Source organism: Peromyscus californicus, unplaced genomic scaffold (genome assembly GCF_007827085.1).
Source record: "Peromyscus californicus insignis strain IS unplaced genomic scaffold, ASM782708v3 Scaffold_6__1_contigs__length_162567912, whole genome shotgun sequence".
NCBI classification, from domain to species: Eukaryota; Metazoa; Chordata; class Mammalia; order Rodentia; family Cricetidae; genus Peromyscus; species Peromyscus californicus.
The window spans coordinates 42570108-43146094 of NW_026294584.1; the positions used below are offsets into that span (position 1 = coordinate 42570108).

The following is a 575987-nucleotide window of genomic DNA, read 5'->3' on the forward strand; positions in this document are numbered from 1 at the left end:
CTGTGAGACTCAAGAGCAAGTAGTCCAGCACACCCAAAGTGTTGATCTAGTGACAAGCTCTTCTCCTCAGCCTTCTCTTTCCTGCTCATTCTCCTGCTGAAAAGCATTTTTGGGGGGCTTTCTAGTCCCCATGGCAAAAATCATGGCTGTCTTCTCAAACTACCAAAGTTACCCATTAGAAGTTTGCCAAAATTTTTATTTGAGGAGGAGGATTAAGTGGCCCTCTTGGTGTGATGGGCAGTGTGTTATCTCATAATATGAAATGGAAAATTAACTAGACTAGTAGGGTTTAATTGGGGAGTGTATGATTTAATTGTTCAAAATAGCCACTACCTGTATGGATGGGGCTGGAGCAATTAGGGGTCCTTGGGGACATGATAGATGGTCTAAATGTCTCTTGGAGTTCCATTTGTATCTGATTTCCCAGCAAGAAAGTGAGATCTGCCGGGTGTTGGTGGTGCCTGGCTTTAATCCCAGCACTCGGGAGGCAGAGGCAGGCGGATCTCTGTGAGTTCGAGGCCAGCCTGGTCTACAAAGCGAGTTCCAGAAAAGGAGCAAAGCTACACAGAGAAACCCTGTCTTGAAAAATCATTAAAAAAAAAAAAAAAAAAAGAAAGAAAGAAAGTGAGATCTTCATGGGCAGTGGTGGCTCACTCATCTTTGTATTCTTTTGCCAAGAAACAATATTTGTTGATACATTCCTAACAGTTCTGTGGACCTTAACTTACACATTGGGTGCATATAAATATCTGAATTAATACATGCAGACTTACATGTTTAGACACCCCACCATACCATAAACACCGCAAAAGAGATGTTGCAGTACAACACTGCAAAATGGTTCTGGTTTTCTGCCCACGTCGATTTTCCTATCCTGAAGAGATGGCTCAGTGGTTAAGAGTGCTTATTGCTCTTCCACAGGACGTGAGTTTGTTTCTCAGTACCCATGTTGGGCAACTCACAGCCACCTGTAACTCCAACTCCAAGGAATCTGACACCTTTTCTGACTTCTGCACAAATGAAAATAAATCTTAAAAAAATCATAATAAGGTGGAAGTAAGCAAGATGGCTCAGCAGGTAAAGGCATTCACCACCAAACCTGACTACTTGTGTCCACTCCCTGGAGCCCACATGTCGGACAGACAGAACCACAGAGTGGAGAGAACTGACTCTTAGAAGTTGTCCACTCTCCACAAACCCCCAACTCCCCGGCCACACAATACAAATAAATAAGTAAGTAAATAAAATGGGGACCAATTGAAGAGAGCAACTGACATTAAACTCTGGTGTGAGTGCATGCGCATGCATACACACACACACACACACACACACACACACACACACACACACACGCGCAAGAAACCAACCCTCATTAATCATTCCATTTACTGGACATCAAGGTATAGTACAGGTAACTGGTTGTTTTTGTTCTCTGGGTCTTAGGCTTTGGCTTGGACGTTTCCAGTTCTGCAGCCATCCCCAGACATCCTGACCTTCTTGAGAAAGTCCTAAAGGAAGGCCTGGCCCCTGGAAGGGTAACTGCCAGGCTTCAGTAAGAGGACACGGCTCTGCTTTCCTCATAATGCTTATTTTTACTAAATTTTCTCAGCCTCAAATATCATACCATGCCTGCTTTCTTCTTTTTCTGAGCACTGCCAATCATATTTCCATTTTGAATGTGCAATTGTACCCAGTACCTATTCCAATTGTCTAATAAATTTGAAGCGTGCAAAATCCAATATAATTCTGATTTAATATTCCTTTAGTTTAAGCCTTTCCTGAGTTATTAATTGTTTTCAGGCTCAAAATAGTCCTATGCAATTTTGTCTTTCTTTTTCAATTAAGTTATTCTTATATAAAAAGGCAAGTGTTTTATTATTTATTTTATTTATTTATTTTGAGACAGGGTCTCACTGTGTTGCCCTGGAGGGCCTGGAATTCACCATGTAGACCAGGTTGGCCTCAAACTTGAAGAGATTTGCTTTCCTCTGCCTCTTGAGTGCTGGGATTAGGGTATGCGCGGCCATGCCTGGTCCTAAAAACAGATTTAAAAAACCCTAACATCTGAACACGGGGTCACGGCCACTGTGAGTTCACGTGTGTGACATCCCTGTCATGTCCAGCAAATACTGTCTCGCTACAAACGTTCACTACCGCTCATTCTTTCAACCCCCTACTTCTTCCTCAGTGATCTCTGAACCTTGTGGGGAGAGGGGATATAAAATAGACATTCCATTTACAGCTGAGCCTTCCACAGTACCTTATTCCCTGTTTGCTGACTGGTTGTGGGTTTCTGTGTTAATCACCATCTACTGCAAAAAGAGGTTTCTTTGATGAGGGTTAAGAGGTGCACTAATGTGTGGACATAAAGATAAGAACTTGGGGGGCTACTTAACACTATGTCCATTTAGCAGAATAATAGTATTAGGATTTTTGTTTTAGATAGGCTCTCACTGTGTACCCCTAGCTGTCCTGGAACTCACTATGTAGACCAGGTTGGCCTTGAACTCACAGAGATCCACCTGCCCCTGCCTCCTAAGTGCTGGGATTAACCTTTCTTCAGCCTCTTTACCACTCTATCTGAAAACAAAGATTTTACCCCATTTCCTTCTACAAAGCTCTTATTTCCAAATCAGTTCAACACAAAGTCGGCAATCTGATATCAAGTCCTCCTACAATTTTAATTCAATCCAATGCATCCTGGCATTAGCTGGTGCTGTCTTGCACTGCTATGCCAAGCCAAGAAAAGCGATATGCTTATTTTTCACATAACACATGGGATACTTTCACAGGTCCAAGCGTTGACACACCTTTTTGTGTCCACCTGGATCCCACTTCCCCATTGCCTGTATGATTCTAAATCTCACCCTCCCCAAGTCTCTCCCGCCGTGACACCTTCTGGTGCTCGGCCTCTACCGCCTATACGACAGCTTTTCCACAGTTATTTTATTTCCACGTTGGATTCTGAATTCTACTGAAATAAAGTACCAGGGCTGGAGAGGTGGCTCGCTTATTAACAGCATTTGCAGCTCTTCCAGAGGACCAGAGTTCAGATCCCAGCACTGACATGAGGTGGCTCACAACACTCCATAACTCTAGTTCCAGGAGATCTGACACCTTTTCTGGCCTCTGTCAGCACCTGCCTGCATAGTGGTGTATACATGCATGCACTTAGGCCCACACACACACACACACATTTTTAAAAAATCTTTTGAAGAAGTAAAATAAAACACCACATTTAGTGAGCCCTAGTATGAGCCCTCCATATGTAAGTGATTTATTTACATGCACCGTCTAACAGTTAAGATTCTAACTCGATCCTTCCATCAACAGCTTAGGCGAGGCCTCTCCCCATTTAACCTTACACGAGGTGCAGCTTGGGGAGAATATGCTAATGATGGCAAAAATCAGGCCCCTCTCCGAGCTTAGGTGTGTATTACTTGTTGTAACCAGTGCAAAGTCCACCATGTGCTCGGGATTCAATCTGTGCATGTCCCATCAGCATGCTAAAAAATGCATGTAGACCAAGGTTCTGAGAAGGTTTTGATGGAGGGACTGGACAGTAATGAGAGGATGGCCAGACAGATGAGGATGGTTTGAGAATTCCACTATTGAGTTGTGAGGCTTTTTAAAGGAGCGTTCAAAATACATGGTTGCTGAACAGGACTGCATCTACTCTTAACTCTCCAGTTAGTACCTGCCGTCGTCTCTCTGATTTTATTGATTCCCTGGGGATCACCTTCATTCTTTTCCGTTCCCACACCGTTTAAGGAATTGCTCAACACGGAGTACGTACTTGTTGATTTTTAACGTACGTGTGTTTGCTTGTGTGCACAGCAACTGGGCAGAGGACGTGGGTGTGGGAGGCAGGGCGCATTCCTTTTCCTCATTCTTCTTCCCTTAAGCAGCTGCAGCCCGCAGGCTTTCCGTCTAGGCGGGGAGAAGCAGAACCACTGACCCTTTAACAAGTTGTCCCTCACAGAACAGGTGTCTCCCCCGCCTCTCGGAGGAGAGGGATGGCTGGCTGCTTAGTGACATCAGCCGGCGACCAATGAGAAGTCAGGCTGGGGCAGCCTGACCAATGGCCGGCCAGGGGGCGGGCCCGATTGCCTGGGAGCCGGGCGGGCTAGGCTGGTCTGCGGCCGCGGTGGAGTCTCCGCCGCTCACGCTGCCCGCCGCGACTCCAGCGGCGGCGCCGTTCCCCCGGCTGCGCGGCTCCCCGACGCACGGCTCGGGCGGCTCCCGGTGCGGTGCGGCTGCCCCGGCGTTCGGGTCCCCGTGGGCCCACGGCTCACGCCCCGGGCTGCGGGGCACGCAGGTGGGCCGGCGGCCGCTGGGAGATAGGCCCCCGGGGGCAGCGGCGGACCATGGCGCGGAGACCTGGAGCGCCCGCTGCCTACGGGGAGGAGTTCTCCTTCGTCAGTCCGCTGGTGAAATACCTGCTCTTTTTCTTCAACATGCTCTTCTGGGTGAGGCTCGGGGGGGGGGGGGGGGGTCAAGGGGCACCCGGGCTGCAGGGCATCCTCGGAGCGCCAAGGGGGCTGCCTGTGGCTAGGGAGGGCCGGCCTGGGTTGTCCGGTGCCCAGGAGCCTGGTGAGCGGTGCCGCCTAGTTTTCTGGGCTGGTGACACTTCGGGGGCATTTCTCCTGGGGAGGAACACCACAGTGGCGCCGTGTCCGGAGGGAACGTTTAAGAGGGGGCATCACCCTTGTGGCCAGGGATGAAGGTTTAGCAGGGATGAGAATCTGTGTCAGGCCAAAAAAGATGTGTTTGGGGAAAGAGCTGGCTGGACAGCCCCATGGGCACATTTCATGGTTAGGGACTTTCAGGCCTGGGTGCTGGAAGGCCCGACTGCCAAACAGGGTGGGAGAGGAGGGGGGAGAGAAGGAAGGGAAACCCCAAGCCTTCCCTCCCCAGTTCCTCAGGCGAATGGGTCAAGGGGCTGTATCTCTCTTTCCCTGTTGCAGGCCTCAGGGTCTGCTCCTGTCAAGGCTGGAAAGGGTTAAGAATGGCCTCCAGATCCGATGTGTATCCTGCCTATCCCAGAGTGGCCCTAAACTTTGTCCTACCTCCTTCAAGACCAGTATTTTCTCTCCGAGCTGACAGTCTTCAGATAATTTAAATAGGATCCTCTGTTGGGCTGGAAGGCTTGGGGTCCTATCAGAATCTTCTGTTTGGGGATGGGAAAAGTGTAAATAATATTGACGCAGGGCTTCAGACACCTGGATTTCCATTCCCCACTCTACCATCCTTGTTGATTTGACTGATCTGGGTAAATCCATTCAAGTCCGCAGGCCTTCCCTTCCTCCCAAGAAAAATCCAATCCAGTGTGATGAGAGATGGCAGACAGGGCTGGAATTCAGGGGGAGCCCATCAGAAAATGCCAGCTGAGCCCGGTTTCATGGCTAGAGAGTGCTTGATCCCCTCTGGATTTGATAACAGAGGGAAGTCCTTTTTCCATCTTCTGCCGGCTTCTACCACCCCAGAGCTGCAGCCCCGGTAAGCCTGTCATCCTTGCCTACCTCAGCCTGAGAATGATAGTTCAGATATGCAGGAGGGAAGAATAGTGGGTCTAAACTGTTTCCTAGGAGAAAGAGCAGAGCAGACCTCTAAGGCAGCTGCTGGAAAGGTTTCACAGGGGCCGTGGTGTGAAATGCAGACACAGAGTACAGAAGTGCTAGCCTGTTGGGACAAACGAGAGAACTCCCAGAGGGTTGGTGGTGACGGCTCACTCTCAGCCAGCGTACTCTTGGGAAGATTCGAGTTTGGGTTTCTAGCAAATTATCAGTTTTAGAACTAGGGTAAAAAATTTAGCAGGCATCTTGTTAGACTTCCACATTTTCATGGGAGAAAGCTAAATCACAACGATGGCCAGTGTCTTCACCGGGGTCCAGCAGCTGGTTAGCAGGCCCGGACTGGCGATTTCCTATGGAATCAGCATGCTTGCCGGGGAAGTCTGCGACCCAGATGGCTGCTACTGTGGGCTGTGGGGTCACCAGTCAACCTAAGTTCTCATGGCCTAGGTTCTGCTTCCCCGAGAGGTTTGAAAACAACAAAAGCCCTCACTACCACACTGCAGGGCTGAGGGGATGTACTGAGGGGAACTCACCCCATAGGGGCAAGTACCAGTGAAAACCCCTTCGAGTGGGTCTTCATGTGGGCTTTCAGCCATGGCCTTGCTCCTTCGATGCCTCACTCTTCCTTGGTGTCAGGAGCTGGAGCATCTGTCACTCTTGTGTTCAGGAACATTTTCTTCAACTTTTCTGCACCACTCTACACCTCCTTTATCAAACAAATGACTTTGGGAGGTCGCAGTCCGGGAGAGAGCCGGGCTCATAGGCCCATTTACCTTGGTTAAAATGCTTCATGAAGGCGTTTGGCCATCGGCACTCGTGGGTGACAAAATGCTCCCTCACCTTGGATGAACATGATCCTCTCTAAAAACTAAACAAAAAATCAAAAATGCTTCGTTCAAAATCAGAGGCTAGCCATGTTGGTACTACCCCAGATTAGAGCAGAACCCCCTTTTGGACCTACTGCGGATGCAAAAAGTTGGTGGCACTAGAAATAGCACATGGAGGGACCAGAGGCCCAGTTTCTTTCTGGCACCTACTTACTGCGTGACGCTAAGCCAACATATCTGTCTCTCTGTCCTTAATCTTCCTCCTCTTTCTAAAGGAGGAATTTGTCTATTTCTGTGAACTATTTATAGATGAATAAATCACTTTGGGAACTGTTTTCTCTCTTTAAGACCTGGAGCAGGATCTAAGCATAACTCTCTGTGTCTTGGTCCCTGGGACACTAGCCTCCCTAAGGGAGGGGGAAAGGGTGGTACTTTTTGGGCCTTACTGATTATCACTTCTCTCCCAAGTCCAGAGCCCCAGCGATAGTCCACACCCATGAGCTGTCAATGAAGGACTGCTTCTCCAGCTCTGAGCTCATCTTCCTATCCGCTTAAGGGACAGGTGAACATGGGATGTCCCTTGTAGGCTTCCACTGTCCTAATCAAATTCCCCTTCTCTTCATGGAAAGCACCCATGACTGGCACAGTTGGACCATTTTGCAGGCAGAGTGCATATCTGGCCAGCTCCTGGGGAGCTGTGTAGGGGTGGTGTTTGTATCTGTGCTTGAGACATGTTAGGAAGGTGGCCACTGTCATCTGGGCTCACATTCAGGGCTGGTGGCAGGGGCCACCTCTACTGCTGCAGGGGCCCTGACTCTCAGTGCATTTGGAGGCCGATTCAGGAGGCTGATGCCTCCCTTGGAGTCAGAAGCAATCCCTCCTGTTTATATTTCAAATCGCATTTCCTCTTTGGCCTGGAAGCTCTGGTTTTCTCCGCAGAATCAGGTTGCTGGGCGACTGATTGTTGGGTTTCCATGGCCTGAAGTAACTGCTCCAAGATCCTAGAAGTTCTGTTTAAACTCTTTAGAAGTAACTGCCTCTCTCCACCTCCCTGTGTCGGTCACCTCTATACAGAGTTAAGACACTGCTGTAGGAACCAGTGTGTTAGCCCCGGGCATCTGTTGAGTTATCAGCACAGCCCTGCTCCTCCTTGAAGGTCCTTTATCTCTCCTCAGCACCGCAGCTGGAGGGCTTTTGAGTCAAGCAAAGGCCGGAAGCTCAGCCTTTCAGCCTTTCAGCCTTTCTGTCTCATCCAGGCTTCTTTGGTGACGGTACCTCTAGATTTACTTGGTACTTTCTCTTCCTTCCCTGTACTGCGGTCACTTGCTTATTTATCTGTCCCCCATCTTGAACCCAGGCTCCCAAGGATAGAGACTGCCTAATTCGATTCTGGATTTTGTTTTTGTTTTTCAAGACAGAATTTATCTGTGTAACAGCCTTGGCTGTCCTGGAACTCGCTTTGTAGACCAGGCTGGCCTCAAACTCACAAAGATCCTCCTGCCTCTGCCTCCCAAGTGCTGGAATTAAAGGCGTGTGCCACCAGCACCCCACCGATTCTGGATTCTTACTACCTGGGGCAGGAGTAAATGTTGATTGTTTGTTGCCTGAGAGAGCAAAGCTTCCCTTTCTCTTTCTCTCCCTCATAGGCTTGTTCTGTGAAAATGTAGCCTAGCTTTGCCTGCCTGCCACTCCTCCCTTGAGCCAGTCAAACAAAAATGACATCCATCCTCTTGAGTAGCTCCTTAGAGCCACATGTGGTTGCCACCCCAGCATCTGGATTTCTTCTCTTGTTAGTGGCACATTTGGACCACATCTGGGTCTTCCCTAGGGCAATCCCACCTGCTGGTGAGAGCCAGGAGGTGGTGGCGCACACCTTTAATTCTAGCACTCTGGAGGCAGAAGCAGGCAGATCTCTGTGAGTACAAGGCCAGCCTGGTCACAGAGTGAGTTCCAGGACAGCCAGGCCTACACAGAGAAACCCTGTCTCAAAAGACAAGCAAACAAACAAACCAAAATTAGTTAAAGGCATTGTTCTAACGTCGAAAGCTCTCACATTTGAAAAGAAGGCAGTATAATCTCCTGAGCTAGAACAGAGACAGGGAGAAGGTTAACATGTTTATTACTTTTCGCTCCAGACCATGGTCAATAGAATTGTAGTTGTATAAGTATTGACCTAATACTACTTTGTTATCAAAATGCAATTTTGTGCTGTGGGGGCAGCATGGCCAGTACAGAGCCTAGAGAAGGCTTAGGAGATCTGTTTACTTTGGATCCTAGTTATATGATGATGCATGTTGTTTCAAAAACCCCTTCGGAATAAATGTCATGATTTGGATGAGGAAGAAGCACCCATCATAGTCTATGCCCTGGCCATTTTTTTGGAGTCCTCCAGGCACTGAGAATCATCCCAGAGCATCTGTGACACTGTCTCAGTAACTTGGCTAAGAAGCCAGGAGGAGATAACCAGACATCAACCCTGACAAAGTCCGTGTAGTGCTGTGAATGTCCTTCTGTCTCTCCTGATAGACCCACCAAATACCTTAGTCACCACCTCCTCTTCTCCCCTGCATTCCTGAAGCCCACAGGCTAGGTGGGCTTCCATAAAAGAAGTAATCAGATTCTTGTTTTGTTTTGTTTTTGAGACAGGCTGGCCTTAAACTCATTATGTAGCCAAGTCTGACTTTGAACTTCTGATCCTCCTGGTTGCTGAGGTTACAGACACACTTGTACCACTGAGTCTAGCTTCTTTCTGATTTTTTTTTCTTTTTTCTTCTCTTTTATTTTTTGAGACATGGTTTCTCTATGCAGTCCTGGAGACTGTCCTGGATCTCTTCTCTCTTCTCTCTCTCTCTCTCTCTCTCTCTCTCTCTCTCTCTCTCTCTCTCTCTCTCTCTCTCTCTCTCTGTATGTGTGTGTGTGTGCTTGTTGTGTATGTGAGTACCTCGAGTGTCTGTCTTCACCTTTCACCTTAAGACAGGGTCTCTTAATGCTGCCTATGCTAGGGTAGCTGGTCTCAGGGCTTCTAGGATTCTCTTGCCCCTGCCTCGCATCTCACAGTAGGAGTACTGGGATTCTAGACAATGTGCTATAAATCCAGCTTTTCTCATGGGTCTGGGGATTTGAACTCAGGTCTTTATGCTGGGACTAGAAGTGCTTTGCTCACTGAACATCTCTCCAGCCGCTCTTTCTGATTTTTTGAGACAGGCCTCCAACTCACAGAGATCTTCCTGTCCCAGCCTCCTGGGTGCTGGTTTTATAGGCATGAACCACTGTGACTATCTCCAGATTCTTTTCAAAATACAATAGAAATGCCAGATTAGCGAATTCCTGTAATCCCATCACTCAGGAAGCTGAAGAAGCAGGAGGATCCTAAATTTAAGGCCAGAATAGACTACACAGTGAGTTCAAGATCAGCCTGCACCGCTACAGGCAAGTTCAGGCAAGCCCGACACTTAGTAAGGCTTGGCCACTACAGAACAAATGAACTTCAAATCACCATAAGTGGAGATAAGAGCCATCATAGCCTACATGCTTTCCTACCTCCCCTAGAAACTGCTGGTCTTGTACTAAGTAGAAAGTTCAATTTTTTTTTTTTTTGGGTTTTTCGAGACAGGGTTTCTCTGTGTAGCTTTGCGCCTTTCCTGGATCTCCCTCTGTAGACCAGGCTGGCCTCGAACTCACAGAGATCCGCCTGGCTCTGCCTCCCGAGTGCTGGGATTAAAGGCGTGCGCCACCACCGCCCGGCGAAAGTTCAATTTTAAGCAACTTGTAAAAGGAATTTTTAAGATGTAAAGTTCTTCTCATAGTCTTGGTAACAGACTATCAGACTATGACTTCGGCTGGTCCTTCTAGGACCTTGAGTTTGGATTGGGAGTGGGGGGCTTCACTGTGTAGCTCAGGCTGTCCTTGAACTCATAGCAGTCCTCCTGCCTCAGGTTTCTGAGTTTGAGGATTCCAGTCATGTATCACTGTGTCCAGCAACCATTGAGTATGAACAGTTGTACTGTGGAGAGCCCTTCCTCATGTATTACCTTGGAAGTGTAAAAGTAGCCATGCTCTGAGGAAGACCCCAGAGCATGTCGGCCACAGACAGAATGAGGAGCGAGCCCTGTGGACTCCTCCATTCCATCAAGGTAGCATCATTCCAGGAACAGCAGTTCTCTGATGACTCGGAGGACCAGCATGTGGGGGTCTTGGGCCTGCTTTGGTCTAGGAGGCCGTGACTTCCTGCACTCCACCCAGAAACAGAATAGAAAATCTGGGAAACAAAGTAGAGACTCCTTTCTGCTTCCCTGAGTAGAGCAGGAGTTACTGCTTTGGCTTTTGCTAAGGATTGAATCTGGGGCCTCAGCTCAGGGGATTTGGCTTTCCACACAGTGCAGAGCTGTCTTTACCACCATCCTCTGAAGAGGAAAGAAAAAGGGACTCTAACGGAGTGGCCATGAAAACCCCCCAACTGTCTGCAGACTGGATTATGAAATGTGGAGCCAGGCAAGCCCATGCTTTCTCTTGGAGGACTCTCCGGCTGGTGGGCCCTGGTTCCTCCTGCCATGCCTCCCCTTTTCAAGGTATCACTTAGAGACTCCTCTGAGCGTCCCCCTAGGCTGGTACCCTGTTAGGTTCTCATGCTTTCTCTCTCCTCTCCCTGAGCTCCACCTACTTTAGAGATTGCCAGCTGGTCCCCAAGAGAGCTGAGGGCAGCTGTTCTTCCTGTCTCACGATAGCCCCACGGGGACATGTGGGGTCCGGGCAACTGTGATGCAGAGATAAGAAGGCAGCCAGCCTCGTGGCTGAGGACCCAAGGCTTTGAGGACCAGAATTAGGTTCCCACAGCTCACTAACTGAGTGAACTAGGCAGTTACTTGAATGCCATGAACCTCAGCTCTGTAAAATGGAGACACTAATGCCCTCTTGGTTGGGATGAGATAACATGTATAAGTTTAGTCTGGAGCTGGCAGAATGGTTTGGTAGGTAAAAGCATCTGTCTCTACATTTGGGGACCTGAGTTCAATCCCTGGGACCCAGGGCCTGGAAGGAGTGAACCAACTCCTAAAAGTTGTCCTCCAGTCTCCGTGTGTACACGGTGGTGTGAACATGCGTGTGGACACACACACACACACACACACACACACACACATAAGTGAAGTGTAGTCTGCTGCTAGCTCTTGGCACTCACAGAAGGAATATGACTGCCACTGTCCTGGGAAGCAGCCCCTTGGAGCCCCCTGCTGGGGGCACCCTTAGGTGGGGGGCCCTAAGGTGAAGCCTCTTTCTTTCAGGGAGGAAGAGAATGCTGTGTAGATGGGGATGAAGAAGCCTCCAACTTGAAACTCTTTTGCTCACAGCCCCACCATTAGCCATAGAAAGATGGTAATTAATGGTACTAATGATTTGGGAGTAATTAATATTTTCTGTTTTATAAAAGCTTCCTGCACGTGTGTAGCCCCTAGGAACAGGGCTCTCTTCTTATCTCCCCAGGTCTCCTCAGAGTTTGGCAAGCCACCAGCCACCGATATGCCGGGAGTCGTTGACGTTGAGCTTGGGAACCTGTGTTCAGTGCCTCAACTTGGCACCTGAACTAGTACCGTAGGGGCTAGAACAAGACTTTTTTTTTCCCTTACAAATATCCAATCATGGGTGTCTGTTCCTAATTTGCAAGAGAAGCCAAAATAATAGGGAGAATTTTCTGTTTCCTACTTTCCTTTTGAACAATACCTTACCTGTCCATCCTCTAGTCTGTGCTAACAGAAGGCAGAGGAGAAGAGGCCCGGCAACAATACTGTAATGGAAACAGGGAAACTATTTATTTAGAGTACTGCCTGTGTTATTTCATGGCATGCAGAGACATATATTTAATAGCATATTATGTTGGTAAAATTGTTTCTTTCTATCATAGAAATTAGTGTCTTATGCTTCCTCAAAATACAACAGTATATAATATTCCCATCAAAACTGTAATTTACCAGGTATGGTAGCAAATGCCTGTACTCCCAGCACTTGGGAGGGGGGGGGGAGAGGGGATTGGCAGCATCAGTAGTTCAAGGTCATCCTCAGCTACATAGTGAGTTTGAGGCCAGCATTGACACGAGACCCTATTTAAAAACGTTAGTTACCCCAGCTTGCCTTCTAGCCCATCTCCAGTTTTTACTAGGGATCACACTGGCCTGGGGTGCAGATCCATACCTCCCTCAACCCACATCAGTGATGCTCTTCCTGCAGTAGACGGGAATTAACACAGAGACTCACGACTAGACAGTGTACAGAGAGTGAGGAACTAGAGCCTGAGTTCTAAATGGGATGCTCTCATCAAACCCCTCCCCTCAAGACTCAGGGATCTATGTAAGAAAGGAGGCGGAAAGACTGTAAGAACCAGAGGTAACAAATGACTTCAAGGGAACAGTGTCTTCCAGACACGTCAGGACTGATGCATAGCTGAACTCACAAAGACTGGCAATATGCATAGGGCGGATACAGGTTCCGTCAGATGGGTCCTAGCACGAAGAGGGTGAAGTAGATATGGGTCCCACCCCTAACCAGGAAGCTATCTTCTACCGAGACCCACTGGCAAAGGGAAAAATCGGTTTTGTCCAGTGGAATCCCAGGAGCAGTTGGCCAACACAAAACTAACCCAGTGGCATTTTTCTGGGCTTTTTGTTTTGTTTTGCCATTCTTTTGGCTTGTTGGCTTTTTGCTTGTTTTGATTTTTGTTTTTGTGAGGAGTTTTTTTTGTTGTTGTTGTTTCTTGAGTTTCTTGTTTTTCTGTTTTGTTGCTGTTTTGAAGGAGACGGAGGGAGGGAGGGAGAGAGAGAACATAAAGTTGGGTGGGTAAGGAGATGGATAGTATCTGGGAGAAAGGAAAAACATGATCAGAATATATTCTATGAAAAAAACCTTTTCAATAAAAGATGCCACCCCAAAACCTAAGTTTGAAAACTAAAAAATTTAAGAGTTGGTTTTTATTTAAATAGATTTTTTTGCATTTGTTTTTCCTTATTGTGTGTGTATGTATATGTATAAGTGTGGGCATTCGTGTGCCACAGCACATGTATGGAGATCAGAGGACAGTTTGCCAGAGTTGGCTCTCTCCTTCTACCACGTGGGTCCCAGGACTCGAACTCAGATCTTTAGGCCTGTTGTCAAGCCCCTTTCCTCACTGACCCATTTCACCAGCCCTTATTTACATGAACTTTTAAAGAACAGCTCCTTCATGCTAACATCATAGGTGAGTATGCTGTATCTGTTCCAGTCGATGGCATTGCCATCATGTTCCGGACTTCAATCAGATTTCCTTGGTCTCTCCCACCTCTCTGTTCCAGGATGCTACATTACATTTAGTTGCCATGTTTTCTTCCTCTTGGCTGTGACAGTTTCTCAAACTTGTTTTTGATGGCCTTGAAGGCTGTTGAGGGTACTGTTTTGTAGATAATGCCTTTATTAGAACTGCCTGATGTCTTGCTCATGGTGTTCCTGGGGTTGTGGGTTTTGAGGGTGAGACACAGTTGCAAAGTAACGTTTTCCTCACTTGGTGTTATCTCAGTGATGCATCACCATCATCTCCGTTGCTGCTGACCTTCGTCGAGAGGCTGAGATGCTGTGGGTTGGTCTCAGGCTGTGTAATAGCTTTTTCCTCTTCTGTGCTGTGCTCTTTGGAGGACAGACTATGCTCAGTGCACAGTGCATGGAGTTGTGTTCTACCTCTTTGATACCTACATTTATTAGCTATTCTCTATTTATTAAAGAAAGTTCTTCATTTGTATTAATAAAGATGCACAGATAATCTATTTTATACTATGGGTAATAATTTAATACAGTTAAATTTGTACTTTATTTTTAGCTTGTGTTTATGTGTATGTTCATGTGTGTGTGGCTGTGTGTAGGTATGTGCATGTGAATTGTTTGTATGCGGATGTTCATGTGTGTGTGTGGCTGTGTGTAGGTAGGTATGTGAATTGTGTGTATGCGGGTGTTCATGTGTGTGTGTGGCTGTGTGTAGGTAGGTATGTGAATTGTGTGTATGCGGATGTTCATGTGTGTGTGTGACTGTGTGTAGGTAGGTATGTGCATGTGAAGGCAAGTGCCAAAGAGAACAGAGGCTTCAAATCCCCTGGAGCTGGAGGTCCAGGCAGTTGTGAGTCACAAAGTGTGGTTACTAGGAACCAAACCTGGGTCCTCTCTTCAGCCCCCTTTCTTATTTATTTTGATGCTTAAGTTGTTCTAACTTTGGCCATTGGTGGTTCATTCACTTGGTGCTTGTGTCTCACCAATGTGAGAATTTTGATTGTGTGATGTGTGTGTATCTGTGTGTGAGCGCCCATGTGGAGGCCAACGGAAGACACCGAGTGTTTTCCTCTCCCATTCTCTGCCTATTTCCGTGATATGGGGTCTCTCATTGAATCTGAAACCCTCCACTTTGGCTGGGCTGGCAGGTCAGCAAGTTCTCCAGATATGTGCTCCCCAATGCTGGGGTTACAGGCATGCGTAGCCATACCCAGCTATCACATGGTGCTGGGTATCTGAAGCCATACACACTTCACGCTTGCATAGCAAATGCTCTTACCCACTGAGCCATCTTCCCTACCCCAGTTTTATTGCTGAATACTTTCTTGCTTTCTGCTGCAACCTGTTCCAGGCACACCATAATACATTTCTGCTCTGGTCCTAAACCAGCCCTTCCTCACTGGAGCCCAGGGGATGACCATTTTCATTCCAAGGTGATAACTCACCTTGTAGAAGAATAAAGGCACCGGTGCATACAAATTATTTTATATCACTTGACTGACAGCTTTTCGGAAACATAAATTTACCTAAAAGCTAGACTCAGCTATTTTAAAGTTCTAGCCAGGCTTCATTCTCCATTATCTGGAAACCCACTCTAAGAAGAGAAGTGACTTTATCTCTGTCCTCATGAGAGCAAGTCATTGGTAAGATTTTTATTATGGGGATTTTGTACCAAAGATTGATACCCTAGAAAGATTACTAGAATGAGATAGGGAAATTGCACTGGGTCCAGACATTGCCACAGCACCCATATACACTTGACCAAACGTCCCTTCCGCTTCTCCGGCTTCCTCTGTATTATGAGGAGAGTGTATGAGTCCGTTTCTGAAGTTCTGTTCGGCTTTAAAATGTGATGCTGTTGGTGTCTGCAGCACTCGCCTTGCCGTGGCGGCGGTGGCGGCTTTGAGGAATCCAGGGTGGGAAGTGCGGGCAAGAATGGAAGTGTGAAAGAAAGCTGTGAAAGACAAAGGCAGGTCTGGAGAGCTCCGAGGAAGGGCATCCTTAACGATCACGTTAACTATTAATACTAGTCAAGCCTCAATCTGGATTTGAATGTAACCTAGTTTCTATTTTACATTCCTGGCTGGCTGCACCGTAGGCTTTAAAGTCCTCCAACCGGCTGCACTGTGACCACTTGGAACTGTTTCAGGACTATAGTTGCCTGGGTCTCCTTGCCAGAGGTTGTAAACTCTTTGGTTTGCAGGGCATCAAGAGTTGAAGTGTCTCCTTCACTTCCAGGTGCCCAGATGACTCTACTGGCAGCCAGAGGTGAGAGCCACTGCTCTAAGTTACAGACGTTTTCTCTCCAGGATAACCCACAGATTGTGGGTCTTCACAGTATTGTATACTACCAGCTGATTGGTTGGATTTGAATACGTATTAGCTCCTGTCTCCCCAAACTGGACTATCATCAAGGTGTCAGCAAGTGCCATGCTCCTTCCAGTGTTCTCTAGGGGAGATGTCCTTTCCTGCCCCAGCTTCTGAGGCTGCCTACATCCCTCGGTCCATGGTACCACATCACTCCAACTTGGCCTCCACTGTTCTGCCTCCCTCTCTGAATCTGACCCTCTTCCTTCCTTCTCATAAGATCTGCCGTCACCATATTGGGCCCTGGGGGGTAATCTCGCAATCTCTAAATCCTGAATCCTAAATCACATTTGCAGAATGTCTCTTTGGCCATATCAGATGATCATAGAATTAGAACATTATTCTACTTACTCCAGCAGACAGAGCTGCTGTTGTAATTACAGGCCCATGGAGAGAATTGAGTTGCCCTGTGATGTGTTGCCTCTCTCCCTCCCTCCCTTTCTGCTTCCCCTCCTCCTCTCCCCTCTCTGTTGTTGGCATAATGTCTCATGTAGCCCATTCTGGCTTCCAACTTACAACATAGCCAAGGCTGGCCTTGAACTTCTGATTCTCCCATTTCTCCCTCCAGAGCACTGGGATGACAGCTATGCATTACCACACCTGCTAATTTGATCCCCGTACAAAGTTATCCAATCTAGAAAATTTCAGCATGCAAGGAGACCGGGAGCAACAGAACTACAGAGTAGATGCTCGTTGTTAATTAAGTCCGTAGTAGAAGGATGTTCAGAATTGCAGTTGTGTGTAGCGACAAGGGAAGTACACGCCGTACTGGGGTTGTGTGTCAATTTGACACAAGCTAGAGTCATCAGGAAGGAGCCTCAGGTGAGGAAATGCCCTCATGCCCCCTGTAAGGCATTTTCGTATTTAGTAGTGATCAATGCGGGAGGGCCATGGTGGGTGGTGCCATCCCTGGGCAGGTGGTCCTGGGTTCTATAAGAAGGTGGGCTGAGCGGGCCAGGGAAAGCAAGCCAGTAAGCAGCTCCCCTCCATGGCCTCGGCATCAGCTTCTGCTTCTGGGATCCTGCCCTGTTTGAGTTCCTGTCCTGACTTCCAGCAGTGATGAGCAGCAATGCTGGAGTGTAAGCCAAGTAAACCCTTTCCTCTCCAGCTTGCTCATTGGTCATGGTGTTTCGTCCCAGCAATAGAAACCCTAAGCCATGCGTCTGTGGAGGGCAGAGGGTGGTTTGTGGAGTTGGTTCTAGGAATTGTACCGCAAGTGTCTCTACCTGTTGAGCCATCTTGCTGGCCCAGGTGTGGTAAATTTTAAGGGACAGAGACATTTGCGCACACTGTCGAAGTGCCCTTCCATACCTGGAGGTGACTGACCTAGGCTTTCCCTGCCTCCCCCATATCTCCTAACCCTGGCCATGCTAGAGGAAGAGTCAGGTGGCACCTCCAGCCCCACATCCCGCTCTTTAGGCTGTCTTGTTTATTCTGGGCAGAAGATGAAGCCTGGTAATATATGGAGTCAAGTCGAAGCGAGGGCTAGATTTTGGGGTGTGTGTGTGTGTGTGTGTGTGTGTGTGTGTGTGTGTGTGTGTACAGAGTTACGGATGCACAAAGATAAATATGGAGACTAGCTGGTAATGCTAGGCATGAGTCAGAGGAAGGGCCAGATGAAGGAGTAAGGAAAAAGGGCTATGGATTCACGAAGAAGCATTCCAGAGACTTTTTTTTTTTTTCGAGACAGGGTTTCTCTGTTTAGCTTTGCGCCTTTCCTGGATCTCGCTCTGTAGACCAGGCTGGCCTCGAACTCACAGAGATCCGCCTGCCTCTGCCTCCCGTGTGCTGGGATTAAAGGCGTGTGCCGCCGCCACCACCACCCGGCTCAGAGACTTATTTTTAACTCAGGTTTCGCCATTAACTACATACCTGCTAAATAGTAAAGCATTTTCAGAAATAAGTCCCAAGTGCAAAAATATCTTTCTCCCAGAAGACTAGTTTGACCCTATTACCTGTCCCAGGGCCCAGCTCCCTTCTTTCACTGAAGACCCCTCCAGGTGGCCCCTTCCAGCTGATTCTTGTCTTGCAGGATGTGTGGTCTAGCGGCCCTACCCTTCCCTGCTGGGTTGGTCAAGCCCCTGCTACTGAGAACTCTCTCTGCCAGAGCTTGGCCTCATCTATTACCATGGTGACAGTGGGCTGCTGCTTAGCACCCGCCTGGAAGCTGAGCGGAAAGCTGGAGCTACCGAGCACTTGTGGAGGCCCAGGGGACAAAGACCCCTCTGGGGGCCTTTAATGGGTTTGCTCTCACAGGGAGGAGCCATGGCATTTGTCTGGCCTAGGTTGTATTCTTCCACACTGGCATCAGGGTTTATAACGATTCCTTTCCATGGCAGTGCCAGGAATCACACGCACTCCTGCCTTTCGAGGCCGTGTACATCTTACTCTTGGCTTCCAAGGGAGTTGGAGAGCTAGAGCCTCATCTACATGAAAGCCCTGCCTTTTGAGCAGGCGGCTTAGAATTCAGAATTGTACAGTTCCTGTGTGGTCATGTGGGTGATGGTGTATATTTAATGTCAAAGATTGTGTCAAGTGCTTTCCAAACATTATTTAACTCTTTTTTTATTATTAAGAATTTTTTTCCATTCATTTTTACACACCAAAGATCCCCCTCTTCCCTCCTCCCTATTTAACTCTTTAAAAAATTTTTTTTTCTGGACTGACAATATGGCTCAGTGGGTATGGCTCTGTACCAAGCCGGACAAACCTGAGTTTGAGCCCTGGTAGGAGAGAATCAGCTCCTCCAAGTTGTCCTCTGACTTTCATGTGCATGGTGTGGCATGAGCTCATACATACGCACATAAAGAAAAGAACGTAAACAATTAAAAATTAACTTATTTTTATGAATGTATATGAGCATTTGCCCACATGTATGTAAGTGCTGCCAGAGACCAGAGGAAGGAGCCAGATCAACTGAAACTGGAGTTAAAGGTGTTTGTGAGAGGCCGTGTGGGTGCTGGTCCTCTGCAAGAGCAAGTGCTCTTAACCACTGAGACATTTCTCCAGCTGCTAAAACATTTTTTAAGACATCAGAAATATAAGTTTAACGGGGCATGGTGGCTCACACCTTTAATCCCAGCACTTGGGAGACAGAAGCAGGCAGATCTCTTAAGTTCGAGGGCAGTCTGGTCTACAGAGCAAGTACCAGGACAGCCAGGGCTACACAGAGAAACCTTATCTGGGGCAGGGGAGAATAAAGAAAGAAATATAAGTATACGTTTTAAAAGTTTTGGCTCGAGAAATGGCTCATTGATTAGGAATGCTTATTGCTGTAACTCAGAGGACTGGCAGAGTTTAGATTGCAACAAGCATTTCACAAACACCTGTAATTCTAGCGCCAAGGGATCCAAGGATCTCCTCTGCCCCCTTCTGGCTTCAGTGTGCACCCACACAGACACATGCACAGACAGAAATAAAAATAAAATGATTTTTTTTTCCTTTGAGGCAGGTGCTTGCACTGTAGCACAGGCTGGCCTCGAACTCTTGATCCCCCATTTCAGCCTAAAGGCTGAGATTAACTGCCCTAAGCTATCAATCACACCTGGCTCTTTCCATAGCTTCACATGTAGAAATCAACTGAGAATCAGGAATTTGTCCTAAATAGGGTTAAATATCTGAATCTCTCAGAGGCCATGCTTTGTTTGTGTGTGTGTGTGTGTGTGTGTGTGTGTGTGTAGTTTTGATGCTTGTGATTGAACCCAGGCCTTGTGCTGTAGCACTGAGTTATAGCCCCAAACCTGTCTGGAAGCTTGTGTTTTTAACCACTGTTCTGTTCTATATTAAACTTGTACAGTCTTAATTTCTCCATCTGTGAAATGGGGAGACTATCTGTCTCACAAGATAATTGTGTTATAGAGAATGAAGGAGACAATACTGGGGAGTTTCTCACGGAGGCAAAGCACTTATTGTTACTGGCAGTGGGTAGGGGACATTGCCCCTGGACCCTGGGAAAGCCGTCCCCCCTGCCCTCCTAAAAGATTTTTCATTGTGGTCAGAGCTCTCCCATTTTCAGAATCTCAATCAGACTCCTTGCCTGTCCCCACAGGTAATTTCCATGGTCATGGTGGCTGTGGGTGTCTACGCCAGGCTGATGAAGCATGCAGGTGGGTTATAGGTCCCCCTCTGCCTCCCATGCTCTCACTGTGCCCCAGCTTGCTTCAGCTCTGGCCCTGGGCTGAGGTTGGAGGAGCAGCTCCCTGAATCCAGTCTTACTGGGTCACTTCAGACTGGCAGTTCACTTGGGCTTTCCTGAGCACCTGTCCCTCTCCCAAGATCTGCCTACATCTGAGACTAAGTCCTGGAGAAGCCAGGTCTGTGGAAGCAGAGAGCAGTCCAGGACTGGCTAGCTTACCCTGAAGTAACCCTGGATTCCTCTGCAGAGTCTCTAGGAATCCACCCAGCTAGTCAGCCCAATGTCATTCTAAGTCATCTCTGGACTGACAGTGGCCCCTCCCCTCACGAGCCCGGAGTAAAGGCTTTTCCCTGGTTCCTCCAGTTACATGCATGACTCTCCCAGCACACTTTCTGCTCTTCCCTGTGAGGAAGGTCTTGCTTTCTCATAGTCTTCACCAGACAAGGAGATTCCCCTAGGACAGGAAGAACAGTTTGGGACACCCCCATCCATCCCTGGGAGCCCCCTCAGAGGGCACTGGGCTCCAGCTGAGGGTCAGCCTCTCTCCCAGAAGCAGCCTTGGCTTGTCTGGCAGTGGACCCTGCCATCCTGCTCATCGTGGTGGGTGTTCTCATGTTCCTTCTCACCTTCTGCGGCTGTATCGGATCCCTTCGGGAGAACATCTGCCTTCTGCAGACGGTGAGTGGTCGAAGGCTCCACCAAGGGCCTGCTCTTCTCCTCCTTGTGCCTCGGGGAAACCCTGTGCCACACTGTAGACGGTCCATTCCGTCCCATCCCACCCTCTAAGTGCTGGCCACTCCTCACTGCAGAGTTCTGCTTTGGATGGCTCAGCACAGTGGCCGCCTGCACATCCTTGCCCTAGAGGTAGCAGCCTTTGTCATGTTAGGGGTGTGTGGGGAAGAGCCTAGCTGCCTCAGTGCTGTACTCCTTGGCCCTGGGGAGGGCTGTTACCCCAGCAGTGACGGCCGAGCAGTGACGGCCGTCCCCTTGTCTTGCCTGTGTCCACAGTTCTCTCTCTGCCTCACCATCGTGTTCCTGCTGCAGCTGGCTGCTGGCATCCTGGGCTTCGTCTTCTCAGACAAGGTAGCATGGGAGCCCAGAGGCGGCTTCAGTGCCAGAGGGAGGAAGGGAAAGTTTCTGCTCCTGACTAATTAACCACAGCACTTTTTCTCCTGGGCAGCACCAGCCTTTGAAAGGTTCCCTTAGGGATGAATAAATGGCCTTTAACGTCAACCTGGTTAAAGAGAGCTTCATGGCTGTAAGGTGTTTTCCTTTGACAACCTGAGATGCCATTGAGTTACAAAATTCTATAAATGCTGAGCGGTGGCGCATACCTTTGATTCCAGCACTCAGGAGGCAGAGCCAGGCAGATCTCTGTGAGTTCTAGGCCAGCCTGGTCTACAGAGTGAGATCCAGGACAGTCTCCAAAACTACAGAGAGAAACCCTGTCTCGAAAAAACAAACAAATAAACAAAAAAAGAAAGAAAAAAATTCTATAAACATGAGAAACATTAAAATAACTGCAAACTTGAAGGATATATGACTAAGTAGAGCTCAGTGATGAAGACCACACACAGCTTGAAGAGACTTTTTTTTTAAAGATTTATTTATTATGTATACAGTATTCTGCCTGCAGGCCAGAAGATTGGGAGCCACCATGGTTGCTGGGAATTGAACTCAAGATCTCTGCAAGAACAGCCAGTGCTCTTAACCTCTGAGCCGTCTCTCCAGCCCCTTGAGGAGACTCTTGTTCAAAAACTGTCTATTGAACTAGATGTGGAAGCAGGGGAAGGCAAACCCTGTTCTGAAGCCTGTTCCCACATCTGGAGGTGGCCTGCCACGAGGCAACAGTCCTAATTAAGAACCAGCCTTCTTTTAATCCCAGCACTGGGAAGCCAGAGGCAGGGGATCTCCATGAGTTTGAGGCCAGCATTGCCTACATAGTGAGAAATTTGTCTTTTAAAATAAAGGAAGAAAGCTATACCTGGGCGTGGTGGTGCACGCCTTTAGTCCCAGCACTCAGGAGGCAGAGGCAGGGGGATCTCTGTGAGTTCCAGGACAGCCTGAGCTACCTAATGAGACCCTGCCTCAGAAACAAAACAAAAATGGGGTGGGCATGGTGAAGAACCAGAATTCCATTCTCAAATTCAGATAGTTACCAGGAATAAAGTGCAAAACTATGGAATAAACTCGTAGGGAAAGAGGGCAGGTGTTGTGATGCACGTCTTTAATCCCAGTGCTCCGGAGGCAGGCGGATCTCTGAGTTCCAGGCCAGCCTGGTCTACAGAGTGAGTTCTAAGACATCCAGGGACACACAGAGAAAGCCTGTCTCAACAAACAAACACACACACAAAAAGCCATAGGAAGAGCAGTTGAGCAGAAAGAGAACATGGTGCAAAATTATGAACTGATGGGAAGCAGAGCCAGGCAGACCTCTGTGAGTTCGAGGCCAGCCTTGTCAACAAAGCGAGATCCAGGGCAGGCACCAAAACTACACAGAGAAACCCTGTCTCAAACAAAACAAAACTATATATATATATATATATATATATATATATATATATATATATATATATATATATATATATATACTGAGAGCTGCTGAGCTGATTTGAGGTGACAAGCTCTCCTCCTGGCTGTATCACGTCTAAGGAGGTGCAATTTTCTTGTGTCCATTAGGGGTCAGTGTCTCCACTCGGTAAGCCCCTCTCTTCTAAAACAAAACAAAATTCGTTTCTTCACTGCGCTAGTCAATAAATATTTTGGGTACTGATATGCAGAGGCTGATGAACACTGCATTATTTTGAAAGATAGTTCTGAGGAGCAATGACATCAGGATCACTGTTTCTATTGCCCACTGTTACCTGAGCCCCACAGTGGACGGGCCTTGAACCAACCAGCTGTCTTCCCTTGGTAGGTCTGATTTCAAGGCTGATTCAGACTGAAGATGATCTGAGGGAATATGACCGTGACCTTTGGTAGATGCCTTAATTTTGAACTTTAGTCTGTGATTTCCCCCAGCTCTTGGGGGAAATTAGTGACTGCCTAGTCACTAATACCTTTTAGTGACCCAGACCCCTTAATTATGCTTTGCCATTTTGTTGTTAAGGAGAAAAGAACATGAATTTTATCTCTCTAGCAGTCAGGCTCTCCCTCTTCATCCTGTATGAACAAGGATTGGAGGCTTAGCGTGTTCTTATTCACCAAAGCTCACAGGACTTCTCATTAAATTTAAGGCCTTTGGATGGTAAAGTACAAAATGTATTTGTAGGGGTTGTGGAGTTAGCTCAGTGGTAGAGCGCTTGCCTAGCAAGCGCAAGGCCCTGGGTTCAATCCTCAGCTCCAAAAAAAAAAAAAATGTATTTGTGACAAAACGAGGCTCATTGGTGAGTTAATGGCCCCCAGGATGTGATAGAAACATCAGTGTGTAAAAACGGAAGCCAGAATGGGAGGTGGTGGCAGTGAATAGGTCTGCTGGGAGGATGGGAGCTGGCACTTAGGTAGGGACTTAGGGCCGTTCAGCTGCACGGACGGGAGTGGCCGTCGACAAGCACATACCCAGAATGCCTGGGAAGGACCACGCCTGTGCTCATCTGCTGGGCTTGGCAGAAGAGTGGGAAGGCCTCCCTGGGCCTCTGACCACACTGTAGTATAGATGGCGGGTGCCCTTCTGCCTCCTACAGATTGTGCTGTGACTGTAAAACATAGAGAAATCTGAAAAAGAGAGCAAAAGACAAACCAACAGTGTGCTAATTACCTTCCTGTTGCTGTGATAAGACACCACAATCAAGGCATCTTAGAGAAGAGTCTATTTGGGCTTGCGGATCTAGAGGGATGAGAGTCTGTCATGGCTGGGGAGACGTGGCATCCAGCAGCAGGCCTGGTGACAGAGCAGGTGCTGAGGACTGACCACAAGGAGGAAACAGAGAGCGTGCACTGGGAATGGTACCGGCTTTTCAACTTCAGTGATACACTTCCTTCAACAAAGCCACGCCTCCTACAGCTCCCAAAACAGTGCCACCTACTAGGGACTAAGTCTTCAAACATCTGAGATTATGGGGGACATATTCAAACCTCCACAAAGGGTGATCTGTGTTTGCCGTTATTTCTGAGGGGATTAATCAGTTATGGATTAAACCTGTGTCCTGATTGTCTCACTGTGTATCTGGCAGGCTCGGGGGAAAGTGAGTGAATTAATCAACAATGCTATTGTGCATTATCGAGACGACCTGGACCTGCAGAACCTCATTGACTTTGGCCAGAAGAAGGTACCAGCCAAGCGTGATGTGGTCATCCAATATCCTGGGGGGTGAGATGGGGGGATGGGAGGGGAGGTGGAGGAGGTGGATAGGGGTTAAAAGTTAAGGTTGTCCTAGAAATGCCTCACTCTCTAGACCTGTGAAGTCCTTTTATTTGCTAAATAATATATTCTAGGAAGGGCTTTGTGTGAGAAACAGGTACTGTTCAGGGCATAGACTGGTACATACAGTGTTGATAATCAACTGCTTATGTAGAGAAAAGGAGAGGAATGACTCTGTAGTCTTATTTACAAATGGATTCTGGAAGACTTTTTAAGAAACCTTTGTAAGAGGTTACCTGTAGGGGAATGAGGAGCCACCATATTTTATTATATATCACATTAAAAATGGTGGCCAAATATACATAACCAAGAAATACTATTTTGTTTTGTCTCTCTTGTTTTGTGGAACCAGAAGTAGAACCCAGAGCCTTGAACATCATGGGCAAACACTGTAACACTGGGCTGTACCCACAACCCAGAATTTGCCATTTTAGGTATTAGAAATATTCGCATTAGCTGGACGTGTCAACACAACTTATAATCCTCCCTGCTTGGGAGGCTAAAACAGAAGGATCAAGAGTTCAAGGCCTTCGTGGGCTACTGAGTGAGTTCAAGGACAGCCTGAGTAACTTGTGAGACCCTGGGGTTATAGCTCAGTGGTAGAGCACCTGCCTGGTATGTGTGAGGTCCTAGGTTCAACCCCCAGTATAGGAGGGAAAATCACATTGTATGTAGCCATCACCACCGTTTAAGAGCAGAACTTTTCCGTCTTTGCCTGTACAGCAGTGCATACCATCCCGTGTGCTAGCAAAACAGAAGCAGAAAGATTGGGAGTTCAAAGCCAGACTTAGCTACATACTAAGTTCCAGGTCAGCCTGGCTACAGGAAGCCCCAACTCAACAACAACAAAAAAACAAAATCTCTTTCCAGGCTGGTGGGATGGCTCTGTGGGTAAAGGTGCTTTTTGTAAAGTCTGACAGACAACCTGAGTTTGGTTCTCGAGCTCCGTCCGAAGTAAAAGAGAGGACTAGCTCCCCAAAGTTGTCATCCGGCCTTCACATATGCACTATCTGTGCACACACACACACACACACACACACACACACACACACACACACACACACACACACACTAATACACAATTTAAAAACTAAAACCATTTCATCTTTCCCTACTGAACTGTGCCCATTAAATATTTTCCATTTCGCTCTCATGGCGGCAACCACCGTTCAACTTTCTGGGGATGTAACTGCTTTGGGAGCTTCATATGAATGGAATTATGCAGTGTGTGTCCTTCTGTGACTGGTTTCCTGCACTTGGCATGTCTTCAGGTTTCATCTATGTTGTCGCATGTGCCAGAATTCCCTTTCTTTAAGGCTGAATATTACTTTTCGAGTGACTGCCGTATTGTGTTCTGCCATGGGTGGACACTTCGGTTGCTTCCACCTTTTGGCTATTCTGGATTATGCTGCCATGGATCAGAGTTAAATTTGAATGGAGGGTTTCAGCACCGGTGCTGAGTGTCTTTTCCTGAAGTAATTGTGCACCCGTGATATTGAAGATTCTCTTCTTGGATTTGTTTGTTTGTTTGTTTGTTTTGTTTGTTTTTCGAGACAGAGTTTCTCTGTGTAACTTTGCGCCTTTCCTGGTTCTCGCTCTGTAGATCAGGCTGACCTCGAACTCACAAAGATCCACCTGGCTCTGCCTCCTGAGTGCTGGGATTAAAGGCATGTGCCACCACCGCCTGGCGGATTTTTTTTTCTTATGTCAAGGTTTTTTGTTTGGATTTTTTTTAATATTATTTTTCTTGGTAGTGCTTGAGTGAATCCAGGGGTCACACATTCTAAGCATGTGCTCTATCACTGAACACCCCCAGTCCTAGCCAGTAATTTTGAATACCTCCTTTTGTCAGACTATGCTTTATATGGTTATAAATCCAGAACCTTCTCCAAGAGGTTACACCTGAATAATATGTACAGTTGTGTGTATGTGTGTGTATGTGTATGTGTGTGGGTATGTTTGTGTGTATGTGTCTGTGATGTGTGCAGTTAGAGTATCAAGCACTAGGTAAAGTATAATAAGGTACATAAAGAATTAAAAAGGGAATTTCTTCAGATGAAAGCAGCGGAGAAGCTTTGAGTTGAGTTCATAGATGTGTTTAGAATACCTTGACATTACAAATGGAAGCTTGCCTTAGGCTGGGTGAGCCCCCCTGGCCACCTTAGTGTAGGGAATTGGTGATTCTTAATCTCTCTGGTGGGCTCTGTTGCAGTTCAGCTGCTGTGGAGGGATTTCCTACAGAGACTGGTCTCAGAATATGTACTTCAACTGCTCGGAGGACAACCCTAGCCGTGAGCGTTGCTCTGTGCCTTATTCCTGTTGCTTGCCCACCCCCAATCAGGTGAGCAAACACCCTCCTTCACTTCCTCCTGGGTAACACTCCAAGTTACCTCCTGATCAGAAAAGCTGTTACAGTTGGTGTGCAGGATGGCGGCAGCAGGTGTCTGTGTTCACCCCACTGTGGTGGCCACACTCACCTTTCACTCCGACAGGCCACGTGGGGCTCAGAAGAGGCAGGTCTAAAGCGGGGCATTGGACCCAGAGAGTCTGGAAAGGAATTCTACAATTAGCCATTTCTGTTCCGGTATTCTCCACAGACATTCTCAAACAGCTTAGGGGCTTGGGAAAGTTGGCAAGCTCATCAGCTAGTGTGTCTTGGTGTGGGAGTACCGTTCGGCTTCTCAACTCTTTCCTCAGGCAGTGATCAACACTATGTGTGGCCAAGGTATGCAGGCTCTTGACTACTTGGAAGCTAGTAAAGTCATCTACACTAACGGCTGTATCGACAAGTTGGTCAACTGGATACACAGCAACCTGTTTCTACTTGGTGGTGTGGCACTGGGCCTGGCCATCCCCCAGGTAACTTACCCTGTCCAACTGGCAGGTCTCACAGACTCTACAAAGACTGTCGTTTGTGGAGGCATCCAGGGATCAGTGGGGTCCTGACATTGGGTGGGGGTGGGGTGGGGTGGGGGTAGGGATGGGGTTCTTGCTGCCTTGGGAAGACTAAGCCAGGGAAAGCCAGATAATCACTCCCTGCTGAGGGCTAATTCCTTTCTGCCCCTTGCAGCTGGTGGGAATCCTGCTGTCCCAGGTCCTCGTGAATCAGATCAAAGATCAGATCAAACTACAGCTCTACAACCAGCAGCACCGTGCTGACCCGTGGTACTGAGAAGCCTCCCCGTGACACCCGACCATGGTGCCGGGCAAGCCTCATGGACCCACAGCAGAGGGTGCTGAGAACAGTACCCTGTGGCCATTTGGATTCCAGCCCCCCAGCAATGAGGGTCCAGTGGAGAGAAGCAGACTGCAGAAGACAGGACACAGGATGGCTCAGGTCTCAGAAGGACGTGCCTCATCTCCCCATCCTAGCCTCAGCATTGTTAGCGAATTATTTCGTCCTGTTTCTAACCTTGAACATGAGTTTATGTTTTTAAGTTTTGTTTGGGCAAAGGTGTGTGGGGAAACAGCAGCAGTCCGAAAGCTTAGGGACACTAGCTGCGGACTCTCACTGAGGCACAACAGACAGCTCTGTTAGGCTGCTCCTGAGCGAGGTGGACGTACTTAGAGTTTGCTGCCACGGAGACCTGGCTGTGGAATAGACGCTCGCAGCCCTGCCTGGAGTCCAGTTGGCATAATCCCAGCTCCAGAGGGGGAGGGGAGTGGAGCAGGCAGAAGGGAGAAAGCCTGGGGGTTGGATCGGGACAGCTGGGTATATGGGTAGGAGTGAAGGGGATGTGTTTACCCACTGCTTGCCTTGCCATCCTCCCAGGTATTCAGAGTGAGCTACATCCTGCCCCTCCTTTATTTCCATGGAAACATGGCAGCAAGGGCAAGGGTAGGCAGCAGCCAAATCCATCCCCACCCCCTTCGCAAAAAGTTTGGAACCGTGGTCCCTACGTTCTGCAGTCAGTCAGCAGGAGCCGGCCGAAGCCATACATGCCCTTGAATTCCTGTCGGTCCAGCCCTCCCTCGACAGCAAGTGGGGTTTTCTTTAACTTGGCAGAGGGGTGGCAACACCCTCCACCCTCATCCCCCTGCACCAGAACTCAGTGTTTCTACAGTGTGAGAATCAGGAATCTGGCAGAAATGGCAATAAAAGTTTGTTGACCTGGCCTTAGCTGTCCTACATCAATTTTCCATTCAGACAACTAGAAGAGAAGAAGGGACCAGACTGTGGGCCCTTCCTCCTGGAGGAGACTGGAGACCCCTAAGTCGCACAATGCCTCCCTGTTCCCCCACATGTCCCACTACATGAGGGTCGCACTCTGGGTTTCTAAGTTAGGTAGAATGATTTCAGGTGCTGATCTAGAGAAATGGTGTTACTTTATCCCAAATCCCTACCTTGGGTTTTTTGTTTGCTTTTTCTCGAATGACTGGGTTGAAATTTATTTAGGATGGGGCAGGGAGTTAGGAGAGAGCACTCTACATCAGAGTGGAAGGAGACTAAGAGAAAGGCTTGATCCACTCTCCGTCTTTATCTGGAGTAGCTGGGCACTGACGCCCAGCCCAGCCAGCGGTAGGGAGGACTCGGCAAGCCCTGTGCAGTGTGTGGGCCTTCTTCCGCCCCAGCAGCTTGCGAGGGCGGGGCGGGGCGGGGCGGGGCGGCTCTGCTACATGGGTGGTCCCCACACCCGTGACCTGGGACCTCGGAGAACGTCCTCTGCAGCCAGGGCCTTGGATTGAGGGGGGCGTGGGGGGTGGTCTTTGGCCTGGCCCGGGAGACTTGAAGAGAATCCCTCAGGTTCTAGGAAACAAAAGCCTGTGTGTGTGTGTGGGGGGGGGGGGGGGTGCTTCCCGCCCCTAGGTTTCTGGGCCAGCCTTCTGCGCCTGCCTGCGAGGGCGCCTTTCCAGCAGGCGCCTGGGGCCTAGGCCAATGTTTAGCGCCCAGCTCGAAACAACGGAAAGCAAAAATAAAATCATCATGAATGTAAAATTTTATTCCGAGGGAGAAGAGTGAAGAAGCACACTTTCGTGGTAAGGTGCCATTCTCTAGTAGTACCCAAAACATTCTCTTTATTCTTTTCCTTCTTTCAGAGAATGAATCTTGAGTTAGGGATTGGGGTGGGGTGTATTCCCAAGTACTTACTGTAGCTTTGAGTAGCTCGCGGGCTCCGGGTTCCGCTTGGACTAAGGATCTCCAATTTCTGCCAGTGCCCTAGACTTTAAACTCAGTGAATAAATGTTCAGAAACATAGCTCAACGATTCTGGCTAAATTCAAGTTTGTGCCCCCGCGCTCCCTTTTTATAGGAGAGAAAATGTCTCCTTGATTAAACAATTTCTTTTGTTTGTTTGATTTTTGTTTGTTTGTTTTGTTTTGTTTTCAAGACAGGGCTTCTCTGTGTAACAGCTCTGGACCAAGCTGGCCTTGAACTCACAGGGATCCACCTGCCTCTGCCTCCCTAGTGCTGGGACTAAAGGCGTGCGCCACCACTGCCCCGCTAAACAACTTCTTGTTTCTTCCCTTTTTTGTTCATTGGTGCTTTACCATGGGTGTCGGGTCCCCTGGAACTGGAGTTACAGACAGTTGTGAGCTGCCATGTGGGTGCTGGGAATTGAACCCCGGGTCCTCTGAAGAGTAGTCAGTGCTCTTAACCACTGAGCCGTCTCTCCAGCCCGACTTCATGTTTCTTTTCTTCTTCTTCTTTTTTTTTTTCCAGTTGTATTTCTACATATTGCTAGTAACTTCAGTCAGGAGGGCTTAACATTAGTATATTGGAACAGTTGATCAAATGAAAAGTAAGAATTAAACAAACCAAAGGTGGATGAGGATCCCATGAGAATCTTCACCGACTGCTGAAATCTACAAGTAGCCGGCAGGACCAGAAGTTGGTGGGAACCTGGCCGGTGGCATAGCAAGGAATGTGCCACGGGCTTCTCAGGGGTCTTCTTTTTATCTCCCGCCCCCTTCCATGTTTGAGACAAGGTTTCACTGGCTCAACATCATGTAGACCAGGCTGGCCTCAAACCCACAATGACCCACCTGCCTCTGCCTCCTATCTTTTTTTTCTTTTTTAAAGATTACCACAAATTTAGTGTTTCAAAAGAACACAAATTTGCCATCATACTGTTCTAAAAAACAGCAGTCCCAAATGAGTCTGGCTGAGCTAGACTCAAATGTAATTAGGACTCTACGTTTTGGGGCTCCAGGGAAGGATCTTTTTTCCCCCCTGAATTCCGGAGACTACATGGGGTCCTGGGAATGTCCCCTTCCTCCTTCAGAATTCGTCATTCCGACTTTTTCTCGTTCTCCCACCACCTTCTCATAGGACAGGCCTTGTGGTTCTCCAGGACGACTGTCCCATTTCTAAATCCTTAACTTGGGGCCAGCTAGACGGCTCGGGCTGAAAGCGCTTGCTGCCAAGCCTGAGTTGGACACCAAGAACCAAACAGTTGAAAGAGCCCCTGACTGCCATGTATAAGCCAGAGAACGCCTCTGTGTATGTGTGTCCCACAAAATAAAGTAGGAAATGTAAAGAAGTTAAAATCCTTAATGTAACCACATCTCCAAAGTTCCTTTCACCAGGTATGGTAAGATCTATAGACTGCAGGGTTTCCGACATAGACATGTTGAGGGGGGCCATGGTTTAGTCTATCACAAATCCCTTTTCTAGTCTTATGCGTGACTTACAGTGAGGAAGCAGAGGATGGACAGAGCTGACTACTGGCAAGAGTGAGGTAGGAATTCTCTGGTCATCTCTATCACCTGACATGGACTGAGGGCTTACTGTGTGTACATACTTACCTATGAAGGTTACTACACAGGCTTCATTATGTTTTAACTCATCCTAAGGCCAGATGTGTTAACAGGACCAGGATCTGTTTCAAAAAGAGAAACAGACTGGGCACAGTGGTGAACCTGGAGTCTCAGCTAGTCGAGATAGAAGAGCACTTAAAGTGGGACTTCAAGACTGAGCCATGATGAAACCATCACAAAAAAAAAAAAAAAAAAAAAAAAAAAGAAGAGTTGGGGAGGGGACACAGCGCAGCTACTTCCACCTGAAGAGTTCTAGTGTGTTTTTTAAAAACCTCAGAAACATTTTATAGACACCTTCATTCTCTCCAGAGTATGTTTATAGGAAGCGAATATTTCAGATTGCTCTAGGTAAAGCATTTAGAGGAAGTCCTAAAATAGAGGGGAACTCAGAGCTCAGTTTGCAGAGTTGCTGGAGGATGTAGCTCAGGGGTAGAGCCCTTGGCCAGCAGTCATGAAATCCTAGGATCAAACCCTCACCCCCCACACCCCCAAAATCCTGCAAACCTATGGAGTCTTCTCACGCCATGACAGCAATCTGATGAGCCAATCAGAGAAACAGAGCCTAGAGATCCCAAAAATAATGTTCAAACATCAATGCTCAATTTAATAAATGAAACGCAACACAGCAATAAGAGGAACATTATAGAAGTCATTAGACAAATAGATTGCAGTGTGGAAGACAACCAATTTGTATCTTTAAAAAAAAATTTATTTATTTTATGTGGATTGGTGTTTTGCCATGGGTGTTGGGTCCACTGGAACTGGAATCATAGACAGTTGTGAGCTGCCATGTCGATGTTGGGAATTGAACCTGGGTCCTCTGGAAGAGCAACCAGTGCTCTTAACCATTGAGCCATCTCTCCAGCCCCCTACCACACACCACAGTACATTCCAGAAGATAAAAGAGCTAAATATTTTAAAGGGAAACTAGAAAAGAAAGAGGAGTGGGGGAGAGACTATACCTGTCCCAGGTCTAGGGAAGAAGACGGACAGCATTTCAGGGTCTCTGCCCCACACACTGTGGTTCACCCTTCCACAGTGGTGAGTCTTGAAGTGTCACATTTGTACTCTAAGACCTGGTCCCCTAGGCACAAAGGACTGGACCACACTGCACACTGCATTGGTTTTCTAAATCTGCCACCACGAAATCGGCTGCCACCAAAACTCACGTTGCTCTAAGCACAGAAACTTGCTTCATGACGGAGGCAGAAGTCTGAAATTGAGGTTTGCTGGGGTCGTGTTCATCTGAAGCTTCTCAGGGAAGAACCTTCTTTGCCTCTTCCAGTTTCTGGTAGCCGTGGGCGTTCCTTGGCTCAAGGCAGCAGCATCGCAACCGCTCCCAATCTTTACACGACCATCCTCTGCATCTGTCTGTGACCCAGTTTCCCTTACTGAGTACTAGTCCTTGAACTAAGGCTCCACTCTACTGTGTTATGTCCTCAGTATATCTGCAATGACCCTCTCCAAGAAAGGTCGCGTTCTGAGTTGGGGGAGGTCATGTGTCTTTTTAGGGAGGACACAGTGTAACCCGTATCGGGTACCTGGTACAAATAGTCCCAGAGTCAATTTCTTCTTCTCCTGGGACTTGGGCTTTGAGAGTGAGATTCTAGTCCAGCAGGGAAGTTGAGGCTATTCATGGACTAAACAGCCAAGAATGTGTGTTTACCAAGAGGCGAGAAGGAGATGAAGTCAAGTGAAGGTGGGTGGAGAGGCAGAGATGGAGGGCCAGAGTAAGGAGTCTCCTGGAGTAGCTGACCTCCAGGCTGACTCTCTGCAGCTCTCCTGCTTCTCTGCCTGGGGTTCCCCGAGGTGCCCTGTGTGCTCACAGAAGACCTGTTTCCTTTGCTCAAGGAAGCTCAACTTGGTTCCTCTTGCTTATAAATAATAATAATTATTATTATAATAAACTAGAAACAAATGAAAGGGCCATGTTTATTTTTTTTTTAAGTTTTTCGAGACAGGGTTTCTCTGTGTAGCCCTGGTTGTCCTGGAACTCGCCCTGTCGACCAGGCTGGCTGAGATCCTCCTGCCTCTGCCTCCGAGTGCTGGGGTTAAAGTCGTGCGCCACCACCGCCCTGTGCTGTGTTCTTTTGCAATAGGTGCTCCGGTACTTTTCCATGAACTCCATGCAGGAGACAACCAAGACTATTGCCTTGAGAGGTCTGATATGAGTCTCACTAGGCAGAAATCAAGGTGTCAACAGGGCTCCAGTGCTTTCTGGAATCTTGACTCCTTGGCTGGTAGCCCCTTTGTAGCATGAATCTTAAAAGTTCTTATTAATAAAATCAAACCAGAGCCAGGTATTGGGGTGAACGCTGGAAGATCAGAGAGACAGAAGAGGCCACAGCCACCTCATCTTGCCAGTTCCTCAGATGATCCTGTTTCCTCAGACTGGAAGCCTCTGAGTCCTCATCCAAAATGGATCTCAGCTGAACTGCTGCTCCAAAGCCTGAAACCTTAACCAGCTAAAAGCTTCTAGTTTCTGGTCTTCACGCCTTATATATCTTTCTGTTTTTGCCATCACTCCCTGGGATTAAAGGCTCACTTCTTGGGATTAAAGGCGTGTGTCACCATGCCTGACTGTTTCCAATGTGGCCTTGAACTCACAGAGATCCAGAGGGATTTCTACCTGTGGAATGCTAGGATTAAAGGTGTGAGTGCCACCATTTTCTAGCCTTTGTATCTAGTGGCTGTTCTGTCTCTGACCCCAGATAAGTTTATTAGGGTGCACAATATTTTGGGGAACACAATACTACCACACCCCTTTCTCACCAGCATTCCTTGGCTGGTAGCCCCTTCCTCCATCCTCAGTCAGGTTGGGTCCTTACACATTCCTCTCTCTGGTTCTGCAGCTAGGAGACGTTTTCTATTTTTAATGACTATTTTAAAAAATATAAAAAATTTTAATATTTAATTTTTAAGATTAAAATGTGATTAGCTTGGGCCCGTGTGCATAACCCAGTCTATTCTCTGCCCTCAGGAATCTCAGCCATTAATCACACCCATTGACAAAGTCCCTTTTGCCGTGGGGTAATGTGGCTGGTTGTGTGTGGTGGATATTTAGGATGTGAAGTTTTTAGGGTTAGTTATTTTGTCAAGCACACAAGTACAATAAAGCATATCATGAACATTTGTCCTAAGTTAGAAGGCCAATGGTTTAACTGTCGTGTACTGCTTCTTCGCCTTACAAAACTGCCTCCCTCCATTGAACTGCTCAGTTTGAAGTTCTGAAGAACACAGGGTCAACGTTGTCAAGTTCCAGGACCTTTATTTAACTGCCTTTTCATACCTGAAGTTTCAGAAAGACACTAAATGAAGCCATATTCCCAGAAGGCCTGATTAGAGCCAGGGAAAAATGGAAAAAATGGGGTGAAATCTATACCCTGTCGTGACGGTTCGTTTTGGTTGTCAACTTGACACAATATGGAATCACCCAGGAAAGAAGTCTCAAGGACTTGATTTGTCCTTTAACTTAAATTGTCTAGGTTAGGTTGGCCTGCAGGCATACTTGTGGGGGCGTTTAATTGGGTGAATTTATGTAGGAAACCCCCCCAGTGTGGACAGCACCATTTCATACACTGTGCCCTGGGCTGAATGAAAAGGAGCGTGAGCTGAGTACAGCATGCACGCCTTCATTCTTTGCTCTCTGCTCTGGACTGGGGATGAACTGTGACCAGTCGCTTCAGGCTCCCAACATTTGCTCCCGTGCCGTGATTGATGTGATTGCCCCAGAACTGTGAACCAAATAAATCTTTTCTCCCTCAAGTTGCTTTTGTCTGGGTATTTTATCATAGCAAGGGGAAAGGATACTTAAGACGTTTACTAACAAATTGCATGTATTAAAATGAAATTACTGAAGGGAAGCAGTTTGCAAAGAAATTAAAATCCGACCAAGCATGGCGGCACATACCCATAATCCCTACAGCCTGGGTAGTCCAGCAAAGCCTGTCTCACCCTGGAGAGGCTGAGAACTCAGCAGTTGCTCGGGCCACGAGGCTGCAAGCTCCAGCGGCCTCAGTCTGGGGCTGAAGCTCTGGTGGATTCCTGTGGAGCCATTGGTCTTCAGGCCATGTTGGAAGCCCAAAGAAGCTAGGTCCTGACATCAGGAAAGAAATGTCACAATGGTGGCAATAGCAGCTAGATACCCGGACTCACCAGGGAGATGTGGAGGCAATGCATCAGCCAGCAAAGCTTTTCTCTCAGACTTTTTTTAAAGCACGATCTCACTGTGGTAGCCCTGGCTGGCCTGGTATTTGCTAACAGAAGCTAGGCCAGCTTCAAACTCACAGTTTTCCTCCTGCCTCAGCATTCCAACTGCTAGGATCACAAGCATTTCCTCCCAAAGCCTTGTGGAGACTAGTACCCCTCTGGTGTATTCTTAGCCTTCACTACTTCTGTTCAAAGCCTCCATCTCTAGCTTTAGAGTGTGTGAGCTATGATACATACTTGAATAAATCTGTCTCCTCTAGTTGAGTATAAACTTAAAAGGGCAGAAGCTTGTCTGGTTCTCTCCCTAGTGCTCGAAAGGCACCTGGCATGCCGTGTTTGCTGAGTCAATACTCATGTTTACCTGCCTTCCTGTAGCGGTCCATTGACTCAGCTAAAACCTTTATCAAGATATCCAGACTTAACTCAGAGGAGATTTTCTGTTTCTTTTTGCTTTATTTGCTTGTTTATTTATTTATTTTTTTTTTGAGTTAAGTTCTCATGTAGCCCAGGCTAGCCTCAAACTCACTATGTAGCTGAAGATGACTTTGTGTCTACCGTGTGTTTATGGATACCAACAGAAGCCTGAAGAGCTCATTGGATCCCCTGGAGTTGGAGTTACAGGTAGTCGTGAGCCACCTGATATGGGTGCTGGGGGCCAAACTCAGGTCTTCTAGAGGAGCATGAAGTGCTCTTAACCATGGAGCCATCTCCCTAGCCCCAAAACTTTGGTGGTTTTTGTTTGTTTGTTTGTTTTTCCGAGACAGGGTTTCTCTGTGTAATTTTGGTGCCTGTCTTGGCTCTTACTCTGTAGACCAGGCTGGCCTCGAACTCACAGAGATCCACCTGGCTCGGCCTCCTGAGTGCTGGGATTAAAGGCATGCACCACCACCACCCTGTCAAAACTTTGTTTTTAACTAAAAGACAAAAATAATGAGGTTGGTAGTATAGTTCAGTGGTACACCACTTGCCTAGTACGCAGGTACCCTGGGTATGATCTTCAGCACTAGAAGGAAAAAAAAAATAACAAAAAAAACCCTCAACTATGTCATCATAGAAGACACACTGGTGTTACCCTTTTATGGCCACACCCATCCCTCCCTACCATCACTAACCCCTGGCAACCACTAATCTGTTCTCCATCTCTATAATTATGCTACTCCACGAATGATATAGAAATGGAACAAGCCAGTAGGTATCCCTGTGAGACTTGCTTTTCCCCCACTCTATACAATTCCTTTACCATCTATCCATGCTTTTACTTGTATCAATAACATTGTCCTTTTAAATGAGGCTACTATATCATTATAAGGACAAACAAATCCCAGTTCATTTAGCTACTCATCCATTACAGGATATTTGGCTGGTTTCCAGTTTGGAGCTATTACAAATAAAATTGCTATGAACATTTGTATACAAGTTCCTGCATGAAAATGAATTTTCATATCTCTTGGATAAATGCCCAGGAAAAAAATATATATATACACATACAGTTTTTGTTTGTTTGGGTTATTTGTTGTTTGATTTCAGGAACAGACAAACGGTTTTCCAAAGGGTGTCATTTTATATTCACCAGTGTGAATGACCAAGTTTCTCTGCAGCTTTGCAAGCATTTAGTGTTAAACCATATGGGTGTGGGGGGGGGGGGCCGCGGAAATCCAGGGCCTCATATATGCAAAGCAGACATTCTACACATTTTTATAAGTGTGGGTTATGTCTCATTATGGCTTAATTGCATTTCTCTAATGGCTACTGATGCTGAGTTATTGTTTATCTGCCATCTAAACATTCTTTATCTCTCTCCTCTCTTCTCTTCTTCTCTTTTCTTCTGATTCTTTCTCCTCTCCTTCCCCTACCCCATGAGGATCTTGCTATGTTGGTCAAGCTGCTTTTAAACTTTTGGGAAGTGTTTTTCCTCAGCCCCCCAAGTACTATGGATCACAGAGCTCACCTACATAGCCAACTGTTACTTATTCTCTTGATGAGTAGCCTGTGCATCTCATTGGTTCATTGAATCTGTAATTGAATCGTTTGATTTTGTTGTGGTTTTGGGTTTTTTTTTGTGATAAAATCCCATGTATCACAAACTAACCTCAAACTTGATATATGCCCAAGGATAACCTTGAATGATCTTCCTGCCTGTACCTCTTGAGTCTTGGGATTACAAGTGTGTGCTGCCTCTCTGTTTTAGAATTGTTGGACTTTTTAATGTCATTTTGCAAGTCCTTTTGTTGTTGTTGTTGTTTTTGGTTTTTTGAGACAGGGTTTCTCTGTGTGGCCACAGCTATCCTGGAACTCACTCTGAAGACCAGGCTGGATTTGAACTCAGAGATCCACCTGCCTCTGCCTCCCAAGTGCTGGGATTCAAGGTGTACTCAACCACACCTAGCTTGTTTTTATTTATTTATTTTTTATTTATTTATTTATTTATTTATTTATTTTGGTTTTTCGAGACAGGGTTTCCCTGTGTAGCTTTGCGCCTTTCCTGGAACTCGCTCTGTAGTCCAGGCTGGCCTCGAACTCACAGAAATCTGCCTGCCTCTGCCTCCCGAGTGCTGGGATTAAAGGCGTGCGCCGCCACCACCGCCGGCATTTATTTTTTTTAAGACAAGGTTTCTCTGTGTAGCTGGCTGCCCTGGAACTCTCTCTCTCTCTGTAGATCAGGCTGGCTTCAAACTCAGAGATCCACCTGCCTCTGCTCCAAAGTGCTATTATTAAAAGCATGTGTCACCATGCCTGGTTTAATTTTGTTTTTATTGTGTGTGTGTCTCTGTCTGTGCTGATACCCAGAGGCCGGCGGAGTTACATTCCTCTGGAGCTATGTTTACAGGCAGTTATGAGTCACTCAACACAGGTGCTGAGAATCAAACTTGGGTCCTCTACATGAGCAGTATAAGCTCTTAACCAATGAATCATCTCTCTAGCCCCTCTTCATTCTTTTCTTTTTTTTTTTTTTTTTTTTTTTTTTTTTGGTTTTTCGAGACAGGGTTTCTCTGTGTAGCTTTGCGCCTTTCCTGGAACTCGCTTTGGAGACCAGGCTGGCCTCAAACTCACAGAGATCCGCCTGGCTCTGCCTCCCAAGTGCTGGGATTAAAGGCGTGCGCCACCACCGCCCGGCCCCTCTTCATTCTTTTAACTGTGTCTTTGGCAGAGTAATAGAAGTTTAATTTATCAGTAAGTTACCAATATTAACATTCAGTCTTCTGACACATCCTTCTGGTGTCAAGTTTAAGAACCCTGCCTAGGGCTGGAGAGATGGCTCAGCGGTTAAGAGCACTGGCTGCTCTTCCAGAGGACCCAGGTTCAATTCCCAGCACCCCCTGGTCAGCTTATAACTGCCTGTAACTCCCATTTCAGGGGATTCAACACCTTCACACAGATATACACAAAACATGAATGCATATGATTTAAAAATAATTTAAATGCTGGGTGGTGGCGGCGGCGGCAGCAGCAGCGGCAGCGGATCTCTGTGAGTTCGAGCCCAGCCTGGTCTACAGAGTGAGATCCAGAACAGGCACCAAAACTACACAGAGAAACCCTGTCTCGAAAAACCAATAAATAAATAAATAAATAAAAATTAATTAATTAAAAAAAAAAGAACTCTGCCTAAAGGAAAGATTGTAAGAGCCAGCGAGGATGGAAGACACCAAGGAAACAAGGCCTTCTAGACACAACATGACCAACACACACGTGAACTCACAGAGACTGTGTGTGGCAGAACACACGCACGGCCTGCACAGGTCTAAGCCAGATGAAGTCTCAGAGCTGAGAGGGAAAGTGGACACCAGCCCCGATTCCTAACCCAGGAGCTATGTCCAATTAATAACCACTCAAAAAGGAAAAATTGGTTTTCTCCAATGGAGTCTCACAGGGTATACAAACCATTCTTAAGGAAGGCCCAGGATCCACAGTAGATAGCCAACACAAATGAACTCAATGGTATCTTTTGAAATTTCTCATAATGTTTATCTGGGGATTTCCCCCTCACCTCCAGGTCTGTATATTACTGTTTGTGATTTTGTATCTTTACGGGATTTCTGTGTGTGCTAATGTGTGTTTCTTGTGCTCTTTCTTTGGTCCCCCCCCCAATTCATTTGTTTGTTTTGGCCTATTCAAATTGTTTGTTTTTATTTTTCTTTCTTTTACATGCCTGTTTGTTTTCTAATGAGAGAAAGAGCAAGAAAGGGTGTGGTTTTGGGAGGGTGGGGAAGTGGAGAGAATCTCAGAGAAGTTTGGGGAGGGAAACTCAGAATATATTGTATTAAAAAATCCATTTTCAGTTAAAAACAAAAAAGAACTCTACCAGTAAAAGTTCTAAATATCTTCTCTTATAGCCTTTTAAAAAGTATTGCAAGTCGGGGGCTGGAGAGATGACTCAGTGTTTGAAACAGTGCTTACTTCTCTTGTGGAAGACCAGGTTCGGTTCCCAGCACCCACAAAAAATGTCTCAAACTCACCTCTAACTCCAGTTCCCAGAGATCCAACACCCTCTGGCTTCTGTGGACACCTGCATGCATGTAGTGCACATAAACTCAGGCAGGCACACACACGCACACATACACACACACACATACATGCACACACATCATACACACATCACACATACATGCACACACATACACATACCACACATACATGCACACACACACACAAATAAATAAATCTTCAAAAGTTTTGTGGTTTAAAATTTGCATTTAAGCCCATGGTTCTTTTGGAATTAGTTTTTGTTTGAGCTGTGATAGTTAGGCTCAGTTTCTTCTCCTTTGATCTATAGCTACCTGACTGTCATAGCACCATTTATTGGTGAGATTCTCCTTGCAACATTGCTGCTTTTGATACTTCATCAAAGAACTAACTAAAGAGCTGGAGAGATGATGGGGCAGCAGCTAAGAGCACTGGCTGCTCTTCCAGAGGACCCAGGTTTGATATCATGTGGTATCCCACAACTGTCTGTAACTCCAGTCCCAAGGGATTCAATGCCCTCTTCTGACCTCTCCCATGCAAAACACCTATATACATAAAATAAAAATAAATAAATAAAGGTATATATATATATATATATATATATATATATATATATATATATATATATATACTAGCCAGATGCGGTGATTTATGCCTTTAATCCCAGCACTCTGGAGGCAGAAGCAGGAGGATCTCTGTGAGTTCAAGACCAACCTGGCCTACATAGTGAATTCCAGACCAGCCAGGGTTGCACAGTGAGACCTTGTCTCAAAACAAATAGACAAACAAAAACCACTAACTGAAGGGGCCAGTGAGCTAGCCCCTCAGGTAAAATGGTGCTTGCTGTCAGGACTGAGGACCTGAGAGCTTGATGGGAGAACCCAGGTGGTGGAAGGAGAGAACGGACTCCTGAAAATTGTCCTCTGCCCTTCCAATGCAGGCTGCGACGTAAGTGCAAGTGTACACACACACACACACACACACACACACACACACACACACACACACACTCTAAGATTTTGATAAATAAATAAATGTAAAAAAAGAAAAACTAACTGGACATATTTTGGGCATATTTCTGTTTCATTGAAGTATATCTTCTACCCTCCTGCTAATACTTCACTGCCTGATTCTTTTGCTTTTAGACAGGATCTCATGTAGCCTAGACTGGCTTAGAACTGATTATGTAGCTGAAGATGTCCTTGAACTCCTAATCTTCTTGCCTCTACCTCCCAAGTGCTGGGATTGTAGGCATGCAGCACCCAGGCTGTGTGCACATTAAGCATTCTACCAGTTGAGCTACATTTCCGTTCCTGCACCCTCTTGATAACCGGAGTAGTACTCTGCCTAAATACTGGGCAGGGATTCCTTCTGTTTTCAAGAACTGTCTTGGGTGATGACTTGAGTTAGCTGACTCAATGGTAGAGCACTTGTCTAGCATGTGGGAGGCCCTGGACTCAATCCCCAGTATCACGCGCAGACAAAAATCTCAGCTATTCTAAGGCCTTCCAATTTGCACTCAAATTTTAGAATAAACTTATGTCTGCAGAGAAACTTCATGAGATCTTTTAAAAATCGAGAACAATATTTAGAGAAAAAATTCTGCTTAAAAGAATATTTTTAGCTAACTGCTCGCAATATCTTGGCATTTTGTAGCAATCCAAACAGTCCTTGGTTTCTCCCTTTGGATAAATTCTGCTATTGTAAATTCTCCTCTATCATAAACACCAGAGCCACAGTTCATTCTCCATATCGTCTTGTTTTCTAGTTGAATATAACTGCTGAGGAATTATTGCTAATGACCAGAAGGAGCTATTACTAACTGTAAAGTCTGTATTTCCATTCATTTTAGAATTTGAATGAATCTCATTTACTCTCCAGCCAGAGGAGCTTGCTGCAGAAGCCTGATTAAGAGACTGAGCTGTGGGACTCATGTAACACGAATTGCTAAATGGTCTTTTAATAAAAAAAACCTGAAGCCAGAAATTGGTGTAAATGCTGAAAGATCAGAGAGACAAAGGAACAAGTCACCTCTTACCTCTAGGACTCCTCAGCCTGAAAAGCCCCAATCAATAGGCCTCTAGCCAAATGAGCTTCCTATACCTTTCTCCACCCAGCCGTTAAAGGCATGTGTGCTTTCCAACAACTAGAATTAAAGGTGTGTGTCACCACTGCCTGGCTCTGTTTCTCTCCTAGACTAAGTCAATCTCATGTAGTCAAGGGTGGCTTTGAACTCACAGAGATCTAGATGGATCTCTGCCTCCTGAGTGCTAGGATTAAAGGTGTGTGCCACCACCGCCTGGCCTCTATGTTTAATCTAGTGGCTTGTTCTGTTCTCTGATCTTCAGGCAGATTTTATTAGGGTACACAGTATATATTATAAGGTGCGAGGAGACAGGAACTAGAAGACTTTTTGGCTGAGGAAGCTCATTTGGCTTGAGAGGCCTGTCGGCTGAGGCTTTTCAAGCTGAGGAGTCCTAGAGGTAAGAGGTGGCTTGTTCCTTTGTCTCTCTGATCTTTCAGCATTTACCTCAATATCTGGGTCCAGGTTTTTATTAAAAGACCATTTAGAAATTCAGGCTACATGTAGCTTGGGGCATGAATTCTCGAAAAAGCCACTTGCCTGTGGCTCAGGCTGGAGCTATAAGCAGCCGGAGTTCCTACCCTGCTGGCTAAATTTTTGTTGCAGCCTCGCTGCAGCGAACTCCATAGGCTTTTGGACTCCAAAACCCGCAGGAGTTGGCCACTTTCTCATGTTCCCCTGTGCAGATGGCTGGACCTTTTGCTTCTTTCCTCTCCTGGTGGGTTTTGGCTTTCCCTGGGCCCCCTTCTCGGGCTGCTGCCACACTGTCATCTGAATCATCACTGTCAGCAGATTTGGTGAGTCAATTGTGATTTCTTAAACGGAGGCATTAGTTAAAAGAAATTTTTTTTTTCCCCCACATTAAAAAGTGGAAAACCTTTTTTTCAATGGAGGGAATTTGGTCTCTGATAATATGATTGATGTTATGAAAATGGAACAATTAAACAAGAGGATAATTAATGTTAATGGAATTTATGTAATGTTAATTATAAATATTATTTGTTTGATCATTTTTACTTTATCATTAAAAAAGTTGGTTAATATGAGTGCCAAGATAAAAGTTTTAGAAAAACTTGTTAAAACAGATCACAGAGATATTCAGACCCAGACAGAAGAATTTAAAGGAGAAACAATCTCAACATTGTATTATAAGGTTACAGAGAAATAGCCAAAGGCGTTCAAACACCCAACATTAATCTATCCAGTAACCTTACAGGAACTAACTACCCAGTGATAGATATCCTCAAGGCTGTGTAAGAGTTGACTGGACTCTTGTGTAAATGTTAGATTTGAGGAGATTCAAAGAAGCAATAGTCTCATATGGCATCCACTCATCTTTCATGAAGCAGATGTTAAACTCATGGTCAACTTGTAATAGAATTATCCCTCAAGACTGGAGAGATTTAGCTATAGCAGTTTTGGAGGCTTGTCCTCAATCACAATGGAGGACCTTGTGGAAGGATGAGGCTAAGACCATTGAACAATAAAGTAGAACTAGAGGTATGGAATTTCCCAAGATCAACTTCCAGGAGAGAGTGATTATGCTGATATACAAAGATAATCTTCATATAATGACCACACCCTGACTTTATGCCTCATGGCAGCCTTGAATGCTTGAGACAGAATTGAAGAAGTAGGAAAGAAAATTGAGTCATTTACAAAAGTTATACAGGGCCCAAAAGAAACCCTCACTGATTTCTTACAAAGATTGACTTCAGCAGTAAATAGAATGATACCAAATTCAGAAGCTAGACAGATAATAATTGAAACTCTGGCTTTTGAAAATGCTAATGCACAATGCAAAAGGATAATTAGGCCCTTAAAGGCAAAATCAGCACCCTTGGAGGAATGGATCCGAGATACATTGAATATTGAATCTCATGATCATGACTATACTTGAACAGGACAGATGATTTCCAGAGGTTTGAAGAAAAATCAAAACGTCAAGTGTTTCAATTGTGGCAAACAAGGTCACCTAAAAAGGGACTGTAAACAGAGTGTTTCTAGAAACAATGCTTTTTCAAGAAATAATCCCAACAGAACGTCCCTCCCTTCTGGATTATACAGAAGGTGTGGCAAAGGCAGACACTGGACTAACAAATGTAGATCAACAAAGGACAGTCAAGGTAATCCTTTGCCATTGGGAAACTTCCTGAGGGGCCTCTCGCAGGCCCCCCCCTCCCCGGCCAAATTCTATTCAGTCCTTTCCTGTCATCTTAGAAGAAACTCCTTCTCAGAGCAATTAAAGAACCCAATGCCTATTGTAAAAAACCAGACTGCTCTGGATGATAAAATAGCTTTAGGAAATAAAACAAAAATTTAAGGAGAAACCATAAATCAAAATTGATGAAGATCAGATTTGGAAACTCCCCAAAGTTAGGGTTGGGGAAGGGTTTTGTTTTTGTCTTTTCAGGAAAATAAAAACAACCATCTTCAGGAGTTTAAAGACCTTTGGACAAATAAGCATCCAAAGAACAAGGGAGAACTACCTGGAAAAAAAATTACCAAAAAAAGGAATAATCTGACCTAATGCAATCTTTGAAGTCTCCAAAAAGATGATGGGATCCCACAACAATGATTCCACATGGACTATCATAAAGCCATTAAACTGACAAACACCACCCAAAGATCGGCGTTGGACTACAAACTGCTCAGGACAATATGGAGATGGCTAGCTGAAATGATACAGCCTCACAGACTACTCTAGCCAGGACTTGAGACAAGCCCTGCACTTTCCCATTATGCAGACACTGGACAACAAATGATACAGCTACCTCTCCCAGGACTTGACAATTAACCCCAAAATTTTCTTTTCAGGATCCCCTAAAGATGCCTTCACTCCCACAAGCAGGAAGTAATTTTAAGAACACGATGACAACATTCCCAAGAGGTGGGGTAGGTGGTTTTTTTGTTGTTCAATGAGTTATGGATATTTGTCATTGTTTAGGATGGTTGGCTACAAGTTGTTACTGGTAATGGTCAGGGAAAAGGCTTAAAAAAAGGAGATTAGATTCAGGGTTCTTGTTTGAAAAAAAGAAAAAGAAAAAAAGGGATATAGATATGGTAAGATAAAAGGTAGATTACTGAATCTACTCTGAAAAAAAGAGATAAAGAAATAATAGGATAAAAGGATAGATTATTGAATCTACTCTGAAAATAAAAAAGGGAGGATATGGATATGATAAGATAAAAAGGTAGATTATTGAATCTACTTTTAAAAAGCAACTACTGCCGGGCGGTGGTGGTGCACGCCTTTAATCCCAGCACTCGAGAGGCAGAGCCAGGCAGATCTCTGTGAGTTCGAGGCCAGCCTGGGCTACCAAGTGAGTTCCAGGACAGGCGCAAAGCTACACAGAGAAACCCTGTCTCGAAAAACCAAAAAAAAAAAAAAAAAAAAAAAAAAAAAAGCAACTACTAGTTTTAAATATTTTACATTGGAATGGATTTTGTATGTTGTATACAAATTTGAGATTGATTTTGTTAGAATATACTGTGCATATATTTCTAATCTTGTTCAAGATATTGTACCTATACAGTTCATTCAACAATGTAATGCACTTTTCTAGTCCTTGAAAGTTATTACCAACTAATTAGGATATAAATAAATGCAAGTTAGTATTTAGTATTTAGTATTGTAATCATATTAGGTATGTTTTCAAGGTCAAACAGATACATTTTAGATAGACAGGTCATCTTTAAACACTTCAGAGATCTATAGAATATGGCATTTAAGATGTTTTAATAACAGATTTTTTTTTGTTATGACTATGAGACATGTCTGCTCCTGGCAGCACCAATCTACTTCAAAGAAGATGATGGGCATCAAAGAAACTCCATATGGAGTTTACTTTCTTTGTGACAAAAGTTAGCCACTGGACAAGAAAGTCCTCTTGCCTCAGCTGCTAACAATATGCTGTCCAAATGGATAAGCAGGACACAAAAAAAAAGGACTGCCAAACTTTGCCAAGACAAGGTAGGAAGGCCCTTTAGAAAATCATGCTTCACAGATGAGTCTGTCAGATATGCTAGGCCTGTAGGCCAAAGATGGATGCCCCAACATTGCAGAGGAACCTTGGGTGACTGTCCAGGCAGCCAGGTGTTTCTGTCATTTCTCACATTTTTTGGAAGTCGCTTGTTTGCACTTCCTACTTACTTAGTTAATATTATTTCCTTCTCGGGTTTCTTAGGGAGTTGAAGATTAGATAGTTATAGTTTTCCTTGTTAACAAATTCAGAAAAGAAACTCACTAAAGAGGTATAAAGTGTATAAGTTTGAAAGACATCAAAAGATAGTTTTCAGTTGATAAGACAAGTTAGGATAGAAAGTAAATTAGGTATAACACCTTGGATTCATCAAAATAGGATAGATAATGGAGTATTTTCTCTGAATTTGTCAAATGTTTATGGACTGGACATTGTTGATGTAATTCTTGACTGTATATATTGTATATACTTATTGTATTTATTGTATAGTTTTTCTTATATTAGTTATAACCTTCTTATATTACTTTAGACAAAAAAAGGGGAAATGTGATATATTGCGTACCCTAATAAAATTTGCCTGAAGATCAGAGAACAGAACAAGCCCCTAGATTAAACATAGAGGCCAGGGTGGGTGGGAGGAGGGAGGAGGGGGGAATCTGTGGATAGTATATGGAGTGAGTAGAAAATTTCTTAATAAAGAAAAATGAAAAAAAACCATAGAGGCCAGGCAGTGGTAGCACACACCTTTAATCCTAGCACCTTACTAGATGCATGTTTTATAACATTTCTTCCAATCCTATAGGTTTCTTCACTTTCTTCACAGTATCCTTTGATTTGCACAAGTTAATTTTTTGTTGTTACCTTTTTTTTTATTTTATTTTTTTAGATTTATTATGTATACAGTGTTCTTCCTGCAGGCCAGAAGAGGGCACCAGATCTCATTACAGATGGTTGTGAGCCACCATGTGGTTGCTGGGAATTGAACTCAGGACCTTAGGAAGAGCAGCCAGTGCTCTTAACCGCTGAGCCATCTCTCCAGCCCCCTTGTTGTTACCTTTTTGAGACATGGTCTTGTGTAGTCCAGGCTGGTCTCAAATTTACTATATAGTGAAGGATAACCTTGAACTTCTGATCACCTTGCCTCTACCTCCCAAGTGCTGGAATTATAGTTATGTATCATATAGTTACGGTATAGTTATACATATACATATGGTATAACTACATGTATACATATATGTAGGTGGATTTTTCTGTCCCACCTACCAGCTTCTAAATCATGACATGGAGACTTATTATTAATTATGAAAGCTTAGCCAATAGCTTAGGCTTGTTTTTTTGTGTTTTTGTTTGTTTGTTTGTTTTGGTTTTTCGAGACAGGGTTTCTCTGTGTAGCTTTGGAGCCTGTCTGGAACTTGCTCTGTAGCCCAGGCCGGCCTCGAACTCACAGAGATCCGCCTGCCTCTGCCTTCCGAGTGCTGGGATTAAAGGTGTGCGCCACCACCGCCTGGCCTAACTAGCTCTTATAACTTAAATTAACCCATATCTTTTTGTTTTGTCTTGTTTTCTGAGACAAGGTTTCTCTATATAACAGTCCTGGTGTCCTGGAACTCGCTCTGTAGACCAGGCTGGCCTGGAACTCAGAGATCCACCTGCCTCTGCCTCCCAAGTGCTAGGATTAAAGGCATGACCACCACTACCAGGCAAACCCATATCTTTATTATTATTATTATTATTATTATTATTATTATTATTATTATTATTATTATCATTGTATTCATTTTACATACTAACCACAGTTCCCCCTCCTATCCCTCCTCCCACTCACCCCTCGACCTACCCCCCACCCACTCCTCCAAAAGGGTAAAGCTTCTCATGGGGAGTCAACAAAGCATGGTACATTCAGCTGAGGCAGGACCAAGCCCCTCCCCCTGCATCAAGGTTGAGCAAGGCCTCCCACCCTAGGGAATGGGTTCCAAAAAGCCAGCTCATGCACCAGGGATAGATCCTGATCCCACTGCCAGGGGCCCCTCAAACAGACCAAGCTACACAACTGTCTCCACATGTAGAGGGCCTAGTCTGGTTCCATGCAGGCTCCACAGCTGTTGGTCCAGAGTTCAGGAGTTCCCATGAGCTTGGTTCAGTTGTCTCTTGGGTTTCCCCATCATGACCTTGACCCCCTTTGCTCACATAATCCCTCCTCCCTCTCTTCGACTGGACTCCTGGAGCTCAGCCTGGTGCTTGGCTGTGGATCTCTGCATCTGCTTCCATCAATTACTGGATCAATGTCCTGTGATGACAGTTAGGGTATTCACCAATCTGATTACCAGGGTAGGCCAGTTCAGGCACCCTCACCACTATTGCTAGTAGTCTAATCTGGGGTCATCCTTGTGGATTCCTGGGAATTTCCCTAACACCAGGTTTCTCCCTAGCCCCATAATGGCTCCCTCTATCAAGATAACTCTTTCATTTCTCCCCCACTCCATCCCTCCCCTGGCTCGACCATCCTGTTCCCTCATGTTCTCATCCCCCATGCCCTCCCCTCTAACTTGCGCACCCCCACATCCCATCCCTGCCCCCAGTTTACCCAGGAAAGCTCATCTATTTCCCCCTCCCAGGGTGATCCATGCATCCCTCTTAGGGTCCGCCTCGTTACCTAGCTTCTCTGGAGCTGTGAAACCCATATCTTTTAATCTATGTTCTTTTATATGGCTTGGTTATCTTTACTTTGTAATGTCCATGCTGCTTGCTCTGAGAACTGACATCTCCCCGTGACTCCACCCTTCTTCTTCCCAACATTCTCTCTGCCCCCAAAAACCTGCCTAGCTATTGGCTGTTCAGCTTTTTTTTTTTTTTTGGTTTTTCGAGACAGGGTTTCTCTGTGTAGCTTTGCGCCTTTCCTGGAACTCGCTTTGGAGACCAGGCTGGCCTCGAACTCACAGAGATCCGCCTGGCTCTGCCTCCCGAGTGCTGGGATTAAAGGCGTGCGCCACCACCGCCCGGCGGCTGTTCAGCTTTTTATTAAACCAATCAGAGTAACACGTATTCACAGTGTACAAAAAGATTATTCCATAACAAATATAATTATGTACAGTTATGTACATTAGGTTTGTGTGTTGCTATAGATCAAGCTCAGGGCTTTATACATGAAAAGCAAGCACTCTATCAATTAAGTTACACCCCCAGACCTGAAATTATAATAACAATTTTTATGATTGTTATTATTGTTTTGGTGTTGGGGGTTGAAACTTGAACCTTGTTAATGCTAAGCACATACTCTAAAGCTCTTAATTTTGATAAATTCCAGTCTGTTGTTTTTTTTCTTTCATTGCCTGTGGTATCATGGCCATGATATTTTCATTGCCAAATCAAATATCAGGCAGATTCTCTCCAATGTTATTATTTTAAGGAGTTTGTTCCATTTTGGGTTTGTGTGTATATGTGCATGCATGTGTATTACGTACACAATAATTTTTTGTGTGTTGCTGTAAAAATTAGGTGGAGCTGAGTAAATTATACAGAAAGGAGTTTCATTTTGGCTCATCAGGCAGCCAAATCACACCATGTCACATGGCAAGAGGATGGACTGGATGGGGAGGAAGGGAGGAGGCATGATGAGAGGAAGGAACAGAGGAAAAGGCTGTGGGAGTTGAACTCCATTTCGAACAACCTGCCTTACCCAGCCCCACCAGACCTGATCCAGCTTCAGAGAATGAACCATCACTAAGGAACATATGGATCCACTCCTGAGAGTGAAGCCTCCTGACTACACGTCTCTTAACGGCCCCACCAGCTCATCACCATTACACTATACATCACCTCATCACCATCCCCCTTACAGTAAGGACCTCAGCCTCAGTGTGACTTTGGCAGAGCTAAACCACATTCAAGACACACAGCCTGCCAGCTAGCAGTCCAGCTTCATCCTTTGGCAGAGGGCTATTCAGGCTCCCCAGCACTGTTTGTTGAAAAGACTCTTTCCTCATTGGTACCTTTATTGAAAATGAACTGACAGAGCAGGCATGGCACTGCACACCTTTAATGCCAGCCTTTGGGAGGAAGAGGCAGGCGGATCTCTGTGAGTTCAAAGTGAGCCTAGCTTACATAGAGAGTTTCAGGCCAGACAGGGATATCCACTGAGACTCTGTCTCAAAACAAAGAAAGAAAGAAAAACGGTCATAGATGTAAGTTTTATTTCTAAGGTTTCTATTTTAGTCTACCAGTCTGTATGTCTTTCTTATTCTGCTACCACTCCTCACCCCCAACCCCTTGAGACAGGGTTTCTCTGTAGCTCTGATTGTCCTAGGACTCACTCTGTAGCCCAGGCTGGCCTCCAACTCACAGAGATCCACCTGCCTCTGCCTCCTGAGTGCTGGGATTAAAGGCGTGTGCCACCACTGCCTGGCACCACTTTTTTTTTAAAAAACTTATTTATTCTGGGCTGGAGAGATGGCTCCGTGGTTAAAAGCAGTTGCTCCTCTTTCAGAGAAACTGAGCTCAATTCCCAGCACCACATATCGGCTCATAACTGGCTATAACTCTAGTTCCAGTGAATTCTTCTTCTTCTTCTTCTTCTTCTTCTTCTTCTTCTTCTTCTTCTTCTTCTTCTTCTTCTTCTTCTTCTTCTTCTTCTTCTTCTTCTGGTCTCTGTAGGCACCAGGAGTGTACACGGTACGCAGAAACATATGCACGCAAAATGCCCATAGAGATGAAATAAACAGTAAGTATAAGAAGGTTTGTTTATTGCCGGGCGGTGGTGGCACACGCCTTTAATCCCAGCACTCGGGAGGCAGAGCCAGGCGGATCTCTGTGAGTTCGGGGCCAGCCTGGTCTACAGCGCGAGATCCAGGAAAGGCGCAAAGCTACACAGAGAAACCCTGTCTCGAAAAACCAAAAAAAAAAAAAAAAAAGAAGGTTTGTTTATTGTTATTTATTTGTTTGTAGATGTTTACCACGGGTGGCCTGTGTATGTGTTTGTGTACCATGTGCATGCCTGGTGTCGAGGAGTTCAGTTAGGGTGTCAGGTCCCCTGGAACTGGAGCTCTGTGTGGTTGTCAGCCATGTGTGCTCTTAACTGTTGAGCCATCTCTCCACAGCTCCCCTCTGCACAGCGTTTCAATTAGCAGAGCTTTGAAGTCGAGAAGGGTGAGTCCTCCAGGTTTCAGAGCGCCTCTTAATTCCATGTGGATTTGAAGGTTAGCTTTTCTGCTTCTCTGAAAGCCGCGGTTGGATTTTAATTAAATAACTAATTTTCAGTACTGGGGATTCTCCTCAGAGCCTTGCACACATTAGGTAAGCATTCTACCTTTGAACTGTATTCCTAGCTCTTAAAAAATGTTCAATTCTTTTACTTTTTCAAATAAAGTCTTTGGATAGGCAGTGGTGGTGCACACCTTTAATCCCAGCACTCAGGAGGCAGAGGCAATTGGATCTCTGAGTTCGAGGCCAGCCTGGTCTACAGAGTGAGTTCTAGGACAGCTAGGAGAGAGAAACCCAGTCTTGAAAAACCAGAAAAATAAAAAAATAAAAAGTCTTTCCCAGGTTGGCCTTGAAGTGACTTGGTAGCCCAGGCGGACCTTGTCCTTATGACCCTCACATCTCAGTCTCCTAAGAAGTTGACATTACAGGCCTGGCCTACAAGGTCTGGTGCTGTGGGATGGTCTGTATGTCAAATTGCTCTGATTGGTCAATAAATAAAACACTGATTGGCCAGTGGCCAGGCAGGAAGTAGATGGGACAAGGAGAGAGGAGAATTCTGGGAAGTGGAAGGCTGAGCCAGAGAGACACTGCTAGCCGCCACCATGACAAGCAGCATGTGAAGATGCTGGTAAGCCACAAGCCACGTGGCAAGGTATAGATTTATAGAAATGGATTAACTTAAGATATAAGAACAGTTAGCAAGAAGCCTGCCACAGCCATACAGTTTGTAACCAATATAAGTCTCTGTGTTTCTTGGTCGGGTCTGAGCGGCTGTGGGACTGGCAGGTGAGAAAGATTTGTCCTGACTGTGGGCAAGGCAGGAAAACTCAAGCTACAGTCTGGGAAGGTTGTTGGAGGTTTTTGGTTTTTTTTAGGGAAAATGTCAAATCTGTAGATCATTTCATGCAGTATTAATACCTTAACTATGTTGTTGAGATTTCTACTTTGAACATTGATTTAAGGCTCTTCTAATTTCTTTCATTAGGATTTTGAGTTTTAAATATCTATTTATTCATGTGTATGCATGTGTGCCAGAGTGTATATATGTGTACCACACATGTGCTGGAGCTCAAGGAAGCCAGAAGAGTGCACTGGGTTTCCTGGAACTGGAGTTGGTCCATCCACCGAATGGGTGCTGGGAACTGGACCTGGGTCTTCTGCAAGAACAGGCGCTGGTAATTGCTGAGATGTCTCCTCAGCCCCTATTTTGTGGTTTTGTATGTACAGATCTTTCATTTTCCTTGGTCAGAATCATTCAAAAGGCTTTTTTTAAATTCTTTTAAATGTTATTATAAATGTAACCACTGTCTTCATTTCCTTTTAGGGTTGTTCATTGTTACTTTATAGGAACACAACTGATAATTTCTTTATTTTTGGAAAGGAAGAAAGAGTGGTACAGAAGTTGCCCACTGGGGCTCAGTTAGTAAGGGCTAGTGCAAGTCCTCAGTTTCCAGTCTACATTGCTAACCCCTCTGAGGTTGCTTCCTCAGCCTGTTCTCATTTTGCCTCTTCCCTGTGCTCAATGCTTTTATCTGAAAAACAAGAAACACCAGAAAAGGAAAGAACTTGAAAATGCTCCAGATTCTGGCCAGTGCAACAACTGAACTGTAAGGAGGTACCGTGGTCTCAAGGATACTCATGTCAATCCTCCCTGAGCGAAAGGCCCAAAGGCAAATCACAAAAAGTCAACCGTGATTACGTGACCTGAGAATGTCAAGATATTTGAAGAGAATGACTCAGAAATCAAGAAGCTACACGTAGCAAATCAAGTCCTGTAACACCTTGGTAACTTCAGGCAGCTTCTCACGGCCCTGACAACAGAATTGTGCCAGGGCATGTAGACAGGGATAAGACTCTTGAACTGGCATCTTAGCACGGTGCTGCAGACCAGGAGCACATTGAGTCGTGCTGACGAGCCTTCAGCTGACATGGACGGTCATGGTCTGCAGGGAGGGTTGGACCAGCTTGGATAGATTGGGTGCTATTAAAGGAGCACTGGGAAATCTCAGTCCTCGACGGACACCCTCCTTTTCCACAGCCTCTTTTCTACTTCCTTCCTTGTCTGGGGAGCAGCACTTGGCCATGTTGCCATGCAGAACTTAGTCCCGTAGCTGTGGACAGCGCCATTAGGAGAGCACCTTCGGCATTTCCTGGGCCTGCCTCCCTGCTTCCCTTTGTTCAGTCATCAGAGTCCCCCCAAAAATGAACACTGAAGTCTGGTGAATGGAATCATGCACACACAAAGAGAGCTGAGAATAAAAATATCATTCACCTCTCTCTTTAGAGAGGAGCATTCTGGCTCAGAGAAACATCTTAAGCTCTTTAAAAAAACATTTATTGCTGGGCGGTGGTGTTGCACGCCTTTAGTCCCAACACTCAGGAGGCAGAGCCAGGTGGATCTCTGTGAGTTTGAGGCCAGCCTGGTCTAGAGCGAGATCCAGGACAGCCACCAAAGCTACACGGAGAAACCCTGTCTTGAAAAAAAAACAAAAAACAAAAACAAAACAAAAAACCAACCCCCAAAAAACCCCATAAACAACAACAACAACATTTGTTACTTTATGTGTATGAATGTTTTGCCTGCATGTGTGTCTATGAACCACTTGTGTGCCTGGTGCCTGCAGAGATCAGGAAAGGGTGTCAGGTGCCCCGGGACTGGAGGTACCAAGGGTTGGGAGCTGCGGTGTGGTACTAGGAACTGAGCTTTGGTCCTCTGGAAGAGCAGCCAATACTCTTCACTGCTGAACCATCTTTCTACTTTCTGTCCTTTCGCCCTTCTCAATTCCTTCTTCTCGCTGTGCCTACAATCTCAGCATTCATGAGCTGAGGCAGGAGAAGCGCCAAGAGTTCAAGGACAACCAGGCTACGTAGCAAGGCTGTCACAGACGAAACCGAAACATCTCTCTTCTGTTTCCGGTACAAAGGTACAGGACTACAGTCTGGTGGTTTGGGCTCTTTCTTTTCTTTTCTAGAAGATGGGTCTCATGTAGTCCAGGCTCTAACTCATTATATAGCCAAGGATGACTTTGAACTTCTGGTTTTCCCACCTCTACTTTCCAAATACTAGTACCACAGGCATGTGCCACCATGCTTAATCCTGAATTTTCCTTATCTCTACCAAGAAATCCTAGGCAAGCCTTCCTCCATAGCTTGAAGAATTACCTTTGGGCATTTTTATGGTGTGTGTGTGTGTGTGTGTGTGTGTGTGAGAGAGAGAGAGAGAGAGAGAGAGAGAGAGAGAGAGAGAGAGAGAGACGGGTGGGGGGGATGCCTGCAGAGGCTGGAAGAAGGCATTCAACCCACTGGACCTGTGATACTGTAAAGCAGACACAGGTGACTGTCTCAGCACACGTGGGAGGTTCTTTCTTTACCCTCCCCCGCCCCATGGACACTTTTTATTTATGTGTTTTGCATCTCTAGAAAAAGAACCCCAGGATTTTCCCTCCGTGTGTTTTCTTCTTGCTTCTTCACGGTCACGGTGCCAGCGGAGGTTGTCAGTACAAGGAAGCCAGGCTGACAGGATGGGAGCAGGTTGTTCTGCCGTTTTTCTAGGTCTTTGCATTGCATATCAAATCTAGGGCTTGTCACTCCACACTTGGTCAACCTGCCCGTGAGGTTCACAGTGGCTTTCCTAGCTCTGTGGTCATCAGTGATTTCAAACTCGCCAGTGTAACCACGCTCCATCATCACAGTCAGAAACTGAATGATGACTTTGGAGCAGGCCCTGGCCTTTGCCTCTCTTCTCAGCATTGTTGATGCTCTTGAGAGCATCCGCGAGGACATTCATGCGCACCACGGTGACAGTGCAGGAAGATGGGAGGTTCTTTCTTAATGTATGGAATACTGAGTATTCCATGAGAAATGGCAGCCTTCAAAGCTCTCATGATCCTGGTCATAAGGTTGCATGCCTTTAATCCCAGCACTTGGAAGGCAGAGGCAGGCAGATCTGAGTTCAAGGCCAGTTTGGTTTAAGTAGCAAGTTCCAGGCCAGCCAGGGATACATAGTGACAGCCAATCTCAAAAAACAAAACTACCCATGGTAACAACCAGCCCGAAAATAAGCAGAAGAGGTTCACAAAGTAAAGTGTCAGTGTGATTTAGGCTCCAAGGCAGTTTTCTGTACAGTACAGATGGAGACAGGTTATAACAGCTATTTCATTTTTATCACAGAAAAAAAGAAACCCTGAAGAAGATCATTATGTTTTAAATTATTTTTCCTGTGGGGATGTTATGCCCTAAGGACATAGTCTATTTTACTTTTCCCCATAAATCATTAATGACTTCCCTCCAAATGGTTCCTTGCCTCCAGCTTCTTGCCCTTCATGCTGTCATCACATCTTCTTATTAGTTATGAATGATTAATATCATTCCCCATATCATTTGCACTTTTTTATTACCAATAGAAGTAAGTATTAATGTGAGGGTTTTTTTAATCAATAAGTTTCCCTGTTGATTCTCAACTACATCCAGTTACCTGGCCAACCATGGACTCAGTTGTGGACATGGATTCTCCACATGTATAGTCTTTGTCTATTTCTCTCTTTCTTTCTGGTCCCTCCTAGTCACACTATAGTAATGGGTTCAAATCCCACATCATCCACTTCTCACACTGATTTCTCTTTGCTATAAATTCCCATGACACACTCGAATATACTACATTTTAAATAACTAATCAAGTGATTAATATGTATATACTAAATGAGCTAAATGTATATACTATATTAGCTAAATGCCTGTGGATATAAAGGGTATAAGAAGATAAGGTCCCTGCACTGGAGGAGAAAACTTACCTGCTTTGCCAGGACATTGTGGATGTTTCTTGAGGACATCTTGTCACCACAGTAAAATGAAAACCTTCAAGTTCTACAAGGATGCCACCACTTGAGTACATCCCAGGATTTTAGGAAGACAAATGTCAACTTGACACACCCTAGAATCCCCTGGGAAGAGGATCTCAATGCTGGATCTCTAGATGAAGCTGACTTGTTATTGTGTCTGTGGGGGATTGTCTTGATTACACTAATTGATAGAGGCAAGCCTGCCTGCGATGGGCAGCACCATTCCCTAGGCAGGGGGTCCTGGGCTGTGTAAGTACTGAGAAGGTGATGAGCATCACTAAGCACGCGTGTATTTATTTCTCTCTTTTCTTGATTGTGGATGCTTCAATTTCCTGCCTGAATTTCTCCACAGCGATGGACTGTGACCTGAAATCGTGAGCCCAGAACAAGTCCTTTCTCCCTTACAGTTGCTTCTGTCAGAATATTCATCACAGCGACAGGAGCAGAATTAAAACATAAAACAAGTCCCCAAACTGAATTAAATTTTCTCCCATAACTCTGGGGACTCGGGTACCAATTAAGAATGTATCTGAAGTTTAGTAGCTCATTTGTTCTTCAACAACAGGGGTAACAGAAACTGTTTTTGCTAAGAGGGCTAGGCTGTGAACTATTTTTACAGAAACAAGAAAAGAAAAGCTGTGCTACTGATTTGCTGGATCAGTCACAAGGAAAAGTTACTTGAGGTAACCAGTCTCCTAGCCTCCCTTGCTTAAGGGAGCTGTGGTTTAAAGGAGCTGCCTGAAGTGATGGAGCAACAAGTGGAGTTGAGTGGGGAAGGGAACGGCAGAAACTTCATGGGACAGATGAGCAGCGAGGACTCATCCAAAATGGACTGGCTTCCTGTGGACAACCGAAGGCGCACCAGAGACCGTAGTGGGAATCACAGTCCAGACAACACATTTGAGCAATAAGGGCTTGGTGTTGACATGTTCTCCTGCCAGACATCTGCTCCCACAGGTAACAGCGCTACTCTCTCTGGGTGACTCTGAGGTCCTTTTCCCACATATATCTTGAGCTGGAAGAATCTGAAGAAGTAGAAACCCGGTTTTTCTCCACCAGGGTTCCAGGTTAGGTTGAAAGATCTAACCAAAAGCAAGAAAGATTGACGGGGCTGGGGAATTGGGCAGTGATGGAGTGAAAACTCTTGCCTACTTTGGGCATCCCCCTGCTACCCTAAACCAGGAGAAAAGTCCTCTCCAGAAAATCATCACGTCGAACAATCCTCGGAGCAACTAAAGGTTCAGTCAAGTGCTTCATAGCACCTCTGGCACACGACTTGCACGCATCTTAACCCCGCATGGCGCCGGGTGGGAGTGATGGTTCCCAAATCCCCAATCCCAGCCCCTGCGGGCGCTTAGGCCGCCGAAGCTCGGGCTCCTCCTCCCCAGCTTTACTCTCCTCCTGCTCTCCCTCGCCCAGGCCCTCCCCTAGCCTCGGCGGAGGAGGGGGGGGGCAGGGCTTGGCTCCGCGAGGCCCATGCATTCCAGAGAGCCGGGCCAGCTAGAGCAACAAAGGAGCCCGGTAGTCGGCAGGGAGAGCTCAGGGGGCTGCGGCGCGCTCGCGCGGAGGTGGCTGCTGGGCCGCGGGCTGGCGTGGGGGCGGAGCCGGGGATCGACTCCCGCACCCCTCGGCCGGCGCCTGGCCTCCATCGAGGGGCTGGGAGTTGGTTTTAATGGTGGGAGAGGGAATGGGGCTGGAGGTCGGAGCCCCAGGGGGCTCCCAGGGCTGAAGACAACTCCGACCGCCAGGCGAGGGAGTCCGGAGTCCGTGCATCCTGGCCCGGGCCTGCGCTGCCCAACATGGGGCCCGGGTTCCAAAGTTTGCAAAGTTGGGAGCCGAGGGGCCCGGACGCGCGCTGCGCCTGGCGAGAGCCGGCCCCAGACTCACGGGGCGCACCGGTCGCCTAAGTAGCCTCCGCGGCCCCCGGGGTCGTGTGTTTAGCCAAGGGACTCCGGGGAGCGCGGGGGCGCCTCGGCTTCTGCTGAGTTGACGGGTTTGGCCATGGCCGCTGCCCGCCCCGCGCGTGGGCCCGAGTTGGCGTCCCCGAGGCTGCTGCATCTGCTGCTGGTGGTACTGCTGGGGGGCCCAGGCCGGGGGGCGGCCTTGAGCGGGAACGCGACCGGGCCTGGGCCTCGCAGCGCCGGCGGGAGCGGGAGGAGGAACGCGCCGGCGACCAGCCCTCCGCCGCCGTTGCTGAGCCACTGTGGCCGGGCCGCCCACTGCGAGCCTCTGCGCTACAACGTGTGCCTGGGCTCGGCGCTGCCCTACGGAGCCACCTCTACTCTGCTGGCCGGGGACTCGGACTCCCAGGAGGAAGCGCACGGCAAGCTCGTGCTCTGGTCCGGTAAGCGCGCGGGAGCCGGGACTGCGACGCAGAGGTGATGGGACGGACGGTGATGGAAAGAAAAGGCTCAGGCCTGAACTGTTGAGCGGGCGCGCCTTGCACCCGGGAGAGCTGGAGGAACGAGTCTGGAACTTTGGGGGGCAGGTTGTATGCGGGAAGGGGACCCTCTGTGATGGGGAAGGGGTAGGGGCGCAGGACTGGAGAAGTGGGTCGGTTACAAAGAGGCTGAGCCAGGATGGGGTGGGGTGGGGGGACGGGACGCGGGGCTGGTGAGTAGGGAGCTCTCAGCCACAGCAAAGGAGAGGAGATGTGTTCTTGAAGCAAAGTTCACGGGAATTCTGGGCAGTGTTCAGACCTTCGGGAAATCCGAGTTGGAGAGAAGAAAGGGAAGCATGAAGGTGGAAGGCATTTAAGAATTTGGGGGCGAGAGGGTAAGGAAATACTTGTGAAATTTGTGAAGGAAAAGATGCCCCCTAGTAATAACTAAAAGCCAAATGAGCCATCTGATAATATTGATTTAGATCAGTCTAGGAAACCTGTGATTTTTGTCTTGCTTCTACACGTTCCAGTTTCCTTATCTGAAAAATGGAAACTCTGATCCACTCGGGTTAAGAAGGCAGGAGACAGTTTTAGCAATTGTTTTCGGCTCTTTGGAAATGTGGAGCCTCAGGCCAGTGAGTGCTAGGGAAGAACACTGAGTCCGGGGTGTTGAGAGCCCGTGGACACCGTCCAGGGTAGCTGGAAGTCCCACAGTCCTTTACTTGGGGTAGGATTGTGGCAGAGCTCGAAAACTGCAGCCCGCACACAAACCAGTCGTTCCGAGGTTCTTTAGAATGGTTTATCTACCTACCTGTCATCCGTTTGGACTGAGAGCCTGTAGGGTGTTGGGGAGGGGAACAGCCTTGTCACCTTCCCACTCCCCACCCCCGCCCCAGTGTGATGTAAACGCTGTTCTTGATGGAAAAAAGAAAAGAAAATCCGGAGCCTGACAGATTGGCCTGCGGTGCCCCCAGCCTTAGCTCTTCCCCTGAGGCTGGTGAGGATCCTAGTCGGGGGTAGTGTTATAAGTAGGTAGACTGTCATTGTCAACTTGACCACTAGAGTTCTAAACTAAGGCTGAATGCTGCCTGAAGCCATGAGGTTATTGGCTTGATGCAGATGCTGGAGGAGGAACTGGGAGGATGGCTGATACCCAGGAGGTAGAACTGTATCCTACATGGAGATGATGTTCTAAAACAGCATTTCTCAATCTGTGGGTCTCGAACGACCCTTTTACAGGAGTCACCTAAGAGCATCGGAAAACACAGATACTTACATTATGTGTCATAACAGGAACAACATTATAGTTATGAAGTAGCAATGGAATGATTTTATGGGTGGGGGGGGGGAGCACCACAACATGAGGAACTGTAATAAAGGGTCGCAGCTTTAGGAAGGTTGAGAACCTTAGACTCTAAAGGCAGAATCTAAGGCAGAAGCTATCTGTAATCAACAGTAGCTTTGAAAAAAATCCATAAATTACTATAATGTAAGGTCTGTGTGATTTCACACATACACACTTATGATAATATGTTTACATAAATGTAGTATAGAAGATATAAGAATGGATATACAGAGGGAATGTAATTGTAGATTTTGAAGTTATATGCGTGCAATATGTGTGCGAAAGGCTGGCAGAATGAAAAAGGAGCGTGAAAGAAAGATACGAACCAACAGGATGGCTCAGGTGGCAGAGCTTGCCGTGCGCGGTCTGAGTTTGATCCCCGGAACCCAAGTTAGAAGGAGAGAACTGAGTTTTGAAAGCTGACTGACTGCCTTATGTGTACCATGGTACCCGTGTTCCTGTGTGCACTCTGTCTCTCTCTCTGTCTCTCTCTGTCTCTCTCTCTTTCACACACATACACTAATAAACTATATATATATGCTTTTTTTTTTTTTTTTTAAAGATTCAGCAGGGCCTGATGGCTCCTGCTTTTAATCCCAGCACTTGGAAGGCACAGGCAGTCGGATCTCTGTGAGTTCCAGGATGGCTAGAGCTACATAGTGAGACCCTGTCTCAACAAAACAAAACACCCCCTCCCTCCCAAAAAAAAGAAAGAAAGAAAAGAAAGATTCAACAGATATCTCTGAGCACCACCTGAAATAAGACTTGAGTTTAGGAGGCAGCCATATAAAAATGCAGATCTGGGGTTGGAGAGATGGCTCAGCTGTTAAAGGCTAGGCTGACAACCAAAAACTGCAGATCGCTCAGCACTGGATAATCATCAAGGTTTGTGTTGCTGAAAGGATATACTGTGTGTGTGTGTGTGTGTGTGTGTGTGTGTGTGTGTGTGTGTGTGTGTGTGTAATAGTTTGTCTCTCTATGTATAATATTAACTTATTTGTGGGGCCTGTGATTGAATTCTCCCAAGTGACATGTGAAAGCTGCCCTCTGAAGTTGTCAGCAGACAAGGAGGAAGTGGCTGCACCTTTTTCCAGCCCGTATGCCCGGGAGCAGCTGCCCAGCTGGCCGGAGTGTGCATGAGTTAAAACCCTCTGCTGGTTGTTGAGGTTCCAGTCCCACCAGCTGCCTAATCAGAACTGTACAGGGGTGCAAGCTCTGTGGGTCACACTGAGCTCTTTCCTGCTCTTGCCCATTGTTCATTTACAGCTTAGATCTCTTCTCTGTGTGTGGACCAGAAATGGGTGCTGGCACAGGCTGTGTAGATAGACAAGGTGAAAGCAAGTCATATGTGAGAATCACAGGTATGTTTCAGCAGGAGCGAGTGTTTGTCCTGTCTGGAATTAGAGGTCCTGATTTAGTGTTAGACATTGTCTAACTTTGGCAAGTGGTTTTGTGGGTGATATTCTAGCTTGCGTTCATCATAAACTTCTGAGGATAGAGATTCGATTGTGTTTTTCAGAGCCTCTGAGTGCTGAGTATACAGCCATCCGCATATTCATTCAATTCTGCATTGAGCACATCACATCCTGGGGCAGGGACTGAGGTATATCAAGATGGAGATTATAGAAGTGAGCTCTCTGATTTCAAGAGGAAAAAGAAAGAGTAAACGGGTGTTAGCAATACCTGTGAAAAGTATGGTGACATTGTAGGACGCTTAAACAGGTGTGAGCAGTACCCGTGAAAAGTATGGTGACATTGTAGGGCTGAAAGTACACAAAGAGCTTCGGGAAGCAAGAGAAGATACCCAGAGTATCTGACATCTAATCAGTGACCTGAGAAGTAGGCAGGAATGCCAAGGGAGGGTTGAGACAAGGAATGGAAAGAGGCGGTAGCATGTCCAGAGCTTTAGCGGAAGAGAGCATGGGACTTAGAAAGAAATAGGGTAGAGGCATGGAACTGGACCAAGGCATATTAAAATCCGAACTGTAAGACGTAAGACTCAGGGGACTAGAAAGCCAAGGCTTCTTACACCTTAGGAAATTGAGATGTTATCTATCAAAAGATGACAAGGGGCCTCTGATAGAGAAGGTTTTTTTTTTTGGTTTTTCAAGACAGGGTTTTTCTGTGAAGCTTTGCACCTTTCCTGGAACTCACTTGGCAGTCCAGGCTGGCCTCAAACTCACAGAGATCCACCTGCCTCTGCCTCCCGAGTGCTGGGATTAAAGGCGTGCGCCACCACCGCCCGGCTAGAGAAGGTTTTTAAGCAAGGGAAAAATGTAATCCTATTTGCATTTTTGAAAGATTACTTTGGGCTGGGTCTGGTGACGCATAGTAATAATTCCAGCTTTTGGGAGGCTGAGACAGGAGGATCATTGTGAGTGAGTGCCAGGCCAGCTAAAGCTCAAGATCCCTTCTCCAAACAACAACCAAACAACCAACTTACCACCACCAAACAAACAAACACATAAAGAGGGAGAGGGAAGGACTGGAGTGGTTGCTCAGTGGTTAAGAGCACTTTCTGATCTTAGGGGGAACCTGGGTTTGGTTCCCACCACCCACATGTGGCAGCTCACTGCAGCCTGTAACTCCAGTTCCAGGGCATCCAATATTCTCTTCTGGCCTCAGTGCATCTGCATATGCGGTGTACATACACACACTCAGGTGCACACATATGTACCTGAGCGACAAGGGCTGCTACAGAAAGAGCCACCAGAGAGAAGGAGAACCTGGATCCTGGTTACTTGTTCAGGACATGGATGAAATAATCTCGGTGGATGCAATAATCTCGGTGGGAGATGATGGTGGTCAGGACGGGGGTAATAGGATGGAAGGCTGGGTAGATTACAGAGTGTGGGAGGTAGACTTGCTGATGAGCGGGTGCCAGACTGACTGAGCAGGAGGAAGCGTGAGATGCTGGGGCTGGTGGTGCCATTCCTTTCTCCTGCTGGTAGAGGGAGGTTGAAGAAGGACGTGCAGGTTTGGCTTTGGCTTTGTGTGATAGACTGCTCAGTGGATATCCACAGGGAGATTCTCAACAGATCTGGAAGGAGGAGTCGCCATAGAGGACAGGCCACTCTACGCTTCCTTCACCCAGATCACTAAATCTGCGCATGGTGGAGTTTTTAACTAGGTCATTCTGGCTTCTGGGTGTGTACAGAACTCAGGTCTTGCCTATGTTTTTCGTCACTCAGGGATTGGGCTTCTTTACTCACTTAGTGTCTGCCCCCGTTACAGCTGGAAATGTGTCCTATCCTGCATTCCAAACTGCCCAGACAAACATAACGTCCAGGCCCTGGTCCACCTGGGGCCAAATCTGGTTTAGTAAGTGGGGCAAGAAAGCAAGAAAGAGAAGCCTGCAGGTGGTGAGGGGATAGGCCCCTGAGAGTCAGCACGTAGCCTGCTCTACCACAGCTGTGCTATGTCTGTGCACACATGGGTATGTGGCTCTGTTGCCTAGCCAGGGTCCAGCCAGCAGGAAAAAGACCGAAAAAACCGGGAGGAATTTCTCACTGGTCTTTCAGACCTCAAGTTGGGATGTTGTTGGTGATGGTGGTTAATTGGCAAGGATAGCTTAGGAAGAATTTCCTTCTGGCTGTTTCCAAAACCAGGCTGATCAACCAGGCAATTAAAAAGTGTGTGTGTGTGTGTGTGTGTGTGTGTGTGTGTGTGTGTGTGTGTGTGTGTGTGTGGTGTGTGTGTGTGTGTGTGTGTGTGTGTGTGTGTGTACATTGTGACACATGTCTGAGTCCCAGCACTGGGGAGGCTAAGGCAGAAGTATAGTTGTAAGTTTGAAGAAAGTTTAGCACATCATAGCAAGTCTCTGTTTCAAAATAAGTAAATAAATAGGTGTGTGTGTGTGTGTGTGTGTGTGAAGTATGAAAACACAGAAAACAAACCCACAGGCCAAAGTTTTCATTTTTACTTCACATTTTTATTCTTTTAATTGCAAAATATTCAAGGTGTACAGGAAAGTACATAAAATACAAAAATACTGGATAAAAAATTATTATAACGTAATGTCTGAGGACTGAGCCCAGGGCCTGGCAGCTCTGTGAAGGCACCCTACAACTGAGCTATATCCTTCGTGATTTGGTTTCGTTCCCTTCAGTGGTGGAGAGCAAACCTGGGGCCTCGTATGTGCTGTAAGTGCCCCCAATTCCCAAGCCTTGCTAGCTGGTGTACTATTTATTTGTTGGATAGATAGTCTTATTCTGTAGCTCTGGCTGGCCTCAAACTCGTAGTAATCCTCCTGCCTCAGCCTCCCAGTGCCGAGATTACAGGTGTTAGCTGCCATGCCCAGATGTCTTGCTTCTTTATTACATAAGATTCATCCATGTTATTTCAGCTCTTTTTCGTTACTCAATAGTTTCCTCATATGAACATACTGCAATTTGTCCATTTTATTCTTTTGTTTTGTTTTGGTTTTTGGTTTTTGAAACAGGGTTTCTTTATGTAGCCCTGGCTGTCTTGGACCTCACTCTGTAGACCAGGCTGTCCTTGAACTCACAGAGTCCTTCCTGCCTCTGCGTCCTGAGAGTTGGGATTAAAGGCCTGGTTAATGAATTTTTAATTTTGAGTTTTTAGCCATGCTGGTATTCGAACCCAGGACCCCATACATATGAAGCAATCACTTTACCTCAAAGCTACTTCGTTAGTCCTTATTATATTAATTTGCATTTCCTTGATTGCTTGTAAGGGTAAACATCTTTGCAGATGTTTGTTGGCCATTTGTGATTTCTCATATGAAATATCTTGTGGAAATTACTGATCTGTTTTCTCCAGAGGGCTACCTGTCATTTGTATTAGATTGTGGGAATTCTTCATATATATTGGATATGAACCCTTTGTTGGGTGTGAGTGTTAGAAATATCTTCATGGCTTACTTTCATATTCTTTTTGTGTGAATATTTGAACGTTAATGTAGTCATTTATCAAACTTTTATAATTTGTGTTGTTTTGTGCCTTGTTTAGAAAAAAGAAAATCCTTTTCTCTCCCCAGATTATGAATTTACTTTTTTATGAGAATACTTCACAGATTTCCCTGTCACATCTAGGCATATAATTCACCTGAGGGGTTTTTGTTTTTGTTTTGTTTTTTGTTTTTTAGAGTTCTAGTTTTACATATATGGCCTTGATCAACATCATCTGTTATAATCAATTTCTGCTGTTTACTGCTGCCATAAATCAAATACGTGTGTGTGTTTCTGGGATCTTTGATCTCTTCCTGTCCCATTGTCTTAGCTACCATGTCTTTTTGCAGCATGGTCTTCACCTTTTCTGGCCACTGGTAAACCCACCTACTCTCATCATGCGAGAGAAATCCAAATTCAACAACCATCTTCATCTATAAAGTAAAACACATGGGATTTAAAACAATGAAGGGTCATCTATCTAGAACATACTAAGAACTTCAAAACTCATTTCATTTTATAGAAAAACCAAATGAAAACAAACAAACTGCTTTAAAAAGGAGGCAATAGCTCTAAAGAGACAATCCTTAAAAGAAACAGAAGACATGCCAATAAGCACAAGACAGAACACTCAGATCACTGATTACCAGGGAAATGCCACTCAAAACCACACAGAAATGTCACTTCATCCCAGTAAGAATGGCTGATATAAAAAATATAGACAATATAAAAAAAACTTAAAAAGACAACAAGGTGCTAGTGAGAATGTGGGGGGTGTGCGGGGAAGAAACCTTTACACAGTGTGTGCAGGTAAATTACCACAACGGTATGCGGAACTCACTATGGAGTTTTCTCTAAAAGATTACATATAGAACTATTCCGTGACCAGATATCCCTCTCCTGGATACGTGCCTAGATGGAGTGACATCAGTGGGCTGAGGAGACAGCTTCATGCCCCTGCTCACTGTAGCATTATTCACACAGCTAAGAAAAGAAAACCAAAGCATCCATCAGCTGATGAATGGAAAAGGAAACATGCCCCGGGTGGCGGCGCATGCCTTTAGTCCCCGCACTCTAGAGGCAGAGGCAGGTGGAGCTCTGTGAGTTCAAGACCAGCCAGGGCTACAGAGCGACACCCTATTTCAAAAATAAAACAAACCATGATGCAGATACAGAATGAAATGCTCTTCAGCCCTGTGGAGAATGAGACTCTGACGTGTGAAAACATGGGTGGAATTAGAGTCACAGAAAGACAAGTACTGTGTGATCTCACTCCTGGGTGGAATATAAAAGCTGGTTGACTAGCAGTTGAGAGTGGAATGGTGGTTACCCGAGTCTGGGGACTGTAGAGGTGCAAGAGGGACAGGACCGGTGGACCAATGGGTGCTAAGTTAGTTAGGAAGCAAGGTCTGCTGACACTAGAGAGCAGTTATCTACTGTGTATTTAAAAACAAACAAACAAACAAAAACGGAAAGGATTTTGAAAGTTTTCACCATGAAGAAATGGCAAAGGTTTCAGGAGATAAATATGTTTAACCAGATTTAAGCATTATCCAGTATATGCATGTCTCAAAGATTATGTGATATCGGATTAATATGCACATTTGTGGGTTTTGTGTACCAGTTAAGATTTTCCAAAACTGTTGGAGCCCAGAGCGATGGCTCAGTGCTTAAGAACACTCGCTGCTCTGGCAGAGGACCAAGGTTTGGTTCCCAGCACCCACGGGATTGTTCACGTCCATAATTCCAGTTCCAGGGGGTCTGACCCCCTCTTTTGATAGCCAAAGAAACCAGGAATGCCCATGGTACACGTACATACATGCAGGCAAAACACTCATACACATAAAATGGAGTGAATAAATCTTTAAAAAAGTGGGTTTTGTTTTTGTTTTAAATTACCGACTGAGGCCTTGTAGGATGGCTGAATGGGTGAAGGTGCTTGCTGCCAAGCCTGGGGACCAGAGTTTAATCCCTGGGATCCACATGGTGGAGAACCGATTCCTACAAGCTGTCCTTTGGCCTCCACATGCATGCTGTGGCATAGTGTGCCCACACCTCTACACGCAGGCAACCAGACCCACACAAATAATAAAATAGATTTACAAAATTAGTAAAGCATGTAGGAGCATAAAGAGAGTACCTTACATTGAAGTACAAGGCTAGAGGCGGAACTCAGTGGACTAGTGCCCCATTTGTGAGGCCCCAGGTTCGACTGCCAGCACCAAAAAGTAAAAAGAATGTAATAGTTAGGTGTGAAGGAACAAGTTTGTGAGCCAATGCATGTGTGCTTTAGTACCACGGTAAACAAGCCCTGGTGCAGGTCTAGCAGCCACTGTACCGTCCAGGTGGTGATGAACCGATGGTATTTTGGGGACCTGAGACAGCTGACTCCACTGGGGTGGAGCCCAAGTTCTGCTAACGTCACGAGGATCTTTGGTGAACCATATGCTAAGAACGCTACTTTATATAAAGTAGTACATCTCAGCATCAAGTGGAGAGTTTGGGCTACTGAGTGTGTGTGTGTGTGTGTGTGTGTGTGTGTGTGTGTGTGTGTGTGTGTGTGTGGTGTGTTTGAGGCAAGGCTTTGTGTAATCTAGGTTGGTCTGAACTCACTATCATGTAGTCTGGAATTCATTGTAGCCCAAGCTTGCACTGAACTCTCAGCGATCCTCCTATCTCAGCCTTTCGAGTTCTGGATTACTGGTGTGAGCCACCACATTCAGTTGATGAGGAGACACTCACATGTATACACACCTATCTTTCAAATCCACTTTTATTGTTTTTTATATTTGCTTATTAATTTATTGTGGTGTGTGAGTGTGTGTGTGTGTGTGTGTGTGTGTGTGTGTGTGTGTGTGTATGTGCGTGCGTACTCGTGCACTCTGTACCTGATGACCTGAGTTCTGTCCCCAGACCCACGTGGTGAGAAAAGACAACTGACGCCCCTAAATTGTCCTCTAATCTCTGCACGTGCACTGTGGAATGCACACAGTAAGCAATAAAAGTTCGGATCAAATTGTAGAAAATGTTATTTTAAAATTCTATCAATATGGGCATAGTAACCCAGCCATTTAATCCCAGCACTTGGGAGGCAGAGGCAGATGGATTTCCCTGAGTTCAAAGCCAGTCTGGTGTACAAAGTGAGTTACAGGTGAACCAGGGATACCTCTGAGACTTTCTCTCAATAACTAAGTAGAAGTAAATAAATGTCGAAGTTCCATTAATATAAAGATGTACACATACTAATATTATTATTATTATAGCACTTGTGTTCTTATTTTTCTTTTTGTCTCATATTTTATTAAAATAAAAGAAAACCAGTTGTAGTAAATGCTTGTAATTCCAGTTATGCTGGAGAATAAAGTAGGAGGATCCTGAGGTCAGTGCCAGCCTGGGAGATGTGGTGAGACTTCTACCTCTAAATGAATAAATGAATGAGTAAAATAGGGTAAATAAGTGATAAAGCTGGTGTGATGGCTCTGGGAGTAACGGTGCTTGCTGACAGCCTGATGAATTCCATCCCCAGAACTCACAGGGTGCATGGACAGAACCGACCCCTGCAAGTTTTCCTCTGATCACACTTGAGCTCTCTCTCTCTCTCTCTCTCACACACACACACACACACACACACACACACACACACACACACACGTAAATAAATGTTATAAAACTTCTAAAAAATGAAAGTTAAAAAGTTAATAGATAAAGCTGGGCGGTGGTGGCGCATGCCTTTAAATCTCAGCACTTGGGAGGAAGAGCCAGGCGGATCTCTGTGAGTTCGAGGCCAGCCTGGTCTACAGAGCTAGATCCAGGACAGGCACAAAACTACACAGAGAGCCGGGCGGTGGTGGCGCACGCCTTTAATCCCAGCACTCGGGAGGCAGAGCCAGGCGGATCTCTGTGAGTTCGAGGCCAGCCTGGTCTCCAAAGCGAGTTCCAGGAAAGGCGCAAAGCTACACAGAGAAACCCTGTCTTGAAAAACCAAAAAAAAAAAAAAAAAAAAAAAAAAAAAAAAAAAAAAAAAAAAAAACTACACAGAGAAACCCTGTCTTGAAAAAACAACAACAGAAAAAAATTAATAGAAAAAACTTTTCTCTTTCTGGATTCATTTCTTTCTCTAGGAAGTTTTTCTGCATCCTAGTTATTTATGTATTTCATTATTTTATTTTTAAGCTTAGTTGCTAAAAACAAAAAGGAAAAAAACAAAAAAACAAAAGCCAGACAGAGTGTTGTACAATTATAATCCCAGTATTTGGGAGCTCGGGGCATTAAGAGCAAATGTTCAAGTCATCCTTGGCTGTGTGAGACTGTCTCAAAATGCTCAAAATAAATAAAATAAAAACAAAAGCAAACAGGGCCTCACTGTGTAGCCTTGCTTGCTGGGCTAGAACTTCCTATGTAGACCACACTGGTCTTGAACTCACAGGACTGGCCTGGCTCTGCCTCCCGAGTGCTGGGGTTAAAGGCGTGCACCACCGCGTATTGCTTGTACACGGTGGTGCACGCCTTTAGAATTGAAAAGGAACAAACTAAACTTCGCTTGTGCTTCCTGGTACCCATTTTCCCTCAGAGGCAGCCACTAATGTTGGCTCTTGGTGTCCTTTTAGGGATGCCTAACATATTTCCGGATGTCCTTTATCTTTACTCAGGTTCCCCCAACAGGTTCCAGTACATCGTGTCCATTTAACAATGAATATTGGGGGGTTGGGGATTTAGCTCAGTGGTAGAGCACTTGCCTAGCAAGCGCAAGGCCCTGGGTTCGGTCCTTAGCTTTGAAACAAAACAAAAACAATGACTATTGGACCATATTGGACATCATCTGCATTTCAGTATACTTTAGTATACATAGTTCAGTTCTGAATTGTATTCTGTTATACATTTTAAAAATGTTTGTGTTACGAATATTTCTTAGTTACTTTTCTATTGCTGTGAAGAGACATCATGACCAAGGCAACTTATAAAATTTAATTTATTTAAATTTAATTGGGAGCTTGCTTACAGTTTCCAGGGGTGAGTCTGTGATCGTCATGGTGGGGGAGCACGGCAACAGACAAGCAGGCAGGCATGGTACTAGAGCAGTAGCTGAGCATTTACATGTTGAAACAATAACCACAAGGCACAGAGAGAGAGCTAACTGGGAATGGCATGGGCTTTTGAAACCTCAAAACTCACCCCCAGTGACATACCATGTCCAACAGGGATATACCTCCTAATCCTTCCTAAATAGTTCCACCAACTGACTAGCAAGCATTCACATATATGAGCCTATGGGGGTCATTCTCATTCAAACCACCACAGGATATTTTGCCTGAGTGTATGTCTGTGCACTATGTGTACACCCGAGATGGTTGTGAGCTGCTATATGGGTGCTGGGACTCAAACTCTGTTCTTCTGGAAAAGTAGCCTGTGCTTTTAATTGCTGAGCCATCTCTGCAGCCCTGTGTTGTATTATATTGTTTGTGGGATGTGTGTGTGTGTGTGTGTGTGTGTGTGTGTGTGTGTGTGTGTGTGTATGTGTGTGTGTGTGTGTGGTGCTGGGACTGGAACCCAGGACCTTATGCATATGAGGCATTTGCTCTACCACTGAGCTTCATCCCAGCCCCAGCGTGTGGGTTTTATGGCTAATCTCCTATGAAGGATGTGAACTCCAGCTGTTCTTCCTACTCTTGATGTTACGGTCAGTACTGTCGTGAATAATGATATATATCATCCATTTGTGAAGTAAAATTGCCATAAAATTCTGATAGTAAGTGGTCTCCCCAAAGTTTAACAATATTTGTTACCTCTGACAATATGTAAAAGTGCCTGTTTCCCCCCACATGCTTGATGGTTCAATATTTTCAAATGTTTTCATCTTTTTTTTTTTTTTTTTGGTTTTTCGAGACAGGGTCTCTCTGTGTAGCTTTGCGCCTTTCCTGGAACTCACTTGGTAGTCCAGGCTGGCCTTGAACTCACAGAGATCCGCCTGGCTCTGCCTCCCGAGTGCTGGGATTAAATCTTTATTAGTCTAAAGGATATAAAAAGTTGTATCTCATCATGTATTTTGCATTTATCTTAAGACTGAGATCGAAGATTTATGTTCTGAAAAGTCACACATTCATTCTCTGTGTGATTAATTCTGCCTTTGTCCATCATTCTACAGGATTATACGTTTCTTTTTGATTTGGAAGAGCTTTGTGCATTTAAGGAGATTAGCCTTTTATCACTGATTATATACTGGAAATGTATTTTCTCAGTATGTTACTTTTCTTATGGTTGGAAAAAAAAGATTTATTTTTATTTTTGTGTGTGTCCATCACATGTGCATGGGTGTCCTTGGAGGCAAGAAGAGAGAGTTGGATCACCTGCAGTTGGAGCTGTTGTTAGTCTCCTGATGTGGGTTCTGGGAACCTAACTTGGGTTCTCTGGAAGAGCTGCAAGTGTTCTTACATGCTGGGCCATCTCTCTAACCCCATGACTTTGTTTTTTACCCTATTGAATTTATCAGGTCTTTTCTGAAGTGTTTTTTTTTTTAATTCATTTATTTCATAGCTTCCGCACGCGCGCGCGCGCGCGTGTGTGTGTGTGTGTGTGTGTGTGTGTGTGTGTGTGTGTGTGTGTGTGTATGTGTTGCTTCAAAAGGTCATTCTCACTCCAAGGTTTAAAAAACAATTCACAAAGCCAGACACGATGATTTTAAAATCCCAACCTCGGGAGGCTCCTACATATGGGTTGTCATAAGTCTGAGGCCAGGTTGTTGTAAGCCAGCCAAGAGTATATCAAGAAGCCCTGTCTTAAAAACAAAACAAAATAAGGCTAGTGTCTTGGTCACTGTCCTGTTGCTGTGATAAGACACCACGACCGAGGCAACTTACAGAAGAAAAGAATTTATTTGGGGCTGGCTTACAGTTTGAGATGGGTGGAGACCCCCAGGGTGGGGAGCCTGGCTGCAGGCAGGCATGGCGTTGAAGCAGTAGCTGAGAGTTTACTTCCTGATCTGTAAGCATGAGGTACAGAAAGAAAAAGCTACCTGGGAATGCTTTAGGCTTTTGAAACCTCAAAGCCTGTCCCCAGTAACACACTTCCTCCAACAAGGCTACGCCTCCCAATTCTCCCCAAACAATTCTACCAACTAGGAAACAAGTATTCAAATGTATGAGCCTGTGGGGGCCTTGCTCCTTCAAACCACCATGGCTGGAGAAATAACGAAGTGGGCGAAGTGCTTGCCCTGCAGGCACGAGGACCTGAATTCAGATTCCCAGCATCTGTGTAAAACTCTAGACGTGGAGGGGCACTGCTGTAATCCCAGCACCGGGAAAAAAAGACAGCGGATCCCTTAGGCTGGGGAGCCAGCTGGTCCACCAAATCAACGAGCTCTGGGTTCAGGGAGAGACCTTGTCTCAAAAAACGAAGTGGAGGGTTGGAGGGATGGCTCAGTGAGTAAAAGCACCTGCTGCCAAGACTGAGAACTTGAGTTCAATCCTCAGGACCCATGTGATGGGAGGAGAGAACAGAGTCCTGAAATCCTCCCAGTCGTGTGTGCCCATGCACAGCCCCTCCCCTAGTATCATAATAAAAATGTAATGATGTTTTAGAGAAAAAAGGTTGAGAGTGATGGAGTGGTCTCATCCGCGCACGTGCGCGCGCACACACACCCCACAAGCATGCACACATACACAACATACACACACACACATACCCCAAACAATACTCCTTGGTTTCTCATATTTTCTTCTACTACTTTAATTTTTAAAATACTGTAGTTATTTTTGACCCACCTAGAATTTTCTGTTAAAAAAAAGATTTATTATTTCTAATTCTTTTTTTAAGGTTTATTTATTTATTATGTCTACAGTGTTCTATCTGCACATATCCCTGCAGGCCAGAAGAGGGAGCCAGATCTCATTGCAGATGGTTGTGAGCCACCATGTGGTTGCTGGAAATTGAACTCAGGACCTTTGGAAGAGCAAGCAGTGCTCTTTTTTTTTTTTTTTTTTTTTTTTTTAAAGATTTATTTGAGCCGGGAGGTGGTGGCGCACGCCTTTAATCCCAGCACTCGGGAGGCAGAGGCAGGCGGATCTCTGTGAGTTCGAGGCCAGCCTGGTCTACAGCGCGAGATCCAGGAAAGGCGCAAAGCTACACAGAGAAACCCTGTCTCGAAAAAACCAAAAAAAAAAAAAAAAAAAAGATTTATTTATTTATTATGTGTACAGTGTTCTGCCTGCAGGTATGCCTGCATGTCAGAAGAGGGCACCAGATCTCATTATAGATGGTTGTTAGCCACCATGTGGTTGCTGGGAATTGAACTCAGGACCTCTGGAAGAGCAGATAGCACTCTTAACCTCTGAGCCATCTCTCCAGCCCTATTATTACTAATTCTTAATGTGTGAGTATACGTTTGAGTGCAAGTGCCCAGGGTGGCCAGAGATGCAGATTCCCCTGGAACTGGCGTCCAGGGTTTATGATCTGCTTGCTGTGGAAACTAAACTCAGGTTCTCTTCAAGAGCAATATGCACTCTTAACCACTGACCCATCTTCAGCCCCTGGAAACTTCTTTTATGTAAGAATTGGAGTGGTGGTATGGGAACTTTCCCCCTATTGACACAACCCTTTAATCCCAGCACTTGGGAGGCAGGGGAAGATGGATTTCTGTGAATTCCAGGCCAGCCTGGTCTACTAGTGAGTTCCAGGCCAGTCTACATAGTAAGGCTTAGTCTTTAAAAAACAAAAAAATTGGCCGGGCAGTGGTGGCGCATGCCTTTAATCCCAGCACTCGGGAGGCAGAGCCAGGCGGATCTCTGTGAGTTCGAGGCCAGCCTGGACTACCAAGTGAGTTCCAGGAAAGGCGCAAAGCTACACAGAGAAACCCTGTCTCGAAAAACCAAAAAAAAGAAAAAAAAAAAAGAAAAAAAAATGCTCCAGGTAGCTTCCCGGCTTTTGTATTTTAAACATATTATTTAATAAGCATTCAATAAATCCTCCTCCCTTCCCCCCTTGAGACAAGGTCTCATATATCCCAGACTAGCTTTGAACTTTGTATGTATTATTGTCCAGGGTGAACTTGAACTCCTGATCATCCCGCCTCCTCCTAGTGCTGGGATTCCAGGCATACACCACTGGGCCCAGTTTATGTAGTGCTGAGGATCAGATTTACACCTTCACGTGTGCTAGGCAAGCGCCTTTTACCAACTGAGGTACATCCCTAGCCCCATGCTTCTCCTTTGCAGTTTTGTGAATTTAAACAAAAGCATAGAGTTATATGTTTTAAAAAATTGTTTTATAAAAAGCATAGAGTTGTGTGACTAGTCACCATATTCAAGATGGAGAATAGTCTCATCTGCTTTTATTTTTTTTAGTTTTGTTTTTTTCAAGACAGGATTTCTCTGTACAGCTCTAGTTGTCCTGGAACTCGATCTGTAGACCAGGCTGGCCTCGAACTCTGAGATCTGACTGCCTTCTGAATGCTGAGATTAAAGGCGTGTGCCATCACTGCCCAGCCTTTTTTTTTTAAAACAATTTTTATTACGTGTGTGTGTGTGTGTGTGTGTGTGTGTGTGTGTGTGTGTGTGCACGTGTGTCCGTGCCATGGTGGACATGTGGCGGTCATATGACAAGTTAAGGGAGTTAGTTCTTTCCTTTCACCATGTGGCCCCAGAATTCTAACTCAGGTCGTCAGGCTTGGCGGCAAGCTCCTTTACCTACTGAGCCAGCTCATTGGCTCCCCATCTGCCTTTAAGCGGACAGCCCCATTTTACAGTGGTTCAACTTAAACAATTTTTCTGTCTTAAGGATGGTGCAGAAGTGGCATGCATTAAATAGCCATCATGCCACTACTTTTGAATTTGGATCCTTTCCCAGGTCAGAATATGCGGTCTGATTTTCCTTTCCAGATGCTGGGCAGCAGCCATTAGCCACAGCCACAGCTCAGCCATTTGATCACATGGGGAAATATTGAACATGCTACAGCATACTGTGTTGTTAAGCTTGACTGCTGAGTAGTTCAAGGGTTCTAAATGAATTTTCTTCTTGGGATGTCATGATGTGTTGGTGGGGACACATACATTGCACAGTCGTCTCCCTCCCCCCCCCCCCCCCCCCCCCCCCCCCCCCGCCCCCAACTGCTCTGTTTCCTACTAAAACCCATGGGCTCAGAGTTTCCCAGACTGGGTCCTCCCTCTAGGTGATAAAGACTCCCAGGTGATGGTGACTAGTGTCAGTGGAGGGACTGTTGTCTGAGGATATTGCATCATAACTGGCAGGAACTTTCTTGGAGCTATGAAGCCTGAGAGTAGGTCTCAGACTGGTACTACAAACAGTACTCGTAGTACTTGATAGGGGCTGTGCCACACACATATGTTGTGCCATTTCTCACTGTGCCCAGTATGCCACAAGGTAAATCTGTCATCTCCATTTTGCAGATAAGGAGACTGAGGCTAGAGATGAAGTACTTTGTTCAAGACCACACAGTCAGGGGATGGTGGGGCCAAGATCTGGACCTAAGCAGGCCAGTCACAATGTCCATACTCCTTACTCCTGTCGTCCATTGCTAACCCCCACCGAGAGAGTGGCTGCCTGCCCCCGTCCCTAGCCCGACAGCGGGTCACTATCCACAGTGGCTCTCATTTCTCAGAAGAGTCCCCTAGTACAACTTCTGGCCTGGAATGTTGGTGTTCCCAAAGTAGGGGTGACTTTAGAGGGGCCAGCGGGGCAGAGAGCTCAGCAATCTGAGACCTGGGATGAGCAAGTCAACATCCTGGCTGGGTTGGGGGTTGGGGAAACATCTGTGTGTCAGTGCTGACAAGCGCCTGTCTTTCCTCCCTCTGCACTGGACAGAGCCTCTTCTGTTTCTCTCCATCTGACCTGTTTCCTCCTCTGGCTCTGGAGTTCCTGGCTCCTCTGCGCCTCTTCTTAAACCCTCATGTCCTCTCTCTCTGCCTCAACTTGGTAAGAGGAAAAGGGACTTTGGGGGCTGGGCACGGGGAAACATCTCTTGGTCCTGGTGAATGGGTCCCACAGCCCTTCTGCATTGGAAGAGAGAGGCCTTTAGAAAGGTTTAGAAGACACCCTAAGGAGATCCTCCCCACCTGAGGTTCTCAGTCAATGGCCCTACCACCCCTCAACAGAGTGTTCAAAAGTGGCAGCCATTTTAAGAATGGTAAGGGAATTATAGTGTCTGCGTTAGTGAATGGGCCACAAGTTTGACTTGCACAAAGTGAGTGCACGCATGTAACCGACATCTGCTGAAGAACTAGACCATGTGGGGCTGAAGAGATGGCTCAGCAGTGACGAGCACTTCTTGCTCTTGCAGAGGACCCTGTTCGACTCCCAGCACCCACATGGCAGTTCACAACCAGCTGTAGCTCCATTTCTAGGGGATCCAATGCCCTTCTGACCCCCACAGACACTATGCATACACATGGTGTAAACATGCAAAATACTCTCATTAAAATAAAATATATAAATCTAACAATTATTGTTTTAAAGAGCTAGACTATGCCCAGCTATTCTGGCCCTTCTCTTCCAGCCCTGTTTTAGTTGACGTCTCTGGAGTTGGGAGTGCATATTTTTGGTTGTTACAATGACCTCAGGGTTCTGCTGGCATTTAGGGAGCAGGGTCTAGGGGTGCTAAGTGTCCTGCAATGCATGGGGCAGCCCTGTAGTACCAAGACTGCCCTCTCCAGACGTCCTCTTGAGAAATGGTATGGCAAAGGCTTAGGGAGCAGGGGCTACAGCTGTATCAGTGGGTCAATGAGGAGAGGGTCTTTGCCACAATGTACCCACACTGTCACCACTTCCCAGGCCTCCGGAATGCCCCCCGCTGCTGGGCAGTGATCCAGCCCCTGCTATGTGCTGTCTATATGCCCAAGTGTGAGAATGACCGAGTGGAGCTGCCCAGCCGCACCCTCTGCCAGGCCACCCGAGGCCCCTGTGCCATTGTGGAGCGGGAGCGAGGGTGGCCCGACTTCCTGCGTTGCACCCCGGACCACTTCCCCGAAGGCTGCCCAGTAAGTGCTCTGTGGGGCAAGATAGGGTGGTCTAGCCGGGCACACAGAGCAGCTTTGAACCGAATGCAGGGGAGTCAGAGATGTGTCTCCTAGGAGACCCTGCGTCTGTAGACACATGAGGCCACACCTGAGCTGTAACCCACTATCTGGGTCTCTATGGAGGCGTCTCTGTTGACCTGAGGTGACACATTGAGCAAACAGTTTTTGAGTGGTCACTGTTTTGGTTGTGGTTTATAGGGGTTATGAATGACAGGAGGCCCTGTTTTCAGGGGTTTTTGTTATATGTAGGAGTCAGAGCAAATACACATGAAGCACCAACAGCAGGAAGACGGGTGTGAGCTAGTGTGGGTTGGAAAAGAGACATCTGAAGTGATAACAGAATGATAGTAATGATACTAATTATCGTTTTCTACATACAAATACCATTGTGGGAACTTTAACCTAGTCCTTAGGTCCTATCATGAGGTAGGGGCTACTCTCTCAGATGTGGAAATGAAATACAGAGTAGTCAAATAATTTGTCCAAGGCTGTGGAACCGCTGAGCAGCAAGCGGGCCTCCAGTGGCATACCTGCTCTTGCCGCATTTCCCCAACAAGAACCTCAGCCCTGACTTACCTCCCCCCTTGGCGTTTCCTTTCTCCCTCCCTGTGCCAGAATGAGGTACAGAACATCAAGTTCAACAGTTCAGGCCAATGTGAAGCGCCCCTGGTGCGGACAGACAACCCCAAGAGCTGGTATGAGGACGTGGAGGGCTGCGGGATCCAGTGCCAGAACCCGCTCTTCACCGAGGCTGAACACCAGGACATGCACAGCTACATTGCAGCCTTCGGGGCGGTCACCGGCCTCTGCACACTCTTCACACTGGTGAGCCGTGTTCCAAGGGCCAGGGCACGGGCCTCTTGACAGCCCAAGGTGCAGGGACTCTAAAACAGAGTGGCTCGGTAGGGTACCCATGGGAGATTATGGGAGGGGGACGGTCTTGGGTTCAGATCAGGGCCTCTGCATCAGAACAGACCCTCATTTCACTGCACGGCCACTTCTCCCTTTAGGCCACCTTTGTGGCTGACTGGCGGAACTCCAATCGCTACCCTGCGGTTATTCTCTTCTATGTCAATGCATGTTTCTTCGTGGGCAGCATTGGTTGGCTGGCCCAGTTCATGGATGGTGCCCGTCGGGAGATTGTTTGCCGAGCAGATGGCACCATGAGATTTGGGGAGCCCACGTAAGTCTCTTGGGGACCCAGAGGTGAGGGTGGAAGGGGGAAGACTGCAATGCACATTTTCCACAAAAGGAAGGGATTGGACTTGAAGGTGACCATTCTGGGTAGGATTTAGCACTTCCTTATTGGGTTCAGTGTTGAGACCCTGGCTTGTGTCTCAGCACCGGAACTGAGCTTCTTCACATCTGACACATCTGTGTCCTAAACTCCGGGGGATCCTCCGTGTTTTAGTCGATTAGGACCTGGGGACAGGGTGGAGCAATCTAGCGGAAGAGTCCCAAGTGCTTGCCTCAAGAGGCACCCCGCGTCTTCACAGCTCCAGCGAGACCCTGTCCTGTGTCATCATCTTTGTCATCGTGTACTATGCCTTGATGGCTGGAGTGGTCTGGTTCGTGGTCCTCACCTACGCCTGGCACACCTCCTTCAAAGCCTTGGGCACCACCTACCAGCCTCTCTCGGGCAAGACCTCCTACTTCCACCTGCTCACATGGTCACTGCCGTTTGTCCTCACGGTGGCAATCCTCGCTGTGGCCCAGGTAAAGTGGTGGGGGGCTGGCTGAAAGGGGTGAGCTTGGAGGAAGAGCAGTAACTCACTATCTCTCCCTCACCTTCCTGCTACAGGTAGATGGGGACTCTGTGAGCGGTATCTGTTTTGTGGGCTACAAGAACTACCGGTACCGTGCTGGCTTTGTACTGGCTCCAATTGGCCTGGTGCTTATTGTGGGCGGCTACTTCCTCATCCGAGGTGAGTCCCTCGGCCAGGGCCAGCCAGGTAAGAGTGTGCTGAGCACCTGCTCTGTGGAAGTAGGAATCGGAACTTCCAGCTCTGCTGCCTTCCATTTTTTGACACGAGACCCAAGACCATGGTGCAATATAGAAGAAGATGACCCCAAAGGCATGACAGCCCTTCTCTGAGGACAGAAAAATGTACCTCTTCTTTCACAGCCATGACCAAGGCTCTTGGTTTTTTTGAGGGGAGCTTGGGCTGGATTCCAGACCCTTTTATCCCTTGCTGGAGTATACTTGTATTATGAACACCCTGGGACAGTTGGCTGGGCCACACCGACCATCTTGGGGCCATTGCTTATGTGTGCTCACACTAGCTTAAATATACTTTCATGTTTTTGGAGCTTGGCTTCCAAGTCATTTCAACCCCTTAACATACACAAACAGTTTTCACAACATGTACAGATTTACTGGTCCCTAATTTCCCCGTCTCAGTCTGCCACCCCATGATTTGCCTTGGTCTCTAGCTCATTTGCCTTGGTTTGCTCTATCAGCTTTGGTCTCCTCCCCCTGAACTGTCAGCCTTCTGTTCAGCCTTCTTCCCTGCCTCTCTGGCAGAGCATCCAAGCCTCTGCTGTATGTCGCACGTCTGTGCCATCCCATACGGTAACTGGTAGCCACGGATGTTGAAATGAGGCCAAACTGAGATGCTTTTTGAGTGTAAAAAACATTGTGTGTTTGAGATTTAATATGAAAAAGAGAGGGGGAAAATCCAGATATAGATTATATCACTAATAATTTGTCATGTGGAATGTAGAAGTGGTTCTATTTTGGATATATTTGGTTTATAAAATACAGTAAAATTATAGCTTCTTTTTTTTTTTTTTTTTTTTTTTTGGTTTTTCGAGACAGGGTTTCTCTGTGTAGCTTTGCGCCTTTCCTGGATCTCGCGCTGTAGACCAGGCTGGCCTCGAACTCACAGAGATCCGCCTGCCCCTGCCTCCCGAGTGCTGGGATTAAAGGCGTGCGCCACCACCGCCCGGCTATAGTTTCTTTTTTAATGTGGCTCCTAGAAAAATTGAGATTTTCTATGTCTGTTGCACAATGTATGAGCAATACTGTTGTTGATTGTTTCCATCAGAATAGCTTTCATGGTTTCCTCTCTCTGTCCTTGGCTGTTTTCTAGGCCCTGCCACAGTCACCCTAGCCCATAGCATATTTGCCGATAGGTGTTCTCTCATTCTCTGGTTCCCCAAGCTTTAAGTCAGGTTGGGTGTAATTAGTCATAGGACTCCAGTGCCGTGGGACCTCCCTCCCTCCCCTTCCCAGGAGAGTGGCCTCTCCCTGGCTAATGCCTGAGCTGTCTTTCTGTGCAGGGGTCATGACTCTGTTCTCCATCAAGAGCAACCACCCTGGGCTTCTGAGTGAGAAGGCCGCCAGCAAGATCAATGAGACCATGCTGCGCCTGGGTGAGTAGGGCCCAGGGACTTTGGTCAGCTCAATGCTGAATCCTCCTGGGACCTCCAGGATGCAGAAAACAGTGGGGAGAGTTAAGTGCTCAGGGGACAGAGCCAAGGTGGAGGTGATAGTGGAGGTGGCAAGTTCCTGTAAGAAGTGAAAGGATCCAGGTCGGTGCCAAGACTACTTCCCCTTCCTGTGGCCTCCCATAGTTGCCTCCAGGACCTTCTGGATTTATTTTGGAGGATACAGTTCTTGACCTGAGCCCAGCACGTAGTCAGTCACCCTGGACTAGGCTGTCTTCAGTGCTCAGTGGGGCAGGTGCCCTCCTCTCTGGTGTGGCTACAGTGTCTGTTCTGGTAACTGATCCCGCCCCTGAATTCCACAGGCATCTTTGGCTTCCTGGCTTTTGGCTTTGTGCTCATCACCTTCAGCTGCCACTTCTATGACTTCTTCAACCAGGCTGAGTGGGAGCGCAGCTTCCGGGACTATGTGTTGTGAGTGAGGGGCTGCGGGCTCAGCTGTGGGAGTGGCCGAATTGAGCTCCGGCTGTAAGGCAGCATCCCATTCACTTGTCTTGCAGGGTCCTGCCTCAGATAGAAACAGCTTTCACATTACTGTTCAACTGCACATGTCTGTCTGCAACCCCTGGACAGGCTGTCCTGTGTGTTTGCAACTGTTCAGAAGCCACCCTATGTTCTCTGCCTGATTCTGATCTATCAGGCTGCAGAAGCTGAGCTCTCTCATTCTGTGTGCCTTCTGCCTTCCGTGGCTCTCTCTGAGTCACTGCACAGGGCCAGGTCCTGTGACAGTTCAGCAACCTGGTCAAGTTTGCCAGTCTTGCTTGAGCTTTTTTTGAGTCCCAGTGAGGGTGAACCAAGAGTAAGTGAGTCGTCTCTACTCCTGAAAGGATGCCTGCTGCTGCTGGGGCCCTGGCTAAAGCTCCCCTTGAAAGGGGTACTCCTGGCCTGGGGCTATGGCTCTGCTGTTAGGAGTGCTTGCTACTCTTCCACAGGACCCGAGTTCAGTTCCCAGTACCTATACCTGGAACTCACAAATACCTGTTCCTCTAGCTGCAGGGATACAATACCCTCTCCTGGACTCTGCAGGCATCTGAATATAAGTGGTATACACACACAGAACATATACATACAGACACGTAATAAATAAATAAATCTCATTAATAAAATAGGGGATAGGGATGCTTGCCCTGACTGCTTCTGGCTCATTCTGGCACTTTCTACCTTCCAGTCTGGGAAGCTGTAACCACAGTGACACTGGATTCTTGTCCCAGAGGTTTGATGTGAGGCTCAGATAGTTAATAAAAGCTCCCTAGATGATTCCAAAGAATGCCATGGGGGCTAGTGGTATAGTTCAGTGGGAGAGTCTAGCATGCTTGTGGCCTAGGTTCTATCCCCAGCACTGATACACACAGACAACACATCCAACCAGGGAGCACCATGAGAGTCATGCTGGGGCTCAGCTCTTTCCTGAATGGGATTATGCTTGCTTTATGCTTCTTACTGGATTCAGACAGCCTCAGCTGTTGACCATCCCTCACCATAGGTGCCAGGCCAATGTGACCATTGGGTTGCCTACCAAGAAGCCCATTCCAGACTGTGAGATCAAGAATCGGCCCAGCCTCCTGGTGGAGAAGATCAATCTATTTGCCATGTTTGGTACTGGCATTGCCATGAGCACCTGGGTCTGGACCAAGGCAACACTGCTCATCTGGAGGCGTACCTGGTGCAGGTGGGGTTAGCAGCCATCTAATCTTGTCCTTCCTGTCTTCCCCCCAGGCTCATGTCCTCACTTGAGGTCTTGTCTAATCCAAAACACAGGCTGGGGCAGCTGTGTGCCGAAGCACACTCCAGAGCTGCGAGGCTAACTTCTTAGCAGCTCAACACTGCCCTCTAGTGACAGCTTCTGTCCCTAGGAGGTTTGGGCCTAAGCTGAATCTGACGGCCAGTGTTTTTGCAAGGAGGGCCCACAGGAGCTCTGTGTTCCAGGCATGCTGTGTTGCAATGAAGGCCTCAGCTTCTCAGAGTCCTCAGGACTTCAGGTCCTTAAACATAGAATTCCAGATCTTTCGATGGATTTGAAAGGAAGCAGCTGCTCTTCCATGTTCCGGCCCCACCCTGTCTGTTCTCAGGTTGACTGGGCAGAGTGACGATGAGCCCAAAAGGATCAAGAAGAGCAAGATGATTGCCAAGGCCTTCTCTAAGCGACGTGAACTGCTGCAGAACCCGGGCCAGGAGCTCTCCTTCAGCATGCACACTGTCTCCCATGATGGACCCGTGGGTGAGCCTCAGTCTGGTCTCCCGCTGAGACACTTAACCTCCACAGTACCTGACCTGTCCCCACCCAGGACACACGGACAGTTTGGCAAACTGGGAAATGAGACACTTCCACACTTCCACTCTGCTCCAGTCCTCCGAGCCGGGTTCTTCCCGTTTCTGTTCTTCTCCCGGCCTGTTCTCTGCTGGCGTGCTTCTCTGAGCAACCTACTCCCTCTCCCTTCTGCTCTGCCATCTCCAGGGGCTTTTCTGGGCCAGAGGAAGTCAGGGTGCTGGTCCTGGACTTACGGTCTCGAGTTATACCTCTTGGGGACCAGAGGCGGCTCCCCTCCGATTTTGAATGGGCAGGTCACTGGTGACAGGGTGGACTCTGCCAGCTGCAGTGGGAGGGACTGCCTAAGAAAGATGAGTGGTGTCACATAAGGAAGAGTCACTGTTCCTCTGTCCTTTCGTTCCCAAAGCGGGTTTGGCTTTTGACCTCAATGAACCTTCAGCTGATGTCTCCTCTGCCTGGGCCCAGCATGTCACCAAAATGGTGGCTCGGAGAGGAGCCATACTGCCTCAGGATGTGTCCGTCACCCCTGTGGCAACTCCAGGTATGAGGGCTCTAGCTTCTGCAGGAAGGGGCAAGGGGCACAGGGCTAGGAGCTCCTGGGACTGGAGTATATGGGGCTGCTAGACTGGGGGAAGAAAGGAAAGGCCTCAGAGGACCTGAAGGGGTGCCAAGGCTTGGGGAGCCTAGAGTGATGGGTTCCAGAGCCCAAGAACAGGGGTTCTGGGGAGGGCAGGGCGGCAAGGACAGACTTAAAGTCCTCAGCTATGTTCTTTTCCCCTGACAGTGCCACCGGAGGAACAAGGCAACCTGTGGCTGGTTGAGGCCGAGATCTCCCCAGAGCTAGAGAAGCGCTTGGGCCGGAAGAAGAAGCGGAGGAAGAGGAAGAAGGAGGTGTGCCCACTGGGGCCAGCCCCTGAGCTTCACCACCCTGCCCCTGCCCCTGCCCCCAGTGCGGTTCCTCGGCTGCCTCAGCTGCCCCGGCAGAAGTGCCTGGTAGCTGCAAACGCCTGGGGGTCAGGGGAGTCCTGCCGGCAGGGAGCCTGGACTCTAGTCTCCAACCCCTTCTGTCCAGAGCCTAGTCCCCATCAAGACCCATTTCTCCCTGGTGCCTCAGCCCCGAGGGTCTGGGCTCAGGGCCGCCTCCAGGGGCTGGGATCCATTCATTCCCGCACTAACCTAATGGAGGCCGAGCTCCTGGATGCAGACTCGGACTTCTGAGCCTGCAGGGCAGGTCCTGGGAAAGGAAAGATGAATGCACTCTTTTCTGTGGCTCTTCTTCCTGAGAGCACACCTCTGGGGTCTTGTCTGACAGAGTCTGTGGGCCAAGTGCCTGCTAGAAGATTTCTGTGTGTCTGGCTCAAAGCACCGGACTGTGGGAACAAGCTGAATATAGCCATTGATAGGTCTCATGTCAGGAGCAGGACCCCCCTTGTCTCTGCTCCACCAACTACAGTCTGGATGGCAGTGTCAGTCTCCAGCAGAGCTTGTACTAAGGCAGGAATGGCAGAGGCAGGGGTGACATTACCCAGAGTGGGAACCAAGCCCGTGTCTGGCAGATGAGGGCTGGCTGCCCTTTTCTGGCACTCTCAGACCCAAAGTGTTTGTGTGTCATTTGTCCTTGGTCTAAGTGGGGACAGGACTCTCTTCTTCCTCTTCTGGGTAGTTGTGATGACCACTCTCATAAGGACTATAACTGCTCTCAACAGGTGGCCTGACCCCAAACATCCTCCATTTTCCTGTACCCTCCCCCACATTTACATCTCATTCCACCAGACCAACCTCCTCTTCCTGCTTAGCACCCTAAAACTGCAGCAAACACTCACTCACACACACACACACACACACACACACACACACACACACACACACACACACCCTTACTACTGAGCTCAGTCTCCAGGTGAAGACTGGTTCCGCTCCAGGCCTCTAAGAGAGATATGTATTTCTTCCGCATGCTCATCCAGTGGAGATGGACCCTTTGACTTAAGGGGCTATGTTGGGAAGCTTCTGTAGCTTGAGCTAGGCAAGAAAGCTTCTTCTGACTTCGGTATCTGCTGGGAGGGGGGACTCCCCACTTTTTTACAATGTCTAGTCATGTTCATAGTGCCCCACATTCAAGAACCAGACAGCAGGATGCCTTAGAAGCTGGCTGGACTCCAGGTCAGGGGATCTGTATAAGAAGAAGAAGAAGAAGAAATATAAACAGTAAATAAAACGTTTTTGTATAAGCTCAAGTGTGTTTCTTTGCCCCAGCCCCAGCTGGAGCCTATGTACCTGGTCCGGATCTTCCGTGTGTTCCTGAGGCTTTTTTGACCAGTGGAGAGCTTGAGGTTGATGAGGTTATGACTGAGTCAGATGTTGGGCTGATTCCGCTTATTGTGCTTGCTGCTCTTTCCAGCTACTTGGCTGTAGATGGACAAAAGATCCTCTGTGGCCACAGCTGCATCCCTAAGTACTGAACAAGAGAGTCAAGGACAGACATGCAGCAGGCCCTTGGAGTGGCCACTGGAAGTGAGTGTTTCTCTGGTAGTGTATGGATGGGCATAATTCCTGCCAATCCTAGGTTCTACCATTGCAGTGGTGGCATGCTCTGCCTCCTAGCAGAGATGTTAGATTGGTGCATTCTGATTCACAGCTTGTTTTCTGGGCAGTCGAAGGGATTTAAAGTCAAGGGAAGCTTATTAGTTTTGCTTCTTTAAAATATCAGCATTCAAGTGGCTCTAGATCATATAGTCAGGAGGTCTGGAGGAAAGGCAGTGAGACCCATATAGACCTGAAGGGTATTGTGGAGTGCTGAGCTGGCTAATTTAAGGAGTATCCCCTTATTCAGTCACATGTGTGATGGGGACACCAGGATTTTGACTGGAGCCAGATTCCAGGGAGAGGAGAAAGGGCATGTTGATTTTATCCTAGGTATCTTGTAGATATGTACCTGAGTTTGATACATAGAACCCATGTAAAAATGCTGAGCAGGGTTGGCAAGATGGCTCAGCAGGTAATGGCTTGCTGCCAAGTGTGACAACTCACAGGTGGTGCATGTGTACACACACAAACACATTGTTTATTATGTTTATTATGTTTATACCCTGACACCTAACACTGAGTGTTGGTTAGACACTTCGGAGCCCTCTACAGATTCTGCTCACAGAATGTCACAGCCCTGCAAGGTTCTCTTATACCTCTCAAGACACTGAGGCACGAAAGGCTTAGTGGGCTGCTCCAAACCCTTCAGCTGCTGGTCATGCTGGCATTCAGGCAGGACCTGGTTTCTGGATCCAGCCAGACGTGTTCTTCACATGGAAGGAGCTCAGCAAAGCAATGCAAAGTGACTTACACACAACCTCACAGCCAGAACGGCGCAGACACTGGCCCAGCGGAAATTCATTCCTAGTGTCTAGTGTTTCCTCAGGCCACCCCATCCTCTGCACTTACATGTCATGTTCATTCTTGGCATTGCAGCTCTGTACAGAAACATGGCTTAAAAAGAAGTCATCGACAGCATTAAAAACACTAACACTTTTCAGTGTTACAGGATATTTTCTGAAATAAGAAATTGCTACAGTTTTCTTCATTTCCTATCCATGAACACTTAACTATTAGTCTGTCCTCTGCTGTCCTCTCTCCCCCCCTCTCTCCCTCCCTCCCTCCCTCCCTCCCCTCTTTTTCTTCCTTAGAAGGATTGCTTGTGTAAAGGATGGAGTGATGGAGTATTGAGTTCAATCTGGGCCTTCAAAAAGCGGAGAAACCCATATGGTTGCAGTGACAGATTGTGAGCACTAGAGGACAGCACTAACTCATTATTTGCCTGTGTATCTGCATGCGACTCAGCTGCAGCTGGATGCCCAGGAATGTGACACCCAAGCAAACAGGAAACCTTACAGGATTCTGTAGGAGCCGCAGAAGTCACACAACAATGATCAGCATTCCATCTGAAAGTCTTGAATCCGATCCCTAAGGAAACACCTTCAGGTCCAAGAGGTGCCAATTTTGGCTGTCCTGAGAACCACTTCCCCACAGCTCTGCCTCACCTGGCTCCTTGGGTTTCCCTACCACACTCTCAACCTCAGACTCCCAGTTCCTACCTCTGTTGGTTCCAGCTTCCTTAAAGCAGAAGGCACTGCCCCAACCCTTCCCCTGACCACTCGAGCTCTTAGTGTGAAAAATGGAAAAGACAAGGAAAATTGCAGAGACTAGACTAAAACCTCGTATTCCAGAGCTGGGGAGATAGCACACTGATAAAACGTGTGCGTCACAAGCGTGAGAACCTGAGTTTGGTACGAAGAACCCATGTAAAAATGCGGGGCAGGGTTGGCGAGATAGCTCGGCAGGTAATGGCTTGCTGCCAAGTGTGACAACTCACAGGTGGTGCATGTGTACACACATAAACACATTGTTTATTATGTTTATTGTGTATGTATGCATGTTCCATGGCACACGTGAAGAGGTCAGAGGGCAGCTTTCATGAGTCAGTTCTCTCCACGCTCCTTGAAAGGAACAGTCTGTATTTTTTTTTTTTTTCTTTCTGAGACAAGATCTCAAGTCTTTTTTTTGGTCTGTTTTTCAAGACAGGGTTTCTCTGTGTGGCCCTGGCTGTCCTAGAACTCACTTTGTAGACCAGGCTGGCCTTGAACTCAGAGATTCTGAGTGCTGGGACTAAAGGCGTGCACCACTATGCCAGGCTGAGGTTTATTATAGAGCTCAGATTGGCCTGTGATTCTGTATCTACTTCATTCACACTGGCCTTAAACTCCCAGTTCTGCTTCAGCCTCCTGATAAGCTCTTATTACAGGCAGGCACCTCCGTGCTTGGCTATTTCTTATACTTTCTTATGTGCAGATGCAGTTATGTATCCACAGGTAATTTGCATATTGCTTTGTGTTTGATTGGTCCTTTAACTTTTTTACAGTTATGTGTGTGTATGTGTGTGTATACAAAAGCATGCATGGCGCCATGCAGAGGTCAGAAGACAACTTGTGACTCAGCTTTCTCCCATGTCTTGCTAGTCTCTTTTATCTATCTATCTATCTATCTATCTATCTACCTACCTACCTACCTATCAAGGCCAGCCTGTCCTGGAACTTGCTCTGTAGATCAGGCTGGCCTTGAACTCTTGAACTCACAGAAATCCACCTGTCTCTGCCTCCCGAGTACTGGGATTAAAGTCATGCACCACCACCACCTGGCCCCTTTTATTTTTTTGAGACAGGGTCTTGCTATGTAGACAGGATGACTTCACATTCTCTATGTAGTCCTGCTGTAGACATTTGAAAGGTCCTCTTTTGAAATCCCACAATGATATAAATTAACTGAGGTCTATTTTCAAAGACTGTGCTGGGCATGTAGTGGCTCCTTTCATATTCTGGTTTTTTTTTTTTTTTTTTTTTTTTTTTTTTTTTTTTTTTTTTTGGTTTTTTCGAGACAGGGTTTCTCTGTGTAGCTTTGCGCCTTTCCTGGAACTCACTTGGTAGTCCAGGCTGGCCTCGAACTCACAGAGATCCGCCTGGCTCTGCCTCCCGAGTGCTGGGATTAAAGGCGTGCGCCACCACCGCCCGGCCATATTCTGGTTCTTACCCAAGGCTTTACACATGCCAGGCAAGTCCTCTCCCTCTGTTGTACCCTAACTTCCCTCTCAATTTTCTTTGTCCTTCTAGAATGTCTACTATTTGGGCTTTGCTCATCAGTCATCTAATTTATTTTATGTATTTTTAACATTTACTTTGTGAATTTCAAGTGAGTACTGTATCTACATCGTTTCCACCCCACCCTCTCCCAATGTTTAATTTTTCTCTTCTGTGATTTTGTATTTCCTTATTGTGGTGCTGGGAATGGAAGCCAGGCCTTGGAGCATGTGTAGCGAGTGCTCTGCCACTGAAATGTACCTGCGAACATTCTGCTTTTGAAATGTAAAGAAAAGAGCGTGTTTGTCTGAAAAAGTATTCCTTTTCCAGAACACCAGAGCTATTCAATACACTGTATGTATTATGCAAAAATATACATTAAAACACTTGCGATTCGTATAAGCTACCATTTTCAACATCTGAGCAAAAGATAGAAAACATCTTCTCTATACAGGCATACACACACCTGGAATCTCAGCACATTTAGGGGGCAGAGGCAGGAGGACTTGCTGAAGTTTTGAGTCAGCCCGGTCTAAATGGCAAGTTCAAGGCCAGCCAGGCTGCACAGGAAGATCCCACCTCAACAAACACAAACAAACAAATAAACAAACAACAACTACAACAAAACTTTCCTATTTAAAATTTTCTAATGAAAAAAATTCTGCTAGAAGGCTTCCATTTAAAAAGTGCTTTTGTTATCTGAGTGTTTACTCCTTGAAACTGTATGCTCCTTCACAAATACAGTATTGCAAGTCTCCAAGTATATTAGTGATTTGGTGGTAGTGGGTCAGTCTATATAGCTGAGGCAGGTTTGAACTCTGTCTACCCCAGGCCAGCACTGAACCCCATCCTTCCTCTTCAGTCTCCTGAGTACTCGGGTATATGAGTGCACTACCAGTTGCAGTGGTTTTTGTTTGTTTGTTTTTTGAGACAGGGTTTCTCTGTGTAGTTTTGGTGGCTGTCCTGGAACTCCTTCTGTAGACCAGACTGGCCTAGAACTCACAGAGATCTGCCTGCCTCTGCCTCCCAAATATTGGGATTAAAGGCATGCATCACTGCCTGGCACTAACTACTAGCTGTTTTATGATTAAAAGAAATATTAGCTTTTATCTCTTTTCTTGTGCTGCTGGAGAGGGAACTCAGGGCCTCTGGGAATACTACCCCTGAGCTGCATTACCAGCTTCTTATCTGGCTTTCATGCCAGAGGTTTGTTTCATGTGTCTGGTGACTTTGGCTGTCTGCTCATCGTGTGGCACTAGATGTTTCACAGTATGATCTTCACTGTGTGTGATCTGGCTAGCCTATTTCCTTGGAGAATTCTTCAGCATTAGTATTTTCATTTTCCCTCTTGGACTGGTCAGATGTCTTATGGAAGATTACTGTCTGCCAGGCTTCTGGAAGCTGAGTGAACCAGCTGAAGGAAAAAGACTTGTAGGTTTAAAATTTCCTTAAATAGTTAATAGTTGGTGCACAACCATCCTGCTTCTAGTCTAGTAATTCCACCTTTGCCTAGGCTTGGCTTGCCTCAGCAACAAAGCTCTGCCACAGAAAGAGCAGATGGAAAAGCTGGAGCTGAAAAGGTGAAGAATACGATCTGATTGTTGGTTCTCGGTAATGGGAGGATATGGATAAACAGAGACTAACTATCTGCCTCTTTCCAGGGCTCAGACTACTTATGTTTCCTCACCACATCCTACTGAAGGCGGGTTCTTCCGCTCAGTAATCAATTCTAGTGGCCGCCCAGGTAGCCAGCTGCTAGGTACGAGCTCCTGGTACACCAGGTGGCCGTGCTGAAGCTCCCTTGTGCATTAGGAGGAAGAAAGAAATCAGTTCTAGAGTTGTTAGCCTCTGCCCAACAGCTGCAGGACGAAGCTCTGGGCCACTTCTTCAAAACAGGAAGGAAACGGTCAAAGCCAGACTGTGATGAGGAAGCCAAATATGTTCTTGTGTGACAGATTTGGGCGTTTTGTGGAGATGGCAGTGCTCAAGTGCCTTCCAGCACAAATTTGTAGACCAGGAAATGAAAGCTTCCCAAGCTACCAAACGAGGAGACTTCCAAGGTAGAAGCAGTAGATGGAAGCAGGGGATTTCTCTCCTTGTCACCTTCTTGCTAAGGAAGAAGTAGCTTCTCCGGTGCCTAGCTGGTCATCGGCCCACTTGAGTTTCTGAGCAACCAAACTGTTTGATTTTCCTCCATGTCTTTAAGAATAAAAAAGCCTACCTTATAATATGTCATAAAAGTCAAACATGGGGGGCTGGAAAGATGGTTCAGAGGTTAAGAGCACTGGCTGCTCTTTCAGAGGTTCAACTCCCAGCAACCACATGGTGGCTCACAGCCATCTGAAATGAGATCTGGTGCCCTTTTCTGGCCTGCAGGCATACATGCAGGCAGAACACTATACATAATAAATAAATCTTAAAAAAGAAGTCAACCATGGTGCTGGAGAGATGGCTCAGCAGTTAAGAGCACCGGCTGCTCTTCCAGAGGACTTGGGTTGAATTCCCAGCACCCACACGACAGTTCATAACTATCTGTAACTCCAGGGTACCTAACACCTTCATACAGATATACATGCTGGCAAAACATCAGTCAGTGCACATTAAAAAAAGAAAGTCAACTATGTATTAATGCATTTTTCCTTTAGTTAATATTCACATAAAATCTCAAGGAATGTGCAATTAAAAATAGATTTTTAAGTGTGTGTGTGTGAAGGGCCAGAAGAGGGTGTCAGATGCCCTGGAGGTAAAAACAGCTGTGAACTGCTCAACGTGGTTGTTGGGAACTCCAGCAATGGCTCCTAAGTTCTAAGTCAGCTCTCTCACCCCTAGAATATGTAGTACTGTCTCCTGCTTTTCAGTCTAACTTTTTGTTTGTTTGTTTCTCTGTTTTTTGAGACAGGGTTTCTCTGGGTAGTTCTGTCCTAGAACTTGCTCTGCAGACCAGGCTGGCCTTCAACTCAGAAATCCTTCTGTCTCTGCCTCCTGAGATTAAACGAGTGAGCCACCACTGCCTGGCTAGGAAAACAATTTTTAAAAGGAAAAACAATTCTATCATCAACAAAACATTAAGTTTATTTCTTATTTTTGAGACAGTGTTTTCCTAAGCAGTCAAGGCCAACCTTGACAAATTCCTGTACTCAGGTCTCAGTCCCCCAAGTGCTGGGATTACCACTATGACCTGCCCGATAGGTAGTTAATTTTAATTTTTGTTATTAAAAATAAAACTGGAGGCTGGTGATCTGGCTTGGCGGTTAAGAGAATTTGTTGTTCTTTCAGAGGACCCAGGTTTGATTCCCAGTACCCACATACCATTTCACAACGGTCTGTAACTAGTCCTCGGGGACCCAAAGCCTTCTGACTTCAGTCGGTTCTAGGCCAGCCAGGGACAGATGGCAAGACCTTGTCTCACTAAATAAAATTTCTATAAATGTCTTTCTTACACTCTCCAAGTGCAAAATAGAAAATTATAGAAAGTAAATCAGTTTGTATTCCTTACGAAAATCCTATTTGGATTAATATTCTGCTGTGCAACGTGATTATTTTGATGAATTTCTGATTATTTCTAGAGAATTAATTGGTCAAGATTTGGCCATTTAAAAGCAATGTGTTAATTCTCAGCTTTGAGATTTCAACCTAATGGAATTTTTTCTTTCTTTTTTTTCTTTAATGGCAGGGTCTTGCTTCTGAGCTCAGCTTGCTGGCCCTGAACTACTGGTGATGTATTTGCTTCGGATGTTCAAGTGATAGTATTACTGCATACTCCACCACTCCCTGATGAAATTTCTTTTTTGAGGGGGTTGGTTTTAGCTTCTTAACTCAGAATATGCCAGAAATCATCACAGCAGGCAATGGCTTATTTCATTTCTTCTAGAAACCAACCCACTGAAGAAAGGCTTCAGAGGGCCAGCTCCAAAGGGAGAAGACCATACGGTCCCCAAGCCGGCGTTCACCTCATATGACGTGCCGCTTTTCCTTTAAAGGCCGCCCACGTGATCGCACACATGCGCACACTCCGGAGGAAAGTCACGCCGTCAGGGGAGCGAGTCATTCTTCCCCCACTTTCCCTGGGGTTTCTGGCATTCCCTTCCGGAAACCGCAACCCCTCTGGAGACGTTTTCCTCATCGATTCCGTCGCGTCATCCGTTTTTATACTTTTCCGTTAGTCGCTGTCCGGGGAGTTCCCTCGCCACAGAAGGCCAAAGGGACTACAAGTCCCAGGGAGCTCTGCGGCCTGTCCCCCCCGCGCGCGCAGTGCAGGTTGGGTGCTGAGGTCCCACAGTCTTCTAGCCACGTGCAGCCTGGAGCAAGCGTACTACAGGTTCCGTGGCGCCTCGCGCGTGAGTCAGACGGGGGTGGGGCGAGGCTGGAGGGGCCGGGCTGGTGGCGAGCGAGCGGGCGGTGGAAGGGGGTGGGAGCGGAGGCGATGGAGGGGAGGAGTGGGGGTATGGGGGAGGGAAAGGGAAGGGAGGCGGGAGGCGGGGCCGAGTGGGAGCCGGAGCTGGAGTCGGAGCCGGCGGTTGCAGCGGAGGCGGTGATGTCGGTGCAGGTTGTGTCAGCAGCGGCGACGGCCAAGGTGCCTGAGGTGGAGCTGAGGGCTCTGAGCCCCTCCGAGGCGGAGCCCCAGTTAGGACTGAGCACGGCGGCTGTGGGCGCCATGGTACCCCCGGCGGGCGGCGGGGACCCAGAGGCTCCAGCTCCAGCTCCCGTAGCGGAGCGGCCCCCGGCCCCTGGCCCGGGCTCGGGGCCCACCGCGGCTCTCAGCCCTGCGGCCGGGAAGGTGCCTCAAGCGTCGGCCATGAAGCGGAGTGACCCTCATCACCAGCACCAGCGGCATCGCGACGGCGGCGAGGCCCTGGTCAGCCCCGACGGCACGGTCACCGAGGCGCCGCGCACCGTCAAGAAGGTACTGTGGTCGGGCTGCCTCTCGGAGAGGCGGGGAGGGCGGGCGGGCAGGGGAGCGGCGGCCCTTCGCCGCACGGCAGCACCCACTTCCACGCCCTCTAGATCGGGGAGCCGAGAGCCCTGTCCCCCCTTGAAGCGGCTCTCCGAGCCGCCGCCGCCCGGTGCTCTGCGGCGAAGCCGAGCCTCCAGGTGCCACGGCCGTACTTCGCTACGGATAACATGGAGGTAGCGCTCTTCGCTACTACTTGGACGAGGCAGGGGGAGGAGAGGCACCTACTACTACACCCCCCGCCTTCAGCACACTCCCGCGTGTGATTTTCCGGACTGTTCGGCGGCATAGAAAACCCTTCCCTCCAGCGATAAGGATAGCAGGATCTTTTTCCTCGGAGAACGAGGAAGCAGTAGTTAGCGCTCACGAGAGCTCAGGCAACCCACTGAGTTGCCTGGCTTCTGTACAGATGATGACTTTCTGCCTCTCTGTAGCCAGCAGCTTTCCACAGGGCAGTACTGATCCCGCGTCCTTCCTTTCTAGCCCCTGCATTTCCTTGCACCGTGATTGTAGAAGGGTAATGGAGAGATGCTTCACTCTTAAGAGGTCTGCTCACCAGAATTACTAGATCGTGGATGAGGAGAACGCTTATTTCATTTGTTGTGAGCAGTAAGTGTTAGGAAGAAATGCTGCTACTTTTGGGAAAGCGATCACTTGGGGCCTGTCTCAGCTGTCAGTTTTTTTGATACATAGTAACGTGTAATGATAGTACCCCATATTATTCATGCATTGACTATCCTTTACCCCCCCCCCCCCGTTTTTTCTCACCTTTCTCCATGCTAAGTCAGCACAGGAGGAAAAAGACGAGATGTGGACCATCTAAAAAGAATTACGGTTTTATTTCCTAGGCACAATATGAACACAGATTTATATTTTTTCTTCATTATAATGAGTGCATTTGTTCTGTCAGAACAATAAAAAGGATGTGAAGTCTACATTGGGTTTACTGTGTAGGGTTTGGGTGTATCTTGGATCCAACAAAACATTTTGTTGTAATTACCTCATGACTTAGAGCAGATAACTTTTTCATTCTTACTTCCCAAATGTAGTGATAAATGGTGTCAGAGGCAAGACTGAAGGAATTTTAACAGTGCTTTAGGACACGCTTTGTCTGTCCTTAGCTATTTGGTGTCGTCAGTGTCAGCGTCGCGTTGTGCCCCCCCCCCCCCTGCAATTATACTTAAATGGAGGAATTGCAGTTAAACGAGGCAGCCTGGGCTAGGCCTGGAAGTACTTAGGTAAAAGTTAGGAAATCCAAATCATATTTCTCACTAATTAAGATGCTTTGTAACTTTGACTAAATCTTTTTCTTGTGATTATTTTTTCTAAAGTTTGTAATTCAGTTATTTTAAGGGTAAAAATGTTTAATAAATTACTTTTAGAGTATGACATTTACACTCAGGTATAGACCTGGGTTTGAATATAGTGCCCCTTCTCCTAGTACTAACTTTTGAATAATTTGCAAATTCTATGTCACTTCTTTTATAAAATGAGGGTACTTATTAAAAATGTGTTCTTCTCATAGAACTTGGTACCTATAATAAAATCTTAAATGATAGCTGTTATTAAAATTGATTATTTCTCTCCTCAAGGCTTAAGTATGACCCTGTGACCTTCTCTGAAATGTATACATATAGTAGTAATAGTTCAGTAGATTCTATATAAAGAAGTTTTAAAAAACCACAGGCCAGCACCCTAGAGTCTGTTTTTCCTAATTCCAAATGTGCTTCTTGGACATTTTCCTTGTTGCTGAGCCACCTTTTTCCTGTTTTTTTTTTTTTTTTTTTTTTTTTTTCAGTATCAAAATCATGTTCCATGATTCTAGATTTACTCAGCAGCCTCAAGGCTATGAAGACAGGGCTGAACTTGCCTTCAATGTTAATTACACTAAAGAACCCGTAGGCAGGTGAAGTCCTGGGCAAGGATGAAGCTGTATGACATAAGTGAGGACATCGCTGAGCTTAGCTTGCCTCCCTTCTTTCCTCTCCCTCGCCTTTCTTTCTTATCCTGCCCTCCTCCTCTTTCCTTGTTAGGGTCTCTCATATAGCCCAAGCTGCTTGGAACCGTGTAGCTGAGGCTATCCTCTATAATCTTCCTGCCTCAGCCTCCTGAGTATGAGATTACAGCTGTGTGCCACCACAGCTGGCCTGAACTTTTCTCCTTTTTTTAAAACAGGGTCTCAGGGGCTGTAGATGTGGTTCTATTGGTAGAGTGGTAGCCTAGCAGGCAAGACGCTCCAAGTTTGATCTACAGTACCATATAAGCCAGGCATGGAGGTTCATTCCTATAATCCCAGTACTAGGGAGGTAGAGGCAGGAAGATCAGAAGTTCAAACTCATCCTTGGCTGTATAGTGAGTTTGAGGCCAGCCAAGCAGATTGATTGGCTTTGAACTAATGATTCTTCTACCTCAACTTCCTGTGTGCTGGGATCTGAAGTGTGTGCCACCACATTTAGCTTGCCATTTTTTTTTTTTTTTTTTTTTTTTTTGGTTTTTCGAGACAGGGTTTCTCTGTGTAGCTTTGTGCCTTTCCTGGGACTCACTTGGTAGTCCAGGCTGGCCTCGAACTCACAGAGATCCGCCTGCCTCTGCCTCCCGAATGCTGGGATTAAAAGCGTGCGCCACCACCGCCTGGCCTTTTTTTTTTTTTTTGGTTGGCTTGCCATTTTTAAAGAGCACAATCTTTAGTTTTCTTAATATTGAATTGACTACATTTTCTCCAAATAGAAAGTCACTCAACAAAGAACCAGTCGTGTGATGTTTTGATTTGTTGAGCCTTTCTTGCTTCTTGAATTGTCTAGTTAAGTCATTCTGTCCTTGACTCCCCTCTGCTTTATTAAAGTGTGTGGAGGGACTGGGTATACGAGGATTAAAATAGTTGCCTTTAGCTATGTAAATGGTGACTGTTACTTTTATTTTGCGACTACCAGACAATCTTATGTTATTTCATTTCCATTGGTGTTTTCCCCTTTCCATTTGTGTATCAGTTATCAATTTTCTTGGTCCCATTACTTTGGTCAGCCACACATGTAAGTATGTAAGAGTCAGACTTCCCAAGTTCAGTAGTCATAAGAATGAAAATAATGGGGTGCAGGTTACCTGGCCACATTTTACCTTTGGCACCTGCCTTCATCCTGTAACTTGTGGTACTCTATAGACCAGATCTTGTCATTGTGGTTATGACATATCTGTTTTTAAAGTTCTCTTTCATAAGCCTACTCTAAGTGAACTCAGCAAACATCTCTGAAGTAGTAATTTATAAAATGGGAAAATAAGTTCCACTATGAGTGAATGTAACAACAGTTAAGAGCATTTCTTCCATGTATTCTTAGAAATGGGTGCTAGCACAGTAGAGAAAACAAGGCAGAAAGGATTTCTGAAAAGTTAAAACTTCCTGACAATAAGACTCCCAGCCTTAAGAACCTCAGCTAGCGTGTGCTTACGTTACTATCGGTAATGACCATGTTCAGACAGACTCCATGTTTTTCTTGGCAAACATATCTGCATTGTACTTGCTTTGTTGCTGTCAGGAGAGAATGAGTTGAGCCATGTTAGCGCTTTCTTGCCCTGAATTGTTTAAGCCCTCCATTCAGTTAATTATAGATTACTGAAATTGAGTGTTTTGGATAGAGGCATGGGAATGTGAGAACAGTGTGACTCCCTTGCCAGTTAGAGAAGTACAGCCTGGCAAAATGTTCAGTAAGGCAATTGGCAGTTGGACCCTAATAATAGTTACCATTAATTGGCCTTTTATGTGCCAGGAATTGTCATAGGTATTTCTGTAATCCTGACAAGAACATTATGAAATGTAGATGGCATTATCTCGGTTTTACTGATGAGGAAATGTGGTTCAGAGAGGCTTAGGGCCTTGCTCAAGGTTATACATCTAAAAAGTGGCAGAGGTAGTATTTAACCCTATGTCTGTCTCCATTGCCCATGCCCTTTTCATTGTGCCACACAGACTCTTTCTGAGCTCTTCGATGTTGGCCTCTGGTCTTCACCCAAAAGTCTGTAGATTTCTGAGTGAACGCTAAGGTGTGTCTGTATGGCTAAGGCTTAGGTCACAAAGTGAGGAGAGTGAGTCAGGAGTCAGGCTTCAGGAAGAGGATGGGAGAAAACTATACGAGTGTAGAACCTCAAAGAATTGTAAAGTTAGAGGATATGAAGAACATTTAATAAAGGGAAGCATTTTTAACATCAGTGATATTAGCCTCCTATTTGTAATAAACTTGTAACCTGATAATGTATCCCCACTCCCTTCTTTTTGAGTCAGGGACTTATAGTTTATCCTAGGTTGGCCTTTTTAGCTCCACGTGCAACCCAGGTTAGCCTCAAACTCCAGTTCCTTCTATTTCCACCTCCTGTGATTATAAGCATGTGCCATCATGCCTGGCTTTATCTTTATCTTTAAAGTTATGAATCTGGTGACCTGAAGAAAAGGTTCCTTTCTGTTGATCCAACAATTTTCCTCTGTTCTTTAAGTCCCTCCTCTATGAATCAGTCTTTGACTAAACCTTTTGGGAATTAGAAAGGGAAGTATACTGTTAGGTAATTTTTTAAAATTATTTTTATGTGTATAGGTGTTTTGCCTACATGTATGTCTGTGTACCACTTGTGTGCCTGGTGCTGAAGGAGACCACTGCAGGGCTGTAGACTGCCTGGAACTGGAGTTACAGCTGGTCTAATGAACCACCCTGTGGGTGCTGGGAATTGAAGCCAGGTCCTCTGGAAAGCAGCCAGTGCACTTGACCACTGAGCCATCTCTCCAGGCCCCTTGTTAGGTGGTCTTACTTTATACTAGGCCTTGTACTTACAGCTTGATAAGTACTATTTTACTTAATCCTTTTAACAGCTCTTAAAGATAGTATTCTCCTTGTTTTATTGAGGAAACAGAGATTAAGACATTTGTCTCAAAGTTACCCAGCAATGTATTAGAGTGAGCAGAAACCTAATCTGTTTGATTGTGGAGACCAAATTGTGTATGTTTTCAATTGCAGGCAATTGCTCTAGGTCGAAGTACCAGTTGTGTGTTCCATGCCTTGAGGAGGACATCTAGAAAAAAGTTTTCAGTTAATTGAAGAAATTAACAAATACAAATAATAGTCTACTTTTTCTTAATGAGAAAGAGGGAAATGATCTTTATCCAGAGTCTTTGTTGAGTTGAATTTCTAAATAATATTCTTCTGTTTTCATGGTAGGGCTTTTAAAAATGTAGTGTATTATAGCGCGCGCGCGTGTGTGTGTGTGTGTGTGTGTGTGTGTGTGTGTGTGTGTGTGTGTTAGAGAGGGGGGGCATGTATGTATAGTGGGATTCATGTAGAGGCCAGAGGTCAACCTCATGGAACTGGATCTCTCTTTCCTCTTTTTTTTTTTTTTTTTTTTGGTTTTTCGAGACAGGGTTTCTCTGTGTAGCTTTGCGCCTTTTCCTGGAACTCACTTGGTAGTCCAGGCTGGCCTCGAACTCACAGAGATCCGCCTGGCTCTGCCTCCCAAGTGCTGGGATTAAAGGCGTGCGCCACCACCGCCCGGCTCTTTTTATTTTTTTTAAAAAAAGATTTATTTATTTATTATATATACAGTGTTCTGTCTGCATGTATGCCTGCACACCAGAAGAGGGCGCCAGTTCTCATTAGGTGGTTGTGAGCCACCATGTGGGTGCTGGGAATTGAACCTGAGTCTTCTGCAAGAGCAAGACAGGCTCTTAACTATTGAGCCATCTCTCTAACCTCCTCTAATTAACTTATTTTTAAGACAAGCCTCCTTTATGTAGTCTGCTGGCCTTAAACCTGCGGTCACCCTGCTTTAGCCTTCCCAAGCACATGGGTTATAGGCATCATGCCTGCCTGCCTCGTAGTTCTCACTAAATACTCAGAGGGACGGCTAAGATGGCTTCGGGGAGGACCATCTTGGCTCTTACCTAGATCCCCCCCCTTCCTATGTTCATGTAGTAGGGGACCTAAAAGTTACTTATCTAATGGACAGTTTCAGTCAACCAGATAAAATTTTTACAAAATTTGTAGGAGCTTTTTATAGTCTTCATGATTATGACTAGAAACTTGGTGAGAAACAAAGGAGAAAGTTTCTTCTGTCAGTTTCTAGTTCTAAATTTCCTATTTTAAATTTTTATTGCATATATATTTTATGTGTATACACATGTGCATTTGTGCATGTGTGGAGTTGGCTCATAATGTGCATTCTTGGATCAAACGCAGGTGTCAAAGGTGGCAAATGCCTCTAATCATTGAGCCATCTTGCTGATCCCTCGAAAATTAGCTTCGGTTAAATAGCTTAAGACATGCATATTTTTCTCCCTCTTCCGCAGCTATATTCTGAACAATTAGCTATTTTCTTTTCTCTTGTACACTTGTATTAATAGCTGGTGATTTTTAAATGTTGTTTTCAAGGCTTCATCAATTAGAACTGTCAGTTTTGGGCACTGAGTTCTTAGAACCTATGTAAACAAGGGTGCTAGAGTACTAGTTTTGTACACTCCTAGAGAACTAGAGTTGTTCTGTTATAGACCTTCCTTAACACCTTTCAGAGTCTTGCAGATCTGAGACTAAGCCTGGCTTCTCTAGATAACCACCTCCAGTGCTCCAGTGTGGCCCTTTTGATTACTTTAGAAGATGTAAGGACCAGCATTGCAGCTCAGCAGGGAAAGGCTTCTGCCATCAAGCCTGCTGACCTGAACCCACATGCCTGGGAACCCACATGATGAAAGAGAGAACCAACTCCCCAAAGTTATCCTTTGACTTCCACATGAATCAATCCCCCCAACACACACACACACACACACACACACACACACACACACACACACACACACACACACAAATCAGTCAATAAATGTAATTCTAAAAGTTAAAGGAAAAAGAAAATTCTTAAATATTAAAAAAAGATTTAATGTTCTTGGAAATTCCCTTCTCAGTCTTTGTGATGCTTACAGTGTCTATAATTTACTCAGTACATACTCCACGCCAGACATCTGTCTTATCTATTAATCCTCATAACAACTTTATCAGATGAGTAGCATTATCTTTATTTTACAGATGAGAAAATATAGGCTTAAAGAGAGTAATTAACATGCCTGAGGCTTTGCCAATCTGTGATGCCTTTGGGATCAGTGAGATGAAACATTACCCATAGCAACAGTGGGAGGCTTTGTCACAATGCCAACCCCCTACTGCTCTGACCAAACTCCCATGTGATGTCTGCATGAGCTGCTGCTAAGACTGCTCTGTGTAACCCTTTGGACGTTAGCATCTCTCCTGTTACTGGAGGAGGCAGAAATCACCATGCATCTTCACATCTTTGTTTACTTTGGTCACCTATCATCCATCTTAGTACTCAGCTGGTTTATCACTGCCTTTATCCTTTCAGCTAACTCAATTCCCCAAGCCTTTCTAGTTTATTTTCTCAACATTCCATTATCAGCAAATCCCCAGGTAGCATCAGCCTTTGGGCAGCAAGATCAAGTCACGGGGTGACAGTGGCAGTGCTGTTGGTGTTGGCACATGGTGTCCAGAGCTCTAACATGTAAATCAAGCGGTAGCATCTCTTGCTTGCCACTGTCACTTGTAATGTCTTGGCCAAACCAATTTTATGATTTTTTTAGCTGTGTATCCTTGAAACAGGTTTTCCATCCTGGAAACCGTTTCATAGTCTTTCTGTAAATTCTTTTTCTCTTTATGTCAGTCCAAATTGACTTCTCGTGCTTGTGAAACTGAGTAATGTACTGGTTGTACTAACCTTCTACCTTCCTAGTTGCCTGAACCCATGGAGCTGAAAGTTGTTGGAGAAAATCTGAAAACTAGACAGATGAGTGCCAGGATGAATTTGTAATCAGCAGCCTTGTGAGAAGTCAGCATTGTCTAGCAGTATTATGCATGTCTCTATCAAGTTCACCTTCCCATTGCAAATGACTATTTCATACTGTATTTCTCCTCTGCCGTGTGCTCTTCTATTTAGACCAGGTGGAAGCTTTCTCTTTCATTACAAAACCAGAAGACCCCACATGGAATTTCTCTGTACTTCCTGTCTACAAACCTATGTGGACCTGGGACTTGTCCTTTTCTCCCTACTCTCACGGTGGAGGAAATGTCCTCATTCTGTCAAAGACAAATCCCTCCGCAGGCGCTTTCATCGCCTTCCTTTCAGTAGTGTTAAAGAGTGGTCCTCTGGTTAGTTCCCCTTTCTCCAGGTGTTTGGTCAGTATTCAGACTCGCTTTGTCCTCTCCACTCAGTCCTCACTTCAGCCTGCCAGCTTCCTTTGTGTCTCTCAGAACCTAGCTTCCTAAAGGACTTTTTGTGTGTATACACTGTTTGTTTGTTTGTTTTTTGAGACAGGGTTTCTCTGTGTAGTCCTGGCTGTCCTGGATCTCACTCTGTAGACCAGGCTTGTCCCAAGCTCACAGAGATCTGCCTGGCTCTGCCTCCGAGTGCTGGATTAAAGGCGTGTGACCACAACTGGCTGTGTGCATACATTTTTGATCCGTATGAACTCCTTACCCCATCCTAATATTCTGACTGAAGGGAAACTTAGTGCAGTGTCCATTAGACTGGGAGATGGCATTTTGTTTTTCAGCCCTCATCTTACTAGACTTTTTGGCAGCACTTGGTAGTTTCTTATGACACGCATTGCTCCTTAGGCTTCTCTGACACTGCTCTTTCGTTGCTTTGTGCTTTGGAGGCAGGGTCTTATGTAGCCTAGCACTTGTCCCAGAGCTAAGGCTGGCCTTGAGCTTCTGATTATCCTGCCTCCTGCCTCAACCTTCCTAGTGCTGGGTTAGGTGTGCACCACCGCACCCAGCTTTATGATACTGTTTTTTCTTTATTAGTTTTCATTTAATTTTTGTGACTGCACCTCATTCTTTGTTGATACTTCCTCCTTGGTTTTGGGACTTCTGTTCTATTGATTGGATCTTTCCCCTTGTTACCCACATCATTCTTGGTGTCTAGAAACTCCCTTTGTGTTCCTTTAGCTAAGACTCCTCTTCTGAACGCCAGTCTTAGGTGTATACAACTGCCTGTTTGCAATCAAGCTCAATGGTTTTGTGTCAAAAACTGCATTTTGTTTATTTCTTTTATATTTATTGTGTATGTATGAATGCTTTGCCTGCATGTATGTACGTGTACCATGTGCTTGCCTGGTGCCCATGGAGGCCAGAAAAGGGCATTGGATCCCTTGGAATTGAATCTGGGACTTCTGCAAGAGCAAGTGCTTTTAACTGATGAGCCAGCCACCTCTTTGGCTCCCTAAAACTGATTTTTGCTAATTCCCCATTTTTGTTTTTTGTTTTTTCTTTTTTTTGAGACAGGGTTTCTCTGTGTAGTTTTGGTACCTGTCCTGGATCTCTCTCTGTAGACTAGGCTGGTCTTGAGCTCACAGAGATCTGCCTGGCTCTGCCTCCCTAGTGTTGGGATTAAAGGCGTGTGCCACCACCGCCCGGCTCCCAGAATGTTTTATTCTTAACTTTTTTCTTCCAATTAAATAGAACTTCCATTGTTTTCCTTTAACTTGTTCGTTTTTTTTTTTTGTTGTTGTTTTTTTTTTTTTTTTGGTGCTAGGAGTTGAATCCAGGGCCTTGTACACACTCTACCATTGAGCTACACTCCTGCCTCTCACAAACAAATGCTTTTAATTATCCAACTGAAACTTGAATATATTCTTGTAAAAGTAATTCAATTTAGTAAACAGAAGTCCTTCATTAGCCCCAACCATTCTCATCTCTTCCCTAGAGATGACCTCTGCTATCTTTTGTCTTTCTAGACTTTCCTATGAATTTACATGCATATTTGTATATAAATTTATAGCTTTATAATAACTTGTACATAAGTAAAAGCACACTGTATGTACAATGTTTCTCAGGTTCTTTTTCAAAACTTTAATATTGTTTTGAAATTCTTTCTATATCAATACATATAGATATATCTTATTTTTATTTATTTTTTAAAATTTATTTATTTATTATGTATACATGTTCTGCCTGCGTGTATGCCTGCAGGCCGGAAGAGGGCACCAGATCTCATTACAGATGGTTGTGAACCACCATGTGGTTGCTGGGAATTGAACTCAGGACCTTTGGAAGAGCAGCTAGTGCTCTTAACCGCTGAGCCATCTCTCCAGCCCTTATTTTTATTTTTTAAAGACAGGATATTACTATGTAGCCCAGGTTTACCTTAAACTGGTGATGATCCTTCTGCCACTTTTGTGTCTTTTTTTTTCTTTAATTTGTAAAGATTTATTTTATGTGCATGGGTGTTTTGCCTCTGTGTATGTCTGAACCACATGTATGCAATGCCTAGTGAGGCCAGAAGAGGGCATCACATCCTCTGGCCCTGGAATTTAGGTGGTTGTGAGCTACCAGGAGGGTACCAGAAGCTGAACTGGGGTCCTCTGCTAAAGCAGCCAATACTCTTAACAGCCGAGCCATCTCTCCAGTGTCCCCGCCTCCATTCTTTTTAATTGCTGAGTTGATGTTTACTAAAGCATTCTTCTGGTACATACTTTTAACTTTTTTCTCTTTTTTTTTTTTTTTTTTGGTTTTTTGAGACAGGGTTTCTCTGTGTAGCTTTGCGCCTTTCCTGGAACTCGCTTTGGAGACCAGGCTGGCCTCGAACTCACAGAGATCCGCCTGGCTCTGCCTCCCGAGTGCTGGGATTAAAGGCGTGCGCCACCACCGCCCGGCCTTTTTTCTCTTTTTTAAGAAAATTATTTTATGTGTATGAATATTTTGCTGGGATTTGTTTGTGTGCCACATGCACACATGGTGCCCTCAAAGGTCAGAACAAGACAGTGGATCCCCTGGAACTGGACTGTAGTTTTGACAGTTGTGAATTGTCATGTGAGTACTGGGAATCCTCTGCAAGAGCAAGTGCTTTTAATTGCTGAGCCATCTTTCCCAGTTCCCTTTTTCTCTTTCTTGATAAATAGTCCTGTAGTACTTATATGTATGCATTCTCTTGTGCTCATGTAGAAATGTTTCTCTAGGATAGTTATCTAAGAGGAAAATTTGGAGGTCAAAATACCTTTTGAGGGGTAGAGGGTTCAAAAATAATCTACTGTGTAGTCCGCGGTGGTTTTATCTTCCTGCCTCAGCCTCTTGAGTACTAAGATTGTACATGTACGTCACTGTGCCTAGCTAAGTAGTCATATCTCAGTGTATTGCAACGTGTAAAGGTTCAAAATGTAAATACCATTGTTACATATTTGCTAACTCTAACAAGACAACCCTTGCCATCTGTCTTGACCAATAATACTACATTTTTTTTAAAAATAAAATTGATGGGAAGAACTCTTACTGTTTATTGACTTACAGTCTTCTCTTGTAGTAAGGCTGAGAATATTTCCAGGCATATATTGATAGTTTGAATTCCGTTATAACTGCTTATTTATAATCACTAATAAAGTATTTATGGAGTGAGGGACTACTATATGCCAGGTCCTGGGGATGCAGCAGTGAATAAAATGGGTAAAAATCTCTATACTTCCAGTGGATGGTCTTTTTCTGTATATGCTGCAAATATTTTTCCTATTATTATTTTTGTGTGGTCTTGGGGATCAGACGTGTTAGGCAAGTGTTCTACTGCTGTTACTGGGGTGCTAAGCCCCCGATATCCCTCTTTTGTTTCTCATTAACTTGTAACTATAGTTTTCACGTGGCTTAAACATTTTATGTCTTACTGGCCTTTTCCATGTTGATAAACAGATTCTATGTTTTCATGATTGTGTCTGTTATATTTTGGTTTCTAGTCCATCTAAAACTTTTGTTTATAATATAGTTCAAGTATTATTTGTAATACAAGATGACGTTATTTGTTCCCAAATAAAAAGTCCTTTTTACCTACTTTTAGTTGGTTCTGGTTGTTTCTTACCCTTTAACTTATCTTTCTTAACTGGACATTTATTTGTTTGTTTTTTGAACCAATCTCATATAATTGGGGGCTTCAAACGTGCTGTGCAACCAAGCTGCTTTGAAGTCCTGATCATCCTGCCTCTGCCTCCAAGTACTGCGGCCATAGCTAGCTAGCACACACAGCCTTTTTCCTTATCTTCTAGCTGTATATATACAAGTAGTGACTAAAGAGCATACGTTTTTAATAATTCAAGAATGACAGGAAAGTTAACATCCTATTGTTAGTTAAGTGAGGGCTTATAATGAGTTACTCATAAGAACACTGGGTATTTTAGCAAATATTTGTTTGATATAGTTTACTTTTTCTTCTTTTACATTTTATTTGTTAGATTTATTCATTTTACTTTTTTTTTTTGTTTTGTTTTGTTTTTCGAGACAGGGTTTCTCTGTAGTTTTGCGCCTTTCCTGGAACTCACTTTGTAGACCAGGCTGGCCTCGAACTCACAGAGATCCTCCTGCCTCTGCCTCCCGAGTGCTGGGATTAAAGGCGTGCGCCACCACCGCCCGGCTTCATTTTACTTTTTATGTGAATGTTTTGCCTCTATATTTCTATGTGCATCACATGCATGTTAGTGCTCACAGAGGTCAGAAGATGGCATTAGATCTTCTGGAACTGGAGTTATGGATGGTTGTGAACCATCATGTAGGTGCTGGGAATCGAACCCAGGTATTCTACAAGAGCAGCAAGTGCTCTTAATCTCAGAGCCATCTCTCCAGCCTCAGTGGTCATCCTCAGGGAGACTCATCTGCTAATAGTTTTTAACTAATTTGGAATACCTGTATGGTCTTTTCCAAAACATTTGATTTTTTTTTAAAGCCTTTACCACAGGTTTTGAGTATGTGTAATAAAATTGTAGGAAAAACTTTTGATTTTTCCCTGGTTAGGTGGTAGTGTGTGTCTCTACCTTTTGAGGTTGACATTATGTTCTCCAGGTTTAAAGAGGGGCTTCTTTCCCTAGAATGTAAATAAAGATTTGTCTTCAACAAAGCTGTATTAGCTAAAGCCTAATGAGCTCAAGGCTACTTTATGCTTTGGGAGACAGAAGTAGAGTAGGAATTTTTACTACATTAATTCACACTCTTTATAGAAATAAAGGACAGTGTGGTAGCTCAAGTCTATAATCTCAACACTTGGAAGGATGAGGCAGGAGGATGGCTGTAAGTTCGAGGCCAGCCTGAGTTACAGAGGAGTTTTGGTTCAATCTGGGATAAGGGTCTTTATACAGGACCTGGGATAAAGGTCTTGTACCATGTTCCTATAGTGTGTGGCCTACTTGGGCTGTATTATAAGTAACTCTTGCTTCTCTAATACACTGTGAGCTTCTTTGTGTAAACCCATTTATTTATTGTGTGCCAAGCACTGCTTAGTTTTGGAATGATAAAATCAGCAAGTTATGGTTCTTGCCCTAGAAAAGAGGATAGGAAATGTAGATAGGGAAATAAGTAAATATAATTTAGTTTGACATGGGCAATAATGAAAGCAGGAATTATAGTTTGAGGAGGTTAGTTTTGAAATTCAGATATGTCACTCCAGAAAGCTAGTTGGTTTCACAATGTAGTTGAACCTTTTTGATGTTTCCTTGTTCTAGATTTAAAAGCCCAAAAATTCATATACTATATATTTGCAAGCTTTTTGCCTTTTAGGACTTGTTCATGCAAACCAAATTTACACAAAGCTTATTTAAAATAAGCTGGTAACTTCTACTTTATGATTAGATTCTGAATTGATCTGAAACTTAGGTAAGTCAGGGGTTCTCTGGAAAAATCTATGTAGGATGTCTAATTATAGTCAAAGACAGTTTGTTTTTTTTTTTGTTTTGGTTTTTTTTTTTTTTTTTTTTGGTTTTTCGAGACAGGGTTTCTCTGTGTAGCTTTGCGCCTTTCCTGGAACTCGCTTTGGAGACCAGGTTGGCCTCGAACTCACAGAGATCCGCCTGGCTCTGCCTCCCGAGTGCTGGGATTAAAGGCGTGCGCCACCACCGCCCGGCTCAAAAACAGTTTTTAAAGTTTGGAGTAGTTAGGATGGATCCCTGCTGCTCAACTAAATTTTGCTCTTCAAACAGGCAAGTCTGTTTTATACCAGTGAGTGCCAGAATCCCAGTTTGTTACTTATTGTTGACTTCATATTTCTCTTTTATGAAACTTTTAGAGGGGCAAGAAAAACCATTTTGGAGTTTTGAGGAAGGGTGGGAAATAGTAAGACTTGTAATAGAACGTTTTACAGACACAAGACATAGAAATACACAGGCTTGGGTACACAAAAAGATGAGATCCAGAGAGAAATGGATACACAGACTAACAGACAGTCACATTTGCATTTTCCATGTGTGCATATATAAGAACCCTCTGCTGGGTCAATTCTCTGACAGAAGCCCATGTATCTCCACAGAGTCTCCTGTATATACTAACAGAGACCTCACCCACACACACCCGCACACACACACCCTGATTCCTGCCCTTTGACACCAATAGGTAATGCTTAAAACAGATTTTATGGAACTTCACTAGTGTTCTCCACAGTTATTTTGAGAAGGAACAAATATTCTCTCTAAGGTGCTTTTAACTGAGCCAGAAATGAAACAAAAACAGAAGGGCTGCCTGTGGGTCTATAGAACAGTGAATTCACAGAGCCAGTTTTCTTTGAATTCCTGTCTCTAGAACTGCTTGTTCCTGGGTATCATTTTCAGTTTGAAGTACTCATGCTTGCTTTTTCTCTCTCTCAGGAGCTTGCATCCTAGGTTGCTGGTTAAGCAGAGTTCCAAGCTCAGTTTCCCTTGGTGCTCATTAACATACTTCCATGGTGCTGACTGAGTCACATAAACCCACCTGGGATTGGAAGCTTCACATTGCATCTATGTGAAGGAACTTGCACTGAGTTCTCTAGGGATGTGTGATTCTCTTACCATGGTGGGTTGTTCATGGTGTGCATAGTGCATATGTAGTAGGTGTGCATGAAATTCAAGAGTAACTGAGGGAAGCAGATTGTGCTGGTTCATGTCTGTAATCCTAGCACTGAAAGGTAGATGCAGGAGGATCAGCATAGTTCATGGTCATCCTCATCTATGGAGCAAATTCCAGGCCAGCCTGGGCTATAGAAAACCCTATTCAAAACGACAGACAGCTGAAGTGAAGTTAATTAATGTTAGCTTAAGCAACATTTTGACTACTTTGATGTGTGGGAGTAGCACATTGGATTGTGGTGATTACTCTGGGCCTGATCAGTAATTCCAGCTATGAGGTGGCTGGGGCCCTGCCTGTCCTGTAGAGGATTGTATTGATTGACAGATAGCGGGGGTAGGTACAAAGCTAGATTTTGTTATTGGTATCTCTGGCAGCGTTTTGTTTTTTTTTTTTTTTTTTTTCTTCGAGACAGGGTTTCTCTGTGTAGCTTTGCGCCTTTTCCTGGAACTCACTTGGTAGCCCAGGCTGGCCTCGAACTCACAGAGATCCGCCTGCCTCTGCCTCCCGAGTGCTGGGATTAAAGGCGTGCGCCACCACCGCCCGGCTCTGGCAGCGTTTTGTGGGAAGTATTTTACTTGTAAAAAGGAAGCTTTTTGTGTGTAACTTTTACATCTGTAAGTTTTCTGTCACACTGAGGATGTTAGATGGTAGGGAGATTAATTGAATAGAATAATTTTACAAATACAGCTTCTAAAACCAGGTATTTTTTTTCTATTGCTGCTTGATATAGGGATATTCATTTGACTAAATGTCCATTTAAAATTTTATATTTAAATTTGGAGAAAATTTTACTTAATGTCATTTATTTATTTATTTATTTATTTATTTATTTATTTATTTATTTATTTATTTATTTTTCAGACAGGGTCTCTTATAGTCCAAATTAGCCTTGAACTAGCTGAAGATGACTTTGAACTCATCATTTTGTCTCTTAATTCTAAGTGCTAAATTACAGGTGTATGCCACCACATGGGCTACAAATTTTTCTTTAGATTAAAACAGTTTTGGTAGTGGAGCTGACATCTAGAACCTCACACATACTAAGCATACACTATACCATGTATGTTCTAGCCTTTGGTTAGCTTTTGTTTTCTCGAGACAGGGTTTCTCTGTGGAGCTTTGGCTGTCCTCAGACTCACTCTGTAGACCAGGCTGGCCTCGAACTCACAGAGATCTGCCTGCCTCTTCCTCGAGAGTGCTGGGATTAAAGGTGTGCACCACCACCACCCAGTTTGGTTAGCTTTTTTTTTTTTCAAATTTATTATTTTTATTTTATGTGCATTGGTGTTTTGCCTGCATGTATGCCTGCTCATACATGTCAAATCCCCTGGAACTGGAGTTACAGAAAGTTGTGAGCTGCCATGTGGTTGCTGGGAATTGAACCTGAGTCCTCTGGAAGAGCAGTCAGTGCTCTTAACCACTGAACCATCTCTCCAGCCCTTGGTTAGCTTTTTTTTTTTCCTCCTTCGAGACAGGGTTTCTCTGTGTAGATTTGCGCCTTTCCTGGAACTCGCTTTGTAGACCAGGCTGGCCTCGAACTCAGGGGAGATCCTCCTGGCTCTGCCTCCCGAGTGCTGGGATTAAAGGCGTGCGCCACCACTGCCCGGCCCTTGGTTAGCTTTTAAAGAAGTAAAATATTATAAATAAAATTGAAGACCCTTTTATTTTCTCTTAACTTTCCTTTATGTCTTTTTACATCCCCATTAGAAACAAAGACTATGCCAGGTACTGGTGGCGCATGCCTTTAATCCCAGCACTCGGGAGGCAGAGCCAGGTGGATCTCTGTGAGTTCGAGGCCAGCCTGGTGTACAGAGTGAGTTCCAGGGCAGGTACCAAAGCTACACAGAGAAACCCTGTCTCAAAAAAAATAAAAATAAAAAAAAAGAAACAAAGATTACTGTTAGCTAACCTTTTCTGTTGGTGAATTGTTGCTGTAGTTGTTTAATAATTGCAACTGTATATTGTTTATAAGTTTTATATAAATATATTAAGATACTCTTCTTCAGCCTACATCTTTTGCTCAATTTTATGTGGTTTTTGTAGTCAGATCAAGAGATAGAACCACAAGGACATCCAAATTGGAAAGGAGGAAGCAAAATTCTCCTTGTTTGCAGATGTCGTGATCTTATATAGAAAAACCTAAGAATTCCTCCAGAAAACTATTGGAACTTGATTAGTGAATTTGTGAGGCTTCAGAATGTAAAATCAACATAAAGTAACCAGTAGCATTTCTGTATCTGGACAGTGAGCTATCTGAAAAGGCAACCAAGACAGGAATCCAATTTAGAGTAGAAAAAAGTCTAAGAATAAATTTAAGGAGGTGAAAGAACTCTAACACTAATGAAAGAAATGGAAAAAGACATCCAAAAGATGAAAAAGTCACATGTTCATAGATTGAAGGAGTAAATATTGTTAAAATATTTATGTCATCCAAAGTTATTTGGAAAAAATCAAGCAAAACCAAAGTGGTCTATGGATTGTGTAGTCTCTATAAAATGCCAAGGATATTCACAGATACAGGGAAAAAGTCCTTGTAAAATCTATATGGAATCAGAAAGACCATGAACAGACAAAGGACTAGATGGAAAGAATGAAGCTGGAATTATTACAATATACTAGAATATACTACAAAGTTATAGTGGCCCAAACAGTATTGTACCGGTGTACAAAAAGGCACGAGACCAGTGAAACAGGACAGAGAAACCAGAAATAAACCTGTTATGTGTATAGCTAATTGGTATTTCAACAAAGGCACCATGAGTATTTATTGGAGAAAGGACAGTCTACAACAGTAAATGGTGCTGGAGAAAGTGGATGTCTGTATCTGGAAAAATGAAATGGAACTTTTAACACTTAATATGTGCAAAAGTCACCTTAAATATAAGGCTTAAAACTATGAATTTACTAGAAGAAAACATAGCAAATATTTCAGACCTTGGTGTGGCTAAACATTTTGCATGACTCCAAAAACTAGGCAACAAAAAAAGCAAAAATTAACAAGTAGGGTCTTCAGACTAAAAATTTTCTCCATGACAGTGAAAACTGTCAACAAAGATAAGGGCCTGTAGAATGGAAGAAACTTTGCAGATGATCCATCCAACAGAAGTTAATATCTGTAATTTATAAGAAATTCAGACAGCAGTGAAAAATAACCTAAAGAACAGATAGACAAAATCTGAACAGACAGTTCTCATAAGGTCCTTATGTGGTCAAGAAGTGTACGGAAAGAAGGCTCAGTGTCATTGATGAGAGAAATGCAAATCATGAGGTACCTTCTCACCGTAGTTGGAATGGTTGTTATTAAAGGATAGAGTAGTAACAGTGCTTGTGCTGATATGAAGAGAGGAAAGTCATGCAGTGTTGATGGGAATGTAAACTAGTACAGTCATTAGAGACAATAATAAGGAGTTTCCTCAAAACTAAAAATAGGACCAGATTTGATCAAGTAATCCGGTACTGGACATATATATCCAGAGCGAATGCAGTCAATGTGTCAGAGATATCTGCAGTCTCATGTTTATTGCAGCACTATTCACAATGGTCAAGATAGAGCCAATTAAAGTGTCTGTCAATGGGTAAATTGATAAACTGGTATATATGCATACTGTATTCTATGATATGTACCATGTTAACTACACAAAAATGATATCCTGTTACTTATGGCAACATTGACAGAATTGGAGGATCTTATATTAAAGGGAAACAAACAGGCACAAAAAGAAAAATACTGTATGTTCTCACATGTGAAAGCTAATACTGTTGATCTTACTGAGAGTGGTGGTCCATGTCTGTAATCTCAGCATATGGGAGGTAGAGATAGAACATCTTGAGTTCTAGTCCAACTCATGCTATACCATGAGACCCTATCTCAGGAAAACCGAGGGCTGGAGATGTTGCTCGGTGTAGAGTGCTTGCCTAGGATATGCAAGGCCCTGGGCTCAATCCTGAAAAAAAAAAAAAAGTTGATAGAAGTGGAGAATAGTGCTGACATAGGCTGGAGGGATGGTGGTTAATGGCTACAGAGGTCTAGTTATGTAATAGGAATAGCTTATGATGTGTTGTAGCACAGTTCAGTAATTATGGTTGACAACAATTAGTTGTTTATTTCAAAATAACTAGTCAAAAGGATTTTGAGTATTACTGTCACAAAGAAATGATACTTATTTTAAAGTGGTAGGATATACCAGTTACCCTATTCCAATCCATTCTTTACACATTGTGTTTATATACTAAAATATACTGTGTTCCATTGATATACAATTATAGATTGTCAATTAAAACCTTAAAAATAGGGGCCAGAGAGATGGCTCAGGTTAAGAGCACTGGCTGCTCTTCCTGAGGACCTGAGTTCAATTCCCAGCAACCACATGGTTTCTCACAGTGAGATCTGGTGCCCTCTTCTGGCATGTGTATACATAATAAACAAATAAACAAATAAATAAATAAATAAAAATATTTAATCTTGTTAGCTAGGTGGTGGTGGTGCACACCTTTAATCCCAGCACTTGGGAGGCAGAAGCAGGCAGATCTCGGTGAGTTTGAGGCCAGCCTGGTCTACAGAGCTAGTTTTAGGACAGCCAAGGCTATACAGAGAAACCCTGTCTTGAAAAACCAAAAAAGGAAAAAAATTTTAGAACCTTTTAAAAAACAATTTGATACATGTGAATTTTCTAGTTGATTCATTTTAACTGAGTAGCACTTCATTGTATTAACATACTACAGTTTACCCATTCATCTGTTAAAGGAGATTGTTTTCATTAAAGTAAACATTCTTTTTTCTTTTTTTGAATCAGGGTATCTCTATGTAAAACAGTCCTGGCTATCCTGGAACTCACTCTTTAGCCCAGGCTGGACTCAAATTCACAGAGATCCTCCTGCCTGTGCCTCTCAGTAACAGGATTAAAGGCATGCGCCACCACTGCCTGGCAAAGTAAACATTCTTAATCATTTCGTTTTACTCACATGTAAGGAATTTCTCCAGGGTATGTCTCTAGAAGCAGAATTAAATAAAATAAAGTGACTTCACCAGATTCAGTACTTCTAAATTGCTTCTAGATGATGATGATGATGATGATGATGATGATGATGATGATGGTGATGATTCAGTACTTCTAAATTGCTTCTAGATGATGATGATGATGATGATGATGATGATGATGATGATGATGATGATGATGATTTTGGGACAGTCTAATGTAATGTAGCCCAGGCTGGCCTTAAACTCTGTGTAGCTGAGAATGACTTGATTCCTGATCATCCTTCCTTCATATCCAAGTAGTAGAATTACAGATGTGCTGCCATCTTATAAAAGACTAAAGACTTTCATTTGTTTTTTTGGGACAGGGTTTCTCTATGTAGCTCTGACTGTCCTGGAACTCACTATGTAGAACAGGCTGGCCTTGAACTTACAGAGATACACCTGCCTCTGCCTCCCAACTGCCAGAATTAAAGGCATGAGGCATCATGCCAGCTGTAAGTGCAGACTCTAATACTGTTTTAAGGCTCATTATGATTTCCATTCTAAGGGAAGGCAGTCTATGTTGCCTTTTTAAATTGAAATATATGTGGTTGTATGTTTAATAGAGTTTATTTCACAGTGCAGCCTTATTGTTTCATCTCCCATAAGACCCACAGACTACATCCTTCTGTGGGATGGATTTATTGACATATGTGTACTTTGATTGCAAGTTTTGATTTTATGCCTTCTGACCTAGACTGTGAACTAAGTCCACAAGGACTCAGATCTTGTTTTTCTTGTTTATTCTATTAAGTTTCTGACAGATAGTGAAAGAATGACTAACTCAGCCTGCCTTATGTTACTTACTCAAACAGGAATGATTAGTGTAAATTAGCTTTATTATAGAATGGATTTTCATCCTCTAAATCCTCAGATTTATCCCAGGGTAGGACAATCTACTTTGCTTAAATAGGACTTTGTTTCAGTTTCTTCCTAGTACTTAAGTTAAGTATTACCAGATTTATAATTCTCTTATACCTGTGCTTTTTTTCTCCTCCTCTTAAGGGATGGAGATTGAACATAGGACCTTAATGGGTAGGTGCTCTACCACTGAGCTATATACCTAAGTCCTACATGGGTCCATTAAACAACTTTGAGGGCTGGAGGTTTAACTAAGTGATGGAAGACTTGGTAGTATTCTTGAAGGTCTTGAATTTGAACCTCAGCACTGAAAATAAAAATTGAAGTGCTTCTTTATTTAGGTTTGTCAACATGACACAGCCTAGAATCACCTAGGAGGTTTCTGAGACTATCTGAGGGATTATCTTAATTACATTATTTGGGAGGACCTACCCACTGTAGCTTGCACCTTTTCCTATAGGAGAGCTGAGCATTAGTATGCATGCATTAGCTCATTACTGTCTGCTATTGATCGAGGATATAATGTGATTAGTTGGTTCAAATTCCTGCTGCCTTGATTTCCTTGCAATGATGGTGTCTTAGCTATTTTTCTATTGCTACAATAAAACACCACGACCAAGGCAACTTATAGAAGAAAGAGTTTATTGGGGACGTGCAATTCAGAGGGTTAAAGTCCATGACCATCATGGTAGGAAGCATGGTAGTAGGCAGGCAGGTAGGCATGACCCCAGAGCAATAGATGAGAACTTACTTACATTTTGATCCACAAGTACAAAGAAGAGAGAGCTAACTGAGAATTGCATGGGCTTTTAAAACCTCAAAGCCCATCCCCAGTGACACATCTCCTCCAATAAGACCACACTTCCTAATCCTTCCCAAACAGTTCCACCAACTGGGGACCAGGCATTTAAACATACGAGCCTGTGGGGGCCATTCTCATTCAGACCACCACAAGTGAACTGTAACCTGGAATTGTGAGCCAAATAATCCCTTTCTCCCTTAAACTCCTTTTTTTTTTTCTTTTTTCTTTTTTTTTTTTTTTTAAGACAGAATCTCCAGGGTCTCCCTGTATAGCTCTGGCTGTCCTAGGACTCACTGTGTAGAACTAGGCTGGCCTCAAACTCACAGAGATCCATCTTCCCCATCTCCAGAGTGCTGGGATTAAATATGTGTGCTACATCTGGCTCCCTTAAATTACTTTTGTCAGGGTATTTTATCGTAGCAACAGGAAGTAAAACCAAAGACAGCCGTGTGTGTGTGTGTGTGTGTGTGTGTGTGTGTGTGTGTGTGTGTGTGTGTGTGTGTCTGTGTGTGTGTCTGTGTGTCTGTGTTACATGCATGTGAGTGTGCAGGCACAAGCCTGAGCAGGATCTCGGGTATCTTCTTTTTTGTGCTTGCCTTGAACAAGGCCTTTGAGAATTAGAAGCTCCTAAGTTTCACCTGTCTTCACATCCCCCAATGCTAGAGTGACAGGCATGTGTAGCCATGCCAGCTTTTTACATGGTGCTAAGAATTTGAATTCACGTCCTTCTGTTTGTACAGCAAGAGCTTTTAACCACTGAGCCATCTTCCCATTCCCTGCCTTTACAGTTCTAATGAAATGAAAATAAATTGTGCTGTTTTTGTCAATTAACCAAACTATCTTCATGCCATTTTTCAAAAATTTTAGGCCTAGACAGTCATGACTGACTTGTATAATTTTATAGGAACCTGCTTTCATAACTAACTACAAACCTTTGACACTTTTTCCATTGTCAGAAAGATATGGCCTGAGTGTCATGTTGGAAGTTGCTATCTTCTTAAATAAAATTCCATTTGCACGAGGCCAGTATTTGGGTTTTTATGATTAATAAATGCATTCTGATTTTAATAGCTTACATGTTGAATAGTTCATATTTGGTATTTGGAGACTGTTCTCCATTTATCTCTGCTTTGTTAATTAGGCCCTTCCGTACATCATGGAGGACTGTTAGGATTTACTCAGCAGTTGAACTGCAGGGTTTCATGTCCAGTCTTATTTTCTGTCCTTGCACCTTAGTGATGCTTCAGTGAGTTTATTATTAAGTTTCCTCATACTGCTTGGTGATAGCAATTCACATAGCTTGATAACTAAAAACAAACAAAAACCCTCATTGCTTCCAGTACACCCGTTAATGTACATAGCTGAGCCTGTATTTTTTTCTGTTATACTATATTTGAGTTAATGCATCATGCCTTATAAATTTTATAATCTTTAAAATATTTTGGGGTGTCTCAGAAATAATTTATTGAATTTTTTCTCTTACGTTGGGTGGTATATTTTATTGATTATAATTTTTTCACTGTTTTCTATTTGTTCTTTTATTTTGAGACCTTTGAGAATTAGAATACAGTCTCCCTCTGTATCCTAGGCTGGCCTTAAAACTCAGCTGGTCCCTCTACCTCAACCTCAAGAATGCTAAGAGTACAAGTGCTCTACCATACATGGTTTGAATAGTGTATTCAAATCTCTTTTGTTTGTCTAGCTAAACTGTCAGATATGTTCAGTATGTATGTGGTTGTTGGTAGACTGTGCATCATTTTGGACTTGCACATAATAAACACTTGATGCTTATGATTAGGGAGCTGAACCTTATCCATGAACTATTGATTTATTGCATGCTTGTCTCCACTTGAAGTCACAGAGAACACACAGGAGTCTGTTAACTTGAAAAGCAAAGGAAATCCATAGGGTTTGGGATCCATGGCCAGGCTTCTTTTTTTTTTTTTTTTTTTTTGGTTTTTCGAGACAGGGTTTCTCTGCGTAGCTTTGCGCCTGTCCTGGAACTCACTTGGTAGCCCAGGCTGGCCTCGAACTCACAGAGATCCGCCTGGCTCTGCCTCCCGAGTGCTGGGATTAAAGGCGTGCGCCACCACCGCCCGGCCGGCCAGGCTTCTTTTTTTGCAGGGGGCGGGGGAGGTATTTCAAGACAGGGTTTCTCTGTGTAATTTTGGTACCTGTCCTGGATCTCGCTCTGTAGACCAGGCTGGCCTCGAACTCACAGAGATCCACCTGTCTCTGCCTCCCGAGTGCTGGGATTAAAGGCATGCACCACCACTGCCTGGCATGGCCAGACTTCTAAAGCCTTTATTGTGCTCCTGAGAAGAGAAAGAAGTGGCATTGGAAATGGCTGTCATTAAGAGCACTGGCTACTCTTCCTGAGGACCCAGGTCTGATTCCCAGCACCCATATGGTGGCTCATAATTGTCAGTAACTCCAATTCCAGGGGATCTAATGCCCTCTTCTGGCCTCCACAAGTACCTGCACTCACATGTACATACCTACACATAGGCACACATGCATACAAATAGCTAAAAGCAAATAAATCTTAAAACACAACTTAGTATGGTGGCATGAATCTGTAATCTCAGCACCTGTACAGTTAGATGGGAGACTCTGAAAGTTTGTGGGCTAGCTAGCATGGCAGAAACAACAGGAGAGATCCAACCTAAACAAAGAGGAGGGAGAAAATCGACTCCCTAAAATCCTTTACTTCCACATGTGTGATACGAGACAACCCTCACCCCACCACACATACAAGAATAAATAAAATGTCTAGAGTGTTTCATCTTATGAATTTATTGTAATTTATAGAAAGTTTGCTATTGGTATGTCATTTTTGCATTCTTGAACTCTTGTTAACAGTACATTAAAATGTTGTGTGATCTGGGTGGTGGGGGCACATGCCTTTAATCCCAGAATTTGGGAGGCAGAGGCAGGTGGATCTCTGTGAGTTTGAGGCCAGCCTGGTCTACAGAGGAAGTTCCAGGACAACCAGGGCTACACAGAGAAACCCTGTCTCAAAAAACAAACAAAATTGTATGAAAGTTGTGTGAGAAGCCTGGGATGTATCTCAGTGGTAGAGTGATTGCCTAACATGTATATGGCCTTAGGTTTGAGTTTTGACATCAGAAAAAAAATTGTGGACATTGTGATTTCTTGCTTTGTTCATTGTCCTTTTTCTGGAGTAGAAGTCTGATATCACATTTGGGAGCTAGACAAGCTCACATACTGTCTCCAGAAAACTTGCTATACTTTTCAGCAATTTATCTTCTTTCTCATGGTACTTCCTCCGCCCCCGGCCCCCCCAGCTGAGGACCAAACCCAGGGCCTTGAGCTTGCTTGGCAAGCGCTCTACCACTGAGCTAAATCCCCAACCCCTTCATGGTACTTTTCTTTCCACTTTTTATCAAGTATCTTCATCTTCTTTCCATCCTTACTATAATGTTTTCTGGGAAAGCAGCTCTCTCTGACTTTATTTTGAGACAGAGTTTTATTATGTGGCTCCAACTGGCTGGAACTTGCAATGTAAACCAAGCTGGCCTTGAACTCTTAAGATACACTTGTCTCTGCCTCCTGGGTGCTGTAATTAAAAGTGTGCACTACCATTCCTCCCCTGTCCTTTTTGAAAAGATTGTTTTTAAATAGTATGTATGTGTGTCTGTGTCTGTCTATCTGTCTGTATGCAGGTATGTGCATTCAAGTGTAAGTGCTCAAGGAGGCAGAGGCATTGGATCCCCCAGGTACCGATGGATGTGAGATGCCCAGTGTGGGTGCTGAGATCTGAACTCCTGGACTCTGGAAGAACAGTGCATTCATCACTGCTGAGCCATCTTTCCAGTCCCTCTTTCAATTTTTTTTTTTTTCTATTCTGTGTTCTGTTTGGGCACTGCTTTGTTATTTACTAGTGATTAAGTGTTGCTTGTATAGCTAGAGGTACATGTATGTTATCATTCTTAGAAAGTAATACTGACAGTTTATGTGAGAGAATTTTTTTTTTAAAGTAATAATGTCTTTTCTTATTAAGGCCTAGGATACTAAATACTTGGAATCAAGCAGTCACTCCATTGATTCACTGTCCTTGATAATATGTATTATTTATCTTGTTTTGTTTTTTTTTTTTGTACAAGAAACTATTTAAGACAGATAAAATACTGACTCCCAGAGAGTTCCCTGGGATAACAGTAAAATCTTGGGTAGAATAGACTATAGGAAACAACAGTCTGTACTTTAGGCAGTTTTTGTTGCTAGAACAAAATCCTTTTGTAGGTCATGAACTTTTGAGTAGGCTGAGTTTTGAGTTAGCCTCAATTAAGATTTTTGGTTGTTAACTTGTACCACCCAGGCTCCAAGATTAGCAATTGGAGAAAGGCACCGCGATGGAATTAAAGTAACCATGGCAACCATTATAATGTAAATGTGCCTTCTTGGGAGGAAGTAAAGAGCGTGGGCACTTGTTAGGTATTCCTTTATTACATTTACAACTGGAGTGGACAAGCATTTTGCTTATTTTCAAATAATGGTATAGCTGATCTTTGGCCATTTTTGAATTCTATACTATTCCAATCTTAAAAGTTTTACCAAGGTGGTAGCACTGTGCTTTAATATATGTATGAAACAGAAGATGAATCTTTAATATGCTTTCCTACATGCACATTGAGACTTCAGCTTCTTTTACTGACAGTATCCTTCTCCCTGCCCTCTGGCACTGATATTGTGGTTCTGCATCGAATCTCTAAGACACAAAGGAAGCCGCTTAGGTTTCCAGAGAAGCAGCTTCATGACCGATGATGACCAATGTCTGGTTTATGGTGAAACTGTTAATCCCAAAGATGCGAGGAGAAAGACCACCAACCCAAATCTTGATGGCCAAATTAATTAAAGCAAGCTTTTTTTATTCCTACACACAGGCTGTCGCTCCCTAGAAGTGGGGTTCAAGAGATCAGCATTGAACATGGGGAAGATAATGACTTTGTAGTCCAGGAGTAGGATTTGGCAGGCAAATATCAGGGTTACAGAAGCAGGACATAAACATTAACAAATTGATCATAACAACCTGAAACAAAGACATGTTTTCAAGGTGGTCATAACAAGGTAGTCATAACAACAGGTGGTCATAATAACCTTTTGAAACAAAGGCATGGTTGCTGTTTTCTGGAACGAGCAGTACAGAGCCATTTGTAGTTAAGGTTACATGTGGACCATAGCCCAACCCTCGAGAAACAGAGGTTCAATTATAAACAAGAATGAACCTAGTTTGTCTTTACTATAAGATGGCTTTCAAGCCTAAGATGGAGGCAGGCTGGTTCATTAGAACCAGTACTGCCATGGCTACTCTTTAACCAGCACAAGAGAGATATCTTTACTCTTACATCTTATTTTTTTGTTTTAGCCTTTACAATTTAAGAAATAAAAGTTTCTGTTTCATAGTTTTAATGTATTATTATTTTAATGTAAGTATTATTTCTGGATCTAGACATTATATGACTTGAAGAGAAGATAAAAGTGAAACCAGAGTAATTGACAAACAGGTGAAGTTGCTAAGTTAAGGACTCTACTTGCTTACTCCCCGCAAGAGCCTAGTGGCTTTCACAAAGGACTTGCCAGTGAAAAGTGTAAGGTTCTTATTCAAGGTTGTTATGTTGGTGGTGCTAGACAAATGGCTTCTCTCAGCCCCGATTTTCCTCTTGGTGAAAGAAGAATGAAAATGATTCTGTTTCAGGGAAATACAAGTCATTCTCATCATAAGAGATACTCCTGGATTTCTGAGAGATTAGGAGTTAGGCAGATTCCTTGATAGGCAGACAGATAGGGAGAGGGGCCATGAGTAGGCAATAAAGATGGTGAATTTCCAAGATAGCTGACTTCTTCCTTACCCTCCACACCTGAGTCAGAGGCCTGGCGGCTTCAAACAAAGACCTTGTGGGCTTTTTCTCCTGCAAGTAGGACCAGTTTCTGCATCTGTCTGTGTGTGTCTGTGCATGTGAGTGCGGGTGCCCCAAGAGGGCAGGAGGGAGAGAGTGTTTGGTCTCTTGGAGCTGGAGTTACAGGTGGTTGTAAGCTGCCCAGCATGTGTGCTAGAAACCAAATGGGTCCTCTGCAAGAGCAGCAGGCACTTTTAACTCCTGAACCATCTCTCTAGCTGCCCGGAGATCATTCTTGATTCTCTTATTCTTTATGTGGTTTTGTCTGTCAGATCCATTAAACTATCCTGATTATCCTCTCCTGACCCTATTAATTATCTGTAGGTAGTGTCACTCAAGTAAGAAGAGGTCATATTCCAAATGTAATTCTCAAGATACTGCTTGACCAATAACAATTTCCTTCCTAGTTCATATCACTGTACTGTTATCAATTGTGTTAGCTTTAAAAATTTTTTTATCATATGCTTAGGTGTTTGTCTCCAGGTATGTCTGTGTACCTTATACATGCCTGGTGCCCAATGGAGGTCAAAGGAAGGCATTGGATACTCTAGAACTAGGGTTATAGATGGTTGTGAGCTGCAATGTAGGTGCTGGGAATTGAACCTGGGTTCCCTGGAACAATAAACCAGTCCTCTTAACCACTGAGCTATTTCTCCAGCTTGTCTTAGCTTTTTATTTATTTATTTTTTTTTTGGTTTTTCGAGACAGGGTTTCTCCGTGTAGCTTTGCGCCTGTCCTGGAACTCACTTGGTAGTCCAGGCTGGCCTCGAACTCACAGAGATCCACCTGGCTCTGCCTCCTGAGTGCTGGGATTAAAGGCGTGCGCCACTACCGCCCGGCTTGTCTTAGCTTTTTAAGCTGATCTCTCATACTGAAGTTAATGTTGAGCTCATAGTTAACTAACTTCTTGTCAACATATGTTATAATGGGTTGATTACCAGTTATATACTCTGGCTTTCCTGTTTTGAATTTAGTTTTTTTTGTTTTTGTTTATTTTGTGTGTGTATGATAAATTAATGTACATTTATCCTTAATGAATTACATCTTCAATTTTCAACCTATTTCTATATGTGTATTTGTAATTTTTTTGTTTCATGCTGTCATTTCATTTTTATAGATAGCCTTATATCATTAGCAAAATCTATAAGATATTTAAATCTTCAAGATGATGATAAACATCTAACATAAATTGGAATCTATAGCCCTATAGCAACATTAGATACTTCTATCCAGATTGAGATTATTGATTATTAATCCAAGAATGGTATTGTATTTTCACTAGTGGTGAGCCTATGACTTGACTAGCATAAGAAACCTTACTTAGACTCAACAATATGCACTTGATCTTTTCTATGTTACTTCTCAGTTACAGAATTGTGGCACAAAAGTAAAATTATGTTTAGCATGATTTCTTTCTTTATTTTGTTTTTTCTAGACAGGGTTTCTCTGTGTAGCCCTGGCTGTCCAGGAACCTGCTCTGTAGACCAGATTGGACTCAAATTCCCAGAGATCCACCTACCTCTGCCTCCAAAGAGTTCTGCACCACCATGCCCAGCTATTAGCATGATGTATTTATTAATTTATTTTTGGTGACTGGTTCTGACTTCTGTACTTCCATGCATCTCATCTGCCCTATCATAGGCTAATGTAGGATTTTTCTGTTAAACTCACTTAATCGATATTAAATAATATGTAGTCGTCCTTTTCCTTTGGAATTGAGAAATTTGAATAGAATATTCTGAATTTTAGTTCTGTAACTTCTTTTCCATGGAGATCTCAGTGTTTGAGGGAGTAATTATCTGGACCTAGAGATCCGAGCTTACTGTAAACTACTGCATGTTCTTTTTGCTTTTTTATTGTCTTTTCTCCCCCTACTTCATGGTCTAGTTTTCTCTTAACTGTGTATATTTTATTTTTTTCTAGAATTTGAAGTGTGTGTGTGTGTGTGTGTGTGTGTGTGTGTGTGTGTGTGTGTGTATGTGTGTGTGTGTGTCTTTTAACCTGCCTCTTTTTCAGATAAGATCTCATTATGTAGCTCAAGCTGACCCCCAAACTCAGGATCCTTCTGTGTCAGCCTCTCTAGTGCTGTGATTATAGATGTGTGCTACTAAGCTTGGCTATGAAATCATTCTCAATAAAGAAAATCAAGCATTAAATAGGCTAAATTTCCTGTAATATCTTTTAACACGATAAAGGGGTGTGTCTTATATATTTGTATTTGGAAAAAATACAATTAGTGTTTTTCATAAGTGGTATAAATTTTCTTTTTGGGTGGTTTTTTTTTTTTTTTTTTTTGAGACATTGTTTCTATATGTAGTCCTGGCTGTCCTGGAGCTCACTATGTAGACCAGACTGGCTTTGAATTCACAGAGATCCACTTGCTTCTCTGGTGTAGCTGAGGTTTTCCTGTGTCCCACCTGGCCCGAGGTCAGGACAAATCTCTCTCACCTGCCAGTCCTGCAGCTGCTTGGACCCAAGTAAGCACACAGAGGCTTATATTAGTTAAAACTGCTTGGCCATTAGCTCAGGCCTACTACTGACTAGCTCTTACACTTAAACTCAGCGCATTTCTGTTAATCTATATGTCGCCACATCTTCTGTTGCTTTACCTGTGTGCCATTACATGTTGCTCCCTGGCTTAGCCTTCCAGCCTTCCCACAATTCTCCTTGTTTGCTTATCCCGCCTATACTTCCTACCTGGCTACTGACCAATCAGCGTTTTATTTATCAACCAATCAGAGCAACACATTCACAGCATACAGAGCAATATCCACAGCACTCTAAGGCTAGGATTAAAGGGATGCACCACCAAGCCCAGCTCAATAAGTGATATAATTTTCATATTGAATTATTTGTTGCATTGGTCAATATTTGGGCTCTAGAGATGAGCAAGACATAGTCTGCTCTCAGTGAGGCCAACATATAGCTGGAGAGATTCATATTTATGTTAAGTATTCACTGTATAGCAAGATAAGGGCTAGTAAAGGATCTCAGACATTCTCTGATGAGACTGAGGAAAGAATAGCTAACAAGGAATCATTGTGCTGGCTAATATACTCCTCTACAGAAGAACTCTGTTTAAAGTAGTTTCTTCGGCCAGTCATGGTAACACATGCCTCCAGTCCCAGCATTTGAAAGGCTGAGGCAGGTAGACTGAGAATTTGTAGCTATCTGGACTATATAATGAGATTCTATCTCTAAAACAAAGATTTTTAAGAGTATACAGTTAAGTTTTAGGGTAGGATTGGAGATGCAGGAATAACGCTTGTGGGTTCATAGCAGGAAATGTGATTAAAACTAAAGCAGCCTGTCTTATGAGGTACTATATAAATCTTTTTAGTCTTTGTTATGTTGTGGTCGTAAGCAGCACCCAGATTTCAGTGACTTACTAAATGTAGTTTATTTTCTGCTCATGCTGTTGTCTTTTGTGTAGTTTTGTTCCAGGATTCAGGCTGGAGCTATGCCTCTCATCGGAGGCATTTTTATTGTGCCAGAAGGAAATGAGGCATGGAAGAATATACATAGCAGTGTTCTGAAAGCTGTTCAGAGTGAGCTTTGCCATTTCCTCCCCTCTTCCCTTTCCTCCTCCTCTCCCTCTCTTCTTTCACTCTCCTTTATGTATTTATTTTTGAAACTGGACCTTGTTACATAGGTTTGGCTCCCTGGAACTGCCTGTGTAACCCAGGCTAGCCTTGAACTCTTAGCAATACTCCTGCCTCAGCCTCCCAAATACAGAGATTACAAAAGTGACCATGCTCAGCTTTCCTTTATTAACACATCATTGACTAAACAAGTTGTGTAGGCAATCTGACATCAAGTTTTTAGACATGCCCTAACCCTCCATCAGGGAGGAACAGTGAATATTTTGAATAATAATGTAATCTCTGTGTATTCATCAAACTTTTCTCTCTGGATTATGGATGCCTGGTTGACTACACACTGTACACATTATTCCGGTAGTATACTGGAATAGTGCTGGTAGCATGTAAGGAAACGAGAGACTACAAATTATCCTGGAAGCTTTAGTTTTTGTATTCCTAAGGGTACTCTAATCCTGAAACTTGTTTGTGTCTGAGTGCTAAAAAGAGAGTGCCATGGTTTTATGCTTTGAATCTGACATGGCCCTTGTAGGCTCATGCTTTGAATTCTTGCTCCCTAACTTGTGTTGCCTTTTGGGGAGACTGTGGAGCTTGGCTAGTAGAAGGTTTTTGTTTGGGCCTTTGGAGGTTTACCTGGCTCCTGATTCTGGCCTCACTCCCTGCGTTCTGACCTCCTCTGACATAAATAGCCTTTACCACCATCATGCTGCCACAAGCTGAGCTGCTCGGCTGCCTTCCCTTCCCTGATGTGATTAAGTCCTCCCAAACCCTGAGTTGAGATAATTGCTCCTCTCTCAGGTGGTTTCTCTCAGTACTTTGTCACAGCACCTAGAAGACTAAACAATGGCACATGACCACATTTACCTTTTAGAAGATGACTTTGGACATAGCACACAGAGCGAGAGAAGGGGAGGGCAGAAGCAGAAGACCACTTAGTGCAGAAAGAGTGGGTTCTTTCAGATCAATGAGCACTAGGGGCCTGAGGGTGGGGGTGCAGAGTTACAGGGTTCTTTTTGAGTTACTCCAGATATTGGTTCAAGTCCTGGTTCATTGTGAGTAGGAACAAAAGAAAGGGAAGAAATACGCAGAAATACGCAGTTGCCTGCCATTTGGAGTGGGTGGTAAATTGACCAACATAGGAAGTAACAGTAATAGAAGATACTTTAATTTGAGGTGTTTGTGGAACACCTAAATGGAGATGAGTAGTAAGCAAATTGGATAAACTGGTATAAAGCTCACAGAATGTAGAAAGTATTATTAAAATGGTTGAATAATAGGGCTGGGGTTCAGACAGATCATTAGATAACTTGGTTGTCATGTGCAAAACCCTACCTACCAAACTACCAAAAAAAGAAAAGAAATCATGATATGTAAGGATGGGAAATCATGTATTAGAAAGAAAAGCCAAAAAGGAGAAGGCCAAGGTTAAGAGTTTGAAAGTAAAGATATGACCCTTAGTGAGGTCATAGCATAGGTGACTGATTAAACCAGCAAGCCAAAGGAAGTTAGAAAGTGGGATGCTCAAGTGCTATCTTGGAGATGGAGACTTTTCAAGTGATGACAAGATCTGAAGTGCGCTGGGCAGTGGTGGCACACACCTTTAGTTCCATCACAGAGGCAGAGGCAGGCAGATCTCTATGAGTTCCAGACCAGCCTGGGTCTACAGAGTGAGTTCCAGGACAGCCAGGATTGTTATATAGAGAAACCCTATCTCGGAAAAACAAAAACAGAAAAAAGGTTCTGAAGTATGGCCTTGGTTGTAGTTAGGTGAGCTAGATTTGAAGAGACTGTCATTGGAAATGAGATCTAGGAAGTCAATGCTGAAGCCTTTATGGGCTGCCTACATTGAAATCATCCAATATGACAGATACTACCTAGTTGTTTAATATGTGTTCAGTTTTTACTTCCATGTTGACAAAACCCTGGGCAATATTCACTTAAACAACAACAACAACAACAAAAACCCCACTACTTAGAATTAAATTCACTTGTGCATAATAGTAACCCCCAATTGTATGGTTTTTCTTTGTCTATGAATTTTTCTAAAAATATGCTTCATTGTTCATATGGAGTAATTTTATTTCAAATAAAAATCATCTTTTTCACATATTTTATAGCATTTGTGACATTTATTATGTTCTAATTTAAGTAAGTTATATGCATGATTTACTGATCCTCAATTGTAATCCTTTGACTGTATATATTGCATTTTATTTATAAAGAGAGCTATAGAGATGATCGTGGTAAGGTTGGCATATTGGGTCCACAAAGATGACTGAATAGCTGAGATTCTTAACCATAGCTCATGTTAAGTATGTTTCCATAATTAGGGGTGCTTTTGTGATTCATCATGACTGTTGGAGCTAAGGCAGTATTTCTTATATGTACCAACCGGGGAGACAAAGGGTGAAAGGCAAATTTATCATCTGATAGACTGGGGTTCTTAGTGGAATTTCAGATGCCTAGAACCTGGGAGCATCTGCGAAGAGAGGAGATGACAGAGTTGAGTGGTATAACCCTGAGAGGAGCTGCTGTTGGTGAGACTGAAGAAGTTTTTCAGAGAATATAGCAAGCAAAAGGCTCCCGGGTGTGTCACAGCCCTTGTGGGGCATTTTAAAGGACTAGCAAGGAGGCAGATGTGGTTGGACTAGAGTGAGGGTTGAGTTGTCGGATGAGGCCAGTGGGTGGTAAGAAGGCAGATACCATGGGTGGTCTTGATGGTCACAGTAAGGATTTTAGGAGTTCCTGAAAGTTTTTAAACAGATCTTAAGTTTTAAAATCCTATCAGCTGCAGGCTTGAGAATGGACTGAAAGGGTCAGGAGTGGTGGTAAGGAGATCAAGTAAGAGCTGGTCGTGAAACTAGATAAAGGGGCAGTGAGAGCCGGGCCCAGATCATTGCAGGGAAGATAGGGAAAGCAGTTGGATCCTGTCCGTCTGGAACGTGGAGGAAACAGGATCTACTAATGTGTTCTGTAGATTTGATATTAAAGAAGAACAGTTTTGGATGTTCAAAGTCTTTGGACACAATAATTGAAATGACAGGTACAAAGGGGAGAAGTTGTCCACAAAGATGGCCATTGTGCTGGTACAGTGACCACTACGATGGTTATAGTCAGTATCTTTCTGTTTCAGTATATTCCTGTGTAGCATGAGTCTTAAAAGTTCTTACTAATAAAATCAAACCCGAGGCCAGTTATTGGGGTCAATGCTGGTAGATCAGAGAGACAGAACAAGCCACAGCTATCTCACCTTGCCAATTCCTCATCTGGTCCTGTTTCCTCAGACTTGAAGCTTCTGTGTTCTCATCCCAGTGGCTCTCAGCTGAACTGCTGCTAGAAGCCTGAATGCTTAACCAGTCAAATACTCAACCAGCCAAATGCTTCTAGTTTCTGGTCCTCAACGCCTTATAAACCTTTCTGCTTTCTACTACCACTCCCTGGGATTAAAGGCTGCTTTCTGGGATTAAAAGCATGAGTCACCATGCCTGGCTGTTTCCAATGCGGCCTTGAACTCACAGAGATCCAGAGGGATTTCTGTCTCTGGAATGCTAGGATTAAAGGCGTGTGCTACCACTGCCTAACCTCTATGTTTAATATTGTGGCTTTCCTGTTCTCTGACCCCAGATAAGTTTATTAGGATACACAATATTTTGGGGAACACAATACCACCACATTCCTGTATTCATTTCATTTTTCTCAGTGTGTATTTAACTGGCTTTCAGTGCTTTCATCCAGTTTTGCTCAACAAATTACTGTTTAACAATTAGTTACAGTGGTCTAGTCGTTATCACATATATTATTTGATTACAGAGCAAACCCAAATAGACTTTGCTTAACTGACTTATACAAAGAGAAAGGAAGTATGTGAGTAGGTTAGAGAAAAGGTGGAGAGCATATTGTAAGGATACTGGGGAAGCTCACAAACTCTAAGAAATGTGAAGAAATCACACCTTGGAAGAGTCATGAACTGTCTCACTAAGATCTAGGTAGCATAGTGGACATAATGTTTCTATCAGGGCCATGTTTGGGTAGACTATTCATTTCATTGAGTGTCTAATTTAGTAGATGCTAGGATGGGAGACTGGGGACAGTCCGAAGTTGAATATTATACAATGTTTATAGCTTATAATAGAATAGAATTAGCACATCATATTCATAACTGCCTAGAGTCTGATTATCCTAACATGCTCTCTGTCTCTGTCTCTGTCTTTCTCTCTCTCTGTCTCTCAATGTGTGTGTGTGTGTGTGCGTGTGCGTGTGCGTGTGCGTGTGCGTGTGCGTGTGTGTGTGTGTGTGTGTGTGTGTGTGTGTGTGTGTGTGTGTAGTTTGAGACAGGATTTTTCTATGTAGTTCAGGCTGTCCTGGAACTCACTCTGTAGACCAGGCTGGCCTCAAACACAGAGATCCGCCTGCCTCTGCCTCCTGATGCTGGGGTTAAAGGCATGCACCACTACACATGGCTGTGGATTCTATCCTTTTAAAATTTAAAGTTTATGGTGTCTGTACCCCTTTTACCTGATAAATTTGCTTGGTTCTTAGTTCATATTTATGTCTTCTTGTCATTTAATACACACATGTAGCATATATCAACAATTACAGTGTTCATGATTTTTAAATAACTATTAAAAGGTATTTTTCTTGATATTTTCCCAGAATTTTAAAACAGTTGTTTGTTACTGTGTGATATGGTGTGTATGTACCATTGCCTATTTGAGGACTATTTGAGAGTTAGTTCCTTCTTCGAGTTGTAGATTCTGGGAACTGAACTCTAGTCATCAGGTTTGTGTGTGTGGCAAGCCCTTTTCACTGCTGAGCCATCTTGCTGGCCCCAGTGTGTGAATTTTATTTACAATTTCTTCTTTTCTTTTCTTTTTTGCAGTATTGGGCCTTGAACCTAGGGACTCCTGTGCTAGGCAATCCCTCGACCACTGAGCCTCTCCCAGTTTTGTTCCTTCCAAACTTTTTTTTTCTTAGTAATATTCTGTGCTGATGTAAAATTCTTGAGTTAAGCCTCCTTTTAGTCCAGCAGACTTATATTATACATTATTTGATAGAAGAAAAGTCCAAAGTTTACTAAAAAAAATTAAGGGAAATAAGAGACTGTTAGGTGTATTGTAATACTTTGGTTTGAGTCCTTTTAACTTTCCTCATTGTAAAGTCTGGATCAGCCTACTAAGTGGTTCTGCCTTTCTAATCTATTAATTGTTTGGAGCTTCTTTGCCTATATACCCCTTTCATTAAGTCACCAGGAACAAAGCCATTCAGACAGGATGGTCAAGCACTATATGGTCCTTCAGTGAGAATCTTGAGTACAAAAAATACCTTAGATCTGCAGGTCCTCTAGCCCGTCTTTGATAAAAGGCAGGAAAAAAGTGTTCATTGTTGAGTTTCTTTCTTTTCACATCCCTCCCCATTAAATACTTTATATTTGATAAAAGGTGGATAGTTAAGATTCCTAGGCAGATATCAGATAAACATAAAATAAACATTATTTTAAATCCCATAGATGAACTTAGAAAAAGGTAAAGAAAATCCTTAGAGGAAAAAGAAGAGAGTAAGCTGGGGATGGCCATAACTCAGTGGATAACACATGCCTAGCGTGTGCAAGGTCTTAGGTTCATGAATGCTCAACATTGGAGGAAAAAAAAAACAACAACCACCTGAAAACCAGACTAGTAAACTAAAGCTCTGGCTTATCATGGGACTTCAATGTTTGTTTGTTTGTTTATTTGGAGACAAGGTTTCTCTGAAACAGCCCTGGCTGTCCTGGAACTCACTCTGTAGACCAGGCTGACCTCGAACTCCAGAGATCCCTCTGCTTCTGCCTCCCAAGGGCTGAGATTAAAGGCTTGTGCCACCATGCCCAACCAAGTTGAGCACTTTTTATGTTAATTGGCCATTTGGAATTTTCCTTTTAGCAAATGTCTGTCCCAGACTTTTATACATTCTTCTAGTGAGATGTCTTTTGTTTGTTTGGTTCGTTGGTTGGGTTTTTTTTAGACAGGGTTTCTCTGTGTAGCTCTAGCTTTGGAGCCTGTCCTGGAACTCTGTAGACCAGGTTGGCCTGGAACTCACAGAGATCTGCCTGTCTCTGCCTCCGGAGTGCTGGGATTAAAGGCATGCATCACCACTGCCCTGCTAGGACTTCATTTTTTTTTTTTTTTTTTTTTTTTTTTTTTGGTTTTTCGAGACAGGGTTTCTCTGTGTAGCTTTGCGCCTTTCCTGGGACTCACTTGGTACCCCAGGCTGGCCTCGAACTCACAGAGATCCGCCTGGCTCTGCCTCCCGAGTGCTGGGATTAAAGGCGTGCGCCACCACCGCCCGGCCTAGGACTTCATTTTTAACAGCCACATGGGAATAGGAGACTTCCCAAATTCCTACTTAAAGCTAGGTTCCTCAATAGTTACTACATCATTTAAAAATGGTCTGGATGGGTGTGGTGATACCTAGGTTTAATCTCAGCACTCTGGAGGCAGAGGCCAGTGGATCTCTATGAGTTTGAGGTCAGCCTGGTCTATATAGGGAGTTCTAGGACAGCCAGAACTACACACAGTGAGACCTTGTCTCAAAAGAACAAAAGGTGGCTTGGGGAAAACATCTGTCCAGTGGCAGAGATATCATGGAAGTTTGTGTACTTCGGATAAGAAAGCTTGAGAATTTGTTACCCTGGTTTTTCCTTGTGTGTAGTGCTCTTCTTTTCTTCTCTGAGTCCAGGAAACCCAAAGCTCTGAAATTACCACATAATCTTGAAACAGTGACACTTCTATGGCTTCAGGCTGAACATCCCTGAATAGGGATGGAATAGCCTTCATCTCCATCACAAAGATGCTCCAAATTCTTGTTGTTTTGTTCTCCATAGACCTTTAAGATTCACTGAACAGTAGTAGAATGGATCAGCTATAGTACATCCATACAGTGTAATACTGTTATACAATAGAAATGAATGAGTTGCTGGTCTGAAGCACAAGATCATAGCTGAGTAAAGATAACTCTGGAGAAAGGAAGCTAGACACAAATGAATAATACTGTGATTTTATTTATATGAAGCTGAAAACACTAGCAGGATGTTAGAAGTCATGAGTAATCTTTGAGGAAGAGGAAAAGGGTTAATCATTAGGAGGGCTATAAAAAGGTTTCTAAGGTGCTGCTTTTTGGATACTCATTTTTTTTAAACATTTGTTTCTTTTTTGGTATGTGTGTTTTGCTTGCATGTATATCATATGTATACTTGCAGTACCCACAGAGGCCAGAAGAGGCCACTGGACTCCTGGGACTAGAGTTACAGATATCTGTGAGGCACATTGTGAGTGATGGGAATCAAATGTGGGTCCTCTGGAAGAGCAACCAGTGCTCTTGATCACTGAGCCATATCTCCAGCCCCATTTGTTTGTTTTTGAGATAGAGTCTAATGCTTCCCAGGATGGCTTCAAACTCCCTATGTAGAGGAGCATGGCCTGGAACTCCTGATCTTCTTGCCTCCGCCTCCCAAATGCTGGGATTAACATTTGACAACATGACCAACTAGTAATATTGCATTCTTGACCTGGGTGACAGTTATATGATTGCTACACTTTATGGTAATTAATTGAGTATGATTTGCATACTTGCACAAATAAAAAGCAAGAAAGAAAAATGTGATAAATGTAGAAAAGATCAAATATATATAAAAATACACGTGATCAGATATATAGGACATGGTAGAAATAAATCCAAGTGCTTGTCCTATAGGAAGCCAGTGAGATGGCTCAGTGGGTAAAAGTACTTGCCCTACAAGGTTGATGAACTGAATTCAATCTCTAGAACCCATGGGAAAGCTGAATGTGTTGGCACCCATCTGTAATCCCAGCTCCCCAAAGTGAGAGGCAAGACTGGAGAATCACCTAGAAGATTCTGCGTCAACTAGCCTGTGGTACACACCATGGCAGAACCAGAAAAGAAATGTTGCCTCAACAAGATGGAAGGAGAGAATTGACTCTCAAAAGTTGTCCTCTGACTACTCCCACCAACACCCCCTCTCATAATAAATAAAACCTTAATAAAAGAAAATGTAATAAATCTGTAGGCAAAATGTTAAAAAGGGCTACCTACTTCTGCTAGGTGCCTATAAGGTACAAAAAAATAGAGATGGGGCAGAAAAAGTGAGCTATTGAAACATTTTTGTTTGCTTATTTGTTTTCTTTTGAGACAGGGTTTTGTGTAGACCATGCTTGCCTTGAACTCTTGGGCCTCCTGCCTTTGCCTCCCAGTGCTGGGATTGCAGGTGTATATTTCTAATTCCACATTGAATGTGTTAGAAAATAAAACCTTGTCATACCTAGTAGCTTCAGATGACCAACGACTTAAAGACATAGCTTCAAAGGAAATATAAAATTCAAGGTGTTTTGAGTAAAACATGACCCCAAGTAAAGATCTGAAGTAAATCCCTGTGTTAGAACTTTCTAGAGGTTCAAGGCAACACCACATAGACCCTTTCAGTTATTCAATTCTACTTACCTTCAGAGAGGATCTCTTAGACCTGTTATTAGATGAGGAGGCGTTTGTGGATCTTGAGGTTATTTTCTTAACATTAGCTTCAACCAGGACTTTAGTAGAGAAAATCAATGTAGGTATATATGCTAGATCTCTGTCTACCATAAGACTCCTTGGAAAATGCACAATGCTTTTAAGAAATTGTACACTAACCATTTGTTCTGTAATAGAGTAACCCAAAGGCTGGAGCCGAGAAGTGTAGAGAGTAGTTACAAGAGTAGGACTTTGTTGTCGTGGAGGAACTGGTGACATGTGTCAACTTAATCTCAGAATTGAATAGCCTAGTTCCTGCTCTTTCTCCTCTGCCTCCCTTTTGGAATAAGAATGTCTGTTGTGATCACCCTGAGTCAGTCTTAGGACCCTGTGTTTGTGTGTTGAGTGTGTGGGAGCAGATCATTTGTCTCTTTAATTCAGATCAAGAGGAACTAGACTCCGGTAGCTGTACCTGAGGAACCGCATCTGAGGAGCTACAGCACACCTGGACGGGATTTAGCTATCGAGATACTGAACATCAAGCTGATGCCATAATGAGATGAGAATTTTGAAGGTCTTAGGAGAGGGTGAGTGTATTTTGCATGTGGGAGGGAGTTGTTGGGGCTAGAAGGTAGTCTGTGGAAGCTTAACTCCAAAGTGACCACCACCAGTTCCTTTCTTTCTTGCCATTCAGAGATAGAGTCTGTTTCTCTCCTTGTTTTGAATGGGCTGGCTTTAGTGAGTCATTTAACTAGTAGGATGTCATTTCTTGGGACTATGGAGGCTAGATCATAAGAAGCATAACTTCTGTCTATGGTACTTAAAATTCTTTTTCTTTTTCTTTTTTTTTTTTTTTTTTTTTGGTTTTTTGAGACAGGGTTTCTCTGTGTAGCTTTGCGCCTCTCCTGGAACTCACTTGGTAGCCCAGGCTGGCCTCGAACTCACAGAAATCTGCCTGGCTCTGCCTCCCGAGTGCTGGGACTAAAGGCGTGCGCCACCACCGCCCGGCTAAAATTCTTTTTCTTGGAATAACTCACTCTCAGAACCTAGCTATCATGCTAGAGGGAGAGATATATATTGATGATAGCCCTAGCGAGCTACTAGCAAATAGCCAGTTTCAAGTGTGAGTGAGTGAGCTAGTGAATAGCCCTGTTGGAAAGTCTTGTCGTAGCAGACAGCATTTGGAGAAGTATAGAGGCTCCAGATATTTAATTAATGTTAAGACATTTCCTCCAGGGCTAAAGACATAGCTCAGTGACTAAGAGCACTGACTGCTCTTTGAGAAGACCTGGTTTGATTCCCAGCACCTACATGTTAGTTAACAACTGTTTGTAGCTCCAGTTCCAGGGGATCCCACACTTTCTTTGGCTTCCTAGGGTACTAGGCATTCATGTAATACACAGACATACATTTAGAAAAATACCTACTTTTAAAATGTAAATATACATTTAAAAAAGATATCTGAATGTCTTACCCATTCAAGTTCCTCAGCTGAGGTTTTATTCATTGTGGATAAGAGATAAGCTGTCTCTGACCCAGTGACCTACAAATCCTGAGAGCAATAAAATGATGGTTGTTAAACACCACTGCATTTTAGGGTAATTTTGTTGTTGTTTTAAGGATTTATTTATTTTTATTTTATGTATATTGGTGTTTTGTCTGGGTGAGGTTGTCAGATCCCCTGTAACTGGAGTTACAGACAGTTGTAAGCTGCCATGTGGGTGCTGGGGAATTGAACCCTGGTTCTTAGGAAGAGCGGCCACTGAGCCATCTCTCCAGCTCCTGTTTGGGTTTTTTTGTTTGCTTGTTTTTATTTTTGAGACAAGGTCTCACTATGTAGCTCTGACTGTCCTGGAACTTACTATGTAGACTAGACTGGCCTTGAACTCACAGAGAAATGCCTACCTCTGCCTCCCAAGTGCTGGGATGGAAAGTGTATGCTATAGCACCTGGCTTAGTAGTTTTGTTTTGTTTTTAATATCAATAAATAACTGGAATGTTGTTGAACCAAGTAGAAAATAATCTAGCTCTGTGTAGTTGTAAGAGATACGTCTATATATGTATAAGAATGGCATAAGGAATCATAGAAATTGGAAATAAAGGTGTGGAAAAACCTATTCTAAAAAAAGTTAGTTTGGGAGGCAGAGGCAGGCAGATCTCTGTGAGTTTGAGGCCAGCCTGGTCTACAGAGAAACCTTGTCTCAAAAAACAAACAAAAAGTTGGTAAAGCACATTAGTAGTAGCGAAAATTCATTTGAAGACAAAAGTCATTATTAGAGTTAAAAATAATGAGGAAGCCAAGTGGTGGTGGCATACACGTTTAATACCAGCGCTTGGGAGACAGAGAGGCAGGCGAATCTTCGTGATTGGAGTGCCAGGACTACACAGAGAAACTCTGTCTCGAAAACCAAACCAAAAAAAAAAAAAAAAAAAAAGGAAAGAAAGAAAGGAAAAATTTAAAGGAATCATTTAGTAGGAGTATGGCCCATGTAAAAAGAATACATATAGAATTAAAAATATATAGAGTAGTTGGAAGAGGTAGCACATGACTGTAATATCTGCTGCTCAGGAGACTGAGACAGGAGGATTGCTTAACTAGGAGTTCAGGATAGCCTTGGCAACATAGCAAGTTTTTTTGTTTTGTTTTGGTCTTTTTGGATTGCTATATAGCTCTGGCTGGACTGGCACTTGATATGTAGTTCAGTCCTGCCCTGTGACAGTCACCCTGCTTCTGCCTCCAAAGTGCCACTGTGTCTGACTAAGAGACCTGTCTTTTAAAAAGTGAAGAGGAGTAGACAGGGGGAGGGACATGCGAGGGAACATATATAACACAGGAAGAAATATGTGAGTATAGTTATAGCAGTAGTTTGGTAGCTCCATGTAAGGAGAAATTCTTAGTTTTTTTTCTTAGTAACCGATGGTCATATGGGCAAAAAAATTTGAGAAGATATACTAAAGATTCGAATAACAAGCAAGCTTCATTTGATAGGCATGCACAGAATCTGAATAGATGAAGACACACTTGTAAAAAAGTATAAAAATACTGAATACATGCTAAATTCATAGTAAGTCTCACCAATAATAAATAATAAGCAGACTGCTGACTGTATTTTCTTAATTCGGTTAAGATTAAAATTGAGCAAAAGAATAACCAAAATAATATTATTTGGGACTTTAAAGGCACCTATCTAAGAAACTGGTAGGTCAAAGAGAAAATAGTAACAGAAATAGGAAGTAAAGTTGAATGATAATATAAAGTTATGTGGGTTATAGATAAAGCAGTGTCCAGAGGGAAGTTTACAACCTTTTGTACTTTTTATCCCTAGAAATTTGATTTGAGCCTTTAATAAAGTCTTCTATTTCTTGTTTTTTGAATAAGAGATGTATTTTAATGCTCTTATTTGCTAATTCCAACATTAATGCAGTTGTATATGGGTTTAAGCTGTCCAGTTTTCTTGTCTATATGGGGCCTTATCTTAGTACTTCTGATGAATTTGTTTAGATTTCAAACATGAATTTTACTGTCCTGGGTACTAGGTCTTGTTCTGTATCACAACTGAGTTACCAGCTTGATCTCTTCCTTAAGTTCGCTTACACGTGGCCAGAGCATCGCTCTATCTAGAGAAGCTGTTCCCAAACCCAATGGGGTTGCTCTCCCCAGTACCACAGGGATTGGGTTTTCATCTCTGAGTAGGGGAAGAGGCATTGTTCCTGTTCTGAGTGACACTTCACACTGCATCTGTTCCAATACTCTCCTGAGGGTTTATGGGTTCTCTGCAAAATCCTACTAAAAATCTTTTGTAGTCTCCTGTTCTGTTGTCTGTCCTGCAAACTCTTTGCCTTGGTCTCCCCAGATTCTCCACTTAGTCTCCTCCCCTAAGACAGGCCTTGGGGCTCCCTTCTCAAGGCGACCAGGGCAGCAGCTTTTACAGCAGTCAGTTCACATTGTTTCCCACAGCAGAGCTCCCTGGGCTCTGTTGTTTGGTGTGCACTGTTTCTCTGTGTTTGGTTCAGGCAGGTGCGGCCTGCAGCTCGTCGTGAGGCAGTGCTCCTGCCTCACCCAGCCTCTTGAGTGCCAGGCTTGTAGGTGTGAGCCGCTGTACTTGGTTTGTTGTAAATGCCCTTGAAATGCTTCCCAACAAACATGTCTGTCAAATGCACATGCTTGTCAAAGGAAAGACATGGATTGACCTTTTCTACACTTAAATTTCTTCAATCATTTTAAGAGATTGTTTTAGATTTCAAGTATTTTTAAGCCTGGCATGTTGGTACACACCTTTAATCCCAGCAGCACTCGGGAGGTACAGATAGGTACCTGGTCTACATAGTCAGTTGCAGGCCACCTAGGGCTATATAGTGAAATCCTGCCTTAAAAAAGCAAAACATGGGGGAGGGGCAGGGAAAAAAAAAAAAGGCAAAACATGCCGGGCGGTGGTGGTGCACGCCTTTAGTCCCAGCACTCGGGAGGCAGAGCCAGGCGGATCTCTGTGACTTCAAGGCCAGCCTGGGCTACCAAGTGAGTCCCAGGAAAGGCGCAAAGCTACACAGAGAGACCCTGTCTCGAAAAACCAAAAAAAAAAAAAAAAAAAAGCAAAACATGCTGGGCTGTGGTGGCGTACACCTTTAGTCCCAGTACTGAGGAGGCAGAGGCAGGCAGATCTCTGTGAGTTCAAGGCCAGCCTGGTACAGAGTGAGTTCCAGGACAGGCTCCAAAGCTACACGGAGAAACCCTGTCTTGAAAAACAAAACAAAAAAAAATTTTTTTTTCATTTATTTCTTCTTGTTTTGATTTTTATTTTCAGAACAAAGAGATTTAGTGTGTGCCGTGGTTGTATAAGTAGAGAAATACTTTGTAGCAGGGGCCCTAGGTTTGAATTAAACTTCACAACTTTGTTTCTCAGATTGTGTCCAAGTAGCACCAGGCGGCCAGCTTTGGTTTTCACTTTAAGGTGTCCATCTGTCTGATTTGATTTGACCTTGTGACCGCAGGAAGCAACCTCCTAGGAGTGCAGTAAGGAAACTTTGTACATGTTGAGGCTTTAAAAACAAAATAAAGACACAACTATTTTTTTTAGTTTAATATCTTTAAGCACTTCTACAATGCAGTTATTTTTCCTTAAAAAAGAAAGCACTGTCCTTTAGTCTAATGTTTCTTTATAAATAATTGATTTTCTGAGATTTCCTAATTTAGGAAGACTGTGTTCTGGTTGAATAATTTAAGGGAAGTGATGAGGCTCTGAACTCTGTTAGTGGAATAATAGAGGAAAGAAAGATGTGGGGTTGATTCTAAGTAGGTGATGGTGTGGTTTCAGATGAGGGAGTTTGTTGGTCTCTCAGCAGGGGCATCTGACCAGAGTTGAGGAAGTCTCTGATGGAAACAGTTCAGAATAATTGGAGCCACCCTGATAATGTGATTCTTATCTTTGGAAGGATGACAGATCCTATTGAAGGATTCTGTCTTGTGACTTTCACGCGTATTTTCTCTTTCCTCTCTCTATGGTAATTATACAATTGTTGATCAATTGAAAAGGAGAGTGAGGGGCTGGAGAGGATGGCTCAGTGGTTAAGAGGCACTGTTCTTTCAGAAGACCTGGGTGGCTCACAAATGCCTGTAATTCTTGTTCCAGAGCATTCAGCCCCTTCCTCTGGCCTCCAAAAGTACTGGCACACGTGTGGTATATGCCCACAAACTAAACATGCTCACGTGTGTGCGCAGCCCCTCTCCCCCACAATTACTTGATTTAAAAAAAAAATTAGAAAAATGAAAGTGGAGAGAAATTTCCCTCCAAAATAGAAACATTCAAATGATTAGTTTCTGGAGTTGTATTTTTGCAAACTAGAAGAGAGTCTGACTTTTCTAGTGCCATTTATAGGGTGACATAGCTAGGAAGGTCTGAGAAATTTTCATTTCCGCCAGTATAAGGAAGCTATCCAGTCAAAATGTCATGCAATATCAAAATTAGAAGGTGTGGTACAGAGGGGTACAGTAGCACTTGGGCCCCGACGAGGGTGGGCTCTAGTTGTATGTGTATGCCCGTGGCTAATATTGTCTCCTTGGAGCTCCACTCTCCTTTTCCACAGTGGCTTCCCTCATGTCTTTATGGTTCACAGTGTTCCTGAGGTTGCATGCATGTATTCATAGCATCAGCTGTGGTTAGGACTATATTATTTTCTTTCCCTCCTCTTTGAGACTTCCCTTGTAGGAGCTCACCCAAGTTGGTTGAACTGAATTAAACTACAGGTTTTGTGAGACGAACTGGGCAGAAATCAAGAGCTCAGAGACTTCTAATGGAGAATCTGAGAGGCAAAGAAACCAACAGATGTCTGTGTCCTGAAATGACCAGCTAGCTTCTGCTGCCCAGATCAGGTAGGGGTGTTTGCCACAGACTTCCTGCTGTGTCAGGGTTTGGGGCTTTGGGACTCTGAAGATTCAGTTTTGGCAAGTTTTAATGAAAAGGAGAAAAGCTTGTCAAAGAACTTCAGTCCTTGGACGTAGTGCCAACCTCCCTCCTGAGGGAGATGCTCTTCCGGATCATGTGGAACCCACAGATAGGGCAAGTCAGATCTCCTGTCAAGAGTAACAGCGGGCTACCTAGGTGAAGGGACTCAAGAGTCCCAGGCTGGAGCCTGCAGAATTTTTATCTTTATTTTTTTAATTTTTGGAGTCTAAAGGAGTGAAGGGCTGATAGTAAGGGCATACTTTGGGTGGTTGTCTATTTTGATTGACAGATAATTTATCTACTGTATATGTCCTTTCCCATAATGCATCTGATTTTAATCATTTGCAAGTCCAACTATGCATAGGCATATGGTGGTAAATAAGGGGCTTCTCCCTAAAAGTTGACTTTGGGAATCCAGTTTTACCTTACTGTGCATACCCCCGAAACCTGCCTAGGCTGGCTCAGTCTTTTTCCTTTTGTACTTGGACTTGGAAGAGTATGCCTGAATAGAATCTGTCTAAGATTGAGAGTTGTTAGGGAGGGGAACCGTACTCTGTTGTTTGGAGTGGGGTGTATGTGCACGGTGCATGCAGATAAGGGTCTCAGCCTGCCAAGTGTGTTATTAGACAGGGCTGTGTACATATCCCAAGCCAATGGAGTCCTAGGTTACTAAACTATTCCTATGCTTGCCTGCCTCCTAATAGGAAAGAAAGACACATTGTTACATATTTTAATAAATCTCTTTAATATTTCACTTCCTAAAAAACAGCTAGAATTAGATCTTCAGCCTATATCATCATACCCAGTTGTAGGTAACTAACTATACAACATTTTGAAAATGTATTCGTGTGTGTGTGTGTGTGTGTGTGTGTGTGTGTGTGTGTGTGTGTGTGTGTGTGTGTGTCACGTACCATGGTGTATGTGAAGGTCAGAGGATAACTTTGTGAAGTTGGTTCTCTACTTCTACCCTTATGTGGGTTCTGGGGATCAAGCTCAGGGTGCCAGGCTTGTGTGGCAAATGCCAGCCCTTTGACATAGTTATTTTAAATCATTCTGTATATGACGTAAAAGTTCCATGGTGTACTTTACCACTTGCAGTATTATGTCCAGGCCTTTTCAGATTAGAGAATATTAAACTTTTGTTCAAAGAACTTCTCACATCGAGCATCCCATGAAAGGATACCTCAGGGTTTTTTTTTTGGGGGGGGGTAGTGTCACATTTTGAGACAACTGTTGCCCAACTATTTATATTTGGGAAAGAGAAACAGAGGAGTTATCACCACTGAGTACACCAGATTTCTCCATGTGTTTAATCAATACAGGCTGTTTAACCTAATTAAGAATGTAGCATCCAGACTCCAGACTTAAAGTGGGTGGTATAGCTGATCCCTCCAGCTCTGAAGTGGCGTTAGTCCTGGTTCGTGTGCTTTTTAAAAGCATTTGGTGTTCAGCGTTAAAAATGGTTTTTAAAAAAACACGTATTTATTTACTGGGTGTATGGGTGCATGTGTAACATGGCTCACGTGAGGCGGTCAGAAGACAATTTGCTGGAGTGGATTCTCTTCTTCTACCTTCTACATGTATGTTCAGTTCTGATGGAACTCAGGTCATCAGGCTGAGCACCTTTAGCTATGGAGCTATCTCACCAGCCCCCATCTAGCAGTTTTTGTAGATCATTGACAATCTTCAGGGGAGTAAAATTGAGTTCAGCCATGAGGAAAGAAGAACCAAGGCATTTTAGAGACAAAAATGACCTTTTAAAGACAGTTGGGTCATGGAATTTAAGACTTCAGTATTTGAAAAGTACCTCAATGGACATTTAACCTAACCCTTATGTTTTCAAATAATTATGACTAGTGTTTGTAAGGCATAGCTTTCCAGAGTGGGTTAATATCTCTCCTCTTGCCTCTCCTTTTTCTCTCTGCCTCTGTTCCTACTCTTTCCATCTATCTTACTGATCTTTATTATTCTTTTTTTCTTTTTAAAATTAATTAAGTACTATGTGTGTGGGTGCACACAGCTCATGTGGAGGGCAGAGGACAACTTTCAGGAGTGGGTTCTCTTCTCCCTTCATGTGGGTCCTAGGGATAGAACTCAGTTGTCATCTCTCCACCCCTTAAGTTACCTACCCCAGACATAATCCCTATGTAATTAACATTGCTGGAAAGTAGAGTCTGGCATAATTTATAGTGCCACCAACACTCACAGTGGGAGGACTGGAGAGATGCCGCTGGTTAAGAAAACATACTGCTCTTACAGAGGACTCAGGTTCAGTTCCCAGCACCCACATCAGGCAACTGCCAACTTCCTGTAACTCTAGTTCCAGGGGATCCAGCACCTTCTTCTGGACTCCAAGGGCACCTGCATTCATAAGTGCACATACTTGCACTCACACACACACACACACACACACACACACACACACACACACTTAAAAATAAAAAGAAATATTTAAAAAGAAATGATAGACGCCAGCTATCAGAGACGTAAGGTGCACTGTGGCCATAAGACATCTTTTTGCACTTCACAAATAGTTTTATATCTTAGCCATAAAGTCAGCTCCTATAGCCTGATATTTTTTTCTTTTTAAGGCTAAAAGTTTAATAGATTTATTTTTCAAAACTAAGTTGTTAAAAATTGTTAGAGCAGTTAGCAATTTGGATTTTAAATATTTAATAAAGTAAAAATAACTGTGATAAGATATTTTTCTTTTATAGAATTTCTATGCATATATAAATAAATTTTTTATGTACATTGATGTTTTGCCTACATATATGTCTTTGTGAGGGTGTTGGATATTCTGGAACTGGAGTTGCAGACAGTTGTGGGCTGCCATGTGGTTGCTGGGAATTGAACCCAGGTCCTCTGGAAGGGCAGCCAGTGCTTTTAACAGATAAGCCATCTCTCCAGCCCCTAAAAATAGTTTTAATTGAAATAGGATTATATCACTTCCCTTCCTCCCTTCCCTCTAGCCCCTATCATGTACCCTCCCTTCCTCCCCTCCCATGCTCCCCTTCGCTCAGATTGATAGCCCCTTTTCTTGTATTATTACTGTTGCAGTGTAGATGTATGTATCTATGCGTATATAAACACAACCTGCATAGTTCGTTTTTGTTGTTTGTTGCCTATGGTTTCAGGGCCGACCACTCAGCACTGGGCAGTCAGTAAAGGGGCTCATCCCTGGGAAAAGCTAATTCTCCTACTAGCAGTCATTAGTTGTCTGTAGTTCTTTGTCTAGGGGTAGGAACCCCCCCAAAAACTTTCCCCTTCCACATTAACATGCCCATTGATATTGTCATTGTTCTTGTCTTGCTTATGCAGCTGTTTCTAGAACAGCCAATTTCCTGGTACTCCGGCTTTTACAATCTTTCTGTCCCCTCTTCAGAGATGTTCCCGAACCATAGATATAGGAGCTGTGATCTAGATACATCTGTTGGGGCTGGGCTCCCCAAAATCTGTTGAATGAGAAGGAGGTGAAGCACAGACAACACCAAAGTTGTTTGATAAGGCCTTAAGGAATCATATTATTTTATATCTACTAAAATTATACACAACGCATATAAGTGTGTGTGTGTGTGTGTGTGTGTGTGTGTGTGTGTGTGTGTGTGTGTGTGTATTAAAAGAAGTTAAGGCCCTTGGACTAACAGTGCTCCCTTCAAGAACCATAAACTAACAAAACCCTAGCACCAAGCATGAGAAACGTCCTTCTGAACAGCTGATCAGGGTAGTCCAAATTATTCCCAAAACAATAGAGATTATTGATGTAGCCCTTGGTTGCCTCTCAGGGTTGAGGGTTGGCCCTTATTGCTGAAGAAACTGCACACATAGGACATGGGACTTTTTTTTTTTTTTAAAGAAAATCATTTTAGCCTTTATTTTATGTGCATGAGTGTTTTCCTGCTTGCATGCCTGTGTACCATGTGTATGCAGTGCCTGTGGAGGCCAGAAGTCATTGGATTCTCTGAGACTTGAAATTACATACAGTTGTGAGCTGGCATGTGGGTGCTGGGAATCGACACTGGTCCTCTGTGAGAGTAACCAGTGCTCTTATATGCTGAGAGATCTCTCTAGCCCTATAACTTGTTCTTTTAAAAAGATTTATTTATTGTTATGTTATGTTAGCTGCTTTTCCTGCATATATGCCTGTGCCCTACTTGTGTGCCTGGTGTCTGTGGAGGCCAGAGGAAGGCATTGTATCCCCTGGAGCTGGAGTTAAGGATGGTTGTGAGCCACCGTGGGTTCTGGGAATTGAACCTGGGTCCTTGGGCCCCCTGCTAGAGTAATAGTTCTTTTAATTGCTGAGCCATCTCCCCAAACTCCTTAATCAACCTTTTTTTTTTTTTTTAACAAGTAGAATTTTTATGTCCATTTGATTAGACTTACACCTTTCTGGGCCAATTAATTTGCAGATAGGAGAAATTGTAACCAGGTTTTTCATATCATGCATTCACATATGACTCCCAATCTTCATATGCTGCCCAATTTTTTAAAACATTTTTCCTTCCTAAACTCTTTTTTTTTAATAATTTATTTATCTTTTATTTTATGTGTATTGGTGTTTTGTCTGTGTGTAGGTCCCCTGGTCCCCTGGAACTGGAGTTACAGACAGTTATGAGCTGCCATATGGGTGCTGGGAATTGAACCCAGGTCCTTTGGAAGAGCAGTCAGTGCTCTTAACCACTACACCACCTCTCCAGCGCCCTGATGAGGCCATTCTGTGTGGATGAAATGACATCCTCTCACATCTTCTGTTTCATCTTCTCCATATCCAGCTTCAGCATGAGGCCTTCAACTTAGAGCCCCAGGGCTCTGCCTTATCAGCTAGCGGCTGCTGCACCCTGCTTCCCACCATAATTCCTTGATTACTGATATAAAGTCAAGGATTTTATAATTTCATCTGTAAACATACCACTTTATCTCTAAAAGATTAAGATGGAATACATAACCTCAATTCTATTATTATACCTAGACTTAATAGTTCTTTAATAATATTGAAACAATGTATATCATTTCTCTAGTGCCATTTATAAATGTCTATTTTTTCAGTGTATTTGAATCAGGATACAGATAAACTGCAGTAATTTTATTTGTCTCTTTACACATTCCATTTATTGTTAATTGGGCCATTTGCCTTGTAATTTCCCTAAGTCTGAATTTTACTGATTTCATCTCTAGTGTTTTTTGTTTGTTAGTTTGTTTTTAAACAAAAAACTTGGTACTTATATTTGGAAGTTTGCTTGGATTTCTTCATGAGTGCTTTCTTCCATTAGAAAGTACATAATGTCTGCCCATCTCTTCGTGTGATATCAGTAACTGTTCATCTTGCACATGTCCATTAGATCATTAAGGCTATGAATGCTAATCCTCCACTTCTGTTCTTCCTTTGCATATAAGCCAGGGTAGTTCTATAAAAACATCTTCGTACCTACTACTTGAACACCCAGTGTAGTCCAAATGGGCAAGTCAGGTGAATGCTTCCTTCTTTCTCCTTTTTAACAGTTTTCAAAATAGTGAACTCACTAGCATTCTCCAGTGGTGACCAGTTAGCTTTGTTTTGTGTAAGGGGGTTGGATATCATTGTGAACTCCTGATTTAAAGTTTTGAGTGTGTTTCAGTCCAGTGCTGTTATTATCATACTTTATTCTATCTCTTGTAATTTTATATATTGTCTCTAGTAGGCTAGACTTGAAAATAAGGACATACCACACTACCTTTGTGTCCCCAGAGCTTCATATTCAATAATGTTTATCAAACAAATGAATTAATGTTCTCGTCAGCATTTCAAAATGTAAGTTCATTTTGAGGACATGACAAGCAATGCCAATTCCTTCTTGATCTGAACAAAAGGAATGTAAGTGAAGAAATACTGATGACTATAAAGAAAACTTTTTTTTTTTTAAGTGAACACTAGGTAGGTGTGGTGGCATCTATAAACCCAACTACTTGGGAGGCTGAGGTGGAAAATCATTGGAGCACATGCGGGTCTCAAACTCAAACTTTTTGAGCAGACATGGGGTGTTTTGTTCCATTGTCCACAATGGATCTTTCATTGTAATTTTTTCCTGTTTTTACTTCTCTTGCTATAACATAAATAACATTTAAAGCTACCTTCACTCCTTCTGATTCTTTACTCCCTTAATGTAGAAAAACTTGTGTGTAGAGCACTGGAGAAGCTAGAGCCTTGCCCGGGCCGGGTGAGTGCTCCACCCCTGAGCTGTAGCCCAGCTTACTGTGATGGTTACAGATGAAAACAAAACCTTTCTTACTCAAGACACCTAAGTTTCCCATAAGTTTATCCACTTGCTCTACAACCTTGCCCTGACAAACTGTCGTAAAATAAAGCAAAACTACTTTTTTTTTTCTTTTTGGAGACCAATCAAATCCAGGCCTCACATTATATTTTTTTTTAAGATTTATTTATTTATTATGTATACAGAAGAGGGTGCCAGATTTCATTGCAGATGGTTGTGCTGGGAATTGAACTCGGGACCTCTGGAAGAGCATTCAGTGCTCTTAACCTCTGAGCCATCTCTCCAGCCCCACATTATATTCTTAAGCAGATGCTCTACTAACAGTCTCCCAGCCCTAGAATTACCTCCCTCCCTCCCCCTTTTTTTTTTTTTTTTTTTTTGCCACATTGAGATCAAACCCAGAGCCTCCTATGTGCTTGGCAAGTACTGTGCCACTGAGTCTCATCCCTCACTTTTCCTAGTTATCATTTTACAGGTAATGGTCAGGCAAGCAAGAGGAAGTCTTTGTTTGCTTTTGCAGTGCTGGTTGAACCAAGGTTTTGTGCGTGCTAGTGCTTTGAGCCATTGAATTATTTATATTCCTAGCTCAAGACAGACCTTTTTGTTGTTTTGTTCAAGACAGGGTCTCATGTAGCTAGGCTAGGTTCAAATTAGAAATACTTCTGATCCTTTCACCTACCAAATGCTTAGGATTGCAGGTATGTACTACCATACACGGTAGAAATAGGACTCTTAGACACTTACTTTTAACCCTTTTCTTCACATTGATATAGCAAAACCATCCACTAGCATGCTTTTCTTTGTGTATCTCCACCTTTAGCATTAGGAATATTTTGGGGGTTTTGTTTTTAGACTGAGTCTCACTATGTAGCCCTGGCAGGCCTGGGACTTGCTGTGTAGACCAGGTGTAGCTGGAAGTTTTCCTGTGTTCCACCAAGCCCTGAGGTCCCCACAGCCGCTTATAAAATAATCATTCAGAGGCTTAAATTAATTACCAACTGTATGGTCTATGGTAGGCTTCTTGCTAGCTAGCTCTTTCATCTTAAATTAACCCATTTTTATTAATCTATGTATCACCACATGTTCTGTGGCTTTACCTGCATCCCATTACATGTTGTTCCTTAGACAGCAATCTGGTGTCTCCCTCCACTCTCTTTTCTCCTTCACTATCTCTCTTGGATTTTCCTGCCTGGCTCCATCCTGCCCTGCCATAGGCCAATGCAGCTTTATTTATCAACCAATCAGAACAACACATATTCACAGAGTACAGAAAGACATCCCACAGCAACCAGGCTGCCATAGAACTTGTGGAGATCTGCCTGCCTCTGCCTCCAAAACGGTAGGGTTCAAGCTACATATGCCTGGCATTGTGCCTGGCAGGATGCTACCTTTTAAATTTGATTTTATTTAATTGTGTGGATATTTTGCCTGCATGTATGTCTATGCACTACTTCCATGCCTGGTGCCTACGGAAGCCAGAAGAGGGCATTGTATCCCCTGGAACTGGAGTTAGGGATAGTTGTGAGCTACCATGTGGGTGCTGGGAATCAAACCCAAGTCCTCTGGAAAAGCAGCCAGTGTTATTAACTAGTGAGCTATCTCTCCAGTCCCTAGGAAGCTAAGTTTTAATAGTTAAGGAAAAGTAATTAAACTATAAAAAGAAAGAATAATGATAAACTTATAATAAGGAATCTTTTGTTGATTTCTCCGGATTAAGAAAATGAAAATACTCTCTCTCTCTCTCTCTCTTTTTTTTTTCCAGACAGGGTTACTGTGTGTAGCCTTGGAATTTGCTCTGTATACCAAGCTGGCCTTAAACTCACAGAGATCTACCTGCCTCTGCCTCCCAAGTGCTGGGAGTAAAGGTGTGGACCACCACTGCCTGGAAAAAATACTCTTAAAGCAAATATAAACTACTTGGAAATATATGTATAATCTGTCAACTTATATAGGTGTCTGGATGTGGCATTGAACTGTTCTGGTAGAAGTAGGATTGATTATGACCACAAAATAAAACTTATTGGAGGGAACCCAGCACATACACAAAACTTTTTCAAACAGAAAAATTAAGCGGCAACTCCCCGTCATTTTTCTTTTGTTTTGTTTTTGAGACAGATTGATTCTTGTGAGATAACCCAGACTAGCTGCAGTTTCACTGTGTAGCCCATAAACAGATAGATTCTTGTGAGTAGCCCAGAATAGCTGCAGATTCACTGTGTAGCCCATACTGGCCTGGAACTCAGAGGCCTCCTGCCCCGTCTCCAGAATTCTAAGATTATAGACATGTGCCACATTCTTAGCACAAATATTAATTCTTGTTTTAATCACTCAGATGTTTATAACAACAATCTGTCTGGTAAAATATAGGGTTAGTATCTCTTAACAAAAATGCTTGGAGCCAGGCTTGGTGGTTCATGCCTTTAATCCTAGCATGTGGGAGGCGGAGGGAGAATGGTGAGTTCAGGGCCAGCCTGGTTTGTGTACTGATTACAGGCCCAAATCTGAAAGCTTTGTGAGCATTGTGTCAGTGCTCAGAAGGCTTTGAGATTTCAGAGCTTACTTTTGCATTAGGGATACTCAGCCTGCTATTATAATACCAGAAAAGAGATAGTTTTATATGAATTTGTATATAGTATTGAGATTATAACTCTAATGTAATTTCTTCTAAATTAATTTAAGAGTATTAATTTACTTTTAGGAACTAAGTCACTTTCAGCGTGATTCATCATTTGCTGTTTATGAAAAGTCTTGGTCTTATTGTGTTGCTTAATAGTAATGGAGAAGGATCATTTCAATTAACATATTGTCTGTTGTATGGATCTAGCTGGTCATTTTTTAAGAAAAGAATGGTTAATTCACCTATTCTTTTTTGGGAAACTGAATGGTTTGTTCTAGCTGAATTCAAATAGATGTTTAGTTGGTAGAACAATTACTTTGTGTGCACATGGTAAATGTTATTTATTTGGACACATTTGCCTTTTTCTATTTTATTCTTAATTGGTTTGACTGCATCTCTAAAAGCTGCTCTTTAGATTGGCAGCCAAAAATCCCACATGTCTGAGAGAAGTGCCAGGAAAGTGTTCGTGCTCCAATTTCCCTAATCCTTAATTTTTAGAGGTCATTGAAATCATCAATTCTCTAGAGGGTGGAAGTGTGTTTTGGGCTGTGGCATGGGGGAAAAATTAACACTTTAGTGACTTATGTATTATGCTTTTAACATGTGTTAACTCATTTAATTATTAGAATCTTATGAGGTAGATGGTCTGTCAGTTTTATACATAAAAATTGAAGCTAATTAGCTTGTCTCAAATTTTAAATGGCAAGAGAATGATTTAAACCCATCTTCATCTCCAAGTCTGTTCTTCTATTACTCGTGTGGTGATAGGACTCTCTGTCCACTATGCTACTGATGCTGTTAAAATGAACAGGGTACTTTCTGTTAGTGTTTCAGTAAGATGCAGCAGACAATGGGATAAGTAGGCATACTAAGAAGATTGCACTTCACAGGACTTAGGTCAGCTTAAGTTAGAGTGTAGCTCTGTGAATGTATGTGACAACTCATACCTTGTCTTTGTTCTAGTGTCTCAGTCTGTAAATGCAGATCACATCTGTTCCATGTTTCCATTGTTGCATGTTGTTTGTGTGAGCTTTGAAACTTACAAAATTTATTAATGTAAAAAATTACATGTTGTGATTATGGTACATCATGGCTTGGTGAATGGTATCATTCTTTTAACCAAGAAACACTCAGTTGATCTTGGTAGTAGGCCATTGAAACTCAAAGAAATAGCATCTGTCAATCAGAGTCATTTCTTGGAAGGAAGCATTGAAAAATGGCACAGCAGTTATTCTCCTTGACCTCTTTCTCTGAAAGGGAATTGGATTAGGCAAGCTGGTTTCCTAATAGAGTAGAGCTTCTCTCTTGTCCCTGGGGAATTGAAGCTGAGCAGCCAGACTTGCTCTGTGAAGCCAGTACAATCTGGTTTTAAGGGATTTAACTAAATTCACTGTGATTAAGGTTTTATGAGGGATGCACATTGCAAAGCAGCAGCTTTAAAAATGCTGCATATGAGTCAGTCCCTGTCTTTAGATGGAGAACAGAACAGAACAACTAGTAAGTTCAGGGATGGTCCTCAACAATTCTATAGTGTCTTAAGGAGAAGCCTAGATGTTGAAGCTGAAAATAGGCAAAAGGGGCCATTGTACAGACTATAGAACCGAGTCCTCATATAGACAGTGCTTGATATTTCTCTAGATCTTAGTTTGTAAGCTGACTCAAGGATTTTATTTCACTGTACAGAGAGAGAAAACCATGTCAGGCATAATGGCACATGCCTGTATTCCCAACAGTGAGCAGGCAAGAAGCAGGTTTGAGGTCAGCCTAGTCTACATAGTAGCTCCAGGCCAGTCAGGGATACATAGCATGACTTTGTCATGAAAAAAATAAAACTAACTCAAAGTAAACACACAACACATAGCAGGAATACAGGAATAACGTAAGTATATGAATATTTAATAAAAACCAGTCACAGACCAGATATAATGGCACCCTCCTGTAATCTCAGCACTTGGGAGACAGAGGCAGTTGGATTTCTGTGAGTTCAAAGCCAGCCTGGTACATAGCAAATTCCAGGCCAACTAAGGGTAGGTACATAGTGAGACTCTGCTTTAAAAAAAAAAAAAAAATCACAGAATTTTAATTATTACCTTAAAAATGAAAGCAGTATACTGTCAGAGAAAGTACTTGAAGTGGTTCTTGTAATTACAGGCATGCTGGAGAAGTCCCCTGTACCCTGGTGGAACTCAGTTTTGTCTTTGATTAGGCTGATCTTGCTTAATTCCTTTTACAAACAATGTCTGGCTTTGCTAGGAGTTTTATGCAACGCAAAGGCCTTATGATTTTTTTTTTTCCGAGACAGGGTTTCTCTGTGGTGTTTTGGTGCCTGTCCTGGAACTCACTCTGTAGCCCAGGCTGGCCTCGAACTCACAGAGATCTGCCTGCCTCTGCCCCCTGAGAGCTGAGATTAAAGGTGTGCACCACCATCGCCTGGCTCCTTATGATTATTTTTAAATGGTTATTAATTAGCCTGGCATCTTGGTGCAGGTCTTGACTTAAAGCTTGCAGGAGGCTGAGGCAGGATAATTGAAGTCAGTTTCAGGTCCACCTGGCTTCACAGTGAGAACCTGTCTCAAGAAGAAAAACAAAATAGCACTGGGGAGAGAGCTTAGTGGGTTAAGAGTGCCTGCTCTATAAGCAGGGGGACCTGGTTTCAAATCCCCAGTACTCACACAAAAGGCTGGGCCATGGCTTCATATGCCTATAATCCTTCCTGGCATTGTGGGGGCAGAAACAAGCAGAAGCAGAGCCAGCCTGTCAGCTTAGCCTAAAACAGTGAGCTTCCAGTTCAGTGAGACCTATCTCACGACAGTAGGGTGGAGGATGATAGGGAAGACATTCGACATCCTTCTCTGACCTTCTCATGTTCTTGTAGGGGTGGTGCACCCTCACACTTTACACATCAAACAAACTCATGCACACATGCACACACACACAGACACACATAAATAATAGAAACAACAAAACACCAGCAGCAACCAGAAAAAAGCCTGATTATCCTAAAATGATTTCTTGAGACTTTTTTTTTTTTAACAGTTTGCACTGTGGTGCAGCCACAGAAAGCCAAGGCAGTAGGATCTCAAGGTCAAGGCCATGTTAGGCAACAGACCTTTCAAAAAAAAAGTAAATAAGAGTAAAAAAATGAATAGAATGTTATCACCATACCTAGGAGAAAACAGTTGGTGGATAGTAAAATCAAGGACATAATGAATGGACAGGAGAGGTTGTTGTCAGCGAGGCGACAAGAAACCACTGTATTCCTCAGCACCCTGCTGTACCACCAGTCACAAACCTTCCTGCTCAGGTTCTTTCTCAAAAAGTCATGCAAGGAAAGATAAAATTACTCTCAGGTGCATGTTGGCCTTCATCGAATTTAAATGTTTTGGCTTTCTAGAATAACCTGCTCAATTGATCAAGAGGAAATGCCTAGGTTTATTACAGTGCAAAGGGTCAGAGCCTTGCATCTCAATTTCACCGAAAAATTTTAAGGCATTATGATACTGATTTAAGGGAATGCTTAAATAGGTTCTGAAGGTGAACTTCCAAAAGAGATGAACATGTATTTTCTTATTTATTGAATGTGCTCAGTTTGAGCTCTTACCTTTGCTTGGCAGGGTAGGAGTTGGAGACATTAGTTTATGCTTTGTTTTCCAAGATTTAGTGTATTTCAACCTGAAATACACTAAATCACTGAATGGGTGATTACATTTGTCAGAGCTCTGTGTGTTTGCTTCCTGTCTTAGCTGTTCCTTTTCTTCTTCACCTCCTGGGTCACCTGGTGCATCCTTACACAGTGTCATTCTCGGAAGGCGGTTGGGGATGTGCAAGGCAAGAGATCTACAGAAGCATGGAGAGGAAGGTGGCTGCAGCCACCGCCGCCACCAAAAGGTGCTTCTGGAGGACAGCTGTGCATGGTTTCCAATTACATTTTTTTTTTTTTGTAGTGTATGTGTCCCCTTGGTTGTGATGGTTCAGGGGTTGCCTACAAATCCTTTATACTTAATATGCTTGACTTTGAAATGAGCTTCATTTAAAAATCAACCTGAGTTGTAAATTAGAAGTATAGAAAAAAGTGTGGAACAGACAAGCCCTCAAACAGAAGCCACAGTGTGGCACTTTGGAAACCAGTGAGCTGAGCTGGACCACGAAGCGCTGCTGTGACAGCAGTGTCAGAAGTTGGCTAGGAAGTTGAGAATGCTTTTGCCTTGGGCATCATCCTGTGCAGTGCTAGAAACTGCTGTGGTGCTCTGGACTGAAGGCTCAGAAGTTAAGCCACAAGTGGTAATGCACGCCTTTAATCCCAATGCTTAGGAGGCAGAGGCAGTGGATCTCTGTGAGTTCAAGGCCAGCTTGGTCTATACAATGAGTTCCAGGACAGTCAGAGCTACATAGTGAGACCCTGTGTCAAAAAAAAACCCAAACCAAACAAACCCCAAACACTCAGCCGCATGCTTCTCCCTTTCCTGTCTTTCTCTAATGTATTTACTTTTTTTGAGATGAGATCTTCCTGTGTTTCCTAGGCTGGCCTCTGACTCCTGGGCTGGGGCTACAGGCATGACATGCCTTTACTTCTTTATAAAATGAGAAAAATATTTAAGGAAGATGTTTAAGATGTTTTTCTGCATGCATATTTGGTGTTTGATGAAGTAACTTGGAGCTATTACAACCAGTACCTGCTGAGTAGTCTGTCATTCATTTCCAGTATATAATTAAATAGAGACCAGTAAGAAGAAAGCCTGCCTGAGTTTTGATTTGATAGGAAAGATGCTAATCTCACTGAGAGAAAATGGTTAGTTAAAAAAAAAAATTTGTTCTAGTAGCAAGAGAAGAAAAAAAAACGTGAACACACACACACTCACACACATACACACACTCACATGCACTCACATATTTTAAAGGGAATGGAGAGAGTTCCCCAGTAGAACACTGTTTTTATTTCTTGGTGAATTATGATTTAGGAAATAAAAGGTATTTTCTTTTTAATGTTTTTGTGAAGTTGGGAGTTTGGGGAGAAACCATTCTGTTCTTTTTAACTAAATATTTCAAGGAAAGGATCAGGAGTACAGGTTAAATTCCCATTAATGTACCAGATTTTACCGCTCTGGTTTGGTTAGGGACTGTCTCCATCTACTGGTCACAGATGACTTGCTGTTTTGTGAGGGCACATGCTTTTTCTCTTCTTTCTTCAGTGTATGACAGCTGCATGGCTGGGCTCTCAGTGACTCAATGCCATCCTTTATGTAGCTTTTCCTAGAAGTTCTAGAAGACTGGTAGAGAGTTCTTACTAAAATTGGCTTGTGAGATAATTGCCGAGAGAGCAGTACAGAGGCCGTCAGGAACTAAACCGAAAAGGTGAACTCGGATGAGTGCTTCATGTGCCCTGTATGTTTGATGTTTGTCATTGTGTCTGGTCAAGTAAGTCTCAGTTGTGTATTATTTGACTTAAATGTTGTCAATTCTAGTTGACTAAGGGCACCATTTCCCAAAATGCTGTTGGTCCAATTTCTTATGCCAATTTAGAAAGGATTGTCATTATCATTACCAAATTATACAATTTAAAGAGAGAGACTTGTTGGGCATGGTGGCATGAACCTGTAATACCAGCACCCCAGAGGTAGAGGCAGGAGGTAGAAGCTAGTCTTCAGCCATGTAGTGAGTTTAAAGCTAGTCAGGGCCATGTAAGATCTTCTCTTTAAATTAAACAAAATAAAACTGACTCTGGTCAAGGATCAGCAAAGTATCATTAAGTTTTTTTTTTTGTTGTTGTTGTTTTTTGGTTTTTCGAGACAGGGTTTCTCTGTGTAGCTTTGCACCTTTCCTGGATCTCGCTCTGTAGACCAGGCTGGCCTCGAACTCACAAAGATCTGCCTACCTCTGCCTCCCGAGTGCTGGGATTAAAGGCGTGTGCCACCACTGCCCGGGCTCATTAAGTTATTGTAGACTTTTCAGGCAACGTGGTTTTCATTGTAGCTATTTAACTAGTATCATACAAAAGTAGCCATAGGTAATCCACAAATACTAAGGATAGCTCTATTTTTAAAATCCCTTTATTCATGGAATGTGAAATTTGCCATGTACCAGCTACATTGTTCTTTTGTACTTTTTCAGAGCTACACCATTATCTTCCCTCTTTGTCCCTCTTTCCCTCTTCCACACACACACACACACACACACACACACATACGTAAGTAGATGTTCCTTAGTTTTTTTATTTATATAAACAAAGGCATTATGAAAAAAAATCCAGGGGCTGGAGAGATGGCTCGGGGGTTAAGAGCACTGGCTGCTCTTTGAGAGGACCCAGTTTGGTTCCCAGCACCCTCTTCTGACCAAGGGTCCCAGGCACACATGGTACGCAGACAGACCTACAGCCAAAGTACCCATTCATATAAAAGAATGACGAAGTTAAAGGGCTCACCAGGTCAGGAAGATGGCTCTGCCAATGAGGGTGCTTGCTGTGCAGCCCACGGGGTTGAGTGTGACCCCAGAACCCACAGACACGGGGACGTTGTCTTTGACTTCCACACACTGATAAAGAGGTTAGCACTTGTCACCAGAGTTAAGGTAACATAATTCACTTTAAGGAATACCTGTTTTCCCAATTTTAATATCCCTGAAATTGGGGTGTCAGTTTTGGTAACACTTTTCCATATTGTTGTGTGGATTCCTTGGCCAGCATTTTGGCTTCTGTTGCTCCTCCAAGTCCTTGTCTACATTTACAGCACGTGACGTCACATCTCTTCCTTTCATCCATTCCTTTGACTTACCCTCATAATTTACACATTAGCTTAGGATTCTAGACACTTAGGATGTTTATGTCATGTGTTTCCCAAGCGTTCAACATTCTTTGCCTTTGGTCTGGAATCTCTCCCTGGCTGGAATGTCCTCTTCTTCTTCTGGATCCCATCCATCCCTATCCCTTTTGAGAGTCACTACCATTCCTTCATATGGTATATTTTCTATTCACTACTACACCGCGTTGTTAGTATGTATTTATAAGTCTGGCCAGTGAGATGGCTCAGCACATTGCTACCAAAACCAATGAGCTGAGTTCAATCTTTAGGATTCACAAGATGGAAAGAGATAACTGACTCCTTCAGAGTGTGTGTGTTTGTGTGTACAGACATACACTCTAAATAAGATGTAATAAAAAAAATAAGTCTTTCAGATACAATTGTGAGTTGCTTGAGGGTGTTTAATAAAAGTTTGTTAAACTAAAGGAACTGTGGAAATGTAGTCTATTATTAGTACAGTTATTTGAAGAAGGAGGTAAGTTTGATGGAAGGTTTAGCAGGGAAATATCTTAGGTAGCAGTCCAGTAGAGGGGAAACACCTGTCCATTATGGAAGTTATCAGCAAGCTATTTAAGTACTTGGCAGGCTAAGACATGTACAATAGTAATCTGTCTGGAAAATTAACATTGGGACATAATTCTACTTTGTTTTAGATGTTGAAGAGGAGATACAAGAGATTTGACAGGAGATGGATGGATGGATGGATGGATGGATGGATGGATGGATGGATGGATGGATGGATGAGTAAGTGAAACCCCAAAGGGCAAGAGAGAGACAGGAATGACAGATAGACTTGGTTTGAGCTTGAAATGTGATCTGGTAGTCCAAGAAAAGCTAGTACTATTCTGAGCAGCTAACAAAGAGGAATTGTGTCACAGGATAGGGAGCCAGCAAGAACCCACTGGGAATATTACATTTAGCACAGTGTCAGCATGAGAGAAACAGAAAGTGGTGTCTCCAAGAGCAGCTGCAGTGCCGAAGGAATATTTAGATGCATCCAGGAAGGTAAGTTAGAAATTGAAGCAAGCACTCTTGACTGATCTCTGGCAATTCTTAAGGTCCAGGAGAGGACACTCCCAAATATCTGGAATATTAACATTGGAGTAAGAGAAATAGTAGTCTAGACTAGAAAACTTTTTTTTTCTTGACACAGGGTCTCACTATGGTAGGCCAGGCTGTCCTTGAACTTGTAGAGATGTGCCTGTGGGATCAAAGGTGTGCACCACCACCACCACCACCACCACCACCACCACCACCACCCCTGGTTTACAGAACTTCATAAGAAGATGAAAATAAGGGCAGGTGAAGGAGCATCTCTCCAGAAGAAATGCCATGCCATTGTTTGGCTAATCCTGCCTCCTTCACGTCTCTGGACACTTTATAGTGTGAAGCTGTGAGGCCTTGCGTTAGGATGGTGAAGTACCCGAAGACACATTGAGAAACGTTCTGGTCTCATGAACAGAGTTTTCCTAGAAAGTAGGCTATAGCAGTTTGATTCAATATTGATAAGCATTATATTAAGCACTATATACAACAAGGCACATGGTTCTTGAGGCTGTAAAATAAAACCACTGATCAGGTAATTATATAGTTTGTCTTCGATAGTTAAAGAATTTTAATGAATTTCATAAAATGTTGTAATAGAATAGTAGTAGAACTAGGCCAAATGTAAACTTTTAAGAAAGAAAATGAGTCCTATTTAAATGATTATTGCCTTACATGAGATGCCATGGCATGTATACATAGGTGAAGATTTTACTTCTTAATAGTGATAAACCTTGAGCTGTGGCCCCGTTTTGGGTAACTGTTGCCTTGCTTGCTGACCTTGACCTTGATATCCTCCCTATGCTAATTCTCTCCTGGGTTCCACCCTCCTGAATGCTTAAGGGAAGTTCCTTGTCTGTGTATCCTGCATAATGGACGTTAACAGCTTAGATGCAAGATTGTAAAACTTCGGTAGCGAACTTCTGCCCTCCGGGTTCTCCCATTGTGCTGTAAGCCTGTATGTAAGACCTCTTCCCTCCTTCAATAAACGGCATTCGGCATTAAAAAAAAATATATTTTCTTGTCTTAATGTACTTTATGTTTTGTTAGCAAGAAATGCAAAAAGTTCTATTAAAAGATTGCTTTTGGAAGTTTGCTAAAAAAAAAAAAAAAAAAAAGAAACCTTGAGCTGATGACATATTTTCCAGAGTGTTTTAAATGCCAGAGAGAAGTTTTATTGCCTTGATTGCTGGCCTGGTCTCTTAATTTCTCAATTCAAGATAGGACAAAGAGGACTGGAGAGATGGCTCAGTGGTTAAGAGCATTGACTGCTGTCACAAAGGTCCTATTCCATCTGTAACTCAAGTTCCTGGGGGATATGACACCCTCTTCTGACCACCCAGGGCACTTTGTGCATGTGGTGTACTTAGATTCGGGCAAAACACTAATACATGTGAAATAAAAATAATAAGTAAAATACAGCAAAGAAAATTGTGATATTTCAAAGTTAAGTTCTATTTTCTGAGGCAAATATCCTTGAATTTTAAACCAAAGGAATCTACAACATACTTTTACAAAACAAAACAAAAATGACAAAAAAGAAAATGTCTTGTATTTCTTTTTCCATTTCTGGACTTCATGGTGTCTAGCTACCTATCTATAAGGAGCTATGATGCAACTCTAAAGACAGGATCAGGTATGAAGAATATGGTGCCAGGGCTCTTTTTTTTTTTTCTTTTTGTTTTGTTTTTGTTTTTCGAGACAGGGTTTCCCTGTGTAGCTTTTCGCCTTTCTTTCCTGGAACTCACTTGGTAGCCCAGGCTGGCCTCGAACTCACAGAGATCCACCTGGCTCTGCCTCCCGAGTGCTGGGATTAAAGGCATGCGCCACCACCGCCCAGTGCCAGGGCTCGTTTAAACAGGCAACTGAGTCTTTTCTCACTGAACTGAATTATGCACCCCACCCCCATCAGTGTGGCTCCTCCAAGTGTCAAATGTCAAGACAGACAGCTTTGCAAGATCAATTAATGGGTTTAGCACATATGAACAATAAGGGGGAAAGTAGCAGTGTGAGTTTCCAGAATGTGATGTAAGCCTGTTGTTACCTGTGAGATAAGATAAAGAAGAGTAGATACATAGGCCATGTTTCATTCAAGTTTCAGTTAGGAAAAATCCCGGAGAGGTTCATACAGAGTCTTCAAGCAAAGCTTCCCTGTTCTTTGGAATCCTGTAGAGCAGTGGTTCTCAACCATCCTAATAATGCTGTGACCCTTTAATACAACCCTCATGTGGTGACCCCAACCATAAAATTATTTTTGTTGCTGCTTCATAACTGTTATTTTGCCACTGTTATGAATCATAATTTAAATCTCCATGTTTTCCTATGGTTTTAGGCAAACCCTATGAATAGGTCGCTCAGCCTCAAAGGGGTCACGACCCAGAGGTTGAGAACACTGCTGTAGAGAGTGGGAATGGATGGGTAATACTACCCCTGCCAAGCACAGATGCTTGGCTGAGTGTGGCTTAGGCAAAGAATGGTCTCAGTGTTCATGGGGGTGGCAATTAGTGGTTGGACTACATTCCGTACAATAGGTTCTATTGAAGGAGCTCTGAGTGACATACTACCATGCCCACTACACTTCCCTAGCAAGTTTATTTGTTTTATGACAAGATTTATAAGTTCAGTGTATTCTTCTAGAACAATGGTTCTCAATCTGTGGGTCATGACCCCTTTGGGGCCAAATGACCCTTTCACAGGGGTTACCTAAGACTATGGGAAAACACAGATACTTAAATTATGATTCATAACAGAAGCAAAATTACAGTTATGACGAAAATAATTTTATGGTTAGGGGTCACCACAACATGTTTTTCTAGATGTATTTTTACAACAGAGTAGTATAGACTCCTTTATTTCAAGATCTTAAGTGGATGCCTGAAACCATGGGTGACATCAAGCCCTGTGTATACAAGTTCTTCCGGGTTTGGGGATTTAGCTCAGTGGTAGAGCGCTTGCCTAGCAAGTGCAAGGCCCTGAGTTCAGTCCTCAGCTCTGAAAAAAAAAAAAAAAAAAAGTTCTTCCTTTGTATGTATACATGGTTTAATGGTTTTTCTACCCTAACTAAGTGTATATTGCTCATTGTGGCCGTAATTGCTGCAGCTGGAGGTGTGACAGCAGAACTAGAATGTGTTTCTTTTCTTTGTAACTTCATTGTTAGAGGTGTTCTTAGCATATATATATATAAATTGTTCACTTGAATTGAGAACTTGCACTTTTTTTGTTCGTTTGTTTCTTTTTTTTATTATTATTTTTCTAACATCAGCTTGATACAGTACAAATTCTTATCCTAATAGTGAAATGTTTCACTGAGGCTTGCCCAGTGATTGAGTAAAACCAAAACTTATTATAAGCCACAGTCATCCTAGGGTCTCCCCTGCTATGTAGCCTCCCTGGTTCTGTGGGTTGCAGTCTGATTGTTCTTTGCTTTGTATCTAGTATCCACTTATGAGTGAGTACATACCATGTTTGTCCTTCTGGGTTTGGGTTACATCACTCAGGATGATATTTTCTAGTTCCATCCATTTGCCTGCAAATTTTATACTGTCATTGTTTTTCTCTGCTGAGTAGTACTCCATTGTGTATATGTACCACGTTTTCTCAATCCATTCTTCAGTTGAAGGGCATCTAGGTTGTTTCCAGGTTCTGGCTATTACAAATAATGCTGCTATGAACGTAGTTGAGCATGTATCTTTGTGGTATGATTGAATATTCCTTGGGTATATGCCCAAGAGTGGTATGTCTGGGTCTTGCAGTAGATCGATTCCCAATTTTCTGAGAAACCGCCATACTGATTTCCACAGTGGTTGTACAAGTTTGCACTCTCACCAACAGTGGAGGAGTGTGCCCTTTGCTCCACATCCTCTCCAATATAGACTGTCATTAGTGAGAACTTTCACTTTTTAATTCAAAGGAAGCAGTTTATGGCTTTTCACTGCCACACCTGAGTAACTAGCAACACTACTCTGATATTTTGGGGCATTATTAATTAAAATAAGGGGTACTTGAGTACACGCACCAGAGTAAATTTCAGAAGAATCAAATATTTAGATGTGGGAAAGTGAACTGTACCACTAGTGAGTGGAACTCTGGTATTAGTATGGCATACCACTAAAGAGCTAACTTGAAAACTTTGTATAGCATGAGCAAACATTCCAGAAACCACAAAAATAGACTATAATTTGGCTTCATAAAAAATTTAAGACTGGGGTATGGTTCAGTGGTTCACTAGTATATGTGAGGACCTGGGTTTGCTATGCAAACATTCAAATTGAAAAAGCTTGGGGACTAGTGTCATATGCAGTTCAGTGGTAGAGGACTTGCCTGGCTTGCATGAGGCCCTGGGTTCTGCACCTCCCACTGCAAGAAAACAAAATAGAACTTGATAGTGAATCACTTGATAGGAAGCTTGGCTACATAGTAACTGTCTTATTCCACCCTTACCTTCAAAACAAAAAGGAAAGCTGGGGAGAGTATTTTAAACTCATGGCCCAGATGACTGGTTTCCCTAGTATGTAGAGAAGTTATTGGCAAAAGATATGATCAGATGGAGCTGGGCGATGGTTGCGCACACCTTTAATTCCAGCACTCGAGAGGCAGAGGCAGGCGGATCTCTGTGAGTTTGAGGCCAGCCTGGTCTACAGAGCCAGATCCAGGACAGGCTCCAAAGCTACACAGAGAAACCCTGTCTCGGAAAAACAAAAACAAAACAAAACAAAACAAAAGATATGATCAGATGGTTTAGAAAACATGAACTACAAATGTCCTTTTTGTTTTGTTTTGTTTTATTTTTATGAGACAGGTTCATAGTCCTGGATGTGCTGGAACTCCTTATTTAGACTAGGTTGATCTTGAACTTACAGAGATATGCCTGCCTCTGCTTCCTGATTGCTGAGATTAAAGGCGTGTACCACTCCACTGGCTTACAAACGTCTCAAAGTATAGAAAGATGAGGCCGGATGTCTCAGCAGGTAAAGGTGTTTGCCACAGCAAGATGACCTGAGTTCAATCCCCAGAACCTATATAAAGGTAGGAGAGAACTGACTCCTCAGAGTTGTCCTCCGACCTCCACATATCCACGGTGGCATTCATGTGCATGCATGCACACACAAACACATACAAACAATAACAAGTTGATGCATTTTTTAAAGTTATGAAAAGATGCACAGTCTCAACAAAAATTACTGAGAGATACTGTTTATTTTTATTGTTATTTAACTTTCATTGGGAACAATAGAGGATAACAGGGTGGAAATGACCCAACTACATTATATACATGTATGAAATCCTAAAAATTGCAAAAAAAAAAAAAAAAAAAAAAAGCAATTTGGGTCCAGGTGTAGTAGCACATGCCTTTTAATCCCAGCAATTGGGTAGCAAGAAGCAGGTGGATCTCTGAGAGTTCAAAGCCAGCCTAGTCTACAGAGTGAGTTCTAGGACAGCCAGAGCTACACAGGGAAACTCTGTCTCACCCCCCCCCCACCCCCGCACACACAAAACAAGTTGAGACTAGAAGTAGGCAGACTATAACCTTCAAGTCTCTTTACTATCTACTCATGTCCTCCAGCTAGGTCTTACCTCCTGACATCACCATAATCACTTAAAACAGTGGTTCCCCTTAAGGGTGGCATATCAGATATTTACATTAAATGTAGCAAAATTACAGTTATGAAGGAACAATAAAATAATTTTATAGTTGGGGTCACCACAGCATGAGGAAGTGTATGTAAAGGGCCGCAGCACTAAGAAGGTTGAGAACCACTGCTTTTAAATATCACCATCAGCCAGGTAGCAAGTATTCAAACATGTGAGGTGATGGGGATATTTGACATTCAAGCCATAGCATGTCACACTGTGTTGTCTAGGATGGCCCTAAGCTCCTGGGCTTCATCTAACTATTGGCAGTTACTTTCTACCCCACTAATATAAGTGTAATTATACAGTGTATGGTCTTTTACAATTCTGGCTTGTTTCACTTAGCACACTGTTTCCAAGGTTTAGAAATGTCCTAGCATGTATAACTTCATTCCTCATTGCTGAACAGTGCTGTATTGTGGAGGTATTCCCTCTTTTGTTTGTAGTCATCATCTGGTGGATCTTTGTAAAAATTCAGAAAATTTCTATATGTTAACCTTGAATCCTTACAACCATGCTAAAATCATATATAAGTGGGTTTTTGTTTTGTTTTGGTATGTGTATGGGTATTTTGTCTACATATCTGTGTACCATGTAGATGCCTTGTACCCAAAGAAGCCAGAAGAGGGAGTCAGATGCCCCCTGACACTAGAGTTATAGATGGTTGTTAGCCTGCCATCTGGATACTGGGAATTGAATCAGGTCTTCTGGTAGAGCAGCCAGTACTCTTAACCATTGACCCTTTAGTAGTATTTTAAAAAATTAATTCCACAGGATTTTCTTAGATGATCATTTATCTACAAGTAAAGACTAGTTTTGCTTAGTGTATTTCACTAAAGAGAGAGAGAGACAGAGAAAGACAGAGACAGAGAGAGACAGGCTGTGGGCTTGGATGGGCTTTTGAAATCTCAAAGCCCACCCCCTAGTGACACACTTCCTCCAACAAGGCCACACCTCCTAATCTTTTTCTAATAGTTCCACTCCCTAATGACTAAGCATTTAAATATATGAACCTATGGGGGTCATTTATATTCAAACTACCGAATTTAGCATCTCAAGTGCTGAGATTACAGGTGTGATTCACTACACTTTTTTGTTTGGTTTTTGGGGCCTGCACAATGGCTTAGCAGGTGAGGTCACTTGCTGCTGAGCTTGCTGACTTGAATTCAGTTGTCAGGACCCTTAAGGAAGAAGTTGTAGGAGTTGGTTCTCTCCATTCACCTTTATAGGAGTAAAGCCATCTTGCCAGCCCCACGCATCTAAAGTTCTAACCTCCAGTGTGATGATGTGTGGGGGTGATTTAGATAAACTAAGGTTAGTATTCTCGTAAGAAGAGGAAGAAACACCAATGCTTCCCCTCTTCCATTTGAGGATGCTGGATGACAGCAACTATCAGAACACTGGGAATTAGACTTGAACTGGGTCCTTCACAAACGGACTTTGCTGGCACACTGATTTTGTTTGATCTTTTGCAGAACTGTAAGAAATCAATTCCCACTGCTTAAACCTTCCAATCTATGATATTTTGTTGTAACAGCCTGAGCAAATTGAAACACCTACGATATGATAAAGGAGAAAAAAAATTGAAAGTAATGAGAAACTATCATATTATTTATTTTCTTTGGCTAGTTATACTGTATTTCCTGATTTGGCTTTCTAATCCTACATGAAAGCTGCATGCTTACTAGTTTACTTCTATCTGTAACATCTTTAGTTAGTATTGGGTTTAAGCATTTATCCTATTTTGCTTAGATAATTCATTTTTCTAAGTTCTTAAAAATCTTTATTACATTTATTTATTATGTGTGGGTGTGTGCATGTCACAGTGTGTGAGAAGAGGTCAGAGGAGAATTTGCAGGACTCAATTCTTTCTTTCCACCATGTGAGCCCTAGGGATCAAACTTCAGTCATCAGGCTTGGTGGCAAGTGCCTTTACCTGCTAAATCTTTGAGTTGGCCCCTAAGTTTTTAATATATTGAGGTAGTGTTTAGTGTGCTTCTAGTACAGTATTTTTCAAAGTAACATGAAAGTTCATTTTCATATCTACTAAAACCCTCTTTGGTAAAGCTAAGCCAGCGTTACTATTAAAGATTCATAATCAACCCAGTGAGAAAATTCTTTGCAAGAATTCTGGATTTATAGTTAATGTTTTTAGATTTATTTCTTAAGTGATATTATATTGACTGGACATGGTAGTACATTGCTTCAACCTCCTGAATGCAAAGATTGTAGGCATTTACTGCCATGTTCAGCCATATTGTCTTTTAAAAGGTAATTGTACATGAAGCTAGAGAGATGGTTCAACAGCTAGGAGTGTGTACTGTGCTCCCAGAGGACCCAAGTCTGGTCCTCAGCACCCACACTGGGCCGTTCACAGCTTCCTATAGACAGCTCCAGCCACCTGGCTTTTTTTTTAAGCACACCTTACAGGTCTTTTCTTATGTATGATGGGTTTTCCGTGTGTGCAAATATGTGTGTCTCAGTGAAAGTATGTGTTTCTTGTGCTTTTTCTGTGGCTCCTCTTTTTCTGTTTGTTTTTTTCTTATTCTGATTTGTTTGTTTTTATTTTATTATTATTATTTAGGTACCTGTTTCTATTTGAATGAGAGAAAGATAGGGTGTGGATTTGGGTGGGTGGGAACTGGGGAGGAAATGGGAGGAGGTGGAGGAGAACTAATCGAAATAGACTGGATGGAAAAGTCCATTTCCAAGAAAAATGCCTGGGCAGTGGTGGCACATGCCTTTGATCCCAGCACTTGGGAGGCAGAGGCAGATGGATCTCTGTGAGTTCAAGGCCAGCCTGGACTACAGAGTGAGTTCCAGGACAGGCTCCAAAGCTATATAGAGAAACCCTGTCTCGAAAAACCAAAAAAAAGAAGAAGAAAAGAAAAGAATTATCTTTAAGACCTATGTATGAATGTGTCTATGTTTTACTAGGTAAAGATCTAGAAAGGATGAACTAACTGTAGTTCTTACTCAGAGCCAGTGCTAGGAAAGTATAAATTTCATTTTTCATAATTTGTTTTTTTAAATAACATTGAATAACATTTTAAACATACATAAGTAGAAAAGTAAGATCATGAAAAATTGAAAGACATCATTAGTTTTGGCATAAAACCCCAAATTGGTAAGTGAAGCATAAAAGTTAACCTCCAAGTAGGAAAAGAACAAGAGCAGGAGAAACTTCTGCTTCTTGCAGTTCTGTTAGAATCCTAGATTTATATTTTTTAAGATTTTGTTTGTTTGTTTGTTTTGTTTTTTGAGACAGGGTTTCTCTGTGTAGCTTTGTGCCTTTCCTGGAACTCACTCTGTAGCCCAGGCTGGCCTTGAACTCACAGAGATCCGCCTGCCTCTGTCTCCCGAGTGCTGGGATTAAAGGCGTGCGCCACCACCGCCCAGCAAGATTTTTAATTTGTTCTATGTGTATGAGTGCTTTTCCTGCATGTATATATGTACACCATGTACATGTCTAGTGCCCACGGAGGTCCCCTGAAACCGAGTTACTGCTGGTTGTGAGCCAACATGTGGGTGCTGGGGACTGAGCCGGGTCCTCTGGACGAGCAGCCAGTGTTGTTAACTGCTGAGCCGTCTCTGCAGCCCCTCAAGACATGCATATTCTAAAATGTATAAAATCCTATGTCAACAAAGGAGGAAGAGATGAACATTTGTATTCATGCTGATGGGAATATAAATTTGTACTTTTCTGGTGAGCACATTGACAATAGAGAATATTATTTCTTTTCTCTTAGAATTCTCCTTCTTGAAATTTGAAGGAGTAATCCAGGTATGGTAGTACACATTTGTCTTGCTAGTTCATTTGTTTTGTTTTATTGTACTTACTCTTGCATAGCTGTGACCACACTACCAAAGAGAACAACTTAAAGGGAAGAGTTAATTATTTTGGCTCACTGTCTGAGATTTCAGCCCATGGTCCATTGGTTCTGTTTCTGGGTCAGTGGCAAAGCAGAGAACGTGTAAAGGACAAAGCTCTTCACTGAAAGTGAGGGACGAGAAGTAGAAAAGCTACTGGGATGGATCAAGGCAAGATACAGCTCAAGAGGACATGCTCCCAGTGACCCTTCCTCCAACTAGGCCTCACCCATTGTTTACCAGGTCTCAGCAATGCCATGGTATTCTGAATTTAACAAAGAGTAACCCATTGACCAGGTCATTTATCTTAGGGCTTAGAAGGTAAAAGCACTTGCTGTGCAAGGCTGGACAGCCTGAGTTTGACCCCTGGAATCCACAGTGGAAGGAGTAAACCAGATCCTAAAAGTTGTCCTCTGTCCTCCACACTTACAAGCATGCCTGCACACACACACACACACACACACACACACACACACACACACACACACACACACACAAATAATAATAATAACAATAATAATTAAAATAAACAAATGGTTAGCCTACAGTTAACGAAGACGAAGAAGAGGAGGAGGAGAAGGAGGAGAAGATGATGATGATGATGATGATGATGATGATGATCCAGTTGCTTTCCCAAAGCTTATTGGGTGACACATACCTCCTATACATGAGCCTGCTGGGGACATTTCCTATTCAGAACATAACATGGACACAAAAGAATAACTAGGCCAGCCTGGGCTACATAGGCTGCTTTTTTTCCGCACACAAAGATAAAAGAAATGGGTGCTAGGGATGCAGCTTAGTTGGGTCAACTCTGAGCACCACATAAGACCTGGTGTAGTTGTATACTCCTGTCATGTAGCACATGAGAGAGAGGATCAGGAGGATCAGAAATTGAAGGTCATCCTTGGCTACATAGCAAGTTTGAAGCCAGTCTGTCTCAAGAAGAGATGCTTGCCTTGTATACAGAAAGCCCTGGGTTCCATCCCCAGCACCACATTAAACCAAGTGTGGTGGTACATGCCTGTAATTCCAGCACTTGGGAGGCAGAGGCAAAAGGACCAAAAGTTCAAGGTCATCCTTGGCTACATAGTAAATTGGAAGCTGGCTTGGGCTACATGAGAACCTGTCTCATCAAAAAGATTTAGATTTAGTGACTAAGTGTGGTGGTACTCGTCTGTAATCAGAACTTTGAAGGCTGATGTAAAAGGATCTTGAGTTTGAGACCAGCCTGGGATGTGCAGCAAGTCCAGTCCAGCTTCTTAGATGAGTCTGTCAAAAAAGGACTGGGGATGTAGTCAGGGTAGAACACTTGTTTAGAATGCCTCAAGCCCTGAGTTGATCCTGAATACTTTAAAAAAAAGAAAAGCCGGGGTGGTGGTAGTGCACGCCTTATATCCCAGCATTCAGGAGACAGAGGCAGGTCAGTCTCTGAGTTCTAGGCCAGCCTGATCTACAGAGCAAGTATCAGGACAGCCAGGGCTACACAGAGAAACCCTGTCTCAAAAAAGTCAAAAGACAAAAAAATGAAAGAAAAAAAGGTTAGTGTGTTCAATTACTATACATAATGTAAACTTATAATCAGGTTAGTATATGACAATTGGGAATTCTTGGATAATAGGAATGTTTTTTATTTTAACTTCATGTGTATGATTATTTTCCCTACATGTATACTTGTGCATTTAGGAGGCAGAAGCAGGCAGATTTCTGTGAGTTCAAGGCTGCCCTGGTTTACATCATAAGTTTCTAGACATCTAGAGCTGCAAAGTGAGACCCTGTCTTCAAAAAGAGGAAAAGTGGTTCCGGAGAGATGGCTCAGAGGTTAAGAGCAGTGGCTATTCTTCCAGAGTTCCTGAGTTCAATTCCCAGCAACCACATGATGGCTCACAACCATCTATCATGAGATCTGGTGCCCTCTTCTGGCATGCAGGTATACATGCAGGCAGAACACTGCACACATAATAAATAAATAAATAAATAAATAATGAATAATAAATAAATGAATAAAATAAATAAATAAATAAATATTTTTTAAAAATAGAAGAGCTAGGATTCAAAGAGTTTTTGTTTGTTTTTGTTTATTGGTTTTGGTTTTGGTTTTTTGAGACAGGGTTTCTCTGTGAAATAGTCCTGGATGTGTTTGTCCTGGAGCTCACTCTGTAGACTAGGCTGGCCTCTGAACTCACAGAGATCCACCTGCCTTTGTACACTCTTGAGGCAGTGTATGTGTTTATGTGTGCGCTCGAGTGTGTGAGTGCGTGTATGTAAGGAGGTCAGAGGACAGTCTGGGGGAGTCTGTTCCCTTTCTACCATGCAGACCCCAGGGCACGGGTTGAATGCAGGTTGTCAAGTCTCATACTTGTTAACCAGCTGAGCCATCTTACTGGTCCCTGAACTTGGGGTTTGTTGTGCTGTTGTTATTTGAGACTGTGTCTATGTAGCTTTGGCTGGCCTGGAACTCCCTATATAGACCAGGCTGGCCTCAGAGATCTGCTTTCCTGTGCCTCCTAAGTATATCATTTCTCTTTTGTATATAAAAACTTACTGTATTAAAAAAATATTATAAGTAGTAATAGTTGGGTGTTACTGTGGTAAAGTTTTGTCTTTTTAAGTTATCTATCTGCAGTAAACATGGATGACTTTTATAGTTAAAGTCTTTAAAAGATATTCCTTTCATAACAGAAGGGCTGAGTAGGTTAAAAAAAATACTGCCCCCCCCCATGTTTCTGGTTATATTTTGAAGACATATTTCTTAGTTTAGGTATTTCACTCTTGATCCCTGAAACTTCCTCTTGGCACTAGATGATAAAAACTAGAATGTTGAAACAGACATGTTAGTTTGAGATCTGAAGGTGTGAAATCTCTGAGAAATATAATTGAAAGCATTACTCAGTTCTGTAATCTGGGACCACAGCCACGCACTGACAAGATGCAGAAGAGAAGCACAGCACTACACAGAGCAGTCCCTGGCTCTTAGCTTTGTGCTAGAACATCCTCCTTTATCGCTCCTTGAATTCAATTATTTTCTGTTGGTTTAAGGTTGTTTTTTTTTTAACCTGGATGAGAAGAATTGAACAAATTATAAGCAAATAACTCTTTTTGTGCCTTCCCTTATGTGTGTTTCTGTTGCCATGTCAACAAAATGTAGCTAACCTGAGTACCCGTTGCTGCTTGTGTGTTCCCTCCCTGGAGGAAGGTGGATGTGGAGAACTTAGAAGGCCCATTGAGAAGAAGCAATGTTTGTTTCTTGCCTTTGTTCTCTGGCAGCTGCCTGTTCTGGTCCTTCCTCTCTTCTCAGCTGCTTAGAGATATAGCTAACGTGTCTTATTCTTCTGCATATTGGAACCTTGTCACTATTTGAGGTCTAATAACGGTGGTACAAGCTGTCTTTCAGAACCAGAAAACTCAAATGGAGTGGCACTGGTTGTGATATAGGGCTTATGCTTTGGGGGTTCGAAGGGCTATGTTTTGGGTATTGGCATTAAAAGTAGTTTTTTTTTTTAAGATTTTTTTATTTATTATGTATATAGTGTTCTGTCTGCACATATCCCTGCAGGCCAGAAGAGGGAGCCAGATCTCATTACAGATGGCTGTGAGCCACCATGTGGGTTGCTGGGAATCGAACTCAGGACTTTTGGAAGAACAAGCAGTGCTCTTAACCTCTGAGCCATCTCTCCAGCCCTAAAAGTAGTTCTTAAGTGACTGAATAACTGCATTGGAGTTGCTGTGCAAAGATTATGTATAGCTTAATCAGTAATTTACAATAAGAACTTCCAAACAATGATAGCAGAGACCTAAAACACATGGCATACTTTTCGAACGTATGTTTGGTATATCAATAGGGCAAATCCTCCCTGGCCGTGGTGGTGCATGCCTTTAATCCCAGCACTCAGGAGGCAGAGCCAGGCGGATCTCTGTGAGTTCAAGGACAGCCTGATCTGCAGAGAGAGTTCCAGGACAGGCACCAAAACTACACAGAGAAACCCTGTCTCGAAAAACAAAACAAAACAAAACAAACAAACAAACAAACAAACAAAAAACCAAAAAGAAAAAAAAAGGCAAATCCTAAAGGTGAAATCATTAGGTCAAAAACTACCTACATTTTTAAGTTTGAGAGACTGACACCCAAACAGCTCTTCAAATTGACTACATTTGTACCAGGAATGTCTAAAAAAGATCTTGCTCCATACCTAGTAAGGGTCCTTTAAAACAGAATAGCTATTTGAGCATCAGGCAGCTACTTGAGAGGTAGAGGCAGGAGGATGAGGAGTTTAAAGCAGTGAGTTTGAGGCCTGCCTGGTCTACATGGTACTTTATCTAAAAACAAAATTTGCTGCAGTCTTGTGATAGGAGACTGGTAACAACCCTTGCTCATGTTGGTAAATAGTTATGAACCACCTATCTGTCCACTTCTTCAAGGCAGCTACTAAGTTCACGCCCTTTGGTGACTTGTTTTGACTGTTTTTTCTTCTGATTCTCCTATTGCCTCGTTCTGCATTTTGTATTGTTTTACTCCTTGAATTTGTTAAGCATATCCTCTCATTACTACTTCTTGTGGAGGGTGAATGGGAGCTAAGTTTTGAGTTCTTTTATGTTTGAAAATATCCTTATTCTTTTCTTACCCATTTCTGGTTATTTGGCCTACATTAGGATTCTCTGATTGTCTTTCTCTTAGAATTTTGGAAGAGTACCTTATCCAGTGTTGCTTACAGAGTTTGGCCCCTCCAGTTTCTGTTTGTGTAATTCCGCTGCCAACTCCTAGTGAGGTCTTAAACCTACTGCTTTTATGTTTGGTCATTGTGCTAATTTTTATTCAAGTTTGGTGTGGCTTGGTATGAACTTTCTTTTTGTTGGCAGAGCACTGGATGAAAATTTCCCCTCCCATTTCTGAGATACAGTACAGACTAGATAGTTTCTTCTTTCCTGCTTCATCTTTTGTAGTTTCTGTTACTTCCTGTGTGTGGCGGTGCCTATTTACAGCATTTAGCCAAATAAGTGATCTGGCAGGGTTAGCTCACATACTCTGTTGTTTCCAGTGGGAAGAAAATTCTGCGTGTTTAATACTTCATACTGCTACACATTAGACTTAACAGATAGTGTAGGGGAGGAAAATTTTCCTCTGCCCATCCCAGGTTCCCAGACTTGGCCCGAAATTTATACCGATAGAAGACATTAGTGAAAGAAACAAACGAAAGGTTATTAACAAACAGCAGATCATCAATGTGTACATGCTACATGCAAAAGGAGAGCTCAGTGGTGAGTAACTCAACAGGGTAGTTAGAACCTAGACGTATATCCTACCTTAACCCCAAGCAGCAGTTTTACAGAGAGTGACAAGACAAAACAAATAGCTTAGAGCTACCAGGGTGAGAAGACAGGTGGGGAAACTGAGGCTTGTTTGTGTAACCTCTTCGTCCTCTTGTCTCCACTGAGACAGTTTTTTTCCACCCTGGCAAGAGAAATGGTGGTAGCGTGGGGGACACTTTTAAAAAGTTTCTGTTTTCAGGTAGGAGGGAGGAATATAGAAAACTCACTCTATGTCTGCCTTTTCTCAGTTAAAATAATGAATGCTATTGCCAGAGCATAAAAATATGCTGTGAAGGTACATGCCCTTCATAGAATTTGCTAAAAGCAGAGCTAGGTATGGTGGCTCACATCTGTATTCCCAGCACTTGTGACAGTTAATGTTTGTAATCAACTTGACAGGATCACCTAGAACAGTGATTCTCAACCTTCCCAATGCTGCGACCCCTTAATACAGTTCCTCATGTTGTGCTGACCCCCAACCAGAAAATTGTTTTCTTTTTTTTTTTTTAAAGATTTATTTATTATGTATACAGTGTTCTGCCTGCAAGCCAGAAGAGGGCGCCAGATCTCATTACAGGTGGTTGGGAACCACCATGTGGTTGCTGGGAATTGAACTCAGGACCTCTGTAAGAATAGCCAATGTTTTTAACCACTGAGCCATCTCTCTAGCCCCCAGAAAATTATTTTCATTGCCATTTCATAAGTGTAATTTTGCTACTGTTGTGAATTGTAATGTAAACATCTGTGTTTTCCAGTGGTCTTAAGCGACCCCTGTTAAAGAGTTATTTGACCTCCTCCAAAGGGGTCACAACTCACAGGTTGAGAAACACTGATCTAGGTGTGTCTGTAAGGGGTCATCTAAATTAGGTTAGCCCCTTGGCATGTGTGTGAGGGATTATTTGGATTAGGTTAACTGAGGTTAACCTAACTAGGTGGGAAGACCTTACCTAACTGGGTGGATGACACCATTCCATGGGCTAGAGTCCTAGATTGAATAAAAAGGAGAAGGTGAACTGAGCACCAGTATTCATCACCCTCTGCTTTCTAAAATGCTGTGTGACCAGCTGCCTCGAGGTCCTCCTGCTACCACGACCTTCTTACCATGAAAGACTTGCCCGTGAACTGTGCATCCAAATCAGCCCGCCCTTCCTCAGGTTGCTTTCCTCAGGTGTTTTATTTCATCAGTGAGAGAGTAACTAATGAAGAGGTGGAGGCAGGAAGGTGCTGTAACTTTGAAGCATGCTTGGTACACATAGTGAACTCCAGGCTGGCTTGGGCTACAGTGTGAATACCCTGTAGCTGGGCAGCCCGTGATTGTATAGGAGTGAGAGATGGGAATGAAGAACTGAGCATCTTTCAGTGGTGGACAACAATAAAAATGACTGTCCTCAAAGTTTTCGTGTAGAATCCCAGTGAATTTCTAGGGTGGAAGCGACACTTAGTTATCCTGTGAAACTTATTTTGGTTAAGGTCGTGGGAAAAAAAAGAAATATAAATATAAAATCTGCTTATAAATATGAAAGTGGCAGATACCAGCAAGTCATACAGGCAGTAACGCCAGCCATGAGAGCTTCACGTCAGAAGCATCATGCACTGGGGCATCACAAGAGAAAGAGAGTAGAAAGTAAATAGGAGACAGAAAGACATTTGTGTTTTAGACTGAGGAGATCTTGTACAAAAGCTAGGGGTGTTCCCAGTCCTAGCTAGCACCATTACTACCCACCAGCTGGTTGCAGACTGCCAGAAATCTGAGTCTTCTTAGATTCCTGTGCTCTGTTGAGTTAACTGAAAGGTAATGGCCAAAGAAATGGAATGTGTAGGGCTAGAGAGATAGCACAGTGTTAGGTTCAATCCCCAATACCAACTCCCCTCCCCCAAAAAAGCAGAACATATTTGCAGTTGGACTATTTTATTTAATTAATTAATTAATTAATTTTTTTGGTTTTTCGAGACAGGGTTTCTCTGTGTAGCTTTGGTGCCTGTCCTAGAACTCTCTCTGTAGACCAGGCTGACCTTGAACTCAGAGATCCGCCTGGCTCTGCCTTCTGAGTGCTGGGATTAAAGGCGTGTGCCGCCGCCGCCGCCGCCGCCGCCGCCGCCACCACCACCACCACCACCACCACCACCACCACCACCACCACCTCCCAGCTTTTATATGTATATACATATAATACATATATATACATATATATATTTTTAATAAAAGAAACAACACTTTTAGGAAAAAAGAAAAAGCAACACTGACATGTTTTAACCTAGGTGGCTAGAATAATAGTAAGATTAAGAAATAAGAAACTAGCCGGGCGGTGGTGGCACACGCCTTTAATCCCAGCACTCGGGAGGCAGAGCCAGGCGGATCTCTGTGAGTTCGAGGCCAGCCTGGGCTACCAAGTGAGTTCCAGGAAAGGCGCAAAGCTACACAGAGAAACCCTGTCTCGAAAAACCGAAGGAAAAAAAAAAAAGAAACTAAAGATGAGGTAGTTTGAAGGTTAATGAGAGAGAGTAGTTTATTCAAGATAGGAGTGAAAACCAGATGTGGTACTGTGAGTTTATAATTTCAGAACCTGGGTTACTAAGACGGGAGGGTCAAAGTTTGACCGTGGCTTGGGCTACAGAGTAAGATCCTGCCTCTAAAATAAATAAACACAAAGAAAGAAGAAAGGGGTGGTGAGCATACCAACAAGTTTTGATTAGAAGATGAAGGAATGTATAATACTCTCAGTGAAAATAAACTTAACGACCGAGAATGAGACTCCTGAGAGGTATGCATAGAATTAGCGAAAGAGTCTTCAGGGCCCACTGGACATGCACCAATTACTGATAGGAAGGATGGTACGAAACTGACAGAGCAAGAACTTGTCCCAGTCAGTTACTCAGAGAGCAGGCATTTGGAGTCTCCTCTTTCAAATGGAGATTTCAGGGTGTATGAAAATATGCAGAGGATTAAAATGTAGAGCCACATCGATAAGAAAAGCATTTTTAATTTACTGTATTCTTCCGTCTGTGTGTTTGAGAGTGCTGCAGTGTGGCTGTGTGCCCCAGGGACCTACCAAAGGTTAGTTAATTATAATCGACTGTTGGAACATACTGTTCTGAGCAAGTATTGTTCACATGGTACCTATTTTTGTTGTTCATGGGTAAGCATATAAAATTACTATTTGACTGTTTTTTAAATGACCTTCAGTTTTAAAGACTTCATTATATATATATATATATATATATATTTAAAATATATAGCTCTATAAATTGTCTCCTCCCTACTCACCCTAGCTCCAACAGTAATTATTGTTGACAGTTTCTTGAGCTCCATTGCAGAGAAATTTGGTTTGTGTGTCTATGACATTATACTTGTGCACATATATGTTCTTAGTTGTATCTTGACAGTTTATAGACTACATACCACTTTATTTACATTTTTTCTTAACAAATTGTCTAAACTCTTGGTCTCTTTTTCCTTTGGACTCTGGTTTCATTTCTTTTGTATGGGAATGTATCCAAATGCTGTCTTGTTTTTATAACCGATTTTCTCTTTTACTCAATTCACATTGAATTAAAACACCAAAAAAATTTCCTTTTTTTTTTTTTTTTTTCCCTGAGGCAGGGTTTAGCAGTGTGCCCTGGCTGGCCCGGAACCCACTGTGTAGACTAGGCTGCCTCTAATTTGTGGTGACCCTCTTGGCTCCTGTACTCTCCTGACAAGGACTGGGATTACAGGCCTGTGCCACCACACACAGCAGCCCCAGCCACCCTCCCCTCTTCTCCCTTCTCTCCCCTTCTCCTCATGTTCCTCTTTCCCTTCCTCCCCCTACACCCTTCCTCCTTGGTTCAAGTAGTCTAAGCTAGATTTGAATTTGCTAAACATCAAGGATGACCTTGACCCGCTGGTCCTCCTGCCTCACCTCCTGAGTACATTCGCTCCCACACAGAGCTGAAGATCAAGCCCAGAGCTTTGTGCGTGTTAGGCAAGCACTCTACTGACTGAACTACATCCAGCCAGCTTCATTTATCATCATCATCGTTGTTTTCTTTATGGTGTTTGTGTGTGGTGTGCATGTGTGACAGTACACATATAGATCAGACAACAGTGTACATGGAGTCTGGTCTTTCCTTGGATTCCTAGGTGTTTTCTGGGGGTTGATGAAGATTGTCACACTTGCACATCTCTGCCTGTCCAGCTTAATTTTTAATGAAAGCTTTTTTTATTAAAAGAGTTGAAGAGACTTGGGAGGCAGAGGCAGGCAGATCTCCAAGTTTGAGGCCAGCCTGGTCTGTAGAGCAAGTTCCAGGACAGCCAGGTGTACACAGAGAAACCCTGTCTCAAAAAAACAAAAAAACAAAACACAAAAAACAAAACAAAACAAAAAGTTTGAAGAGATGGATGTGGTGGTATCACACCGGGACATGAGAGGCAGAGACAGGGGGATCAGGATTTCATGGAAGCATCAATCACATTATTGGTGTGTTAACTGTGTTTGTGAATAGTGTTTGTTTTCTTTCTTGATTGGCAGAGCCTTATTATTTTCTGCCACTAGGGGGCGCAAAGGTACTGTTTGGTTTTAGTGGTCTGTTCCTAATGAATTCAGACTTTCATATTGTTTTCTTTTTTGGCTTATATTATAGAATAAAATCTTCGCCCAGGAATCACTTTATATTTGGGTATATAGAGAGTTAAGCGATTTTGACATTGGAGGCTATTTTCTGCTAAATGTATAAAGAAGAAAAAGAAAGTGATGGCTTGGAGAAATGGGAAAGGATTGTGCAGATTTTTAAACTCATTACCCTCTGCTCATGTCACGATAGGTACTGACCCTAAAAAAAAAACAGGGTAGGCATGTAGGTCAATATATCAAAATAGATAATACAGAAATAGACCCACTACTAAACAGTGAATTGTGTTTTGACAAAGGAGTCAAAGTTAATCAGTTGGGAAGGGATATTATTCTTAGCAAATGGTGCTAAACAATTAGATATATCCATTTTGGAGGAAAAGTGATCTTTGACTTTATCTCCTTCCATGAATAGGAATTAGCCAAAAAGTAGATCATAGATTACAGGGAAAAAGCAAAGGAGAAAATCCTCATAACCTTGGTATAGATGAGAATTTCTTAGTACATGTAAAAGCAAACAAAAAGCTGTGGAAGGGGCTGGGGTGATGGCTAGTAAAGTACTTAAAGGAGTACTTTACACACACACACACACACACACACACACACACACACACACACACAGAAATCTTACAGAGTTGTTCATGGTAGCATGTGCCTATAATCCCAGCACTTAGCGGGCAGAGGCAGGAGGGTCAGGAGTTCAAGATCACCCTTGGCTACATGGTGAGGTCAGTGTTAGCCTGTGTTATGTGAGACACTGTTTCCAAAACAAAACAAAGCCCTTCCAATTCAGTAGTAAACTACACAGTCTTTTTGTCTGGTTAGTGATGGAGGCCAGACCCCTGGCTTTGTGCCGGGCCATTTCACTGGTGCTTTTTTTTTTTTTTTTTTTTTTTACTGTTTGTTTATTTGGGGGATTTTGAGACAAGGTCTTACTATGAAGCCTTGGAACATAGGGGGATCTTCTGTGTGCTAGTATTATAGGAGTCACCACCACACCTGACTATTTACTTTTTTATCTTGTTTACTTTTATACCTAAGTAACATTTTACATTTGAAAGCACACACACACACACACACACACACACACACACACACACACACACACACACACACACTTTTGTCTTTGCAATAGTGTCTTAACAATGTAGCCCAAGCTATTGAAGAACTCCTGATCTTCCTGCCTTAGCCTCCCAAGAGCTCAGATTAGTTAAAGATAGGAGTCTCCAGGCCTTGCAGATTCTGTATATTAATCCATTTCAATTACCACAGCCCCCTTTCCCTGTGGATTCCAAACAGTTTCTGAGATAGTAGAGAGATCTTGGACTATAACCATGTGTGTATTAGAGTCTGTAAAACTGGGATTAATAAGTTGGCTAAATTCTCTGACTGATGAATCCCCTCTTCATTTCTAATGGCGTGCACATTTTTTTAATATGAAGAGGCAAATAAAATTTTGTACATGAGAGGGAAGAATGATATTTCTGGAAATGTATGTTACAAATGATTGTCACACATGGTTCAGTGGATGAAAGTGTCATCTAGCCTGAAGATCTGAATTTGATCCCTAGAATCCAGATGGGAAAAAGAGAGAACCAAATCCTGCAAATTGTCCTCTGATCTCTACACATATGTCGTGGCAAGTGTCTGCCCCCTGCTTTGACAGACATACAAACAAATAAGCAAGATTGACTAGATAGTCCTTAGGGAAATATTTCATTTTATTTTTTCTCAAAAATAAGCAAATAAAAAAATAGTGTGTCTCACTGTGTAGCCATGGCTGGCCTGTAACTTACTTTGTAGACCAAGCTGGCCTGAGTTCACAGAGATCCACATGCCCCTGCCATCCAAGTGCTGAGATTAAAGGTGTATGCCACCACACCTGACCAAAAATTCTCTTAAAAAATGTGATAGCATTATAGTGACACATTGTACAAGATATGAACAATTCAAGTGTCTGTTGCTTGGTGACTGTTGAAGTAAATATTGGATATATCTATAAAATAGAGAAATATGCAGAAGTTAAAGGCAGAGACTCTGAGATACTGAGGGGAAACTGAGAGTAGAGCTATATGGTGACCGACTGCCATTTGTGTAGGAAAAGAAACACGGGGCTCCTCCACACACAAATCTCTAGAAAAGAATACACGAGTAAGACTGCCCTCCAGAGAGTAATCAAATGTGGAAGGAAAGGGGCAGAATAGGCTGATTTCACAATACACTCTCGACCTTGGGACTTTGTGCCAGGAACCTGTTACCTAATTTAGAAAAGGGGGTGGAGAACAAAGAACAAAACCCAGATTTTAAAGAAGTACTTTAGAGGATTTTCAGAGGATTTTCAGGAGGATAAACGAGTTGTGTATATATCTGTGGTGTGCTTGGCGGGTGTTACTCCTTTCGTCATGTTTTCTAATACAGATCCCTACACAGGGATGGAGGTGGCTCAGTGGTTAAGACACTCTTACAGAGGACTCAGCACCCACGTCAGAGAAATCACCACCTGCAGTTCCAGCTCCAGTGATCTGACCTCTTGCCTTCTCAGACATCTGCACTCATGCACATGCCACATGCAGGCACATACCCACACATAATGAAAGGTAATAAAATACACCTTTAAAAAGTGACAGCACATTAACTTAAGCTGTTCTACTGTTTTCTTCCACTGAAACTATTCTGCCACAGGTTGCTGGTTGCTCTTCCCTATAGCTAGGAAAAGAATGTAACTACATTGGGCCTCACATAACTTTTATCTTCAGGTTCCGGGTATTTTCTAATTATATCATATTTGCAAGAGGTTACTTAAGTTATGGGTTGGTCTCAGTTTCTTACCTGTAAAATGAAGTAAAAAGGATGAACTTTGGACTCTTTCTACATTTGCCGTGTATAGGCTTTAAAAATTAGAGATATGGTTATAAACCAAGAAAAACTCTCATGCTTTGCCCAATAACCCTTGGGCAGAGACCTAAGTCTGAACCAAGGGTGAAACTGCAGAGTTTGTATATAAATATATGAGAGCACACACTAACCAACCCAATTCTGTGCTGAATAGATATGATTTATTTTCATGCTGGGAAAGAAGCCAGGTTACTGATAAGATAGGGCGGTACAAGATGCTCAGGTGGCGCTGTGAGGCAGCGGTGACATGCCGTAAAAACAAAGAACAAAACAAAATACAAAACCTCCTGAGGAAAGTAGCTATAACCTGTGAGTTATAGTCTATACAAATATGATATACTGGTATATCTTAAGTTAGGATTATGACCTACTTTACAACAACCCATACACTTTAACTCAGTTGTATATTTAGTTATCCACACTGTTCCTCAACCCAGTTTCTTAGAATCATTTATCCCAAATCTCTAGCATAGCCATGTTTGCCTATTGCTTCAAAAATGCTGTGAGGATTGGCTTCTTGGCATCAACAGAGTTCAAGGTTAAGAGGAGTACATACATTTAGAAAATGTCTGAGAATAGGGCATTCCAGATAACGAGTGCAAAGGTACCTGGATTTGGGTCTTAGGACTGCCCCAAATTAGCTGTGATCTTGGGTTAATCACTTGACATGACTGCACTGGTTTCCTCAATTGTAAGATGATGATAATAAAAACGCCTACCACATAGGGTTGTTACACGGGTAAGTTAGGTAATACGTGGCCAACTGCATTGTATTTGGAATGTAGAATGCACTCTATAAGTAGGTTCCCTTTAGTATACTGCCTTTATTAAAGGCATAGAGATGTAAAGTCTCATGACATTTCTGGAGCTATAAGGAGTTAGATATACCTCATTTCTTCAAACCCCAATCCAGTGTTATTGCCCCAGTGTGCCCCCAGAACCCACAGATATACAACAGTGTTCCCCAACTCTTGCTTTGTTAGTTTAATCTCTCTTGCTTCAGAACTATTGGGCTTTCCTTGGTAGAAGCTGTATCATTTTCAGTGAATATATATCAACTGAATATAGGAAGTACTATGCTAAGTGAATAATGTATTTCAGGTGTTTGTTCTCATGAAGCTTACATTCTAGAAAGAAAAAGCAAAAAGTAAGTGGTTTCAGGTAGTGATAAGTAATTGAAGAAAAGAAAGGAAATGGCTAGAGAATGATGGGCCTCAGCTCCAATCAGAGAAGACTTGTTTAAAAGCAGCCACACTGAGCCAGTACCTGCAGAATAAGCTCCTTGGCTTGAGTGTTAACTTTTTTTTTTTTTTTTAGCAGGGTCTCATGTAGCCCAAGCTAATCTTGAGCTCCTGATCCTCCTGCCTCCATCCTGAAGTGCTGGGATTACAGGTAGGAACCACCACTCCTTGCTTGGTTTATGTTTGGTGTTTTGCTCACATGCATGTCTGTGCCCCACATGCCTGTTGCCCCCAGAGGCCAGAAGAGAGTGTCAGGTCTCCTGGAGCTGGAGTTACAGGTGCTTGTGTCACCATGGGAATTGAACCTAGGTTCTCTGAAAGCAGCCAGTGCTCTTCACCTCTGAGCCACTTCTCCAGTCCCTGGGTGTAACACTTACTTCTCAGTTCCACCTACTTGACATAGTGATTGTTTGTGGTCATTTCTTTCCAGCTTAGCATAGAATGTTACTCACTGAGTTCTAGTTTGAACATAGCCTGCTTTCCCTCTCCATCCAAATCAAATAAGCTCCAGTGGATTTTCTCTTCTGAATTTGTATTTATTTTCTAATTTTTCATTTTTACTCTTCATATCCCTGTTTTGCTTTGACACTCAGGACTTTATGAGCAGAGGACTTTAATCTGTAAGCATTCCTTTTTAGTGTGTGCCATTCATTTAATTACACCGCCTCGACATATAAAAATTCTGGATTAGACTTCATTGTAAGCACAAAGGGTGTGTTAGTCACCATTGTAGATGATCTGAGAAGTCCAAGCACTAGTCAGAATAGTAGAGATTACTTAGATACTGTTAACAGAGGTAACTGTACTGGGGAGAAAGCCTTTTAAAATGAAGCTGAGCCTGGATAAACTTCATTGTGTTACTTTTCTTCTTGCTGTGGCCAAGTAGCTGCCAAGAAGGAACTTGAGGAGGGGTTTAATTTGGCTCACAGTTTGAGGGCTACAGTTCTGTGTGGGAAGGAAAACAAAGGCCAGGGTGGCAGGGACCTGCGGTGGGACCACTCCTCTCCTCACACTTGGACAGATGAGGAGGTAAAGTGCTGACAAGAAATGGGGCCTGACCTTAACCCAAGGCTCACACCCAGGGACTGACTTCTAGCAAGGATCCACCTTCTGAAAGTTCCACAGTCTTACAAAATAGTGCAACCATCTAGAGACCAAGTGTTCAGACTCTTGAGCCCATGAAGGACATTGCACATATAAACCATAAGACTTACACACTCTCCTTTTTGTTATGTTCTTGGTGGCAGATTGATGATCTCCAAAGAAGTCTGAGAGTTCACCCTAAAGCATTACCCCTAAAGCAGAATGCCTATGTTGATTTTGTCCTAAGGGAGTGGGCCGCTGTTGCACTTTGTCAGTAATCTGGGATTCATGTTTCTTGAAGGACCTTATTGGAGGTCGAAGGGTTAGAATGCACTTTTCTGCAGAGACCTCGGTTCCTTAGATTATATGGTAAGGTGTGGAACATGCAGATAATGGGTAAATAAAATTGTTGATGGCCAGAATTAAGCACTGTGGGCTAGAGAGAAGACTCATTAGTTACTACTATTAGTACTACTATATTTGCAGAGGATCTGAGTTTGGTTCCCAGTTCCCACATCAGGTAGCTTACAATCATCAACAATTCCACTTCTAGTGGACCTCCTGTCCTCTGTGGACTCCTGCACAGATAAGGCCCCCCCTCTGACACACACACACATACGCACACACACACACACACACACACACACACACGCACGCACTCTCCAAAAAACAAAAAAATAATCTTAAAACATATTTAAGAACTAGTTTTCTTCCAAGATCATGTTGCTGTACAAGTCCCATAACAATTATTTATTTCTAATTGCTTATGTCACAGTTGGTTTTTATGATAAAGGGAAAGGTCTGGGGAGATGCTTCAGAGAATGAAAAGTGAAAAAAAGACAAATGACGTGTTTTTAGCATTTTTGTGAAAATTCTTTTGGCTTTGAAAAGCCCCTGAGATAGAAGGGGAAGGTAGAATGGAAATCCCCTTGGCGGTCATAGATTATGAGAGATTAGGCCACAAGCTTGTAAGAATGAGCTAACCTTTCTGACAAATCTGTTTTCAGGTGGCAAACGGTCATGCCCACTTCCTCCATGGAGCCTTTGTTAATTTCCAGACCTCACAGTGATAGATAGCACCACTTACTGACTCTCCAAGTGTGGTCCTGTGATCTCCCAGTGTGTGGGGGGGTCCCAGTACCTTTTCATGGGGTCCATGAAGTCAGTAATGTTGGCTGCTTTTTCCATCGTGGACACTTGAGCATTGGTAGACATTTTCTTGAGATGAACGAAGGGAATCTGTTACCTTAATGAAATCTGACAGTAAGTAGTGGGGACTGGGGCAAACAAGGAACCCTGAAAGTATTTGTTTCCACAGTAAAAGTTCAAGCTTTCAGAAGCAAATGGAACATCAGGACTTGAGTCTGCTACTGTGGACTGGCCATCTTCTAGTGATGCTCTTTCCAGTGTAGACCTCTTATTGAGCTCCACACTCTCCTAGCTGCCTATATATTCTGTGTCGATAGCAGGGCATGCTGACTCAGGCCTCTAATTCCAGCACTGAGAGGCTGAGAAAGGAGGGTTGCCATGAGTTTGAGAAACCAGCCTAGTTTACAGGGGATTTCCAGACCAGCCTAGGCTGTGGTGTGAGACCTTACCTCAGAACACCGAAAATTTTAAAAGGCAAATGTGAAGATGTTCTAGACATTACATGTCCAAGTGGAACTTTTGACTTCTGCAATGAAATTTTTCTTTACCCTGTCAAGGTTTTACTCAACAAGTCATCACCAGCCTAACTGTTCAGTGTAAAATCAAGTCGTTCTTTATTTTCGCACTTCTTAAACCTAGTCTGTTAGCAAGTCTAATGAGCTCTGCCCTCAGAATCACCTCCCGGCTGTCTGCTTCCTCCATCTTCACTGCTGTCAGCCGCTCCTGATACCATGGCTCGCACTTGACCTATTGTATCAGCTTTCTGATCACTCCCCTTCTTGCCGGTCTCTAATCCTTTTTCCACACAGCAGTAGATGTAAGTATAAATTATTCAGTCACTCACTTCCTTAAAATTCTGTACTAGCCCCTGTTAAATTTAGTATAAATCCAAGCTCTTGTAGCCCAGGCTGGCATGAAATTCCCTGTGTAGCTGAGATAGATGACCTTGAACTTCTGACCCTCCTATCTCCTTCCAAGTGCTTGGATTATAGGCATGTGCCCCTATGCCATCATGCTTGGTTTATGTGGTGCTGTGAATCAAACCCAGAGCTCCCTGCATTCCAGGTAAGCATTCTTCCAACTGAAGTGCACTCAAAGCCCCCAAATCCAAGTTCTTTATCTTTTAAAGTAAAGAATTATTTTGTGTGTTGTATCTATCTATATATGGTCATGCACACTAGTGCCCAGAGGCCATAAGAGGACATCTGTTCCCCTGGAACTAGGGTTACAAGTAGTTGAGGGGCTGGCAAGATGGCTCAGAAGTTAACAGCACTGGCTGCTCTTCCAGAGTTCCTGAGTTCAATTCCTAGCAACGACATGGTGGTTCACAACCATCTATAATGAGATCTGGTGCCCTCTTCTGGCCTGCAGAAAGAACAGTGTATACATAATAAATAAATACATCTTTAAAAAAGTGGGGGGAGGGGGGACTGGAGAGATGGCTCAGAGGTTGAGAGCATGGGCTACTCTGTCAGAGGTCCTGAGTTCAATTCCCAGCAACCACATGGTGGCTCATAACCATCTGTAATGAGATCTGGTGCCCTCTTCTGGCCTGGAGGCATACATGCAGGCAGAACACTGTATACATAATAAATAAATAAATCTTCAAAACAAAACAGAAGTAGTTGTTAGCTGCCCTGGCGTGAGTAACCTCATTCTTCCTCCCGTCACTAACTTCCAGCCACATGCTGTCTTTTCATTCTGTAAACATGTTCTTTCTTACTTCAGGTCTCTGCAGAGAGTATAGCCTTTGTTTCATAGAGTAAAGGATCTCTGATCCTCCTGATGCTACTGTCTTTAAATGCCCTTCGTGATGACTCTCTCTAAAGTGACATCTTCCCTTCATACTTTCGCATGTTGGTCATTTCCTTCATAGTACCCAGCATGGCTTTAATTTTTCATCTACTTTACTACCTTTATGTATGTATTTTTGTGAGGTGGCCGGGTGTGGGTGGGTACACCCAGGCATACTGCAGTGCATGTGTGGAGGTCAGAAGACAACTTGTAAGAATCAGTTTTCTCTCTTTTTTTTTTTTTTTTTTTTGGTTTTTCAAGACAGGGTTTCTCTGTGTAGCTTTACGCCTTTTCCTGGAACTCACTTGGTAGCCCAGGCTGGCCTCGAACTCACAGAGATCCGCCTGGCTCTGCCTCCCGAGCGCTGGGATTAAAGGCGTGCGCCACCACCGCCCGGCCAGTTTTCTCTTTTTTTACTGTGAGGGCACTGGGGATAGAACTCAGGTTGTCAGTCTTGGCAACAAGCACCTTTCCTCACTGAGGCATTTTCCCAGCCTTCTTTACTTATTTTTTATTTATTTCATTTGCTAAAAAAAGTAAGCAAGCAACTAGCAATGCTATAATGAGAACATTATTGGGTACATTATAGACTAAAGCCATCTAGTAGGCCATCAGCTGAGAAAAGGTTTTAGATACAGAGTTTTGGAAATCACTTGCATATTAAAAATAAATGAAAGGGCCGGGCGGTGGTGGCGCACGCCTTTAATCCCAGCGCTCGGGAGGCAGAGCCAGGCGGATCTCTGTGAGTTCGAGGCCAGCCTGAACTACCAAGTGAGTTCCAGGAAAGGCGCAAAGCTACACAGAGAGACCCTGTCTCGAAAAACCAAAAAAAAAAAAAAAAAAATGAAAGGCCGGCCATGGCACATGCCATTAACCCCAGCACTCAGGAGGCAGTAGCAGGCAGGAACTCTCTGTGAGCTCCAGGGCTACCTAATAAGACTCTGCCTCAAAAAACAAAAGCACATAAGTAAATAAATGAAGCCTGTCATTGTGGCATATTTAAGAAGAGAAGAAAAGAGGCTCAACTGGGGTCATTCTTGGCAGCATAGTAAGTTTGATACCAGTCTGAACTACAGGAGACACTACCTAAAAAACAAAACAAACAAAACAAAAACTAAGAATAAATAAAGTGATGGAGTTGGTCAAGAGAATATTTGCTACTAAGAAGAAGCAGACTACACTAGAATCTTCAAACGCTGCTCCAAGTAAGGGACTACAAGAGAAAAGCTCCAAAGGAAACTAAAAAGAAAGGTATCTTGGAGATCAGAGGAAAGGTGGGCATAGTGCCCGAGAGGCTAAGGGAAGGAGTCGTTCAAGGAGGATGTACTGTCAGTGAAAATCCAGAGATGGGAAGAAAGCTGAGAAGTACCCTTAGATTAGCAACAGGGGCTTAGTGACCACAGCACAAATAGTTTCACTTGGCAGTCAGCTGAAGACCACAGGGGACGTGAGTTTAGAAAGTCAAAAGGTGTGGCTATGAAGATGGGTGTAGGGTTGGGGATTTAGCTCAGTAGTAGAGCGCTAAGGCCCTGGGTTCGGTCCTCAGCTGTGAAAAAAAAAAGATGAGTGTAGAGAGCAATAGCTTAAGGGAATGACAGTGAACTTATGTTCGTAACAGGAGAAACCTGAACATAGTCACTGCTAATGAGAAGAAGCTACTAGACACTGAAAAGTTGAATAAGCAGGAGAGGAGTTTGTTGACAGAAAGTAGTTCCCAAAAAGATGAGAGAGAATTTGATCGAGAGCACTAGTGGAAAGAATGAGTTGGGAAAAAAAAAATCCTTCCTCTTCCACCGAAACAGAAGGGACACTGGGGGTGGTAGTACACAGTCACCCCAACCCTGGGGTGCTAGGGGCAGGGATCAAAAGCTACGACTCATTCTTGGCTCTGTAGAGAATTCAAGGCCTGCCCAAGATACACAATGAGATCCTCTCTCCAAAACAAGGAAGGAGAGGAAGAATGGATGTGCAGAAGTTTGTGGGTTTTGGTGTAAAGAAATTGAAAGACCAGCCGGGTGGTGGTGGCACACGCCTTTAATCCCAGTACTCAGGAGGTAGAGCCAGGTAGATCTCTGTGAGTTGGAGGCCAGCCTGGGCTACAGAGTGAGTTCTAGGAAAGGTGCAAAGCTACACAGAGAAACCCTTTCTTGAAAAACCAAAAATAAATAAATAAATAAATAAAAATAATAATGATAAAAATGAAAAAAATTAAAAGACCATTTTCTATGTCATGATTTGAAGGAGACAGAGAGATTAGAAGTAATGAGATTAAAACAGGGTGGATATTAGAATTGTGTTGAGACAGGGTCTCATGCAGTTATCTAGAACCTTGCTAGGTCAAGATTGAACTTGAACTCCTGATCTTTTTGCTTCTAGCCTGGTTCAAGGTGGTGCTGGAGATCAAACCCAGGGCTTCTGGTATTGCTAGGCCAGCACCCTGTCAACTGATAGACAATCCTAGTACTAGGTGTTATAGTTGACATTTGCAAAGATAACATTTTATAGCTGCTACAGAGAACAAAAGAAAAGGCTTAGTAAGGAGACATGGCAGACTAACTAGGTTATGTTGATCTCCCTGTGTTCTTGGGTTGTTTTCAGCAACTGGACACCTCAAGCACCGGTATGACTACTTGGAGTCTTGTGGGTTTGAATAAGGTTTTTCATAAGTCTTCACTGTGAGTAGCATTAAGACATTCTCTTGCAGCTAGGTGTAGCAATGTCAGCATTGCTTTAAGATTGGAAGGTTTGTTTTGTTTTGTTTTGTAGTGCTGGGGAGAAAATCCCAGTGCCTCATATGTGTTATGCAAGTTCTCTACCATTAAGCCATGTCCATAGCCCATGGCAGAAGAGTTTGGCTAGAACATTTTTATTGTAGAGAACTGTACTTAAAAACAAAATTAAAATGATTTATGAACTTCATGAGAGGAATTTGTAGCCCTTTCAGGCAAGAATCAGTTTATAACCTTTAAGTCAGAGTAAATTTGTCTTGAAATCATCCAGAGCATGGAACATAACATCAGTCAACCCCTCTATTTTCAATCTTTATTTGCAAATTTACCTACTATCCTAGTTTGGTTTCTGTCGTAGTGACTTTTCTGTTGCTGTGAAGAGACACCATGACCAAGATGACTTATAGAAGAAAGAGATTATTGTGGTTCACAGTTCAAGAGGATTAGAGTCTATGATCATCATGACAGGGAGAATGGCAGCAGGCAGGCAGGCACAGTGCTGGAGCATCAGCTAAGAGATTAATTACATCTGACCCACAAATATGAGATATATACAGAGAGAGCTAACTGAGAATAGAGAGGGCTTTTGAAACCTCAAAGTGACATACCTCCTCCAACAAGGCCACATGCCCTAATCCCCTAATCATTCCCAAACAGTTCCACTAACTGGGAACCAGATATTCAAATATATGAGTCTATGGGGGCCATTCTCATTCAGACCACCATAGTTTCTATTAGTGTGATAAAACCAAAACCAGTCTGAGGAGGAAAGGATTTATTTGGCTTACAGGTTATAGTCAATCATCAAGGAAAGCCAAGGCTAGAAATTCAAGACAGGAACCTCGAGAGAAACTGAAGCAGAGACAGTGGAGGAATGCTGCTTATATCCTGTTCCCTTTATCTTATTCAGCTACTTTTCTTATACAGCTCAAGTCCACCTGCCCAGAGATGGCACTGGGTCCTCCTACATCAACTGACAATAACAACAAAAATGTCCCAGACACGTCCATAGGCCAGGCTGATGGACACAATTCCTCAATTGAGTTGCCTTCCTCCCAGGATTCTAGTTTACCTCAAGTTGACCAAAACTAACCAGCACAATTGACCTCTTATCAACTTGACCCACAAACACATCAACTATAACCTTTTCTTTTTTGTTTGTCCCCAAGAGCTCATGTTAATATTGTAATATAAAACACAGTCCAACTTAAAAAGTTCAGCAGTCTTTAAATTTTTCAACACTCTAAAAATCCAAGATCCCTTTAAAAAGTTTAATATCTCAACTGTGGGCTCCTGTAAAATCTAAAATAAGTTACATACCTTCTAATTCCAAAAGAGAATAGCAGAATCAGGGCACAGAATAAAATCAAGGAAAAACCAACATCCAGCAGTGTAAACCAAATCTTCACTGTTCAGCATGTGGAACTTGCTCAGTATCTTCTGGGCTCCAAGAGCTTGGGCAGGCCCTGTCATCCACTCCACATACAGCTTGTCTGGTAGGCTCAGGCTGGCACCACTGCCACTGCCCTTGGTAGTCTCCAATATGTGGGGTATCCACAGCAACTGAGATTGCACCTTTACCAATGGCCTCCTGGCCTCTCTTCAACCTTGCCTCAGTTTCTCTCCACAATCCCTTCATTCCTGAGGTCTTCACTGCAACTGAGGCTGCACCTTTACCAATAGCCTTTCCTGGCCCTTCACAGTGCCAAGTCTGAGCTGCTTTCTGTGACCTTCTCAATCTTGCAGCTCTCTTGCCACAAAAACTAGTACCACATGGGAGACACTTAGACATTTCCAGGTTTTTGTCAGCTTGAGATGCAGCCTTGACCCCCTCTGAACCATAGTTTCTATGTGCTGACCCTGAGGAAATACTTCCCAGAAGATTCACTTAAATGACTCTGGTCTCTTAATCATAGCAGAGGCAGGTAGATCACTGAGTTCGAGGCCAGCCTGGTTTACATAGCGAGTTCCAGGACAGCCAGGGCTACATAATAGAGAGAAACCCTGTCTCCAAAAATAAGGGCAGGGGGAGACAACAATTTTTGCTTCTTACATTTTTGTTTCTTAGATAAATAATACCTTATCCTTGGTTGTAAAAATAGCCGCTTTCTAATAATGGTTATACTTGATTAATTTGCTTTGGAACTCACTGGAATGTTGTCTATTTGGTTATCATGAGGACAGCTGAAAAACCAATGAATATTTTAAAGTAATCAGACTCATTTTTTGACAGAGTGGCAGGCAGAGAGATGATAATAGTGCTTGTCACGGACACCAGGACCGTCATGTAGAAGCTTTCAGTGCGTGGAATCTGAATAATACATTGAAAGTGGCGAGCCTCCTAGTTCTTCCATGATTTCTCACGTTTGTCGTGAGACCCAGACTGTAGCTGCTTTAAGGTTGACCTTAAGTTGCTCTCATTTCTGGCTGCTGCACTCTCCCTTGAACGTATCAGTTGCACAGTGAGCCATCGTCCTGAGAGTATTTTTGTCACACCATTCTGCAGAGATATTGCTGCCCTACTTAGAAACTTGCTTTGCTGCTGCTTACCTAGCTCCAGTTACCACCTGCCAGTTCTCTTTCTTTAAGCCAGTTTCTTTACCTCCCCCTTCCCTAGTTCTCTTACAGTCCCCTCCCCTCCCAATTATGTCCTTGTCTCATGCGTCATAGCATGGAATTCTTTCATCCCATTATCACCAAATCCATAAAGCTGTCTATGTTTACTTCTGTTCTTCTCCTGTTACAAAGGATGAATATATTATTGGGATATCATTCTGTCTACCACACATTTATTTTTCTCTTAATAAGATGATCAATGTTATTAATGTATCAATATCCTTAATGTAGAAAAGTTAGAAAATGCACCAGCAGTTTTGGAACCATTAAGTCTTGTTAGTCTCTTAATGGGAGTAGAAATACTCGACTGTTGGCCCTCTGTATTCCCCAACTCTACATTTGTGAATTCACTGACTGCAGACTAAAGATATTAAAATAAAAATTGTGTTTGAATACTTCAACTTTTTCTCTTGTCATTATTCATCAAACAGTACAGTACAACTGTAAGCATTACAGCTCAGATGGAAAGGTATCCTGGCAGTCGGGAGCCATCGAATACCACAAAGTCATACCACACAACAAACCTCACACAGGAGATTTATTGGGAGGAAAAAACAAAACAAAACAAAACCCAGGAGGATGGCTGCTTCTGCTCAGGCAGGAAACAGCGGAGAACTGAGCAGGACACAGGCTTTATATGGAGTTTCTTGGGGCAAGGGGACGGAACTTTTCAGGGTGGAGCTTTCAAGGGTGGAGATTGGTAGGTGTCACATCCAAAGATTGGGCTTTTTACTTTTTAGGGTGGGGGCTGGGTCCAGCAGTTAAGGCAGTTAGTGTCCTGTGGGTGGAACCTGGCAGTTGGAGGTCCTCAGGGAAGGGGCCTGGTTACTCATGTGCCTTGACGGGATTACCATAACTACTTATACAGCTTTTACATTGTATTATTTATTATGAACTATCCAGAGATGAATTATGCAGATGTGTGTTCTACATAAATAAGAGACCATTTACTTAAGTATTAGATTTTGATGTGGGGAGAGGAGGACCTGGAAGCAGTCTCTACCATCTACTATTGAGGGAAGAATTCTACTTAATCCCTGTTGATTACAAAGGGTTTCTGAACACTTAAGGTACCCCCAAAAGTCAAAGACAAAGCTGGACATAATGTCATTGCCTTTATCCTCAAACTCAGGATATTGAATTGCCACATGCTTAAAGCCAGTCTTGGCACATAGCTAGTACAAGGCCATCCAAGAGTACATAGAAAGCCCTATCTAAAAGAGAAAAGATGAAAATCATAGACAGATAGATTCAGCCCCACCACCACCCCTAAATGAATGCTTTAAGAATCTAAGGGAAGTAAGTTATTTAATTTCTCTAGATCTTGGTTTCTAGGGTTATAAATATGCACCACCACACCTGAACATGGTCTTGGTTTTTTTTTATGCATTCTAAGCAAGCACTCTATCACAGAGTTCTTATCTGGAATGTTCTTATCTGTGAGTGGAATATAGGTGTATTGGCTTCTAAAATTTTATCAAGTTACAACCTTTTGATTTGTGTACTTTTTATGTGGATAAGTTATGTTTCTAGAAAACGTATTTAAAAGGAAAGAATATAGTGAAAACTCTGTAATTGACATTTATTTAATAACAACACACTTCCATATTTTACATGCCACTTTCAATGCCCAATTCTGTAATAAAATTGAGAGCCCTTAGTGCAAATTTTTTCTGATTCTGATTTTTTAGGTTTTAAGAAGTTTTGAAGGTCAAGTCAAGCTTGACTTCTCTGTGAGGCAGGTTTGGCTGGTGGTGCTAAGTGTGCTGGGAACTGAACCCTGACCTAAGTAGATCTGTGTTTGCTATGTCAGGAGAATTATGGATTGAAGTCCGCACTCCACTCCCAGGTTCTAAAAGACCTAGAGGAAGTGAGGACGGTCGCTTGATGCTCAGGTATACTACAGTCTCTAAATTGCGTAATTGCTTAGCTGAGAAACCTGGTTGGATAGTAACGAGAAGGTACACTTAGCCGAGCTAGTTACAGCTGGGTTATACTTGTTTCTGTGTGTTTTGTTCCTTCTTACGTCTGTTTCCCTTTTCCTTCCTTTTTCCTTCGAGGGACCTGTCCTATATTTTATTATTCTTTTCTCTGAGCTAGCTACTTAATCTTAGCAGGACACCTTTGCTGCTAGTTTACTAAATTTTAGGGACTTGAAATACAAGAATAGGCCAGTTGTTCTCCACCTGGGGTTACGACCCCTTAGGGAGGTCAGAGGACAACTCTCTGGAATCAGTTCCCACCTTCCATGTTTGTTTTAAGACAACATCTCTCTTGTGTCTTGCTGGTGCGTGTAGGTGAGCTGGCCCGTGAGCTGGGTGATTCTTCTGTCTCTGCCTCATGGTTTTCTGTAGTAGCGTTGGAGTTGCAGATACTCACCACTGACTGCATCCAGCTCTTTATGTGGGTTCCAGAAGTGCGAACTAAGGTTTGGGCTTGCATGACAAGCACTTGTGCCCTCTAAGCTACTTCCCCAGCTCCCTTGGTTTGCTGTTTTTGAGACAAGTTTTCCTGCCCAGGTTGACCTTACACTCACTGTGTAGCAGAGGCTGCTGTAAACTTCTGATCTTCTATCTCCTGGGTGTTGGGATGATAGCATGCCACTGAAGCTAGCCTAGACTTTATTCTTAACCTAGACCAGGAGCTGGAAATGCATCCTGAAGGAATTTACAGCCAAGCTGTAGAATTTGAGAGGCACGTATGTGCCCTGTGAGCCCTTGCTTACTGTATAGAAGCAGGAGAATGTGGAGAACCAAGGCTCTCGAGGACGCCGAGGCAAAACATGCTAAGGAGTGGGAACTTGATTGTGAGTACAATGTTAGAGAGGACAGTTTGGGGGCATTATAAACAAAGTGATATGGTCAGATTTAAAGCAAGCAAGCTGTTGATAGGCATGTATAAATAAGTTGAATTTAACATGTCTGCAGGCCTACACAGGAGTGGAATTACCTCATTTCTTCTCAGAGCTACATCTCAGCACTGTGGGCATCAGCTGAGACTTACTAAGTTATATTTGGAATTCTAATAAGATCTCAACAAATGTGTGCACACTTTGAGTGCATTGACTTTTAGATGGACATGATTATGGTCAGGCCTCAGGTAGCAACTATTAGGAAGAAAGGAGATACAGCAAGAGATATTGTAGAATGCTTGTTCTTCCCTCCATTAGTCCCACTCCTCACCACACACCAGTAACTCCTCTACCTCCCTCTCCACTTAAATGGAGCTTTCTGATGATATACTCTGAATACATGATTGATGCCCTTGCCACATCCCATACTGACCTCTTATTGGGTAATACATTTTCTTACATTGATTGATTTGACTATAGTGATGGGGTTTGACCCATGCCCTGTCCATGCTAGACAAGCATTCCACTGAGCTATGTCCAGCTCTCTTTCCCCCCTGGTGCTGGAGATTGAACCTGCATCTCTCTTCTTAGACAGTAGACATCTTGAAGGCAGGGACTGTAAGAAGAAAAGATAGATTTGGGGCTGAGGATGTAGTTGGTAGAGTACCTGCCTAGAGGCCCTGGATTTGATTCTCAGCCACTTAAAACTGGGCTTAGTGTTACATCCTATAATCCCAGCACTTGGGAGGCAGAGACAGGAGGATCAGAAGTAGAGAGTCATTAGTTTGAAGCCAGTCTGGGTTACGTGAGACAAACAAAACAACAAAAATTCAAAACTGGATTTGGGTTATCGGGAAACAGATTGTGCATGATGTTGGCGATAATAGTAAACTTTGCACAGCACTGGCAGCTTCCGGCTACTACTACTGTCTTACTTCATTTTTCCGTTGCTTGTTTTGATACAAGGCCTCATGTAGAACAGGCTACCCTTGGGCTTCTTGCTCTCCAGCTTCTGCCTCCTGAGTATGGAATACTGATGTGCATCACTATGCCCAGCTCTGCTTGTTTTGTTTTGTTTTGCTTTCCTTTATCTGCTTGTTTGTTTGGGGTATGTATGTGTGTGTTCTCTCTCTCTCTCTCTCTCTCTCTCTCTCTCTCTCTGTATATATAACATGTGCAATGGTACTTGTATTGCCGTCAGAGGACAACCTTGGGGAGTTGGTCCTCTCCTTCCACTACTTCAACATCCCAGACATTGAACTCAGGTGGTTAGGCCCACAGTAAGTGCCTTCACTCATTTGAGCCATCACTCCAGCACCAACTATGCTTTTGACTTATTAACTTACCCGATGCTCTCAAAATTTCCCTTTAACAGGCACAAGGAGAATAGGTCATTTGTTCAAGGTTACACAGTAAGTGGAGAAATTTGACCAGACAGTCTAGTACTACTCTGCTGTATCTAGTTTGGGGACAGTGTAGCTTCCTGGTACTTTTAAGGACTTGGGTTTGGTTCCTAGTAGCCAGATAGTGGTTCACAACCACCTCTAATTCCAGTTCCAGGGGATCTGGTGCCCACTTCTGGCTTCTGCAGGTGCTGGACACATATAGTGTACATGCATGCATGCAAGCAAATACTCATACACATAAAATAATTTTTTTTTTTTTTTTTTTTTTTTAGTTTTTTCAGGGTTTCTCTGTGTAGCTTTGGAGCCTGTCCTGGAACTCGCTTTGTAGACCAGGCTGGCCTCGAACTCACAGAGATCTGTCTGCCTCTGCCTCCCGGGTGCTGGGATTAAAGACGTGTGCCGCCTCCACCACCACCCAACCCAACAATATAAGAATGGTATTATTATAAATGTTTTAACAAATGGGGAGACAAGGGCTTTAAAAAGTATATAGTCTGCCTCCGGATGATAGCCCAGTAGTGTTGGAGCTAACTTAAAAGCCTTTACCAGTAATGGTGATGTGTCCGTGTTGAATCTTCAGAACATGGAAGGACTGAGTGAGGATGTGAGACAGGAAGGAAGGCTCAAATCCTGCTGTTGAGTTAGCATTGGCATTTCAAGCTTGAAGAGGTGTGGTAGCATCCTGCTCTGACAAGATGCTTGAGGTAAACCACCTATAAAGGAGGAAGTCATTTAGTGTCCTGGTTTTTATGGTCATATGGCCACATTGCTTTGGGCCTGTGGTGAGAGGCCACACTTCCTGGTGAGAGCACTTTTTCTTCTCTCTGGCCATCAGGAAGCAAAGAGAGAGGAAGGGGCCAGGATCCCAATATGCCTTTCAAAGGCACAGCCCCAATAGCTTAACACCTTCCAATTAGTCCCCACCTCTTAAAGCTTCCACTACTTCCACCAAAATCAGGTAACCAAGCCCTCAGCACATCCAGACCATAACCAGACAGGGAGATCTGAGACCTAACCATTCTAACCAACTTCATAACTAAGTAGGTTGATCTTTGAACTTAGGTGGATGGGAACTTTAGCCTTTAATAACCAATAGCCATGTGTCTAAAGAATCATGACTGTGCCGGGCAGCACCCTTAATCCCAGCACTCGGGAGGCAGAGGCAGGCGGATCTCTGTGAGTTCAAGCACAGCCTGGTCTACAGAGCGAGTTCCAGGACAGGCTCCAAAACTATATGAGGAAACCTTGTCTTGAAAAACCAAAATAAATAAATAAATAAATAAATAAATAAATAAATAAATAAATAAATAAATAAATAAATCATGACTTGACTGCTTTCTCTTATGGCCTCAGAGAAACTAAATGAATCAGAAATACAGAATGTTGGACCTGAATGTTTTGATCTTTCACGGTCCACTCTTTGCCTCAGTTTATCCTGAGAATCATCAGGTGATTTGCCAAAGTCTAATACAGCCATGGTGATAATCTTAGAGGATTCTTGAATTCATTGCCCTGTGCCTTACAACTCTAGGTTCCAGATTCTTGAAACCTCTAGCACAGAGTGACTTCTCTCCCACCAGTGCTTCGCTGGCTCTGGCCTCTAGAAGCCGTGGCTTGCTGTCTTCTCAGCCCTGAGCACGTGCTCACTGGGACTCGAGGTTAGCTGGCACGGCCTTGGAGGTTAGGACCTCACTGTCAAGTCTCCCTGCAGGAGCACAGCAGGCATACAGGACATTCAGCTGTTCTTGGAGTTAAAGTGAGCTTCTCCGGAGCGGTTTCATGTAGATGGCTTCTGGAGCTAGTGTAGTCTGTTGATGTTGCTACCGCCTCACCTAGATGCTGCTCTTCTATAGTCATGTGTAGTAGTATCACTCCTGCTCTGGCTGTGCATGGGCCTGAAATGTAATTATATTGGAATCAAGTTTCTAGTTGGTGCATATACCTGTATCTTACCTCTTACATTGTTCATGTTAGTTAATTCACCCTAAGTTCTCAGATGTAATAGCTATTGTGTTTTCATTTTAGAGACTGTACAGAAGGGGGTGGTAATGTTGTACCTTTCAAATGAAGTCTATTTTAGTTAAAACCTACATTAAGGAGACAAAAGTTATGAAGTTTAGGTTGCAAAAGTGATATATGTTCTTGGGTTTATTGCTAATCATAGTTTCCTTCAAAGTCATTTGCCTCCATGGTTTAACAGTACCATAAAGGTAGTGATATAATGACTGAGTGAATACCATTTTACCACTCAGTCATTATACAGGGAATATAAACAAGAGTATCTGGTAACTTGCTGGTTGTTGAAATGTGTAAATCTAAGGGTTAGGCTCCTCTTCAGCAGTAGCTCAGACTTTTGACCTTGATTTGTTCTTTTTTTTTTTTTTTTAAGTTTTTTTCCCCCCCGATTTTATATACCAACCACTGTTTCCCCTTTCTCCCCTCCTCCTGCTCACTCCCCACATTCCCCCACCCCAACTCCAATTCACTCCTCAGAGAAGGTAAGGCCTCCCATGGAGAGTCAACAAAGTCTGGCATTTGATTTATTAAAGGCTTCGTTATGATGTATATCAAAATAGTTTATAATTGATTCGGATCAAGCAGTGGAGAGTAGATCCTGCAAATTCCTAAAGAGATAATACAATTAAGGATTAAATGCCTTAAAAACCTCACCATGAAATAAGTCAGTAATATTAATCCTTATAGATATAAATTACCAAATCCTATAAAATGGACATAAACAATTTGAATATATTGATTTATGCAAGTTGTCCCTAGGATGTTATAAGATACACATATAGCAAACAGAATGTAGAACCTATATGATAATTTCTTAGGCTCCTTCTACAAGCCAGGCACTATAGTCAAGTCAGAGTTGGCTCTGTCCCTAAGTCTGCAGTCTAAGGAGGGGTGAGCACATGGATACAGCCATTGTGATGAAGAAGGCTAGGAATGGTGATGTGGTCAAAGAACAATCTTAAGGGAAAGAGAACTTCTTAATTTTAGGCGAAATTCATGAGAACACTGTTATTTCAGCTGAATCATGGAGAATTTGAATGAGTGAGGATGAAGGAAGTAAAGCTACAAACTAAACACGTTTTGCCTAAGAAAATGTCGTGAGCAAAGGCCTGAGGTGGGAAAAGACATGGCATAGTAAAGACATTATTAAAGAGGTGCCAGTAAGGCCTCAGGATATGTGCTCTTCCTAAAGCCCCTGTCAGACTGGGAGGTGCTGTTTTGCTTCATTTATAGACTGGAAGACTGGTGGCTGGCTAGCAGGGATAAATCGGTGGCGGCATCTGGATCCTCACCCAAAGCTATCTGATTACAAAACCAGCTTGCTCACTGCTGCCTCCTGTATGGTCTTCACCTCAGGAAACAGTGGGTAGTAATACAGCTCACCTGGGTTAGGCTGCTGGTCAGCCATTGGAATTCTGCCTGCTCTGGCATCTTCCAACAGCTTTTCCTAGGTACTACAAGGCTTTCCTCTGTTCCATACCCAAAAAATTCATTATTTTAAGCTATGAAGCCCAGAAGGGAACAAGACTGTAATTATGATTTTTAGCTTCCAAGAGAATATCTTCTGCATCAGAAACTAAATTAGTCCTGGGCCTGATGATCTGAGGTCAAAAAGTTGTCCTCTGCCCTCTGCACATCTGCTTTGGCAATGCTCCCTAACATGCACATCCTGCAAACACATGGTAATGATGAATACTTTTCCTTTACATGGCATCTCACTATGTGGCCCTGGCTGGCTTGGTACTCACTGTGTATGTATATCAGATTGGCCTTGAACTCACAGAGATCTGCCTGCCTCTGCCTCCTGAGTACTGGGATTATAGGCATGTGCCTCTTCACCCAGCAATAATCTTTTTTAACAGAGTCTCTAGTGGGTCCAGGTCCATGTTGCTGGGCTTTCTCTGGTAGGGACTGAACCTAGCTAGGGCCTTGCACATGTTAGACAACTGCCTTACCATTTAGCAATATTCTCAGCCCTTTGTGGTACTCTTTCTGTTATTTTCTTGAACTGGCCTCATACTCACTTATGTAGCTGAGGATAAACCTGAACTTGTGATCCTCTTGCCTTCATCTCCTAACACTTGGATTACAAGAATGTACCACCAGGTCTGGCATCTCTGTGGTATCTTGCTCTTCCTCCAGGGTCTCACTGTGTAGAACAAGATGGTCTCAAACTCATAGAGATCCGATGCCTTTGTTTCCAAAGTGCTGAGATTGCATGCCTGACCCCTATGGTACTCTTTTTTTTTAATTGATTAAATTTATTCATTTATTGTACATTTTGACTGAATTTCCCCTCCCTCCTCTCCTTTACCCTCCCCACTACGCCCCCATCACTGCCCCTAATCCACTCCTCCTCTATTTCTGTTCAGAAAGGGGCAGACCTCCCATGGGTATCAACAAAGCATGACATATCAACTTGCCATAGTACTAAGCTTCTCCCTTTGTATTAAGGCTGGGCAAGGCAACCATGTATGAGGAATAGGTTCTCAGAAACCAGCAAAAGCATTAGGGATAGCCCCTGCTCCTACTGCTAGGAATCCCACAAGTAGGCCAAGCTACAGAACTGTCACACATATGTGGTGGACCTAGGTTGGTCCCATGCAGGCTCCCTGACTGTTGTCCAGGCTCTGTGAGCTCCTGTGAGCCCAGGTTAATTGTTTCTGTGGTTAATTGTTCCCTTGTGATGTCCTTGATGACCCTGGCTCCTACAATCCTTTCTCTCTCTCTTCTGCAGGATTCCCTGAGCTCAGCCCAATGTTTAGCTGTGAGTCTGCATCTGTTTCCATCAGTTAGTGGATGAAGCCTCTCTAATGACAATTGGGCTAGGCACCAATCTATGAGTATAGCAGAATATTAGGCATCATTACATTGATCCCAACCCCTCACCCCCAATTGTGTTTGGTTCTATCCTAGGTCTCTGGGCCATTCAGCCTCTGGGTCCTAACACTCCAGGCAGTGTCAGGGGTGGTGGGCTCACTCTCATGGGATGGGTCTGAGACTGGACCAGTCATTGGTTGGTCACTCCCCCAATATCTCCATGCCACTCTTATTCCCCCACCCCCCTGGCATTTCCCACAGCAAGGACAGACAGACTTTAGGTCAAAGATTATGTGGATGGCTGGCGTCCCAATCCCTCCAATGGAAGCTGTGAATCTACTACTGCTAGGAGTCTTAGCTGGGGTCATCCTTGTAGATTCCTGGGAGTTTCCCTTGTGCTAGGTTTCTACCTGACCCCAAAATGCTTCCCCTTTCCAGTCCTCTCTCTCAGTACTCTCCTCCTCCATCTGTCCCCTAACCTGATCCCTCATGTTCCCATCTCCACCCGTCTCCAGGCCACCCACAAGATCACTTCTATTTCCTCTTTTCTGTGAGATCCATGTGTCCCCTTTGAGCCCTCCTAGCCTTTGACAAAATCCAACAACCCTTCATGATAAAAATCTTGGAGAGATTAGGGGTACTAGGGGCATACCTAAACATAATAAAGGCAACATACAGCAAGCTGATAGCCAACATCAAATTAAATGGAGATAAACTTAAAATAATTCCACTAAAATCAGGGACAAGACAAGGTTGTCCAATCTCTCCATATCTATTCAATATAGTACTTGAAGTTTTAGCTAAAGCAATAAGACAACAAAAGGAGATCAAGGGTATACATATTGGAAAGGAAGAAGTCAAAGTATTGCTATTTGCAGATTTGATAGTATACATAAGTGACCCCAAAAATTCTACTAGAGAACTCGTAAAGCTGATAAACATCTTCAACGATGTGGCTGGAGACAAGATTTACTCAAAAAAAAAAAAATCAGTAGCCCTCATATACAAACGATTAACAGGCTGAAAAAAAAATCAGGGGAATAATGCCTTCACAATAGCCACAAATAATATAAAATACTCTATGGTACTCTTATTGGATAACATTCTCTAGGAATAAACTAAGCAAATATGTGATTATTTATATATATAAACCACTATATATATAAAACATACTCTCTCTATATATATATATAAAATTTAAAATTATATTTATTTCCAAATTTCAGAAATGTGCAGAGAGGAGACTGCTTATGTGGGGGAACATAATGCAGAAGCAACTGAGGTCCTTGTAATCAGATGGTTGCACAAGGAGGGATAGTGTTGGTATCCTGTTTCTTCCTATACCAGACCTATCAGGAAAAATCAACATTGGACTTTAGGCACTTTTCTGAGAACCTTGGGTCTCCTGGATGCCCATGCTGGGGGTGGGGGTGGGTCCTGACTAGCCTCTGTGAAGTGTTCCAGTTGGCATTGTGCTGTTTCTGTAACCAAGGCCCCTTAGACCTCCCTGTACATCCCCCAGGGAGCCAGCAGAGGGAGCCATGGTCCCAGAACTTTTTTCAGCATTTCTTACAAGTTTTGACTTTGTAAAAACCATCTTCCCTGGCTTCATCTGAACCTCGATGCAATAAGAATTTAACTTGAGATAGGTGGTGGTGCCAGCCCCCTGGTGGGAGCAGACAGGGAGCTTCTGTAGCTGTTGGCACTTGAAAGCCATAAGGAACTCTGATTTCAAGGAAACGCCTGTTTACTGTACTGATTCAAATCAGCAGCTCTCAAGAAAGGGGAGTGCCTCCTTGACCTCATCTTTATTGATCTTGGTATCAGCACTTCCAGTGACGTGTCTGAGGGGCGGGAGAAATTAACCAGGGCCTTAGACTCAGGGAAGAAAGCCAGCCTGTTGCTGCAGGAAGTCCCCACAGAGGAGGTGGGCTAGAGTGCCCTGCAGGAACTGCCCTGCAGAGCTTTGTATCCGCTTTGATTTTGAGTAACAGGCAGAAGGCTTTGAGGTTGGCTGGTGAGAGATTTGCCAGGCAGTTGGCTCACAATCTTGATTTGAACAGGAAGCCTCTGTGAAAAGAGATACGCGCTTCTTTTAACCCCCGACCTTCCAAATCACTAGGCCGTGGTATTCTTTGGTAACCCTGGCCTTTCCAAACCAGCTTTCCCTTCTGCTTCAGGACAAACCTTACCCAAGCCTGCACTATGGAGAAGTGGGCCGGTGACGAGGGCACCTCTGCTTTTCACATGCCCGAGTGGATGGTGAGTTCTCCTGTCCTTTGTCCTTCCTGCTGTAGCTTGATGACAAAGGAGAGCCTTTTCCTGACAGGTGACAAGGACCATCTGTAAGAAGCCACTGTTAAGATCTATGCTGGGAAAACAGTATTACTCTTCTGATTAGCTCCTATGCCCTGAGTCCCTTCTGCTTCTTAATTGCCAGGGAAGCTAAAGGCCTATTCAGAGCGGGCAGGCCAGGGCAGCGACTGCCTAGATGCTCGGGTGTGGGGGGGGCTGACCTACTGTACAGATGGATTATTCTTCGATTGTTTTGTATTCTCTTTCAAGTTAATGCTAAATTGTGGGAATAAAATAAGGAAGAGTATGGGAAAAGGAGGACACAGACCTAGAACTTGTAAATTATTGTTGTAAATTAGTGTTGCGTTCTCCAGTCTCTGAAGAAATTTAAACATTTCTCCCTCACCTGTCTATTTTTTCCCTCTAGTCAGCTCTTCTATGTGTATTGACAGGGCAAGAACTTTACTTCTCTTCACATAGTTCTCCCAGATACCCTATTTGCCTGAGAGTTTTAGTAAAAGAATAATTAAGTTGATATTTGTTGATAAGAACTAGCACATAAAATCAAACATTGTGGAGCGTGGTGGCACAGGCCTGTCATCCTAGCATGTGGGGGGTAGCATCAAGATCAGGAGTTCAAGGCTAGCCTCAGCTACATAGTGAGTTTGAGGCCAACCTGGGCTCTAGCAGATCTGTCTCAAAAACCAAGAATAGTGACAACAAATTCTTACTTTCTAGATTCAATTTCAGCTGTTGATTTTGAAACCTTTTAAATTGTATTTTACTATTGGAGGGAGTCCATGTCACAACACCCAAGTGGAAGTCAGAGAACAACTTGCAGGAGTCAGCTCTCCCTCCCTGGAAATCAACCAGGTTTGGCAGCAGGTGCCTCTGTCTGATGAGCCATCTGTAGGCCCTTAACTGTAGGTTTGAAAAAACTTGTTAGTGTCCTAACTGGTTTCTTAAAACTTTAGTCTGACTTCTTGGACCCTGTCTATATATTTCCTTAATGTAAACTTGTTAGACTTTTACAATATAGGCTCCGTTCTCTTTAGTGTTTATGAAGTTAGGGACTTGAAGAATTAACTATTAAAACAGTGGTTGAATATATACCACATCTAACAGGCTCAGGAGAGAATTTTGAGTATTGTTTTGATACTATGGCATTTTTATAGAGGCTATTTCTGTTTTTTAAATATTTTAGAGCATTGTGCTCATTTTAAAAATATGTGATGGAAAGAAATTCTATTTATCCATAAAATCATTTCAGATATAGTGATTTAGATTACTGGAAATGATTCACTTAATTATTCTGGCTAGCTTTTTAATTCTTGTTTTGGTTTTGCTTCTTTGTTTTTGAATCTCCAGCTACTTAGTACTAACAAGCGAGAGTAGGAAACTTGGTTTTGTTCCAGGAGGGACCACAGTGAGGTATGACATTTTGGTGTTTCTGTAAAGGAGTACTGCAGAAGAACCCTATTGAACATAGCTGCGCCATTCCAGATCAATACAAAGTTCCTCACAACTTTTACTTTATAAAGAGAGTCCTCATTGTCCCCTGGTGATAGACCCTCTCAAAAAGAGCTACTCCCGAGTCTGTATCCATTCACCTTTTTTCTGTTTATGTGGACAGGAAAACGACCAAGGGACTTAAGACTGTTGTTTAAGGCATGTGACCTAGGACTTCCTCGTGTGTGGAGACCATTTTAAACATTTTTATGTATCTCTCTCACTTAGCCCTTCATTTCAAAGTCCAGGAAAGTCCTTCTAATCAGTAGAAAAGCAGTGGGGAGCAGTAGGGGGAGGCTTGTCTTCAGTAATGGCATTGGCTCATTGACTGTCTTTCTTTGTCAAAGACTTTTGAAGCTCTCTTTCAGATACTGCACAAGTCATTAGCTTCTGACCTGTCTGAAGGTGACCCTGCTAGCTGCTTGGCCGGCACTTAGCCACTGTGCACCTCTAGTGCATTGCCTATCGATTGCCAGGTCTCACCTGCAAATGCAGAAGTGCCCTTTAATCCCCAATAGAAAACTCTGGAGCCAGCTCCCACATGGGGCCAAAATAGCAAGAAAGTTTTGGCAGATGTCTGCCTTACATTTCAGTGTACGCATTAGTGTAATGAACTCACAGGTGCCATGGCCTTGCTACCAGAGAACACAGAGGCCTCTCACAAGCCTTTCTGGAGGAACACAGAGCAGAGTTACCTCCCCCCCCACATCCATTGTTAGTAGTCACCAGCAAAGGGAGACGTCTGTGACCTGTAACTGGTAAACTGTTCAGGCCATACTCTTTGCTTATATCTCTTTGGTCTTTACATGAATTCTGGAGACTGAACTAAAATCAAATCCAGGCAAGAACACTTGCATATGGCTGCAGGAATACAACCCCAAGTCCAATAAATGACAAGGTAGACCTTCTTGGTGACATTCCCATCTGTCACTGGAAATTCCTGCCAAAGCCTATTTTCATGTGAAGGATTTTCTTAGCCTTATTCAGGCAGTTAAACTGCTGGGGAGTTGGAGAACTCATTCTGTAAAGACTTATTTATACATTTTATCTTTCCTGATAAAGCTTTAGGTTTTCCTGTCAGGTAAAATATCTGTGTTGGATCCATGGAGATAACAGTAACTGTTGTTAAGTTTTCACATTGTAATATTTTCTCCCACTTGGTATTTTTCCATGTGAAATCTGGTTGCTTAACCTTCTTGAACACAGAGTCAGCTCTGTAGACAAATTTCTAAACAATCTTATTAATAGAAAACACGGAGCCACATATAGGGGAGAAAACCTGAGAGAGATCAGAGGAATAGGAACAGCCACATGCTAACCTCACCTCACCAACTCCACAGCTTCCAAAAACGAGTTACTTCCTGTCTACCTACACCTATATGCCTTGCTGTTCTGCCATCTGATTTGCTCTCTCTGTCCAACTACAACACTTCCTCTTCATGCCGTGCTCTGTCACTTCCTGTCTGTTTGTACAGCCCTCCAGACCTCCATGGTTAACTAGTGTTGGAATTTAAGGCATGTGCCACTACACCTGGCCCTGTTCCCAGTGTGGCCTTGAACTCACAGAGATCCAGACAGATCCCTGCCTCCCAAATGATAGGATTAAAGGCGTGTGCTACCATTGCCTGACATCTATATAGTGGCTGACTTTTTCCTCTGATCTCCAGGCAAATTTTATTTTATTGGGAGACACAGTATATTGGGGGACATAATACATCACCACACAGCTTGTTGCAGTATTCTTTGGGGCAAAAGTAATCCCTTTTGTAGGTAAAGAATTTGTTTAGACTGTTCATTTTGCTTGGAAAGAGATGTCTCCAGGAATATTTGAACTCTCTCTACTTGACAATGAAACATAAACCTTTATGCTATCTATTCTAGGGATTATAGACATCTGTATATTCTAGATTATGCATTTTTGCCTTAAAAGAATAAAAATATTCTTTAGATTTGTATATCCTTATGTAGTCCTCAAAACCCTCTTATACCCTTATTTTGTTGGTGTACATTTTATGTATGTGGTGGTGGTGTGTATGTAGATGCTGAAGGCAAACTTGAGTTTTGTTCCTCAGGCACCGTCCACCTATGTTTGAGACAGAGCCTCACTGGCCTGGAAGTCACCAGGTAATCTAGTCTGACTCACCAGCAAGCCCCAAGGATCTGCTTGTCTTTGTCTCTCAAGTGCTGGAATTAAAAACCAAACTGGCTCTCTTTACATGAATTCTGGAGATTGAACTGAAATCAAACTCTGGCAAAAATACTTGCCTATGACACCAAAGTCTGTAAGTTCACTTCCCAGCATCACTACTTAAATAACAATCACAGCAGGGCAGTGGTGGCGCATGCCTTTAATCCCAGTACTCGGGAGGCAGAGCCAGGCGGATCTTTGTGAGTTCGAGGCCAGCCTGGTCTACAGAGTGAGATCCAGGAAAGGCGCAAAGCTACACAGAGAAACCCTGTCTCGAAAAAACAAAAACAACAACAACAACAACAACAAAACCACTTTGCTGTTTGTCAAATGAAGATAATAACACCTATGTCTTAGATTTTTGTACATGGCCCAGCGAGGTGGCTCAGCAAGTAAAGGTGCTTGCTGCCAAGCTGACGGGTCTGAGTGTCATCCTCAGAGGCCACATACAAGGAGAGGATTGACTCCCCCAAGTTGTCCTCTGACCACCATTCCTACACACAAAATAAATGTAATAAAAAGTCTTGCCGGGCGGTGGTGGTGCACGCCTTTAATCCCAGCACTCGGGAGGCAGAGCCAGGCGGATCTCTGTGAGTTCGAGGCCAGTCTGGACTACCAAGTGAGTCCCAGGAAAGGCGCAAAGCTGCACAGAGAAATCCTGTCTCGAAAAACCAAAAAAAAAAAAAAAAAAAAAAAAAAAAAGTCTTTTTAAAGACTCTTGCATACACTAATAGAAGTAACATATGGGCATGTGATACACATTAGCACACCACCTCTTCTCTCAGAGAAAACAGTGAACACTGTGCAATATGATCTAGAAAGAAAGATTATCCTTGGAAAACAAGCTATCATTTTGGCTTTTCTTGCACTCAGCAAGCAGTTTCTCCTCTCCTCTCTCTTTTTCTTTCTCTTCTCTCTCATCAAATAATATCCCCACCCAAATCTGTAGCAGGCATCAAGTGTAGCATTCCTCGGGCTCCTTTCAGAAATCACATAAATAAGACAGTTCTGTTTTTATTTGGCTGGCTCTTTATTTGGCATGTAATAAGGTTGCTGTGATTCTGAGAACTCAGTGATAAATTCTCTGTAGCCAGAAGTTTTCCTGTGTCCTGCCTGGTCCCGCAGCTGCTTGGTCCCAAGTAAACACACAGAGGCTCATATTAATTACAAACTGTATGGCCTATGGCTCAGGCTTCTTGCTAGCTAGCTCTTACAACTTAAATTAACCCACTCCTATTCATCTATATTTTGCCATGTGGCTTCATGGCATTACCTTTTCTCTCACATCTTGCTTCTGCTGGTGGTGGCTCACAGTGTCTGTTCTGACTCCACCTTCCTTCTGCCTGTATCTTTGCTTGGATTCCCCACCTGGCTCTATTCTGCCTTGCCACAGGCCATAGCAGCTTCTTTATTAAGCAATGGTAGCAACACATATTCACAGTGTACAGAAAGACCATCCCATAGCAATTCTCCCTTGTGATCACACCTTCCAGGAAACACATTTTTTAAAAATTTTGTGTGTGTATACATGTGTGTGTGCATGTGAAAACTCACTGTATGTGCATATGCATGCCACTATATGTGCACAGCAGAAGAGGATGATGTTGGGTGTCTTTTACTGCTGTTTGCCTTACTGACTCAAGACAGGTTCTCTCCCTGACCCAGAAGCTTGGAAGCTTGTCATTTCCACTAGACTGGCTGGCCTGTGACCTCCTAGGACCTAACATCTCCACACCAAGGTGCTAGGGTAATGAGTGCACACAGCCATCCCCAACAATTTCCATTGGTGCTGAGGATTCCAGCTCAGGTCCCCATGCCTGCAAAACAAGGGATCCTAGCCCTCTGAGCCGTCCCCCTAGCCTCAAAATATGCTTTTGTTTTTAATAAGAAAAAGTGAATGGGTTGCTCAATACTAAATAAGCATCAGTCTTGAGATAAAACTAGGTACTGAACGTAAAAAATCTGTATAGAGGCCTGGCAGTGGTGGTGCACGCCTTTAATCCCAGCACTCGGAAGGCAGAGCCAGGCAGATCTCTGTGAGTTTGAGGATAGCCTGGGCTACAGAGCAAGATCCAGGACAGGCACCAAAGCTACACAGAGAAACCCTGTCTTGAAAAAAAAAAATCTGTATAGAAAACATGCAAACTTGGGCAGGGTGGTGCCTTTGGAAGGTTGAGGTAGGAAGATCCTCAAGTTTCAGGGCCAATATGAGCTGCATTGTGAGACTCTTTGTCTAAATAACTAAATACACAATTAAGTATTAAGGAAAGAATCGAGATTAAAAATAAATCAATAAAATGATAAATTTGATTTCAGCTCTTCACTGGAGCTGAATCTAGTGTCCCCTGCCTGGCTACCTCAAGGGCGGGGCATATATAGAATGGGGCTGCCTGACCACTTATAATGGTTTTTCTTCCCTTTGTAAATTCCCTCATTGTTTCAGTGGCTCTGTAGTTAATTTTTTTCTATTGAGATGAGGCTAACTAAAATCATCTGACATAGAAAAGGAGGAGGTAAAGTTAAAAGGAAACCTAATTAGCAAGTTAATTATATTAGGAAAAAGTGCACGGGTTATATAAATAAGCGTTGATGTATGCATGTATGTTGGCCCTTGTTTAGGGGCTTGTTAAGGTTTAGAGGTCAGATGAGCTGTGTAATGATGTGTTGGGAAAAATAATAATAAAGCCAAACATCCAGACTTAGGAATGGCTGATGAGCCGCTAAGAGAACTCCTTATTAAATCCTGCTGTAAGGCTGAAAGGGTGATTGGAGCTGCTTCAGAGATAGCCACCCCCCTCAAAAGAGGGAAAAAAATAGTAGTGAGCTGGAACCAGAGCCAACAGAATTGCTGAGGAGGAAAGTTTAAAAGCCTGACCACAAGGGTCCTTGGACCAAAGAGGTGGCCTTCTGCCGGTAATGTCACAGTCTACTGGCTCGCAGGGTCAGTATGCTGAGCAGCAAGAAGAAATACATTGTCAATAGCAACTCTGGGATTAAAGCCCAGGTGAGGCTAAGCTCCTGTTTGCCAGTCTTGCTGCTGCTGCTGCTGCTGCTGCGGCCATTACTGTCCAAGGCAAGCTGCTTGTACTCTCCTTCCCCTCCTGCCTGGCCTTCATCCTTCCCTCGGGAGTGTGGTGAGCTACCCATTCCTTCCGGCTTCTCTCCTCCCTCTCCTTGATGTTAGGCAGTGCTGAGGTGGGAGAGGAGGGGTGCCTGCTGGGACTCTGGCTTTGGACAAGGTAGGAAAGTTAGGTAAATGTTGGTAGATGCTGCCAAGGTGCCTTAACTGGCCGGGCAGATCATTGTTTTACAGAGTGGGATGGTACTGGTGAAGGTACCAGAGACGCCTCATTTAACTCATGTTTCAGTTACCAGTGAAAAGTAAACCCTTATTTATTGGGAAATTGTTTAACTTACTGTATTAAGTAGTTTCTCACTAATATTCTTGTATATTAAAAACACGGGAGGGGGGCCTTGAATTTAATGAGAATTAGCAAGACCTGTTTTCTATGTACAGCCTATTTCCTTAGGGATCACCACAGCTGAAAGACTATAGGACAAGACGCTCCTGACATACTTGAAGTGACATTGCAGCTGGTGTCTATGTGACTTCATGTTACTGGACTAAGTAGGGGTAACTCAGAGGAAGTGACTGTTCCCCTCTAGTGGTAGATATGTACACATGCGTGTCTGTGTGCACACACATGTGGCTGTTACATCAGTGTGTGTGGTTGGCATAGGGAGGGAGGGAGGCGGTGTTCCATATCTGAAGTGAGATTTATCTTTTAGGCTTTTTTTCTTTTTTAAGGGGGGCACTGCTAAAGACACTGCATTATTGTGGCCTTTGGAAAGACTTTCATTTCTTTCCTTGACGGACCTCTGAAAAAGAGGTTGATGAACTGAAGGTCAACATTTGAACCCGACTTCTATGGCTTCTTCACCTTTCCCTTGCCAGCTTTTTCAACCCTTAAAATTACCTTATACAGACTTAATGCTAACTATGCTCATTAATAGTCCCTCTAATACAGACAGTGAAGATAGAATAAGCTCCTCCAGGCTCCTTGATTCAGCATATGATTGGGTGCATAGGATATGGCAAGTATCTGATTGTGCCTGAGAATATAAGGGTGAATAAAAAGCAGCCCATATGGAGCCTATAATTCACAGGCTTACAGAATACAGAAAGGAAGACAGTGTGTTGAATGCTGTGTTAGAAGTCCATAAAGATTCATGGACCCCCCACTGGAGTACATAGAAAGGGCACTTTATCCTTTTTGGAATAAATTGGTACTTTACCAAAATAATCAAACTTGTCATTTTCATTTTGCAATGAGCTCCTAACCCAATGAATAGCCCTGTTACAATGAAAACAATTTGCAAACTCAGAAGCCTGGCTTCAGGCTTTACTTATTTATTTTTTGTTATAGCTGTGGAAATGCTATCCCTTCCCTCAGAGGCAGTGAGTGCTAAGCTTTCATTTTGGCATTAGTCCCCTTGTCTCAGTGCTCAGTGACTCAGGAGTTGCCTCTAAGTGCAGGAGGTGCAGCCACCGATTTCCTTCCAATTTCTGCCCATGGAGCATCCATTTGTTTATCACAAAAGTTAGAATCCGTTGTCAGGTCTTTGATTCTTTTCTGTAAATTTTTCTCTGTGCCACCTTGAATCCAGAAGAATCACATAAGCAACTGTGTAAATAAATGTTCAGTTAGGAAAACCTTATTAATAAAGTAAGTGATAGGAACTTTGATTAGTAAAGCACCAGCAGCAACCATCAACTGTAGATAAAATTAATAAGAAAGTCACTATCAGATATTTTTCAAATATAACCTACAGAGTGTGATTTGAGTATATAATCAGTCCAATCATCTACTCCTTCCACATCTGTAGTCACTGTTAATAATCAAGCGTATGGCTTTTAAAGTATTTTATGATACTAAGTATTAAAAATTAATTCATTTACTGGTATCTAAAAAGCTAAATATCTTAGAAAATCTTCAGCAAATTAAAATGGTTACCTGCTGTGGGGGAGGAGTTAGTGGGTTGATCAAATCTCTGCTGTGTTTCACAGACAACGCACTGTCTCATTTAACCCTCTCCAAACCCGGGATGGAGCACTTTCATTTCTGTTGTATTTATGGGAAAATGACGTTCACAAAATCATCTTGACCAACATCACAAAGCTTATGAATGGCATGGCCAGGATTTCAATGAAAATGTAGGATGTTCTGTCTGAATGAAAACCCTTTTCTAAAATTAGCATACCACACTAAGAAGCTTCAAGGAAGCTTTCAAGGAAAGACCGTCTGTCTTTTTGTACCTTGCTGATTTCTCATCTAGATATGTGGATGTACAGAGAATTTCAAAGGTTTCTTTTTCCAGCTTTGCATTTTCAGTGAAACAATAGAAAGTGTTTCTGAATATGACTTACTTTCCTAAAAATTTAATTTAATCATAATACTGCTTCTCTCTGTGTCACAGTTTATAATGTACAAAGTATATAGTCATTAAATGAAAGACTTAAATTTGATAGAAATTGGTGAAGAATGAAAAATTACTCTTCATTCCAAAAAAGTCCTTTTTTGTTTGTTTGTTTCTTTTATTACTTTTGGAGACAAGTTTTCGTTGTGCATCCCAGGCTAACTTTGAACTCCTTCTGCCTTGGTCTCCTGAGTGCTGGGATTACAGGGGTATACCACCATACTCAGCTCCAAAGAAGTCTTCTCCCATTCCCCTACCCCCCCCCCCCCCCCCCCCCCGCCCTTCTCAGTACTAGGGATCCATTCCAGAGCTTTTTGCATGCTAAGGAAGCACTCAACTTCACCTATACTCCTAACTGTTTTGAGAGGAAGGAGGGGCCAGGGTCTGGGTCAAACTCCCATGTAGTTAACATGACTTTGAACTTTTGATTCTCCTGCCTCCACCTCCTGAGTGCTGGAATTACAGGGGTGTGCCACCATTCCCAGTTTAGGCAGTGCTAGAGACTATACCAAGGTCTTGGTGCATTCAAGGAAAGCATGCTACCAACTGAACCACATCCTCACCACATCCTCAGCCTCCAAAGAGTCTTTGTATTCCAAATATGGGTTTGTTTAAGCAAATAAACTGCATTCTATAGTAATAACATAAGCTGTGAATGAATTGCTTCCTCAAAATAGAGGTGAGTTTTCTTCCTATATAAAGTAGTGGTTTGAATGAGAAAAGCCTCCAAAGGCTCATATGTTTGAAAGCTTAGTCATCAGGGAGTGGCACTATTGGAGGATCAGGAGGTGTGACCTTGTTGGAGGAAGTATGTCACTGTACAGGGTAGGCTTTCAGGTTTCAAAATCCCATGCTAGGCCCATTTTCTTCTTCCTCTCTGCCTATGGGTCAGGATGTAGCCCTTAGCTAGCTACTACTACAGTGTAGCCTGCATGCTGCCATGCTCCCACCATGATGATAATGGACTAAAGCTCCAAAACTGAAAGCAAGCCCCCAATTGAATGCTTTCTCTTATAAGAGTTGCCTTGGTCATAGTGGCTCCTCACAGCAGTAGAACATGACTAAGATGTATAACTAAAGTTCTTTTCCTTTCTATAACAAGGGTTCTTTTTTCTTTTCTTTTTCTTTTTTTTTTTTTAGCAGATCCAGTTTGCTGACCAGAAGCAGGAATTCAACAAGCGTCCTACCAAAATTGGGCGTCGATCTCTGTCTCGTTCCATCTCTCAGTCGTCTACTGACAGCTACAGCTCAGGTGAGTGCTAAGCTGCCTTAACCCCTTGTCAAGGTTAATTGGTATCTGCAACAGACCTTCCATCTATCTAAGGCCAATCATTCCTGATAATTAGCCTTCAAAAAATACTGTGAATTAAAACTGAAACCAAAATTCTGGATGGAATCTCTGGATTTCTTGGGAACTGCAAGTTTTATTGACATCTCAGTTTCTGACAGAGCCAGAATGTGAAATGAATTGTCAAGTAGTCTATAACATTTTAAGGTGTGTGTTTGGCATGGTCTAAAGATCAGTAATAAGTAATGATTTAAAATTTTAACTCCAGCTCAATCTCTTCCCTGCCCAACCAGAACCATACATCTGTGTTCCTGAAAGGAAACCAATGCCTACCTTCCCACACAAGCACCTTATGTAGAGAGAATACTTTAAAAATACTGTGTACCTAGAAGAATGTGGGTGATACCTTGCTTTCTAAGTAAGCTTGGAGTGCTTGTATATAGCCTATTGATGAATGATATTAACTGGTCTTGTCCTGATAAATTTGGACCTTGTAAATTGAACTATATGAAATGCCATCTGTACTGGCTAATTTTTTTTTTTTTTTTTTTTTTTGTTGTTTTGGTTTTTTTTTTGGTTTTTCGAGACAGGGTTTCTCTGTGTAGCTTTGCGCCTTTCCTGGATCTCGCTCTGTAGACCAGGCTGGCCTCGAACTCACAGAGATCCGCCTGGCTCTGCCTCCCGAGTGCTGGGATTAAAGGCGTGCGCCACCACCGCCCGGCTTGTACTGGCTAATTTTATGTCAACTGGACAGGCTAGAAGCATCAGAGAAGGGAACCCTAATTGAGGAAATGCCTGCATAAGATCAGGCTGTAGGCAACCCCGTAGGCCATTTTCTTGGTTTTGTTTTTGTTTTTGTTTTTTTGTTTGGGTTTTTTTTTGGTTTTTCGAGACAGGGTTTCTCTGTGTAGCTTTGCGCCTTTCCTGGAACTCATTGTTTGTTTTTTTGGTTTTTCGAGACAGGGTTTTCCTGTGTAGCTTTGTGCCTTTCCTGGATCTCGCTCTGTAGACCAGGCTGTCCTTGAGCTCACAAAGATCCGCCTGGCTCTGCCTCCCGAGTGCTGGGATTAAAGGCGTGCGCCCCCACCGCCCGGCTGCCATTTTCTTAATTAGTGATGGGGGAGGGCCCTGCCCATTGTGGGTTGTGCATAAGAAAGCGGGCTGAGCAAGCCATAAGGAGCAAGCTAGAAAGTAGGCAGCAAGCACCCTTTTATGGCCTGTGCATCAGTGCCTGGCTCCAGGATCCTGCCCTGTTTGAGTTCCTGCCCTGACTTCCTTTGATGGTGAACAGCAATGTGGACCAGTAAGCCAAATAAACCTTTTCCTCTCCAACTTACTTTTGATCATGGTGTTTCATCACGGCAATAGTAACTCTAAGACACCATCTTTATGTTTTAAAATGATCATGTGTTTGTTTTATGCCCCTACATATGCATGCACAAATACGGATATGCATTCCATGAGCATGAGAGCCTTGCCTGTCTCTGTCACAGGTGTGCCTGTATCACAGGTGTCTCTCTAACACATCAAACAGTATTTGGATCATAGTAGATGCTAACATTTGCTGTGAGGATGACAGTAAACTGAGGAAAGATGATCTAGAGATGGCCTTTGCCCACCCGATCTACATTTACCCTAATCTCAGCCCACAGTGAGAATGGCAGGCTCATACTGGGGAAACTGATGGTTTTAGAAGTCAAAAGTTTTCAGCCTAATATATCTATTGAAGGATATTAATTCAGGAGCAGGGACTCAAAACCCTGGTTTTGGAGACAAAAGTAGAGATGTGATCTGGTGAATGCTGGAATTGTGTGAGTGTGGCATCCCTGGCAAATGTCCGTCTGGCTTCATAGAGCGAGCATTTAAATGACCGGGTCGCCTAGCTTATCTAGTCATTTATTTCCCAATAAACTTAAGCCCTTACATAATCTCTAGTACTTAAATATTTTACTTAGAAATAAAATTTGCCATTTTTATTCCCTATCTTTTTATGATACTAACCCAGATATGCTCATCTGGATACATTCTAGATGGTTTTCAGAAATGTTGTCTATGCATATAGTAGTCATGGTATTTTCTGACCTAATCTCTAGGAAGTATTATTTCCATAAACTCAGTACTTTTAATTTTATTTGTTTAGTTATAATTTTTTTTTCAAGACAGTCTCTCCACATGCCCTGGCTGTCTCAGAACTTATTATAGATAAGGCTGGCCTTGAACTCACAGAGATCTGCCAGTCTCTGCCTCCTGGCAGCATTTTTTAAATATAAAAACCTATTAAGCAAAAAAAAAAAATTCATAAAAGCAAGCAAAAAGAATAACCTTTTCTTCAGATTAAGACCATTCTCAGTGATACATTTATGAAAATGTTATCTTTATGAGTGAATTGGTTACAGATGAGAAAGAATGAAGTGCTGCACTATAATTGGCACTTAGAAATTTTGAGAGATTTTAAGATTTTTTTTCCAAATAATAAAATTTTGTTTGTTTGTGTTGGCTGCTAACATAACTTCTCACATATTTCTCAAGTCATTTATCTGTACAGTCCATCCAAACACAGGTCCCTACTGTTATTTCCATTAATAAATAAATAGATGGGGCCCAAGAGGAACTGCCTGACTTTAATTAATTTAATAAGCCCAATTCAGTCAGCGTTCTAGGCGCTTGCCTCCTAACAAGTTCCCACAGCCTCACAGGTGCTGGGAGATAATGGTAAATCAGGCGTGGGCCACAGAACGGGTGTGTGTACGTGCAGTGGGATCGATTGTGGGTTCATTGAGTTATGCTTTGGTTCTTGAAAATGAAAGGAGACCACCCCATAGTAAAATTATGTTGTACTCTTTAGGGAATGGTCTTTTCTGCCTAACAACCGAAACATTGTGGATATTATCTCATTTCCTCCTAAGATTTCTTATCAGTGGTAGGTAAGGGAAAGAGGGAGTCTATGGAGAGGGGGCATCTATTATATTCCCCACTTTATACTAGGATACTAGAAACCGGGAATGAAGCTGGAGCTGAGGCCCCAGCCTCCGCTAGGTCACCGATGGGCTCCTCTTTGGAAGGCAGCCGTGCTCACCACTGCGCCGTCAGCGCTGCGCCACTCACTCGTTGTTAGTGACTGAGCTTCAGAGTGTGCTGATGCTTACAAATATTTGTGGAAACTCTTCAAAATATAGTAGCAGGTAAATTCAAGGCCAGCCTGAGTTATACAGAGTTCCAGGCCAATCTGGCCTACATAGCATGCATTATCAAAACATAAAAGTGGCAAAAAATGAGTCTGTTCAATACTGAGTACATGCATGCCACATTAGCTGAATAAATTTCCACCATGTTAGCAGAGCCCTTCTCTTGACCTGGGTGTGTCACTGTTGCAGCCACATGTTAGTGCGGTGTAGGACAGTTGCTACCTTTTGTACGTACCAGCCATAGCTCTGTATAAAAGGCTTTGGAGAAGACCCTTTGGCTCAGGAAAAAAAAGGTATTAGCTGACTACTGTTAAGAAGGTAAAGCCGGACATGGTGGTTCATGTACTATGAGCACTTGAGGGCAGACAGGCGAGCTTGAGGCCGGTCTCTTCTGCATAGCAAGTTCTAAGATAGCTATGTTTGAGAAGAAAGTAAAATACCAGTTTTCTCAGCTATAGCAGAAGGAAATAGTGGGACTGGTTTGTTCTTTAAATTGGAAACAAAAGACCAACAGCAAAAACTGGAGCCAAGGTGTTGTGGCACTCACCTTTAATCCTACCTCTTGAGAGACAGAGGCAGGAGACTCTCTGTGAATTTAAAGCCAGCCTTTGTTGGTCTACATAGCTAGTTCCAGGATAGCCACAGCATGTATGTAACAGAGACCCTGTCTCTGAAACAAACAAAAAAAAACAGTTTAAATTGGGGTGCTTCTCTTAAAGGAATACTGTCTTGTTTGTTTTAGTTTACTTTGCTCCCCCTCATTCATCCTTAGAAGCTGAAGAGGCTTAGGCAGGGAGAACTAGTCTGGGTAGAGTAAGGACTCCAGTCTCAACCTTTCTAGTCACTGCCTGCCAGCCACCTGCCTCCCAAGTGCTGCGATTAAAGGTGTTCACCATCGTGCCTGGCCTTATTAGTTTCTTTCCTATTTTTCAGACTTTGAGACATAGTTCCATCTGTAGCCCAAGCTGGCCTTGAACTTCTGATCTTCCAACCTCTGTCTCCTGAGTGCAGCCTGGTCTTGCCAATTACTGTTTGCCTCTAAAGACATAAAAAGCATCATGATTCTGAAAAAAGGATTTGAAACTTCAAAATATTCTAAAAGTAAACTCCTTTTTCAAATTCAATTTCCTTGTAAATTTGGATCAGGATTGGGGAAGCTGTTATCATTTTCTCTCAGGTGGGAGAAGCATGGTCCGGTAAGCCTGTAATTCCTAAACTATATCAGAGTACTGACTGATGAAACAGACGATGCCCAGAAAGCTATTTCTAGCTCTGTTGCCAAAAGTACTTTGAGCTCTCTTACCCTAGGAGAGGAACCAAAAGGTTTTGTGCAGATTAGTTCCTTGTAAGAACAAAAGTCCCTTTGGGGCTTTACTAATTCCTTCACCTCCCCTGGTGTGCATGTTCATTCCTTTGCCCTCATTTTAGGACTTTGCTCTAAGGCAGTTTTCCAGGGAAAGAGAGATCCTCTAGCCCCTGCTGACCCCACAGTATGCAGCACTGTGCCTGATTAACTGGGCAAGGTCGGACTTGCCTTTTACAGTCCAACCTCCAATCCCTACCCAGATAGACCCTCTGCTAAGAAATCCCAGAAATGCTCTAATGCTAGACCTAAGTAGATCAGAGCACCAGGCTCACAGCAGTTCTGAGCTTTTGCAGCTTTCTCCCCCTAGAACTGACGGCAGTGCTAACTGCACCGAGAATGTAAATGCTCTATGGATCATGTTTTATGTCCTCCATCCTCCCCCAAACTGCAAGGATTAGGAAGCCTATCCTCTGTTACAAAAACCAAGAAAGAAATACTTTAGACCATCTAGCGAATGATTAGCAAATATGAAGACTAAAAAGATCTCCACTAAGGCTGTGAATTCAGTAGCAGTAACTGCCTGTTGGCCACCACAATCAAGTGTGGCCTTTTACCTTCTAGTGCGTGGTTCTCAACCTATGGATTGTGACCCTTTTGGGGGTCTCCTAAGACCTTCGGAAAAGTATTGACATTACACTTCACAACAGTAGCAAAATTACAGTTACAAAGTAGCAATGAAATAATTTCATGGTTGGGGGTCAGCACACCATGAGGAGCTGGAACTGGTGTTAGGAAGGTTGAGGACACTGCTGCAGTGTGTATTGCTAGTGGATTAGTCTGCAGAAGACTCAGTGTACCGAAAGAGGCTATTCCTTTGCTGCTTTGGGAATCTGAAACACCAAGGACTCCTTCTTACGGAGGCTAGTCAAGGAATCTAACACACTGAGTTGGCAGGGTCTGATTGGGTCCTGCAAGAATAGTTCTGCCTCATCAGAGCCAGTCCTGAGAAACACAGCTCTGTTATGTCAGACGAACTCCTTCTGTGTGGTTCTTAATTACTTTCCCATGAATTCCTTGTTTTTTAGGTCTTGTCAGTGGAGTTATTGTACTACAAAGCAAATTACTTCAGGCATCTAAACAGCAGGTAGAGGGGTGGTTATGAGGCTAGAAACCCATGGGTTAATGACTGGCTTGCTTAGGAACTTTAACCTGTGCCTTTCGTGGGGCAACTTCCCTCTCTTTGCGTATTCAAGTATTATACCTCTCTGTGTTCAAAAGGAAAAGCTAGCACTAGATTCCAAATGAGTGCTACCCAGAGACAATGCCTTTTGCTGCTTTCTGTTTGCCCTCTCAGAACTGTGGAGAGCACCTTGCACAGGCGATGAATGGTACAACTCCATGTTTCATTAAGGAGCTTCCTAGAGGTGTTAATTTGTGTGGCGCTAATTAATGACTAGTGGAGCCCCATGGTTGGAATTTTGGAGGAAGCTAATCTTTTCCCTAATGGGTTTTTTATTTGTGTTCCAGCTGCTTCATATACAGATAGCTCTGATGATGAGACATCCCCTCGGGACAAGCAGCAAAAGAACTCTAAGGGAAGTAGTGACTTCTGTGTCAAGAACATCAAACAGGCGGAGTTTGGACGCAGAGAAATTGAAATTGCTGAACAAGGTAAAGAAGTAAATGCATTTCTACCTGCCTGTGTCATTTTGTTGTGTTAATACATCCTGGGTCAGCAGGCTTGTCAAATTTCAGTGTAACACTAAACCATATTTTTTGTTTATTAATTTATCTGAGACAAGGCCTCAACTCTGTAGCCTAGGCTGACCTTGAAGTTGAGGCAGTTCCCTGCCTCCAACCTCCCAAGTGCTGGGATTTATAGGTATGAGTCGGTATGCCCACCTCCTGAAGAACATTTAAAAGAATCTGAGCTGAGGAAACACTGTGGGGAGGGAGGGAACTCTGGCAGTTCTAGACAAAACGCCTGGATAAGAAGAATTGGCAGGTAGAGATTAAAACGGGGACATTTGTCTCTGAAAGCCTCTCAGAGAACATTCAGGAGCCTCATCTAACAGAAGCTGACCAAGGGGATGATCTTAACTTAAATGAGCAATGTTTCTGTTGGTTTTTTTTTTCTTATCTCTCATTTGCTGTTTCATAATCTGTTTGTATCTGGCCTTTTCAGAGATGCCTGCCCTGATGGCCTTACGGAAGAGAGCCCAAGGAGAAAAGCCTTTGGCTGGAGCCAAAATTGTGGGTTGTACGCACATCACTGCTCAGACCGCTGTGAGTTCTTCTCCTCCTAATAACAGTTCATAGTCATACCAGCCACTGAATGCTTGCAACCTGCCAGCACCAGGCTGACCGTGTCTTTTCATTAATCCACGTGATGCTGTGGAGGCAGGTATTCCTTCTTCCATTTTATAAAGAAGGAAGCTGAGGCCTGGTGTGCTTGAGTAGTTTGCCCAGGGTTGTACGGCTTCGAGCCCAAGCTGCAGCTTGACCATGAGGATGCCAGGTGAGCGAGTGAACGCTTCCACCACTGTACTGCACACCTCCCCTGTTGCCCCTCCAGGGTCCTCTCTCGGCAGTTTTCTAGTGTAGTGACTGTCCTATACTTCAGGGTTACAGATCCCTGGCTCTGCCCACTAACAACAATAGCACTCCCCACAATCATTGTGACAAACTCTCTATCCCTTCTTTTGAAGTGTAGCTGAAGTTGGTCTTGAACTCATGATCCTCTTGTCTCAACCTCCCAGATTCTGGAATTATGGGTTCATACCACCATGTAAAAGGCCAGCTAGTGTGCATGTGCTCTCTTCATCTCTTTGTGTTCTCTCTCTGTGCATGTGCGCGCATGTGTACGTGTGCGTGTGCGTGTGCGTGTGCGTGCACGCCTATAGCTGAAAGTTTTCCTGTGGTCCCACCTGGCCCACAATCAGGACAAATCTCTCTCACCTGCCGGTCCCACAGCCACTCAGACCCAAATAAATACACACAGGCTAATACTATTTTTAAACTACGGCCATGGCAGATTTCTTGTTATCTAGTTTTTTTTTTTTTGGGGGGGGGGGGCGGTTGGTTTGAGACAGGATTTCTCTGTGTAGTTTTGGTGCCTGTCCTAGAACTCACTCTATAGACCAGGCTGGCCTCGAACTCACAGGCTCTGCCTCCCGAGTGCTGGGATTAAAGGTGTGCGCCACTACCACCCAGCTAGTTCTTTTTTGTTTGTTTGTTTTTTATTTTTTGCTGAATGTTGTTTATTGAATGAGGGAGGAGGTCTTAAATACAGGCTTACAGCACAATGGGAGAACCCCAGAGGACAGAAGTTCACTACCGATGTTTTACAATCTTGCATCTAAGCTGTTAAGTCCATTATGCAGGATACATAGACAAGGAACTTCCCTTAAGCATTCAGGAGGGTGGAACCTGGCAGGGAATTAGCATAGGGAGGATATCAAGGTCAAGGTCAGCAAGCAAGACAACAGTTACCCAAAACGGGGGTCAGGGCCCTACAGGTCCCCCTTTTACTAGAAAATGAGCTTCTGACTTCGGTTGTATGGGACGTCAGCAGGTCACCTTACCCATCATGGAGACGCCTGCCCAGGCCACACAGGCGCTTTGTCTTAGGTTGGTGAGCACCCCCCAGGCATTACCCGTCTCTGAATACTTATCATACAGGCTCAATCGTGTGTGAGCTGTAGAGTTAACTGCTGCCAAAGATCTCAAAGTGGCGCTGGGCTTGCAATCTGTGTGTTTGACACAGAAAAGACCAACAGAAGTCCTAACCCACCCATAGCCAGTAGGCTAAAGGCAACTGAGCCATTCCCTTCCTTAATGAGCCTTATTGCAAATTGGAGTCCTTGTAAGATGGTATCCCAAAAGGAAATGGATCTTGAGTTTATAAATTTACAATTTTCAAAGCCAATTGAATTGTATGTAACTATTGAATTAAATTTATCATGCCCAATAGAATGAAAAATTAACTAACTGTGGTAGCTACTTTTGCTGCCAGGGTCTCCACTGTGCCAGCTGTAGTAACCAATTATGAAATGGTAATCCCAGAAACCCCAGGTAGTTCTTATATCTTAAATTAACCCATTTCTATAAATCTATACTTTGTGACGTGGCTCATGGCTTACCAGTACCTTTACATCTTGCTTCTTCTGGCCACAGCTAGCAGCATCTCCTCTGCTCTGTCTTCTTCCTCTCTCTCTAGTTAGAATGTCCCACCTAACCTTATTCTGCCTCACATTGGTCAAACAGCTTTATTTATCAACCAATCAGAGCAACACATTTTCACAGCATACAGAATGACATCATCCATCATGCACCTGCTGTGTAGCAGATGAAGTTGGTATTAGTCAAACACCTGATCTTCCTGCCTCTCTTTCCTGAGTGCTGGGATTTCAGACATGTGCACAGTTAGTTACTTTGTTTGTTTGTTTTTTCAGTGGTGGAGATTGAACCCAGGGCCTTATTTTAGACTAGACAGGTATTCCTATCACTGAGCTATATTGCCAGTACCTCAGTCACCTTTAGAGATTGTCTCTCTTTCAGCTCACTCTTAACATGGTCACCTTGCTAATGAAGGGCAGATAGCAGTTCCTTAGGAACAGGTAGCAGCTGCATTCCTCTGAGACTTTGCTGAGTTACATGTTCTCTGGGGAAAAGGATACCCTGAATTCCTAAAATTAATACAGTAAATTAAAAAGTAATTTCTTTTTGGAGCTACAGATGAATGAATTGAGGCAGAAACATGTTGAAACCTTTCCTGGGCCTCTCATATTGGCATTCAGGTGGTAGCTTACAATAGGATGTGCTTCTCTACTTACTGCCTCATGTTCCTAAGTTAGAGCTAGTTTTCACCCCAGCCTAACTGAGCATCACCACCCTGTGGGCCTCCCTCTTTATTTTTCCTGGTTGAATTAATCATTATTGGTTTACCAAGTTTAGTATAAGTTTATTATTGCCACCTACAAAAATAATATTTTTCTTCATGTTTTTAATCTCTATAATTTTTCTAATTATATGTTCATATTAATTTTATAATATTAAAACATGACCTCTATATAATATATAAGCATATAAAGACTTGGGACTAGAGATGCAGCTTAGTTGTATGGACATGGTGATGCATCCCTGTAATCCCAGCTCTAGGGAGAGTGAGGTAAGACCAGAAGTTCAAGGTCATCCTCCACTACATAGTGAGCTAGCTTGTGACCAGTCTGAGTCACTGGATTATATGAGACCCTGCCCCTCCCAAAAGAAAGAAGGAGGGAGGGAAGGAGTTTGGGAAAGTCTTCTATACCCCCTCTAGTATGTAGTTAATCATTTCTTAATTCAGGTATGTCTCCATAGTTCTTCTAACTTAATTTCATTGATGCTGCTTCTAAATGATAATTAAAGTCAAGTCAAGGGTCTGGAGAAAGATGGCTCAGCAGTTAAGAGCACTGCTTGTTCTTCCAGAGGTCCTGAGTTCAATTCCCAGCAACCACATGGTGGCTCACAACCATCTGTAATGAGATCTGTTTCCCTCTTCTGGCCTGCAGGTGTACATGCAGATACAGCACTGTATACATAATAAATAAACAAATAAGTAAATAAAACTATACACATAAAATAATATTTAAAAAAAAAAAGAGTGCTTGCTGCTCTTATAGAAGACCAGCGTTTGCCTTTCATCACCTGTGTCGGAGAGCTCACAGTGGCCTGTAACTCCAGTTCCAGGATACCCAACACCCTCTTCAGGCTTGGCAGCAAGTGCCTTTACTCTCTGAGGCATCTTGCTGCTGGCCTCTTGCTTTTAATTTTTTTCATTTATTTATTTAAAACTTTTTTTTCATTTTACATACCAATCCTAGTCCCCCCTCCTTCCCTTTTTTTCCTACCCCTCCCCCCCCACTCCTTAGAGCGGGTAAGGCCTCCCTTGGGGAGTCAACAAAGTCTGGCATACTAAGCTGAAGCAGGAGCAAGCCCTTCCCCCTGTGTCTAGGCTGAGCAAGGTATCCTAGGTATCCCTAGGGAATGTGTTCCAAAAAGCCAGTTCATGCACCCGGGATAAGTCCTGGTCCCACTGCTAGGGGCTCCCCAAACAGATCTAGCCACATAACTGTCACCACATTCAGAGGGCCTAGTTCAGTCCCTGTTTGTAATTTTTTAGATGGTCTCACTATGTATGTAACCCAAATTAGCCTGGAATTCTCTATGTAGCCCAGGCTATCCTCAGACTAGTCACCTTCCTGCCCCCTGAGTGCTAGGATAGGAAGTGTACCACAACACACTTGAGAATTTTTGAATGTCATTTCTTAGTTTCCATTATAGTCATAGTTGTGCCAGATTTCCTTGACATGCCTTCAGCATTTCTTCCATGCCCAGCCCATTGTTTTCTGTTCTTATTGAAAATAATCGATTATAACTCATTAAATATTTTGATGCTTATTTTATCCTCAGTTTAGCCAAAATAAGCCCCAAATGTGACTTCTGTGGCTTAATTTTTTAATTTTTAAAAATTTGTCTGCGTGTGTTTGTGTGTGTGTGTGTGTGTGTGTGTGTGTGTGCTTGTGTCTATGTATCTGTGCACATAAGTGTGTGTGTGTACACATGTGTGCTATAGGTCAACCTCAGATGTCTTCCTCAATCACATTTCACCTTATTTTTTGAGGTAGAACCTGGAGCTCACTGATTGGGCTAGACTCGCTGGCTATGTGGCCAGCGAGCCTCAGGGTCCCTCCTGTCCCCACCTCCCAGTGCTGGAATAAGGCACACACCATTGGGGTTACAGGCACACTGTGCCAGTTTTTTACATGTGTGCTCGGCATCCACACTCCAGTCCTCCCTGCATTTCACCTCATGAGACATATGAGTGTGTGTGTGTGTGTGTACACACTTGTGCACATGTGTGTGGGAGCCAGAGAATGTCAGGCATCGTTTTCCTTAGGAGCCATCTACCTTGTATTTAGAAACAGGGTCTAGCCTGGTGCTCTCCAAGTAGGCAAGGTTAGCTGGCCAACAAGCTTCAGGGATCTTCTGTCTTCAGCTTTTTGTTTGTTTGTTTTGTTTTACATGAAGGTTCTGGAGATCAAACTCAGGTCCTCAAGCTTGCAAAGCAAGCACTTTACTGAGTTATCTCCTGGCCTCTCTTTGCTCTGGCCCTTCCCTTTCATTCCTTACTTCTGGTCCATGATGATCCACTCTTACCTTGTATGTTCCATAGCCTTGGAATCAGTCGTTTTTCAAAGGAACTCACGAGGGCTGCTTTCAGTGGATCTTGGCACTAGTCAGAGACTGTTCCTGGATCTTCTTTTATTAATTTTGGAACAAGATTGTCCGTTAATTCTAAGTGGATTCCTTTTGTCCTGTTCTCTCCATCTTTACTTTTGGGAAGTTCAGTGACACAGGTCAGGTCATTTGATAAGGTCCCATTCTTCTTGGATGGTCGGTTCTGGGGGGTTTTTGTTTTGTTTTGTTTTGCTTTGCTTTGTTTTCCCTGCTCTCCGTTTGTATGTTAGTTTGAAATTTCTGTTCTGCTGTCTTTAAGTTGGCTGATGTGTCCTTGAAAGTGCCCAGCCTGGAAAGACTGTTGTAGGAATTCTCAGTACCTTATGTGGTTTTGTTTCTGGCATTTGTATTTGACTTGTTTTTATAGTTTCCATCTCTATCTGCTAAAATTCCCTGTTTGTGAATGCTATGTATCTTTTTTTATTAACATAAACAGTTGTTATATTATGTTTCTGTTTAATCATAGTTTATATTTATTTTGCTTTTTGAAACATTCTCACTTAAACCAAGCTACCCTTGAATGTACCATATAGCTATGGATGACCTTGAACTTCTAGTTCTCCTGCCACTTCTCTTGAGTGCTGGGATTTGGACGTGTGCTACCACACATGATTTCTACAGTGCTGAAAATCAAATCCAGCACTTCAGGCACACTAGGCAAACACACTACAAACCTTTGTTTTCACATCTTGAAAGTCTTTGAGTGATGACTTTGGTTTCCACTGGAGTTGTGAAGTGCCCGGGATTTCAACTGTTCTGTGCACTGTATAGGCTTCACAGTTCTTCAGCAATGGGCTGAAGACTAGAGGTTACTTAGGCTGATTATAGATTACTAAAGGGCTTTCCCTAGTGTTTGCAGCTGCTTGAACACCGGTGTGCCACAGAGGGACTCTCCTCAGGGGCCTGCCCTAGACTGCTACCTTGTCTTGGGGTAGCCTTCTTGGTGAGGGCAAGTGAGAGTCTTGAATCTTCTGATCCAGCCAGTATTAGGCAGGCCTCTGTGAGGGTGGGCTTTCCTAGTGTCCCTGTTGCTTTCTGGAGCAGCCAAATCTTTCTTCTTTTAATTGGTAGGTGTGGAAGAAGATGTTTTCTTGTCTTTTGTGGAGAAAGAGAGAAGTAATAGATCTGTAGATTATAAATAGAGTATAATCTGTATCCACCCTGGGCTCGGATGGTCTGTGTGGCCTTCCTGGTTTTGCTTATGTCTCCCCCATGAGCAGTGGGTCTCTGCATGGCTCTCATGGCAGGCATGGTTTTTAAACTTCTGTTTCTTAAGACTTGTTTCCCATGAGAGACTAGTGTAATGCAATCAGACCCCTGACTCTAGTTCTTGTGAGTACTAGGCAGGTATTCCTGGAAAGGAGCTTGCCTGTGAGTGTGAAATCTTGTGTCTAGTTGGAGCAACACAAAATTCCAAATTATATACTTTCCTAAATTAACCTTTAATTAGAATTTTAGCTGATTTTTCTTACCCTTACATATGCAGCTACCTTTTCCTCCCATGCTTTGCCAAAAATGAAACAAACCCAGTCCGTATCCAAATTGACCTCAGACTTTCAAGGATGACCTTGAATGTCTGGTTATCTTGCCTCTTACCCAGTTCTGAGATTCCAGGCCTGTGCCACTATGCTTGGTTTGGTGAGTTTCTGGGAATCCAACCCAGGGCTTCCTGCAAACACCCTACCATCTAAGCCACATCCCCAGCCCTACCTGGAATTCTCTTGCTTCCTGTATCCTAAACAGAAGTAGAACTGTGTGTCTGTGTTTTGATTAAAAAAAAAAAAAAAACAACCTTTTCTCTGAAATTCTTAATTAAATCTTACTGGGAAAAGTATAGACTTTTACTGCCGCCGACTCCTCTACCCTGTGTTGAAAATACTGAAGAAATTCTATAAAGCACAACTTGAAAACATTGGCCTGGCTTAGTCTTGATGTGTTGTATCGTCAAAGACATAAACTTAGCCAAGAGTGGTGACACGGGCTACTCTTGAGAAGTGGAAGTGGGGAACTGCCTAGTTACATGAGACCTTGTCTCAAAACAAAACTCAATCTCCAGCCATTGTTTGTTACAGGCCTGTTTATCTCCTCGTTCTGTAACACAGGTGCTGATGGAAACTCTGGGTGCTCTGGGAGCACAATGCCGGTGGGCCGCCTGCAACATCTACTCCACGCTCAATGAAGTGGCCGCTGCTCTAGCAGAAAGTGGTAAGAGCTGATTTTTGGTCTGTCTTTGGCTAAGATAAGTTTCAAGAAGTTCCACTGTTTCAGTATAATAAATCTTAAAGAAAGGTTGACAGGATCCTGTTATTGATGCATTTGTTTTCTTCAGGGGCTCCTTTTGTCAGTCATGATCTAGTTAATTCTGTTTTATAGTTGGCAAATAGCTACCTATGTCTAGTGCTCTGGTAATCACACTTCGGTTTGATTCACTAATAGACCACCAGTGAGCATTGCTCACACTCAAGATAGTATGTAATAGGGTTTCTGTACCCTAATAATAGGTTTCTCTGCCAATGCAATAAGCCAGATCAAGCCGAATTGAAAAAGTAAAAGAGCAGGTTTATTTGAGCAAAGCAACTCCCAGGTGAGTTCTCCAGCCCCAGAGATCAAGGCAGAAGTCACATGCCTGAGCTAAAGCAGGGAGCTTATACAGCCCACAGGTGAGAGGTGATGACGTGTCCCCCTCCAGCTGGGTTTGTGCCCAAGTATGGTCAAAGCTGGAATGTTTGGCTAGGGACTTGGGCTGCTGGCAACTTCAGGGGAGGATCTACCTTAGCCTCAGAATGCTGAACTGGGCTTTTTGGTGCCTTCCCTTTGTTCAGAGGTTCTCTGAGAGGGCGAGGTTTGGAGAGAGACAGTAATGGGGCTTTCTGGATCAAGCAGAAGTGAGCTGGAGATTCCAGCCAAACAATATGTAATGCTCCAGCCATAGTTTGTGGCCCTGCAGATTTTCTAGCACATGACTCACCCTGATTTAATGTTCAGCACGTCTGCTTCAGCAGTAAAGAGGACTTGGCCTGGCAGGTTAATTGATCACAATATCCACTAATGCCTGAAGGACAGAAATAGAGATATTTAGATTCTGTCAGCTTTCTGTCTTCCCTATGTGTCGCAATACACATAGATCTGGGTATCAAAACTGCTTCTGAGCTCTTGGGAGACTCCAAGAGAGCCCTACAGAATATACTTATCTCTCCTTTTGCTAACACTCTTGGCATTTCATTAGTTCTTTCATTTATTTATAAAATTGTACTGCTTGTATATAATAGAAAATTATATAAATATTAAATGTATGTATAGTGAATTGTACATAGACATTCATTTTTTCTTTTTTTTTTGGCAAATGATTATTAGCTCTAATCATTATTAAGGACAAGCCTTAATAATCTTCTTCCCAGGGGCCCAGAAGAGAAGCTACGAATGGCGAGAATTATTTTCAGGAAAAGAATCTATATACACCGAGCTCTCAGTCCATCTACTTTATTCCTCTGGGATAAATCCTATCTACACAGCTTCAGTTCTGTTCTCGTGCCTGATTTCTCTCTACCTTTATCTGCTGTCCCCTCTAAGTTCTATCTTAACTCTCTCATCTTAATTCTGCCCCATCTTGGTCTTTCACATCTCATTCCCACCCATCTCGTTCTTTCCCATCTGGCTCTTCCTCATCTTCCATCTCATTCTTCTAGTTCTCCATCTAGTTCCCCAGTCAAAATCCTCTCCAGTCCAAATCCTCAAAAATCCTTCCAAGTCTCTGAGGTTTACAGCTATATATTCATGCAATAGCAGTGCTCTAGCCAAAGCAAGGTCACCCAGCTTGAATTTTTATTTTTTTATTTTTTATTTTTTTGAGACAGGGTTTCTCTTTGTAGTTTTGATGCCTGTCCTGGAGCTCACTCTGTAGACCAGGCTGGCCTCAAACTCACAGAGATCTGCCTGGCTCTGCCTCCCAAGTGCTGGGATGAAAGGTATGCACCATCACTGCCCAGCCCTGCCAGGCTTGAATTCTTACAAGGTCATAAAGGCGGGTAAGAATTTTCCTCCGACAGTGGCTGTCAGGCTTTCTTTTACAACCCAAGAAGGGAGTGGTAAAGGAGGAGGTCAACTGAGAACTAATGATCGGTTAGTATATCAAAAAGGGAATTTATGTGCTCAATCTACGTTCCTAGAAGTGGTTAGGCAAGAAGTTAGGAGTCTATAATGTTAGTAAGGCTGGATCTTGGTTTAAATTGCACAAGAAGTAAAGCTATCCGCATGACTTAGGAGACAGGCATTGTTTCCATAACCTTAGTTCAGGAGATCGTTTGGCCTTGGATGCTTGATAGGTATATTAGATAAATACACTGTTAGGAGTTCTTGGAAACACACATAACACACAAGAAAATCATTGTAGAAATCGGCTAATATATATACAAAAGCTAAAACATCACCAAGACTTCTTAAGCCATGGCTTGACCTTCGGAAAGGTCCTTGACCTTTCCGAGTAGTCGCTTTTGTGATAGTAGCTGGGTTCCATGACATTTTCCTGTGGCCTGCAGCACTCTAATAGGTAATGAGAAATACCTTTGCTCTCAGAATGTTATTTGTGGTAAAGAAGTTAGCATACTTACATAAATGAAGACTCGTTTAACAAAATGCCTCAACTGCTTCTAAACCCATATTCAAGACCAGACATGACATATTCCTATCATCCCAGATATTGGAAGGTTGGGGCCAAAAGATCATAGTTCAGAACCTGCCTGGGAAACTTAGTAAAATCTTGTCTCAAAAAAAAAAAAGAAAGTTGGGGATCATGGCTCACATCTGCAATCCAGCCCTTAGAAGGCTGAGGCATGAGAATGACCACAAGTTTGAGGCTGGCCTGAAGTCTGTGGTGAGATGTTGTCTCAAAACTACCTAAGTGAATAAATAATAAATGAATGAATAACTAAAGCTAGGGATGAAGTTCAATGGTAAGAGCACTTGCTTAGTGTACTCTGTGATTCCTAGCTTCATTCCCCAACGCTGCAAAAATAAATAAATCTATGTTCAGTGATACATAAATGATGACTTTTAAAAAGTTCGCATTCATTTGGTTCTCACCCAGCTAAGTTAACGGACATTCTACTTCATGAGGCTATGGTGTGGAACAAGCACTTTAGTAGATAAAGTATGAGAGTTTCCAGTGAGCACGTGGAATAACTAAGAAGAAGAACAGTGGATTTGGGAGATGAAAAGACGGACAGCTCGACTCTGGATCAAGTGCTGATTTCTGGTTTCTTCTTTTCCTGGTAGTCCTATTTTTAGCAGCTCTTCATTCTTACTGCTTGTCCTTTCTGAGCCAAGAACAGAATAGTCACTACAGGAAAAGGAATGGATAAGGGGACTTGAGGGCAGTATTAACCAGTGAAGGAAGTTAATCCTAAGAATATAGCAAAATGAGAAAGTGAGGAATTGGTGGAAATTGGCACTTTCTTGGTAAAATTGGGGATTGGCCCTTTTATAGCCTTTAATGGCTTCTTTTTGTTCCTTTTATTGTTTTTAGGATTTCCTGTCTTTGCCTGGAAAGGAGAGTCAGAAGACGACTTTTGGTGGTGCATCGACAGATGTGTGAATGTGGAGGGCTGGCAGCCAAACATGGTGGGTCAGATTTCTGTTAATGCAGCTCCTAAGGGCAGGGTGATGGTGGAAAAGACTGACTTGGGTAGAAGCTGAGACAGGCAGATGGTGAGCTTGAGGCCAGCCTGGAAGCATTCACATTTATAAGTAACATGAAAATGCTACCCAGGATTCACACATGACTGACTAAATGCAGAAGTAATGCATTTCTGTCCCCTACTGCTGTTCACGGTTGCTGCAGTAACAGTCACCATCAACACCAGCAAACAAATACACACGGGAAGGCAGACGCCTCGGGGCTCCTGAGGAGGCACTTAGCGTTCATGGGAATCTACACACTGAGTTTTTAATATGCTTGGAGCACTTCCAAGTACAAATTTCTTCTCTTTATTTTGTAAAAGATGACCAGGAAGTTTAGGGGTTTTCCTTTCTACTTCATTTTTTGTTTCATTGTTTAAAAGATCCAGTCTGAGGGGCTGTGGATATAGCTCGGTGGTAGAGCTTTTGCCTGACATGCTCAAAGCCCTAGGTTTAGTCCCCAGCTCTGAAGAAACAAAGAAAAGAAAAAAAATTAAATGTAGGACTGGGGTATAGCGCCCTGGTTTAACATGCTTGAAGCCCTGGATTTACACTGTTTAAATACACACACACACACACACACGCACACGCACACGCACACGCACACGCACACGCACGCACACATGCACGCACGCATGCACACACGCACGCATACACACACAAATTCTTGAAGACTGAAAACACAACATTCATAGAGAAAGAAAAAGGCATAAAAATATGATACATTTCCTGCTTTACCAACATTTCTGCATTATTAAGAAATTAGAGAATCAGCTTTAAAAAAAAAGGAAGGAAAGAAAGGAGGGAGGGAGAGAGAGAGAGAGAGAGAGAGAGAGAGAGAGAGAGAGAGAAAGAGAGAGAGAGGATCCCTTGCTGCTGACGGCTGAAAATTAGGTGCCCCTCTGAGAAGCAGCTTCCACTGAAGCCTGTGGTTCAGGTCACATGGCAAATGCTGGCTTGAGAAGTGGGGGATGCTGGTGGCTCCAAGGTGAGTCAGCTCATCCAGCAATTTTAGGTGACAAGGAGGGAGTCTGACTGACAGCAAGGAAGATAGGGGCGGGGCACATGTCTCTAGGGGCGGGGCACATGTATCTTGGGAATAAAACTAATTTTATAGTCATGAACACAGAGAGGCTGTGGCTTTGTACCCAGAGAGCTTTTACAGTCTGTGGAGCCAACACAGCTGCTAGAAAAGTTAATAAAGACAGGTACAAGGATCAAAATAGTTGTCGCCTCAGAAAATAGAACACATATCTTTGGCCAAGACCCAATGCTTTTCCTTACATTTCAGCCTCAGGAAAAGGAAGATTATCTGAGGTCAGGAACTTTCTGCAGTAAGACAGCACAGGGAATTTATAGGCTGCAGTCATTAAATAAATACTATAAAAAGCAACTCCTGCCTGTGCTGGATGCTTTGTTTAAAGGGGAAAGTAGGTGCTGGGATATAGCTCAGTTGGCAGAGTACTTGTCTGGCGTGTATGAAGCCCTGGATTTGATCCTCAGCACTGTGTAAGCCAGGTGTGGTGATGGGTGCCTATAATCCCAACAGGAGGGTCAGGCTGAGGAGATGGTTCACTGGGTAAAGGCTTGCTGCCCAGCATGAGGGGCTGAGTTAGAAACCAGCACCCATGTAAAAGCCAGGTATGGTAGGAGGCATTCGTTAGCACAGCCCCAATAGGTCTTGGTGATCAGCCAGTCTCGATACATAAATAAAGGGGAAAGTAAATGAGCATAATGGGACATAGTCCACAGAGTTGCCAGTTCCTTGGGTTTTTGTCTATTCTTTCTTTGGCTGGGGATCAGAGGCAGCAAGTGAAAACCTCACAGGATCCATGCCTACAGAACAGCAGAGAGAAACTCTTTAGTTTCTTTTGTATGGGAAGAGTTGGGGGGGAGATGTATGCTTACATATGCATGTGTGTACACATGTTGTGGAGGCCAGAAGACAACCTCAGCTGTCATTGCACAGGAGCTTTCTCCTTGTTTTTTGAGACAGGATCTCCCACTGGGACCAGGGCTCCACAGTTAGACTAGGCTGGTCCCATCCCTGCCTCCCCAGCGCTGGCGGCTTTTCTGCACTGCCATGCCTGGCTTTTTATGTGGCTGCTGGGGTTAAACTCAGGTCCTCATGTTGGTAAGGCAAGCACTTCATTAAATCATCTCCCCAGCCTTTTGGGGTAGGGGTGGGGGCAAAACTGGGATTGAAACTGGGGCTCTCTCCCTTGACCTATGACCTTGGCCCCTCTTTGGGTTCCTTGGGGACATTGGTTCTTAGAGGTTCTATTTATAGTGTGTAGCCAGGCTAAGAGTTCCAATGAGAGTCCTGCCTTGGTCCCTACCCTCCAGCAAGAGTTGATAAAATAGATTAATAGTAGGAGCAGAAGCAAAAGATCAGATGATAGATGTGGGGTTGGGTGTTTTGTTTTCCCTGGGATTCAGTATGGCGCTTTTTATGGCGCTTGTAGTGCTGATATCCTGGAAGTTTAAAAAGAATGCATGCCAGCAGAGGATGACTGAAGTCTGTGGAGACCTTCCAGGACAGGTGTCACAATTTAGAAAAGTCTGCAGGGCTCAAGTGTCACTGCCTTGTGCCTGATTTATAATTCATAAATCTTCCCCTGCTGATGGAAGCTCTTGTGGGCACAGCATTGTATTTATCTTTAATCCCAACCTGAAATAGTGATGAGCTGTTCAGAAGCATGCTTGTACACCTACATGCTGCACGGTTCCCTGGTTATTTTTAATTTGGCTTATACAGAGTGCGAGGTTGAGCTAGGCAAAACCCTCCAGTGCTGCCTGCTACATTGGGTGGGAGAGTGCCTGTGCTTTGTGAGAAGTAAAGGATTAACAACTTCAGTTTTAAAAGCCATTGTTCTGAGAGAGAGACTAATTATCTGTCCTTTTATTTAAACTAAACCTTAGTTGAATTTATTTAAAGTACTAAAATCAGCAGTTAGAAATGAGTTTTCTGAAGATCTGAAGTATATTCAAGAACTAGAGGTCTTGATGGCCTCAAGCTGATTATCCATAAGAAAATTCTTAGCCGGGCAGTGGTGGCGCACGCCTTTAATCCCAGTACTCAGGAGGCAGAGGCAGGTGGATCTTTGTGAGTTCGAGGCCAGCATGGTCTACAGAGCGAGATCCAGGGATGGCACAAAGCTACACAGAGAAACCCTGTCTCGAAAAACAAAAAACAAAAAAAAAAAAAAAAGAAAAAAAGAAAATTCTCATGTTGCAATGTGGCTTCATAAAGTAGATATGTCATGTGGTAGCGACATCTGACTGAGAGAATTATAGTTGGCCTTTCTCCTCTCCTCTTTTCTTTGAGTATAATGACTCTTTCATTTGTTAGATTATTGTATTGACTCTGGCTTTAAGTTACTTTTCATAACTATATGGAAATTTTGAAATATCTGTACATTGGTAATTAGGAACGGGGATATAGGACTCTGAGAAGCCTTTAGCAAGACAAATGACATTCCTGATGCTTCTGTTGCAGATACTGGATGATGGAGGAGATCTTACTCACTGGATTTATAAAAAGTATCCCAACATGTTTAAGAAAATCAAAGGCATAGTCGAGGAGAGTGTTACTGGAGTCCATAGGTAAGAGTGAACGGTCATCCTTAGCTCAGATATAGACTTTATAATCACATCCCTGTAGAACACATTATGGTAAAAATGGGTGCTTTCTCTGAGGTACCATGTCTAAGCCTGGGCACTTATTTTAATTAACAGCACAAATTACAGAACTGAAATGGTAAATAGCCCGGGTGGAGGAGCAAGCAGTTTCCTCATGTTTTTCCTGTCGTTGCGGTACAGTGGCTACTTGCTCCTTTTGGACAAGTTTAATTCATTCACTAGTATTTACCGAACTACTACAATGAGCCAGGCACTGGTCTGTGCTAGAGACCCACAGTAGACAAAACTTGTGCCCTCACAGAGCCCATGTCTCACAGACATCAAAGGCGTTGGGTCCCATCACAAAGGAGTAGTGATTCCTTGGATAAAATTGGAATCATTTCTGTCAGTCTTATTCACCCATAAAGAATTTGAAGTGTCAAATAAACTTTTAGGGGAATTGATTCAAAGCAGGCCACCATGACCACTTTAATGTTTCTAATCCTTTTGAATATAGCTTGGGGCTGGAGAGATGGCTCAGAGTTAGCACTGCTGCTCTTCCAGGAGACCCAGGTTCAATTCCCAGCACCCACATGGTAGCTCACAACTGTCTGTAACTCCAGTTCCAGGAGGTTCAGCTCCCTCACACAGACACACACGCAGGGGAAACACCAGTGCACATAAAACTAAAAAACAAACAGAAAAAAACAACTATAGCTTGCAGCCTACCTTCAGATCCTTAGAAAGGCTGCGATTTTAAAGTGTGTGTGTGTGCGCGCGTGTGTGTGTGTGTGTGCGTGCGTGTGCGTGTGTGTGTGCGCGTGTGTGTGTGTGTGTGTGCACGCGTGTGTGTGCGTGTGTGTGTGCGCGTGTGTGTGTGTGTGCGCGCGTGTGTGTGTGTGTGCGCGCGCTAGCATGTCACAAATGTGGATACCAGGAAGAACAACTTGTATAAGTCAGTTCTTTCTTTCCATCACATTAGCTTCGCAGGCTGAACTCTGATTGTCAGGTTTGACAGGAACCTTTACCCACTGAACCCCCTCACTAGCCCCCGGAGAAGCAAATACTTCTCCTTTTTAACGGACTTCGTTTTTGAACTTTTATATATATATATAGCTGTGCAACTTACGATTTTATATATTATTGTTATGAATTTGAAACTACTGAAAAGTAGAAATTGTTACCTAAAAGTAGTAGGATTATTCTGGATTTTAAAAATATTTAAAAATCAGTTCTTTTAAAGCTATTTTTAAGATTTATTTTTATTTTTATTTATGTGTATGCATATGTGTTTGTGTGAATGTATGCTATGCTTATGAGTGACCACAAAGGCCAGAAGAGGGTGTTAGGTTTAATAAATAAATAAATCAATTTCATGAAGCTGGAGTGACAAGTGGTTGTAAGCCACTTGATGGGATCCCATGTGAACCTTCTGGAGAAGCAAGAAATACACTCTCAACTCCCAAGTCACTTCTCCAGCTCCCAGATTACTTCTTTTATCATTAAAAGGGATATAACATTTATATGCAGGTTGGAGAGACTGCTCAGCGGTTAAGAGCTCTTACTCGGTTTGCAGAGGACTCAGCTTTGGTTCCTAACACCCACCTGGCAGCTTACAACATCTGCAACTAGAGTTCCAGAAGATCCAACACCCTCTTCTGGCCTCCACAGGCACTAGACACCATGTGTCACACATACATACATTCAAGTAAACACTCATACACATAAAAATAATAAATTTTTTTAAGTCTCAGTCTTGGAATGGGCATGGTGGTACACGACTTTGATACCAGTAGAGGCCAGTGGATCTCTGTGAGTTCAAGGCCAGCTTGGTCTATATAGTGAGTTCCAGGCCAGCCAGAACTACACAGTGTCTTAGTCTTAGAAGACTAAAGAAGTCACAAAACAGAAGTCTTAGTCTTTAGAAAAATAAAATTAAAAAGATTTATATGCAATTAAAATTTTTTCAGGGGGCTGGAGAGACGGCTCAGTGGTTAAGAGCACTGACTGCTCTTCCAGGAGACCCAGGTTCAATTCCCAGCTCCCACATGGCAGCTCACAACTGTCTGTAACTCCAGCTCCAGGCAGTCTGACACCCATGTCAAAACACCAGTGCACATTAAAATAAATAAATAAATAAAAACCTTTTTTCTTAAAAAAAAACAGAGTTTTTCATTTAAAATCTTGAAATTTAGTTGGATCAAAGATTTTCTCCACATGATTTTTTTGATTGTGAGCCTTATGTGTACAGCCTCTAAAAGACATTGTCTGTTTCTCAGTATCTGTTTAGTAGGATGAAATTAGTCATGTCTTATGCTCTCATGCTCAGTCTAATCGATATATTTCAGAGATCTGACATAAAACCAACAGTAGATTGTAATGTCTCATTGTTTTATGTTCTTCTTGACTTCTCCCATTCCCAGGCTGTACCAACTGTCCAAAGCTGGGAAGCTGTGTGTTCCAGCCATGAACGTCAATGACTCAGTCACTAAACAGAAATTTGATAACCTCTACTGTTGCCGTGAATCTATTCTTGATGGGTAATGTTTGTTATCTTTGAGATGATCTTGGGTTATTGAGTGAAGGTTCCAGCTTCTTTGGTTTTAGTTATTTCTGGAACTGTTTCATGTTTCACCACATCACACCCAAGACTTTATAACCCAGAGCTCTGTTGCTATCGCTATTACAAGAAAATCTCTTTCACTTAAGAAATGAGACTGGGAGCTGGAGAGTGGCTCAGTGATTAAGAGCCCTGGCTCCTCTTCCAGAGGACCTGTTTGATACCCAGTACAACGTGGCAGCTCACAAGTATCTAGAATTCCAGGCCCAGGGGATCTGGTGCCCTCCTCTGACTTCCACAGGTACCAAGCACACACATTGTACACAAACATATATGCAGACAAAACATTCATACACATAAAAATAAATACAATTTTTAGAAAGAACTGAGATTAGCTTCTGTTGGCAAGCAGAGTTCATATTTTGTGACTTTGTGTCATTAAAATGGCATAAAAGTGATGTTGAAAGAGGTTTCAGGTGACCCTATTTCAGGTCATGGTTCCTGGAACATACCATATAGTTCTTATGTTATTGCTGTCATACACTTTCATGACTATCTAGAAACTTGTGGTAAGCAAAAAACTAATCCCCAGAGGCATTTCTGGTTTCCGTGCCCTCTGAGGATTGCAGGTCTGACAATGCTCAGCTTCCGTCTCCACCCTTGTGTTCACATCCCTTCGTTGCTGCTAGGGAGACCCCAGGTGTAGTCAGCATTCTGTTTCTGTAACTAATACTGGATGCAACAACTTTTGAAAAGAAGAGGTTGATTTTGGCTCTGGGCTTTAGAGGGCTTAGGCTGTGGGCAGACGGCCATACTTGCTTTGGGGTCTGCAGCGAGACAGCATGTGGTTAGTTAGGATCAGGGGATGAAGCAAAACTGGGCACTTTCTGAGTAAGGAAGGAGCTGGGTCCCCTCTACCCCTCCATGAGCATGTTTCCAATTTCTAGAAAAACCTCCCACTAGACTCCACCCCTGGCCTTTATCATGTGAACCTTTGGGAACACTGTAGATCCAAATCATAGCTCCCAAGGAATTTTCTAAGACAAACCATCAAGATGGCTTAGAATATTCCAAATGCAGTGTTTCTATCACATGGGCTAATAGGAAAATGAAGAAAGATTCTGTGGACTGCATTCCTAACCATTCAGGCTGAGTGAGGACACCACAGGCACTGGGTCCAGAAAGGCCTCAGTTTAAATGCTGGATCCAATATTTGTTTACTTGTTACCTATAATCCTTGCTTATCCTTTGCATAGTTCCTTCTCTGTAAAATGGTAACGTGAGTTAAATGAGACAAGACAGGTTGTTCAGTGTTGTTACCTTTCTCCTTTAATAAAAAGTGGGTGGTGTTTCACTATGTAGACCAGCTGACCTGGAACTTGACACATAGCCCAGGCCAGCCTCAGTATCCTCTGCTTCAATCTTTCAAGGGAATACAGGCATGTGCTACCAAACCCAGCACCTTGCCTGTCTTTCTAGAACTCTCTATATAGTAAGTTTTAGGATTGAGTTACATCTTAAGAAAAGTTTTTGCTGGTTGGTTTTTGTTTTGTTTTTATTTGGTGGAATGTTCAATGCACTTATAACTATTGTTACCTACTATATTACTATGGAGTCAGTAGTATCAGATAAACTAAACAATTTAAATAAATTCTTAGCCCAGTGGTCAGTCAGAGTGTCCACATGTAAGGGTCACTGTGACAGATACCTCAGTTCTGACCAAATTGGTAGTAACGTATATATTTCATTAAAATACTTACCTACCCACAACTGTCTTTTAGACTTTTCAAATACCAGATCTGTAAACCTAAAGTTGGCCTATACCAGGATCAGTAAAAGATGCATGAAGATAACTACTAGTTCAGAAAAATGGATAGACTCCCTCCCAACCATAGTTTACTCCTTAGGTAAGAAAGATTCTTAAAGGTGGAAGGGACAAAAGTGACAAAGAAGCAGTTGAGCAGGAGTTAAGGTTTCACAGCGACGACAACGACGACGATGACGCAGGAAAGTGTCAGCTCTTCTGGATTTGCTCAGCGGCAAGAGCATGGGTACCTGCAGACGTGCAGAACTGCAACTGGGTCAAGGGCAGTTGCTCCCTCGGTAGAGAGGAGAGCAAGAGAGATGAAAGGAGAGGTAAGCTGCTCCAGAGAAAAGTGCAGTGGGAGCCGCGCGGCGGCTGGCGCTCATCTGTAACGCAGCACTCAGCGGCTGGGGAGGAGAGCTGAGTGTTAAGGCTGTTCGCTGTTATGTAACAATTTTGAGGTCAGGTTGTGCTGTATAAGATCCTACCTCACAAAGCCAGGAAGAAAAGGGTTGAGGAGAAGGCACGTGGGCTAAGAGAGCGTCCACATGAGGAAGGTGTTAACGTTTAATCTTCTATCATTCTGGGATGGTTACTTGCAATATTGGTTACTTTACATGTTGCTAGGACCGAGTCCCTGACAAGAGCAGCTTAGAGGAGGTTTATCCGGGTACCATCAAATGACAGGGAGTCGTGGCAGCAGAAGCTTGAGGCTGCTGGTCACACTGCATCCATAGTTAGCAAGGAGAGGAATGCCGATGTGCCCTTATCTTTTTTATTTGGTCCAGGACCCCCATCCGTGGAATGGTACTGTCTACATTGAGGGTCTTCCCACATCAGTTAACAATCTAGAAACTCCCTCAGAGACATGTCCAGAGGTTTGGTGCAGTGACTCTAAATCCCATCAAGTTACAGTCAAGATTCACTACCACACACACAGCATCCTAAACAGCAAGGGAGGCCCTGTCGACCGCTCCTGGGTGGTGGTGACTGAGATTCCACTGGAGGAAGGAGGATTGCACAGTGGATTTTCAGATTATAAGCTAGTGTTTCATTTCTTCTGGGCTCTGAGGCTAGAAGAGCCGAAGAGAACGTAAGAGATTAGCATGACTCTTAAGTATCTCCAGACAGCTTATGTTCCACCCAGACTTCCTTTAACGAAGTCTTTTCTGTCCTTTATCCTTGAGGAAGACCCTGAGGTCACAGGAAAATAACTGCCTAACTGGAATCCATCCATGTCTGTAGCCTGGCTGTCATTTGCAGAGGAGCAGTGTGAATGAAGTTTCTACACCGCCACAGCTGTGTGCAGTTACAAAGAGAGGCTTCTCCCTATGGGAGGGACGAGGAAAAGCTTGAGAAAAGTGGTCAGAGGAAAGGCAGTTCAGAAATAGATCCTTTGATTGTCCTTGCTCTGCTAGCCATTTCGGGGCCACTCTGCTAATCCAAGGCTTCTGAGAGTGGTGGTAGCCCACCAGACTCACCTCTGCAGTAAGAAAGAAGTATTAAATGAGCTTCATCAAGGTACATGCAGCTGCATCTGGGGAGTGGAGTTGCCGAGTCACTTTGTAATAGGATTCTTACTTTCCTTTGAGCATTTATAGACCCTTTGCGCCAGAAGGGGTAAGCAGATGGATAAATAAGTAGGAAGTCTTACAAGTATTTGGAGGGGCTGTGTATCTCAAAATAGACTGAATTTTAGTTGAAACCCTTTTGTCTTAATCAAGATTCTCAGAGAATGTAAGCTCGTTGTACCCAAAGAGAAACCAGAACTCATTCCTAGATGTTCTTTCCAGAAATTGTGGAGACGGCTAGGATCAGGTTCACAGAGAACCAGATACAAAGGTAGAAGGTATGCTCCAGGATCAACTCCAGGAAGCTCACTGTCTGTAGTCAGCATCAGCAGGTTTTACTCATGGCCTCTGAATTATTGTCCATTATTTCCCTGTTGAATTGATGCAGAACCAACTGCCCTTCTGATACTGCTAAACGCCTTCCTTATGGTATCTTTCTAAAATAGTAAGCTAGAATAATGTTTCTATAAGCCAGAACTTTGTCACTTCCTAAATTAAAATTATTGTTGCTTTATGTGTATCTTTTCTCTTTTCCCCATATCTATTCACAGTATAAAAGCATCCATTGCCTTTGTGTTTACAAGCTCCTGTGTGATCTACATCTTTTTGCACTACTCCCAAGAAAGAGAGGAAGACTAGTGGGAGGGGAAAACTCATGTATAGCTAGAACTGGTTAGATGGACAAATACGTATTTTATTGTTTTCCTTCAAAAATGAAAAAAAGTCAAAACAAAAGCACAAACCTCAAGTAGAAACAAAAGAACATTTCTTATTTAATGGTTGGACTTTGTTTTTGTTCCCCCAGACTTAAAAGGACAACAGATATGATGTTTGGTGGGAAGCAAGTGGTAGTCTGTGGCTATGGAGAGGTAAAGTTCACCCTTTTACTTGTTGGGTATTTAAAATGTATTTTGATGAAATATTCTAGAATTTTGCATACAGTCATAAGTATAGTCATACCATTTTAGATGGGAAAACATGACTTAGAAGTCCCTAGTTAAGTACCTTGCTTTTCCCTTTGTATTTTTTCTCGAGTTGATTTTTTTACTTGTTCTAGCACCACGGTTTGTGATGTTCTTTTAGCTTGTGTTTTGATTATAAATCGTGAATGTGGGTGTTCTCATGCATATGAATGTGCTAAGCAGGGGCCAGGGGTTGGTTTATGAACTACATTTATTTGTTTTTCTTGATTTCCCCCAAGCACGAATCTATTTAGCAAAATTACTTGGAGGGGAGGAAAGGAGGGTACTCTTCCTTTGCCAGAAGCTTTGAGAAGTGTGTTCTCTCTGACTTTATTGTGTGTGTTCTTTCCCTGTTCAGGTGGGAAAGGGGTGCTGTGCTGCTCTGAAAGCCATGGGTTCCATTGTGTATGTAACTGAGATCGACCCCATCTGTGCCCTGCAAGCCTGGTGAGTGTGCAAAAGGATGCCTGCTCCTCCTTTGCATTGCTCTCTAACATGCCGCATGCTAGACCCGATCCAGGGGCCTGCCAAGAGAACCTAAGCTTCTGTCTTGCAAAGGTCAAGGAGTTCTGCTCCGAGAGAAGTGAAGGTTTAGAACTCCTGTGGAAACAGTAACGGGATGCTTAGGTTTAATGAACAGATATCCCATTAATGTCTCTCTCCATATGTAATCCCTGCCCCTTTGAAAATAATGACGGAAAAAGAAAAGGCTGGCCAGGTGTGGTGAACCATGCCTCTAACCCCAGCACTGGGGAGACAGGGCGCTAGGCCAGGGACTTACTCTGCAATCCCAATGACCTAATTCAGTCTCCAACTTCACAGAGTTGTCCTCTGACCTCCCTACAGGTATACTTTGGCCTGTGTGCATGCTCACACATACATCATGCTTGCATATATACATACATACCCCACACATACAACAGTATTTTTTTTTTAAGGTTCAGGCATATAATCTTAACATTCCAGAAGCTGAGGCAAATAGATTGTGAGTTCCAGGCCAGCTTTGGTTATAGAGTAAGACCTTGTCTCACCAGCCTGGGCTACAGACTGAGACCCTGCTGGGAGGAGAGAGAGAAGGGAGGAGAGATTGGGTGTAGCTTAATGGTAGAGCATGTGCTTAGGTTGGACTTGGGTTCAGTCTTCGGCAGGAAAGAAGAGAGGGGAGGGAAATGCAATAGGCTGTGTCAGAGACCTTCTGATATAACACACTGAAAAGACTTCTGTGGTAACCCTCCCAAAAATGTACTGTGAATCTAACGATGAGAAAATATCAGACAAATCCAAACTAAGGGTGAAATCTGCTAACTCTGTGTGAAGAATATGTGGGCAATTGTTTGTAGTATTCTTACACTTCTTAAGGTTCAAATCTAAATTTAAATTTTTTTTAAAGTTCCTTTTTCCTCTCTGAAATGTGGATCCTAGCAGGGCAAACCTTTAATCCCAGCATTTGGGAGGCAGAGACAAGAAGATCTCTGATTTCAAGACCAGCCTGGTCTACAAACTGAGTTCCAGGCCAGCCAGGGCTACATAGTCAAACCCTGTCTAAAAAATAATAATAATCAAATAAATAAAATAAAATATAGATAATCATCCTTACCTCAAAGTATTGTGAGAATTAAGTCAAATAATTATTATATACTATAATAAATAAGTAATATGTAACAGGGCTCAGAGCTGCTGTCACAAAATGGAGCCTCACTAAGTGGTAACTGTTACTGAAATTATCTCCATCTTCCACGGGATGAGAAATGCCATGGTCACTGAAAGGTACTGCAAAGCCCAGTTTATGTAGTGTGTATCTATAGTTTATAATCTCTGTGCAGTGTTCACCACTAAACCTCTGGAAGAAGGCCTCTAAGATAGAAGAAAGCCATTTCCCTCTTTCTGCTGCTCACAGAGCCCAGCCATATGCTGCCAAAGCAGAGTTCTGCAACAAACAGAGTCACTGGCTTTCTGTCAGCTTCAGAACACAGGGACCATCACCTTCCTAGTACTCTGTTCCCTATAGAAACCCAAACAGGACATTGGTGACAGCACGGTTCAGATGATCTCAGAGCCACAAGCCCCTAACTTACTGTGTTGTGTGTGTTGTGCCAAGCTGTGTGCCTCGGTGATTGAGGTGAACAGACGGAGGGGCAGGCTGCTTTTGAGCACAGATCCCCACTGTGCTGTGCCGTAAGCACTGTAAACAGCGTGCAGTGCTGTAAAAGCACAGGCAGAAGGGTCTTAACTGAAGACAGGCAGTGTAGACAGAAATGTCAGCAGAGCTGCATCAGAACTGATGCAGCATGTGTCCTGTACAAGCAGCAGGTGCATAGCCTCCAAACAAAGGCTAGCATAGCACAGTTAAGGAGCCCACAGATAGGATCAGTTGGGGGAGTAGTGGTATCAAAGGTAAGAAGAATGACATGGCAGTGTGTATAAGAATTGAGGGCTTATCCTGAAGTGTGTAAGTGATATGTTCCAAGTTGCACTTAGGGAAAGCACGCTGCAAAATGATTTGGGGATGTAACCTAGAGACCGTGAGACCTGAACCAAGCATCACTGGCCTGAACTTAGGAATGCCAGCATGTATGGATAAAAGGAGGCAGACCTAGGTACAGTGGACACATAGCTATAAGCCCAGCACCTCAAGAGAACTGCCTCAATTTTAAGGCTACAAAGGCTATAACCTATTCTACAAAGTTCAGACCCAAAAAGGTTGTGTGGGGCCATAAAGTCAAGAGACTTTAATGGAATTAAGAAAGAGGATAAAAAAAGTTATTGGTGTGAGTTCAAGGCCAGCCTGGTCTACAAGTCTACAGAGCGAGATCCAGGAAAGGCACAAACCTACACAGAGAAAGCCTGTCTCGAAAAACAAAAAAAAACAAAACAAAACAAAAAAAAAAGATATTGGTTACAAATTCTTTCTCTCTTTTTTTCTTTTCTTTTTTTTTTTAAGATTTGTTTATTCATTATGTATATAGTATTCTGCCTGCATGTTTGCCTGCAGGCCAGAAGAGGGCACCAGGTCTCATTCTGGGTGGTTGTGAGCCACCATGTGGTTGCTGGGAACCAAACTCCGGTCCTCTGGAAGAGCAGCTGTTGCTCTTAACCTCTGATCCATCTCTCTAGCCCCATTGGTTGCAACTTGAACTGGGAAGAAACGTTTAGTTTCTCTGGCTTATACAGTTGGTTAACAGTAATGCTGCTGCTCAGGGTAGAGAATATAGAAGAGAAACAGATGAGCGTGTGGGGACAAAGTAAGTTTGGAAGCCCTCTGAGGAGTCCTTGAGGAGATGTCTGGGGGAGTATCCTTGGTTATGAAGCACCCCAGAGACGCAAGTTAAAAAAAAATGCAGCTGGAGATGTAGATCGATGGTAGATCTCTGCCCTGTTTGCCCGATGCCTGGGTTCTAATCCCAACTGGGGGGCAAAAGAGGAATGTGCCAGTCAGTCAGTCATCTGTAGGTGATGACTGAGCCAAAGGCAGGGTAAAGATGAGTACTGAAAGAACAGAAGAGCCCAGTGAAGAACCCCACCAAGGGCCACTATTTAAATATGGGGAAAGGCTGAGAATGTAGCCAAATGGGGTACAATTGCCTCACGTGAACAATGTCCTGGATTCAATCTCCAGCACCACAAAGAGGGGGCTAGGTCTTAAGAAGGTAAATTGTGTTTAATGTGGCAGAGAAATCAAGTACTATAAGACACTCAGAAAATATTGGCTTTTTTATTTCAGAAAATAATTGATGATCTTGGGAGAACAGGTTCAGTGAGAATAGATTCAGTGACCAAGTGTAATTTTCTAGAAATCTGGTTTGGGATTCTCACGGCAGCCCTTGCTTGGCTCTCTATTATTAGGAAGAACTAGTTCCTATGATGCAAAGGGAGCTTTTGCATTTCTCCTATGTAAACACAGGAAATGATCTGGACTTTTGACTGAAAAGTAGTCCAGGCCAGATGTGGTGGCACACGCCTGTAATCCCAGCACTTGGGAGGAAGAGGCTAGAGGATCCTGAGTTTGAGGCCAACCTGGGCTACACAGTGACACTGTCTTCAAAACCAAACAAAATGAACATCCTGGCCGCATTCCAGCTATCCAAGAAGTGACACTGTCACTACCTAAAGAACTTGGTGCTAGCTTGTAAGGAAAGACTCCCCATCGGCCGGCTAGTGTAATTGATCCTGCTTTATTTCTACAGTATGGATGGATTCCGACTAGTGAAACTGAATGAAGTCATCCGACAAGTGGACATTGTTATCACCTGTACAGGTATGGCTGTGACATGTATTCAGGGCTAAGTGAACATTGTTATCACTTGTACAGGTATGGTTGTGATGTGTATTCAGGGCTAAGTGGACATTGTTATCACTTGTACAGGTATGGTTGTGATGTGTATTCAGGGCTAAGTGGACATTGTTATCACTTGTACAGGTATGGTTGTGATGTGTATCCAGGGCTAAGTGGACATTGTTATCACCTGTACAGGTATGGTTGCAATGTGTATTCAGGGCTAAGTGGACATTGTTATCACCTGTACAGGTATGGTTGTGATAGGTATCCAGGGGTCGGGGGGAGATTTGGGAATGCTTTCATGGAGCAAGTGCAAGGTGATTGAAGATATTCTGGATAAATCCAAATTATTAAAGCCAGAAATAGGGGTTGAGAGGTAGGGTGACTCACTTGGTAAAATACTTGCCTTCATAAACATGAGGACCTGGATTTGATCCCAGGAGCACATGTAAAAAAGTCAGGTACAGGTGGTGGGAGAGTTGGCTCAGTGGTTAAGAACACTTGTAGCCAGGCAGTGGTGGCACATGCCTTTCAGATCTCTTGAGTTTGAGGCCAGCCTGGTCTACAGAGTGAGTTCCAGAACAGCCAGGGCTACACAGAGAAACTCTGTCTCGAAAAACAACAACAACAAAGAACAGTTGTTGCTCTTGAAGAAGACCTAGGTTCAACTCCCAATACCCACATGGTAGCAACCATCTATAACTCCAGTTCCAGGAGATCTGGCACCCTCTTCTAACCATGGGCACCAGACGTATATATAGTACACATGCATTCATCTAGACAAAACATTCATACACATAAAATAAATCATCTTTTTTAAAAAGCTAGGCATGGTGTCGTGCACTTATAATTTCAGCACTGTGGAGTCAGACAGGAAGATATACACACATGCCAGAGATAGTAACCAAAAAAAGGGTCTTTCTCTCTCCCATTTTTTTTTCCTACCTGTTTAGAGCTCTGGCCAAGCATAGACCTTTAGGTCATCCCTACAGGAGAGTTTCTCTCCATCCTTTATTGCCGCTATGTCTCTGCCTATCCTTAACCTCTTGGGACATAGCTAGAAATTGAAAACTATGTGCCAATGATTATTACCAGGATGTAAGCATGTTCAATATGTACTGTACCATTCTCAGCCCTGCCATCTTTTATTTCACCCTAAAAGCAAATACTCGCCCACTAATCCTAGCACTCAGGATGTAGAGGCAAGGACCTCTGTGAACCTGAGGCCAGCCTGTCCACATAGTGAGTTCCAGGACAGCCAGAGCTACATAGTGAGATCCTGTCTCAAAAAACAAATGAACAAAAAAAATATGCTTCTATATAGTCCCTATAAATTATGACAGGGAAAGAGAAAAATTCATAGTTAGAAAAAGTGAAAGTGGTTATGTTAATTATAAAACAGGTAAACTTTTTTATAAAATTTATTTTTATTTTATGTGCATTGGTGTTTTTCCTGCAGATATGTCTGTTTGAGAGTGTCAGGTCCCTTGGAGCTGGATTTAAAGATAGCTGTGAGCCTCTATGTGAGTGTTGGGAATTGAACCCAGGCCCTCATGGAAGAGCATTCAGTGCTCTTAACCACTGAGCCATCTCTCCAGTCCCAAACAGGTAGATTTTTAATTTTAGGGAGGAATGTCAAAAATGGCTAGTTTCCTTGAGAAACTTATTATAATCGTATGCTAGAGCCATAAATCATAGGAATACTGGTTTTCTTATATAATTCTCTTAGACAAAGGAAATAAAATGTGTTTATAGCCTCTGCAAGAACTGAGGACAGGACAAAGACCATGAGGAGCTGCTCTTACTTCATTCATCAGACCCATGGGTCCTCTCCTCCCCTATAAAAGGGATAGAATGAACTTATTTTTAATAGCTTAGTTGGGATATGAGTCCCATATCATGTGTTTCACCCATATGTATTCAGTGTTGTCTGTAGGTATAGCTCAGAGGGCCTAGGGTTGATCCCCAGCACCAAAATTCACAGGCTTGTATAACTGTTAGGACTTTCTATTCAGATAGAATTCATATAGCCCATTGTTCACCTTTGAAAAGCGTACAGTGTGGTGGTTTTTACTGAAGCTGTAGAACATCCCATTATCCAATTCTAGAACATTTTCATCATACCCACAAGAAGTCCTCTGTCATAAATGTTCACTCTTTATTCCATCCTTCACACTCCTGTAACCCTAAGCAACCACTGATCTTTCTGTCTGTGCATATTTGCTTTTTCTGGACATTCTATGTAAAATGTAGTCATACAATATGTAGTCTTTTATGACTAGCTTCTCAGCACGATGCTTCCAAGTTCCATCCATATAATAACATGTATTAATATTTCATCTCTTTGTTTCTGAATACTATTCCTTTGTGTGGCTATACCATAGTTTATCTATTCTGAAGAATATAGATGGATATTTGGGTTGGTTTCACTTGGGGTCATTATGAATGATGTCACTACAAACATTGAATCTAAGACTTTGTGTGAATGCATTTTCAATTCTCTTATTTGTGTAAACAGCAATAAAATCACTGTATCATAGTAATTCTATTTTTAAGGTTTTAAGGAATTATCAAACTATTTTTCAAAGTGATGGTACTATTGTATAGTTGTACCAACAGTGTTTCTCTACATCCTCAACAACAATTTTTTTTTCAGAACTAAGGATCGAACCCAGGGCCTTGCACTTGCTAGGCAAGCACTCTACCACTGAGCTAAATCCCCAACCCCTCTCAACAACAATTTTATTACTGTGTATTTTATTGTCATCCCAGTGAACATAAAGTAATATATGGTTTTGATGGCTAGTGATGTTCTCCATTCTTTCGGCCATGCCTATCTCTGAAGAAACATCTTTTCAAGTCCTTTATTCATTTTTAAATTAGATTATTTGTCTTTATTACTGAGTTGTAAGACTCCCAAATACATTTTGGATAGAAATCCCATTTTGGTGTTTGATTTACAAAGATTTTGTTTGTTGTCTTTTAAACACTTAGTGGGGTCATTTATAAGACAAGGATGTGTATGTGTATTGATGTAGTCTAGTCTCTATTTTATTCTATTGCTTCTTTTTAAAGTGCTATATGGGAATAGACTGTTGCTCAACCTGAGGTCACAAGGATTCACTTTATGTTCCTCTAAAATTTATTTAAACAACTAAGAATTTTATAGTTTTTGCTCTTAAGAATATGATCTATGAGCCTGGTGATGATGGCACACACCTTTAAACCCAGCACTCAAGAGGCAGAGACAGGCTGATCTCTTTGAGCTCAAGGCCAGCCTGGTCTACAGAGTGAGTTCCAGGACAGCCAGAGCTGCACAGAGAAACCCTGTCTTGAAAAAAAAAAAATCTATGTAGAGTTGATTTTTATATATTTCATTATATATATTGTGTGTGTATACACATACATATGTTGATTTTGTGTGTGTGTGTGTGTGTGTGTGTGTTTGTATTATATGAGGTAGGAGTCTAACTTGATTCCTTTTCATGTGGACATCTCTTCTGTTTTTAAGGTAACAAGAATGTGGTAACCAGAGAGCACTTGGACCGTATGAAGAACAGCTGCATTGTTTGTAACATGGGACATTCCAACACTGAGATTGATGTGGTAAGGTCATTACTGATTATTACTGGGACCTTTTTATTTTTCATTCATTCTCTCCTTCTCAGTGACAAAGTGGAAGAAGAAAAAGCAGGTCATCAGCTACCCTAAACGTGGCCACCCTAGTAGAACAGGCCGTGTCCCTTCACTTACCTGCCCTATGGCCTGTGCTTATGGGGCAAAATAAAGCTTTTCATCTCAGTCATTTCGTATGACTTCTCCTTCCACCCAGGCTTGATTACCTACTCAGACTGTGAAACATTTTCTTCCCATGTTGAGAATTGGGAGCTGCATAAACTCACTGTGAGTCAGAATGGTACTTAGTATTTTGAGGATGTTTAGCTTTACATAGAGATGAGGTAAGTAGGCTAGTCCATGGAAACACTCAAAGCAGAGATCTGTGGGCTAGGACGAGGACATTGCCTTAGAGTGGCTGTGTCTACCAAACACTGTAGTTCCTTCATTCCTCTCCCTCCTCCCTGGGCTAGATCTCCCCTTAACATATTTCTTACATTTTAGTGATTGGGTCTGTAGGTATCACCTTCAATTCAGAGCCACTGTGTAATAGTAGGCATTGCTAAAACCTGGAAAGTCTATCGTTGTGTGTCTCTAATCTGATTATAGTCATCCAAACCTCTAGTAAGCTGTCTGAGTAATAGTTAGTAGAGGTGTTACTTATTTCTTTTCAAACTTACCAAAGTATCTCTCAGTCTGACTTTGACTCTGGCTTTAAGTTTTTGTGACATTTTATACACATCTGTCTTTCTGTCTGGGTAGCTAGTTCAACCATAGCATGCTTTCATCTCCACTGAGGGCTGCTGTGATTGAGCTCCAGCACTACCAGGTAAGGACCAGCTGACACTGAGAGCCTTGTTGGATAATATTTATTTTATATGGTTCCTCTTTTAACCCTATGTTCCATTCTTTTGTTATTAAAAACAGCTGGCTGGGGATGTAGCTCAGTGTTGGTGTTTGCCTCACACACATGAGGCTCCAGGTTTAACCCCTGCACCACAGCACCAGAAAGAAGGAAGGAACAGCTAGCAGGGTAACCTGCAAGCCTGTTTCCAGTCTGGGGTCCGAGTGCCGTGCTTCATTCCTCTGTCCTGTCGCTGTAGCTTGCCTGCAATTACTAGTCAGGTTGATAGTTGGTTCTTTGGCGGGAGGAGGGGCGTCTCTAAGTTTCACTTATGTGCTGTGAGTGAATGGGCACTTTTACTAAATGGTCAAAGATAGAGGAGGAAGGAGAGCCTTTTTCCCTCTAACCGCAGGAAGCTCTAACTAACTAATGCGATCGTATAACTCTCGTACTTTTGCTTTTCTCATCCCATCCCCTTGAGTCCTCTGTGAGGATTTATTCTTAACTTTCAACTGGGAAACATAGATTAAGTACACTGATAAGTCATACAGTTGATTCAAAATGAAACTTAAGTACAAAATTCAGGTATTTGAGCTGGTGTGTGTGTGTGTGGTGGCACACACCTTTAATCTCAGCACTCAGGAGGCAGAGGCAGGGGGATCTCTGTGAGTTTGAGGCTAGCCTGGTCTACAAAGAAAGTTCCCAGACAGCCAAAGCTACACAGAGAGAAACCCTGTCTTGGAAAAAAAAGAAAGAAAGAAAAAAGGCCAGATATGAGTATTTCTCAGAATAAAGATCAAAAGACCATTTACCTTCAATCAAAAATATTATTGTGTGATTGCTATATGCCAGCTGAAGTTCTAGATGCTTGGATAGTGAACATAACAAATTCCTACCCTCATAGAGCTTATGTTTAAGTGAGAAGAAAAACTAAAATATATATAAGTTTGAATTCATAGAATTCAAAGTAAAACCAGAGCAGGAAGAAGAAGTAGAACATGATAGAGGGGATGGAATGCTAGGTTGTTATTTCCAATAGTGATGTCAAACTGTGAGCCTGAGGTTGAAGGGATTAGCCATGTGGATTTTTAGGTAAAGAGCATTTTAAGCAGCAGCAGCAGCAGCTGGTACACATGTCCTGGAGCAGAAGCCAACCTGCTCTGTTTGAGGGGTAACGGGAGGCCAGTGTACTTGGCGCACAGGAAGCACAAGACAGGGAAGAAAGGAAGATGAGGCTGGAGAGGACAGGCCAGACCTCTTAGGCCTAACAGCCCACCCCCAGAACCAATTATATTCTGAGAGAAACAGGGAGCTGTTATAGGGATTCTAATCTGGCTCAGTTTTAATACGATGGCTTTTACTTTAAAAGGAATCACTCTAGATAAGGTGTTGGAACTAGGCCTGGTTCTGGCATCACTGCTAGGCAGACCCCCATATTTGCCGCATCAGGAGCCAAGAGCTGTCACTCTTTTCTTTGAATTCCTCATGGTATACGGTAGATGCTAAATTAAATTGTCCGGAAGAGACGTTGCTCAGAGGGCTTTTGAAAGTTAAATATTAGTGTTTGATGGTAGTGTCACAGAACATGTAAAAACAAAACTTAAAGTAAAAGAAAACTCATGACTGTAATCCCAGCACTTCAGAAAGTTAAGACAGAATTGTTGTGACTTCAGTACCAACCAGAGCTATATAATAAGATCCTATCTCAAAAAAAAAAAAGGAAAGGAAAGAAAAGAAACAAACTCAGTCAATACTTAGAACCAGAATGCTCATTCATTATTTAGCAAGTATATACTGAATACTTGGCCTACCGACTTTTAATTGGATGAAGAAAAAGCATTGAATAACATCTCACCTCTCATGGAGTTTATATTCTTGTGTGGAAGATGGAATAATAAATAAGTCAACATTTATTGTCTGTGTTATATTGAATGAAAAAAAGCAAGATGAGGGTGTTGAGAACAGCCTTTTAATTGAAATGGTCAAAGAGGTATTTTTGTGGATATAATATTGGCGGGGAGCTAAATGAAAGAAAAAGCAAGATCTCTGAGTACTGTATGTGCACAGAGGACGGTCAAGCAGGGATGTGCTCGGTGCAGAGCACTTGGCAGGAGTGAATGCACAGGGCCTGGGCGCAGTCCCCCATTGCAAAGAGGAAAAACAAAACAGAAACGAAACGGTGAGTAAAAGCCCAGGAGGCTGTGGTGGGGCCGACAGCAGGTACAGGCGCCTGCAGCCAAGCCTGCAGACCTGCGTGGAATCCTGGGAACCCACGTGATGGTAAAGAGCCAGTTCCTGTACCAGTCCTCTGACCTCCAGACACACCCCATGCAGGTGCCAGCATACACACAAAGATAAATAAGCAGATCAATAAGTACGTATTTTTATAAAGCCTGGTGACAGTACCAGAATGTACCAGAAAGAGAGTGAGGCTAGAGGAGGCAGCTCAGCAGGTAATGAGTAAGGTGGAGCTTTATGGGTTCTAATAACTAGATAATTATCTAAATAGAAAAGAGGCTCCTGGTCAGTTTTGAACAAATGAGTAACAAAATGTATATGACACACATATACATTTCTTTAACTATCAGCCTGGCTTTTGTATAAAGAAAACCCTTCTGGAGCTCTAGTGGGTGTAAGGACAGCAGGAGGCTCCTCAAGGTGGTGAAGGTGGCGGCTTGGGTACAGCGCACGAGTAAGCAGTAGAGGTGATGAGACTCAATGATGGAACCGATGGGGTTTGCTGAGAGAAAGAAAGGAGATTCTCCACAAATCAACTTAGTGTCACTATGTAGAATTATTTGGTAACTCTTCATCCAGATAATGAACTTTTGTAACCAAAACTTAGAGAAGAAATTCTCTATAAATCAAATTATTGTTACGATGTAATAGTTATCCAGCTGGATTTTGTTGTCATATTGTTTTGTTTTTGAGACAGCTTCTCACTCTGTAGGAAACTCAGAGATCCACCTGATGGCTGGCTAGATAGCTTTGTGATCAAAATTTAGAGTAATTCCTAGTACTTGAGGATTGAGGAAGGAGGAGGAGGTCGAAGCCTGCTTGGGCTACATAGAGAGCTCCAGGTTCTCATGGCCTGTGTGTGTAGTAAGATCCTCCAAACATCTCCCCTCTCCCAAAAACTACTTAGGTTTTTCTTTTCCTCTTTTGGGTAGGAATTTTGGTTTTGCCTAACTCTGAGCTATTGCTTGCTGTATATTTTAGGAAAGAATAGTTCATGAAAAGACGTTAGCCATTCAAGAAGCTGCACTTTTCTTCCTGAAAAATAGGAATTCTATGAATCCCAGAGAACCTGCTATAGGCTCCTTACTGACCAGCTCTCTTTCACACATTTCCTGTCTCACATGGAAGGCCTGTGCGATTGCCACTTCGCAGTTCAAGTGATAAACCATTATGTACACATGCTGTCAAAGCTTTTTCCAACTAAAGAATTGTTTTACCTAAGCCTTGCTGTTGATTCTGCTTTGAAGAACTGGAACCACAGCTGTGTTCCCTGGGTGGGAGGGAGTGCTATGCACTTTTCAAAATCATGTAAGCTCAGTGTGTGCAGGCATGATACACTTACAGGGGCATGTGCCCGCAGTCGGAGATGGTACCTGCATGAGCACTCCTTTCCTGGTAGAGTGATAAGTGAGTGTAAATTCACAGCAAAGCCAGTTTGGTGCCCCTGTCCCTTTGGAGTGGTGGTGCCAGAGATTGAAACCAATAGCATATGTTTCACCACTGACCTCCTCTCCCAGCCCCAGCTGGTTGAATTTAAGAGCTCTTCTTGTGCCGACCATAGAGTAGAAAACACTCTCAGGGAGTGAGATGACCAAGTGGACATCTTCATAGTGAGGACATTGACCTTCCCAGGAAAGTGGTGGAGATAAGTTAACCAAGTCCCTCTTAAGCCTCCTTTAAATTGCCCATCAAGATGTTTGCCTGAATCATAGCCATTCCTGTGCTTTAATATGCTGCCCCTTCTCACCGTTGGCCACTTTCCTTGATTCTACCCGTCTTCCCAAGCAGTACTTCCCAAGATGGTAGAGTCTCAGTATCATATCGTCAGCTCTTGGCTCCCAGTCACCAAGAATGCTTTTCCTCTGGAAGATTGATGATATGAAACAATAAAATTCTGAACTACTTAATATCTCATCTCAATAAAAAATAGTTGCGTTACCAAGGAGCTGTACGTCTTGGCCATAGGTGGTTGTACCTCTATGTGATGTTTTCAAAGGCTAACAGATTTATTTTGTATATATCCTTAACTTCTTCAGTTGTCTGCTCTCTTCAATTATTTTTCATTCTGTTCACCTCATTTGCTTATAATGCTCTAATCTGTGGTGCTCGGGATCAAATCCAGTGTTTTATACATGCTGGGTAAGAATAGTACCACTAAGCTACGTATCAAACCTCTGTTGTTGTTCTTACTATTCTCTCATACAGTAAATACATCCTGTACTCCTCCCAGTTCCCCCAGCTCCCCTCTCCCCATATTATTATTACTACTCTTTCATCTTCTTTTTCTTCCTTTTCCTCTTCTTTCTTGTTTTCTTTTTTATATAGGTGTTATATAACCCCACTGGAGCTGATTTAATTAGTCACTCTTTTACTGGTTTATGTTTCCTTTCTATTATAAATAATGCTAGAATGACTATTCTTTCTTTCTTTTTTTTTTTTTTTTTTCGAGACAGGGTTCCTCTGTGTAGTTTTGTGCCTTTCCTGGATCTTGCTCTGTAGCCCAGGCTGGCCTCGAACTCACAGAGATCCGCCTGCCTCTGCCTCCCCAGTGCTGGGATTGAAGGTGTGCGCTACCACCGCCCGGCTCTTTATTTTTGCTTTTGTTTATTGAGACATAGTTTTATTATAGCCCAGGCTGGACTTGAACTTTTGATTCTCCTGCCTCCCCTTCCCAAGTGCTGGGATTAAGGGCATGCACCACTGTACCTGTCTTAGACTAAACTTTCTTAGGCACTTAAATTCTTGACTTGAATAAGTATTTGTTTTAGGAGTCTAAAAATTAAATCAGTTGATAAAAATTAGGTATCTATAGCCGGGCAGTGGTGGCGCATGCCTTTAATCCCAGCACTCAGGAGGCAGAGCCAGGCGGATCTCTCTGAGTTCAACACCAGCCTGGTCTACAGAGCGAGATCCAGGACAGGCACCAAAACTACACAGAGAAACCCTGTCTTGAAAAAAAAATAGGTTATCTATAACATTTGATAGTTACTGCCTAATTGCTCTTTAGAATGATTGAATTAATTTATGAAACTTATGTCTCAAGACTACATTTCCATAGTACCTAATAAAGAAATGATGATCCTGACAATGAATAAATACAATTCTGAATACACTAAATTATATGTCTTTTTGCACTATTAGATTGTCATTTCCTTAGCGAAAGGGACCATGATTTTCTAAACATTGAGTACCCCATTGTATATGTAGAGAGAATTTGGAGATTTAAAAATGAAAAGATAACTGTCTCTATGCAAAAATTGCTCACATTCTTCTCTGAGTATTTGTCCTTTACTACAGTGCCTAGAATTACTATGTAACTAAAAGTGTTTCTCTTTGTCTGAGGACTAATATTTGGCGAACTTTTCGGTTTCACCAGATGAATTGATGGGGTAGTTTTGGAGTATGGACCCCCTTTCTGTTTCGGCCATTGCTTGTTGAAGAAGGAAGTAGTTGTCCTAAGTCTGCACACCCTGTGACTGTCATTTGATTGCTGCTGATAATAAACTTACCATCTTTTCTTTTGTTCTCTGAATGTACAATATACAGAAGTGGAAAGAGGGTGAGCCACTGAGTGCTTGACTCTACCACTAGCTTCCTCTAAGGCTACCTCACATTCGCACTTAGGACACAGAGCTTCTGTAACTCTAGGATAAAGCAGCCTTTTGAGAAGGTGCAGCCGGGAACATGGGACATGAGGGCAGAATCTTGGTCCCCAGCATGCTCTGTTTAGGACGTTCAGTCTTCTCCAGCTAATCCCACTTGGCTCTGATCTTCTGTTTTTGTCCGTCTCTTCAGCACTTATGTGTTCAGTTTGCACCATATTAATCTGCACTTGTTTGCATGTTGCTTTGTGTTTTCTTCTCACGTATGTATTGTTTTGTGTCCCCGACTAAAATATGAGCTTTTTGAAGGCAGAAACCATGCCTTTGGTTTCTTTTGTATTTCCCATAGCACCTTTTACTGTGCTCAGCAGAGAGTGGGCGTACAGTATATGTTGTGGAATGACATCCTGAGTGATCCCTCCCTGGCTGGGCCTAAGATTAAATTCCCTGAAATGGAACAGTCCTAACCAACCCAGGACAGGTATTCTCCATCTGGCATGTTGGTTGCTTCTTTCGACTTGCTATTTGAAATGGCTCCTTCAACATCTTTCTGTCTCCAGTGTCAGGGACTTGGCGTAGCTAATGATGTTCTTACTGTATGTGTTCCAGGCCAGCCTGCGGACACCAGAACTGACCTGGGAGAGAGTAAGATCCCAAGTTGACCACGTGATATGGCCTGATGGCAAGAGGATAGTGCTGCTGGCAGAGGTGAGACTGACGCTGACAGGGAGCCACTCCCCTGACAGGAGAGACTGCCTTCCTGCTCCCCTCCCTTCGTCTTCCCTGATCCTTTCAACTCTGCCTCCGAAGCACAAGTTTAACTACTTTACCAGTGGATTTTACCTCTGATTGTGAAAGGTCTTTTCATTCAGCAATTAAGAAACTATTTTGGTTCCTCACTTTTCACCAATTACCCTGTCTCTCCATGTCACTCTCCAGGTTGAGTCAGATAATGACTATTACTGTGGAAGGAATTAGCAGCTAGAATCAGTGCCACTTTGAGTGATGCCCACAGAGAGAGAATGTCATTTGTGGGGTGGTTTAATCAGTAAGCAAAGTAGGCTGTAACTCAGACTGTCTTTGGTAAGCTTTGGGACAGTCATGTCTTTGCTGATCGTGTCTCTTTTAGTGTCTTCTGAACTGATGAACGGGGCCAGAGGTGCAGTAGGTACCCAGCTTATTCTGTTGATTGGTTGCTGGATGGACAGTTCCACATCCTGCTTCATCTAGCTCACACATATTCCTTCTTTTTACCTGTGCTAGGAATTGAACTTAAGCCTTCACACATGCACACATGCTAAGCAAGAGCTCCACCACTGAGCGATATTCCCAGTCCTTGTATGTGTGATGGGGTGGGGGTGGGTGTCATTTTCTGACCGCTTTTCCTATAGTAAAGGCTCTGCTCTCATAGCCAGTGTTCCTGGGTGCTGGGAGTGCTTCTTGTTCTTCCCAGGAAGCTTTCTCTTTTAACCAGGGATTTCTGTTTCCTTTGGTATCCTTTCTTACATTAAAGAAACTGAATATGAAAATGTAAACAATTTCATCTCCTTCTGTAGGGGGCACATAGGCCAACTTTGTATGTCCTTAGTCTTTTGACCTTTTGCCCTCACTTAGTTAACATCTTTTAGATGCTTTAGGGTGTATCTGGGAAGGCGTGTGTATGGCTAGGAAAGAGCAGGTTGTTAAGTGTTTATTAATAGCCTTGACGTCAGCCCCCTGTCTGGCAGCATTTCTAAACTGTCCTGGGAGGTCCCTCTTAGCAATTTTGGTGATACAAACCAGCACTAAAGGTGTTTTGGGCTATATAGCTGAGCAAAAACAATACTCAGGCTTCCTAGGAAACAAAGCAAGAAAGGACAGCATGGGGCAGGTGTTAGCTCTTTTTCTGTCTTTACTGTCCACTCAGAATTCAAGGCTACCTGCCTATGGGTCAGAGAATCACACTGAGAAGCACAAGAACCATCACAGCTTCCTAAATCTATAGTTGTCTCCTCCTCAGCCTGGAGACTGCTGCTGGCCTTGACTGTTTCCTTTCCTAAGACAGTCTAAGGAATGCCAACCCTCAGAAGAAGGATAGTTTGCTATAGAGAATGGGAAAGTTACAGTCCTCAGTGTCATATGACTGCCTTTATTCCTTTTTACATACTTCTGGAAATAGTTTGGGATAAACATTTATCAAATTTTTAGTGCTTTCATTTGGATATCAATTAATTCCAAAGAAGACATACAAATGACCAGTAAACAAATGGGGATATGTTCAGCATCACTAATCATCAGGAAAATAAAAAGTAAAGTCACAATGAGGTATTACCTCATTCCAGTAAGAATCACTGTTATCAAAGAGATAAAACATAACAATTTATGAAAAACAGTATGAGTGTCTCAAAAACTGAACAACAGAACTACTGTGTGTTCCAGTAATCCCATTGTTACATATCTAAAGAAAACAGAGTCTAAGGTATGTCAGATACATACACTCCTTCATTGCAGGCTGTTACATCAGCCAGGAAGTGGGACTGACTGAAGGAAATGTGGTGCATACACACAATGTATTCTGTTCTACCATAAAAATAAACTCCTGTCATCTGGTAATGTGAAGTAATGTTAAGTGAAATCAGCCAGACACAGGAAGACAAGTAATGCATAATCTCAATCATGCAGAATCTGAAAACATTGGATATGGGGCCAGAAGTGTTGGTCCATGCCTGTAATCTTAGTATTTAAGAGATGGAGGCCATGGGTAGAGGGAACGGGAAGAGAGAAGGGAGGGGAAACTGTGGTTGGTATGTAAAATTTTAATTAAATGAAATTAATTAAAATGAAAAAAATTAATTGAAAAAAGAGAGATGGAGGCACAAGAATTAGGAGTTCAAGATCAGCCTTGGATACCTAGTAACTTTTAGGTCAGCTTAGGCTTCATAATAAGACTGTCTCCAAAAGAAAAGAAAAGGTTAAATCTAGCATTATTTCTAATAGCAAATAAATATAAATCAACAAGAGAATTCCTAAGTAAATCAGAATAGCTCTATTCAGTGGATTTATGAGCCTTGTGTCCAACTTGTTCTCATTAGCCTTGTGTTCTATTCTCTTTTTTAATAATTTATTTATTTTTATTTTATGTGCATTGGTGTTTTCCCTGCATGTATGTCTGTGTGAGGTTGTCGGGTCCCCTGGAACTGGAGTTATAGAAAGTTGTGAGCTGCTATATGGGTGCTGGGAATTGAACCCGGGTCCTTCTGGAAGAGCAGTGAGTGCTCTTAACCACTGGGCCACCTCTCCAGCCCCGTGTTCTATTCTCATAGAAGTTGTGAGAAGAATAAATGTTGGTAAGCCAGGCATAGTAGCACACTTCTATTGTCCCAACATTCAGGAGGCTGAGGCAGGAGAATTGAGAGTTATAGGCCAGCCTGTGATTACGTAGTGAGTCCCTATCTCAGAATACAAAAACAATGGTTACCAGAGGCTTGGAACTATGCAGTGGTGGGGTTGAGGAGAGGTTGATCAGTGGATATTGTGTTTCAGGTAGCTAGAAGTTTAAATAATTTTGGCATACTATCACCATACTGTAACTATAGGTAACAATTATGTATTGGACATTTAAAAACACTGTAAGAGAAGATTTAAAGAAATAATGAATATTTGAGGAAATAGATAACTGTTCTCATGTATTGAAACATTACATAGTACCCTATAAGTATGTATAAATTTTTGCTTTGATATATCAGCTAAAAAATAAATTTTAGATAAAAATTTTAAGACATTTAAAATATGGTGGCTCATGCCTTTAATCTCAGCACTTGGGAGGCAGAGGCAGGCAGATCTCTGAGTTTGAGGCCAGCCTGGTCAACATAGCAAGTTGGACAGCCAAAGCTATGCAGAGACCCTGTCTCAAAAAGAAAGAAAGAAAGAATTTAGAGGATGTCAATGGATTCCTTTTTGTTGAATGCCTACTGTGTCTGACAATCTCAGGAAAGTGGAACTTGGCAGTCACTCTTCCTCCGCTCTTGAAAGGCCAGCAGCTGTCCTAATGCCCCTCCTCTGCCTTCACTTTTGATCTCTAGGGCCGGCTGCTGAACCTAAGCTGCTCCACAGTGCCTACATTTGTGCTTTCCATCACTGCTACCACTCAGGTAAGCTCTGCAGTGGGACAGTCGTGGGCTGGAGAGGGTTCTTAGACAAGCCAGCTTTCACAGCTTTGAAAGGTATGTCAGCATACATGTCTCTGCTTTTCTAGGCTCTCGCCTTGATAGAACTTTACAATGCTCCTGAGGGTCGCTATAAGCAAGATGTGTACCTGTTGCCCAAGAAAATGGGTAAGCTGCTCTTCCTTCTCCATTCTCACCAAAGTAGTTCACTGTCAGGAGCTAAAGGAAACTTGGAGGCATTAACTTCCTGGAGTAGGTGGGGGGGGAGGGAAGAAAACCTATCTTTATCTTATAAAATAGGAACTAGGATTCCAGACTCTATTTCAAGGTGATTTGTGTAATTTTCCACATAGGTTTTTCTAGGGAGATTTTATATATATATATATATATATATATATATATATATATATATATATATATATATATATATATATATATATATAATTCTTTTCTTTTTTTTTTTTTTTCGTTTTTCGAGACAGGGTTTCTCTGTGTAGCTTTGCGCCTTTCCTGGGACTCACTTGGTAGCCCAGGCTGGCCTCGAACTCACAGAGATCCACCTGGCTCTGCCTCCCGAGTGCTGGGATTAAAGGCGTGCGCCACCACCGCCCGGCCAATAATTCTTTTCTTTTTAAGGATTTATTTATTATGGGTACAGTGTTCTGCCTGCATGTATGCCTGCAGGCCAGAAGAGGGCACCAGATCTCATTATAGATGGTTGTGAGCCACCATGTGGTTGCTGGGAATTGAACTCAGGACCTCTGGAAGATCAACCCGTTCTCTTAACCACTAAGCCATCTCTCCAGCCCTCTAGAGAGGTTCTTGCATTTTGCTGTGATTCAGAATATCTGCCTGAGAATTATTTTATTATGCCTTATTGTGTTACATCACACTGTATGTTTTAAGTCAGAGTCTCAATGTAGTCAAGGCTGGCATTGAACTCACACTTGTTTCCTGTCTGGGATTACAGCATGTACCACCATGCCTGGCCTACCAATTGAATTTTAAAGATTTTCTCTTTTAAAGTATCATGTATGCAAAAATCTCAAAGAAGGAGGAAAATATTCCCCCCAAAAGAGATTATCTCTGGACTTGTGATAATCTGGCTTATTCCACTTCTAAGATGCCTCTTCTTTTAAGGGATACAGGTTTCTGTTAAGAGTTAATTATGGCTGGATGGTGGTGGTGCACACCTTTAATCCCAGCACTCAGGAGGCAGGGGCAGACAGATCTCTGTGATTTCAAGGCCAGGCTGGTCTACAAAGGGCAGTCCAGGATAGCCAGAACTGTTACACAGAGAAACTCTGTCTCAAGAAAATAAAAGAGAGAGAGAGAGAGTTAATTATGTGGGTGATTGGTATAAGAGAAACATTAAACTGTCTTAAATTTTTAAAAAGCCTGTCCCAAGCACCTAGGATGATAGAAACTCATAGAATAAGTTAGCTTCTGGCTTTGCTCCAACTACTGTTACAAGTGTCAGTATTTCCCTTTAATACAGCTTGGATGAGTCTGATATGGTGGGTTAATCCCAGCACTTGGGTGACAGAGGCAGGAGGATCTCTATGAGTTTGAGACCAGGCTGGCCTACAGAATGAGTTTCAGGACAACTGGAGCTACACAGAGAAACCCTGTCTCAAAAAGCAAAACAAAACTACCACAGTTTGGAAGGGTATGGAATGAAGAGAGCAGTTTATATTCCCTTTGGATATATAATGAAACTGGAAGTACAGTGATTCAAAAGATGTAAAATTACTAAAGCAAAGCACACCGTTCTAGGTTGTTGTTTTTAAATTATTTTCCCATGGTTGTTAATTTTTCTAGAATGTATAGTATAGTATCTCTAGTATTTTCATAGTATAGTATAGACATTAAGGCAAAACTAAAGGTAAAGCTCCCCGTTTTTAAGACCTATGCTATCCCATTATTTCTCTCCTTTCTTTTCTGAGGAAAAAGCTTCAGGGTAGAAAGAGGTACTGGAAGAAATATTTGGCTTTTAAAATCACTGGACTTGAAGCTGAAGATAGTCACTCCTTAGATTTGAGGACCTATGAGCAAAAGTCAAGCATTTGTCAATCATCTCCAGGAACTGGAACTTGTCTTCCAACTTTTTAAGGCCTCACTTGAGCACAGCAGACAGGAGACATGAATGCTTATCCCATGACTTCTATGGTCTTTCCAGATGAGTACGTGGCAAGCCTCCACCTGCCCACCTTTGATGCCCACCTGACAGAACTGACAGATGAGCAGGCCAAGTATCTGGGACTCAACAAGAATGGGCCCTTCAAACCTAATTACTACAGGTGCCTCGGGCTCCCCAGGAATCAGAAGGCTGGGTAGTGAAGAGCTTCCTGCGGTGCAGCTGGTCCTTGCCTCTCTACCACATACCTTTGTATGAACTCAGAGAAATAACACATTTCCTCCAGGTCTCCTACCTCTAAATACTCTGAGATCTTCTTTAAATATTGCCATTGTCCTTGCCCCCCATACACACCAGCCTTTTAGACTCACATTTTTATTCATGTATTTTGTGGGTGTGTGTGCGTGTGTATGACGTGTCGCACACGTGGGGGTCGGAGGATAGCCCAGGGGAGTGAGTTCTCCTTCTCCCATGTGGGTCCTGGGGAGATGGTGAGGCTCGGTAGGTAGCAGGTGCTTCTATCCACTGAGCCTTTTTCCCTGATAGGAAGAGAGCCACAGACATCTATCCTCACCATATACACTAGAAAAGCCCTTGTCTCCTGTTACACAGGCGCCTCATGTTCCAGCCCCACCAGCAGATAGCATCAGTTTCAACTTTCTTTTTCCCTCCAGGTATTAAGTTCCTGTAATGCAAGCCAGAAGACGTTTAAGGAAGAGAACCAAGCCTTTATCCAAGGAAGACCCCAGCAAGCTGCTTCTCCAGTCAGAGCTGCCCGCCGTGCTCATCCTATGTGTTAGGTTATTTATTTATTAAAATCTAGAATCCTGTGCCTGTAGCCTTGGCCCAGAGTGTGGTTACTACTCCTGGGGCCTGAGAGCCGCAGAGGACAGGCTGAGGAAGGAAAGAAATGGGCGACCATTCCTAGTGATCATTCGCATCATTGCCCATTGATGGACTCCTCAGTGATGGCCATTTTTCTTCCCAGGCTCAGGAGTTAGTTCAGGGATGCCAGACTCCTTGTTACTTAGGGTTTTCTGGAATAAATTTTCAGCAGCTGCCTTTCTCCAAGCTTTGGTCCTTTCCCAGATGAGGCCTTTTGGAAGCCACTGAATTACCAGGGCCTGAATTCTCAGTCTTGATAGTTACTATCACTGCCTTCTTTATAAAAAGGCTAGTGAGGTAGGAGTGTTAAGGTCTTGTAAGCTACACCAAGAACTCAGCTGTGCCTGTGTCTGTGCCTACTGGGATCTCTTTTCTTACCCAGAACTCCTTTCTGTTCCTTGAATATTATATCCATTTTAATGCTTCCTGGTTCTAAAAGGGTGTGCCTCCATGATCTTAATACCTCTGCTGCTGGCCAGGCATTTGTTTTGCTTTCTAACCCCACCAAACTCTGCTCAGGAAGTAGGGGACCAGCTCCACAGGGACCCATAGTTTTGCTTCCTTGTCACTTAACTGGACCGTTTCCCAGGAAGCCCCCTCTAAACTGGCACTGTCTCAGAAAAGGAGGGCTTTATGTGGATAGTGCTTCCTGAAACTTCTGTTACTGCCTGAAACGACTTCTGGAACTGAGTTGGCAAAGGTGTTTGCTAGAGATTTGAAAGCTTGAGCCTTTGGAATGGGATCCAGCTTGGCATCCTAAAGAAGCCAGTCTGTTTGTTTTCCAGGAGAGACTTCACAGCCTGACTGCAGAAGATGGGTGACTCTGTCATCTGTATCCAGAGGATGGAAACTAGTTTGAGGGCTGGGGGATAGCTCAGTGGTGAAGCACATGGCTGGTGTGCACAGGCCCTAGGCTCAGTCACTGGGTACTAGGGAAGCGGGTGGGGAACTGCTTTGAACCTCATCAGACAGTCATCCCTTTGGCTGCTGCCATTGGTGAGATCTGTAATTTGATATCTCATCTCTCTTTGCTGCTGCTGTATCTTTATGATCTGGCCCCTTCTGTTTAAGGATTCTGTTTCAGAGAGTTTCTTAAGTAGCTCCAGCGTTAGCATAGCTGGTAAATGGTGTGAAATTTCTCAGTCCACTCAAGCTTTAGATTTCCTTTGGAGACGGACTGACTGGTTTCAGGGTTTCCGTTGGGATCAGTTGGTTTCAAAAATTAAAACCTGGAGTGACCCTAGGAATCTTGAGTTAAATGAGTTCCTCTCCTGGCCCATCCTATTTAAAAGTCTCATGCTTGTTTCCCATGTATTTCTTATGTTGTTCTGCTTCAGAGTCTCAAGACCAAGGTCATTCAGACAGAAGACACACAGAATCACTAAAACCTTTATCTAGATCTTCTCCCCTGCCCTACCATCTCCATCATCCCTTGGTCTTTGTGTGTGCCCTGGAAGCTAGTCTGGAAGTGTCCTTATTTTTGAAGATAGGGAAACAGAACTGGTGTAGGTGGCTGTTTGCCTTATTAGGTGGTATACAGGCTCAGCCCAGAAGATGGATTCTTTACAGGGTATCATCTGTCTCTACTCTTTTATAAGGAAGACCGTAGAGGCTGCAGATGCCACAAAGATACTCAATTCTGTTTGCCTCATTCTGATTTTTGTGTTAATAGCTAATTGTATCACTCTCCCACCTTTATTTTGTTTTTGTTGTTGGGTTTTGTTGTTGTTCTGAAATAGTCTCACTCTATAACCTTGACTGGCCTCAAACTCATGGCAGTCCTCCTGCCTCCGCCTCTTGAGGCATATGCTACCATGCCTGGCTGGCTCTTCATTGGCTCTCTTTAGCAAAAGATTCAGCTATCTGCCTCATCTTATGTCCCGGGCAGATTCTGTTAGGCAGGTATCTGGGCCCCAAATCATAACCTGCTGATTTCCAGCAAAGCCTTGCTCTCTACAGAGCTTCCTATAGCTGGTACTTACGGAGTACAGTGTGTCAAAACCAGTGAAGAGATCCATTGGAAATAGAAAGGGAGCCACATGGGTTTCTAAGTTAGGTTGCACTGTGTCTGCCCATGGTGAGGTATTTGACTATGAGTTGCAGATGACATCTATTCTCTTCTCTTCAGAAACTGCTGCGTCATCAACCATTAAGAAAGCAACCAGAAGTAGGGATGTAAGTCAGTGATAGGACACTTGATTAGCATGTGCCCAGCCCTGGGTTGAGTCCCCAGTTCAGGGGGCTTATGGGGAATGTGGAAGGAAGAGAGAAGGTAGTCCAGGACTCCTGTCTAGCTTCTGTCCTGTTAGAGCCAAATCATTGTTTCCTCTAACCTTGGAATCAGAGCAAATCTCTTCTTACTCCATCTCCTCCTCTTAGATGCATCCTAGCTACTAGGAGGCAAGGAAAAGAACACTGACTGTCCCTAGGTATGTGGCCTGGCGGTGGGGATACATACCATTTATCTACAATGAAATGTGTGCTACTTCAAGATCTTCTTGCTTTCTTGGTGGAAATATTTTTTTCCTTTTTCTTGTTAAACAAAATGCCTCCAGTCGGCCTCCCCTCTGCCCCTCCCTCCTCACACTCCCCTCCCATGAGAGCACGGCTCCCCATGGCCACACACTCCTGCAAAGCTTTTCTGCTGCTTGGCTTTTCTCTGAACAGATCTGAAATTGCTGCTCCTGTGGTTTCCTCAGAATTCACTGTCACGGTTTAAAAAATCAGAATGCACTGTTGCATTAAGCTTTTTTAATAAGAGAAAATTATGGAAAGAAAATAGGTAACACCAGCAAATTATATATTGACAAGTCTAAACTATATATATATACATATCTATATAAATAATCATCTAGTTCTTACTGTCATCTTACTGAAAGGAACGAGACCTCTAAGGATCATTAGTTCTGAGAAGCTCTTGGAAATCTTTATGTCTAAGTGATTGTATTAGATCAGCAATAATGACTATGTAATCTCAAAAAATAAATAAAATATTCTTAAAACTGGTCTGTGCCTTGAGAATACCACTTGCTTCTGTGAGCTAGGAATTCAGAAATGAGAGGTGTCTGGGCAACAGACGAACAAGGTTACCTGCGGCTATAGGACGAAGATGGGAAACACTGCTGCCGGAACCACCGGACATGTTTGAATGACCATTGCCCTGAGAGTCTTGTTTTACACTGAGACCCTGATAACAAATGCCTTGTCCCTCCCCACCACCCCACCTTGACACACACCTGCCTGTGTATGAGAAGCACACCTTTTCAGAACCACCGCCTTGAGATGAGGACTGTGAGGTTAATTAAGATTTTAAAAAAATAAATAAAAAACCAAGGGCTGGAAAGATGGCTCAGTGCTTAAGAGCATTGGCTGCTCTTCCAAAGGACCTGGGTTCAATTCCCAGCACCCACATGGCAGCTCACAACTGTCTGTAACTCCAGTTCTAGAAGATCTTTACTAGGCACACACATACATGGTCCACAGACATACAGGCAAGCAAAACACACACATTTTAAAAAAGAAAAAAAATTAAAAAAAACAAACCAAATTAAACCAAAGCATGGATCTAGGTCACCAATACCACTGTGCTGCCCTTCTGTTGGGACCAAAAGATCTAAACACCTAGAATCTGAATGAATCCAGCCAAAGGGGGGTGGGGGATTGAGGGGTTCAATACCCAGCACCCATATGTTGGCTCACAAGAATCTGTAACTCCTGTTCCTGTGGATCCAACACCCTCTGCTGGCACTGTATGCACACGGTACACAGACATTTGCAGGTGATATAGGCATAAAAGAAAAACAATACTGGTTACTTCATAACCTCCAGTTCTGGGTCCCAGACCAGGTCCCTGGAGCCTCTCATGTTACATGCCACATTATCCTGTCTACCAGGTAGCCCCCAGAAACGAGGGAATTGAAGACTTCCTGCATTTTATTTTTAAGCTATCTTAGTGCCAGGTACTATCTATTTAATGAAGTATTTTACTTTTGTGAATTAGAGGGCTTAAATGGAGAAAGGAGTTTGTTTTATCTCTATTCCTGTTTGTACCATCAACCCTCTGTCAGAAGCCTGAGTTTGGAAATAAAGCTTTGGGACAAGGGAACTTGGTAGTATAGTATGGGGGAGGGGGGGTTGTATCTGTGTGTGGGTATGTGATTGTGAGTGCTAGTGCCCGTGAAAGCCAGTTATATACAGGTGGTCGTGAGCCACCTGGTGTGGGTGCTGGAAACTGAATTCAGGTTCTCTGGAAGAGCAGTGAGCCATCTCTAGCCGCAGAATTATAGATTTTAAAATGCTGGCAACATCTCAGCAAATGGAAAGACACATAGACCAGCCTGACAAATTGTCTCGCAGGTACACTTCTGGGTGCTTCTGTGGCCATTGGTATTCCTGATTGTCACTCATTTGTGAATAAGCTGAGTGGCCTACAGTTTCAAAGATTTCAGTGGATTGAAGTTTCTTGTGGCTTCATCTAGTTTTTCCCAGACACTTCATGACAAGGATAGATGTGATCTTTGCTGTTTTCCAGTCCACTAGGAGATCACCTAGTCTTCAAATTTTCAAGTCCCATCTCTGAGAGCCAAGTCAGGTGCTCAGCAGTTGCCTTTAGATGGAAGCGAGAGGAGACCTCCCTCCTCAATCTCACTTCCAATGGCTCAATCTTTGCCCTTTGCCTTGGGGATAAACAGAAAAAGGAAGAAAGCCTCAAAATTAGTGTCTGTGAGGATTTTACAGACTGACTGGGCTCCCTGGAGAATCATTTCTGGGATTGTCAATCCTAGAGCTCTGGCTGCTTAGGAGGAGAGGTACAGGAGAAGTAGACAATGAACTCTCTAGTAAGAAACCCAGTGGGCTGTGCTGTGGTAAGTGTGTCTGTCACACTAAAGCAGGGGTAAACTAGGTGTAGGTTGGAATCTTAATGGAGATTGTACATTTCTAAGAGTTAAACAAATTAGGCCCTAAAAAAAATTCTAAAATCAAAGAGTTTGTGCCTTGAGCCAAAGACCTTCTTGGAAATTCACATGAGTTTATTTGCAAAGTCAAGGTATTGCAAAAGGAGATTTTGCTCCCCAGGGGACATATTGCAATGTTTAAAGACATTTTTGGTTGTCTTAACTAAGGGAAAAGTGCTACTGGCGTATTTCAGGGACAGTCAAAAGTTCTGCTAAACAGCTTAAAATGTGTGGGACACTCCCCCATAATATATAATTTTTTTTTATACAAAATGTCAATGGCGCCGGGCAGTGGTGGCACATGCCTTTAATCCCAGCACTTGGGAGGCAGAGCCAGGCAGATCTCTGTGAGTTCGAGGCCAGCCTGGTCTACAGAGTGAGATCCAGGGCAGACACCAAAACTACACAGAGAAACCCTGTCTCGAAAAACCAAAAAAATAAAAAAATTTAAAAAATGTCAATGGCACATAGATTGTGAGACCCTGTGTTAAACCTACAGAAATGTGTTATGCAAAAGCCAATGAAGAGCCAGGTGTGGTGCACATCTGTAATCCCATTACTTTGAGGACAGGAAGATCAGGAGTTCAAGGTCATCCTCAGTTAAACCATGTTTGAAACCAGCCTGAGCTACATGAGACCTTGACTCAAAAAAAAAAAAACAAAAAACAAAAAACCCACAATGAAGGTTGGCCCTCCGAAGGAGCTGCATCCACAGTGGAGACGGGGTGGGAATAGAAGACGGGTGGTACTAGTGAGATGCTGGGGGCCAGGGAAGTATCCAGAAATCTCCAGTCCCCCCCCCCCCCCCCCGCCCCCGCCACCTTACCAACTCACAGAAAGGTAGGGTATAAAGGCTCACTGGTTCAAGAGCACAGGCTGCTCTTGCAGAGGACCTGAGTTCAATTCCTAGGGTCAAGATGGCAGCTCCCAACTATCTGTAACTCCAGTCCCAGGAAATTGAACTCCCTCCTCTGGCCTCCATGGGCATCAGGAAGGCATGTGGTGCACAGATATAGAACAGGCGAAACACTCATACACATAAATAAGCAATACATTTTTAAAAAGAAATGAGGATAAGATGTGTACAGTGTTTCATGTCTTAATCTCAGTACTCAAGAGGATGAAGCAGGATGACCATGAGTTAAAGGCCAGGTTAGACTACATAGTTCCAGGCTATCCTGGGGTGCACTATGAGACCATGTCTACAAAGAATATAATTGTCCTTAAGATATAGGAAAGGAGGGGTCATTGCATTGTTTCAGGAGAATAAAAATACCACAGTTTGGGATCCCAGCAGAGTTGGTTTGACGGCAACACACCTGAATGAAGTAAGGAGAATTAAACATAAATCAATAAATAAATAGTCTTTCTAGAGGAGAAAGGGTCATAAGTAGGATCTTAAAGAGCAGTAGCTGTTCTGCCTAATTTTCTACGAGCTTGACACAAGTTAGTCATTTTGGAAGATAGAACATCAATTGAGAAAAAGCCCCCGGGCAGACTGACCTGTGGGCAAGCTGATGGGCAATTTTTTGATTGATGGTTGCTGTGGGCATTGACACCACTGAGCAAGCAAGTAGTCCCGAGTTGTACAAAAGAGCAGGCTGAGCAAGCTGGGAGGAACAAGCCAGTAAGCAGCATTCCTCCATGGCTTCTCCTTCAGCTTCCGCCCTGGCTTCCCTCTGTAAGTGGTCAGATGAAATAAATCATCTCCTACCCAAGTTGCTTTTGGTCATGGTGTTTTATCGCAGCAACTGAAACGCCAAAACTGTAGTAAACCGAGAGAGTGGTTTTCTTCCATAGGGCAGCATACTTACTACATTGAGACAAGACGCAATATTTGGGAACCCCACGGCGTTCTCTGCGCTTATGAGTTTCCTAATTAGTAAAAAACTGATTCATGAAAGATTGGCCACGGTGTTTTATTGTGTCAGAAAGGTGTGGTACTTGAAAAACACCTAGTGCAGTGTTTGGCACAACCCCCAACTCAATGATCCCTTCACCAACCACTGTCTTCTTAAAGCAATAGTTTAGGATAGCGATTTGGTCCCTCCCGTTCCCTTCAGATCTGCCAGTCTAATTCAGGACAGGTCAGAACCTTCAACTGTCCGATTATCTGGAGCTCTTAGGGTGCAGTGTTTTGTTGTTGTTGTTGTTGTTGTTTTCTTTCTTAATTTAAATAGTTACTGTTTGTATATGTGGGAATGGGGGAAGACACCGCGGAGTGCTTATGGAGGTCAGAGGTCAGAGGACAATTTTCAGCAGTCCGTTTTCTCCTGCCACCATGTGGGGGACCCGGGGATCGAACTCAAGACTTTAGGCTTAGATTAGAAGCAAGTGCCTTTCCCCACTGAGCCTTCTCGCCCGCCCAGGGATTGCTTTAGAGAGGGGAAGGAAAGAGCAGCGGGTGAGGGTGGGGGCTTGCTATCTATTCGCACCACGAGAAAGGTGCCCACATAGCTGGGGACAGATAACAAGGAGCAACTCCTCGAGGGCGTCGGGGATTTCAGTGACGTCCCTCCCCGCAACTCCCAGTCTCCCTACCAAGAGTTCTCTTCAGATAGCTTCCAGAGAGGGTAGGTTTGTGGTGTGGTGGCTCAGGCTATCCCAAAGGGCCAAGCCCTTCTCTGCGACAAAGCGGGGTATGAGGCTTGCAGCAGCGAGGATTGGGGGTCCTGGTCCGCGGTAACGCAGAAACGTAGACTGCAGTGGCACAGGGGCGGAGACTAGGGCTCGCAGGGAAAGGCCGCTCCGTGGGACAGGACAGCGTTGAAAGGAGCAGGCAGCGCGGAGCTAAGCCGCCTGAGCCCAGGGTCCAGAGAGGTGGAGCGGGAAGCCTAACTAGTCCCCGGCTGCCAGCAACCGTGCAGCGAAAAAGCCGGGGGTGGGTGTGAGGGGGAACGATTCCTTGAAAGAGCCCCCACCTCTGACCGGCTGATCAGCCAATCGCAACACGGGGCGGGGACTCAGAGAGTAGTCACAGCCAATAGGAGCGGAGGGGGCGGAGCCTGGTTCCGGGCGCGCGCTGTGGCTGGGTCGCCCCGGGCAGATCGCGGAGCTGCCTTCGGGAACCGCCGAGGCGAGCTGCTGAAGGGAGCCGGCCCAGCATGGACGACCCCGCGGCGCCCGGGCCCGTCGGCTCGCCCGCTCATGACAACGGCAACGGCAACGGCAACGGCAACGGCGGCAAAGGGAAACCGGGTGCGCCCAAGGGCCGGGAAGCATTCCGCAGCCAGCGGCGGGAGTCGGAGGTGAGGAACCGGGAGACGTCCGCCGGCGGGAAGCGGCGACTGAGGTGACGCGGCCCACAGCCCGGTCCCTTCCCGCTGCGGGTCGCCGGCTTGCTAGCCCAGTGGCCTGCGGTTTCCCTAACCCGCGCGAAGAGCGTAACAGATACTTTCCAGATACTTGATAGCTGTCGCCGGGTGAAGCTGGAATTCGGACCCCCGTTTACCGATGGGGAAGCAGCGCGCAGAGGTGCTGCCCGGAGCGGTGGGAGCCCGAGCTCGGCCGCGGGGAGGGAAGGGTGGGCAGGCGTGCGAGCAGCACACCTCCCGCTGCAGACTGCAGCAACTGGCTCTGGACTGGACCGGACCAGCCTGGAGCCCCTGCTTTCCCTTGCTATCCCCATCCCTGCCCTCGGGGTGATGGAGGTGGCTCGGGGAGCGCCTTCCACGGACACCTCGCCCCTGTCTAGGAGGGTTAAAAGATTAAAGCTGGGGTAGGACCAGAGCGGCATTTGGGGGCAGCTGTCCCAGGTGCAGCTACGGGTTTTTTGACTATTTGGATATCTAACTAGGACAATGAGAGGACTGAATTATTGTCACCCCACCACACACACACACACACACACACACACACACACACACACACACACACACACACACACCTTATCCAACCAATTTCCATCTATTAGTCAAGAGCAAAACTGCACCTGATTGCGCGTGGGGGGGGGGGGGGGGGGGGGGAGATGGTCAGGGGGACACAATGTCGCATATGGAAGGGGGTATGGAGGTCATCTGGTTTCGCCCTTATTTTAACTGATTTCATCTTTGTTTACTTATTTGAGACAGCTCAGGGCAAAAGCCATTGACAACAGAGTTTCATTTGCCCTGGCTGGGCTTGAACTCACTGTGTTAGCTGAGGAGAGCCTTGAGCTCTTTCCTGGTCGTCCTGCTTCCATTTCCCAAGTGTTGGGATTACAGTGTGTGCCACCAAAGTGAACCCAACCCTTTCATTTTCCTACGCAAAAGACACAGGGCTGGAGGATGTGGCTCAGTGATGGAGTGCTTGCCTAGCATGTTCAAGGTGCTAAATTGATCCCCAGCACCAAAAGAGAGGCAGAGGGTGGGGTGGGGGTGGGGGAAAGTCAGCTAGGGAGTAAAAGAAAACCAACCTTCCTGAGATCAGACACCTGGCAAAGCGAGTGCCCAAGACCACCAAGTTCAGTGTCTATCAGGCCAGTTTTTTTTGTTTGTTTTGTTTGTTTTTTTTTTTTATTTATTTCAGCACTACCATTTATTATCTGTGTGGCTTTGGGCAAATTACCTAACCTATCTGAGCTCCAGTTTCTTCTTGTGTAAAATGGGGTTAACACTATAAATAATTGAACATAAAGTGCTTAGCACAGTTCATATAATTAATTGGCCAGTACTTACAACTCATCATTCTCATTAAGTGGCAGAGGGGTCCTACAAATCAAGTCCGTGGTGGTTTGTCTGAACAATACGTCACAGTTTCCAAAGGGACTTGTCTACGTGGTATACGGAGATCGAGCCTCACAAAACCAAGCATGTTTACTACCACTGAGCTTTCCCCCAGACCCCCAGCTCCTGTTTTCTAAAAGGTTAAACTAGAGGGGGAAACATTGCCCCCAAAGTCACCATCTTGCACAGTCAAGGTTTCCCTGCTAGGAGTTTCTTTTAGAAGTGCCTTGTACCTCCTTCCCCAAGAGAAACATGGGTTGTTTGGGTCCCCCACCCCACCCCAGTTCAAGAAAGGATCATGGTTTTAGAGGTCTTTCATGGTGGGAGGCATGCATGGTGGAGGAGAGCTGTTCACATCTTGGCTGCACCAAGTAGAAGAAGTGAGACATTATTCTTGATCAAATATTTTCAGGGGATAACATTGAAGTTAATAGGTGCTAATGATATGTCAGTAAATAAGGCAGAGTCTTTACCCTTCTAGAGCTAGCACCTTCTAGGAAGCGGGGAGACAGACAATATGCAAATAAGTGGCTGCTGAGTGCTATGTTGGATCACCCTTCTGAAGCAGCGTAATGATCCTCACCCATCACAGCTTTCGTCAGGAAAAGGCTCTCATAGTACTCTGCTTTTGCCAGTGAGTTCAGTGTCGATACCCAGAGTTTTCCTGACACTGCTGTTTACCTGCTGAATTTCTGCAGCTGTATTCTTCATGCTTAGAGATGAACAACTGCAGTAACCATCTCTGTCTGGGCTCATTGCCTCCAAAAAGCCTTGCTGGAAAAATTAGCTTTCCTCCACCTTCCAATGCAAAGGATATACTTGTCAGCATGTCCCTACCATCTTTGCAGTGCCCAAATCTGCTTTTCCTTCCCTCTTTGCTTTCCAGTAGAGGGTGGTCCTTAGAGAAGATAGTTTTCTTTGTAGGGCTTCTGAAACAATTGCTAGAAGAGAATTACAAGTGGCACAAATATATTAATGCTCAGGGCCTTTCTTGTACTTAACTCATTAGTCCTTACAATAACCCTCTGAAGAAAGTCTTATTATTGTCCTAATTTTATGGATGAGAAAACTGAGCATTTTCCAACAATACTTACTGATGCCAACCGAATGTCCTACATGTGAATTCCATTTTGACAATAATTACCCAGGGTTAGTGCATACACAGATTGCCCCTACTTCAGATGCCAGTCACAAGTGAGGCTCTGAGATTGTATACATTTCTTCTTAGCAAACTGAAAACTCAGGTTACCATTACCCCTGTCAAGCTGGATTGATAATTTGCTAGAATGACTGAACTCGGGGACGTATATACTTAAGATTCTAATTTTTAAATGAAAGGTACAAATCAGCAACAACCAAATAGAAGAGATTCATAAGACAAGATGTGGGCTTGGATTGGCGCAGAGATTCTATGCCCTCTCTAACTAAGGGTCACCACCCTCTTAGTACAGCCACTGTTTTTTTCATCAACACCTAACTGCAAGTCATTGTTTCAGGGATACTCTCACACACACCCTCTCTTCCTTTCTGTGCAGTTGGATGTGAACATGTGTGTGCACGTGGGTGAAGGCCAAGGAGGTAATCTCAGGTATCCTTCCTGAGCCATTCACCTTGTTTTTTGAGAAAAAAGACTTTTCCCTGGTGAGGAACTAGCCTAAGCTGGCCGGGATGGCTGCCCCAGCACTGAGATTACAAACATGTACTCTGGGTTCAAAGGACTGTCAGCGCTTCGTGCTGGCATAGCAAGTATTTTACTGGCTGACGGAATTAGCTCCTTAGTCCCTGTTCCAGGGTTTCATATGGAGCATGACAGGGAGCAGTTAAACCATTGCCCATGCAACTGAGCTCAGTCTATGGTCCACATCCCACCATCATAAGAGCAATGCTTATTAGCTTCACAACATGCTTATTTTTTCTGGTAGGGTCAGTCCTTACTTAGAACTATATAAGGATCCACCATGAGTTATCAGTAATATTAATTCTGGTATAGTTAATGAGCTCCTGAGTAACAGACAATACCATCAGAATGTTCTAAGGATTTTAGGAACACTATGTTAGGAACCCAGGGCAAAGACCAAATATTTACTTTATACTTTACTGAGGCACAGAGAAGTAAACTTGGCCATGATTACATAGTATGCAACAGAACCACGATCCAAATTTTATTTATTTTTGCTTAGTTGATTTTTGAGACAGGGTCTCACTATGTAGCTCTGGCAGACCTGGAATTCATTATGTAGACCAGCTGACCGCAAATTCACAGAGATCCTCCTGCCTCTACATCCTGAGTACTAGGATTAAAGGCTTGTGCAATCATTCCTAGCAAAATTCAAAATTTCAAAAATTCACATAGGGCTATACACAGTGACTCACAACTGAAATCCTATACTTGGAAGGCTGAAGCAGGATTGCCCTTAGAGTTCAAAGCCAGTCTGGAGTACATAATGAGTTCTGGGGCATCCTGGCCTATAGAATTAGACCCTGTCTCAAAGAAACAAAAAATGAAAATAGCTAGGGATGTAGCACATTTGGTAAGGTGCTTGCCTAGCATGTACAAAGCCCTGGGTTTAATTCCCAGCAACTCATATACTAGGTGGTGGCACATGTCTGCAATCCCAGCATTGTCTAAATAAATAGAGTTCATATAAAAGTATACTAAAAAAATACTCATAAAATCTTAATAGATTTGAGAGTGAAAGTATTAAAATATTTTAAAGTGGATTATACATACAATATCATAGGAAATTTATTATTTGATACAACTTGGAATGTAAATGCTACCTTATTTACACTAACGCTGGATAATTAGTTGTTGAATGTTAGAACTCAAAACCTTTTTCTTTTTCTTTCTTTCTTTTTTTTTTTTTGTATATGAGGAACCTTCAGCATGAGACATATTTAGTGGGCTAATGACAGAACTTGGGCCAGAATTCAGTTCTCCTCTTTTGGTTTTTGCCTATCTTTTTTTCCTAGACATGAGCTAGACGTTCCTCTTGTCTCTGTTTCATGTAGATTAGATATAGACTCAAATCATTGCTTTCTTTTTGTTTGTTTAGTTGGTTATGGTTTTGTGAGGCAAAGTCTTATGTAGTTCAGACTGGCCTCAAGTCACCATGTAACTGAGTGCTGGGACTAGAGGTGTATGCCACCATACCAGTTTATGGGGTACTTGAGATCAAACTCGGGGCTCGGTGCGTGCTAGGCAAACATTCCACCAACTGGGCAACACTCCCAGTCCCTTGGGGTTTATTTGAGACAATATCTCACTATGTAGCCCAGGCTGACCTTAAGCATGGATCCTCCTGCCTCTGCCTCCAGAATGGAGCACCATAGGCCCATGTTACCGGGCCTTGCTTCAGATGGCAGCTTTCATTCTTGTTTATCATTCTGTCCTTTACTTAGACTTTCAGATACTGGATAGGAATCCCCCCAGCCCTCCCCTGCATGGGCCTCAGATTTTGGCTTGAAAGGGGAGGTTGTCTCTCAGATGAAAGAGCCAACTAAGACTTTCTAGATGCTTCTCTGATCTGACTTTGGCCTCCAAGAGAGGGAAAAAGGTGAAACTAGGGTATATTCTTTCTTTGACGACCTCTTTTCCCATTCCTGGAAAATTCTCTCTATTATAGGGCTCTGTGGACTGCCCTACTCTGGAGTTTGAATATGGAGATGCAGACGGGCATGCAGCGGAGTTGTCAGGTATGAATGGATGGGTCAGGGTTGAGTGGAAACACCGTCGAGGAAGCAACAGGGCTGTAATCTCCCCTGGCAGCTTCTCTGGTCTTAACAAGAGCTATTGAACAAGGGCTGTTACCATCATATCATCCCCCCAACCCAATAACAAATATCTCTTTTGCATTTCCTTCTGTGAATTCCCCTTGTTGGTAGTATTCTTCATTTGTTCAGTCTATTCGTCTTTCCTAGTCATTCTTTTTTTAATTAATTTATTTTTTATTTTATGTGCATTTGTGCTTTGCCTGCACATATATCTGTGTGAGGGTGTTGGATCTTGGAGTCACAGACAGTTGTCAGCTGCCATGTGGTTGCTGGGAATTGAACCCGGGTCCTCTGCAAGAACAGCCAGTGCTCTTAACCACTGAGCCATCTCTCCAGCCCACCATTGTTTTTCTTTCGATGCACTCTCAAATCACTTCTCCCCACTTTCCATTATTTGCCTCTCTCATCCTATAATCCATGTGTTTGTGTGCCTGTTCTCTCTGCCATCCTTTCTTTACCCCAGTCTCTCTCTCCTTTGTCTTCCTTCCTTTCCCTAACACTTGTCCCTAGTAACATTCCAGCCGCAGCTGAAGGAGATTATCAGTAATTGGCTGGCTGAGCGAGGCTGGACATATCACCTGCATCAGTCATAAAGTCGAGCTCTGCTGTAGATATTTGTGAGCTGGGGTTAAGTGATCCCATTCCTTTTTCAATTCGGAGCTGCTCCTCCCTGTCTGGAATTTTAGAATAGGGCAAACGTGATCTCCTCACATTAAGGGCCTCCATGTTACACGTGCTGTGAATGCTAGTTATTAATAAATGAGCTTTGGGTGGAGATGGTGTGAAAGTTAAATATTCTGTCACATGGAAATGACACTTTGAGACATGCTTTTTCAGATAAAAAGACAAACATTTTTGCAGAAGTTCTGGTGAATAAGCACAGTGAATAAATTTTGCAGTGAGTGACAGAAATAGCTAGGTTTAATCGTGAACAAAGGATTAGACTCTAGAGTGTGAATATGTGGAGAGAAAGAGAGATGAACAAAGATGAGATGACTAACCTGATAGAGAAGTAGACAAAGGATGTCAACTCTCAGAAAGTCAGTGACTATATGAAGGGCATGCATGAGTCTCTCTGTTTGATCCACAGCACCACAAAAGAAAGAGAGTGTGTGTGCGTGTGTGTGTGTGTGTGTGTGTGTGTGTGTGTGTGTGTGTGTGTCTGAAAATATGTTCAATTAGCTAATGAAGAAAAAACATTTTTTAAAACAGGGTATTATTTCACAGTCATCAGACTGCAAAATTTAAAGGCTGGCAAGATGGCTCAGCAGGTAGGCCACTTGCCACCAAGCCTCATGATCTGAGTTTAAACCTCAGACCCATATGGTGATAGAAGAAGAGAACTAACACCCACAAGTTATCTTCTGGCTTCTCTATGTGCAGTATGGCACTCATATACCCATGCACACAGACACAAAATTAATTAATTAATTCACGTTAAAAAAAAAAAAACCTCAAAGGACTAATGAGCATTTTTCTACACTGCTATGCGTAGCAGTATGAAGGTGCAGGGTATAAAATTGGAAAGCAATTAGGTCATATCTAATAAAGTTGAAGATGTGCACATATTATGACCTAGTAATTTTATCCTAGATGTATAATATAAAGAACTTTATCCTTGGGCACAAAAAAGCATTTATTTCAGCCTTGTTTTTAATTATGAAAAATTAAGAACAACCTAAATTCCCATCTGCAGGGGAATAGATAAACTAGCATATAAGTGTAGTCAGTCTGTATATAGCCATTAACATAATTGGTCCGTATCAACATACTTCACAAATAAATACCCAAAACAAAGTTGAGGCAAAGAAGCAATGGCAAAAAGAATTTATATAATTTATGAAAATGTTATTAAAAATAGAACACTATCACAAATACATTGTTTACATTTAGATTTATTTTACTTGATGTGTATAAGTGTTTTGCCTGCATGCATGCATGTATGTATATTACATGTGTACTCTGGATGTGAGGATATGGATAGTTGTGAACCACCATATGGGTGCTGGGAATTGAACCTGGTCATCTGTAAGAGTTACAAGTGCTCGTAACCACTGAGTCATCTCTCCAGCCCTGGTATATTGTTTATAGACAGATACATAGGTAGTAAAAATCTAAAAATGGGCATGTGAGGAATGCATGCCAAATTCATGATAGTAGTTACTTCCCAAGAAAGGAGTAAGACTGGAGAGTAGTCTGAAGGAAATATGACAAATGTTATATTTGTTTAACCTGAGTAAAAGATACATGGCTATCTTAAATGTATTTTATAATTATCTGTATATGAAATTTCATTATCTAACATTTTAAAATTAAGGACAAAGTTCAGCACTGTTTACCTTCCTGACTGGGCTTTCCTGACTTTCCTGATCAAAATAAATAAAAACACATATACTCACATTTCCATTAATGAGTCAATGATTAATATTTAAGATTCAAAGTTGAGATTTGTTTCTGGCCATCCCCAGATTCTGAGATACAAGATTTAAGAGTTCTAACTTCCAAGTAATTCTCAATCTTTAGCTAGTTGGCTAGAATATAAGTAAATTCCTATTACTTCATGATATAGATGGAATAGGTTTTGAGAGACTTGATTTTTAAATTGTCTTTGTAAAATGAGGGTGCAGAGTCAATATTCTGGTGCTGGAGAGACGGGACATTGTCATCCTGTTTTATAGTCAGAGGATAGGTCATTAAGGTTAGATTTTCCTAAACACAAAACCTTTTGGCAACCCTCGGTTTGCCACATGATTTACCACATCATCAGCTCAGGTGGTCGTATGTAGGAACCTAAATTTCTATACCCTTCCAGGAAACTCAGCATAAAGAAACTGGCTCCCAACCAGCTCCAACAAACTGTTCATTCGTTTGCTTGTTTGTTTGTTTGTTCTCAGCCCTTGTCCTGCCTTCCTAAACAGCACAGAGTCTTGCCTCTAAGATCCCGAGTTGTGTTGCCCTTCTCTTACCTAAAGATAGGATAGTTCTGGCCTGGGTTGACAGAACTGAATGGACTGCAGCCCTAAGAAACAGAAGTGATGACATTAGGCCCTCTGTACTCCAACCCTCCTCCTGGCCCTAACCAAATGTCGAAGGCTGGCTTCCTTCTCTGCTGCCAGCCATCTGGCAGGACAACAGGTTTGATAGTTTAATCACCCAGGGACACACATGGCTATTTTTAACTGTTCTGAAAGGGAGGGAACTGGCTCTAGATTGAATTGGACACAAGAATGTGAATGCGTTGGAACCTTCAGCTCCCTCAAGTGATCCTCTGTACTCTAGATTCCTCATTGGGGCTTCTAAATGTGACTGTTTTGTCTTTCTGCTACAGAATTATATAGCTACACAGAGAACCTGGAATTTACCACTAACAGGAGGTGCTTTGAAGAAGATTTCAAGACTCAAGGTAATGCTACATACATCCCTATTCACAGAAACATGCTATTTCCCTCCATTGATATCCCAGCCTGATCTAGTAAAAGACTAAATCAGAGTTTGATTCTTATCCCCTTCCCAACCACATACCCTTCGTTCCTTGCATATGGAATACAGAGTTCCTTATAGAGAGAAGGTGAAACCAAGGGAAGTAGAGAGATGGCTCAGCAAGGCTGAACTAATGCCCTACTGCCCGATGGAATCCTGTGCCTAACCCAGTCCTTAATGTTTAACTTCTGCCCCCCTAGCAGTAGTAGATTTATATGCCCTTACTGTGATCCCTTCAGATCTGTTACCCTACTTTCTCAGTGGCAATTTAATTTTTAATTTGACAAATATGTGGTGAGTATCTGTTGTGTCAGAGATACAGGAAGCAGATGTGGAAGTAATTTGCAGCTTCTACAAATAAGGTGCAGTCTGATAGCAGCGGGGAGATGTGCATAGCACACAAGGAGCCAAGGCCCAGAGGAAAACTCGAAATGTAAGAGTGTTTAGGGCAGAGCTTTTGGTTTGGGCATTAGTGTGGAAGGGGTCCTCTCGCGGTGGGCCTGTAAGGATGCCCAGGAGCTGGACATGCATGGAGACAGAGGGACTCCTTAAGGAAGGGCAGAGAACAGACTACACCTGTGGACAGAAGTGGGAACGGTGAAGATGTGGGGACAGAGTAGGTTCAGACTAGGACATTTGGGGTCCTTTTCCTATCCCTTATGTTTCCTGGCTAAATAAGGAAAGCTTTGGCTAGCAGTGTAGCTTAGTGTTAGAGCTGCCTAGCATGTGAAAGGCCCAGGGTTCAATCCTCAGTGCCACAAAAAAACCTGTTTTAAGTAAGAAAAGGTTTTGGAGAAAAGAATCTTTTGGGAACTGAGAACAGAGGTGGGTATATTATCAGGGCCCTTTCCAGGAAGAAGTAGCAGTGCCAACTTTAGCTGTACATGGCTTTATATCCCTAGTGCAAGACACTAAGGAATGGCTGGAGTTGGAAGAAGATGCCCAAAAGACGTATGTGATGGGACTTCTGGACCGACTGGAGGTGGTCAGTAGGGAAAAACGGCTTAAGGTGGCCCGGGCTGTTCTCTATCTAGCCCAAGGTAAGGGTCTGTTTTCACTGATTTGATAGGGGTAGAAACTAGGGAGGGAAGTGGATAAAGCAGGGTCTCTTACATCTCAGTGACAAGTCTTGCCACATTAGGAGTAGCCTGTCCTTGTAAGGAGATCAAGAGACAGTATTGGATACTGTTCTGGATCTCTTGGGATCTGCCTCTATCTTACCAAGCACATCAGGTTCTTCCTTTCTTTTTTTCTTTTTAAAAACAGGGTTTCACTCTGTAGCTCTGACTAGTTTCGAACTCACAGAGATTCATCTGCCACTGCCTCACAAATGCTAGGATTAAAGATGTGTGCTATCATGCCTGGCTCTCTTTTCTTTTCTTTCTTTTTCTCTGAGAATGACTGTGAACTCTTGATCCTCCTACCTCTTCTACCTTCTAAGTTAGGATTACAGACATAAGTCATCATACCCTGTGCATGTCGCAACTTCTTACATGGATTTTTTTCTCCTTTAATCTGGGCTCTAAGTGTATATGAAGATTGGCAAAAGAGTCCGTGTAGGGAGGGTTGATGATGTACCACCAAAAGAGTTAGCACAGATACTGCTTTCATCAGCTGTGCCCTGGCACCAGCACTGACGTTTCTCATTGGCATTTTGAAGACTCAAGCCAGCACAGCTGCAGGAGGGGATGCTGGGAGTAATTTGGAGATAACCAGAACTAAATGAGATTAACTGGGGAAAACTTCCCAGAAGAAACGTGTTAGCCAGGTGTTGGAAGGAGCGTTGAGATAGTCTTGCTAGAAAATGAAAATAAGCTCTAAGAGCATGCATGTGAGGATTGCTGGCAACCCAACAGATTGGGAACTAAAAACTGTAAAAACCAACAAACAAAAGAACGACAAATGGGAAGAAGAGATGGGACAGGGAAGAGTGCAGTAGATAAGGTGGTACTTGTGAATCTCTTAGGTCCGATGCTCCAACCAACTTCTAACTGCCAAGACAAAGACCCTTTTCCTTGAGAGCTTTGTCTGCAGCCCATGCTGGGCAGTCAGAAAGCCGGGAGAATTAATAGACTCAGTCCTCATAAAAATGACTAACAAGATTGAGAAGATAATCCTGAGTGAGATAACCCTGAGTTGTGTGTTTTGTGCTATTTCCAGAAAGCCCCCCGAGACTGAACTCTTTCAGCTGCCTCCCTACCCTCTCTCACTCCCCCATTCCTCTTCTGGTGATTCCTGAAGATCCATCCATTCCCAAATAGACTATTTGCACTTGAGTCCTTATCCTAGGATCTACTTCGGGGCGGGGGGCGGGGGGGGGGGATTTAAGGTTGACTTACCCAGGAGACTACCTCTTTTCTCCACTGACTCACTCATTTAAGGCACTGCCCAAATTCTGTGAGCCTCATTAGTCTGTAGAGTATTAGGAAAATTTTAGGATCATGTGGCAGGGTAGGAAGAACCGGGGTAGCTGCCCCCTCTCAACTCCTGCTGTAACTGTCTGATCCTCCAGGCACTTTTGGGGAATGTGACTCAGAGGTCGATGTGCTACACTGGTCCAGATACAACTGCTTCCTGCTCTATCAGATGGGAACCTTCTCAGCCTTCCTGGAGCTACTCCACATGGAAATTGAGTGAGAAGCCCTGGGAGAGGGCTGGCTTAGAAACTTTCTTGAAGAAAGTATTCTCATGTCTGTGGATTTCCTCAGTAGATTTCCCTTTGAGAGCTGAGTCTACTTGTATCTCCACTCAAAGCTCATTGACAGTTTTCCCTACCAGCTTTCTGGATACTATGTTCTTGCTCCCTACGCTTGAACTAAGCACAGCTACAATCCTGAGCTTCACAGGCCCATCCTGGTTTGGTTACCTTTTTAATCTAAGCACCTTCTCAGCTGAGCCCAACTCTGGAACTCATAAAGGAAACTTTTTCCATAATAAACACAACACAAGAGGAACAGACCAATTTCTGTCAACGTGACTAATTCTTTCCCTCATGAGTGGTGACTGTAGCGGTGGCCTTACCTGCTGCTGCTCCTACAGTGAACCCTCTTTCTCTTGTGCCTGCCGTCCAGGAGCTTTAGGTCCACTGAAGTCTGATTACTATGTGTCAGATGTTGCTTAGTATCTGCTCTGTGTCCAGCACAGTGGGAAGCACTGGGTGGAATCGCAAGAGAGGTTGATATCACAGACCCTGTCGTTTGCCTGTCTCTACCTACCATAGATGAGGATTTACTGAGGTAGCAAGGGAATGCTATGGGTTCCTATACCTTAGATCAGTTTCCTTGTGGACCCATACCCAGGGAATGGCAGGTATTTGTTTGTGTGAAGAGTGAGGGAGAGCACAGGGAGGAAGGAGACCTTATGGCTTCCTGTTCTTTGATTCCCCTCCACGGCAGCCACAGCCAGGCCTCTAGTAGTGCCCTTCGGAAGACAGCTGTCTCCATTGCTGACAGCACTGAGCTCAGGTGAGTGACGGGGACCATGGGCTCTGGACAGAGGTGTGGTTAGCATGGGCTACCCTTCTTCCAAATCCCGGATGCGTGAGAAGTTCCCTTTGAACTAATCTTATCTGATTGGACTCGCACTGATGTCATCCTTGAAGTCTGTACCGATAGTCTGGGCACTGCCTTGGGAATCGCTTATGATCCTTTTGTAACTCCAGGGTGCTGCTGAGTGTCATGTACCTAATGGTGGAAAATATCCGCCTGGAGCGAGAAATAGACCCCTGTGGGTGGAGGACAGCCCGAGAGACCTTCCGAACTGAATTAAGTAAGAAGTGGCACTTGAGGAGGGGTGGGTATAGAGTGCTGAGGGTGGACAGGAAGTAGTGTCTGCCCAGCAGAGGAAAGCGGACCTATATTCTCTTTTTCTTTTTAAAATCAGCATCTTTTCTTTTTTAAGACAGATGTTTCATGGTACACAAGGGCTGGGTTTAATTGCATCCCTGTGTGTCTTAGTTCCCCTGGTTAGAAATGAGGATAACCGTTCTTCTCCCATTTCATCATGAATCCCATATTGTGGGGAAAAGAGTTGAAGTTCCTTAAAAACTGGACTTTGTTCTAATGTAAGTTGAAGTGGTCATCTGAAAGGGGTAGAATGTGAAAGCATTTTAAAAATATATTTATTAATGTAAATAAGTAAAGAATGAAGTATGGCCCATGAAATACCTTGATTCCTTTAGCTAGAAAGTCACATCATTATTGTTACTTCTTATTTGTTATGACCCTGAAAGCATTATCTTAATAACCTCTGGGGTGGGGGCACACTATTTTACCATAATAGCCCCAATCCTGTCCTTTAAGGGAATTCCCTCTGGGGTCTCACTATGCCTCCTTCTCAAGACAAGTGCTCTGGAAGTTCTCAGGGGAGGTGAGTGCCTTCCTCAGGGCACCCAGACTCAGGGATCTTAGGGTAGGATGTCAGCTGCTTCATCTCTCTTTCTCTTGATTCTCTTTATACCTCAGGCTTTTCCACACATAATGAAGAGCCTTTTGCCCTCCTGCTCTTTTCCATGGTTACCAAATTCTGCAGTGGCCTGGCCCCTCACTTTCCAATAAAGAAGGTTCTGCTTCTGCTCTGGAAGGTGGTTATGGTGAGTGGCTGATCTCCATTCCCATCTCTCCTGGTCAGAGCTAGGCAGCAGAATAGGCCAGCTGTTAGCCCCAGCTAACTGAGAGGAGCAAGAGGCCCACCTGGAGTCATCAAAGTTTTTGTACTGTCAGGTTTCTGTTTCTATTGGATGAATCTGTTGGATGCCACCCCATGAGCTGAAGATGTCAGAGAACTCATGTTTCATAGAAAGAACCGTAGCTGACCATTGGAATCTGACTGTTTATACCAATGAACCTTGGACAATTCTGTACCTGTTTCTGTAGCCATGAAATGTTAAGATTAATGCATGCCTTTTCTTCTAATAGAGGATGGGTGTCCTTACAAGTATATAGTTAATCATTTATTTATTATTTAATCTGACCTTTCATCCTATAGTCTCCCATCCTATAGGGCTGGAGGAACAGCATACCCTCTCAGTGGGCCTCCTAGGGTGAACCACCTCTTGATTACAGAGGAAACTGTGACTCTAGGACATCATAGCATCTGAATGTGCTCCTTAAAATTGATTGTGCCGAGGATAGTGGCACGTGGTTGTAAAACTAGCACTCAACAGACTGAGGCATGAAGATTGAAGGTTTAAGGCCATCTTGGGCTACACATTGAGACCCTGCTCAAAAAACAAAACAAAGGGAGGATTGTCTCCTATTTTTTAAATGGTTTCAGTGGTGTCCCCTCCCCTCCTAATGTTTAGTGCTGTTTCCAACCCTGGGTCAGTAAATCATGCTGTGTTTTGTTCTGACCCTAGAGGTCCTCAGACTGAAGTGGTGACAATGTTTGTTTCTTCATGTTCAAGAGGCAGTGTGAGGAATCGGCAGCTGGGGTTCTTTCCTTCTGCCCATGTTTCTCTGACTTTGTTCTCTATGACTGCCCTCCCTTCCCCTCTCTTCTCTTCTTTTTTTATAACAGTTTTTTTTTAAATTACAATATAATTACATCATTTTCCCCTTTCCTTTTCCTCTCTCTAACACCTTTCATGCCCCCATCCCTGCTCCTTGTTCCCTCTGAAATCCATGGCCTCTTTTTCTTTAGTTATTGTCACACACACACACACACACACACACACACACACACACACACACAGACACACACATATATATATATATCCAAATACATAAATGCAGCATGCTCAGGACTGACCAGATGATATTAGATAACCTCCCTTTTCCTTTTTACTCTCTAGTTTACACTTGGTGGATTTGAGCATCTGCAGGCTCTCAAAATACAGAAGCGTGCAGAGTTGGGCCTGCCTCCATTAGCTGAGGACAGTATCCAGGTCGTAAAGAGCATGCGTGCTGCCTCCCCGCCTTCTTACACTCTTGATCTGGGGGAATCTCAGCTGGCCCCTCCACCCTCCAAGCTGCGGGGCCGCCGTGGTTCTCGAAGGGTATGGACCAAGCATATGGTAGTATTGGGGTATGGACTGGTCAAAAATCAGCATTCTAAGATGCTATGGATGTGGTAGGAAAAGGCAGTAAATGGCCATCCCAGGTTGGGCCTGTAGTTAACATGAATCCTTAGAGTTTATACTTGGGCCCCTGGCCATGTATTATTATTCATCTGGACCTCAGTGACTAGAGTTGCTTAGCCTCCTAAATATGTGTGTTAGAATTCTGAGAGTAGGGACCCTGAAAAGAGCACCTAGCAAATCTGCATGTCTATCATGAATCACTTAACATTTTCTTGGCAGTAAGAAGTTTTATTTTGAGCTACCATACTCTGTCTGGCTTTGGACCACAAGCTTACATTTGTGAGCTGGCTGGTTAGGTTTCTAGATAGTGTATATTACTGAGAAGTTCTAAATAAGTTACATTGAGCCATGACCACATTTTCATGAACTCACCTGCCTGACCTACCAGAGTTTACCAATGAAAGGTGACAGGGCCACACAATCCAGTCTAAATTGTAGGCAGTATGACTTTGAAAAAAAAGAAAAAAAAAACTTTCTTTTTTGTTTCATAAAGTAATGCTTACTCATTGTAGAAAATTTGGAACAAATATAAAAATGTGATGAAGAGAGAAAAATCACCCACAAGCTTAACAACTAGAGGCAGTCACTGTTAACTTTTTGGCCTATTTCTGTCCAATCTCTTTTTCTTTATGCAATAAGATTTAACATTCTAAACTCACTTTCCTCTGCCTGGCAGCAAGCTTCTGTCATCTTCTTCCTCAGTCAGCCAGCTGGTGTATGCTGGCAGCAAGCAAACTAATTGAATGTTCACCTAAGCAGAGCATAATTAGGAGGGAAAGTTGCTGGGGAGCACCAGTGCTTTCGGGAAGCTAGCTAGCTAGCACACTGGTACTCTGTGCTCTGTTTCCTGGCCATGGCCCTTCTTCCTAAGAGCTGAGTCCAGTGAGTTATAAGATTGAGATGAATAATGGAATGTTCTCGTAGCAAATGGGTTTCAACCTCATGTTTCCTGAAGTCTAGAGAGAGTGACTTCAGACAAGGTTGCCATAAGCTCTATCTAATTTCCTCTCTTCCACCACCACCAGCAACTCCTCACCAAGCAAGACAGCCTGGACATCTATAATGAAAGGGATCTCTTCAAGACTGAGGAACCAACCACAGAGGAAGACGAAGAGTCTGCAGGTGATGGAGAACGAACCTTGGATACAGAGTTAGACCTACTAGAACAGGATCCGCTCGTGCCACCTCCACCCTCACAGACACCTCTCTCTATTGACCGGGTAGCCTTTCCCAAGGGCCTTCCCTGGGCCCCAAAGGTCAGGTAGGTTTAATGGCACCAATATCCTGAGCTTTGGGATTTTGATCACTGAAGAGCCAGGGTGGAATAGCATACATATTCAGTATTCATTAACCTGGTGTGGTAATCAGAACTCCTGGGTTTGAAGTTACTTCTGTTGATTTCTGTGTTCTTCCACTGCTCTAGTCCTTCCAAATGAAAGATCAAGAACTCGGAAAAGTTCTCTTTCTCAAGGTTGTTTTGTTTTCTTCCTCTCTCTGGTGTTGGTCTCTTCACCATCATCTCAGACAGAAGGACATTGAACACTTCTTGGAGATGAGCAGAAATAAGTTCATCGGATTCACCCTGGGGCAGTAAGTGACTAGATATTCAAAACCAAATATAAAGTATATATATATATGTGTGTGTGTGTGTGTGTGTGTGTGTGTGTATATGTTTGTATGTATATGTGTGTATGTATATATGTGTATATATGTATGTGTATGTGTATATGTATATATATGTATATGTATATGTGTGTGTGTGTGTGTGTGTGTGTGTGTGTATATATATATATATAAAGCTAGAAGGTATTTCACTGCCAAAGGTGTCATTAGGCTACATAGTCCTTTAAGTGGGAATCTGTCACCTGCAGGCCAAGTGAATAAGAGACTATATGATATAAATCTAATTTTCAGAAATGCTTCTGTGTGTCATTGTTATTTTTGTGACCTTAAGCAAGATGATGAACCTGGAACCTTATATAAGAAGGTATAGAATACCGGGGGTAGATGCTGAAGTGTGTGGGCCCTGGGATTCCACAGTATATGGGTAGTTTTCTCTTCTGTTGAGCTTATGGTTTGGTGTTTTGGGCCTCTTACAGGGACACAGATACCTTGGTTGGATTACCTCGACCCATCCACGAGAGTGTGAAGACTCTAAAGCAGGTGACCAGGGTGGACTTTCATTACTCAGGGATAGGGAGCCATCAGTTAAGTCAGATTACCACTACCTTGCATACTGGGAAGATGTTTTCTTCCAGATACACCCAGGACCTTCTGCATCCCCACTGCAGGCCTTTTGGCCAAATAGGAAAAGTCAGGTCTCTCTCTACTTCCCCATTTTCCTACATTCAGATCAACGAGAAAACAATTCCTTTCTCTTATTTCTTTTCCCTCCTTCTATCCTTCTCTCTCCTTTCCTATTCTGTTTCCTTTCTTTATCTCCCCATAAGTCTACTAGCTTCTAAAGGCCAAAGATTAGGTAGGAATCATCTTTATATCCAGTTATGTTAAACACAAAGAATGTGGAGTTATCACTCTATACATACATGCATGCACATCAAACCTGTCTGGGCAATGGTCTATTCTTGGCTTCCCCCTACATTTTAAAGATAAATGACTAGGTATTTGCTAATATCCAACAAATATAGAAATGTAATACACAGAAACATTGTTTATGAAATCCTCCTTAGTGCTAATTATGCAGGAGAGAATAAGGTTCTTGTTTCCAAAGGTCTTGTGTCTGTTTGGGATGATAAACCCATGGACTATTTCCTTATGAACAAGGAAGGATAGGGAAGAGATTGGGACAATGTAAATGAGGTTCTCAACCCTTGTTGATGTTTTCTTATCTTTGCCAGCACAAGTATATCTCCATTGCAGATATACAGATCAAGAATGAAGAGGAGCTAGAGAAATGCCCCATGTCTTTGGTAAGTCAAGGGCTCTGGCACACAGAAGGGAAAAATGAACTCTGTCTGTGGTGCTGACACAGAGCATGCATTGTACATGCACTCATTCAGCTTGTTGGCTCTTACCGTGTGTCATATAACACAAAGGCCACACACTGTATCAAAGTTGGAGAACAAGACCATCCCAGAATGGTAGATCCTGTGAAGATAATTTAAACAGGATAACATCATGCAACTATCTGTCGGCCATTTTTGGTTGGGCAGTTGGGATAGATGAGCTATCTAAGAAGATAACATTTAACCAAGATCTGAAGTACAGAAAGGAGCCAGCCATAGAAACATCCAAGGAGAAAAAATTCCAAGTAGAATCAGAGTAGAAGAGGCAGGCACAGAGAACAAGAGGCAGCAAAAGAAGGCAATCCATGGGTTAAGAGGTGGGATTGTGGAGATGACGTCAGACAAGTGGCCTGGGGACACATTATGTAGGACCTATTAGCAGAGGTAGGGAGCTTCCTGATTCACTGCACAAAGGGAAACCTTTGGAGATTTTTAGCAGAGGAAAGACATTGTTCTGGTTTAAAAAACAAAACAAAACACCGTCTGCTAAGCAAGGATTGGGCCAAACATAGAGGGGAGGCATTGACTCATTTCGGCTAAGGTGAGAGCCGATGTGACCCAGGGTCATAAAGTAGGTGAGTTTGGGTTATATTTTGAGAGCTGATGTGACCCAGGGTCATAAAGTAGGTGAGTTTGGGTTATATTTTGAGAGCTGATGTGACCCAGGGTCATAAAGTAGGTGAGTTTGGGTTATATTTTGGAAGCATTGCTGACAGGATTTGCAGCTCAATTAGACATATATCAAGAGGCAAAGAGAAGAATCAAGAATAATTGTCGGCAGGGCAGTGGTGGCGCACACCTTTAACCCCAGCACTCAGGAGGCAGAGGCAGGGGGATCTCTGTGAGTTTGAGTCCAGCCTGGTCTACAGATCTAGATCCAGAACAGGCACTAAAATTACACAGAGAAACCCTGTCTCAAAAAAAAAAAAAAAAAAAAAAAGAATAAGTGACACCCGCAAAATAGGAGGAGTACAAAATATCGTGTTCGGTCATATTGAGGTTTAGGTGTCCGTCAAATACTCAGGAAGAGCTGCTGGGAAGCTAGATACATAGGTCTAGAGTTCTAGGGAGAGGACTGGCTTAAAAATTTGAGAGTCCCCGGGTGGCGGTGATGCACGCCTTTAATCCCAGCACTCAGGAGACAGAGCCAGGCGGATCTCTGTGAGTTCGAGGCCAACCTGGTCTACAGAGTGAGGTCCAGGACAGGCACCAAAGCTACACAGAGAAACCCTGTCTCGAAAAACAAAACAAAACAAACAAAACAAATGAGAGTCATTGATTTATTACAATGTTAAGAACTACAGACAAGGCTAAGAGAACCCAAGGGAGAAGGCAGAGACAGAAGGGGATGGAACCCAGCAAAGTCTCTAGAACACACCCATGGATTGAGGATGGGATGAGTCAGGAAAGAAACCACAAAAAAGTAAGGAAAACACTCAATGAAGTGGAAGAAAATCTAGAAGTCTGATACCATAAAAACAGTCTTTAAAGAAGGAAGTGACTGACTGGGCCAAAAGCTGCTGAGAGATGATGGCCCATGATAAGAACAGAAGTGTGTATTGATTGGGCAGTATTAAGATAGTTGGTGATGGTGAAGAGTGATCACAGAGAAATGGCTAAAAGCCTGATATGAGTACATTGAAAAGGAATGTGAAGAAAAGAAGTAGACAACCAACAAGTGTGGTAAAGAAGGGGAGAAAAATGGGATGGTAACTACAGGAAGATGTGAGATAAAGGAGAGTATCATGCTAAAACATAAAATGTACGGTGTTTGTTAATCCCAGTACTTGAGATAGAGAGGCAGAAGGGTCATCAGATCAAGGTCATCCTCAGCTACTTATTAAGCTGGAGGCCAGCCTGGGCCATTTGAGACCTTGTTTGGATAAAAAAAGAAATGAAATGATCCAACAGAGCAACTAACTAAAGGTCTGATAGATTCTATCAAGAGAAAGGAAAGAGTATGTGGGTCGGAGAGATGGCTCAGTGATTAAGAGTACTTTCTGTTATTCCTGTGGATCAATTTCCAGCACCCACATGGCAGCTTACAACCATCTGTAACTCTAGTTCCAGGGAAATCTGTGGTGGTTTGAAAGAAAATGGTCCCCAAAGAGAGTGGCACTATTAAGAGATGTGGCCTTATTGAAGTAGGTGTGGCCTTGTTGAAGAAAGTGTGTTACTGTGGGGGCAGGCTTTGAGGTCTCTTTTGCTCAGGCTTTGCTCAATGTGATACTCAGTCCACTTCCTGTTGCCTTCTGATCAAGATGTCACCAGCAGCATGTCTGCCTACACATTGCCATGCTCCCCACCATGATGTTAATAATGGACTAAACCTCTAAAACTATAAGCTTCCACTTCAATTAAATGTTTTCCTTTATAAGAGCTGCCGTGGTCATGGTGTCTTTTCACAGTAATAGAAACCGTAGCTAAGATAGGATCCAATGCCTCTGGCTTCCACAGGCACCTGCACTCATATTCACATACTCATGTACACACTTATGCATAATTTAAAATAATGAAAATAAATCTTGAGAAGAAAGATTATGGGCTCCCAAGCACAAGTACAGACTTGGTTTATGTTTGAAATACAGAAAGTCATCTTGCCTATCAGAAAGCAAGTAGAGACTGTCAGATCTGATATTCCAAAGATGTAGTATGTTTGTCTGATAAGTCTATCTTTATGTGAGTCAGAGCCAGCAACTTGAAGGGGTTTGCTGAAAAGAGAGAAGGTAGTAAGCCTTGTGGGGATCACCAGGCTCTCTTGAATGCCTACTCAAGACTTGTATTCATTGGGCCAATTATTCCCCTTTGCCTCCAAGTCTTGTGACAGTGACGCTTGCCTTGTAATAGGGGCTCTCAAGGGAAAAAGGACTGCATTGACCAAGATTCCAGTGAGCCTGGATTGCCTCTTGAGCATCTGAGACCCCTGCTTCCCCCATTCTGATAAAGGGATTCACTGGGGTCATAAAGAAGACAGTGATATACATGGTTCTCTTAGAAAAAAGAAAGTGATGTTGATGAGGATAATGGAGAGAGGGGGAAAATTAGTTTCCAACCCTTTACAATAAAAGCTGCCTTGCTAATACTCATCTTGTTTCTCTGACCATGAGGTACTTAGTTCTATCACTAACCCTCCTACTGAATCGCCTACCTTTTCCTTCCTCCTTCCTAGATGGTAGAAAACCTCTGGAGTTCTTGGTTAACCTCTAAGTAACGCCATGGGAAATGCCTCTATATCGGGTATCTCAACGTGTCAGGTGTATTTATAGCCTAAGTTAACCCCATGTGAATCTAGGGGTGTGTGTGTGTGTGTGTGTGTGTGTGTGTGTGTGTGTGTGTGTGTGTGTGTGCCGAAGCAGTGGGCTGAGCTGACTCCTAGCTTGGAGTTGACTCCTGATGGAGTATGTGACATGGAAAGAGTGATTAACTTCAGATAACAGGGAAACTAGACTCAGCAATTGTTTGGGACTGGAAAAAGACATCAAAGATCATCTAAACCAGCTCAAAGAAAAAAGCCTGGTCAACTGTGTTTTTGACCGTAGGGAGAAGAGGTGGTACCAGAAACACCATGTGAAATCCTCTACCAGGGCATGCTGTACAGCCTCCCTCAGTACATGGTAAGGAGCAGCCTGGGCCAGAGCGGCCCTCTACTTCCAAGAGGAATGTCGAATTCTGAACTTTCCTTGTGGCTCCTCTGGAGGTGCCATTCTCCCTAGCCTTTCTACTGGGGTCAGGTCGCAGAATGAAGTAAGGTCCACATCCGATGCATCAGGGCCCTTTCTTCTAACTAATTACCACCATCATGAGTTCTGCCGCTGCCTGCCATGTCTTCGGCAGCCTCTGGTTAGGAGTGGTGTTGATATGTTAGAGGAAGGAAACGAGGGGAGAATGCTGGCCTTATCTCTCCCACTTATTTCTCTGCATTGCTCCCCGCCCCCCCCCCCCCCACTTTGTTCTTTCTGTGCTCCCTTTAAAAGGAGCAGTCCTGAAACAAAACAGCCAGGAAGCTTGCTTTGGCCTCCCTCCTTGGCCTCATAGACAAGCCTCAGAATAAACACTTGTTTGCATTCCTATATCATGGTAAGGCTTAGTCACTGAAGGGAAATCTAAGATGAAGGCTTTGAAATACTTGCTGAGTGGGATAGACAAGGGTGGCTTTCTTCTTTTTCTATCTCCCAGATTGCTCTGCTTAAGATTCTGCTGGCTGCAGCCCCCACCTCCAAGGCTAAGACAGACTCTATCAATATCCTAGCAGATGTCCTGCCTGAAGAGATGCCGTGAGTGCTTGCACTGGGGCAGCTGCTAGACACTAGTGTCTTGTCTTCAGGGCCTCTCTGTCCCACCTCACTTGGTTAACACTTACAGGAATTGTCTTCAAAGAAATCTCTCCTTATCTGTGCCCTGTCCCCTGCAGGGCCTTCTACTGAGCTCTGTGTAACTCAGAACTAGGGTCCAACAGATAACCTCAGTGCTAGTGACTAGCTCCCAAATATATTGGTAGACAGTGCCAATGAATAAGTTTGCCAGAGAGAGGACACGTCAACAAAGAGATCATGGAAGCTTTTTCCTGGACAGATTCCTAAATGGGAACTCTGGAGGTTTCCCTAGCACAGAAGTTCAAGTTTCCTAAGTTCTGACCCTCATGTATATATATATACACACACACACACATATATATATCATATCTAGCCCAAATACTTGGGTCTTTCCTTTTAGGCCTCCCTCCTCACCACCTTTATACTGATGCTTCCTCTCTCCCTTGTAGCATAACTGTTCTCCAGAGCATGAAGCTGGGCATTGACGTGAACAGACACAAGGAGATCATTGTAAAGAGTATCTCTGCCCTGCTCCTTCTCCTTCTCAAACACTTCAAACTCAACCATATCTACCAGGTGAGCAGGTAGGAGTGCTGTGTCACAAGCTTAAGTGTTCCTCATGCCCTAGAGAGGCAACACAAGAATCCTTGTACTGCTAAGCTTTATTTGGCCTTTCCTTTGCCCTCTAGAGAGTCCAGCTATTTGTTGCATGAGTGTATGGTGAGGATATGAAGTGGGATGTGGGAGCCATCCTAGAAAGATACAAAAATCTATGGTCTTTGTAAGTTAGCTAGGGATTCTTAAGAATACTCCTAGTCAGTTAGAATCAGTTCAACCATCCCAGAAAGGTCACTGGGCATATTGACCATGCTTTTCTGTATGTGAAGCACTTTTCTGACATTTGAGATATAATTCTAAATGAGACACAATTCAGGCTCTTACAGGTCTTACAGTCTTGTAACAGATACATAAATGTCCAATTGTAGAGTGGTGTGATACAGGTAGGCACAGGATGCTGTAGAAATACCAATTCCAGGGAAGAGGTGACTTTTAACCTGAGTCCCAGAGAAAAAGATCTTAGTCTGGAAATGGGAGTTATCAGGGAATAATAAGAACCAATTCAAGCAGAAAAGCTAATACGTGAAAGCTCAGAGGAGAAAGAGCAGAGTATTTTTGGAAACTAATTAAATGTTGCTAGAGTTCTGGCTTAGAGTGAGGATGATAGAGATGTTCTGGTTAATACATGAAGCCACAGGGGTTAGCAGGTATCATATATCTGATAGCATACAATTATGGAATGTCTGTGATGTGCTTGATATCCTACAAAGCTTTTGTGAGCTTCTCACCCCTAGGAGGCCTTATTTTATCCCAGGTTTTTTTTTTTGGCAGGGAGGGGGTTGTTTGCTTGCTTGCTTGCTTGCTTTTAGTTTTGTTGTTGTTGTTCTTTTGAGACAGGGTCTCACTGTGTAGCTCTGGCTGTCCTGGAACTCACTGTGTAGACCAGGCTGGCCTTGAACTCAGAGATCTGCCTGCCTCCACCTCCTGAGTGCTCCAGCTTATCTCTATAAGTGAGGAGACTAGAGTTAAAAGTCAAGACCTTGCTTTGCTTCCCCACAGAGGTATTGTTTGCCTAGAGCCTGTGGACCTTACCAAGATACAGGAACAAGATGAGGACAAGTAAATGGATGCTTCTTCTTTAGGGAGAGTTTGGCAATGTGGAAGCCTTCTCATTTCTGCCCTGAGGCTTTACCCCATTTTCCACCTAGGCACTCAAAATAAAGCCTGATATAAGAGTGACTCATCAGCGTACAGGGAAGGCCCCTGCAAGGCCTGTGGCCATGTGTTTGCTGGCAGTGTTTGCTGAGACAGGATTGGAAGGAGCAAAGTGGCTAGAGATGGCTTCCTCTTTCCACTAGAATGTGTGTTTCTCAATGTTTCTCTTGGTGGGCAGGAGGTCGATCTATAGCCAGACCAACATATGTCCTGATGGGCCTTGCCACAGTGTATGGAAGTGTGGGTCAGTCCTGAAAGAGCCTGGGCATGGCTCAAATTTTAAAAACTTGCCATCTTTTGATAGTAGGTATGTACTGGCTCCTTTGTCTGGGGCTTCAGAAAGTACCTCTGGTTGACTTCTAGGGAGAAAATATTGAGCAGAAGAGAGAGGTGGTTATGGCGCAAGCTGACTCCCTACCTTTAACCACATATTCAGAATCAGAAAGCGGCTTACCCTTCTGACATGGCTACTTCTTGCTGATGACACCGAGATAGGGTTTAAAACACCATAGTTCTCTGCCTTTTCAGCCTTATTTCTGTACTGTGCCAGCATTCTAAGTTCCTAATTTGGAAGCAATTTTTTCTTGGTGCTTCTCAGTGCATAATAAACAAAATCCAGGGTGACTAACTCTATAATGTTGCTTCTTTCTTCCTGGACACAAGCCCCATATGGATTTAAGAGAGCCAAATGGAACTATGGTGTCTATCTCATCAAGGACATCCTGGACTTCTCAGTGCAAAGTCTACGGGTTGCAGAGGCTCTTGTTCACTCATTTATTGATATTCTAAGTATTAGAGATGACAACATATTCTGGACAGACTACTGAAACCACATTCCAGTGGTTTCTGTGTACTGTCTCCAGCTTAATGCCAGCAGTTGCTAAGAGTTAGTTGCACCTGTCCCTGCTATATCAATCACAGTTGAAACATGAGCCAGAGATTTGGTGTGGAAACCAGCTCCCTCAGGGAGACTTTCTTTCCCATTGAGCTTAGGTACAAAACTCACAGCAATTCTTGCTATTTATTTGAGATATGTTGTTCTTTCTAATGTGTTTACTATGTGGCTTTGATCAAGAGCTTGTAGTATCCACTGCAGATTGTCCTGCATGTAAGATAGGACAGCTGAAGATGAGTGTCCCCATTTCAGAGACCGACAGACTGATCACACAGTAGACAGTAGATATTCTTGGGAATGGATGTTGTATTTGTATTTCACTGTCTCTTTTTTTTTCATACATGTTTTATATCTTCCCCCAAATAAGCAAAATTTTCTGCTTTTATCTTTTAATTCAGTTTGAATATGTGTCACAACATTTAGTGTTTGCCAACTGTATTCCCTTGATTCTGAAGTTCTTCAATCAAAATATCCTGTCCTATATCACTGCCAAAAACAGGTATGGACTCTGGACAGATTTCTAGGGGCGACTTAGAGATGATTAAGAAAATCCCATCCCTGCACCTTTCATTTCTTCTGGTGTTCCTAGTCCCTCCTTTCTTAGAGCTTTCCCTGTTAGATTTCAGTTTTCTTGGAGTATTAACTGATGGGAATGTGTGAATTTTCCTCGTTGTGTAGATTTTATATATTGATAATTTCAAACTTGGAAAATACTTTGAAAGGAACCTAGATTTTTGTGTTGTGCAACAGCCCTTTGGTCTGAACAGTTCAGCTCTTAGTAGAAATCATAAGCTGCAGGAACTGGATACACTGCTTTGTAAACAAAAGTATGATACAAAATTCATGATGCTGAGAGCACTGAATCCTAACCACAGACCACCAGGGGAGGTTCAAAATCTGTAATCAAAGGTAAACAGTAGACCTCTACTTGGGTAGATCAATTTGTAGTTTAAAATATATTTTTTAAATGTGTTACTTTTTAAACGTTTACATTTATGCCAGGCAGTGGTGGCACATGCCTTTAATCCCAGCACTCGGGAGGCAGAGGCAGGTGGATCTCTGTGAGTTCAAGGCCAGCCTGGGCTACAGAGTGAATTCCCGGAAAGGCACAAAGCTACACAGAGAAACCCTGTCTTGGGAAAAAAAATGTACGTTTATGCATGTGTATTGGTACACACATGCCAAGGCATGGATGTGGCGGTCAGAAGACAACTTGCAGGAATAGATTCTCTTCTTCACTAAAGTGTCCTGGGGATCAAACTCGGGTTGTCAGTGTTGCAATTAGGAGCTGAACTATCTTGTCAGCCCAAAATATGATAATTTTACATTCATAATTCCACTTACTCTTGGCAATGCTATGAGATAGTACAAGTTTTGTCCTCATCTTGCTGGTTAGGAGACAAGTCAGAGAGGTGAATTGGCTTTATCAAGAATAACAAGATTGTGAACCTTCAAAAATAGATCAGTCGATAAAGGACCATACAAGCGTGAGGATTTGAGTTCTGATCCCTATAACCCATATAAAAAGTTGGGTGTGGCAGTATACATCTATAATCCCAGCCCTTGGAAGATGGAGACAAATAGATCCATGGATCTCACTGGTCAACCAGCATAGACAAATCATTGAGCTCCATGTTTAATGAGAGGCCCTATCTCAAAAAATTAAGTAGAGAGAAATTGAGGAAAATACCTGACATCAACCTCTGGCCTCCACATGCTTGCATACACATCTGCACACATACGTGTGCACACCTACATAATATATACCACACATACAAGATTAACATGAACAAAAAAAAAAACAAAAACCACAGCACTTGGGAGGCAGAGCCAGGCAGATCTCTGTGAGTTCGAGGCCAGCCTGGTCTACAGAGCGAGATCTAGGACAGGCACCAAAACTACACTGAGGAAACCCTGTCTGGAAAAACAAAAACAAAACAAAACAAAGATTAACATGATTAACCATTTAAATAAAAACATAGGCTTTTCTGTGAATACAAATTGCTTTCTGTTCTTCCAGCCAGTCTGGGACTGGGGAATTGTAGGGTAGATCCTTATTCCTTAATTTGCTTCCACAAGGACTGGAATAGCATGTTAGTCAGGAGAGTTTGCCAGAATTCCCTACCAGAGTTTCTAAAGTAGACAAAGACTGATGTCTTACTTGGGGTGACTGGAGAGAGTGAGGGGAAATCTCATGGGTCAGTCAGTACTGCTTGAAATTCCACCATGGAGTGACAGCCTTGCATGTACATTGGTGTGAAAAGCCTGAAGCCGAGAGAGCTGGACGTGTGATTTCCTAACCAGGTAATGTCAAGGAAGATGGTGTCTCTGGGCCACAGTACTTGCACTCTTAAAATAAACGAGACTACCTCTTTGAACTATATCACAGAGCTAATATTCAGTTCATTGAGCATTAGAACGAATTCCAGCCTTGATTTTCTGCCACTATTTCCTAGTTGTAGCACCTGTTTTTTATAAGTGGAAGATAGATAGATAAGTGGATGAATGAACCAAGAATATTTATCCTAACAGAGCAATCCAGAGAATCCAGAAGAGCTAGTTAGGATGATGAGCAATGTTATAGGTAAATTCACTTCCCTTTTCTGAGTTGACCTTTCTCTCCTACCCTGGTTCATCTAAGTTATCTTGACCTGGGTTTCTTGAACAGTGGTAATACTTGTAGCTAAATAAGTGATTTGCTTTTAGAAATTTTGACTTTCAAAATGTAGAGACAGGTCCAAGAACGCTCATACTCACTTTATAGCCCTGGTTTTGCCAACATCCTTTGCCTATCTCCAACCACACTAGTTCATAGATTAGTGCTGCAGTTTCGTTGGCTATTAGAAACAGAAGGAACACTAGAAATTAGCTAGCCTACATTCTGCATTGTACTAGTAAAGGGGAGAGGAAAGAAAAACAGCCACTTATTGACTATGTCCCCATTTTTATGTGGTGCCTTATTTCCTTTCCTGACCCAACCCCTATTGCCTGGGCTCACTGCAAAGCGTGTGGCTTCCCTGTAATTCCCACGGTGTAGGGACAGACGTTATTATATATCATTCTTGAGCTACTGTTTGATTAGCCGTGCTATAAGACATTGCCCTGTGCCTCAAGCTTCCTCTAGGGTGGCATTGGCAGTTACCCCCAGAGTTCCTGACTTTCAGAAAGATCAGGTGAGAAACACAAGAGATCTTTTTATCTTCATATCCACAGATTATCTATTATAGTAGAATGTGTTTGGGCAGCATCTCTGGAAATAATATTATATTCACATATACTCTTAAACGCAGAGGCAGAGGCACTTAAGTTTACATATTCCCTGAAGAACCTAAGAGAGTTAAAAGAAGGAAAGGGGCTGTCTCTCTGCTTTAACTCTTTTTGCATCTACCAAGTAGAACAGCTTAAAAGAACTCCATGGTTCCTCTGTGATCGGTCAGACTGGAGTTGGAGTTGCCCAGTACCAGTGCCCTCAATTTCAGCTGAGGTCACTAAGCAATTTGAGAGACACATGGAGTCTGCTCGGGAGGAATAATCTCTGCCCTTTTCAAGGCAGCCGTTTTCCTGGTGTTGCCACTTACCTAAAGCTTGCCCTTATCTCTGCTCTTGCAGCATTTCGGTGCTGGATTACCCATGCTGTACCATCCAGGATTTGCCAGAGCTTACTACTGAGAGTCTGGTAAGCAGATGGGGTTTGTGGTCTTTGAAGCTGGCTGATGGCAGAGGCTGGAATTTGCTTTTGCATGTCTTCTCCAGTCCCATGATGCTATGATTTAGGAGTATCAGATCAATGAAGGCATATTGGCAAGGACACAAAGGTGATCAGGGTTTAAAGTTGCTAAAGGATTTGGAAAAGCTAAGCATAGCATCTTACACAGAAGAAGAAAATGTCAGTGAAAATAACCGAGGAGGGGGGATTTAGAAAGATAGAAACAATATCTATGCGACATAGCAGGAGATTCTCTTCTGATGTCTCTCTCTTTCTTTCTCTCCCTCTCCCTCTCTCTCTCTCTCTCTCTCTCTCTCTCTCTCTCTCTCTCTCTCTCTCTCTCTCTCTCACACACACACACACACACACACACACACACACACACACACACACGTGCATCTTTATGTTGTGCTATAGGCAATTTACTTCTCACTTTCATGTTAGTTATCAAGCCCAGGAGTATGTATTTTAGAAAACCCCTTGCCTCTTTGAGGCAAATTCAGTATAACTACTGAAGGATAGCCCTGGAAGAGCTTCAACCTGAAGCAGGTCTAGGCAAATCAGAAAAGTTCTTCTGAATTATTCTGAATTCCCTGAAACTGCCTGACCAAAAGCATGTTTAAGGTAAGGTATCTACTTTATCCAGTATTGCCACAGCTCTTTCATCCTTTTATACTGTAACAACTCCTCTTGGCCCGCGCCTTTAACCCCAGCACTCGGGAGACAGAGGCAGGCGGATCTCTGTGAGTTCGAGGCCAGCCTGGTCTACAGAGCGAGATCCAGGAAAGGCGCAAAGCTACACAGAGAAACCCTGTCTCGAAAAACCAAAAAAAAAAAAAAATGAAGTGGAACATTGTAACAACTTTTCTGTAACTTCTTCAATTTGCAATTTGACTAAATTCTTTGATAGGAGAGATAGTACCATCTCTAATTTTATAGCCCTAAAGCCTAACACTGTGTCTGGTGCTACAGCACTTTGTCTCCCAACTTTAATACCTGCAAAGTGCTAGATCAGGAAAGCACACTATGTAAAACTAGAAAAATTTCTCCTCTGGTGCAGGTTTTATAAACCCATAGTAGGTTTTTTTGGGGGGAAGGGGGTACACAGCAGGGGGAGATCAGGGGCTTGTCAAGAACCATTTGACCCAACACCCTTTTATTTCAAAGATGAGAAATGTGGGAGCTCAGTGGATGAACTGAATTGTCACAGTCTACTTCTCATAGGTGACAGACCCCATGTCCTGAAGTATTACCTCTAGCACATTCTTTCTACTGGAAGAGTCCCTGTCTTATTTAAATATGGTCTCAGCAGCCAAGGAAGCTGGAGGTTTTCACTCCTACAAAAATGTAATAATTTGCCAGGCGGTGGTGGCACGCGCCTTTAATCCCAGCACTCGGGAGGCAGAGGCAGGCGGATCTCTGTGAGTTCGAGGCCAGCCTGGGCTACCAAGTGAGTTCCAGGAAAGGCACAAAGCTACACAGAGAAACCCTGTCTTGAAAAACCAAAAAAAAAAAAAAAAAAAAAAAGTAATAATTTATCTAACCTTTGTTATTATCATGGTAATATTGAATCTGTAAAACAACTCTATGAAGTTAATATTACAATTTTGTTTTTGTTTTGTTTGAGACAGTGTCTCTATATAGCCCCTGGATGTCCTAGAACTTGCTATGTAGGCCAGTTTGGCCTTGAACTCAGAGAGAACTGCCTGCCTCTGCCTCCTTAGTGCTGGTATTAAAGGCGTGCACCACCACATTCTGTCCAGTATTACTATTTTATACCTGGGGAAATTAACTGCTAAGACTTTGCAGTTGGAAGTAGCAAAGTTGGGGCTGGAGAGATGGCTCAGTGGTTAAGTGCACTGGCTACTTGTCCAGAGCACCCGACTTCAATTCCCAGCACCTACATGGCAGCTCACAGCCATCTGTAATTCTAGTTTCAGAAGATCTGATGCCTTCTTCTGGCCTCTAAGGGTATTGTATGCACATGGTACACAGACATACATAGGCAGACCAACACCCATACACATAAAATAAGTTAAAAGAGAGAGAGAGAGAGAGAGAGAGAGAGAGAGAGAGAGAGAGAGAGAGAGAGAGAAGGAAAGTAAGTATATCCCTGAGGTTAAAATTTGGAAAGAAGAATATATTTTAACCCATAAATAGTGGTACATAATAGCATTAAAATTCTACTATTGGCTGGGCATAGTGGCACACACCTTTAATCTCAGCAATCAGGAGGCAGAGGTAGGTGGATCTCTGAGTTGGAGGCCAGCCTAGTCTACAGAGCAAGTTCCAGGACAGCCAGAGCTACACAGAGAAACCCTGTCACACACCAAAAAATAAATAAATAAAACAAAACAAACAAAAATTCTACTATTAATAGAATATTGAAAAATATAAATTCAGCTTTTGTGGCCTGAATCTATTACTTTTTAAATTAAAAAAAAAAAGTTTTACTGCATTCTTGTGTGTGTTCTTTTGTTTAGTATACTGAGTGCATGTGTCCTACAGCACAGGTGCAGAGGTCAGAGGACAACTTAGGGGGTGACTCTCTTCTTCCACCATGGGGTCCCAGAAATCGAACTCAGGTTGTCAGGTTTGGCAACACGTGCCTTAACCCACTGAGCCATCTTGCCAGCCCCTAATTTTTTCCTTGATAACAATGTATGCCTTGACTCCACTCCAACTCCATTTAGTTCCTGTATAGGATTGGTGGGAACTACACTTTGACATCACTTCCAGTTGACCTTTTGGGATATAAGCATATAATTGTCTATGTGGTTATGCCTTCTGTTAAAACTTTATTATTATCAAGAAAAGGCTAAAGCATGTATCAAGTTAATTAAGTCATGGTGGCTATTTTAGTCTTCTTGGTGAAACAATAGTGGCATCTGGTGGTTTTCTTTAGTAACCACAGACTTTTTTCTCAATACAAGGGCTTCAAGCCCAGTGTGATTTTGGTACCTAGCAGATTTATTCCACAAAGGTTCTCAGCATAGTGAATTATTTACCTAAATGAATAACTTCTGTAGCCAGAAAAAAGATAGTAAGATTTGTTTCTTTTCAGGCTCACCAAATTGCAAATGCAAGAAATATACTGCCTTTAGTATATGTTATTTACTTTCAATAACTTTAAGGGTTTTTTCCTGGCTACAAAATTAATAATATACTTACGGTAGAAAAATAGAAAAACAGAAAAGTATGGGGAATAAAATAAAATATCTCCTATCACCTACATATAAATATTGCTTATATTTTACTTAAGTTAGACTATACATATTCATTTACATAGAAACATTAGTAACAAACTTTATATTTGCATATATATCTGTTACATATATATGTGTACATGTTTTGCTTAACGTAGTTAAATTTACATGTTCACAGAAGGATTTTATTTTTTTATTTTTTATTTCTTGGTTTTTCGAGACAGGGTTTCTCTGTGTATCTTTGGAGCTTTTCCTGGAACTTGCTCTGTAGCCCAGGCAGGCCTTGAACTCACAGAGATGTGCCTGCCTCTGTCTCCCAAGTGCTGAGATTAAAGGCATGAGCCACCACCGCCCAGCTTACAGTAGGACTTTATTAAACAACTTCTTTTCTAGGGGTATTGAATATAAACCCAAGTACATGCTAAGCAGATACAATACACTACAATTGAGCTCAGCCCTATGAAACGTTTTTGTTTTTGTTTTTGTTTTTGTTTTTGTTTTTTGTCGGAGCTGAGGACCGAACCCAGGGCCTTGCACTGGCTAGGCAAGTGCTCTACCACTGAGCTAAATCCCCAACCCAAAACTTTTTTTTTTTTTTTTTTTTTGGTTTTTCGAGACAGGGTTTCTTTGTGTAGCTTTGCACCTTTCCTGGAACTCACTTGGTAGTCCAGGCTGGCCTCAAACTCACAGAGATCCGCCTGCCTCTGCCTCCCAAGTGCTGGGATTAAAGGCGTAGGGCACCACCGCCCAGCTCCGCTACTTTATTTATTTAGTTACTTTTGTTCTGCTTTGTTCTTTGATACAGAGTTTCATGTTATAGCCCAGGCTGGCCTCAAATTTACTATTTAGCCAGGATTGCCTTGAATTTGGGGTAATCTTCCTGAATTAGCCTCCTAAACAATGGGATTACAGGCATGTGCCACCATGCCTGACTCTTATGACTTGATTATTTTTTAAATTTTTTAATTATATTCTTATTTTACTTACATACATGTGGAGGTCAAAGGGCAACTTGTGGAGGTCAAAGGGCAACTTGTGGAAGTCAGTTCTCTCCTTCCTTCATGTGGGTCATGGGGTTTGAATTCAGGTATCAAACTTAGTGGCGGGCATATTTACTTGATGAACCATCTTGCCAGTCTCATTAGTGGGTTAAGATTCTCTTCTGTCAGGTATTAGTGCATTCATCTGTAATCCTAATACTCTTGAGGCAGAGGCAAGAAGATTGCTAATTCAAGACCAATCTGAGCTATATAATGAGACTATGTCTCCAAAGAAAATGAACTAAGGGTTAAGGGTTAGGGATAAAACTGAGTTGGTAGGGTGCTAGCCTGGCAAGCAGGAAGCCCTGAGTTTGATCCCCAACACTGGTGGCATGCACCTGTAATCCCAGCACTCAGAAAGTGGAAACAGGCCAATCATATGTTCAAGATCATCTTTGGCTGCATAGTGAGCCCAAGAGCATCCTGGGATATATGAGTCCTTGTCTTTAAATAAATGGAGATTGTTTTCTAGTATTAGACATTTATCTTAGTATATAACTAAAAAACATTTTTTCACTTCATCTCTAATCATTTCCTTCAGACTGAGTCCTAGAAGTTAAAAGTATAGTTTCTAGGCTAAGGTTTTCTTGGTTTGTCTGTTTCTATTTTCTGGATTTGAACAGAATTCAATTCTGCTTCATTTGGAACTCTAGCTAAAAAACATAGTGGGCATGAAATAAAAAAGTTAATAGCTCCTTTTTTTTTTTTTTTTTTTTTTTTTGGAAACAGGGTCTTACTATACATCCTTGGCTGTTCTGGAATTCACTCTGTAGACCAGGCTGGCCTCAAACTCGGGAGATCTTCCTGCCTCTGCTTCCCACGTGCTGGGATTAAAGGAGTGCAACCCCACCTGGGAGCTGTTAACGCCATATTAATCCCGTATTTCTGACTTCTTCCTCTTTTGCCACAGTGCTTTCACTTTAGGATAGACCATATTCTGACAATTTTCACTTTAGGATAGACCATATTCTGACAATTTTCGCTTTAGGATAGACCATATTCTGACAATTTTCGCTTTAGGATAGACCATATTCTGACAATTTTCGCTTTAGGATAGACCATATTCTGACAATTTTCGCTTTAGGATAGACCATATTCTGACAATTTTCGCTTTAGGATAGACCATATTCTGACAATTTTCGCTTTAGGATAGACCATATTCTGACAATTTTCGCTTTAGGATAGACCATATTCTGACAATTTTCGCTTTAGGATGGACCATATTCTGACAATTTTCGCTTTAGGATGGACCATATTCTGACAATTTTCGCTTTAGGATGGACCATATTCTGACAATTTTCGCTTTAGGATGGACCATATTCTGACAATTTTCGCTTTAGGATGGACCATATTCTGACAATTTTCGCTTTAGGATGGACCATATTCTGACAATTTTCGCTTTAGGATGGACCATATTCTGACAATTTTCGCTTTAGGATGGACCATATTCTGACAATTTTCGCTTTAGGATGGACCATATTCTGTCAATTTTCGCTTTAGGATGGACCATATTCTGACAATTTTCGCTTTAGGATGGACCATATTCTGACAATTTTCGCTTTAGGATGGACCATATTCTGACAATTTTTGCTTTAGGATAGACCATATTCTGACAATTTTCGCTTTAGGATAGACCATATTCTGACAATTTTCGCTTTAGGATAGACCATATTCTGACAATTTTCACTTTAGGATAGACCATATTCTGACAATTTTCGCTTTAGGATAGACCATATTCTGACAATTTTCGCTTTAGGATAGACCATATTCTGACAATTTTTGCTTTAGGATAGACCATATTCTGACAATTTTCCCTCCCACTTAGTATTGGAAGAAACCTTAAAATTTCTGGATCCATGTATCACTATTCAAATTCAGTTCATTAAACTAAAAAAAAAAAATTAAAATTAAATTCCCAATTTCATTGAAAGATTGTGATGTGTGAAAGCTGGCTATGTTCTTTTGTAAACAGTTGCCAAATTAAATATTAAATATGTTTAATATTGAGCATCTTGGTGGATGAGTGGAACAGTGGTATTAACCATAGTGTATACAGCATGATGTTTGGGTAGATATTGGATCTTTTACATGTGTTCATCATTTTTACACTGTATGCATTATAACATAATATTACTGTGACATTGGTAATTTATATGCAAACATACATTTATTTCTAAGTATACATAAAATTCTTTTATTCTGGGTATGTTTGATGAAAATATGTGGAAAGTACTGCTTTAGAGCATAGTGACATGAGAGCAAAGTTGCAGTCCTGTACTTTTCGTAGGCCGATTAATTCCAAAGAGAAGTCCCACAGGTTAGGTTTCGTCTCCTCCCCTTTGTTTCTTTCTAGTTGTTATTGAGACAGGGTGGGTCTTACTAGTTAGACAAGGCTCACCTAGAACTTGCTAGGTAGCCCAAGTTGCCCTCAAACTTGAGATCCTCCTTTCTCCCCCTCTCAAGTTCTGGGATTGTAGGCATGTGCCACCATGGCTGGCTGTCCTTTCTCTCCTTTTTCCACAGAAAATGTAGAGAATTCTGTGTAAACCCATTGTCATTGCTGCAAAACTAACTGACAGATCCCTGTGATTTAATTTCTGTAGCATAACATTCAAAGGAGGGATATACATTACTTGTCTCATTGCTGTGACAAAAACTGATGAAAGCCACCTAAGGAAGGGCGGGTTAATTTGGATGCACAGTCCAGGGGCATGTCCTGCATGGTAAGAAAGCCATGGCAGCAAGACCTTGAGGCAGCTGGGCACAGAGCATTTTAGGAAGCAGACAGTGATGAATACTGGTGCTCACCACTTTCTCCTTTTGGTTTAGTCCAAGACTCTAGCCCAGTGGTTTCTCAACCTTCCGAATGCTGAGTGAGACCCTTTAGTACAGTTCTTCATGTTGTGCTGACCCCCAACCATAAAATTATTTTTTTGCTACTCCATAATTGTAATTTGGCTACTGTTATGAATTGTAATGTGAATATCTGATATACAACCCCCAAAGGAGTCTAGACCTACATGTTGAGAACCACTGCTCTAGCCTTTGGAATGGTGCCACCCACATAAAAAGTAGGTCTTCTCACTTGGATTACCTAATCTAGACAATCTCTCACAGGCAGACCCAGAGACTGGTCTCCAAGGTGATTCTAGATCCTGTCAAGTTAACAATATTTCACCATCACATTTTGAATGATATGGGTGTTCAAGTGGCCTACCTGTAGATTAAAGTTGAAGGAATAAGGAAGGACAAGGTCATATTTATGAAGTCATAGAACACCACAGTCAGAAATTGTCTTGGCCTGGTGTCACCTTTCAGTGATGAGGACAGAGGTGGAAGGGATAGCCAAAGCCTTTCAAAGGACTATGGAAAGTTTGCAGTGAATCAGAGTTTGCATGACTAGCCATTTCCAAAGAAATGTTTGGAATTTCCTTTTAGATCTAGGGAATGGAATTTGTAAGTTAATGTTTAAAAGATGCATCATTTAGAAAACTGTTCAAGTTTGGGCTTGATTTTTGTTGACGAAGACATAAAATGTGTTTCACTTAAATTTATATAACAAGTCCTCTTATTACTACTTATCAAAGTTTTTACAACTTCCTAATCCAGGTACTTCAGATGTTCCAGAATATTTCTATTAGTTTGGGTTTTCTTTTTAGAATGTAATCATTGTACTCAGATATCAAGGTGTGTAGCATTCCTTTCAAATGATGTTTAACCAATTATGATCCTTTAAAAGCAAGGTTTGGGGGTGGTGGAGCAGCAAGATGTTCAAAAAGTAAGGGCATTTGCTATCAAACCTGACAACTTTATTGCAAATCCCAGAACCCACATAGTAGAAGGTGAGAACTACTTCCTCAAGTTTTCCTATGAGCTACACACACACACACACACACACACACACACACACACACACACACACACACACACACTCCAATTAAACAAATAAATGTAAAAAAAAGTTTAAAAGTTGCTTTTCTTTTTTCTTGTCAGGCATGGTTGTACACATCCATAACCCCAGGATTCAGTAGGTAGAGGCAGGAGAATTGCTAAGTATTTGAGGCCAGCATGGCCACCGTAAGGAATTCCACACCAGCCCAGGATACATAGTGAGACCTTGTGTCCAAAAAACAAAATAAGTAAAATGTTTGTTCTGATAGTCGTCATCACTGTTTGAGACCAATGGCACTTTTAGTGTTGGTGTTTCCTTAGCATGTCTATAATGTGAACGTAACATTTATGTCCATTTTCCATGACATATTTATACAGACAGAGGAGGGCCTATAAACAAAAACTTTTTAAGCATTTTTATCACTTTTTTAAATCATTTTTCCTCTTGGTCACAATTTCTATAATGGGTTCTTCAGATGTTTCTGGGGGCGATTTTCTCAAACTCTGAGTCAAATGTAGTTTGCTAAAGTACCCTAGCTGGTGGTCTTGAGAGCGTCTCCTTTACCCACTCTCTCCACTTGAGAACCATTGCTCCTTTATAACTATGTGTAGGTTCTTCATCCAGCGGCAACTTGTTGGAAACCTGGATGGTAAGGGAATTATCCTATAATGACACGGAAAAAGAAAATATGAAATGTGGCATCATTTTCAGTGATGTGAGCCATAATAAAGAAAATGATGAAGAATTGGTCACCAAAAAATAGTTTTTAACTTGCAATCAGTAGGTGTTAAGACCTAGCCCAAGGAAAAACTCTTTTAATAGGTGCAGGGTAGACATGGCGTAGAAAACCTACAGCACAAAGCAAGAGTAGAAATGGGATGACAGGCCTGTTTGCCACTTGGACCTAGACCTTGCGTGGGTTTCCTTTTCATTTTTTTTCCTCTTTTTTTCTATTTTTGGTTTTTGCTTTTTTTTTTTTTGTCTTTTTTTTTTTTTCTTGTGTGGTTTTCCTAGAGACTAGAGAAACCTCATCAGTAAAAGGGTCACTGATGGGTACTACACTTGCCTCAGGCTATCAGTTTCTACATTTATTATAAGAACATCAAGTTAATACTAAAGTTGGTTTCTTAGCACAGAGTTCATTTGCAGTCTGAAAGAGAGTCATTATGGACTGCAGTAAACTGTGACAGGGTTTCACACCTCACAGCCCTTCTTTAGAGGCTCCATTTGATTATCAAATCAGTCAGATGTTCTGCTTTGAAGCAGAGAACCTCAGGGTAGAAGAGATGGCTCAGCGGTTAAGAGCACTGTCTACTCTTGCAGAGGATGGGAGTTCAGTTCCCAGCAACCACATGGTGACTCACAACCATCTGTAACTCCAGTGCCACAGGATCTGATGCCTCTTCGTACCTCCTTCAGTACTGCAGGCATTTGGTGCATACACATACACTCAGGCACACACACATACACATTAAATATTTTTTTAAAGATTTATTTATTTTTATATGCATTAATGTTTTCCTGCATGTATGTCTGTGCAAGGGCTCCAGATCCCCTGGAACTAGAGTTACAGACAGTAAGCTGCCACGTGGGTGCTTGGATTCGAACTCAGATCCTCTGGAAGAGCAGCCAATGCTCTTAACCCCTGAGCCATCTCTCCAGCCCTGAATAATTTTTTTTTAAAAGAAGAGAGTCTCATTATTTTTTCTTATTCTTGTTTTTCTGTAGACATTTACCTTCTGCTGACTTGAGTTAATAATTATAGTAAGCTTGTCTACCCTACAGCCTGAAAGACTTTCACAAAGAGGAAAATCAGAGAAAATGCCCTTCAGTAATGCTTTCAGTGTTTAGCATTCCAGAATGCAGCAAGAAAGGGAACAGTGAGAAAGAAGACTGGAAATTCAGTAGAAACTGGGCGTTTGTCACGGTTGGGCCATGTTTCGGTTCACATTTTTTTTTTTTTTTTTTTTTTGGTTTTTTTCGAGACAGGGTTTCTCTGTGTAGCTTTGCGCCTTTCCTGGAACTCACTCTGTAGACCAGGCTGGCCTCGAACTCACAGAGATCCGCCTACCTCTGCCTCCCGAGTGCTGGGATTAAAGGCGTGCGCCACCACCGCCCGGCTCGGTTCACATTTTTGTGTGGTCTTGTTCTGTAGACTCGCTCCCTCTCTGGGCCTTAGTTTTTCCTTCTGTGGATGACTGAATTTCACTAGAATACCTGAATCCTATTTAGTGCTCCAGACTCAAACCGAACTCTTTGCATCAGTTGAAAAATCAAAAACAAATTCTGTTCTTCCCTTAGTTATCCGGACTATCTAGATAATTGGCGTAGCCTTGGTCTCTATTTTGGCTCACTTAACTGGGCTATGAGCAGATTTCTTTTAATTTTATTTATTTAAATTTTATGTATGAGTGTTCTGCATGCCAGAAGAGGGCATCAGATCCTATTACAGATGGTTGTGAGCCACCGTGTGGTACTAGGAATTGAACTCAGGACCTCTGGAAGAGCAGCCACTTGTAACCACTGAGCCAACTCTCCACCCCACCCCCCTTTTGAGACTAGAGCCCTAATTTTGCCTTGATGGTGCCCTAAAAGGTAGGACAAACTGAAACTTTAGACTCTAGGCATTCTACAATAGTAATTTAATTGTGAGGTAGAACTTAGGCAAGATTTTTGTCTTTTTTTTTTCTCAGAGATAGGGGCCTAACATAGGGCTTTGTGCATTTTAAGCAAGCACTGTACTACTTATATGCATCCCCAGCCTTGGTCCTTGTTTTGTTTTTTATGTTTATTCCCTCTCTCTCTCTCCCTCCCCCCACCATGTGTGTGTGTGTATGTGGTGTGTGTGTGTGTGTGTGTGTGTGACTGCACATGTATGGAAGTCAGAGGACAACTTAGAGGAGTTGGTTCTCTCCTTCCATTAAGTAGGTTCCAGATATTGGTGAAATTATTAAGGCCACTCCACGTAGTTAAAAGGGAGGTTTATTTAGTGGCGTAATTTACAAGTGAAGGGATAGGTAACGGTCTGGGAAAGACGTAGCACAGTCCAGCAGTATTCTCTGGAGAACTCTGCTCGGTCTACCTCCAGCGTCCAGGGTCCAGGAATCTCGGGTCTTCAGGGTCCTCTCTTGACCCCGCCTTGTAGGTGTGACAGTTACCGAAGCCTCAGTGGGGGTTGGAACTTCCAGATCAAAGCTGGAATGGCTACCTACTACATTCCAGGGATCAAACTTGGTCATTATGCTTGGCAGCTTGGCAGCAAGCACCCTTACCAGCTGAGCCATCTTGACAGTCCCGATACTTTTTTTGAGACAGGGCCTTGTTACTATGTGGTCCAGGCTGTCCTTGAACTTATTATGTAGCTCAGGCTGGCCTGAAACTTAAAATTCTCCTGCTTCTGCCTCTTAGGATTATAGGCATGTTATATATTCTATATAATATATGTGTATTATAGGGTAAATATATATTGTGATTTTTTAAAGATTTGTTTATTTATATGTATACAACATTCTGCCTCCAAGTATGCCTGCATGCCAGAAAAGGGCCCCAGATCTCATTATAGATGACTGTGAGCCACCATGTGGTTGCTGGGAATTGAACTCAGGAACTCAGGACCTCTGGAAGAGCAGCCAGTGCTCTTAACCTCTGAGCCATCTCTCCAGCTCCCTATTGTGATCTTATGTATATATATATATATATATAAGGAGATATATATATATACACACACACACACATACACTACACACAAACATATATATATATATATCTCCTAAATTCACATAAGAGATCTTATTTTTGTTCCTGAAAAAAAAATGTTTCTAGCCGGGTGGTGGTGGCACACGCCTTTAATCCCAGCACTCGGGAGGCAGAGGCAGGTGGATCTCTGTGAGTTCAAGGCCAGGCTGGTCTACAGAATGAGTTTCAGGACAACCAGGCTACACAGAGAAACCTTGTCTTGAAAAACACACAAAACAAAATGTTTCTATGAGTAGATAGCGATTTCCATCTGGTGTGACCCGTTGTCTCCGGTTAGGTACTCACAGAGGGTGGTGCTCAGTGGCAAGAGCACCTGCTGCTGTCCTTCGAGACCCTGAGTTCAGTCCCCAGCACCCACACAGGAAACTGACAACCACCCAAACTCTTCCTTTGGGGGATTCTAACACTTTCTTCTGGTCTCTGCGGTCACTTGCACGCATGCGGGCATATATAGACACCTAAGCAAAAACTAAAATCTTTTTTAAAAAAACATAAAAGAGGGGCTGGCAAGATGGCTCAGTGGGTAAGAACATGCCACAAGCTTGATGACCTTGATACCTGGAACCCACATAATAGTGGAAGAAGAGAGCCAACTTCATTGTGTTGTTGTGACCTTCACACACACACACACACACACACACACACACACACACACACACACACACACACACACGAAACTAAGAGTGCCTGGTTGGAATGCACCAACTGCTGCTTTCCCTTCTCTATCACTTTTCCTGTTGCTGTGATGAAATATACCGGAACAAAAGCAACTTAGAAGGACTTACTTTGGCTCCAGTTCCCTCACCGTAGGGAAGTCATGGCAGCAGTAACCAGTCACACTGTATCTACAGTCTGGAAGAAGAGGGGTAGGAAGGCCTAAGCTTAGCTGGCTTTCTCCTTTTTCTGCATTTCAGGACCTAAGCTCAGGGAATGGTGCCACCCACTACTAGAGTGGGTCTCCCCATCTCAGTCAACTTAATCAAGGTGTCTAATTAGAGTTTTTATTGCTGTGAAGAGGCACCAGGACCACAGCAACTCTTCTAAGGGAAACATTCCATTGGGGTGGCTCACTTAGAGTTTCAGAGGTTCATCCATTATCATCATGGCGGCATGCAGGCAGACATGCTAGAGAAATAGCTGAGAGTCCTACATCTTGCAGACAACAGGAAGTCGATTGAGACACTGGGCAGTATCCTGAGCATAGGAAATCTCAAAGCCTGCCTCCACAGTGATACACTTCCTCCAACAAGGCCATACCCTCCCCAACAAAGCCACACCTAATAGTGCCACTCTCTCTGAGATTATGGGACCCAGTTACATTCAAACTACCACACAAGGTAATTCCATGGGCCAGGGTAATAGCCTAACCAGTAAAAACTCTTGCCATAATCAAATCTGACAACTTGAATTCGATCCCTGGATCCCATGGTGGAAGAGAGCCAACTCTACCCAGTATAGCTTAAAGTCTCCCAGAATAAGATCAAACTCCTAGTAATTACAAACTTGCTCTTGTGAGCACAAAGTCTATGAGAGTAAACTGTGTTTATATGAGAGAATCACCTCTGTTTCTAGGTGATAGCACAGAGAGTTTGATGAGTCAGGTTTCTGTGCTCATGTTAGGCCTTTCTAACCAATACTTGCTCTGGGTCACAAATCTTGCAGGACTGTCAGTTGAGTGTCCATTTCAGCTGTTTTATGTCTATTTTGTTTGTCTGGGATTCAGGGGCACTGCTCTGCACATGCTATACAGGTACTCTGTTACTGAGCTACGTGCTCAGCCTAGCTATAGGTTTTCAGGTGAAGGATAGTATGCCCTCAGAAATAGATTTGGTGTGTAAAGGGCAGGAAGTAAAGAGGCAGCATTTCATTCTGGAATATTCACCTAAACTAACCAACAAGGACATGCAATCTTCTAAGAGAATGAAAGCCTTGTGGGTATTGAGATACTGATGGATGTTCTTTATTTCAGGAAGCTGGAGACAATAGTCAGTTCTGCTGGAGGAACCTCTTTTCCTGCATCAACCTCCTGAGACTGCTCAATAAACTGACCAAATGGAAGCATTCCAGGACCATGGTAAGTGGGACTTCAGATCACAGAAGTGTCCATTCAACTGAATTTTTAAATCATTAGTATTTGTAGATGCCTAGTTGGAAAGATCTGTAGGTAGCTGATGAGTGCTACATAAGTTTCTGCACTTCCTAGCAGTTATTCCAAGATGATCACTCACAGTCCATTTCTTTTCAGGGAACTAAATATAGACACACTCTTAAGGCAGCTCTAACAAGGGAAGCCAGCCACATTTGGATTGTAGTTACATATCCAAAAATGATGCAAGCCTAACATTGATTGCAGTGTTGCTTGTAATGCTAAGAGTCTGGAAACAACTAAACATTCATTAACAAGGACCAACTACTTAAATAAATGATGGTGTGTCCTTATAGTAGAATATGATAAAACCATTAAAAAGAATGAGGCATTTCTCTGCTGGTATGAAATTATTTTCAAGATATGTTATTAAATTAAATGAGGCCTTTAATTCCAGCACTCAGGAGGAAGAGGCAAGAAAGATCTCTGATTTCAAGACCAGCCTGAACTATATAAAGAGATCTTGTCGGGTATGGGAGTTAGAGAGATGGCTCAGTAGTTAAGAGCATGTCTTCCTCTTGTAAAGGACCCAAGTTTGGGTTCTAGCACCAATGTCAAGCAGTTCCCATTTGCTTGTAACTCCAGCTCCAGAGAGAGAGCCAATGCCTCTTGTCCCCAAGGACACATGTACTCAAATTCAAGTACGTACACACACACATACACATAATTTTTAAAAAATTTAATCAAGCCGGGCGGTGGTGGCGCACGCCTTTAATCCCAGCACTTGGGAGGCAGAGCCAGGCGGATCTCTGTGAGTTCGAGGCCAGCCTGGGCTACCAAGTGAGTTCCAGGAAAAGGCGCAAAGCTACACAGAGAAACCCTGTCTCGAAAAACCAAAAAAAAAAAAAAAAAAATTAATCAAGATATAGAACAGTGTACTCGGCTATTACTTGTGTTAAAATACAAAATAATCCGTATGTGATATACCTATAGACCAAATTATCTCCAGAGCTCGTTAAATGGCTCAGCTGGCAGGAATGCTTGCTATGCATGCCTGATGACCTGAGTTGATTCTTGGAACCCACAGTGAAGAAGAAAACTGAAAGTTGTCCACTCACCTCTACATGAGTGCTAGGAAGTGTTTGCACACATGTGTAAAAACACATACTATATATATGTGATAAAATTCAACTAAATATTTTTAAATCTTAAAAAAAAATAACAAAAAGGCTAGGTGGTGGTGGCTCACACCTTTAATCCCAGCACTTGGAAGGAAGGCAGAGGCAAGCAGATCTCTGAATTCAAGGCCAGGCTGGTCTACAGAGCAAGTTCCAGGGCAGCCAGGGCTGTACCAAGAATCCCTGTCTTGAAAAACCAAAAGAAAAAAATTATCTTCAAAGATACACAAAAAACCTGTAACAGTGGAAATGGTAAATATTGCAGATAATTGTTTTGAATTTATAAATATTATAGACGTTAAATTTTTAAATTAGGTTTATTCATTTTGTGTGTGTTTTGCCTTCATGTATGTATGTGTACCCCTTTGTGCATGGTGTCTGCAGAGGTCAGAAGAGGGCATTGGATCCCCTGGAACTGGAGTTACAGATGGTTGTAAACCCTATGAGGGTGCTGGGGATTGAACTCAGGTCCTCCAGAAGAGCAACAAGTATTCTTAAATGCTTAAATTCTTAAACTTTAAATGAATTAGTTCTTGGTTTTATTGTATATCACAAGACTGGCTTTGAATTCATGATCAGCCTCTGAATATTTTGATTACAAGCATGTGCCACCATGTCTGGCTTAATCCGTGTGTGTGTGTGTGTGTGTGTGTGTGTGTTTTAGACAGTGCTTCACTACCCCAGGCTAGCCTCAAACTCCTTATATAGTTCTTATGTATTCTTGAAGACTAACTCTTAAGTAGTTTGGACCATAGATACGCAGATCTCCTAGGATAGCCAGGTTTATCTATATTGTCTGGTTGGAAATTCTAAAAATTTCACATGATGATGGACTTTTTGCCCCCCTGTCTGTCCTATTGGGAAGATGCTGGTGGTCTTTAAATCAGCTCCAATCTTAAAGCGAGCCCTCAAAGTCAAGCAGGCCATGCTACAACTCTATGTCTTGAAGCTACTAAAGATACAGACCAAGTACCTTGGGCGCCAGTGGAGGAAAAGCAATATGAAGACTATGTCGGCCATTTACCAGAAAGTACGCCACCGCATGAATGATGACTGGGCTTATGGGAATGGTGAGTATTCTTTGTGAACTTGGAACTCATTGATTTGGTTAGGCTGGCTGGCCATTGAGCTCGAGAGATTTGCCTGTCTCTGCTCCTGCAGCACTGTGGTTATAAATGCATACCACTGCACCAGGCTTTTATGTAGGTGCTTGGGATCCAAACTCGGGTCCTCATGCCATCTCCCCAACCCCTAAATATAATACTAATTTTATGATATGATAAAATGTTTGCCTACTTATAATTTTTTGTTTGTTTGTTGTTTGTTTTGTTTTTGTTGTTGTTGTTGAGGCAAGGTCTCACTATGTAGCCTTGGCTGGCCTGGAACTCACTATGTAAACTAGGCTGGCCTTGAACTCAAGAACTCTCCCTGCTTCTGCCTCCCAAATGCTGGGATTAAAGGCATGCGCCACCATGCCCAGCTGAGTTGGTCCAGCCTTGACTCTTCATGTTCTGCTCCAATCTCCCCTTCCTTGAGAGGTGATACTATTCAAATGGGAAATTTTCATCCCCTAGGGAAAGCTCAGAGAAAGGTTTTAATTGCTCTTTTGAGTGACATAATTATTAGAAAGAAACCAACAAGGAATTACAATAAGAAGCTCTCCCATCTCCTTTCTCAGCAGTAACTAGTTACCAGTTTCTATACTTCCAAAGGTAATTTCTATATATATTAGTTTACATGTAATCGTATGTATACTTTTTAAAACTGTAAATATGCTGGATGTCTCCTTTATACATTGCTCTTAAAAGATCACTCTGAGCAGTTTCATTGTTAGAATGCCATAGACCATGCTCTGTGGATGAGAGTAATGTCCTGAGCTATATGTATCTTTTTCTTCCTCTCTTCCTATGTCAGACATCGATGCCAGGCCTTGGGACTTCCAAGCAGAAGAATGTACCCTGAGGGCCAATATTGAGGCTTTTAACAGCCGCCGGTATGATAAACCGCAGGACTCAGAATTTTCACCTGTGGATAACTGCTTGCAGAGTGTGCTGGGGCAGAGGTTGGATCTGCCTGAAGATTTCCATTATTCCTATGAGCTCTGGCTGGAGAGAGAGGTGTTTTCACAGCCCATCTGTTGGGAGGAGCTGCTCCAGAATCACTAAGCTCTTGTCACAAAGCATCTGATAGATGGAGATTGGCTCCAATAAATATGCTTTGCCTATCCTGCCCCATCAACCTGCATACTGATCTCTAGAGTGTGTGTCAATGAGAGTTCCAGCCCAGCATCCAGCGGAGACATCCGGCATAGTTCAGGGCTATTCTGGATGCCATTGCCCTAAGCTCAACTAGGTACCTAGTTGGCTTTGAAGTCTCTTGGTGGATCAGTCCTGGACAGGCTCTTTGATGGAACCTGCTTTAATCTTGCCTAGAACCAGGCTAGCCTTTGTTGACCACAATAGTGAAAGGAAATCTCTTATGGCATTTGACCCATGACATTCATCTCAAGCAGTGGAATAGGTACATAAGGACATTTTCTTCTTGCTCACTCTAAATGTCCAAGACTTACCATTTAGCAGAACCAACTTTAGATTGTATGTCATGTTTAAAATTTGACACTTATACTCTTTATAAAATAATCATTAGCTCTAAGATGATTTGAGAGCCCCGCACCTTTATAAAGGATGATTGTTTCCAAAACACTGCATGTTATAGAAAAATGTATTGTGTAGTATTTTTTCCTTAAGAGATCTGTGTTCAATGTAAAAAATATTTCCTGTGTATTCTGTATAATGCACTGAGTGCTTTGCCATTTGGAAAGAACCACACTAATGTGAAATAATGTGGCCTTCTCTAAAAATATCTCATTTTTCATAAATTACTTGTTTTAAAATGGCTATGTACACTGCAGAAATTTTCTAATGTAACCTCAAATCTTCATTTGAGCGAGGAGAGGAGCAGTGTTATTGAGACAGGATCTGGCTATGTAGCCCTGACTAGGCTGGAACTTACTATGTAGCCAGGCTGGCCTTGAACTTGTAATGACCCTCCTGCCTCTGCCTCCTGAATACTGGGATTGTAGGCATAGGCTACCACCTCTGGCCAATTCATTTTTAAATGACAAGTTGATTATAGGAGGTTTTATTTACTGATATTTGTCCATTTGTGCTGATTTTTTAAATTTATATTTTTTTCTTCCATGTTCATTATTTTTTACCATTTTTTTTTTCCAGCTAGACGTTTCAATATGGTTTGTACTGGAAGTATCACACATTTCATGGAGGATGTCTCTACTCCTTTACAGCAAAATAATATAAGGGTTTTTTTTTTTAAATCTTTGCACTTTTTTATCTTAAAGGTCTCCGCACTGCCCAGACACTACAGAGTCTTTTGATGATGGCACAAGGATGCTGTATTATAATAGAGAGTTGTCCAAGCTGGCTCATAAGCTCTTCCCTTGTCAACCAGTCTCGCTTGTGGGTCATGATAGAGACCCACCATTATCCAAAGGAACAATCAGTACCTCTATGCTTTGGGTAGCAGGATTTCTTACTATGGAAAAGTGACAAAAAATAAGTATGTAATAGATGAAATATCTTAAAATGATTTGCAAATTTTATCAAACCATGACAGCAGTCCTCATTCCAAAGAGTTTACTGAGCACAGCATCAGGCAATTTTATTAATCTAGGGTCAGGCTAAAATGATTTTAATGATATTTGAGTAAAAAGATAATTTTCCAGGAGAGAGAATAGTCACCAATCTATTTTAAAGTTGTATCATACTCAGTTGTGTAAAGAAAAAATAAGTTGCCTTTTAAAAAACACACACAAATGCTTTCAGAGACACAGATGTATGCTAAGCTTTAATATATCACATTTTATTTTTTATTAACTCTTAAGAAGATTAATTTTCGCCGGGCGGTGGTGGCGCATGCCTTTAATCCCAGCACTCGGGAGGCAGAGCCAGGCGGATCTCTGTGAGTTCGAGGCCAGCCTGGGCTACCAAGTGAGTTCCAGGAAAGGCGCAAAGCTACACAGAGAAACCCTGTCTCGAAAAACCAAAAAAAAAAAGAAGAAGATTAATTTTCAATGCAGATGCAGAAACTACTCCACCTTGCGAGGATAAATTATTAGTTTCAAATTACATCATTTTCCCCCCTACAATTTGCTGTGGGTAGTCTTCTGGTAGCAACAGCTAGCCCCATGTGCTAAGATAACTTGGGCTGGATCTCCCAACTTGAGAGCTCATGTATGTGGTTAGGAATAGCTTCAGATTAACCAAATTTAGTGGTGATTATAATTTCTATATAGAAGCATGCTATTTGGACAATTTATAAAATAGGGACTTTATTTGTGAATATTTCAGTAAAGTTTGTGTTGATAACATTGTTCATCTCACCAAACACTTTAATAAAAAGAAAACCTGGAATTAGAAATTTGGTCTTTAATTCTTTAACACAGGATAATCTTTTTTTGGGGGGAGGGGGGGTTGTTGAGGCAGGGTTTCTCTGTGTAGTTTTGGTGCCTGTCCTGGATCTCGCTCTGTAGACCAGGCTGGCCTCGAACTCACCGAGATCCACCTGGCTCTGCCTCCTGAGTGCTGGAATTAAAGGCATGTGCCATCACCACCCGGCTCACAGGATAATCTTAAAGTTATGTTAGATAGAAAAGGATTCAGGATAAATATAGAACTACAAATCTCAATGATCTAACAAATGTTTATGTCATCATCATGGGTCTGGAGTCAGCCACTCGACTGGCCTTAGATTACTGGATTGGCTTTTCCCTAGAATTATTCTTATTCTGGCATGAGGCTGGATAGATGTCCCTACCTAGGACATACTGGTTCATAGTAAAAGGCAAAAGCAAGAAACAAACCATACCATGAAAGGACATTTCAGAGCTCCTGCTTGGATACGGCAGAAGGCAAATTGTTCATGTCATTGGCCAAAATCAGCTCACATGGACAAGCCCAACTGTGGGCCAGAGAAGCATCCTCCACCTGAAGGATGACAGGTATGGGATGGTGTGATGCTTCTGTGGTCATGCTGATGAATATCTGTTCCTGTCCTACCACCGCCCAGCACTAGGGTATCTTTGTACATCTTAAACCTACACACTTTTTGTCAGTAAGTCTGTTTTTGTTTTGTTCTGTTTCTGAGGTGGGGTCTCATGCAGCTCAGGCTGGACTTGCCCTTGTTATGTGATGAAGATGAACTTGAACTTTGGTTTATATTGATCCATAGTGATTCTGTAATCCCACTGAACAAATGTAATGAATGTCCTGTTCCCTTGGATAGGAAGGCTGCTCTATAGAAGTAGTTCCTTGCTTTTAATGTTCTGTGAGGTTAGAAACCGGTTTCTTTGCACTTAGAAACTGAGGCAGGAAGATTGTGGTTTGGGGGCCAGCCTGGGCTACATAGTGAAGTCCTTGTCTCAAAAAAGGTGCCTGCTTCAGGAGCCCACGCCAGCTCTAGCAGTCTCTTCCTCAGCTGACTTCTTCACCCGGAGTGTTGCCAACAGGTTGCTTTCTAACAAGCTGGTGGACAAGCTGGGTGATTGTGAGAGTGCACTTCGATGTGCCTACGAAGAACAACCCGATAACAAACAGCCAAAGGATCAAGATGGCTGTTCCAAGCATCCAGTTCTGCTTGGACATGGAGCCAAGCCAGGCGTCCTTATGAGCCACCTGATGGTGTCCCATGGGTGACAAGCACTCCTTAGAAGCAGTTGCTGCAGAACTCAAATCTCTGCTAGACAAGAATGTTCTGTTCTTGTGTGGGCCCAGAAATAGAGAGAGCCATGCCAACCCAGCGGCTGGGTTTGTCATCTGACTGGAGAACCTCCACTTCCACGTGGAGGAAGGAGGAAGGGGAAAAGATGCTTCTGGGAGCAAGGTTATAGCTAAGCCAGACCAAAAAAAAAAGATGCTTCCCCAGCTTCACGGTCCAAAGGAAGGAATGCCTATGTCAACAATGCTTTGGGGGCTGCACTGAGCCCACAGGTACATGGCGGGTCTGAATCTTCCACAGAAGGCTGGTATTTTTTTTTTTATGAAGGAGCTGAACTACTTTGCCAAGGCTGTAGAGAGTCCGAAGTGATCCTAGCCATCTTGGGCAGAGCTGAAGTTGCAAACAAGACCCAGTTGATTAATAAATGCTGTACAAAGTCATTGTCCGTGGAATGGCGTTTACCTTCTTTAAAGCAAGTAACGTGGAGGTTCACACTTCTCTGTATGATGATGGGGCCAATATTATCCAAGATCTCATGTCCAAAGCTGGGGAAACCAGCGTGAAGATTGCCTTCCTGCTGACTTCACCACCGCTAACAAGTTTGATAAGACTAACCAAGCTACCGTGGCCTCTGGCCTAACTGTTGACCAGATGGCCTCAGGTACTGACAGCCAAAAGGAGTACCTGAGGCTGGTGCAGCTGAGCGGATTGTTTGGAATGGACCTATTAGGGGGGTATTTCCACGGGAAGCTTTTCCAGGGAAGCCAAGTCCCTCACTGAGGCGGTGGTGAAAGTCACGTCCGGGGTTGCCTCACTGTCATAGGTAGTGGAGGCTTTGCCACACACTATGCCAAGAGGATAAGATCAGCGTGTGAGCCGTGTGCCAACCTAAAGCTCCTGGGAGGTAAAGTCCATCCTGAGATGGATGCTCTCAGCAATGTTTAGTATTTTCCTGCCTTTGGGTTCCTGTGCACAGCTGCTAAGTCGATTTAGTGTTTTCTATCTCCATTTGGTGTTAGCACAAGGTTCAGCTGGTGGCCAAGAGGTGCAGCACCAGGAACCCTTAAACAGTCGCCCACCTCGGCTCATCTTTACTGCACTGGGACTTGTCTGTATTCTTCAAGATCCCATTTAAATTCCTTAGTGACTAAACCATTGCACATTCTAGAGTACATCTATTTATATTCTGCTTGTAAAAGAAAGTGAGCTGTAAGAGCTTAGTTCTCTTTTCCATGTAGGTTACTGTTTATGACTCTGCATGGAAATAGGATGAAATTCCAGTTGTAGCCTCAGAGAAATTGATGAGCTATTAAACATTAAAGATGTCCACTGGGGGCAAGGGAACACGGGAGTTAGTCCTTTTCTAATAGCCATTGCTACGTCTGAAAAGGGATGAGAGAACGTTCCTTTTGTATTCTTGGTGGCTGAATATCTTCCTGAGTGTATGTTTTGGTTAAGGACTGTTGAGTCACAAAAGTCATTTTATATTTTGAACAGTCATTATCAAACGCATTTTGAAAGTCTTATCCCAGTTAGCTTGTTTGCCGGTAGTTAGAACCACAACTCCTCTGCATGCCTCCCTAGATTTGGGTACAGGTCCTCTGAGTGTAGCAGGTCTCTGTAGAGTCCTTCTGTCAGTCTCTTTTCTTTGGGCCTTTTTGTCCAGTGAAAGAGTTTACTGGGGCTTTTCGAATATCACATTCTGTTTGGTCTTTAGGGCAATGCGTTAAAACAGCCTTTTGATTCAAAGCATTTTCATAAGCTGAATAAACATTTGCAATATTCAACCTTTGGTAAATCTTGAAATTTCTGAATTACCTTTTCCCTATCCTTGCTTGAGAACAGGCCAGTTTTGTTGTTTTGCTTATTTTCTTTTTGAACCATTACTTGTTTGTAATATTTTAACAAACACAGCTAATACTAGCCATCTCCTGCTACCAACATCTCTGCCTTCAAACCTTTCCACCCAGGTCAGGCATGACAACATAAACCTGTAATTCCAGCATTCTGGAGGCAGAGGCAGAGGCAGGCGGATCTCTGTGAGTTCGAGGCCAGCCTGGTCTACAAAGTGAGTTCCAGGAAAGGCACAAAACTACACAGAGAAACCCTGTCTCAAAAAACCAAAAAAAAAAAAAAAAAAAAAAAAAAAAAAAAAAAAAACAAACAAACAAAAAAAAGCCAAAATTAGTAAAAACAAAAACAAAAAACAAAAAATCCCAGCCACCTCACTTAAGAACATTCTCAGCCAGTTGTGGTGACCACGTCTTTAATCCCAGCACTCAAGAGGCAGAGGCAGGTGTATCTCTGAGTTTGAGGCCAGCCTGGTCTACAGAACTAGTTCCAGGACAGCCAAGGCTACACAGAGAAAACCTATCTTGAAACCACCCCCCCCAAAAAAAAAGAGAGAGAGAGAACATAGTCCAAATTAATTAACTTCCCAAAGTCTGTTATACTCCTTAAAACACCAACCCTGTTATTGGAACCAAGTTGTTATATGGCAATATGTTGCACTGAATGTGTATTCCTGTTCTCAATTCTTCTTCTATTGCAACCCTAGTCCTCAAAGTAAGAGTACTAGGAGGTGGAGCCTTTGGGACAAAGGTCATGAGGGCAAAGCCTCAAGAATGACTAGTGCTTGTATTAAAAATACCTGGGAGCACTTTCACGCCTACTGTTAATAGAGTAAGAAGGCATTATCTGTGAGCATGACACCTAAGTCTGCTCTGGTCCTGGACTCCCCGGCTTCCAGGTGATAGCATTGTTTTATAGCAGCCAGAACAGACTAAGATACAGATTCTTGAAATGAAAAGGATCTGAGGCTATTTAGGCCAATCTCCAAGCACAGGAGGACTTCCTTTGATAAAGCACCTCCTAAGTGACCATCTAACCTATTGTGTTTTCATTGACAAGAACCTCACTGTTTGGGGGCTGGACAAATGGCTCAGTGCATAAGAGCACTTCAGCAGGTTCTGGGTTCAGTTCCCAGCACCCACATGGCAACTCGCAATTTTAACTCGTTTCAGGGGATCCGGTGCCCTCTTCTGGACCCCGCAGGCACTGCACAGATATGGTGCACTTAAATACATACAGGCAAAACACTCATACACGTAAAATAAAAATAATAAGTCTTTTTTAAAAAGAACATCACCACTTCAATATCATCAGTAACAACCCTCTGTGTCAGAATTAAGTAGCAATACAGTACTGACAACTTTTGGTGTGTGGATCAGAAGAACCACAAATATCCATTGGCTGTATATTTTCCTTACTCTATTAATTTCCTAGGGTTGTTACAAATTATGGGGAATTGGGTGACCTTAACATAAATGGGGAGGGAATGGGAGGAGAGGAGGGAGAGGTAACTGCGGTGGGGATGTAAAATAAATAATAACATTTAAAACAACAACATAAATAGGACAGAGTATATAGCTCAATGGTAGAACAGTTTCCTTGCAGGTACAAGGTCCTAGGTTCAATCCCCAGTGCTGCAAACAGAAAGTCCCACAAGCTCACTGAAAATCCTGGAGGCCAGAAGTTTGAGACAAGCTCTCACTAGAATTGCGCTCCTTCCAGAGGCTCTCGGAAGAACTGCTCCGTGCCTCTTCCAGCTTCTAGGAGTTTTGGGATTCCCTTTGTTTGCGCACATCACTCCAGTCTTCGCCTCTGTGGTCCCAAAGTGTCCTCTTCTCAAAATCTCCTCAGCTTTGCCTTCCTGAGAATCCACGTGGTTGCATTTAAGGCCCACCGGATAGACTTCTCTCGGAAAATCCTCAACTTGATCACATCTTTTGCCTTATATGGTAATACTCAACGTTTTGCTATACAAGATAACAGTCATGGTGTCTGAGGGCTAGAGTGTGAACGATCTATTCAACTCACTATGCCAACTAACACTCATCAAAAACCTAAATAAAGGAGTCTGGACAGACAGCTCAGTCGGTAAAGTGCTCGCTGTGCCGGAATGGGGACCTGGTACCACAGAGAGCCAAACGGAGTGGCACAAGCCTGTAACCGCTGGGTTAAGATATACCCCGATACCTGGGTAGAAGGATGGGGGCTCCACGGCCAGCCAGTCTACACAAATCAGTAAGCTCCAGGCTCAGAGACAGACCCTGTCTAAAAAATTAGGTGGAGAGCAATTGAGGAAGACATCCGACATTGACCTCTGGCCTCCACATTCATGCACACATTGCACGCATACCTCAACATATGTATGCACGCAACACACTCCAAAAAAAACCCGTAAAACATAGCAAAATTAATTGGTTTTCTTTTATCATTATTAGAAATAAGGTAATTTATTTTTGTTCAAAAACGAAAGTATAGAATCAAGCAAAAATTTTCAGACTTGAAGAAAGGATATATGAAGGAGTGAGTGTCAAGCTAGGGTTATTTGCTAGTATTTTTGCTAAGATGATACATGTGCAGAACTCAGAAACAGTGGCACGCAATGAAGAGTGCAGTCTCCCCGACCTGCTTTCCTATCTTGTGTCCTAGAAGTAATCACTACCAATGTGATTTTTTTTAATCCTTTCAGAAAACTCCCCAAATTCCCTATATTCTCCCTACCACTTTGTCTTGTTTTTCGAGGGAGGGTTTCTCTGTGTAGCCCTGGCTGTCCTGGAACTCAGTCTGCAGACCAGGCTGGCCTCAAACTCAGAGATCCACCTGCCTCTGCCCGGCCCCCCACCCCACCCCCACCCCAATTCCCCCAGCGCTGGGATCAAAGGCATGCGCCATCACCACCTGGCTCTCCTTACCACTTTGTAAGTGTTTGGGAATGCAATGCAAGCTGTTCTATTCTTCTGATCATTCATTTGTTTATCTTGGAGTTATTTATTTATATTTAGTTGGGGGTCTCACTCTGTAACCTTGACTCAACTTGGAACTCCTAATCCTCCTGCCTCAGGTTACCAAGTGCTGGAATTACAGGCATGAGTCACCATGACTGGCCATTTGACAGACAGTTCTATAACAACATTGTTGGGCTGGCTAGTTTTTAATGTCAACTTAACACAGGCTAGAGTAATTCTGGAAGAGAGAACTTTTTTGAGGGGGAGGAGGGTTTGAGACAGGATTTATCTGTGTGACTCTGGCTGTCCTAGAACTTGCTCTATAGACCAGGCTGGCCTCAAACTCTGAGATCCGCCTGCCTCTGCCTCCTAAGTGCTGGGACTAAAGGTGTGTGCCACCACTGCCCAGCTTGGAAGAGGGAACTTTTGATTAAGAAAATATCCCACCAGACTGGCCTGCAGGCATTTTCTTGATCAAGATTGCTGTAGATGGGTCCATGCCCCTGAGGGCAGTGCCTCCACTGGATGGGTGGTCCTGGAGGGTGTAAGAAAGCAGGCTGAGTAAACCACGGGGAATGAGCTTACGGGCTCCGGGGCTGGTGCTTCATTCCTGCCTCGGTATTTCTCCCCTTAGTTCCTGCCCTGGCTTCCCTTCAGTGATGACTTACAAGCTGTCCAGTGAAATTGACTCTCTTCTTCAAGTTGCTTTCAGTCATGGGGTTTGTCACAGCAACAGACAGTTGTGGTTATTTAATAATTAGATAGTTCTTCCCTGATACCACCTTAAAGTATTCTTCAGAAAAAAAAAATGTAAGTGGGAAAATGTGGGGTGTGTGTGTGGTGTGTGTGTGTGTGTGTGTGTGTGTGTGTGTGTGTGTGTGTGTGTGTGTGTGTGTTGGGATGGGGGAGGGGCTCACTTGATAGCAATAGGCCAACTCAATCTGAAATATAATTTCCTCCCAGCAGGTCTGGATATTCAGACTCCCAAGTTCTATACTTGTATTGAGATTGTGTCTGAGTGTGCCGTGGGGAGGTGTTGAGGCTTTGGGCTTTAGTAATTGGCCAGATTTAAACTTTAAAAACAAGCCTTTTAAATTTTTACTTTGGAGGAAATGCCAAAGTCTTTCTAAGGAACTGCAGAATACAAAAGTCATCCCACCTCTGCCCAGACACCTCTGATGACAGTGGCTTCCTTCTAAGACAGTGTGCCATCTGTCCCCTTGCCTTCGAGTGGAAACATGACTTTGTACATTTGTTAACTTTCTGTTCAAATGCTTAATAGAACTGGCAAGATAAAGATTCTTCATGTGAAAACATTTCTGAGCCCCACGATATTTTACCCAGAAAGGTAGCATGGCATAGTGGTGTAGACAGTTGGGGACCAGTCCTGACTCTGTGATACATGGCAAGTCACTTACCACCTCTGTGCCTCAGAAGGGCGATAATACTGATTGCTAGAGTTTGGATCTTGAATGTCCCCCCAAAGCCTGTGGCACTACTGGGGGGGGGCATAGAACCTTCAGGGGAAGGAAGTGAAGTCACTGGGGACACTTGGAGGGGACACTGGGATGCTGACCCCTTCCTCTCCCCCCTCCTCAGTCACCATGAGTTGAGTGGCCTCATCTGTCACGCACTCTGTCCGTGGCATCCTGTCTGGCTACAGGCCCAGTGCCCTGCAGGGCCCAGCAGCTGTAGACGGAAACTGTGAGTCAGACCTTCTCCTTGCTTTAAGCTGACCGTCTCAGGCAATTTGTCACAGTGATGGAAACCCACTGCCACGGCTACCGTCGCTGGCTGTAAGGGTTAAACGTGTGAGGGCCGAGATAATGCCTGCTAAACATCACTGAGAGATAATTTGTGACTTATTTTATGTCTCTCCCTCTCAAAGGGCCCCCACCCACGAGGAATAAAGAGCACTTCAGTTCTCTACATTGGTTTTTGTACAAGTCATGAATGAGGTAAGGTTTTTATGTCTTTTGGTTCTTTGGGTTTTGGTTTTTCCGACAGATTCTCTTGTAGGTCCATCTGGTCTCAAACTCACTATGTCACCAGGATGACCTTGAGCTTTTTAGGTGGAGGTACATGGTTTTGTGTGTGTGTGTGTGTGTGTGTGTGTGTGTGTGTGTGTGTGTGTGTGTGTGTGTGTTTGCACGTGTGGAGGCCAAAGGTTATCAAATCTTTTACATGCTTGCTGCAGATCTAAATCCATGCTTGAGCAACAAGCATTTTACAGACTGAGCCAATTTTTAGCCCTGACCTTGAATTTCTGATCCCCCTGCCTCCACTGTCTAAGTACTGAGATTAGCAACGTATGCCACTATGACCACATTATGTGGTGCTGGGGATCGAACTCACAGCTTCATGCATACGAGGTAAGAATTCCACCTACTGAGCCATACCACCAACCTGGTTTCACATTTTTAAGTGACTGAGGGGGGAAACCCAATGAAGAAAAATATTTTCTGACAGGACACTTCCATGGAATTCAAGTTTCCCTTTCCACAAAGCTTTGGAGTGCAGCCATGTCCGTTCATGTAGATGTTCTAGGGCATTGCTTTTGTGCTGTGTCAGCAGAATTAGGATTTACAAAAGATTTAAGGCCCTTCAACTCCAAATTATGAACTCCATCCCTTCCCACAATTTGCTGATCCGAGCTCTTGCTGTTCCTCCGGAGGTCCACCCCAGCTGGCCTCACTGCACCTGAGGCCCTTGTTGCCAGAACCCGACTGGCTGACCAGGGGGAGCTTCCTCCAGAAGACACTGCTGTGGTTGTTGGTGGTGGTTTGCTGGCCTCTTCCTCTCCAGCATGAGGACTACGATGGATATGAGGTTCTCTGTGAAATGAACACTTTATGAAATGAAAAGGAAAAAGGAGGGAAGGGAGGGAGGAATAGAGAAGAAAGGACAAAAGTGGGATTTCCAAGTCTAACTTCTAAGAAAGATAGTGGGAAAACACTCCCAAATTTAGCTATTCCAAGAATGCATGCTTCAATTCTGGTCATGTTTTTTAACAAGAGCACAGTTAGTTTTTACTATTTATAAAGAAGGCATAAAGATGTGTATTCATAAATAGATAAAATGAACCATAGCTTTGCTGAAGTGAGATTCAATAGCTATCCAAATTTAACATCCTCCCATTTACATTGTAGGATTTGTTCAGTTCTTGTGGGGGAAAAAACACTCTATTTTAAGTCCTCAACATTATGGGGTTTTATTTATTTTTATTTAATTATTTGAGATACAGTTTCACTATGTAGCCTAGGCTAGATTCGAACTCTCCAGCCTCCCACATGCTGGGATTACAAAAATGTGACAGCACACCTGACTCCAAATGAGTCCTTTTACTTTTTGTGGCAAGGGGCTTTATGCATGTAGGCGAGTACTCCGCCACCGAGCACACCTTAGCCCCAAGAGATTCTAGGCAAGTACTACGCCACCGAGTACCACCTCAGCCCCAAGAGATTCTTTTTTTTTGGTTTTTCGAGACAGGGTTTCTCTGTAGCTTTGTGCCTTTCCTGGAACTCGCTTTGTAGACCAGAGGCCTCGAACTAACAGAGATCCACCTGCCTCTGCCTCCCGAGTGTTAGAATTAAAAGCGTGCGCCACCACTGCCCGGCCTTTTTTTTTTTTTTTTAATAATTTATTTTATGTGCATTGGTGTGAAAGTATCAGATCCCCTGGAACTGGAGTTACAGACAGTTGTGAGAGGTCATGTGGGTGCTGGGAATTGAACCTCTGGAAGAGCAGCCAGTGCTCTTGACCACTGAGCCATCTCTCCAGCCCCCACAGGAGATTCTTAAATGATCTGGCACTAAAGAGAATGCATAATAGATAGTCAATGACACCATCCTTTGATTCTACCAATAACCTTCAGTGTGTCATACTAAAGCTCCATTCTGCTCTACACCTTAGCAGCTCACCTCCCTCCTCCTAGATCAGTAACAAGGCTCTTCCTGTGTGAAGGCTAACTAACCTGCCAGCGAAGAAAGTCCTGCCATTGAAGTTCTTCCAATTGCCATGAGACCATTTTACACCCCACTGGAAGATCATACTTTCTTGTACTTCAGGTTAAGTATCTTTTTTAAAGACTGGCTTATTTTTACTTATAAGTGTATGTATGTATATGCATCAATGCATGTCTGCTACTCTGGAGGCCAGAGAGGGCATTTACCCTAGAACTGGAGTTGCAGATGGTTGTGAGCTGTTGTGTGGATGCCTGGAATCAAACCCAGGGCTTCTGTAATTGTAGCATGAGCTCTTAACAGCTGAGCCATCTCTCTAGTTACGTCCTATATCTTTTAAAGTAGGGCTCATGGAAAGACATTAAATTCCAAGGCATTTTCACTTTTATGCTGCCCTATCATCCTCATAGGAAACTATAAGAAACACAATTCGGCCGGGCGGTGGTGGCACACGCCTTTAATCCCAGCACTCGGGAGGCAGAGCCAGGCGGATCTCTGTGAGTTCGAGGCCAGCCTGGGCTACCAAGTGAGTTCCAGGAAAGGCGCAAAGCTACACAGAGAAACCCTGTCTCGAAAAATCAAAAAAAAAAAAAAAAAAAAAAGGAAACACAATTCGGAGAGTTGTTCCAAATTCCACAACTATTATGTAATAAGACAAATCTACATCTCTGGCCTCCAGTCCAGAGCACCTTCCTGAGTCAGTTTGGTGGTTAGCAGCTCAGGTGAAAGAGGGTGCTGGTCTGGTCTGCCAACTTGACACAAACCTATACATATCCGGGAAGAGGGAATCTCAAGGACTTGCTTCCGTCAGATTGGCTGTAGCAATCTGTGGGGCATTGTCTTGGTTAATGATTGATGGGGGAGGGCTCACCCACTGTGGGTGGTGCCACCCTTGGGAAGGTGGTTCTGGGTTCTAGAAGCAAGCCAGTGAGCAATGTTCCTCCATTCCTGCCTCTGTTCCTGCATGAGGTCCTGCTCTGACTTCTCTCAATGATGAGTCCGTCACTGATCGGAATGTTTATAAGCCAAATCAACCCCATCCTCCTCGAAGCTGCTCTTTGGTCATGGTGCTTATCACAGCAATAGAAAGCAAACGGGACAGAAAGCAAGGGCTTTGACTCAGTGGAATGAATCTGGTTCAAGTTAGTCCTTCTCAGACTGAGAAACTTCAGCCCACAGCAGAAGCGGTTTCACTGGTTGAAGCGATGCCATGGCATGTGTGGCATGCTCACCAGCTGCCTGCTGTCAGGATTCTCTTAGTGTCACCTACAGTGCTGAAAGGGCGGAAGTCCGTCATGACGAGCATGTCAAGGGAGGGTTTGATACAAGTGCTTTCCAAAGGGCACCCAGGCCTAGGGTGATGGCTTCCTTCAAGACAGATGGAAATGAGTCAGCGAAGACAAAGGGCTGGTAACGGGAGGGCGTGGTACCCCTGATAATGGACCAGGAGGAGGAAAGTAGTACAGGGGTCATGAGGGCTGAAGACTGGGCGCAGACAGAGGTCATCCGTCATTACAGAGACTATTTATCCTGCAAGATGACATCACTAGACTCACTCAGGTGAGTGTGGGTTACTGAGAGAGGACATGGTACTGAGGACAGGGCTTGGAGATCAGGCCCCACTTGGAGTGCAGCAAGAGGCAGATAGATATGGGATGTTTACACAAGTGTGAGCTGAGCCAGGGGCATGATGCAGATCCCAGAAACAAGTGGGAGACTAGGGGAAATGCTACAGTTTGAATATGGCATGTGTCCCTGAAAAGGTCATGTGTTAGAAGCTTGATGTCCAGTGTAGCAATACTGAGGTGGTGGGCTAGGCACCATGGCATAATCCCAGACTCCAAGCACTCAAGGGGCTGAGACAGGAAGAACGTAAGATAAATGGCGTTTTTGTTTGATTTTCTAAATTCGAACTTGAGAATTTCATACATAAGCACACTGTATTTACATCATATCCACCCTTCCTCTCTTCCGCCAACATTTTCCTTTGGAGTGAGTATTCATAGCAAAACCCTCTCAAAAAAGAAAAAAAAAAATAGACCAAGGCCCCAGTACTCAGGAGAAACATTCATGGGTTCAATCACAACCTGGTTTACACAGTGAGTCTCAGCCCACCCAGGGCTACGTGATGAAATCCTGTCTCAAAACCAGAGATGGCAAGATGGTACTAGGTAAAGGCACTTAGCACAAAATTGAAGACTGAGTGGTACCCATAGGGAAGAAAGAAAATACCATCTCCCACAGCTGTCCTCTGACCTCCACATTGGCAAACGCTCACACGCATATACAAATAAATGTAAAAAATTAAAATTAAAAAGAAGTGGGGCCTATTAGAAGTTAGTTAGGTCACTGGTATTTAGGTAGTTCTTCCAAGAGTGGACTCTTGGGCTAGAGATGCCGCTCAGAGCTAGGTCCCCAGCACTATAAGAAAGAAAAATAGGGACTGGAGAGACGGCTCAGAGGTTAAGAGCACTGGCTGCTCTTGCAGAAGACCCGGGTTCAATTCCCAGCACCCACATGGGAGCTCACAAATATCTGTGACTCCAGTTCCAGGGGACTTGACACCCTCACACAGACAAATGTGCACATTAAATAAATAGAAAGAAAGAAAGAAAGAAAGAAAGAAAAGAAAGAAAGAAAGAAAGAAAGAAAGAAAGAAAGAAAGAAAGGAAGGAAGGAAGGAAGGAAGGAAGAAAGAAAGGAAGAGAAGTAGAAAGCTTGCCAGCTCTTCTTAAGGCAGACACGGTGGCACACACTTGTAATCTCAGCACTCAGGAGGCAAAGAGAAGAAATAGAAGGAAAGACTGGATTGTTATAAAGAGTGAGCCTGACCACTAAGTATTTCTGGCTCCCTCTCTTACTGCATTCTGTGATGCATCCCTGTCCTGATGCCATCTACCATTACGACCCCACAAAAGGACAAACTGAAGGAACTCCTGACCTTTCAGTCTCCAAAACTGTGTGCTAAATAAATCTGTTGTTATCCCTAACCTTGGGTCTCTTATAGCAACAGAAAATGGCTTCTGCGTCTTCCAGGAACTCAGGCTCAGAGGTCAGTGAGCAGGAAGTAGCCAGTGGTACAAGGAAGGGACAATACTTCCCACTGACTCAGGAAACGTGCTCCTTGTCTGTCATCACTATCGCAGCATATAATCATGCCCCTAAGAGATGCTGCTCCCTGTGGAGAAGGCAAGTGAGCAAATGTGTACCTAACATAGTTGCAGCAGAGACCCAGGCCAGTCTGACAGGCAAGAGCTTTGCTCCAGAGGTGGTACGGTTTGCCAGACCTTCGCCGTCAACAAGGCTTCCGATCAATAGGACCTTCAAGGTAGAAGGGGCAGCAGAGGCCAAGAGGTGTGACGGTACCACAAAACCCCAGAGGGGAATGAGTGTGACAAAAATAAAGTCTGTTGTGTGTGGAGAAGAGAGCTAGAAAAGCAGACTGAGGGATTATGAAAAGCCACAGAGGCCAAACCAAAGCAGTCCTAGCTCTTGGTAGGACATAGCCACCGGTGGATTTCGAAAATGAGTGGCCCACGTTTAAATCCGTGCTTTAAACTACAAAGGAGTGTCGAAACCAAAGGGGTAGTGGGATGGCGGGACGGCAGCAGCCCAGGCAAAGACAGCTCAAGCCGAGCAGTGATCTGGGAGAGAGGTGGAACAGCAGGCAAAGTCAGGCTGGGCAGGGTGTGGTGCAAGGGACAGTTGGGGCTCACTGGGGTGTGTAGTACTATACGGAGACCCGGGAGAGTCAGGAGCTGAGGTGGGGAGGGACAAGTTGTATAGCTGAGCATTCTTTCTGGTTTTTCTTTGTTTGTTTGTTTTGTTTTTTGTTTTTGTTTTTGTTTTTGTTTTGAGACAGGGTTTCTCTGTGTACTTTTGGCGCCTTTCCTGGATCTCGCTTTGTAGACCAGGCTGGCCTCGAACTCACAGAGATCTGCCTGCCTCTGCCTCCCGAGTGCTGGGATCAAAGGCGTGCGCTCCCACTGCCCGGCTAGTTGAGTATTCTTTAATGGTTTCTTTTCTTGCTCTCTATATTTCCATTTTGCTCCGAGCTATTCAGATAATGTAGTGAGCCCTCAATTTGTGTAAGTATTGCCTCCCTCAGAATAAAGTCTATCACCGTCTGTCTCAGGCACTGTTCTATTGCTGTGAAGAGACACAGTGAATAACTGAGGGAAGAAAGCATTTCATGGGAGGCTTGCTTACAGTTTCGGCAGAGTCCATGATCATCACGGCGGGGAGCACATCACGGCGGGGAGCACAGCAGCAGGCAGGTAGGCATGGTGCTGGAGCACTCACATCTTATTCACAAGTTGGAGGCAGAGGGAGGGAGGGCTGGGTCTGGCATGGACTTTGAAACCTCAAAAGTCCACCCCCAGTGACAGCAAGACCACACTTCTTAATCCTTCCCAAAACAGTTCCACCCACTAAGAACCAGCCATTCAAATACATGAGCTTATGGGGGCTATTACCATTCAAACCACCCCATCATCACTCCCAAATTTTCTTCTTGGCCTTATATATACTTCACCATGGCATCACCACCACAACCATAAAGTTGTTGATCACATGAAAAGGGGGAACAAATTTTGGAATGATTCCCCATAGGGTTAACCTTGGAAAGTTGGAAAGAAAAACAGAGAAGTACAGCCAGGGAAAGTGGGCCACCCCAGATCCTTGGATTAAGAGCCAGTCCACGGAGCTGGAGAGACGGCTCGGCGGTTCAGAGCCCTGGCTGCTCTTCCAGAGGACCTGAGTTCAATTCCCAGCACCCACATGGTGGCTCACAACCATCTATAGTGGGATCTGATGCCCTCTTCTGGCCTGCAGGCATACATGCAGATAGAGCACTCATAACGTAAAATAAATAAATCTTTAAAAAGAAGAGTCAGTGCCGGGCGGTGGTGGTGCACGCCTTCAATCCCAGCACTCGGGAGGCAGAGGCAGGTGGATCTCTGTGAGTTCGAGGCCAACCTGGTCTAGAGAGTGAGTTCCAGGACAGGCACCAAAACTACACAGAGAAACCCTGTCTTGAAAAACAAAACAAAACAAAACAAAACAAAAAAAAATCCAGTCCACAAAGGAGAAAACATGAGTGGGATTTACCACATCAAGGATACATAAATTCGTGAAAAAAAAAAAACTGCCAGACAAAACATAGTCTTATCAATGAAAACTCCAAAGAACAAATATACTCCCTTTCAGAAATCATTTCATTAACCAGTCCAGAGAAAAGCTAGCAAAACTTACCCTTGCTTGAGCCTTTCAGGACTTTCGCCCTGTTTCATGGTTCACCCTCCTCCTCTACCCTGGGTTTACAACGTCCTGCCCATGATTTTGACAGGAGTTGACTGCTTCTTGCCATCTAGACCTCGGTTCTGACATTCCCTCCTCAGAAAGCCCTCCCAAATCACTAATCTAGACGGAATGTGCAGAGGCTGAAGGGCTGAAGGGGTGGCTCCTCGGTGAGACGCCTGCTTAGCCTGCAGAGGCCGGGGCTCGAGCCCCAGCACGGCAAAGCAGTGCAACTGACTGAAAAGCACCTATCGCTTTAAAAACATCTTTATTAGATCTATTCATTTTATGTTATGTATGTTTTGCCTGCATGTATGTATGTGCACCATGTGTGTGCTTGGTGACCATGGAGGTCTGAGGAGGACATCAGATTCCCTAGAATTGGAGTTACAGAGGGTTGTGAACCACCATGTGGTTGATGGGAATCGAACTCCAGTCCTCTGCAAGAGCAACGAGTGCCCTGAACTTCTGAGCCATGTCTCCAAGCCCCAAAGGTGAGTTTTTCTTAAAGATATATTTTTATTATTTTATGTGTATGTCTTAGTTAGGGTTTCTATTGCTGTGAAGAGACACCATGACCACGGCAACTCTTGTAAAGGAAAAACATTCAGTTGGTGTGGCTTACATTTTTAGAGTTTTAGTCCATTATCTTCATAGTGCAACATGGTGGCGAGCAGGCAGACATGATGCTGAGGAAGTAGCCAAGTGTCCTTTATCTCCACTTGCAGGCAACAGGAAGTGGTGTGTCGCCCACCTGCCATGCGGGTGCTGCGACCACACTGGGGTCCCCTGCATGAGCCAGTGCTCTTAACCGCCAGCTCTTTGCACCTATCACTTTTAGTTGTGGCCAATTTCATTTCATTTCACACCCTTCCGCTTAACTCTGTTCCCCCCTCCCTCCTCCAACATTTACCTTCAAGAACCTTGCCCCATGTTGGATGCTGAATCCCCACGGCAAGCGGGGAGTCAGGCACTTGGCAAACATATAATAACCACTTAGTGAATAAAATGGAATGGTGAGAGTTATAAAAAGCAAGAATTGTGCCCTAAACGCATTCTAGGAGAAGAGGGTGAAGTCACAAGATCAATCCCACCCAGAATATAAGAACCCTGCCCCACCTTCCTCTCCTCCTGCCTGTACCAGACTTTTTTTTTTTTTTTAAAACCGACTTTTCTTCACTTCAACCCTCAGAGACCTTATTCTTGTTTTCCAGGAGAGGTCAAGGAGTTTGCGGTGGTTTCCAGAGAGTGGTTTAGCCTGCTCTCTCTCCCTAGCCTCTCCCACCCAAAGGCAAAGCTGCGTATCTGGGTGGCCCGCCTCTTCTCTTCGTGCCCCGCCCAGTCGCCCCGCCAGGGGCAAAACTATCTTAGTCAGCGCCTAGTTGGGGTTCGCAGCCATTGTCAACAGCAGCGAAGAAAAGCGAAAAGCGACAGCCCAGTCCGCAGCCAAATCAGAGCACGAACACAGAGCCCTCGGCGTAGGAAGGCCAGCCAGGCTCCGCCCAATTGTTGCACGCCCCGCCCCGGTACCTTAGCAACAGTAAACAATGCGTGGTTGGGAGGCGGTGGTGAGCAAGACCCAAGTGGTCTGCAAGTTGTTCTCTGAGTACCGCGCCGCCCAGCCCCTAGAATCCGGTGAGCCGGGCCTTGACCAGCGGCCCAGTGGCTGGCAGCTTGCTGAGCCCGCCCAGCTCCCCCAAAAGCATCTGTGCCCCCGCACACGGCGAGGGCACCCAACTGAGGCCACGGCGGGGGCAGGCGGCAATGCGCAGGTGAGAGCGTGGTGGGGGCCAGGGGAGCGGCAGGACGGGGCGCGGGGACCTCGACGCCGGGAGTGGGGGTGCGGGGGGATGTGGGGTCTGACTTTCGAGACTGGGGACTGGTGTTAACAATCACCTGCTCAGATGAGAAAGAAACGGCCGTGGGATTATGCATCTTGAAGTGGGAGAGGTTCGCCAGCGCTCGCCTTTAACCCCGGTAGCCTTAGAGCTTCCACCTCGTCTTCTGTCATCGGCGCCGCCGGGTACAGTTCTACCCAGCGTGTCGTGGGAGGGGGAGCGGTCTGAGAGGGACTTAAGGCAGTCTGCATCTGCTGGACGGCAGCAGCAGGTTCAGGCTGCACCCTTTCTGTGAGACGGTTTTCGCCCCTTGGTCCTGGGCTGTTTCTTTGGCTCCTAAAAGATGCTTTGGCGTGTGGAAAATAGAGGGAGATCAGCGACGAGGTCTGGAACCCCAAAACTTAAGTATATTGCCAATAGGGACTGTCCAGGCTGCTCTGAGCTGCAGGGTGGGATTCTTTGTAGAAAGTAAGGTTGGCCCTGGAAGGAGATGGGGGCGTCCATACTACACCTAACCCCACCCTTCCTTACCCCCACTTCTGCCAGTATTCCTGTTCTTCAGCCCGCATCCTGCAGTTGGTGACCTCTTCCCAGTCTCATTTTTCTTTCTAGAATGGCTTTGGTTTTGTTGTCCCTTTCCACAGTCCTCAGGGACTCACTGTTAGCCGCTAAGTGAAGTCTGCGCTGTCGGAACTTGCCGCTCAGCACCCATGGTAAAGAGGCCTCAATTGCTGGCACATTTATCATATTACCATTTCTGCTTTAAAAAAAGCATTCCCCGCACTAGACCTATGTTCTTCCGAAGATGTCCTTGTAACTACCCTACCTGGGTTACTCATCTTTTCATCTCCTACACTAGAAATGCCTCCTGCTTCCTCTTGTTCGGTCAGCTCCCATAACCCTTTGCACCTCATGTCAGGCGTCCTGCCGGTCCTGCTTTCCCTTTAACCTGCAATGTGGGAGTGTGTTTGGTAAGTCCTTGGTCCTTCCACTTCCTTCTGAAACTCAGTATAGCATTAAGTAAAAGTGCCGTGTCTCTTGACTTAAATTTATATATTGCTGCTGTTTTCTTTCCAGACGCAGGAAAGGGAAGCTGAATGATTTACAAAGTTTCCCTCTGCTTTGAGATGTCCAACTTGCTAGTTTACAGCCCAAAGGCCTGAGCTGCTCTGCACTCCCTTGCCAGACTCGATTCCCCACCCCGCCATCACCCATTTGTCTGTGGACAGACACTCTGATCTCATTGGGTCTCTCCAGCCTCCACGTCCTGTTGGGCTGTTCATTCTGCTTACAAATCCTGTGACCTTTCGGCCTACTCTCCAGGACCATGCCTTATATTTCTGCCTGTCCTGCCATGATGCCAGATGCTCCTAGGCCCCTCTTTCCCAGCGTGGTTGTTTCATCAATGTGTGTGTGATAAAAGGCGGGTGTCTTTTTCCCTCACTGGACTGAGCCTCATGAGGACAGGACTCTCCTCTGTCTCTAGTACAGAGACAGGGACACAGTAGGAGTTTGGAAATACTTGTTGAATGAATGAAAAGGACATCTTGAACTTGAGAACAACAGAAATACTTGTTTCTCTTCTGCACTCTGTACCTGCATTGCATCTATATTAATTCCTTTTCAGGTGGCTAGGACCAAATACCTGAAGAAACAGTTTAGCAGCTAAGCTTATTCAGGTTTACACTCTCAAGTTCCATCCCTCATAGTGGAGAAGGCATGGCAAAGTTCATGGCAGTGGTCTGACTGTAGCTGTTCACATGGTGGCAGGTCAGAAAGCAGAGGGAGTATGACCTGCTTCGGGCACCTAGCCCCATCTCCTAAAGGCTCCTCAAGGCCCTCTTGGGAATAAACAATCCAAACAGGGACCTGTTAGGGACATTTCAGATCCAAACCAACACAGCATCTGGTGCAATTTATTTATTCACTCAGCAAATCCTGTTCATCCATTTGGTGTACCAGATAATGGTATAGGCTAAGGAATTCGGTGGTAAGCTCACAAGCAAACCCTCTAATTGCAATGTTTTCAGTGAGAAATGTCCCCATAAACTCAGATATGTGAATACTTGGTCCCCCGTTGGCAGCGCTCTTTATGGAGGTATGCAGCCTTTCTGGAGGAAGTACATCATTGTAGAAGGGCTTTGAGATTTCATAGCCTCACCTCGCTCCCAGTTCACTCCCAGCTTCCTGCCCTGGCCCCCTGCTACCATGCCTCCCTCACTGTTATGAAATGTCCCTTTGTAAGCTGGAAGTAATCTTGCTCCTCCATAAATCGTTTTTGGTCATGGTGTTTTAGCACAGCAACAGAAAAGTAACTAATACAGTAGTAAATGCCTAAGGAAAGGGGCTAGAAAATGATGCTTCAGAGGCAAAGGTCTTGTGGAGGGAGCACTTTACAGATAGACTCTGTGAGGACTTGGAACCAACACCTTGCCTGGGATAGACTCCGTTTTATGTTCATTTGTTTGTTGATGTATATGTTGACGTATATGATACAGTAAGAGGTTGTATGATCTAGGTACAGGAAAAAAATGGACACTATGTCAGGGAGGTTTTTCTTATTTGCTGGTAGTGGGAATTGAGTCCAGGCCACTGTACATGCTAGGCAAGGGCTTTACTACTGACCTGCATATCTAGTGCCTCCAGGAGCTTGGGGAGGTCTTTATAAAGAAGTGATATTTGAGTAGAGTCAGAAGGAAGAGATAAAACAAATTATTCCCCTTCAGTTATATGAAAGCCTAAGGCCGCCCTATAGGACAGGGAAAAGCCTACAGAAGAAGCAGGGCCTCCAGAGACAGGAGGAACTTGGCAAGTTTGGAAGCTAGAAAGAAAGCCAACACAGACGTAGCCAAGTAGTTTTCCTTATGGAGTTTTTAAGGCTCTAAATTGTGATCTGAGACCAAGATTGGAGCCACAGGGTTTAGGGAACCAACCGAAGGGATGGATGGTAGCCGGCGAGGTGACTTAATGTGTAAAGGTGCTTACAATATGTTCTTCATACAGGAGATACCATTAGCTTGGGGGGGGGGCTGCCTTTTTTATTTATGTATGTGTTTATCTACTTCTGAGATAGATTGTCACGATGCAGCCCCAGCTGCCTTGGAACTCACTACATAGACCAGGCTGACCCCAAACTCATAGAAATTCACCTACCTCTGCCTCCTGAATGCTGGGATTAAAGGCATACCCACCAGGCCCAGCTAATGTGCATTTTTTTACTTAATCACTTTGAAATTCATTCATGTAGTTATTCTTTTCTCATTGCTCAGTAGTGTTCCACTTTATGGTTATACCACAATATGCTTACCCATTTATTTGCTGAGAAACATTTGAGAGCATTTCTGCTTGTAGCTCTGACAGGTTAAGCTGCTTTGAGAAGTTATGTACAATAGAATATGCTTTCACTTCTTTAGGAATAGAATGGCTAGGTCAAATGCAAGGGGTGTGTTTAACTTAAAAAGAAAATGCCAGACTATCTTCCAAAGCAGTTCTGTCAGTTTCAATCTCCACCAACAGTGAATGAGAGTTCCGGCTCCTCCATTTCCTCACCATCACTTGATATGGTCAGTCATATAACAAGCCATTCTAATCCGTGTGTGTTGGGTATCTTGTAGTTTTCATTGTATATGTCTAATGTCTAACAGTGTTAAGTCTGTTTATGAGCTTATGTCCCATGTCTCTTTTTCAGGAAAGAAAAATTTGAATATTGTGCAGATTTTTATTGGGTGGCCCTCTTACTATTGTATTTTGAGCGTTCTTTATTGTGGAGGTAGGCCTTTATCATATGCTTGATTTCGAATTATTTTCTCCCAGTCTCTGGCTTGGCTTCCATTCTCTTTTGGAAAGCAGATGTTTTACTTTTTGATTGCGAACTTAGCAGCTTGTTCTTCATGACATGTTATTTCTTTTTCTGTTCTGTGATTGAATACCGTGACGAAACTGAGAGAAGAAAGGGTTTATTTTTGGCTCACAGTTCCAAAGGAGACAGTCCTCATGGTGGGGAAGGCGTGGCTACAGGAGTGTGACGTCAGCTGGCCACCAGGGAAAAGAGAGCAGCAAGAGGGGCCCAGCTGTAAAGCCTCAAAGTCCACCCTGCCCTGCCCTGCTCCACCCTGTCCCAACCAGCTGGGAACGAAGTGTCCAAACACACAGACCTATGGGGAACATTTCACAGCCAAACCACAGCACATGGGTTGTCCTTCTGATGTCATATCCAAGAAATCTTTGCCAAACTGAAAGTCATAAAGGTCTCCAGAGGTTTTGTGATTTGGGGTTTTATGTTGAGGTCTATGATCAATTTTGAGGGCTTTTTGTTTGTTTGTTTGTTTGTTTGTTTGGTGTGGTTCAAGTATTTTTTTTTTTTTTTTTTTTTTGGTTTTTCGAGACAGGGTTTCTCTGTGTAGCTTTGCGCCTTTCCTGGATCTCGCTCTGTAGACCAGGCTGGCCTCGAACTCACAGAGATCCACCTGCCTCTGCCTCCTGAGTGCTGGGTTTAAAGGCGTGCGCCACCACCGCCTGGCCGTGGTTCAAGTATTAATTGGGGTCTTTGCTTTTGTTTTGCTAATGGACCTTAATTATTGCAGCACTATATGCTGGAGAGAGAGAATCCTGGACATAGTATCTGGGAATATACTGCATTTTGCCTGACAAAAATACATTTTAGTATTGTAAACACACCAACTTTTATTTGTTTAACTTGGGACATTTAAGTGAAATTTAATCAACAAGATATCTGTTGTATGTAAATATTTAGCCTTTGCTAAGCCCTAATAATTTATATGTTCTCCCTCTTCCCCTAACTAGAAGAGACACTTTAGTAATGCTCGCCCATCTGTCATTTTCTCTATGTGTGAGGTGGTCATGGGACTTAGAGACCTTCAGTTTAGTTGTGTGCACTGCCAGTCCCGCTCACTGTTCCTAGAGAGCCCTGGCCTCTTCAGCTAGTCATACAAAGAGCGTGGGCTCTGAGCCTGGTGACTGTCACTGGACGTCTACCAAGTGACCTTGCTGAGCCCCTGCTGTGTCATTTTGAAGATAGGAATGGTGCCTGTCCACCGTGAAGCGCATTGTGGTGATAAAGAGGACGGCAGGATCGTTTGCCCAGGTGCTTGCTTCAGACACTGAGTCTGTTGTCCTGTATCCACATCTCACTTAAATCCCATGACTGCTTAGGTAAAAAGTACTTGCATAACAAGTACCAAAATATGGACCACTCTCCTGTCTGTATAAGTTGCTTTAAGTTTAATTTTTAGTATGCACCCCTCCAGAAATATGCAAGAATAGTTTATAAAATAAATCCCCATGGGCCCACTCCTTGGGTTCAGAAAGTATCAAGAGCTTACCAGGTCTGTCTGTGGTTTCTGTTCTTCAGTAGGCATAGAGGGAACTGCAGTATTTGAAAGCAAATGACTAGTCTTCTGTTTTGTCTCTGCAGTTTCAGTGTGCCTCTCCGAGACATGTGCACAGCAAATGCCATTATCAGACCTAACAGACAGGTTTCACTGTCTCCCTCAAAAATGCCTTTTCAAAGCTTATGCAAATAAGAACGCAAGAAAGTGCCACACAAGGAAGGGCCGTGCAAGCACCATGCATCCCATTGGGTTGGGTTTCTTTAAATATGAATGGCACACTAGCTTGCATTTGATTCTCCTGCTCCAGGCAAGCATTTTTTAAAATGATAAGGGATATTTGTACATATCTGTGGGATGCAATACAATAATGTGAGATATATACATATAGACATCAAATCCGAATAATTAGCATTTTTTCATTTCCTCCAACATTAATCAACTCTGTTGGAAATCTTTGAATTGTTTTGAACATACAAACATATTTGTTGTGGCACTTTGTTGTTGTTGTTTTGTTTTGTTTTGTTTTTTGTTGTTTTCGTTTTTTTTTTCCTTTTAGGCTTTTTTCCCCCTTCAAGTCAATAAGGAATGTAGAAAATTACTTCAAGGCAGGGCTTGATGGCACATGCCTTTGAGCCCAGCACTTGGGAGGCAGAGTCAGGCAGATCTCTGTGAGTTCAAGGCCAGCCTGGTCTAGATGGTTGAGACCCTGTCTCCAAAAAGAAAAAAGAAAGAAAAACAGAAAAAGAAAGAAAGGAGAGAATCCCATCAAGGGGATGAGGTGATAGAAACTAATTTTCTCCCATGTCTGTACTTGCCTTTGAAAGTCAGGTAAAGGGAAGAAAGGGAAAGCCCGGGCCAAGACTAGCGGGAAGAAGCAGAAGCAGAAGAGGCCGGAACCGGACATCCTCAGCCCTGCCGCCATGCTGAACCTCTACTACATCGCCCACAATGTTGCCGACTGCCTGTATCTTCGAGGCTACACCTGGCCAGGAGCACCCAAGGGGAAGAGGGGGAAAAGCAAGATTTAAGTGATAGAATTCAAAGCATGTCTTGGTTTCAAAGAACAGGAAGTGGGAGAAAGCATTCAGGACAGCTCAATGCTGACAGGTGAACTAGACTACTGGAGACATCGAGAAACATGTAGCCAGTGCACTTCTCTGGGGTAAATAAGGTAAATGCATGTTTATTGCCACAGCTAAGTCAGACACTAGGTGGCTTCCCTTTGGTTTTTCAGAAGTAGTCGGAAAAACCAAACCCAAGTGGTTCTTAAAGGCAACGCTGGCATTGGTAGTGATTTTTATCGTAATATAATCATAGTTCTGGACCTGAATTAAACCTTGTTCTCAAAAGGCAGCTCCCATTTGCATAAGTCATTTTCTTTTGTGAGAGGGGTTGTTTAGAGAGGACGAGGCAGGAAGCACAAGCCTCCCATGTGAACACCTTCCTCTTGGGCATTTTCTGCTGTGGTTGGTTTTGGGTTTTTGGGGTTTTTTTAATGCTGGATGAGCCTGGGGCCTCTACTCAGGAAGAGCACTGCCATTAAGTTACCCCTAATCTTTCCCCCTTTTTAAGCAAATTTTTTTATTCATTTTACATACCAACCACAGTTCCCCTCCCATCCCTCCTCCCCGCCCTCCCCCACATCCCCACTCACCCACCTACTACCCACTCCTCCAAAAGGGTAAGGCCTCCCATGGGGAGTCAACAAAGCCTGGTACATTCAGTTGAGGCAGGACCAAGCCTCTCCCCACTGCATCAAGGCTGAGCAAGGTGTCCCACCATAGGTAGTGGGCTCCAAAAAGCCAGCTCATACACCAGGGATGGATCCTGATCACACTGCCAGGGGCCCCCAAACAGACCAAGCTACACAACTGTGTCCCACATGCAGTGGGTCTAGTTCAGAGCCATGCAGGCTCCCCAGCTGTCGGTCTAGAGTTCAGGAGTTCCCACGAGCTTGGGTCAGCTGTCTCTGTGGATTTCCCCATCATGATCTTGACCCCCCCCTTGCTCATATAATCCCTCTTCTCTCTCTCCGACTGGACCCTGGAGCTCGGCCTGGTGCTCACCTGCGGATCTCTGCATCTGCTTCCATCTGTTACTGGATGAAGGCTCTATGATGACAGTTAGGGTATTCACCAATCTGATCACCGGGGTAAGCCAGTTCAAGACCTCTCCACTATTGCTAGTAGTCTTAGCTGGGATCATCCTTGTGGATTCCTGGGAACTTCCCTGGCACCAAGTTTCTCCCTATCCTCATGATGTCTCCCTCTATCAAGACATTTCTTTCTTTGCTCTCCCACCCCATCCCCTAGCTCAACCATCCTGTTTCCTCATGTTCTCATCCTCTATCCCTTCCCCTCTACTGCCTCCCCACCCCCAATTTACCCAGGAGATCTCATCTATTTCCCCCTCCCAGGGTGATCCATGCATCCCTCTTAGAGTCCTCCTCATTCCCTAGCTTCTCTGGAGCTGTGGGCTGTTGTCTGGTTATCCTTTGCTTTACATCTAGTATCCACTTACAAGTGAGTACATACTGTGTTTGTCTTTCTGAGTCTGGGTTACCTCACTCAGGATGATATTTTCTAGTTCCACACATTTGCCTGCAAATTTCATGATGCCATTGTTTTTTACTGCTGAGTAGTACTCCATTGTGTAAATGTACTACATTTTCTTTATCCATTCTTCAGTTGAGGGGCATCTAGGTTGTTTCCAGGTTCTGGCTATTACAAATAATGCTGCTGTGAACATAGTTAAGCAAATGTCCTTGTGGTATGATTGAGCATCCTTGGGTATATGCCCAAGAGTGGTATCACTGGGTCTTAAGGTAGATTGATTCCCAATTTTCTGAGAAGTCGACATACTGATTTCTAAAGTGGCTGTACAAGTTTGCACCAACAGTGGAGGAGTGTTCCCCTTACTCCACATCCTCTCAAACATAAGCTGTCCTCAGTGTTTTTGATCTTAGCTATTCTGACAGGTGTAAGATAGTATCTCAGAGTCATTTTGATTTGCATTTCCCTGATGACTAAGGATGTTGAGCACGTCTTTAAATGGATCTCATCCATTTGAGATTCTTCTGTTGAGAATTCTGTTTAGATCTGTACCCCATTTTTAAAAAAATAATGGATTATTTGGTATTTTCATGTCTAGTTTCTTGAGTTCTTTATATATTTTGGAGATCAACCCTCTATCTGATGTGGGGTTGGTAAAGATCTTTTCCCATTCTGTAGGCTTCTGTTTTGTCTTGTTGACCCTGTCCTTTGCCTTACAGAAACTTCTTGGTTTCAGGAGGTCCCATTTATTAATTGTTGCTCTCAGTGTCTGTGCTACTGGTGTTATATTTAGGAAGTGGTCTCCTGTGCCAATGCATTCAAGGCTACTTCCCACTTTCTCTTCTATCAAGTTCAGTGTAACTGGATTTATGTTGAGATCTTTGATCCACTTGGACTTGAGTTTTGTGCATGATAGATAGATTTGCAATCTTCTACATGTTGATATCCAGTTATGCCAGCACCATTTGTTGAAAATGCTTTCTTTTTTCCATTGTACAGTTTTGGCTTCTTTGTCAAAAATCAGATGTTCATATTTGTGCAGATTAATGTCAGGGTCTTCAATTCCATTCCATTGGTCCATGTGTCTGTTTTTATGCTGATACCGAGCTGTTTTTATTACTATAGCTCTATAGTAGAGCTTGAGGACAGGGATGGTGATGCCTCCAGAAATTCCTTTATTGTACAGGATTGTTTTGGCTAACCTGGGTTTTTTGTTTTTCCATATGAAGTTGAGTATTGTTCTTTTGAGGTCTATGAAGAATTGTATTGGGATTTTAATGGGGATTGCATTGAATCTATAGATTGCTTTTGGTAAGATTGTCATTTTTATTATGTTAATCCTACCTATCCATGAGCATGGGAGATCTTTCCATTTTCTGATTATCTTCTTCAATTTCTTTCTTCAAAGACTTAAAGTTATAGGTCTTTCACTTGTTTGGTTAGAGTTACTCCAAGGTATTTTATATTATTTGTGACTATTGTAAAGGGTGGTGTTTCTCTGATTTCTTTCTCAGCCCACTTATCATTTGTATATAGGAGGGCTACTGATATTTTTGAGTTAATCTTGTGTCCCACCACATTACTAAAGGTGTTTATCAGCTGTAGGAGTCCCCTGGTAGAATTTTTGGGGTCACTTTGTGTATACTATCATATCATCTGCAAATAGTGAAAGTTTGACTTCTTCCTTTCCAATATGTATACCCTTGATCTCTTCTGTTGTCTTATTGCTCTAGCTAGGACTTTGAGTACTATATTGAATAGATATGGAGAGAGTGAACAGCCTTGTCTTGTTCCTGATTTTAGTGGAATCACTTTGAGTTTCTCTCTATTTAATTTGATGTTGGCTGTTGGCTTGCTGTATATTGCCCTTATTATGTTTAGGTATGTTCCTTGTATTCCAGATCTCTCTAGAACCTTTATCATGAAGGGGTGTTGGATTTTGTCAAAGGCTTTTTCAGCATCTAATGAGATGATCATGTGGTTTTTTTTCTTTCAGTTTGTTTACGTGATGGATTACATTAACAGATTTTCGTATGTTGAACTATCCCTGAATCTCTGGGATGAAGCCTACTTGAACATGGTGGATGATTTTTTTTTTGATGTGTCCTTGGATTCGGTTTGCCAGTATTTTATTGAGTATTTTTGCATCAATATTCATGAAGGAGATTGGTCTGTATTCTCTTTCTTTGTTGCAACTTTGTGTGATTTAGGTATCAGGGTAACTATAGCCTCATAAAAGGAGTTTGGAAATGTTCCTTCTGTTTCTATTGTGTGGAACAATTTGAGGAGTATTGGTATTAGCTCTTCTTTGAAATTCTGGTAGAATTCTGTGCTGAAACCATCAAGCTCTGGGTTTGTTTTTGTTTGTTTGTTTGTTTTGTTTTTGGTTGGGAGACTTTTAATGACTGCTTCTATTTCCTTAGGGGTTATAGGTCTATTTAAATGGTTTATCTGGTCTTGATTTAATATTTTGGTATGTGGTATCTATCCAGAAAATTGTCCACTTCTTTTAGATTTTCCAATTTTGTGGAGTACAGGTTTTTGAAGTATGACCTGATAATTCTCTGGATTTCCTCAGTGTCTGTTGTTATGTCTCTCTTTTCGTTTCTTATTTTGTTCATTTGGATGTTCTCTCTCTGCCTTTTGGTTAGTTTGGATAAGGGTTTGTTTAGCTTGTTGATTTTCTCAAAGAACCAACTCTTTGTTTCATTGATTCTTTGTTTGTTCTCTTTGTTTCTATTTTATTGATTTCAGCCCTCAATTCGGTTATTTCCTGGCGGGGCTATTCCTCCTGGGTGAGTTTGCTTCTTTTTGTTCTAGAGCTTTCAGATGTGCTGTTAAGTCGCTAGTGTGAGATTTCTCCAACTTCTTTAAGTGGGCATTTAGAGCTATGAACTTTCCTGTTATCACTGCTTTCATAGTGTCCATAAGTTTGGGTATGTTGTACATTCATTTTCATTGAATTCTAGGAAGTCTTTAATTTCTTTATTTCTTCCTTGTTCCAGTGGTGATTCAGTTAAGCATTATTTAGTTTCCATGAGTTTGTAGGCTTTCTGCATTTTGTGTTGTTGAATTCTAACTTTAAGCTATGGTGATCTGATAAGATATAGGGGGTTATTCCAAATTTTTTGTATCTTTGTATTTTGTTGGGATTTGCTTTGTGATGGAGTATCTGTTCAATTTTAGAGAAGATTCCATGGGGTGCTGAGAAGAAGGTATATTCTCTTGTGCTTGGGTTATTATTCTCTTGTGCTAGGGTAAAATGTTCTGTAGGTGTCTATCAAGTCCATTTGAGTCATAACATCTGTTAGTTCCCTTATTTCTCTGTTAAGTTTCTGTCTGGCAGACTTGTTCATTGGTGAGAGTGGGGTGTCTCCTACTATTAGGAGTTTGATGTGTGATTTAAGCTTTAGTAGTGTTTCTTTTACATATGTGGGTGCCCTTGTATTTGGGGTATAAATGTTCAGAATTGAGACTTCATCTTGGTGGATTTTTCCTGTGATGAATATGAAATGTCCTTCTCCATTTCTTTTGATTAATTTTAGTTTGAAGTCTATTTTGTTCAGATATTAGGGTAGCTACAACAGCTTGCTTCTTAAGTCCATTTGATTGGAAAGTCTTTCCCAACCCTTTACTCTGAAGTAGTGTCTGTCTTTGAAGTTGAGGTGTGTTTCTTGTATGCAGCAGAAGGATGGATCCTGTTTTCATATCTATTCTGTTAGCCTGTGTCTTTTTATAGGCGAATTGAGTCCATTGGTATTAAGAGATATTAATGACCAGTGATTGTTAATTCCTGTTATCTTTTGGTGGTGGTATGTGTGCTTCCCTTCTTTGGGATTTGCTGGTGTGGGATTATCTATTGCCTGTGTTTTGGTGGGTGCATCTAACTTCCTTGGGTTAGAGTTTTCCTTCTAGTGCTTTTTGTAGGGCTGGATTTGTGGATAGGTATTGTTTAAATCTGGTTTGGTCATGGAATATCTTGTTTACTTCATCTATGGTGATGGAAAATTTTACTGAATATAGTAGTCTGAGCTGGCATCCATGATCTCTTAGTGTCTGCATAATGTCTGTCCAGGACCTTCTAGCTTTCAGAGTCTCCATTGAGAAGTCGGTGTAATTCTGATGGGTCTGCCTTTATATGTTACTTGGCCTTTTTCCTTTGCAGCTCTTAATATTCTTTCTTTATTCTTTATGTTTAGTGGTTTGATTATTATGAGGTGAGAGGATTTTTTTTTAGGTCCAGTCTATTCGGTGTTCTGTAAACTTCTTGTATCTTCATAGACATTTCCTTCTTTAGGTTGAGAAAGTTTTCTTCTATGATTTTGTTGAATATACTTTCTGTGCCTTTGAGTTGGTATTCTCCTTCTTCTATCCCTATTATTCTTAGGTTTGGTCTTTTCGTAGTGTCCCAGATTTCCTGGACGTTTTGTGTTATGACTTTGTTGGCTTTAATGTTTTCTTTGACCGATGAATCTATTTCCTCTATCATATCTTAAATGCCAGATGCTCTCTTCTATCTCTTGTGTTCTGCTGGTTATGCTTGCATTTGTAGTTCCTGTTCAGATTTCCCATTTCCAGCATTCCCTCGGTTTGTGTCTTCTTTATTGTCTCTATTTCAGTTTTCAAGTCTTGAACTGTTTCTTTCACCTGTTTGGTTGCTTTTCCTTGGTTTTCTTCACTTTCTTTAAGGTATTTATTGATTTATTCCAATTTTTTTGTTTGTCTTTTCCTCGATTTCATTAAGGGAATTTTTCATTTCCTCTTTAAAGGACACTATCTTCATAAAGTTATTTTTAAGGTCTTTTTCTTCTGCTTCTTCTACATTGGGATGTTCAGGTTCTGGTGGTGCCGTATTGCTCTTTATGTTGTTGAATGTATTCTTGCCCTGGCATCTCTTCCTCCAGTCGATGTAGGCAGTACCTGTGCCTCCAGGGACCCCTCTCTGTCCAGTGGGTGCAGGTGGTGTCAGTGTCTCAGGGAGCCGCTGAGGTCGCTGGGGATGAGTGGGTTTGGGGAGTGGGTGGGACTTGTAGATTGCAGGATTCAATGGGGGGGGGAACCCACATAGGTTTCCCGGTGAGATCTGAGCTGGCTTTGCCAGCAGGGCTGCATAAGAGGATGATTGGACCACGGGCCTGGGTACCAGGTATTTGGAAGGGTCTACACTTGGCTGTATCTAGTAAGGGAGAGGTTTTTTTGCTTCACCCCTTGGCATTGTTATAAAAAGCCCTTTTGAATAAAGTTCTGGGCCGGTGGATAAGGATCCAGGCCCTCCCGAAGCTATCCTGTGTTTCTGTTTCTCTCCCCTCTATTCTTCTATCTAAATCTCTTACCCCTCACTCCTCAAGAGTACCCAGGTAAAGGTGGGGGCTGGTCCCCCATCTGGGGGGTGGAAAGACCTGCCCCCGCAGGAGCCTTGCCTGCTGGCTGGTTAGTGGGGCTGCCATGGGGGATGGGGCGTGGGGTGTGCCTGGGGCCTGGGGCCTAGAGACTGGGCTGGCTGTTCAGCTTCGAGAACAGTCACTCACCTCTTGGTCTAGTTGGTGCTGGCGATGCCTTCCCTTGTTTAATAAAATGGAAAATAAATAATTTGCTTTTATACTTCTCTGCTCAGCAGCCTTTCTCTAATGTGAATTAACTGGAGGCCAGTGGAGACTAAACTCGGTATAAGCCCTCAGTCCTGCCAGGTGTGCAGACACATGACTGGGAAGAGCTGGGGCTAGGAAATGGCTCCGGATGTAGTGTTTGCCGGGAAAACACAAGGACCTGAGTTTGATCCCAGCATCCCCATAGAATCCCAGTGCTGATGACAGCAGGATCCATGGGGTTGTCTGGCCAATCAGTTGAGCTGAATCAATGAGCTCCAGGTTCCCTGAGAGCAGATTAAGGCAGATCCCAGTGTCAACCAGTGGCCTCTGTGCACACACATCTGCACACTCGGACATGGACACACGAAGATCTGCCTGTGTGGTGGATGCAGGGAGAAGGGGAACAAATCAGCTAAGTTAGCTCCCCACGTGACTGAGGGCCTGAGGAAAACCGTTTACAGGAGGAGGCTGTCTTTCCACTCACAGCTTCAGAGGCTGGCTCGTTTATTGTGGGAATGAGACACAGCAGAATACCAAGGCGGTGAGTGCATGTGGCAGAAGAGGCTGACCATCTTACAGTGGCCAGGGAGGAAGAGGAAAGCAGTGAGGGTCCAGGGACAAAATGCTTCCCTTCCTTCCTTCCTTCCTTCCTTCCCTCCTTCCTTCCTTCCTTCCTTCCTTCCTTCCTTCCTTCCTTCCTTCTTCCTTCTTCCTTCCCTGAAGCGGGGCCCTCAGTGTGTAGCTTAGCTAGCCTGGAACTCACAGTGTAGACCGGACTAGCCTAAATTCAGAGACCTGTCTACCTGTCTCCTGGGTGTATACATCACTACACCAGACTAAGACACACTTTTCAAAATCATGCCTCCAGTGTCCTACTTACTCCAATGAGGCCCTGCCTCCTACAGTTTCCGCCAACCTCCCAATTCATCTGCAAATCCATTAGTGTGGGTTAATCTGCTGATAAGATTATAGCCCTAATGATCCAGTCATCTCTGAATAGCACTGCAGCACCGCTAAACCTCCAATCCACAAATCATTGTGGAACATTCCAAATTTAACCATAGCATTCTGCCCTTCGTCCCCAAAGACTCATGCTCATTGCACAAAAGAATCCTCAAATTCTCAAAAGTTCCAGGACTGCATAAAAATCTAAGTCCAGCAGAGCAGTGGTGGCACATGCCTTTAATCCCAGCACTTGGGAGGCAGAGGCAGGTGGATCCCTGAGAGTTCCAGGCTAGTGTGGTCTACAGAGTTAGTCCTAGGACAGCCAGGGCTGTTACACAGAGAACCCCTGTTTCAAAAACAAAAAACAAAAAATAAGTCCAAGTCTCTGAGACTTGAGTCCTTAGCTGTGAGTCCCTGTAAAATATGAAAAACAAGTTGCAGACACCCTCATCCATGACACTTGGAAAGAGGCAGTTGCAGGGATGTACGGATCCCTGATGCATCACTCCATACCTGCTGTCTTAGTTAGGGTATTTATTGCTATGAAGAGAGACCATGACCATGGCAACTCTTATAAATGAAAAGATTTAGTTGAGGTGGCTCACTTACAGTTTCAGAGGTTCAGTTCATTATCATCATGCTAGGAAGCATGGCGGCATGCAGGCAGATGTGGTACTGGAGTAGTAGCTGAGAGTCCTACGTCTTGCAGGTAACAGGAAGTCAACTGAGACACTAGGAGGTATCCTGAGCATAGGAAACTTCAAAACCCGCCCCCACAGTGACACACTTCCTCCAACAAGGCCACATCCACTCCAACAAAGCCACACCTAATAGTGCCATTCCCTACGAGATTAAGGGGCCAATTACATTCAAACTACCACACTTGCACCCTGCTCTGCCTTCCTGGCCCTCATTGCTTACCCCAGCCCACCACTCTGATACCTGCAGTGGTTTGCTCCATTCACAGTCCTGTGCTCAAAGCCAGTTTAGCCCAGGCAAGCAGCATGGTAGGACAGATATATTCCACTTTGAGTCCCGTACAGTTGGGCTGCATATTGCCTTGTGGAGTGACAGAGGTTTATGAAGTTTGCCAAAGGAGGCTGCAGCCCAGGACAGTCTCTGTGCTGGGAAAGTTGAGTGCCCATAACCCTTGTGAGTCGGGGTGAATGCAATCCATCTACCTGAGCAGACACAGCGCAAGGCTGAGGGCAGCTGCCAAGGGAGGACTTTCCGTGGAGAAGCAGGAGGAGACCGCTGCATCCACCCCAGTGCCGCCCCCTCATCCACCTGAAGGCTTGTCAAAGCAAAGACTTCTGGGTCCTTACCCAGGGGAAGCACATACTGGAGAATGTGTGTCTTTCCCAGGCTCCCAGGTTAAAGCAGCCTAACCACCTTGGTGCTAAAACGCTTGTTGAGTCTTTGAACTTGTGGGATGCTTAATGTCCTTTGGGGCCTCCCTTGGGTACAGGAGTGTAGCAGGAATCTTAAAAAGTTCTTATTAATAAAAACAAACATAGGCCAGTTATTGGGTTGAACGCTGGAAGATCAGACAGACAGAACAAGCCACAGCTAACCTCACCTGGCCAACTTCTCAGCTTGTTTCCTCAGACTGGAAGCTTCTGTGTCCTCATATCCGAATGGCTCTCAGCTGAACTGTGCTGCTAGAAGCCTGAAAGCTTAACCAGCCAAATGCTTCTAGTTTCTGGTCCTCACACCTTATATACCTTTCTGCTTTCTACCACCACTCCCTGGGATTAAAGGCATGTATCACCATGCCTGGCCATTTCCAATGTGGCCTTGAACTCACAGAGATCCAGAGGGATTTCTACCTCTGGAGTGCTAGGATTAAAGGTGTGAGTGCCACCATTTTCTAGCCTTTGTATCTAGTGGCTGTTCTGTCTCTGACCCCAGATAAGTTTATTAGGGTGTACAATATTTTGGGAAACACAATACCACCACACAGGAGTTTGTATTAGAGCAGTTGTGTGTGCTGGAACATTGGGAAGAAGGTGCTTGCAGATCTCCCACCCAATGTTATCGCCAGCGTGGACAGCATTGTTTAGGGAACTCTGGAGACGTGACGGTCAGAAGACATTCAGAGACCGAGAAGACCACCTGGAGGTGAGAAGGGCTGGAACAGTGACTGCTGTAGACTGTCTGGTGAGAAGGGGAAAGATGTGGCAACAGTGTGTGGATGGGGCCATCTTACAAAAGAAGCGCCCCACTCAAAACAGAGGCCTAAAATGAACAAGAGAGGCAACGACAAACGCCAAAACACAGAGGAACTACCATTCTCAGATGTTACCAAAAAGATCCCAAGGGATTCAGCCACTGCAGACACAGTCTGACATGGGCTGGTAAGGAGGATCAGTGGGCACCTCTGACAACCTGAGTTTGATCCCAGGGACCCAAAGGGTAGGAGAGAACAGACGTTCTCCACTGTGTCCCCTCCCACGGTGGCATGTGCACACCCACACATACACTATAAACAAATGTTTAAAAAGAAAACAGTTTGACAGTCTCAGGCTATTGTAAGTAGTTATTGTATGGTCAAGAGTTCTTCTGCCTCTATGTGCACCACAAGCAACTCCTCAGGCATGCATTCCTTTCATAATAAAAAGACCCGGAGCCGGGCGGTGGTGGCGCACGCCTTTGATCCCAGCACTCGGGAGGCAGAACCAGGCGGACCTCTGTGAGTTCTAGGCCAGCCTGGTCTACAGAGCGAGATCCAGCACAGGTTCCAAAGCTACACAGAGAAACCCTGTCTCAAAAAACAAAAACAAACAAAAAGACCAGGAAGACAGTAATATTTGTTAAAGCAATGGATGCAGACGGAGTAGATGGACCTGGTGGTCCATATGTGCTCAGTGTCCTGCAAAAGCTCTGTGCTCTAGCTTTCCTTCCTGAGCCCACCAATCAAGGTGTCCAAAGCCATTAGGACACCGTAGGAAGCATGGAGCTGTCCTGACCTCTGCCACAGTTCTTCTGCACCGTGATGACTGATGACTGTCCTGACCCGTGTTTAGACTCATCAGAGCAACTTAGAACTAAGCACTTTCAGTACTGTTTGCAAAGAGAAAGTATGTTTCTGATTTCTTGGCTAAAAAGGAAGTGATGGTGGAGGTTTTGCCTTCTGCCTTCTGCCTCTTGAGGATTCATGGAGAAAGCCCTCATCAGATCCCAGGGCTTGGATCTTCACTCCTAAGCCTCCAGACCTGTAAGAAATAAACTTCTGTTGTTTATAATCCCCAGACCTCGGTATTCTGCCGCAGCAACACCGTGAACTAAGCTCCCATACAACCCGAGACCACTTTTAGGTGTATAACTAAGGGGATTGAAGTAAGGGAATCAGAAATGTGCCCATGTTCATGGAACCACTGTCCACAACAGTCAGAAGGGAAGAAATCACCCTGTCCCTTATGAATGAGCAAACAACAGGTGATAGAATATTTGTTCTTAAAAATGAATGAAATTCTGAGAGTAGAGCATAGATAAGCCTTAAAAACATATATGACAAAGATATAAAAAGACTAATACTATAGAAGCACTAACATGTCAAATGGGTAAATTCATAGAATGAGGGGTTGAGGTGACAGTAGAATGGCAGCTACTTATTTGGGGGTGATGAAAAGTTGGGAAGACGGGTGCTGCTGCCGTCTCCATGTGTGCGCCCCTAATGCATTGATAGTGCAGTCAAAACAGCATTATGCTATATGCATCTACCAGAATAGGTGGTAGATCTTTCTGTCTTTTCTTTCTTTCTTCCTTTCTTTCCTTCTTCTCCTCCTCCTCCTCTTCCTTCTTCTTCCTCCTCCTCCTTTTTGTCCTAAAATGATCTCTAGCATGATAGAGGGAACAACAGATGCAAAGGAAATAGGCCTCCTCTGTCTTTGGCAAGTCTTTGGGCACATCTGTATGTCGTTGGGCACATCTGTATGAAGGTGACACCCTTAGAAAGAGAAACCCTGGAGACGGTTCAGTGAATACAAGAGCTTGCTATGTGAGCATGACGACCGGGTCCCATGAACACAAAGACTGACTTCCGGAAGGTATGCTCTGTCCTCTAACACGCGTTCTGGTACACAGGTGCACAGCTTGCCCCAGCCTCTGAGCCTTACCATGTGCCACTGTCCTCCTGGACCTCTGCCAGTTCACCTTCATTCCAACCACACAGTTGGAACCCCAACTACTGAAAGGCTTCACTCCACGTCTGTATTTGGGACCTGCTAAGTGGCACCTTGGATCTGCTACCCTGTGGACAGCCTCTCCCCAGTGTCTAACTCACTGTTTCCATCCCTGCCAGCATAGACAGTGCATAAGAGGTCAGGGTCATGTGAAAGCCTCAGCACAAAGATGGAGATCAACCCTGACCATGCCCATGTCCCTCTCGCTGTCTCTTCCTGCCCTCCTAGGCTTTGCCTTCAAGAACATAGTCACTGTAACGCTGGCCACAGTTGTATTTACAAGTGCGTCACCAGAGGGCTGTAATGGCAGTGTCAACACATCCTTCCAAACCGAGACAGTCCATCCCTCGGCCTTGGAAGTTGGATCGTCATGACCCCATCCCTCTCTGTGTCCTTCATCCTTAACCCTTGAGATCCTGGGAATGTGCAGCTGTCTTTTGTTGCTTTTCAGTCAGATGGCTGAGCTCCATGCACACTGTCCACACCAGTCTCCCAGAGCAATAATGGCAGCCTGTGTGCACAAATGCCACCAAATGTCACTTAGGACAGAGAAGACATTGGGAAAGTGGTAATGTTGGGGGAGGGCAGGAAGGCTGTGGGGGAAGTTACTGGAAACAGCAGTGGCAGAAGGTTCTCTTGGTCCAACTCTGCTCTCAATGACAGATTAGCTGCACTCTCCTTTTGGTCTCTGCCTCTGGTGAAAATGAAGCAGGTTGTGCACCGTCCTTCCCTCAGACATCAATGTTCACACAGAGAAGTCACTTGACAGGAACTAGAGTCATCTGGGAAGAGGGAGCCTCGACTGAGGAATTGCCTCCATCAGATTGGCCTGTGGGCAAGCCTGTGGAGCATTTTCTTGATTAGCGATTGATATGGGAGGACCCAACCTACTGTGGGACCCACCCATGGGCAAGTGGGCCTGGGCTGTATAAGAAATCGAGCTGAGAAGCCCTGGGGAGCAAGCCCGTAAGCAGTGACCTCTCCATCATCCTCAACCATGGATTGTAAGCTGCGAGCCACACAAACTCCCTCTTCCTCTAAGTTGGTTTTGGTCTGGGTTTTATCACAGGCACAGTAAGCAAACTAGGGCAAAGGTCATGTTCAGCTACACAATGAGTTGGAGGGCCAGCTTGGGCTACAAGAGACCTTCTCTTAAAACAACATAAAGTTGTACTAACACTATCCTAACAGCCATAAAATAAATTACTAAAGAAGAAAAGTTAATAACTTGTATCATCTGATGCTCATCCAGCAATCTATGTAGAGACAGAGTCTCACTACATAGCCCCAGCCGTCCTGGGACTTACGACGTAGACTTGTTGTGGAATATTAATTTAAGATGTGTTACATTCGTTTATGCTCTGGAACACTTGTTCAATGATGCAAAGATGTGTCACCTTAGTTTGAGTAAATAAAGTTCACCTGGGGTCAGGAGGCTGAGGCGGCAGCTAGCCGACAGGAAAACGGTACGGAGGAACCATGTGTAGCCAGGGTTCTTAAGGGCTAAGCAGAAGGATGCCCTGTTTGTGGGGAGACGTGAGCTGGGAGAGAAGATGAGCTCCTTGCTATGCAGCCCCTCTGAGCGAGCAGAATTTCACCTCAGCCTCTGAATCCTGAGTTCTATAGAGGGATAGGGATCTAAAGTTCCCTTCAGCAGCTGTGGTAGAGCCGGCGCCTGAGGGGACAGAATTCCCGCTGGGCTGTGCTGACCCAACCACTACTGTAGCTGTGGAGTTGCAGTTACCGATGAGGATAGCAGTTGCTTAAGGGGCAGCTACTGAATTTAATGAAAACAACACGGGCTGGCTTCAGAATCAGAGGGATCCACTTGTCTCTGCCTCCCAAGTGCTGGGATCGAAGGCGTGCACCATCACACCTGGAAAAAATCCAAAACATCCATTGACTCATAAAACATCCATGTGCATTAGGTACTGGCTAGGGGTTAGGAAAATCAGTCTAATCAAACTCAAATCCTGTCATCTTTTTTTTTACCTTCAGTGGCAGAAACAACCCAAGGCTTTGGCAAGCATCTAGCGATATTCCCAAGCATCTAGCGATATTCCCAAGCATCTAGCCATATTCCCAAGCATCTAGCCATATTCCCAAGCATCTAGCCATATTCCCAAGCATCTGGCCATATTCCCAAGCATCTAGCCACATTCCCAAGCATCTAGCCACATTCCCAAGCATCTAGCCACATTCCCAAGCATCTAGCCACATTCCCAAGCATCTAGCCACATTCCCAAGCATCTAGCCACATTCCCAAGCATCTAGCCACATTCCCAAGCATCTAGCCACATTCCCAAGCATCTAGCCATATTCCCAAGCATCTAGCCATATTCCCAAGCATCTAGCGATATTCCCAAGCATCTAACGATATTCCCAAGCATCTAGCCATATTCCCAAGCATCTAGTGATATTCCCAAGCATCTAGCCACATTCCCAAGCATCTAGCCATATTCCCAAGGATCTAGAGATATTCCCAAGCATCTAGTCACATTCCCAAGCATCTAGCGATATTCCCAGCCTTGACTTTGATCTTTGTCGCCATTTTCCACTTCCAGGCTTTCACAAATACTAGATATATTATTTAGAGTTTTTACTTTAATCTTTATTATTTTTAATTATGTATATGTACGTGTGGGGGAAGGCTGTTCACCTTAGTGCATGCGCCCACAGAGGCCAGAGGTGGGGAGTTATGGGTGGTTGTGAGCCACCTGACATGGATGCTGGGTATTGAACTCAGGTCCTCTGGAAGAGCAATACATGCTCTTAACTGCTGAGCCATCTCTCCAACCCCATTTTTACTTAGATATATTATGTTTTTCACTTAACATTATGAATATATATGAATACATGTGTGTATATACATGCACGAACACATATATTAGAGAGAGCACATTGACATGGACTTTCAGCTGCAGAACTGAATCAGTTCACGCTATTACAAACATTTTCACAGGTCTCCTTCACAGTGGTCTTAGTGGCTGCGTATTCCACTCAGTTGACTAATTTGCCCAGCTATTTTGTGGGACATTTATGTTGCTTCCAATTTTAATGGATTCTTTTTGCTGTTTTAGTTTTATTGTTGTTGTTCTTGTTATTATTATTACCATTATTATTTGGGGTAGGATCTCATTAGGTATCCCAATCCAGCCTCAATCTCTCCATCCTCTTACCCCAAGCCTCCTAAGGGCTGGAATTGTAGGTATATGTCGTTATACCGGGTTTATTGTTATTTTGATTTTTTTAGAATAAATTCCCATACTTAGGAGTGTTGGGTCAACATAAGATCCTTCCATAGGGCCAGGGATGGATTTATAGGACCGCTGGAGTGTCTCAGGATCATCCTTTTAGCCATTTGGCTTTCTGCCTGGCAGGTGTATGACCCAGGAAGGCAGGATAGCAGTGAGAATGACCAGCTGAGGCAGGTCTGGCAGCTTCTGTGGTTTGAGCTTGCCCAGATGTGGGAACCCCATTCAGTTGGCCTTGGATATCTCTGTAAAGAGGGCATTCCACGGCTTGAAGGTTAAGTCATAGGTAGAAACACATAATGCCTGTATCACATCCACATTCCTCAAGAATGATAGCTGTGCAACCTCGGGAAATTTGCCTAATTATCTGTAGCAAGATGGACTAGTGAAAATAGACCCTACTTCAGAGGAATTTTGAGAGGTAAATGAGATAAGGCGTGTGATGTATTCAGCTCAGTGCTGAGCGTGTGATCAACACACCGGGTGTGCACATTCCATTAGAAGATCCACTAAAAACTGTGGAGGTGACAGGCTGCTAGTCACACTCTAGGTTTTAGCTTTTTTCCTTTCTTTTTTTTTTTCCTATCTTCAATTTTGTTCCCACACACAAATCTCGTGAGATTAACTGATTTAAAATTGTCAGTCGAAACTTAATTCTGTACATAGGAATAGAAATCTTAGAACAGCTACCAGCGGCATGGTAGAGAGTTCTGGAAAAGCACACGCTAGCCCTTGAACCCAAAGACTTACAGTTTTCAAATGTTTGGCTTTGAAAGAGAAAATGGGTGAACAGAACATGGATCTGAAAGAGTGGGCACCATCCCCTTGGAGATAGGTCAGGGTGGGGTATGGTGAAGACCCTCCTAGGGAAATGATTATGCTTTCTTTCCAGAGTGAGAAGTTTGCCATCCAAAGAGGAAGGTGAGGATACACCTATAACACTAATTTAACTGCAGGCAAGGCGTGCTGGTGTGCGTGCCTGGAATCCAACTACTCTGGAGGTAGACTGTGGAAATTCAAGGCTAGGCTCAGCTAGTCATGAAACCCAGTCTCAGGGTCTACAGAAGAGCCGGGGTAGGAGCGTTGGCCTGTAATCCCAGCACAGGGCAGCAGAAGATTGCTTTGAGTTCCAGGGCTTCCAGAGCTACCCAGTAAAACCATGCTTAAAACAAAACAAAACAAAAATCCTCCCAAACAAACAAAGCAAAATTTAAAACAATCAAGGTAAGTAACCCAAGCCTGGCTGAATCTAAATCCACAACTAATATAGCAACTGACTCTTTTTTAAAAGTTAGCAAATAAATAAAACTTCTTTTTGGGTTTCTGTTTTGTTTTGTTTTCATACAGGGCCTCGTGTAGCCCAGGCTGGCCTCGAAGTCGCTCTGTAGCTGAGGAGGGACCTTCTGACCTGCCTGCCCACACTCTGTTTGTGGTAGGGGATCAAGCCCAGGGCCTGGTGTTTGCCAAGCAAGCACTCTACACCCGAGCTACGACCCCAGCTTCACAAAACGTGTTTTATTCAAAACGAAATTCAAACAACAAATAAAATGAACGCCAGCCTACTGGCCACTAGATCCTACCCACCCAGCAACTGTCATCATTCGGCTCTGGGGTCTCTGCGCTGAGCTGAGGCTGTCCCTGTGGATCTTGTTTTTCACCAGACGGGAAGAGAAGCACCCAAATCCACTTTGTGTGATGCCCTTTCTGTTCTCATGGTAACGGATGTCCATCAGCACCAAAATATAGAAATGGAACTCCGGCAGCGTGAGGATGTTACCCCGACAACTGGAATTGAGAGTTTACATTTTTAAAGTCTCGTGGGAGGACTTTATTTCACTTTTTTCCAGAAAGTTGGTGGGGAGTCGATGTTCAGTGAGAACTATAAATGTTTTTTAGCCTTGGTGGAATTTGAAGTGTGCACCAGGAACCCAGTGTGTGCACCAGTAACCCCAGTGTACACACCAGTAACCCCAGTGTGCACCAGTAACCCCAGTGTGTGCACCAGGAACCCCAGTGTACACACCAGTAACCCCAGTGTGCACCAGGAACCCCAGTGTGCACCAGGAACCCCAGTGTGTGCACCAGTAACCCCAGTGTGTGCACCAGTAACCCCAGTGTGCACCAGGAACCCCAGTGTGCACCAGGAACCCCAGTGTGCACCAGGAACCCCAGTGTGCACCAGTAACCCCAGTGTGCACCAGTAACCCCAGTGTGTGCACCAGTAACCCCAGTGTGCACCAGTAACCCCAGTGTGCACCAGTAACCCCAGCCTGTGCTGGGTGGAAACAAGGAATCCCAGGGGTTGCTGGCCACTTGCCTAGATCCAGTTAAGTGAGGTGGAAATAGATCAAAATATTGTGTCTGGCCTCCACACACATGCATATCCACACCATCAACAGTAACAACAAGAACACACACACACACCCACACACACATACACACACACACACACACACACACACACACACACACACACACACACACACACATCTAAAAGTCATTCTTTAGAAAACAGCTCTCTTGCAGCTGGAGAGATGGCTCAGTGGTTCAGAGCACTGGCTCCCCTTCTAGAGGATCCAGGTTCAATTCCCAGCACCCACATGGTAGCTCACAACTGTCTGTAACTACAGTTCCAGGGGCTCCAACACCCTCACACAGACATGAATGCAGACAAAACATCAATGCACATGAACGAAAATAAAATTTTAAAAAAACAGCTTGCTTTATAAGATGCCCACTACTGGGGGCTGGGAAGATGGCTAAGCAGTTATGAGTACTTGTTCTTGCAGACCTGGGTTTGGCTCCCAGCACACACATGGTACCTTACAACTATCTGGAACTCCAGTTTTGGGTTTCCAAATCCTTTTCTTGACCTCCTCCATAGTCACTAGACACATACATGGTACACATATATAACCTAAATAATAATAATAATAATAATAATAATAATAATAATACTGTAGTGGTATTTGCTCCGCCCATGACCTTGGGCTACAGGGTCTGAAGGAGACAGTGCTTCCTGCCATTGTACGTGACCACAATTAAGAGCAGTGACCAATGTATACACAGTGACAATCGCCCAGAGGAAGAAAATGGAAAAAAGGGGGAAAAGCCATGCCATTTGAGTTAAGCTGGCATGGAGCTCACCCACCGCCTGAGGGAGCTTTAGAGAAAGTTAGATAAAGCTCCACGGAGGTGGGGGGAGCTCATAGGGGCCAGGAATTCTGGGAAGGAAAAGTATAGTATCTCACTAAAGGGATAATTATTCCACCTATCTCTTTAGCATGGCCAGTGAGCCTGCCTTCCTGGGGCAGCCCTGCCTTCCTGAGGGAGAGTCTGCAGGCCAGCTGATGGACTGGACTCATTTGTTTATATTTGGAGCAGGTCTCTGCCCAGGCCAGAGCTTTCACTTTCTTGACCTGAAGGAACCAGTTTTCCCTGATGGCTTTTACCGTTGTGGTGTCTGCCCTGGCAAGTATGTCTCACCTGCAGGGTGACTGTGTCCAGGGCCATAGACCAGCTAGCAGGCCCTCCCCATTTTATTTCTCCTGCCTGGAGGGACTCTTGACTGTCACCTGAAATGTCTTCAGTGGTCACTGTCTTGCTAACTCCAGTTTACACGGATGATGGGCTGGAACGGGGACCTTCCCAGCCCGCTCCAGGGTGCTCCCAGAGGCAGGGATGGACAGGCAGAGAGAGAGGCCTCTGAGACAAGTGCCCTACACTGTTTGTTTCTTCTCCCCATGACCTTCCAGGGCCAGCTAGAAGTCCCTTGTCCGAGGCCACAGAGCAGCAAGGGATGCCTGGAGTGACCCAAGCCTGGAAGAGAGGTGTTGTGGAAACTGTCACTGGCCCCACATCAGACCGAGGCCAGTGAAGGACTTGGAGTCCCCAGCTCTCATTGGTCATTTTGTTTCTAAGGTCAACAGGAAAGGTTATGGAGAGGTCATGGCCCCTGTGGACATCTCCTGATGCTCTAGTACATTCCACAGATGTGTCATACATGTTTCTTTCCTGACTGCTCCCAAGCCAGAGTTGAATAACCCCTAGGGACGGCAGATACCTCGCCTTTGAGCTTATATCTCATATGCAAACCATCTGACCCAAAATCCAGCCAAGTCCGTCCCGACCCAGTACCTTCTATCAGATGAAGCATCCTAGGTCACGACCTCCAAACTGTGAGTCCAAGGGCAGGCGCCAGAGATCCAGGGACCAACCCAGAGGCCACGACCTGTGGAAAGTATTCAAACAGCGCAACCCAAGCTGATGCGCTCACCTAAACCTCCTTTCCCATTCTTCCCCACAGAAACATCAGTAAACTGGACAGAGTAGCTAGTGCAAGCCACTCAGGAGAGTGGGGCCGGAGGATCTCAAGTCGGAGAACAGCCTAGGCTACAGAGGAAGACCCTGTCTTAAAAATAAATACATTGCCAGCCATGGTGGTGCATACCTTTCATGCTGGCACTTGAGGGGCAGAGACAGGTAGGCCTCTGTGAATTCGAGGCCAGCCTGGTTTACATAGCGAGTTCCAGGTCAGTTAGGGGTGGAGAGTAAGAGCCTGTCTCAAACTAAAATGGATAGGGGAATAAAATACACAAAGTCTACACTAAATACTCGGGCCCCTATTTCTCCCTGGCTCCTTCTGCCTCCTGACCCAGCCTGAGGCCTGCATGGTGGCATGTGCCCATCATGCTGGGAAGGGTAAATAACAAACTATCATTCAAAGGAAGTCATCTTGTTAGCGCATAGCCCCTCTAAGCTGCCTTCATCCCTCCCAGAACTCAGGCCTTGCTCCCTGAAGATGTCACTTGTCCAAGGACAGAGCAGCGAGGGATGCCCCCCTGCAGACCTCTGGGATACAGTTGACGGCAACAACTGCTGTGCTGTGGCCTCGCAGCCCCTATCCCCGCACCCCTGAAACTGCAGGATGGTTCCAGAAGATACCACGCTAAACGAAACAAGCCAGCCACAAAAGGACAAACGTGATCTCACATATAAAATCTAACGGGTCAAACTCCTAGTAGACAGCAGAGGGTGGTTGCCAGAAGCTAGAGGAAAGAAAGTTTGTTAAAGGGTACCAAGTTTAGACAAGAGGAATTTTTGAGATTTATTTCGTAGCAAGGTGACTATTGTCACTGATTATATTTCATGTAATAGAGCAAACTGCAAAAGGCTCACAAAAATTATAAGATGATAATATGTTAATTATCTTAATCTAATAATTTTCATTTTATACACATAGCAAATCATATGATAACCAATTTTAAATATTTAAATTTTTGTTACACGTGTGTGTGTGTGTGTGTGTGTGTGTGTGCAAGCATGTAAAGGTCAGAGGACAACAGTAGAAGTCAGTTCTCCCCTGCCACCATGCCACCATGCCACCATGCCACCATGCCACCATGCGGTCCCAGGGATTGAACTCAGGCCACCAGGTTTAGGTGCAAGTGCCTTGACCCACTGAGCCGTCTCCCTGGCCCTAAGTTGTTTGTTTTATTAAGATTTATTACATTTATTTGTCTGGGTGGTGGTGCACATTTGAAGGGCAGAGGACAACTTGTCAGAATTGCCTCTCTTCTTCCACCGTGTGGACTCAAAGGAGCAAGCTCAGCTTCTCAGGCTTCGGAAGCAAGCTCCTTCACCTGCTGAGCCGTCTTCCAGCCCTAAAAATATTTTTTTAATTAATTTTTTTATTTCATGTGCATTGGTGTTTTCCCTGCATGTATGTCTGTGTGGGGGTGTCAGGTCCCCTGGAACTGGAGTTACAGAGAGTTGTGATCTGTCATGTGGGTGCTGGGAATTGAACCTGGGTCCTCTGGAAGAGCAGCCAGTGCTCCTAACCGCTGAGCCATCTCTCCAGGCCCCTAAAGTAATTCTTAAAAGGAAAGGGGGAGGGGGACTCTCAGACCCTGTGCAGAACTACGAAATTAGAATCTCCATTTTCATAGGATGCCCTGGTTATCTGAATGTAAATTGGAGCCTGGCTGAGCACTCCCCGAGGCATAAGCCGGAGAGTAAACCAGCTGTACACATCTTCATGACTCCCGTCCTGAGGTTGTTCACCTAGACTTCCCTAACCAGGAGTGTCAGTTCAGGATCTCTGCGGGAGAACAGGACCCTCTTAAAGCACACTCCACGGGAGAATCCAGTGCAGACACTTGATAGTGGTGGACAGGACGGGAAGTCTAACCATGCAGAGACTGGCTATCTCAGGAGCCCTTATGTAGTCCAGGCTGGCCCGAAACTCATTTGATAGCTGAGAATGCCTTTGACCATCCCATCCTCTGTGCAGGTGTGATTAGGTTACAGGCGTGTGGTGCCATGCCCGGCTGGGAAGAGAATCCGCTGCCATAATGCCAGGCAAGCACTATGCCAACTGAGCTCCTCCCCAAATTGTGACATTTGCTCAATTTTGAGTTTATTTTTTATCTCATTTTCTCATTCTCATGTGAGTGTGTGTGTGTGTGTGTGTGTGTGTGTGTGTGTGTGTGTGTGTGTATGTCTACATGTGTACATACTATATGCAGCACACAGGTGCCTGTGGAGGCCAGAAGAGGGCATTGGATCCCCTGGAGCTGGGGTTGCAGGCCATTGTGACCTTTCCAGCATGGGTGCTCAGAACTGAACTCGGGTCCTCTGGAAGATCAGCGTATGCTTTTAACCACTGACCCAAATGGTTCAACTTTTAACTTTTTACTTTATAAGTATGGGTGTTTTACCTGTACATTTCGATGTACCACATGTGTGCCTGGTGAAGCCAGAAGTTGGCATCAGATCCCCAGGAAGTAGAATTACAGATGATTGTGAGCCTTGGGAATCGAACCTGGATCCTCTGGAAGAGCAGCCAGTGCTCTTAACCACTGAGCTATCTCTCCAGTCCCTCAACTTCATTCTTTTGGATATGATATCTGTTTTCCCCGGTGTTATTTGTTGAAGACTCTTCTTTCTCCATGATTCCTCTTGGTCTCAACACCTTTGTCAGAAATCAGCCACTGTGTACACAGGGTTTGTTTCTGGGTTCTCAGTTCCATCCCACTGGTCTGTACATATGTCCATCTTTAGGTTGCTACTGATTACTGTAGCTTGACTTTTTGTTTGTTTGTTTGTTTGTTTGTTTGTTTGTTTTTCGAGACAGGGTTTCTCTGTGTGTAGCCCTGGCTATCCTGGAGCTCACTCTGTAGACCTGGCTGTCCTGGAACTCACTCTGTAGACCAGGCTGGCCTCAAACTCACAGAGATCTTCCTGCTTCTGCCTCCTGAGTGCTGGGATTCAAGGCGTGAGCCACCACCTTCCAGCTTGGTCTTTTCTATGAGGACACCATTCCCACTCATGAAGCTCCGCCGTAAGTGGAACCTCTCCAGAGCCTCCCCTCCAAGCACGGTCACACTGGGATTGGGATTTCAACACGGGTGTTTGGGGACAACATAAGCACAGCTCCCTCAGAGAGGACAAAAGCAATATTCTCAGTGTTCTCCAAAAAATGCTGCCAAGAGGGCCAGAGAAGCAGCCCAACAGTTGCGAACATTTGCTGCTCCTCCAGAGGACTAGGGTCTGGTCCGGACCCTGCTGTGACCTCAGTGCCCAGTCATTGGTGGGATGAAGAGGCTGTTGTGAAATCCACAGGGATTCCCCCAGGATCCCCTGCAAACTCCTGCTGGCTCTTCAGGGTTGGGCCCTTCCTGGGGTAACAGCTGCCCTCCCCTCACAGGCTGAGTCAGGCCTCCTTTGAGTGCCCACTCTCTGCCACCTTCCTGAGCCACTCTGTTTCCCCCGCCATTTTCCCAGGAAAAGCCATCTTTCCGGCTCATCTCTCCTCTTGGAATCAGAAAGTTCCCCTTGGTGACCAAGAGCAGTGGCCAGCATACCGCCCAACCTGGGTGGTGGCTCCTGTCTGCCAGCCACAGCTGCTGGTGTTTTACAACCTGCCACACACTTGGCAGACTGACCCAATTATAAAAAATAATAAGGCACATTTAGAAAGTACAGAAAAATAAAAGTAGAAAAAAATATTTTAAAACTCCCCTATAATCTTGCCACCCAGAGGCAGTCCCTGTAAGCATTTTGATATGTTTCCTTTCTGGTTTTAAACACATTTTTTCTATATTTGAGATCATATTATAATTATATTATAATTTCGCCTCTAATTATTTTTCACTTAGAACTGTATTTTCCCATATCATTAAATTTTGTTGGAGATTATTTTTTCTACAAAAAAGGGCTTTAAGAGTGCTTATTTTGTTTGTTTGGTTGGTTGCTTGTTGAGAGAGTCTCATCTATCCCTGACTAGCTTTGAACTTGCGACGTAGCTGAGAATGGTCTTGAATTCCTGCCTCCATTCCCAAGTGTACCGCCACCCTCAGCTCCATATTAGTGTTTTTATTTTTTGTTTGTTTTGTTTTTAGAGACAGAATTTCTCTGTTGTAGCCCTGGTTATCCTGGAACTTGCTCTGTAGACCAGGCTAACCTCAAACTCACAGAGATCCGCCTGCCTCTGCCTCTCAATGCTGGGATTAAAGGTGTGCGCCATCACACAGCCGCTCACAAACATCTGTAACTCCAGTTCCAGGGGCTGTAAAACCCTCTTCTCACTTCTGAAAGCACCAGGCACAAACGATGTGGTCACATACATACGTGAAATACACACTCACACATACCCACAAAATAAGAAATCTTTTTAAAAAATGTTGAGGTATACAGGCATGGTGGCACATGGGGGTACACACTTAGAAACCATCATGGGAAGCATGGAACCCACTCTCAGAACTAGAAAGAAATAAGATTGAGCCAGGGGTGGTGGTGGCGCACACCTTTAATTCCAGCTCTTAGGAGGCAAAGGCAGGTGGATCTCTGTGAGGTCAAGATCAGCTTGGTCTACAGAGTGAGTTCCAGGACAGCGAGAGCTACATAATAGAGAGACCCTGTCTCAAAATAACAGCCAAAAGAGAGAAAGGAAAGGGAAGGGAAAAGAAAGAGGTAGGTTGGGGAGGTAACTCCAAGGGGAAAAGGCCTTGGTGTGCCAACCTGATGAGCTCCATCCCTGGAACCCACATAAAAAGCACAAGGTGGAAGTCAAAAACTGACCCCCAAAGTTACCCTCTGACCCTACACAGGCACCTGTGTGCCTAAGCTCACACACACACACACACACACACACACACACACACACACACACACACACTAAACATGAACACATAGATAAGCAAACAATAGCTATGTGATTAACTGGGGCCTGGGATGCAGGAAAAGCTAGTGTATAATTCAGTCCAAGTGCCCAGCCCTGCCTTGGATGATGGACTACAACTTTAAGCCAAAATAAATGCTTTCCTCCCCAAATTGCTTTTGGTCACAGTGTTTTATCACAGCAATAAAACGCTTAGCTAAGGGATCTGTAGAGATGGCTCAGCAGTGAAGAACACTTGTTCTTCTTCCAAAAGGCCCTGTGGGTTTAATTTCCAGCACCCACATGGCTGCTCACAACCATCTGTAACTCCAGTCCCAGGTGATCCAAACCCTCTTCTTACCTCCATGGACACCAGGCACACATATGTACATAGACAGAGATGGAGGCAAAGCACCTATCCAATAAATTTATTTTAAAAAGAAAAAAAATGAAATAATAAAAACGAAACACTCTCATACCTGGTACACAGTAAGCATATGATAAATGATAAATCAGTATAATTTTACTCATTCCTCTGGTATTAGACATTTAAATGGAAAAGACTAAGTTAGATATAGTCACACATGCCTGTAATCCTAACACTTTAGACACTGAGGCAAGAAAATCTTAAGTTAAAGGCTAGCCTTGGCTACATGATGAGACCTTATCTCAAAAAAAATCTAAAAACTAAAATAAATAAATAAATGTCAAAATTTCTCTAACAGCTGAGTATGTTATAAACCTGTAATTTCAGTATTTGGAAGGCAGAGACAGGAGGATCAGAAGTTCAAGACTGTTCTCAGCTACATAGTGAGTTCAAGGCCAGCCTGAGCTTCATGAGACCCTGCCTCAAAAAATTAACATTTGCCGGGCAGTGGTGGCGCACACCTTTAATCTCAGCACTCGGGAGGCAGAGGCAGGTGGATCTCTGTGAGTTCGAGGCCAGCCTGGGCTACAGAGTGAGTTCCAGGACAAGCTCCAAAGCTACACAGAGAAACCCTGTCTCAAAAAAACAAAAAAGAAAAAGGAAAAAAATTTCTCCAAAAGGTGCTGTTTATTCTTTTGAATTTTTATTTATTTTAAGGATATTTTGTTTTTATTTAGTTGTGTGTGTGCATGTTCCTTGGGGGTGACCAAGGGGTAGGTGCACATTGAGTGCAGTACCCAAAGAGGCCAGAAGAGGGCATCAATACTAAGGAAGTGGAGTCACAGTAGACTGTGAGCCATTTAACATGGGTGCTGTGAACTAAACTTGGGTCCTCTGAGGGAGCAGTATGCACTCTTAACTGCTGAGCCATCTCTCTAGCCTCCTGTAAAATAGTTTAAACACACATTAAAAATAACAAAATAGTTGCTGTGTGCGGTGGAGCACACCTTTAATCCCAGCACTCAGGGAAGCAGAGGCAGGTGGATCTCCGTGAGTTCAAGGGCAACTGGCCTACAGAGTGAATTCCGGGCCAATAAGGGCTATGCATAGGCCCTGTTTCAAAAAAAGAAAAAAGAAAGGAAGGAAGGAAGGGAAAAAGAAATAGTTGTTTTGTTTGTTTGTTTGTTTGTTTGTTTGTTTAAACAAGGTCTCACTAAGCAGTCTTGGCTAGCCTGGAATTCACTATGTAAACCAGGCTCTCCTCAAACTCATAGAGAGCTGCTTGTCTGCCTCCCCAAGGGCTGGGACTCAAGGTGTGTGCCATAAAGGCCATGACCTGAATAGTTTTGTTGTTGTTATTGATTCTTGCACAGTGTTCCATAAACACAGACTGACCCTGAACTTCGGATCCTCCTGTCTCTCCTTTCTGAGTGTGGGATGACATGTGCTTCTTGGGGAGACAGTGAAGACAGGACAGACCCACAGACCCACATGCAGTGAAGGTCCGGGTATCACAACCCTGAACCTCAGTGTAAGGTCTCTCAGCAAGCAGTCTCAGGCTCTGAATATCCCGGACAGGAAGCTACAGTTGGTAGTCTTTGACACACAGATCAGTCATTCGTAAGCACTAGGACTCAGACTCCAAAGAAAAGCTTGGCCCATTTCTGTTGATTCTGGGCCGCGTGTCTCAAGACTTCACTCACTCAGACCTTCCTCCACTCCCCACAGCTCTGCAACTGAATTGTGTTAGCAGTCTGGAACCTCAAGATGTCTTTCTCCACCCTCAGATCTCCCTTGTGAGATCCAAATGGCCAGTCTCCTGGCCACCACCAGTTCACATTTCTGACCCTGGGAGGGCTGAGAAAGGGCCAACAACTCTTGAATTACCTGAGTAAGTGGCACACAGGTGGCATCCTGCCTTACAAAAGCCATTTATGGAGTGTGTATGATTCAGCCCTGAGGGGTGAGCCTGGAAACATTCAGGTTTGGCATTAGACTGACCGGTAATGAGGACTAAATGGGATGCCAAAGCCATACATAAAAAATATGGGTGTTTATAAGCACCAGGGTAGCCTGATCCCTGCTTTCTGGTGTGCCTTGCCCCTGGCATACAGGCTAACAGGAACCTGCACACAGATGCCAGGCAGCTAAGCAAGGGCTTCAGGAGTTACCGGGCAGGAAAAACCCTTGTACTGTGGAGACATTCAATAAGGAGTCAGACCAGGGCTCTACTTAAACCTAAAAGCTCAAAAGGATCCAGGGCCCTGTCTTTCCCTATCACCCCTTAGACAGACACCCTGTCCTTATGGTGTGGCCAGTCGTGGCCTCCCTAAGGTGCCCAAGGACTCTGCAGCCAGTGGAGCAGCTAGTTGAGGTTTCATTAGTATGCAATTGCAACATGATTAATATACATACAATGGTATGAACACCTCTGCATCCCACAATCCAGTGAGGCACCCGATATGGACAGATGCAAAGATGCTTCTTCTAAACACTAACAATACTCAGAAATATCTTCTTGGAAACTATTGCATGTCCTCACACTCGTAAGAAATACATATGATTTTAGGGCCCATTCAAGTAAACTGGAGGGGACATGGAGACATCAATGTTGAGCTTGATGGAAAAAGTTACTATGCTTTCTTTCTATTAAAGAATTATAAAAATGAGCATTGAGAACACATTAAATACCAAAGCTGTGTGAAATTTTCCAAATAAAACATTTTCAAAATTTTAATGAGAAACATGAGCTTGCTTCTACGAGCATAACTTTTAAAAATTTTATAATGTATTTTATTTAACCCAATATATCGCCACTATTATGATTTCAACATGTCATCTGTATAAAAGTCATTCATGGGATAGTTTACATTCTTGTTTTCTAACTGTTTTAGTCAGGGGTTATCTAGAGGAACAGAAGCAAGGAAATGTGTGTGTGTGTGTGTGTGTGTGTGTGTGTGTGTGTGTGTGTGTGTACGTGTATAGACACACATATAAATATGATATGTCTATTCTGATATATGTATGTTCTGATATATATGTATGTATATACATATACGTATATGTATATATGTGTATATATCTATACACATATATATGTCAGAATTTAATAAGTTAGCTTAAAACCGTAGCAACAGTAAGCTCCAACCTCAGAGCTGAGAACTGGGTACTCGGTGCTGGAAGCCGAATGTCTCAACCGTAGGGGGCGACAACCTGCAGTTACAAGGCGGAGTGCCGCCGCCGTGGTCCCAAGCGGGCACCGGAAACGCAGAAGGTTGCTGGAGGGCCACTGGACTCCAGAGTCCAGAATCTGGCGGCGGCAGGGCAAGAGAGAAGGGCAAGTAAGCAGGGCTAGGACCCGAGCTTTTCATCGCATCTGCTGCCGGAAGGAGACCCCCCAATGTGGGCTGCAGCTCCCCACACCAATCAAGGCAGTCAGGACAGCGCTTCGGGTGAGGCTCCCCACACACGTGCTTCTAATCTGTGGCAAATTGACACGAAAGGCAACAATTGTAGATATTAAGTCGGACATCCAGTGTGTGTTTTCTAGACAGCACATCAGTGTGGACCAGCCACAGCTCAAGCGCTCGGCTGCCACATGTGGCCAGTAGCCGCCTGATCAGCAAGCACCGCTGTACAGCCAAGGTGGTAAACAGAGCAGGAACAAAACTTTTTAAATCTTTTTTTTCCAATTATGTGTGTGTGAATGTCAGTTTATGCACTTGTGTGTGGTGGCTGCAGAGGGATCCCGGGAGCTGGAGTGAGAGTCCCTTGGGAGCCACCCCTGATGTGTGTGTGTGTGTGTGTGTGTGTGTGTGTGTGTGTGTGTGTGCAGTAGGAATCAAACTTGTGCTTAATTGCTGAGCCTTCTCTCCAACCCTAAACATTTTTTAAAGTGTTCCTTTTATATGTTTGAAATGGATATTACCAGTGAAGATTTTTGACCAATCATCTGTTCAAGTCCGTGGTTGTTGCTCATCAATGTGAAATATTGGCCTAGTAGATTTTTTTAAATATTAAAAACAAAAGTTACACCTGTGAAGTCTCGCCAACATGGCTGCCTAAACAAGACCCGATCAAGGACACCACCAACAGATATGGTAACATGGACGAGGGAAAGTTCATGAGGTCTCAACTCTAGACAAAGAGGCAGCTGAGGAATGCGGAGGGTGGGGGACATAGTCTCTCCTGGGGAAGAGCGCACCCACTGGGTATCCAATACCAAAAGGTCAGCCCTGAAAACATGCGTACAATAACATTATACAGACTGAGCAGGCTGTATTTATGTATTAGGAACACACACACACACACACACACACACACACACACACACACACACACGCTCCTGTAATTCAAGAGGCCATGAATTTTAAAGAGATCAAGGGTGCCTACATCCGATTGTGGGAGGGTTTAGAGGGAGGAAAGGGGAGAGGGGAACAATGTGATTATAATCTCAAAAATGTTTAAAAACTTATTTAAAAGAAAAACTGTCCAAAATGGAATAAAGATGAAAATCTTTTAAAACCTGTATGTACCAAAAGTGTTAAAGTATGTGCCGGGTGGTGGCGGCGCACGCCTTTAATCCCGAAGCTCACAGGAGGCAGAGGCAGGAGGATCTCTGTGAGTTTGAAACCAGCCTGGTCTACAGAGTAAGATCCAGGACAGGCACCAAAACTACACAGAGAAATCCCGTCTCGAAAAAACAAAAACAAACAAACAAAAAACCCCAAAAGGTTAAAGTATGCTTGGCTAGTCCCGATCTAAACAGATTGCTGTAAATTCAGAAACTAAAATAGTAAAGACTAGGTGAAGAGCATGGATTTTAAATACAAAAAAAAACTGAAGCACTTTTGCCACCTTCTAAAATTATACCGCCCTTGAAGCCAGGCATGGGAGCACGCGCATTTAATCCCAGCGCTGGGGAGGCAGAGGCAGATGGATCTCTGTAAGTTCAAGGCCAGCCTGGTTGGTCTACATAGTGAGACTTTGTCTCAGGGAAAAAAAAAAAAAAAAAAAAAAAAAAAAGATTTCTTGTGAGGTAAAGCATTTTAAACTCATCCCTACTCCTTGGGGATAACTGAGGCACAGTTGCCTGGTGGGAACAATCACCAGGCAACTGGCCTGGGTACCCTGCAAAGGGCAGGAGGTGAGTCAGCAGGATTCCGCAGGGCCAGAGGCAGCACCAGGGGAGTGTATACCGATGCTGCAGCCGGCCCTCTCCACTGCCTGGGCGCAGGGCCCCCCACCGATGCTGCAGCCAGCCCTCTCCACTGCCTGGCCTGGGCGCAGGGCCCCCCACCGATGCCGCAGCCGGGCCTCTCCACTGCCTGGCTTGGGCGCAGGGCTCCCCACCGATGCTGCTGGCCCCCTCCACTGCCTGGGCACAGGGCTCCCCACCGATGCTGCAGCTGGCCCTCTCCACTGCCTGGCCTGGGCGCAGGGCTCCCCGGGCACTTGCACATGCGCCCCAGCAGCTCTCTTGAGCTCCTTCATCTCTGCAGCACACACAGCTAGTTTAATTTGCAGCAGCTTCTGGGGCGGACAGGCTGCTGTGGAATGTTTTATGGCAGGTGCTTCCCAGGACAGGATGCCCATTTCTGTCCTCCTCACTCCAACCCTTCTCTATCCCCAGGCTGATGGGGTCGCTCTCTGAGGAGCCCAAAGGCTGGTGACAGTGCTTGAAGTGACAGCTTGCCCACCTCAGAGGCTACCAGGGCTGCCAGGTGACTGAGCCCTGCTGCGGATGTGACAGTGGACCACACAGCACCCATTCCCCACTTCATTCCCCCTGGGCAAACATGCCACCACTGAGTTACATCCGCAGTCCTTGTTTTTGAGATAGGGTCTCACTATGTAGCCCTGGCTGACCTGGACCTCACTATGTAGATTAGGCTGGCCTTGAACTCACATAGATCTGCTTGCTTTTACCTCCAAGTACACACACACACACACACACACACACACACACACACACACACACACACACACACATTGTACCACATAAAGCTTTATTGAGATAACATCCACATACCATGCAAATCACCAATGTAAGGCATATAGTTGTGGTTTCGAGTATATTCACCACGTTGTCCAGAGGCTGAAGTTTCTTGTTTGTCACGTGGAGATAATGGCATATAACCTCATGGAATTGTCGTAAGAGAGACATGAGATAATAAATGTAACGTGTTTGGCACACTTCCCAGTGCATGGCAAACTCTCAGTTAATTACCACCATTATTCCGTCGATGAGGGTGACAAGGACCGCAGAAGAGAAACAGATATTCTTGCTTTGAGGGACACTGAGCAGGGCACCCGCCCGGGACTCTGCTGCATGTTTTATGGACCTGAGGTGGCATAGCTCGGTGCCTCGCATACCACAGGGCAAGCTCAGGGTGCCCATCATGTATCACAGGCACCTCTGTGTCACACAGGAACTTGACAGCTGTCAGCAGCCACACAGGCTGCCACACAGTTTGAAATCAGGAAGTGCAGAGACATGCAATTTCTTACTGAAAATTAGTGGGAAGAGAAATTCAAGTCAGCAGCAAGAGACGCCATTTCCCTCGCTTCAGTTTGGTCTGGCCTCAAAAGATTTACTCTCAAGATTTTTAAAACAAAAATAATATTTGTTGTTTCTGATTCAGTATAACCCTATCCCAGAAGTAGTGAGTATTAAAACTTTATATAGAAGGAAAAATTCTTTTGTTTTTGCCTTTTTTTTGGGGGGGGGGATTCGAGACAGGGTTTCTCTGTAGCTTTGGAGCCTGTCCTGTACTCGCTCTGTAGACCAGGCTAACCTCGAACTCACAGAGATCCACCTGCCTCTGCCTCCCGAGTGCTGAGATTAAAGGCGTGCGCCACCACCACCCAGCTTGCTTTTGCCTTTTCAAGACAGGGTTTTTCCGTGTGACCCTGGCTGTCCTGGAACTCACTATGTAGACCAGGCTGGCCTCGAACTCAGAGATCCGAGATCCACCTGCCTCTGCCTCAGTTCCTGAGTGCTGGGATTAAAGGTGTGCATCACCACACCTGGTTTAGAAAGAAGAAAATCTGAACTTTTTTTTTTTGAGACAAGGTCTCACTAGGTGGCCCTGGCTGGTCTAGAACTCATTTTGACTGCCATCAAACTCACAGAGAGCTACAAGTTGCCGCTTCCGCCTCCTGAGTGCTGGGCTTAAAGGCACGTGCCACTGTGATGGCTAAGAATTTGAATGTTCTCACCACCGATATCCTAACTGTCTGAGGTGATGAGGATGGTCATTGTCCTGAGTTGATCATTTCACAGTGTATATGTCCATTGGATTAAGATCACAAAGGCGTGCCAGGCGGTGGTGGCGCACGCCTTTAATCCCAGCACTCGGGAGGCAGAGGCAGGAGGATCTCTGTGAGTTCGAGGCCAGCCTGGGCTACCAAGTGAGTCCCAGGAAAGGCGCAAAGCTACACAGAGAGACCCTGTCTCGAAAAACCAAAAAAATAAATAAATAAATAAATAATAAGATCATAAAGGCTGGCCCAGCAAGATGGCTCAGCGAGTGAAAGCATTTGCTGTGATAGTTTGACAACCCAAGTTCAATCCCCAGGACCCACGATGGAAGGAGAGAACCAACTCCCAGAAGTTGTCCCCTCCGACAGTCACACATGCACAGAGTTGAGAGCAAGGACAAGAGCATGCATGCCTGTGCGCGAGTGCGCGTGCACGCACACATACACACGCACACATACAATAAGTAAAAACTTTAAAATAGGGGCTGGAGAGATGGCTCAGCAGTTAAGTACATGTACTGCTCTCACAAGAGACTCAAGTTCAGTCCCCAGCACTCACACTGGGCAGCTTACCATCTCCTGTAACTCCAGCTTCAGGAGATCCAGTGCCCTCTTCTGGCCCCCACAGGCACCTGCACTCATGTGCACAAACCCACACACATACACATAATTTAAAATAAACACAACAGTAAAGAGAAAAACAAGTTTCGTGGCCCACACCTGTAGTTCCAGCACTTGGGAGGCTGAGGCGGGAAGACGCTCAGAGACTGAAGTCAGTTTGGTCTGCCTACTAAGTTCCAGGCCAGTCTGGTAAGACCCTGTCTCAAAAAATGAAACCAAAGCCAAATAAGCCGATAAATATTGCCAAGTGTGATGTGCATTCCTGTCACTGAGTGTGATGTGTCCTGTGGTCCTGTCACTCTAGTGTGATGGGTCCTGTCACTCTAGTGTGATGGGTCCTGTCACTGAGTGTGATGGGTCCTGTCACTCTAGTGTGATGGGTCCTGTCACTGAGTGTGATGTGTCCTGTGGTCCTGTCACTCTAGTGTGATGGGTCCTGTCACTCTAGTGTGATGGGTCCTGTCACTCTAGTGTGATGGGTCCTGTGGTCCTGTCACTGAGTGTGATGTGTCCTGTGGTCCTGTCACTCTAGTGTGATGGGTCCTGTCACTCTAGTGTGATGGGTCCTGTCACTGAGTGTGATGGGTCCTGTGGTCCTGTCACTCTAGTGGCTGAGGTAGTTCAAATTTTGGGTTTTCTCTTGTGTTTTATCAGTTGCTGTTTGTTTTGGGACAGTGTTTCAGGTAGGCCCCCAAATCGCTGTATAACCAAAGACGACTTGATCCTCCTGCTTCTACTTCAAAAGTGACGCAGCTGGACTGTGTCACTGCGCCCATCAGTTAGTGTGACACTGGGGATCTAGGTGAGCACTCTATCAACTGAGCTACATCCCTAGTCCTCTGTTTTGTGTTGCAAGATAGAGTCTCACTATCTCGTCCAAGCTGACCTCGAACTCATGGGCTCAGTCTTCCTGCCTCAGCTTCCCAAGTAGCTGCCTCAAACTGTCTTCCTGCCGTCACCTCCTTGAGTGCTGGGATTACAGGCCTGTACTACCATGTGTGGCTACACACATACACACACACACACACACACACACACACACACACACATGCACGCACGCACGCACGCACACATTGAAACAGGTCTCACTGTGTCACCTGACTGTCTGTAATTCACAGAGATCCACCTACCTGTCTCTGCTCTACCACTCTAGGCAAAATCTTTTCTTGTAAGCTGGGTAGTGGTGATGGCACACGCCTTTAATCCCAGCACTCGGGAGGCAGAGCCAGGCGGATCTCTGTGAGTTCAAGGCTAGCCTGGGCTACAGAGTGAGTTCTAGGACAGCCAGGGCTACACAGAGAAACCCTGTCTTGAAAAAAAAAAAAGATATCTTTTCTTGTTAGCACCCCAGGTCATCACCCCAGGTCTCTTGGGAATAGGGAAGCAAAGTGAGAAGTGACTTATTTTTCCTGTTCAAGGTGGAGACCAGTGAACAAGAAAGAGAAGGATTCTGGGGTTGGTGCTTAGCAGTGGAGCAGCTACATGGGGGGCGGGGAGTGTGGAAGAGAGGGAGGACTCCAGAGGAGGAGCTGGGCTGGAAGGGCAGAGAGCCTTTCCCCACCATGATTCCTAACACATTGACGCAGCTAGTAGGACTCACCTGTGCTGTGACGGCACCTGCGTGTGCTGTGGGTTGACCCTCCTCCACTCCTCGTCTTCCATCTCCCTCCTCTTTCCCTGTATCAGGGACTTTTGGTCACTAAGACAGAATATCTAACATAAAAAACCAGGAGAAGTTTGTTTCGGCTCACAGTCTCAGAGGGCTCAGTCCTTCAGGGCGGGGGTGTGTAGCAGAGGAGAGCCACTCACGGAGGGCCTAGAGACAACAGAAAGGGAAGGCTGGCTTCCTCCAGCTTTCTCCTTTTCCTCCTTCTATCCTACCCAAGCACCCACTCCATGGGGTGATACCTAACCCACGTCTGGGGTGGGGTCACCGTCTGTGGTGGCTTGAATGAAAATGATCCGAACAGGCTCATAGGGAGTAGCACTATTGGGAAGTGTGGCCTTGTTGGAGGAAGTGTGTCACTGGGGGTGGACTTTAAGATTTCAGAAGCCCAAGCCAGGCCCAGTGGCTCTCTGTCTTCCTTCCATTGTCCTTATATAGGCTTCCAGCAGAAGGTGTGGCCCAGATTAAAGATGTGTCTTCCAGCCGCAAGATCCAGATCACAGGTGTGCCCTCCATTTCTGGATGGTAGTTCATTCCATATGTAGTCAAACTGACAACCAAGAACAGCCATCACAGGGTGTAAGTCAAACTCCTCCTCAGTTCTCACCATAGCTCCAGCCCGCCCCATCCACGGCTGCTGCATATCACTGAACTGGTCCTGTGTAGAAACCTTGTCTTAAGAGGCGGAGCCAGCTGCAGGCTTAGGAGACCTGATTCCTCAGAGATCTGCCTTCAGATGCCCAGGGTCCTCATCGGGAGGAGGGATCTGCCATACCCACGCTTTCTAGCCAGCCAGCTCAGCCAGGAGGTAAAAGCTGCACAAGTTCAGGGTTCAGATTATCTGAAGGAGGCCATTTCTGCCATTGCCCGTGAGCCAGAATGTTCAAGGTCACAGGCTGTTTTGTTTTGTTTCCTGTTCGAGTTTTGTTTTAATCAAAGCTGTATGATGTACGAAATGAACACTAAATTATACTAAAAAGCTTGTGGCCAGGTGCTTTCTTCACTCTTGCCCTGACCAATCAGGTTCCTCTGTGAAGGCACACAGAGGCTGTGATAATTGGTGAGTGCGTGTTAGATCTACAGATTTATTATGTTTTAGCATTTATTTCTTTGTTTGTTGCTATAGACTCAAACCCAGGTCCTCACCTAACCCAGGCATATCTTTCACTGAGATAACCTCTCTCCTGGATACTTTTCTGTTGCTGTGAAGAGACACCGTGACCAAGGGAACTAATAGCAGAAAGTGTTTATTGGGGCTTACTGTTTCAGAGGGTGAGTCCTTGACCATCATGTGGGGAGCATGGCAGCAGGCAGGCAGGCAGAGCACTGGAGCAGTAGCTGAGAGCTTACATCTGACCTACAAGCAGGAGGGAGAGACAGAGACAGACAGAGAGAGAGAGAGAGAGAGAGAGAGAGAGAGAGAGAGAGAGAGAGAGCGAGCTCACTGGAAATGGTGTGGGCTTTTGAAACCTCAAAGCTCACCCCCAGTGACACACCTCTTCCAACAAAACCACACCCACTAATCCTTCCCAAACAGTTCCACCAATGGTGGTGCAGGGGGGAAGGGCAAGCATTCAAATATATGAGCCTATGGGTCATTCCCATTCAAACCACCACACCCCCCAGCACTCATACTTTAGTTTTATTGTTTACACAATTCTCTGCCTGCCCAAGTTAATATTTATTTACGTTTTTCATTTACTTCCATGTGCTTCTGTGTAGCACATCCAACAGTATTGCAATCTAATATTCTCACACAAGGGAATCAGAAAATCTGCAATGTTTAGGGTTCCCCTCTGAGTGCAAAAGCAATAATGTCGAAGAATAAACTGACTTTCATATCAGTTATGAAAGACAGGATCCCTACAGATACAACAAACATTGAAAATATCATGAACCATTTTGTATTTACTTGTCTCAAAATATATGTATTTAAGGACAGTTCCTTAAAACATATGAATGTTAAGACTGAAAAGATGCATAAATGGAAAGTCCATATTATCTATTAAAGAAATTGAAATCTTAGTTACAGTTCTCTCTTTAAAGAAAATTCCTAGTCAGATGACTTTATTGCCGGATTCTATCAAAAATTTAAGAAATAAATACTAGGGGGCTGGAGAGATGTGCAGGCATGGAAAACAGAACCGATCGCAAAACCCACACTGCACACACTTGTAATCCCAGCACGCCTGTGGCAAGACAGAAGGAGACAGGAGAGTCCCCTGAGAGTTTGTGGGGCAACTAGCCTGGTATGCAACTAAACAACAAAGTGGAAGAGAAGGATTGACACCCAAGGCTGTCTCTAGCTCCACACATGCACTGGAGCACACATATGCACTCATGTGTGGACATACCCACCCCACCCACACACACACACATATACACACACAGAACACCAAGTGTAAACAAACTCTTCAAAAAATAGATGAGAACACTTCATGACTCATTTTATGAGGCCAGTATTACCCTGAGACCAAAGCCAAAGAACTTAGAAAAACAAACAAAACAAACCTGAAATATCAAGATTCTCAGGGCTGAAGAGATGTCTCTGCAGTTAAAAGCGCTACTGCTCTCCTGGAAGACCTGAGTTTGGTTCCTAGCACTTAAATCAGGTGCTTCACAACCACCTTTAACCCCAGTTCCAGGAGATCTGACGACTTCTCTGACCTCTGAGGGTATCTGCACACACACACACACATACACACACACACACACACACACACTTAAAAATAAAATCTTTCTTAGAATTAATGATAAATATTCCTAATGTTCATAGACACAAAAATCCTTAAGTAATATGTTGACAAGAATATGCCAGTATCTAATGAACTTTTCCCCAAGAATGTAAGGTCAGTTTAACACGCAAAAACTATTCTGAGCCGGGCGGTGGTGGCGCACACCTTTAATCCCAGCACTCGGGAGGCAGAGGCAGGTGGATCTCTATGAGTTCGAGGCCAGCCTGGGCTACAAAGAGAGTTCCAGGAAAGGCGCAAAGCTACACAGAGAAACCCTGTCTCGAAAAACCAAAAAAAAAAAAAAAAAAAAAAAACAACTATTCTGGTATGACAGAAGACCATGGCTTCAAGGACAGCCTGGCTTGTCTAGTGAGTCTCATGTCAGAATGGGTTATATGTCTTGTCTTAAACAAACAAACAAACAAAAACTACCAAAACATTCATTGGTGGGATGGCTTAGTGGATAAAACTCCTGCTGTCAAACCTGAGTCACGGTGGAAGGAGAGAACCAATTCCTGCAAGTTGTCCTCTGACCTCCACACATAGGGTGGCATGCATGCCCAGCCCCACCCAAGCCCAAACAAAACAAAGCAAAACTCAAACTAAAAAAATTTCAAAACTAATGTGTAGCATACTAACAGAATAAAGAAGACAGGTAATGAGAATCGTATCACATATATCACCTGTGGAAAGAATACTGCTGAAATTAACCCCTCAGTCATGACCAAACGCTTCACCACACTGGTGAGGAAGGACATCTCCCAGCGTGGCTACAGCAAACTGCAGTTTCTTCAACAGCTTCAGGGGGGCCTTCTGCCCTCTGTGTCTCCCTGAGCTTGTCACTTACCTGTAAAACTTGGTGGGATTTGAGGAATAGAAACAAGCGTGGCTTTTAGGCATACCACCCCGAACACGTCCGTCTCAGAAGTAAGCTTTAATCTGCCATGCTTCATCTGAACAGTAAAGGTGTGCCCTCGTAAATCTTGTCATTTCTAATTCCACTGCCGCCCCCTTGACTTGAGCTGCCACCCCTCTCTCTTGAATGATTCTGAGAATTCCCCTTTGTCTGACAACACTGTTCTCCCGAATCTGCCGCGGTTGCCAGGGAACTGGTGTCCAAGTGCGAAGCTCTGGTCCTGTTGTTTCTCTCTTAAACCTATCAAGACTTTTCTACATTGCTTTCAGAATAAATTCCAAAAGGTTGAGTGGGTGGGGGAAGGGAGGGAAGAGTTCATTTTGGGAGATTTTAGAACAGAGATGATATCCAAGCTGTGATGCTCACTCACACCTTAGCCGAGGATGGCGCCTTGCACCTGCAGTCCCAGCCCTCAGAGGCTGAGTCAGGAGAACTGCTCGGGGGTTCAAAGCCAGCTTGGGCTGCATAGTGAATACTAGACTGGTCGGGGCTATATTTAAAGAACAACAACAAGAATAACAACAACAACAACAACAAAAATTTAGAAGAAATGCTGGGTATAGTGGTGTGCACCTCCCAGCATGTGGGAGGTGGAAGTAGGGAGGTCAGGAGTTCAAGGTCATGCTCAGCCATAATAATTTGAGGCCATCCTTTGAGACATGTGACCTGTCTCCTGTCTCAAGAAAATCAGTGGGGGCGGGGCGGACAGAGAGAGAGACAGAGAGACAGAGGGACAAAGAGAAATCTCAGTGGTATATAAACATAACCCCAGCATTTGAAGGCTGAGGCAGGAGGATTACTTACAAGTTCCAGGGCAGCCATGACAACAGAATGAGACCCTGTCTCAAAAATCAAAACAAAGAAGAGAGAGAATGAAAGGAAGGAGGAAGAAGAGAAGCCGGAGGAAGAAGAGGAGAAGGAGGAGGAAGAGGAGGGAGAGGAAGAAAAGAGTCCTAGACAGTGGAGAGTACTTACTTGGCTAGCATGCGAATGTCCTGATTCCGACACCTATCATGAGAGAAAAAGAAGGGAGGGAGGGAGGGAGGGAAGAAAATAACCTGACCTTGCCTCTCATTTATTTTTTTTTATTTTTTTGTTTCTTGAGACAGGGTTTCTCTGTGTAGCCCTAGCTGTCCTGGAATGCACTCTGCTGACCAGGCTGGCCTCAAACTGCCGGCTTCTGCCTCTCAAGTGCCGGGATCAAAGGCATGCGCCACCACCTGATGACCTTGCCTCTCTTCAGCTGCCCACTGATACTTCTTCATTGCTTCACGTTGCAGCCACACTTCTGAGGACAAGGGTCTCCTCCGTTATTTCAGCTCCGGTTCGTTTCTCACCTTGTCATCAGCTGGCTTCTGGTCTCACTATACTATCAAGGTATCCATGGATATCCAAGGTTAGCTTTCCAAAATTTCCTGTCTTCAACTTCTAATTTGAAATTATTTCAAGTTTGCAAGCAGTCGTGAAGCAGGTGAATATCCATGAGTTTGAGGCCAGGCTAGTCTACATAGTGAGCTCCAGGACAGCCCTGAGTTTGATCCCTGGAATCCTTATGGTCAAAAGGAGAGAACTAACTCCTGCAAATTAGTTCTGACCTCCACAACTGCACTATGGTATATGTGTACACGCACACAAGTACACACACACACAATTTATAAATCATATTAAAATATTACATTTTTTACAAGCCAGTGAGTTTAATCAGTGTTCCATGTGGCAGTGTGGATGAAGATTTATAGGAGTGTAGGTAACTTAGTGGTGATTATACCACTGAGAAAACCATCTCTCCCTTCCCCGAGCAGCCATTAACCACCTGTAAATCCTCATGAGGGGGGAGCATGGTGGTTTGAAAGAGAATGGTCTCATACATTTGAATGATTGTATGCTTGGTCCCCAGTTGGTGGAACTGTTTGGGAAGGATTAGGAGGTGTGACCTTGTTGGAAGAGGTGTATCGTTGAGGGTGGCTTTGAGGTTTCAAAAGACTCCCACCATTTCCAATCTCTCTCCCTGGCACCAACTTTTGGGTCAAGATGTAAGCTCTCAGCTGTGTCTGTCGACATCCCTGCCTGCTGCCATGCTCTCTGCCATGGTGGCCGTGGACTCTAACGCTCTGAGGCCGTAAGCCCTGAATTAAATGCTTTCTTTTATAAGTTGCCTTGGTCCTGGTGCTCTATCATAGCAATAGAAAAGGAACTAAGACAGGCAGGGACTCCAAGGCCCCTCCCTGCTGAATGAGCAAATGCCAACAGGGCTAGTCTTGGGTCGGTCTTGTACAAATTCACAATGATTTTGATACCTGCTGTGGAAGATGCCCCAAAATGTGGACTTGGTCAATGAAAGGAATCCAGATTCCCTTGAACAGAGTATTAGGAGAAAGACAGATGTTAATGAGCCAGCCAGTAAGGACCCAGAGGAAATGAGGAATGTTGTAGAGAAAGGCTGTACCCCTTCAGAGAACACATACTCGTCATGACAGTTGTGGGCGGGAGTATGGACCCAGAAGCCACTACTGATGAGGACTCGGAGGGAAAGGGCATTTGCTGGAAACTGGAGTGGAGGCATACAGGAGCTGAGGAGAATCACGTTCTGTGTCGTACAGGAACCTCATTTATGAAGACCGGATATTCAGCTGAGGAGATTCCCAATCAAGCTCGGACAGCACAGCACAGGCTTTTTGCTGTTTATAGCTAAATGCAGGTGTGAGAAAAGCAGCATTGGGAAGAACTGAGGACCTGGGTCATTTGGGAAGTTCTTGGCCTATCTAGATGCCAAAAGATGCTACGATTTAGAGACCCCGGGGCTGGAAAGATTGCTCAGCAGTTAAAGGCACTGACTGCTCTCCTAAAGGACTCGGATTCAAATCCCAGCACCTATATGGCAGCTACCAACTGTCTGTAACTCCAAGATCTGACACCCTCACACAGACGTACGTGCAGGCAAAACACCAATGCAAATAAACTACAAGTAAATTTAAAAAAAAAAAAGATTTAGAGACCCCCCTGAGGAGCTAGAGAGTTGGCCCAGCAGTTAAGGACACATTCTTGCAGAGGACCTGTGTTCAGTTCCCAGCACCCATGGGGCGGCTTACAACCATCATTAACTCCACTTCCAGGGAATCCAGCATGTTCTTCTGGCCTCCATGGGCACCAGGCACGCACTGCGTGTACAGACAAAAATGCAGGCAAAACACTCATACACATGAAATAATAATTTTTTTAAAGAGAAAGAGATAACCCTGTCAGAGAAGTTTATTCTAGAGAAAAACACAAAAGGAGTGTTTGGCCTACCTCAGAAAGATCAAAAGTCCTGAATACATCATCATAGAGAAGACATTTTGAAGGGAGTGTAATTCATAAATCCCTTTAGACATCCTGGCAAATACTGAATATAAAGGAAAGCAGGTCTGGAAGAACCCGTGAACAGATAGCGTGAACTCTCATGCACAGGAGATCCACTAGGTTGTCGAGAATTTTATTCATTTATTTATGCCTGTTTCCTGTGTCTGTGTGTGCATGCCATTGTGGTTGATATACTGTGCACCCCAATAAACTTATCTGGGGGTCAGAGAACAGAACAGCCACTATATTAAACATAGAGGCTAGGCAGTGGTAGCACACACCTTTAATCTTAGCATTCCAGAGGCAGAAATCTGTCCAGATCTCTGTGAGTTCAAGCCACACTGGGAACAGAGTCAGGCATGGTGGCACACACCTTTAATCCCAGCACTTGAGATCTCACGTCTTGCTTGGGAAAGACCTTTAATCACAGGAAGTGATAGCAGGAAGTAGAAAAGTATATAAGGCATGAGGACCAGGAACTAGGGGCTTTTAAACTTTTAGGCTTTTTAAGCTTTTAGGCTTTTAGCTTTTAAGGTTTTAGGCTTTTAGCGGCAGTTCAGCTGAGATCCACTCAGATGAGGACACTGAGGCTTCCAGTTTGAGGAAACGAGTGAGTGTTCTGCTTCTCTGATCTTTCAGAATTCACCCCAATACCTGGCTCCCGTATTTTTTTTTTATTAATAAGACCATTTAAGATTCATGTTGCATGCCATGGATGTGCTGGTACCCTCAGAGACTAGATGAGGGTGCTGGAACTCCTTGGAGCTGGAGTTACAGGCAGTTTTTTTGGGGTTGTTTTTTTTTTTTCTTTTTTGGTTTTTCGAGACAGGGTTTCTCTGTGTAGCTTTGCGCCTTTCCTGGAACTCGCTTTGGAGACCAGGCTGGCCTCGAACTCACAGAGATCCGCCTGGCTCTGCCTCCCGAGTGCTGGGCAGGCTGTTTTAAGCAACAAATGCGGGTGCTAGGAACTGTAATCTGTTCTTCTGTGAGTAGCAAGTGCTCTGAACTGCTGATCCATGCCTCTAGACCCTTTTATTTCTTATGTATGTGTCTGTCTATCCATACATACCCTATAAAAACCCTCCACTCCAGCCCGTCGGCGCGCCAGTCTCTTCAGCCTCTGGAGGGACTGTGTCGCCCCGGGTACCCGTGTTCCTGAATAAAGCCTCTTGCTGTTTGCATCTGACTTGTGGTTTCGGTGTGATCTCTGGGCGAGGGTCTCTCCAGAGGGAAGACTCTCTTCGGGGGTCTTTCATTTGGGGGCTCGTCCGGGATCGGAGACCCCCGCCTCGGGACCACCGACCCACTGTCAGGAGGTAAGTTGGCCGGCCACTGTCTGTCTGTATTGTCTCAGTCTGTTTACTTGTCTTTCGTTTTCGTCGGGCGTCCTAAGTCAGGTCTGAGTCGGTGGGGGCTGAAGGAGCTGACGAGCTCGGACTTCGCCCACCGAAACCCTGGAAGACGTTCCACGGGTATCTGAAGTCCCCTCTGGGGCACGGGAAGTCCCCTCTGGGGCACGGTTTTTCGGGGCCACCCACGCATCAGAAGGATATGTGGTACTGGCAGGGGACGGAGAATCCAAACACTCGCGTCCCCATCTGAGTTTTTGCTTTCGGTTTTACGCCGGAGCCGCGCAGCGCAAAATTCTGTAGTCTGTCTTGTCTGTCTGTTTCTCGTTGTGTGTTTAACCCTTCTTTATTTAGAGACCACCATGGGACAGGCTGTCGCCAACCCACTGAGCCTAACCACGGACCACTGGTCCGATGTTAAGGCCCGAGGAAACAATGAATGATGAATGTCGGCTGGCCGCAAGAGGGATCTTTTAACCTCTCTCTTATTTCACAGGTGGAGGGCAAGGTTTTTGCCCCTAGCCCTTATGGGCATCCCGACCAGGTCCCATATATCGCCATCTGGAGATCACTGGTCGAGAACCCATTTCCATGGGTTAAGCCTTTCCTTCCACAGCCCCCTCCAGTCTCTGGGCCTTCTGCGCCCCCTAACCCGGACTCCTCCCTTTACCCCGTGCTCCCTCACAAGGAGACTCCTAAGCCTCCAGTCCTTCCCCCAGACCCCCATACCCCCCTTATAGATCTCCTGACGGAGGACTCACCACCATATCAAGCCAGACCACCTGGAGAGCCGGCCGAAGCGGCCCCAGCCGCCGCCCCAGTGGCGGCGCCCCGGCCGTGCCCGTGGAAGATCCGGGAGTCACCTCGACTCGCAGGACCCACGGGGCTGAAGAAGAGGATGCAGCCCCGTCCCCCATTGCCAGCCGCCTCCGCGGCCGCCGGGATGAGAGAGGGGCCGAATCGTCAGTTGCAGTACTGGCCCTTTTCAGCCTCAGACCTCTATAATTGGAAACAACATAATCCCCCTTTCTCCAGGGATCCTGTTGCCTTGACCGGCCTAATTGAGTCCATCCTAGTGACTCACAGGCCGACTTGGGACGACTGTCAGCAGCTCCTGCAGACCCTCTTAACAGTAGAGGAGAAGCAGAGAGTTTTCCTGGAGGCCCGGAAGCAGGTTCTGGGCGATGACGGGAGGCCAACCCAACTCCCAAATATCATTGATGCAGCTTTTCCCTTGACCCGCCCAGACTGGGACTTCAATACACCTGAAGGTAGGGAGCATCTACGTCTCTATCGCCAGTTGCTCTTAGCGGGTCTCCGAGTGGCCGCCAGAAGGCCTACCAATTTGGCTCAGGTAAGGAATGTGATACAGGGAAAGGAAAAAACACCCGCTGCATTTTTAGAGAGGCTGAAGGAGGCTTATAGGATGTACACTCCGTATGATCCAGAGGACCCAGGGCAAGCACCAGGTGTCATCCTATCATTTATCTATCAGTCTAGCTCAGATATCAGAACCAAATTGCAGCGGCTGGAAGGTTTCGCTAGGTTTGCCAGACTTATTGAAGGAAGCAGAGAAAGTGTTCAATAAGAGAGAAACTCCTGAGGAGCGTGAGGAAAGGAGATGGCAGAAACAAGAGGAAAGGGACAAGAAACAGCATAGGGAGATGAAAAAGGTTTTGGCCGCCGTTGTGTCTCAGGGACAGCGGAGAGAGGGAGATAGGTCGGGAGAGCGAAGGAGGCCACCCCTTGATAAAGATCAATGTGCTTACTGCAAGGAGAAGGGACACTGGGCCCGAGAGTGCCCCAAGAAGCCACAAGGACCCCGCCGGCCCAAGCCCAAGACCGTAGACCTACCTGGGCTACACCCTGAGCGGGGGGCACTGCTCCAGTCCTCGGAACCCCCACCAGGTTCGAGAGTTCCTGGGTACAGCTGGGTACTGCCGCCTTTGGATTCCTGGCTTTGCCGAACTGGCAGCCCCATTGTAAACCAGGGGCCTTTGATATGGCAGGAGGGGCACATGGGGCTGGAGTCTGGACCCAGCAGTGGAGCCAAGCCCTGCAGCCCATCCTGGAAAACATGGCCTGCAAGCTTTGCAAGGGGCTTCAGGTGGGGCAGGGGCTTCAGGTACATCAGGGGCTGCAGTTGAGGAAGGAGATGTAGATGAGACAGGGACTGTGGGTGAGGCAGGAGGAGCAGCTGAGGAAGGCGCTGAGGATGAGGCAAGAGTGTCAGACGAGGAAGAGACAGAGGGTGAGGAAGGAGTTATATATGAGGCAGGAATAATAGATAAAACAAGACTGTCAGATGAGGGGGCTGTCAATGAGGAAGATGATGTAGCTGAGGCAGGGGCTGCAAGAATGTCTGATGAGGAAGGAGCTGGAGGTGACATGGGGGTTGATTGGAAACTCCATTGTGCATACCGCCCCCAGAGCTCAGGACAGGTAGAACGAGCTAATAGAACAATCAAGGAGACTTTAACCAAATTAACGCTTGCAACTGGCACTAGAGATTGGGTGCTCCTACTTCCCTTGGCTCTCTACCGAGCCCGAAATACTCCTGGCCCACACGGCCTAACCCCTTTTGAGATCATGTATGGGGCCCCACCTCCTGTTGTAAACTTTCTCCATCCTGATATTTCATCTTTTGCCACCACCCCTACTTTAGAGGCACATCTTCAAGCCCTCCAACTGGTGCAGAGGGAGATCTGGAAGCCCCTGGCCAAGGCTTATCAGGAGCAGCTAGACAAGCCGGTGGTGCCCCACCCCTTCCAGATCGGGGACTCCGTTTGGGTCCGACGACACCAGACCAAGAATCTGGAACCACGGTGGAAGGGGCCCTACACTGTCTTGCTGACCACCCCCACTGCACTCAAGGTCGACAGGACGTCTGCCCCCGGGATGGTAGGGGCAGAAAGATGATTAGCCTCATTAGGGTAAAAAGGACTACCCAAGGAGAAAGCCACTCATGGCGTCCCCTTACCCAAGAGCGTTGTTGGGGAACTGTCACGTCAGGAAGAGGTAACACTTACTGGAAGGGGGGGGGGGCTGTGTAAATTCCACCTGCAACCCCCTAAAAATAAGGGAACGCGTTTCTACCTTGGTATTGACCCAACAATACCAACGACTCAACCAGGTGGAAATGGAGCCACATCCCTATTCTTCCCCATGAATGGAGGATTCCATTCCCTGAGATAAGAAAATGGGGGAATGAAAGGCCGCCAGGAGCGGAGCCGCGGGCAGCGCAGGCCGGGCCGCATCCCCGTCCCCGCGCCAGCCGCCCGCGCCCGCCATGCGCGCCCCGCAGCGGCCCGCGCGCCCGGGCCCCGCGTCGTAGCGCGGCGGGCAGAGACCGCAGGCTCCCAGCCCGGGCCCGCCGTGTCCTCGAGCCCGATTGGCGCCGCTGCCCGGCGCCAGCGCCCGGTGCCGCCGCCGGCGAGGGTGGTGCGGGCCGCGACCCGGGCGCCCGGGGCCCTGCGGGATGGAGCAGGCCGAGAGCCGGGGACCCTCCGGGCGGTGCAGACTGGGGCCCGGGTGCCCCCGGGGTGGCGCAGCTTGGGGACTCGGGGACCCTGTGGGGGTGGCGCGGCCTGAGGACTGGGGAGCCCTGCAGGGAGGTGCAGGCCGGGACCCCGGGACTCTTCTGGGGTGGTGCTGAGGGGCCCCAGCATGCTTGCTTGGCCTGACGCCATTTTGAGCAGGGCCTGAGGAGTACGGGGAGGGTTCAGTTGGAGGACATGGGCGCAGGAATGAGCGGGGTGTCTGTGGTCGGCCACCTGGCCCCAGAACAGGGAACTGGAGGGTCGGAGGGACAGTTTGTACCCTGGATGGGAGCCAGGTCAGCAGGCGTGTCGAGCTCGGGGGGAAAAACCACGAGCTGTCCTGAGTTTGAACCTGGCCTCATATGAATCGTCCAATCAGAACCCTGTAAGCCATGGCCTCGTATGAGTCGTCCAATCAGAACCCTGTAAACCATGGCCTCATATGAGTCGTCCAATCAGAACCCTGTAAAACATGGCCTCATATGAATCGTCCAATCAGAACCCTGTAAAACATGGCCTCATATGAGTCGTCCAATCAGAACCCTGTAAAACATGGCCTCATATGAGTCGTCCAATCAGAACCCTGTAAAACATGCTTCTTGCTTCTGTACCCGCCCTTCCGCTGCCCAACCCTATAAAAACCCTCCACTCCAGCCCGTCGGCGCGCCAGTCTCTTCAGTCTCTGGAGGGACTGTGTCGCCCTGGGTACCCGTGTTCCGGAATAAAGCCTCTTGCTGTTTGCATCTGACTTGTGGTCTCGGTGTGATCTCTGGGCGAGGGTCTCTCCAGAGGGAAGACTACCTTCGGGAGTCTTTCACTCTCTGCTTCCAGTTTGCGGTTGAAGATGGGAACCCTCAGTTCTCAGCTTTCAGACTGAGCCACCATGCCTGCTACCTGGCTTCCTCCATGATGGTGATGGAGTCTTTTTTTTTTTTTCCTTTGAGACAGGCTTTCTCTGTGTAGCCTTGGCTGTCCTCAAACTCCCTTTGCAGACCAGGCTGGCCTGAACTCACAGAGATCCACCTGCCTCTGCATCCTGAGTGCTGGGATTAAAGGCGTGCACCACCACTGCCTGACTCAGATCTATTTGTTTTTATTCTGTTTTGCCTGCCTGAATGTAACTGCACCATGTGCATACAATGCCTGAGGAGGTAAGAAGAGGACCTCAGACTCCCTGAAACTGGACTTACAGAGAGTTGTGAGCCAACATGGCTGCTGGGAACTAAATTCAGGTCCTCTGAGTGCTATTAACTGCTGAGCCATCACTGCACCTCTGGTGATGATTCTGATCCCTCTGGGACCGTATGCCCAAATAAACCCTTCCTTCTAAAAGTTGCCTTGGTCATGGTGTTTTATCACAGCAAAAGAAAAGTGACTAATACAATCCCTAATACAAGGTAAATGTTATAAGAAGTTGTTAGACTGTATATTCTGGGCAATAGTGGCCAAAAAAAGTACATATATTAAAAAGATGCAAATTTTGCTTTTCTGACTATTTTTGGTGCACAGTTGATTGACTCTAAAGAGGAGGAAGCCACAGACACTGAGGTGGATGAGACTCCTTTCTGCTCTCTAGCAAAGGCCTGTGCGTGCTGTCCATTGATGAAACTCCTCATCTCTACGGTGAGTTTACTCATGAGGGAAGGGGAGAAAGGACCCTGACTGACCAGGACTTTGGGTTAGGCACCTAGTCTTGGAACTACTAGTTAGGAGTGAAGTCTATCCTACCCGAATCAGGAGACCAAGAGTGGAGATTGCTGGTACCTTCAAAGGAAGGCCGAGTGTGTGTGTCCCTTTATTCGTTTGTTTTTATATATATATACTTGTATGTGTATTCAGATGCATGCCATAGAGCGTGTCTAGAGTCAGAGGGTAGCCTGCAGGAATGGAGAGTCTCTCCTTCTAGCTCGTGGGTTCTGTGGACTGAACTCAGGTCCTCAGGCTTGGTGGAAAATACCTTTACCTGAGAAGCCATCTCACGGGCCCTCTAGAAGTTGTTAATGGAGCCATCATGTGACATCAAAGAGAGACGGCTTGATGTCATGTTCCTACCGAGGAAGACACACATCACCGTGGAAGTGATCTTGCTCCACACCCTGATTTTTTTTTAATTTATTTAACTTACATTGATGTGAGGGTATCAGATCCCCTGAAACTGGAGTTACAGACAGTTGTGAGATGCCATGTAGGTGCTGGGAATTGAACCTGGGTCCTCTGGAAGAGCAGCCAGTGCTCTTAACTGCTGAGCCATCTCTTTAGTACTTTTTTTTCCCACACCCTGATTTTTTTTCCCCTTGCGCTTGCTAGGCAAGCTCTCTACCACTGAGCTAAATTAAATCCCCAACCCCTCCAACACCCTGATTTTTGAACAGAAATCAAATCTAATTGCCAACCTAGAGCATCATGGAAATGCAATCATAAAAATCTCAATTTGTGAGAAGCTCTCCAGTACCACTTGTCAGTTTCTTCAACAACAAAAAGAACTGTAAGGAAATACAAGGTACAGGAAACCATATATAAAAGGAAATGAAAGATATGAAAGGAAACCCAGACCATTTAAATACATAGACCTTGTCTGGATCAGGAATTGATCAATGAGAAAAAAAAAAAGTGCCAATAAGGGGAAAATGGACACTTGGGTTTTGTTTTTTATTTTAAATTTATTTATGTTGTGTGTATGAGTGTTTTGTCAGCGTGCATGTCTGTGTACCATGTATGTACCTGGTGCCCATGGAGGCCAGAAGAGGGGGTCAGATCCCCCGGGACTGGAGTTACAGACAGTTGTGAGCTGCCATGTGGTTGCTGGGAATTGAACCCGCGTCCTCTGGAAGAGCAGCCAGTGCTCCTAACCACTGAGCCATCTCTGCAGCCCCTTGATATGTGCGTGTGTGTGTGTGTGTGTGTGTGTGTGTGTGTGTGTGTGTGTGTGTGTTTTCATTCACCAAAGTGCTCCTGTGGTCAGAGGACAGTTTGCAGGAGTTGGCTTTCTCCTTCCACATTATAGGTCCCGGGATTTGAACTCAAGTCATCAGGCTTGGCAGCAGGTGCTTTCATCCTCTGAGCATCTCACTTTCTTTGATATTTGTTATTAAGAAACCTTTTGTTAGCCGGGCGGTGGTGGCGCACGCCTTTAATCCCAGCACTCGGGAGGCAGAGCCAGGCGGATCTCTGTGAGTTTGAGGCCAGCCTGGACTACCAAGTGAATTCCAGGAAAGGCGCAAAGCTACACAGAGAAACCCTGTCTCGAAAAACAAAAAAAAAAAAAAAAAAAGAAAGAAACCTTTTGTTATACGAGCAGTGATGGTACATGCCTTTAATCCCAGCACTCAGGAGGCAGAGGCAGGGGGATCTCTGTGAGTTCGAAGCCAACCTGTTCTACACAGTGAGTTCCAGGGCTTCACAGAGAAACCCTGTCTCAAAAAACCAAAACAAACAAACAAACAAACAGAAAATCCAGTACCACTTCGTGTATTTGGGTTCCCCAAATTGTTCCGGCTTTGACCAGTGAGTGCTCTTTCAGTTGACTTCTGCAGTTAAGTCAGTATCGTGGGCCAGAATCTTTATAAGAAGAGGTATGATAGAGGTGGAGGAGGAAGTTCAGCTGGAGAGTGCTTGTCTAGTACGCTGGAAGACCTCAGCATAAACCAGGTGTGTTGGGACAGGCCCGTAAGACCAGCAATCAGGAGGTGGGCCCAAGAGGACTGAAAGTTCAAGGTCATTCCCTGCTATCTGTCAAGCTGGAGGCCAGTCTGAGGATTCCTGAATGTGGTTGATATATTATGTACCCTAATAAACTTATCTGGGGGTCAGAGAACAGAACAGCCACTATATTAGACATAGAGGCTAGGCGGTGGTAGCACACACCTTTAAATCTAGCATTCGGGAGGCAGAGATCTGTCTGGATCTCTGTGAGTTCAAGGCCACACTGGAAATAGACAGGCATGGCGGCACACACCTTTTTTTTTTTTTTTTTTTTTGGTTTTTCGAGACAGGGTTTCTCTGTGTAACTTTGTGCCTTTCCTGGAACTCACTCTGTAGCCCAGGCTGGCCTCGAACTCACAGAGATCCGCCTGGCTGTACCTCCCGAGTGCTGGGATTAAAGGTATGTGCCGCTGCCGGGCGGTGGTGGCCCACGCCTTTAATCCCAGCACTTGAGATCTCACGTCTTTGCTTGGGAAGGCACACATGCCTTTAATCCCAGGAAGTGATGGCAGGAAGCAAAAAGGTATATAAGGCATGAGGACCAGGAGCCAGAGGCTTTTAAGCTTTTAGGCTTTTAGCAGCAATTCAGCTGACATCCATTTGGATAAGGACACAGAGGTTTCCAGTTTGAGGAAACAGGATCAGCTGAGAAGTTGGCCAGGTGAGGTTAGCTGTGCCTGTTCTGTTTCTCTGATCTTTCAGTGTTCACCCCAATACCTGGCTCTGGGTTTGTTTTTATTAATAAGACTATTTAAGATTCGTGTTACTGCCGGGCGGTGGTGGTGCACGCCTTTAATCCCAGCACTGGGAGGCAGAGGCAGGCGGATCTCTGTGAGTTCGAGGCCAGCCTGGGCTACAGAGTGAGTTCCAGGAAAGGCACAAAGCTACACAGAGAAACACTCTCAAAAAAAAAAAAAAAAAAAAAAAAAAAAAAAAAAAAAAAACAAGAAAGAAAGATTCGTGTTACAGTCAACTGGTCTTGGAGTCCTCACCAGGCCCTGCCCATGTCATATCCACTCAGGGCTTCCTCTGCTCCTCCAACCCACTGTAGTTACCTCTTCTGACCCTCCACTCTCACACTCCTTGAATTCTGACTTTTGCTCCCATCATTTTTTTTTTCCAAGCCAAACTGGTCCAGCTTTATTAAAGATCCTTTCCATAAACAATCATGGTTTTTCAGGCAGGACATGGGCAGACAGTCATTAACAGAATACAAGAACTTCCAAACTCCCTGCTTGTATAGACTACCAAAATCAGAAAGCCACTATAAAACCCCATGAGTCTTCATTCGATGCTTTGAAAAGGGGGAGAGCTTAGAGTGAGGGCTGACAGTTCACATTGAGGATGCTGTTTAACAACTTTTCACAAGCCGACCCTGACTTTCAGGAAACCAAACGAACACGGCAGAATTATCAGTTTGAAGGTCCACAATCTTTTACAAAAGGAACCGCTGCTCTTTTGAGGACACAATGATACCACTGCAAAGTCCAGATTGCCTGATAGACTGGCAAAACCAATTTTGGGGGTCGGGTTCCAACAGGTCTCTGGTTTGAAGGGAGTTAAGTCTACGTTGATGGTACAGGGGAGGAAGACACAAAAATGAATTTAGAGTTTCCCACACACGGCATTTTGTGCCATGGTGGCCCATATGTCAGCACCAGGACCTCTCTCCTGAGAGCCAAGAGGAGTCTTTGAAAATTATCAGGGAAAGATGTTTTCCAATATCAACCATCACCAATTCAGCTTGGGAGACATTTTGTTAATGACACATGTTCCTTCCCCCCAAAACAACATGCTAACAACATGGCTTAAAAAAAGGTAAAGGCCGGACGGTGGTGGCGCACGCCTTTAATCCCAGCACTCGGGAGGCAGAGCCAGGTGGATCTCTGTGAGTTCGAGGCCAGCCTGGGCTACTAAGTGAGTTCCAGGAAAAGGCGCAAAGCTACACAGAGAAACCCTGTCTCGAAAAACAAAAACAAAAACAAACAAAAAAAGGTAAAACAAAATTCTGCATTTTTATAAAACTTGATAAAAATAGTATTTCAAACTGTGAGGTCACCAGAAGTACACAGTTATCAAAATGCACACATCTCCCTTGGCGTCTCCAGCACCTTCAGCTTTCTGTGCCTGCTCTGTTTTGGCGTCTCCGTTTTCTGCAGGATTATCCGCATCCTCACCAGCATCGTCTTCCCCTTCTTCCCCTTGGGGACCTTCTCCCCCTTCTTTGCAGGGGCCTTTTTAGGCTTGGGCTCTGGCTTTGGAGGAGCAGGTTTAGCAGACAACCCTGCAGATCTTCTCTGTGGCTCGTCCTTCCCCTTGGCTTTCTCTCCTTTAGTATCCCCTTCAGCCTTTCTTTGGGGCACGGCGGCAGCAGGGGACGTCCGCACTGAACCAGGGGATGAACCGGTGCGTGCGCGGTTTTGGTCCGTCCGGGGTCGTTTTTGCTGCTTCTTCACACTGCTCTGCTCCCATCATTTTACAAACGGTTCTGGCCTAGGGCCTTCAAGAGTGTCTCCAAGTCCCATGATGCATGCTGGCCGTCTCCACATGGCGGCAGATAGCTGCCATCTCCGGCTCAGTCCAATGCACTGAACTCTTCATTTCTGCTGATACGGACTCACTGAGATCCTCCTGCCTCTGCCTCCTAAATGCTGGGATCCAAGGTGTCTGCCACCACCTCCTAGCTGATTGCTAACTTTCTTATGAAGTCTTCCCAAACATCACTATGAGAAGCTCGGGCCCAGCGACCCCAGCAAGCCACCCAGTGTATAAGGATAGCCAGGACTACACGGAGAAACCCTGTCTCCAAATCGCCTGTGTTTGCAACTCAGCCTTGGTCGCCCACTGACTAATGGGATTGGGTGCTAGTAATGTTTCAGTAACTTTCAGGACTTGTTTTTGCTATGTAATGTATCCAAATGCTTCAGAGACCCAAATATTCAAATGACAAACTGAAAAACCCTCTCCCAACCAATGGCCTCCAGATACCAATTTTCTATCCTTTTTTAAAAAGTAATTTTTATTTTATGTTCATTGGTGTTTTCCCTGCATATGTCTGCGTGAGGATGTCAGATTCCCTGGAACTGGAGTCACAGACAGTTATGAGCTACCTTATGGTTGCTGGGAATTGAACCTGGGTCCTCTGGAAGAGCAGCCAGTGCTCCTAACCACTGAACCATCTCTCCAAACCCTCAATTTTCTATCTTAATAGGCCGTTATTATCATGAGTTTTGTGTACATATCTTTGGGGACATATAGTTACTTTTAATGATGGACATGTTCTAAGCCAGGCATGACTGTAATCCTACCACTAGGGAGGCACAGGCAGGAAGATGTCTGTGAGTCCAGACCAGACTGGTCTACAGAGCGAGTTCCAGGAGAGCCAGGGCTACACAGAGAAACCTTGTCTCAAAAAACAAACAAAACAAAAGAAACCCATCATTAGTGACTTCATGGTTGTGGAAACATGATAGACATTTGTAACATGAACCACCACGGCACAGCATCAGTAAGATGTAAAAACTTTTTTTTTTTTTTGAGACAAATTCTCACGGTAGCCTTGACTAGCCTGGAACTTACTATGTAGACCAGGATGGCCTTAAACTCATAGAGATTCACCTGCTTCTAACACTCAACACTTGACTCTTATTTATTTATGATTTATTTAGGTTTTTTGAGGCAGGATTTCTCTGTGTGGCCCAGGGTGTCCTGGAACTCAGTGTGTAGACCAGGCTGGCCTCGAATTCACAGAGATCTTCCTGCCTCTTGAGTGTTGGGATTAAAGGTGTGCACTACCACCACCCCGCCTCTTTTTTATTATTTATTAATTAATTAATTTACTTTTATATATTGAGGTTCGGTCTCCTGGTAGTCTAGGTTGGTCTTGAACTCAGTTGAGGATGACTTTGAACTCCTGATCTTCCTGCCTCTATTTCTCAAGTGATGAGATTACATGTTTATTAGCATATCTTAATTATACCTAATAACTTGTTTTTTTGAGACAGAGTCTTCCTAGGTAGCCTTGGTTGGCCTCAAACTCACCATAATCCTCCTCCCTGAGCAGGAATGCTCATATTATAGGATACACCTCTGTACCCATAAACCATATAATCTTGTGGGACTACTAGTGTATATGTGTTTTTTTTTAATTGACTAAAACAATATTATGCAGTGTACAACTGTATATGTATTGCAAATATGAGAATCTATGTTTGTTAATTTACTTATTATCCTTCCCCTTTAAAAAATCAGATGTACACGCCCGTAAGTGTTGGCGAATGTTCTTAATCCCAGTACTAGGGAGGCAGAGGCAGGTGAATCTCTGAGTTAGAGGCTGGCTTGGTCTACAGAGCGAGATCCAGGATGGCCAGGGCTACACAGAGAAGCCTTGTCTCAAAAAACAAAAATCAATCAACCAACCAAACAAACAAAAACCAGATGTATAAGCGATAACCTACGGTACACACAGATCTCTGACCTCTGTTGCCATGACACCATCCTAGCCTTGGTCATCTCCTCAGTGCCTTACCCAGAGCATCGCATCCAGCAGATTGAAGCAATTAGAATTCTGCATGCTTGCCATCAGAAATCCTGTGCACTTAAAGAGCTTCCCTAAAAAATCCTATACACCCCTTATATTTTTCACATATATATCTTGACATAATTTATTGAATATTTTCCCATCCTTTGTTGTAGCTTATAGTTTTTAACTTCATTCCTGATTATTTTTTTACTTTCTTGTCCCCCAATCAAATGCCAGATTATACTAATTGTATATTGTTTTTCTTACGACGTTTCTGTTCTCAGTGCTAATTAGTTGAGACTTTCTCCCATTTGCCTGGATTGGCACAATGGCCTCCTGTCTGCCCTGACCTCAGCAGCTCCTTAGGTCCGTGCTGTTCTGTTTGGTTCATCCAGGGTTCTGTTCTCACTGCATCATTTCCTAGTTTAATAATCACCGCTTTTGCAAGGCGTAGTGGTGCACACCTTAAATCCCGGCAGCACTCAGGAGGCAGAGGCAGGTGAATCTCTGTGAGTTTGAGGCCAGCCTGGTCTACATAACATAGTGAGTTCCAGGATAGCCAGAGCCATATAGTAAGACCCTCTCTCAAAACCTCCATCCCCAACCTGAATCATCATCACGTTTCTCTTATTGCCTTGTACATGACTGTCCTCCAAGGCATGCAGCTACCATCTTGAGGTCAGCTGCGCCCTCCCTTGCAGAAGGGTCATCCCAGCTGAGCTTGACTATTTTCATCCCCTCCTGGAGGGGTGGGGAGAGTTATAAGACCCTCATCTTAGTGTTCAGTAGCTCACTACCACCTATGTTTGCAACTCCGCCTTAATTCCATGTGGCTGTAGGGAGCAACTGCAGGATCTAGGTCAGGGAAGACTGGGGGTGGGGGGCTCCATTTACCTAGCTGTGACTATGGGAAAGCCCTATCCCCGCTGGCTAAAGGCTTCCTGGCCTTTTAGGAGAGGGACACCCACACCCTTATAGGTCACCCCTCACCTATGCTCTGTAAGAAAGCCCAATAAACTCATGTGCTCACCAAGGCTTTGGTGGAATTGTGCTTGCGTTTGTTGCTAGGATTTGGGAGGAGGAGGAGGAGTAGACTCTGCTCACATCTTGGCCCTGGGAAGGGATTTAGCAACACGCCTGCACATAGAAACTGTTCTTTCTTCTTATTCTTGCTTCCTCCTTCCCGCCTCGGATACTTATGTCACACTGGAGTCTGAGGATCCGGGAGGATCCTTGCCTGAGAGTTGGAACTTTACTACTTGAGGTACGCAAGTCCAAGTATTTCCCCTCCCAGGTTCAGCTCAGATTGCTAACTTACTTTCTTTTGGGGGTGGGGGCAGGTTTGGGGACAGGGTTTCTCTGTGTAGTCCTGGCTGTCCTGAAACTCAGTCTGTAGACCAGGCTGGACTCATTGAGATCCTCCTTCCTCTGCCTCCTAAATGCTGGGATTCAAGGTGTCCGCCACTACCTCCTAGCTGATTGCTAACTTTCCTGTGAAGTCCTCCCAAACCCCACTATGAGAAGCTCGGGCACAGTGAGCCTAGCAAGCCACCCAGTGTATAAAACTGTGGAAGATGCTCACCCTCAGATTGGGTCTGCACTCAGAACCGCTTTTGCAAGGCATAGTGGTGTACACCTTTAATCCCGGCAGCACTCAGGAGGCAGAGGCAGGTGAATCTCTGTGAGTTTGAGGCCAGCCTGGTCTACATAGTGAGTTCCACAACCCCTGAGAGCAGGTGGCTCCTTAAGTTTGTGCCATCTGGAATGGAGAGATGGTTCAGCACTTAAGAGCACTTGCTGCTCTTCCAGATGACCCTAGTTTGTTTCCCAGCACCCATGTCAGGTGGTTCACAATCATCTAGAATTCCAGCTGCAAAGGATCTGACCCCTCTGGCCTCCTCAGATACTTGTATTTACTTGCACATGCCCACATACAAACACATACATAATTAAAAATAATAAAAATGAATCTTCCAAATGACTTTGTGTCCTCTATGCCTTGCCTGCGTCTCCCCAGCCCCAGCTTTGCCCCAGGCCTCTCTAAGCCCCAAGAGCTTGCTTGGCACATCTCCAGAGTGTGTTCTGATCCTATCTCGGCCATGACTGTTGGAACACAAGGTAGTTCTGTTGCCCTCTGCTCTACGCTCCCTCACAGAGGCACCACCCCCTGGCTCTTTTGGGCTCTTTTGGGCTCCTTAATGCCTCTCCCGGTACATTGCCCAGCAGATGTGAGTAGCTAGAACTACATTGGAAGTGCCTGCCCATCAGAAACCCTATTCCAGTGCTTTCAGCAAAAGGGGAATTATTAGGGGCTACCCAGAAGCCCACAGGCGGGGGTCCTACAGCTTAGGAAGAGGACAGCGGGAGCCTCGGGTGCATTGGCTGTTTTGCTCATCATTGTGACCAATACTTGAGGAGCAAAGGCTGACTTTGAGGGTGCAATCCATCACGCCAGGCCCATCACATCGCATCTGAAGTCAGGAAGCAGACAGAAAAATGCTGGTGTTGGCTCATTTTCTCCGTTTTATTTGGTCCAAGCACCTAGCCCATGGGATGGTGCTGTCAACCTTCAGGCCGGGTCAGTCTTCACCCGGGGAACCTCTCTGGAGACACCCCCACAAACATGCCTAGAAAGGTGTCTCCTACAGATTCTAAAGTCCAGTCAAGTTGACAATGACACTTAACCAACACACCAGGGAGCCCTCCCTTCCCCTCCCTCCCTGTGAATTTGCCTCACTCTTGATACTGACAGACTTCCTGTTTCTCAGTTATTTGGGTAGAAAATGGCCTCTGACTGCAGCTCCCAGGCCATCTAAGATGTAGCTAAAGTATAGAAACAGAGAAAGGGAGGGAGGGAGGGAGGAAGGGAGGGAGGGAGGGAGAGAAGGGAGAGAGAGTGAGGCAGAGGGAGAGAGACTGCTTGAGCTTTTTCAATTTCAGTTTCAAAATCTCCATGGAAGGGTCGGATGGGCCACTTTGAGCCACTTTGAGCCAGGAACCTGCTTTTGGACCAGTCGCCTGTGACCAGAAGGCAAGGAAGGAAGGACCAGGATGGTCTTGGGGACCTTGATAGTGTTCATGACCTCATCCCCACAGCTTCATCAAGAAGGTGATTCAGCTCCCAGGTTCTAGTCTCTGTGTCTCAGCCAAACATTCTAAAGTCCTGGGACAGAAAACACATCTTGACCCAGTTCTGACCAGGTGACTACCAGGAACAGGAGCCAAGGAGAGGGAGGTTTTATAATGTAGGGAAGATCAGTAGGGCATTCCATGAATGAGGACAGTTTGCAGAGAAGGCAAACAGGTAAGCTGGTGAGTCATGCCTAAAGGTGACTGTTACGGGGTGTTTGTTGAATAAATTGATGGAATGATCTCATTTTTTTTTCTAGATAGGGTTTCTATTGTGTAGCCCTGGCTGTCCTGGAACTCCTTTGTAGACCAGGCTGGCCTTGAACTCACAGAGATCTAACTGCCTCTGCCTCCCCAGTGCTGGGATCAAAGGCGTGCGCCACCACCGCCACACTATGATCTCATTTTAAAAGGGACAATTCTTCAAAACCATTAGCTAAGTATTATGGGTATTGGAAAACAACTCCACCACACGGAAATAGACCCTGCCTCCAAGATGGAACCTCTCAGCCTCCCTCAAAATCTTCCTTCCACTTCTTGCTCCATTATCTTTCCCAGTTCTACTCCAAGCTGCTGGCAGGGCCAGGGCAATCTTCCTGACTCAGCAGGCTTCTCTATTGCCAGCCATCATTCAATCTGTTTGAAACCAGACATACCCTCTATCATATCCCTTCAGGCAAGAGTCGAGGACATTTTCAGTCCTGAAAACCTTGACTCACCTCTGCCCTCCGCCCTCCGCCCTCTGCCCTCTGAGCCATTCAGCGGTCCCATCAGTTACCAAGCAGTACTGGGGGTACTGGTTTTCCTTTGTTTGCACTGGGCCTTTCCTTTTTGTTTCTGAAAGCTAGCTCCATCCCAGTTCCCACCAGTGAGGAATCTCAGAGCATCTTTCAGTGGCTGACAGGAAGACAGTATGAAAAGTCTTTCTTGGGCACCTATGTTATTAACCCATGCTGACCAGCCATCTCTACTCCGGGAAGTCCCTGGGAAGAATGATACAACCAAACAAAAGAAAACTTAATGCTAAACTGGACACTTGCCACCCAAGGCGCAATGTAGAATAGACTCTGGTCATTTCTGTCTAACCCCCCATCCCCATCCCATCAATGCCCAAACAGGGGTCTTTGTTTAGTTTTTCAAGACAGCATTTCTCCGTGTAGCCCCCTATGTAGACCACACTGGCCTCAAACTCATAAATCCATGCCTCAGTGCTGCTGGGATTAAAGCGTGTGCTTTTTAAAGATAATTTTTATTTCATTTATCTTTTCTTTTTGTGTTCATTGATGTTTTGCTTGCATGTATGTCTGGGTGAGGGTGTCAGATCCCCTGGAACTGGAGCTACAGACAGTTGTGAGCCGCCATGTGAGTGCTGGGAATTGAACCGGGGTCCTCTGGAAGAGCAGCCAGTGCTTTTAACCACTGAGCCATCTCTCCAGCCCCCTTGAATAGGAGTCTTAAAGTTTACTTCTTCTTTTTATTTTTTTTTTTGCCAATAGAAAGTCTTTATTAGCTGACGTGTGACTACACTGGATGTTTGGGATCCCAGTATAGTGTTGAGCCTTTCTCAGTGTGAGATTTTAAGCACAAAAACCATGTTCTGGGTTGACATATTTCAGTTAACAAGACCAGTTAGCCAGAAGTGGAACTACAGAAGCCAAAAATCAAGGTTAGCACATGTAGAGACTTTCCCAGAACTATATTGTATTATTTATTACAATTATTATTAGTATTGTATTATTATGTCTTTGTTTTTGTTTGGCAGGTGGTGCTGTCTACATGCTGAGTTTGATGGCCTGACTGGCACTTCCATCATGGAGTCAGTTGTGCTAAGGTCTGGGGACTTACTAAGGTTCAGGTGGTCTCAGAGTGCTAGGAGAAAGCAGGCGGAACAAGCTGGGGGAGCAAGCAGGTAATCAGCACTCCTCCTTGGCGTCTGCATCGGTTCCTGCCTCCAGATTTCTGGCCTGTTTGAGTTCCTGCCCTGACTTCTTTCAAAGATACACTGTGATGTAGAAATATAAGCTGAAATATACCCTTTCCCCCCAAGTTTTGGTCATGGTGATTTATCAGCAATAGTAACCCTAACTCAGCTGCCTTCTCAGGGTTAACTCGTGTTTGTCTTTCTAGACATAGCTGGGCACCCCCACCCCTCTAGAAAAAAAGCCTCCATGGTTGGCAAGCTGATGCAGTGTCTTCCTGTGGGTTCTCCTGGAGCTCCCCCATGCCTGTCTCCCCACAGCTTACAAGCCAAGTCGTTTTGTGTAGCCACTGTGTTTCTACCGTTCTCTCTTGCTGGACAGAGAGCTTCGATGGCAGATCCTTCCAGTCCAAGCATTTGATCTTCACTAACATTCCCCATGTCAGTACTTGGGCTGAATTATCTGGGTCAGCACTTCATCCTTTGTCAGACGGAGTATTTTTTTTTTTTAAGATTTATTTATTTATTATATATGCAGTGTTCTGCTTGCATGTATCCCTTCAGGCCAGAAGAGGGCACCAGATCTCATTACAGATGGTTGTGAGCCACCATGTGGTTGCTGGGAATTGAACTCAGGACCTTTGGAAGAACAGCAGTGCTCTTAACCTCTGAGCCATCTCTCCAGCCCCATCAGACAGAGTCTTAAAATTTACTTCTTAGCAAGTTAGAGTCACACCAAACAGAGAAACTGGTTTTGACAGAATTGTAACTTGTAGCCTCTGTCCACGACTGGAGGTGTCCAAACCTGTGTAGCCCTAGGATTTGGTGACCATGTAGGTGTGCATGTGCTGCATGACCCCACTGGACTGCCTCTTCAAATGCCAAGGCAGCCCTTGTCGCCTCTCAGGCTGTGCTAAGTAACAGGAGGAAGGCTGACTTTTAATCTCCGAAATGTTCTACCCAGGAGGATGGATCTTACTTCAGTCTCCCAAGTTGAGCAAGATTTTCTTTCTGTTTTGGGGACGTGTATTTGAGGACAGGGAAGTAAAACTTGCTCACAATCTGCCTCTACTTGGAGAGGAGTAATGAGACGTCTCAGAGTTTGATCCCCAGTGAAGATGCACTGTTAACGTCTTAGCCCTGGCTCGACGTGGTCAAAAGCCGTCTGTTAAACGAAGTTAAGCATTAGTCTCAAAGAGGCCATGAGGATCATCTACCTTAACAGAAATGATTGTTTGTGCACAGCACGAGAGGCACACGAAAGGTCAGAAGGCAGCTTTGGGGAGTAGGTTCTCTCCTTCCATAGTGAGGCTAGAAAAGGATGCCACACTAAGTCATCAATGAGGTCAGCAGATCTGATCAGGCAGGTAAGGTGTCTGGGTGGCGGCTTCCAGAAGTTCATTGATAACCCAATCAATAAGCTCAGGAAGAAGGCAAGAGGAACCAGAACTGGATGTGAAGGGCAGAACTGAGAACCTGTTGACACAGGATTTGCATACAAAGGACTTGGTGTGTTCACTGTGGTGACAGAACGGTCTGATATATCTTAACCAAAAATATCTGGCCAAGAGGCAGCCAAGACATTCTCTTGCAAAGGTCAGCCAGGTTGGCTTGGGGGCAATAATTTCAATTTGTTTGGGATGCTGAATGTCATTAAATTTTAGGAATGTACAGATCATGAGAAAGTCAAACCCATATATAGCATTCATCCCGTCATATAAGCCTTAGTAATAAATATTGTGTAATTGGTATTTTAATATTTGTAAAATTAGAAAATTTATAGTAGAAAAATCTGTCAAGTTTCACAAAAGCCTAAGTTAATGCCTTCTGATATTATCTCTTTTGTTTATAGAATGTTGGTCATGGCCCACTAAATTTCTCTTGTGCTTTGTGAGTGGGTGTTAGTTGCCATCTAAAAGCTTTGGTGATGATTAAGAGTGCAGCTCTGAGGTCAGGCTCAGGACTGGTTCCATCTCTTACCATCTGATTTGGGGCAAATAACATCTACATGTTCTGGTTTCTTCATCTGTCAAATGGGAACATAGTAGTACTTATCTAATGGGCTGCATCTGAGAATGAAATGAGAAGGGGAATAATGTATGGGCTGGGGAATATTGCTCAGTTGCTAAGAGCTCTTGCCTCCTGTGCATGGAGTCCTGGGTTCGATCCCCAGCACACATTAACCAGACATGGTAGCACAGGCCTGTAATTCCAGCACTTGGTGGGGGCAGAAGGCTTAGGGGTTGAAGGTCATCTTCAGCTACATGATGAAGGCTAGCCTGGGCTACTTGAGGTCCAGTATAAATAAACAGAGAAGGGAGATAATGTAGATGTAGGTGGGAAGTCCTGGGTGTGATGAGGAAAGGGCGAAGCACCCAGCCTTGGGGAATGAGGGAAGAAAGAAATGTTGAGACTAAAAGAGTAACAAGTTATTTTGATGAATTTTTAAGTTCTGAGCAAAAGGAGCAGTGTTTGCAGAAGTTGCAAAATGTCAGAATTCCTAGATTTACATGACCAAGGCTTCCCAGTTCTTCTACAGTCTGAGAGAGATGTGGCAGATGAGGTCAGAGATGGCACCACTGGTGAGGTCATCAAAGTCCTCAAAGCCACCTTCAAGAATGTTAGACATTAGCCTAGGAGTAATGGGATCTAATTAAACATCGCAAGCAGGGAACTAACATGATTTGCTTTAAAAACAAAACAAAACAAAAAGCCGCTCAAGTTGAAGTGTGCAGAATGGACTAGAGGGGGCAAGTCTAGTGGCAGGGAGACCAAGAGGTGTCTAAGTGCAGCATCTCCATAAGAAAGCAGCCTCAGCCACGGTAAGAAATGACAGGCAACAACAGCTTGAAAGATTTCTCTGGATAGCCAGGCACAGGGGACAACATGCCTTTAATTCTGGCACCTGGGCGACACAGGCAAAATCTCTGACTTGGAGGTCAGCCTGGTCTTTATATCGAGTTTCAGGCCATCCAGGGCTACATAGTTGAGACCCTGTCTCAAAAATAAAGAAGATTGCACTGAGTATATAAGGTTGAGGCAAAGGAGGAGTACAGATTGTTCCTACAGCGATGGGTGGTATCCTCAACACCGTTTTAGAAAACATTAAGGAAAAAAGACATTCAAGTTTTTTTGTTTGTTTTTGTTTTTTCGAGACAGGGTTTCTCTGTGTAGCTTTGGAGCCTGTCCTGGATCTCGCTCTGTAGACCAGGCTGGCCTTGAACTCACAAAGATCTACCTGGCTCTGCCTCTCCAGTGCTGGGATCAAAGGCATGGGCCCCCACTGCCCGGCGGCATTCAAGTTTTGAAGAAAACATGTTAGTAAAAATTAATGCTTCCTTATTTGTTAAGCTGTTTTCTGACACCCTCTGGGGTATTTCATAATTATCTAGGGTGCATCAAACTTTCCAGGAAGTATTAAAAATGTACGTTCTCGGGGCAACACGCTAAAATTCTAGGTTTCAGTTGGAGCTCAGAATCGGTGATTCTGATGCCTGAATACTAACAAAACCAACCCAAACTACCCCTCATGTCTCCAACCTCAATTACTTCCCGCTTGTCTACGCCTCATTTGTTAGGCGTGCAACTAGGAGCCCCTAATGCTTCATGTAAGCTCCAAGAATGCAAGGGCAAGAACTTAATTTTTTACTTTTCTTAAATAGGGCCTTGGTTTGCTAACAGGTGCACTTCGGAGCACCCACAACACCACCCAGTACCGAAAGGACCCCTTAGAAATGCTCATCTAATAACGAGAGGACAAATTACCATATTGCTTTGTACTAAACTTTGTCGCTGCAAGGTCTGGTGAGGGCTTTGAAATAGGGAAGCAAATGTCCTTTCAGAGAGGGGTCGAGGCTGCGACCCAGGCCGCACGGAGGAAAAAAAAAATGTGGGGGAGCCCCTTTGGAGCGGAGGTCCCAGTTCCCCGCGCCGGGGACTGAGCGGAGGTCCCCTTCGGGTTAGCAACCATTTTGGGCCGCAGGAGCCACTCGGCCGCCGCGTCCACGGTTTGCTCATCCAGTTGCCCTCCTGGTCCCGGCCCCAGCTAACGCTGCACAGCGGCACGAGAGGCCGCCCGGGCCGGCCCGGGGGCTGCGAGGGCACCGCCGAAAGCCCCCTCCCCGGGGCCGCCGGAGCCGCGGTGGGATCGCCATCATGGCGGTCTCCGGGCGGGGAAGCTGAGCCGTGCGTCGCGTGCGTGCCTCCTCCCTCCCCTCCCCCTCCTCGGCGGCGGCGGCGGCGGCAGAGGCGGCAGCGCTCGCCATTGCCGCTGGTGGCAGGAGGCTGCGAGGAGCCGGCGCGGTCGCAGTCTCCACGGCGCAGGCCCACGGTAGCGCAGCCGCTCTGAGGTGAGTGCCCTACCGCGCAATCTCCAGCTATTTCAGCCCCGGCGCAGCCGCAACACGCCGCCCGCCCGCCGGCCGGCCGGCCCGCCCCGCAGCCGGCACCCTGCCGCCCCCGGCTCGGGGCCTGGGCCCCCGCCGGATTCGGCCTGCCTGGGGCGGGGGGCCCGGGCCCGGCCCAGCCAAACCGCCACCCCGAGGATGCGCAGGCCGCACTAGGCCCCAGGCGTCCTGGCGGGCTCGAGAGGGAGGCGGCTGCCCTCCCGAGAGCCCCAGGGTTCCGGCCTCCCCTGCCGCCTCGGGTTCTCCGGGCCGCGGCCTTCTCCGCGCCGTGGAACCCCGGGCCTGGCCTTCCCCCACGGGCTCGGGAGCGGGCGGCCCGGGAGAGCGCGCCGGGCCCGGGAGCGGGAGGTGGGTGGGCTGCGCGGGACCGGAGCGGCGGCTCGGCGCTCGCCCCCTCGGCTCTTCCCGGGTCTCGTCCGCCGGCAGCGCGGCACGGCCGGGCGGGGCGCGGGAGCGGCTGTCTCTGGCGGGAGAGGAGGCTGGTGGCTCGGCCGGGCGACCTCCGAAGCTTCCCTCCCGCCGGGGTGGCGTGGGCTTGGTTACCCAGGTGGACCGGGGGGCGCTGAATATGGCGCGCTGCCCACCTTCTTGCAAGTTGCGATGAGGCGCCTAGGCGGCAGTTCGAGGAGGAGGGCGCAAAGTCCTTTTGTACGCAGGAATAAGGAGCGACATTGTGTTTTTCCTCTCCGGCGGAGATGCCCACCGAGGGGTCTGGGTTCTCCCCGGGCCTGGCGTGGTGGTCTCTGGGGTCGGGGAGGGGGGAGGTGGCGCACCCCTCAGAACCGAACCTTCGCCTCCTTTAAAACGGGGTCTGGGGTGGTCTTGTGCTCGGTACTGTCCCACATCCCAGGCTTTCGTGGATTCAGGGCTTTGCCATTGCATGTTTTGTAGTGATGTCCATTGCGTCTCTCACCTGTTGTCATTGCTGCTGGTCCCAAACGTGGTACGGTGCACCTGACTGCCCACCGGAACTTGAAATTGTTCAAATACTTAGTGTTGTTAGGGCTTCAAAGGATATCTGCTCCGACCAGTTGGAGGAGCTGTTAACAGTTCGTCCCATCTTCCCAGCCATTAAAATATCGTGTACTAATTGTTTACGTTAGAGTTGGTATCGGTTGGGCCGAATTCTTTCAGTAGGCAGAGCAAAATTCACATTTTACTGAGTGTTTAAACGATGTTTATTGGGTGAAAGTTAGTGGGAGTGAACCTGTCAGTTGGGACAGTGCTCTGTAGGAGAATGGGTACAGCTTTTGTCCTGGGGGGAGTGGTCCTTTTCCCTCTTAAATTCTTTTTCCTTTGGTCTTGAACAGTAAGTTGTTGGATTGTTCCTCACTCAAGGAAAGAGAAGAGGGTAACATTAGAGATGCTTTTTTATAGGTGTGTTGGTTTGGGTTTTTTCATTCAGTTGTGTCCCGACTCCCTAACATTGTTTGAAAGTTCTTGACAAGTTACCCTATAAGGTAGTAAAAATACGGTTAGTTATGAGCACGAAAGGAAATATATAGTCATCATGTGTATTTACTTTTAATTTGGGTGCTGAATTGTGTGCAGATTTTTTGGGGGTGTCAGAGGGCTTCTTTATTTTTTCTTCCTCTTTTTTGGGGGGGCTGTTCTGTGGGATCTAACCCATGGCATTGGACGTGCAAAAAAACAGTTGCTGCTGACCTACACTGGCAGCCTTATTTAGTCCTGTCGTCGTGTCCCCCCCCCCCCCCCCCCCCCCCCCCCGTTTTCCTGATAGGAGTTAGACTTGCTTTCAGTTGGGTACCTGACCCAAACAAAAATAAAACAATAATCAGATTAAGAGTCTTTTAGCCCACCTTATTTAAAGTCTCTTGATTTCCGTTATCTCAAACTCAACATACAGAAGGGAAAATGACTTTTTGCCTAGTAGTGAGTGGTTCATAGTCTCATTTAGCCACAATTAGCCAACTGAAGCTAGGTGTTTTCACAAAAATACTGTTAAGGGAAACTACAGGATTATAGAAGGGATTTCAGGTTTCCCTCAACATTCCTATATATTTCAGTGGAAACCAAGGTTGTGGCTTTTTTTTTTTTTTTAAGGCATAATTACACACCCGTTGCTAATTTAGTTAGGGAGTTGAAGGCCATTTAAATCGTTGCATGATTTAAGGGCATAAGTTGTTATTGCTGGTAATCTATAGGTTTGACCAGACTCTGGGTTGTCTAGACAAAGCTTTTTATGTGAAACAACTTCGGGCAGGTGACTTTTAAGGGAAAATTAAGGTTCTTTTGGTTTAGAATTGTGTGTGTGTGTGTGTGTGTGTGTGTGTGTGTGTGTGTGTGTGTGTAATATATATATATATATATATATGTTACTATGTATCTTGGTTGTCCTGGAACCTGCTGTAGAGATCAGGCTGGCCTCAAAGGATCTGCCTGCTTCTATCTCACCAGTGCTAGGGTTAAAGGCATGCACCACCATGCCCAGCTGACATTTTTATATCTTTTTTTTTTTTTTTGCAATAAGACATTCTGTAAATGTTTGTTGGAATAATAGTGATGATGAACAACAATGATTGAAGTTGGATTTTGTTTCAGTACAAAAAAATCAGCATAGAAAGTCATGTTGACTTATTTTTGTTTGGGTTGGGGAGAGAGAAACTTATCGTCAGTCTTTAGAAAGGACAGTCTCCAGAAAGTTAACCTGTCAAGTCTGTCAGGTCCTGAACAAGTGCAGTGAGTGCACCGTGCTGAAACACACTTGCTCATCTACTCAGTTGGAGACCGAGGGGGACTCTGTGTGCTGCTGAGATGTCCCATCTCTCCAGAAAATAAGATCTTTTACTCACTTACTCTGGGACTGTGTATGGTGTTCATATTATACACACACATATATAATTTGAAAATCAATCTCATAAACACCAATCTGTAGTCTTGTGAAAGGCATTTAAGGAAATGTTCTGTTATAGAATGTTAGTTGTTTGTACTTTCATGTTTTCATTAAACTGTAAGAGCATTTTTTCAGCCCAAGCTTACCAAATACAACTTTTCCACCATCCCTTAGTAAAATAGCAGTTAAAAAGGCACATTTGTGTTTCTTTTAGAATATGTTGTTTGGGGCCTGGTGGTATAGATCACTGGTAGAGCGAGTGCTTAACTGGAGCAGGGCATTGGGTTCAATCTCTAGCCCCCCTAAAAATTGTTTAGACCAAGTGTAGTGGTTTTTTTGTGGCTTGTATATTACGTATCATGGTTTCTTACTTTCTTAAATTTTTTTTTTTTCTTAAATCTTTTTATACGTGTGAGTGTTTGGTCTGTGTATGTCTGCACTGCTTGCAGGCCTGGTGCTGGAGGAGGCTAGAAGAGGGTATCACATCCCGGAGCTGGAGTTGCAGGTAGTTGTGAGCTGGCGTTCGGTACTGGGAACCAGACTTGGGTCCCTGGAAGAGCAGTACATACTCAGTACAGACTGCTGAGTCACCTCTTCAGACCCCTGTTTTAATTTTTTAGTATGTGTCTGTGTGTTTGATGTATTCTGTGTTTATATATGAGGATGTACACGTTAGTTCAAGTGCCTGTGGAGTCCAAAAGAGGGCATCATCCCCTGGAGCTGAAGTTACAGGTGGTAGTGACCTACCCAGCTAGAGTGCTGTGGTCCTCTGAAAGAGCAGGCCGTACTCTTAACCACTGAGCCATCTCCAGCCTGGGTTTTTTGTTTTTTGTTTTTTTTTTAAAGATAAGAATTTGGAATTTGTGTATCCTTGGCTGGCCTAGAACTTGCTGTTTAGCTAGGGTTGACATTGAACTTTTAATCCTTCTGCCACCACCTTCTAATGCTGGGATTAAAGGTGTGTGCTTTCTTGCATGGTAGGCAAGCACTTTCAATATTTGAGCTACATCCTAGCCATTGAGTAATACTTACCCATCCTTATTCAAAGGAGAAGAGGAGGTTGAAAGAGAAGTAGTAAAAGGAATTGAAACAAACCAATTACAGGCATTTTCAGACCACAACTACACTAAACTTTGGAAACTTTTAATCTTGGAGCAACAGGAATGTTTTGAATATGGAACATTCAAAACAACAGGAATTTGTGATATGGTGAAAACTTGGAAAGGGACTTTTTAACTGCTTAAAGAAAGCAAATGGAATATATATATATATATATATATATATATATATATATATATATATTAGTTATAGTCTTGGATTGTAACCCTCCCCCATACAGCAGAAGCAGGTTAATGTGTTTCAGCCTCTCCTCAATTTACTTTAGTTATCAAGACATCAGAGGCTTCATTATGTGGTCCCTGTGCCTAAACTGTCCTAATGTGTTCACATTTACATGACATTAAACCACTTTTGAACTGAAGAAAAAACAAAAATGTAACTTTTTGGAGATACTCAAACACATTGTGGCTGACCTGCTGCATGATTCCCTTAAGACAAGACTGTATTGTACGCTCATCATGGTCCCTCAGAAGATCACCGTGACTGAAGGGGTCTCCTGAAGCCCAGACTACATGGTCTGTTTTGCTTAGCACCAAGTAGTGTGCTTAAAACTCCACCTCTTACCACAGTATCATATAATTTCTTGAGGTAGCCTAAGCCTTACCTACTAAGGGTGTGTATTTGCGGGTGTGCACATGTGTGGTTAGAATGATCACTGTGATTTGGAGGGGTGTAAATATTTTTTCAAAGAAGCTGCAGGAGCTGTTCTTTGTATGGGTCACTGTTTGGTGATTGCAGCTACTTGTGGGAATCGTATTGCTTAGCGTATAGGTAAATGTAGTTCAGGCTTGGGCCGGAATTATTTTTTAAATCCAGTCTAACTGATCTCCTTGGTTTCAGATGTGCAGTTTGGCTGATAATCTTGAGATCTTTTTAAGTGGTGCCTGTTGGATAAACTACCCTGGACCCTTTCCAGAATGTTTTTGAAGAGTGAGCTTTGTATGCATATATGTTAAGACTATTTTTTAAAGTGCCTGCCTTTTACTGTTGGCAGTTGGAAGCTTTTTGGAACTGAGGAGAGTGCTGCTGCTGCTGCTCCTGAATGTTAATGTCAGGCTGGCAGCTAACCTACAAAGAGCAGGAGGAAGTGAAGAAACGTCTCTGTGAAACATTGCTTAAAGCTGTTTAAGCTTGGACTAGAGATGGCAAGCAGGAAACAGAGCTGATTCTTGTTTTATGTTTAAAAGAGAGGCATCCCCTCCATTGAGAATTAAACTCCTTAAGAGTGTCCTCACTTAAGAGTTTTGCCATTGTTGAACATTTACAGGCAGTCTGTGTTTTAGGCCCATTTGAGGTACCAGAGTCACAAACCTTGGGCCAGGAGGGGAAAGATGAGCTCAACTCTTCTATAATTTGTCGAAACTAAAATGGGGTAAAGAAAGTGATGTGGGAAGAGGAAGGAATTGTTTGGGGGACTATGACACAGGGAGAACAGAAATTAGGGAAGATTTTATGTGTATTAAATAGAGGTTTGAGAAGGATTAGGCTAGAGGGAGGCTAACAGCAGTGCGACCTGAGAACTAGCGAGTAGATTTTACTTGTACTTGAAGAGTGTAGAAGATGAAATTTCCACTTGGAAATTTGATTGGGGGAGTTTGGGAGGTTGGTAATCTCTACTCCCAGAGTAGAGTATGGATTTCTGTAGGCATCAGGGGGCCATAATGAGGCTTCAGCAGAGAGGGCGTTCTGGTTTTAACTTTGTATTGGTGCTGAGTCCAGGCCCTTGGACCGGTCAGGCAAGCATCGTACCACTCAGCAACATCCCTAGCAATCACTCTGTTTGTTTGTTTGTTTTTTAAAGATTGACATACACACTTTGGATTAGTGGTGTTTGAGGCTTTTGGATTGTACTGTCAAAAGAGACAAATGCTGGGGGTTATGTGATTTGCGTGACTATTGAATTTAAGGAGTTAAGGACTGTTAGCAGTGATTAGTCTCATTAGTGGGTGATTATGATTCCTTTAACATAGGGACTATGTAGGAAGGAGAGCTGACCCTACAAATTTTCCTCTGACCTGTGTGCATTTGTACACATCATGATACCTGCATGTCCCTTGCTCCACTCAAGAAATTAAAATTTTTAGGAGGTAATATATTGTTTGCCCTGAATCAATCTCTCTCTCTCTCTCTCTCTCTCTCTCTCTCTCTCTCTCTCTCTCTCTCTCTCTCTCTCTCTCTCTCTCTCTCTCTCTTTGGTTTTTTCAAAACATTCCTCGGTGTAGCTTTGTGCCTTTCCTGGAACTCACTCTGTAGCCCAGGCTGGCCTCGAACTCACAGAGATCCACCTGCCTCTGCCTCCCCATTGCTGGGATTGGGATTAAAGGTGTGCACCACTGCCCGGCTGCCCTGCATCTCTTAAAACACAAATTTATCTTGAGCTTTGAAGATTTATCATAATAGTACGATAAATACATTCTATAAAGTTTTTAGTTCTGGAGTTCAGGGATGTATTGTAACTGTGTAACTCAGACTCTTGAAATTACAGGCAAAATTGTGTGTGTGTGTCTATTAGATTTTTGAGAAGGGCCCAGTCTCACTTTTATGAGATTCTTACGGGCTCTTGACACACAAAAGTCAAGGGCCTTTTCAGTAATGTTAATGATGAAATCCGGTGATGCTTGTGTTGGCTAGTTGGCCGAAATAAGTTCCAGGGAGGGATTTTGAGTGGGTCTCCTAAGTGAGGAGCTTCCCTCTGAGGTACTTCTTAGAGATGGAGTGGGGACACTTAGTGGAGGGCAGGAGGAGAGCCAGAGCAAAGCTAAGGCAGTTGCAGAAGTTTACCTGGTCACTGTGGGTTTTTATTCTTCAGGACTCAAGCTAGTGTCTGACTGTTCATACACAGTGAATACAGTAGGCATTGGGAGGGGTCAGTACTACTGTTTTAAAGGAAAAATGTGTCTTTAAAGAAAACAAATTGGCTCGTAGATTATGTTCAGAAAAAAATTTTTAAGTTAAAAATTGCTTCCTCGGCCGGGCGGTGGTGGCGCACGCCTTTAATCCCAGCACTCGGGAGGCAGAGCCAGGCGGATCTCTGTGAGTTCGAGGCCAGCCTGGGCTACCAAGTGAGTTCCAGGAGAGGCGCAAAGCTACACAGAGAAACCCTGTCTTGAAAAACCAAAAAAAAAAAAGTTGCTTCCTCTTATTTATTTATTTGTTTGTTTGTTTGTTTATTTTGGTTGATTGGTTGATTGGTTTCAAGACAGGGTTTCTCTGTGTAGCCTTGTCTGTCCTGGAACTCACTCTATAGATCAGACTGGTCTGGAACTCACAGAGATTCGCCTGCTGCCTCTGCCTCCCCAGTGTGCACCACCACCACCCAGCAAGAATTGCTTATAGCTTAACATTTTCTAAAGTATACAATTGTTTCAGTTTATTGATATATCGCAAGATATTTGCTCTCCCTACCTAATTTATGTGGTCATGAAGTGAAAATACTATTGTTCTGTTTTGTTAGGGTCTTTGAAACATGGCTATAGAATAAATACTTTGAAATACTTTGATATTCAAGATAGTTTAATGCTAACACATTACTTACAAATAAATATCCCAAGCTAGGTGTGGTAATGGATGCCTTTAATCTCAGCACTTGAGAGGCAGAGGCAGGTGGATCTCTCTGATGGCCTGGTCTGCATAGTGAGTTCTAGGACAGCCAGGGCTACATAGAGAGACCCTGACTCAAAAATAGATAGATAGATAGATAGATAGATAGATAGATAGATAGATAGATAGATAGATAGATAGATAGATATTCCATGCAAAAAATCTGCTTGGTTCCCAGAGTAGTTCATTCTGAAATTTTAGATAATTGTTACTTTTCAGTTTTTTACTCAAATCTTTGGCCTTTGAAATTAGATTAGGAGACAGTTTTTATCGGTTCTTAGTTTCTGTGTGGTAATCTCTGTACATTCATTTTATTTATTTATTTGGTGGTGCTGGGAAATTGAACCCAGAATGTATCCTTGCTACAAGTCTTCTACCAGTAAGCCACACCCTTAGCCCTGATCTTCACACTTTTGATTGCCATGCTCACAAATAATTAATACTGTTGACATTGTTTTTAGGCTATCCTGCAGAAATACTGGCAAATACAGGAATGATGGATAGATAAGTTTTGGCTAATTTTAAACAGAGAAAGTTTATGTTACACAGTTTGTGGTTAGTTTGTATTGATTACTTTAAAAATTTGACACATAATTATACTTATTTGGGGCTATAGTTGTATTGACTTAAAAGTAAGTAGTGTACAATAGTCCAATCATAGTAGTTAGCACATTCAGCACCAAACATATTTATGTTGAAAATATTCAGAATCCTCTTTCCTCCCTATTCTGGCTCTGTGCTACTCTGTAGACCTGAGAGCTTAATGCAGTTGTGTTTTGTGCCTGTTAGCCAGCCTCTGCGCATCCTTTTTACTGCTGCTTTCCTTCCGCCAACTCTTCTGCTTCTGGACCTGTTGCGAATGGGTGAGGACACATGAGTTTTGTCGTCCTGTCCTGTGCCTGGCCTGTTTCACTTGTTGCTCTAAAGTGGACTATTGTATGCACTAATCTACGAGGATCCAAATAGAAGGAAAGTATTTTGTCGGTTCCTTAGGCCCCACTCCCTCCCTCCTTCTCTCTCTCTCTCTCTCTCTCTCTCTCTCTCTCTCCCTCTGTCTCCCTCCCCCTCCCTCCCTTCCCCCTTTTGATCATTAAGTAGTTATGAAATAAAAGTTTTAGTGACCAATTTCCCATATAAAAAGCCCACATATCGAAGAATCAGCAGGGTTTGCTAAGTAGGTGCACCATCACTGAATCAGCATCTCAGCCTGCAGTGGGCATGAGTACTGAATATAAGGAAGAAATGGTCCTAATCTATAGCTAACTATAGTGTGGCTGCTGGAATTTTGCCTTTCTTTAATTTTTGGTTTTATAGAATTTCTTGTGAATAAAAGTTACTTCTAAAATGAATCCTGTGTCTGTTATGTTAATAACTATATTTACTGAATGTAAACATACATGTAATATGAATTCACTATAGAAAAGTAAAAGAAACAACTATCATGTAAAGAACACTTTAATATATTATTTAAATTATTACATTTATTTGTGTGTGTGTGTGTGTGTGTGAGAGAGAGAGAGAGAGAGAGAGAGAGAGAGAGAGAGAGAGAGAGGAGAGAGAGAGAGAGAGAGGAGAGAGAGAGAGGAGAGAGAAGACAACCTGGAGAAGCCTGTTCTCTCCATCATGTGGGTGTCAAGGTTTTAACTCAAGTCCTTAGACTTTATGCACTGAGCAATCTTACCAGCTTAATAGATATGATTTTAGATCATTTCCTAGGTGTACATGTACACACAGTCCATAGATCACTGTATTTGGTAGAGAATAATACAGTATATACTGCCCTAGACCATCTTCAGTGTATTTGATATCACCAATTTATTTTTGTCCTAGAACTTTTTTTCTTTTTTTTTCCGAGACAAGGTTTCTCTGTAGTTTTGGTGTTTGTCCTGGATCTCCCTTTGTAGACTGTCTGGCCTTGAACTCACAAAGATTCACCTGCCTCTGCTTCCCAAGTGCTGGGATTAAAGGCGTGTGCCACCGCATATTTTCTTTTTGAGATTGGATCTCTCTATGTAGTTCTGGATGTCTTGGAACTCTTTTTGTGAACTGGGCTGGCCTTGATCTCAGATCCTTGAACCTCTGCCTCCAGAGTGCTGGGATTAAAGGCACCACTGTACCCGGCTCCCTGAATTTTTTTCTTTTCCTTCCCTCCCTCCCTCCCTCCCTCCCTCCCTCCCTCCCTCCCTCCCTCCCTTTTTTCTTCCTTTTTTTTCCTTCTTTTTCAAGACAGGATTTCTCTGTGTAACAGTCCTGGCTGTCCTGGACCTCAATTTGTATACCACAGTGGTCTCAAACTGTCTTCCTCAGCCTCCCAAAGTGCTGGGATTAAAGGTGTGAGCCACTACTGCCTGGCCAGTATTTTATATCTTTATTGCATCCACCTACTTTCAAACTTTAAAAATATTTAAAACTTTATTTTTTGTTTAAAACCCATATAAGCTGGGCATGGTAGCTCAATCTTGTCTTTATATTCTGTGGTAGCTCTAGTAGGGATCGGAAGTTCAAGGTCAACCAGAGCGTACAGGGAGTCGAGACTTGTGGGCTATGTGAGGTTCTGCCTAAATACCTTCACTAAGCGTATTTTTGTCTTGACCTACACAGGGCTACGGTAATGTCAGTGAAATCTAACTCTGCCTTTCTTCCACTTAACGTCCAGGGATTGTTACCTTGTAATGACAATGCTGCCTTCTGGATCCTTCCTGAAGGACCTGACAGAGGTATTGAGGAGATCTACTTCCTCAGAAACTTGTGCATAGTAGTTATTTACTTTGTGTGTGTGTGTGTGTGTGTGTGTGTGCTGTTGGTAATCAGAAAATACACTATGAACATCTACTCAATTACTAAATCTTTTGGTGTTAGGATTACAAGACATTAATTATTATAAAATTTCATTCATGGCCATGCATGGTTAAGAAAAGGCTGGAAAATGAAGGAGTTTGGATAAAACTCTTGGGAAATGATAGAGCAGCGAGCTAGGGCAGAAGGAACAGTGCTTCAGGTTCAAGGAAATAGGGCTGCTACAAAATGGGATTTGTCTTCATCCTCAGTTTGTGGGGAAAAGGAAGTTAGAGACATCCGGAGCTGCACTGGGAGGCACATGCCTGTAATTTCAGCACACGGGGAGGCAAGAAGATCGAGACTTTGAGGCTGGCCAGGGTGACCTCTCAAAATGAGAGTGTGTGGTGACACCTTTTATGCCAGCACTCAGGAGGCAGAAGCTGACAGACCTTTTGGGAGTTCAAAGCCAGGCTGGTCTACAAAGTGAGTTCCAGGACAACCAGGGCTACACAGAGAAACCCTGTCTTGAAAAACAAAACAAAAAGTAATGTGTCCCTTTCTCTCTGAGCATCTTCAGTGACAGAAACCCTAATACTGCCTGTCAGAGTTCAGCCAGTCTTGGAGACCTGGAGCTGGCCAGATACGTAATTTCAGGCTTGGGATGGTAAAACATCTGACAGGCAAGCCCAATGATCCATGTTTAATTCCCAGGGCCCACATAAGAACGCTGAATGCTAGGGTGTGCATCTGTGAGCCTGGCACTTCTACCGAGCATGTTCCTGCCCACATGCTCACACAAAACTATTATGTATATGAGTGCTCTACTTGAATGTATGCCTGCATGCCAGAAGAGGGCATCAGTCCCATTATAGACAGTTGTGAGCCACCATGTGGTGCTGGGAATTGAACTCAGAACCTCTGGAAGAGCAGCCAGTGCTTTTAACTGCTGAGCCATCTCTCCAGCCCTCATACACAATTTTTTTATTTTTACTTTTTATTTTATTTTTATTTTTTTTTTGAGACAGGGTTTCTTTGTGTAGCCTTGGAGCCTGTCCTAGAATTCACTCTGTAGCCCAGGCTGGCCTCGAACTCACAGAGATCCGCTTGGCTTAAAGGCGTGCACGCCGGGGGGGGGGGGGGGGGGGGGGGGGGGGGGGGGGCGGGCACACACCCCGCCCACCCCCCCACCCCCACCCCGCACAAAAATATTTTTTAAAGAAAATTTAACTTTAACTGAAATTGCACCTGGAATTTTTTTCTGTGGATCATCTGTTCTCTAGGGTTTCCAAAAACAAGTCTAGTTTCCATTTTGTTACAATATTGTCTCCATTCTAGTTCAGCTATCCTTATATCCCTTAGCCTTCCTGGGGAGAAAAGCAAGTGTGTTAGAATAGTAAGGTTGGGGAGGAAGGGCTGTATTACGTTCCTAGGACTGCTCTATCAAATTAACAAAAGCTTAGTGCTTTGAAAGAAAAGAAATGTATCCACTCCAGAGAGATGTGTGAGTGAGTAAAGTCATGGTGTGAGCTTAGCAACAGTTGGGGTGCCCAGAACACATGTGGAAGCTGGGTAGAAGGCAGAGGTGGGATCCTTGAGTAAACTAGCTAGTGAGACTGGCTGGAGTTGACTAGCTCTGGGTTCAGCAAGAGACCCTGTCTGTGTCAGTAAAGTGGAACTTTGGACAGTCACATCCATGTACACATGCGTGCATGTCTGAACCTACATGTGCAATTAACATACACGCATACTAACAAATAATTACGCATTGTAAAAAACTTTTGTTTAATGTGGGTTATATATATATTTTGTTTGTTTGTTTTTGTTTTTCGAGACAGGGTTTCTCTGTGTAGCTTTGCGCCTTTCCTGAAACTCACTCTGTAGCCCAGGCTGGCCTCGAACTCACAGAGATCCACCTGCCTCTGCCTCCTGAGTGCTGGGATTAAAGGCGTGCGCCACCACCGCCCGGCCATTGTGGGTTATATTTTTGATATTTGTCATATTAAATACTAAAATAGAAATTTCAAAAATGTTTGTTAATTTAAAAATACCAATAATAAACGTACAACATGTTGAAATTTTTTTATTTCTTTGGTTAAAGTATAAGAAGCTATCTCAATCAGAACACACACACACACACACACACACACACACACGCACACACGCACATACGCACAAACATCCCACACAAGTTGGGTAAGAGCCTTTTTAGGTACTTGTGGATATTATTCTTAGATATTAAACCCAAACTCCATAGTAGTAGCTTCTTGAACATGAGGTATAAAGTAGAATATGAAATCATAACTGTACTTTTCTTAAAATCTATTTGATTGTCATACACCTTGGATGGATGTTTGCTGAGACAGTCTGACTTGTCCAGCCTGCCCACAACACCTAGGCTCATGATCCTCTTGCCTCTGTGTTCCTGATGCTGGACCTGCCACTAAGTCTAGTCACAATGGGTCTTTTAACTCAAGAATGACCTTGTGGGTATCTGACATGGGTAATTTGGAAAGTAGTTCACTGAGTTATGTAGATCTTATAAATATTGACACAAGCATTTATTAATATCTCCATTATTTGATCAGAAAAGACTTAAGTAATGAAGTTATCAGGCTTACTGGAGTAGATACAACATTTCCCAAAATTCTATCACTTAAAGTATCAGATTTTGTCATTGGCAGTTAGTAACAGGTTCACTTACAGTTTTTGAGAAAAATCCTGTGCAGGACTTAATATCATATAGTTTGTTAGCCATTTTATCAAAGAAAAGTGATAACTGTTTGGGGAAAAGGTTGCTAATTTAGTTTGCAACTCAAACCACGCCCCACCATGCTTTGATGACCTGTGACTGTTGTCACAAGGACAGAATACTTGTGCATACTCTGCCTTTGTTGAGCATGAAGAGGCAGGAAGGGTGGGTGTTCGATGAAACTAGTAGTAGTTGGAAGCGAGGGTAGTGGGTCACACCTGTTGTGTATTATCCCATTACTCAGGAGGCTAAGGCAGCAGGATTATCGTGAGCTCAAGGGCTGCACAGTGAGTTCCAGGCCATCAGGGGCTGTCTCAAAAACCCAAGTAAAGATGGTGTATGACACACACCTTTATTTAATCCCAGCACTCAGGAGGCAATGGCAGGAGATTATCTGTGAGTTCAAGGCCAGCGTTGTCTACCTACAGAGTTCCAGACCCGACCAGGGCTACATAGTGAAACCCTATCCCCCAAAATTAAATAAATAATTTTTACTCTTTCTTCAAGTGCATGCTTAAATAAACTCTCCCTCTTTGCTGTGAGCACGTGAAAATGAAGATTATATGGCTGCTAGTCAGTCCAGTATGGCACTGTTGTATTGGATTGTCCTATGTTAGTACTCTGATTCCACCATTGCTGCTGCATCCTAAATGTTAATTGAAACAGTGGGGGGGGGCACATATTAGTTACCATGAAAGTAGTTTGTTTGTACAGTGTTCTGCCTGCATGGATGTATGCCTGCAGGCCGGAAGAGGGCCCCAGATTTCATTATAGATGGTCGCTGGGACTCAACTCAAGACCCCTGGAAGAACAACCAGTGCTCTTAACCTCTGAGCCATCTCTCCAGCCCCATGAAAGTAGTTACCCGATTGATCCCTTGAAAGAGTCTCAGAGACCCCTTTGGTTCCATGGTCACTTGCAGACTGATCCTGAACTTTATACACAGAAAGTACAGAACGGACATTTAATGAATTTGATATGCTATTATTTAAACAAGACAATGCTCACTGAGTACAGTTTTGTGGGCAACCTTATGTCCATGCAGGCAGCCTGATTGGAGAGCAGAGTTTCTGCTGCCGCTGTGACAATAGTGTGAGCAGACAGAAGTAGATTGTATGGCTCAGTACCTCAGACCACGAAATAACTGCGTACAGTTTGGTAAGTCTTCAGTGCCAATGTTTGAAGCCTTGTTAGATTTCTATGAATGGGTTCTCTATTTTTTGTCTTAATTTTGTAAGGTGGGGGTGCTCCTCAAGTAGGATGGAGCTGATCAGAAAAGCAAATACCAGTTTCAAGTTCAGTGGTCATTATTGTGTTGATTTGTTACAGTCTTTTGATAAGGGCCACAGAAGGTGAGATGTGAACCACCTTTTTTTTTTTTGGTTTTTCGAGACAGGGTTTCTCTGTGTAGCTTTGCGCCTTTCCTGGAACTCACTTGGTAGTCCAGGCTGGCCTCGAACTCACAGAGATCCGCCTGACTCTGCCTCCCGAGTGCTGGGATCAAAGGCGTGCGCCACCACCGCCCGGCCGTGAACCACCATTTTTAGTTTCCTGATGAGTTAGTACACAGTGCTGCTCCTCTCTTGATTTCTAAACAGTCCCTCCTTTCATTGTTGTTAGGGGGAGTTGGTTTTCAGGAACATTGTTTACTCTAAATCTTTATAGTCTTTGAATTGAAAGAGGTTGTTTCTTGAAAAAGAGGATGGGGTTGTAATTCAGTGATGGAGTGCTTACTTGGTATTTGCAGGCTCTGGCAGTCCTCACATTAAAAAACAAAACAAACAAACAAACAAAAAAAACCAACTTGGAGGGAGGGCCTATAGGAAAGGAATTAGTGAGAGCAAAATAAAGTATATATGAAGATGCCTCGGGGCTGGAGAGATGGCTCAGGGGTTAGGAGCACTGGCTGCTCTTCCAGAGGACCCAGGTTCAATTCCCAGCACTCACATGGCAGCTCACAACTGTCTGTAACTCCAGTTCCAGAGAATCTGGCACCTTCACACCAGTGCACATAAAATAAATTTAAATAAATTATTTTTAAAAAGATGCCTCCATGAAACTCATTACTCTGTGTTTACATACAAAATTAATTATAAGAAAGAGTATGGGGGACTGGAGAGATGGTTCAGTGGTTAAGAGCACTGGCAACTGTTCCAGAGGACACAGGTTCAATTCCCAGCACCCACATGGCAGCTGACAACTGTCTGTAACTCCAGTTCCAGGAGATCTGACACCCTCACCCAGACACACATGCAAGCAAAACACCAATGGACCGAAAAGAAAAGAAAGAATAGGACAAATTGTTATTTCATCCTTGCAGAAATAAATATTGAGTAAAGACATTGCTTCAAAACAGGGAATATATATATATATATATATATTCCCACCCCCCCAAGACAGGGTTTCTCTGTGTAGCTTTGGAACCTTTCCTGGAACTTGCTTTGTAGACAGGCTGGCCTCGAACTCACAGAGATCCGCCTGCCTCTGCCTCCCTAGTGCTGAGATTAAAGGCAGGCAAGGTGTGTGCCACCACCGCCCAGCTGATTTACACTTTTAATAGAAATTAATGAAGGGATTGGCTATTTCAAATACTTCCTTAAAAATAAGATATACTTATTTTATGTATATGGATGCTTTGTCTGCGTGTACATCTATCTGCACATCAGAAGAGGTCATCTGATCCCGTGAGACTCCAGTTATAGACAGTTGTGAACTGACATGTGGTTATACGGGAACTGAACTCAGGCCCTCTGAAAGAGCAGCCAGAGCTCTTAACCACCGAGCCATCTCTCCAGCCCCCTGAGTAAGAATGTCATATTATAAAATGGTAGTGCCAATGGGTCAAAGCACTGCTGATAGTCTGATAGTCTGACCTTGATGGATCCCTAGGTCCCATGGTGGAAGGAGAGACTCACCTCCCTAAAGCTGTCCTCTGACCTCCACATGTATGCTACGGCACATGTCTGAACTTAGAACACATCACATGCACACACTTATACACAGTAATAAAAATGGCTCTGTGTGTGTGTGTGTGTGTGTGTGTGTGTGTGAGAGAGAGAGAGAGAGAGAGAGAAAGAGAGAGAGAGTTGGGCATGGTGGCTTGCTCACCTGTAATCTCAGCCCTTTGGTGGAGGAGGAGGGCCAGGAATTCAAGATCATCCTTGGCTTAAGTACAAGCCTATCTGGGTTACATGAGGCCCTGTCTTACCCAAGGGGGAAAAGTCATTTAAAAAGTATATATTGCCGGACGGTGGTGGCGAACGCCTTTAATCCCAGCACTCGGGAGGCAGAGCCAGGCGGATCTCTGTGAGTTCAAGGCCAGCCTGGGCTACCAAGTGAGTTCCAGGAGAGGCGCAAAGCTACACAGAGAAACCCTGTCTCGAAAAAAAAAAAAAAGTATATATTATAACTTGATGAAACTGGTGCAGTGTTTGAGCTGGTTTATGAGAGGCATTTTTATATGCTTTTGTAAATTTGCTTAATCCTTATTCATAAGTTAAGTGAGATTATAGCAGGAAACCTGGGAACATCTTTGAATATTTCTAAGTTTTCCTGAGAACTTGAGTTTTAGAGAAAAAGCTATTTAATGGTTTTATTTTATTTAACTTGGCTTCTACCTGGTTTCTACAGAATATATAAGATAATAAACTAAACCACCTGGTAACCAGGAAAGTAATACTGATTCTACTTTAATAGAATTAGCCTAACTATGAAAGTAAAATGAGTAACTCTGAGTAATCCCTGCTGTCATTTGTATGAGCACTTTTTATTCGAATAGTGAATAAAAGTCCTTAAATGTCCATATAAACCGCAGAGCTGTATAGTCTTAAATAGACTTACCCATCCACTATACCTTTGTGATAAAGAGACTGTTCCTTTTTCTTATCGTTGCTGTTTTTGGCGAGGGATAGAGTGATAAAATGGATAACACATCCTGTCCACTTTTAGTATGAGCCTTTGTCCGCCTGCCTGCATTTTGATAATCTCAGCCTACTAAAATAATGCGTACTTCCGTTTTGTTTTCAGGGGGTTGTTTGCTATGGTCTTTATTTCTGTAGGGGTGAGTGTTAAAATTGAAGGTGGAAATAGTGGTAGACCCCCGACCCTTACTTTTTAGGACTCCATATGTGTAAGTGCCTGAAAGTATGTACACTTGCACTCTCATGGAAACCAGAAGAGGTGTTGGATGTTCCTCCTTTGTTCTTAAGCTACTTCTTTGAGGCAGGACCTCTCTCTGAACCTGGGCTTGAATTTTCTTGGTAGACTGGGAACTAGCAAGCCCCAGCAATCCTTCCCGCTAGGGTCTGAGGTTATTGGCATGCATGGGATGCCTAGGCCAGTGCTTTTAACTGCTGACCTAGCTCTTTAGCCTCCCCCCCCCCATTTTTATTATTATCCCTATTGCCGAGGGAAGGCATGTGTGTTGTAGTGCCTTTATGAGGTCAGAGGACAGCTTTGTGGGTTCTGGGGATTGACTGGGTGGTTACATGGCTTGCTGAACAACTGACTACCCACCCACTGTGCCGTCTGCTCCCTCCTTTACCCCGTCTCAAGACAAAGGAAAATCATAAAGGATACTAAGTTAATGATTTTCTTTCATGCTTGTGCCCTGCCCCTCTCTTCACTCCCCACAGGGTCTGAATATGTAGCCCTGGCTAGCATGGACTTCACTATGTAGCCCAGGTTGGCCTCAAACTCTTGGTGATCTCCTGCTTCAGCCTGCAAGTGCAAAGATTATAGGCAGAAGCCATGATGCTCAGCTGAAAATCCTAAGAGTGTGTGTGTGTGTGTAATTTTTTGAGACTGCTGAGACCTTCCCCAGTCCTAAAGATAAAGATTTGTAAATCTACTACCCTAAAGTCACAGAATGTTTTGGTATTTTCCTTTGCTTCCCCACTTTGTGTGTGTGTGTGTGTGTGTGTGTGTGTGTGTTTATTGTTTGTTTTGTACCTTTTAATACAGAAGGGATGGGGGTTTTTTGGATTGTATAAAATTGGAATAGAGTCACTTGAAGCTATGATCTAATTTAGTTGGAAAGGGAAAGAAGATGAAGGAGTATTCCATGAGACATGCCTAGGAAATGTGTTGTACCAGATACTGACAGCGCGTGGCTATAGGGACGTCTTCTAATAACATCTAGGAAGTTAGTTTTATTGTGTAGTATATTTTAAACATTCTGTGAGGGGCTGGGAGGTGACTCAGTGGGTAAAGCTATTTGCCACACCAGTCTGACCAGAGTTCAATCCCCAGAACCCACATAAGAAGCCAGATGTGGTGATGCACATCTGCCGTCCCAGCACTTCCCTGGTGAGGTGGTAGTACAGAGAGGAGAATCCCCTGGAAGCTTGCTGGCCAACCAGCCTAGAGTGTGCAGTAGTGTGCCTCAGACATTGAACCAACTCCCTAAAAGTTGTCTTCTGTGCTAGTGTGTACATGCCTACACTTACTCATCATACATACACTAACAATAAATCAAACATTGTCAAAATTTTACAAGATGTTTCTAGTAAACATATTTACCAGGTAGATGATACTTAACTTTAAATATTAACTACTATTTTGGTTTCATTCATTCATTCATTCATTCATTCATTCATTCATGTATTTAAAAATACGCTCTTACAATGGACCCTGGCTGTCCTGGAACTCCTTATGTAGACCAGGCTGTTCTCAAACTCACAGAGATCTGCCTGCCTCTGCCTCCTGAGTGCTGAGCTTAAAGGCATGGCCCATATGCCTATCTTAAATTTTTTTTTTTATGAGAAACTATGAAAATGAAACATTACAGATATTTCTGTTCCGCTTAAACCAGAGTACTATGTATGTATTGCTTATACTTTTTTCTTAGCAACTTGAGGTCACTGTGGAAAGCAAGTTACTAGCCTGTGTTGGGATTTCCTTCAGCGGCAATGCTTTTGTGTTAATTTCTCTTGTGAACCGTTGGTTAGATTTTATCAGCCCCGAATGCCACTTCAGAAGAGAGGAGGAAGAGCGTGATGCCGAGCCTGAAGTGGTTCTCTCCCTGATGGCTGTAGTGGGAAAGCCGCCTGCAGCCATGCCTCTAACTGGAGAAACTGGATCCCTCTATCTCCTCTGCCTGTCGTTTTATACATTCACATATATTCAGCACTAAAGAACTGTAAACTGTGAATATGTTTATAGTGTTTTACCATTCCCAGTAACATACGGTGGACATTTTATTTATGAATAAAGCTACTATATACTTCAGGACTGGTGTGGTTTTCCTCCTTGCTGACAGAGCCTGGATCCTGTCTCGCACAAGGCATGACGCTGACTGTCCACAGCCACTGTACTAAGTGTTTCTGCCATACTCCTCTTGTAGAGTGATGTCTTGGTCGCCAGAATTGTACTTAGCACTTTTATTCCAGAGATCTCTGCAGTGAGAAAGGGAGCTGTCTTGTTTTGACCCATATGAACTTGGTTCTAAGAGACTAGGAAAGTCGGGTGAGCAGCTGTTGGTGGGTTGAGAGCCAGCTGCATGCCGCCCATTGCGGCCAGGACCAAGGATTACACTTGATAAGCCCCTCCCCCCACTGTGGCAAATTGTATCAAAGATCACATCAAGAAAATGTCAATGACAAAAATATTTTTTAATTCTTCTAATTTTCATCTTCCCTTGTCTAGGGTACTACCCTTTTAAAATACTTAATCTGGCCAGGCGGTGGTGGCACACACCTTTAATCCCAGCACTGAGAGGCAGAGGCGGGCGGATCTCCGAGTTTGAGGCCAGCCTGGTCTACAGAGTGAGATCTAGGACAGGCTCCAAAGCTACACAGAGAAACCCTGTCTCGGAAAAAAAAAAAATAAAAAAACTTAAAAAAAAAAAGAATAACAAAAAATACTTAATCTGAATGCTGCAAACTTTTACTTATCATGAGGAAATTTTGGTATTTTTTTAAACTTAATGCTGTGTAAACAGTATGTAGGCAGTTTGGATTTCTTTAGAAATCTAGGGTAACATTTTAGAAATTACACCCTTTTAGATATATGGATCTTTCTTATAGGTTAAACCAATTCCACAGTGGAGATGTTAATTTTAATTTGAGGTAGAGTTGTTCTGGTTTTAAATCAACCACTTCCTAAATTTCATTGCCCTCACTCTTGAAGCCTGCTGCTTTATTTCCTTATCTAGAATCTAATGTGAGTTTTTCGTTATACTGCTGGCTTTTTTTCTTCATTTTATGCTGTACTAAATTTATTTTTTAAGTAATTCAAGATAGTAATTCAAGATAGTGAATTATAAAGTAAATATGGAAGTTCAATATGTAGACCTGCTGGCCCATGAGTCATAGAGATCTGCCTGCCTTTGATTCCCCTGGTGCTGGGATTAAAGGAGTGGTCTACAACACCCTGCAGAAAATTTTCCTTTTTAATTTTATTTATATGAATTCTCTGTCTGCACATACACCTGAATGCCAGTAGAGGTCATCCGATTCCATTATAGATTGTGAACCACCATGTGGTTGCTGGGTATTGAACTCAGGACCTCTGTCCGGAAGAACAGTCAGAGATGACTCTTAACCACTGAGCCATCTCTCTAGCTCCTGAAATTTAAAGTTTGTTTTTTTTGTTTTTTTTGTTTGGTTTTTCGAGACAGGGTTTCTCTGTGTAGCTTTGCGCCTTTCCTGGAACTCGCTTTGGAGACCAGGCTGGCCTTGAACTCACAGAGATCCGCCTGGCTCTGCCTCCCGAGTGCTGGGATTAAAGGCGTGCGCCACCACCGCCCAGCGAAATTTAAAGTTTTGATCAACCAGGAAAGTTCAAATTTACATTTCTGATACTGTTTGGAGTTCTTGGGAAAACATTTTTGTTTTATGTTATTTGGAAAGTTTTGTTTTATTATTAAGTAACAAAATAAATACTGTTTATCTGTCTTAATTTATTTGCTGTGTTTTCAAGTAATTTAGGTAGATCTGTTTCACATCCATGTAATACATGAGGTAGAGGGATTGAATAGCTTTCCATACTGAAATGTCTGTTTTCTTTCATACTACCTCCCAGTTTCACAGTTGTGTTAACTCATTGGGGTTTCGTTTATTACTACATGAAGTAATGGCTTCCTCTGGATGTGGTGGCTCACATCTGTAGTCCAGCAAACCTGGTGCAGACAGGAAGATCAACACACATTTGAGGGCTACACAGTGGAGCTGTGTAAGAAAGAAATCAAAACAACAAAGAAATAATGCCTCCAGTATGGCTTACAATGGAACCTTTTACGTTCCTTTCTCTATCTAAAGTGGTGTGGCCTGGCAGCAGTGGTTCCCTGTGCCGTTGCTGGCATTTGAGGCAGCTGTGGTGTGCACACCTGTAATACCAGTACTCGGAAGGTGGAAACAAGAGCCCTGAGCTTGAGGTCAACCCATAGTATCATAGCAATACTCGATCTCAAACAACCAAAAAGATAGCTTAAGAAAGAAATCACTGATGTTGTTTTAGACCTTCAGAAGGCAATTTCATATTGTTTAGTGTAATAAAATATGAAACTGTCTTATATACACAGTATATTAGAATTATGCACATTGCCAAGATAGTTTCTCACATTTCCTGTTTGCCCCATTGCAGTTAGTTTGCCTCATTTGTCTTTTTTTTTTTTTTTTTTTTGTAGTATTGGAGACGGGGTATCATGCTACCCAGGTTGGTCTTGTCTCCTTGTGTATCTGAGGATAACTCTGAATTTATGATCCTCCTGCCCCCACCTACTCAGCACTGGGACTGCAAATGTATCCACCATACCAGGTTTATGCAGTCTTAGGGGATGTTGAGCCAGGGCTTTATGCTGCTAGGCAAGTACTACCAACTGAGCCACATCTCCAGCCTGGACTGTCTTAGCATGCATAAAGAAGAATATTTAAGTCAATCAAGGTATTGGACACCAGGAACTCCAGCATTCCGGAAATGGAGGCAGGAGGGCTACATAGCAAAATCTTGTTTAAAAAGAAAATTTGACAAAAACCATTAAGAGATCCAATAGATGACTATAAACTCATTGTGATGCTGCTGCCTTTGAAAAAGTTAACAGTGGTGTTTCTGTAACTGATTTGCCAAGAAATTAATGGTTCTGGATAATAAATGTTTTCAGTACTTTGAAAAATATAATTGCAATTCTATCTCTCTCACTCTCTCTCATTTTAAAAATTTCTTAATTTTTTTATGTACAAAAACTCATGATTTCTTTCACTGTGTAGATGGTCTTGAATAATCCATACAAGGAAGGTCACTGAGTCCAATGTAATGATGTCCATGGCTTTCCCACGCTGGCGGCATATATTCAGTCCTCTCCCAAATCAGACAATTTCAAGTGAAACTTCCACCTGGTGACTGCAGTACAGCTTCTTGTAGCTAGAGTTTTCCTGCCTGGCCCACAGTCAGGACAAATCTCTGACACCCGCCAGTCCCACAGCCATTCAGACCCAACCAAATAAACACAGAGACTTATATTGGTTACAAACTGTATGGCTGTGGCAGGCTTCTTGCTAACAGCTTAAATTAATCCATTTCTATTAATCTATACCTTGCCACATGGCTCGTGGCTTACCGGCATCTTCACATGCGGCTTGTCATCATGGCGGCTGGCAGTGTCTCTCTGACTCAGCCTTCCACTTCCCAGCTCTATTCTCCTCCTTGTCCCGCCTATACTTCCTGCCTGGCCACGGGCCAATCAGTGATTTATTTATTGACCAATCAGCAACACATTTGACATACAGACCACCCCACAACAGCTTCTGGTGATGCTCTTGCCTTCAGATGGCCGATGAAGAAATAGAGCAAAAAGGGAGCAGACATAATTTTTTTCTCAAAGCTGTTTACAAAAAGACCACCAACTGACATTCTGTTCAATGTTTCCCTTCAGAAGTTGGCATCTCAGCTATTCTGACGTTTACCCCAGCCAAAAAAAATGACTATTGAGTTCTCGTTACAAACAAACCCTTTGGGGAGTTGGGGATTGCAGGTATGCCTGGCTGAGTGGTAGAAAACTTACTTAGCGTGTACAGGGCTCCTGGTTCCAATCCCCATCACCGAAGAAACAAAAAGGATTTCAACGTAGAAACAGCCTGAAAAAAATGAATAGAGCCCACTTTGACGGCTCTTTCTGTCTTTCATCAAGTGGTCAGGAAATCTTGGCAGCCTGCCTTCAACACGTGTGAAATCTGATGCCTTCTCAGCGCTGTGCTCCCGCTCCCTGGTCCGAGCCATGTTCATGTCTCAGTAGCCTTACCATAGTCCACTCTCCATCTTCCTTCAGTCTGCTCCTTACACATCACCACAGTAATCATCAGAATCACAGGTTAGATTTTGCTGTCTAGTTTTATGTCAGCTTAACAAAACTAAAGTTACCCGAGAGGAGGGAATCTCAAGACAATGCCTCCATAAGATCGGACTGCAGGCAAGCCTGTGGAGCATTTTCTTGATTAGTGATTGATGGAGGAGGGCCCAGCCCTTTGTGGGTGGTTCCATCCCTGGGCTGGTGGTCCTGGGTGCTATAAGAAAGCAGGCTGAGCAAGCCAGTACACAACACCCTTCATGGCCTCTGCATCAGCTCCTGTCTCCAGGTCCCTGCCCTGTTTGGGTTCCTGTCCTGACATTCCTTCAATGATATGGAAGTGTAAACCAAGTAAACACATTCCTCCCCAACTTGCTTTTGGTCATGGTGTTTCGTTGCAGCAATAGAAACTGTAGTTAGGACATCGATCACAGCCCTCCTGATGAAAGTCTTCCAAAGACTTGTCCTCTCGCGCTAAGTAAAGTAAAATCTAAGGCTCTTACCTAGCCCACACGCCATGCAGTTGTGGTCTTGGTACTGCTTCTCTGCTCCCATCTACCACTCCCGTCCACATACAGGGTCCATCTTGCTGTCCTGCTATCCACACAGGAGCACACCAGAGAACCAGAGTTTGGATGCCCAGAACCCGCAGAATGCTGGGTGACACTTGTAATTCCAGCCTCAGAAACTGGAAACAGGGATGCCCAGTGCAAGCTGGCTGGCGACACTAGACATCTGCAAGCTCTGGGTTTGATTGAGACTGCCTCAGTGACTAAAGTGGGAGGGTAATCAGAAGATGAGTTAAGACATTGTTTCGGGCCTCCACAGGCACAAACACACCCACCCACAGCTGCTTCCCACCCCTGCACACGTGGTCAAAGACAGGCAGACATCACACACACACACACACACACACACACACACACACTCACTCACTCACTCACTCACACACTCACACACATGGAGGCGGGGAAGAAGGACGGTCTTTGAGCGGCGCACAGCACTCTCCCTGCTCTCACTTTCCCATCTCCCTAATCTTACGTCATCACTTCTCTCCTTAGTGCTTATTGTGCCTAGAATTAGATGTGTGTTTGTTCCTACACCCTGCCCCTTTAGGATGTGAATCCAACAAGTCAGGGATGGGGTGGTTCACAATAGTGTTAGGATGAATGTATGAAACTTTGGCGTACCCCATGTTTTTTGCTTCTTATTTACTTTTTATTTTATTTTGGAGACAGGGTCACTATATAGCCCTGGCTGACCTGGAACTAACTTCATAGACTAGGGTGGTCTTAAATTCAGAGATCCGCCTGCCTCTGCCTTCTACATGCTAGAATTAAAGGCATGTTCAACCACACCCAACTTTTAGGGGGTTTTTTTTGGTTTTTTTTTTTTTTGGTCCCCCTTCAACCATTATTTATTTGTTTGTTTGTTTTTTTGAAGCAGGTATCATTCTCTAGGCGAGGCTAGCCTGGAGCCCATGGCAGTCCTCCTGCCTTGGCATCTCAAATGTGGAAAGGATGTGAGTCTGTGTGGTTGGGTTGCTTCTTTTATTGTCTTGCTTTATGTTTTATTCTCAGTAGTTTTCTGGTTTGTTTACCAGCCCTGTTGATGAGTCCAGTACTTCCACCTACGTTACAGACTTCCCCAAGTTCCGAGTGAGCCTCTGTGGGGCAGCTCTTAGAGTTGCTGTCTTCCTCCACAGAGCTGCACTCACCCCCTTTCTTGCCTGGAGCCTGGCTAGTGAGCACTCACTCGCTCCAGCAGAAGAGCGGGAGTCCTGGGTTTCCTCACTGCACACATCTGCTTCACTGAGTCCCTCTGCTCGCCACTGCCATAGCTCAGGGCTTGCTGTTCTGTTGTTTTTTCACCTTTAGACAGGTTTCCCTGTGGAGCCTGGCTGCCCTGAGCTGGCAGTGTAGACCAGGCTGGCCTCCAAGTCACAGAGATCCATCTGCCTCTGCCTCTCCTGGGCTAGGATTCAAGGCTGGGCCACCATCCCCCGCCTTCTCTTCATTGTCTTAATTCACACCTCTAGTAGGTTCCCCAGGGATCACTGCGTTCATTAGTCACCTGACCAGATCGCCTCTAGCCTCAGCCCTCCCCATTGTGCACACAGCTGGGATGTTGCACAACCCACTCTGCTTTTCAGCCTGCATCATTGCTAGCAAAGCCTGGAGTCACTGGAGACCTGTAGTCTATGGGTAGACTGGGTTATACTGCCTCTCCGAGGTACTGCTTACTAGTTTTTAGAGAAACTAATGTTTAATAAAGTCCTCTTACCTCAGGTTTAAAAAGATGTGCTATTTTATATTTAACAGGTATATATGTGTGTCTGTTTGGGTATGTACATTCAAGTGCAGGTATCTGCAGGTGCCAGGGTGTCGGATCCCTGTAATAACAGGCGATTGTGAGCTGCCTGATATGGGTAGTAGAGATTGAACTTGGGTCCTCTGCAAGAGCAGTATGGACTCTTGATGGTTGAGCCGTGTGTCCAGCCTCTCATCTCATCTTATTTTATTAGTAAGTACTGTTACCTTACAAATTGCAAATAGTTTTGAAATCTTGTAGTAGTAGAACTTTCTCTTTATTTTTATTCTTTCTTCTGTTAGAAAGGAATCTTTTTTTTATCAGGTGCCTCTGAGCAGTAAGAATAACTACGTGTTAGTTATCACAGTGTCTAATACTCCCACCCTCCAGCTCCCCGCAAGCTGAACAACCCATTGCTTGTACTCCAAAGGCCATACTATTTCCTCTGCTCAGAAGGTTCAGCCAGATGGCCTGGAACTGGATTTACAGTTGGTGGTGAGCCACCATTGGGGTCCTGGGAACCGAACCCAGGTCCTCTACAAGAGCAGCAAGCGCTCTTTACTGCTGAGCCGTCCCTCCTGCCCCTTCTGTGAACTCTTTACGGTAGACATGCTCCACTTTTTTCTGATTGTTTTTTGTTTGTTTGTTTTGGGTTTTTTTTGTTTTTGTTTTTCGAGACAGGGTTTCTCTGTGTAGCTTTGCACCTTTCCTGGATCTCGCTCTGTAGACCAGGCTGGCCTCGAACTCACAAAGATCCTCCTGGCTCTGCCTCCCGAGTGCTGGGATTAAAGGCGTGTGCCACCACCGCCCGGCCTGATTGTTGTTTTTTTTTTTTTTTTTTTTTTTGGTTTTTCGAGACAGGGTTTCTCTGTGTAGCTTTGCGCCTTTTTCCTGGAACTCACTTGGTAGCCCAGGCTGGCCTCGAACTCACAGAGATCCGCCTGGCTCTGCCTCCCGAGTGCTGGGATTAAAGGCGTGCGCCACCACCGCCCGGCCCTGATTGTTTTTTGTTGGAGATGTTTTGTGCAACTCAGACTGACCTCTGACTTGCTGTGTAGCAGCAGTGACCTTGACCTGCCTTCCTCTCTCAAATGCTTGGTGTGCCACCAAGCTAGACTTCACTAAAAGTTTTAGAATGATACAAAATGTTTTAATAGTATGAGGAACTTTTTTTTTTTTTTAACTTTATATCAAATGCAAAAAGTACTCATGAGATGATGTACAAAGGAGTGGAGTTTGGTTCCCAGCCTCCACTTCAGTAACTCACAACCTCCTGTAACTAGCTCCAGGGGATCTGATTCTTTCTTCTGGCCTCCCAGGGAACCATGTGTGTACACACACACACACACACACACACACACACACACACACACACACACACAGCATACATTCACATAGAAACAGACAAATAATAGTAAATCTAAATGTTAGAGAAGAGATGGTAGGAACTAGGGCCCAGCAGACCTGGCAAAGGTGTTCTGGGGTAGTGATTTAAGATGCTTTTAGGTTTTTGTTTGGTTTCCTTTGGGGTGGATGTAGGGGTCTGAGGATTGGACCAGGACCTCATGCTGGTTTTGGTGGCCCCTCGCCGCCAGGGTTTCTCTGTGTAGGCCTGACTGTGCTGGAACTTGATCTATAGACCAGGCTGGCCTGGAGTACACAGAGATCTGACTGCTTCTGCCTCTTGAGTGTTGGGATTAAAAGCGTGCTCCAACACTGCCTAGTGTTTTTTGGTTTTCAGTGCCTGTCTTTTCTCAATTACCCTCAAAGAACATGTGTCATTTCTATAAGAATACATTAGAAGCCGGGCGGTGGTGGCGCACGCCTTTAATCCCAGCACTCGGGAGGCAGAGCCAGGCGGATCTCTGTGAGTTCGAGGCCAGCCTGGGCTACCAAGTGAGTTCCAGGAAAAGGCGCAAAGCTACACAGAGAAACCCTGTCTCGAAAAACCAAAAAAAAAAAAGAATACATTAGAATGTTTAAAATAAAAATAGAATGTGAGAGTTGAGGGCCACAGTTTTTCTCAGAATATGCATGCTAAAATGATATGATAATGCCTGACAGGAATTCAGTACATACTGGTTAAATGAATGAATCAGTGATTGAGTTGTAGATATTCCTAGATGAATGCCATTCACATTTATAATACTCCGTGATTTTTGTGTGACTTATGTGCTTGTTCATGTATATTTGCACATGTTTGTATGTACACAGGTATTTGCATATGAGTGTGAGTGTGAGTGTGTGTGTGTGTGTGTGTGTGTGTGTGTGTGTGTGTGTGTGTACCCAAAGTTGACTTTGGATGTCTTCCTCCATTGCTCTCCACCTTATTTTTTGAGACAGAGCCTCTTACTGAACCTGGAGCTCATCCATTTGGCTAGGCTGACTGGCCAGTGAGCTTCAGGGATTCCCATCTCCAGAACCCCACTCCTCTAAGAGCCTAGCCTCCTCTTCCCTGGTGTTGGGGTTGCAGACCCAGGTGCCACCACACCCAGCTTGTGTGTGGGTCCTGAGGTTCTGAACTGTGTTCTTCAGTTCTTAGAGGAAGCACTGCACCAGGTAACCATCTCTTTCCTAATTTTATGCAGGAAAAAAATCCTTGGCTCAGTTATCTTCAGAATTTCAAGCCAGGCCAGTATCGTTGGGCCTATACCTATAATCCACCCCCACACTCCACCCAGCCCTGGATGTGGAGTCAGCAAGGTCTGGAGCACAAGGCTAGCCTGGGGAGTTCAAGACTAGTTTGTTTTATGTTGTGAGACTCTGCCTTAAAAAAGAGCCTGGTGTGGTGACATACACCTTTAATCCCAGCACTCAGGAGGCACAAACAGGTGGATCTCTGTGAGTTCTAGGGCATCCTAGTCTACAGAGCGAGTTCCAGAACAGCCAAGACTACATAGTGAGACCTTGTCTAATAAAGAACCAAAAAAGAGAAAGAAAAGAAAATTCATGCATTGAACTGTTCTTTAGAAATTAGGAAAGAAGCTGGGCGGTGGTGGCGCACGCCTTTAATCCCAGCACTCGGGAGGCAGAGCCAGGCTTATCTCTGTGAGTTCGAGGCCAGCCTGGGCTACCAAGTGAGTCCCAGGAAAGGCACAAAGCTACACAGAGAAACCCTGTCTCGAAAAACCAAAAAAAAAAAAAAAAAAGAAAGAAAGAAAAAGAAATTAGGAAAGAGCTTTCACTGAGTGTCGATTGTGTGGTGACAGATTCAGCAGAATTGAGGCCTGCCACAGAAGCGGCCAGGCCACAGTACTATTTCACAGTATGCAGTTTGAATAAAATGCTCTTTGTGCTGATCTCAGACTGAGGGCGGGGCTTGTGGCCGTTTATGCTATTTCTCCTTAATGGAAATTGAGGCAGCCTCTAATCCTATCACATGACAGCTATTTATTTGATTTCTGGTAATTTGGGAGCAGCTGCAGACAAACAATTACTCTACAAAAAGAGCCAAGCAGCTGTATTCAGACCCAGTCTCCAAGTGGTTGGTTGATCACACCAAACTTCACTTCCACAGCTTTCCTAAAACAGGTATAGCTTCAGCAACTCACCCGCTTTTGCATCCATGTATTTGAAAATACATTTTTTTCCTTCTTTCCTTCTTCCCTCCTCCCTCCCGCTTCTTCCCACTCTCCTCTCTTTGGAGATGCGGTTTTACTCTGTATCCCTGGCTAGCCTGGGACTCAGTGTGCAGACCAGGCTGGAAGAGCTAAGCAGCCGCATTTAGACCCAGTCACCAAGTGGTTAGTCATACCAAACTTCCCTTCTACCGCCTTTTAAAACTAAGTATAGATAGCTTTGGCAACTTGCCTGCTTTTTAAGCACCTACATGTTTGAAAATACATTTTCTTTTCCTCGCCTGCCTCTATCTTTCTTTTGAGACAGGGTCTTTCTATGTAGCTCTAGCTGGCTGGAACTCATACAGATCTACCTGCCTTTGCCTTCCAAGCGCTGGGATTAAAGGCCTGTACTACCATATTTGGCAAGACTACATTTTTTCTAATTTTTTTATCATTGTCACTGACATTTATTAGGCATCTATTTCATTGAAGGTACTGTGTCAGACACTGGCTATGACCTGGAATGTGGTATTGAGTGTGGAAGCTTGCTTTCCTCACAGGTGGGTCGGCATTAGCTTTAGTTTTTGCACAGTAAGTTGCTAAGGAATCTGGTGTGAAAGACATCAGAGGACTGTGTTCCTTTGGTCCCAGACTCCCCCCATGTCTGCTGTCTGCTTCTCATTGATGCCTCTGTGCCATGCCGTGTACTTTCCCAAGCTGTTGCCTCTGCCTCTAGCACCCTTTCATTCTGGAGCCCAGAGACTGTCTCTTTCAAGATGCTGCCTATGTCCTGGTAACCTTGTCTTCACAGTGTTACTTAGCCCTTGGCAAGTCTTGCTAGCATGGGATTTGCTCCTTTTTTAAAAAATGGCAATGCCTGCTTTCTTGTTGATTCAACCTCTTAATATACACTTTAATAAAAGTTGTTCTAGGGGCTGGAGAAATGGTTTAGCAGTTGGAGAGTGCTTGTTGCTCTTCTAGAGGACTGGAGTTTAGTTTCCAGTACTCACAACAGACAGCTTACAACAGCTTGTAACTGTAGCTTCTGGGGTTCTGACACACCCATCTGACCTCTGTGAACACCAGGACACACATGTATATATGTGTGTACAGACACACATACACATAATTTAAAAGCTAGTATAACCTAGGAGTTTAAGCATTTGCTTGAGTAAAGTAACACAAGGAATTGGGTAGGTAGGGTCTTCTATAAGAAGTAAAAGGCAGCATTGCCTTTGAATTTGTATCTACAGAGTGACAAGAGGCATTGACAATCTTTAAATCTCTATGTTGAATTATCATGTCAGATTGGCCTGAGTTGTTGTATGAATTTCTCCATTATAAATTTCTTTAACAATGATGTACAGTGGCCTATGATTAGAAGCAAGTCTTTCTCAAAGTAAAAATACAATGTAAAACTGCCTTATCCAATATGAAAGCCAGAAGTCATATTAACATGAAGACTAATTAAAATTAAATTAGATAGAAAACTTTAATTCCTAAGTCACAGTAGTCATACTTCAATATGGTCAGTTGCCACTGGTGTATAGTGGCTGTTACCTTGTACATGGCAGACCAAAAGTGTCACTGCTAAAAGTTCTGTTGGATGGCACCATCTAGAACCTACAGAAGAGTAGGCAATGTCTTTAAAGCATTTGGTGAAGTGGATTAGCCTAACTGTGCTTTTAAAAAAAAAATTTGTATTTACTTTGTGTATATAAATGTGTTGCCTGCATGTATATATGTACACCACAGGTCCCTTGAAACTGGGGTTACTGATAGTTGTGAGCCACCATGAGGCTATTAGGAATCTAACCTGAGTCTTCTGCAAAAGCAGAATTGCAATGCTCTTAACTGTTAGAACATACTGTACATACACTTCTAATCTTGTTCAAGGTATTGTACCTATACAGTTCATTTAACAAGGTAATGCAAATTGTTAGTTCTTGAAAGTTATTATTACCAACTAATTAGGATATAAAGAAATGCAAGTTCATAGTTAGTCATTACAATCAAGCTTGTAAGTCATACATGTTTTCAAGGTTAAACAGATATATTTTAGATAGACAGGTCATCTTCAGACACTTCAGAGATCTACAGAATATGGCATTTAAGATGTTTTAAAAACATAGACTTTTTCTTTCTTTCTTTCTTCCTTCCTTTCTTCCTTCCTTCCTTCCTTCCTTCCTTCCTTCCTTCCTTCCTTCCTTCCTTCCTTCCTTTCTTTCTTTCTTTCTTTCTTTCTTTCTTTCTTTCTTTCTTTCTTTCTTTCTTTCTTTCTTTCATTCATTTATTTTATGACAATGAGACATGTCTGCTCCTGGCAGCACCAGTCTACTTCAGAGAAGGATGGGCATTGAAGAAAACTTCATATAGGGTTTACTTTCTTTGTGGCAAAAGTTAGCCACTGGGCAAGAAAGTGCCCTTGCCTTGACTGCTGACAGTATGCTGTCCAAATGGACAAGCAGGACACAAAAGAAAGGATTGCCAAACCTTGCCAATACAAGATAGGAAGGCCCTTCAGAATATCCTGCTTCACAGATAAGTCTGTCAGATATGCTAGGTCTGTAGGCTGAAGATGGATGCCCCAATGTTGCAGGGGAACTTTGGGTGACTGTCCAGGCAGCCAGCTGTTTCTGTCATTTCTCACATTTTTTTGGAAGTTGCTTGTTTGCACTTCCTGCTTACTCAGTTAATATTATTTCCTTCTTGGGTCTCTGACGGAGTGGAAGACTAAATAGTTATAGTTTTCCTTGTTAACATATTCAGAAAAGAAACTCACTAAAGAGGTATAAAGTGTATAAGTTTGAAAAACACCAAAAGATAGTTTTGGGTTGGTAATACAAGTTAAGGATAGAACATGAATTAGGTTCAACATTTTGGACTCACCAAAATAGGATAAATAATGGGGTATTTTCTCTGAATTTGTCAAATATTTATGGACTGGACATTGTTAATATAATTCTTGACTGTATATATTATATATACTTTTTGTACTTGTATATAGTTTTTCTTATATTAGTTATAACCTTCTTTTATTATTTTAGACAAAAAAGGGGAAATGTGGTGATATATTGTGTACCCTAATAAAATTTGCCTGAAGGTCAGAGACCAGAATAAGCCACTAGATTAAACATAGAGGCCAGGCAGTGGTGGCACACACCTTTAATTCCAGTACTTGGAATCACACACCTTTAATCCCAGCACTAGGCTTCAAGGTTGAGACAGAAAGTGATGGCTGGGCAGAGAAAGGTATATAAGGCTTCTGGATCTCTGTGAGTTCAAAGCCACTCTGGATTACATGAGATTGATTAAATCTAGGAGAGAAACAGAGCCAGGCAGTGGTAGCACACACCTTTAATCCCAGTATTTGAAAGTCACACGCCTTTTATCCCAGCACTAGGAAGGTTGAGACAGGAAGTGATGGCTGGGCAGAGAAAGGAATATAAGGCTTGAGGAGACAGGAACTAAAGGCTTTTCAGGCTGAGGAGTCCTAGAGGTAAGACATGGCAGTGGCTTGTTCCTTTGTCTCTCTGATCTTTCAGCATTTACCTCAATATCTGGCTCTGGGTTTTTTTTATTAAAAGACCATTTAGCAGTTTGTGTTACACTTAACCAATGATCCATCTCTCCAGCCCTAACTTTTTTAAAGCATGTTCTAGTTGAAAATTTTAAGGACTTGAAGTTCCTGTGCATTCTTTACATTCATTTTCCCTTTGGCTATGGCACCCTCTAGTGCTTCAACTTTGTAGCAATACCAACTTGAAATGTTCTGGTTCTCATTTGATTGCTGTCAAAGAACTCTAAAACATTTTGGAAATCCCTTTCCTTCCTCCCCACCATCTACCTCCCTCTTTTGTCTTCCCTCCCTTTAGAAAGTGTCTGTATCTTTTACCCATCCACCAAGACCAAGACTTGCTTTTTGATACAGGTCCTTGTGTGGTCAGAACTCTTGATCTGTGAGCATTGTTTCTACTAGTGTCTTTAAAGGAGATATCGAATAACTTTAAGCACTTTTCTAACTGCCCTTATATGTGAGCTTCTGAATCATTACCTGTGTGTTGCATCCCATGTTGGGTACCTACAAAGAGAATTCATTTGGTCCCCACAGTGATTCTATCTGTCCTTCTGCACTTATATGGTGAAACTACAGCATAGACACCAAATGAAACTTGTCTAAGATGTCAGTAAGTGGCAGAGGCACTGTTGTGGCTCCAGAGTGGGTACTCATAACCACCCTATTGGCACAGTGAAGATCTGCCTTGAAGTGGGTATGGGATGGCTATTGAGGAGACTGTCCAGACCTGGGGCCTGTGTTGTAGTAGTAACAGAACACTAATAGTAGTAATAGACAACACAGGAAATTGTGGTCACTATCTGCTACTGATTTTCAGTAGATACTATAGATGTGCATGTAGCAGCCCCCCCCACCCCCCACCCCCGTTTTGTTTCCTGTGGTTTTAGTTACCTCTGGTCTAAAAGCATGACATGGAACATTCCAGGAGTAAGGGACCACAACTTGTGGCTTGCATAATGTTCTCAGCAGAGAGAACACCGCACCATCCTTCCCGTCTCCTCGGTGTGTCAGTACCCTTTGTCCAGCTTGGCCATGCCATGTAGCCCACCATTGTGAGAGTAGTGATATGGGCAGATGGGTCAAAGAAAAGCTTCAAGAGCTCCGTACACGTGAGAGGGTAAAATTTATCATAGGTCTCTGTGTATAAGAATAGATGAAATAGCCGGGGCGGGGGCAGTGGGGGGAGTGGGAGGGTGCACGCCTTTAATCCCAGCACTCGAAGACAGAGCTCGGTGGATCTCTGTGAGTTCAAGGCCAGCCTGGGCTACAGAGTGACATCCAGAACAGGCACCAAAACTACACAGAGAAACCCTGTCTCAAAGGAAAACAAGAACAGATGAAATATATAGGGTTTAGCACTGTCCACAGTTTCAGGAATCCTCTAGAACCTTGGAATGTGACACTCACAGATATGTACAGACTATTGTAGTCCACCAAGACCTAGAATTACAGATGGTTGTGAGCTGCTATGTGGGTGAAGGGAATTGAACTGGGCCCTCTACCACCTTTTCTTGATTTTATCATATCAGTCTTGAGCACTGTGGACTTCCCTCCGAGGTGTGAGGATTCCTTCCAGTATTCCCTCCCTATCTGCTCCTTTTTTTTGACAATTATATTGTAATTTATTTCATCTGCGTCCGTCATCTTGAAAAAGAGGCTGTTAATGCTCCTATCTATTTTCTCACCTCTCCCCTCTCTTGCCTCTTAGTGTCAGCTTTATTTCACTTGTACCATTTTGTAACTTTCATGTTCTGTTGGATGTCATTAGTTTTTTATTAGAAAATTGTATTTCGTCGGTGCACACATTGAGTGCCATATGCAGATGTGGAGGTCATACGACATCTTGGAGGAGGAGATGTGGGTTCTGGGGGTTGAATTCAGGTTGTCACCGGTTTGGGGGCAAATGCCTTTACCTGCTGAGCCAACTCAGCAGCTTAGTTTCTTTGCATTTTGTTCTGTAATTGAAGTCTGCAAATAGAAAGCGAATACAACATACATGAACATGGCTTTTTTTTTTTTTTTTAAAATCATAGAGCCCAAGTCTTGGGGGAGGATAATTGCTTTTCTCTATAGCTTAGCCGGCACTCTTTGAAGAGAGGCTCTTGGTAGACACATTCTTCTGTTCTTAAATTCCTAGCACTGGGTTTTAAGACACATTTAGCCTTGCTTCTAGTTTCATGCTGGCTTTTTTTTTTTTTAAATGATTGTTAATTTTCCTGCTGTGGTACAAGCTTGATCTATTACTTTGTTTCCCATGAAGCAAATTCTGTTGTTGACATTAGAGTTTATTGACTGTTGAGTGTGATTTCTAGTCTCGTGATAAATTTTAGGTTCCAGATGTGTCCAGGGATGTAACCTGAGCCTCTTTTCCCCGGGCACAGTCTTGGATTGAGATTTTTAGACCAATCTCACTGATTTGTTTCTTTTGAAATGATAATGATATTGATTAGACTAATGCCTTCTGTCCTTTGTTATGCCTTGATTAGATTTCTTGGCCTGACCTTCTTCTCCCTTGATTTGTAAATACTCTTCACTTAACCTCATCCATTATGTGTGGATTCGACTGATTTAAGCCCCTGATTGGCTCCTCCAGATTCCAGCAGCTCCCTAGGTACTGTATAGAGATCATGTCACCAAGGTGCTGTATCCCCAGTCCTTGTCCTTTGCTTCTGCCTTAGCTGGTCTGCAGGGGGAAAGCAGAAACACCTCTTACAGTGAGACAGATCTCATTTTCTAGATCAGCGGTTCTCAACTTTCTAGTGCTCTAACCCCTTAATACCACTCCTCATGCTGTGCTGACCGACCCCCAACTATAAAACTGTTTTTGTTGCTACTTCATAACTGTAATTTTTCTACTGTTATGAATCGTAATGTAAATAAATATCTGATAGTCTTAGGCGACCCCTATGAAAAGGTTGTTCAACCCTGGAGTCATGAGCCACAGGTTGAGAACCAATGATGTAGATCAAGCTGGCCTTAAACTTACTATGGAGCCCTAGCCTGCCCAGTACAGGGTTACAGGTATTGCTATCATGTCCAGCAAAGATTCCCCCCCCCGCCTTTAAAAAAAAATGATGTGTGTATGTGGGTATGTGTGTGTGAATATGGGTACCCAAAGAAGCCAGAAGCATCAGACACCCCTGGAGCTGGATTTCCAGATGCTTGTGAGCCACCTGATGTGAGTGCTGGGACCCAAACTCTGTCCTCTATTGGAGCAGTACATAACTCTTAACCCCTGAACCATCTCTCCACTCCCCAGGAATAATTTAAATCGTTTTGAGTAGTTTGCTGAATACCACTGTCTGTAGTGGGATAGACAGGTGAGCCATTTTGCTTTTCTGGTTCAGAAGGTTCTAGCTCTCTCTCTCCCCCTCTCCCCCCTCTCCCTCCCTCCTTTCTCGTCTCCATTTTGTGTACTGTCACAAAGTTTTATTAAGTGTGTTGACGTTCTCACTTCCTGTCTAAAACAGTGTTTACTGCTCAGACTAACGTAATATGTGGTGTCATAACATAAACTTCTCAGATATCATCAAGAAAGCCTGGTAGCAGGTGTCTAGATGTGAAGAAATTGAGGCACAGTTAATGGCACATGTGAGACTTTGGGAAATGAGCTAAGAAAGATAGACTCAAAAGCCTGAGGGTTTTGGCATTGTCATAATTAACAGTAAACTCTTATGTTCTGGGCACTGTGTTCTCGACCTTGCTGGGATCTATTTATTCAATCCGCACATCATCCTTTGGAAGATACATACTATGTATTTCTCTTACCTTAAAAACAGTGACAGGATTGCAGCTTAGTGGTCATGAAGTAACTTGTCCAGGGTGTCTTGGGAAGGAAGAGTCTGCTCTTTTCAAATGCACAGTATTTCGTATCTCCCCCCATTAGCAATTTCCATTACTTTGGCTAGCCAGAGAATCTGATGCCTTGAAAGTAAAAACTGAAGTCCTTTACTAAAATTGACATGGGGAGCAGAGGGGATTGTAGAGGTGGCTCAGTGGTTAAGAGCACTTGCTGCTCTTGCAGAGGACCTGGGTTCAATTCCCAACACCCATATGGTAGCTCACACTGCCCATAATACCATTTCCAGGGGATCCGACACCCTCTTCTGGCTTCCACAGGCACCAGGCAGACATGTGGTACACACATACATGCAAGCAGAACACTCATACACATGTATGGTGGTATTTTATTTGTACTGAAATGTGATTTTAATTGTATGTTAATAAATAAAGTTGCCAAGAGATCAGAGCTAAGAGCCTTATCAGCCTGCTGCAGCTAGCCTCTTCAGCCAAGAGACCTCTCCGAAAGAGAGCTACTTCCTGTGTGTTTGTCTTTATATAGTCTTTCTGTTCTTCCTTCTCATTGGGTGTAAACCCAAACATATAACTGCCTCGTCACTGCCTGTCTGTAGAGACTTCAGGTCTTCTATGGTTAGTATTGAGATTAAAGGCGTGTGTCTCCAATGCTGGCTGTATCCTTGACCACACAGAGATCTACCTAGCTCTGCCTACCAAGTGCTGGGATTAAAGGCGTGCACCACCAACGCCATGCTCTTGCTATGGCTCTAATAGCTCTGACCCCCGGGCAGCTTTATTTATTAACATATAATTAAAATCACATTTCAGTACAAATAAAATACCACCATACACATGATATAAATTAAATAAATCTTTTTTGGTTTTTGTTGTTGTTTGTTTGTTTGGGGCAGGGGTTCTCTGTGTAGTCTTGACTGGCTTGGAGCTCACTATCAGACCAGGATGTCTTCAAGAGATCTGCCTGCCTCTGCCAACAGACTGCTGAGATATAGGGTGTGTACCATGCCTGGGCCAGAACAAATGAATCTTAAAATAAAATTGACCTAGGGGGGTGGTGGACTGTTTCCTTCTTCATTTTTTCTCTGTTAAATAAATATGGAAGTGGAGATCTGGTGATCTCCAGTGGCATGTGTATGTTACTCATAACTGACTTAGATAACTTTACTTATTTATGGTTTTGTGAAAGCCGTATTTACAACTACTCCATTCAGGTTCAGAGAAGCCAGAAATGCCTCTGCCTTTGCTTTTTAGAGCGTCCAGAATACAGGAGGTTAGAGAAGCTGGCGGATGAGAGGGGGTGGGTGGAAAGAGAAGAGGCAGGCACCAGGCAGAAGTGACAAGCCCGTGAAGCAGACAGCCCTATTGATTTACGCTGCAAGCTGCATTCTGGAGCAAGGAATTGAAACCCATTATGCCAAGCACATAGCTTTCAAATCCCTTTGAAAAGCAGTTTAGATGCCATCTAATCCCAAATCATTTAAAAACAGTTTTGAAGTACCCAGAATTCTAAAATGCCCTAAGCAATTTGTCTCAGACTAGAACAGTGAAATTAATGGAAAAATAGCACTTTATTGGTATCTTCCTCTTAGATACTCTGTTTGTGTGACTTGGTGTATTAAATTGTGCTTTAGATAAGTCCTGTGCTTTTTAGATAAGTCCTGTATACTTTTGAAAAACTCACAACAATGATAGTATATGAAAGAAACCCTACCAGACACTCTACTTTTTTTTTCTTTAAAACTATGTCATAAGTTCAAACCCTGTCATGGCAAATAAGTATAAATGCATGCCATACGTAATTCCAGGCTTTTAGAAGAGTTACAAAGATGATGTAAGACTCTTCAAATACTCTTTACTCAGATTTCCCACATGCTAGTATTTGTTTTCTTCTTCATTTTCTCTCTGTTGAGTAAGTATTTTATCAGGTACCCCAGACATGGTGGCACAGGCCATTAATCTCAACAGAGACAGGCAGATCTCTGAGGCCAGCCTACTCCACACAGCAAGTTCCAGGCCAGCCAAAGCTACAGAGTGAGACCCCGTCTCAAAAACAAACAAACGAGGTGGGGTGGTGTGGGGGAGCAGCTTATCAGAGGGACAAAAGTTTTTAGAAGTTCTCAGAGAGGAAAAATGAGACTTCTACAGTAGAGCAGTATAAAAGAAGAGTTTCATATGAACAATCATATTCTTTCCACATATAGGTATAAATGTTGTATTTCTGCATATGTATGGTTGCCATTTCTTTTGGGAAGTTCTAGAATGCTGTGCTGTATATTACTATAACTGTCAAATTTTACATTGTATTTTCATCAGTTTGTATGAGCAGAGGTGATGTTAGAAAATAAGTTAAATCTTCAACTATGAATCATAAGTTCAAATACATGTCAGACCTTTATACATATGTTGATATGTTCAGCCCAGGAAGTTTATCTTCACAATTTTCTTCTTTTTTCTGTCAAGAATCCTTTTTTGATGTTGTGGTTTTTTTATTTGTTGGACTGGTTGGTTGGTTTTTCAAGACCTGTAGACTGGCCTCAAATTCACAGAGATCCACCTGCCTCTGCCTCCTCTGCTGGGATTAAGGCCGTGCACCACCACACCCAGCTAAGAATCTTTTTGTTTTAAACTACTAAATATGAGTTGAAAACCAAAACAGAGATCATAAATAGCTGGATCTCAGCGTGCGACTTAGAGAGCATGGCCGCAGCGTCAGACTCGAGTGTGAGACACTCTCCTTAGGCCCAGTCCCCATTAAGCACCTCAGCAGCCGGGGACCCTAACCCTCTTCTTCAGAGCCAGCCCTCTTCTCCTCACCTGCCATAGCCACCAGAAATGCCAAGGATTTATCTTTAATAGTTATCCAATACAAATTTTTGTAAAGATAAGCAAGTTTTATTTTGCTGTGAAATTACTCATTTATTTATCTTAATTTTCACATGTGGTAAAGCATATGTAACAACAAATTTTAGGTGCACAGTTCAGTAACGTTAAGCATGTTCCTGTTATTGTGTACTCAATCTGCAGACTTCTTGCATCTCAGGAGACAGCGCCTCACCTGCTTGCACTCAGCTCCTTTTCTGTAGACTATTCTAATTACTTCCTAAAGATGGACGACAGGGCCAGGGAGGCAGCCCACTGGGTGAAAGCACTGCCATACAGGCCTGGCCTCTAAATCCAGTCCCCAGAACCAGGGTAATAGGACACACTTGACCGCTACAGGCAGGCTGTAGCACCCTTCCCCCATGCACATAGAAACACAAATAAAGTAGAGCTCAAATGGACTCATATAGAGAGTATTTGTCTCTGTGACTAGCTTGGTTTTGTTTTGTTTGTTTGTTTTTTGTTTTTATTTTTTTGTCTTTTGGAGACAGGGTTTCTCTGTGTAGTTTTGGAGCCTGTCCTGGATCTCACCCTGTAGACCAGGCTGGCCTCAAACTCACAGAGATCCACCTGGCTCTGCCTCCCAAGTGCTAGGATTAAAGGCGTGCATGACTAGCTTGTTTTACTGAGTAAAGAATCTTCAAGTTTCACATAGTATAGTCTGTGTCCAAATTTCAAAAGCCCAGACCAGAACAACCTAGTTTCAAATAGAACAGTTTCAAGTGTACAGCAAAGTTCAGTAGATGGTAGAGAGGATTCCTGTCGGCATTCTGTAGGACGGCGGTGCATTGATTCTTGTCATGAGTATGTGTTGACATGCCATTATCACCCAGAGTCTGTATTACTTTATGGTTCATTCTATGACTTTGAATTAAGTGAAAATCAACTATGCTCTGCCTGTTCATCCCCCCTGTCCCTGGAAATCCTACTCCTTTTACTGTCTGCATAATTTTGCCTTTTCTAGAAGGTCCTATAGTTGTAACCATAGTGTGTAACCTTTTTAGATGGTCTTTCACCTAGTAATATCCATTTAAGGTTTTTTTTTCCCCTTCCATGTCCTAGGAACTCACCCCTGCCCCCCCCCCCCACCCCTTCACAGGGTCCTGCTCTATAGCTCTGGCTCATCTGGAATTTAATATGTAGACCACGCTGACCTCAGACTTGTGATGCTTCTGTCTCTGCCTCCTAAGTGCCAGATTATAGGTGTGTGCCACCATGCCTAGCTCAATGGCCTATTTCTTTCGAGTGCTGAACAACATTTCATTGTCCAGATGAACAAAACTTTTGTATCCAGTCACTTACTGAAGGACATCTGGTAGCATCCAAGTTCTAGCAGTTGCAAACAAAGCTGCTGTAAACATTTGTGTGGGATTGTGGTGTAGATGGAGTTTGTCAGCTTCTTTGACTAAACACCAACAAGTTAATTATGGGGTCATATGGTAGGAGTGTTTGTTCAGTTTTGGGAGAAACTGTCTTTGAAGGTGACTAGCCAGCAAGGAGTGAGCATTCCTGTAGCAAACAGAGTTCACTGTTGTCGCTGTTTGTGGGGTTTTTGTTTTTGTTTTTTGTGATTTTTATTGCTCATGTACACAGAATTTGTGCCACTAGAGCAGAGGCTGTGGACAGCCCATATTTCCAGTTGGGTGGGAGGACCTGCTTAGTCTTAGAGTAATGAGCCAGTTGGTAATGAGCCAGTTGGTGAGTTCTGCTCTCTACCAGAATCAGGCTGAATTTATCGTCCTTACCCTTTCTGTTCTTCTTGGGTTGCTGTCAGACAGTGACCACTTTTTGTTGTTGTTGTTGTTGTTGTTTGTTTTTTCCAGACAGGGTTTCTCTGTGTAGCTTTGGTGCCTTTCCTGAAACTCACTCTGTAGCCCAGGCTGGCCTTGAACTCACAGAGATCCTCCTGCCTCTGCCTCCTGAGTGCTGGAATTAAAGGTGTGCACCACCACTGCCCGGCAGTGATTACTTTCTTAATCACATGGTAGAGCTCCTCAGAGAGATCAGGAACAAGGCCTCTGGACTTAAAGATTCTCGAGATTTTATTACCAGTCACACAACAGACTTGTGCCACACCATGTGATTCCATCAGGATCACACCTCTTTGGGAGGAAGTTAGGCCTTTCTTGGCTAGTTTAACAGATGTCAGCTTCAGCCAGTGGGGACGCTAAGGCTGTAGGGCAGAGCTGACTGGGACAGGCCCGTCCCTGCAGCATACTTGCAGAGGTCTGGCAGCAGAGAACGAGGGACTGAGTGTGGAGTTCTACCCATGCAATAGGTATATAGTTATTACTGTGTGTTATATATGTGTGTTTTACTCTGGTTTATTGTAAGTTCCATGGTGACATGATGTTCAACACTTTTTCATATGCTTATCTGCTGTACTGTATCTTCCTAGTGAGGTGTTTTGTCCATTTTTAAAATGGGTTGGTTATATTCTTATTGTTGAGTTTTTTGGTTTTTCGAGACAGGGTTTCTCTGTGTAGCTTTGCGCCTTTCCTGGATCTCGCTCTGTAGACCACGCTGCCCTCGAACTCACAGAGATCCACCTGCCTCTGCCTCCCGAATGCTGGGATTAAAGGCGTGGGCCACCACTGCCCGGCTGAGTTTTAGTTACTTTTAAAATTTTGAATAACTCCTTTTTCTTTTGGTAAATGCTTTTTCTCTTGACAGTGTATTACTATTGTGTGACCTTTCATGGGGAGATATAAACAAATAATCTTTTCACTCCAGGTATGGCACCAGCAATAAACTAGAGACATGATTCCACCCAAGTCTAGCTTGGTGAGGCAGTGAGTTTATTGGGGTTTCTCACAGGAGTGTGAGTGAGGATTCACATACAGAACAGGTAACTGAAAGGTCACTGCATCCCTGAAAAGCCCACTCTAGTGTGGATGATGATTCATGAAAACTGCATCCCTGGGACTCCTGGCTTGACTTGCAGGTGGTTCCATTGAAGAACTTCCTGTTCTCAGCAATTATGACTACTCCCATGACCTCAGAGAGGGAGCTTTTGGTCCTGTAACTTTCTGAGCCTCCTTGAATCGTCTCTAAGTTTCCTGAACTTCCTGAGCTTCTGCAATTTTATTAGCTTAGGAACATCCCTGCTCCTTATAGGAGGGAAAGTTTTGATACAGAGGAAATAGCTACCTAATACCTAATACGTTCAAAGATCAAAAGGTTTATTGTTTGTTTTTAATGTGTGTGGGGTTTTGTGTGCCTGTATGTTGTATAATATCCTCAGAGGCCACAAGAGGGAGTCAGATCCCCTCTAACCGTAGTTACAGTTATTATCCTACAACTAGTTGTGGGTACCTGGAGCTGAACCCGGGTCCTCTGGAAGAGCATCTAGTGCCCTTAACTGTTGAGCCATTTCCTCATCCCTGAATAAAAGTTTTTATTTGAATAAAGTCTATGAATTTGAGGCCAGCCTGGTCTACCTAGTAAGTTGCACTCCAGTCAGGGCTACATAGTGAGACCCTGTCTCAAAAAAAGATAATGTTGGGGCTGGAGAGATGGCTCAGGGGTTAGGAGCACTGGCTGCTCTTCCAGAGGACCTGGGTTCAATTTCCAGCTGACAACTGTCTGTAACTCCTGTTCCAGGGAATCTGACACCTTAACACCAATGCACATAAAGTTAAACAATTTTTTTTTTAAAGACAATGTTGAATTAAGAGACCAATTGTTGTTTTTGTTTTTGTTTTTTTGAGAAATAGCTATGTAGACCAGGCTGGCCTCAAACTCACAGAGATCCACCTGCCTCTGCCTCCTGAGTGCTGGGATTAAAGGCGTGCGCCTCCGTGCCTGGCTGTGTTGTGTCTTTCTGTCCTGAACATACAGTCCCCCTTTTTTGTCTTCAGTCCTGTGGTTTCTTCATGAGAGTTGTGCAATTTTCCTCATACAGATTTTTTTCGAGGATGGAAGTTCAAGAGATTTATTCTACAACGTGGTGACTATAGTTCGTGACTGAAGTTAAATGCTTTCATTCCCAAAATGATACCTATATGAGGCAATGCATATTTTAATTAGCTAGATTTTACCATTCCATAGCATATATGTACTTTCAAATATCATGCTGTACATGATAAATATGTACAGTTTCATATGTCTATTTGAAATAAAAATGAAAATGTGAAAATAATTTGTAGCATTTCCTGTTTACTACAGGAGATATGTTCCCTGACCCCCAACAGACACCTAAAACTGGATAGCGCTCAACCTAAAACTAAACCATAACATTTTTCGTTGCCTCCCTCCACCTTCATGTAGCTCTTATACATATTTTGTAGATTTATACTTTGATATTTCACTTTTAGGAGGCATTAATAGAGAAGAAATTATGTTTAATTCCAAGTTCTACTTGTTCATTGTTGACATATAAGAAAACACTGATTTATGTATCCACCCTGTGTCTTACGACCTACTTGCTGTTCAATCCAGGAGTCTTTGGTTGATTAAAGCTCACGCAGACTGTCATGCCATGCAGAGACAGTTGTTTTTCCTTCCCAGAGATCCCTCTCGTGTGTTTCCTTCCTCTTTGCTCCCTCCTCTCTCTTCCCTCCCTTCCCCCTTTCTTTCCTTTCCTTATTTCTTTTATCTTTCCTTTCTGTCTTTCTTTTACTGCATAAGCTATGAGTTCCAATGTAATGTCAAAAAGATGTAGAGAGGAGACATCCTTGTCTTGTTCCTGATTTCAATGGGAAACCTTAGAGTTTTTCATCTTTAAGTAAATGGGTATAGGCATTTTTATAGATGTTCTTTATCAAGGTGAGGAAATCCCCTTTATTCCTAATTTGCATTTTTTTTTTTCCTTTTTAAGGTGGACTGATATGTGGTTTGTCTGTACCGAGTTTTGTTTCCGCTTCACTCATTGATGGACACTTGGGTAGCTTCCACCTTTTGGCTGTTGTGAATAATGCCGCTCTGAACATGGGTGTGCACAGAGCTCTTTGAGACCCTGCTTTCAGTTCTTCTGGGTAAGTACCAGAAGTTGAATTGCCAGATTATGTAGTAGTTCTATTTAAAAACATTTTAGGGGCCGGCGGCGGCGGTGGTGGTGCATGCCTTTAATCCCAGCACTTGGGAGGCAGAGGCAGGTGGATCTCTGTGAGTTCAAGGCCAGCCTGGGCTACAGAGTGAGTTCCAGGATAGGCTCCAAAGCTACACAGAGAAACCTTGTCTCAAAAAACGAAAAGGAAAAAAAAAAAACATTTTAGGAACCAATGCACAGAATTTCATATATGACAATGTTCACTGCACTGAAATTTGGAAGCAGCCTTGTTTATTAGTACAGCTATACAATAAAGTATTCTATAGCTATTTTAAAAGAATGTGGTAGGTTTTTGTGTTTTAATATGTCAAAATGTCTAGGTATATTAAAATGAGAAAGAAAAACATTGTGTCACTGTAAACCTGTTTATTTTAAATCTGTGTACAGGTTTGCTTCATTTTTCCTCACGAATAATGAGCTTGTGGAGAAAGGGGGAGAGACTGTGACAGGAGAGCCAGTTTTCTACGTAAGGCACTGTTTCGTTTCAGGGCTTACAAGGAGCACAGCTATTGGGGTTGTTCTCCCCCCCCCCCCCCCCCCCCCCCCCCCCGACAGTGTTCCTCTGTGTACCCCTGGCTGTCCTGGGACTACTCACTCTGTAGACCAGGCTGGCCTTGAACTCACAAAGATCTGCCTGCCGCTGCCTCCTGAGTGCTGGGATTACAGGCAGGTGCCACCACCACCATCCGGCAGGAACACAGTTTTGTAAACACAACCAAATTGAGTTATTGTATGGGGAGGCTGTCCCATTTGGTATGTTAATGTTTCTATATAATAGTGAATTTCTGTCAATGATTTCACATAAAAAATATTTTACTATTTTATGTCATTTGAATTTCCCACACCTTGGTGTGGTCAAGTAAGTAATAAAATCAGAGGTTTGTCAGTTCCTCTGCTCTAAAAAACACTTAGTTTAAGCGTTGTGTTGCATTGGACACTGAGTCGCCTTCCTCTTCTTCCTCTTCCTCTTCTCTTATAGCTGTAGATCTTGATGGAGGAGCACGGAGTGACCCAGACTGAACACATGGCTACCATAGAAGCCCATGCAGTGGCCCAGCAGGTGCAGCAGGTCCATGTAGCCACATACACGGAGCACAGTATGCTGAGCGCGGATGAAGACTCTCCTTCCTCCCCCGAGGACACTTCTTATGATGACTCGGACATCCTCAACTCCACGGCAGCTGACGAGGTAACTGCCCATCTGGCTGCTGCAGGTAAGGTTTGCACCGGAAGCTTCCTCTTTCCGTGACCTGTGGGCTCATGCCTGTCTGAAAGAGCCTGGGGTTCAGCACTCTCACACTTCTTTTCATCATTTTTTTTTTTCAGTGCTGGGGATCAAACCCAGGGCCTCGCACATACTAGGCAAGTACTCTACCACTGAGCTACACCCCAAGCCCTTCATCACAAAATTTTAAGCCTGCATCTCCAACTTTAGCCTGTTCTGCGAGAGTTGAGTTCTGGGGTCACTTACTGCTAGTGTGGTGGCGTTGGCTGTCTCTTCTCATCCATTCTGCCAGTCTTCTGGGTTTTAGCTGGAGTGTCTATTTATATTAAATGTAAGGGCTGACATACTTAGATTGTAATATTTCTAAGGTTAAGAAAAACATGTCTAGTATTGGCTGGGGATAAACCCCAGGCTTTCACATGCTAGACAGAGCAGTGCATCTCAGTCCTAGACTTTCTAATGAGAGTGGGTTTCTGCACCTGCCCAGACTTGCACTGTAAGTTCCAGTTTGTGTGGAAATCTATTATGATTTTAGATTATTTCCACAGTAATATATGAATCTACAGTTCACTTGGTAATTCTTCTTTCTGAGGGACTTGTGGATGTGTTGCTGCCTGTTGTTAGGGATAGGTCTTGTTTATGCTGGTTCTTCGCTTCATATGCCGGTCATAATGTGAATGAATGTTCTGTGATGTGTTTGGAAATGATTTTTAAAAAAATTTGGGGTCTAAAGTACTATGCTGGACATGGTTTCTGTTCATTTCTGCTAGATAGTACCAAGAACACTAGTTATCCTTATCTCAGCCCAATTTATGGGTTTAAAGTTTTCCAGGATACCAGCTGACTTAAAGCTGGCTGTGTTTTGTATCATTCTGTATACAATGTGTATTTATCATAGTGAGAACACATGTATGAACCATGCTTGGGTTTTATTTAGGAAATGCAGGGCAGGAAACCAGTGATCAGGAATGGCCAAAGTACTACATTTTAAAACTATATGCTGTATTTAATTAAGGTGAAGAAGAAACATATAATAATCTCATGCTATAACTTATTACCCACTGTGCTGTTCCTGGAAAGGAGAACTTAAAAAGTAAGGGAGGGCCTGGGGATATAGCTCACTGGTGGAGCACTTGCTTAGCTAGCATGTGCAAAGACTGGGTTTCGATGTTTGTAACATGTATGCTGTGAAATTTTTAGACTTCCCAGAAGAGGGCATCCTAACATAATGAGCCCAGGCCAATTCTCTCCTACAAAGGAAGAGGCTTCTGAGACACGGCTTTGCTGTGCTGCTGCCCTGGATTGGCATAGTGTGGGGATGGGGCAAGGGTAGCTGAGACTGGCTCAGGGCTGAGCACTTGCCTGGCATGTGTGAGGGAGGCCCTGGGTTCCGTTCCCAGCATGACTAAAGAAGAGACTAGTACTGGCTAGGTATAATGGCCTGTGCCTGGAGTCCTTTCTACTCAGGAGGTCGAGGCAGGAGGAACACGAGCTCAGGTGTTCAAGAGCAACATAGACAACACAATGAGACTTTATCTCACAACAAACAGCAAACAGAACAACCAAAGAACAGGAAAGGACAGTGCAGAAGTGCCAGGAAGAGGGCATTTCTGACTAAGGAAGTTTCCAAGGCAAGGACTTTCAGATGAAGAACAGGGAGGAGGAGGCCATTGCAGCTGAGCTTTGTGAGCAGGAAGAGAAGATAACCACACAGGGCTTAGGGACTCTGCAGGCTGAAGTTTTGCAGAAGCATCTGTGTGTAGACACACACACACACACACACACACATACACACACACACACACACACACACACACACACACACACACACACATACACACACACACACACGATCACAGTGAGCAGAAGAATTTACAGAGGTGGCAGAGGGCCTCATTAACTGCCCGGGTTTATGATTGACCCCAACTTGTCACATGGGTTGCTTGCTAGAGAAGGTTTCTGAGGACTAGTGCGTAGCATCATCGTATCTAAAAGGCAACTCAGAAAAGTCAAATGACCATGTTGCCTATCCAAAAATGTTTCTAATTCTCTTCAGCCTAGAACAGCTCTTGATCATGTTGATTTTCAAGGAAAAAAAAAACTAAGGGGCTGGGAGATGGCTCAGTCAGCAGTGCTTGCTGAGCAAGGTGAGGACCTGAGTTTGGTCTCCAGGACCCAGGTAAGAAGCTGGGTGGTGGCTTGCACTTAGAATCCCAGCACTGTGGAGACAGAGAGAGGCAGATCCCCGGGGCCTGCTTGCCAGGTAGCCTAGTTCGGTTGCCACTCTTCAGGCCGATGTGTGGATAGCACCTGAGGAACACACAAATGTGCGCTCATGCACACATGCACTCATGCACAGAATGGTCAACCTTTTTCCGTATTAGTCTCCAGTGTCAATTCCAGAGGACTTCATGTTTGGGGGTTTGGGTTTTGTTTGTTTGTTTGGCTTTTTTTTTTTAAAAAAGATTTATGAGTGTTTTGCTGCATTTATGTATATGCACCACACGTGTGCCTGGTGCACACAGAAGTTAGAAGAAGGTGTTGGATCTCCTAGAACTGGAGTTAGAGATGGTTGTGAGCTGCCATGTGGGTGCTAGAGACAATGGTGGGTCCTCTGGAAGAGCAACAAGTGCTCTTAACTGCTGGGCCACTGCTCCCACCCCCAGGGCACTTCATTTTAGACAAAATTGAATTATTTTCTCAGAGGCAGTGGATAGAAGGAGAAAGAGTCACATGTTCTGTAGAGACAATTGCTACCTTGAGAATGAGGTTTGACAAGTTGTCTGATAAGTATCAAATCTTGAATCTTGAAAAACAGCCTGACATTAGAATAGAGAAAAGAATCAAGATTGACACGACCAACACATATGCTTGCTACCCAGCCTTGTTAGGCATTCATTCCTGCTATTTTAACATGGTCACTCCAGGCCTTCAAAAGACTGTGTCTGTGTGCGTTATGCATGCCACAGTGCGGTGTGGAGACCAGCTGGAATCAGTTCTCTCTGTCTGCCAGGTGGTTCCAGAGATGGAATTCTATCTGTCAAGCTTGGAGTAATCACCTTTACCCACTGAGCCATCTTTCTGGGTCCCCAGATTGTTTTGTTGTTGTTTTTTGTTTTTCGTTTTTTGTTTGTTTGTTTTTTCCAGACAGGGTTTCTTTGTGTAGCCCTGGCTGTCCTGGATCTCAAGAGATCTGCCTGCCTCTGCTTCCCCCAAATACTGCCGGCTAGGCTCTTTTTCTTTATTTATTAACAAATATATGCATTGTACAAATTGATGGGTTTCATAATGACATTTTCATTCAGTATTTTTATGAGATTCAGTTATGTTGATAATGTGGTTGTTGCATTTATTATCAGAATCAGAACGTTTCGACATTTGTAGATATTTGTCTCAGACTTCACAGCTGGAATTACAAGTGTGAGCCACCAATTTCTGTTCCAAACTCTTTGATAGTGTCCCATAGTAATATATTTTATGATTTGTCCTCAAATAAACAAATATACATATAACTGAAATGGTTATTTTTCGTTAAATAATACCTTCATCACAAGTGATAATATCCTTTTTGGTTTTTTGCTTTTTTTGAGATAGAGTCTCACTAGTGTAGCTCTGGCTCTCCTAGAACTCACTTCATAGACCAAGCTGGATTCAAACTCCCAGAGGTCCACCTGCCTCTGCCTCCTGAATGCTGGGATTGAAGGCGTTCATAACTACATCCAGCTACAAGTGATATATTCTGATGTTTTAATCCACTCTGACTTTATATTGTTTTATTCGAAAAACACTCCTCACTGAGCAGTGGTGGTACACACCTTTAATCCCAGCACTCGGGAGGCAGAGGCAGGCAGATCTCTGTGAGTTTGAGGCCAGCCTGGTATACAGAGAGAGTTCCAAGACAGCCAAGGCTACATAGAGAAACCCTGTCTCAAAAAACCAGTTTTTAAAAAAAAGAAAGAAAGAAAAGAAAAATACTCCTCATGAACTACCAAAGGCTTACCATTTGCTTAATGGGAAGAAAGAAAACTTTGTGGCGTTTCTTTTTGAAATGGTGTTCTTGAAATATTTTTATTTTCAATTATGTATATGGGGTGGGTGGGGCATATGAGTACAATGCCTGCAGAGGCCAGAAGAGGGCGATAGAGTCCTTGGAGCTGGAGTTAGAAGCAGTTGTGAGCACTCAAATATAGGTGCTGGGAACACAAGTGGGGCTGAACTTGAGTCCTCTGCAAGAGGAGTGTGTGCTCTTAACCACTGAGCCATCTGTGTGGCTCAAGCTGGCCTCTGACTCTCAATCCTTCTGCCTCAACCTCCCTAGTGCTGAGGTTTCCACAAGTGGATTTGACAAACACTCCCTGAAGATATACAGGAGGGGAGTTGAGGGACCAAAGATAGGCATATTTTGGCTTACTGAGTATATTGCCAAACCACAGTACTAATCACATTCTACACTTGGGTGTGCTGGAGCACATGCAGCTTCCCACCCTGTGTTTGCTGTGTCCAGTCTCTCATTCTCCCTAACCAGGCGGGGTTCGTTCACAGTACCAGTCTAAATGGCCTGTCCCTAGCTCCAGTTGACTTCTCCATGTCTTTGATAGCCTACTCTTCTTCCCCTTGTCTTCTGACATAGGGTCATTGTAGTTCACTTATGTGAGCTTGTCTATCCAGGAGCTGTCCCACGGTCTTTAACTCGAGCTATGGTGATATGTGATAGGATCAGTACCACTGTTTAGTATCTTCTAAATTGCTTTGCTTACTCTTGACCCTTGTATTTACATTTACATAATAGGATTAGTTTATCAAGTTCTAAAAACACTCATACTGGAATTTATATTTGAATTTGTAAATTGACCAAATCAGGGTCCCTAAAGCTTACCGGCTAGCCAGCTCAGCCAAATCTGAGAATCCAAGTTCAGTGAGAGATGCTTTCACAAAGGTGGAGTGCACACCCACACTGCACATGCTCACACACAGACATAAGCTCCAAACTGACATTGGTTTTATATACACATATACATATATATATATATATATATATATATATATATATACACATATATATATATACATAATTTTTGTTGTTGGTTTGGTTTGGTTTTGGTTTTTCGAGATAGGGTGTCTCTGTGTAGCCCTAGCTGTCCTGGAACTCACAGAGATCTGCCTGCCTCTGCCTCCCAAGTGCTGGAATTAAAGGTGTGCACTGCCACCACCTGGCTTTAAGGATATTATATTGACATTTGCAATTTACTTTGAAGTGCACCAAAAACATACGGGTTGACAAGTAGATATGTATGGTGAACTGTTAAAATTCTTTCAGCTTTGCTTATACATTTAAAGTTTTTCATGATAAGATAGCAACACAGTGAGAAAACCAACCTGATAGTTTAAAATGGTCAAAGGATTTAAAGAGACATCTCTCATATTCATGTCACAGAAAACACAATGAGATGATACCACACCCTTAAGAGGGTAGCTATTGCCAAAGTTAGCAAAGATAACCAGTGTTGGCAAGAGCGTGCCCTTTGTACATCACATGGTAATATAAAATAAAGCTACTATAGAAGAATGTGGAGTTTCCTCCAGGAAGTTAAAGATAAAAGTAGGCCTTTTGGATCATATGGCAGTTCTATGTAACCAAATGAACTGGATCCCAAAGAGATATTGATCCCTAGACACAGTAGCCAGTATGTGAAGACAACCTAGATGTCTTTCTGTAGATGAGAGGCCAGAGGAAATGAACACATACACTCACACCCTCAGCCTTCAAAAGGGGAAATCTCGCCATGTGTGACATCACAAGCGACCTTAAAGACGTTATCCTAACAGACATAGGCCAGTCACAGAAGGACGGATACTGTATAATTCCACTTATGTGAGGGATTGAGATAGCCAAGTTTAGAGAAACATCCAGTAGAATGGTTGCCAGACTGAGGGAAAGGAGGTGTGGGAAGTTGCCGTTCAACAGAGCGTTTCAGGGCTGGGGATAGGGCTTGGTAGTTAGAGCCAGAATGCTTGCCTAGCATGCTCCAGAGCAAGGGAGGAAGGAGGGAGAGAAGGCAGGCATGAAGGCAGACTAGATGGGAAATAGCACATACCTGGCAGGGAGGATCAGGAGTTCAAGGTCATCCTCCGTTACTTAACTCTACGGTCAGCCTCTCCAGCATGAGACTGTCTCAAAAACGGAAAGGAAGAGAGGGAGGGATGATTTCAGTTGTGTAAGATAGAGAAATTCTAGAAATCTGTATATTGTGGGTGTAGTTAATAATACTGTTTTGCACACAAAATTTTATTCAAAGACAGACCTTCCATTAAAATATTGCCATTTATAATAAAACAGAAGGGGGCAGTGCAATTAATATTTTTTTCCCCTTATAGCTAGCTTGGTACAACGGTGCCTATAATTCCAGCGCTTAGGGAGCTGAGGCAGGAGGATCATTTTGAGTTCCAGACTAGTCTAGGTTATGTAGTGAGACCCTGGAAAAAGAAAAAAAAAAAGAAAGAAATCCCCTATCATATGTTTATGATAGAAAGCAAGTGGTCATCTGGCTTTTGCTTGCCCTGAGGGTTGTTTAGAGTGTCATTTCATCAAGACCATCCTAGTCCTGAGCAGCCTGCAGGCGGGAGCCATCCAGATTTACAGAGCAGCTTACTGCAGTTCACGCATTGAGAATATACATGCCAATATAAATGTTAGCAATTTATTTTTCATCTAAGCCTTTTATAGGGCTAGCAAGAAGGGATAAAGGTGAAATCCTGTCTTTGATGTGTTGAAACCCCTAAGTATCAAGACTGCAATAGTAGTTCCTTAGAATTGTCCTTCATTTATCCTCCTCCCCACCCCCAAAGCCCAGGACCTTTATGCATTAGTTTCAGGACAGCTGGACCAGCCTTTATTAGCATTTTCTTGTTGGAATGAGGAAGTGTCCATCTCTTTGGCCAGGATCCTCTCATCATCTGGACCTTACGGCTGCTGTCTTCATTCCTTGGCACAGTTTCTAGCTCAGCTGGTATTCTTCCAGATGTTCCTTTATAGGTGGGAGTGGGCCAGTTCACTCGGTTCTCCCTGTTCCTTAACTGGCAGAGTCTTGGAGCAGTGGGAGGGCCAGGGAACTAGAAGGGCAGTGTGAAGCCTTTAGCTTGTTTCAGTGTGGCCAGGCCTTTCTCTCAATGCTGCAGTATTTCCTGGGACCTTTGAGAACACTGGCCTAACAGTGTGGGCATGCTGGCAAAATAAAGCAGCAGCATTGTATGAAATTCAGGATGGTGTGTGGCGGGAAGGTGTAAACCATTTGCATGGTTCATGAGAAAGATATTGAAGAACATTGATTATACCAGAAACGTTCTGTTTTCACTGATAACATGTTGTTTTTTGTCTTGTACCCTTACAGGCTCCTGCCTAATCTCAGCACATACTTATTATTTCAGGTCCTGTGGGAATGGCTGCTGCTGCTGCTGTGGCAACGGGGAAGAAACGGAAACGTCCTCATGTGTTTGAGTCTAATCCGTCCATCCGGAAGAGACAACAGACACGTTTGCTTCGGTGAGGGCCACCTTACCCCGTCTTGCTCTTCTTCACATGCTTCCTGTGTAGATGGCAGGGCTAGAACATTTTTTGCTAGCTTCCTCAAGACACTGGATTAGAGTATTTGATGGCAAGTTTAGACTTAGAACCATTCCCATAAAATTAAATTGATGAAAATACAGAAAATATGATGTATAACATTGACCAGCTGTGGTAGCACATGCCTTTAATCCCAGCATTTGGAAGGTAGAAGCAGGTGGATCTCTGTGAGTTCCAGGCCAATCTGGTTTACATAGTGAGATACAGGTCAGCCAGAGCTACACAGTGAGACCCTATCTCAAAAAAAGGAAGGAAGGAAGGAAGGAAGGAAGGAAGGAAGATAATCTAATGTCACATTAATCCATCCAGAGAAAGTTTGTGTACCTGCTGTGTGCCAGGCGGCACTCTAGGCATTTGGAAGCATATAACACTGAGCAACAACGTCCCTTAAAGAATTTATGTTCTGAAAGGGGGAGGAAGGAAACAGCATACACTGTTTTCAATCAGAGGAAGGTTGTGGGGAGAAAAGAGAGTAGAGAAAGTGTCAGGAGGTCAAAGAACATAGTTGTTTCTCTACTCTAGGAATGGTCTGGGAAATCCTTTTGATGAGGCAGCTTTTGCACAGAGCTGGGAGGAACTGACAGAGTCCCTGTGCTTATGTCTAGGGAAAGAGCATTTCAGCAGAGGGAGTATTAAGAGCCAAGGCAGTCATTTTATTATTTATTATTTACCCTTTTTTTCTTTTTTTGTCCTGAAACTCACTCTATAGACCAGGCTGGCCTCGAACTCACAGGGATCCACCAGCCCCTGCCTCCCCGGTGCTGGGATTAAATGTGTACACCACCACACTCAGTCAAGGTAGTTATTTTTAACAAGCAGCCAGGGAGAGTGTGAGGGGAATGCTTAGAGTGGTAAAGGAAAGCTCAGCCCCTTAGGAGGCTGGCAAACTTGTGTGGTGGCTCATGCTTATAGTCCCAGCACTCGGGAGGCTGAGGCGCGGAGGATTGCCACAGGTTCACGGCATGGTTAGCACACACCTATAACTCCTGCACTCAAGAGACTGAGGTAGGCAGGTCATGGCTTTTGAGCTAGCCTGGGCTACATATGAAGATCCTATCTCAAGGGAGAGTAGAGAAAGAATTGGAGGCAGTGACTGTCAACCATTCATTCATTCAAGAACTGCTGCCTGGTTTTCTGTTTGGTATAATGAAATGTAGGATCCTGGGTCACAGGGTAACTCCTGTGACTCAGAGGAAAGGTGCAGCATTATTTTATGTTGTATGAGTGTTTGCCTACGTGTATGTATGCACAGTGTCAGTGCCTGGTACCCACAGCGTTCAGAAGAGGGGCTTATGTGCACTTTAGGAGGATAGAGGCAGTGAGTTCCAGACAGTTGTGAGCCACCTAACAGGTGTATTGGGAATCAAAACCAGGTCCTCTGAAAGAGCAGTAAGTCCTCTTAACCACTGAGCCACCTCTTGAGCCTCTGTTATAATCGTTTGTATGGTTGGGTCATCTTCTGTTCCTCTTGTACTGTAGTTAGTGTATATATTAACTTTATCGTTGGTGTGTATGTACAGAATAAAGACACAATATGCAGAGGTATCCAGTGGGATCTGCTTTGGAGCAGGCCTCCACAGATAAGTGGGGCTACTGAAGAAACTCTCTCATTTCATCCTCATTTGCAAAGCACTGTGACTTTGTGTTCTGTTTTCTTTTCTATAGCTGTGGTAAAGTACTCTGACCAAAAGCAATTTAGGGGAAGAAAGGATTTAAGTGATTACACTGTGATCAGGTCACAGTTCATCAGTGAGGGAAGTCAGAGCAGGAACTTGAAGGAGAAACCAGGAATGCTGCTAGCTTGGTCACCATGTAGACCAGGTTGGCCTTGAATTCACAAAGATCTCCTGCCTCAGTGTCCCAAGTGCTGGAGTTAAAGGTGTACCACTTGTACATTTATGCTTTAAGTAGCTTTCTAACACAGCCCAGGACCACCTGTCCAGGGAATAGTGCTGCCCACAAGGGTACCTCAATGAACAGACATGGCCTGTAGGCCAGTCTAATCTGGACAAATTCCTCAATGCACCTACCTTCTCAGTGACTTTAGGTCAAGTTGACAGTTAAAGCTAACTAGGAGAGTGTATCTGTATCACAATAAAATATAAAGCTGTAGCTAGGCATTGTAGTGCCCACCTGCAAAGCTGGCACTTGGAGGATAGAGGCAGAGAATCAGGAGTTTAAGACCAGCCTCAGCTAATGAGACCCTGACTCAGAAAATCCAAATAAATAAATCCAAAGCCATCATACTTTGCCCCTACATTTATTTATTTTGTGTGTGGTGGGGCATGTATATACACACATACTATGGTACATGTATAGAGACTAGAGAATAACTTGCTGATGGTTCTTTCCACGATTTGGGATTGCACTCAGGTTCTCAGGCTAGCACCTTTACCACTGAGCCTGTCACACTGACCCACAGCATTTTAAAAGTACTTACTTTGGATAAAATATACCAGTGTGAAATGAATGACTATACCAATAAAAGAGATTCCTCATTTGGGCCACCTTTATTAGATAGAGAATGACAGAATAAGTCTGAAAGTGACATCTCAACAGTCATGCTTACAATTGTAAACAGCAGTAATTGGTGTTGAAACTTAGCTGGGTGTATTGGTTGTGACTTTGATTGCAGTACAGGGAGGCAGAGGCAGGCAGATCTCTGAGTTTGAGGCCAGCCTGGGCTGCATATCAAGTAATAGGACAGCCAGAGCTGTGTAGAGAGACCCTGTCTCAAAAAAAAAAGTTGTAACTTACTGAATTAAAAGTTGTCCTGTCTGTGTCCTGAGACATAAGCCCCAGTACATCCTCATGTGATGAGCTTAGAGAGTATGTCCACACTTTCTCTGACAGAATTCCACACTTCACTCTGCTTTCTGTTTTCAGATTTCAGAACACATTTGATCAGAATTGTCTCAAATCATAGTAAGTTTGGTCTGTGACTCCATCACAGCATTTCTTACTGTCCTGTAACCTTTGTTTCCATTCTGTTCAGGAAACTCAGAGCCACACTAGATGAGTATACTACTCGCGTGGGGCAGCAAGCCATCGTCCTCTGTATCTCGCCCTCCAAACCCAACCCCGTCTTTAAGGTGTTCGGAGCAGCACCTTTGGAGAACGTGGTAAGTCAGATCTGAGCTGGGTCCCCAAAGGCCATGTAGGGTTTTCGCCTTTTAGTCCTCTTTCCAGTTCAGTGTTAAACACTTCCTCCTTCCATCTGTCCAGGGATGGAAGGTGGTAGTTGTTTTTCAAACTACTTTATGCAGATTGAAACCAAAAAGATCAGTCCCATGACTATGGTCAGAAAGATACTTTATTGATGGCATTCATAAGTCAGTCAAGAACACAGCAGACGGTAGAGCTTTGTTGAGCCTAGTTTGATGTTTGATGCTTGGCTTGGCCAAAGCTGTTTCATGCCTTGTGCACAGAGAATTTTTTTTTTCTGTTGTTCGAGACAGGGTTTCTTTGTGTAGCTTTGGTACCTGTCCTGAATCTCGCTCTGTAGACCAGGCTGACCTTGAACTCACAGAGATCCGCCTGGCTCTGCCTCCCGAGTGCTGGGATTAAAGTCGTGTGCCACCACTACCCGGCAGAATAATAATTTTTTAAAATGTTCATTATTGCCGGGCGGTGGTGGCATATGCCTTTGATCCCAGCACTTGGGTGGCAGGTAGATCTCCATGAGTTCAAGGCCAGTCTGGTCTACAAAGTGAGTTCCAGGACAGCCAGGACTGTTACACAGAGAAACCTTGTCTCAAAAAACAAAACAAAAGAAAATGTTCATTACTGTTTGTAGTTCCTAAGTCAAAGTATTGTACCCCATCAGAAGCAGTAAAAAAGGACAGTATGTTGTTAGGAACCAATACGGGGCTGAAGATGTAGCCCAGTTGGTGGAGCCCTTGCCTAGCATTCGTGAAGTCTTGGGTTCCATCCTAAGCACTTTACCAGGTGCTGTGGTCCATGCCTGTAATCTCAGCATTCAGGAGGCGTGGAGGTAAGAGGATCAGGTATTCAGGGTTATCCTTGGCTACAAATCCAGTTTGTGCTCTGAGCTAAATTAGACACCACTTTAAAAAAAAGTGAAATTGTTTATTCGTATCTGAAACAAAACACTAGATTCCAGGGTAATAATTTTATAAAGTGAACTGGAAGCATATTATTAATCACATATTTAGGTATATCTTTTTAAAAAATCTCTTTTGCTGTTTTCAAAAAAGTTGATTTAGCTGGGCATGGTGACACACGCCTTTATTCCCAGCAGGAGAGGCAGGTGGATCTCTGGGTTCAAGACGAGCTTGGTCTACATATTTTTATTCTTGGCCTTTTTTGTTGTTCGTTTGTATGTGTGTGTATGTCTTGTAAGTATATGCCTCATGTGTATGTGTGCTCTTGGATGTCAGACAAGGGCATGAGGTCCCCTGGCACTGGAGTTACAAATGGTTGTAAGCCACCATGTGGGTGCTGGAGATTGAACACAGGTTGTCTAGGAGAGCAGCCAGCATTCTTAACCACTGAGCCATCCTTCCACACCCCTAATTTAAAAAAAAAACACAGAAAGAAAATAGTTTGCACTAGAGTTGTCTCTCAGTGTCGTGTGTGTGTGTGTGTGTGTGTGTGTGTGTGTGTGTGTGTGTGTGTGTGTGTAAAAAGGATAACAGTACTTTCCTCCCTGGGGACAGACGTTAAGTCTGTCTGCCGATATCAACTGCTAAGGGGAAGTGCTGAGACAAGCCCTGAGCTTAGGCAGTGCTTGAGCTAATGCTGCTTACTGTGCTCTGAGGGCAGCTCTCTGAGGCTTTGTGCAAACTATAGACTTTCTTGAGCTTCATGGGAACAGCCTAAAATATTTTCTTGAGAGCCAGGCAGTGGTGGCACATGCCTTTAATCCCAGCACTCGGGAGGCAGAGCCAGGTGGATCTCTTGAGTTCTAGGCCAGCCTGGTCTACAGAGTGAGATCCAGGACAGGCACCAAAGCTACACAGAGAAACCATCATCTCAAAAAACAAACAAACAAAAACCAAGAAAACTTCCCAAGAACTCCAGGGAGCTGGGGAGATTGCTCCTTAGGTAAAGCACCTTGCCATGCAAGCTTGAGGGCCTAAGTTTGAATTCTCAGAACTAAAGCTGGGTGTGGTAGCCCACATCTGTAATCCAGTGCTCCTGAAAAGAGATGGGAGACTGGGTCAGAACTCTCAGCCGCGCCATGGCCATGAGGACTCTCCTCAGTGCATGTGGAACCACACTCACATATGCAAAGTCTAAATAAGAGTCCGCCTAAATGCTTTAATTTTCAAGTCTCAAGACTAGACACCTGGGCTGATGATACGGCTCAGTGGGTAAAGACTCTTGCTGGCAAGCCCAAGGATTGGAGTTCATTCCTTGGAATCTACATGGTGGAGGGAGAAAATCCATTCCTACACATTGTCCTCTGACCTTCACACACAGTGCCATAGCACAGCCATAGAGAGGCAGGAGGAAACCAACACAAAATCTTGCTGTAAAACAAACAAACCTAGGAGTCCACACTTGGTGGAGGAACTTAGTCCGGGGGCTGGAAAGAGAGCAGGAGGAAGCCGGCCGAATTTCACTAGCCTTAGCTGGAGCATAGCTCCCAGCCAGCCAAGCGTCACAAGTGTGAGGGCCGCTCCATGCTCGGGCCGCTCCTATTATATGCTCCACATGACAATCAATTTTAGTCACAGTGGCACCTGGGTACATTTTTTTAAATTTATTTATTTTTATTTTATGTGCTGCTGTCTTGCCTGCCTATATGTCTGTGTGAAGGTATCAGATCTTGGAGTTACAGACAGGTGTGAGCTGCCATATGGGTGCTGGGAAATGAACCTGAGTCCTCTGGAAGAACAGTCAGTGCTCTTAACAGATGAGCCATCTCTCCAGCCCCATATGGGTAAATTTATAAAAGATCTTTTATGGAACTTTCCAAAGACTACTTATATCCAGAAAGCTTCAGAAATGCAGAAGAATCCTGGTATATTGTCCAAGGCTGTTTTTTCAACCTGACTAAAGGCCAGTTTCTAAATTTTCAACAGTACATTTGTGTCCAAAATTCTAATGGTTTGTGTAAGTGCCCTAAACCTAACCTTCTGTCCCTGGAATTCATGAGAATATTTGGTAATATACCTCTCTGTGTGTCTGAATACATGAAATATTTCATGAGACATGTGAAAAAAGACTGTGCTCAGCAGTGTCATGTGTTTGCTGTACACACTGTATTCTGGGAACAGTAGTATAAGTGACACATGATTATTTGAGACTAGGAATTTAAAACAGGAAGATGATTAAGACAGGAACACTTGAGAAGGTTTTTCAGAGTGTATGTGGAAATGGAGTTGGACTTTCAAAATAGGCAATATTTGGATAAGAAGCAGAATTAAAGGCCCAGAAGTAGAAAAGAACTTGCTAGAAGCAAAAACTAATGAGGATGCTGGCCAACAGTTTTAGATGCACTGAGATTTTGGAAGATTGGAAAATGAGGTTTGTGGATAGGAGGTGGGGAATGCATCTCAGAATTAAGAGATGAGGTGGAATTGAAACACAGCTCTATGATTATGGGAAACCTACTCTACTAAGCAAGCTTAGATGGGAGTGCTGTATCCACCTGGATTGCTTTGTTGCAAATTACTCTAAAACATAATCTGTCAGCAGTTTAGCAAAATACCAGAATTTGACTTTTCTTGATCCATAAAAATGGCTGAAATTAGCTAGGCAGTGGCGGCTCACACCTTTAGTGCCAGCACTTGGGAGGCATAGGAGGTGGATCTCTGTGAGTTCAATGCTAGCCTGGTCTACAGAGGGAGTTCTAGTACAGCCAGGGCTACTCAGAGAAACCTTGTCTTGAATCCTCACCCCACCCCCCAAAAAAAAGAGCTGAAATTATTTGATACTGACTAATGTAATAGTAATAATCCAGTGTTTTCCCATCTTTGAAGGCCAGATATTACCACCACGATAAAAAGTGTTTTTATACCATTTTTATTCCTCCTATGGGCCTGCACCTGTGACTTCAACTTGATGCACTAAGTTAAAGAACCCAGACTTGCCGGGCGGTGGTGGCGCACGCCTTTGATCCCAGCACTCGGGAGGCAGAGCCAGGCGGATCTCTGTGAGTTCGAGGCCAGCCTGGGCTACCAAGTGAGTTCCAGGAAAGGGCTACACAGAGAAACCCTGTCTCGAAAAACCAAAAAAAAAAAAAAAAAAAAAGAGCCCAGACTTGGAAGAGTCAGGCTTTGTTCCATTCTCCAATTCCCTTTGTGGACTAGCAGCAGAAAAACTCAGAAAATAGAAGCCTGTATAATGCCTAGATCGTAGCGGTGCTTATGCCGTGATATACACACTGGTGATAGTATCTGAAGCTTTTTGTGTTCGTATAAAACTGATGTAGTTGAGTTATAGTGAATCTAGCATTTGGGCCATTTTTCTTTCACTTCCTTCGCACTGCTGTCTGGAGGGTCCTGTAGCTTTAGAACTGGGTCTGGTTACTATTAGGTGTGTGGGGTAGAGTATGGGATCTTTCTCTTCTGAGCCTCACAGTGAGCCACCAGTATGGAAGTAAGTTCACTGAGCAAAAAACACTGTTGGTACTTTTTGACAAAATTAATTTTGTCTTCCCATTCCAAGAAAGCGCCCGAAAACAAGTTAATGTCCTGTCCCATCTAGTTATAGTTCCATAATTCCATGACTTTATTATCCCTAGAGACATCCTCATGCCCTTGTGTATTCTGAGTCAATAAACCCATTATTGATGGTTGCGGTCCAGTGTGTGCCTCCTTTTCTTGCTCATGATAGGATGTGCACACACACTCTGCCCGAGGTTCTGCTGTCTCGAGATCCCTGTCACTGCACTGCTGAAGAACAGTCGTGGCACAGCCCTGGTTCAGAACCGTGCGGGCATGGAGAGAGGCACCGTGGCTTTCAAGTTCACCTGTCTCCAGGGGGGGCTCCCTGGCCTCAGGCCTTACTAGTTAGTGATGGTATTTTGGCACTCAGATGTATTATCTACCCCTTGCTTTGTCTGATTCTTTTCAGTCCAGCCTCCTGAGCACTTGGATCTCCTGGCTTTCTATTAAAAAAAAAAAAATAGCAGTTTCAAATACATTAGAGTTCAAAGACCTAAGTCCTCAGAGCTGGAAAATGATTTTGACAGCTAACTGTCACATTAGATGTGACCTGGGTCAGAACTGGCCTGGGAAAAGCAGAGTAATGGATGTTATTTACATTATATTTGGAACAGGCGTTGGATCTCAACTGAGAAACAGTAGTATTTCTATGGAACTTTCCCACTGGCTGCTTCCTATTGTTACCTAAAATTTCATCATCTTTTCATTTGATTTGGTTCAATGGTCTTTGGGGCCAGCGGGTATTTTCACCTTCTACTTGCAGGAGTGTTTGTTCTGGGAGCTGTGCAGTGGCCAAGGGACACCAGCCCCACCCACTTTCTTGTTGCTTGGCACCAGCCCTCCCTGGCTGTTGAGCATCTTGTTTATTTCTGCCCTTAATTCCCTGCAGGTGCGAAAGTACAAGAGCATGATCCTGGAAGACCTGGAGTCTGCTCTAGCAGAACACGCCCCTGCGCCACAGGAGGTTAATTCAGAACTGCCACCTCTCACCATCGACGGGATTCCAGTCTCTGTGGACAAAATGACCCAGGTACAGGGCAGGAAGTGAGGAGGAGATGCAGAGACAGGAGATGCAGGTGTGGGCGGGCCGCTCCTCACTTGCTAGCTTTGTCTTCTGTGGTGTGAGCAGAGCAGGAGACATAGACTAGAGTGTATGGCAGCCTTGGAGAAGGCAGAGTCCCAGGAAGAACCTCCTGACTGAGCACAGACATGCACCCTCCTCTCTGCTGACCACCCTCTCACCCTCTGGGCTCTCTGTGCTAGGGAAGGAAGCTTTCTGCTTGGGGTTGGTTTGACCTGGAAACTCTCAGTTGTTTCAGGCATCACAGTCAAGGGAGACAAGTCTAGCAGGCAGGGCTGCTCCTGATTCTACCAACAGGTTTTTGAGGCAGGGTTTCTCTCTGTAACCCTAGCTGAACTGGAAATTGCTATGTAGACCAGGCTGACCTCAAACTCAGGGCAGCTGTCTCAGCCTCCCACCATGCCTGCCTTCTTTACTAACTTTTGGTTTTGGTCTGTTTCTCCATGTACAATTTTAAAGCAATAACTTTTTTTTTTTAATTGCTGTTCCATTCAGGTGCCCGGCACCTAAAATCACATGCCATCTAAACAATAGTACCTGTTTAGTAAATAGCCTGAGAATATTGGATCAAAACTGAATTCAATAAAGTAGTGTCAGCTGGTTCTCTGAATAGGTCTGAACCTGTGACTTGATGAGAAGTAGCATTGCATTTTATAAATATAAAGGTAGAACAGGGTGTGCTATCACATGGGCTGTGATCCCAGAACCTGAACATAGATGCAGGAGAATCATAAGAATTCAAGGCTACCCTGGAGTGCATAATGAGACCCCGTCTGAAAAAAACAGTACTAAACCTAACCTGTGACCATTTGATTATTGGAACATAGACCTTTCTGTGGACATGGCGGGTATTTCAATAATGGTTCAGAAAGAAAGGCATGTTCCTATCAATCCTTTCATAGTTTGTGTTACATTCTATTGCTAGTTCCATTTTGCATGGTTACTTTTAAGAATCTGCTCTTAAGAATCTCAGCCATGAGATACATGTAAAGCAAGCTGATCCTAGCGTAGAATCATCTTCTGTGGTGGGTTTTCTCCCTCACTGCCATGTTTGATGTGTTAGTTGAAATAGTCCAAGGTTTTGATGATAATAAACATGCTTACATGCTGATTTTCATGATGAGCATTCAATAGCCTCAGAGATTAGAGAGCAGACAGCTACTGTTTAAAAAGCAGAGCATTGGAACCTCAGTGTGCCCCATTCCATGGCACACACTTGATAGATAGATCAGGACACACTGACAGGTCCAAGGAAAGCTGATGCTTGATCACCAGCTACACACAGAGACTTTGTCGTCAGCCTGCATGTTCACTGCCATACATTTCCTCCTTTCCCTTCTCACACAGGTGATGACTGAAAACAAAACAAAGCAAATAGTTTCAAAGGCCTTAGCCCTTTAAAGGAGCCGGGAGAGGTGGTTGAAGGTGCTGGCCGCCAAGCCTGATGACCTGAGTCCACATGGCCCCCAAAGTTGTTCTCTGACCTTCTCATGTGCTCTGTGGCAATGCCCCCACAATAAATAAATAAACATCAAGAAATTACAGTGTGAGGAGGAATAAGTAGGGTGATAAAAGATCAACCCAAATAGAATGAAGATTTCAAAGTATTCGGAAAGTATTCAGAAACGTCTTTTCTCCCTCTACCTTTTATTGTTTTCCTTCCTCATAACTTTCGTCTTAAGCCGAGCCAAATGCCTCTCCATTTTAAATGATCTTAAAGCCTTTCACTTTTAATAGTAGTAAAAGAGTGTTCAATTTCAAACCAAGCCTGGATAGACAAGAGACGTGGGGGAAAAGGCACTTCTACATATTGCCCCTGAGAATGTAAACTGGCACTTTCTAAGAGGCAGGTCAGTAGTGCAGAGTTTAAAGTGTGCATGTCCTGGATTGGACAGATGGCTCAACGTTTAATCCAAATTTGGTTCTCAGCACCCGTGTAGGATGGCTTAGAACTGCCTATAACTCCAGCTCCAGGAGCCCTGACAGCTCTGTAGGTACTTGCCCTCATAGGCATATACCCACACACAGATGTGTGTACATAATTAAAAGTAAAAATATAAATGATTTTTAAAAGGTGCATGGTTTGTTCTCTAGTAAAGCGGGGGTGATTGTTTACTGTTTGTGACAGCGTTGTTTACAATAGGAAACTTTAACTAGTGGTTAAATTATAATAGGAATGCCAGCTGCTTACATGGGAGGAGGGATTCCATGGCCCAAAGATGACAGGGTTATTTACTATTCAGTGACCTATTAGGTACTAAAAAGAATGCTCTCTATTTGGAGTAGACTAGTACCTGTGATATATAGCAAGCAGCTTGTAAGATTGCATTTCTTATGTACTTAATTTTAGGAGGTTACGGCTTTACTCTTTCTTTCTTTCTTTCTTTCTTTCTTTCTTTCTTTCTCATTTCAAAGACTAGATTTTTTTTTTAATTCAGAGAACTCAAAGTTAGAGTTGGTTGACCTCACTTTCTAAAATGTGTTTACAAACCATGCCCAAGTGTTTGCACTAAAGTTTGTAAGCATGTACATCAAAAGATTAAGTGATTACTTATGGATATTGACATCATGAATGGTTTCCATTTTCTTCATAGATGCTTTATTAATGTAATAATGTAAATAACATTAATTTTGTGGAGTTTTTCTCTTTATGGATTGTTTTTATAATCACAATCAAATTATTTTCAGTTTTTATAATAAGCTTGAATTTTTTTAGGGTGCAAGTTTGATAATGTATCTGCTCTGTTAAGATCACTTTTCTTCTTTATGGGACAAAAATGTCAAGAATTCTTTTTACCATCTTGGATTTCTATAGAGCTACAAAGTATTGGAAGGCATGCTATTAAATTATTCACAGGGGTACCTCATTTGTTCTGTGTGTGTGTGTGTGTGTGTGTGTGTGTGTGTGTGTATGTGTGAGAGAGAGAGAGAGAGAGAGAGAGAAAGAGAGAGAGAAATACTTTATAGTCAAGAAAGCAGAATTCAGATATGACTGTAGCAATAAGAGAAAAAAAGGTATGACCGAGTTTTAATTCTAGATTTCAGCCTCTGTGGGTAATTTATAACTTCCTTAAAGTGATCAAGTCCTGGGAAACTGGGCTCTACTACTGATAGACTCTGGTTAACCAGACATCTGTTACCCATCTTAACTGCACTTTATGATGTGGAGGTGACTGGTGTTTATGCAATGGGGCCAGCTTAGATGTATGAATCTGTGTGCAGACCTGAAACATGTTCTGAATCATCTAAGGAGAGTCCTACCTAATGCTGGCCTAATGTTAGCTTTGTTGATTCTCTGTAAATTAAATAGTTAAACTATTTTTATGAGAATGCTACAATCTAGTTTTTAGTCCCAGCACTACTATGTATTAACTCTAGGCCTCACTTTTATGAGCCTTCCTGCCTCATAAAGTTGGAGGAAGTAAAAATTAGGTATTGTAGAGGAAAATGCTTTGAAAACTAAACCATCTCACAGTGTTATTATTGTTAGCTTTTGTAAATTTGCATTTCTTTTTTATACTGAATTTTAAGATACTGAGGCTTTACTGTTTTTACTTCTTCTCAAAGGCTTTGTTTTGAGAGAGGGCCTTACTGTGTAAGCCTGGCTTGCCTGGCATTTGCTATGTAGATCAGACTGGCCTCAAACTGACAGAAGTCCACCAGTTTCTGCCTTCACTGTGCTGGAATTAAAGACATGTACCGCCACACCTAGGTTCAACTGACTTCATTTCTAATTATGAGCGAGTGATTTTGTGCATGTGTATGTGGGTGGGTGTGTGAGAGAGAGAGAATATGTGTACATATATGCAGATGCTTGCAGATGCCAGAAGACAACATCTGTTGCCCTGCAGTCCTCTGCAAGAGCAGTAAGCAGTCTTAATTGTTAGCTGTCTCCTTAGCTCCCCCTTCTTTTCATTTTAAACACTGGTAATTGCCTCAGGTGGATAGAAGGGAGTTACAGAGCGGAGCAGCTGAACTTCATTCAGAACTGACTACCCTGTGTTTAGAAAGCAGCACTGTGGTAGAGCTTTGCTGTTGTTGTGCTTTGGGTTTTTCTCAGCTTTTTTTGTTTTATTTTGAATGTATAATTTTTGGAGAGTACGGTGGTACACATCTGTGACCTCAGCAAGCATGGTGGTACACATCTGTGACCTCAGCAAGCATGGTGGTACACATCTGTGACCTCAGCCAGCATGGTGGTACACATCTGTGACCTCAGCACTTAGGAGGTGAAGGCGGGAGGACCAGAAGTTCAAGTTCAAGGCCAGCCTTAGCTGCACAGCAAGTTTGAGGACAGCCTGAGCAATATGAGAGCTTGTCATGAAAACCAACACACAATAAAAGAGAAGTATAATTCTCTTTTTAAAGCACTCGTACATAAAAGTTTGAGAAGGTTGAAATAAAGTTGAACAGAGTAATCCATTTTGGGGGTATAGGTTAGGTTCTCTGTTGCCAGAAGTAGTCCTGAACTTGTTGGGGTTTGGTTGTGTTTTGTTTTTGTTTTTTATTTGAGACGTGGCCTCACTAGGTAGCTCTGGTTGTCCTAGAACTCACTATGTAAATCAAGCAGGCCTCAAACTCACAGACCTGCCTCTGTCTCCCAGGTGCTGGAATAAAAGGTGTGTGCTCCCATACCCAGAACGTCTTGAACTTTTTGAGTTCAAACAGTTCTGCCTCAGCCTCCCAGACTGTAGGTGTGTGCTACTGCGCATGCCTTGTTTTTCAGATAATTGGAATGTCACATTAGTAAATTGTTGTAGGTATGACGGACCAGGGTCTAGAAAGTGGGCTTCATCTGTGCTTGACACCGCTGTGTGGACAGTGCCCTAGGTCTTGTCAGGTGCCTGCTGTGATCTACTGAGGGAGTGAGGCCCAAGGGTAATGCCAGGTCATGCCAGCCGGTGCTGCTGGTTCTCAGTTGCACTTGGAGCCTGAGAATCACATTGTCTCCTGACGGGTTTTTAGCACTTAAAACCATCTGGGTGAGGGGCGGGAGCACAGTCTGTCTTTAATCTCACCTCTTGGGAAGCAGGGGTAAATGGAGCTCTGAATTTGAGGACAGCCTGGTCTACATAGTGAGTTCCAAGCTAGCCTGAGCTATATGGTGGGTTAGGGGAGAGGAGAGGGAAACAGTCAACCGCAGATGAGTGGGAAAGGACTCTCCTCTTCTGGAGAGGTTGTACATTTTGGGGAGTGCTATATTGAAAAGATACACGTAAAGACTGTATTATGGAAGGAACTACAGAAAACTCAACTCTGAAAAGCCTGCCCAGTATCCCTGGCTCATTCTGCTCTTTCCCTTGCCTCTTCTCACTGCCTCCTTGAACTTGCTGTCCTCCTTGTATTCTCGCTGGGAGCAGCTTTGCTGCACTAATAGTCCCTGGCAGTGATGATGCAACTGTACAGTAATCCATTAGTTTCAGGAAAACCTTCCGAAATAGTCCACACAACACTTGCTTCATTAGGAAGAGTTACTCCTAAAGTTTGATCCGTTTCCCTTAGAAAATATTCAGTCTGTTGTCAGGCTGCTGCTGTTGTTATTTCTTATTTTATATACATTGGTGCATGTGGCAATCAGACAGCTATGAGCTGCCATGTGGGTGCTGGGAACTGAACCTGGGACCTCTCAAAGATCAACCAGTGCTCTTAACCCCTGAGCCATCTCTCCAGCCCTGTCAGTCTGGGCTTTTTGAAGGTTTTATTTTGTTTTGATGAAGTGTAGGTCTAGTCTTTCCTAAGTAAAATAAAGAGAAATGAGCACATGGCCTCACAAAACTGAGATTCTTCAATAGGTGAAGCCATAGAGATAAGCAGTAAAGGTTACCAGGGACAGGGGGAATCCAAAGGAGTTAAAGGCTTAAGAGTTTCTGTTTCAATGATAATGAAAACCAGTTCTGGAAATTGTGATGATAATCATACATAGTGAGTGCATGTTAGGGTAGTAGATTTTATGTTGTATGTAAAATGATTTAAAGGAAAGAAAGGGGGAGCTGGATTAAAGTGTATTTCAGTTCAGTGGTCTTCAAGGTTGCCTTCACACTAACTCATGTGGGGAATTTAACACCTCAGTATATGGATCACACTCCAGGCCAGTTAAGTCTGAATCTTTGTGGGTGGAACTCAAACAGCTGTAGTTTTAAACCCTCGGGGTTTGTGTTACCCACTGTTACAAACAGCAGTTCCAAACTGCCTCCCCATTGACAGCACTTCCTTTTCTGTGGGTGGGTGTCGTGTAACTCAGGCAGGCTGGCTTTGAACTCCTGGTCCTCCTGTCTCTGACTCCAAATGCTTGTTTTACAGGCATATGCCGCCATACTCAGTAGGCTTTTCTTACAGTCTGAAGTTCTCAGAGTATGAAGATATAACATGCCATGCCATGCTTTATAAAATACCAGGTAGAAGGGATGGGGACATAGCTTGGTGGCAGAGTGCTTGCCTAGCATGCACCAGACCCTAGGTTCAAGCTTCAGCGCCACCAAAAGAGAGGAAGAGAGGGAGGGAGGGAAGGAAGGAGGGAGGAAAGGAAGGAAGACATCTTCCTCTATGGCCTCCACCTGACTGGGGAGAATGTAAAGGGCTTGTCACACAAGTGTGAGGACCTAAGTTCAAACAGCCAGAGTGTACGTGTGTGTGTGTGTGTGTGTGTGTGTGTGTGTGTGTGTGTGTGTGACCTTTTTAAAAAATTCAGGTAGGTAGATTGGAATTAGGAGATAACAAAAATATATGTATAGGCACTGTACATATCAGCATGTAAAGGCACTTGACTCTAAGCTTGACACAATGAAAATTCAATACTTGAGACCCACATGGTAGAAGGTGAAAACTGACTCTTAAAAGTTGTCCTCTGGCCGGGCGGTGGTGGCGCACGCCTTTAATCCCAGCACTCGGGAGGCAGAGCCAGGTGGATCTCTGTGAGTTCGAGGCCAGCCTGGTCTCCAAAGCGAGTACCAGGAAAGGCGCAAAGCTACACAGAGAAACCCTGTCTCGAAAAACCAAAAAAAAAAAAAAAAAAAAAAAAAAAAGTTGTCCTCTGACCTCAGCATCCGTGCCATGGCATGCATGGCAGACCAATTAAAAAGTCAATAATAACTTTTTAAACATGTGATGTATTCTTGAATAGGACATAGTATGTTTTAAACAGAGAAGTGTAAGTTGTATTCAACAATGCTAAGGAAAGAGATAATGGCCATGTAAATTATACATTTAGGATGCAATAAGACCAAGGAAATAAAGAATTAATATGCAGAACAGATAAATGCTTCCTTCAGATTAACAAGAAAGAAATTAGAAAAATCAGTAAAGCATTATAAATAGCTCACTGAAAGAAGTGTGGGAAAGTTTGGCTGGAGAGATGGCTCAGTGGTTAAGAGCGCTTGTTGCTCTTGCTGGAGACCTGGGATCAGTTCCCAGCACCGATGTGGCAGCCTGCAGCCTTCTGTAACTTCAGTTCTGGGGGATGCAGTACCTTTCTGACCTCTCTGGGCACCACCGTACATGTGGTACAGACACAGTTGCGGACAAAACACCTGTACACATGAAATCAACAGCAAGTGTGGCGCCGTGGGGACTGTCACGTTGTGGGTGGGAGCAGGACAGATGGTGTCTGTCAGTGTTGAGTGCAGTTTCACTTTCCAGAGTTTCTTCTTAAGAAAATACATAGTAAACATAGCGGTGTGCGCCATTAACCCATTACTCAGGAGGCAGAGGCTGTGGCAGGTCTCTCATTTGAGGAGGAAGAAGAATGGGGGGAGGGTGGATGTGGGGGTAGGGAGGAGGAGGAGGAGGAGGAGGAGGAGGAGGAGGAGGAGGAGGAGGAGGAGGAGGAGTGGTTCAATAACAGGAGAAGCAGATTTAGCAACTGTTGGAGAAAAAAGAAATGAGCAGTCATACAGAGAAGATTCATACAGCACAATGTTGAGTGAAGAAACACACCCACATAGTATGTACGACACAGCACTATTTGAGTTTTCTCGGATAACAAAGCTGCCTTTCTAACTTATATTAATGTAAACGGGTAGAGTTTGGTCGACAGGGAAAGCTCTTCATCAGTCTAAGCCTTCTAGACGGGACACTGAATTGGCAGGCAGGCTGGCCTGTTATTTTAGTATGTGGTTTACAAAAAGAGTACAGCCACCACAAGCCAGCAGGGAGTGACCAACCTGAGAGGAGAGGACGGTGGGACTTGAAGGCAACACTTGAAGAGGTTCTTGGGGGGTGAGGATGGGAAGCAGAAGTTTGACTTTCTGAAGAAGTTTTGGATGAGTGTCTCCATTTGCCAGGCCGTGACTTCACTCATTCTGAAGTCACAATTTCACACTGGCTCTTCCATGTTTCCTATGGCAGTGTGTTCTGAGTGGGGCCAGAATGAGATTGAGAAGAGCTAGTGTTCAAGAGATGTCAGTGCTTGTATTGGCAACGATATTTCTCTTAAGGATTAGCCACTTTAATCGTCTCTGAACAGAAGTTGGTAGTGCAGACAATCCAGATAATGAGCAAGGAAATCATTGGGCTTTGCTCTGGAAATTTGGATATAATGCTGGGCGGTGGTGGTGCGTGCCTTTTATCCCAGCACTCGGGAGGCAGAACCAGGCGGATCTCTGTGAGTTTGAGGCCAGCCTGGTCTACAAAGCAAGATCCAGGACAGGCACCAAAACACCACAGAGAACCTTGTCTCGAAAAAAAAACAGAAAGAAAGAAATTTGGATATAACTGGTCTGTCAACTTGGAAGTTCCTTATTTCAAATTAAAATAACAACATCTGGCTGGGAAGGTGAATCAGTGGGTAAAAGGCTTGTCACACAAGTGTGGAGACCTGAGTTCAAATCCCCAGAATCACATAAAGTCAGGCATGGTATTACATATCTATTATGCCAACTCTTACGGAAAGGTTGGAGACATAGACAGGAGAATCCCCAGGAGCTCCCAGGCCAGCTTGGCTGGTGGATGCAATGGTGAGCAAGAGTGAGACCTTTTCTCAAACAAAGTAGAAAGTGAGTACCTTCCCAAGGCTGTCAGTTGTCCTCCACACAAACGCTATGGTGGGGATCATATGCACACAGAAAGATTAAAACAAAAAAATCTCCAGTTGAGCCAGGCGGTGATGGCACACACCTTTAATCTCAGCACTCGGAAGGCAGAGGAAGGAGGATCTCTGAATTTGAGGACAGCCAGGGCTATACAGAGAAACCCTCAAAAAAATAAAAACAACAAAAAAATCTCCATTTACCTTCTCTGCCACATCACGATTTTCTTGTAGACTATAGAAATCTTCCCTTTCTTCGTGGTTTAATATGTGCTACTCTCTCTTTAAATTTGTTACACAGTTGCCCTCAGTGTCCATAGAGGACTCATTACAGATAGCCAAATCCACAGACGCTCACATCCTTACAGAAAATGGTACATAGTGTTTGTATGAGATCTGTCTGAATCTTTCCATATACTTTAAATCATCTCTGCATTATCAACAATACCACCTAACAAAATGTAAATACCATGTAAGTAATTGTTAGACTGTATTATCTAGGAAATAATGACAGAAAGAACCAGTCAGTACATATTCAGTACGGGTGAATTTTTTTTTTTTTTAATCCTGGGTATTTGCTTCACAATTGGTTGAATCATTAGCTACATAACTCACAGGTATGGAAGGTGACTTTGTATCCTCTGACTACTTTAGTAGAGATGGAGTTGGGAGATACACTAACTTGAAAGTTCTTTTCTTACAATTGAGCCTAAATACCAATGAGGAACCTCAAAAATCCCTGAAGTAAAGATACAGGGAATGAGGGGTAAATTATGGTATTTTGGGATGTGTTATACATTGGAATGAGGATAATACATTTGCTGAACAGCAGATAAGTAACTGAATGGCAGATTCTGGCATAGTAAAGCTATTGTTTCATTTTGGCTGGTTTAGGCTTTTGTTATATAACCAGATACGAGATCAAAACCCATGTCTTGAATATGCTAATGAATTATTCTACCATTTAGTGATGTGTCCCCAGCCCTTCAATTAGGCTGTTATAGCATTTCATAAAATCTTATTTTAAAAACCATCTATGATGTATAAGTGTTTGGCTTTTTTGTGACTGGCTGTCATGTAATTCAGGCTGTCCTCAAACTTGCTTTATAACTAAGGATGACCTTGAACTGATCCTCCTGCCTCCACCTCCCAAGACCTAGGATTTCAGGCGTATATCACCATGCCCAGGTTAGCTTCCATGTAAACTTAATTTTTAGGAGTGTGGGTGTTTGCCTTTATGGATGTGTCTGTACACCATGTACATACAGTGCCCGCAGATACCAGAAGAGGCACTGGGTCCCCTGGGACTGTACTTAGCGGACTGTTGGGGCTACCATGTGGGTTCTAGGAATCAAACTTGGGTCCTCTGGAAGAGCAGGTAGTGGTTTTCAGTGAGCCCTTTCTCTCGCTCCTATAACCTTTACTTTTAAATAGTACTGACAGGAAGTTGATCCCTTTTCTCTCCAGCTGTACCCTGGGAGGAGGAGTGTTTTCTACTTGGAATAAGTTTACTGGCCAACTGAGGGCCTCCAGGCTCACGGAGAGACCTCCGTCAGAAGGAGAGCGGCCCAGCGAGCGTATCCTAGCCAGTTAAAGCCCAGGCTGAGCGTATTCTAGCCCAGTTAAAGCCCAGGCTGAGCGTATTCTAGCCCAGTTAAAGCCCAGCGAGCGTATCCTAGCCCAGTTAAAGCCCAGGCTGAGCGTATCCTAGCCCAGTTAAAGCCCAGGCTGAGCGTATTCTAGCCCAGTTAAAGCCCAGGCTGAGCGTATTCTAGCCCAGTTAAAGCCCAGCGAGCGTATCCTAGCCCAGTTAAAGCCCAGGCGGAGCGTATCCTAGCCCAGTTAAAGCCCAGGCTGAGCGTATTCTAGCCCAGTTAAAGCCCAGGCTGAGCGTATCCTAGCCCAGTTAAAGCCCAGCGAGCGTATCCTAGCCCAGTTAAAGCCCAGGCTGAGCATATCCTAGCCCAGTTAAAGCCCAGGCTGAGCGTATTCTAGCCCAGTTAAAGCCCAGCGAGCGTATCCTAGCCCAGTTAAAGCCCAGGCTGAGCATATCCTAGCCCAGTTAAAGCCCAGGCTGAGTGTATCCTAGCCCAGTTAAAGCCCAGGCGGAGCGTATCCTAGCCCAGTTAAAGCCCAGGCTGAGCGTATTCTAGCCCAGTTAAAGCCCAGGCTGAGCGTATCCTAGCCCAGTTAAAGCCCAGGCGGAGCGTATTCTAGCCCAGTTAAAGCCCAGGCTGAGCGTATCCTAGCCCAGTTAAAGCCCAGGCTGAGCGTATTCTAGCCCAGTTAAAGCCCAGGCGGAGTGTATTCTAGCCCAGTTAAAGCCCAGGCTGAGCGTATCCTAGCCCAGTTAAAGCCCAGGCTGAGCGTCAGGCCTGGCCGTCGCAGAGCCTGCTGAGTGTCCCCCTGTGGATCACAACTGAACCTTCCTTGACAAGCACATGGAGAAGCTTTGTTCCCAAACTCTCTAGGACCAGGAATTAACCCAGCTGGTACTGAAGGCACAGAGTTCAATTCTGGAAAGAAATTATTTAACTCTTTCTATGCTAGACAGCTGATACCTGATTTCCTTTATAGTCCCTTCAGGTCAGGCATGATGATCTACACCTATAGTGCCAGCACTGAGGAGGCTGAGGCAGGAGAATCTCCAATTCAAAGCCAGGCATATATATAATCTTATTCATTCATTCATTCATTTTCAGAGAGCTGTGTTTTACTTAAGTTGTGTAAGTGAGATTCCTATTCATCTTCCCCTTCACTGTTTGATTTACACAGCACACATTTTTCTATAGGGTAGTCCATAGTCAAAGATTTTTAGCCTCTCCTCCTGAAAGTACAGCCATCATATTCTTTCATCAGCTTGATACAGTATAAATTCTTATCCTAATAGTGAAATGTTTCACTGAGGCTTGCCCAGTGATTGGGTAAAACCAAAACTTATTATAAGCCTCAGTCATCCTAGGGTCCCCCCTGCTAGGTAGCCTCCCTGGATCTGTGGGTTGCAGTCTGATTGTCCTTTGCTGTATATGTAGGATCCACTTATGAGTGAGTCCATACCATGTTTGTTCTTCTGGGCTTGGGTTACCTCACTCAGGATGATATTTTCTAGTTCCGTACATTTTCCTGCAAATTTCATGATGTTATTGTTTTTCTCTGCTGAGTAGTACTCCATTGTGTATATGTACCACATTTTCTCAATCCATTCTTCAGTTGACGGGCATCTAGGTTGTTTGCAGGTTCTGGCTATTACAAATAATGCTGCTATGAACATAGTTGAGCATGTGTCCTTGTGGTGTGTCTGGGTCTTGAGGTAGATCGATTCCCAATTTTCTGAGAAACAGCCATACTGATTTCCACAGTGGTTGTACAAGTTTGAATTCCCGCCAACAGTGGAGGAGTGTTCCCTTTGCTCCGCATCCTCTCCAACATTGACTGTCATTAGTGTTTTTGATCATAGCCATTCTGACAGGTGTAAAGTGGTATCTCAGAGTCATTTTGATTTGCATTTCTCCGATGATTAAGGATGTCGAACATTTCTTTAAATGTCTTTCAGCCATTTGAGATTCTTCTTTTGAGAAGTCTCTGTTTAGCTCTTTAGCCCATTTTTTAATTGGATTGTTCATTGTTTTGATGTCTAGTTTCTTGAGTTCTTTATATACTTTGGAGATCAGTCCTCTGTCAGATGGGTCAGCAAAGATCTTTTCCCATTCTGTAAGCTGTCTTTTTGTCTTATTGACCCTGTCTTTTGCCCTACAAAAGCTTCTCAGTTTCAAGAGGTCCCATTTATTAATTGTTGTTCTCAGTGTCTGTGCTGCTGGTGTTACATTTAGGGAGTGATCTCCTGTGCCAATATGTTCAAGTGTACTTCCTACTTTCTCTTCTATCAAGTTTAGTGTAACTGGATTTATATTGAGGTCTTTGATCCACTTGGACTTGAGTTTTGTGCATGGTGACAGATATGGATCTATTTGTAATCTTTTACATGTTGACATCCAGTTATGCCAGCACCATTTGTTGAAGATACTTTCTTTTTTCCATTGTATAGTTTTGGCTTCTTTTTCAAAAATCAGGTGTTCATATGTTGTGGATTAATGTCAGAGTCTTCAATTGGATTCCATTGGTCCGTATGTCGGTTTTTATGGCAGTACCAAGCTGTTTTTATTACTATAGCTCTATAGTAGAGCTTGAGGTCAGGGATAGTATTATTATTATTGGCTTTTTTGGAGAGAGAGATGGTTTCTCTAAGTCTTTCTAAAAGTCAGCATTTGTTTGGGACAGTTGAAAAGTAGTCTCAGCTGAGTGGTGGTGGTGCTGCTGCTGCATTCCTGTAATCTCTTGAGTTCAAGGCCAGCCTGGGCTACACAGAGAAACCCTGCCTTGAAAACCAAACAAACAACACAAAAAGATAGTCTCTCCTTTTGGGGGTGGCTACTAATGGGACTAAAAGGGGAACTTTTCAGTTTATAATGTCAGCTTATTTCATTTGTGCATTTTAGATAGCTGTTGGTTTGTATATGAAGAAATATAAAATGTATATAAGCCCTTTTCTGCTCTATGTATCTGAGGCTAGAGAAAGACACTTAAGAAACCAGGATAAAGGGAAAAATGACTTTGAGATGTACTTTCTTAAAATAACTGGAGGAATGACCTCATGAGCCAGCTGATAGCATGGGTTTGCAAGTGGATACAGTTCTATTAGCCTGCTGCTTGATGCCTCAGAGTCAAATAGACCTGAAGTGTATTATATCAGAGTCTGTAGGCAGGAGACTGTCTGAGTAGGAAGAACTTAGAAGAGGTGAAGTGGCGTTGTCTGCACAGGAATTAACCAAGTCTGCCTTTGTTACATAAGCATAGATGATGTAGGTCCATGGTTCCCTACTATATAGCAATTTGTATTGTCTTCTGGTAGAATGGGATTTCATATTTATTAGAAGAACTATAGGAACACCTAGTAGATACATTCTTCCATATTACAGTATTGACGTACGCATTCTGAGTCTAACTCCTTGTTCAGAATGCTCCTCTCCTTCTGGTTTTATGGTACAAAGGCAGCACAGATGCGTCCTTGGTGCATGCAGGATGCTGCTCTCTGTGCAGTCTAAGATTTTTAACTTGATAAACTGCTTTTCTTGCCCCAAATCATCACCCTTGCTGAAGAATATTCACAGCATAGACCTTCCTAAGCATGTGCACTAGTTACTTTGCCAGGAAATAAGTATGTCAGCTGAGTGTGGTTTAAACCTGGTTTGGTCTCAGTTAGCTTTACAAAATCAAGCTGAATGAAGTCCATAATGTATTTAGAGTACACAGGTGTTAATGCATCTGCCTCTGAGACTTGTGGACACTAGCCCGGCTTCCAAGGAGCTTGGTAGAAGAATTCCTGGGTTATTTTCACCTTACTAGCTGGAAAGCAGTTTATTTTCATATATTTTATAAGCATCCACCTCTTCATGGATGCAATTCACCTTTTAGTGTTTGTAATATTTTTCATTTGACTCTCTCAAGTTCCTGTTCCAGAGTCATCTAATCTACAGATACTGACGGTTCGACCTGCTGCTCACTTTTTCTTCTGCTCTTTGGCTACCACCTCCAGAACAATGCTGGCACACCCTGACATGGACTGTTAACTCATGCAAATTCTAGAAGAAAAATAAGCCGGAGTGCCAGTAGTGTCTCAGGAGACAGAGATTGTTGCCCTTTTTCTTTCTTTCTTTCTTTTTTTTTTTGTTTGTTTTTGTTTTTGTTTTTCCAGACAGGGTTTCTCTGTGTACTTTTGGTGCCTGTCCTGGATCTGTAGACCAGGCTGGATTTGAACTGACAGATCCACCTGGCTCTGCCTCCCAAGTGCTGGGATTAAAGGCGTGCACCCACCACCGCCACCCGGCCGCATTTTAAGAACAAGTCTACAAAATGCAGCTTTTAAGGTCTCCTTAACCAACAGATTTATCCTCCACAATCGTCCATGGAGCAGAAGTAACTTGTAGGAAGCAATGGGCTGTCAGCAGTCATGTTTGGAATTTTCTGGTATCCTTCCTGAGGATTCCCTGTTTCATGATCTTAGGTTTGGTGGGGGCCACGAGCACATCCCAGGTGTTCATCAGGAGTTCATTGTGATGACCATGCTCTTCTCTTTCAGGCTCAGCTTCGGGCGTTTATCCCAGAGATGCTCAAGTATTCCACAGGTCGGGGGAAACCAGGCTGGGGGAAGGAAAGCTGCAAACCTATCTGGTGGCCAGAAGACATCCCATGGGCCAATGTCCGCAGTGATGTCCGCACAGAAGAGCAAAAGCAGAGGGTGAGTTCCTCTGAGCTACCATTGCCTTACCATTCTGAATCAGTTGCTGAATTCTATCACCTCTGCTTCTTCTGCTACAAAGTCCGAACATTTTACAATAGTTAAGCTTGTCCCTCCAAAGAAGTTGGCTGTCCATTACTCCATTACTGCACACAAAAAGATCTGGAAAGGCTGTGAATTTATACGTCGTTTCTTCATAGCTGCCTTTTGCAAAAGCTTTGTGGTATTTATGGTATTAGAGAAAACCAGAAGAACTTGAAGTAAGAGTATTTAGTCATTTGAAAGCTTAGAAATGTCCTTATTTCTGATTAGCGAGAGTCACTGTTGAGCTGGGTGTTGTGGCACATGTCTGTAACCCTAGCACTCATGCTAAAGCATGAGAATCTCTAGTTTAGGCCAGCCTGGACAACATAGTGAGTTCTAGGCCAAACCTACCTGAAAACAAAAAAACAAAAACAATCTCTGTTGAGGGGCTAGAGAGATAGTTGTGGGTAAGAGTCCTTGCTGATGTTGCAGAAAACCCGAGTTCGTTTCCTAACAGTCATGTCAGGTGGCTCACAGCCACATGTAGTTCCAGGACCAGTGACTAAGCCAGCTGGTACTGAAGACACGGAGTTCAGTTCTGGAAAGGAATTATTTAACTCTTTCAATGCCAGACAGATGATAACTGATTTCCCCTTATAGACCCAACACTCTTCTGGACTCCGTGGGCACCTTCACACACTGAGACACACTCAGACACAAACAGATATATATATATATATATATATATATATATATATATATACATACATACATGCATACAGAGAAAAACTTTTGAAAGAATCACTACTGAAATTAGATAGGATTAGAGGGGAAGTCTACAAAGTGTGTGTATTAATTACACAGCATTTGGAGAAGACAGACTGAATTAGACAACGTTCCTTACTTTTCCTATACATTTGGTTTCTTATTTTATCTGGAAGTTTAGTAAGAGACTTAATATATAATTCTTGATCATAGTGATATCTCTTAAAACCTAAAACCAAGACTAAATTAGACCTTGGTTAGGAAGCAAAGCAGGGGAAAAAAACATCATTTTACTTAGGGAAATCCTAAGATGAACTCTACAAAAGGTTCAATAAATAACACGGCTGACTATTCCGTAGTGGCCTAAACACCAAAGTTCTCTGTGACTTATTGTTCTTTCCTGGTCTTTGGTAACAGGTTTCATGGACCCAAGCATTACGGACCATAGTTAAAAATTGTTACAAGCAACATGGGCGCGAAGATCTTTTATATGCTTTTGAAGATCAGCAAACACAGACACAGGCCACCACCACACACAGTATAGCCCACCTCGTACCGTCACAGACCGTAGTACAGACCTTCAGCAACCCTGATGGCACCGTGTCGCTCATCCAGGTAAGCCTGGGCTCAGGGGAGGTGGGTCAGTGGCATCTCACCCCAGACTGGAGAAGTTTCCTGTGCAGATGCTTTTCTGATCGTTGGATAGCTGCCCTAGCTCTTCCTACCTAGAATTAACTTGTTAACAGTGTTCTTTTTTTTTTTTTTTTATTTCATTTTCTTGTGATGCTTGGAATGCGACTGAGGGCCTCACCCACACTAGGAAAGTACTCTACCACATGGCCACATCCTACCTCTAGCCTTGGAACAGTATTTTACATTGCTTGCATTTTGCTTAATTCAGAGCGATAAGTAGCTTCTGGGACATTTCCAAACGAAACATTTGAAAATCGTTTCTTGGGTTAGGGTCCACTTGAGTGGTAGAATGCTTGCCTAGCGTGTAGAAGACCTATCACCTGTGGAGAGAACTAGAGAAGAGGATTTGGGGAGGGAGAAAGGGAAGGAGAGAGAGAGATGAGCGTACTTGAATCGACACCCGGGGAAATACCTCTTCAGAGGTGAAACACCTTTATTGACAGAAGAGGACTCTCTAAAGCCCAGGTTGGGGTTAGAGAAGAATGTTGGTTGACTGGTACCAAGTACTAGAGGAGAATGCAGTCACTCTTCTGATACTGATTTGGTTAAAGTAAAATTCTGAAACTCATGCTAGTCTCTGAGAGATGATTTTAGTAGTTTTCTCCATGTCACAAGGCATATTATGCTGAATTTGGGGCTCAGTGAGTCTTAGCTTATATTGTAAGGGCAGGCAGAGGGGCCCATCCACCAGCACTTAACTTCCTGTGTTTCTTAGGTTGGTACGGGGGCAACAGTAGCTACATTGGCTGATGCTTCAGAACTGCCAACCACAGTCACTGTTGCCCAAGTGAATTATTCTGCTGTGGCTGATGGAGAGGTAAGAAAAAGATCTCTGTGTGCTCCTATTGAAATAGTGCATGAATAAGTAAGGAGAAGTCAAAAAAGGCCCAGGAGACGAAGGGAAGCCTTGTATTATTATTTGAACCCTTGTAATATCTATCAGACCGTGACAGTTTGGACAGTTTTTTAAAGATTTATTTATTTAGTATACAGCATGTATGACTGCAGGTCAGAAGAGGGCACCAGATCTCATTATAGATGGTTGTGATCCACCATGTGGTTGCTGGGAATTGAACTCAGGACCCCTGGAAGAGCAGTCAGTGCTCTTAACCTCTGATCCCTCTCTCCAGCCCCCTGGAGAAGTATCTTAAACTGTGTATGTTACTTATAACAATTAAAATTCGAGGATCACTGCAACCCAAACCGGCCTGTTAGAAACTTAGAATTTCACATTTGTGATCGAGTATTTTGTATATTGTATACACGATAAAAGGGGTTATCCTTTCAAGGCTTTTACAAGAAAAGCCATTTCAGGGTTCCCATGCTGAGCATAGGCAAAGTAAGTAGTTGCAAACAAACAAACAAACAAAACCCTCTAACCTTAAGCAGTTTAAAGCTATTTAAGGACACTGTACAAAATTACGTGGACATTTAGAATTCCACATTAAATTGTAAAGTAAACTATGTATGTTGATTTTAAAAATATGTAATTTATTTAAAGATGCAGTTGGCTTAAGAAATGATTCTGTTGTACAGTGGGGACCACCAGTTGTTATTGGTCATGTTGATTGATTGCATTAGACATCAGAAAAATCGAATGATACCTGATGATAATGGTATATGTAATTCTGCTGGACAAAGGAAAAAAACCACCCAAGTACAAAGACATTAAAGATGTGAATTCATCCAGCATTGGTGGCGCACACATTTAATAGCAGCTCTTGAGAGGAAGAGGCAGATGGATCTCTGTGAGTTCGAGACCAGCCTGGCCTACAAAGCAAGTTCCAGGACAGCCACAGTGATTATACAGAGAAATCCTGTCTCGAGAAGCTGGGGGGGGGGGGGGGGGGGATGTGAATTCAAAGTGGGACATGAGCACATGTGATGAGTTTAGAATTGTATGACATTTTGTTAGGTTCTTTTGGGAGGGGCGTTAATTTTTTTTTTAAGATTTATTTATTTATTATGTATACAGAAGAGGGCGCCAGATCTCATTACAGATGGTTGTGAGCCACCACGTGGGTACTGGGAATTGAACTCAGGACCTCTGGAAGAGCAGTCGGTGCTCTTAACCTCTAAGCTATCATCTCTCCAGCCCCTTGTTAGGTTCTTAATGAATATCAATTCAGCTGATACATGGATAGGCCAATAACAAGTAGGAAAATAAAGGTGTATGTTCTCTACCCACACACTCAGTAAATGCTTTTGGAGCCCTGTGCCAGGCTCTGAAGTCTAGATCAGGACAATAAGGACTATACCCTCTTCCATAAGGGACCACATAGGGTGGTGGGGAAATCCATGACTCACCATTCAGTGAGCAGCTGCAGGAGATGAGTTTGGGCCCCGGGTGCAGTGGATTTGTTTCTGGGTGCTCACCAGGGGAGTAATGGACCTGAGCTCAGACTAAGGGGAAGCGAGCAAAAGCAAAGGCTGCAGGGACAGGCCTGTGTCCCAGCCAAGGCAGCAAGCATTCCATGACCTGAGCTTTGAAAATGTGGAATGGCTACAGTGGCTTGCTCCAGCTAGACATAAGAGGAGCCACCATTTGAAGTGCCTCAGCACAGTGAGTTTCTCTCAGCAAGGCAGTAGGATATCTTCTGACTAGCTTTACCTCTTGGGCTTAGAGCTCTGTCTTTGGAACATGGTAGCATACAGGCACATCCAGTTACACACAGGAAGGAAAGAATGACAGGCACTCAAGCAAACATGCTTAGAAGTAGGCAGTGCCAGGCCGGACGGTGGTGGTGCAGGTGGTGGTGCACGCCTTTAACCCCAGCACTCAGGAGGCAGAGCCAGGTGGATCTCTGTGAGTTCGAGGCCAGCCTGGTCTACAGAATAAGATCCAGGACAGGCACCAAAACCACACAGAGAAACCCTGTCTCGAAAAACAAAAAACAAAAAACAAAAAAAAAAAAGAAAGAAAGAAAGAAAAGAAAAAGTAGGTCATACCAACCAAGTCTGTCTTCTGCCTCCCATCCAAACCCAACAGTTTTCTCTGTTTCTTTCCCCTGGCCTCCTTCCTTTCCTGTCTTTCTTCTTGACAAGGTCTTGCTATATAGCCCAGGCTGGCCTGAGATTTGGGAGCCTCCTCAATGCTGGGATTTAGGTGGGTGTGGCCATATTTGACTCAAAGTATTTTCAGTGATTTCTCTTGTGTGCTTCCGAACTTTTTGATACAGACACTATGAATTCAAATGTAAATTCTAGCAGTTCTCCTTTTTTTTTTTTTTTTTTTTTTTTCGAGACAGGGTTTCTCTGTGTAGCTTTGCGCCTCTCCTGGAACTCACTTGGTAGCCCAGGCTGGCCTCGAACTCACAGAGATTCTCCTGGCTGTGCCTCCTGAGTGCTAGGATTAAAGGCGTGCGCCACCACCGCCCGGCTCAGTTCTCCTTTTTGATACAGACACTATCGATTCAGATGTAAATTCTAACAGTTCTCCTTTTTGATACAGACACTATCGATTCAGATGTAAATTCTAACAGTTCTCCTTTTTGATACAGACACTATCGATTCAGATGTAAATTCTAACAGTTCTCCTTTTTGATACAGACACTATCGATTCAGATGTAAATTCTAACAGTTCTCCTTTTTGCACAAAATGTAGCATACTGAAACTCTCCCCGTATATAATAGGTCAGGTTGCGTGCATTCATTTGGCTGAAAAACATAGTGACACTATGCTTTGACTTTTGACTGTCCTTGTCCTTTCTGCCTCAGGTGGAACAAAATTGGGCCACGTTACAGGGAGGTGAAATGACCATCCAGACAACGCAAGCGTCAGAGGCCACTCAGGCGGTGGCCTCACTGGCAGAAGCCGCAGTGGCAGCTTCTCAGGAGATGCAGCAGGGAGCTACTGTCACCATGGCACTCAACAGGTGGAGGCAGGGGTGGGGAGTGAATGGGATCGCAGGTCTGTCCGTCCTAAGAGAGCCGCATTCCTCCTCAGTCAGAGCTGACTGCTCCTTAGACGCTGCAGGCTGGGTTGTTTTGTTCTCTGCATCCTGGGAATGGAGCTCCCAGGCCCTTGTGCATGTTTGGCAAACATTCTAATACTGAGTTACTGTGCTTTCGTTTCTAATGAGCCCTCATCAAGAAAAATTGAACACTTCCTCTTTAGGGATATTTAGGAAGAGCACTGCAAGAAGAGAGAGGCCTTTTCCAGCACAGAATGGCATGTTCCCTTCTGGCCACTTCCTACTGATTCTTGACAGGAAAGATCACCCCTGTGTTATTCTTCATTCTTGACACAAGTTTATTTTCAGCATTCCCAGGCATTTTCATCAGTCATTAAGAACAGGGACCTGAAAGTCACCCTGCCCTGTCACTTGTTAGCTGGCTGCCCTTGAACAGTAGTTAACTCTGAGTGCCCAGGGTTTCTTTTCTCTAGACTGGGAGTAATACCTCTCTGCCTGCCTTGAGGGGGTGTTAAGACAGCTGGAGTCCCTGCGGGTGAGGTCCTTGGATCAGGGCCTGGCATGTGGTAGGGCTGCTGCTAATCATCCTGTGCAGCCTTAGTTTCCCAGAGTTCTTGACCTCCATGGCAAGCCAGAACTCTTACAGGTGAGGCTGTGAGTAGAGAGGAGTGTGGCAGCACACAGTCTAGCTCTCAAAGAAGTCTTGCTAACCACCTAACAGGTGATACTAGAATGTTCTTTGCTATTAAATTGTGGAGCTCTGACTGAACATTGTAGAAGTCTAGAGAGAGGAACTACCTTCCCTGGAATACAAAAATCAGCAGAACTGTAGATTGGAGGGCTGTTTTTGTTGTTAAATAAACTGCTTTTTGAAGGGTAGGTCTAGATGGCTGGAGAACATTGATGCATTTGTGTGCTGTATGAAGCAGTGTGTTGTTTGAGAAGAGGATTCCAAAGTCACATAGATTTCTGGTTTGAATCCCAGCTAAACCATTTGTTAGTCATTTGCCCCTAAGAACCTTAGCCCCTAGTCTTTGTTATTGTAAGATAATATTCACCAACTGACTAAAGACCAGTGAGACCATATATATAAAGCTCTTAGAGGCATCCAGTTCATGTTAACACTTACGGAGTTCCATCTGTCTTCCTTTCTTCTTTCTTTCCCTTCCTTTTTCCTGCCTCCTCTCCGTTTATCCCTCCCCATCCCTCCTCCCTCTCTCCCTCTGTTCACCTCCCTCTCCCCTCTTTCTTTCTTCCAGAGAGTCTTACTCTGTAGCCCAGGCTGGCCTTGATCACATGGTGTCCTCCTGCCTTAGCCTCCTGAGTACTGAGGTTATAGGTGTGAGCCACCGTGCTCCTCTTATTGAAATTATACTTCAAGGGGCTAGGGGGCTTAGCTCCACGGAGAGTCCGGCATGGGTGAGGCCCTGGGTTCAAGACTGACTAATCAGAATATGATAGTGAAGCATGACTATAAAAGCAGTCAGGATGAGGCAACCCAGAATCCAGGTGTGCTTTGTTAAAGGCTTAGAAACCAGTCATTTGAAGGAAGCCATGGCGAAGATGTGCTTGGTCAGACTCCTAAGACTGAGACACAGGCATGTGCTCACCCTTGGCCTCTCACACTTACCAAATAAATTTATTTCTGTATGACCTGGAGCTGACACTTCCCAGCCCGGTGATCTGTGTACTGTTCAGAATCATGGAAGTCGTAACTGTTCTGTACATCTTGGCCCTCTTCCACTCCTTCCTTTCAGATACTCAGATAAATTTCCTGAAGGGCTTCATCGGAGGGAGAGCCTCCCACCTTCAGTGGGGTGTCCCTTACTGTTACTTTGGGTCTAACCAGGCAAGACCAGCAAACCAGAGCATTCTAGTCAGCACCTTGACTTCCAGTGACATGTGGTGTCCTGGGAACCTGCACATAGTGGAAAATCTGAGGCACATTCTGGCTCCTTTGCTGTGAGGATCAGCTTATTTCTGAAGCAGTGAACATAATGGTATCCCCTGAGGGCTTGTTAACACAACTGGGGTGCAGCTGAGGTAGCTACAATGTTTACTCCAGAAAGGAGAGTGTGCTTCACTGGGGCTTGAAGGAGGAGCAAAGAGATGCTGAAATCTGTTTGCAATCAGGTAGTCCAGTGCTCAGTGAGTCCTGGGGGTGATGTGTTGCAGCTTCTGGCAGAAGCCAAGCCTGGTAGCAAAGCAAGCTGTACCGCACGGTTAACGGCTCTGTCAGGAGGGCTGGGTCTAAGACACCCCTTACTGAGTGAGTCTCTGCACGAGGCGCAATGGAGTCCTTTATCCCCACAAAATTCATTGTTGGAAGTCCTCCTGCTGAAAAATACACCGAGAACGCTGGTCTTCGTTCCTATGGCAACAAAGTGATTTCATAATCTGTGGCCAGCCTCTGTTTCAGGTGCAGATGGAACAAGCATGGTTCTCTAATAACCACCCGCACCTCTGCTGCGCTGTAAACAGCAGATGTGAGTGCAGGGTGAGGAAGGAGAAGCAGCTGTGGGGAAAGGCAGATAGGGGCCTAAGAAGGCAGGAGGTTCCTTCATCCACTAGACGGGAAGGGGTCAGGACAGCTGCAGGACAGACCTGTTTTTCAACTATGCTGTTAAAAGAATTTTTACAGCAAGTCAGAACAGGACCAGGGCTACACAGCCTTAGCCCACCCTAGCTCCATAACAACCCAAAGGACTGGGAAAGTTACCAGTATTCAAATAAAGAATAAATTTCAAATAAAGAATAAACCAACACTTTTAGGAAGGAGCTGGGAAGGGAATCATGGTGAACAAATAAAGAACAGAGCATCTCTCTCTCTCTCTCTCTCTCTCTCTCTCTCTCTCACACACACACACACACACACACACACACACACACACACACACACCAAACAAATAAAAACTCACTTTCCAACCTAGACAAGCAGCAGGGAAGGGAAGTGATGCCATCATTCCTGATGATGGATGGCTGCTGCTTCTCTTCACTAGCTTAGCGCTGCTGTCCTCACGGTCCCTCTAAGCGGACTGCCCTGCAAAGAGACTGCTCAAGTCCACCGTTCAGCACTGCATAGAGCTGTGTGGTGGGGTTGTGGACGGGGCCTGTACTCACCTTAGGAAGAGCCTGCCTCGGCCTCGGCCTGTGTTGTCAGGATGGGATTTGTGTCTGCTAAGCACGGTGCCTCCACCCGGCATGGTGAGGAGACTGGAGCTTGTGTCACTTCTTTTCAGGGAACTTAGAATGGGCCCTTCTTTAACTGTGGAGACTGCTTTAAAAAGAAGTAAGATAGCATGGTATTTTTTAATACGCGCATGTCCTGACGCCAGCACTCCGGCTCCGGCAGAAGCAGGAGATGGGCTAGAAGTTCCAGGTCAGCCGCCAAGGCTCCTTAGCAAAGCCCAACTCAGACAAACAGCAGCAAACACAGAGGAAACAAGGGACAGGTGGAAGGAAGGGGGAAAAGTAAACCATATTTTGAAATAAGGTTCACTCTTTTATTTTTAACTAATACACAAATATACTTATTTAGGGAGTAGCATGATGTTTCAGTACATTCTTATACTCTTCTTCAAGCTGAAAATATTAGAGACGTCTTTAAAATATAATGTTGCGTTAGTATTTAGATTGACATTAGTCTAATAAGATGGGATGGATAATGTAAATCAGAATGTCCTTACCTACAGTAGGTAAGGACTATGCTCTTTCCTGTAATTAAAATTGGATATGTACAAATAAAAGGTTGGAGGCCAGGCAGTGGTGGCGCACGCCTTTAATCCCAGCACTCGGGAGGCAGAGGCAGGAGGATCTCCATGAGTTCGAGGCCTGCCTGATTTACGGAACAAGTTCCAGGGCAGGCTCCAAAGCTACACAGAGAAACCCTGTGTATGGGGGTGGTGGTGGTGATGGGGTGGGGTCTTGGAGATAGCTTAGTTAGTAAGATATTTTTTGTTGTTGGCGGGGGGCACAGACCTGAGTTTGATCCCCATACCCCAGCCACAGAGTATGAGGCCTTGCTGGCCAGCCAACCTAACCTTATGGGTGAACTCCATGCCACTGAGAGACCCTGCCTCAAAAAACAAGGTGGACCTCTGGCAACACACACACACTGATGGGAACCATTCTTTTGTAGTTCTGGTTTGAAAATGAATTTTGAGTAAAATTTACAAAGTGGTAGCTTAATCCCTGTATACATTTAAGCAATTAAAAAAAATTAAGATTTATTTTGTGTGTATAAGTATTTTGCCTGCATGTGTGTATGTATGCCACAGGCATGCTGGTCCCATTAGAAGTCAGAAGAGAGTTTCAGATCCCCCGGAACTGGAATTACAGGTAGTTATGAGCTACCACATGGGTGCTGGGAATCAAACCTGAGCCCCCCACTAGAACAGCCAGGGCTCTCAACTACTGAGCCCTCCCTCCAGTTCCTAAGTTAATGATTTCCCTTCAATATTGAGAATTGAACCTGTGACCTCACACTTACTTGCTGGGCACATACATATCTCCTCAGTACTTTTTTTAAGTTTTAATTTTGTGATGAGGTGTCACAAAGATGCCAGGGCTGGCCTTGAACTGACTCTGTAGTCTACAGTTTGGGTATTCCTGGTCAGCCTACTGAATAACTGGGATTATAGGCCCCAGGTATGACTTCCCTTACTCCAACTACCCCAGGACAAGATCTTGCAAGATAGCGCTGGCTAGCTTTGAACTTGTGGCATTCCCCCTGCCTCAGCCTCCCAAACGATGAGATTAAAGGCAGGTTCTACTTACAGCTGTCTGGATGTAATGTTTCCACCAGTGTCTGTGTTATACAGGCCTTTTATTCTATCTGTGAAGTTGTAATTTTTCTATATAAAACTCAGACTTTAGTGAAGGATCTCCTTTGTTCTCAAGAATAAACCTGTTTTCTCCTCTTCTAAATGGCACCTGCTGCAGCCATCCCTTCTGAGGCGTGGCCTAGTGTGCCTCGGCTTTGGTCTCCAGCTCTACCAAAACAACAAAACTTCAGTATGATTTTGCTTATTTATTTAATGTGTGTTAGATGGTATTTCTGAGAGTTTAGATTTTGCAAGGTTCCCATATGTATTTTATATCAGGAAAAAAATAAAAACACCTTAAAAGTAAGGCCGATTAGTCCAGAGGGGAGACTCTTCTGTTGAATAAGACTGTTCTGTCTGTTGGGTCTGTCTTTCTTCCCTAGGCAGCTACTGTACCCATCGCCGTCCCTGTTGAGCTTCTTAGATAAAAACGGTATTTAATGGGGTGTGCATTGCTTTGCCCTCTCCGGTGACGTGTCTACACCAGCCAGTCCTACTCCCTCGGCAGTCCCCACTGGAGCCTGGGATTGCAAGAAAACTGCTTTTAAATGGTGCAAAGCCTGCAGCATCAGAGCAGAACTGCATCTATTAGCTTCTTTAAAGATGGAACCAGGCCTTTGCCCACCTCTGCTAAGCTAAATGGCACTACCTTCTCTTCTGTGTGCTCGCTCGGGCATTTTATTTATTGCATCTGTATATGTACATTTGCATGTACCACAGTACACACACGGAGATCAGAGACCAGTTTGTCGGAGTTGGTTCTCTGCTTTCACCATTGGGTTCTGGGGTCAAACTTGGGGGACAAATGCTTTTGCCTATTGCACCATCTTGCTGGCCAGTGCCCACGTATTTAAAATTTAGTGTGTGTGTGGTGTACGTACACGTCTCTCTGGGGCTGCAGTTACTTGCACCTGTGTGCACGTAGAGGCTAGAGGAGAGTGTTGGATGTCCTGCTCTATCACTCTGAGACAGGGAGGGTCTGTCACTGAATTTGGTGCTAAGCTGGCAGCCAGCAAGCCCCATTGATCCTGCTGTCTGCCTCAACTGACTGGGTTACAGGACACACAGCCATGCCAGCATTTTCATGTGGGTGGTGGGTTCCAATGCAGGTCCTTGCGCTTAACACAGCAAACTTCGTTACCCACTCAGACCCCGAGTGCTCAATTTTGATAACTCCCTCAGGGACCCCAAATTGTCAGCTGATAATCTCCATCTTTACAGAAGGGATTCTGAAATTTCTGTGAGCTATTTTGTTTTTAAAATCACTGAAAATAAGGGGGGAAAGAATGGGATCCAAACGGCTATAACCATGTGCTCCCTTTAATCCGATGTCTCTGCTCTATGCAGTGTTGGCTTTGTAGGCAAGGGAGTTTATGATTTCCTTGACTTAAGAGGCAGGAACTTCGCCGGGCGGTGGTGGCGCACGCCTTTAATCCCAGCACTCGGGAGGCAGAGCCAGGCGGATCTCTGTGAGTTCGAGGCCAGCCTGGTCTCCAAAGCGAGTTCCAGGAAAGGCGCAAAGCTACACAGAGAAACCCTGTCTCGGGAAAAAAAAAAAAAAAAAAAAAAAAAAAGAGGCAGGAACTTTGGTCTTTTGGTGATGATTTTAAATACTAAGACTCCATTTTTAGTGCTGTCTGCATGTAAGTGAAGCACAAGGGAGAACTGAATTTTTCAAGGTAGTAATCAGCCATTGCTTTGTGTTTGAAAAGTGTGCATATAAACTATGTTGTTATTATTTAATATTGATCAGATAGCAAGTCCAGGTTGCTGACTCCTCAGATTATCTATCATCCATCTTTGGCTTAAAAGGACAGTTTCTGATGGTCTGTCTTACGTTTCCATCAAGAGAAAAAGCAGCCCTTTGACTGACAACCCAAATGGTTTTGTATGACTGGACGGGAGCTTCCACTTTGGTCTGCAGGCTCTTGGTTGGTATCCATCAGGGAAGACTGACAATGACCGCCTCTGTCCTCATATTAAAGAGAATTTCACAGTAGCTTTAGAAATCTGTCACTGAACAGTACTCTTGGCTCTTACCCATTCAGCCCTGGTGTCTAGCATGCGGAGAGCCCAGGGAGCCTGGGAAGGGTAGTGGTGTGCCTTCACTCATCTTGCATATCCCCCTGTCCTGTCCCTGTACCCACAGTGAAGCTGCCGCCCATGCTGTCGCCACGCTGGCTGAAGCCACCTTACAAGGCGGGGGACAGATCGTCCTGTCTGGGGAAACCGCAGCAGCCGTCGGAGCACTTACTGGAGTCCAAGATGCTAATGGTAAGAGAGCATGAATATTTTATTGCGTTTATTCCCTGTTTCCACTTAAACCTTCCTGATACAGCTGGCAACAAACCCTTTAGGAAGAGGCTGAGCTTGGTTTGAGTTTTTCTTGATAGGTTGGCAATTGATGCCTAGGAAAATCTAGGGGCCTCTGATTCCTCTCATTAATAGGATCCTTAAGGAAAATGCCTCTATAATGGCTACCTAATTGGACTAGTTTTTAAAAAATTAGCTGTTTTGCTAAATGAGACTTGCTGAGACAGACTTTAGAATTGCTGTGGGGTGTTTCCTTTCTTTACTGTCCTGCCGGGTAGGGTAGATCTTTGATCTTTACTGCAGCAGGGGCTAGCATTGGGGGGGGGGGGGGGGGCTGAGTGCGCTGACTCCATCCGGAAAGGCACCACCATGTCATCTGTCCCAGGTTATACAGCAGGCTGTGATGAAGGCACTTTTCTGGTTGGTCCTGTGGGTCCTGCTTCTTGTTATGTATGTGGCCTTACCAAGGACATCTGGATTTAGTCAGTAACATGCCACCACCCAGCCCTTCTTCCCCAGCTCTTTGACCTCCTGTATATTGGTGACTATCCCGAATAAACAAAAGGGATAAGGTTCACAGAATAATGGTGGCAAAAACTTACAGCTCTAGCACAGCTCTTGGATCTACTTCAGCAAGCTCTGGGAGTCAGTGGCCAAGACCTGGGCTCCCCAGGGAAGTGCCTCAGAAGTCTGAGTCAAAGAGGAGGACCAGCCTTATCTGTGAGACTGTGTGTGATTGTTTCTTTAATTAAGCAGGACAAATCAGTATCTATGGTATGGAGAAATTGTCATTTAAAAGTCCTGGCAAGAACTTCTAGGTAGATAACACCTTTTTATTTAGGCAGAAAGTTCCTTAGTGGCATCAAATGCCTGGAAGAGAAATTTCAGCTGGGCATAGTGGCACTCTCCTTTAATCCCAGCACTGGGGAGGCAGAGGCGAGCAGATCTCTTGTGAGTTCGAGGACAGCCAGAGCTAAGGAGTGAGACTCTGTCTCAGGAGGGGGGGGCGGGGTTCTGGCACTGTTTGTTTGTTTTCATGGTCAGCCCATGATACCCTGCTGGTGGGGGAAGTCTGGGGAAGACAGTCCTCCTTTGAGAGGGCATTCTGTTCTCCTGGGGGAGAGGAGTGTAGGAAGTACAGAGCTGGTAGCACTCCTGAGAGTCATTTTCCCAAATGGCATACTGCTGCAGCCCCAGGCTGTTTTCTCTGAGGCTGGGGGCCTCCTTCCACTAACCTGAATGGAGGTGGGTTGGTTTTAGCCAGATTGGCAGGACAAAGGACATCTCACACCTGTGTATTCAGGACGCAGTGGATCATGTGGGGCGGGGAGATTAAGGGAAAGCTCCCTTTGTGGCTAGGACCCTGCTTGTTTGTTGACCTTCTCTTCCTCACGTGAGTCCTCATCTGCTCAGAGGGGAGAGTAGGCTATCTAGCCACACAGCATTGTCCTGAAGTACAAGAGCTGTCACTCGGTGAGGCTGCTGAAGTGCTTACTTCAGTGTGGGTCTCAGAGGAGATCTTGTTCCCCATTCTAATAGACTTGATGTGTCTGGGAGAGAGCTGACTGCTTTGGGGTCCCAGCTCCTCCCACCTCTCCTTTCAGGACAGACTTATAAAGAAGTCTAAGCATGCTCTGGGTATCCAGCCAAATACACTGGATGGGCCATATGATACATTGAATCACGTTCTCTACTACCCGGTGCTGGAAGTTACCTCTTTTCTAGTAGTTGGTATGTTGTTGCTGTACTCTTGAGAAGAGAACATTTGTGGTCTACACCCTAAGAGCTACGCACAGTGACACATACCTGTAGTCCTACTTCTCAGAAGTCTGAGAATGGAGGGTCACTTGTTCCCATGAGTTAGAGACCATTCTGGGCAATATGGTAAGAACAGTCTCAAAAATAAAGTTTTAAAAATTAAAAAAAAAAAAATGGCTGGGCAGTGGTGGCACACACCTTTAATCCCAGCACTTGGGAGGCAGAAGTAGGCAGATCTCTGTGAGTTTGAGGACAGCCAGGGCTACACAGAGAAATCCTGTCTCAAAAATCAGCTTAAATAAATAAGTAAGTAAATAAATAAATGAATGAATGAATGAATGAATGAATAAGTAAGAAAGCTTTTAGTCTCCCAAGAGGGCTGTGCTTGCCAACCTCGGGACTTCTGACTCGGGACTTGTCACTTTCTCACTGTAGGCTCTCTTTGTCAACTAGACCAGTGCCTTGTACTCGTCTCAGTGATTTCAGGCAAAAGCATTTTTCTCTGCTCTTGGGAATCCAAACAACGAATATTATAATATGGGAGATGATCCAGATTGTTCTGACATTTCCTCTGTGTTCACTTTCACCTAGAGTGCTATACGGTTTACTCTGGATTAGAATTGGGTGTCCCCTTATCTAGCTAATGGTAGCTGGCCAGACCAGCAAGGGCTGTCTGCATTCTTTCTGAGTGTGTCCTTGTGGTCCTTGTCACTTGTGTATTGTTAAACTGAAAGCATCTGCCAGTAAGCCAACAAGATGTCTTTTTTAAATCAGGAAGAGTTTATTATTATCAGGAAGGTTAATGATGGCAGAATAAAGTCCTGCTTGTAAGAGTAGAACTGACTTGAAAACGGACACTACTTGGGGAGGACATCACAGACTCCAGAAAAGTCTAAAGAACAATCCAAATAAAAGCTGGTTCTTCTTAGAGCTATTTGGATATGGCATAAAGCCTGAAGAGCAGTTTGTGGGGCAGAACTAGCAGGAATGGAGGGTGATGGCCACAGAATTTGATGGAGTAAAGTAACCACTAGGTGGTAGTTTAAAGTACTGAGGATATATACTGGTGTCCTCTAAGACCGGGTTGAAGATCATGACCTATGCACAGCAGAGATAAAGTTCTGGGTCATCAAGACAGACCTGATAAATGCACTCTGTACCCATATACCCTGCAGCCATATCCTTTTTTTTTGGGCATCAACTCCATTCCAACATGACAGGAAGTTGGAGCCCTAGCGTTGGTTGATTCTGTTATGTTCTAAGAGGCTATGCGTATTAGCCTGTTCATTTCCCTTCACTCTCCACCCTCTTCTCTGCTAGGCCCCGGATCCCCTGTGCTCCCAGGACTCATGGCCTCCAGGACCAGCGGACCCAGGCACTCCTGGGCGGGAGGTGTTTATAGACCTTTCCTCCTCCTTCCTATTCTACAGCAGAAATAAGGGAAGAATGCTGTTGGCTCCTAGCCACCTCAGCAACCCCTGCTTTTATGTCAGAAATATTACCACAGATTCATATGGCTATCTTTCCTTCCTAAAAACAAGATGAGGCCAAGCAAAAGAGATGACTGGAGTTGCTAGGTACCCTTGCTTCTTCCTAGAGCTGATGAACGTCTCAACGTTTTCTAAATTAGCTGACCTCACTCTTCCTAGTGATGCAGAAGGAAAAAGAAAGGGCGAAGATGGAGTTTGTTGTGTCCTTTGGTTTGGTTTGTTTGTTTGTTTTGGGGAGTGTTTTGGTATTTTTGGTTTTGCCTTGATTATAAAATTATTGATAATTCCACCCAATAGAATGTTGATGTTTGAAGTTTGTTTTTTAAATCTGGCCTTTTCTTTCTGTTTCTCAAAAAAAATGTTTTCAAGCTAAATAGGATTGTATTGTCAGTATTATTTTGTAACTCATTTTAAAGTATCTTAACCATTTTCATGTCATTAAATCATCTTTCAGAAGGTCACTTTATTATGCTTGATAATATTTCATCATAGTGTCCATAATTAGTGAGCCTCCTATTATTGATAATTTAGCTTATTAATAGTCTTTTTTACAATAAAACAGTAGTTTATCTTTTTACAAAATTCTACACACCGTTAGTTAGTTAGTTAGTTAGTTAGTTAGTTAGCTAGTCAGCTACTCAGCTAGTCAGCTAGCTAGCTAGTTAGTTAGTTGTTGTCACATCACCCATGCTTGCTTATTCTCCCACCCTGGGGTAGTTTTTCCCTACTTTAGGACAGGTAATGAGTTTTGTCTTATTTAAATAGCTTTTTTCTATTAGTAATAGATGTTGCCTTTTTCATGATTTTTGTATTTGAGATGGGCTCATTATGTAGTCCAGGCTGGTCTCAGACTCAGAGGTGGTTCTCTCACATCATCACCTGAACTGCTGGGATTACAGGCACAAGTAAAGCCCTACATGTTTTATCTACACTGGTGCCTTTGTATGTTTCATGTCCTTTAAACGTGTGGGTGTTTTGTCTGTGTCCTAATAACGTTCTCTGTCATATGTGTGCGTACGTATGTTGTCAGAATTCTAGAGAGTAAGCTTCACGTTAGCTTTGAAGTTCACCTAGAGAAATTCGTCTTTATCTCTGCTTGATCCCTGCAGACCTCTTTGCATCATCACTCCCTGTGTTGTCCTGGCTCAGACCTGGGGTCTCAGTCCTCCCTCATGCCCTGAGGGGGGGAAATGGGCTGGAGGACTGTTGAAACATCAAGGCTGCCAGCCTTTGGCAAGGCCTTGACAGTTCATGTACAGAAGGCAGCTGCCCTTGCTCACCTTTGACCCAAGAGCCTGCGTTCCATAGCTGGCCCTGGCAGCGACTCCGGCCGTCAGCTCTCCCTGAAGGCTCTTCCACAGTCCTGCTGTACTACAAACCTGTGTCCGTTTGCTGCCCATCCTGCTGTCTCCTCCTCACTTAGCACGGCCTCGCATTTTCTCATTCTTGGTTTTCACCGACCTCTTTACTCTTGTTTGTTTTGTTTTAAGGTAGGGTCTCTCTACAGAGCCCTGGATGTCCTGGAACTCACTATGTAGACCAGGCTGGCCTCAAACTCACAGAGATTAAGGCATGTACCACCATGCCCTGTGTCCTCCTTACTTCTAAAATCCCCACTTTAGCTTGATCTCAACTGTATTAAAATGCCTCTCTAAGGTTTGATCTTTAGGGCTTGAGAATATGGGTTCAGTGGTAGAGATTGCTTGACGTGTACAGGACTGAAAGGGAAGGAGAGGAAAGAAAAACTGGTCATTTTTTCTTAACAAGCATGAGGTTCTGAGAAAGGAGCAGGACTCTGGGGTGACATCCTCACAGGAGAAAATGGAAAGTGCATTCCAATTCAAGTGATACAAGAAGGCTCTACGGCCTGCCTGTAGGCAGGTGAGTCCAACTGAAGGCAAAGGAGCGAGTGCATGTCTTAACTTCCTGTTAAAACCTCCTTGGTGTAGCCGGGCGGTGGTGGCGCACGCCTTTAATCCCAGCACTCGGGAGGCAGAGCCAGGCGGATCTCTGTGAGTTCGAGGCCAGCCTGGGCTACCAAGTGAGTTCCAGGAAAAGGCGCAAAGCTACACAGAGAAACCCTGTCTCGAAAAACCAAAAAAAAAACCTCCTTGGTGTGTATTATAAGAACATTAGCGCACCTTTGATGTGAGGTCTGAAAACTGTTTCTTTCTGGGATCCATAGCTCTAATCAGATGGTAATTAGATCTCTTTCTCTTAGGTACATGCACACACAGATTGAAATTAAGAACCTCTGCTACAGAAGGTGGTAGTGGGGGGCAGGGGCCGCTAGGAATACAGTTCGGCAGTAGAGCATATGCTTTGCTTGTGCCAAGCTGTGGTTCCTCAGTGAGTGGGAGGAGTGGTAACGAGGCTTGTTTAACTGGGAGTATCTGGTGTGCTCCAGGGTGGTGGATGGACCTGTGAGCTAAGTGCAGACACTGCATCACTAAGATGATGGGAGGCCACAGCTTAACCTCCCTAAGCCGTGGCTGCACAGTTGAGATAATGGTTGGTCTTCGTTCATATGTCGGTCAACACTGAACCAACGACGCCCATTTAGGGCTTAGCATAGTGCAGGGTACATAATACATTGTAAGTGGGACGGTATCTCCACGTCTTACATAGTAGGTCAAGCTGTACAGAGTTCACAGTACTCGTTAGTGTAGGTCATGCCTTTCCATCTTTAAGACAGCTGGAGATGCTCAGTCCTCTCTGTGTCCTTGATGGAGGGCAGTACAATACAAGGCAAGGGGCCATTACTTTGGGTTCTGTTACTGTTGTAGTAAGGCTGCTATTCTCCAGTACAGAGTTTACAACAATTAGGATACGCTTTGCCCTCCTCAAGCGGCACTGCCCCTCTGCAGACCTCAGTGACTGCATTGATGTCACCATCCTTCGTGAAGGGTGATTTTTCTTTTTTTTGGTCACTATCACCATCCTCCACTATTATTACCATGTCCTGGTTCTCTAGCTCTTGAAGAAATAAAACACAAGTCCTTATTCTGATAAACCATAAAACTCTCATTCTGCCTCCTGGGCTGCCCATTACTGTGGTGACATGCTCACAAAAGCCAGCGGCGATGGAAGTGTGTGTTAGGAAACGCGTCGGGCACTGTGTGTCAGGAGGTTGCTGATATGCTGTCCCTGGGCACTAACTACGTTTTGACTTGGTGTTGAGAGTTAATAAAGAAATTTCAATGGAATACATTTGGGGCTGGCGAGATGACTGAGGGAGCAAAAGCACTTCCTGTGCCGTCCTGGTGACCTGAGTCCCATCCCCTGACCCCGTGGAAGAAATAGTGGGCACCCTAAGTTGTCCTCTGGCATTAATAAAAAATTCAGTTTAGCCTGACACGGTGGCACACACCTTTAATCTTTAATCCCAACATAACAAATTCCAAGACAGTTAGGACTGAACAGAGAGACCCTATCTCAAAGAAAAAATGTAATTATATTTTATACGATACCCTTTGTACCTTAGCCAAACATGACAAACGCAACGCCACCAGGGCTTGAAGCAGTCCCTGGGCAACTATTTCTTGCGTGTGTTTTAGGTCCTAGTATTTGCAAGCTACAGCCATCCCTTCGAGGCCCCCACTGTAGTTACTGTGGGCTTCTAGAAGGTAAATGGCCTCTTCTCCACTGACTCTTTGTGGTGTCTAGAAAAAAATGAAGGGTTAGGATGGATGGTCAGTCAGACCAAGCGGAGACACTGCCTGTTCTGTTCTGCAAGAAAAAGCCGGTGTAGATTGATTCCTAATGCAGCCACTTCCACTGTGGAATCCAGGCCACCCACACATATGACAGAGATCTCGTTATGAGAGAGAAGCACTCTCATAAAGAGCAGACCTGAACAGACCTGAGGATGAGCCCTCAGCTAGCTGCTGCTCTGGGAACCCAGTCATGTGGTGCAGCAGCAGGGCACAGTGATGCCACTGTGTCCTCCACAGCCTGCCAGGAAAGCAGCTTTCCTGACACACAGGTTTCCCCACTTTGAGTCAGCTAACTCTTCTGTGAGATGAGGAGGAGGCGTGCTGGCAGGCCTCACACTGTGGACGGAACCACTGTGTTCCACTTGATCTTTGGCTGCCGCCAAGCACTGAACATAACTGTTTAGAAGCTTCATGTTTCTTTTCTCACTGTTCCTGCCACCACTGTGGTCTTCTTGCAGGTGACCAAGTACTACTGTCGCTAGCAAGGGGCTGGGGCATGCTCACCAGTCCTGTGCAGAGGCGGCCAAATCTCAGATTTGCTGTGGTCAGGAGCTGCTAAGTGGAGACAGAACTCCAGCCTGTCTTTCCACTGCCTAGTGTGCCTTAACCCCTTCTCTTCCTCTTGGCACCCTCCCGAGCCTGGGAAATAAGGAAGATAGGAAATGAATGAGATCGTGGTCTTCGTGCCGCCTCCTATTAAACTGCCATTGTCAGGAACCCAGTCTTAGAAGTAAGAGTCCAGTAGACCTTAGCAGAGGCAGACAAGTACATGCTAGGAGAATGAACCGACACCTAAAACTGCTCCGACCCAGTCAGGAGCAGCAGCGTGTGCCTGCAGTCCCAGCTACTGCGGAGTCGGAGGGGAGGGCCACATGAGCCCAGGAATTTGGGGCCAGCTTGAGCAGCATAGCAAGTGTCTGTTCTGATTTTTTTGAGACAGGGTTTCTCTGTGTAGCCCTGGCTGTCCTGGAACTCACTCTGTAGACCAGGCTGGCCTCAAACTCACAGAGATCTGCTGACTCTGCCTCCTGAATGCTGGGATTAAAGGAATGCGCCACCACCCCTCGGTGATAGCACAGTTTTTAAAGTTACTTGCCAGGTGATGTGTAGCTTTGCGCCTTTCCTGGAACTCACTGTGGAGACCAGGCTGGCCTCGAACTCACAGAGATCCGCCTCTGCTTCCCAAGTGCTGGGATTAAAGGCGTGCACCACCACTGCCTGGCGAAACCTTGTCTTGGGGTGGGGGGGAGTGAAAACTATGCTATCCAATGTGGTTGCAATTTTTATGTGTGGCCATTTACGTCAAAGTAAATGATAACTAAAAATTAAGACATTTACTCAGTTACAGTAATGATCATATTTGAAGTGGTAAACAGTCACTTGTGGCCTGAGATACTGAATTTTTATCATAATTTATTCATAATTAAACTCAATAAGAACATGTACCTGGTGGCCACTAGAGTAGACTGTACCTCTGTTATAAATGACCATCACTGGAGAAGCTTTTGTAGCTAGAGTTTTCCTGCCTGGCCCACAGTCAGGACAAATCTCTATCATCCACCAGTTCCACAGCCGCTCAGACCCAACCAAGTAAACACAGAGACTTATATTGCTTGCAAACTGTATGGCTGTGGCAGGCTTCTTGCTAACTGTTCTTACAGCTTAAATTAATCCATTTCTACAAGTCTGTACCTTGCCATGTGGCTCGTGGCTTATCGGCATCTTCACATGCTGTTTGTCATCGTGGCGGCTGGCAGTGTCTCTGACTCAGCCTTCCACTTCCCAGCTTTATTCTCCTCCTTGTCCCGCCTATACTTCCTGCCTGGACACTGGCCAATCAGTGATTTGTTTATTGACCAATCAGCAACACACTTGACATACAGACCATCCCACAGCAAGCTTTCTCTTGGATAACGTGTTGCCAGCCATGGCAAAAATACCATGATCTCCTAGTAGGTTTTGTCCCTTCCACACAGGGGAGGACCATACAAACCTCGTGAGCTTTGTTTCCTGGTGACCTTCCCAGCTCCTCGACATTATGGCTTTGCTGTTTGTTTGTTTGTTTAAGGGAAAAAGGCACTCATGTGACTTCAGAAATCCACAGACTGTTAGCAGCAGAGTCCTGAGTAGGAAGCCTGAGTCAGGAGGCGGTGGGGACACCTGGTCCCACTTCCCAGTCTGTTTTCATGGCACAGCCACTTGCATACTTCTGCTTAGAGTCCACAGTAGTCGAGTTCTTCCTCATAGTTATAGGTCCTTGGAGCCCTCAGGAATTTGTAGTGGTACCCAAAAACAAACGTGGGAAGCCAGGGGGGTCCTGAGTCTGAAAGTAGCATTGCTACGGGATCCAATTCCAGATTGCACCTAAAACACGGAGAAGAAAGGGGCTGGGTGGTAGTGAGTCTTCACTCCAGAAGCCGCTCCTTCCTCTCTTCTGAATTACTCTGAAGTCCAAAGTACCTTCCAGAATAGCTCTCGATTGAAGGTGGTGTTCCTAACTCCCCGCTTTCTCCCATCCAGGGAGGTGTGATAGTGGTACTAATCAAGGGGCAGCAGAAATGTTTTTGTCACTCTTTTTTTAGTGCCTGGACCGTCCTCATCCCATGCACATAACAGCTGTCCACAGTCACCACTGTGAACAGTAACTACCATTATCATTAGAAGAAACACTTGGAAGGGGAAGAAGGGAGGCAAGAGTCGACTTCAGGAAGCCTCTGATGGATCTGTAGTGTGCCCCTCCAGCATGCTGAGTTTGTGTCTTCAGGGGCACTGGGCCTTCCTGGCACTGGAGTCTAGCCCCGGCAAAGGTGGTGTGCTGTGGACCCCTTCAGAAGAAGTAGCAGTGCCTTTTGCAAGGTGTCCGCCCCTCCCTGTGGGTTAGCACATCTTTTAGCAGGGCATGTTACCCTACCTGTAGTTCCAGCACTGGGGAGACTGAGGCAGGGGGCTCATATACTAAGTTCTGACCTGCCTGGGATGCACATCAAGACCCTGCTCGAGAGAGTTAGGGAATAGGGCACTGGAGGAAGGACAGAGGGAGAGAGGGAAAAAACAAGAAACTGACTCTCATCTTGGTCTTAAAGATGGTGGACTACAAGTGTGTGTTGAGGGCCTTCACGGTGAAACGTTAGACCTTTATGCCTTCGTCTCTTAAGTGTTCATCTGATCTGTCCTGTGGCCTTCAAATGTAGTGCTTAGCTGTTATCTGGGTTCAAAGCTAGATGCCTTCCATTTGGTTCCTCGGCACCACAAAAGGAATGAGCACATACCAGCAAGCCAACTTGACATGCTCAAGTCTTGGTGCCTTTCATCAAAGTCAACACTCTACAAGAAGACTTTTTTTTTTCTTTTTTAATACCAAAGCAAGATACATAATTGAACAAATTTAACCTGAGTCGTTTCTGTTCAATTCATGATTAGAAAGTAGTTATTTGATTTTTCTCCACATTCTTGCAGGTTTAGTAAGGTATGTTCAAGGGGCATTAGCTACATACAGGGACCCCCATTATAGGACAAGCTTTTGGAGAATAAAGTTTTCAAAGGTCTTGAGTAAAAGACCTTCCTCTTCTAGTTGATGCCTCTGTGAGGACTTTGAAGGAATGTCAGCACGCTGTTTTTGACTCTAATAACTTGCACATTACAGCCTGGATGCTCTGGGGCCTTCTGACTCTCAGGTTACCTGTATAAAGACAGGATTCTCGTCCCTGCATCCAGCATGCCATTTGTTCATAAAGAGCAAGTGTGCAGAGCCCAACAGTGGCGGCAGCAGCCTGGCAGGAGAAGTAATCTGAACTGGATAAGCATGCCTCCTTTTTGTGGGATGCTCTCTCTCTCCATCTCCTGCCAGGAGGAGGCTGTCAAATGAAGAGGAGGTTGTGCTTGGAGTCGGTCGGTCGGTCGGTCCTGTGAATGTCTGAGTGGCACCTGCTTCATTCAGTAGGTCTGCTTTCCTGGGCCTCCCACTGCACAGCTGCTCCTGACAAAGCCCCTTTTCTCCTCCTGTTGGTCAGACTGAGGGCAGAGGCCCGGCAAGGAGACATGCTGGTCTGCTTTGTCAGCACAACTGCCTGTGACATTGTAATTACACCGAATCTTCATTATCAGAGGGATTTCCCGAGCCTAAGTAGGGTTTTCAAAGTGAAATTGATTTTTTTTTTTTTTTAATCTTTGCTGTTGTAAAGCCAGCAATTGGCTCTGGGCATCACTGAAGGGGTCTAAGCATGGGAACTGAGACATTGGTCCTGAGCAAGGCAGCAAAGGCAGTGCTCTCAGATCGGCTCAGCAGAGAGCCAGCCGGCCGGGCGCTCTTCTGACTCTGCCGCCCGATCGTCTCCGTGGTGCTCAGTCCTAACTAGGTTCCCTTACACTGTGCTGCTCGTAATGACGGTGTAGTTTCTCCTGGAGAGGCCTAAGAGGCTAGAGAGTGTTCATGTAAATTGTAAGATAGGGAAGAAGAGGGAAGAAAGAATTGTGATATAAAGCAAGGAAATGTCCAGGAAATTATTTCTGGCTAATACAAAGCATCCGTTTTCAGATTGAGTTTCCGTCTAAACAAACAAGAGTGTGTGTGTGTCTGTGTGACTGATATACATCTATGGTGTAGAATTAGCATACTAGAAACTCTAGAAAGGTTTTTAACATTGCAGCTATCTCAGTTAACTAAAATGAAATAAAATTTAAAATGTAGTTCCTTAGTCACCATTCATAGCCACTGTGTTAGCCTGCACACAGACTGAAGGTGGCCTGTCCTGGGGAAGTCTCTGAGACGTTAGTCTGAACTTGAACTGTTTTGGCTGCTTTAGGACTCCTTGGAGTATCTAGGGTAGTCTTCACGATAGAAGAGAAGGACTGACTGAACATCTAGCATACCTCCCTCTAGCCATGCTGCCTAGACTGTATTCTCAAGTTGTAAAAAAAATTGGGTCTCCAAGAATCTCACCACTACCCTCACACAAGGAAGGGGGAAGCAATACTGAATTACATTAAGTGAGGAAGGGATTTGATTTTAGGAAGACCTGCCTTCTGTTGTTTGAGACAGGGTCTCACTGGCTGGTTTGGAACTCACTCTGTAGACCAGGCTGCCTGGAACTCACAGAGATCCATCTGCCTCTGCCTCCCAGCACTGAGACTCAAGGTGTATGTCACCACACCCAGCAGGGATGGATGTCTGTTTTCAGCTCATCCTCTCCCTGGCCTTCTCTTTCTCCTCAGCTTTCATAGCCCAGCTATGAGGACTAGAGAGCTCTTTTCTCAGTAAGTAGCCTCTAACAAGAGGCCATGTGAAACTCAGGGGCCAAAAATGTGTGTGGCTTGTTCATTGTATAGACAGCAAAAAAAGTCAAAAGGTAGGTTCTCGGCACCTTCCCTTCCCTTCCCAGGACCCGTAAGACCAGGGTGGAAGTGGCTTTTAATCATTTCCTCCTCCTTCGCTCTGCTCCAGCAGCCACTACATGGTTGCTCTGACTCCTAGGAGAAAGTTCATGTGAAATAAACACCGTTACCTCAAACTTAGACAGATTCTTTTTTTTTTAAAACATAACTCTAATAAATGTAATGTTACTTAAGCACAAATCAGCCCTATAGTTAGAAGTAGCCTGTGGATTTTATAACCGTAATCAACTCTTTGTTGTCACATACAGATTATGTCTCATGTAGATTACTAGTGACACATCTTAAATCCTTGGGCAGTTTTGAGCTAAGCAGCCCAGTGTAAGCCTGACCATCCCCACCACTCTCTGCCAGCTGCTGTGTGCTTAGGAGATACAAATTAGTTTCCACATTAGCTTAAGGAAGACATAATTAGGAAGGTAGATCTGCTACAAGAAAACCACCTCATAAATGCTACTTTAGGAAGGAGGTGAACGGGAGTAAACGACTCTCCCTTTGGCTCAACTAAGAGCTGGCTGGGAGATACGTTTTTGTAAACACATACTCCATTCCAAGTCAGTGACTGGTGTGTTCAGATGAGCTGGGTTTGTTAGCTGCTGCACACAACACCGTGCACTGGGGTGTAGGGGAAGCTGCAGGGCTGTGGCAGGTTCTGGTGGCCCATCGTGCCCAATGCCTTGTAACCATTCTGTGTTCTTGTCAGGCCCTTTTATGGCAGACTATGAAGGTTATAGGTGGATCCTGGCAAGAAGGCTACAGGTGGGAGAAGGAAGCAGCTGAGGTGTGGTAGCGGCAGCACGGCCTTCGCAGGTTCTGCTTCTTCCGGATGGCCTTATTCCCTTCAGTATAGCCTCCGTCACCCAGTCCTCTGATAGCTTTAGGAACTGCCGATAATCGCGATCTTTGGTGGTGTTGCTCTTTGTTGATTGGCTGGTGTTCTTTTTATAAAGACTTGTCTTCGGGGACAAGTTGGCTATACAAGTACAGTTCAGATAAGAGAGAAAATGACTGTTGGTCAAGATGAAGTTTATTAGTCTTCGTGAATACATGGACTTCAAGATGGCGCCAGTTCTCCCAGTGAAGAAGAAGAAATCTTTAGATGTCAAAGTAGGGGAGCTGCTGCGCTAGACATTGATGTGGAATTTCACTCCTAAAGACATCGCTGGAGCATTTCAAAGAGGTCACTACAACACATACATCAGTCAGAAAAAAGGAAGTGCTGCTGAGGTGGCTTGATGCGGGCAGCTTACATGCTTTTCAGCTCCTGCCTGTCTTACGAAGAACTCAAACCTGAATGGCAACCCATGTAGCCACTGAAGAGGGGACAGTGCCCAGGGTGCACTCTGGACCATGATCGCCTTACCCCGACTCCTGTGTGGGGAACTCCGTCTTTGCTGACTCCTTTCCTACCAATAAAAACTGACTGGGTTTTTTTTTAAAAAAGATGATGCTTTACTGAGGTAGATGTCTTTCTGTGTGACTGTCAAGCTCTGGAACTGTCCAGTTACCATCCCTTCATCCCTCACTCTGGGTAACCCCCGTGTGACCCTACCACTTCTCATTTCTGCATTAAAACTCAGCTGGGTGACTTTCTTCTGAGGACCGTATGCAGGCCACCAGCGTGTGCTTTGTAGCCCTGCTCTTCTTCCCTGCCTTCCCTGCAGTTTGAGCACATATTCTGAGCCGTGTGCATGCCCTGCACAGTCTAATTGAAGGAAGGCTCATCCCTGCTTCCATCTTCAGAATGGAAGCCTTTATGGTCAGATCAGCAAGGCTAGGGTTGAGTTCAGCTCACACTGGGGGTTCAGTCTACAGGACAATCAACCACGGGGGTTCTGATACCGAAGCACAAAGCCTCAGTTCATAGTATTCCTGAGCATCTCCCTGGTGTTCAAGAGGAAATTATGAGTTTATATTTCTAAGATATCTCTTGAGATTCATTTGCTAAAGATTAAAAATAAATTCAATTTTAATATTTGATTTATGGGGAAGGGGGCAAGTGGAGTTTCTTGGTAGTCTTCCAAAGGCAAAGGACAGAATGACACTGTCCCAGCTGACCCACACTACAGTGAGCATGATTCCTAGGAGCATTTTTGAGATTGTCTGGCCAGAAGGGAGGAAGCTTTGAGTGCTGGGAAGGCCCCAGCACTGAGGGCTGCTCTTGGCTGCAGGAGACTGTTTGGTGCTTGCCAGGTCTAACACGTTAGATCCATAAATCCCCAACGCCTCATACTTGGCCAGCGCACAAAGGGAAGGCTGAGGGCCCCCTGCTCCCCAGGCTTGCTAGCATTAGGGCCGCCTGGGCCTCTCTTCAGTTTCAGACTGGCCTTCTTGTCATGACCTTGTCCTCTTCCTGTTGTTGGTCTCTGTGTAGACCTCTGCCTCTGTCTCCCTTCCACTGCTGGACTGGCTTCCCTGCCAGGTGACCAGGCTTGTTTGGATTTGTCAGCCTCTGGGGTATTCTTCCAAGAAAGATTTCCTCCTCTTGCTGGTCCTTAAATTGTGACAAGTTTTGGTTTTGGTTTTGGTTTTTCAAGACAGTTTTTGTGTAACAGCCCTAGCTGTCCTGGAACTCACTCTGTAGACCAGGCTAGCCTCAAACTCACAGAGAACCACTTGCTTCTGCCTCCTGAGTGCTGGGATTAAAGGCGTGCGCCACCTCCGCCCGGCAAGAATTAGACAAGTTTTGTAACATGGGAGTGGTTGGTTGAATCCCTTGTTCTCCCCTCCTTTTTCAGATATATTTAATTGTGTATGTGCGAGTGTTTTGCCTACATATATGTATATGCTTGTGCCAGCAAGAGTCAGAAGATCCCCTGGAAGTGGATTGAGGATCCTTATGAGCCACCATGTGGGTGCTGAGAACTAAGCCATCTCTCCAGCCCTTTCTGACAGGTTCATTCTTACCCTTTCTGGTCATAGACTTGATTCTCCATATAGGCCAATGTTCTTCTGCTACATGGATTAGCCTTCCTGTTAACAAACTACAGAAGAGCCGGGTGGTGGTGGTGGTAATGGTGGCGGCACACACCTTTAATCCCAGCACTCTGTGAGTTCGAGGCCAGCCTGGTCTACAGAGGGAGTTCCAGGACAGCCAAAGCTGTTACACAGAGAAACCCCATCTTGAAAAAACAAAAAATAAAACTACAGAAGACATTACATTATTTCCTTTTAGTTTTAAGAATCATTTCTCAGTCAAGTGTGGTGGCTCATGCCTGTAATTTTAGCACTCAGGAGGCTGAAGCAGGAGGATAGCTGAGTGTAAGGCCAGCCTATGCCATCCAGTGATTTCCAGGCCAGCCAAGTCTACAGTATGAAACCTGTCTCTAGGAAAAAAAAAATCTTTCCATCAACTGCTATTTATTTTGTGTAGCTTCCCCCCCCTCCTACCCCCCACCCTCCCGCATGACTGTCAGTATTCTCCCAACTGAAGATACTTCCACGGCCAACTCACAAGGCCTTTGGCCTGAAAGATTGAATTACAGCAAACAACAATTCCCAGAGGTTTCCCTGCTTGGAGGGCAAATGAAAGGCCCATTCTTCCAAAAGCCGTCTGTCTTGCCCTATCTTGTCGTGGGGTGGAGGAGGGTAAGCTGTCGTGCTGGGTAGCAGCCAGTCCTGGTACCCTGGGTTCTGTCTGGTTCATGTCTATCCTGTTTACTGCTGAGGAGTTTAGACGTGTTGAGAATATCATCGTACTGTACCTGATCCCTTGTATGTATTATATAACACACTTATTTCAGTCCTAACGATTGAACCATAGCCTCGCAATAAGTAAGCATTCTACCACGAGCTGCACCCGCAGCTCCAGCCCTGGTCCTGTTTTTAACTGTGTTACTGCAGGTCGGTAGTTGGCCCAGGAGTGCACACTCACCTGTGCACTGGGCTGGCAGCTGCGCTGTCCCCTCCTAGAGTTCCTGTGCGCCTGAGACCTCTGCTGGGATGCAGATGGGAAGCTGCCTGCCGGTTCTCCTTATGATTCCATGGCTTTTATCTCAGATCTGTGTCTTTGGAGGCCTTCAGCAAATGATCGCCTGCCGTAGGAGCAAGTCCCTGTTACAAGATGTGTGCTGTTCCCAGGGACCAATAAACTAGCAGCCCAAACTAGACTTTTCATTCAAAATCATCTCAAAAAGGAGTGGATGCCGGGCGGTGGTGGCGCATGCCTTTAATCCCAGCACTCGGGAGGCAGAGGCAGGCGGATCTCTATGAGTTCGAGGCCAGCCTGGACTACCAAGTCAGTTCCAGGAAAGGCGCAAAGCTACACAGAGAAACCCTGTCTCGAAAAACCAAAAAAAAAAAAAAAAAAAGGAGTGGACAAGTACTGTAGACCTACTGTGTACCAGACACTGTTCCAAGGGTTTCCTATGTCAGCATGTCTGGTTCAGCATCCACATGAGATTAGTGATTACCATTTTATATGTGAGGAAGCTAAGGCCCACAGATGTTGGATGACAGAATTGAAACAGGTCTTCGTGGCTGAGAACGCTTAATGGAATTAAGATAGCCTATAGAGTAAAATAGCTCTTCCATGCAAAGCCCGGGACTTCCACAAAGCATTTGACTACACTGCCTTAAGGATGCTGTGGAGAACGCCGGTTTCGCTGTAGAGCAGAGCAAAGCAAAGGCCTTGAAGGCTCTTCAGTCTGCAGAGGGCAAGGCTAGAAGGATGTGGTCCAATTGCTAAAAAGTCACGAAGACCATGGTGAGTTGTGTCACAGTGTGTCCCATTACTGAACAGCCTCTGTGCTCAGGTTGCTCAGTATTCAGTGACAGTCCTGTCAACAACTGAAGTCCGCAGACATCTAAAGAGAAACACAGAAACTGCTCGGAAGCAGGGCGGGGCCGTGCGAAGTTGAGGGAATGGTGGAGTCCATAACCCCACAGGAGGCAGGGGAGAGAGTGGCCTGTGTGTCTGCTCTAACCCCTGGATTGTCAAAAGAGCCTGACTTCCATCTGCAGGAGTAGCCTAGGCAGGGAGAGAGGCTTGAACAAGCATGCGTGGTATTGAGGGTGTGTCGGCAGGACAAACGTGGTTGTGTGATGGAGGGATAATGCAGGGAATTTGGGGGAAAGTTGGTGTATACTTGCTCAAGATTGAGCTAACCAGGCATGGTGACTATGTAATCTCAGCACTTGGAAAGCTGAGGCAGCAGGATCGAGAGTTTGAGACCAGCCTGGGTTACTTAAAGTGCTGAGGAGACTCAGAAGTATCTGGAAATGAGCATGACAGTGCTTTGCCAAAGATCATTAAGGCTGGGTTTGCAGCACGTCAACTAGAATACTTTCTCACTGCAGGCCCAGATGAAGTTCATGCATGGACCATCAGGAAAGCCATGAAGGCTCCTCAGGCTGCAGGAAAAATTCACACAGAGTTTGGAAAGGGATTCATTATGGCGGAAGTAATGAAAGACGAAGATCTTAAAGAGGAAGGTTCTGGAAATGCAGCCATGGCTGCTGGGAAGTACAGACAACAAGGCAGAACTTACGTTGTTGAAGATGGAGATATTATCTTATTCAAATTTAATTCGCCTCAGCACCTGAAGAAGAAATAAAGTTTAGCTCTTAACTTTAGCATATGTATGGCTATGGTTTTGCTTTTGACTTGGGGTAGTTGGTTGTTTTGTTTTGTTTTTAGCTAAAGTTTCTGAAAACTGAAGGTACAAAGTTGGAATGGGACTCTTATATAAATTGTTACTTACATTAAAATAGCAGAAGCTGAGTTCTGGTTTACTTTTGAAAGGAGAGTTGGGATTGGAGAGTTGACTCAGCAGTCGGGCATGCCCACTGTCCTAACGAAGAACCCAGGTGTGTCAGTGCGTCCAGCTCCAAGGGACCTAATGCCCTCTTCTGGCTTCAAGGGTACCTACACACGTCATTCATTTACACAGATGCATACATACACATAAATAAAATTAATCAAAGTAGTTTAATTTAAAAAAGGGAAGGACGAGGAGCTGACAGGAGTTGGTGGTGTATTGGATATAAAGTCAAGGGTGGTGAGGGGGACTTCAGAGACTTGAACCTGAGCAACAGGAAGAATGTAATTGCCGTGTGTTGAGGGAAGGGGGCCTGGGCCTTGCTTCACCGTTTATGCTCAGCAATGATAGCCAACAGTTGTATTTTAATCAAGACAGGACAGGCTCCTAGGGCTGACAGCTCCTCTAGGGAGTTGGAAGTGAGTGGTTGATCCAAAGATCCTAGAGGTGAGGCCTGACTTTCTGAGTTCCCTATGACCTCCATTCTCATTCTCCATGGTCAGTGCTGCCATGATTTCCCATGAAGCCTGGAGAGGCAGTGGTGAGCCCTGAAGGATGGCCCTCTGCCTTCCTGGCCCTGTGGCAGGGTGCTAGTTGTCCAGGGTATTTTGGTGCATGGAAAGGCTCCCAGATCCAAAGCCCACACATCTAGCTTAATAAACTAGTCATTGGGGGCAGGGGGACAACATGACAGCCTGTCTGTTCGCCTGTTGTTTGTCTCGTTGTGTTTTTTGAGACAGGGTCTTAAGGCTGTTGACAAGGCCAGCCTGGAGGCTGTGTGCTAGGACTGTAGTCATGCATTACCTTCCCTGGTTTGGGGGTGTAGGGGTTGGTTTTGACTGTGAGACACGGTCTCCCTCACCATGTAACTTGAGTTGGCCTCAAACTAAAGATCCTCCCGCCTCTGCCTCCCAAGTGCTGATTTTATGGGTATCTACCACCACAGGCAGGATCTACTGGGTATTGTTATTACATTGACTTGTTTGCTCTGTGTGTGTGTGTGTGTGTGTGTGTGCGCGCGCGCGCGCGCAGTGGAGATCAGAAGACAACTTACTGAAGTCAGTTCTCCTTCCATCGTGTGAGTGCTGGGGATTGAACCCGGGGTGTTAGCTTTGGTGGTAAGCACCTTTACCTGCTGAACCATCTGGCTTGCCCTTGCATTTTGTTTTTTGGAAAACTTTTTATGTGTGTATGTCGGGGGCTGTTTCTCATTTTGTAGCTCTAACTGATGTAGAACTGGCTATGCAGACCAGACTGGCCTCAAATACAGAAATCCACCTGCCTCTGTCTCCCAAGTGCTGGGATTGGATAGCGATTTACCACTGGGCATCATCTCTGTAATCAGGACACCTGGAGGCTGAGTAAGGCAGGAAGAATACCATGAGTCTGAGGCCAGCCCAAGCTACCCAGTGAGACTGTCTCAAAACAAATGAGAATAAACTTTGAATTTAAAGAACCGGTTTTTGATTTAGATTTGCTAAACTCTAGCATTTGTGTGGCTTTGACATTTTGGAATACTGAAGTCTTGAGAACATTGTGAGTCCGTGCCTTCCTGATAGGTCCAGGGTTCTGCTGGAGTGCTCACTTATGAAAAGATGCCATCCTGCATCCCTCTCCAGGGTCCTAGCACAAATCCAAGGGCATACAGCCACACACACCAAGGAGTTTGGTTACTAAGACTGTATTGGGTCTCCCTGAAAAAGAAAAGGAACTTCAGGCCCTTAAAGTAGAACATGAAGGGCTTCCTGTTGCTTAATCAATTGAAATGACCCAGAATCCAAGCTTGGATTAGCATGTGCCTCTAGATTAGGGCTAATCGGGGGCAGGCTGAGCAGATGCAGGGACACTCCCAGCGTGATTACTGTACCTCAGCATTTAATCATCTCTCTTCCAAGGGCAGCCGCCCGCCCGACTTAGTGTGTACTGGGTTTCAAAGCTTTCGGCCCCTCCCCCATGCCATGGACATAAAGGCAGCTAGGTCAGAGACACTGAGGAGATTTAATCTAATCCCATGTCCAAATGCCTGTGTGGGTGTTTGTGTTAGAGAGAGAGATCTTAAAATCCCCACATGAAGATGGCGATACATTTATTTAAGGTGGACATGGACTGAGAATGCATGTAGAAAAGATTAGAGTTGAGTTTGCAAGGCCTTTGAGGTTATGCAATGACCAAGATGTGTAGTACCTATCACAACTACTCACCTTGAGACAGCTTTGTTATGGAAGTCGTTTCATAACTCAATTGTAGGGGCTAAATTGGCTTCTTCCCTGAGTTATGTGAAATATACAAAATGCAGTCTATAAAAAAATTTTTTATTTGGATAGGTTTTGGGTGTGGTGTTTTTACTTTGTTTTGGTTTTAGGAGAAATGTCTCACTGTTTATTCCAGGCTGGCCTTGGACTTGGCGCAGCCTTCCTGACTCCTGAGATTACCCTTGAGCCACTACTCTAGCTGTGACTTTACACTTGCGTTTTCATTTCTGAGTGTAGAAAATGTGTTGAGCACCTGCTCACTGTTAGGGCCTCAGTGATAGACTCGGTCCCTTCTTAAGGAATTTGCAATCGAATTGAAGACAAGATATGCAAACAGTGATGATCTGTAAGATTGTTCCTCTGTAGAAGGCTGAGCACAGAGCCGTGGGGCTACCAGGGAAGAGGATCCAAACCATTGGAGGGCAGAGGCTGGAAGAAGCAGAGAACAAGTCCATTCTGCAGAAGTCATGGTGTGCGCAAGCATGGAGGTGCTTGTGTGGAGAAGACTAAGTCCATCGCAGCCTTTGCAGGCCAAAGCATAGTGGGTGTGTGCGTGCCTGTCTTCCTAGCACTTGACAGGAGGCTCCAAGGTTCAAGGCCAGCCTATGCTCCATCTTGAAACCCTGCCTCAAAACAAGAAGATAGTCTAGAGCAAATCATGACTGCCTTGACCACCATGCCAAACCATCTAGACTGTGCTGTGACTTTGGGGACATTACTAATGTCATGGTACCTAAGTGTGCAACTAGAAGGCTAAGCAGCATAGTATATCTAAAAATAACTTCTGTGGCAAGGAAGGGTGAAGGAAAGAACTGATTCAGCATTTAAAAGCCATTTGGAATGGCTTAGAAGAAACCGGGGCACCCCTGTCGTGAAGCCACACCCCCTGTTGCTTCCTCTGCTGACTTTTCCCCATCACAGAGACAAGAACTCTCACTGACCCTGCCTTTGTTTTGTTAACACACCCATGTAAGTGGAGTTTCACAAATGACTGTCATCAAAACAAAACTCTCAAGCCCTGCTTCGTGTTGTACCATCAAATGCTTATCCTGAAATTGACAAAACTGAACCTTGGAAAATGCTCACACACGGTTAATACTATGAAATCAGATTTTGGTGGGTTTTTTGTTTGCTTGTTTGTTTATTGTTGGTTTGTTTGTTTTTGAGACAGGGTTTCTCAGTGTAGCTTTGGTGCCTGTCCTGGATCTCACTCTGGACCAGGCTGGCCTTGAACTCACAGAGATCCGCCAGGCTCTGCCTCTCGAGCGCTGGGATTAAAGGCATGTGCCACCACCGCCCAGCATCAAAATCAGATTTTCTTTTGTTTGCACTGATTTCCTTTGGTTCGGATCTTTCCCCCACTACCACCTGGGCAAGCGTATATATGTGGGTGCATGCATGCCACCAAGTATATGTGATGGTCAAAAGACAACTTCTGGGAATGAGTGCTCTCCACCATGTGGGCCCTGGGAATTGAACTCAGGTCATCAGACTTGGCGACAGGATTCCCACCCACTGGGCCTTCTAACTGTACCTGGGCCTCCCCACCCCCTTCTTTCTTTTCTTTTGAGACAAGGTCACACTATTTGCCCTAGCTGGCCTGGAACTGTATAGATCTGGTTCACCTCCAACTCATAGAGGTCCATCTACCTCTACTTCCTGGGTGCTGCTCAACATCTCTTTTTAAAACTCCTTTTTATTTTCAGGTGGGACTCTTTGGTGTCCCTCAAGCCAGTATTGCCTCCTCTGGCAGTGTCACAGAGCTTAATCAAGCCAGCAAGTATGGTACCACATAGAGTCAGTTACACACGGCTGGAGAGCATGAGAGAAGACCCAATTTTATAACTACTTTTGTGGCAGTCTTAAAGTTGAGCTGCTAGATAGATAACCAGTCTTAGTACTTGAATATGGGCTATGCACAGAAGCAAATAACATGGCATACTATAACTTCAGTGCCCGGCTTTGCTCCTTCCGGTGGCTCCTGGTGCTTAGGCCCAGCTCTGCTTCTTGTCTAGCTCCCATTCTCCCTTGCAGGATCTCCAAAGCCCATGTGGCTGCCCTCTGGTTTCTGTGCTCATATGGTACACATTCTTCCAAGCTACCTGAGAAAGCATGCATGAGCAAGCAGAGGTTTGAGCCATATCTAAAATTGTGTGGTGTGATAGTTCATACAGATCATCACAGCTGGGTATAGAATTGAAGGCTGCCAGCAATTCTGGAATGCTTGAACCAGGGTTCTTGAAGGCATGGCTCCATCATCTTAGTGTCCAGGTTTGCCATGGAGTCCGGTATTATTCTCATGCCCAAGTTTTTGTATATGCTCTCCCTTCCCTACTTTGTTCTTTTTTGGTTTCCCAAGACAGGGTTTCTCTGTGTAGCCCTGACTGTCCTGGATCTTGCTCTGTAGACCAGGCTGGTCTTGAACTCACAGAGATCCACCTGGCTCTGCCTCCTGAGTACTGGGATTAAAGGCATGTGCCATCACACCCAGCCCCTACTTCGTTCTTTCTAGAATCTTCTGGGCTTTTCGCTGTTACCCTCATGTTCTGAGAAAATGTGTGTGGGTGTCTGAATCTCTCATCATCCACTGTGCCAGGTGCACCAAGTGGCCTTTTCCTTGACAAACTCATTTTCTCCATAATAGAAGTTTGCTTGTGTGTCTGATTTCCCTACTTTCTAATCTTTTCTAGTATCTGGAAAACTCTCCTGTTATCTTACAACCTTTGGAACGTGTTTTATTTGTTGCACTTTTTGTTTTTAAAGTACTTTCATATTTCTCTTTTCTAGTTGGTTGTAGGATTTTGAAGGAGTTGTCCTGGGTTTTGTTGTTGCTGCTGCTGTTGTTTTTATGTGGCAGGGTCTCACTATGTAGTCCAGATTGGTTTCAAACTCACAATTCTCCTGTCTCAGCCTCCTGGGTATTGGGATTATAGACATACCCCATCACAAGTTTGGGGGCTTGAGGTTTGGTTGATTGATTGGTTGATTGGATGGATGGATGGATGCTTGCTTGCTTGGTTAGTTAGTTGGTTGGCTGACTGGCTGGCTGGCTGGTTGCCTGGTTAGTTTGGGTGACTGTTGTTTGTGCTGCCGGGAATCTAACCTAGAGCCTCATACATGCTAGATAAGATTTCTTCCACTGAGCTATACTCCCAGCTCCATATTTTGTATTTCTAAAATGGAGTTCCCTAGCCTGGAACTCCTGGGCTCAAGGGATGCTCCTGTCTCAGACTCGCACTACAGGTGTAGGTTTGGTGTTTGGGGTGTTTTGTTTTGCTTTGCTTTGCTTTGCTTTTAGTACCATCCCATTTTAAGACAATGATCTGTGAGGATACTGTGACAGCATTTGTTTTTGTTTTCTTCCGACGTTGTCTCTGTGTAGCTCTGTCCCTCTTATGAGTGACACATCAGAATGCTGCTTCGCAGGTTGTCCAGGGACAGAGCTAGGCAGCTGTGGACGTTAGGTCTAGTGACATTTAGGACAGCCACTCTGCTCACCTTACTTCACTGGAAGTATTTTCTTTGGGCTGAATCTCAAATGATCTGTCCCAGTGGTCTGGGTGTCAGGGTTTGGGTACCCACCTACTGATCCACTCGGTTAAATCCTAGTTCCTGTTATCAGCCTCCTCTGTCTTCCTGGAGGATCCTGAAGGGGGTTGGGCAGGATTCCAGCTTCTGCTTCACTAACAGTCAGAATCACTCCTTTGCTTTGTAGCTTCCCAAACATAGCCCTTCTCCGTCCGTTGTAATTCTACTTCCAACGGGAAGACATGGCCGAAGTGCACGATTGTTTGGCCCAATCGTGCTAACTGGAAAGGGGTCACCGTTCTCCGAGGTTCCATGACAATTGCTCTGCTCTGAGAATAGTGGGGCTCGAGAGAGATGGGGTGTGTGCTTGTTTGTTTTGTTGTTGCTTTTAGTTAACCCGAAAACACGTTTTTTTTAAATTATACCAGTCTGTGAAATCCTAAACTTAGTAGACAGGTGGGCTAGTTAGTTTTTTTTTCTTTCTTTTATCCACTCGACTCTGGAGGAAAGGACAGAGATGGACCAGTGACCAGACAACAGTATAAAAGACAGAAATTTGGTTTTCTGTTGTTTCTTTTCAAGCTGACAGAAGCTCGCATGGGCAGCTAGGGGCTGCAAGAGACGAGCAGCGGAGCAGAGTCTCAGAGGAGGTAGTCTTGCTGGAGCAGGGGTGGCCGGAAGTGTGGGAGGACTCGTACTCGATGGGCTGTGCTTGCTAGAGATGGAGGCAGGCAGGTCTGTGGAGGTGCTTCCAGTGTGCCCACACTTCTCTTTCCTGAGAGTCTGTCTTAAAGAACTAAAGTGAACTGAGAGAAGAGACTGACTGCCGGGTACCATGGCACACCTATAGTCTGAGCGCTTGGGAGGCTGAGGCAGTAGGATCAAGAGTTCAAGGCCAGCCTGGGCTACACAGCAAGACCTTGTCTCTAACAAAAAGAAAGAAAAGAAGTTGAAACGTATCTGTACCTGGAAAGCAGGTAAGTCGTTAACCTGGGGCTGGCAGCCAGCGGTACCCTGAAGGAACAGAGCCAGTTACTCCAGCCAGCACCTGAGTCCTGAGCACGGCCCCACCAACAGTCTTGCTTTGTCTCTCCAGGCCTGGTCCAGATCCCTGTGAGCATGTACCAGACTGTGGTAACCAGCCTCGCCCAAGGCAACGGGCCAGTGCAGGTGGCCATGGCCCCAGTAACCACCAGGATATCGGACAGCGCAGTCACCATGGACGGCCAGGCTGTGGAGGTGGTAACATTGGAACAGTGACATGCAGCCCTATCATGGCATCGTTTTCTAGTCTACTTCAAATTTTTTACATGTTTGCAGAGGTGCAATCAAATGGGATTAAGTCTCTCGACTTGGAAGAAAAGTTTTGGTAACCTTTTTTTAAAAAGGAAGAAAGGCAACAGATTTTGGAATCACATTTTTTTAAAGCACCACTTCTGGGATTTGGTGGAGCAAGAAACGACACCGATTTCACTGTCCCAAAAAAGCCAAATTGTGGCCGGACTTCTTTGTGCGGAAATGTGTGTATACTTATGTGTGTGTATGTGTGAGTGTGAATATATGTATATGTGTACATATGGACATACACATTTACATATGTGTATAAAGTATATATGTACATACATATATATGTATGAAACCCGCATGGAATTATTTGTATGAAATCAAGGTGAACTGTGGAAAAATAGCCCACCCAGTTTAGTGGGTGGTAGGGTACATGGCCAGACACAGTCACCTGGTTTTCGTTCGTACCAGGGTCATGCATTGAGCTACTGACAAACTCAGGCAGAGGTGACCACGTCCTTCACCAAAGCTGCCTCCCAGTGGCCGCCTAGAACTCTGCTAGATTCACGCGAGGGAAGGAGGATTCAGGACACAGTGCGGTCCAGAAAGTGCTTACGGAGTCCAGTCACCATGTGCTTTGCCAGCAGAGACTCTTCAGGCTGGCCCAGGTGCTGACCTTGCCTCAGGCAGGTAAATGCCCTACAGGCTCCTGGCAGGGGCAAGAAATCTCTCCTCCAGTTCCCATCTCCTCCCTTCCCGGAATCCTCGGTCTCGTGACTATTAAAGAGTTACTTTGGTTTCAAGGGCAGTCCAGAACCAGTTCCTTTGTGAACTGAAGGTAACAGGAGTGTTAAAGGCCTGAGGAAGTGCTTATGGAGCAGGCGGGTGTAAGTGCAGGGGGTCCGTGTGTGTGTGTGTGTGTGTGTGTGTGTGTGTGCGTGTGTGTGTGAGAGAGTGAAGGGGAGAGAATGGGAAGAGCATGGGAGGGAAGGAAGAGGGAGAAAACTTCATGAACCAGGGTGCACCCATGGAGCCGTGCTCTTCAGCTGTCCAGCCGTATCTTAACAGAGGAGACTGCCACATAAAGGACTCTGCCTGAGGCTCACAGATGTGTCAGGAGAGAAGGGACCATGCTCCTGGTTGGCCCTGCTCCAGGAGGACTCTGCAAGGACTGTTTTCCCAGACCCATCCTGGCAGCCCAGGCCTGGAACAGCTTTCCTGCTCACAGTGTGCATTGGACTGAACATTTTTAGTCACTGTGAACTGCTTTTCCAGCCGAAGCCCTGAGTCTCCAGCGGCTAATTCATCTGACTTCTTGACAAGCCAAATCTCCGCTCCTTGCGTACAGGGACAGCTCTCCCGCCCTCCTGTCCCCCCACGTGTGTGATAGTGTATTTAATGTGGTATTTTGGTTTTTGTTTTTTAATGAGACATTAAAAGATTCTTCATGTCTTGCTCAGCCTTTGAGAAAAGTTTCCGATTCTTATATTTGCTTGTTTTATATAAAACTATCCAATGTTTTTTGTATGTTCTTTTCTGTACGTAATGGGGGAGGAGCGGGAAATTTACATATAAAAAGTCCTGGTTCTACGATTTGTTATTTTTTTTAATTATTATTTTTTATCATATATTGTGAAGCTTTCCGGGGGCTTTAAGGTCCGCGTTCCTTTGTGGTTAAATAACCTCCCGATAGTTTGAGAAATTGCCAAGAAGAAAAAAAGCAAGTCCCCAATAGCAGAGCATGGATTCTGTGTTGTTCTCCATTCTGTCTAAACTGCCTCACTCAATAAATAGTTTAAATGTGGCAACCAAAGTGACCCTCTCTGTAGCAGCCTTGGCCTCTTGGGCTACAGGACTCTTGGGGAGGGGGGGTCGTTGTCCTTTTCAAAAGACGCACTAGGAGTCAGAGGTCTTTACCCTGGACACCCCAGGGGCTCCAGGAGAGTGCTGGGTGAGTACCACGTGCCCGGCTCAGTCTGTTTTCTGTATCATGATGTCCTGGAACAATCACCCTTCAGGAAGCCTCAAGATGGTTGGAAGGCTCCACTCTGGAATTAAAAGTCTAGGAGGGGTGAGGTGGTGCCTCTCCATCCTGGAGGGTCTCCCTGGTGAGGTGTTTGGTACAGGAAATGGCCTCAGAGAAAGAGGTCCAAGCAGAGCTGCTCTTGTGCCCTCACTTCCTGGCCTCTCACCCACCCACTTTACTCACTGTTTTAATGTGGCAAATGCCACCTTCCCAGTGTTTCCTGCCACGCCCTAGCTCGGCCCTTCCCAAAATTCCTGGGTCTTCTTACTCACCCTCTCTCTGCCCATTTTTGTTGGTAGATGTCTCAGTAAATTTCCTGCTGGTGGGATTAAAGAGTAGAGGGATGAAGAGGATGTTTTCCTTTGGTGTTTAACCTTGGCTCAGTGATGTCAAGTGCCTGCTTCCCTCCGTTTGCCACCGATGTTCTCCAGAGAAGGCAGGCCAGAGAAAGGAGTGGGTGCAGCAGCCCCGAGCACAGGTTGTCTGGAGACCCCCACCCCATCAGCCAGGGCCACTAAACTGCCCTGTGCCCAGGGGCCAGCTAAGTCCAGTCAGTGAGTAAGAGAAGCAGTGAGGTAAGAGACGGGCGTGAGCCGGGTGAAGTGGCAGACAGTTACCCAGTAGCCTCTCCAAAGTTAAGTGCTGGCATAATACCACTTCGAAGGCAGGTGGGCCTGGCTGCCTTCACAATTCCCGGAGAATCTGGGGATTGGGTTTTGACGTGAAATCTGATTTCATTAGCAAGATAAACTGGAGTATGTGCTCTGTAGGCAGGCACACACAATCTCTTTGTCAACTAGATCTGACCTAAGGGTCTGTTGAGGTTAAATTCACAAATACTGGCATGTCCCAGGAAAGTAATGTTTGGCATGGTCCTCCTGTAAGGTAGCTTGGCAGGTAAAAAGTGTTCGCTGCCAAGCCTGGTGATCTGAGTTTGGTTCCTGAAGTTCACAGGGGAGAGAACTGAGTCCCTGGGGTTGTCCTCTGACCCTCCATGGCACTTGTGAACACATGCACACATGCACACACACACACACACACACACACACACACACACACACACACACACACACACACACACACGGCAGTTGTCCATGAAAAGTAAGAGGAGGGATGCGGTTGTAGCTCACGCTTGCCTAGCATGCACAAAGCCTTTAACTGATTGTTACAGCCCCTGTGGTGAGCCTGTTAGAGCACCACTGTGTTGTGTCCCAAGGATCCACCATGTTAAGGAGCTCACCATTGTGCTGCAGATAGGAATCTGGGGCTCACAGAAGCCAAGACACATGCCAATCTAGGGATTCTTGGTCTTGCAGCTAAAGATATACACCCTGGTGGTGCCCTTGACTCCTGGAGTTACCTATACTCCAAGCTCAAGAGATGGCTGGAAGAACTGCTCAGGCCACAGGGCACAACCCAAGGTGGGTCAGCGCCAGACCCATCAACAGAAAACCAACTTGATTGTGGAGCAGGGTTCACATCCCCATTACCCCTCCACCCCGCCCCGCAGCCGGTGGGTCGGCAGGTCACTGGCCCAGGCCTCAGCTGCTTTTCACTGAGGTCACTGTCCACACCCGGAAGCTTTTAAAGTAAGAGGAAGCTGGGCAGTGGTGGTGCACGCCTTTGGTCCCAGTACTCAGGAGGCAGAGGCAGGCAGATGTCCATGAGTTAGGCCAGCCTGGTCAAAGTGAGTTCCAGGACAGCCAAGGCTACACCCAGAAACCCTCTCTAGGGGGGGGGAAAAAAAAAAAAAAAAGCCAGTAAAGTAAGAGGAGCTAGAGACAGCAAGGAGGCAGGACTCGGGCTGGGGCCGCACTCCAGCAGCTGCAAAGTGGAGGCTCTCCACCTGCCGCCATCCTTGGGGCTATGCTTCCCTCCTAAGAGCTTCTCCCTCCTGAAAACCTGGAGTTGTTTGCTAGCTTTTTTAAAGTGCTGGTGCCTGTAATGCATCTCTTCAGAGTCGGGAAAGGAAAGAAGGGGGTACAGAGGTAGGATGGGGGTAGGCAGGTTCCCAGAGAACCTGGGGTCTCTCTGGGGCTGTCGTAAGGAGACAGGACAGACAGGTGAGGTCAGGCCTGGGCCCTAATCCTGTCCACAGGCACTCCTAGCTCTTATTATGGACACTGACTTGCCCACAATTAGAGGATTTCTATAGAAGTAATAGTAGTTTTCAGTCCTTATGCTGTTAACCAACTGAATCTCTGTGAAGTACTGTCATCCTGAGCAACTCACTACAGAGAGGTCAAGTTAAATCACCAGGTTCACTCAGCTAGGGAGAGACAGAAGCCAGGGCAGGCCAGCCTAGAACCTGTGCCCAGAAATACTACTTCATATGCTTGACGGGAGAAAGTGTGGAGCGTGCAAGAACACCCAGTTCTGTTTTTTAAGTAGCTTAGCTGTTATTTGGGGGGAGATAGAGGTGCGTTCCCCAAAATTTAATGCACTTGCAGATGAAAGTGTTAGTGAGGCTAAGGGTGTAGCTCGTAGATTTCCTGTTTGGCATTTTCAAGGCCCCAAGTTCAATACCCAGCACAGCTGCTGGAGGGAGACTGTTAGCAAAACTTAAAATGAACGGGGTCCCACCCAGTGTGATGGCCCATACACATAATCCCAGTGTTTGGGAGCCTGGAGCCAAACTGCCCAGAGTAGAGGCCAGTTTGGATACATACTTCCAGGGTAGGCGAGGCCAGAGTAAGACGCCATCTCAAATTTTATTAAATAATTCACTGGGTCCCACTTAAATTTTTTCTGAATTTATGTACTTTAAGAAACTAATAGCCAGGTGGTGGTGGTGGTGCATGCTTTTAATCCCAGCACTCAGGAGGCAGAGGCAGGCGGACCTTATGAGTTCAAGGCCAGCCTGGTCTATATAGTGAGTTCCAGGACAGTCAAGGCTATGAAGAGAGAGACCCTGTCTCAAAAAAAACAAAAACAAGAAAAAGGCTGCTAAGTATAGTCTAAGCTACATGAGACTCTGTCTCAAAAGAGATGCTACAGTTAGTTACTGAGGACTAAACGCCTCGCACCCTTAGCTCTACCTCTCCAGCCGTGAGGAGGCCTGTCTTACGGCTGTGGCGACGAGACTCAGCATCCTCCCCAAAGTGAGTGTGCAACTCACAACTGGAGAGAGGACGGCAGTACACACGTGTGTGGCTGTCCCCAGCAGCCTCACTGTGTGCTGGCACTCAGAGAGGCCACACACAACACACCTTAGGGTTCTATACAAACATGGTTGGTTTGGGTTTTTTAACTTTGAGTCAGGGCCTCACTATATATAGCTTTAGCTGGCCTAGAACTTAGCTTTGTAGACCAGGGGTGTCTTGAGCTCAGCCCCTCCCATGGACGGTCAGCTTGTTCTTAGCCAGGCCTGTGATTGCACCATGGTCCTTATCCAGGGCTTGCCATAGCTGTGGCCGGGCCTTTTCATCGTTAGCGCATGCATCAGCAGGGGCTGAATACGTCACAGTAGTTTTCTAGTTGTTTTTTAATACCAAAACAGGGGAGCCCCAAATATCCATTTTCCTCCAACACTTTTCCACAAAAACCCGTGTTAGCACTGTTAAATAATTTGGTGTGAAAATGTTGATTTTAATTCATACTCATGCAAGGGTTGAAGGGCCTTGTTGCAACCTAGCAGATTTTGTTGTCTTTAAAAGCTCCAAGACCCACTTGAACAACAAAACTCAAGAGGTATCAAACGAGGAGGCCAAGCCAAATCTGGAAGTCACTGGACTGTGAAGTCGGCTGGGTCTAAGCCCCAGACTTCCCTTGGGTGGAAGGCCGCCTTAGCTTTGGGGATAGCCTTAGCTAGCCCCCAGGCCCCTTTTACCTGTGAAGGTGAAGGCCTAGCCGGAGAGGCTAGAGATACCTGCCCTTGCAGAGGTTCAGTGACCAGCTTACAATTGCCTGTAACTCCAGTCCAGGATGGGCACACACATGTGTGCATACAGACACAAATACAATTGAAATGGATTGCTTTTTTTTTTAATGCCTATCCAGAGGCAAGGAGAGGCCCAGGGCCACATGGCACCCAGGAGGAGTCACTTCCAAATGCTCTTCCATGAGCAGTCTTTGCAGCCAGGGCCAGGGTAGGTCCTCTGCTGAACATGGGGCCTGGCTTCAGTTCCCCACATCTGACCCAGTGTAGACACCTGCCCTCCGGCTGAGACTGACCGGAAGGATGCCAGGATGATCTCACCTGTGAAGGCTTGAACCAGGCAGGTGGCCAGGGCCCCATTCCACCTGCTGAGGTTGGAGACTTCCGCTGAGGTTGGCAGCCGGCGGGGAAGCCTGCCTCTGTGCTACAGTCTTGGAAAGACTGGTCTATTGACTAGCTGGGGTTACATGCTCACTGTGACCACTCAGTGGTGACCAGGGGTTCAGCCATGAAATCCAAACCCAGGAAGAGACAACTGCCAAGGCTGGCATGTGACCTAGTGGCCGCATCAGGGAGCATGGAGACCAGTGGCCCAGCTAGAACCTGAGGTCTGTACCAGTCTGAATGAGTAAGTCAGGCCTTTATGACAACAGTGTGCCACATAACCCCCATGCCACCATCCCCTGTAACCTTGGTGCGTTACAGGACTATACACCCATCACAATTGAATTTTAGAACATTTTTATTTTTTCCAATAAGAGGCCATTTTAAAGTACTTTTTCTTCAAAAAAAAAAAAAAAAGGACTTTTAGCAGGTTACATACAAGATGTATACAATGTACAATGAAGCTTAAGGAGGAAAGCTACATGAATGAGAAGCCAGACACTGGGGGAGACCGACCACACATGGACCAATTCAGGTCAACCTTGGTGGAATAACGGCCTCCGTTAGAGCTGGTGCTAAGAGGCCTAATGTTGTCACTGCTTCGAGCAAGACAGGAAGTCCTTAGCCAAGCAGTTGTGGAGTACATCTTTAATCCTAGCACTTGGGAGGCAGAAGCAGGTGGATCTTTGGGTGTTTGAGGCCCACCTTGTCTATATAACGAGTTCCAAACCAGCCAGAGCCACAAAGTAAGACTCAAAAACAGAAACAAGACACAACCCAAAAAGCCAGGCACGGGGGCACAAACCCTAGCAATTGGTTGGTGAAGTCAGGATTCAGACTTCAAGGCCAGCCTCCCCTACATGAGTTTGAAGCCAGCCTGAGCTACATGAGACTTTGCCTTGAAAAGCAAAATTGAAAGAACTCGAAATCCAAGTGTTTTTGTTGTTATTTTGAAACATTGTTTCAGTTTCACTGGAATTCACTATGTAGACCAGGCTGCCCCCGGTTGAAGAGATCCATCAGCCATTGCCTCCTGAGTGCTGGGATTCAAGATGTGTGCCACCACACCCAGCCATTTCGTAGCTAAGGAATAGCTTTATTTCCTTGGGATTTGAAAACCTTGAGCATTGCTTTAAAACGCCTCCTTTGCAAAGACATTCTGAGGAGGGCTGGACTCTGAGGCTTCTAAAAGTGCCTGTTCTGGTTATGACTCTGGAGGGACATAACTAAAGGGACAGAGATGGCCAGCAAGTTAGCCCCGTCCTTCTGAAATGGCTGCCACAAGAAATGATGCGACTTTCCTCCTCTGCCGGGACGCTGCTCAGAGATACAAGCGAAGACAAAGACTTCTTCCCCACATCAGAACCCAGGTTCAAGAGAAATATCAACCTAGAAGCAGGCAGCAAAACCACCCTGCTTCGGGGGAGTCGTGTTGGATACTTCCAAGACCTTCAAGGAAGTCGCAGCTGCTCGTTTCCTTGGTCTGGAGTGAAGTGCTTAAAGATTGCTCCCACCCCTATCCCGTGTCTCCCCTCCTGCCCCCCACCCTCCACCCCCAATCCTGGAGGTTCTGGACCAGGAGAAGTGCAGGAGACAGCTAGCCCTTGCAGCCAGCCCATCAGGACCTGACTCCCTCCGAGGGGCAATCAGTATCATTGAACTCTAGTTTGAGAATGAAGCTTTCACGGGGTCAGACTTGATATTGTGGAATTCACTCCAAATGTCCTCAGGAGCCAAGAAGATGGTCAAGCAAGCCGGGCAGTGGTAGCGCACGCCTTTAATCCCAGCACTCGGGAGGCAGAGGCAGGAGGATCTCTGTGAGTTCGAGGCCAGCCTCGTCTACAAAGTGAGTTCCAGGAAAGGCGCAAAACTACAGAGAAACCCTGTCTCGAAAAACAAAAAAAAAAAAAAAAAAAAAAAAAAAAAGATGGTCAAGCAAAGTAAATCAAGTTTCTACAAGAAAAACCAGTCTGCATTCAAATTCACTAGATAAGATGCCTTTTTGGTCCATAAACAAAAGGTACCTCAGGGTTGTAGGTTGGTCTGCAACAAGTCTATTTCCACGCAGTTGAGATGCAAGTCTGGTCTCCGAAAGGACAAGCCCCACCCCCACCCCTCCTGCAAGCGGGGAGTTACCTCCACCTGCAGCCTCCTCCACTGACAAGTCGGCCTTCCTCTCTGTTCCTTAAGATGTCTGCCCCCCCACTCCCTCCCTGCTCCCACGCCATCTTCCCAGAAGAGCTGGGGAGGCAGAAGACTAGCTTCCAAATGGCAGGGACCCCCAGGACAGTATGACATTGGGGCTGAGGGAGCACATGCTGGAGACTTCCAGAGCTATCGATTGATAGAGATGGGTATGATCTCTGGCTGGGAAGAGGCTTTAAGCCTTCAAGGCTGCCTCCACCACCACTCATAGGCCTGATATCTGCCTTTCCAGCCAGACTTATTCCAGGAAACTCTGGCAGAGCCGGTACAGGGGGATGCCTTCATTCAGTGAAGATCTGGATCATACCATTACCTGTAACAGGGCTTCCAGAACCCACATCCAGGATGAACCCACTTTCAAATAGAGGATCAGCTCTCAGCACCTGCAGTGTGAGAAAAAGACATGTCCGTCTTGAAAGCACAGTGCTTTGTGTGAGAGTCTCTCCTCCCCACAGCACTTAGACACACTTAGAGAACAAGGCACACTCAATGAATGATGCTCTAAACCCAAAGGTCTGCTGTCAACTGTCTGCTGCTCAGCTCCCCACTGAGGCCAGCCACCACTGCAACACCCAGCCCCTTGCAAGGCCATCTTTGTGAACAGAGAAGATCAATCCTTCTAAAGCCACCAAGGCTCCTCCTATCAGTAAGGCTGTCCTGGGGGTGCAGAGCCCCCACCCCCACCCCCACCCCGTTGCCTCTGCCCAGAGCATCTCCTCTTGTTGTCTTGAGGCCTCAATTTCCCATCTCTCCTAAGTAAGTTTTTCCTGGCGATGGCTGACTTGTCTCTAGTACCAGAAAGCATCCCATTTCCAGGACAACACTCCTCACATAACCCAAAAGCTGAGATGGATTTTCGTTTCTTTGCTGGGGCTTGTACCCATGACCTCACCCATCCTAGGCAAATTCTATCACAGAGCCACACCTCCGAGGCCAGGAGATATTTTTAAACATCTCTTTAAATGTACAACAATAAAGTAACCCACAAAAGTCCCCTAGATATATAAGCTGCCACTGGTCTGGTCCAAATCAAAGGCACACTCTGAAGAAGGTGCTAGAATCTGACCAGGGATAGTCACTCAACTCCTCTAGTACTGTCCCACGTGAGTACAGGCTCTGCCAAAGTCACTGTGTCTCCTTGAGACCTTCCTCAGTTCGTCCCTGCCTCTCAAGGTCCTGCCCTTGAGCAATTGATTTTCCTCTACCCTAACTGGGGTGCCATCCTCGCTCTCAGATGTCAGCCGGCTGGGTGTAACCTGACATCCTATGCCATTTCTTGCCATCAGCTGAACTGGCCTCGCCCTGTAGCCCAGGCTGCCTGGAACTTAAGACCCTCCTGCCTCAGCCTGCCCAGTGCTAGATGACAAGTGTGCCACTGTGCCTGCTTCTCCCGAGAGTTAATTATTGCATTATAGCATGCTGAGCAGCACCCTTGGCCTGCACCAGGCCAGTGGCTCCTCCCCCCCCCCCCCCCCCCCCCCCCCCCCCCCCCCCCCCCCCCCCCCCCCCCCCCCCGCGGTCAGCATAACAGACAGGTCTCCAGACAGTACATCCCCCAAAGGGGTAAACTCACCTCCAGAGGCGCACTGTCCTGTGCCAGCCTAACGTAGGGCCCCCATGCTGTCACGGTGCCAAATGACAGAGGGCTAACAGTACACTTTCCTCAATACCCTCTAGACCGAGCCAGCTCCGCAAAGGCGGCATCCCGAGGATGTCTGCCACATGGCCACGGCTGCTGCTCCTCCAGCCCTCTCCTCTCCTCCCTCTCCCCTCAGGCTCAGTTTAGCTGCCGTCTGGGCTCAAGAGCCATAAAAGAGCAGCCCAGTCTCAAGGTGCTGAGCCTGTCTGTACAGGTTCTTCAGCCCATAGCCTCACTGCCCAGCACGGGTATCCCCCCACCTGGCCCACCTCCCCAACCCAGCCAAATGTAGTGGCAGGCCTCTGATGTGAGCAGCAATAAGCCCAAAGTATGCTCACAGCTGCAGACCAGGCCAGGCCAGGCCAAGCCTCTCCCTGGGGATTTGGAAGGCCCTTTGTCTGGGGACACCTACCTGTGCTCTGAAAAGTGCCAGGCCCCAGCTTCCTGCTCTGCACAGCTACTTTGGGGAGGCTTCTAGCCTTAGCCCTCATGCTGGAACCACCTGCCAGCCCTGGCCCTGGGACACAACCTACTTTTGGAAGATCAGAGCCAGGAAGGCCTGCCTGTGACTTCATAGGGCCCAAGGGAGACCTACCAATAAGGGAATCCTTTGCTCTGTGGGAACCAGGACTCAGGAAATAACCAGGGTACCTGAGATCAGACTATCGGGAGCTGAGATGGACACCCACGTTTGTAAGATCCCAGGGCCTCCTTCATACAGGGCCAGGCCAGACAAAGCACAAAAGTGACAGGAAACTCCATCAGTAGAGTGTTGGCCTAGAATGCACAAATCCCTGGTACCACATAAACTGGGTGTTCTGACTCATTCCTCTAATCCCAGCACTGAGAGGTAGAGGCAGGAGGATCATGAAATTCAAGGTCATCCTTGGCATCCCGAGTCCAACCTCAGGCTGGACTACATGAGACCATCTGAAAATAAATTTTAAGTGGTGGAGGGACAGTGTGGGGTGGCTGTTAGTAAGAGGCCTGTAAGGTAAGCAAGCATAAGGACCTGAGTGTGGATTCCCAGGACACGTGTAAAAAACAATCCAGCTTTGGCTGCATCGCCTCTGTAACCCTAGTGCATTCCAAATGCAGGTAAGCAGATCCTCAGAGCTTGTTGTTCAGCCAGTCCGGCCAGTGAGGTCCTGTCTCAAAAGAAAGGCCACCATGAGGGCGCAGCGGGTAAAGGCACTTGCCACCGGGGCCTAACCACCAGAGTTGGATTCCCCAGAACCTACTGGTAAGAGAACTGACTCCACAGGTGTACCGTGGCACCCTCCCCCAAACAAAGAAATACAATAGAGACAGGAAAAGAGCCGGGCGGTGGTGGCGCACACCTTTAATCCAGCACTCAGGAGGCAGAGGCAGGCGGATCTCTGTGACTTCGAGGCCAGCCTGGTCTACAGAGTGAGTTCCAGGACAGCCAGGGCTACACAGAGAAACCCTGTGTGTGTGTATTGGGTGGGTGGGGGTGGGTGAAGAATCCTTATTTAAAAAAAAAAAAAAAAAAAAACAAGACTGAAACTACCTGGCCCTCTCCCGGCCTTTGGGGTTGGGGGTGAAATCATCAGGCTCAGAAGTGAGGTGCACCTGACAACAGCCTGGAGAGAGAGCCCCGAAGCACAGGAACCTGAGTGAGAAGAGCCAGGTCTGAGGCACTCACTTGCTTCCTCCTAAACCGCACAGAGGGAAGAGGGCACAGGACATCAGAGCCCACAGCGGGCAAGTCACACCAGGTCATACCACAGGTAAGGCGCTTGGGCTTAGGATGTGGGGAGTGACTGGGGAGATCAGTATAGAGGATCGTTAGTGGCATGGGGCAGGATGGAAGTCCAGAGGGGAGGTAATAACTGTCCCTGGTGTCCCCGTGGGCACCTCCCCACCACCCTGTTTCTGCACCATCCCCAACAACCATAGCTTTCAGGATAGGACAGAACTAACTGCAGAGGCAAAAAGGGCCACCAAAAAGGCCACGATCCAGCCGGGCGGTGGTGGCGCACGCCTTTAATCCCAGCACTCGGGAGGCAGAGCCAGGCGGATCTCTGTGAGTTCGAGGCCAGCCTGGACTACCAAGTGAGTCCCAGGAAAGGCGCAAAGCTACACAGAGAAACCCTGTCTCGAAAAACCAAAAAAAAAAAAAAAAGGCCACGATCCAACCCCCTTCTGGTAGAACCCAAAGCCCCCTGTTCTTGCTCCCCTTGGCCCAAGGCCCTTCTGCATCCCACCTTCTCTGCTCACCTATGCCCTGCCCAGCACACAGCAAATGTTCCGCAGTCAGTAGTACTTGTTTTTCCAAGACAGGGTTTCTTCTGTGTAGCCCTGGCTGTCCTGGAACTTGCTCTGTAGACCAGGTTGGCCTCAAATTCACAGAGATCCCCCTGCCTCTGCCTCTTTAGAGCTGGGATCAAAGGTGTGCCCCACCATACCCAGTTACAGTAGTACTTTTGTAATTAAAAGACCAAAGCCCCCTGATTACTTCATCAGTGCTAACCCAGGAGGTTCCAGCCCTGCCACCTCTGGCTATAAATTGCATATTAATTAGTCGTTGACCTGCACACTTACCATTAGAAGTACTGGCGCTGAGATTATGTGCCATTAGCCACCCTTCGATCAAGTCAGAGGTGGTTTATTATTCAACTAAACCATGTGACTCATGCCTCCTTGTTTTGTTGTTCAGTCTATAGAGAGAGCTCATTTACCTTCCCAAGGATTGTCTGGGGACTCTCCTGGTCTAGCCTAGCTCGCCATCCCTGTCCCTCTATGGGTCTATCCTCCACTTCCCCTCTGGGATTAACCTTTGTGCCCACCACTGACCCTTTTTTGACTTTGTTGTCTTGTTTTCTGAGGCCAGGTCTCGCTATGTAGCCTAGGATGACTTGGAACTAACCCCATAGGCCTTGAACCCATGGCAATCAGCCTTCAGTACTGCAGGATGCTGGACCACTAGCTCCATTTGATCCTTTGATTTTCCACTTGACCACAAAAACACTCTCACGAAACATATGTCTTGCCACATTTCCCTACTGCTTACTGTGGCTCCCCTGGCCTCCAGGTTCAAGAACAAATATGACCTACAAAACAGTTGTCTGGTTGGGCATGGTGGCACACATCTTTAACCCCAGCACTTGGGAGGCAGTGACAGGTGGATATCTGTGAGTTGGAGGCCAGCCTGGTCTACAGAGTGAGTTCCAGGACAGCCAGGACTACTTAGTGTGACCCTGTCTCAAAAAAACAAAAAACCAAAACAAACAAAACAAAAATCCCTCCTTGCCTGATGGTACAGACCTGCAATGCCTCCAGCCAGGAGGTGGAGACAGACCTGCAATGCTAGCACTCAGGAGGTGGAGACGGAGATCTTGAGTTTGAAGCCAGTCTGGGCTACATGGCGAGACCCTGTCACAAAAGAACAAAAATTTAGTGAACCTCGGTTTAACAAACACTGTACAAATAAATGGAGTCGCCCCCAAGAAGAGAGAAATGGAGTAAAAATGCAATAGAATAATGGTGAAAGTCTTCTAGAGTTGGTCAAATGACCTGCTTTCAGCACAGCAGTGCTAAGGCCATCTCTGATGGGTGGGGCCTGCATGTTTACCAAACAGCCCAGCTTCTTCCCATCTACACACCATGTGTGGGAGAAAGGTACCTTCTCTTCTGGGGTGCTCCCCACTCACTGGCCCTAATTGTAGCTGAGGCGCATCAGCCCACAGTCAGTGAAGAGGCTGTATACCTACCCATCAGCCTCAGAGGCTGTATACCTACCCATCATCCCCAGAGGCTGTACACCTACCCATCAGCCTCAGAGGCTGTACACCTACCCATCAGCCCCAGAGGCTGTACACCTACCCATCAGTCCCAGAGGCTGTATACCTACCCATCAGCCTCAGAGGCTGAGAACCACTAATGACCTGGGAACAGAGGAGAGAATGGGATTCAACTACAAATAACGAGTTGAAGCTTTGGGGTGTCCTCAGAGAAAGGGGGAAGGCTTTAACTGAAGGCCACATATACAAATGTGCATTTATACAATCACACCCACACTTGTAGCTCCCAAGTCAGATGCCTTGGCCATCTTAAAGGACAGGAAATCAACCCTGGGGCCCATACTGCTCCAACAGGCCCACCCACCAAGCTCTGCCCTCTGAGAATTGTCACTCACCCCAGCTCCAAAGTAGACTTGTGGGAACCTCCAGCCTAGACTGTCAGTGCAGTCTGAGTGACCCCTCTGTGGACACAGGCTCAGAGGTGTGAGCAGTCTCTCCACAAAGCAGAGCTGGAACGCTAGCAGGGGCCGCAGCTCCAGAACCCAGTCCTCTTACTATACAAGGACCCCAGCACGCTCGCTCCATGTGGGAACCTCATTCCCTCGGCCCCCCTAGGGCCCTGGCAAGATTCCTGGATGTCTGTGAGTAAACACCTTGCCATTTCCACCCTCATCCCCATAGCCAGAAGCCCAAAAAGACCCACACCACACTGTGCATGGACCAGAAGACATTTCCTTGTGGCCTCAGAACCTACCCAAAAAACAGCCTTTTAGGGCTAAGGGTGGGGACATACATCACCCAGAAGAAGAGCCAGTATGGGCCCTTAAACACAGTGTCCCTTCCTCACCAAGCTCAGGGTTCCCCACCTTCCCCAAGAGGGCCAGCATGGAGCAAGGCTGGATTCCAAGCCCTCTTCACCGCTCCTGGGGGCTCGGAAGTTGCTTCCCAGCTGCCTCAAAGACTTGTGACCTCAGGGGGGCGCAGGGAAACACTAAGGGTCACTTCCAGCTGCGCCCACCCTCTGCCACTGCCTGGTGGTCTGGTGACCAGAGTCCCCTCCTTCCTGGTGATCGGCAGGTTCCAGCCTGGTGCAGACCCTCCTCCAGCAGCTCAGCACTTACACCATAGTTGGCAAGTCTAGAACCACCGGGTCCCGTTACCTCACCGGTGTGAGTTCTACCATTGCCAAAAACGGTGAGAGGCCGCCAGCAGCCAGACCGGTGAGCCCATGCTGAGGAAGAAGCGGTTAGGGTGGTTTGAGGAGGACGCTGTATCCCCAGTGAAGACCAAAGGGCCAGGTTGTGGTTCTTCTGCTCAGCTGCTCCAGCATGGAAGCCCCCCCTAGCCACCTCTTCCCCTCCGAGGCCCACAGTCCCTTTGTAGGTACACTAGGCAGTGATGGAGCTGTAGTCATTGCTCTCAAAGGGACTCTCGAAGGTGACCCCACCCCGGGCACTGCCAGCAGGGGCTAGAGAATGGGTGCACTCTAGGCCAGGGAGTCCCCTCATGGTGACCAAGGAGGAAAGCTGTGGGGAGTCAGCTTTGCCATCTATCAAGGGCCCCAGGTGACATCCTGTTTAATCCCTTCCTGTCATTCCCCAGAGCCTAAAGCTCCCCAGCTGCCCCACCCCACAGGGAGGGGGGTAAAAGTTAATTCACACATCCCACTTCCTGGTCAAGCCACAGGCAAACCCCTGCTAAGCCCATGGCCTCCTCCCTGAGGCTGGGGAGGAGGAACCCTAGGCTCAGAAGACCTTCTCTGGAGAGCACAGGTAACCACCACTGCAGGGCCAGTAAGCCAAGCACAGCTGCCTAACCCATCCACACAGCATTCTCCCAAGTGCAGCATCCTTACCCATCCTTCCGAAGGACCCACACACTCCTGCGGGCTTTGAGGAACTTACCCCAAAGACGACACTTCTTGGCCCCCAAATCCTAGGTGGATTCATTTCCAAACAGGAGTGCAGCCTAGGGGAGCTGCTGGCTCACAGGGTCAGTGACAGCGACTCTGTGACCCTTCTGTCCTCCCTGCTCTGCAAGGTGGATCAAGGATTCAAAGATGACGCCTGGAAGGACAGAGCTGCAGATGAACCCAGGCCACCGTGAGGCTGGGCTCTGCCAGCGGCCTAGGCTTGAGGGCTGAGGTGGCCCCACTGCCCAAAGAGAAATGTGTGTTATAGCTGGGCCAGGGTGGGGCCATACCTGTGACCTCAGGCCTGAGTTCAAGGGCTGGGCTGATCTACTTGGCAAGGAAGGTCCTTGAAACCTTGACCTAGGGTGGGTGAAACCTTTGGGGACACGAGCAGGACCTGGGTTTCTTGGTCCTGTACTTCCCAAAGGCAGGCCATTTTTATCACATTAGAAGATACTCAGCAAAGCCTCTGGTGAGGACTTGGTTGAGTGGGTCACTCCCTCCACTCCAGTGTGAGTGAGGAGGGTCCTGTCCCCACCCCAGCTGCTCAATCTTGGGCCACACTAGCTAGGCTGGGAGCGAGCAGCCCCGAGCAGCCCTGCCTGCCAGCGATCAATGGAGCCAGATCATATTTCCAAGAGCCAGAGGATGGCAGAGCTGGGGCAGGGACCCGGATAATGGCCTGGATTGAATAATCAAATGGAACGATGGGGGAGGGCTGAAGTCGGGAAAATCCACTGCACAAGGGACTCTGGAGAGCCACTAGCCCAGGCAGCCACACACCGGACAACAAGGCAAGGAACCTGCCCAGAAGGCAGTAACCTAGGAGGCCACTGTGCCTGAAAAAAACCACAAAAAGTGCAGGGCAGAGTGCGTCCCGGACGAGTTAAACCTCACCAACTGCCCTGGTGCCCACTGAGAGGACAAATCCGTTGGCGGTATCACAGAGAGCCAGGGAGAAACCGGTCCTGCTTGACAGGGTGAGCCCTCTCGTACCTGTCCTCGCCAGCATGGTCCTCAGGAAGCTGATTCTCAAGGGAGCCCAGCCAGCATGGTGGCCTCCACTCAGCCGCAGGCACTACTGTAGGTGAACTTTCACCTAGGCCTAGAGCCGGCTCAGTGACAACCAGAAAGCTATGGCCTGAGGTTGTCTTCGGGGAATGCAGGCCCCAGAGGTGTGGGACTGAGTCTGATAGGAACTATAGAACCGGCCAGTCTGCACCTGCTAGAGAAGCCTCACCAAAGCCTCCACCAGGGGTCTGAGGACTGCTTTGGTTGGGGAATTGGGAGCCAGTGCTCCCTGAGTGGTGGACAGGAAGGAGCAGAGATACGGTAGGGACTCAGTCTTAAGTAGGGACTGAAACAGCCATAGCCAGAACGCCCCCCTCCCCCACACGCGCTCAGAGAGGGGACCAGGGCCTACAGAGCAAGACCTGGAAGAGACCTTGCAGAGACAGTAGTCTCTTTCTATTGTGAAATAAGCAAGTTGTCCTTTTTCCACAGGTGCTCAGAAGGCCTTCTGCACAGGGACACACTAGCACCACACCCCAGAGATTTATGGGAGCCATCTCTCTGTAGTAGGGATAAATGTCCTGACTGTCCAACCCCAGGGCATCCAAGCAGGCAGCCCTGGAAGCTTGGCCCATTCCTGATGAGCAGCCAACTGGATTGGTTGATTTCTAACTTCCAGACTCAACCACACATATTCCCTGGCCTAGCCCAGCCCTCTTTAGCTTGGCAACCAAAAATGACTCAGTAATTGGATTGAGTGACTAGTGCTTGCATGAGGTTCCCCAGGGAGAAGCTGCCTCATTAGAGGCTGCCCCATCACTTCAGGTATGAAGGCTACCAGATGGTCAGTGGAACAGGTCAGTCAGCTGACCTCACTGCCTGTCAGCACTCCTGAACTTCACCCAAGAGCCCAGCTGCTGGGCTCTTCCCAACCTTAGGGATCAGGTCCAGATCTCCCTCATCTTGGAGACCAGGGATGTATTCAGGGTCAGAGCCAAGATTCACCCAGCCCTGGGGCATGTGAGCAATCCCCACAGAGCAGGGCCACTGGGGTCAATCCCTTGTGGTGACTGAAGAGCCATACTAACCCTACTCCTCTACTCATGGACCTCTAGCCCGGCGTTCTTCCCAAGGCCTCTGTTTCTCCATCTGTAAGAGGACTTTATAAACTGCACCCCTCATGTGGCTGTGGGAGATCAGAGGTTACAGAGGCAATGTTTCCTGACACAGGCATGGGCAGCTCAGGACCTGTAAGTCACGGGGAGTCTAAGGGTACCGGAAACCACCACTGTGAGGATGTGAAGCCACAGCGGACCCTGCCCCAGAACCTCCCCAGCACTCCAGTGCCAAACCACACCATTTTCCCTCCTCTCTCTCATGGCGATCAGAGGTGGGATCTAGGGACAGTGGCCCTCATAAAACATCCAGGCTGAGTACAGGACACCCTCATTGCCTGGAACTGCCTCCTTGGAACCCTGGAGCAGAAGGCCAGGCCCCATTCTGCCAGAAGAGGTCTCACCCCAAGGGTGTGCTAGGAGCCAAGCAGGGCATTTCTTACTTGTGGCATCACAGAAGCAGGCCCTACAGATGGTGACCCCCGCCCCCACCCCAAGCAACTCCATCTGTTGGCGCAGCTCAGATTGCCCAGCTCTGCCTCCGCTCTGGCCCCAGGCAGTGTAAGGCGATCTGGCTGCCCACCAGGATAGAGTTGCACCCTCACCCAACATTAAGCCAGATGGGCCAGGGAACTGGTGAGAAGCGTAGACCCAGGGAGGCAGGGGGAGGCGAGTGTGGCCGCAGCAGCCCGCTTTTCCCATATTGGCACTGCACATGATTGCTCAGAGCGGAGAGACACAAGCAAAAATGTGCTAGTGCCAAAATCGGCCAAGCAGATGGAACTGGAACAAGCCCTCTGGGGACAGCGGACGAGGAGGTCTTTGTACCCCTGCACCCCTGGAAACAGCGACGTCCAGGCAGAAGGGGTGAGGCGCTCCGAGGCACTCGCTCGCTCGCTCGCGGTTCTGTCTCTGCTCTGTTTATGGCCCTTCGGTAATTCACTGACCGAGACTGTTCACAGTGAATTCTACCAGTGCCATACACAGAACAGGAGTCACTCTCCAGCCTGCAGACCCTGCAGAGGCCAGCTGCCCTCTCCTGGAGGCCTCAACACCCAGAGGGACTCCTGGAGGTCCTCCAACCCCACACCCACCTCCACTGCTGTGCCCCATAGCTCAGCAACCCCCCTCACCCGTCTTCCCAGATTGATGCTGCTTATTAGCCCAAAGTGACCTTCAAGGAGAGAAGGGCAACAGGAGAAACTGATATTTCTTGGATTTGCAGAGCAGCTGAGTTTCCTGGGTCAGCCCAGAGGCTCGCATCCCTCTACCATCTCACCCAAACAACCCATCTTTTTGCCAAGGTCAGCAAGCAGCTGCCAGGTCCTCCTTAGGACTGCCATACCAGACCTCACCCAGTGCCGAATGGACAGGGACAAGAACGTCCAAGATGCTTCTCGCGGCCTCTGAGCCCAGAGGCTAACAGCTCCAGCTTGCCCTGTGACAGAAGCAGAGGCCCAGAAGGCAGGACTGTGAAATGCCCTGGAGGGGCACCTTTGCTACTTGACCTGGGCCAAGATCAAGACAGGAGGCTCCTTCAGCTAGGAGGCATCTTGGAAGGAGCTAGAGTGAACTGTCTGGTAGGCGCCGGTGGAAGCAGCCTCTGGAAGGCTCTGAGAGTCCTCTGGAGGAAGGTGGAGGCCAGAGAGCCAAGGGAGGGCCCGGGCTGTTGCATCAGTGGTTGCCACAGTGGCTGCTAGGAGAGAAGGCACGATGGAGGCCCTGCCTCTGGTGCCAGGTGCTCTGGGGATGGAGGAAAGAGAGAGGATAGGTCTCTCTGGAGCTGGTGCCCAGGGCATGAAAGCTGGAGACTCTGCAGAGCAGCCAACACAGGCTCAGCCTATCCTAGGCCAGCCTGGTGCCCAGGGGACAGTTAGAGGGGAGGGAAAACACACTGGAAGGGACAGTAAGAGTCCAGCTCAGAAACCTTGTAAATTTTTAGTCCAGGCTAACCCCAGACCCTCAGTCCTGGGTTGATAACATGCCTGTCGGGCTTTGACACAAAACTCACTCTTAGTAGACTCTGAACCTCCAGCCCATCTCCCCAGAGGCCATTTCAGCTTGATAAGGTGGAATCTGGAGAAGTTAGTCCCCGGCCTTTGGCCTCAGTTTCTCCCACTGTAATTCTCTGAACTTGGGGGTTGAGGGTGAAGCTGAGTCAAGTGAGTAACTGTAATTACCATGTGGTTCGTGTGGTTTGGAGTGTCAGTCAGATTCAGAATCACCAAGGAGCCCCTTGAAATGTAGATTCATGGCCCTCTTGGAAATCTACATTTTAATATAGACCTGGAGAATGTGGAGCTGGGAAGAAGCCATTTCGAGTTCTGCTTAGGAAACAGAACCCTAAATTCTTTTTTTCCCACCTGTTTCTATGGAGCAGAAGGACACTGATGGGAGGGACTTAGAGGGAAACTGAGACACTCAAGGTAGCAGTCTCCTGACAGTTGAGGCAGGAGCTAAGGACTCCCGCTGTCCTCTGCCCAGGAAGGAATAAAGCATCATAAGGAATAGCCCTGGAACATCAAGTGCCTGGGCTGCTTCTTCCCACCCTTCCGACTGCATTTTCCTCTTCTGTAACTGAAGGGGGATGAAGAAGGGGAGGGGGGTGAAGGGCAGGAGCAGCTTACAGAGCTCCCCCCCCCCCAGCATCCAGTTCTAATCAGCTGGGTGAGGCTCCTCCCGCAATGCCTTGCCTCTCCTAATTCAAATGCGGCATGATGCCGCAGTGCCCAGGCAGGGCCACACCCATGTCCACAGCCAGAGTCCACCCAACAACAAACAGCAGAGCAGTAATCCTCCAACCTTAGCTGAAGAAGAACCTGGCCTGGGCCAGAGGAAATGGGATCTTCTAGGTCTCCTGAAATGGGGATGTGTGGAGCTCTGCAAAAGCATTGCTAGTATTCCCCAAAGGGGAAATGACGACCATGCTTTGGGCAGATCCTCGGAACAGTCTCTTTTGCTATTCTTGTAGGTCAGAGCCCTGACCTTGAGATTAAAAGCTAAGAAATCCACTTTTGATCGTGGGAAGAGGTAATCTCCCAGCCTGGTAGGTGGGAACAATTACAAGAGCATCCGAGCTGGCTGACTTGTGAGGGGGAGCTGTAAGGGGACACTCTGTCCTAGGTAAGTGAGTGTCCTACACGCCCTGCAAGGTCTCCCTCCCCCAGCCCTATTCCCTTAGGCTGGGCCCCACCCTCCTGAACTCTGCTTGGATCCTAAAAACACTTTGCAGAATCATCCTTCCCTTTGTGGGGGGTCGGGGATGAGAGTGGGGGTGGGGGATCTTTCCCTGGGCACCTGCGCCCGACGGTCAGCCAAGTGTGCCTCTCTTCCCGCTTATCTCTCTCGGGACCAGCAGCTACCCAGGTGAGTGGTACAGGTGGGGTCTTAGGGATCTTTTGCTATCCTTCAGCCCTGTAACTTGGCTGTTCCGATCAACCTCTACACAACGAATCTAGAGTCCCCGTTGCGAGTCTTCCCACTAGCAATCGGCCCAGCACCCGGCATTTGTATCTCCATCGAATGCCCCAAGGGCTGGGGCAGGCAGCTTCTCCACACGCTCAGGGCGTGGCCCAACCTCCCGGCTGGCTAGTGAGATCGCAGGCGCCCCTCAAGCTGCTTTCGATGCAGTCCAAGCCACCTGGGCATGCACCAATAACTCGAGTGTGTGTAGCTGTGCATTGCACAAACACGTTCCCAGAGCCACTGGACCCCGTTAATCCTCCTAGTTGAAAATAAGAATAAACGAAATTCTCCCAAGTGAGACCATTACAGTGAAACTGTTTCTTTTTTGTGTAATGTCCCTCCCCATTAATCCTCATCATAGCTTGGAAGGGTGGCTAGAATCCCTGAAGAAGAAAAAAAGAAGTGGAGGCTGGAAGGTGGGCTCGGTTCACGACGAGCCCACCAGGACCGGTTTCTTGGAAGGCTTGATTGACCTCGGAACAGAGATCTGGCAATGTGATACCCAAATGGTTTGTGTGTGGCAGGCGGAGGGTGGAGCGGGCTAGGTGGAGCTGAGTGCTTGGATCTCTGGACCGAGATGTAGCGCGGGCACCTGGTCCACGGTGTGGAAACTGGACTCTTTTAGTCCTCAGGAGGCTAGCGAAGCCAACAGGAAACCTGGAAAGGCCCGGTCCTAGCTAACTCTGACAGTGAAGGGACCGATTAGGCCAGCCCCCCCCCCCCCATCCCTGTCCCTAATCTCCTAACCAGAATTACTTCCCTAGCACTGGCAGGTATTTTCATGTACTGTAGGGACGCCAGGGACGAAGGAAGGGAAAGTGAAGGGCTCAGCCTGTAGGCTCCGCAGAAGCGAGCGATCCCTGACGCCCAGGCCGCATCCCCACTGCCCACAACCATAGCATACACCGACGGGCAAAACGTCTAAGAAGACCCGTTCCGGGAGAATGACTCTGGGGACCGGGGACCAGCCCTTGCTAACCGAATGGGTTCTGACTCAGGACTGGTCTCCGCGTGCTCCAAGGCCGGAGGCTACGGAAGGAAGGCGGGCTGGAGATCTGGGACCGGCTTTCCCCAGGGGACTGGGCGGGGCAGGCCCCGGGCCACGGAAGCCGTAACCAACCCAGCGAAACCCTGAGAAGGGGCTGGAGAAACCAGCTCTGCGCTGGAACGCTCCCCGAGCCCGCGTCGCGGCCAGCCTCCCGGCCTTGCACTTCCTCCCGGGCCCACCAGGGCGGCGAAACGCCCGCGACCCCAGACGAATTCCTCCGGGAGGCGACGGGAGGGCGGGCGGCCCAACGCACCGAGCCAAACCCCATCTGCGCTCACCCCTGCCCCCGCCCCGCGCCCGGGGAACCGCACTGGATGCGGGGCACATGCTACCGAGGGCCCCGGGACCCTGTGGGCACCCCCGCCAGAAGGCCGGGGAGAGGCAGCAATTCGCAGTGCAGCGTCATCCCCGAAGGCCATAGCCACGACGTGGCCACCACTCGCCCCTCCGGCCGCCCCCAAAACCGGCTTCTAGCTCCGCTGGCCCTCGGGCGCCCGCTCCACCTTCTCCCCGGCCCCGCACTGGCTCCGCCCGGCCCCGCCCCGCACTCACCTGCGCCGGCTCCCGGCTGGACGCACCGCCGCCTCCCGGCTCCGCTCCGCGTCCACACCCGGGAGAAACGGGGCAAAAAGGGCCCTCGTCTGGAGCGGGCCCAATGGACGGAACTCGGGGCGCGCCCGGGCTGAGCCGAGGGCGGCGCCCCGAATCTCCGCGGCCCGGGCGGGAGGAGGAGGAGGCGACGCCGGAGCGCCGAGCCCAGCGGGGGAACAAAGAGGAGCCGGGATGGGGCCGCGCGCTTCCTGGGTGTCGGGTGACAGGTCTGCCGGGGAAGGCCCCGGCCGAGCCACCTGAGGAGGAGCCTCTTCCACGCAGCAGGCGGGGCAGGGCTGGAGGGGCCCCCGGGCCCCAGAGCCAGACGACCGGGGTGCACCAGGTGCGGCGAGCGCGCTCAAGGAAGGAAGCTGGCGGGCTCCGGCTCCGAGACCCGGGGGCTCGACGGAGTGCAGAGATAATGACTCGGGGAGGGTTTTACCGCCCCCCCGCGCCCCGCCCGCCCCCCGCGCCGCGCCATTGGCTCAGGTGCCGTGAGGAGGGGGAGGGACAGTAGGCGGGCCGAAGATGATTCACCTTGACTGTGGCTCCGGTTGGTGCGCGTCGCAGGGCACGCCCGACCGGGACTGCGGAGACGTCTGGAGCCCCGCCTGTTCGCCCAACCCTGCGGGGTTTGGCCCCCAAGGGGTCCGGCCGCCCACCCCCTGTCCCAGCCTCCTACCTTCGGGCTGGGGTACCTCCGGCCGAGGTGCGCCCCGATGCCCTGCCATCCCACCTCCCTTTGAGCCGGTTGCTCGCCGAGGTGTGTGTAGCCCGGCGAACTTGGAAATCCGACTCTGGGCTGGGGGAGGGGAAGTGCTTCTGGAGGCCCCGGAGTCCCGTGGGACCACACTGGACGGTTCTCCGCAGTCTCCTGGGAGAAGTGGGCAGAAGTCTGTCCTGCCTCGGTGGGAGCACCCAGACCCGAGGGCACAGAGTCCGAGTGAGCGCCAGGGGCTCGCCACTCGGCCCCATCCACCTTAGCCTAGCTCTGGGGCCTCACAGGTGTTTGGCCACCGCCGCCGCAGGGAACAAAGACCGCCTGTCCCGGAAGGGGGAGGGGAAGGGGAGCCGCCCCCCGACCCGCTCCGGTCGCCCTGCCTTCCCCTCCGCTGCCGCAGTGGCTCCCCCGAGAGGGGGCGGGGCCACCCGGGGCGAGGACCGGGATTAGATCCCTCTGAACCGCTTTAGCTCGGGTGCCACTCCAGAGCCTTCGGGGAGGGGCAGGGTTAAGGTACACCCCAGCTGTCCCCGTTGAAGTGGCCTCTTCCTTCTTCCCCAGCATCCTGAGCACCAGAGTGCGCCCTCATCCCCTCCCCTGCTTCGGGCGCCCTCTCATTCCCTGCCGCGCCCGGCTGCCCCAGACGGCAACCACAGTTCAAAACCAGATTAAAATAAAACGCTAATCCGCCTTTCCTCCCTTTTAGCTTCTAGTTCTCCCAACGGATCCGGGCAGGTCTGACCGCCTAGAAGCCTAGAAACCGGGGGTGGGGGTGGGGGGGGGCTTAACTGATGCTCCCACCAAACTAAGGGGTCCTTGCGCTCAGGTGGAAAACCGTTAGCACTCCGTCTTGAGCTCCGGCGAAGGCGGTGGATTAGAGGAACCGGGCCTCCAGATTCCTCCAGGGTCCGAGAGTGACGCTGCAGATACGAACCCTTCTATATACTCAGCTCCTGGGCAAGACCTGCTTCAGCCATGGAGGGTGCAGACAGATGGCTCCCGAGGCAAGACCCACCCCGAGGCAGGAAGGCCAGGACCTGATTGTCCCTCTACCAGCACAGCTGGTGATGGGACGCGATGCGCCGGAACCGAACGGAGGAGCAAGGCACGACCCAACATACCTCAGGGGGGTGTGGTGACTCCGCATTAACCCCTCCCTGTCCCGCTCCCTCCCACCCCACCCCTGTGGCCCTGAACCTCGCTGCCGGCCAGCCTCTCCGCTCACGCCCTACCTGGTCCCTAGGCCCGCTCCGCACCAGGCGGCCACAGCGCTGTGTGCCTGGAAGCGCAGGCCACGCCGGCTGCGAGTGGCCCCCTTGTCCCGCCGCGCCCCTTTATAGTGTGCGCCCCGCCCCCCGCGCCCCGCCCGGGCCCATTCACCTGCTGTCGAGAACCAGACACCGCAGAGCGGAAAGCTAGCCGCTCGGCTGCGGGGTCCCGCCGTCGGGACTCGAAGGGCGGGGGCGCGGGTGAGATGGATCCGATTTCTACCTTTCTTAAATGCCCTGTTGAAAGTCGAGCCAGCCCCGGCCCAAGAGCCAGCGTCACTTGCGGCCCCCGCAGCTCCCTTCGCACCCTGAAGCCCCCCAGCCTCACTCGAGGAGGGGCCGTGAAATTGCACCCTCCAGGTCCTCATACATATTTTAGGGAGCAGGCTCGGCCAGTAACTGGAGCTGGACCGGAGTGGTGAGGGGGCGGTCCCCAGGGACCCGATATCCCAGATCGCTTACAGCTCTCCGCTCAGGCCAGAGAAGGGCTCGGACGAACTCGGGTCCTCACTTTGCTGCCACGCTGTGTATACCCATGGCTGCATGCAAGTATCCATCCTACCCTTCCTCCTCCTGCAGATCCAACGTCTGCCTACCAGCTGCGACAGTCCGCACCTAGAGAGGTCCTTCCCTTCTAGAGTTGTGCTGTCAGAGATGTTTGTTTCCTGGCCCTGGATTGGGTTTAGGAAGGGCTTTCCTAACTCCTACCTGTAAGATCTCGTGCTTGGGCTCTTGGACCTCAGAGCCTTACCTGGTCGCTAGGCTTGTGGGGTACTGGGTGGTCGGCACGCTCGCTGTGTGCCACCGCACTGCAGACTTAGCGCTCCTGGTTATCGCTCAGCATGTCCTGGTGATGTATTCTTTCTCAACCGCTGCCCCACGCAATTTACCTAATTCCAACCCCTCACTCCTCGGTGATGGCCCCAGCTGTACCGAAAATGTTGGGTGAAGAAGTATTCAATCCTCCGCTCGCATCTCCCTTTCCACTCAATATGCATCAGGGTCGGGGAGTGGGTTGCTGTATGGGTTGCAGCACCTCAATCAAGACACCGAAGGTAGTTCTGCCATCCACCTCTTGGCCTCTTAGGAATAGTGGGTTCCAAATGCTAACTTCCAATTCGATCCTTTGCTCCAACCGTGTTTTTTTGTTTTATGTCTTTCTGGACTTGTTCAAAGCGGCTGTGTTATGTTTATCACATATATGCACACTTTCCAGATTCTCTTCACCTTTATGAGCTTTGGTTTTCCCGTTTGCAAAAATAGATAACACGACCCTACCTCTTGGAAGACCCCGCACCCTGGTTCTGCCATGGTATCCCAGCCCCCCATGGGCCCTTGGAGACCTCCTTCCTCTTATTCCACAGCTGTTCATGGGAATATGGCCTTACTGTCGTGAGCCCAACCCCAGCTCTCGGGGTGGGGCTTAGAGGTAAAATCTAGATGCTCATGGACTCTCAAAGGGCTGTTCAAAGCCCAACTAACTAGCTGCCCCCAAGGCTGTGTTTGTGCCGCTGAGCATTTCTCTCCCAGAGGTTGCAGAATTCTGTCTCTGCTGGAGCTCAGGGGAACCACTCCAGCTGTGGGAGGCGGAGGTGCAGTGCCAGATGGGAAGGAATGAAACACGCCCACAAATGGAAGGAGATCCTCATAGGAATCCACACAGCTCTCAAAAGAACTATAAACCAAGCTGGAGGCGCACACCTGTAATCTCAGCCTCGGGGAGGCTGCAGCAGGAGGATCCCGGGTTAAGGCCAGCCTAGAATGCATATCGAGTTCCTGTCGCCTGATAAATTCATTAATTTAAATCAGCTAAATAGGATATATATATATGTGGTCATATCTTAGAAATTATCTGGGCATTCATTGAAAAGCCAAAGGGGCCAGGCGGTGGTGGCGCACGCCTTTAATCCCAGCACTTGGGAGGCAGAGGCAAGTGGATCTCTGTGAGTTCAAGGCGCGCCTGGAAAAGGCGCAAAGCTACACAGAAACCCTGTCTCGAAAAACCAAAAAAAGAAGAAGAAGAAGAAGAAGAAGAAGAAGAAGAAGAAGAAGAAGAAGAAGAAGAAGAAGAAGAAGAAGAAGAATGAAAGAAAAGCCACAGGGTACATCGGTTCCCGTTTGTGAAAAAAATATAAACAGGGAGAGGAGTTTTAATATCACCTTTTTATGTACTAAAGAAAATCGAAGAATTTTAAGAGTGTGTGTGTGTGTGTGTGTGTGTTTTCTAGGCTATTCCAAGCGAATTGTGTTGCCTATATCTTTTATTGACCTTTTAATTTAAAAGGGCACTCAAAAGTTGGTTTAAAAAAAAAAAAAAAAAACCCAACCTGCTTTGCGGTCTTGAAGGAGTGGCACCGAGAGGCCAGCTGCAGACCCCCGCACCGCGGCTGCCGTTTCTCCCTGCTCTGAACTGTTCCGGTTCTGGAACCCTCGCGCTGATCAAGGGCTTGGGGGAAGGGAGAGAACGAGGGGACCTCGTGGCTCCGCAGCTCGGATCTCTCTCTGTCCTCTCTCTGGCGTCTGCCTGCCTGAGCTCCCTCCCGGCCTTACAGTCTCGAGCACCACTCCCAGAGTCTCTACCCCGAGTCGGCACAGACCTAGGCCAGCGCCGGGAGGACCGCGTGTAGCCGGTTGCCTTGTCTGTAAAATAGATGAAAAAACATCTTCCGTGCCTTTTCCCGGGATGGGGAAGACGCACAACAGAAGGTGCTTGGTTGGCCCTACAGGGGACATCTCGCTGCGTCGCTCAGCTGGGGATGGGGCTCCCCTCCCTCACCCGGGAAGGACCCACGTAGCTGTCTCCCCGTCTCCCATGACCTTTTAGCATCCACTGCACCTGGAGGAGAGAGCATACCCGCCACCTAAGGAGCTCAGAGTTCCTGGCTCAGAAACCTTGAGGGTCTAGTCTGTTTGTTTGCAGTTCTTAGGGGATTTGCCCCTACAGCCTTCAACAGATTATCCAAAGGTCGGTGACCCAGATACTGTCTGGCCGCGCGCCAGGTTTCACTTCCTATGTACGAAGCAGGATTCAACTGTGCTGAAGTATTTGCCCCCAGACCATGCAAACGCGTCCCCTTCTCCCTTCTTTTTCCGAGAAAGGGTTTCTCTGCGTAGTCCTTGCTGTCCTGGAACTCACTCTGTAGACTATGCTAGTCTCGAACTGAGAACTCAGAGATCCTTCTACCTCTACTGAGATTAAAAGCCCGCGCCACCACCTTCCGGCTTCAACCTGTTTTTGTTTTTTTCATTTTGGGACCTTTGGAAGAGTTAGCTCTTAAATGTTCCAAATTAAAACAATAGTCTACATTATTTATGAATCACTTAACAAGTATTTGGGCGCGATGTGGTGTCACACACCTATAATCACGGCATTTGGGAAGCTGAGGCAGGAGAATCACCACAGAGAGCTCTAGGCCTGCCAGGAGGAACCCTTTTGAGAAACCACCCCTCCCCCCCAAAAAAGTGGGTGCCTCCCCGTAACTTCGTGACCTTTCTGAGACTCAGTTTCTCCTTCTGTGAATTGGGAGCTTGCCTAAATCAGAGAACTGTTGTAAACGTCGAATTAGGAAATGTTTATGCAAGCACTTGGGGTTTTGTTTGTGTGTTTGTTTTTGTTTTTTGGCAAGGTGCTCTTTCAGCGGACCGCTTTGTTGTCGAAGTTTTGTTTTGTTTTGGGCTCCAGTCACATTCATTCTAGAAGATGAGTTTGTCTGAGATGCAAGTGCGCTCCTCGGCATAGACAAGCCCCTCTTTTCCCGGGTCGTGGCTCACCTCTTTTTACCGTTGGAATCCTGGTGCCTTGCACTCTCCCGCCGCCAACCAGCCAACTCCGGCAAAGTTAACCGTGCAAGTTCTGGCTGTGTGACTCGGAGTCAGTGCGGGTTGCTTGCAGCCCCTCAGACTCCCAGGGCTCCGTACTGGCGAAAGTGCAGAGTCCTCCTCATTCGTGTTGGAGCGAGGCTCGAGTTGTGTCTTCCAGTAGAGGAAAGATTCCCAAGCTCGGCTAGGCCCGTAAATGCCGGCCGAGGGGACACCTGTGTCCGATTCTTGGAATACCAGCCCAGGGATCTTTCCTCTGGACGGGAGGGCAAGGTCCATAGTGAGAGAACTCGAGAGTGGGAGATTAAAAGACGCCATGGGACCCCTGGGGAAGCCCACCGGCCTTCCTTGAGGGAAGCTACCCCAGGAACTGCAGAGATTTTCCTGGGGACACTCCTGAAGGGTGGGCCGCATAGAAAGATTATCACAGCGTCCAGGCTGCAGGCAGATAGCCCCAGGGACTGGACAAGGCAGGGCCTCCCAGGGAGAGTGGGGGTCGGAAATCAAGGGAGAGAAGAGGAGGAAAGAAATCAGTCTGTGTGTGTTGGAGCAAGTTGGTCAAGAATGTCTGAAGCGCTGGGACCACCGCTCTGTCCACCAACCCCCACCTAGAAAGGGAACCCCTATGTGGGGGGTGCTACAGTCGCTGGCGGAAGCATTGGCCGGAGACCCACGGAGACAGGCAGGTGCAAGCTTGCTAGGCAGCTGCCAGCTCTGCCCTGAGGGAGGCAGGAAGAACGCCAAACTACCAGGGGCTCAGTGTGGATCCGAGCCTGGTGTCAATTTCCGGGGTGGGCTGGTGTGGGGGAAATACCCTACTCCATCCTTTAGCCCAAGTCGTGAGGGCACGCATCCCTGTTGCTCTGTGGTGACCCCTGCTCTGTGTGACAGCCTCAGCTAACAAGACCTCAGCCTGGGCCTCGTCATTTCAAGGGGCTGCTAAGGGGACTTCCAGGCTTTTCTTCTTCGCATTTCCGTTGTCCTAGGCACTGACTGCACAGGTTCCACATCTGCAAACTGGGGCCAGGAAGAAAGCTCCAGAACTACGTCTGTTTTTCCAGTGTGGGTCTTCCTTCACCCCCCCCCCCAGCTTCCTTTTCCAAGACGCACTGAAGAAGCTGTTGCAGCCAGGGAGCAGACAGACTGGCCTACAGGGCTGTTCCGTGCCAGGTGTCTGAAGGCACTGGTACTGCCGGGCCTGACCCTGACGGGATCCGTGGATGCATCTGCTCTTTAGCCCCTCCGAGAAGAGGGAGGCATTTGTCTATATTTCAAATGGGGAAACTGAGGCTCAGAGGAGTGAATCAAATCGCTCAAAATCATGCATATAATGTGTCCCACCGTGTGCCACATGATATAGAAAAATAGATGTCCAGTAATTAAATTAACACAGACCCCGAGGAGCCAAATCGTCCCATTCTAGAATTCTGACATCCACCAGAGACTGTGTGGGCCTTTAAGCTCTCCTTGTCCTACAGACAAGAGGACACATGTTGAAGACGCTCTGCCTACCACTTCAGACAGACTAAATGGCTCTGGAAACTTCCGGCAGTCAGTCGTGTGGCTGAGGGTGGTGGGGAGCGGCTCCTGGAGGTTCAACAGACTACAGGAGCCAGTCAGGGCCATCGACCCTCCTCCTCCTCCTCCTCCTCCTCCTCCTCCTCCTCCTCCTCCTCCTCCTCCCCGGGGCTTGATCACCTGTGGAGCCTTTGTGGATACCGCCCCCAAACCCCACACAAGTGACCCAGGGAGGCAGGGCCGGAAACTCTCCGCCTTCATTTCTGTCACACAGTATCAGACGCTGCCCTTCCTTGGGCCCCATGTCCTGTCACTTCCATTCTCTGTGTTGGAGCTGGGAAACTGCCTCCTCACTCAGTGTGTCCCTGTCACACTCTCTGACACACACTCAGTGTGTCCCAGCCCTAGGCTGCCTGCCGGCTGATAGGGTCTCTTTAAGGAATTGATTTCTACAAGTCCCTGAAGTGTGTCTTCAGCCGTCATCTCCTACCCAGCCTCTGCCCCATGAATGATTTAGCACCTTGGAGGGGTTGGCCGGCTTCCTCTGCAGTGAAGGCCTGTGGCTGTGACATCACCAGGCCCCCACCACGGTGGGTGATGGATGTGCTTTTCTGCTCTAATGGGGAGGAGAGGGCAGAGGTCCGTCTGGGGGGAGATTGGCCATGAAAGTAAGTATCCATCTGGCTCCACAGACCTTTGGTTTGGGGGGTCTTACTGATGGACCAGCTAGCTAATTATCCTCAGAAGTACCTAGAGAAAAGGCCTGAGTCCAGCTCTCTGTCCCCAGCCCAGAGGGACCCATGCTCATTTCAGAGCAGGGGTTGTCTTTCTCTCCCTAACATTCTTTTTTTTTTTTTTTAGATATCAATTGACCCTGGGCTTTATTCAAGTTAAATCTGTGTCTGTTTCTTCTTCTTCTTCTTTTTTTATTTTATAATTTAATTTAATTTTACATATCAGCCATGGATTCCCTTGTTCTCCCCCCTCCCGCCCCCCACTTCCTAACATTCTATAGAGAAAAGAATTATACCAAGTGTTGTGATCCTTTATTCTGGACACACACACACACACACACACACACACACACACACACACACACACATGTTCACATGCTCACATGCACTTCCATCAGTGGTTCTCAACCTTCCTGACACTGAGGCCCTTTAACACCGTTCCTCACATTGTGGTGACCCCCAACCATACAATTATTTCCTTACTACTTTGTAACTATAATTTTGCTACTGTTGTGAACTGTAATGTAAATATTTGATATCTGACTCCCAGAGGGGTCATGACCCCTCGGTTGAGAACCGCTTACCTACAGGGATGTACATAAACACTTGTCCACTGTTTGCAAGAATCTTCCCAGAAAGTTCATCACTATGCACAACCTGAATCTTTCCTGCTCTCCAAGAGGCTCATTTTTCTCAGACTCCATCTGGAACCACAGAGAACAGCTGGTCATTATGGCCATATGCTAACCCTCCAAGCACACATGTCACCCGGCGGGTGTCGTGGTCTCTCCTTGTTCCGAGTCTCCTCTAAACCTGAGCAACTTCCGTTCTCCCAACTGCACCACCACCCTTTGTGGGAACATCATTTTTCCTAAGCAGCATCCAGCCCAGCTTCTGCAGAGGATGGCCCACGGGCAGGGGAATAGCTGTCGTCTATTCTACCTTGGAGTAGGTATAACTTGTAAGAAGAGCCATGTGTCCTACTTCAAAGCAACTTCCCACTGGTCTCCCTCCAGAGGAACCCCCCCCTTTCTCCGACTGCTCCAGTGAATAAAATGGGACTCCATCAGGATGACATCCATGTCTACGGAGGACACGGGACAGAGTGGGTAAGGCTTGGGTTTTGCTGAGATGGCTTCGATGAGATACAATTTACACTCAATAAAGTGAATGAGAAACAGATGATCAAGAAGAACACGGATCAGTCAGTAAAGCACTTGTTGTGCAAGCCCGAGGGTCCCAAGTTCAGATCTCCAGCGCCCACATAAAAAGCAGGGTTCAGCCAGGCGTCGTAGTTCATGCTTTTAATCCCAGCAGCACTCAGGAGGCAGATGCAGGCAGATCTCTATGAATTCAGGAGAGAATTCAGGAGAAAAAACAAAACAAAACAAAAAACAACAAATAAAAAAAAAACAACAGATGATCTGGGTGTGGCAGCTCATGACTTTAATCCCATCATTCTTGAGGCAGAGGCAAGTGACCCTGCAGGCAACCCTAGTCTACAGAGCAAGTTCTAGGCCAGTCAAGGTAGTGTAGTGAGATCATCTTTTTAAAAGAGCAGGCTGGAGGACTGGCTTGTGGCGGGAGACTGCCAAGACACTGCACCTGGTAAAGCTTTGTAAGCCTGGCCACCTGAGATCAGTCCCTGAAGCCCATGGGAAGGTGGAAGGACAGAACTGTCCTAGAACTTATTATGTAGCTCAGGCTGGCCCCAAACTTGTAGCAATCCTCTTGCCTCCGTCTCCCAGGTGCTGTGAGTTGTGCTTGGCTTCTTCCGGGGCACTTTTCCCTTTTCCTCAGCCCTCTGCAGGCAGGAAACCTGGGTGTAACACAATCTTAAAAGGTCTTATTAGCCAGGTGGTGGTGGCGCACGCCTTTAATCCCAGCACTCAGGAGGCAGAGCCAGGCGGATCTCTGTGAGTTCAAGGCCAGCCTGGTCTACAAAGCAAGTTCCAAGACAGGCTCCAAAGCTACACAGAGAAACCTTGTCTCAAAAAAACAAAACAAAACAATGACTGCTCTTCCAGAGGACCCTGGTTCAATTCCCAGCACCCACATAGCAGCTCACAACTGTCTGTAACTCCAATTCCTGAGACCCAACACCCATGGCAAAACATCAATGTACGTGAAATAAAAATAAATAAATTTAAAATATTAAAAAAAAAACAGAGAGAGAGAGAGTTTCTGTTTACTCACACCTTATACACCTTTCCCGTGCCCTGACATCTTCCTTCCTTCCTAGTGCTGTGATTAAAGGCTTATGCCACCACACCTGGCTCTGTTCCCAGTGTGGCCTTGAATTCACAGAGATCTGGATGGATCTCTGCCTCCCAAATGCTAGGATTAAAGGCGTGTGCTACCACTGCCTGACCTCTATGTTTAATATAGTGCCTGGCTTTGTCCTCTGATCCACAGGTAAGCTTTATTAGGGGTACACAATATATCACCACAACTGGGTGCTCAGACCTTACCTCACTTTTCAAGCTCTCTCAGAGGGCACCAGGGAGAAAGAACTCAGCCCTGGGCTTCCTCGATCCCGGTTCTGAAAATGTCCCTTTTCTGTTGATAAAGGACTTCCCCAAGGCCATTTCATCTGCTTCACAGATGAGGAATCGAGGTTCGGGGAGACTGAGAGACTTGTTCAAGTCACACAGCTTCTGAGTGGCCGATCTGAGGCTTAAACCAGAGTTCCTTCTCTCTCTGTCTCTCTGTCTCTGTCTCTGTCTCTCTCTCTCTCTCTCTCTCTCTCTCTCTCTCTCTCTCTCTCTCTCTCGGAGACTCAGCAGAGCCCCAGCTCTTCTGTCTGGGTTGAGGGGCTCCACTATTCTGCTGGGTCCCACCAGGGGTGTGTTAGTTCTGTTGTTCACTGTGACCAAACTCTTGTCAGGAGCCGCTTGAGGAAGGGTAAGGCCTATTTTGGCTCACGGTTCACAGGAATACAGTCCACAATGGCAGGAATGGCATGGCAGAGCAGCCTCAGGGCAGAGGGAGCTTGTGAATGGCCTCACAATTTGGTGAACAGAAAGTAGAGTGCTCAAATTAGAACCAGGGACAGGTATGACCTTCCAGGCCCTTATCACGTGACCCATTGCTACCAGCTGGTGTTTGCCTCTCAAAGGCCCCACAACTAACCAGAATGTCATCCCAAGAAGACAAACACGTGAGCCTGCAGGGTGGCGGCGGAGGCATTCCAGATTCAAACCAGAAGAAGGGACATTGGACCTAAGTAAGGTTCTTTCTGAGCTTCACTTAGAGCTGTTCTGCTCTTATGATGGGCCTGAGCTTGCCTATGACCCTTCAGGTAGCCCTCAGCCTTGAGGCTGGAAAAATGAGCTATCCCACTGAAAGACCTTGCTCACACGCCCCGCACCTTCTATTTCCACAATAAAAATCCAGACTTGAGGTTGTTATTGCCTCAAGGCCAAAGGCTTGCCCTGTCTGGACATAGAATGGGCACTGGAGTCTTTCGTTTTTCCAGTGCTGAGTACCAAGTCCAGGGGAAGGCAAGTTCCACCACCGAGCTGAATCCCAGTATAGCTTTTTCTTTGTTTCTTTCTTCGTTGTTTTGTTTTGTTTCTGTTTTTGTTTTGTGTTTTGAGACAGGGTTTTTCTGTGTGTAGCTCAAGCTGGCCTTAAACTTGTTATGTATAGCCCAAGCTAGGCTTGAATTTGAAATCCTCCTGCCTCTGCCTCTTGAGTGCTGAAATTATAGGCATGCACCACCAGACCCAGCTATTCATGTTAAATGTTTGTTGAATGAGTGAACGACGGCATTTGCTAACAGACACTCTGGGTGATAGATAAATCATATCCAGAGAACTGAAAATCCCAGGAAAGGCTGGGCAGTGGTGGCCCAGGCCTTTAATCCCAGTATTTCATGGGTCTAGAGAGATGGCTCAATGGTTAAGAGCACTGGTTGTCCTTCCAGGGGACCCGGCTTCAATTCCCAGCACCTACATGGCAGCTCACAACTATTGTAACTCAGTTCTAGGGATCTGACACCCTCACACCAATGCACATAAAACTAAATTTTTTTTTTAAAATCGTAGCACTTGGGAGGCAGAGGTAGGTAGATATCTATGAGTTCAAGGACAGCCTGCTCTACAGAGTGAGATCCAGGACAGCCAGAGCTACACAGAGAAAACAAACAAAAAAAGCCACTCACAAAAAAGGAACAGCACCTACCCCATGCCTCCCTCTGCCCCAGGAAAGTACAAACGCACTCTGAACCTCACCTAATGTAGAGGGTGGCTAACCATTTCCTGAGCTGAGCCCTGGGGTCCCCGCGAGCCTTACAAGGTGCATGGTGACACTAGATCTCCCAGTCACTCTCCAAGGTCAGTTCACATTTTTCCTCTACCTGAATGCGCATGGGATGTGAGCAGACTGGACGTTAGCCACAGGCAGGATCTGAGTTGATGTCCAGTGGGGACCCTCTTGCATTCAGAGACACAAGAGCTGCCCAGTGTTAGTGGGATTGGGGTGGTTTGACACCTGAGTGTCATGGGCTCTCCTTGGCCCTGTCCATGACCCTGCAGCCCTGTAGTCAGCCCAGTACAGCCATTTTCCCAGAGACAGCCTAGGAAGCCTTGCTCAGTGGGTGTTCCTAGCCGTCTTCAGCAGAGCCAGTTACCTTGTGTCCTTTCCTTCACAGCTCATTCTGTTGGTGGGTGGCGGGGAGGCTGGTGAGAGGCCACCCCAGGCTGCTTCTCACTGAAACTATCTGTGCGCAGGATAGAGTTACTTGTATCAAGTAACCAAGCCTTTTAATCCACTTTGTAATCAAACAGGGCATCACGGGGCCCCTGTGCGCCTGAGATGAGAGGCTGGCTCCACCCACTTCCCAGACAGGGAAACTGAGGCCAGGGGAAGGTTGGAAGTAATCCATTTAGGCCAACAGACAGGAGAGCACTGGGTTCTGGGGGCCAGCTTGTACCTCTACACAGGGTGAGGTGGCACAGGGGTATGACTTACCTTGCCAGCCCAGGACGGGGCTGTCACAGGCATTGCCGTTATCGCCGATGAGTTTATAGGGTCTCCCAAGACCATGGGGTTCTTTTCTTGCAGGCAAACTCATAACACATCTCTGTCATCATCTGAGCACGTCCATGAACTTGAGTTTGTACAGAACCTGGGACCCACCCCAGACTGGTTAAGGAAGGAGTCTCGCTTTAGGCTGTCGTGTGTGTGTGTGTGTGTGTGTGTGTGTGTGTGTGTGTGTGTGTGTGTCTAGAGAAGGATATTGGATGTATTTTTCTATCATTCTCCACCTTATTCCCTTAAGACAAGGTCTCCCGCCGGGCGGTGATGGCACACGCCTTTAATCCCAGCACTCAGGAGGCAGAGGCAGGTGGATCTCTGTGAGTTCAAGGCCAGCCTGGGCTACCAAGTGAGTTCCAGGAAAGGCGCAAAGCTACACAGAGAAACCCTGTCTCGAAAAACCAAAAAAAAAAAAAAAAAAAAAAAAAAAAAAAAAGGAGATCCGCCCGCCTCTGCCTCCCGAGTGCTGGGATTAAAGGTGTGCGCCACCCCCACCCTCCACCCCACTTTGAGTGACATTCTTATGTGCCACTCTGTTCTGCATCTGGGCAGTCAGGGACAGTAGGGTGTACTATTTATTTCACTTTTTGTGTCGTAGCGAAACGAAAGGAGATGTGTGATGTTGCTAAACCAAAACCGCACCACATATCCTGGCCAGACACCGGAGGGACGAGGCAGCATTTGGTACCATGGCACCTGGCGTGGCCCCAGGGTAGAGGGGCCTGAGGACTGGAGCCACAACTTCCCCTCTGCCCCTCAGGACACACTCACTTACTAAGACATGAGCATTGGGTGTGGTGGTGTGGTTCAAAGGCAAAGTGCTTGCATAGCTCATGCAAGGCCCTGGATTCCATTCTCAGCATACCCAAGTAAAACAACAAAAAAGAGTCAGAATTCCTTCCGTTCCGAGGGTCGCTTGGCTAGGGTGTTTCCCTGGCTGCGCCTGATGCTTGCGTCCCTGGACACCCGTATGTGAAGCCATGCTCTTCAGGTCACCAGTTGGCCATCAACTTCCTCCTGGACTAGGGCTCCGTCTCTTAGCCTCCCGGAGCCCCTCAGCACACCTTTGCTACAAAAGTAAGGAGGGCAGGTTGGTTTCTGAAGCTGAGCTGGCCTTAGGAAGGGATCAGCTCATCCATCCCTTGCACGGGAACTAGAATGACCTCACTGTGTGTGAGATGAGCTCTGAATTTGTACCAGGACCAGAGAGGCCACTTCTTGCTGCTTGGAGATAACAGAAACCAAATTGGACAATCTGGAGCCTTTCAGTCCACATAGGGCTAAGAAAAGCTCAGGCCCTGTGGGCCAAGTACTACACCAGACACTCAAAACTGGAATTTCAGTGGACAAAGGATCCCAAATATCATACAGGACAAGTTTAAAAGCATTCACGGTTCATCTGAATTAAAATTTGACTGAGAATCTTGTATTTTTACTTATTAGATTTATATTTATTTATTTTCAGTTTTTTTTTAAAGACAGGATCTTGCCCAGAGGTGATGGCACATGCCTTTGATCCCAGCACACAGGAGGTAGAGACAGGTGGATGTCTGTGAGTTCAAGTCCAGCTTGGTCTACAGAGCAAGTTCCAGGACAGCCAAGGCTACACAAGAAACCCTGTCTCAAAAAACTCAAAAATGACAGAGAATCTCAACTCAGTACCCTTCTGCCTCAACCTTCTGGGTGCTGGGGTACAGCCACCTTTCCTGGCTTTTGAACCCTTTTTTCTAAATCTGGCAACACTGCCTGGGCTCCTAAGCCAAACCTGCCCGCCCTTTCTTGTCAGACTCACCCTCAGGGTTCAGGGCTTGGACATTAGGCCTTGCTCCCTTCCAAGAAAGGGAAAGCCCAGGGCTCTGAACGGCAGCCCCTTCTCCCCTCAGCCACTCAGAAGACTGTGCTTCCCCTGGGAGCAGGTTGGACCATCCACAGAGAGCAGGGTTCATGCCCTAAGGGATAACTGTTGTGCCTTGAACCACCATGCAGAGGGATGGCTGGGGGCCTGAAGAGGAAACTTCCCTCAGCCCTGGGGCCCCAGCTGGGCCCTACAAGGACCCCCCATTTCCTTCATGCCCCAGGGAACAGATAAAGTCCTGCGTGGACCAAAGAACAGGTCCGGAAACTGCCTCTGCTAGCCTCCTGGCTAGTCTCACATTAAGCAAGTTGTCCACGTCCATGCCCCTCAGCTTCCTCACCTGCAGGACAGACGGGGCTAGTGTCTCCCCTTCATGGGAACATTAGGCTTACATTCAATCATCTGTGGAAAGTTTTTTAGCACCTCACATTGAAACAAGGGACCCTTGAGGCATCTGTCTGCAGGTGGGAGCCATGGGTAATGTCTTATTATATGACAATTCACAAAGGACTGTCCAGTCTCAGAGGGCCGGCATACCTACCCTGACTGCTGGAAGCTCACTGGCGGGGAGCCAGGAGAATTTGTTCTGAGTCAGGCCTGAGCTTCTGGGGACCTAAGAGGGCTTCTCTTTCTTAGCCTGGGCCCAGGAATGGAGACCCCTTTCATGAGCAGAGAACAAGATCCCTGGCACATGACTCAGACGTGGTGAGGAGGGATATGTTTCTCACCCTTTGTAGGCCATGGTGTGCAAACCAGGATCCATTCGGGTGTCCTGAATTTTTATTCTTCTTTTCTTGTTCAATTTTCCTTCAAGACTGATGCTTGGGGCTCCCTAACCCCAATATGCAGTGCCTCCTCCCTACTGTAATAGGTCAATATGGACCCCAGAAACCCACTGACCACAGTCAGCTCTATACCTTTCCAGTTTTTTGTTCTATTGCCACTTGGTTGGGAATCAGTTTGTTTGTTTTTCTAGACAAAGTTTCTCTGTGTAGCCCCAACTCAATAGACCAGGCAAGCCTTGAACTCAGAGATCTGTCTGCTTCTGCTCCCCGAGTGCTGGGACTAAAGGCATGCACCACCACGCCTGGCTTGTCTTTTGTTTTTTGAGATGGGGTCTCCATGTAGCCCTGGCTGGCCTGGAACTCACAGACGCCCACCTGTCCCTGCCTCCCATGTGCTAAGATTTAAAGGTCTGTACCACCACACCCAACGGCAATGTTGTTTTTGTTTTATTTTTGTTCATTTAGTTTGTTTAAAATTATTTATTATTTAGCAGGGTGGTGGCGGTGGCGGCAGCGGCAGCGGCAGCGGCGGCAGCACACACCTTTAATCCCAGTACTCGGGAGGCAGAGGCAGGTGGATCTCTGAGTTCGAGACCTGCCTTGTGTTCAGAGCAAGCTCCAGGGCAGCAATGGCTATGCAAAGAAACCCTTTATTCGTTTATTTATTTATGGTTGGGGCACACAAATGTGCCACAGCACTCATGGGGGGTCAGAGGACCACTTGCAAGGGTCAGTTCTCTCCCCTACCTCATGGGCCTGGCCCAGGAGATTGAACTCAGGTCATCAGTCTTGGCTGCAAGACAAGGGCTCACTCTAGCCTGGACTGGCCCTTCATGGGGGCATTCTCATTTAAATCACCACGCTGAGGTTGGCCTTGAACTCCTGATCCAACTAGCTCCCCCTCCCAAGTGCTGGGATTATAGGTGTGTGTCACCAGGCCCTGCTTGAGAACTTGCCTTCTAATTTTGTTGGCAGTAGGCCTGGGTGTGAAGGACGCTGTCTGGTGACAGACTGGAGTGGAGGGAGCAGAGGGCGGGAGGCAGCTGGGAATCCTGGGAGTCAGTAACATAGCCCCTGAGGATGGTGGCCACGGGCTGCTGCGGAGAGAGGGCACACACCGACTGCCTGGGAGGACAGCTCCCAGAACAGACTCTAATGCTGGCTGTAAGGTTGGGGCTGGGTGGTGTTGGAGGTCTTCTGCTATCCGAGGGCAGGCAGCATGGTACCGCTGTGAGCAGGGCAAAGGGACACTGTCCATACCCTGACTCCTGACCTCGTGACAGGTACTTCTGACCAACGAGTGGGTCTTAGCAATAGCTTCAGGGCTGAGAGTGTAGCTCTGTGCCAGGATGCTTTACCTAGCATACCTCTGGCCCTGGCTTCAGTTCCCAGCCCCAGAATGGAAGGAAGGGGAGGGAGGGAGGGAGGGAAGGAGGGAGGGACTGAGTACCTGCCTCCAAGGGTCCATGAAGGGAGCAAATGAGGCAGGAGGTGGAGAATGGGGCCACCTATGTGACTGTCACCATCTAACCCGGTAAATGAAGAAAGAATTCTTGTCCCACAGGGCTGCTGATGGGAAATGAGGCCATGTGCGTGATGTTCAGGACATCCGTGGTCAGTGTGCAAGAACCCTACAGACTGACAATCTTATTGCTGGCAGCCAGTGGGGTCTTAATCTCTGGGATGCTATGCGGCACCCCTTCTGGGCCTCTGCAAGGACAGAGTCCTTTCTCCTAACAGGAATGAGGGAAGTTTGGTGGGAGGGAGCAGCCTCCTGAGCACAGGCCTCAGAAGCCGCCGCCGTCAGCTGGGAGAGCCACCTCCAGCCTCCAATTCTCAGTCCTCAAGAAGTAAATGCAGTGGGGATGAAGGTTGGGGAGCCAGCCAGGCCTGGAGGGCCCAGGAGGCACACGATAATCACAACAATTGCAATGCATAGACTTCCTGTGGCTGGGCAGTGGGGGAGGGGCCGAGAGGGTGGCAGGAAGGATCCACACCGAGTCTGCACGGTAGGGCAGGTGAGCCAGGTCTCCATCTCGGGGATCTATCAGTCCACACCGCCCTGAGCTGGGGAAGAGCCCCAGGTCTTTCCCACAGAGAAGCCTTCCTCTGTGGAGAGTGAGGGGGTGTGGGTGTGGGGCAGCAGGGGCAGCCTGGACCCCACCGCGGTGTGCCCAGGTTATCTTTGTTTACCATGGAGAGAACATGAAGGTAGGCACAGGCATTAGCTGTGCCCACCTGCTCCCAACGTTAATTTACTCACCCCCTGTTCCAGCCAAAGGCGCCAACAATAAAGGAAATTGCTCTTGGAGTTGACAGAGTCTGGGAACGGAGCTCTAAGACAGGCTTGTCTCCTCCAGGTGCAGCTGGGTCCCTCCCTACCCACCTGTCCCCCAAAGCAGAGGGCGTGTGGCTGTCAGCAGCAGCTGGGAGGGGCCCCCAACCCTCATCCATTCTTTGCCTGTGCCCCTCAGCCCAACACAGGCCCATGTGCCGTGGCTCACATCAGGACAAGCAGGAGAGACTAAACAGGACTCCTTGGTGACCAGCTACGCAGTAGGCAGGGTGTGGGTCTTACACGACAGCACTTTGAAGGGGACTCTCAGGTAATTATACTGGGGACCACAGGCTTCTCCACCGTGGGGCAGGGCACTATCTCGCCTCTCAGGCAGGAACCGAGTCTCAGAGGCTCTCTGGAAGGAAGTGTGTCCCCGCTCTGGCCAGGTTCTCCGGTGTCCCTGCTTCTCCGCTATCCCTGTCCAGCTTGGGCCAGGTCTTGGGGCTGACTGGCCCCACCTCCTGCTCCTCCCTCAGGGTCCTAGACCAGCTCACCTGGAACATGCGCACAGCTTCCCCTACCCTTGCTGAGCACTGAGGGGTGATGTTGACATGGGATGCTGCCTGCAGCTCTCAGGGGCTTGCAGTCTGGAGGAGCTCCCCCCGCCCCCCAAGAGCAAGGGGGTACCAGCATCTGTACATCTGTCCTCCCTCATCTGACTATCTCCCCACATCTGGTGCTGCCTCTGCTCCGCCTTCAGTGGGTCAGCACTGGAGCCACCAACTTCCAGACAGGAGGGTGTTTGGCCCCATACACTGCTTTAAGGAGCAAGAGGCTAAACACTACTAAAACACACGAAAAGCTCGTGAGCAAGACCTGAGGACCTTCCTTCCAGGATGCAGGACAGGTGGTGATGCTGAGGGGCTTGTGCCTGGAGAAGACGTGGATTCTCCAGTCCCCTTCCCTGGTACCTGCCCTGGGCATCTCCCCCTCTGGCTGTTCATCTCTTTCTTTGACCAGTCACAAATCCAGGTTCACTGGGTTCTGGGAGCCGTTCAAGCAAATGATCAAATCCTTGGGGCTGGCAGGGGAGCCTTCACTTGTAGGTGACTGGTCGGAAGTACAGGCAGCAAAACATGGCACTTGTGATTTGTGTCTGAAATAAAGATGGTCTGGTGGGGACTGAGGTCTTAGCCTGTGGATCTGTCGCTATGTCCAGGCAGATGGTGCCAGCACTGAGTCAGATTATACTCACTTCAGGTGTGACAAGAACCACCTCTGGCGTTAGGGGTGTGTGTGTGAGAGTGTAGACAAGTGTGTATCGCAGTGGGTGCTTCAGCGGTGCCTTGGTGGGTTGCCCTTCTCTGTGCACAGTCCGGGTGATCTAGCTGAAGTTCCACCCGGCCCTAATCTTGCTCGTCTTTGGGGATAGGGTGCCTGAAAGCCTGAGATACCTCTAGGCGAGCTGGCTGAAATTGGCTGGATCTAAGACGGCTGCCAGAGTGACTGCTGGGCAACCTCTAACTTGGCTGTGACCCCACCGCCATGTTACAAGAAGCCGTTCCCCAACACTGTGCCAGTTGATGACTGGAGACATTCAGAGCCGAAAGAACCGTGAAAGGAAAGAGTGGCCTCCACATTTCCAGGACATCTCCCCCATTCCCAGAAAGTAAATGAACATTCTACCCTCCATTAACCTATCCTCATTTTTCTTCTGAAACGGGGTCTGATGTAGCCCAGGCTAGCCTCGGACTCACTGTATAGTGGACAATGACTTACACTCCTGATCCTTCTGCCTCTACTTCCCTAGGGCATGAACTACCGTGCCCAGTCTTTTGTGGTCCTCAGACTGAGCCCAGGGCCTCATGCCGGCCAGGCAAGCTCTCTCCTAACTGAGCTATCCTCCTGGCCCTCTCTCACTCTATAGTTTCCTGGTCCCCAGCAGGTCTAGACACTGATTTGTGTCCCTATATCCACCTCAGCCAAGAGTAAAAACCTCCACTCTTAACTCTTTACTCTGCGTTCATTTTGTTACTGGTCCCACAACTGAGGTCAGACATGTCCTCATGACCTTTGCACTGGTCCCAGAGAACCTCAAAGCTACTCACGAGAAGACCTCGAACCTGTTTCTCAACTAGTGTAGGAGTGCGCACCTCTAATCCCAGTACTGGGGAGGCAGAGGCAGGCGGATCTCTGTGAGTCGAGGCCAGCCTGGGCGACAGAGTGAGTTCCAGGACAGCCAGAGCTATGTAGAGGGTCCCTGTCTAAAAAAAACACAAAACAAACCAAAAGCCAAAAGGCCTGCTTTTCCACCCACAGCCCTTCGGGGGGCGCACCTCACGGGAACTTGGGGTCGGTGGCATTCTTGCCCTACAGCTGGGCCACCTGAACAGTCCTCCACCCTTCCATTTCTTTGTGTCCCCAGAATTGTACTCTTGTATGGTGACCTGTGACCTCAGCACAGCTGGTTTTTCCTTTAAACTCCAATTTCAGATCCGCAGGATGGAGGATCGGGGCAAACAAGCATGCACGCACTTCTCATACGATTGCTGTTTCCATTTTCAGCGAAACATTCTTCCGGGGCAAGTGTCTGGTGGCAAGCCGTGGCTCCTCCCTGGATTGAGCGTTGGAGACCGTCTTGGTCTGTTTTGTGCCGCTATAACTGAGCCTGGATAATTCATTTTTTTAAATTATTTATTTTTATTTTATGTGCATTGGTGTTTTGCCTGCATGTCTGTCTGTCTGTGTGACCAGATCTTGGAGATACAGACAGGTGTGAGCTGCCATGTGGGTACTGGGAATTGAACCCAGGTCCTCTGGAAGAGCAGCCAGTGCTCTTAGCCACTAAGCCACCTCTCCAGTCCTCTAGACTGGGTAATTTATAAACTACAGATTTACTGCTTACGGTTCTGGAGGCTGCAAATCCAAGGTGAAGGAGGACCCGCATCTGGGAGAACCTTCCAGTTCCATCACCCCGTGGTGGAAGGCAGAAGAGCAGATGTCCAGGTCATGTGACTTGAAACCCTTTCCTCTTTGCCCTTTGCCCTGCAGGGTATAGTCACCACTCAGTGGCCCCACCTCTTAACACCGTCAACTGGGGATGAGTGCCTCTCGCAGGCTCTTTGGGGGACACGTTAAACCTTTCTCATTCCATTTGGTGCAGCAGTAGTCACCCTGTTCTAACCGAGGGGGGCACATTTAACACGGTATGTGTGTAGGAGTCGGAGGACAATCTGTGGGTCAGATCTCTCCTCCTATGAAGTGGGTCTTGGGAATTGAACTCAGGTCATCTGGATTCTCAACAAGCTCCTTGCCCTGCTGAGCCCTCTCGCTGGCCCTGACATTGCATATTTGAAACGTGCAGGCTTGTTATTGTACAGGTTGGCCCTGGGCTTGAGTTTGTCTGCCATATCTTGTTAATTACTAGATGCTCCTTATTAGATCCCTCAGACTGACGTCTCCCAAGCTACTGTCGCCAAAACCTGCTGGGTTTTCATGGCAGACTATCAGGACATGTGCGACCACTTGCCACGTGATGGATGATGTCACCTTGGTCTGCTGGGCTTCTTGAAGGTGAAGTGACTCTTGTCCCCTTTGGTAATAATGTTTTGAGACTACAGAAATGTCCTGCTTTCCATGAACATTCAGTTTGTGCTTTCGTTCATTTTTGCAGGGCCTCAGGCACACTACGCAAGCCTTTATCACCCAGGGACACTCCCAGCCCTAATTTGTTTTTTTTATAGCAGGATAGACTCAGGGACTGGGTTTACTCAGTGGGCTCTCATACCCTCATTTGCTAATTTCCTTATCTGTTCGGATGCTAACCCCTCTTTGGTACAGCCCATCAGCTGCGGCTCTCAGCACATCCTTATCTTTCCAAGGGTCATCCCATCCTTATTTGCACATTTTTGTCCTGGGTCTGGGATCAACCCTTGCTCCAAGAAGTCTTGAGTCCTTTTAGTGACAAAGAGTATTTAGAAACCAACCTAAGAGGCTGGAGAGATGGCTCAGTGGTTAAGAGCACTGGCTGCTCTTCCAGAGGATCAGGGTTCAATTCCCAGCACCCACATGGACGCTCTCACAAGGATCTGCAACTTCAGTTCCAGTGGACCCACCGCCTTCTTCTGGCCTCCGTGGACAGTGCATGCATATGGTGCATTTAACATACATGTAGGCAAAACATAGAGTAAAAATCTAAAAAAAAAAAAACCCAGAAAACAGAAAACAAGGGCATGGGGGAGTTCGCTGCTATGTCTTTGCCTCCTCAGCTCCGTGGGGGATTCTGAGACCTCTTACTGAAGGTGTGTGTGTGTGTGTGTGTGTGTGTGTGTGTGTGTGTGTGTGTGTGTGTATGTATGTGTTGGGGATTGGATCCAAGGCCTCGTGCATGCTGGGCAAGCATTCTTACCTCTGAGCTACAGCCCCAGCTTCTCATTCGAAAGACATTAGAAAGCAACCCTTCAGCCGGGCGGTGGTGACGCACACCTTTAATCCCAGCACTCGGGAGGCAGAGGCAGGCGGATCTCTGTGAGTTCGAGGCCAGCCTGGTCTACAGAGTGAGTTCCAGGACAGGCAGGATTGTTACACAGAGAAACCCTGTCTCAACTCTCCCCCACATCACAAAAAAAAAGAAAGAAAGAAAGAAAGAAAGAAAGAAAGAAAGAAAGAAAGAAAGAAAGAAAGAAAGAAAGAAAGAAAGAAAGAAAGAAAGAAGCAGTGCAATTCAAGTATTTTAGATAATTTGTGCCCGTGGCCCTATTCTGCAAGTGCTGCATGGTGTTTCAGAACACACCCCCAATCACACACACACACACACACACACACACACACACATGGCCTGTCTTTGATGAACTACACCAAGAATGAAGGCAGGAGCTAATCCTCAGGCCCAGACTGGATCTCAAGGAGCCAAAAGCCTTGGAAGGCTTCGGAGCCAAACTGTCTACCTCACGGTGTCTACACCGGAAGGTGATCAAGGGCCCAATTAGAGCCTCTGTCAATTAGAGCCTCTGTCTTAGGATGCGAGAAGTCCTTTGGGATGTTAGGGGAGGGTCTGCACAGACTGCCTTGGTTGTTTCTGGAGTGACCCGAGCTCTGTTCTGTAAGAAGAGTCTTGCCAGGAGTGGCAGTGCACACCTATCACCTCAGTACTCAGAGGCTGAGGAAGGAAGAGCACAAGAAGGGCCAGCCTGGGCTACATAGCAATCCTCTGTCTCAACAAAAGAAAAAAAGAAAGTAGTTTCAAAAGAGAGCAAGGATGGGTGAGGAGACAACTTCCTGTTCTTAGGTAACAGTTAATTTTTTTTTTTCAAGACAGGGTTTCTTTGTGTGGCTTTGGAGCCTGTCCTGGAACTCGCTTTGTAGACTAGGCTGGCCTCGAACTCACAGAGATCCACCTGCCTCTGCCTCCCGAGTGCTGGGATTAAAGGCATGAGCCACCACCGCCCCAGCTTAATTTTTAAAAATTACATTTATTTACGTGCAGCCGCGGGGGAAGGAGCAGGCAGGTGGACGGCACTCTTGTGGAGGCCAGAGGACAGCCTGCAGGAGGCACTTCTCTCCTCCCAACGTGTAGGTCCCCAGGAGAACACCCACCCAGGCAGCCAGGCTTGGTAGCAAGTGCCTTTATCTAATAAGCCATCTCACCAGCCCCCAAATTATTTTATTGTAGGCGCTCTTGCAGTACGAGTGTGCGTGTGTGTGTGTGTGTGTGTGTGTGTGTGTGTGTGTGTGTGTGTGTGTGTGTAGACCTCACGTTTGTATTTGGGTCAGACCGGAATGAATGATTTTGAGAATGGGACTGTCATCAGGACGGCGCAGGCATCCCGAAGCGGGGGAGTCCTCTCTGAGGACAGGGTTCTTGTCTGACTGCTCCTTCCAGCAGGGGAAGCAACTGGCTAAACCTTTTCAGCCTGTATCCCCAGCTCACAGGAATGTGGGCCGCAGCAGTCAGAAGCCAGGGGACAGGGAGAGTTGAAGTTCCAGAAAGCCGAGAAGAGGGATGTGGTGGATGACTGCCCTGCCAGCTGGTCGCAAATTATTCATGGGCCAGCACATGAGCCTGCTGGAAAGAACCAGGCCTGTGACCTTGGGGGAGACCCGTTTGGCCTTGCTTCGCTCTGGGAGCGTATGTGATAGCGGGGTGGGGTGGCAGTGGCCATGGTGCCCTCAGTGCCTTTTGGGTCACCAAGTACAAACCTTGTCCTGTTGGCGGCAAGGCTGGGGATAGGCAGACAGACCAACAAACTCAAAGGCATCAGTGAGCCCTGGGAGGTAACTGAGGCCCAGCCCAGGAAAGGCCTGGATCTTAGGACAGAGAACCTCCACCTCATCTTGAGGGAGCAGAGAGGCTGGACACTGTGAGATGATGTCTAGGATAGAGGCAGGGGCCGGAACACTGGTCATTTCCCTTGCAAAAGTGAAATTCAAATGTGAGATTGTATCAGAGCCCAGGGAGGCATCTGGGCACAGATGTGCCCCGGGAGGCCTGGGGGCCAGGGTTCATAACTCAGGAAAGCACTGGGTGGGGGTTCTTTCGGGCTCCGCCTCTCCCCTGGTCTGAGTTCCCAATCCTGAGCTGGTTGTTTCCCGGGCTGTTGCTGTGGCCAGCGGTGACTGTGGACTTTGGGCCGACTCCAGGCTCCTCGTGTCTCCAGGACCTTCTTGGAGGCCCAGTTGGGGAGGCTGAGATGGTCACTTGGCTACCGTGGGACCATGAATTAGTAATGGCCACCGATCCTGCTGGCCCCGTGCCCTGTTTCCAGAGTAGAGTGGTAATCTGAACCCAGATACTCATGCCCCCAGACTCCACTCTAGGTGGGGCCACTGAATACCTCCCCTCACCCTCAAAATGAACAGAAATGCAAATGGAGGCTTCATCCAACTCTGAGCATTGGCTGTTCACATGGTCACCTATTACAGAGCTTCCTGGACCAGAGATGTGAGGAGACGAAGCAGGAGGCCTCTCGACACACCTCACTGACATTGAGGTCCTTCTGGGCTGGGCCTCCGTCTCCTAATTGGGAGAGATCAGGTTCATTGTGAAGCCCTTTCTGAGGTGAGGCTCTAGGTACATACTAATCAAGCAGGCCCGGGAGAAGAGAGGATTCTGGGAAAGATGGCAGGGGCTTCACTCCGGTACCTGAGATGATAAGCATCTGGCCTTGGGCTGCAGGCAGCTCCCCTCCCCATCCCTCTCCCTGGCCACACCTCATAATTCCTACTCTTGCGGCATCTTTCGGACGTCCCCTGGAGCTCCAGGCTGGCTCTGAGCCTGCAGCCTGTCTCCTGCAGGCTCCCTTAGGTACCAAAACATGTTTTTCCTAGGAGCCCTGTAATTCTCTCCAGGCAGATAAGGCATCCTTACATGACCACATAGCACACTGGAGAAAACTACCCTCAGGAATTAGGCCAAGGGTGAGGGAATGGAGAGGCCTGGGGGGAAGAGAGGCTCTGGGGTGGGGGTGGGGCACCTCCTAGGTGGCAAGTGAGACATGGGGGGGTGTGCAGCCTGAAACGCTGAGAAAGTGGGGTACAGAAGGGGCAACAGGGATGAGGCAGCTGCTCAGAGGTGGTGGGGTCAGGCTAGCTGTCGCTGAGCTGGTGACTCAGAAAGACCAGGACTCTCAGGGAGCTGTGTGGCTCCTGTTTGACCCCCTGAGGTCTCGAGTAACCCCAAGTTTGTTCCGGCAGTCACTGGCCAGTGTTGTGGGCTGGAGTGGTCTGCTGTAGTTGGAGTGCAGCTTACTGCTCTGAATTGCACGCTATAATAACTATTCTTGCGGTGGGAGGAACAACCCCAAGGCCTCATGCATGGCAGGCAAATGCTCCACCACAGGGCTGCACCCCAGCCCCACAGACTAAATCTGATTGCCCTAGGGGTTGACATTGGAAGGGGAGTGCTTTAAAGGCAGTTGGGTTATTTAGAGGGATTAGTTATCTTCAGGCCTGGAAAGCAGGTTGTTGGGAGGTGAGGCCTGAAGATAACTAATCCCTCTAAATAACCTGCTTGGCTCCTCCACATGCCGGTTTCCCTCAGCATTTCTGTCTTGCTGTGACTCTGAGTGAGGCCTTCATCAGGTTCAAACCTCGAGAACTGTGATTCAAAACAGACCTCTAGGGTTTGGCGAGATGTCCTGAGTTCAGTCCCTGGAACTCACATGGTGGAAGGAGAAAACCAACCTTTTCTGTTTTTGTTTTTGTTTTTGTTTTTTGAGACAGGGTTTCTCTGTGTAGCTTTGTGCCTTTCCTAGAACTCGCATTGGAGACCCGGCTGGCCTCGAACTCACAGAGATCTGCCTGCCTCTGCCTCCCGAGTGCTGGGATTAAAGGCATGTGCCACCACCGCCCGGCTAGAAAACCAACTTTTATGAGTTGTGCACACACACATAATATATAAATACACCTCTATTATTTATAAAAGTTATCCAGGGCTGGGCGGTGGTGGCTCACAACCTTAATCCCAGCACTCGAGAGGCAGAGACAGGTGGATCTCAGTGAGTTTTGAGGTCAGCCTGGTCTACAAAGGGAGTTGCAGGACAGCCAGGACTGTTACACAAGGAAACTCTGTCTCAGAAAGAAAAAAAAAAGGTACCCAGGTTCAGGTATTCTGTTATGGCTACAAAAAGAAGACTAAGTCAGGGTTCGGGGTAGGGTGAGCAGGGTCATCTTCTCTGGTTGAAGTTTTCCTGAGGGCCTAGAGTTTCAACCTCCTGCCTGTCACCACGTCCCCAGGAGTGAGGACAGAGCCTGCTGCAGCTGGCCGGGCCTGCTCCACCTTGCTGCCCGGTCCTGGGGGTTGCCCAGCAACACCAGCCGGAGACATGAGACTGATAGCCTCAGTGTGTATTGGAGTGACAAGCAGATGGATGATGGGAGCCGACCGGGCTCTGCATCAGGAGAACACAATCCCTCATCAGTCGCCCAGCCAGGGAGCTAGGCCTAGTCAAGCCCAGCCTCTGAGAACCAAGCAGGAAGGGAGCATGTGGGAGAGAAGAGCTTCATTCAGCCAGTCCAGGGGCCAGTGGCCAGGGAGGGGTGAAGGGTCAGGGCCCTGTGTTGATAGCCAGCAAGAACATCCTTTCTAACACCTACCTACCCCCACAGCCACTGCAGAATCCCTCAGAGCTGAGCTCTGGACGCCTGAGGGTGACCTGCTGCCCACCTGGGCCGCTAATTAGACCCCCCTAAGGCGTCTTCACACGGAGTGTCTCACAGGCCCCTCCCCTCACCCGGCCAAACCTGCCTTGACCTATGCACGCTGTGACACAGAGTCACCTTTCTCTTGTCCCATGTGACCCAATCTCTCCAGTTCAGCCACAAGCCCTTCGACTCCCCTCCACGTCTCTTTCTTCCTGGTCTTTACCTGGCCCAAGCCGAGGCCATCTTCTCCTGCACCCCATGGCAGCCCTGCAGGGCTCTCTGCCTGCAGACAAACCCGCAGTCACTTGCCCTGTACAAGGTGGCCTGGGACCCAGTCTGGCCATCTCCGCCCTCATGTCAGGCCCATTCATGTTTCAGGCCTTGGGGTCAAGTATTCTCGGCCTGCCCTGGCCCTGAAGCTAACTGGGATTAAAGGCATTCACCACCACACCCAGCTGCCGTTTTTATGGTTCTTTTTTCTTTTTCTTTCTTTCTTTTCTCCCCTCTCCCCTGTCCCAGGGGGCTTTAAGTACAAATAATATAAAATTGTACTTAACATGATGGGAGCCAACCATCTTTTTATCTTTTCTTTTCTTTTTTTTTCCTAGACAGGGTCACATTCTGAATGTCACTATGTAGCCAATCCAGGCTAGCTTTGAACTTGGAATCCTGCCTCAGCCTTCTGAGTCCTCAGATGGTGACATTCGCCAGGGATACGCCAGGGTTCACCGTCGGTAAGCAAGTCAACGACGTTCGGTGTACTCAGAGTGCTGCACGACGCTCCCCTCTGTCATTTCCAGAAGCAAATCATCTCAAACCCTGGACATGCCGCTCCCCATCCATCCGGCAAACCGCACCCGGGAGCCGCCATGCTCTGTCAGCGTTGGCCGCTTCTGAGGACCCGGAGACGACGAGATTGTGCGATATTGTGCTCTGGTGTCCGGCTTCTTCCCCTGATACGCTCTCAGAGCTCAACCACGCTGCAGACCGGAGGGACTTCGTTCTTTCTCAAGGCTAAATCATCGTGTGCACGTGTGTGCACGCACATGGACACTGCAGATGGCATCTTCTCTGTCCGTTCCTCCGTTGGCCCATGCCTGAACTGTGCCTATCTTGGCTGTTGTGAACAAGGCTGCTGTGAACGCCACCGCAGAGGCACCCGTGTGAATCCTTGTTTTCGGTTCCTTGGGACGTCTTCTTAAAGGTGGAATTACTACGTTATCTTTTTTCACTCTCATAAAACTTTTTAAAATTTAATGTTTGCCGGGCGGTGGTGGCACATGCCTTTAATCCCAGCACTCGGGAGGCAGAGCCAGGCGGATCTCTGTGAGTTTGAGGCCAGCCTGGTCTACAGAGCGAGATCCAGGACAGCCACCAAAACTACACAGAGAAACCTTGTCTCAAAAAACAAAACAAAACAAAACAAAAACAAAACAGAACAAAACAAACAAAACCTTAATGTTCATTTTCTTATTTTGTTAGTTATTTGTGTTTGTGAGTATGGTGTGTGGGCACATGTGTCCATACCATGGTGTGTGGAGGTCAGAGGTCAGTTCTCTCTCCTACCATGTGGGTCGCAGGGATCGAACTCAGGTCACCGTCCTTGGTGACAAGCTTCTACCCGCTGAAACACCTCACCTGTCCTTTATTATTGTATTTGAAACAGGGCCTTCCTATGTAGCCCAGGCTAGTCTCAAACTCATGGTCCTCCTGCCTCGGCCTCCTGAGGGCTGAGACTATAGGCAGGCACTCCCACACCCAGAAAACTGAGTAACTGTTGATTAAAAATATTAAGCAGAGGCAGATGCATTTCTGTGGGTTCAAGCCCACCTGGCTGACACAGTCAGTTCCAGGCCAGCCAGAGGCACACAGTAGAACCTGCCTCAAACAAAATAGAAGAAATCTTGAAGGGGCTGGAGAGACGGCTCAGCAGTTAAGAGTACTGGCTTACAAAAGGACCCAGGTTCGATTCCCAGCACCCACACGACAACTCCACCTGTAACTCCAGTTCCGGGAGATCTGACACCCTCTTCGGGCCTCCATGGGCACCAGACATGGTCATGATGTTTGATGGCAAAACATCCGTACACATTAAAATTTTTTTTTTAAATCTAAATTTTTAAATCTAAATTTTTCCCATTCCCATCCACAGATATTCCTTCTTTCACTCCCAACCTCCCCCCTGCACCCTCCCCCGCCCCTCTCCCGCCCATTTTGAGACAGAGCTGGCCCGGAACTCTCACCGTCTGCCTCTGCCTCCTGAGTGCTGGGGTGAAAGGTGTGTATTGTTGCCCCACTTGGCTTTTCCTAAGTTTTGATGACAGCACCTCAGAGGCTGTGTAGTGAGCATTCTTTGTGGTTTTGACCAACATTTGCCTGGTGAGAGGCAACACAGAACGTGCTTGCCCCTGTGTACCGCCACAGTGCGTCCGTCCGTGGAGGAGTGGGCCCACTGCTCTGCGCAGGCGCTCTGTGCAGGCGCTGCTGCAGGCCACAGTGGGCCGGAAGGCTGGCAGGGACTGCGGGGCTGTGGATGCAGCAGGAGAGGAGGCCCTGACAGTCCTCAGCTGCACTCTCTGTCCGGTCCAGATGTTTTGTTTGCCGCAGCCCCCACCCCACCCCACCCCCGCCAGCCCCCATTTTTGGCCTTGTTTTGCATTGATTTTATTTTATTGCCTTACTCTCTATTTTCCCCTTTACTAATTTGGAAATTATTCTATTAATGAAGTAGAAGTTCCCTTAGATTCATAAGACATAATACATAGCAATCCTTGAACAACATGAGTTTGAACTCCATAAGCATGAAGGATTATTTTTTTGAGATTTGTAATGATTTTTAAGAAATGTAGCCGGGCGGTGGTGGCGCACGCCTTTAATCCCAGCACTCGGGAGGCAGAGGCAGGCGGATCTCTGTGAGTTCGAGGCCAGTCTGGTCTCCAAAGTGAGTTCCAGGAAAGGCGCAAAGCTACACAGAGAAACCCTGTCTCGAAAAACCAAAAAAAAAAAAAAAAAAAAAAAGAAATGTAATGTATAGTCCAGAAATACTTTTATCGTTTCCAATTTGAATGTCTTTTGTGTAGTGCTAAATGCCTGGCCTCTGAAACAAAGCCTCTAGTAAAATGTTAAACAGGAGCCGTAAGAGCAGATCTCCTGGGAGGCATGCTTCTTTCACTGGGACGGTGTGAGCTATGAGTTCTCCAACGATGACCTTTCCTGAGATGAGAAATTTCCTTTCCACTCGTAGTCGGTTAAAACGCACATCAAACCCCACACATTAGTAGTGGGAGATTTCAACACCCCACTCTCACCAAGGGTCAGATCTACCAGACTGAAACTTAACAAAGAAATAAAGGACCTAACAGATGTTATGACTCAAATGGACTTAATAGATATCTACAGAACATTCCATCCTAACACAAAAGAATATACCTTCTTCTCAGTACCCCATGGAACCTTCTCAAAAACTGACCACATGCTTGGTCACAAAACAAATCTCAACAGATACAAAAACATTGGAATAACCTCCTGTATCTTATTGGACCACCATGCCTTAAAGTTAGATTTCAACAACAACAAAAATTATGAAAAGCTTACAGTCTCATGGAAACTGAATAATGTCCACCTGAAACATCAATGGGTCAAGGAAGAAATAAAGAAAGAAATTAAAGATTTCCTAGAATTCAATGAAAACGAATGTACAACATACCCAGTCTTATGGGACACCATGAAAGCCGTGCTAAGAGGAAAATTCATGGCTCTAAATGCCCACATAAAGAAGATGGAGGAATCTCATACCAATGAATTAACAGCACACCTGAAAGCTCTAGAACAAGAAGAAGCAAACTCACCCAGGAGAAATAGACGCCAGGAAATAATCAAATTGAGGACTGAAATCAACGAAATAGAAACCAAGAGAACGATACAAAAAAAAAAAAAATCAATGAAACAAAGAGTTGGTTCTTTGACAAAACCAACAAGACAGACAAACTCCTAGCCAAACTAACCAAAAGGCAAAGAGAGAGCACCCAAATTAACAAAGTCAGAATATTTTGTGTGTGTGTGTGAAGGTTTTATCTTTATTTATTATCATCATTATTATTGTGTATGTATGTGAGCAGCCGGGTGTGCAGGTCTCCGTGGAGGCAGAGGGTGGCATTGGACCCCCTGGAGCTGCAGTGACAGGCAGTTGTGAGCTGCCATGCTGGGGCTGGGAACTGAACTTGAATCCTCTGGAAGAGCAGCCAGTGCTCTTAACATCTGAGCCCTCTCTCCAGCCCTTGCTGAGTGCTTTATCACAAAGTCTAGAGCTTTGCCAGTGTCTTCTCAGCGCCTATGAAACTGATGGTGTGGGTTGTTTTTTTTTTTTTGAACCTGTTTTGATCTATTTATTCCATGCAATATGTGTGTGTATACATACATATATATGTATATATATTCATACATACATATATATGTATGTATATTCTCTTTATAAAGAAGTATCAAATGTATTTCAACATTGAGTTTCATTTTGAAATTAAGACCTTTGGACAATTACTGCAACATAAAACTCATTATCAGAGAAAACTTTGCTAAGTCACTAAACACTTGAGTGACTAAAGCTACCAGCTATGTATTTAGAAAAATCACGTTTAACTGTCAAAATTTTGTTCTACCACTTACCCAGGAGACCCTTTAGCTCTGCATACTTTTTTTCTAGTACATTCTCATTTTGACATTGTATCTAGTGATTACAGAGGCCAGGAATCAACGTTGGGTGTCGTGGTTTGAATGAGAATGCCTGCCCCCAACACAGGCTAACATATTTGAGTACTTGGTTCCCAGTTGGTGGAACTATTTGGGAAGGATCAGGACGTGTGGCCTTTCCAGAGGTATGCCACTGGGGATGAGCGTTGAGATTTCAAAAGCCCCACAGCTGGGCATGGTGGCGCACGCCTTTAGTCCTAGCACTCAGGAGGCAGAGGCAGGTGGATCTCTGAGTTTGAGGCCAGCCTGGTCTACAGAGCAAATTCTAGAACAGTCAGGGCTACACAGAGAAACCCTGTCTCAAAAACAAACCAACGATGGGCTCCTGCCATTTGCTGAGTGCTCACTCAGCGCCCTCAGAGCGCTCTTTCTTTCTCTCTCGGCTTCGTGGTGGTAGATTAAGATGTGAGTTCTCAGCTGTTTGTCCACTCTGCCAGCACAGATGAACACTCGGAACTGTAAGTCAAAGTAAAAAAACACAAGCTGTCTTTTATAAACTGCCTTGGTTGTTGGGCCATGGTAGCACACGCCTTTAATCTCAGCACTTGGGAGGCAGAAGCTGGTGGATCTCTGAGTTCAAGGCCAGCCTAGTCTACAGAGCAAGGACAGCCAGGGCTACACAGAGAAAAGAAACCGTCTCTCAAAAAGCAAAACCAATTGCCTTGGTCATGGTGTTTTATCATAGCAAAAAAACCAAAACCAACCAAACAAACAACAAATTGAGACAGTGAGTGTCTTCCGATATCACTCCCCACCTTATTGTGTGAGATAGGGTCTCACTGAACCTGGAGCTTACTGCATGGGCTAGCCGGGTGGGCCATCAAGTCCTGGGGGTTACCCTGTCTCTGCCTCTCCGGATGGGGGTTACAAATTTGTGTCCTTATTGTTGTGCTGGTTTTCACTTGGCTACTGTAGATAGATCCACAGCCATCTCCCCAGTCCCAGTTTATTTGTGGACACTAAACCAACCCTACCCTCTTCCGATAAATCCCACTTGGCCGAGCTTTGAACATGCCGGTTGCTTTGGCTGCCCAGCGTCTCATTGAGACTTTCTGTACCTATGTTCATGAAACATTTGCAGTCTTATTTTCTTGTGATGTCTTTGCAAGATGTTAGCAATGTTAGCATAAAATAGGCTGGGAAGTGTTCCTTTATTAGATTTCCTAAGAGTGTAAAAAAAAAATCAGTATTAATTGAGTTTTAAGTGTTGGGTTGAGTTTGCCAGAGGCCGGTTGAGCCTGGGGCCTCCGTGAGGACCTTGAGACAGTGACTTGAAGGGGCTGGAAAGCTGGCTTCACAGCTCAGAGCACTGGTTGCTCTTGCAGACAATCAGGGTTCAGTTCCCAGTACCCACATGGTGACTTGAAATCATCCATCGATCTCACTCCAGGAGATCCGATGCCCTCTTCTGACTTCTGTGAGCACCAAGCATGCACATGATATACATACATATACACCAGGCATGCACATGATACACATACATACATATACACCAGGCATGCACATGATATACATACATATACACCAGGCATGCACATGATACACATACATATACACCAAGCATGCACATGATATACATACATATACACCAGGCATGCACATGATACACATACATATACACCAGGCATGCACATGATATACATACATATACACCAGGCATGCACATGATAC

General features: G+C 44.9%; 6 protein-coding genes, 3 long non-coding RNA genes and 2 pseudogenes across 25 annotated transcripts; 8 read left to right on the forward strand and 3 right to left on the reverse strand.

Annotated features, from left to right (window-relative positions):
• Positions 1 to 4179: 4179 nt before the first annotated feature.
• Tspan33 (tetraspanin 33) lies at positions 4180 to 28659 on the forward strand. 2 transcript variants are annotated; one of them, XM_052720838.1, is made up of 8 exons: positions 4180 to 4469; positions 20097 to 20154; positions 20734 to 20861; positions 21192 to 21266; positions 24356 to 24451; positions 26756 to 26884; positions 27241 to 27402; positions 27614 to 28659. In XM_052720838.1, the coding sequence occupies exons 1-8, from the start codon at positions 4368 to 4370 to the stop codon at positions 27713 to 27715; spliced, it is 852 nt and encodes a 283-aa protein (XP_052576798.1). In that variant the 5' UTR covers positions 4180 to 4367; the 3' UTR covers positions 27716 to 28659. The 2 variants fall into 2 exon arrangements, with proteins under 2 accessions (XP_052576798.1, XP_052576799.1); XM_052720839.1 differs by having other exon boundaries at positions 20737 to 20861.
• Positions 28660 to 54649: 25990 nt separating this feature from the next.
• LOC128098807 (40S ribosomal protein S15a-like) lies at positions 54650 to 55089 on the reverse strand (annotated as a pseudogene).
• Positions 55090 to 57657: 2568 nt separating this feature from the next.
• Positions 57658 to 84676, forward strand: Smo (smoothened, frizzled class receptor). 2 transcript variants are annotated; one of them, XM_052720810.1, is made up of 12 exons: positions 57658 to 58415; positions 76488 to 76693; positions 77348 to 77557; positions 77743 to 77915; positions 78229 to 78448; positions 78534 to 78657; positions 80015 to 80107; positions 80485 to 80593; positions 81663 to 81848; positions 82249 to 82397; positions 82855 to 82989; positions 83233 to 84676. In XM_052720810.1, the coding sequence occupies exons 1-12, from the start codon at positions 58073 to 58075 to the stop codon at positions 83664 to 83666; spliced, it is 2382 nt and encodes a 793-aa protein (XP_052576770.1). In that variant the 5' UTR covers positions 57658 to 58072; the 3' UTR covers positions 83667 to 84676. The 2 variants fall into 2 exon arrangements, with proteins under 2 accessions (XP_052576770.1, XP_052576771.1); XM_052720811.1 differs by lacking the exon at positions 57658 to 58415 and adding an exon at positions 74859 to 75632.
• Positions 84677 to 92530: 7854 nt separating this feature from the next.
• On the forward strand, positions 92531 to 263225 carry Ahcyl2 (adenosylhomocysteinase like 2). 5 transcript variants are annotated; one of them, XR_008214194.1, is made up of 17 exons: positions 92531 to 92969; positions 210367 to 210478; positions 216533 to 216676; positions 217191 to 217291; positions 224389 to 224491; positions 227808 to 227902; positions 231459 to 231565; positions 234004 to 234120; positions 238321 to 238384; positions 238836 to 238924; positions 242662 to 242732; positions 246265 to 246359; positions 253662 to 253760; positions 257114 to 257182; positions 257287 to 257365; positions 259377 to 259586; positions 260009 to 263225. XR_008214194.1 is itself a non-coding variant. In XM_052719227.1 (17 exons), the coding sequence occupies exons 1-17, from the start codon at positions 92601 to 92603 to the stop codon at positions 260013 to 260015; spliced, it is 1842 nt and encodes a 613-aa protein (XP_052575187.1). In that variant the 5' UTR covers positions 92531 to 92600; the 3' UTR covers positions 260016 to 263225. The 5 variants fall into 5 exon arrangements, 1 of the variants encoding a protein (XP_052575187.1); XR_008214195.1 differs by having other exon boundaries at positions 210370 to 210478; XM_052719227.1 differs by having other exon boundaries at positions 259377 to 259497.
• A 4969-nt stretch (positions 263226 to 268194) lies between these two features.
• On the forward strand, positions 268195 to 316518 carry Strip2 (striatin interacting protein 2). Of its 2 annotated transcripts, XM_052719619.1 has the most exons (21): positions 268196 to 268422; positions 273504 to 273573; positions 276980 to 277054; positions 278034 to 278171; positions 279644 to 279764; positions 280527 to 280595; positions 280793 to 280899; positions 281595 to 281722; positions 282923 to 283126; positions 284236 to 284471; positions 284735 to 284800; positions 285310 to 285373; positions 286069 to 286140; positions 289776 to 289850; positions 290413 to 290510; positions 290999 to 291125; positions 293616 to 293716; positions 296827 to 296893; positions 310787 to 310891; positions 312947 to 313151; positions 313996 to 316518. In XM_052719619.1, exons 1-21 carry the CDS (start codon positions 268279 to 268281, stop codon positions 314244 to 314246), a joined length of 2523 nt encoding a protein of 840 aa, XP_052575579.1. In that variant the 5' UTR covers positions 268196 to 268278; the 3' UTR covers positions 314247 to 316518. The 2 variants fall into 2 exon arrangements, with proteins under 2 accessions (XP_052575580.1, XP_052575579.1); XM_052719620.1 differs by lacking the exon at positions 312947 to 313151 and having other exon boundaries at positions 268195 to 268422; positions 313996 to 314153.
• LOC128098808 (phosphoglycerate kinase 1-like) lies at positions 315565 to 319601 on the forward strand (annotated as a pseudogene).
• Positions 319602 to 324485: 4884 nt separating this feature from the next.
• On the forward strand, positions 324486 to 340409 carry Smkr1 (small lysine rich protein 1). 2 transcript variants are annotated; one of them, XM_052720735.1, is made up of 5 exons: positions 324486 to 326674; positions 330705 to 330846; positions 332220 to 332361; positions 333082 to 333639; positions 339881 to 340409. In XM_052720735.1, exons 4-5 carry the CDS (start codon positions 333415 to 333417, stop codon positions 340082 to 340084), a joined length of 429 nt encoding a protein of 142 aa, XP_052576695.1. In that variant the 5' UTR covers positions 324486 to 326674; positions 330705 to 330846; positions 332220 to 332361; positions 333082 to 333414; the 3' UTR covers positions 340085 to 340409. The 2 variants fall into 2 exon arrangements, with proteins under 2 accessions (XP_052576695.1, XP_052576694.1); XM_052720734.1 differs by lacking the exon at positions 324486 to 326674 and having other exon boundaries at positions 329276 to 330846.
• LOC128099074 (uncharacterized) lies at positions 333735 to 338530 on the forward strand. The gene is made up of 2 exons (XR_008214420.1): positions 333735 to 334676; positions 334783 to 338530. It is a non-coding gene; the product is annotated as an uncharacterized LOC128099074 (long non-coding RNA).
• Positions 340410 to 354088: 13679 nt separating the features above from the next.
• Positions 354089 to 358333, reverse strand: LOC128099075 (uncharacterized). Its single transcript, XR_008214421.1, has 2 exons — positions 357164 to 358333; positions 354089 to 354201 (listed from the first exon to the last, which is right to left on the reverse strand). It is a non-coding gene; the product is annotated as an uncharacterized LOC128099075 (long non-coding RNA).
• An 11902-nt stretch (positions 358334 to 370235) lies between these two features.
• LOC128099918 (uncharacterized) lies at positions 370236 to 379289 on the reverse strand. The gene is made up of 3 exons (XR_008214603.1): positions 378239 to 379289; positions 375918 to 376013; positions 370236 to 375206 (listed from the first exon to the last, which is right to left on the reverse strand). It is a non-coding gene; the product is annotated as an uncharacterized LOC128099918 (long non-coding RNA).
• Positions 379290 to 404042: 24753 nt separating this feature from the next.
• Nrf1 (nuclear respiratory factor 1) lies at positions 404043 to 520833 on the forward strand. Of its 9 annotated transcripts, none has more exons than XM_052722277.1 (14): positions 404138 to 404154; positions 418357 to 418469; positions 448556 to 448712; positions 449766 to 450000; positions 450113 to 450148; positions 457437 to 457551; positions 460628 to 460754; positions 466159 to 466299; positions 481509 to 481667; positions 482874 to 483071; positions 483865 to 483966; positions 486867 to 487024; positions 494036 to 494160; positions 511850 to 515673. In XM_052722277.1, exons 4-14 carry the CDS (start codon positions 449778 to 449780, stop codon positions 512104 to 512106), a joined length of 1641 nt encoding a protein of 546 aa, XP_052578237.1. In that variant the 5' UTR covers positions 404138 to 404154; positions 418357 to 418469; positions 448556 to 448712; positions 449766 to 449777; the 3' UTR covers positions 512107 to 515673. The 9 variants fall into 9 exon arrangements, with proteins under 9 accessions (XP_052578242.1, XP_052578235.1, XP_052578244.1 ...); XM_052722278.1 differs by lacking the exon at positions 404138 to 404154 and adding an exon at positions 414000 to 414501 and having other exon boundaries at positions 418329 to 418469; XM_052722276.1 differs by lacking the exon at positions 404138 to 404154 and adding an exon at positions 414000 to 414501.
• The last annotated feature ends 55154 nt before the right edge of the window (positions 520834 to 575987 follow it).

Coding starts and splice junctions, on each gene's coding strand:
- Smo (XM_052720810.1), top strand. CDS start 58,073: ATGGCCGCTGCCCGCCCCGCGCGTGGGCCCGAGTTGGCGTCCCCGAGG. Junction 76,694..77,347: donor ACTTCCCCGAAGGCTGCCCA/GTAAGTGCTCTG, acceptor TCCCTGTGCCAG/AATGAGGTACAGAACATCAA. Junction 82,990..83,232: donor CACCCCTGTGGCAACTCCAG/GTATGAGGGCTC, acceptor TTCCCCTGACAG/TGCCACCGGAGGAACAAGGC.
- Ahcyl2 (XM_052719227.1), top strand. CDS start 92,601: ATGTCGGTGCAGGTTGTGTCAGCAGCGGCGACGGCCAAGGTGCCTGAG. Junction 224,492..227,807: donor CGCTGCTCTAGCAGAAAGTG/GTAAGAGCTGAT, acceptor TATTGTTTTTAG/GATTTCCTGTCTTTGCCTGG. Junction 234,121..238,320: donor CGTGAATCTATTCTTGATGG/GTAATGTTTGTT, acceptor TTGTTCCCCCAG/ACTTAAAAGGACAACAGATA.
- Smkr1 (XM_052720735.1), top strand. CDS start 333,415: ATGCGTGGTTGGGAGGCGGTGGTGAGCAAGACCCAAGTGGTCTGCAAG. Junction 333,640..339,880: donor GGGCAGGCGGCAATGCGCAG/GTGAGAGCGTGG, acceptor TGCCTTTGAAAG/TCAGGTAAAGGGAAGAAAGG.
- Strip2 (XM_052719619.1), top strand. CDS start 268,279: ATGGACGACCCCGCGGCGCCCGGGCCCGTCGGCTCGCCCGCTCATGAC. Junction 280,900..281,594: donor GACCTTCCGAACTGAATTAA/GTAAGAAGTGGC, acceptor TTTATACCTCAG/GCTTTTCCACACATAATGAA. Junction 286,141..289,775: donor AGAAATGCCCCATGTCTTTG/GTAAGTCAAGGG, acceptor TTTTGACCGTAG/GGAGAAGAGGTGGTACCAGA.
- Tspan33 (XM_052720838.1), top strand. CDS start 4,368: ATGGCGCGGAGACCTGGAGCGCCCGCTGCCTACGGGGAGGAGTTCTCC. Junction 20,155..20,733: donor CAGGCTGATGAAGCATGCAG/GTGGGTTATAGG, acceptor CCTCTCTCCCAG/AAGCAGCCTTGGCTTGTCTG. Junction 26,885..27,240: donor GCTTGCCCACCCCCAATCAG/GTGAGCAAACAC, acceptor CTCTTTCCTCAG/GCAGTGATCAACACTATGTG.
- Nrf1 (XM_052722275.1), top strand. CDS start 449,778: ATGGAGGAGCACGGAGTGACCCAGACTGAACACATGGCTACCATAGAA. Junction 457,552..460,627: donor CAACAGACACGTTTGCTTCG/GTGAGGGCCACC, acceptor CATTCTGTTCAG/GAAACTCAGAGCCACACTAG. Junction 487,025..494,035: donor GTCACCATGGCACTCAACAG/GTGGAGGCAGGG, acceptor CTGTACCCACAG/TGAAGCTGCCGCCCATGCTG.